The 494,181-nt window shown below is 39.0% G+C and overlaps 9 protein-coding genes and 1 long non-coding RNA gene across 54 annotated transcripts; 6 read left to right on the forward strand and 4 right to left on the reverse strand.

The window, feature by feature from the left end:
- Positions 1-14,814: 14,814 nt before the first annotated feature.
- On the reverse strand, positions 14,815-162,873 carry HFM1 (helicase for meiosis 1). The gene is made up of 50 exons (XM_083847410.1): positions 151,593-162,873; positions 151,280-151,510; positions 101,882-101,998; positions 92,081-92,238; positions 75,226-75,344; positions 70,921-70,980; positions 68,662-70,295; positions 62,512-62,610; positions 61,946-62,100; positions 60,322-60,643; positions 59,270-59,535; positions 58,360-58,407; positions 56,980-57,050; positions 55,689-55,821; positions 53,380-53,531; positions 52,931-53,008; positions 52,628-52,789; positions 51,984-52,184; positions 51,813-51,901; positions 51,174-51,217; positions 50,981-51,082; positions 48,706-48,851; positions 48,108-48,202; positions 47,244-47,377; positions 46,257-46,304; positions 45,072-45,152; positions 44,369-44,460; positions 43,405-43,511; positions 43,266-43,313; positions 42,973-43,070; positions 42,754-42,885; positions 40,014-40,099; positions 39,014-39,097; positions 37,733-37,890; positions 36,933-37,036; positions 36,039-36,194; positions 35,514-35,609; positions 34,978-35,096; positions 34,062-34,144; positions 33,812-33,921; positions 31,542-31,640; positions 30,650-30,740; positions 30,260-30,305; positions 29,672-29,826; positions 29,322-29,403; positions 27,185-27,999; positions 24,516-26,886; positions 19,520-19,560; positions 18,811-18,918; positions 14,815-14,831 (listed from the first exon to the last, which is right to left on the reverse strand). Exons 8-45 carry the CDS (start codon positions 62,580-62,582, stop codon positions 29,337-29,339), a joined length of 4,329 nt encoding a protein of 1,442 aa, XP_083703536.1. The 5' UTR covers positions 62,583-62,610; positions 68,662-70,295; positions 70,921-70,980; positions 75,226-75,344; positions 92,081-92,238; positions 101,882-101,998; positions 151,280-151,510; positions 151,593-162,873; the 3' UTR covers positions 14,815-14,831; positions 18,811-18,918; positions 19,520-19,560; positions 24,516-26,886; positions 27,185-27,999; positions 29,322-29,336.
- CDC7 (cell division cycle 7) lies at positions 94,723-113,702 on the forward strand (the record flags this gene model as incomplete). 8 transcript variants are annotated; one of them, XM_083847491.1, is made up of 12 exons in its annotated part: positions 94,723-94,856; positions 96,695-96,795; positions 97,994-98,080; positions 99,923-100,058; positions 100,689-100,782; positions 100,864-101,006; positions 102,358-102,607; positions 103,200-103,295; positions 104,076-104,254; positions 105,558-105,640; positions 108,549-108,698; positions 109,742-113,702. In XM_083847491.1, 11 exons carry the CDS (start codon positions 96,702-96,704, stop codon positions 110,116-110,118), a joined length of 1,689 nt encoding a protein of 562 aa, XP_083703617.1. In that variant the 3' UTR covers positions 110,119-113,702. The 8 variants fall into 8 exon arrangements, with proteins under 8 accessions (XP_083703617.1, XP_083703620.1, XP_083703619.1 ...); XM_083847494.1 differs by having other exon boundaries at positions 97,997-98,080; XM_083847493.1 differs by having other exon boundaries at positions 94,729-94,856; positions 96,690-96,795; positions 97,997-98,080.
- Positions 162,874-163,025: 152 nt separating the features above from the next.
- TGFBR3 (transforming growth factor beta receptor 3) lies at positions 163,026-287,670 on the reverse strand. Of its 5 annotated transcripts, XM_083847451.1 has the most exons (19): positions 284,368-284,615; positions 283,139-283,201; positions 282,652-282,759; positions 270,001-270,174; positions 235,600-235,784; positions 214,238-214,375; positions 202,069-202,252; positions 196,144-196,312; positions 193,483-193,630; positions 189,032-189,221; positions 187,501-187,811; positions 186,586-186,735; positions 184,722-184,853; positions 184,275-184,451; positions 181,120-181,419; positions 179,937-180,057; positions 175,535-175,570; positions 173,301-173,408; positions 163,026-166,818 (listed from the first exon to the last, which is right to left on the reverse strand). In XM_083847451.1, the coding sequence occupies exons 4-19, from the start codon at positions 270,059-270,061 to the stop codon at positions 166,700-166,702; spliced, it is 2,529 nt and encodes an 842-aa protein (XP_083703577.1). In that variant the 5' UTR covers positions 270,062-270,174; positions 282,652-282,759; positions 283,139-283,201; positions 284,368-284,615; the 3' UTR covers positions 163,026-166,699. The 5 variants fall into 5 exon arrangements, with proteins under 5 accessions (XP_083703577.1, XP_083703579.1, XP_083703576.1 ...); XM_083847453.1 differs by lacking the exons at positions 282,652-282,759; positions 283,139-283,201; positions 284,368-284,615 and adding an exon at positions 287,620-287,670; XM_083847450.1 differs by lacking the exons at positions 282,652-282,759; positions 283,139-283,201 and having other exon boundaries at positions 284,368-284,622.
- Positions 287,671-310,573: 22,903 nt separating this feature from the next.
- Positions 310,574-339,000, forward strand: BRDT (bromodomain testis associated). Of its 17 annotated transcripts, none has more exons than XM_083847438.1 (18): positions 310,574-310,683; positions 315,529-315,773; positions 317,789-317,926; positions 318,645-318,771; positions 320,431-320,603; positions 321,652-322,023; positions 322,618-322,746; positions 322,943-323,131; positions 324,371-324,552; positions 324,626-324,915; positions 325,002-325,115; positions 326,903-327,034; positions 327,869-327,936; positions 329,105-329,297; positions 333,844-333,908; positions 334,272-334,474; positions 336,206-336,368; positions 337,050-339,000. In XM_083847438.1, exons 2-18 carry the CDS (start codon positions 315,534-315,536, stop codon positions 337,116-337,118), a joined length of 2,847 nt encoding a protein of 948 aa, XP_083703564.1. In that variant the 5' UTR covers positions 310,574-310,683; positions 315,529-315,533; the 3' UTR covers positions 337,119-339,000. The 17 variants fall into 17 exon arrangements, 12 of the variants coding, with proteins under 12 accessions (XP_083703564.1, XP_083703574.1, XP_083703572.1 ...); XM_083847443.1 differs by lacking the exon at positions 310,574-310,683 and adding an exon at positions 310,729-310,787; XM_083847444.1 differs by lacking the exon at positions 310,574-310,683 and adding an exon at positions 310,736-310,764.
- Positions 339,001-342,692: 3,692 nt separating this feature from the next.
- EPHX4 (epoxide hydrolase 4) lies at positions 342,693-359,489 on the forward strand. Of its 6 annotated transcripts, XM_083847510.1 has the most exons (7): positions 342,879-343,222; positions 345,676-345,761; positions 349,084-349,241; positions 351,274-351,402; positions 353,954-354,057; positions 354,992-355,140; positions 358,534-359,489. In XM_083847510.1, exons 1-7 carry the CDS (start codon positions 342,980-342,982, stop codon positions 358,766-358,768), a joined length of 1,104 nt encoding a protein of 367 aa, XP_083703636.1. In that variant the 5' UTR covers positions 342,879-342,979; the 3' UTR covers positions 358,769-359,489. The 6 variants fall into 6 exon arrangements, 5 of the variants coding, with proteins under 5 accessions (XP_083703635.1, XP_083703637.1, XP_083703639.1 ...); XR_014587757.1 differs by lacking the exons at positions 345,676-345,761; positions 358,534-359,489 and adding an exon at positions 351,491-351,603 and having other exon boundaries at positions 342,693-343,222; positions 354,992-355,025; XM_083847509.1 differs by lacking the exon at positions 345,676-345,761 and having other exon boundaries at positions 342,693-343,222.
- A 105-nt stretch (positions 359,490-359,594) lies between these two features.
- On the forward strand, positions 359,595-401,611 carry BTBD8 (BTB domain containing 8). Of its 4 annotated transcripts, none has more exons than XM_083847406.1 (18): positions 359,595-359,982; positions 360,071-360,247; positions 368,326-368,597; positions 369,498-369,615; positions 371,981-372,070; positions 374,262-374,342; positions 375,539-375,635; positions 376,288-376,376; positions 376,593-376,695; positions 380,984-381,166; positions 381,936-382,073; positions 383,101-383,230; positions 385,809-385,870; positions 386,916-387,552; positions 387,731-387,818; positions 388,397-388,536; positions 389,728-392,073; positions 393,413-401,611. In XM_083847406.1, exons 1-18 carry the CDS (start codon positions 359,873-359,875, stop codon positions 393,880-393,882), a joined length of 5,331 nt encoding a protein of 1,776 aa, XP_083703532.1. In that variant the 5' UTR covers positions 359,595-359,872; the 3' UTR covers positions 393,883-401,611. The 4 variants fall into 4 exon arrangements, with proteins under 4 accessions (XP_083703532.1, XP_083703535.1, XP_083703533.1 ...); XM_083847409.1 differs by having other exon boundaries at positions 389,728-391,749; XM_083847407.1 differs by lacking the exon at positions 381,936-382,073.
- On the reverse strand, positions 399,600-406,338 carry LOC310903730. Its single transcript, XR_014587760.1, has 2 exons — positions 405,161-406,338; positions 399,600-404,490 (listed from the first exon to the last, which is right to left on the reverse strand). It is a non-coding gene; the product is annotated as an uncharacterized lncRNA (long non-coding RNA).
- Positions 406,132-413,034, forward strand: LOC310903729 (protein SPO16 homolog). 2 transcript variants are annotated; one of them, XM_083847555.1, is made up of 6 exons: positions 406,132-406,258; positions 406,404-406,521; positions 408,436-408,529; positions 409,621-409,789; positions 411,458-411,536; positions 412,900-413,034. In XM_083847555.1, the coding sequence occupies exons 2-6, from the start codon at positions 406,453-406,455 to the stop codon at positions 413,017-413,019; spliced, it is 531 nt and encodes a 176-aa protein (XP_083703681.1). In that variant the 5' UTR covers positions 406,132-406,258; positions 406,404-406,452; the 3' UTR covers positions 413,020-413,034. The 2 variants fall into 2 exon arrangements, with proteins under 2 accessions (XP_083703681.1, XP_083703682.1); XM_083847556.1 differs by having other exon boundaries at positions 406,236-406,258; positions 408,455-408,529.
- GLMN (glomulin, FKBP associated protein) lies at positions 413,010-493,635 on the reverse strand. 8 transcript variants are annotated; one of them, XM_083847500.1, is made up of 20 exons: positions 493,497-493,635; positions 433,952-434,073; positions 432,685-432,756; positions 432,087-432,212; positions 430,571-430,702; positions 429,639-429,747; positions 428,814-429,060; positions 428,228-428,327; positions 425,804-425,991; positions 425,279-425,332; positions 424,329-424,359; positions 423,858-423,947; positions 423,343-423,384; positions 423,183-423,256; positions 422,782-422,866; positions 420,908-421,017; positions 419,670-419,733; positions 415,775-415,898; positions 414,278-414,360; positions 413,010-414,146 (listed from the first exon to the last, which is right to left on the reverse strand). In XM_083847500.1, exons 3-20 carry the CDS (start codon positions 432,748-432,750, stop codon positions 414,039-414,041), a joined length of 1,833 nt encoding a protein of 610 aa, XP_083703626.1. In that variant the 5' UTR covers positions 432,751-432,756; positions 433,952-434,073; positions 493,497-493,635; the 3' UTR covers positions 413,010-414,038. The 8 variants fall into 8 exon arrangements, 7 of the variants coding, with proteins under 7 accessions (XP_083703626.1, XP_083703625.1, XP_083703630.1 ...); XM_083847499.1 differs by lacking the exon at positions 493,497-493,635 and adding an exon at positions 434,577-434,677; XM_083847504.1 differs by lacking the exon at positions 493,497-493,635 and adding an exon at positions 434,243-434,381 and having other exon boundaries at positions 430,571-430,655; positions 432,087-432,161.
- Positions 434,290-471,446, forward strand: RPAP2 (RNA polymerase II associated protein 2). Of its 2 annotated transcripts, XM_083847496.1 has the most exons (14): positions 434,290-434,482; positions 434,830-434,875; positions 436,591-436,705; positions 437,371-437,469; positions 437,756-437,821; positions 438,225-438,313; positions 439,654-439,683; positions 440,282-440,317; positions 441,196-442,144; positions 443,625-443,719; positions 445,313-445,393; positions 453,131-453,199; positions 470,593-470,742; positions 471,331-471,446. In XM_083847496.1, coding segments are annotated over exons 1-14 (1,884 nt in total). In that variant the 5' UTR covers positions 434,290-434,424; the 3' UTR covers positions 471,332-471,446. The 2 variants fall into 2 exon arrangements, with proteins under 2 accessions (XP_083703622.1, XP_083703623.1); XM_083847497.1 differs by lacking the exon at positions 439,654-439,683.
- Positions 493,636-494,181: the final 546 nt, after the last annotated feature.

Here is a 494,181-nt window from a genome sequence, read left to right on the forward strand (position 1 = left end):
GACATAAAAATAGAGATGTTGGAAGCCAGGATAAGAACATTTGAAACAGTAGCTATGTATACAATGACAGTTTTGTTAGCATCGCCTGCTCCTGGGGCTGTGCAGCACCACCGGCTGCGGCCACGCAGGGAACAGAGGCAGGAACCTTTAGGGCCTCCAGCACCCAACCAGCCAGGGGCAGTCCCAGGCCAGGTGGTTGTGCAGTGATGCTGCAGCCTGGTGGGAGCAGTAACGGGACTGCAGAGACACACATCTTGCTCCTCTTTACTGTTGTGCAGGAGACGTGCTATGCAAGGAAGCAGCAAGACTGCTTTCGCTGCCATTTGCCCCAGTAACTCCCCTCATCTTAGCTGATTCAAGCAAGCTAAATTCACGACAGTAGCCCAGTTGTTTTAAAGGCTCATAGCCAGAGAAGAATGGATTAGATCTATTCTGCTGCTGTGGCAGTAAGACAATACATGCTAACATCCTAAACCAGATAAAATAACTTGGAAGATAATATAAAAGTGAGAACTTAATGGGCATTAGTTAGTCTCTTAAAAATATCGCTATTTTCCTTGCATAGAGACAGCTGTTGAATAAATGCACTGCTCAGCACTGATCATCCATATGACATGGTAGATGAAGATAGCGTTTTCCTAAGTAAGAATTATGCTCTTGCCTGTACACAAAATTGTATCCATTTAATTTAATGAGTAAAGAAATGGATGCAGCACAGCCAATATGCAGACAAAATTCAGGGGGTAAAATAACATTGCATGCACCTAGCCAAGACTTACAATTTTAGCAGTCTTGTGTTCAGTCCAAGCACAACACAAAATGATTGAGATCCTAGATGTGAGGAAGAAGAGAAATAAGACTGTGATCCACAACCTGTGGAGTCCGTGCTGGTCTTTCAGAGCTGTGAAAAGAAAACAAACAGGATTGTTCATCTGCAGAATTACACTTAACTGTTATGTAAGATGTGGTCATTATTGGACTACTACTGGTGTTTCAGTTAAACGAAAGAAATATGCTAAAATAATCAACAGATGTCATTAAACTACTGTGGTGTTGAACATATATTGCACTTAAAAATAATGAATGTTGACAATTCATTATTTAAGGTTTTATGGTAATACCTCCATGATAAATATTTTACAAATTCTGAAGTCAGGAGTAGGGAGGAGAAGTCTGCACACTACAAACTGCCACAAAACCAAAGAGTTGTCAAAACAAAATGAGCTATAAAAACAATAATATTCAGGCAACATCACTCTCATTAAACACCTAATGATGCCACAGGCACATTAGTAGGGAAGTGCTCATGAGGATCACGAAGAATTAGGAGAAGATAAATAAATAAAAACCCTGTCCCTAATACCGCTTGCCAAGTGGTTTGTACATTCTGCTGCAGGCAGTTTCTTGAAAAAGATGGAGACGTGAGTGAAGACAGTCAGTGGCTATTAGATGCTGATGATGGAGAGGGCAAACAGAGGAATTGATGGTAGAGATTAAGGGCTGCATTTTGCTTTCAGTTATTGTCTCACATCTCAACATTTCATAGTATTTAAATGAATTTGTTACATAAGGCATTTCTCCCGTCTATGCTGCTCAGCAGCCATATTCTCCTTTCTGGTATGGACTGCCTTGGGAAAGTTGCCAAGCTGTGACAGAGCAGTGCATGAAAGGAAATCATGCTCATGTGCTGGGGGTGGGGAAAGCTGCAGGTGAACAGATCCAGTGCAGCAATGTATATACAGGCTCCTGTCTCAAAAACTCAGGGTTTAAATGAAATGGGAGCCAGTACACTTTTACAAAAAAATGCACAGGGCTGCTAGAGACCCCAAACCATCATGTTCATTTGCTCCAGGGAAGGTATGAGCACAGTGCAATAGGATTGCTCAAGGCTGCACAGGCTGCTGCCTTAGCAGATCGGAAGAACAAACAAGTATTTCCTCTTAAAATGATGGAAAAGCCCCATGCAGCTTTGGAGGCCATTCCTGACAGAAGCTGAACATCTCCTTTACACTTGCAATAGATCTGGAGCTTTTAATTAAAGACAGAGGGAAACGAGGGTGGACCCAGACTCTTATGGGAGTAAGCTACTACCTGCCTGCCAGGACCTGCCCAAAAGACCAGGCTCTTCCTACAGAATTCAGTGAATGCCCTCACTGTTTCTAATATTCATTATTCTATTTATTAATAGCCAAGCTCTAAGGTAGTTGTTGCCTTTTCATCTCTAAACCTCAAAGTGCTTTACAAGGGAGATTATTATCAACAAAGGAACACAGACATCTGTATTTGGGCTTTGGCACATAAAGAGCATCTCAGTTCACCAGCACAGTAGATTTGCCCATGGAATCATAGAATCGTAGAATATCCTGAGCTGGAAGGGACCCACAAGGATCGTCGAGTCCAACTCCTGGCACCACACAGGTCAACCCAAAAATTCAGACCATGTGACTAAGTGCACAGTCCAAACACTTCTTAAACTCTGACACGTTTGAACTTTACTCTAGCCACCTGCCCTGGAAACAACCTCCAAATCTTAAGGGGGATGGGGGGAGCCTTTTCAGCAGAAGTTCAGTGACACCAACATTTACAGAGCATTAGGCAGTCCTGCACAACACCACACCTGGCTGAAAAGACTCTCAAGGAGACTCTCACCTTGAAGTCTACAACACTGGGGCAACCTCTGGACGCCACTACATCAGACCAGGATTTGTCACCATGAGCTATTGCTGTCGATTAAAGCAGTGAGCACTTTTAACTGCTCCATACCCAAAGACAAGATTTACCATCCTTTTGCCATCTTCAATTGTTATAGTAAAAGGTGAGGAAATGTGCTTGGGCTGATAAATTTTTTGGCAATTTTGCACTGCACACAGACTAGGATTTTTCATCTTAATGACCTGCAGCTGAAACAGATGTTTTGCTTTAGTGTTTTAAAAGCACTTCACAAAACTTAACACTACTCTATTCTTTCACAGTGCAGAAAAAAAAGATGTTTGATGTCGTTACTCACATAACAGAACAATGTGAAAAATGGAAACAGATGTTTCTCATTTAAGCATGAATAAGAAGGAAGTGAAAGAAAAAAGATGATGTAGAGGTAATGATTAAGAGAAATGTGAGGGCTTGGTTAAGTCAAGACAATTTCTTATGGATCTCCAGTCAGTCCTGAAACATCTTTCTAACGACTTGGTCCCTGATTCAGCAAGCACATGGAAGTGCTTAATTCCAGCTGTGGATGTTGTCTCACTTGCTTCATTGATAATATTTTTAAAGCTGTATAGCCAAATGAATGTTTTATAGTTAGCAGTTGAGGATGGAGGGATCAACAGCATTGTTCCTGTAGATAGTAAAGCACTGACTCTTCATAAACTACAGACATCTAAATTTGAATATCAGCATAGAAATAAAGACAAACTGAAAATACTTTGCTTCCTGAAACCAGAAGGGCTTTGTTTTTACTGCAGCACAGACAGTGCATCATGAGACCCTGCAGCAGCAAGCAGGGCCCCATTATTTGCTCCCTGCCGAAAGCCCCAATTCCCCCAGGGCGACGGTGCCCGGCAGCTGGGCCCTGCTCCTCTGGCACCCGCCTCTCATGTCTGCCTGTCCCCAGCAGGAGAGCTCCTGCTCCAGCTGCATGGCCCCTCTGAGTAGACACCTTTAGGAGACCTCCAGTGACTCCGCTTTCACTGCAGAAAAGCAACCCCTTCCCAGTCCTGATAGTTCCGTGTCTGGCAGGATTCAGATGCAGTCTGAAGAACACACCTTTCAATGTTGGTGCAACTTTTTGTCTAAAATTCCCATGGCAGGTGAAGGATCCAAGCATGCCAATGCAGACCCTTGGGCTTAGAAAAATTGTCCCCCTCCTTCCTTCCCTCCCTCCCTCCAGAGTGGAGCCTAGGCCCAGAGCCTCCCCAGGTCTCGCCTGGCAGAAGGCAGGGACAGCCAGGAGAGAGCTGCGGATCTAACCCCCCCCCAGGAGAATCCTCCCAGCGATTTCAGCACACCAAGCGCCTGCTCAGTTTCCACTCTTTGTTACCGCTGAGAAAATTATGCTGTCTCCAGCCTTACAGAATTGTTTTTGGTCCATCTACACCAGCACACTCTGCCCTTTCCAGTGCAACCTGGCCCCAACCAGCCTTGCAGAACTGCAGCTACTCCTGGTGTTTCCAAAAAGGAAGAATGGCAAAAGAAATGTTCAGATTCCTTGTGGATTACAGCACTGTTAAAAAAAAAATCCCTTTGTTTCCAGACTGTACTAATCTGTTAGGAACCATCGGATAGAAATACAGAGCAGTATATAAGTCCTTTTACAAAGGAATACTTAGAAGGAAAAATTGAAAACTAAGATTCAAATTCTTGTTTGAGTTTTAAGGAAATGTTCCAATTCTAGGAAACTGTTACCTTCCACTCACTGTTTGTAATATTAAAATAATGTTTCTGAAATTGTCACTGATTTCAGCACAGTTGCTGAGAGAGATTTGGCCCTGAGTGCAGTCCACAGACTGTGCATGCAGAATTAATAATCTCGTTAACATTAGTATGTGCAAATGTTCCTAGGATGCAAAGAGATTTGTATTTCAGATTAATATTTTATGGGAATTTTGTGTGTACATGATAAATGAATAAATGGAGAGACACAAGGGGACATGCAGAACATGTGCTTCAAGCGTGAGAACTGCATTAATTCTTAAATGTTTGCAATGGCCACAAGATAGTTAAGGAACAAAAAGATTTATTATTGTAATTACATAGGAGGAGAGAGTAAGAGAAGAAAAATGAGAGATCAAGGGAGCTGTTTCATGTCACAGTTCCTCCAGCTGCAGAGCTGGCTTGAGAGGTTCTCCAAAGCCTCCGGCCCCCATCCTGTCTATGTGATGTGCCTTCCCCTGGCTGCAGATTACCATCCCTTCAATTCTGCCAATTCCAACTCTTTGCATGTTCAAGCTCTTAACCAGCTCTTAATCACAACACAGAGTCACACCCTTACTCGGCTTGGTCTCTCACTCATTTTCATCTGCTATGTAACAAGGGGCAATACCATATCTCAGCACTGATACAGTGCTGCGGATATGAAACAGGGGCACAGAAGGGAGACTGAGAGCAGGTCTCAGAGCTGGGGTTTGAAAAGGAGGGTTATTTGGAGAGATCACTGGTTCCCCGCTGCTTCAGGTCCTGGGTCACCCCCTTCCACACCTTTCCAGTTGTCCTTGTTCCGCTGAAGTTATGTTGCTACTCTGGAACAGCACAAAGCTCCCTCATGCTTCAACTATGAAAAATGTAACATTGTATTTGTCCAAAAACCTACATAAGTAAAAGAAGATCCCTGAGGGGATATTATTAACTGCCTGCTACTTATCATTGATGGTTATTCTCTGAGACAACTCTACTGTTTAATCTTTATGCTCTCAACAATAACCCTCTCTCTTTTTGATCAAGTGTTTAATTTTCTTGAAAGATTTTCTCTGACTTTAGTTATTATTGAAAGGGATTTTAATTTTACCCCAACTCTTTAATGGCTAAATCTTGCATATCCGCTATTTCAGATAGGGGTATTCCAGTTATTCTAAGTAAATAGTTCAAGGATTTGGTCTTGATAGGTAGCTGGAAAATTTCAAATCAAAACAAAATTGAAATTGCTCTTTCTGTTCCACTCCAGAATAGAGTTTTTAGTCTCCCTGAGTAACCTGTCAGTGCATTGGAATAAGAAATGGATACTGCTAGACTGCTACAGAGCATACTCCTGTGTCAGGGAGTTTCATCAGCATGAGTGGCAGCCCTGTATGTGAAATCAGTTAGCTGGTTATTTCATCTGCAGCTGATCAAAGATAAACAAGATAAAAAAGACAAACAAAGGGAAGTGGTGAAGTAGAATGTATTCTTACTTTCCTAGTCTCCACAGGCAGTATTATCGCTAAATTTCCTCTAATTGTTTACAGTAGAACTTTAAAGAATAACAGTAGAGAAAAATAAAGAAAAAGCCAGTTGAGGTTCAGCAGAGAGCAAAGCCCAGAAGCCTTTGAAGCCTGCTTGCTTTCCCTTCCCACAAGCATCCTCAATTCTTCCCCATGGTCACTGTAGCTCTGCAGCCCAGTCAAAGACCAGGTTATGAGTAAATATCTAATAATATTTGGGAGAGCCCCTTTGGGAGATTCCAAACTGTTCTGGAGCCAATAAAATATTAGGTTGGGCCCTTGAATTTGTCAACTCTACTCCATGTTCCCAATAGTGGCTTACTGTCTTTGCTTGCCCTGTCTGAAGGGGCATGTGTGAAATCACGGAGCCTTGGTCTACTCTCTCTGTGCTCTGTTCAGCTGTGTGCCTTTCCCAGAGACCCAGGTTCAAAATGAGAGCTCAGCATGTCTTTCTTGCAAGTTGAAGGAAGATGGCCCTTCATTCATCTTTAACAATCTTTTCTACTATAATCCATCTTCACAGGTACCCTCTCGGTATGGAGTCACTCACAGGATGAAATCAGAGAGGTGCCAAGTGCTGCACAGGACACAGCTACTCCGTGACCAGGAATTCCAGTGAGGAAAAGACTTGAGTGAAAGTGAGCAGGGCCAAACACACAGCAGACATGAGGGTATGTAGATCTAAATCTCTACATCAAACTCTTTTTTTCCCCATCTGTAAAAACAGCATTGAAACACTACCCTATTTCTCAAGAAAGTTATTAGGGATAATAAAATAATTGACGCGTATATAATACCATATTAGCACAAAAATCATTTCCCTAAACCAACGTACTTTCAAATATTTCAGTTGAAGGCAAATTAATTTTACAAACAGGTACGATACAGACTATAAATGAGGGCTAGTAACTTCAAGATGATCTCCTTAAGATGAATCCAATATTGCAAAGTCTTTCAGAATATGTATTTACTTCCCATTGCATTTCTTTTGAGGCAGTTGGACTCAGCAGCCCCATTTGCTTTCTCAGCATTCAATGCCAGAGTACACAAGCAGTATGGGTGGAAAGAACACAGCAAGAGAGATATGTAATCACCAAAGAATAGCAGCAACAGACTTCAAAAGAGCAAGATTCTCACAGCAGGTCAGCTGAAGTGGCAGCTGTGTGTTTCTGGGCTAGTACCAAGTGTCCACCACCACCTTGCAAGAGCCTTGTGACTTTAGATTTTATCTCCACTGACTGAAATACATAAATATTTCTAACAGTACTGCTGCTTCTCAGAAAGCACCAGTTCAGCCCCAGCATAGGACAAACTTTTCCAACACTATTTTTCGAATCTCCAAGGCTCAAGAGATGTGTGGAGAATCTTTCTGTGCTGCCCTTCACAGTTGCATTCAGATCTTCCCTGCTTAATGAGCCATGGGCTGTTGCTCTGAAACAGAGGACATTAACAGTTCAGAAAAAAATAAACCCCTGCAGATTAATCACCTGGCTTCCTCGTGGGCCCAATTCCAATCAGCAGACAGTGTGAAAGCAGAATATCACCATGGACACTGTCTGACTGATAAGCACGTTAGCTGATCGCTACACCTGGCTTTGACAAGCATGTAGTATATGGGTCCTATTCCATTGTTCATTTCAAAGAAATAACAGAGGACTCCAAATGTCACTATATTCACAAAAATTGACAACTGTGTAGCCATCATGATTCTCTTTGCATTCCCCTTTCTCTGTGCCAGTGAAATGATGTCTATTTCACACTTCTTCACTTTTAAAGTGAATGTTTTATTGCTTTCTAAATGGCAGTAAACTGCTGTTTAAACAGTAAATGTGGTGGACCCTTCTGGGTCCTTCTGGGACCCTTCTGGGTCCACCACACAGTAATCCTTGCAAAGTCCAGGATCTTAATTCACCCTGAGAACTACACGTTGCTAGAATCTGGCCACTAATGGTTCTGCTCCTTGGTAAACCACTAGTAGTTTTATTATTACTTAACCCATCCACTCCATCTTAGTATAAAAGTGGTAGTATGAAAAGGAAACAGGATTAAAAGTTGGCCAAAAGAATGGCAAACCCTTTGCCAAACCCTAAACATAGCATAGGTGGGACACAGTGCTTAATTCTCTAGAAACACAGAGAAAGGAAACAGCGAAACAACCAATTGTGCTGTTATCACAGTCTGCCCCATCACACAGCAGTCAGCTTAGAAAACACAGATGGGATGTGGCAGTAAACAGTTAAACACACCTGAACTGCTCCAATTTATGTATCAACAACTGCCCCAACGCCATAAGCCAACTCTTTACCCCTGCCTGCTCCACAGCCTTCCGTGGTTTGGGAGACTTTTTGAACAGTGATTCTATCATAAAATGAAGTAAATACCAGCTCTACCTCTTGCTCATTTCTTACTCACCTTCAGTCTCTTTTTGGGTCAAATCTCAGTCCCCCTGAACTCATTTAGCATATTAGCAAGGAAGGGTGAACACCCATCCTCATTTCTTCCCCTCACAATCTACCAGCTTGTTTCCCAACGTCTCCATTGTTATAGCCCGTAGAGGCTACAGGAGCGTGCTGCTTTGATTGTCTCTACCTTATCCTTCCAACAGGTCATGCAGGTCAGTGGCATACCTGGAATAAACTGGCACTGTTATTTCAATTGTCAGTCATGCTTCAGCTGGAAGGCAGAGTCCCATTAGCAGGGAGACTGAAGTGCTGTAGAGCAAAGCAGAGGACAGTAGCCTCTTTGATGGCAACTGTGCGTTTCAGCTCCTGCCTGTTAACAGGTATCCACAGGCACCGCTGTTCCCCTGGCTCTGTTTCCCTTTGATCATTTTGTGTTGCTATTGGAACACTTCAGTAAAGAGGGCCCCTGTGACCGTGCACAGGCTAGATCCTCCACAGATTAAAAGCCAAAAAAAGACATGGTGTTTTTCCTGAGATGAGGGTTTGGCCCTGTATTCTTAGTGTTTCTCTGCCACCAAGCAGGGTCTCATCAGGCAAGATGCTGAGCGCACTGGGTCTAAGACCAAGTGAATGGAGTACACACAGCACCACAGATTCCCTAGAAAAGGTCCTTTACAAAGAACAAGCTGGATGTTACCAAATGAGCTGTATGTGGACTCCCTGTAAATACAACAGAGCTTCAAACTGGACTTCTTTGTAGAACTCCAGCCTGTGCTAGGGTTGCAAGCCCTCAATCTGTGCACATTAATTCCTCACTTCTTTGTAGAGGCAAAAACACTGCTGAGAGGGATGCAAACATATTTGTTTTATGATGATGCATAAAGACACTGCCTGGAGTCTCCCAAACAAGCTTTTCCTTCGCTTTAGTGGCATGCAAACAGTGCACACTACATGCTTTAAATGGGATTCGAGTCACTTTTTTCATTGCTACTAGAGCAGGTACTGCTGGAGATAAAAGCAACTGTCTCAGAAGAGCAGGTATGACATCTGGTACATAGCACCAAAAATAATAAATCTTTAACTTCCTCTCTTACCTGCCAAACCTGCTCCAAGGAAATAAACCTGGGAAATATTACAAATGCACACTGCTCTCTGATTTCAAAGGAAGAACTGACCTATTTTTTCTTTGCCCATTTTAAACATTTCCTATGACAAAGTCAGTTTACTAAAACAATAGGTTATGTTTGGAGTAACCCAAATCATGACAGAAAACTACATGCATATGACAAAGCCAAGTGGCCTGATGTTTGCACAGGAGGTAATTCACGCTGTTAACGCTATTTATAGAGCAGCAGCACCTTGGGGACCCAGTCAAGCTCAGCACATGTACTTGGTAGGCACTATACAAACATGAAACCTGATAGTCTCTCCCCTGCAGTGCACTCATACTTGGGATTTATGGAGACTGATTGTGTCAGTCGCCATGCAATTTGGGAGCAGTCCTTTGCAGAATTATTTTCTCTGGTCATATTTGCGTAATAAATATTTTCCACATCTGTTCAATAGTCTACCTGGCTTATAAAATGGGAGATTTGTGTATTGGCAGAGGTGACCTACTTAAATCAGGAACAATTAAAGACCCACTTCCTATCTACAGGCTTGACTAAGGAACCACACGCAGAAAAAAAATCAAACAAGAAATCAGGAAATATTTCTCAGTGCTACAATTCTGGTCATATGGGAGGGTCTATGGGGGGATCAAAAAAGGCAGTGCTTGTGATTATTAGCAATGTAAATAGGACACATTTGGAGGCTGTCACCATCCCAATCGCTCATCTGCTTTTATTAGTCTTCGTTCTTTATTCTTATTGTCTTTGGTTTTCAGTGCTTGTCATTAAAGTTAGTTATGTTATAGGCATCTGTTTAGCATATTCTATATGAAAATGCAAATGGAGATGAAAAGCAGTAAAATAAATATATGCAGTTTCCATATCACATATATATTTGACTGTAGCACATCAAATACAAAAGAATTGTTTATCACTTCAAAAGTCTGCTTGTTCGTTACGTGCATTTCTTTTTTACCAGCAGATGGCAGCTTACCATTATTTTAAATAGGTTCCTTTGTTAATATCTGATATTTTTAAGTCCTACGTGGTTTGTAAAAAGCCTTGAGCCCATCTCAAAGTTAATTTTTAATTCGATTTCCTTGTGCATCATCCACTCTAGAAAAAGTAATCCGGACTGAGCTATCTGTTTCAGTTTACAACCCTGCTGTTGACTGAGGCTAAACATTATCTATAGAGTTACCTGACAGCACCAGCAGGCATTATCCAGCCTCAAACATTCACTGCTGCTACCAGTCCCCTGAGGTCCACCTTACACTTCCTGACTCCCATCTGCGTTGGGGGAATTGCATACAACGTAATTAACACCAGTAGCAGGAAATGCATGAAGGATGTGACTGTACAAAGGGGCCAGTGGTTTATCTACCTCTGTGTCACTTGGGCACTGTCTGAATTTTAGATAACAAAGAGTTAAAACTATTGTCGTGGCAGCAGGGGGCTGCCTCCAGCACTTCAGCAAGGAGGACCATGGGCACAGGGAATCTGTGCCAGGAGACACAGCCTGCAGGGTGCTTCCAGAAACTCTGCTGGTGCCCAGGACCACCCTCTAACCCAGTCAGAGGCACAACTACAAGACGATCCTGACTGGTCTCGCACAGGGCTGACAACAAGCGCTTTCCTGGTGAAAATTTCCAGCTGTGAACGCAAACAAAATGAAGGGATGGGTCTGTCAGTCACATGCTGCTTTAACACATGGGCACCGATTTACCCTGGGCATTGCCTGACAGCCCTCACAGGCACAGCATTGCCAACCACATCCTAAAAGCAGGCACTGGGGAGAGACTAATGCACCAGAAGCCTCATTCTCCACTGAAACTGTGGCAACACTGCTCAGTCTGTGTGAGCCCAACTCCCCTCCTCCTGCCCCAATGACTCCCTCCTCTGTGTCAATACCAGCATTCAGGCCAGCAAGATGAGGCTGGATTTGTTCCTCCTCCAACTCTGCCACCCACCACAGCACGCAACTGCTCCTTTTGACAGCATCAGCCACAGAGATTTTTAGAGGACTGAAGCAATCACACGGACCCCAGCTTCTTGCAGGAGCAGCACCGAAATGGCAAGGAAGAGCAGAACTCCTCTCACCTTACACCACAGACATGCCAGCCCAGCCTTTTGTGATGTGATGGTATTTCAGGCATATACCCACTTCTGCCAGCTCTTCAGCCACTGAGCACGATGGTGGGTTGAAACAGACTGCAGAGAAAACGGGAGTGCGAGGTAGGAAAGGGCTTCCCTCACCTGCCCACAGGCTGGGGACAGACTGGTTTTGTGGGATTTTGTTCCTTTGTTTTTTCATTTTGCTTGCATGGCAAACTGCCCTTTCCCTAGGGCTGCACAGGTCCTCTCAAGTCCTGCAACTTTTGAATTTATGCGTTCCTTGTATTCTCACACTGAAGTGGCAAACAGGTTACAACCCAGAGATGGTTTTGCATCTGTTAAACAACTAAACAAATCTAAAAGTTCCTAAACAAAGAGTACTGCTACACACCAGCCTGTGGGCTATCTTGGGAATGCAGGGCTTTCTTTTGCAAGCAGTCCCACTTAGCCTCTTTTTAATGATTTGCAGAGGGAGTGAGAAATTCATCAGTGCTAGTAAATTAGGAGAAGCTGAAAACAACAGAGTGCACAGATGCATTATACAAATGGAGAAAGAGAGCTGAAAAACATGGGGAGGAGAAAGGAAATGTGACATTATTTGGGAAAATCAGGAGTGCGTTACACTGCAGGGAGTAATAGGACACACATGTACATGTGACCAGGTGCCAGCTGACGAGGGAAAGGGCCAGGGGAAGCGCCCGCACTTCTGTGCCACTGGATCCTTTCACAACAAAATGGCTCCCATATAGATGGGGCTGGATCCACCTCAGAACCTACAAGGAGGAGCAACAGGATGACGAACAGGAAAGGAAACTGCATTTTGAATATCACAAGAAGCCGCTGACACCAAGATGAATGATGTGCTGCCAAAAAGTTCATCATCTGGGACTTTTAAAGCTAGGCTGGACAAAATACTCAAAGATGTGCCAAGAGAGACAGCTCAGCACTATCAGGAAGGGACTGACTAACAGGCTAATTCTGAAGATTCCTGAAGATGCAGAACACTGGGTACCCATCTTGAGGTCTGCATAGGCAGAGCTGTGCGTGTAAAATAAGACTGATACAATTCCAGCAGTCTTTTGTAGGAATAAAAAGCAAATGCATGTATGTATGAATCACTCAATGACTTTTTAGCTTTTCATAGTTCCCGAGACAATCATACAAGCAGAAAAGACATGTCAGTCAACCTCTTTTCCTTGTGCAACTGCATAGACAAGAAGGTGTCCAAGTGAACCTGAAACCATCCTATCAACTTCTGTTTCCATCTGGGAATTACTTTAAGTAATATTCAAAATAGATTTAACATCAGTTATTACTCTGTTTGATTATTGCATTCCTAGGATAATGGATTTCAAAATTGTACTTTCCAGTTGAAGATTAAAGAGCTACTTCTAGGCTTCCTACCTTCTTTAATAAAGTAAGATTCAATCTAGTCTCAAAAGTTGAACATTAATATAGAGATTTGCTGTCATCTTAGTAAGTGTTAGCAGTAATCATTTAGCATTCCCATTACTTTCCCACCTAAATCTCATCTACTCATGTTGAGAAGAAAATGATTTCTTATACACGTCACCTTCATCTTGCAGACACTGAGGGATATGTCCCAGTGTTGGACCTCAGCTTTTCTGCTCTGCCTGGAAGAGTGAAAGCAGGTTTGCACCTGAGGGCAGAAGGAGGGCAGCTTTTCACACCTGTGACACACAGGTACCCCCTGACCTGAGCAGCTTGCTCCCTCTCAGGGGAGGCGGTTGTGTTCAGAGGAAAACACAGCTGGCTCACTGCATGGTCGGTGTAAAAATAGCATCTAGAAGCCACATTTGATGCTGCAGTGCGTAGTCAGCATTGGAAAGCAACACACTTTCCTCCAGAGTGCAAGACAAGCAGGGATCCTCTTAATTGTCCGATCATGCACATCAGCAAGCAGTGGAAGTCCATTTAGCTAGCCTTGCACTTCTTCTATGCACATCATCACCTTCATATTGCAGGGAAAGTCCCAGCACTTGCCTGTGACTACAGCGTATGCCCCCAGAAAGAGGGGCCGGGGGAAGGAGGAACAGAAGACATATCTCTTGGCAAGGTGCAGAGCCTGGCCCTCTCAATCTCCCCTTGCAGAGCTGAGGTTAGCTCCTGGTCCTGCTGCTGGTGAAAACCAAGGGAAAATCCCACATCCTGATGAGAGTCTGGAGCAAAAGTATGCTCCATGGATTTTGTCTGAGATAGAGTGTTGCTTTATTTCAAAGTTGACCTTGCTAAAACACGAGTTCTAATCACCACACGATACAGTATGGAGAATCTCTTAATTTACCCAGAATCTGCCTCTAGGCCAAGAGCACTCAGCCTCTTCGTAATCTTCTGCACTGTGTCATATTAAAAGTTAAATCAACAGCAGGACTCAGCCTAGGTTTGCCACTCTACAAACGTGCACTGGGAGGAAGGAAGAGTTGCAATCCGAGCCCAAAAGCCCCGGTGTGCATTTCCTCCCCACCCCCTTCTTTCCCCCTGGCTTTATGCCAAAAGCGGAGCAGCAACCAGGTGACCTTATCTGCTATCAGCACCTTCTGTTTTTCTGTGTTTCCTAGCAGGACACAGAGAAGCCATGATGCCGAACAACTACAGAATCTCGCTTTGCACCAAATTTTCCACCTCCCTTGTGAGGCACCATGCCAAACTCTTTGCCACTTGAGTGATACGAAAAGCAGATGAAGGCTGATCAAAAACTGCAGTTTTGCCCATGATATGCAGAGAATGTATAATTAGAAATTAATATTTATGGACTATGTTCCTCTATCATCATTTTTCTGCCACAAAGTATCGCTACAATGTCACTTAGAAGACAATAAGGGTTGAGAAGTCTCTGAGTGGAGAAACATGGCAGAGTACCACGCAGCGAACAGAAGGAGATCAGAGCCTCACAGTACTTGGCTCTAATGAGACAGTGGCCCGCAGGACCACGACAGAGCAGCCCAAGGACAGGAGAGCTTCAGGACATTAAATACCTGGTGGCTGAGAGCTGGTGCAGCTGCAGCAACCAAGACAGGTTTGTCTTCATCTGCTGTGAGCAGAGCTGTGGGCTCCTTCCCGGTGGAGGCGGACGTGGGTCAGGTCACGTGCAGCTGTGTCCCTGGAGTCCGGCTTCCTGCAGCATGCTCTGCAGAGGGCAGCAGCTCAGTCAGCTCAGGAACTGAAGCCAGTGAAAACAACTCAGCCTCTCTCACGTCACGTCTTACTGCATGTCCCTGCACAAGAGCTCTGCCTTTGCCTGTTGATTTTTGGGTAAAGTCCTAGGAATGAGCCTGGCACCAAAAAAAAAGAATGGAGCTTCTAAATAACTGGATGCTTTAAAATATTTGTACTATAGTGAGTGTAGCAAATCTGAGAATTAAATGTATGGCAGAAATTCAGGATTTGACTGTGTGAAGCAGGCCACACCACATCAGAAGCCAACCTACGACTAAAATCAGGAACAAAACAAGACCTGGTCACCTACAGAACGGAGAACACCCTCAAGTGAAGCAAAGAGCTGAAACAAAGAGACCCATTTGTGTCAAATACCCTTTTACCTCCTGGCAGCACATAAACTCCAAAAGGCCAAACTTGCTTTTGTGGCAACTTTTCTCTGACTAAGAACCTGGGGTTTTAGTCTAGCATCTGAGGAGATCTTTGGACAAGCTGCACGCTGCTACATACTCTGCAATTCTACTTGGCTGGAGTGTTGGACAAATGCAAGACTAATTCTCCATCCAAGACTCATCTACTGTGGAACATATGATGAAGCAAGTATACACTGGCTAGGTCATTGGGTCCTATAAAGTACAAATGTGGCAAGGGTTACTAACAAAAGAAATTGCAGGATGTTCTGGAGTTTCATTTACAGCTTGTTTATTGAAAGTAAGGATACTTACCCTGGAGTAAATTTTACTCAACAAAACTCAAAGTTTAAGTAAATGCAAATAGCCTACCCTGAAAACGTGAAAAATAAACAAAATATAATTTAATTTAATTTGAGCACCCAAGCAAGTCATTCGCAAGTCTTTTTAATGTTCAGAAAGAAAAAGACTTAGTTCAATCTCTACAAATGGTTTTACTTATTTCTGTTACTTTCCATCTCTTGAGGATAATCTACTCCTAATAAGGACAATTGCTTAGATTTATTACCCCACTGAGGTCTCGTTAAAGATCTAACAAAAATCCTATTTAAATGAAAGGACAACAGAATCTTTAAAGTCTGTGTAGAGTTTAATTAAAACCTGAAACAGAATCCATGTCTTCATGCATAAGAAAAGCAAAAACAGATTTCAAAGCTGTTAAACTACATGTAATTGGTATAAACTACCCATTGAGCCAAAGTTAAAAAAAGTAGGCTATCACATGAAATTTGGAGTCTATTAATAAATAACAAACCTGATAGAAGTGCATGGCGCCAAGTTTTTGCATGCATTTTTTAATTTTCCTAATTTGCTAGGCATATCTTAGAGTAAACATGAGACATACTAGCTGTTAAGTTGAACAAATCCAAAAGGGACAAAAAAAGAGGCTGACTGAAATCAATGCATTAACATACACCAGTGTTTAAAAACGTTTCATAATGTTCCCAAAGAGAGCATGTAAACTGCAGCAATCTCAGTGCAAAACTGCTGTAATCTGTGTTCCCATGTAGTCATTATTCACACATGGGAGTATACAGTTCCTACAGTAATTTTTCATGCATGAATTCTTTAAAACCCAAAATCACTGACATAAATACACAAGGGGGACCTCCCTTTCGAAAGTTAGCATTTTATGAACTCTGGAAGGGAATGTGAAGATAAATGCCAGTCTGACACAGCTCTCCTGTAGGGGCCTGTGCAGCCCTCTGCAACTGCAGGCACACCAGAGTCTCCCCAGGCCAAGAGCCACCAGCAGCCCCTCAGCCCGTAGCTGCAGTGCCAGACCCATGTCTTCCAAAGTCTCCCTTCCCCCTGCCACCATGCAACTGGGGCTGCGTGTGTAAGGAAGGGAGGTCAGCCCGACAGCTACTATGGGCATGTAATTTCCTCCTCAGGAGATAATAAATTCTGAGGAAAAAAAAAAAAAAGTTCCTTTGCTTATTTCTGTATTAAATAAAAGCCACTTTTGCTTCTCTGCTTTTCCACGCGATGAAGGCTGATGGGCTGAGCACGGCCGGCACACAGACGGGCTGTGCTGAGGAAGCCCCCGCAGGGCAGCTACACGCAGCGGTAAGCGTACCGCAGCGGCTGGGAAAGGGGCAGCAACATAGCGGCTGACCCTGCTGGCTGGCTCAGCCCGCCCAGAGGGGCGGCAAGAACGGCAAAGCACGGCCGTCACTGGGGAGCCGCAGCCCGAGGCGGGCCACGAGTCCCTGCCGGACAGCCCCGCGGCACGGCGTGCCAGCCTGCCCCCTGCGCTGGTCAGCCTCGCGTGACTGATGTAACCCGCTTTGTTAAAGCACGCATCATGCCCGCAGCAGGTGGCCGTCTTGCTATTGAGGCTGTTCCCCGTTTCAACGGCAGCTCCTCCCAGCGCCGTCCTACACAGCCAGCACCTCAGCTCCGCAGTGCCTCACATCCGGCTAGAGGCCGCAGAGCTGGGGCCGTGTGACGGGGCCGTGTGACCGGGCAAACCAGCGCCCTGCGCGCCCCGGAGCCGCCTCCACTCCCCGGCCCCCAACGAGCCCGCTCAGCGTCACCGGCACCGGGCGCAGGGCACGGCCCGCCGTCACCATGGCGACGGCTGAGCCCGCCCCGCGGGCCAGAGGCAAGATGGCGCCCGCCCCGCCCGTCTCCATGGCGACGGCCGCGGGAAGGGGACGCAAGGAAATGGCGCCAGAGCCCAGCGGCCTGAGCTAGGCCCGGCCCCGCGGTGGACCCCGAGGCGCAGCCCGGGACAGCGCCGCCCTTCTGCCAGCCCGACAAGGCCGCCTCGGCCCCAGGAGCTGCTTTCCTGGCAGTTTTAAACCCGGCCGCGCCTCTTAACGCCCGTTTGTACGCCTCGCTTAAATAAAACAAAGCAAAAGCTAGCTCTTCCCGCGTATAGCTTTCCCAAGGCAGACGGGTGATCCGCAGTGCACCTCGGGCTGGGGCGTGTTAGTGTAGCAAGGGGAGATGCCCAAGGTGAGGACCCTGCGGAAGCCACATTAACATGGCACGCAGCACGTCCCAGCGCTGTATCCCTCAACGCTCTTTTAAAATAAATGTGGTTTGAAGCTTTGCGTCAGAGGCTTTCACAGATGTTTACGGCTGTTAGCCAGCACTTGGAATTATTACCAATTCCAGATAGTGGTAAAGAGCTCATTTCCCACTGCATGCTCCTAGCAACTGGCAATGTAAAGTTCATGCTACTCTTTTTGCAGCTCTTTCACTAGAGATGCAAACCCAACACCGTTTCAAGGCCACATGTAAAGCTGCAAAGCTGCGATGAGATCTTGGAGCATCCCAACTACTTTCACCCTTTCATGAGGCTACCACACAGGACATCTTAGTAAGTTATTACTAAGACACAAATAAAAAACACAATTGAAAAGACAGTAATAGCTGCCAACGGTGACTCCAAGCAAGATTTAAGATCTCTATTTTACTAGTGTTGTGTTGTTCACTTGTCATATGCGTGAGTTTTAGTCTGCTTTGCTTTTTGCACACATCCAGTTTTTCCTAGTAAGAACAGCATTGATAAGAGACAAGCTTCCCAAAGGGCTGGAGACAGGGTATAATCAGTCACTAGTTTTAACTAATTTCACAGAACAACTGTGTTGGCACAACAGCTGGGGTGGCACAGGGCAGGAGCAGCGCTCACCAGCAAGCAGTGCCAGCAAGTTTTTCTGCCAGAACACATTTAACACAGAATTACACTCTCAGTGAGTACTTTCATTACTGGTTAGGTTCCAGTTTCTTCATGAGCACGTTCCAGTCACACTAACTTCTAAAAATAGCTGGCCAGTCAGCACAGTCTTGTCTAGCAATAGAAACCATGGCTTCCTAACTGCATCTGCATTATGTTTGTCCACAGCAGAGAAAGGTCAAAATACAGGCAATGAGGGCGAAGAACGCCCATAACTTAGCATGTCTGAATTGCTCCAGAAGCCTCAGTACTCAGATGGTTCCTAAAGCTGTGCCTCTGGAGGTGGTAATACGTTGCCTGATAGTTTTTGTTTTCTTTTCAAGTTATGGGATGAATTGCATTAAAAGTCTTAGACCAGATGTCCCTCTCCACAATAACAGTTATAGGACAGGCTTCTTCATAAAAATATCCTGTGGGAGTCTTCCTTAGCAATCTTACCTGATCTGCCTGTGCCTTCAGGGGAGCGGATTGTTGTTCTCTCGAGCTGCTCTGCGGAGGCTGACACTCAACATGTGGCTGCTCTGAGTGCTTGCCTTGATCCACAGCCTGTATCAGAATGTTTCCATGTCTGACAGCCGCCTTACCTATAGCCACAGTCACAACTTTTCCCTTGAATACTTAAGTAGCTTCGGCAGCTGACACTGTATCAGCCTAGCACTCCCAGAACGTATAAAGGATATAGAGGAGTAAGATGAAGTGCTTTACTTCCTTCTCTGCATCATCCCACCCCAGAAAAGGAAACAGTTTCTCACAGGCCTTCAAGTCAGCAAAAGGTGTGTCCTACAATTAACTTGCGGCCCACAACACCTCAACGCACGGTTGAATGTTTCAGTGCTAACACCTGAAACCTTAAAAGCAGAGGACATTTTAAAATCAACCTAAGAGTGACAGATAACCCAAAGAAGAATATATAGCTACTTTGGGAAGCATTAATGCAGAGTAAATCTAGTCAATAGCAGAAGTCAGAGTTACTCCTAATCTCTTCTGGTTTACAAATTTGCTTTTCTGTAAGAAAGGCACTTCAGAACTTTAAGAACATGACCAACACCTGGAATTTACACACTCTTGTAGAGCTCATGCATACCCAAGTGAGCCTGACTGCACTCCACTGAGTGACCAGGCCTGTCCCACACCTGTTACAACTTACCCATTTTGCAGGACCAGCACCCAATTTTCTCTTTTCTAAAGCTGAAACCAACGAAACAAAAACATAAAAGACAACGTTAAAGAATAGTTAGCTCTTTTTGAGCTGAATTGGGATCCTGAATTAGCAAGTTTCTTCAGGTGAAAGCTTTTCCTTCTGACGAGCACGCCCATAGAACCCAGATTTCTAAGAGAAGGTATTATTAGAATCACAGGAGAGAATTACTCTTTAAACCATTAGAAGTCTGATGGGCTGGAGAGCTAGACTAATTAGAAAAGCTTGAAAATGAACCTCCCCTTTGGGTCAATGTAGGGTGAATCTTTGCATTTTACTTCCAATATGAAAATTTCCAAGTGGTTCACAGAGCACCACAGACACCACTCAGACTTCTCGAGGGAACTCTTCATTCTCCTGTTACTTCTAAAGCTTGGCTCTAACCTCAAGCAATTCCCCAGCTCCTCCACAACACTGCCTACAGGATTTTGGCTCACTGCGCTTTCCTTCTCCGCCCCATTTGGGAGTGCCCGATGTTCCCTCCCCTGAGCATTACTCAGTTCCTCTCCGAGGAGCAGACATCTGCCTCTCCCTCCTGTAATTCAGAATACAGGAGGTGAACAGCCATTTTCCTTACAGCCTGCCTCTCCATGCCCTACTAAAGTCCCAGCAACACAGTAGTGGAACAGGCAGTACTTCTGCAGCGAACTGAGCGTGCACACTGAACGTTCATCACATCACAAGCAGGCGGAATCCAAGATTCTTTTTATATGAGGAGCAACTGAAGGATGACTTGGGTTTTTCCTTGAACCAATACTTTTTGCTTATATAGACTGTAAAAAAGTCCTGTTTTCTTGAGCTTGCTTTTTTTTTTTTAAAGTATGAGGGTTTTTTTTGCTCAAAATTCAAAGAGATGCACTCAACCATACTGAACAAACACTTTTAGCATTTTATAGTGACACCAAAAGTAGCCCACCTAATGACTAGTCCCCTTTACCACCATCTTACTTTCCCCTCTATTGCTCAGTAGTGATCCATTTTATAGGCATGTACATGCAGATACACCCAGCTAATAAAACAAAATGCATTGAAACCTCTACCCAACTTTGCATCTACTTAAACTGACAGTGAAGCCATACAGTATGCTAGGAACTATCTTTAGGTATTCTCAAGTAAATACAACTAAATTTAAATAAAATCCAAAAATCATAACAAAGTTTACAGCAGGTCCTATATGAGTGTCGAGACAAGAACTTAATACCTTGTTTCTTTTCAGTTTGCTACTTGTTTTGTTCTATGTTTAACTACTGAAGAATGCTAGCAAGAAAAATGGTTTTGTTGTTATTCTTTTAGTGTTTTTCCAGGCACCATAAGACAGTCGTTCTCCAGCAAAACTTCTGCAGAAGTACGTTCTGTGGATAGGATGAATTTTAAAAGGGTGACCAGATGGTGGCACAGTAAATGCCCTTCATTTGAAGGGTTGCATGTGCACATTAGAAACGTGCCTTGTTTTCCATATGCATATAAGAGAGGGTTAGACACTCATACTTCTCCTCACACAGAACAACGACTTCCCAAAACATTTGTCAACAGAGTATTTACTACCAAATCCAGAAGGAGTTTGAGATTCTAACACTGTCCCCATTAATGAGAAAAAATATCACTGTACAAAAGCTTTTTATTCCCCCTACTCTTTCTTATCAAATCCTTCAAACAGCTGATAACTAGCTCTTACAGATTGTAAAATCAGATAGAATTCTATTATTTTACTAAAACCCGAGGGGTCAACTTATCACCTGAAAACCATTTTACATGGACAATTTGACTTTCATGTGGAGTGTCAGAACATACCCTAGATGTGAATCTAAAATAAATTATATAGAATACTGCCTTATTTGTGCTGAAATTTATTGGTCCCACACTGCAATAATTTTGAAAACTGTATCCCTTAAGCTACAGTGCTGAAATATTATTAACTGCTTCAACTGATAGAGCATTTCTGATTGGCTGCTATAAACTCTATGGACAGAGACTAATTTCAATTGAATCACATGCTTATCTGAAGACATTTTCCACCATTTCAAGCAGCCAACTTTATTTTCTTCCAGAATATACTGTCCATTTTATTACCATCATCCTCAGTATACATTGTCATTTCTGTAAATCTGTTCCAGAAACTAAGAATGTATCTAAGCTTCTGCTAATATGGTTGTCTGAAACAATCACACCCAAGAGAGAGGGAGAGAGATCCACTTGTACCTCTTATCTTCCTAAAACAGGTTATTTTCCTCACTAAGCAAGCCTCCAGTCTCTGAAATGCCATTAATCACTTTCTTTAATCACTTCTACTGCCATTCTTTTGAATTAAAATTATTTTGATAATGTGTTGATGCTTTAGTGAATGCTGTTTTTACACCTATTGGTATGATTTTAAGAAACCACCCAACTAATCTCAGAGCCTAAAATCTTTTTAACTGAGGAGATACTGAAAATGTTGTCAATGATCCAGCTGCTGGGTGACTATTCTTGGAGCAGAAATTTCCAACTAGGCAGAAAAACCTCCTCCAGGCATAACTTGTAAGACACAAGAATGGTGCCATGGGATAAAATCATTTTATTTCCTGCACACAGTAACCTAAGAAGTCTGGACTACAAAAGCTAAAATATTATATCACAATCATGAAACAAAAACAGAACAAACAAAAACCACTCACCTTTGGAAGTCCTAGTAATAAACTCTATTGACTCACTTTCACTCAGATGAATTAATAACACTTATAAACCAAAAGAAATTGCTAAGAAGGAAGTTCTTACCTCAATATATACCAGTTTCTAGACAGCACTACCCACACTTTTCCTTTACTAAGCTGCATCAAGCCTCTTCAGGCGGCATTCAGGCTAGTGACAATTCGCTATGGCTAGTCAGTCCCTCTGAGCAGACAATGTATAGCTTCTGGCAATGGCATACAGCTCAGTAAGGCCTCTGCCTAGCAAGAATTTGAAAAACAAAGTTTGGCAACCTTAGGGAGACATTTCCTTCTCTTCCAAACCCGTTATTACCTGGCTCCCTAACATCCTTCTTTTATGTTAGGATGTATCTAAGAAACAGCAGGAGCCTGTCAATAAACAAATACTCCATTGCAAAGTCCCAGTCCTAGCCATGCAAGAAGGGAAGTGGCTAGCTGTTGACTGGAGCTCCATGTTCACTTTCTCTCACACCACTCGACTTCCTGAGGATACTCCTCATAAACTTTAAGCTTTGGAACACTTAATTTTTGTTTTGGCCAAGCACTTCAATTGGTCAGTGGTGGCCTATGTTGGGCAGTAACTTTAGAAGCATGAACTTATCTTTAGCAAAATGGAAAACCTGGAGGAAACTCTTTGGGACAGTAAAACTAATATTCCCATGTCTGCCTTAATTATATCCTACCACTTACTGAAGTGACTAGAGCAAGTTAGCAGGACTCTTTCTGTCTTATCTAAACAACAGCAGTTCCCTCACACCACACATTCACAGTACTGAAGTAGTAGTATAGAAATTGCCCTTGCCCACTTGTATTAATAAAATATTCTGAGCATTTGTAAGTGCTTAAACAGCTAAGATAAATGTTTTGGAATCTATTTTTAGAAAATGATACCTTAATTAGCCCAAAAGCAGAAATTCACAATTTCATAGTGGGTACAGATAATAGAGACTGAGTATAGCTGGAAGTGTGATCAGATGTCAACATGCAGCAGGCTAAATAAGTTACACAAGCTGACCTTAATATGTGTGACTATCAGGTTTTCACTGTAGAAATACGCATTTTTCAATATCATTTTCTGAGCTGAAATCATGTCATTTACATGCAAATCAGACTATATTTTGCAGCTATTTCTTCTCTGCTGAAGTCATGGGAATTATTTGCACTTAATAAAGCCTCATAAATAGTTTTTGCCTCTAAGTAGGTGGGGGAGCAGCAAAAATATCATAGTCATTTACAGTTACAAGCATCTTCTTTATTTTGAAAATGATGTGCACCTTTTAATAGGAAGTTTCACAGTTATGAAAGAAGCGTTGTTTCATTTATACAAACAAAATACTCTACCAGCCTCCAAAACAAAATGTTTTGCATTTTTCCCTGTGCTCAGCTATCTGAAATAAAAAAAACTGCCATGCAGCATAAACCAAAACAATAGTCTATGTAATCATTATATGCTAGCTCCATGTACTATATGTTTAATATACAAAACAAACAAACGAAAAAAAACTACTTAGCATTTCTAGGCCCTTTAACTGTATTTGAAAGAACATGTATCTGTTTTATACCAAGCATGTCCACCTAGTGTAATGCCAATTTTATCTACTGCATTTCTGCAAAATATGTAACATTTTCACACACCAGTGCCCAGATGGGTCTCCCCAAAAGTGCTGGCACATGGAAACAATCCATTTAAAAGCTGCAGGAAGACAGACTCAGTTACTACCAAAGCACATCCCACAGGACCAGAAAGAAAGTGTAGCTGTAAGTTTGTCAGTTAGCATACTAAAGTGAATTGGGAAGCAGCTCTCCCTAACTGGTATAAACAGCCTGTATCAGGACCTCTCATTAAGAGCACAGCACATGCAGTGCAGGACTGCAGGTTAACAGCAGCACAGCTTTTCCAGCCACTTCACAACCACAGCAAAGCAGAACAGTGAACAGTGATCAAGATCATCTAGAGCAGTGACAAATAGTTCCTGTCCCCAAGGGCCCATATTACTTATACAGCCTAAGTCTCCATCTCGAATACCTACTAAGAGCACATAGAGACCAGGAGTTACATCACTGGCAGACAGGAGATGGCTTAATGCGACACAATTTTCTCTCATATTGGTTTAAAGAACAAAGAATGGCAACATGGTCAAACAGGGGTGGCCCTTATTCTCAGCTGTACAGCAATGGCCAATAAACCCATTGCCCTTTTTCTCACTCTTTCAGCCTGAGTTGAATTTCATCACTACAAACTATCACTAGGTATGTACCTCAATTTATTCTCATGCAAGCCTTCATTGTGTTTTAGTTCTCTACAGGAAGTGAATTTCACTAAGTGAGTACCACCTCCTTTTCTAATTCCTTGTTAAGCAAACGAGCTGGAAAAAAAAGGCACTCATGGATCTCATTTCATGGATACCATTTAAAGATTCTGTCACTAGAATAACTGACATGATACTGCTCTCTTGTTCCTATATATAAAGCAGAAGGGGCGAAGTAAAGAGGTAAAGCATGATACCGTTTCTTTTAGAAAACAGACCACTGATTCTGTCATGATGATGCCCTAGAGCAATCATTTATGCTCTACAAAATGACTGATTTTTAACTATTTTTCAGATGCATATTGGGTCTATACAGCAATTTGTGTTTAAACTTTATTATTGTGTTGACTGCCTTTAAGAGCACCAATTTGGGTAACTCACACAACTGTTCTGTGAAGGTACATCTAAGCAAAAATACATTCCAAACTATCATGATTATCTTAATAATTACTGCAATGTTTAGGCCACTAAAGTGCTCAAATACATGAAGGAAGTCTATGTAACCAAAATGAACATGAGACAAGCTGCATACAATTGTCACTACATATTTACAGTATTCCATATGCTATAAACTTACCTTATACATAAACGTGTCTGGCAACATGTTTAAACTCTATATGTAGTTTTCTTCTAACAATTTTTGATGATCATGGTTTTTGAGTGCATATTGCATTTTCTTCAAGCACAGATACAGCTGACCTTAGTTTATATTTTGAAACCAGTATGTGTGATAGGACAAAGAAGCATATAAGGAAGTTGAAGTTAAAATAAAAGCAGGTATGAGCATGTATTTTATTACAGAGAATCAGACAAGTAAGATGATAAAATCTGACTTCTTGTCACATTGAATTTTCTTTCACTACTCCATTATGGGAAACAGTATTTTTACAAAGTATATTTTATAGAATCATCCCCAGACTACAGTCTGTGACATTCTGAAAGAATTACTTATACAATCCCACTGATTCAAACTCAAGCTGCTTATTTAACGTTGCAACTCTATGCAGAATTAAAAACAAAAAACTAAAACCAACAACCAACAGGATCCCTTCAGACTTTAACAATGTTTTTATGTATTTAAGTCTGTATTTCATCTATTGGTAGTAGCTTAGTGAAACCATGTTATGTTAATCGGTTGAATTTAATTAGTACATTCTATCATCTGGGTAGCACCTGAAAGGAAGTTGAATGCAGCAGCATTAGTGGAATACAGCCGTCTTTTGCTGTACAGAAACAAGGCTATTCAACATAGAAAAGTAGGATCCTTACGTGGGTAAAAGAACCCTGGCATCTCATTTGCACAAGGAAAGCCATATTCAGAGAGCCTGGCTGTGAATTTACAGCACAACAGCTTCTCCACGCTAACTGTATGTGGTCACTTTCATCATAACATAATTTGATGAGTTCCACCAGAAAGCAATTCAGCCCACTTACAATCTGAATCATCTTCTGACAGTGTCTGCCTCTTTCTAGTGACTACACACAGGGAGTCCAAGTAAACTAGGTTTATCTCATAAGATGCTTCTGTTAAATGACTAAAATTAGACAGCTCTTAATAGCTATGTCTATATTTACCTTTTGGGGCATGACTTCAGATTTAGTTCCCCTGGTCATTCATATCAAGCACCCGTGCAGAAACACCGCAGTTCCTGCCTGGGAGCCATGTAATTTCCATTTCTATGGAAATCAGAAATGGTGATTGGCAGGAGGTAAACTCTGCATTCTTAAATGAGACAGAACTCAGATGTGACTAGGAGGTGCATGACTAGGACTGCTGGGCTAAACATAGCAGTAGCATAGTAATTGTAAGTACCTTACCTTGGGAGTTTAATTAAAAACAAACAAACAACAACAAAAACCTAGTACGGTTATCACTTTTGATCTTTAAACTATTATGATTTGGAAAATGGAACAATGAGAAAACAAACATTACCATATGAAAAATACTTCCTTCTCTTGAGATAGAGAACACTTCAGCGTCTTTAAGAACTACTAAATTGGTTTACTGAAAATGATTTAGACTTGAACAAGTCATAGAGCTAATATGAATAACAAAGTAAACCAACATCAAATAAAGCACTTATTTCCAAAAAAATGTTTTTCAACATTACTGTAAAGATACTGCAGTTTTCAAAGATGTATGTTCTGAAAACTGAAATGTTTTCAGGAACAATAGCATGTTTTTACATCCTATATCAGAGTTGGAAAATTACAGGTTTCTTGTGAAAAACAGAGTCGGGAAGTGATCTTATAAACCATCTGCAAAGTACTCCAAATAGTCTTGAAAGTACTGAAATGCGTTTACTATCATGTGTTCTGCCTATGGATGAAAATGGAAATAAAGGCCTTTTAAAATCAACTGAAGGAAAAAACTTGAATACAGCATCAGAAAATTAATCAGCTTCAACCTTCAAGAAATCCAGCAATAACTACTGAATTCTTGCACTGGAAAAGATTTTAACTGGAAGATAAAATATTTGCAAGGATAATTTTCTTTGAAGTAACAATCTAAATATAAACCTATAAACTAAGCTAAAAATAAGTGGATATATTTAGATAATACTAAAAATTGAAGCAAAAGTGGCAAGTTAGTTACATTCTGTCATTACAAAACTTACCTGAATATTTCAGAGAAAAATGGAAATACACCCTCAGTGTAGAAATGAGGCCAAAGACCATCCCCAATCTGAAAAAATACTTTAGTACAGAGAAACAAATACCCTATTCATTTTTACGAAGACATAAGCATGACCACTACAGTCACTGTCTCACAGTTCTGAGCATTTAGAAGGAGCTTCATGCAGACTAGCAGTAAAAAGTGCAGCACCTGCTATCAGAAGCACATTCAGATTGCTGGTGAGATCTGAACAACTGGTATAGAAGCAAGGGTTTGAAAAGTCACAAGTTGTATCACTACAAGATTACACAAATTATATATAATCACAAGATTATCTAAATCATTTCCTTCTCCTGCCCCTCTTATTCTCCATAATTGAAGCTCAGCTTTATATTGCTATGTAAAAGCTCTTATCAAATCTGAAGAAACTGAAGAACAGCCCAATTAGTTGTTGCAAGGTAACACCCACAGAACAGCAGGATACAAGGGCAATTAAAGAATGCTACATAATAGGAACTATAAATTTGTGGGGAAAACAAACCAACCAACCTCATTTCATGCAAGGAGTGTTGGATTCTTAAACACAGGCATGAAGTGCAATTTTAGACACCATAGAGTACCTGGAACATCTTCATGTAGGAGATCTGTGCTCTTCAGATGCAGCTGAAGGAAGATTCTCTAAGGCATCAAAAATGAAACTTGGCACCTGTATCTAGGTAGCCAAACCACTCCTCAGCAGCTTGTCTGTCAAAAGATGCTTGATTTGGAAGATGAGGAACACTACGTCTGCTGTCCTCTGTTTTAGCAGAAAGGGAACTTGCAAAAACAATCAAGGAATAAGAAAGGAAACTCAAAAATGAAAAGTTCCTGTTACTACCTCCCAGTTCTTCAAACCATGAAAGGGACTAATACCAGAATTGACAATGGGAGTGAGCCAGCAATGAGCCTGTTCAGGCAAGAAAATGTCTAACATACTACTAACTTACAGATGCAATGAAATATTTGAGGTACACCAAAGTGAGTTATAAACTTGGGCCTGCTGGAATTTGCATAGTCAAAAAGTTATGGACCAGTTGAGTGAGGCTACTTGTGCTTGACCATTCTTTTATAAGGAAAGAGTTATATCCAAAAGCAAGTCAAAGGTGTAAGAAAACACTGGAGTAAAGTAACGTATTAGCCAAGAAACATACAACCGTGTAGTACAGCAAAACAGTTGTATTTGGTTGCACCTCAAACAATGTTGCAAGAACAAACAGCTAAATTTCCATGTGTGACTTTAACATTTCAGTTCTACACATTTTTAATAATCAACAAGTTAAATTTATTATTCTCTTCTTATGGATTTTAGGTAATATTATATATTTTTCTATCCATTGAATTTGTAAGGTCTACTGTTCAAACACTACAGCTGTAAGAAGATTGCTAAATCCAATACTTGGTTGTCTAAGTTTGTACAGGGATGCATACATGTCCATTTTTTGACCCCAAGTATTAAAGTTAACAGCTAAACACAACTTTAGAATATTGTTTATAGATATTAAACAATTGTTTTATTGAGATCCTGGGAACACATTTGTGTGAAGGAAGTTGCACTTTTTTATTAACCAGTTGACAGCACTGTCAAAAGGAATATAGTCTAGAATAACTGACCATTCTACTAGAACTTATTTGATTTTAAATCTAATTATTTACAGAATCAGTATTATGTAAAATTCAGCATTAGAAAAACTGACAGACAAAACCAAAAAGTTTTAAGAAATTTTTGAGGAAAGAATCTTTCATTCATTTAAACAGTACTTAGAAGTAGGACACGTAATAGACAGCTTACTGTCTCTTATGTGATTTTTACTTTGTCTATAGAAACACCCTCAGCCTGAGAACTCTTTTGACATATTTCTATATTTTTCTTTGCAATCCTGAAAACAACGAGGTCAACAAAGATTTAAGCAATTTCAAAATGAGATAATATACCCAGAATTCCATTAATTATATATATATATATTTTTAAAAACCAACTATCTACTCTATGCAGCAATCCTGCTATTGGTAAATAGTTAACACAACAGAAAATAAATTCTTGTACCAGCATTCAAAGGCTTCATTCTGGAAAAATGACTAACGTTTTTTTCAGCACTTACAATATATTTTATGTTTTACAGTATGTCATCAAATAGTCCAAGTAAAGGCTTGACATCACTGATTTCATCATCCAGAAGATATCTAATGAAGATTAAGCAAGAAACAAATAAATAAATTAGGTACAGTATATCAAAATCTATGAGATCAGGAGCACTATGCAAACTATATCCAAGAGACATCAAGACAAACAAAATAGTTGTTTTTTCCTTCCTAAGAAAAGTTAACTGCTACTACTACTGTGCAAATTCATCTTTTAAAAACACATTTGTAATAAATTAATGAATTGCCATGAAGAACTAAACACCTGAACACGGAGGCAACAGAAAAAACTCACACAGCTTTTCATTACCTGGGCTCTATTTCTTCTTCCTGTTCTTTTATGAAAAAAAAATCTTCTTTCCTAGTGAATTTAAAAGAGTCTGAGATTGTTTTTGAGATTGAAGAACACTGTATATTTTTCAGCTCTTGTGAAGGATTTGAATGCTTTTCTTCTTGACAACTGAACTGCAAGACAAACGTTAAAAAAACGGTTAAAATAACTAACTGAAAGACAAACTGCCACTGTTGTAGTATGTAGTACAGATATTTACATCGGTATTATCATAATTGACAAGGCTTTAAGCACACGATAAATACATGCTTGGATGACTTTGCAGAACTGTGGCTATTGAGTAGATATTTTCAAAAGTCATTCTATATAAAGTGAATTCACAAATGAAAGCTTCTGTAGTCCTAGTGAACTCAAGTCCTAGCTCTTTGTATCATGACCATCACACTGAAGACAGAATGCATGTTTCTTCCACATTTGGACAACTCAGAGAGGTTCAGAAACTCTCTCTGTCTGAAATGATGCATATGTCAGATATGATAAATATATTTACTCATGAAAGACTAATATAATTATAGGTGATCATGTTATAAAAATATTTTTACTCACCATATTTATACATCCACTCTGCACAGGTAATTCCACTTTTGATGAGCTATTAAGCACAGAAAAAAATGGGTTCTGAATACTGGTCTCACCTTGTAATGTGCAAGAACTGAAAATATGAAGTTGAATAATATAAGTATTATTTACAGAAGTGCAAAGTGGTTTACTTTTCAGTTCAGGATTTTCCCTCTACACTTAAATAAGAATAATTTCAAACTTAACAAATTTAACAATTCTATTTTTTTAAAGTTGAAATTTCACTCTATTTTATCAGTGAACAACCTTCTATACATTTAGTTATACATACAAACATATAGATGTGAATGCAAATACATGTAAAATATAGACAATATTTTAAAACAATAAAATTGCAATTAATGATACAATGCTTACACTTTTGAAATGTCACTTGTAGCTTTGCTTGTTGTATACTTGCAAGGTGTTTCATGCTCATCTGGAATGTGAAGGCAGGTATTTCCATGGTCTATGTAAAAATGATTTTTCTTAAAAGCCAGAAACAGCCTAAAAACACTGCAAATATTTTACACAGTATCATCAATAATAGTTTGAAAAGATGATATCCATGCTGCAGCCCATGGAGGAGCCCATGGCACAGGTGGTGGAGGTAGCCTGGAGGAGGCTGCGGCCCATGGAGAGCCCCCACAGGAGCAGGCCCCGGGCTGGAGCTGCAGCCCGTGGAGAGGAGCTCACGCAGGAGCAGGGGGTCTGGGGGGAGCTGCCCCTGTTGACCGGCCCCATGGTATGGATCCATGTTGGAGCAGTTCTTGAAGAGCTGCTGCCTGTGGGAAGCCCAAGCAGGATCAGTTCGGGAAGGATGACATCCCATAGGAGGGACCCCACATGCAGCAGGGGCAGAGAGTGACTGTGATGGAGCAGTGGAGACAAAGCGCTAGGGACTAACCACAGACCCCGTTCCCCCACACTGCTAGCGGGGAGGAGGTAGAATAGGGTAGATGGGACAAAGGTGTTTTTAGTTTGATTTTAGTTCTCACTGCTCTAGTCTGTTATCAATAGGTAAAAAATTATATTATTTGTCCTTATGCTGAGTCTGTTTTGCAAGTGACATAACTGGTGAGTGATCTCCCTTGTTCTTATCCCAACTCATGAGCTTTTTTTTCATCATATTTTCTCCCTCTTTTCTACTGAGGAGCGGGAGTGAGAGAGCAGCGTGGAAGAACTGAGCTACCTGTCAGGGTTAAACCACCACAACCCTGTAAAATAATTTGCATATAGTAGAGAATTTATTTTGTTAAAACAATCTTACCCAATTCTCCACTGGAAAAGTCACTAGCATATACTAATATTTCATCATCAAGATCATTCCAAATATCATCTCTCAGTTCAGAGTTCACATCTGAAGCACCTGAAAACAGCATCTGCTTTTATCTCTATTAGTCAAGTTATGCATTGAAGATTCTTTAAGATATTTTTTGATGCCATTGTCTCTTGGCGTTTCTCACTTACAAATACTGAATGATTCAAAGAGAAAGCTGTAATCCATGGACAAGTACAACAAAAACTTCTCTGTGTTTTAAGACCAGTTATTCAATCTACTGAAAGAAGGATTGTCACATATGCACTTTTTTCTGTGTTATTTTGAGAAAAGTTATCCTCACTGTAGATTCTAGTGAAGAAGCCTTAAAAAAAGAAAACTTTTCAAATACCGCAATTTCATTCTTTCCCTTTGTCAGAAGTATTAGAATCCAGATTTAATACTTTTAATTCGGTCCTTTCTTCCCTTCAGATCTTCAAAAGCCTAACTGCTGTCTTCCTCTCATCCAATCCAATGCCTAAGAACTAGCCATGACAAACACATTTTCAAGCACTATTGTTAAAATTCTTAACTGAAGTGTGATACTTAATGTTTTAAAATACTTTATTTTCTGGTGCAAAGACAATTTTCCTCACTTTCTCTCTCTTTCATTTGTTATGTTCTCTTTCTTCACTACCAATTCAATTCTTTGCTCATTTTTTTCATCTCTCTTCTGCCATACTCCCCCTCCAGCACCAGACAAGTGCTATAGCCCTAATATGTCCGAAGAACCCTGATCTAGATTTCCGTTTCAACAGAGGGAAAGCAGGACAGGCTCGAATCAAAGATCCGCTTCCACAGAGGCTGGAAGAAGCACTTTGAAGGCACTTATATTTTAAATTTGGGTATGTACAGTCAGCATGGTGCATTATTACAGACATGCACACACTTTAAAATACCTGAACCATAGGCTTAGATCACTACATTTCACAGTATATTCTCAACTCCCCGCATTTATAGCATATAGCATGGAAAGACACCATATCACAGATGCAGATAACCCTATATAAATCATAGAATTTGACACCTTATTTCATTAGAACTATTTTGGTTGCATTTTTAAAGTGTAGCTGGCCCAGTCAATATGGCCAAGATTACCTCTTCTGGTACTATCCAATGGTTTTCATCTACTGTTTTTTAGTCAGTAACATCTATCATGTCCCCTTGATGCTGTATGATTTACCTCAAGATGTTCTTCAGCATAGAGTATAGCTATACTGGAATATTCACCTATCTTCCTGTGAATGTATTGTTATACACAATCATATTGTATACTAACTGACTCCCACAGAGCAACTGATAATATGGTTATGCAACAGTCTTCCATCTTAAGACTAGGTAACAAATATAGCAGATAAATGAGTACGGCAGGAAAATCTGAAGTATTAATTGAAAGGAATAGGGTTGCAATCCCATCTTCAGAGTATTAAGTAAAAATGAAATGATGCAGTATAGATGCCACCACTTAAGGAAATACAAGCTAAAAAATATATCAGTTTATCTCAGCAGAGTGTTTCTTATGTGTCTGAGGATGTTCTAAACATTGGTGTTGCTACTTGTTTAACCAAAATCTTGTTTAATCAAAACCTGATTCACATCAATTTACAGTAACCAAATACAACAGCAAAGGGCATGCAGTGAGGAGAACATCATGGTTACATACTGATAATAAAGACTGATCATTTAACCACAAATGTAAAACATTAATGTCATTTCAGTGCAAGAAAAATAGAACAAAGAAATGTTTTTTCAGATAGAGATATTTTCTAGTTATGAACTCAGTTATTGAACGGTCATATTTTGTTAACCATCAAACAAAAAGCTCTTATCTCACTAACTTCTTCCAGTAGTTACGAAGTTAAGAAGAAAAGGTAAATAGGAGGAAAGTTAAGAAAAAAAGCTAAATAGGAGGAAAATTCCTTTTGTATTACAAGTGGCTTCAGTGGAAATACATTAAACGAAGTATTTACAGATTTGTACCCTCATATATTTGAATTTACTCATTATTGGTTTATATAAAAATACAAGTACAGGCTGAGATCTGCATTTGCAATTCTTACTGATACCAGAAAGAAAGCCAACGAAGGCCACTGTATTTTCCTATACATTCAGCATTCTATAATGCTGTATTGTTTACTGTGGTGATTTCAGAAAGTTTGAGTTTATAAGGTACGTACAACTCAAAACAGTGAAAATGATTTCACGTATTAGCAATAACTTACTACTCTTTCCATAATTCCAGGATTGCAGTTGTTTCTGAGATATTCCTAGGCTATTAACATTATCTACGTGGTCCACTGAAGGTGATGGAGACAACTGTTTATTGCCAGACCTATTTAAAAAAATAGTAGCACGTCAGTAATACAGTTGAAGAAAGCTACAACAAAAATAATTTTATTCAGAAAACAGTTGTTAGTTGTGAAAATTTAACATACTACCTAAACGAGACTTTTTTTTTTTTTTTATTCATACCTTGACAATGCTGGCATCAAGGATTTGGGTGCAAAACCAAATTGTTTGAGATCCACATTCTGAGCTTGATTTAACATCTGCATCTAAAGAAAGCAGGTTATTAACCAAAAAGACAAACATTGAAAAGCACTTTTTAAAAATGATCTGAATTACATTATTAATATTGTATCAAGATAGCATATTTAAAAAAATCACACATTAAATCCTTCTGATGTCTAGTTAACTCTTGGGATCCATTAAAAAGATTTGAATTACATGCTTCTACTGTAGTTATCCAAGTAGCCTGGCAAAGTCAGTCTGGGTATCACTGACTCTCTTCGATATTAGCTGTAGGCTATATTATTCTCTATTGCAAAGAAACAAACAAACAAAAAAGCTGTGAATAGGAAATAAAACACTCCAATATCTCAAATATCATTCTCACTGTAGAGAACATCCGTTTGGTATTACATTCAAATACATAAAGTGTAAGTCTTGAAATCTTTCAGAGGTTAAAACCAATGTAGTTTGTTTTCTCATAAACAAGTGGATCTCTGTGTCAATGCAAACAGGTCTCCTAGTAGCATTACTTTGATGTATATCAGTTTTTGTTTTTGTTCAGGTCTTATTTTGCCAAAACCAAGTCACAATACAGTACCTTCCCATGATACCTCTGTCCTTAACCTACTATGATCTATGAAACGCCATAAAAGTAAAAACAAAGAGAAGTGTACCATTGGAAGCATTCCAAACAGCAGTGGGACCTGTCAAAGATTCCTGGACCTTCCTATTTCTTTGCTTTTCACAGTCCATACAGACAAACTTGCATGTATGTATTTACCTATGAATTGCTCTAACAAATACTGCAAACAAATATACACAAATACATAACGAAATAAAATAAATCTATTCAAATGCTGACTGTATTCAAACAAACCTTTAACCGCTTTACTGGGGGTACAGATGAAATCGAGTTCCTGCTCCTTAAATCAGCTAAGTACAAAGTAAACTTAGAACCTCCATTCATCTCAGACTTAGGAGGTACTCCAGTTTTACCTAAGAAAGGGAATTAAAAGAATCTTCAGATTAGTTTAGAAAGGATAAATCCTAATTCTTTCCAAATCAATGGAAACTTTGCCACTAAGTTTAGTATCTTTTATTAAAAGATACCAAAAGATTTAATACACTAGTTCAAAGATTTCACACACTAATATTTATAAAAAAAGTCGTTTGGCATTGCTCTTAAATCATATCCTAGATGATCTGAAAAATATTATTAGTCATTGTAATCCCTACAAAAGTTTTATTAACAAAACATTTTATTAGTATTTTTACGACTGCATCATAGCAAAAACTTAATTCTGACTCTCTTGCCTGCACCACTTCTGTTAATGTAGATATTGGTATAAATGGAACTATCGTAAATTATACTCATCTAAAAGTAAAAGAAATAATAGATTTAATGAAACTCACAGCAGTCATGTCCACATACATCTTTATTTTTACAGCGATGGTTGCACTCTCTGTTCCCGTATTTCTTGTAGGTATGCTCTTCTTTAGATCTGCTTCCTAGACAAATGCAATACAGAAATGCTCATTTTTTATTTTGTATGTATCGTTGAGAGAGTACCTCATGCAGTGTAAGATGGGCTAAAAGTAATCTGGGTCACTGGAATTTTGTTGCCTTCAACAACACTGTGGGATGCCCAAGCAATGTAGTTGGAAAGAAATTAACAAAGACTATGGAAAAACAGACACTACCACCATTCCCAGATTCAGGCTGTAGCATTAGACACCAAACACATGACTTTTCTTAATTTCAAATTCATCAAAGAATTGCACTGTAGTACTTGACAAGCAGAAACGGTAGGACTGTATTCTTGTTATACTTGAGAAAGAAACAGTATGGATGAATACAGATCTAACTCTCCACTAAAAGTAAAATTAATTTTTCTGTTGACTTTGGTATTAGCCAGATGGTGTGATCTCACAATTTACCTGTATCTACTTCTGCTGCTGGCGGACTTTGCGGTGAGCCATAATACATATCAAGTGGAGACTCAGCTTTCAGTTTTTTATTTGTAACAACTTTGCCTCCAACTGTTCTTGGTATTAAGTAAAAGGCTGTAAATGCTTGCTGTATGTCAAGGCCAACTTTGAAAAAAAAAATAAATTAAATTGCTATGAACTGTTTCTGAAACTACTGATTACATACACTTTTCTAAATGGTTTAACTATAAATCTTTATTAAAAGACTATGGGAATCTGTTAGGATAATGTACCATTAAAAGTAAGCTATTATATGAATGGATTCTTAATGACTGAGATTAAAAAAACCCTCAGAAATCAAAGCCATCATCTACTGCTGTAGCTTCAATTTCATGGAAACTGACACTGAGGGAAACAATGTTTAAAACTTCACACCTTAAGAAACAACATTTTCCACTGCAGAAATTTCTTGCTGCTGAGGTGTAGATGGATCTGTATCTAACACTCTTAGACATAAAACGCAAAGAATGCAAAATCTAACCATTTGCAAATAGAGTTCTTCCCAGCATGAGTAATCTATAAAGCTGACAGTTTATGCCTACTAAAAGTTAATTCAACTTGCAGGTGAAGGACAGAAGAGAATCCTAATCTGTACCATCAGAGCAAAATTCTATCTCCTAATAACAGTTTTGATGTTTCCCAGTACATTAATATTCTAGTAAATAAACAGATTTGTAATTAGGACAGTTAGGTAACACTCAACACAGTAAAAAAACAATTCATAGAATTTTGTTTCCATTTAAGTTCATTTTATTATATTTTGGTTTGATATAAAGTGTTTTAATAATTTATTCAAAATTCCTATGCAGTTGCTTTTAATTACAAGTATACCAATTAACTTACCATAATCAGAACTAATTAAATTTATACTAATGTCCTCTGATTTAAGAGCTCTTCTCACTTCAATTTTCTTCATCCAATTTCCAGTTTTTAGCAACACTGAATCCCTGTAATGTGCCAGTAAAGTATTATTAGATATGGTCGATGAAAACAAGACTGTATACTACGGTATCAGTAACCATGTGAGAGTCTTTATTTGGCCTTGGTTCTTGGATTTTGCTTGATAAGTGGCTTAAGAATGATCTTCCAATAATATTTGATCTATAGCCGTAAGAGAGCCATGATCAGTTTCAGTTCTGCCAAAAGTGCAAGACTTTGGCCAGAACTCATGTGAAGATCACATAGTTAGAAAAGACTTTCTCTCCTCCCATTTGCTCCAAGCATAATTTATCCAACCGGAGAATTTAATTTCACCTCTGAGTGAAAAACAATTTTGACAGTGATATAATTAAAGAAATATAGCTAATAATCACAAGTAACAGCTTAAGAATGTATCTTTTTACTAGGTATTCTATGGGTTTTGTATTTATGCGGAAATTAGATTATGACTTCTATAACATGGCATCAGTGTTGTACTCGTACACATACCCGTGTACTGACAAACATACAAGCATGATGGTTTTTTTGTACTAAGTCCTATGCAGAGTTTTAGATGAAAACTGAGTGACTAGAAAATGCTATAGGACAAAGACAAATTTTGTACCATTTGGCATCATTAGAAAGTACTGCAAAAACTGCAAGACAAAGCATTAAATGGCAACACACTTAAAAAGATCTAAGCAAAAAAATCTGATCATACATACATTATTTTCTGAATAAAAATTACTTGATTGTCAGCATCTCCTATGATTAATGTAACATAGTGAAAATCTGGCGCTGTTCTCTTTGTCTGTAGTTGCTCAAAGTTTGTTAATTTGATGGTTACTAAGATTTCAGCCAGTGTATCACTGTATTTTGGAAGCTAGAAACAAATGATATAGAAAAGGACTTAACTGTTAAAATAATGCAAAGTAAAACATGTCCTTCTATAAAGTTTTAAGCATTAACACAAGCAGAAAAGCTCAATTTGAGCAATTTACAGTACGTTTTTTATTTGTTGTGCTTAGATGCTCTTACACAGCACTAATCTTATTCATAGCTGAATATCCTAAATTTGATTAAATATTGAAAAAAAAGAGAGTCTACATCAACCCCCCCTAAATAAACCTCCTCTCTTCTATGCCAAGAGAAGGATACAAGAAGAAAATTGCATATTTTGATACAGTTTTGAGATTAAAGGTTTTGCCATTCCAACATTCCTCTATATTTACCATTGTTAACCCTTTCTTCTGCAAACAACTTTAGAGACACTCATCGGATATTAAGTCAAATGAAAAACTAAAGTAGAACTGATAATTATAAAAATAGTGTTTCATACATGTATAAAGTTTTTAACTTCAAAGGTGTCTTCATTTGTACCAAATTCACAAGACACTTTAAAGCTATTTTTCAAATTTCTCATTTCAGAAAACTGAAGCAAAGTGACTATGTGACTTGCTCAAAGACACAGACAGAATGCATATCAGAACCTCAAAGCACACAGGATTAGAATGTTAGGTTACATCCTGCCATTGAAATGGCACCAGCTAGGTTAATGCAATCACTTTTTCTCTATATATATTCCTCAGTGTGACACAGAAAACAAACATGAGTTAATGTGTGTTCTGTAAGTTTTATACAGTTGTTTTTCATGTCTCTAGGGTTTTGTTTTTATTTTTATTTTTCAAACATTTAAAATAGAACTCTCAGATTCACATACTAAGCTAGAACGTCAACATACTGGTTTGCAACTCTAACATTAATTGTTATTAAGAGAGGGGTGGGGAGAGAGAGAGAAGCGAGGTGTGATAGAGAATGTTTATTCCAAAGCTGTCCTTCAGAGTTTTCAGTTTTGTTTAAGAGTTTTATTAAACATGCTAAGGTGGAATGAGGCCACAACACCATGTAATCTTCTATCAGTGAAGGCTCAATATTTCCTAATGTTACTATTTGCTTTATTTTAACAATCTTAGCATAAAATCATAAAATAAATAGAAAAGCATTACCTGTTCAATGTCAAGTTCATATTTTGGAAGATGCAAAACAGATTCTTTTATCTGGTTTCCAAAAGGAGGATGTCTGTTTAAAATCTGCAAAGATTTAATTTCATTTCTGATACATTCAGCTGATCAGAGAAGTTGACACAAATGTAAATTCAAGGAATCAAAGTCACCAGAATAATTATGCCACAGACAAAAGCCCTTATCACTACTATTTCTCTACTGTCAGTGATGTCCACAATAACAACATAGCCAAAAGAAATGAAAATTACAATACTTTTTCTGTTGCTATCTCTTCTGTTCAGGTAACAGCCAATGAATTAGCCCATGACCTTAAAAAACTAGTCAGGTTTTATGAGTTGATGCTTCTATGTTGCCCCAGCTTTAGTGAAAACAAAACAAAACAGAAATTACCTGAAAACTGGAAAAGAGGGCAAGAAAAAAAAAAAATCTAACCCCAAACCTGAGTAAGATCAATTTCATTTAGAAACGTATTACATATTCCAAAACACTGAAAAAGCAGATTCCTCAGAAAAGAAGCCAAGAACCAAATCTAACTTGACCACAATAAGGAGTGTTCTATAGATGATTCAAGAAGAATTTTATTCTATGACCATTTTTTAACTAAAACTAGTAATAATGGTAATTCACGATTTTCACCATTAAGATAAATATAGAGCAACAGAAAAAAATATAAAAGGGAATATTTATTTACAAACACTACTAAAAGGGGAATGCACATTGTCTTTTGTTTCAAATCATGTTAATAAATAAATTCTTTGTATTTAAGCAGCTACTTTCCAAATCCAGCCAAATCAGTAAAGTCATCCACTTTAAATTTGCTAAAACAGTATATACATTTTTAAGAAAAAATAAGTAGCCAAACTTTTTAAAATCACCAGTATAAATGAATAAACCACTTAAAACACTCAATTTTGCTGGCACTCATATAGCAGACATATTACTTTCCTCATCATGTTTATCTGCATACAAAATAATAAATTACCAATTCAAGTTCCCTTGCATTTGTCTCTTCTATTTTTTTAAATGATGTCAGCCCAGCATTTACCATAGCATTTGACAATGATACACCTGTGAAAAAATTTAGTTTTATGCTGTTAAGTGACAATTGCTAATCTCTAATTATTCTAAACTGCATTATAGGAAGTAAAAACAAAACAGAAATCATTTTAAAGTATGCTTGCTCCTAGTTTTTTGCCCAGGAAATCATAAAATGTCTTTTCAGTAGATTAAATATTTTAGTAAAAATTTCGTGTATCCATTACTAAAGAGAAGAAGAAAACATTTAACATTATAATACTGACTTTTTAACAAACATTTTCTAGTATAAAACAGATTTTAGATCACTTTCTACAGGAGTCAACAAACAAGTACTCTACGTACATATGATGAAGAAAGAGCATGTCACTCACCTGGATAACAACATTTGAGACAAAGTATCCTATCCAAGGATTATATGTTAAAGTCATAGAATTCCAAAGTTTTTGAGTAAACTAATAATGAAATTCATTCAAGGAAAAAAATATGTATTATAAACTTCTAGGAATTTTTGCGTATTTAGCCAAATATTTTGCCATTTATCTGCCACATGACAAGCAGCTTGGCAGAGAATTCTATATGCAATCTTATTCCTCCTCATGATTGTCAGTTCTGGAAACCTCTTAGGAGACAACTCAAGATTGCCTCTTGGAGGACATGTTAAAGCAATCTTTCAAGAAAGTACTCATTTCAACTCAAGAATTTAACAATTCAGAAAAAAACTTCCTTCTTTTAAGTATATTTGAACACCTTTTGGGTCTGACTTGGGGAAAGCACCTTTTCTCAGCTCTTCTCTTATTTACAGAAGCTCTGTGAGTAGTCTGAAGACTAAAGACTATTACTTATTACTTCTGCAGCTACTTCACTTAGCGCTTGTGCCTTGCTCTTTAAATGAAGCTGAAGACTAGCTCTTTTGTTATAGCTCCTGAAATGGCAGAATGGTTTCCATTAATGAAGAAAATGTAAGATAAAAATGATGTAAAACTTCTCCTCATCTTTATTTCTGATGAATTAAAATCAAACTGAACATGTAGTAGATGCAATAAAATCCTGGATGGCAACTGATCATTATTCTGTTTGTGAAAACAAGCAAACAGAATCCAGGTATCTGAGCCAGAGGTAGCATCATTATTGGACAAGAGTAACAAATAGATATTTGTAGAAATTCAGTAAGAATCACATTCAAGCTCAGTTAAAAAGAACAGTCACTGGTATAAAGGAAGTACTGATTATTAAGCCTTTTTTAAGATTCAAAAAATAACATACTGTGAAAAGAGTTTAAAAATTAGAGATTTCTAAATATGTTATATGATATCAGTAAATTTCTGTGAGCTCAAATATTCCACTTAACTCACAAAGACATAGAATAGATTGCCCTAGCATGACAGAGATCAAGAATGAAACAGAATAATAATAATAATAATACCTGTATCAATTCAATAACTATTTGATTCAGGGAAAAATAGTGAACTGTAAGTAGACTGTTAAAGAAGCCTGTGAGTGGAATAAATGAAAATTTGAAAATTATAAATCCTTTATAACATATGCTGCAAGAGCAATGACAGCACAAGAAAAAATACAAAGAAAAAAAGGGAAATGGGGACAGAGATGTATAAATATATATCGTACTTCTATTATTAAAAAAATAGTACTAAATTCATTCTATTGAATGTAATATACAGGAGAGGATTTCTCAACACCGTAAGTGCCATGTTTATTCCACTCATTCCAACCACTTAGAAATGCTAAACATGAGGCAGACTCCTCAGATGATTCTATGTACATCAGCACAGATCCAGAAATATTGGAAATGGGTTTCCACCACGATGTATTATGCTGTGCAGAAGCTAACAAGCCCTGTCTCCTAGTTTGAATCCACATGAACGAAGCAACACTGCTTCTGTACCCAAGCTGGTTAATCTGTAATGTACTGTACCATATGGATTTCCTGGCTCAGGCGCTCACTAATTTGCAGACCTCTGTACTATACTGTTTCATACAGAGTAGATGTGTCTTTAAAGAACAAATGCGGAGAACTGCAGTGAATTCTGAAAGCATGAAAGTGTAAGATCAGACAATACAGCAAAAAGACATACTCTACCTCAAACAAGAATAACTACATTTTTGTTATACAGATGGGTCCAAAATTTTGAATTCCTTTTCAAGTAATTATGACAGATCTGCACTTCCAGACAGAAGTTCGTCTAGTAACAGGACACACTAATAGGAAGAACACTATTAGAAACTTGTGATCTTCATGTATAAGAATCTCTCTCATGCACAGTAAAATTATTTCCATTTCATGGTTACTATCCACTTCAATGCAAATTAAATGGCTTTCACGCATATGAGTAGCAGGACTTACGGTAACAGCTGCTTGAAAAGGAAGGTAAATTCTAGTCAGAGGTATGCAATCACACAAATGCGGAGTATGTCCAAAATACTGAAATGAGTATTATGAAAAAAAGAACAACTCCATATGAACCACTTTGAAAGCCTGAAGGAAATTAACAAATGGATTACTTTTACTGAAGATCACGTCAGACTTCTAACAACTGTGGCACTCAACCGTGGCAAATGGGTAACTGGGAGACACATTTAATTATGTAAACAGGCACTCCAGAGGCTGATTATGACTTTTGATTACATTTCTGATTACATCTTTATCATTTCTGAATGGTACCTACCAATCTTTTCCAATTGTTTAGACACATGAAGTGAATTTTCCCAAAGTTTACACCTGAAACACTTAGCTAAAATCACGGAGTTTAATAATGCAGAAAAGTTGGTTTTACTTGATGCCAGAAAGTCAGACAACCCTGTAAAAATACGATTGACTTGTATTAATCAGATCAAATATATTTTTTAACACTGTATATACAAAAAAGGATTAAATTTTACCATACATCTAGTAATTCTTATGCCATTTCTAAATATTTTGCCAGTATCTTGTGTCAAAGTAAAGTCTTGAACAGGAATGCATCCTAGCTGAGCCTGAATAAGACTGAAAGAGAAATATTCACGTCTTGTTATATAAGCTGTACTGTAAGCAAAGTATAACAAGTTTCTACTGGAAAACAAAAGAAAAACCTGAACAGAAACAATAACATATATAAAGTGGCACAGATTGTAGCAGAGATTTCAACAGCCACAAAATGACAGTTTTCAATAAAAATTAACAACACAATGTAATGCTTACCAGTTTATTTTCATTTCTCTTGTTTTAATCTTCCCCTCCAATGGAAACCTACACATGAAAATATACTTATTTTCTGCTATTCATTTTATTTGTTACTAAAAATATACTTTCCTTTTTCAACGTATTTAATTTTTCATACCTGATGGTTATTTTGTTCTTGTCTTTATTCAAAGTGTTCAGTATTTTCTTTTCATTTATTCGTAACTTGACATCCAGAAATTCTGCGCAGTTGGAGATCATTGTAACCTGTAACAATTTAACTTTTTCTTAACAGTATTTTTTTCATTCTCTGCCATTTTTTTGTAATACTTCTTTCTTTTTTTAATTAACATCATTTAAAATTTGGTTGTTTCAACACTATGACCATGCAAAGATGGTCAACTAGTTCTTCATAATACTGACCAACTTTCTTTCATCTTCCTGTAAAGGTTATTATACAACAGAAGGGGATGATTTTTTTTTCCAGTTTTTAGATGATTACTCCACTTGAACTTATCCAAAACTAATCACACTGCTAACAACTTATGATATGCAAGGCTAATATTAACAGTTTTTGCTATTTGCTATGTATTTCACATTACTTTTTTCATCCTTCAGTAAGAAAGATAGCTATAAGAGAACAGGCATTCCATTTTCTTCACAGCCAATCTGTTCTACCACACTATCCATTTGAAAACGAAATGTCTTTTGTGATATAACAGTTGCAATAATAAACTGTCATCTGACAAAGAAAAATGACTTAAAATAAAGTCAATAACATTCCTTTAAAAATAAAATCTGTTCCTCAAGCAGCTGTTTTTTTTTTTGAATAAAATATAACTAACTAACAAAATACGGTATTTTATACATAAGCAGAACAGCTTCAGCAACTTTATATATTCCTAAGAAAGTGAGAAGACGAAGAAGTGGAAATCAAAAGATCTCCCCAGTGAAAAGCGTCAAAAATACTCCATATGGAATTGATTAAGATGCATTCTTTAAAACTTTATACTTCATATAAACAAAGCCTGAACTCTTTAACAGAAATAAAGACTTCTGAATCCATTTTTGATTCTGTTTAAAATTAATCGAACGTGTAAAGTTTCTTTGAAATGTTAAATTACCAATTCATTTAAAGTCTCTGTTCCCTTAATTGTGAAAAACTGTTTCACTGTTTCAAATGCAATATAATACCATGCCATTAATCTTCCAGTCTCTGTAAAACAAAAACATACCTTCAAAAATAAATATTCCAAGTATTTTAAGTGTATATATTTAAGTCACAAAACTGAATTAATTTTATTATTACAGGGCTCTATGAGATTTAACACCACTGACTGAATACACTACTGCCCCAGCTATCTGATGGATATTATTGACCCCATCACAGAATGGCAGAAAAATATGCACCAGTTAGTTTTCTCCAATGAAGAATGAATTCACACTAACAAATCAGACTGTGAACTGTGGTTGCTGAGAAGCCAACCACATCTAGCACAGCATTGTACAGAAGAGCTAGTATTGATAAAACCTGTCCTTCATTATCACAGGATAGCAGGATGTGATGCAGTTCAAAGTTCTATAATTTTCTTCTAATCTGCAACAAAATTTCCAGCAACATCAGAAGCAAAGATCTGTTCAAGAATTAAGAGAATCAACTTCCATGATTTGCTAAAGAAACAAATCATATATCCTAGGCATGCAGTCTTTCAGAGTCTACTCTCTGTTACATTTGCGTACTCACATAAATAAGAATAGTTGTGATCCTTTGTAGTTCACTAGTATCTCAAAATCACTTCTGAAAATTGATTTTTAGAGAAGTGTTACCTGTTGGTTTGAAATTATTTTCTTTATCCATCCTGACCAAATTGAAAGAAGACAAATCGTTCAAGTTCTTCAAACACAGTTCTGTACACAATTTGAAAATACATTTTAGTACCTGCAGAAAAAAAACTTACCTATTTACAAGCCAAGAACAACATCTAATTGCAATGAGCATATGTCAAAGTAATTACACTGAGCTCAAGCTAAAGTCCTTCTTAAGTTGATGACAAATTTCTGCCTAGTGCAAGCTCACTCCAAGATGTTTGATACAGGACAACCCAACTCTTTTTCAGTAAAGCGAAAGTAGAAAATTAAGAGACTAGATGCATGTCATGGAGGCTGCCATTTTCAATTCTGAATGACAGGCCTTAGAACTCACAGTATTTATACAAAAGATTTCCTCTAAAGTTTTAATACTTAAATGGTTGAAATTTCAAATATCCAAAGGTATTTATGAATCCTTCATTAGAATTTTTCATACTGTATCAGATAAATTTGTATTTACTTCACTAAACCCATTTAGTTGCTGGTGTTGGATATCTGCTTGAGGATGATCAGTGTTTTATCTGCTATTCTCTCTTTCAAAACTGAGGAAATTAGAAGGCAAAAATAACATTAACACAGTATTCAGAATTTTAAAATAAAGTTGGGAAAGCACTCAAAGTGATAGTTCCCAGAGCAACCAGAAAAGTTTTCATATATTGCATGTGCAAGGTGAAAGATAACTGTATATATCATTACAAAATATTTCATGCGTACAGGGAAAAGAAGCCACAGTCTCTGTAATAGGGAAAGAAAAAGGCTTTTTTGAAAGCATATAAACAGAAAACAAACAAACAAAAAAAAAAGAGATAAATCAAGCAAAGAAAAATTAGGACAAAAGACAAAGTCAAAATTAGAGAGCTCTATGTGTAGTTTTATTTCTGAATACGTATATGGGAAGATGAGGCAGCTAGAGGCATTTAATTTTTCTCCTCTATAAGAGAAATATTTCTCTACCAGTCAAAATATGCTGATAGTGTTCCAAAAGTATAAATAATTAAACAAAATCAATAGTACAACATAGTAAATTACATTTGTTCTGTGACTGAATCTACTGAAATTAATGGAGTTGTATAATATGCATAAACGCGGATGAACCTGGCCTAAAATGTAACATTTTACTGAGGAAGCTTAAAAGCCACTTACCCTGTAATTTTGCTTCAATTCCAGTTTTATCCAATCCAGATGAAAAACCTTCACGAAAAGACAATTAAAAAAAATCTAATATGATTACGTGCTTCCTTCTCAATATTGTAACCAATCAAAACCAATTTCCTAATATTTAGGAGCCAGATACCCAAAATGAAAAAATTCTAAATGTTATTATACTTGGAACAAATCAAGAGCCTTACACAGTGTAATTATCTGTGCATCAATAAGTGGTTGTTGGAACAGACAGGAAGAGATAAAAGCTCCAGATGTTCCCACATAACACATCAGAGTCCTAAAAGTTGCAGAACTATCTGTAAGGAACTTTGAAATAGTTCCTTATTAAGGGACCAAATTCACATGTGGAATCTTCCTACCATAAAATACAGAAAGCTACCTAAACCGTAATACCCATTTAAGTACTAAATGTACTATGGTCCATTCCCATCTATAAATCCTTAAAAAAAATTGTCTCCAGCAAGTAACCAATGACTTCATAATCATTGTAGTGCAAGTGGCCAGGAACAAGGACAAAGCCAGGGCTGGCAACTGAGATGCTGTTCTGGAGAAAACGAATTGAAGACACCAGCATTAGGATTATTGAAATTTTGTTTTAGCAAAACTATGAAATACTAGACAAAGTCTTTTTCTTAGCAGCATATTGCCTATTCAGTGCTGAAAAGCACATTGTGGCTAGACACTGTATTCATACACAGCCCACTGCATTGAGATGAAAAAAACAGATCATGTGAAGCTGTAAATGGCTTCTTCATAGTTTTTAAGGTTATACCACACTGAAATTCCAATTATTTATATTAATGCACGTGGAATTATTTTTCCTAAAAATATTACAGGCCACATAACACATCGTCTTCAACCCCTTATAAAACAGTAGTCCATAAGAAAAAAAAAAAAAAAAAAAGAAACAAATAATATTGATCTAACACATGCCAGTGTCATAATTTAGATCAATTACAAACAAACCGTAATGAGTTGGATTTTTTAAAGCTCTAATGTACAAGAAGGTTGATCGCATCCATTCCAAAGCTACAGTGACATCTGTGACAGTATGCAGCACTATTTCTGCATTTAAGTGCTCGACAAGATGCCTGTGCAAGCTGTCAAAAACAAATCAACCAAAAAAAGCTGTAAGTATATTCAGCATTTAGTAGCACAAATTATGCTAAAACTATTTTGGATTTTTTTTTCTGTCAACTGTTCACTTTAATCAGTGAAATCACTAGAAAATAGTAAAGAATATGTAAATAACCAAAAATGTAAGTTATGGCTTAATGACAGGTGAACACAAATAATAATTCTGCAACTTTTCATAATTATTTAGAAAACAAAGTTACATACATTTAAAAGTTATAGCACAGTTTTGATATTTTGAATATATTTTAAAAATGAAACCTTAAAATAATAACATGATCAAACGTTTGTGTTTTATCCTTTAACACCTTAACTTTCCTGTATATTTGATTCTTGAAATTATGTTCACATCAACTGAATTCTGTAGTTTAGTACTTTCTAGACTCTATTGTCGAAAGATTCAGAGACACGATCTGGGTTCGACTCTTGCTGTTTGTCTTTGCAATATGTACTATTTCGGTTCCTTAAATTTTCCAGTAGGAATCTACATCTAACTTTTCTGTTGTTAAGTTTAATATGACCTAAAGTTGTTTTTATCTGTTAAAACAAAAGCTGTTATTTCTGACTAGCTTGGCTTCATTTTGCTTTCCTTTGGATTCTTAAATTTCTTCTAAACAGAGACAAAAATTTCTACACCTTCTGTAGAAATAATGAAACGTTACTACCATTTATATAGTCTTATGAGAAATTAGTTACCTGCTCTCTATTATATCTGCACCATTTAACATCTGTATATACTTCTCCCTTGTACTCCAACGAGTCATAATGACTGCTGTTGCTGTAGTGTCAAACTGCAGAAAAAATACAAAAGTAAAAAAGGTAAAACGAAATTAAAAAAAAACAACCCTCTCTTTTTGTGGAAGCAAAAGTAATTAGAACTTTATGAAGACAGCGCTTCCAGTCCTCCCCTTCCTATTTTAACTTAATTAGATTTATTAAATAATACTAATTAGATTAGATTAATTAAATAATATTAATTAAATACTCTAGATTTTTTATCATGCAATTTCTAAGTTTTGTGCCAACTTCCTACTTTTTCTCTAATCCATATTCCTTATGCAAACCAAATGCAATCTTCAGATCTTTTTCTAGAGAAAGGTGAAGCAATGCTTTTTAATGAACAGTACAAAAGCAAACAGATTTTTCTCAGATACTACCCAGATATAATTTAACTGCTAATAAAAAACTAAAAAAACAAATGCTGCAATAAATTTTTTGGTATTGTTGTTTCTTTGCCAATAGTTTCTAATTATCTGCCTATAGATAGCATCACCATAATACAGCATTAACTTACTTGAGGTCTTCCTGCTCTCCCAATCATTTGCAGAATATCAGTTTCACTGTACTCTTCAAACATCCCTCCAACATAGTGCATTGTGGATTTTATAACCACCAGGTGTGCAGGTAGGTTGACTCCCATAGCTAAGGTGCTAGTAGTAACTAGATCAGATTAAAGTATATTGACTTCAAGATGAATACCACTGAAACGTCTCACAGATAATAAATGAGCAGCAAATAAGTGCCTAATTTTCATTGCTAAGAGCTCTTGCTTCCCAGTAAACTCAGTGGAACTAAACTCATTTAGCACCAGAAATAATTAGACCTAGGACAGACATGTATTTGCATTAAAATAAAAGTATGTATCTGTTCATCTGCATTCAGTTATCATCAAGTATTCTTTACCAGAATACATCTGTTCAAAAGTGAATATTTAAATATTAAATGTTTAATTATTAAATACCTATTTAATTATTTTTATTTAAACATTCCTTTACAGATCATCCAGAATGCAATCTGTCTTCAATAAAGCACATACACACTGAAGAAACAAAATCCATAATTCTTCATGGATAGAAATTTGAATACAGAAATGTATTTATCTTCCTTCATAGTGACCAGTATCTTTAAGAATTTTTTTCAAGTCATCAGTCATTAGCATTATTTATACTCATGGCACCAAACCACAATCATCACCAATACTATCATAATACTTTACCAATACATACTCTCACATAGAAAAACACCAGCCAAGTTTGTTTACATGCAAATTATCTCCCTCTAATACTTTTAAATTTACTTTCTATAACAGATATATGGGGTGGCAGAAATTCAGCATGGAAAGTCAGCTATACAGGCCAACAGATACAACTATTCCACTAGAAAAACAAAATATTGTTAAACACACCAATTCTTTTCAGAAATGAAAGGAGAGCTATAATTAATGAGTCACAGGTACATCAGGAAAGAAGGATCCAATGTAAACTAATGGCACAGCCATTTCCTTTTGCAAGAATAATAGTGGTTTTCATACTGTCTAGATAGGCAAGCTGGAAGTCTGTTGGAGCAAAATGAACCACATAAAAAGTTGCAAGGAAAGTTTCTTACCAGTGCAATTCAATCTACAGTCCACATATATATACCCACTGTGAGTATACCTACACTCAAGACCTAAAACGCCTTCCCTTTGCAATACCTGTAAAAGTGTGTTAAAAACCTATCCCCCTTCACGTTCACAGACAGGAGGCAGAAAATGCCCACTTTCAGTTTCCCCTCAGTTGTATGAATGTATATAATTATAGTACCTCAGATGATTCTGAAATGTTCATACAAAACACACATTTCAAAGGACTCAAGTATCAATAAGCACCTTTGCATTCTTTTAGTGGTAGTCAATACGTACATACACTTTGCGTTGAGCAGTGGCACAGGGTCTCCTGTTCCTTTTGCTAAGAGCAATTGTAGAACCACTGTCTCCTGAGACTTCAGAAATGGCACAGCAGTTGGCAAAGCCATACACACAACTCCAGTACAGCAGATCACAAGAATACAGAGAGACTTTTTAATAGGATGGGTACTACAACTGGCAATTTTGCCAGATCATAGTAAAGGGATCTACCTTAATATTTCATAGTGAGTCAGGACTGTTGTACAGAAATGAAAAATCCATTAATCTTTCATTGTTGTACATGACCCACACAAGCAATTCGTCATAGAGCCTGAATTTCTGGATGTGAAAAGTGAAAGCCTGGACAAGATGAGACTATCAAGTCTCAAACAGATACCTTCTCATTCTACGTAACAGCAGGTGGAATCTTTCTTAGCAACCACCCTGTCAATCAAAACACCTTGCATGGGGGGCTTGAAAATGGAATCTTGCTTGTCTAAGAAGAAAAAAGTACAAGCGTATCTTCAGGGAACCACAGTTGCAAAAGACAAACCAAGAAAACATCATGTGAAAGCTGAAAAAGGACACAGTAGCAGAGGACTCCTTCTCAACAGGACTGCTCAGCAGTACTAGAATGAAATGGATCTAGGCCAGCCCTATAGAAACGTAAGAGCAAGGATGACCTTTGTGTGTGTTGAAAAGAAGGAAAGTTCTCTGGTTTTCCGTAATAATGTGTCTGTACACTCACAGAGTAGAAGTGCACGTGAAACATAATAACATCTTTTTCTGGATTTCACAAAGTAACAACGGAAACAGTAGAATCATAAAGTGTTCCCAATTCCAAACTACAGTCTTCTCAGAATACATTAACAACATTTTGACTTTCAAAGTTAAATTTACTTACAAAGTACTGGTAAATCTCCTACAGTAAAAGCTCCTTCAATTACTTTTCTGTCACACACCTCCATACCCGCATGATGATAAGCCACACCATACATTAAAAGATCTGATAATGAAATAATTATGTCCATTATTTGACTAAGTTTACTCAGGCAAATTTTCATTCACAAGGTAGAGAAGTGGTAGGTTATATTTACCTCTGAGCTTAGAATCTTTCAATGAATTTGCAGACCTCTGTAATCTACACAACAAAGAAAAAAAGCGCTTCAGAATCGCAAAGCAGATTCACTAACGTTGGCAGAATATGCAAAGAAGAGTGCATTCAAAATGCTAAGATAGAGGGTCACATGAAACAATACACAATTATGCCTTTTAAGGTTTTAAGATGTATTCCTTGATATGTACACTTATTTTACATACTTTCTCATAGTCCTAGTGCATTTGTGCTTTTTAAAGATGTTCTTAGTTTACAGCTACATGTTAGCCTATCAGAAGGATATCATCTTAAAAGAACTTTTTACCTATACATTCTTTGGATACTTATAACCACCACCTTTCCCAAAGCAAACAAACTGACTCTCTAGAGGAGCCACTGCACCCTTTCCAGCCCAGTCATCTTTCCAAGTTATAACATACAATCTAGCTCTGAACCAGATGCAGAAGGTGAAATCAGATATAAATACTGCTCGCAGAAATGCAAGTGAGAAACAGGGAAAGCAACAGAGACATATAGAGACATTCCTCTGCTAGAAACTGTATTAGGTCAACAGCTTCACAGATTTCACAAGTTTACTAGAACACATAAACATTTAATAAAAATTTCAATATAAAAATACCTTTGTTTCTGTTCTATACTTAATAGAAATTTGGCATCTTTTGAAAGAACAGAAGCGGCCTGCTGTACTCCTTTTCTTGTGGCACAAAACTGTAAGTAAGAAAATAGTTTTTTCTGAATCAACACTTTTCAGTAAGAAAATTATAAATGTGATTAAAAAAAGATGTTGTACCACAAGTGCTGGTTTTTGTTCAGAGTATGTTTGTATAACACTCGCTATCTTGTAGTTAAGAGTTAAGTCAAATTTGAATTCTGTCTGATTATCACTGCAAGGAAAACCAAGAACAATTTTGCGTAGCTTCACTGGTCGCTGATCCTCATCTATTTTCAGACATAGAGCAGGCATCTTACCATCTGAAAGCCATTCTGCAATCTTTAAAAAAGAAGAAACAGAATTTAAATTTAAATAGTAATTTTCTGCTTTTAATCATGCTCTGCTCTAACTGCATTATCCAGTAATTAACTTATCTTTTGCCACCTATAAACTATTAACACATTTCACATACTTTTATCATGAAAACCAGTGGAAGTTCTACTTTCTACTGAACCATTTTAATTTGGATTGAAATCTCAAGTCCGTTTAGATTTATATTAAAGACACAAATCACAGAAATCTGAAACAGAAGCATAGCCATACTTAGCTGATAGTTTTCTATGGCTGAAGGTCATTTATTAAGTTAACATCAACCACACAGCTGCCATTATCTGACAGCTTCAAAATGACAACTTTGGTATTGATATTGATTTAGAACTCTACTTATTTTTTATAAAATACAACTATATTAATTAAAATACTATTAAAATATTAACTCTTACATCTTCAGCATTTGGGATTGTTGCTGACACAGCTACAAATCTCAAGGGAGAAACAACGTCATGATTCTCTGAAAGACGCCAAAGAGAAGACTGAACAGTCCTCATCCGACTGACTACAACTTCTAATGTTGCACCACGGCTTTCATCCTTTATAACATGCACCTATTAGGAATTTTAAAACATTTGCAAAATATTTCTTGAGTTATACTCTATACATGTGTTAAATAAATGTTTTATTTTCTAACATGTTTCCTTTTATCTTCAGGAACAAAACCAGCATATAAATATCATTAATTTTCTTGCCTCATCAATTAGAAACAGTCGTACAAGCTGAACTATAGAGTTGTCTCTCCATCTTCTAGTCATGCTATCCCATTTTTCCTAGAGGATAAAAAAAGACAGGAGGAGAAAAATCTTTAAAAGGCCAGCATATGTCAGAGGTAGAGGACATGCAGGCATAACTAAACTTTAATAAATCTTTTAATTAAAACAGTTAAATTAAATCAAGCAAATGCCATGTATGTTTCATCTGACATATTATTATATGTTGTTTATATGAACCAGAAGCATGCACAACAGTTTGTAGGCAAGTACAAAGATCATAAAATTGTTCTGCAAATCACTACTCATTACAGAAAAAAAAAAAAAAAAAGATCAGATGTGACAGCATACAATCAGACCACTAACGTCTGCTTATTCTAGTGGATTTTTTTTGTTTTGTTTTGTTTTTAAGAATTTGGACTGAAACCTACAGGTGTAGTGATAATAATGTGAGCGCGATGTATTTCAAATAAATCATCCATCACTGTATCTCCTGTCAGTTCCTTACAGTTGAGTCCTATAGGTCCAAATTTTTCTTTCCAGTCATCAAAACGCTGACTGCATAGAGCTTTTATTGGAGCCACTGAAAACAACACAAAATGATCAGTTACGTCATGAACACCAAATCTTCAACTGTATTGCTAAAAATGCTAAATGCAGGTGTCTTCTTGCATTTAATTCTTCAATTTTCAGCTTTGCTCCCCAAACCATAACATTCATAATTGGATGATTATCCTATCCCTTGTGTATACATCAATTTTGAGCTTTGGGCCACAGTTCTTCCGTATCAGCAATTGGAAACAGAACACTTTAATTAAGGTTATTTATGCCCTCTCTTAATCCTGATTTTTTCTTCAGTCCCATATGGAAACAATAAGCACTCAGCTATCAAAAGGTTTTCTCACAGACATAAGAAACCACAGGAAATATATCTTTTTAAATGAAAGATCATACAAATACCAAGCTTTTTCCTGTTTAGAATGATATGAGCACTCTGTATTCAAAGACAAAGAGGGGTTATAAATGAGAAACCATTCACAAGCAGGCAACAGAATACCAGAAGAAACAAAAAACTATCTAAACCACGTGTACAGTTAAGTGTAGTCAGTGTCATACCAGCTAACATGGGAGGTAGCAGCTCTGATGCTGGTCCTGATGAACAGACTCCTAAAACAATCTACTTTTTTTTTTTTTTCCCCTGGCCTGTAGATACATACTATACTTGTGCAGATGGAGGTTAATTTCTAGAAGACAGAAGTCATTCTCTACAAGGACCGATACTAGCAACACATGAAAGTCTATGCTGGATAGGTAATCTATAGGAAAAATGCAGTAACTTACGTAAAAAAAAAAAAAAGAGAGAAAAAAATAGTGATCTACCAGTGATCTGAAAACAGCGGTAATAAAATAGATCTTGTAGTTATGGCTACTTAGAGCCACTGGAATGTGATCCATTTCTGTTAGCTGACAACTGATGCACAAGATGAAGAGATTTGAAGAACCAGTTTCTGCTACAGAAAGAGGTGTAAAACCTCATAAGATTACCAATGGCCTGTACAGAAGCAGAAATCACTAGCTCCAGAAAACTGATAAAGCTAGCAGCAAGTAGCTCATAAAATTGCCAGAGTAATCTTCTGCTAGCTATGAGGCAGAATGCAAGAAACTAGTAATTGCTCCCTAAAATTCAGCCACCAATCCTTAGCACGTGTTAAGGTTATCAACTCTAATTTACAGAACTACCACAAGCTAATTCACATACATTGGACCACAGACAAATTGGCTACTGGATAATCCTCCAGCAGTACATACTCTGATTAACACCTCCGTTCCAATATTCACAAAAACAGGCGCATCTTTTTCTTCATCGTTGTTGTACCAGGAAAGGTCAGCAGATCTAATTCCACCAGCAGATAAACACTTCCTTACTGAAAATTCTAACCTGCCTATTAGCATCACTTCTACCAATGCAATTAAGTCTTAGAGCACACTGAAGTGCTTCACCTTGCTATGCTCAGAGAAACTACAGTATGTCTGTTTATAAAAAAATCTCTTTACAATACACAGTAAACTCTGTGTAAATACTAGCATTATTGTAAGGATTTGAACTCACTGAAATTTAAAAAAGACTACAAACAAAGCTGAAACATTTGTAAAATAAAGATTAAACATTAATAGCAAGACTAACAAATATATAACTGTATGAATTAACTAACATTGGGACAAAACCACCCATCTCATCTGCTTTACATGATACAAATGTAGTTCTCCAGGAAGAAAAAGTATAATGGTCTACAGATGTGACTCCCTTCAAGTATTTTCATTAGTTTCTATATAGATCAATTAAAACTCATGAAGACCATGGCTCTGTTGCCTTTGAACTAGTAGACAGAAAGCAACAGCATGAAACCTTGCCAGATAAGCAAATGTTGGAAAAAATAATTCTTTTATCAGAGCAACTGACAGGTACACAAAAGATGCTGCTTCAGCTCAGGCTCTGACAAGAATTTGGTTTAGTTTCCTTTGTTTACTTCTCTTTTTTTTCAGGTATATCTTGCTTTCCCAGAGGACAAACTCTTTACAATATTTCTATTTGTCTAAGCAGTGGTGACCACTACAATTATACAGTGCTGTTACGTAAGTAGTTTCAGTATTATTAAAACACTCAATCCAGATCTCCATGCTTACAGAACGACATTTTCTACTGCTGTCATCAAAATGATTAAAGCTGCATAATACTTACTGTAAACAATTTTAATATTTAACCAAGGCATTGGGGCTTCCATAAGTAATCTGGTAATAGCTAGTTCAAACATTACAGTTTTTCCAGAGCCAGTTGGAGCACAAATCACAAAATTTCTATCTGTGTAAAGAAGCTAGGAAAGAATGGCATAGAAGTAAATACAACGCAGCTATCCACTGTACCTATCTATACATTCCAAAAACATTGTCTAGGTGAAAAAGACACAAAATACATTGATAGCTGGTAGTTCTTTAATGTATTTTGTATTAGATATGGACTTTAAATTACAACAAGAGAAAGAATGTCTTTTGCTACGCAACTGTCATGGAAACGTAAATGAGTGACACTAACAGTACTGCTAAACAATTGTTTGCAGGAATTACCATTATTCTTTATCTACAGTTCCATTTCTTCAATGCTCACACACATACACACAAAAATCAATGATATACGAATATGAAATCTTTGCTGATTTTTGTTAAATAATCATTTGTAACATTCACTGCGTATCAAACAACAGAGAAATTCTAACAAGCTGAATCTTTCAAGCTCAACCAGTAAAAAAGGTATGACCGTTATCTTTTTAATATGATGACTTTTCTTTCTAACTTCATCTCTTATGTAAGTGGTAGGCAAACCTTGTCCTTCCTTGTTCTTTGCAAACAAGTTTATATTTAGAAGTACTAAAACATAAGCCACTCCATTTTTTCCCCAAAATGATTGACAACTGTTCCTAGAATAACAGAAAATCACCGCTGTAAGCAAAATTTACTGTTGTTATAGTTACTACAAAAAAAAAAGTAATGCAAGATTATTTTACAGGCCAATATGGTGTATAAACCTCACTGATGAGATTCTGATTTCCCCTCTCTCTGCAAAACCTATAACACAATCTTCCTCAAATTGGTTGCTTTCAAAATAAGTTTGGGGTTTTAAAGAAAAAGTATAGTTAATAAAAAGAAAGGATGGACAAATACCACTTTTCCAAAAAAACATCCTTCTCTAAAGATCTGCTTAATTTTCCTTTGAAAATAATTTAAAATACTGGCAATCTGTATGTGTAAGGATACGTGTAATTCACAACTTCACACAAATGCATTTGAGGAAGACATTTTAAGAAGTTCTTCTCTTCTCTCTGCTATGTGCAATCCTGTTTACCTATTCCAGGAAGAGACTTGAAATATATTGTACTTTTCTAACCCCTTTTAAGTTCTAAAGTTTCATTTACATTTAGACAATATATTTATCTACAAAGTACTACTTGCAGCTGCAGCAAACATTTCATACTTACATCATCCAAAGCTTTAGACTGTGCATAGTTAAAATATGGAAACTCCTTAAAAATACTTCTAAATTGGGTCGCTTGAGAGCATTAAGGAAGTGAAAACAACTGAGTGAACATTATAAAATTTCTTTTAGAACTGTGAAATGCATGCCTATCTTGCAATTTAAATGCAAATTTAAAAAACATGACACAAACTTTAACTGATACAAGATTGTCAAAAAAATACCAGAAAGTAACTTATTAAATGATTTAATATCTTCATTTGACTCTTGGTGTGCCAAATATTTCACTTCATGGAAAAAACAAAACAAAACAAACCACTCCTTATTTGAGAGGTCTCAAATACCATGAAATTGAGGTCTCAAAATACCATGAATTGAGAACCTTCTCCCTGCAATAAGTTGCATGGAACGGCATACAATTATGACATGTGAAAGCATTTGAAAGAGCAAGCAGAGCACAGCTGTTAACGTACCTGAAGTACCAACTGCCACATTATATTTGTAATATAACACGTTAATCAGCGTAATATTGTTTACCCAGTTATAACTGTAGTAAAGAAATTCACCTACAATCTCTTAATGCTGATAGTGCTATTAAAGGTATTTTCAACTGCTAATATTGTGTATTTTCCAGACAAAAGCATTTTTATCTAAAATACAAGTAAGAGGAAAGAGGGCATTGTTTCTTTACAATCCAAACAAATGAGCTGATCCTTGTCCGGACTTGCACTGAAGCCACACAAGCAGACTAATCGCAACCATCCGATCAGGCTGTGGATGCAAACACAGTCGGACATAACACCAACAGTAACAAAAACAATGAACAGCTGAGGCCTTAAAAAGATGTTATATTCATTTTAAAAGACTCAAAAAAAAAAAAAAGAAAAGAAAGGAGCAATAAAAGAAAATAATGAAATAAAACCAGAAAAAAGTAAAGGTGAGCAAGGATTTTTTAAAAAGGCTTCTCTAAAATTATCCCTCTAAATAAATGACCCCTTATCAAAAAGAGGAACTTTAACTATCTGCAATTGGCAACATCAGAACAACTGAGTACTTACTTGTTTTGGAAATTATGTCAATTCTTACCAAACTAAAAATTTTACATTTTAAAAATAAGTAATTTTGAGGATAAAATGTACATGTTTGAAATAAGAATAAATTTGCTTCGTGATGAGTGATCTATTTATAAGTTGTTCTACTTTCATTCTAGCTTTGGAGGTCCCAGGCATAAATTCCCATTCGACTCCTAGCATTATGTTACAATTCAAAACTATTACAGTATAATGCATGAGTTCCTATGGCTACAAACTAACCACTATAATTTTGTAAATGTAGAATCATTGTAATAAATTCAATAAATCAGATACAGCAAATAAAAGGATACGTATTTCTGTAACAGCCCTCAACATTTCCAAATTTCTTCCCGTAGTTCCTAAAAGAAATTAAAGTAGTTAAGTTTATAAAAATAGATTTCATTGTTCTCAACCAATATCCATGAAAAATATCTTCCTAACTCTAAGCTGTGCATTCTGTGAGGAGCTACAAGGCTGCATCAAAGCAGAGGTGATAAAGAAGCTGATAGGACAGGGAGAACATAGGCTTGTTATTTGAAAGGACCATGTTGGTGGCCCTTTGTTGAACTCACTCCAGTTTCAGGATGTCTTGCTTGTACCAGAGGCCCAAAATGCCTCTTAATGCAGTACCTAGACATCTGAGAAATGTAGCAAAAGTTATGCAAACTGAACAAAGTTCTTGAGGTGCAGCTTTACCATAGCTGAATAGACCAGGACACTGTCGGCCTTATTACTGCTGGGGCACACTGCTGGCTCACATTCGTTTTGTTTGCCAGGCCCCAGGCACTTTTCCACCTGAATTTCTAAAAAAAGTATTCTATCACTTCATCAAAATTCTCACCACTTTCCTCCATTTTTCCTATTTAATCTAGAAAGATACAAGTGTGAGCAACATGACTAATAAACAATCCGTTTTTAATGAAGATGAGACTATTCACTGTATCAAGGGACCAGGCTGCTCCTTTTCAAATTGTTTAGGAACAGACTTGGAGTGACACTTTCAAAAAGGTCCAAGACTTGGCGCTTTGGAAAACGTAACTCTTCTTCATAAACTGCTTACACAGCACATATTAAGCAACAACACACTTAAGTTCCTTAGAACTGTAATATCATTTATCTATATTTAATCAATTACCTTAATTTGAGCTGGCAGGAAAAGGTTCTTCACTCTTTACCTCGATCAGTGGACTATTTTTTTTTTAACAGAGCAATAATAATTACCTGTCATATCCAGAATCCTTGAAGCACTAGGAAGTGATTTTATTTTAAATCCAATTTTAGATGCAATGTTCCCATCATTTACCCTATGTAGGGTAAAATCTGAGTCTGTAGTTATTGGAGTATGATGATTTATTCTCCACACATCTTCTTTTCTCACTTCTGTCATGTTTTCACTTGTATTAAGGTAAGTATCAACTTGTTTCATATCCACTGAACTATCTTTAAATTCTGTATTTTTATACATAAAATCAGACAGTTTAAATAAGCTGCAAAAGATGCAGGATATTTATTACTTTGTTGTATGCTACACAGTTTCTCTAGTATTTGAAAAATATACATATTTATATAAGAAACACAACCAGTAAGATACAATCATAAGAAAAGTTTGGAAACAATTTTAGTTGATCTGACACTCTTCTACCCAAAGAAGACTCCATTCAATACACATTTTAACTTTACTTTAATTCCAGAAAATAAAAATAAATAAATAAAAAAGAAACTCCCTGTCCAGATGGGCTCTGAATCCCAATAGCAGATTAACTGTCAATCACTGCATAATTAAAAACAATAGTGACGTACAAGTTCTGAAGACCGAGAAGAGCTGTGCATAGAAGAGAAGTTAATCTGCAAAACCTCATCTTTCAGGCAGTACTGAAATCACATTGAGAACTGCCCAAAGTATTCCTGGTTGGCTGACCTGTGCTCTGAAAAGCACGTGATCTCAGTCTTCTCGCTTTTTACCAAGTACATAAAGAACTCCAAATGGTATTTTGAAGAACCTGTATTATTTATCAATTTATTAAAAATGTATATATAAAAAACATATCTCATCCTTACCTTTCTCGTAAAAGAGGCTGAACTCAGGAGACATTTATTACAGTACTACAATATTGTCAAAAGCAAACATCTTTTTTCCTTACTCTGAAAAGACTTAGTGTCTGAAGCCCTGTTAAAGTACTGAAGGATCAAAACCTCTGCATTTGACAAATACACCTAAAACAATAATACAATTCTGACAGTTGATGATTTATCAGAATTGACTAGAAGCATACCTTTTTCTTAACGTTGAATGGACACTCTCATCATCACCACTTTCTGGAAAATTAATTAAGATTTTACTCTGTGAAAAATTTGCATCAGGTTGCTGACAAATCCCTGTTCCTCTTTTATACTTATCTTGGTCAGGAGAGAGAAACAATGAAACCATTTTTAGACTTTCACGCTGAAAATTTATTTTCTCTCTTTCTCCTACACTTAGTTGGAGCATTCCTTTTCCAGAGACTATGCCAAAACGAACAGATGCTGGAGATTTATCATTTACATCCTCAGTGTTACTCCTGTGTTGTTGTATAAACTTCTGGTGCTTTATCCCTCCTATGATAGACAAAAAATTATTATTTCTATTAATATTCACTCACATTCCTATACATATTCATTTCATTAAACATCTTCCACGTAGATTTGTTGTAGCCAAGTTCACATATATTACCTGAACTTATTCTCCTATCTTATTGCAAGAACTTTATATTTTATGACCAGTGCTGACAAATGCAATACATATCTTGTAAATTAAAAAGTTATAAAAATAGGACCACTTTCTCTGTTAACTATACAAGGTAATGGAGCAAAGCTATTCCTCAGAACTACACAGTAGATTAAAACTACTTCTAGACAACAGTCACAACTCCTAATGAAGTCAGTGAAAGTCAGTTTCATAGTCATCTTAGTTACTGATCGTGACTTGTAGGGTTAGTTCTGAGTAGGATCAGTGTCCTGATCTGACTAGCCATACAAGCAAGAGGCAACAGCAGAAATGACCAATTGGAAGCAGCTGTATTAAACAGCCTTCACTTAAATTTGCTAATCTTTTAACCATATTCTTACAGTTCAGAGTATGTATAAAATTCATTAAGAAAAATACAGTTCATCACCATTTTCTGTTAATTTCAGTGTTATATGTCTAGAAACTTAAAATTACAGTGGCCTGTTTGGTGCTTTCCACAAACATCAAAAAGCTTACTTGAATAAGTAGTTCTTGATGGGATTTGCTCTTGCGTATAGCAAGAAAAAAACCACAACTCTATTTTAATAATATAATACCTAAATAGAGAATATCGTAAATCAGCACAGCAGCTAAGAAATGCAGAAATCTAGTTGACAGTGATAAAGCAATGACATACTTTAAAAAAAATTCCTTAAGGTGATTATGAATATTTAGATGGATGGCATACTGCACTTAGCAGCAATGAATGACCACCTCCAAATTTTGCCTCCTGAACAGCAATTTAGAGGGGGGGAGAAGGAAGTTAGGTCCCCTCTGTGTCTTGATGGGAATCAGGTCATCAGGTGCACATGCTGCACTATGTTCTTGCAGTCGCTTCTCATCTTTCCATGAATCATCATAACACACAGTGGAGTAGCCAAAATTTTGACCATACTGCATATGCTGCCCACTTCTGCACAGTGACCTTGTAGCCTTAAAATGCCCAAAGAGGACGGCTAATATTCCAGACCTTTTCTATGAACAAGACCATCACTCTGAACTAAAATATATTATTTGTCTATATTCACATACCTAGAATACTTCATATTTCACAGCATTAAAATAAAGAGGAGGAATTATCTATCAAGCTAATTATTTGTCAAATCATGCAGAAAGAACGTCATATATTTTACCCATATGATTGCTGGCTGTGCTTTTTTCCAGCTCCCTCTGCAACTCATTTTTTTCCAGCTCCCTCTGTAGCTCCTCTGCTGCTGGAATTTCAGCAATAACTGGAGCAGGTGCGATATACCAAATGTTTGACTCTTCTTTTTCTAGATCTCTCTCTCTAACATAAAAATGCAAGGTACAATCATTCTTTAAGACCCTCCACATCTAGCTTAAAATTACTAGTCATAAACAACCTACTGTTTCTCCTGCTTAAAAAAAAAAAAAAAAGCTTTTTAATTAGTGTGATTTTTAATCTTTTATTCATGGTAAATTTAAGATACAAAACTTCTGCTAATCCATATTTTTTATAGCCAGAAGATATACCTGCATTATTCAAACCTCAATATACTTAAAAATGTATATATATTTCAAAGTATGGGTTGGGAACTAAGCAACTTCTAGCCCCGAATTTCTATTTAGAGACTGAAAAGGGAAAAGGAAACAACAGCAACAACAAAAAGTTGTAAAATGATTCACAGTCGGGAAATACTTGGGAAATAATTATATATATTTAAAAGTAAAGATTTACCTTTTTTTTGCATCTGGTCTTTCATAAAATAAATTATCCAATGAAAAGACCACGTCAGAAGATTTGAACATTTTTAGATCAAATATCAAGTCTTTTAATCTGTAAAAGACAGCACAAAAAAACTGTGAAAATGAAATGCCTAGAATTGGACCTGTATAACGAACATAAAGCTCATTAGTGATACAGGTGCCAATATTTCTTTTCTAGATTTATTTTTGCTTTTAGGGCTCTTGACTGTACCCTTAATGATGTTTCATAAAGATAATCTCTCTCATGATAAAATATGGATCCTATTAACTATGACCAAAAAATCCTTTAGGACAGCACTGTAAAAAACCTATATATTACCATGATATGTCAGGAGGGAAAAAAATGCGTAATACTGAAGATCCAGATAGAGATGGTGTTAAATTATTTCATTTCTAAGAATAATGTTGAAATTTGTTTAAACATCTGCAGACTATGTTTTCTCAAATTGTTTCTATTTCGATGGAAAAATATACCATTTATTTTAGGATTAGATTCTGTCATTTTTACAAAATAAATAAATGGTTCTATTATCTAAAAAAATAATAATAATTTGAATTTACAAGCAAATCAGACTGTTTTTTTAATCCTTTATGCAAATTGCTTACCTGGATAATTAGACTATGGGCCCAACTCCTTAATGTTAATGGAGGATTCTGAAACATCAGGACCAGAGATTACCGGTTTTAAACACACACAGGTGTGCCCAGATTGAAGAGCTGCTCAGCCAGGTAGCAGAGATTCGGGAGGAGGTGAGCAGGCTCAGGAGCATCAGGGAGTCAGAGAGGGAAATTGACTGGTGGAGGTGTACTCTGCCCTCTCTGAGACAAGACTCACAAGCCTGCCACAGCACAAATGTCTCCTGCTACACAGAAGACAAAAGTTCCCTCATCCCGCCAGGCAGTAGGAGACCTAGGCCAAGGGGGGAACGGAGGCAGGTTCCTGTTCGGGGTGGTAGGTGAGTCCTGTCCCTGCCCACCTCACCTTCCCATCTACCCTTATATAACAGGTATGAGGGTCTAGAACACGACAGTCAGAACAACGAAGTAGACAAAAGCCCATCCCAGTTGGAGAGGATGCCTAAGGCAAGGCAACCTACCCCCCACATTGCTACATCAACTGTCAAAAAAGAAAGAAGGGTTATTGTCATGGGGAACTCCCTTTTGAAAGGGACAGAGGGCCCAATATGCCGACCGGACCCAACCCGCAGGGAAGTCTGTTGCCTCCCTGGGGCTCGGGTGAGAGACTTCGCTAAGAAAGTCAAGCGCCCACCGAGCCCACCAAGTACTACCCGCTACTGGTCTTTCAGGCTGGTAGTGACGAGGTAGCAACGAGAAGTCCAAGAGCGATCAAAAGGGACTTCAGGGCTTTGGGGCGACTACTTAAAGGATCAGGGGCATAGGTTGTGTTTGCCTCTGTCCTTCCGATAGGGGGGATCGATGCCGACAAACAGACTCATCACATTAACACGTGGCTTCGGGACTGGTGCAACCAGCAGAATTTCGAGTTTTTCGATCACGGGAAGCTCTATGCGACACCAGGCCTGCTGGCACCAGATGGGATGTGCCTCTCTCTGAGAGGGGTAAGGATTTTTGCTCAGGAGTTGGCAGGGCTGATAGATAGGGCTTTGAACTAGAGTCAAATGGGGAGGGGGATAAAACCAGGCATGCCAGTGATGAGCTAAGGGACGGTGTGCTAGAATCAGAGGGACTGTGTGCTAGTGAGGCCCTTCGGTCGGCTCCACAAGGTGCTGCGTGTAGGGAGGCACATTTGAAGTGCTTCTACACAAATGCACGCAGTATGAGGAATAAAACGGATGAACTAGAAGTCTTGGCCCAGTCCCGCAGCTACGACATCATCGGCATAAGCGAAACCTGGTGGGATGAGTCCTGTGGCTGGTGTGTTGCAATAGATGGTTACAGGCTCTTCAGGAGGGACAGGCACGGTAGGCGAGGTGGTGATGTATGTGAAGCATGGGCTGGACTGTGTGGAACTTCCAGTTGGCGATGGCAAAGTTGAGAGCCTCTGGGTAAGGATTAAGGGACGAACAAATAAAGGGGATGTCGTTGTGGGAGTCTATTACAGACCACCCGGCCAGGACGACAACGCCGATGAATTATTCTTTGCAGAACTAAGAGATGCCTCGAGATCAACTCCCCTCGTCCTAATGGGGGATTTCAACTTGCCAGACGTCAACTGGGATCCCCACACGGCTGACACGAGCAAGTCCAGGAGGTTCATAAAGCACCTAGAGGATAACTTCTTGGTGCAGGTGCTAAGAGAGCCAACTAGGAAAGGTGCCCTCCTAGATCTGTTGCTGGAGAACAGAGAGGATCTTGTGGGAGATGTGGCAATTGGCGGCCGTCTCGGTCACAGTGACCATGAAGTGGTTGAGTTTAGAATTCATGGTGACAGAAGGAAAACTGCCACCAAAACTTCAGTCCTGGATATGGGGAAAGCAGACTTCAGGCTGCTCAGAGAACTAGTCAGCAAGGTCCCCTGGGAAACTGCTTTTGAAGGCACTGGCGTCCATCAGTGCCGGTCAATCTTTAAGCACTGCCTCCTAAAAGCACAAGATCAGGCAATTCCAAAATATCAGAAGTCAGGCAGGTGGGGCAGAAGGTCAGCCTGGCTGACCAGTGATCTTCTACTGGAGCTTAGGCGAAAAAAGAAAGTGTACAGCTGCTGGAAGGAGGGTCAGGCGACGAGGAAGGAATACAGGGATGCTGTTCGTGTTTGTAGGGAAAAAATTCGTGTGGCCAAAGCCCAACTAGAGTCGAAGCAGGCCATGTCTGTGGGAGACAATAAAAAAGGTTTTTTTAGATATGTGAACAGGAAAAGGAGAACCAAAGAAAACATAGGTCCGCTACCAGATGGGGAGGGTCTCCTCACAGACAATGACATAGGCAAAGCAGAGACGTTTAATGCCTTCTTCACCTCTGTCTTCAACACCGATGATGGGCTTCGGGACCCAGGGTGCCCTGAGCTGGAGGACCATGACGGTGGGAAGGACAAACTCCCAACCGACCCTGAACGTGTGCGGGATTTGCTACTCCACCTGGATCCATACAAGTCCATGGATCCGGATGGGATTCATCCCAGGGTGCTTAAAGACCTGGCTGACGTCATCACAGGACCTCTCTCAATTATTTTTCAACGATCTTGGGAATCTGGAGAGGTCCCATTGGACTGGAAGCTGGCAAATGTTGTGCCAATTTTCAAGAAGGGTAAGAAAGAAGACCCTAGCAGTTACAGGCCTGTCAGTCTCACGTCAGTGCCTGGTAAAATTATGGAGAGGAAGATCCTTGAAGTTACTGAAGCGCACCTGGGGGACAATGCAGTCATTGGTCCCAGCCAACAGGGGTTCACGAGGAGTAGGTCCTGCCTAACAAATTTGATTTCTTTTCATGATAAGATCACCCATCTAGTCGATCAAGGGAAACCAGCTGATGTGATCTTCTTGGACTTCAGCAAAGCTTTTGACACGGTTTCCCACAGGATCCTACTGGACAAAATGTCCAGCATACAGCTAAACAAAAACATCATACGATGGGTGAGCAATTGGCTGATGGGCAGGGCTCAAAGGGTTGTGGTAAATGGGGCCACATCTGGCTGGCGGATGGTCACCAGTGGGGTCCCTCAAGGCTCCATTTTAGGGCCACTTCAATGTTTTTATAAATGATTTGGATGTAGGACTAGAATGTGTTTTGAGCAAATTTGCCCACGACACCAAACTTGGAGGAGTTGTGGACTCGGATGAGGGTGGAAAGGCCTTGCAGAGAGATCTGGACAGATTCGAGAGCTGGGCGATCACCAACCACGTGAAGTTTAACAAAAGCAAGTGCCAGGTCCTGCACCTGGAACGGGGCAACCCTGGCTATACGTACAGACTGGGCGACGAGACGCTGGAGAGCAGCCCCGCAGAGAGGGATCTGGGGGTTGTGGTTGACAGCAAGTTGAATATGAGCCAGCAGTGTGCCCTGGCAGCCAGGAGGGCCAACCATACCCCAGCACGCATCAAGCACGTCATTGCTAGTCGGTCGAGGGAAGTGATTGCCCCTCTCTACTCTGCGCTGGTGCGGCCTCACCTCGAGTACTGTGTGCAGTTCTGGGCACCACAGTACAAAAAGGACATTAAACTGTTCGAGAGCGTCCAGAGGAGGGCGACGAAGATGGTGAAGGGCCTAGAGGGGAAAACATATGAGGAGCGGCTGAGGTCACTGGGCCTGTTCAGCCTGGAGAAGAGGACGATGAGGGGGGACCTCATCGTAGTCTACAACTTCCTCACGAGGGGGAGTGGAGAGGCAGGTGACCTATTCTCTGTAATCACCTTTGATAGGACCCGCGAGAACGGTGTTAAGCTGAGGCAGGGGAAGTTTAGGCTGGACATCGGGAAGAGGTTCTTCACCGACAGGGTGGTCGCACACTGGAACAGGCTCCCCAGGGAAGGAGTCACTGCACCAAGCCTGTCTGAATTTAAGAAGCGATTGGACTGTGCACTTAGTCACATGGTCTAAACTTTTGGGCAGATCTGTGCGGTGCCAGGAGTTGGACTTGATGATCCTTATGGGTCCTTTCCAACTTGGGATATTCTGTGATTCTATAATAAAAGTATTTTTAATTTAGCACCAACTCTAGGCATTAGGTGTGTTTGCTTTATGTAGTTGCATTGAGGAGTTCCATACCTCTTAATTTTGCTTAAGGATGGATTCAAAAATCAAAGTTCTTACAAAAGAATGCCACAGAAAGGATCTTAGAGTCAAGATCTTAGGTTCACTGAAATAAATAGTAAAATACTAAATCAAGTTCAGCATTTCAGAAATCCCAATAAATGAAGAATCCAGTGATAAATAAACCTATAGCAAACCCATATTCCTTACCTACAGAGATAAAGACAACACATTTTTTTTTGCTCCAGCATTTCATTGGTAACATGAAAAAAAAATCTTTTAGAGTCTGTTGCAAATAGAATTCAGGTTTGCTTAATTACTGTATACTGTCACTTGTGAATCAAAATTTTAAAAATATTTTTCTTCCACAGAGCTGTGAAACTTCAAACATTCCATAGAAATGTTTCAAATTTAAAACAGAAAACATTTCACAATATGAGCAGAATATACAGCATATAATCAGAAATGTGACTACAGTGAGGAAGATGGATTCTAGAACTTCAAACAAAAAAAAAGTCAATGTCCCCTTTACGGTCCCTGTCAGAGCAAGTCTGTAACACTTCTGCAAATGTCTGCCATTCCCCAACACCAGACTTTGCCATTTTTCCCAACTCTACCAGCAAAGTTGACTCCAGCAGCACCAGTATTAGAAAACACACTAATCTAACAAAGCTGGTTAATTCTGCCACCATTCTATTGCACACTTTAAATGCCTGTAATCTAAAGCAGGAGTCGCCTGGTTGGGGTATCAGTAGTGCAGCAGAAAGCATCCATCAGTCCCATCAAGCTGCAGCTACTCAGGCAGTAATTATCTGTGTGAAGGGCCACTGAAGAATTAACAACCGCTCCACTAGCTCTAATGAGCAGTAAACACTGCACACCAGCATGATGGTTTTCATACCCCAAGTAGAGAATCTGCGAACTATGGTTACACAACACCATTTGCATATTTCGTCTTTATGCTTTCCACCCTCGAGCAGTCTTTGTTATTCATGATATTTCAACTCCCGGGCCCTTCAGGCCCCCACTCTGTACAAATACTTTATTCTTTGACTGACTTCCTTAATTCCAATTGTTTTATGGTTTAAATGAAAATGATACAACATGCCACGGTCATCCCAAGAGACTGAAAAATCCTGGCTTAACACTCCTTTATGCAGTTTTGTATTTGTCCATAGGCTGTCAAATAGGACACTCCCCTCAGAATCCAGAACCAAGAAACTGTGAAAAGTCTCTGGCTTTTCTACATGGAAAAAAAAAAAAAAAAAAAAGTCTCCAAGAACATTTTTTCATATACACTGTTTGATAGCACAGGGAAAACGCATATTCAGGACAGCAGAATGAGATGTGTAGGTGTTTGCAGGAACAGCACCAAATATTAATTAACAAATAGATGTTTGTCAGCCCCTGTAAGGAAAGACCTCTCACGCATCTCCTTTAAGAAACAGCTTACCATGGGCGCGTGGGGTTTCCTTATTTTGAGACTTCCCTCCTAAAACCCAGCCCTCTCCTCAGACCACTGCGTTCACCTCAGCCTACTCTGTAGGAGGCGCCAAGCGAAGGTCTCCACCTCCAGGGACACCGACCCAAACGAACCGCAATCGCTCTCTCCCAGCCGTGGACCAAGCGCCCAGGAGGGGCAGAGGTCATCCCCCCTCGCAGCGCTCCCAAAGCCCCAGTCACGCTCCCTCTCCCCAGGAAGGAGAACCTGTCAGAGCGCAGCCCGCCACCGCGCACAAAATGGCGGCAGCTGAGCGGCCAAAGCCTGGCCGCGGCGGGCGCTCGCTCCCGCTCGCAGAGACCTCGTCCCCCGTGTCCCCCCAGGCCTCCAGTGGGGCGGGCAGCGGCAGTACCCGCCCGGCCGTGTCCCAGCACCACCCCAGGGAAGTCTAGGTCCTGCTGCAGCTCCGCACGGGTAGGCAGCGGACGGCTCCTCTTAGCCGCGGCGGGGGCTGCGGTTTCCCGCTGGCACGAAATGGCGGGCCCTGGGCCCGCTCAGCGAGGACTGCCCGCGTTCTGAGGCGCGGCCCGACCGGTACACCATGCAATACCCACAGTCACAACCGTGTAACCAGTGGCACAGGAAGAGGCTAAATTCTCCTTAAAACGGCAAAAAAAAAAGGAATGTGGGAACGCTGCTGGTGCCAGATTTAGGGCTTGTCCAAAGACGGATTTATCTGGAATTACTCTCTCATCGAGAAGTCCTTACTCACTCTTACCCTGGTATAAATTATAATAGGCGGCTGATTTCTGCACCATATGACATTATCAAAAGGATTCCTACAGGCTACAGAAATCAATAAATAAACTGAAAACATTGGTCCTTGAAATATTTTCTAGTAGATTTCCAAAACCCATTCATATACATTCTTGCTACTGCTGTTGAACTAGAGCAACAAAAGTGCCTCAAACAACTTACATGAATTGAAACAGTATCATGTAAAGTATTTGTAAAATCCAGAAGTAGGTTGCTATTATTTTTCCACAGAAATACTGCAATTTACAATTCTGGACTTGCCACTAGAACATAGCTTTTGAACTAGTAAATTTAAAATACATTGCAGAACTGTCTCAAAAAGACTAAATTTTAATCTGGTTCAAAGCTTCATGACATTCAACAAATACTATAGAGGCAGCTACTGTAAATATGTATTTCCTCATACATAAATAGATGAAAAGGAGACATAAGATTTTCTCAAATATTGATTTTACCATAAATAATTTTTACTTAATCAACTTTTTGTTTTTCTTTCTTGAAAATATTGATTAATTTTTAACTTGCCACTTCAAATTCTTAGACATTGTATGTTTACATAGCATAAGTATATTCTCTAATACTATGCAAGCCCAGGTCAACTAAAAGTATGCAGGAAAGGTTATATTCATTTTTACAATTCTGTGTATATGAGTTTTTCCTTTATTATTAGTTATTACCTATTATTTGAGTCATATCAAAACTGTGTCATATTACAATATGCCAAAATTTACACCACATGTTTAGATGCTTTAATCCACTTCCCCATCTAATTACTGGGCATAGAGCCAAGGGTAAGAAGCACTTCATTTCTACTTCCAACACGACAGGATCTTGGCAAGCACAGAATAAAAAAATAAAATTAAATTAAAAAAAAGATAAACAGCTTAGAATACAATCAGGATTGCTAATGAACCCATTGTCTGAGATTAAATTCTAAAGCCACCAATATTATTCACTAATTTAAATAAAAATGGAGAAAATTTTGAGGACAACTCATTTTATGCCTGTAATAAATTCTGAAATCAGAAAGCATTTTTACTTCTTACAATTAGAGAATGCCTTCTTCAATTCTGGCCTGAGGCAAGTTTCCATCTTAGTTCACAACATCTGCTTTTAGCTGACCAGACTTTAAAGTTTAAAGCGATAATACAAACAGTTCATTTTTTAAAGCTATTTTTTCTTCAATTCCCTTCCCTAGGTGACGTCTCCCTCAACACACACACACAAATCACATAAAATATATAGCAAAGCAGTCTCTCAACAGCTCTGAGACAATTTAATTTTTGATTTCCCCCAAGCTTAACATCTGATCTGCCATATGTTTTGAGTCTTTCCAGCTCATAGAGATCACATACTAAGCCATAAAACTCTGTGTTCTGGAGCAACACTAGAAAATCAAGAACAACAGACATTGGTCAGTGATCCGTATGATAACAGAATAATTCTCATACTTACTAGATACAAATCTGTTAGAAGCTTCAGTTTTCTCCAGAACTTACAAATTGAGCAAATCATCTATGAACAAATTAAATGCAGAAAAGCATCAAGATATAAGTAGGATAACAATTGTCATTGTCATCTCTTAGTTTCCTTTGTTCAGCTTTATACACAATTTCAGAGATCTGACAACAAAGCACTGGTCTCTAAAATATGCCCTACCCGTAACTGAAATCACTGTGAAGTATTAGGAGGTCTTAAAATCACAGGCAAGCCTTAAACTGTATTATTTTTAGTGTATGCTTGAGATTGTGACAATGATTCATTTATTAAAGAAAGTATAGTAAGATTCACAAATTTAAAAAAAAATATTTGCAGTTACAACCTTATTTTTAGTCACAACCAGGAAATAAAAAGCACAAACTAGATTGCCTAGATGAGGAAAAAGCAGAGGTGAATTTCTTCCATTTTGTCTCGTTGACTTGCACTTACAAACTTGGCCCTGACGTTGCACCCTTGCAAAAACCTAAACATGTGAATAACTTGACTCATGGAAGCTGAAGTTACTCATGTGCGTAAGTGCAATATTGGGTCTTAAGAGAGCTAAATGCAGCTTTCCCTGGAAGCTGGCAATACTGCTCTGCAGATCAGCCAAAGGGGATCTCCCAGACTGATACAAGGCACCGCTCCCCTGGGTCCCACCAAGCAGGCTGCTGCTAGTGCTGTGCCCCTAACATATGCTTCCCCAGGAAGTGTAGTTCTTGAACTCTCATTTTTATGTGGCTAAATAAAATATATTTAATGCCCTGTTTTTCATGATGAAAATGTTCTTTTCTGTACTTCTTTACTTTTGTTTCCCTTTTTCAGTTTCTTATCCATACATTTTGTCTTTTCAGACATGAACTCCTCCTACTGAACGTGTCAGACTAGCCACCATTATGTATAGTATTTGCATCTTACTTCAAATTAACAAAAGAAGCACATTCTACATTTACAGCTCCACCCTGAACAAATCTCATCATGTACAAACACGTTATTTTATGTCACTTAGTATTTAGAGAGATTAGCAATTTTGCACATAGACAGAAGAGATGATATCAAGTATAGATTTTACAGTTCACATAGCTGATACTTTTTAATTTTTATATATTTAATTCATAGGCTTGGTTGATAAAATGAGATTTACCCAGAAGGAAATGAAATGATTAATGCTGTGGTGATATTTGTTCCTTCGTAGTATACTTGCTAGGAGGAAAGTCATTTCTGTTTCCCTTTAAAGTAAAACACACAGAATGTCCCACTTATACAGTGTAGGTGGAGTCAGCTTTTGTATAAATGAAAAAATAAACCTGAAAATTGTATGTGCAACCCCTGTTTTGGAAAGTGACTACTATTTTCATCTTGTCAGTTCCAACAATGTGTTTTTTTTAAAGGGAGGAAGGGAATTGTCATTTCTAAAACTAGATTGATTTTGTTGTAGTCAGATCTTAATAGAAGCAAAAGGTATAACAAAACTCTTAATTTATTAGCTTTTTGCTCTAAATTACTGTGGATCAACGAAATATACTATTATGCAATGGCTAACATCTAGATTCCAGGCTCTGTGACAGTTTGTTCACTTTGACAAGATTTCCTACCAGTATAATTATTTGGTTTGGATTCAAAACTGCAATATTATCACTGAGAAAAAATTCCAATACTATCTATCATTGGATGATTCAGAAGACCCTGAAAACTAATACATTTATAGAATTCTTAACTTTTATATATTTATAGAATAAATATATATAAGATATATATAAGATATATGATATAAGATATATAAGATATATATAATTCTTATAAGAATAAGAATTCTTAACTTTTATATATTTATAGAATTTTTCTTAACTGTATTATCAAATCTACAGATTTTTCCTAGAATAATTTTCTCATTTGTAAAAGAATATGAACAGTTGTAATAAAAATTAATGTAATGAATACTCCCAGTTCTGCAGCAAGTTTTGTGCAGGAACAGAGAATTTAAATGATAACGTTTTCTTGTTGCAGTGTGAACCCTATTTATAATTTTATCAAGCTAGTTCCTTGGAGAAAATTCAGTCTTTTTTTGCCCATGTATTGAAGTAATAGGCACTGTTTATGAATTTCATTTCATGTAGTTTCAGTAATAATAAATAAAAAAAAGGCCACACTCAGAGTAGTTTTCATAGGTCACCCTGAATCACTGGATAAAGAGGAATTTTTCAGATTACGTCCAAAGTGCTCATCTTCCAAATCCTCACTTCTACAAATATTTCTTAATAATACTTACAGAACAGCTGATTCTGAGTTTGTATTGTAGCTGAAAGCCTGCTAACTTACTGCTGCTCATTAAACTGCCAAAAATATATGTATTATGGAAAGAAGAGGTCCACAAAACAAGTCAGGAAATGTAATTCTCAGGAAATTAGATCTTTCTCATCTTGGAAAAGCTTCTTATACAGAAATCTTAACATCACAGAGATATTTGTCAACATTCAAGGGACGACCAAATTAGTGAGTTTTGAAAATATGGGTCTGATATAGGATGAATTTTTAGAATATATTTCATTTTATACATAGCACTTATTCACCAGAAGAGTTTATGTCTACTGAGATTTTTTATTTTTATTTTTGGCATACAATGGCTTGAGGAGTAGACTAGAGGTAAGGAGAGATCAATGCTTTCTGTGACACTGTGGCCACTTAGCATCTATATGTCTGATTCTTCCTTACGAAAATTTATGTTCTTGATTCCGTGTCTATTTGATTTTCTTTAGGGAAAAAAAAAAGGCAAATAGCTACTGTCCTCTTTGAGATGCTCATCCACACGCCACTGTCTTCAGAAAATAAACACCAATGCAAAGATTTCTAGAAAAGCTATTCCTATTCACTTTCTTACTTCCCTGATCCCATTCCATTACTAAGCTTATTTTGATTAATGTGGAATAAAGGTCCTGAAACACACAAAATGTGTTTAAAGCAGCAGCATGATCAATGTGTAAGAATTGGGTCCAGACAGTATGGTTAACAGCTTGATATAGTCAGGTCTAAGACACACAGTATTCTAGAGATAGTTCTGTTTGTTTTTAACCATCTTTCCTAAGATGACAGTCTGCTTACTCAGTTATTTCTAATAATCATCAGTACTGTAGCTATGCTGTGCATTTTATGTTAAACAACAACAATATGCCAATTAAATTTCTGCAGACTATGTCATCAGAACACGCTACAGATCCTTAGCTTTTTCAAAATAGGCCCGTGTATACAGATTTTGTTTGATCTCTGGTTCATGTCAGCCTGGTTTTGAAACATACCGTACCTAGAAGAAATTTCTTTATGATTTTTTAGTTATCAAGAATGTAATCTGTACTGATATAATGGAAAAGAGTTCATGCAGTAATCTTTCTTCAGAAATAAAGTTTACTCTTCTTGGACCACAGTGGAAAGCATGCATTCCTCCAAGTCTGCATTTTCTTCCACATTTATTAACTTTTATGAACATAAATAACATTGTCTTGAGCCTTATGACTCTAAATTTAATAACTGGATGCTTGCTAATGTAATAGTATTTGCCAATAACATCATTAAATGGTTGAATGCAAAACTGTCCAGTATACAGCTATCAATCTGTAGTCTACTCCTGAGCAGAGCTCCAGGACATTATTCTAATGCAAGTAATAAACAATAGGAAGTGCAAGAGAAGAAGTATTATGTATCCTTGCAGATAAGGGAAGCAACATCAACCCAACCCTCCTGACTCAGCACCAGATACCAGAAAAACATGTGAGTTTTACAGCAATTGGACCATATTTGATTTAGGAACTGTCATGACATGGGCCTTTGAAAGGTGTGAGGAAACTGTACTGTTGTAAATGCAGTAAGATGTTGATATTATAGTACACAAAGGAATGGTGTAAGTATCTAATATTAAACTATCTACTACTTTGAATACTTCATCATAGTTACTGGGTTCACTGGCCTACTACAGATCTATGCAATTCTATTGCACAAATCTTGGAAGCATTTGAACAGAACATTTTTTTTCAATTTAACCAAATATATACCTATGTAAACTTCATCAGGGTTATATTTTTAGACTGAAAATCCTTGTGAAAGAAGTGTAATTCAAAACTTGACAACAGTGAGTGTCTTACATTCTGCAATGCAGTAACCTGTACAGATGTTCATCTTTCAGTTGAGGCACTTGAGACCATTGTACCAATTCTGATATGTTATATTCTCAAAAAAAGAAAAAGGAAATTATAAGAGAAGCAGCAGAATTAAAAGCTGGAGTACACTTACATTTAAGAAATTGTCCATCATCAGATGCGTTTGTTCCAAGCAAACTGTGAACTGTGTATTGCAGAGCACATCAGGAGTAGGCATTGTATCAGATCGAACATGTTCTGGGAAAGTTCCAACTAAAAAGTAAAGGCAAGGACTGAAGCCTGGGGACTTCTCACCATCTCAGAAAACTTTGAGTTCAAATTGCTATTGCACTTTGACACAAAACGCTGAAGATGGTTTACACACACTCAACGTATCCTCAAAGTAGCACAACAGCTTTGGTGAGAGTGGAGAGCCTGAGATACCACCATGTTGCAAAGAAAGAGAACTTCTGTCACACTACATTTTTGATAAAAATGGAAGAGGCAGGAAAGAACACAGTTGAAAAATGCAGTATGTCGACACGCTACCAAAAGAAAGAGTTAGAAATGAAACACTTTTATAACAAGCTGACTACTGACAATGATACAGAAAGTAGGTGACAGCATTTCAAAGTCAAGACATTCTACATACTTGTTGATGTGTTTACAACATAGATGAAAGAGCAGTTTCAAGATTTCACAGAGAAATACAGGCTGACACATTGATGTTGATTAAGTGTTTAAAACATCTCGTATAAAGCCATGAAGAAAACTTTGCAATTTACATATCTAGTCCAGCTATTCACTAATCAGCCCCATCACTTCCTAATTTAGACCATATAGATTTACTGTTTAATTTTTGCAAGATATTCAGAAGAGGACATGTATTTAAGTAAAGATGAATTGATCAGTGGATCGAAGGCTGTAACTACAGAAGAACTGAGGATGTCATAATGCTCTATGCTGACAGGTTTGTGTCTCTTCTGCTGTGATGTGTTTTACATGCTTTCTACTGGAATGCCCTGTCAAAAGTTGAAAGCCTTAGTTTTCAGTTCTGGAGAAGACTTGGAAACTTAAAGAATCTAGCAAGTTGCTACAAAGCACAGTAGCGTTCTCAATTCTCATTTTTCCAAACAGCATTTTTATTACAGCATTCATCCAGAGCACTTCCTTTTGTATGAAGCAATTTAAATCCACATCTCCCACTTTGATTGAGAACTCCAGGTACTCAGTTTTTGGGTTTTGTGGTCCAGGCCTGTCTTACCTCTTTCACGGTAAAACCATTTGAAATGGTACAGGATAATTAAACCATACGTAGAGAGAGTGCATATGTGGAAACATGACTGTACAGCTCAGGAAAATCACCTGAGAGTTTGGAGATTTCTCCAACCAAACCACTGCATTCCCCTAGGCTACAAGCAAATACAGTCTTGTGCTCTCTTGTCCAAATATTTAATTCATGCAAAGGAGCCCAACCAGATACCCCCTACAAGTAAGCAAAGTATGCCTAGTGACATAAGTGACATTTGGATCACATTTGCAAATAGAACCAAAGGGTCAAATCAATATTTAAAAGTCAAAAATGCTGTCACATTCTAATAACTCCGAATTGCAGGAGTGGATTTTATGTAACTTTAAAAAGTGTTTATTATGAAAGAAACAGAAGATTAAAAACTTCTACCTTAACAAAATGCTTTTGCAAATCATACTAACTTACAAAAATTAGTAAGATCAGGTCAACCTAAACTGTTATTGCAACATGGCAAACAAATATACAAACAGAAATCTATCTCCTGTCACCTTATTTTTGCTCGTTTATTCTCTTGGTTTTTGTCTCTGCAGAGCCACAGCTGTAAGACCAAGGAGGCTACATGAAATCTCCGACACAAACTCCTGCATGTAAAAAAACATTAAATTTCACCATCACCACCTTTTTTTAAACTTTTCCTTGTCCCTCTGCCTTTTTTGTTGTTGTTTTCTCCAAAGTGTCACCTTTGGACTGTATTCATGGTCTGTGCATAGACTTTGGAAGTGGAGGGATTTGAGACAGAAACATTTCCTTGGGCAGTAGAAGTGGCAACAGCAGGAGTGCCAGGGAAAACAAAGTGTTAGGATAAATCTCCTAAAAAAAAAAAATCACAATGCCAAGCTATTCCTCCCAGCTACTACATGCATATGGGGAAGAATCTTAATCACCAGTGCATAAGGAATAGAATATAGATCTTCAGAACTTAGAATTAACTTAGGTAAACTTATGGTATTCATTAGAAATAATACTAATTTTGAAAAATGAAATGCAAGCAAAAGAAATGCGCTAAGGTGTTAAGACACAAGCCCAGTGTTGATACGATTTTAAAGCACTTATTTATGGTGCTGTCTATCAGCAAACTGCATCTGACAGCTCTACAGCTGGTGTCTAGCTATTGTTTTCGGGGATGCCATAGGAGAGCAAAGAGACACAAGGCAATTATTGTGATGAAGATGAGATCTATTAATAATAATACCACAATAATAGCTGCAATAGAACAGTGGACATTGGATCAGTAGAGGAGGTTTACACAACAAAAGAAAGAGATAACAGGAAGACCCTCAGCTAAGAGTGGCTGAGAGTCTCCTGGTGTGGACATTTGGGTTCCATCTTCCCAAGTTTTGATGGCACCTACACAAAGACCAATGGCAGTTTGCAATGGTCTTCCACAGAGCCTTGCTACTTTGTCATTAGTTCAGGGTGTGTGTGCTATGTGTATTTCAAGGTTTGAAAGGTGTGTCACCTGATCCTTCCTATCTGACACTGAGAGTATAAAACAAGCATCCAGCATGAAATACAGACCAAAATACATTGGAAACCTACAAGTATAACTGCACAAATGTATTACTATGTACAGTTCAAAGAGCAAAAGCAATTTTTGTTATTAAACTGGTGAGTAGGTCTCACTACTTATCAAATTTCTATTGGGTATTTTTTTTTTTTGCCTTTTTTTTTTCTTTCTAAAAGCTCCATCTCAGGGAACAAGAAAGCAGCAAAACTCCTTTGAGACCACCACTGCTGCATGTCCAGCCTGAAATAAGTATTTTAACCATTACCCCTTTTCCAGTTGTACAATGTATTCCTGAAATACAAGGACATTCAAGAGCTCCAATTAATTTCTTAGTAACTGTCATCTCACTACTCTAGTAGTACAGCATACCTTTTTTTTTTTCATCATTGTAACTACTGATTCCATTCTTGACTTTCAGGAAGGCCACAGGCATTATACATCTATAATAAAAGAAGTATATGATTTTAAGATACATGATAAAAATGCTAAGCTGTTCCTTGGTTTTGTCATTATATTTGGAAAATTTGGTACAGACAACAAGATGCTTGAAAATTTTATCCTTAATAACATTTTGCTTTAATTTGTCAAAACTGACATCTTTCTGTTGAAACCATTTCAGAGGATGTGGTGCAGTAGGGGGACATCATGTCAACTCTCCAGACGAAAAGGGCAGCTTTCACTGCTGACAGAGGACAGATAAGTAAAAGCTGGTGAAATACCAGGATCACCACCAATGTGACTCAGAAATTAGAACAGTGGCAAGGAGGAATAAGAGGTGTATTTCCACCTGGAGCTGGTCAAAAAAATGAGTTTTTATCCTGGTAAAATCCAGATACCTCACACTGACTCCCTTTTAAAATATTTCAGTTGTTTCAAGACTTTTCATAAAAATCTTGAGCAAAGGTGGTATCTCCAAGTGGGATATTCTGATTCTGGTGAAATTTCAGCAGAGCATGGCTTTGCTTTAACAACATTTCAATAATTTCTAATTCATTCAGAACAGCCTTGTGGAAAAAAAAAGAAAAAGAAGGCATTCAAATGAGATTTTGAAGGTTGAGAATTCCTTTTTTGATTTCACTTACATTTTTATACATTTTTCCTAGTTTTATGTTTATTGTGGAAATCCTGGCAATGTTATTTGCTGACATCATAAAAACAGGCCATCTTCACCATGATGAATTATATAGCTATAGAGCATCCAGCATCTATCTGAAGTCATAGACAGTTGAAATTTGCATGAAATGGTATTTTTATGTCACTTTTTGACATTATAGCAAGAATTGTTGGTCATGTGCTTGAAAAGGATTAAAAAAGCACTATCCCCATATTAAACTGGGGAGTAGGGCTCGCTACTTACCAAATTTCTATTGGGTATTCATAACATTTCAAATAACCACTATTTTAAACATCAAAACCGACATGAAATATCTACAGAAATACTGGAGAAGAGAGGAAAAAACTGATACTAAACACAAAAGGAAATACTGCATTTCATTACTATGACTGTTGCATTAAAGTAAGCTTTCAGGTTAATAATCTACCAGTTCTTAGGAAAAAGACAAAATATTTTAGTCATATACATCAAATTTCTCTGGTTTGAATTGAATTCCTTTCAAAGAATGTAACAGTTCATATTGCCAAGGGATTTTACCCCGTTGCAATGCTCTATAGTTCTAAAACACTGGCTGGAAATAGGACTTCAAGGCAGCGGAGGGGAGCATAAGCTGAGTTCAGGGGCTTTCTGTGATTCTGCATCCATTGAATCATTAGTACTTCTGAAACTCAAGAAAACTGGGTATTCTATAAAATAGCTTGAGGGAGCAGGTTCAGAACGTTAAAATACAGTCCAGAGGCAGTTTTCTAAAAGAACCCCCCTTTCCATAGTTCTGTCCTCCTTTTCAATAATTTTAAGCTGGATGCCTTAAGTGATATATGTATTATTTTCCTTTCAGTATAAAATTTCTATCTTTGATGGACTTCTTTGGTCTCAGGGCCCCAGTGCTGTTGTCTGCGGGGGGCTCTATAACTGCTTCTCTCAGCCTGCTGGGACTTCGGCACACCCCAGTCAGGCCCGCTGGAGTCGAGGGTATGGCACAGTTTTATTTGTATGTATTTCTTTGTTCTTCTGTATAGGGGTATGAAAGAATTTTCTTATGAGCTGCAATTCTTTGTTATTGTGTGGGTAGCTCTTCAGAACTGGAAGTATGGTAGACAAATGGAAAACAACAGACTACATCAGCATGTGTTAGCTGTGGTGAATCACACGCTGATTTTTTTCACTCAGCTCCAAAGTTTTTATACAGGTAGTAAGTTATTTCTTTAGCTTTTTATTCTTGAAAAGAGCCTGACGACAGATATTTCCATGAGGGAATGGCCTCAAGTTGTGCCAGGGGAGGTTCAGGTTGGCAATGAGGAGACATTTCTTCTCAGAAAGAGCAGTCAGGCATTGGGACGGGTTGCCCAGGAAGGTGGTGGAGTCACCGTCCCTGGGGGTGTTCAAGGAAAGATTGGACGTGGTGCTTGGGGACATGGTTCAGTGGGTGACATTGGTGGTAGGGGGACAGTTGGACCAGATGATCTGAAAGGTCTTTTCCAACCTTATTGATTCTATGATTTCTATGAGAATATCTTTACTCTTCATTAATCGATGAACTGAGGGTTTAATTCTACTTCTGTTATGGTGATATAAACAAGGAGTAAATACAGTGTTGTCTATAGTGCAAAATTAGTATAAGTTGTATGCATAATAAGAATAGCAGAAGCCTGAAGTTTTGGGAAGGGAACAGGAGTTGGCAGGTTTTAAGAGGTTTTTTTTGTGTTTTTTTTTTTTTAATTCTACAGGTTAGAGGCAAAGTTTCCTGTGGTTTACAGCTTTAAAAATAATATACATGATCGAAGTATAGAAGAAAAAATGTTTCAAGCCAAGATGTTTTCCTGCTTTCTGATTCTGGGAGCTGATTCTTCTCTTCACGCTTTTTTACACCACTGACGCCAAAATATAGAAAATGTGAATACTAACGTTGTAATAAGAAAAACAAACAAACAACCACAACACTAAATATTTTCAAATGAGCATTGATGGATGGAATGTACCAGAATTCATAGATTTTAAAAATGCATACAATAACACACTATTCAAGCAATAGTGTGCATATCATGCTTCCACCAAAATGATCTTTAAAGAATTTAATTTTGCTAAAGCAGAATGCAAATGTGAAACAGGTAAATGTCTACTCATAAAAGATACACAGAAGAAATCTGCAGTAACTAAAGGACCATAATAGTAACAACAGTGGAACGGTGAAATTACAATTGCCTAGAAATGGTATAAGACAATGAAAATTTAGCTTTGACTTAAAAAAAAAAAAGCAAGCTTCCATGTTGTTAGATCATATTGAAAGTGACATTGTGCAAAGAGGATTCAGCCGATGAAGTTACACTGGTGTATGCCAAGGCAGAATTAGGCCCTGCCTATCACATGTTATACATGCGCTGCTTCTTTGTCTATCACATATGTTATACGTGTGCTGCTTGTTCTCTTCTTTTGTTCTCCTCTATTCTGACCTAATGGTTGCTTCCCTTGTCTGCTGACTTGATGCTTGACCTTGTCTTTCTTCCTCTTCCTGTACCTCCTGTGGCTGCATATTAGTACTTTCATTGCTTTCTCCATGTGTTTTTCTACCAGTTTCACCCTGAAATCTCCTGTTAAGAAATCTATTAAAACTATCATTGGAGCCATTTGCTTTCCTAATTTGAAATGCTTGTATTTTGACCTTAATGTTTCTTCAATATAAACACATAGCAGAAACCTTAAAATTAATCAACTGAAGACAAATTTTAATGTAAAAATATGATAACTTTCATCCTCAGCTATCCCTACCAGCTCTTTGTTGATTTCGGGATCTGTTCAAAGTCTCTCCTTGTTGTCCTCCATGGATTTTCTTCAGACTTCCTTTTTATCTAAAGGCTTGACATTCCATTCCACCTCTCCTTAGGAACTGATTTTTATCAGAGCTATGCAGGTACCAAATGCTATCAAGTAAGACTGTGTTACATGCACCATATGTATTTGTCTTGCATTGCATATATACAAATACTGATGAAGTCAATGGAGAATAAGGTCCCACTGGCCAGTGCCATGCGAAAGTGTCCTGGGATGAACAGCCTGGTCACAACACAAAGTATCCGTAACTGTGACTGGAGTGTATATTTTGGAGAAAAACAAGAGAAAATGTTTTCTTTTTCTTTTTCTTTTTCTTTTTCTTTTTCTTTTTCTTTTTCTTTTTTTTTCTTTTTCTTTTTCTTTTTCTTTTTCTTTTTCTTTTTCTTTTTCTTTTTCTTTTTCTTTTTCTTTTTCTTTTTCTTTTTTTTTTTTTCTTAAGTTGAGAGGGATTGTTTAGGACACTAAGCCTGTGGCTACAAGAAGACTGAGTGTAATAGGGATAGTGATGAAATAACCTCTCTTTTGGCATGAAAGATAGTGTTCATAGGGAGACAGAGCATTACAGTTGTCTTATTTCTTTCCCTTACCCATAAACCTCTGAAGAAAGACAGCCTAAGTTGTAGACTTCCACAACAAGCTAATGATTCTTGTAGCTAGGACAAACAGAAAGACTTCTCAGCTTTCCCCAGCAACTTCTAAACTAAAGCTGTGATGTTCTTGTGATTTTTCCCTGATTAGCGCTATTCACCATTCTGTCCTTTATTAGTTTTAGCAGCATTGTTTAAGAAATTAAGAATCCTAGGCTGCTTTTGCCATCCAAAAAAAGCTTTTTTATTTTTTATTTTAAATCCTTCCATCAAATCATACTGGTTTCCTATTTCTTATCAAACTTTGTAAGATAATCCCTGTTTCTGACTGACCCTTTTTATTTTGCTACTAATTCCAGTTAGCAGATGGACAGAAGAGAAAATAAAAAAAGAGATGATTGTTATGACAGCAAGCAACATTTGAAGAGTACCATGGACTCACACAAGTGTCAATTTATTACCACATTTGTGCCAAAACTGATAACATCTCAATGCCTCACTTGTGTGGAGTGCACATGCTAGCCACTAAGTAGCTGACAACTGTCATGGACAAAGTATGATCCATCCCCATTGCCTCTCTCATCCTCCTTTCAGTGATGCTAGTAGGAAGTTGGTTTCCAGGTAGACAAAAGAATTAAAGTACCTCTCTTAATCTTTGCTGTTGTTTAACCTGGTAAGACAGCTAAGCACCACACAGCCATGGGATCGGGGAGAGAATCAAAAAAGGTAAAAGGGCAAGAACTTGTTGACTGAGATAGGGACAGTTTAATAACGAAGGAAGAAAGGAAGAAAGGAAGAAAGAAAGAGAGAGAGAGAAAGAAAGAGAGAGAGAGAAAGAAAGAGAGAGAGAAAGAAAGGAAGGAAGGAAGGAAGGAAGGAAGGAAGGGAGAGAAAGAAAGAAAGAGAAAGAGAGAAAGAGAGAAAGAGAGAAAGAGAGAGAGAGAGAGAGAAAGAGAGAAAGAGAGAAAGAGAGAGAGAGAGAGAAAGAAAGAAAGAGAGAGAGAGAAAGAGAGAGAGAGAAAGAGAGAGAGAGAGAAAGAGAGAAAGAGAGAAAGAAAAAGAAAGAAAAAGAAAGGAAGGAAGGAAGAAAGGAAGGAAGGAAGGAATGAGGGAAGAGAAAGGAAGGGAGGGAGGGAGGGAGAAAGAAACAACAAAAAAACACCACCACAAAGCCCAACCAACCAACCAGCGCCACCACAAAACAAACGAAAACACCAAGGAAATAAGAAAACAAAACAGGAAAAAAAAAAACACACAATAAGCATTGAACACTATTCCTCTCCATCAGCCAAACGATGCCCAGCCAATCCCTGAGCAATGACAGCTGCCCTGGCCAACTCTCCCTAGTTTTATTGCTGAGCACGATGCCATAGGGTACAGAACGTGCCTCCGGTCAGCTGGGGTCAGCTGTCCTGACTGTGTCCCCTCCTAGCTTCTTATAAGCTGGGGAGCTTACCCACTGGCAGGGCAGCATGAGAAGCAAAGAAGTCCTTGATCAGGTGTAAGCACTGCACGATACCAACTAAAACATCAGTGTTACCAGCACTATTTTCATCCTAAATACAAAACATCACACCGGTTACTATGAAGAAAATTAACTCCATCTCAGCTGAAACGAAAACATTTGTGAATTAAATTCATTTCCTTTTCAGTTCTCTTAACATTAGATATTTCAGAAATGTCTGTTGGACAGCAATATTTCAGTTTCCACAGCTAAGCATTTTGGCCTTGCTGCTTTCTTGAACAGTGACATTATTTTTGATCCATTTAACTCACCATCTCCATATTTGTAGCTATAATAGGAAGCAGTTGCATAACCAGCTCACACATTTCTGTAACTGTGCCATTTGGTCCTGTGGTTTGCATACCACAGAGTGAGGAACAAAAATAAAAATCAGAACACAGTCATCCATATTCTGCCCTGGAAAGCTCATGTGCAAGCCAAACACTCTATTTGGAACACAGCAACACCAAATTACAGCACTAAAATATTTCCTCACAGAGGACATGAAGGACAGCCACAAACTCCCAAAACAGGGTTGTGGCTTGAGGAAATGTGGGCAGACTTTTGGAAGAACTAATGTACTACATGCCACCCTGCAAAAACATAAACTATGACAGAAAGCAGGCAATCAGATAGAGACAAGGCAATGTGACATAATAAAATCTTCTAGATGAGTTTCCCCGCTTATAGGATCATAGAATTACACCACTGGAGGGCTCAAGAAGTTCATTTTTCATTTTTAAATGACTGTTCCACCTATTCCAGATACAGCCATATTTGATCATTTGTACTGTTCCTGCTCTGTCTGGAAAGAGCTTGTCTGTCATCTGACCCAGCAGGGAGTTAACACAAGGAGAAAGGGGAAAAGCAGCATGGAGGCAATATCCACCATTTCACATGCTCCAACTCATCCAAGCCTGGTGTATGTATACTGTGTTTGACCCTTGTAATGCAGATACTGCTAGAAAAACTGTGGCTTACCAATCTGATTTCTGACCACTGCAAAGTGTGGGCACAAAGCCCGACTATGCCGAGTGGAAGGTGGATGTGTTATGCCGCCTGCCAGAAATCCCAGACCTGTTTCTCATCTTACAAGTTTCTCCACTGAAATAATAATTCAGCTGGAGGAACCTGAGTATTTGGACTCACCCAGTTTCTTTTCTAATCATATGCCACCTATTTCTACATTTTCATAGATTGGAACTGGGGGTGGTGAGAGAAGAAACTGAGCAGGCTTCCCAGATCATTGCATCATTGTCCTCCTTGCGCTAGAGCCTCAAAAAGGGCTTCTGCAGTACTCTGACACAAAGCTACGTATGCTTCGAAGCACAGAAGCCACAATGAACTTCAACATTTTCCTATACCAGCTCACAGAAGTTACCACCTCTTCATGTGATCAGGAAAGTCAGTTCACCACAGTTTTCCATATCGTAACAATTAAACTTGTTTTCATTTCATTACCTGTAACTGAGAGCAAAGAAAAAAGAAGAATAACAGACAATTTTCTTTAAAAATAAATGAAGCAGTCAAGTTGCGGCAAACTACTCACAAGAGAATTCATCCTTGGAATTTAATATAGTACAAGCACTGCAGTGCACCAGTACACACTTTAAATAATGCTTTTCCAAGACACATAATCCTTCCCTATTAATGAAAGCAAGCAAACAAACAAAAAAAAAACAACAAAGAAGGCAATATATCTAAGTTCAGTAACTATTGCCACTACGGTAGCAGGTACACATTACAGTAGTACTGGAGACAGCTGACTTAAAGGTATGACTACTTTCAGTATGAGCAGACTACAAGAAATTAACTGCTTTTTTCAGATTTTAGTATTGTAGCCCCAAGGAAAAACTGAAGTGGTGACAGAAGAATGCTACATGTGTATCACAACACACACTGAATAATTGTTCTGATTTACTGCTGTGCTGGGAGATCCTGAAGATCACATCATCTAGTTCCTAGACTAGGTCTTATGGTTCCCTGATTTAAATTTCTGTATTTGCTGCCTTTGGCCAAAGCACCTGGGAATATGAACCAGGAACATATACAATTACAGAGAGCTGCCAGGCTGGAAACACAGACATCAAGGCCTACCTATCTGGAATGCTTTCATGAAGAGCCTCTTTTGTACATTAGCTGTAACAGAGGAGAGAAGTGATGGAGGACTGAGATGGTGATTGCTGGACTTCTTCCTCAATAAAATCCAACAACCACAACATCCCTGTCAAGGCACATGGAAAGCTAGCAGCTCTAGCGGTGGGAGTCAGGAGGAATACCCAGGGTGGGCAGGGCAGGGCAGGACCTCACCAGCCAGGAGCAGCGCAGGTGGGTGGGCTGGGCAGGGGAAGCCAGGGGCAGCCCCAGAACCCACCTGACACCCCAGTGGGGCTTGGAACAGTCCAAGGCCAGGCTGGGACATCAGCCCCCAAGCCCTGCCCAGCTCCATGGGGCCATGGCTGGGCAGGGCAGGGCTGTGGGGAGCTGAAGTGGGGTCCTGGGCAGTAGGCAGGGTGGGGGAGAGGCCCTAGGTGGGGCTGATCAGAACCATCTGGTCCTGATCCCCAAACCCTGGCAAGTATAAATGTACACTTCAGAATGGTTTCCGTAATGAGGAAAAAAAAATCACCTTAACAATATCTCTGGTTTTCCTCCTTTTAGAAAGCTAGGAGTAAAATTCCCATCCATTTCAGTACTGCAAATTAGCATCTATCCTCTATCAGGAGGGGAAAAAAGGAACTATCTCTTAATTTCTGGATCTCAGCTCTTCCATTCAGGCGTTCAGAATGATTTTAATGTTCAGATGAAACTCACAGTGCAAGATCTTGCACTTACTCTTTCAGTGGGTGAAACTATGTAACTGAAGAATACTCTATGAACATTTTCTGCCCTCATCTGTACTTCTGCTTCCAGCTTTATTAGAATATTGTAATAGTCTACAGCTTTACTTTCTAAATCATTTACATGCTTTTTTTTCCCCCAATGCTTTTTTCCCCCCAATTTTCAGCCATGTAGGATCAAACGTACCAAAATTAGTATGCCCCTCAAGATTATTTTTTCTCTCCTTTTACTACTCTTTTTTGCAAATAAAGCTTCATAACAGAATTTGAGTCTATTTTCAAAGATAAAATTTTTGGCTTATCAAATGTCTGTGGACATCAAAATTGCTTTTCCTGCCTACAATTCTGTCACAAACATCCCAGCAAAATAAAACAGGTTTATACTTATACTACTTTCTGTTTTGACTCTGCTTATTGTGAACAATTCTGAACAATATTGCAAATAGGCAGCAAATACATACTGTTGAAGGAATAATAGCAATCTTCTGTTTAAATGTTTTAGCTAGTATTCAACACGTAGAAGATTAAAGAATCTTGAGATAAAAGTTAACTGTTTTTTTTTTTTAATTAAAGTCCAGAAATGAGTGCTACATTACTGCTACAATATTGATTCTTCAAAAAGTAATACAGTGAGTACTTGAGGTGTAGTGCTTTCAGGACTTAGTTTTATAATTAGCAATTGAATCTGTGGTTGTACAGGCTAGTGAAAAAAGTGCTTTTTGAGGAATTTCATAAAGGTTGGACTAGATGATCTTAGAGGTCTTTTCCAACCTAAATGATTCTATAATTCTGATCATGTGTAAGATATCACAGAATTAGCCTACAATTAAATTTTGCTCTGGCCAGCGTTAGGTATGCCATAATAACTATGCACAGCTGAAAATTTTCAGAACATTCTCTGCCTCACTGATTCTATCAACCAATACAGGATCCTTCAGAGTAGTTGCAAGTAATTATTGAGGAATGCTCATTGTTGTTCTTCTAAACACACATGTGCCTATCTAGCACATGCTGCTATACGCAGCACACAACCCGATTCAATGCCTTCATAAATGTTGCATGCTTAAATTCAAGTGCACACATAATGTTTGGTTGCATGAAGTCTAAGACAGCTCACAGACCCTTATTTCACATGCAAAAAAAAAAAACCAAACTGTTTCAAGAACAATCATGCATACAATTACAGGTTAATTTCTCAGTCTTGCTAACTGTGATGTTGAAAGACTTCCAAAGGACGCTCCATGGTCTTGCTTCCACAGAAACAGTAAAATCAGCACTTGTCTAATTGACAAGGTCAAAATTCAAGCTGACAATTTTTCCCACAAAACATCTTCAGCTGTCTACAAGAACGTAGGCAGCCTAGATTTACTAGACTACTTCTAATTTACAGTAGTTTTGCTACAGTGGATTTCAGAGGTGCAGTTGATGAAACTAAAATTCTACTTGGATTACAGCATATAGCAATAAAATAAAACTCTGTGGGTTGATCTGTAATACTCAGCAGGTATTTCACTTCTGGCCTTTTTCCCTTAATTTTTCATTGGTTTAGGTCATCTATAGGTACTCAGGTGCTATTGTATCATAGAATTGGACATCTCACAACTGTATTGTTCTGTGTGTCTCATTCTTCAAATCTCCAAGGAGAATTCAGTGCCAGTATTTCAAAAAGTGTCTATTTTAAGAGCAATATACATACCTAACTCTGACAAAGCAATTTACAGAAATTTCATTTAGTCTCTATGGATTGCTCTGATTTTGCTGAAGAAAATACCCTGGATTCCTGAAGTCCCCCTAGTGCACACCTGAAGAAGCTGATGTCTTGGCTAAGCAGATCATCAGGGAATCCCTGTTCTGCCTAAACCCATCAGGAAGCTGCAAACCTGGCTGTTCCATACCCAGGACTCAGTGCTGGGGCTCAGCCCCATAGGCAGCCTCATTCACAGCACTGGTAGAATTGATTTCACCACAGGAGTACTCCATGGTCTGTGCTTGAAGGGAAAATTAAATGCTGGGTATTTAAATGATGGTTTAAAGGCCAGCCACTTTCAGGCTGTACACTGTAATGCCACATACAAAGTTATCCTAGGTCTGGAGACATCTCTGCACGGAAGAGAGGCAGCATTTTCACCACACGTCTTTCTTAGGCATCTTTTCATTATTCAAAATTATTTTGTTGTGTGTGATCACAAAAAGGTATTAAATTGCTTTGTTTGTTTCACAGGCAGTTCCTGGAACATAGTGATGGGGATGAGTTTAGTCCATTTTCCAGAAAGTGCCTCTACCAAGGAGGAATGCACAAAGAAAAGTGTATTTCATCTGTATAACCCAACGTTACCATTATGATCACATAATATCTAATTACGTACTCCATAAATCTTCATATTTTGTTATGAAGCTCATAATAACAAAGTCTGATAAATAGATTCTCTTGCCTGGCCACTACCAGTTGAGTAGAAAAAATACTTATTTATGAAGCTTTATTAATAAAATGTGAATAATTCAAACAGCTTCTTCAGTGAAGAAACAGCAGTAGAATATATTCTTATTTGCATATAAATGAAATGATGCTTTAGTGTCGGAGTGAAGAATTAAATAATAAGAATTTTTACAGGGCAATCCTGACAGCCTCATAAATATCATGGTCATAAGTTGCAGTTTCCTAAAATCTCATTTTATCTTTTATTACAAAAATATGACCAAAGGGCCAAGTCCTCCTCATTTTACATGTGTGAATATTCCCAACAACAACACAATTATTCAATAAGTGAGGTTACTGGATCAGCCTTATGTCAGATAGTGGAGCAAAAGCAATGTGTTACCTACATATCTATTAGGAGAACAGAATCTCTCATTTAACCATGAAAAGAAACACCTTTTATGTTGGTAAAATATAGAGAAGGAAAAGAAAATGTATACTTTCAAACAGATGCTCCATGTAACGATAATATAGAATATGAGGAAAGGAAGAGCACTCAGCTAGTATGCAGATAAGATACCAGTTTTCCCTTTAGTCACACAGGTACCATTTTGGCTAGGCAGAGTATTCCTGTTAAGCTGTAAGCAACCTCAGAAGTTGCAGAAAACACAAACGTTCAAATTACTTTAAATGGATTGTTGCTGCTGGAAAAAGCCTTAATTATGTCTATTTTAATTTTGTCTAAAGGCTGAAAAAGTCTCTGAAGCATAACCCCAGACCAGCTATGTTGCTTTGCTTTTGGCTGTAGTCTCAATCATTTGCTGAGGCACATTTGATGAACTGACACAATAAAAGGCTGCAGTAGTAGAGTATGGAAGGACTGGATTTGGATAGAGAGAGATCTGAGCTGGATGAAATGCATTCTTCTAGGTGGTAAATAAAGGCAAGGGCAAGGGATACTACTTGAGAAACTGCTGAGATATTTAGTAATCTGAGCAACTGGGACAAGAAGTGGGTGCAGTCATCTCCCCATTATCTGCAAGTGGTATTTTTCTACGCCACAGTGCTGTGCAACTGGGACAGGATAGTCAAAGATAGGAAAGGCATACACAGAACGAAAGGCTAGATGTGGGGTGGAAGTAAGAAAAGAATTATTGAGTTCTTGGAGAGCTTATAAATACAGAAATGTATTTATAAAGTCTATAAAAGAGGGACTATTGGAGTATACAGTCTGCTGTCCTATAAATTACAGGCAATTGCATTTAACCCAATTAGCCCTGAACTGTGCTGTACTCAAACACAGTATAGCTTGTGTTTAGCTAACTGCATGTTCCAGGAAGGCACTGAGTCCTGATCTGAAAACATCAAGAGCCCAGAAATCAACCACATTATTGTCAGTGGTACTGAACTGGGTACTGAAGGCCACACTGTTTGAACTTGCTTGATTCCAGCTACCACGCATTATTCCTTCTTACATCACTCTGTGGTAAATTCAAAGGTCTTATATTCAATACTTCTTTCTGTGCATGTTATGTATACGCTGTTATAAACTCACCTTTCAATATTTTTGATTCAGTAGATTTTTAGTTCTTCTGTTACATGGCATTTTCTCTGACAGAACACCCTATAGCTCTTTTCTGTACTCATTTCTTTTTTTTTTTTTGTATCCATCTTGCAACATGAGCACCAGGACTATATAAGCTATGCCTGAATCACTCTCTGCCATTTGTACATAAATGTAAAAATTACCACCATTAATATCTGCGCTGTGTCTGCACATCAAGGTTTGCATGGACCCTTTGTGCTACAACATCACACTTGGAACCTGTGTTCAGTTACTTGCCATTTGACTTACTAGTCCTTTTCAAACTTCTTCATTGCTTAGGATAAACCTGCATTCATTTATTTCTAGGTACATGTCTTCTGTTGACTTTACGAAAGCATACTTTGTTTTAATGGGACCCAGTTTATGAAAGGTCAAGAATTCCTCTGCATCTTTGCCTGAAGTAATTTTTATGTCTATTTTTAACTCACTCTAAATGGGCTGCAGAGGCTGCTATATTCCAGTATATTTTCTGACACCACAGTAATTCTTGACATTTCAGATAGATCTAACTGATCAGAAAATACTGGCACAATCACTGCCACATCCGAGTACATTATTCTAGGGCTTCATAGCATTGTGAAGTACTCATTTGCATGTGAGAGCAAAGCTGGCAATCTCAGCTTTCATGTAAAATGGTTAAGGTATGGAAATGGAAAATGAAAAACACGAAAAAAAAACAAAACAACCTTTAGTCCCATGGTTTTCAAATCAATCTCTTCATGTTAGTGCAAGACTCATGAGTCCTGAATGATTGAATTTGACAGTATTCCTAAAGGGCACAACAGCATGAAGAGATTTGTCTCAACCGGGTGCTAAAGAGAGAAAAATTTGCCACAGAATCATATTGCTTGACAATAAGAGGAATTAAAAGTTGGGAAGCGTGACATTTAAGCTAACAAAGACTGAATAACACATTTAACAGTCTATACTAACATTAAAATAGAATTTTATATATTGGTGTGTGTTTATATATATATATACACATATTGCCAGGACAGTAATCACTTGTATTTTTTCATTTCTAAGTAGCTTCTAATTTCTCATTCTAAGTTTCTAATTTATGAGCAAATGGTCTCGGTAGCAGGGAACGTAAGGTCCTCCCACCTCTGTCTGCACTGGAAACATTCATCAATTATCCTCCTGGATACCTCCTGTCTTTGTTTCAAGGCTGGAGCACACTATAAACACAAGGAGACTTACGCTGGTTTAACAGGCCTAGGAAGAGGTTAATAGCCATGTTCTAGTGTTAACACACTATTTTAGATCTGTCAACAGACACAAAATTTTGATTCACCTGCAGATTCTGGCAGCAGTGGATGCAATCACACAGCAATGTTTTCATCCTTTCTTGGAGAGCTCCCAGAGGTTGGCTTTGCAAATTGCTTGTCAGCCTTAAGCAACACTCAGCTTAGGCCTGGCTTGTCATTTGGCTTCTCATCCTTTAGATCCAACCTAGAGATAAAGCCACAAAGAGAAAACAGTTCAGCAGTTTGACTTGCAGAGCGTTATACATGCTGCTTTTTGTTTGTCATATTTGGTTGATGTAATTTCTTCTCTTTCCTTCTGAGAAGTTCTAACCTGGTACATTCTTGGAACTGGAAGCTCAATGTTGAGTAAGAAGATGGACCCTTCTGTGCCCCAACGGCAAAGAAGGAAAGGGATTTATACTTACCAAAGCCAACATAAAAGGAATGTTTCTCATGCTTTAGCAAAGGCAGAAGCTACGCCTTAGGCTATTCTACATTCATTCTGAATAAAACAAAAATAAGCTAGAGATAATTAAGTATTAAGGAAATATAGTGGAAATGGTATAAATAATCTATCTATAGATATATCTATCTATATAATCTATATCTATCTATATAATCTATAATAATCCTTTGAGAAGATGTACATGAAGAAAGACATTGCTAAAAAGGTGAATTTTGAGAAGATACTCTTATGAGGAGAGTCACAGCCAACTTGACTGATCTTCCTCCATAAATAGATGAGAAACAAGAACGTAAAAAGCCTTTTTAGAGATAAATGAAGGTGAACATCAAGGCTGGCATTTCTGGCAAACTAAAAAGAGTAGGACAATAAAATAAGAGACAACATTAGATTATATTGCAAGTGCAGTTATGCTTGTGAGAACAAATAAATGTAAATTTGACATGATGGAGAACCAGAACCACTGGAAAGACAGCATGAGAGAGCACAATTCATTTAGATCAACAGGAAAGGAAGAAATGGAGAGGAACAAGTGATCAAGGTAGATAGATGAGAAGGGTATAAATGAAAAGGATTTTAGGCATTGTAATGAAGAGAAATAGAGATATTGCAGGGAAGAAAACCACAGCTAAACAGAGTTTAATTTAGAAGAGAAAATGAAGGGAATTTCTCGGAGAGAAAGCCAGTACTGATATCATTCACAGAGAAATGCCAAGAATGGAAGCTTTACAGAAAGGGCGATTATTCAGTAGTTTACATTCTCACAACTCAAAGGCAGGCAGGCCAAGGAGGCAGGCTGGAGTTCTGACCTGGCCAGGAGGCAGCAGAGCTAAACATGTAACTCATAATCACCAACCATTCTGCAAATATTAACTTGAAAAAGTAATGCAACACAGTGCAGTGCAGTATTCAGAAATGAATAAAATTGTCCCAATCTTAACTTAGCTAAATCTCCAGCTGCTGCACTGCTTTGTTAAAAGCTCTTAACAGAAAGGGCAAATTAGAACAACCGTTGGAAAAAAAAAAAACAACAAAACCACCAAAGTAGCTCAGCAACGTGTTTCAGCACCCTATTTCTAAACGGTGTAATAGGAAACTACACAACTTGATAAAAGTGGTGGAACCTGTTTCTGGTTTTAAAGTTTTTGCTAACCTAGCTGCAGCTTATTATAAGGTAATGGCCAAATTGCAATGCTGCCTTGGGAACTTTGGCAACTTCAGGCTTTGTTGTTATTTACCAAGGGCTGAAGTTAGGCATATTCAAATGCAGAAGAGGAGCTATTCTTTAACAAAAAAAATGTTTTTCACCTTAAAATGAAAAGAAATAATGACCAAAAATATGAATAAAAGACAAAAAGTTCTAAATTATTCTATTTAGAAACATGTAACTGCATTGGTTTCCCTAATGTTCCACCACTTTAAACAACAGCAAAGCATAATTCTAATGAACAATCTCTTTTCCTCGCATCACTCAACAGAATTTGAGGCCCTGAAGTCCAGCAACTGATGGGCAGTGGACAGTGAAACCCAGAAGTTTTTTAAAACACCTCTGCCCCACCGTGTGCATGCTGCCCATGTGGAAGGCATGCAGGGCTGCAGCTGACTGGCTAACCTACTGTCCTGCTTTGCACTTGCTGGGCCTCTCCTGCAAAGCGTGGAGCCACAACCCGTAATGTTCCTGTTTGGTTTTGGTCCTTCAGTAGTCACAAGAATTGTTGATTTTATACTTATGGCCACTAAAGTTCTGGTTTTCTTGCAGAGTGTAGCTTAGAAGAAAACACCTGCTGTGAGTAGGCTTAAATCCGTTCTACAAAAGTATCTCCACAGGAAAGCTTTTAGGATGGCACAAGTCACAAGAATTCAAAGCCAGTGACCTCTGTCCTTGTCAGAGAAACACAGGCATACGGAATCTTTTCCTTCACTGTTTCATGTTTTCCAGACACACTGTGATCCTGTGCTTCCTTGTTCCACAGCCAGTGGCTACAGCATAGACCAAAACCAAATTGCACATTTAATTTTGTATGCTGTGCAATCCCTTCTGTTACACAATTAGGTAATAGAACAACAGAGCAGGCCAAGCTATGTTCGCCCCGCGGCCGCAGCCGAGCTGAGGGGACGCTACTGGGACGCTACGGGGATGCTGACCGTATGCCCCTCACGGCCCCTCACGGCCGCCCCGCGCGCGCCGCCACTCGCCCCTCTGGGGTGGGCCTCTTCCCGCCGGCCGCCCAATAGCAGCGCGCCTCCCTCCGTGCCACCGCCCCATTCGCCGGGGCTGCGGTTTCCGTCGCGGGCCGGGATTGGTCGCGGAGGGGCGCTCGGCAAAAGGCGGCAGCGGGCAAAACCCCGGCGGCAGCCGCGTGAGTGAGGTCCCGCGCGCGGCTCCCCCCTTCCCCTCCCCCCCCCCCCCCCCCCCCCCCCCCGGTACAGGGCGGCCACATCGGGCCCCCTGCGGCCATCCCCGGCGGGCAGCGGCGCTCAGCGGCGCTGGGGGCCCCTCGCCGGGCCCTGGCGGCCCGGCCGGCCCCGGGTTCGCCCCGTAGCCTGGGGTGCCGCCCGGTTGTCGGCCTGCGCCCCGAAGGCGCCCTGCGTGGCCCGGCTGCGGGCGCTGCAGTAGGAGCCGTGCCACCAGGAGCTGCCCCCCAGAGCCGTCCTGCTGCCACAGGCCGGGGTGATCTTCTTTTGTCCCGGGCTGCCGACCTTGTCCAGCCCAAACCGAAATTCGGGCTGTGCGGGCTCGGCACGGCTTTGCGGCGTCAGCTCGCTGCAGGGCTTAATCCAGCCGCGAAACTTGCTTTCCTTAAATAACCAAATATATATATATATTTATGTATTACCGTTCTAAGTGTTCAGTTCTGCAGGTAGTAGCTTGTGTTTAACATGAACTGATGGAAATGACAGCTCAGGTGACAGAGCACCTTTACACTCGTGTCCCCCTGGGGTTCTGCATGCAGCGAGGAGCTCTCGTCCCCTGCTTGCCACAGCAGCTGCCTGTGGCCAGCGGAGAGGAACCAGACGAGGCCCAAGCAGAGGCCGGTGCGGTGCTAGGTCGCAGCGAGTGGGCTGCAGGAGAGGCCGCCAGAACTATTTGTGCTCCTGCCAAGGAGGCCGTGCCATTCCAGGTTTGGAACAGGCTCATCTGCCTACTCAGCACTAGCAGAGGGAGTGTCTACCTGTGAAAGAAAGACTGCAGAACCATCTCTGGTTTCCTTCCTTTAGTTTCCAAGCTGCGCTCTCCAGCAAAGTTACCTCACAGAAAGCAGCTGTCGCCTGCCCCTGCTCTGTTGCATGCGGATGACAGACTGAAGGCAGCCAGAATTCTTTGGGGACAAAACATTTATAGCTCCATAGCTGGAGCCGATAAATCCTTTCATCTGAAGCTTTTCAAAATACTTTTCTATTTTCAGCCAGAACTTTGTAGGTTTGACAGACTTACAAGCAAGGAACGTCTTCAGAAACTGTAGTGCATCTGTGCGAGGCAGTGCTTCCAATCTTGCTGACCGCTGGTTATCTTTCCCTGGTGTGCTCTCTTTTCTTCACGAAATAGGATTATATTTTTTTCTTTTTTTTAATTGTACAATATTATTACACACAGTATTAGTACATTGTAGTAATTTACAGTTTTATTTACAAGATTTGGCAAGAAGCATTTCAAATAAGCATGTCCTATTATTGAAGGAGGGGAACAAATACTTAGGCTTTTTGTTTATCTTCCCTAGAAGAGAGAGAAATCTCACATTCTGAGCAGATTTTTTCCTCTTAAAATTGGTTTCAAGTTTTTTGTTTCTGTGTGCATAATGCAGTATGCAATGCTGCATACTGCAAACAATAGTTCTGTGTGGATCAGCTCCTTGCTTTTCAAAGCAAGCTGCAGGGAAAAGATAATGCTTTAATGTGAATGAGCAAACACATGAGATAAAAGAAAATCATTTGTGTCTAAGCTTACCGTGCCGTCTTCCTTCCCTTCTCCCTTTTCTCCTTTTACTGGGGATAGAGTGGGTTTACTGGTTTAGTTTTTCTCTGGGGTGATGGACGAGTCTTTGTTTTTTTAAAGTAGCACAGAGGAACTCCTCAGACTCCCCAGATCTCATCTCAGAAACTGAATGCAGGGCAAGGAAGTGTAATATCAGATATGTTTGCTCCCCGAGGTGTCCAGAAGCAGTCTTCAAAGTCTTGTGTTTTTTTTTCTTAAGGTTAGTTTTGTGATGGAGACAGCGTTGAAGTCTCATTGTGATGAACAGCACCCTCATCAGGCTGAAGACATAAGCAGGAAGCACGAGCAGAACAGCAAGCTTTCAGGTATGTGCTAAAACAGGGACTGGTAACGTTTCGTTTTGTTGATGTGCTTCTTCATCACTTCAGGAAGTTTCAGCATGAATTATAAGTTCCTATCAGTCAAACTCAGGTACAAGCATTGAAACCGAATTGTTAAGCTGCTTTATTTGGAGCAGTTTGCATAGCAATCTAGTTCTAAACAAGGTTTGTTCTGACAGAGCTGTTAGAAATACATCACTGTTGAGGGCCATTTTCTAACTCTGTCTGGTGGCTACTGGCCTCAGAATGAAGTTTGTATAGGATGTTTCAGAACTAATTAAGGTTAATATTTTCCTGAGAGGAAACGCCTACGTCTTACTAATCCATACTTTGTTACAAGTGTAACAATGATAGTTTGAAAATAATTCTCCTTGCTTGTGAATTATTGCCCTGGTAAAGTATGTATACACGTTCTTTTTTTTTCCTCCATTTGATTGACTTTCCAAATATCAGTTTTTGCATACTTCTTTATAATAAAATATTCTTTACGCCTGCTTTACAGAAATTAGTCACAGCCTCTACATACTTCATATTTGGCTTCAAAAGAAGTGAATTCTTAAGCAGGCGATAGAGAACACTTAAAATACAAGGATCCGTGACTTGAATAGAAAATTACATAATCTTTTGGAAGAATACAGTACAACATCCTTGTCATGCCATCTAGTGATTGTAGCACAAAGTGCAAAAATTCAAATGCAGAGCAAATGGTTTTTGGTAGTTCCTATTTTGAGTAACAATCTATGAGAATGTGTTAGTAATCTTGATAATTTTCCTGCATTTTTGATCCTTGATTTGCGTCCCATGGATGTGCTCCTGTGTTTACATAAATTACTATTATAGTTTTGTCTTTTATGAAATCAACATTGCACATCTCATGAAAACATTTATCAATGAGCTGGAATGTGAATTCTTACTAAAAAGGCTTTTCCTGTCTCAGGAATTGCTAGGTGGCAGGTAAGTAATTTTTTTTAAAATGCTGCAGCATATAAGGGAATGTGAAGAAGGAGATGATCTTGTATGCGGATATTAATGTCAGCAGGGATAAGTACCCCTCTGCTATTTTTTCCTCTGTTTGTCAATTGACAATACTAGGAATTAAAGTGTGATTTGTGATCTGAAATACAGATCGGATATTGAATCAAGCAATAATAGTCCTAACTCAATTTCCTCATTCTTTCCAAAGCAGGAATAAAAAAAGATATTGAAAAACTTTATGAAGCAGTGCCACAGCTTGTAAATGTGTTCAAAATTAAGGAAAAAATTGGAGAAGGTAAATGTTTTAACTTTCTTGAACTTACTTTTTTTTGTTTTTATAACTTAAAAGGTATAAATCTAAGATGCCAATATATATAATCTAAGCCAGACACATTTCTGATTTACTTTTTGGTGTATGCAGTAATTCTAGTAAGTTACTGAACATATAGGTGTTTTAGTTAGGAACATTTTCAAGAGATCTCCTTGAACATCCATTGTATTAAAGCCTTTCATAAAGCCAGCATTCTAGTTTTGACAACTAAAATTTTGGGGGATAGATTCAAGCAAGTAAGTCTTAACATCCATTCTCTTTCCGTTTCCCTTTTTAACATGGGAAATCTATATGCATTTGTTTTGACATATTTAACTACTGGTTTTGTTTCCACTGAAATCCTTTGGGCAGAAGTGGAGGAGGAGGCTGGAATATTATAACTGCTTTAGGTTTTTTTTTTTTGGTTTTGTTTTTAAGACATACAGCATGGAATTTTGGAGCACTTGTGTACTCCTGATACTCAACAGATACTTCTTTAATAGAAGTTAGGTATTACTATAAACAGATTCTTAGTGGCTTCCAACTTAAGCACTTCTTAAAACTTTACCTTTTTGATCTCTGAAATGTGTAATGACACTCCACACTTTTAAACGAATATGTTTTTGAGAAAACAGGATTGCTTTATAGTTGTTTTGCGATGGAATACACATGATGGCAAACTATGTGGATAAAAAAAGTCTGTCTCTCCAAAAAACAAGCCTCCATTCAGTACACTGATCCAAAATTTAAAGAAAATCTGAAGTTCTGGCTATCATAAATAAGATAGTATAATTAAGCAAAATCTCTAGTTATGGATTGTATTCCAATTTTGCTCTTGGGAGCAAACAATGCTCTTGAGAGCCAAAAATACCACCAGCAGTTCTGCAGCATTATGAGAAGACAAGCTTCAACTTAAGATTCTATTCAGGAGTCTGTTTTGTTTTAGCAGTTCTCACTACCAAAACTAAGGTCTTAGGTCAACTTGGTAACCCATGTTGCTATGAGCAATTCTACTGAATTTATGGGACTCTAGCTTTTTTATGACTGAAAGAAGTATTTAGAGTTTTTGCTGGCATTTGATATATGTATACACTTACAGAATGTTAAATTTAGCACGATGCAAACACAACGCTTAAAATATAATCAAAAGTAAATTGAACTGGTTATTTATACAGAAGAATGTTTCAACTTACATTTTCAGATATCTCATATCTTTAGAATAAATTAACCTTCTCAGAGGTATATTAGGATATCTTTAAAACTATAACGTGGGAGAGTTTATTGTACAGTCTGAATAGTCCCTTTCTCAAATGAATCTATCTTGTTCTGTCTACGTGGTCATGCTGGGGGCAAACAAATAGTAAAGTAGACATCAAGTGAGAATCTGCCTTACTTTATAAATAAGGTAACAGAATTAAGGGAGTGTAGCGATTTCAGAAGTGCTTTGAATAGCAAAAGCAGTGCTTTCCAGGTTAGCTTTAGATAGCCCATTTACATTGCAGGGAGAGAAGAGCTGGATGTCACATGAAAGTGAGCTACCTAAACAAGAAATCAAATCAAAGATAGGAAATTTACATTCAAAGAGCTCTATGTCCCAGGCAAGTTAGACAGTGTTACATTTGCATTTTTACTGACATAAAAAACTTGTATACAAGATCACTGAATTCAGTAATAGAAAAAAGGAACTGCATATTTTCTCTTCTAGAATCTGCTTTTGACGTAGTGTCACGTGTACTGTAAGACTGTGAACAGTTGGATCATTTCTGTGAAAAGCGAATTGACCTAGTTAAAGATGCTGAAGACAATGTTTTTCTCCCTTCTTTACAGGTACTTTTAGTTCTGTTTACTTGGCCACAGCACAACTACAAACAGGATGTGAAGAAAAAATGGCTCTGAAGCACTTGATTCCAACCAGTCACCCTCTGCGAATTGCTGCTGAACTTCAGTGCCTCACAGTAGCAGGGTACATAAACAAAAAAATTTGTGATTGTCATGATTAAAGTACTGAATATTGTCTTGCTGTTCTGCATTTATTTATTTAAAGTTTTGGCACTTCACTTGTTCTGTTTTTTTAACCACAGAAATGTATGATCTTTATAGCAAGAGCAAATAAGAAATGGAGTCTTATCTATAATGAATGTCCTTTCCTGCTAGTCTCAGTTTGCAGATGGTGCTCTATTTTCCATCTGATTCTATAATGTATCTATGTGATAACACATACTGCAGTTCTGAAATGGTTGGAAAAAATAACCTCTTCATCAGAAAATACGTTTTTAGGAATGAATGCTTGTTGCCAGAGTGCTGAATAGTACCTTCAGAAGGAAGCTGGTATCATGAAGGTTAGGTTAGCTTTAAACACAGCAGTAACTACAAACCATGGCCCCAAAACCTGTGGAGCCCTCATTTGCGAATTGCAGAACTTATATGGAACATAACAATGACATGAGAACAGCATAGTTACTTGCTGCTGGTAAGATTGCTGTCAAAGTATAAGCTAGATATTAAAAGAAAGCCTGACTGAAGTTTATAAGAAATAAAGGAATATCAACATTAATATTCTGGTCTTTATTCAGTGACATTACTTCTCTTTTAGGGGACAAGATAACGTTATGGGAGTTAAATATTGCTTTAGGAAAAATGATCATGTGGTTATTGTTATGCCCTATCTGGAACACGAATCCTTCTTGGTGAGTCCAAGAATTTTATGTGTAGTAGAACCTCTTAGTTGAAAGTAGTTGCATAATTACAGTATCCAAATAATCTTTCAGGACATTTTGAATACTCTTTCCTTTGAAGAAGTGAGAGAATACATGTTTAATCTGTTTAAAGCATTGAGGCGCATTCATCACTTTGGTATTGTTCATCGTGATGTCAAACCCAGTAACTTCCTCTACAACAGGCAGCTAAAAGAGTAAGTGTGTCCAGATGACCATATTGTGATCTCATTTGGGGATGTGTGCCTTGGCAGAACAGAGTAAATCAGGCTTTTTTTTTTTTCCTTTCAGCTGCATAACATGTGCTTAAGTAATAAAGCTAAAAAAGATTTTTTTCATTTGTAAAACTTTTATTTCTGTGCTCAGGGATTTGAGTATGGAAAGATTTTTTTTAATATTTAATGTAGTATCTGCCTTATAGAGTGACAAGTACCTGAAAAAATAAAAATTTTACTATTGAGTAGAAGTGCTACGCTTTTTGAATAAGAATGAAGAGAATAAAATCATTAGTTCTCTGAATAAAGCTAATGGTGACTTGGAGTGCATAGAGTAATGTTTGTAACTTTTTGCTCATGGACAGAGTAAAGCTGATACAGATGAGACTGTTGAATTTGGGTTTTTATCTTAAATTGAATTAATTTTTATAACTAGCACAATTGCTTTTTTTTTTATCTTCTGCAAGTTACAATATCTAACAACTGTAAAAAGCAAGATACTGCTTTTTTGTGAATAACGGAATAGATAGATTAAAGTACTGTGTCAGTGCTAGCAGTCCTATGGCTGCGCTGGTGAGTATGTGCAATTAGTTAAAGTTTGTTGGAGAAATGTGATTATATTTTGCCAAGCCCCAAGCTTTGAAATTTGAAAAATACTGATTTTTGTCTCTCAAAATGAATTCCTACATCATTTTGTTTTTCCATCTTTGTTTGAACCTTAATCTTTCCTTAAGATGTGGAGGCTGTGGAATTGAGTTTGTCTGAGACCCAGGGACGGCTGGACTGTTTCAGTAATGGTTTTACCAAAAATGATTATTCTAATGACAAATCTGAAATATGAACTAATGTAGTCCTACCTGTTTGAAGAGTGAAGTAAATTCCAGTAGTAGTGCTTTAAGTTTGGCAAAACTCTCAGCATTGTTATTGTCTCATCTGTCTTCACTGCTGCATTTGTGCCTCTGTCCAGGGAAGTCCTGCAAGTATTGATTCATTTTTACTTGACTGTTTGCTGAGGTAGTTCAGAGCCATTGAACCAGAAGAACCCAGAAAGGAGTTGCTGGGAATAGTTTTTAAAACACCAGTGGAGAAATTTATACACTTGAAAAGCTTACAGAACAAGAAAAAATAAAGATAGATAGATAGGTATAGGGTAAAAACAGTGGGAGACAAATAGGGCAGGACAGATAGGACAAAAGGAGGAAAATAGCATTGTGATGCCTGCAACATGACAGATAAGCAACATATTGAGGAAAACACAGATAAACAAGTAATGACTAGTAGATAGAACTGGTTGATACTTTTTGACTTGTAATTCTAAATTTTTGTCTTTTAGGTATGCCTTGGTAGATTTTGGCTTGGCGCAAGGAACCCCTGATACGAAAATTGAACTTCTCAAAACTGCCCAGTCTGAAGACCAGCAGGGAAGTTGCTCACAAAGTAATCCCAACACAGCCTTGGGAAATGGGGTTTCTGTCAGTGTCACAGCACCTAAACAGATAGCTCAACAATCAGCCTCAAAAGCATCTGATAAACGGTCCAGCTCACTTTCAAAAATACAGATTAAACAAGGAAGAGGAGGAAAGGTTCTCAGTCCTTTTCATTAATATTGTTGCATGTTTAATGTATTGCTTCATCCAACAGGGGGAGATGTTATACTTGAACAAAAGCTGTGCATACTTATCTTGTAGGGTCATAATCTGATGCACAGAATCACAGATTTTACATTGAAGTAGTGAGTTTTATATAACCACTGGCATAATTCTGTAGCTGGTAGATATAATGCATGTTGAAGGCTGCATAAAACTCTAGCACTGGTTTCTCTAGAAAGCCCTAAATCTTTTTCTTTTTTTTTTTCTTTTTTTTAAATCCCAGGTGCCATGGAACTCCTCCCCAAACCAATAATTATTCATGTATGCTTAGTTGCATAACAAATGCAATACAGATGACATTTCAAATTGTCTTGGGGCACTTCTGAGGTGTTATTCGTTTTGTAAGCATGTTTGCTGTTTTGTCTAGATGATGTTTTCTACATCCACAGTAAAGTGATGCCTGAAAATGACTTGCCATGCAGCTGCTCTTGTTTTATGTCACTTCACACTTTTTTTTTGAACTGTCAGTATCCAGCTGACTGTGTATTAGATAGGATCCTTATTGTCCTTTTTGTTGGTATTGTAGGAGGAATATGTGCACCATTCTGTCCAACGCTCTGTCTTTGGAGAGAGGAATTTCAATGTCTATAGTTCCATATACCAGGAGAACTCAAATACAAAAGTAAGAAATATGACTCATCAGTAAGAGCAATCTGTTACATATTTGAGAAATTATAAAACTGGTTGTTCTGTAAGACTGGACACTACTACAGGACCCTGTGGAACTAAAAGTTTTGAGCAGAATATTAAGCGTGTCTTTACTGGAAGGCTTGAAGAATTTTCATTTGTTTCAGTCCCTTTTGAAACTCTTAAAGAGCTAGTTACGTAGCTGTCTCCCTAATGCTAATTCATATCTTTTCTATATGTGTATCTGTGCAACTAAGATATACTTAGCCTTCCTTTTTTATTTTGCAATTCAAGTAATAAATATTTTTATGTATTTTTTATAATTAGGATTTAATGTGACATGGGGAAAAACCCCAAGTAAATTAGAGCGTTGGTCTAACAGTGATCATCTTACTGTAGAATTAGAGTTAGTGCCACTGTGCTGCTGCGGCACTATTTCATACATTTTTTATTTTCATATTGAATTAAAAGAATGCTTGAAAAGTACTAACTTGAAAAAAACTTGTCATATATTTTTAGAATATCTAATGGATATTGATTTTTGTAACCACTGAAAAATGTTTTCCAAAAGGGAAGGAGGGGAGATTAGGATACTTAGAAAGCTCTAGGATCTGTTTTATAGATGTTATAATATTGGTAGAAAGAGTTGCTATCTTCTGCTCTTTTGTAGCTCTCTGCTGATGGGAGCCTCTTCAGTTGTTTAGGGACCGATATATCTATACGAAAAGGGAAACTTCTTAAATATTTCACTGTCTCAAAAATATCTGTATTGCAGCTCATGAAACAATCAAAGGTGATCGATGTTTCATCTAGAAAGTTAGTAACAAAGAAGAAGATTATTTCTACCAGAACAGTGAGCAATGGGGTAGGCAGGAAAGCTGCCAGTGGTTGTCCATCAAACCTGACCTGTGACTGTTACGCAACGGATAGAGTTTGCAGTGTTTGCCTTTCAAGGTAATTTGCTTCAATAATGTTGTAAAATTGCTTACTGTGCTGTCAAACAAGGTCAGAAACTTAGATTTACTAGACAGCTGATTTAGTAGATGAAAGATAGCATTTGATCTGTGCAACCCTTAAAACACTAAACATACTCTTTTGAAAAAGAATACTTTGTGGAATTCATGGAGTAATTGTTTTACTGCTATCTGTGCCACAAGAGAGATTCACTGTTAATGATTTTCTGTTGCTGTTGTATTTAATTATCCGCCTACATGTGTTGTAGCACATCACTTGAGTTAATGACAAGGCTTAGAGTAGACAATACATCAATCTGTATTTAGTGGTTATCTTATAGGCCTAAATTATGCCAACTGCGTTAAAATTCAGTGATCACACTCCTGCCTTCTGAGGACTTTATGTTAAAAAGATTTCTCAAGCTGTTTGCATTCTGGAAGTCACAAAATGTAGAATAAAAAGGAAAGATGACTGTTCTGTATTTAATTTAAAATATGTTTACATTTTAATAGTAGACAGGTTAGAGAATCTGAGTAACTCCGTTCAAATCCATTCCTCTGCAACTGATTTCAGTTATCATCTACCATTACTTTTTATCCCAACATTAGGAACATGCCTTCATGCAGCGAATTTTGCTTGGTAGGCGTAGTCATAAAACTGTGTGGTTCTGCTCTTAGACTGTCAAAATATGGTGATAGCATTCATTTCAGAAATTAAACATGAGGAATTTGTCAAACTAAAAAGAAAAGTGGCCCATAGAAGAAAGGCACTTCATATTATATGCAAGAAAGCTCTGGAAAGATCTTAGTAATAATCACACAGCTTTTAGTTAACCTAACAAAAAGTAAATTATTGACAACACTCAGAAATAGTGAACCTTAGTTTGCTGTGGATTAATACAGAGCCAGAATGTCCACACCCAAAAATCCAATGCATTTTTGACCCTTAATTAGTCTTAACTTTAAAGTTCCCTTAGAAAACAAACTTTTAGCAGAAATTATGTTACCATTGAATGAAACTAAAAATGATCATTGTGACGGGAGTATGCAGTAAGTATTTCTGTGATGCTACCTTATGCTAGATAATATAATAAAAACATAACAAGTAATTATAATTAAGCTATTATATGAAGTAATAATCATATGCTAGATAATTATAAGATGCTTCAAAGCTCTAAAAACTGAATCAAGAAGTCAGGGTTACACATCTAACTGTAATAATGTTTAATATTTTTAGAATATACTTCTGTAAGAACTAATTTCTCAATTTTTATATTCTAAACGTATTTGTCTCTTATTACAAGGTGTCAGCAAGTTGCTCCCAGAGCAGGAACACCTGGATTCAGAGCACCAGAAGTATTAACAAAGTGCCCCACTCAGACAACAGGTACTACACAACAGACAGAAACTAATGCCTATTTTCACCTTTCAATCCTTCTCACTTATGCACACTACATTGTCTTTTTTAATGTGAGGCTTTCTTTTTACATAGGAAATTCAGTTTATCATCCATTCTAATACTTAGCAAGCATTTTCTAATTTTAATTAAAAGTTTATTACTCAGAGTAAGGACGAGTTAGGAGTATTTTCATCGTGTTTGAAACTTGAATATGTCTTCATTCATTTGAGGAGTACGGCCATATGCAGGAGGTCAATAGCACACATTTTAAAAGAAAACAAAACATAAGTTTTATCAAGTTTCTTGGTTTATTGGCTTATTTATTCAAGAAAAATCTTGAATAAATCTTGGCAGGATATGCTTTAGACTTTTCTAGACAGGTTGTCACATTTGCTGTCACAGCAGACATAAGGAATAGTATGATTGCAAATGTGTTCTAGAAAGTATTGGTTAATCAGTACTTTTAACCAGATTTTTCCTCTTTGCCAGTGCTTTAAATAGCTGATCTGTAAGTTTTGTGATTTTTTTCTTACTAAGTTTTTTAATTACTCAGGGTTAAAACTTATCAAATTCCAATGTTTACCAGGTTACTGAAACTTTTGAGCAGAACAGCAGGATGGTTAATGCATTAGCTGGTGAAAGTAGGATGGGAGAGGTTATGCATACCCGCAGAATGGAGGACCAGTAAAAGCAAAGTTACCTATTATAAACATCTGGTGTATGACCAGGAGTTTTGACTAACAAAAAAAGGGGATAAATACAATTGTTCTCAGAACCTGTATTTAAAATAACTTTCTAGCCGCCTTTTTTTTTTTTTTTTTCTGAATACATTCTGAGAGAATAGTCAATTTTCAGCATTTCACTTAAAGTGCTTATACATGCCCGGAATAGGCTTACAATACATTTGATTGTCATATCTCTAGATAGCTTAATGCTATTCAAAACAGCATCTGTACTGTGGGCATGACTGTGATTTCAAGAGGTATGGCAGCCTGTTTGGAGTTACTGTGTCTGTGCTGTAACAGCCAGCTTCACGGACTAGAAAACATCCAGAAACCTAGGACAAGTTTAGACAATCCCTAAATCTGTCTAGACAGAATTTAGGCAGAAGGAAGACATACCTAGGAAATTTTGGACACAGGGTAGTCTTAAATAAACTTTCAGACAGTGTTCTGTTCTCTAGGGTAATGGAGAGCAGGATTACAGAAAATATGGGTAAATCTGGAAACCCTGGGTTGTGACACAGCCCTGAAGGTACTGAGTCAGTGGCGCAGAGCTATTGTAATATGTCAACAAAGTGCTTAATTAGAATTGGGTAGACTTATACTAATATTTATGAGATAATGCTATACTTGAAGTAACGAATTTCCTTATCCACTTCCATTTCGGACTGCTGTAGTCAGCTCCTTGTACTCCTGCCAGTCTTGCTACTAGTTTTGGTCTCTGCGCTGCGACCAAGTTACCAGCTGGATCCAGCTGACTCTGTCCAGAGCTACCTTAAGTAACCGACCTAGGTTTATAGCACAGGGAATACAGCCCAAACTCCCACCTTGGTCCTAAACACATCCAGTTACATTTTTAACTTGGTTTGTCCCTCTGCTCCCCTTCAAGTCGATGTGCCTCACTAGTTAGATACTAACCACTAGACAAACGCACAGAAAGGACTCGTGATGTTGAGGTACACAAGATCTTAGTCTGCTGGTCATCCCAGCCCTACCAGAATTGTAGGGCTAGGATTTACTAGTTGTTCAGGTATATAATGTCAGTTAATTTCAGCAAGAGTTAGGTAAACATCTTTAAAGGCCTTGACCTTAATGACTGTCTTTCCTATACAGGGAAACACCTCAAGCATACATAACACCTCAAGCAGATAGTATGGTCAACATTGATACAGTAGTACTAAAACTTATTCACAAGATAAGATGAAAAATGTTTGCACTCTAAATTGTACCCATAATTAATTTGGATTTTTATTTTTAAAAAGACTTAAAACCTGGTTTTGCAACTGAAGTCAACTTAGTAGTTTCACAATCCTGTGCTGATGGCGTTTCTAGCTAAAATGTCAAAATTAATTACTGAAAATTTACCACCTATTTCTGGAAGATAAGTAGAATAACTATGGCTTTATTTCCCGACTGTTAATTTTTCTCTCTAGAGTTTGAGAATTCTTCAAACTCTCTCCTTCACTTTCCTTGCCATCTCTCAAAATTTTCAATTTATTAAGCCAAAAAATTATGGCAGACAGGCATTCTCATAACTTTCAGTATTAAAGTTTCCATCATGCTTTGGCTTCTTTCTTCAGAGTACTCTGTGTACTCTTTATAACGCAATGAAAGTGATGAATAATTTCTAACTATTACAGTTCTTAAACTGGCTATCTTGTCAAGTGATTTCATATTAAAGAGCAGCAAACTATAGTAGGATGAATTTTTTAGTACTGCCTAATTGGCACCCTGAGTCCCTGAAAATTAAGATTCGTGTTCATTTCTGAATAGTTTTTTATTCATGATCTTTATATAAGGCTTTCTTAATCTGAAGCAAACTTAAATAAGTGTTGAAACTAGCAGTTTTTCCCCTTTTCAGCTCCCTGAGTAAAATAACTTGAACATTGTTTTGGTACTTTATTTAGGTTTTGCAAAGTAATGAAATTACTCATGTGAGAAATTCTACGGAAAAACTAAAGCACTCCTCTGTATGAAAGCAGGAAACCTTTGTATATAATTATAGCAATTTACACTGTTTGCTGACATGTTATCTATGTGACCAATGTCAGTAATTCAGAACATTACTTTTTCTGGTAACATTTCTGGTCATAATTTCTTTTTGAAGAAAGTTGGGATTTTGTTTGTGATGAAATTGTAAGTTTACTTGTTACTGAGTTTGCTTTCAATTGCAGCAATTGACATGTGGTCTGCAGGAATTGTATTCCTTTCTCTGCTCAGTGGACGGTATCCATTTTACAAAGCAAGTGATGATTTAACTGCTTTGGCACAAATCATGACAGTTCGTGGATCCAGGGAAACCATTCAGGCTGCTAAAACTTTTGGTATGCAAACCTTAATTATGGGGAAAAGGGGAAAATGTATGCTTGGTCTGCTATTTCATACAGTGACTTACAGTCTAGTTGTGAGTTTTAAATTATAAATACATTTTTAAGTTCTGGGAGTCACTTTAGAGGTAAATCACACTTTTTGCATGTAAAATGCTATAACGCTACTAATCTGTACATGCACAGTTTTAAGAAAATTTTGTATTTTTCTATCTTTTATAATTTGTACATGGGGTACCTCATGCCATAGATTTCCCAACCTGTCCACAACTTTTCAGTAAGTCAGGGCCGCTTGAGGTAAAATATGCCAATTAAATGCTTTCTACCAGCATTTGGTTAGAATTTTTGAGGCAATGTTTCTACTCCTGCAAAATCTGCCTTACAGCCTTAAGTCAATATGATTTAATATTTAGATGTTGTAAAACTTGCTTTATTATCTTCTCAAAAAGGACCAGTAAAAACCAAACAAAACAAAACAAAAAAGAACAACAACAATTAAAAAAAAACACAACACCAACACAAGAGAGGGCCTGTTCGGAGGGGGAAAAAAAGCACAAAAAATGAAACAACCATTCCCCTAACTGTCTGCAAGCCACACGTTAAAGCACTTGATACCTGGAAGTGTAAGTGACAGCATCAATTTTCATTCTCCAGATACGGGTGTGTAAATCAGTAATGTAAGTAATAAACTGAATTGGGTTTTTAATTTTCAGTTCTGTAAAGTTAGTTGACAGTGAAATGGGAAAAGATGCTGTGTGGACTGGGTGACAATTTGTCAATTCATAACTTCATGAACAAACAGAGATAGGTTTGCTCTGAGCAGAACTGAGACTGTACTTCCGGCTTGCTGGGGCCATCACTGTAAAACATAGGTGGCTGGTTTGGGGGGTGGCTCTTTTGTGTGTTTTTTGTTTGTTTTTGAACTAATGTCTGTTATGCTTCAAGATCTGAAATATTCTCTGAAACAAACTTAGAAGCTATAATTGCAGAGCAAGTATAATAAAATGTCATTTTCTGAAAAAAACAATTTTTCTTCCTAGGTAAATCTGTTCTGTGTACTCACGTTATCCCAGCACAAAACTTAAGAGTCCTTTGTGAAAAGCTGAGAGGAACAAACAGCAGCTGTAGCAGATCCCAGCCTGATGTACCCATCAAGTCTGTAAATGACTCAGCTTTGCCAGTTGAAATAGACAAACAGTGTGCCCCTGAGACACTTGGAAAAGAAATTCAATACTTAAAGGGTTGTCAGGAAGGTGATGGTGCTTCTGAAATTAAGGCAACAGACATGAAAGGATGGGATCAGGTTCCTGATGAAGCATATGACCTACTTGATAAGCTACTAGACTTAAACCCTGCAACAAGAATAACTGCAAAAGAGGCTTTGCTGCATCCCTTTTTTAAAGACATAAGACTATGAGAACATATCCTGTTATTGCTTTGATACGTTATGTGAAAATGAGATTCTGAAGCAGTTTTACCCTGTTGCCCTTAATGTTTACACTCAGTGAAATACCATGACATTGTGCACAGCACTACTGAAATTGTCTTGTGCAGCTGGACTGCAAATGTAAGTTTGCATTAAGAAATACTTGCAGATGTAAATATTACATAAACATCACTAGCGTGGTCTTATCCTAAGACACTTTTGAGGTGTTATTACTGTGCATACCTGTTCTCTAAGAAAATCTTCTTTGACTAAAAACTAAAAAGAAGAGTTTCTTGCGCTCTAAGCTTAATTCTCAAGATTCTCCCTCAAAACATACAAATTTGTGTAAAGGCAGGACTGAGATGAAAAAGTGCTTGAGAGGCTTTTTTCCATAATTTCATATCTCTGCTTTGTTCCTGAGTAGTACATGGGAGACTGAAAATGGAACAAACTGCATTAATTTTGTTCAGACTATTTTCAGACAACAGTTTTACTTTGGGAGTGTTGCTAGAAGAAGGGCCAGGTATTGGAGGTTTTATCATCAAAAGAAATGCATAACTGTTTTTAAAGTACATTTTCTCTCCCCCCATCTGTTCATTCCTACTTAGGTAATAGTAAAAAATGCAGATACTCATTTTGCACAGCCCATATTCCTCTGTGCCATGGGTAGCTGTCAATATGCAACAACTATGGTCTACGGAATGTCTTGTGTGACATGTAAAAGTGATTTCTGTTATGGAAGCTGATCTTCACAGAATATCTTTTTAAATAAAGGATTTGTTTTTATAACTTCAGAACAGTGTCTAGAGATGCTTCTATAAAAATAAGATTAGTCGAGTGAAGTTTTCCTGTGGGACGTTCCTGCTCAGGAAGAATTATGCAGATTTGTTTCCTGCATAAATTCCTCAGTAATGTAAAACACTTTTCAGATAGCACTAGTGTGTATAGCTGTCATAGTGGAAGTATCTTAACTATCAAGGAAGTCTTACACAAAGTTAAAAACTAGCTATTGTCTAGTCTTAAGTAGGAAAAACAACCTTAATAACCTCTACCCCCAAGTATCATTGTACAAAGTAAGTTCCATTATGCTCAGCAGAGGTGCTTCTTTAAAAATGCATGATACTTATGGAGACTGAAATTTAATACAATGTTTTTCCACTTACATTTCTTCAAATGCTAGTGGAGCTGTTGCTGTAAAAGGTTACAAGCCATTCTGTGAAAAGATTACTGCTTTGATAACTTTTGTACAAGCCTTCCCATAGAAGGTGTTTGTAATGTTAGTGCAAAGGTCGTGACCAGTGCTGTGGCTGAACAGCAATTCTTTCAATATATTCAAAATCTTTAATACATACAAACTGATGGTAATGTTGCTCTGTTCCTGGCATCAGCTGTTAGAGAAAAATATTTGCAGATGTCAGAATATTGATTGCAGAAAATCTTGAAACCCACAAAACCCTGGGGCCTCAGTCTTAGTAACGTTTGCTGTTTATATAATTTCAACAAGCACATCGCTGAGAAATTATTTATCTAAAGGAACTGTGGCCAAATTTGGCAAGCAATGCTGTCTGCCAGTGTCTGCAGATGTATTGTTTCCTCCTACGTTCACTCATGCTGTCTATGGTCTTATGAGAGCACTAGCTGACAACAAGCAAAAATATGTCAACTATCCATTATGAACTTTCTAAACCACTTCAGCTTTTTAAGCTTTCCTGTTAGTCACTGCACTGAGCAGCTCCTTGCAGCAGGCACTACAATAATTAACCACTGCCTAGGTTTAATACAGCAGGAACATCATTGCTGATGGTGTTTTTACCACTACTAAGAGTAAATAAACTTCTGTAAGAAACAATTCTAAGCTCAGTATATTCAATAACAAGCTAGAAGAATATATTGTTATTCTTTTCTCAGATACTTAAAACCTGAGTGATTGGGGGCAGAGGCGGGTGATAAAGTGAAAAGAAAAATGTTCAAAAAAGCACATGCCTACAAAGTACTTTTTTTGCAGCATTCTACAGAAGGATGAAAATCTCAAGTAAAATATTAAATGCAATGGGATCTCAATGGGGAAGGAAGGAATAATAAAAAGGGGGTGGGGGGGGAAGGAAGGAGAAGGAAGAGGGTAAGGTTAGGCCGGTTGGAAAACAGCAGGGAAACACTAGAGGTGAGCCATAGCTGACACTGAGCTTTCTCCTTATCTCTTCATTGGTTCTAAGATTACAGAATCACAGAATCATCTAGGTTGGAAGAGACCTCCAAGATCACCTAGTCCAACCTCTGACCTAACACTAACAAGTCCTCCACTAAACCATATCACTAAGCTCAACATCTAAACGTCTTTTAAAAACCTCCAGGGATGGTGCCTCAACCACCTCCCTGGGCAGCCCATTCCAATGCCTAACAACCCTTTCAGTAAAGAAGTTCTTCCTAATATCCAACCTAAACCTCCCCTGGCGCAGCTTTAGCCCATTCCCCCTCGTCCTGTCACCAGGCACGTGGGAGAATAGACCAACCCCCACCTTGCTACAGCCTCCTTTCTCTCAAAGCTTCAGGTAAGAACTGAGTACATAGATTCCTTTAAAGTTTAATAACATGATTTGACCCGTTTATAAACTGAATGTGAATCTGCTACCATGATAGTTGCAATTGGAAGAAACTCCAAGCAGAAATGAGTGCTACAACACATGTTCAACTTGTTGTGAGGCCACAGCTGGACTTCTGTTAAGTTCTAGACACTGTGCTATGACAAGGATATTAATAAATTGGAAAGAAACCAAGAAAGACAGCAAAAATGAGCATGGACTTGGAAAGATGAAACTGATAGGAAGAATCCTGAGAAAATGCTGGGAACAAATCTAAATACATCTGTGTATCTAGTACAGCAAAGACAAGGTTATTCTTGGTACTAAGCAAGGCTAGGTGAGGAAATGGTGGCACATTTTAAGCGTACAGTATTTTTCCTATTTGTAAATGATAATTAGGAAAGAGGAGGGAATATAATTAGAAGTATTGAAAGAAGCATCTGCAGAACAGCAACAAGATTTTCTGCATAATACTGACAATAAGGTATACATGAATTTCTAAATCCTACTGAGATTGCAGTCCTCTCTCTTTTGAGATCAGATTCAACGGCTTTTGAAATCGGACTCAAAGTGTTGAAGGGTTTATTTAAAAGTTAAATGTTATGGGGATAAGAAAATAAATAGTGCATCAATATTCTGAGGATATTCAGTATCCTTCTTATTTTATGCATTTGCCATACCTAGACTTTACATGTTCTTTGCTCTCCAAAAGTTAAAAGCAATGCAGAACCAATATGCAGCCAAGGCTTCTAATGCAGGTGCAAAAGGATCCCCAGAATCTTTTTAGTGGCCTCTTGAGGCCACCAGGTCTGATGAGATCCTAAAATATTTCCATAGCTGTCCAATATCTAGCCAAGTTCCTAAGGTCAATAACTAGATTGGACCTTAAGGTAGAAAATTAAAGAAATTTTCATACCATGGCACCTCTGACATGGGTTATCTAGTAATCAAGGTACTGTGATTTTGCAAGAAGTAAAAAAAAAAAAAAAAAAAAAATCACATGAAACTCATGGTGGACTTTATATTCTATTCTGGCTACTGTGCAACATCTTATTTTGGTTATGACCGCCAAACAAACAAACGAAAAAAACATTTCTTTTACAAAGATGATATATTTTCTTAGCATCTCTCTAACTAGTCCTACTAATTGGCAAAATACAAAGAAACAAATATAAATACAAAAAAAACACCTATAGAGTTTGCCTCAGAACTATTTGATGATGAAGAAGCAGCATGTTCTTCTGAACTGATGACGTGTAAAACAATGTTTGCATTTAGCAGGGTACACCTGAAATTTTCTTAAGTGCTGGAAACAATGTACAATACAATGGAAATAAAATAATAATAATAATAATAATAAAAAACAGATTTCTCCCATTTATTTGATTTAGCATCTCATTTAAAAGACACTTTTGCTGGGAAGAGAAAGTCCCTAAACACTGAAGGCACCTAGGAGAACAACAGCATTTTAAATTAAATTAATACCTTGTATGACTACACAAATCCTGTTTCTATAACCACACAATATTATATCTCGATCAGTAGGCTTATAGCAAGGACAGCTTTCTGAAATAAGACTCAAGCAATGATCTTTATGCAATACATTGCAATATGTCTTCCTTTATTTGCTTTTTAAAGTATATAGCCTAAAGTCATTTTTTCTACTAATGTAACTTCAGCTTCATCATGTCCCTTTTCCAGAAAACAGTGCATGTACCAGGTCAGTGGCAGTACATACGTGGTTCATGCTCCTTTCTACTGCTTTGTTCCTGGTTGGCCACTTCAAAGGGTAGTAAATATTTAAATTGGCAGCCTGTACACAGTGGGTGGAAATTGGATAGTCCCTTTGATCACACGCCTGCGAAGGCTAGCATATAGAACTTTGTTACTCTGAAAATTTCTGGTACCAATGCGGTGAGGGCCCAGTAAATTGGGTATTTTGCAACAGAGGGTATAGCACAACTGAGGTAACAGGCATATTTAAAGAACTTTGGTTAGGTATTTAATTTTGCCTCTCCGTGACTCAGCCCTTTTCACTTTCATGTCCTTTTGACTCTGCAAGAATGTTGTCCCTATACAATGCTTTATTGTGTCATGTTAAAAACGAACCACCATGACCATTCCTGACTATCCCCAGAGAATTGTTTATTCCATTTCTGGAAAGACTTACATTATCCTGTGGGGATATGGCAGGGAAGATGGTGTTTTTGTTACATGTCATTTGCTTTCTTGCATAAGTTTTTCCACGGTTTTCAGAGAATGCAGATTTTAATCTAAGCCTTAATTATGCGTTTGTTTCAAAAAATACAAGAGCTAAGAAGTATTTTACTTAAGGTATCCATTCTACAGTTTTCCTTTATATGACATAATTAAACTACTTATAACAACTAATGCATAAGCAGTTTTACTTCTTAATGCAAAGAGATAGGGATGTGGCCTAGCAATTGAAGTATTTGAAGAGAATTACCTTTTTGTGATGAAAGGTTATACAAACTGGTTTAACCAATATCTAGCAGGAGGCAGCTTATTGATAAAATCTCAGATACTTTCAATTCCCATGTTTCCTCACCAGCTCCCGCAAAAAGTCCTACCATATCAGGTTCCCCACACTGTGTTGCTGTGAGATATTGGTCTTTGATGGTTCTTTTGTTGCTCTGAATGTTACTGTGCATTATGTGCAAGTCCCCCAATTATTTTCATTTCCAATTGTCCTATGGGTCTTCTCTCGAGTCCTGTTCCTGTGCTACTGTCCATTTGCGTGTTTAGATTTCAGCTCTTCTCATCAAAGCCCCTGACTTGGGCTTGGCAGTGTAGGTAAGAAATTCTAGAGTTCTGGTGTTACATTTTTCTTATGTCTGTACTCTCATCTTATCTGATCTTGGAATACCAGTTTTAAACAAAGGAGGAAATCTATCTTCTGCTGATGTCTACTAGATGTCTACACACCTGTCTTACACTGGAACAAAGTGGTAAAATGAGACAGTAACACTGAATTCAAAGAACACAGAACACAATGCCTTTTTCTTGTTTCTATAAAAAAATCAGCAGCTTCTTTTTCCTTCACCACACTCCTATTTAGCTATAAAAGTCGTATCAAATTCTGCTCTCTGATTCTCAGCCCACTCCCACAGCTCCTCATGGGGCTCCTTCCACTTTTCAAAAATGAGGGGACTGCAGTGGCTGACTTACTGCAGGAAGGTACAAGACTCACACCAGGGGTCTTCTTGTTCCTTTAGTACTTTTTGTTTTATTGAATTTCACTAGGGTAGTTTACCATGGAAAACTCATCACTGTAGATTTGTCCTGTATGCGGTTATCATCTAAGGGGATCTTTCATGTGTGCCGTTGGGCCTACGTTTTCCATTGCTACTCTGCTTGCAACTGGCTCTGTAACTCAAGTCACATACACTATGGTTGCTTCATGAAAAAATCACATGTAGTTTGAATTTATAGGTATTGCCCCGAGTTGTCCTTGTAAAAAATCACAGTATTCTGAAATACTCACATAAGTGAGCACAGACCATGCTGAGAGGGGAGAGGCTCAAGTTACTTCCTGATTGCTAAGCTTTTCTTTTGTTAAAATCAATGACTTCATTAATTTGATGCATAACTTAGATATGGTAAATGTCCTAACAGCTAGCAAAATGAGGTCTGCAGAATCCTTGGTAAAATATTTTGGACATGGATGAGGATATACTGCACCAACAACTGCTCTAGAACTGCAGTCCCTGGCTTTCTTTCAGAGACTATAAAATGAGACCTAATGTAGGGCTTTTCCTTGGAACATTCCCACGAAGATTCATCATCTCTGCATTTCATAGAGCACATAAAACTCACAGTTTCTAGACATATTAGATCCTAATGAATTTGGAATGACATTACTGTGCCACTTCAGCTAATCGCTGCTTCTGCAATCATGCCGCCTTTAGGACTCCTGACTGGACATGCTTTACTCTGCCTACAGCCTACCTATAAAATTTAGGGTAAAAAATTAGTACTCTGCCAAATCAATTACTTTTCAAGAGTTGACTGTCCACAGTCGTAGAACAAAACAATACCATTTCACAAACTATCATGTATTAATTATTCAAAAGAAGGAGGCATACCACAGTGCTTACAACTCACTGTTCTTATCTCTGAAATATTCACACTCCATGGTCGTGAAAGGCTGACACATACTGCACTCTTAAGCTGTAGCTTGTAAATTGAGACTGGGTTAAGTCAGCTTTAGATTTCTCTATTCTTTTTTGTAGTTTTATGTGCCCAGACTGAAAGACAACCAATGTCCACAGCTCTCTGATTTGTCTGGAAGGCTGAAGGACAGGAGGGGCGTAGCCTTACACTACCTGTGCCAGTTTCAGGGTTTGGGGCAACTCATGGTCCTGAGAGCACTGCAGCTGGCACAGGTTGGAGTGGCCCCAATGATCGCCTCCCGCAGCTGCCCAGGCCTGGAGAAGGCCCCGCTGCTGGGCGCAGGTGCTCCTCAGGCCTGGCTCTGTCCGGTCACGGCCAGGAGATGCCCAGGGCCCCCAGCTGCCCCGCTTGGTGCAGCAGCCTCTGCCTCCCCACCACACAGCGCAGGCAGCAGCCCTCTCTCTCTCTTCTCGCTGATCTGTTTCAGTTTATAAAACTGACAAATGGAGTAATAGATAGCTTTTTAAGATATGCGGCTTATTTGTCAGGAGGAGCAGAGCTGGACACAACAGCGCAGGATTTTTCCCTTATCGAAGCAGGCGAAGAGCTGAAAGATGGATGTTACCAGATACCACAATAAATTCCAATTCCCATCAAACAGACTGTAACGAGCCATTAATATCCCCGGCTCGGAGGGAGGGAGATCTTCCTGTTGGTCTGTGCTCCTACACTGGGGTGACTTTTTCCTTGAACTGCACCACACAGTCAACAGAACATAACTCCGGCTGCTAAATGACAGGAAAAATTATCTGATTTAAGCCTTATTCCCCTTGGTTCAGAAGGAAATCTTTACAACAGCAATAAGCAAAAGGGTTGTTCCCCCCTCTCCTCGCTCCCACCACCTTGACTTCTACATTCTCCTTCCCAAAAACGTGTTTATTGAATTTATAATACACAATTCAATATACCAGACCTAAGCACTGAAGGGATCTTTAACAACTTTTCCCAAACTTGCTGGTAACCAGAGAGTTGGAGGAGGCCTCCAACCTGAGTTCCTTGATCCGTGTGGAACAAAAGAACAGTTCCCAGTGCCAACGAAAAGCCTTCATACTAGCCATGTTTTGCCAGTAGCTTTTCTGTTTTCCCATCAGTGTCAAGGCAAGAATGTGATTTCCTCCACACATTTTCAGCCACAGTTCTGCAAAGAGAGCCTCTCAGTTCTCTTTGGCCCTGCTATCATGAGAGCTAGGACAAGTGAGATTTTAATTCAGAAGTTTATTTTAGAATAATATAAAAAATACACGTACACAAACTATTCCAGTTAATAATCAGTGTGAGTACAGGAAGAACCTGAACAGACAACAAGCAGAAAACAGATGAGAGCAGCAATAAAATGAAACTGAGATGGAGTTCAGTGCAAAAGGAAGAGCTATTTGTTTTGATAGTTTAGAGGAGTAAGAAGGAGCAAGCCCACTCCAAGTTTTCAAAGCCAGAGTCTCTCAGATAATTGCAGAAATACTGATCAGCCTAAGCACCAAGGTGTTACTGAATACACTACACCATCTGAAAGTGGGAGGCACTACTCTCACGTTGTTGGCTATTTGCCTACTAGGGGCAGACCTGCACCCGGCAGCCCTGTGGTCCCAGTCCTTATCTGTCCAGATTGCAGACTTACATGGACAAGCTACAGCTTTTAGGCTGCGCCACCCTAGGTTCCCTCCTCTAAAAACCTGGCATATGGGGAGACAGAAATGGAAAACAGGTTTTGGGACTGCATGTCTGCATCTCACCCCATTATGTGAAGGCAGGCTGAAGCTAGGGGAAAAAAAACCTTCCATCTTGTTTGAAAAGTGCTTCCTAAGCATAACCTTGTGAAGTAAAGCACTCTGAATAGTGATTAAAAACAAAACACCCCCCTGACTTAGAAGCTCATGTCAAAGAAGCTTAAGCACATGCCTTGAGTTAAACAGATGTTTAAGTTTTAGCTCGAGTGGGGCCTGTGCTGACTTGGCGCTATTGCAGATTTACAGGACTGGCTAGCAGCAGCGCCGTCCCGTAACACTGCTGGTACCTCTGCTCTACTGATATGTGCTCCTTGGTATGCACATACTGCAAACACTGACTCAGATGCCAAATTTCTGTAACATACACAAAGCCATAAAAGTACTTTGCAATCTCTAGCAGTGTATTTGACTCAAATAAAGCATCTGCATTTCTTGATAATGAAATATATATATATATTTGTGTGCTACAGAGGTACAAAATGTTTTCATAACCTGATTACTGACCCAATAAAACTAAAATGCCACATGAAACCAACAATGGGCAAGGAAGAAAACACAGGAGGAGGTGAAAAAATGTAGTTTGTTACAAGATACTTTTCAACTACTGACATGTTAAGAAAGCATTGTATCCACAGTGTCTAGAAATGAATACATGTGTTACAAATACTAGACTTTTAATTTCTAAACTTTTCTTGAAAACTCTGCCCTTTGCTAGCCCAAAGCGCCAGGTTATTCCAAATGGACTTTATCTGCTTTAGAGACAAACTCCATTGCAGGGGGAAGCTCTAGTTGCCAAGTACTTGGCAAAACAGCCTTGCAATTAGGTACTTCCCTCTACCCTAGGGAACCTGAACTATAAAAAGAGAGCAGGAGACAGACCCAGATTTAACTATATGAACTGCACTTACTCCAAAAGCAGCATGCCAAGTTTCAAAATATTCTGGCTTGCAATAAAGCTTTAAAGATAAGTTTCCAAAAGCCATCTCAGAAGCCTGCTCAATACACACACAGTTTTCTTACAGAAATACAGTTCAGAGTGAGGCCTGGGTACTGCAACTTTTGCCAGAATCAGGACATATATAGAGAATGTGCTCATGCACTGTCTGTAAAACTCAGCCCATTAATTACAGTTGGCAAGCAACACATATAGGAGGCAAGGGTGATTGTGAAATAGATTGCAAGATCTGCTGTTTTTTGTTTGTTTTAAAAAAAAGTCCATGTCAGAGGTACACAAACATTCTGTGAATAAATAAGCATATCCCTGCAAAAAGTGACTGAGAAGACACACTGGCACAGAGATCCTCAGCTGGTGTTCCATATGCACAGCAACTGACTTGCTAATCAAGTTACACTGAAAATACCTCTTTCTTACAGTTTTCTTTTCCAAAAAGTTGCAGATGCACATATCCATTGGGAGGAAGCAGCAAGAGGATCACAGGATGCTCAAGTCTTGCCACACTTCAAAAAAGTATTTTTTATTCCTTACTAGTTTCTCAAGCATAGGATGAAGAAGCAAGAAAAATGATCCACTTAAGAGGCATCTGTGGAAGAAAGCCTAAGCCTTTATCTTAAAAGGTTACATGAATTTACTCCTTTTACAAGTGAGGGCTGCAATGAAATGTGCAGTCCCTTCCTTTCCTACCTGGTTGAGATTGCTGAAACAGACTGGTCCCCCCAAAACTCTGGCTGCACCTAATAAGATCATCCATCAGACAGCTAAATGGACACACACAAGTGTAAGCAACCTAAACAGTTCTTGGAGCATGAACTTTAATCCCACTGTTTTCCTCCATTAAGTAGTGTTCTCTCCTCTCTCCTTTCCCAACACCAGAAAAGTTTCCCATGAAACTCCATGCAACAGTGATTGCAGACAACAACAAAGAAAACGAGCATTTCTCACAAAATGGCAAAGAACAACAAACGCTCCAGCTGATGGGTAGCTCTGCCAGCCAGCTGCGTGCCAGGGAGCTGCAGGAGCGGGACTGCAGGGGCAGGAGGACGAGCCAGGGCTGAGGTGCCACGGTGCAGCAGGGGAAGGGACCTTAACAGCCTAATGTACGGCAGCACTTGTATTTGTAACTCCACAGTGCAAGTCAGGTTGAAGAGCACACGTTTTAAGAGTCAGGAATACACCCCAGGTAGAAGCAAATGCAATACAGAGCCCTGAAGTGTACTGGGAAACTTTTTCATTTACAGTTTTAAAAATGCAGACCAAACAAGAAACACTCAGCTGTTTATGTAAAATTCCTTCTATTAAATACTCTAGACCAGATTTTAAAATGAGATCTAAAAGTGATCCAGCAGCCTATGTATGTGTTGGCTGTACCTATCCGGTCAGGTCAGGGTGAAAGATCAATGCACAGCTTGACAGCTCATACAAATTGTGCAGCTTTTATACGAAGAGAACCTGCAGCAAAATACAAGGGAGGAGGCAGAAGATCTGTAGTAAAAGGATTAAAATTCTTTATGAAATTGCTGAAGGCCCCTCTAGTAGCACACAATCTGAATATCTTTTCCAAACCTGATATTTCCATTAGCTTTCATAATAACAAACAGTGCTAGAAGTGTGTAAGATACCTCTTCTCATCCCTGGAGAGCCACAGTTTTTAAGTGATCCCTCAGATAAGGCAGCATCTGAGGCACCAGAGTTCTCCAGCATCTGGTTAACAATCCTGTCACAGGAACTGGAGAGTTTACCCCAAAAGACACGGGCAGTACCTCCTGACCTTCTCAATTCCATAAATGTATTTTAGCCTGTTTTTGTTGTTATAAAACTGTGATACAAGAAAAGTTTACAAAGCATCCCGCTTAGGGTGTTGATGATGATAGAAGTATGCCATTTCAGAACACAAACAAGTTTAGTTCATCCTCAAAGAATGTACTATTCTGATAACTATCTCCAAGTAAACTGAGGAACAACTGGGAACCACAGCTCCGCAAAGCTCATTCTTCTCTTAAATCCACAGGAACTGTTTATTTCTTCATGTGCTCAGATGGGATCTGGATTTCCATTTAGCTATTACTGTAGCAAAGTGAAATGAGAGCTATAGCATTCTGCTAAATTAATTACGGCCCACTTTCCCCCACCTTTTTGTATCTTGACCCCTGCTATGGGGTAGGCTGGCTGTTCGCTCCCCCTGCTGTTTCCAGCTAACCTTCAGAAAGGCCCACCTTGTGCTTGAGGATTCACTGCAATACCAATTGTCCGCAGGAGCCGTGTTTTACCACATGCTCCGTTCAAAGCCCAGACAGCATTTACTCACTGCCCACCAGACGAAGCCCAGTCATACTGTTGGGGCTGCAAGCCCTGCTGCAGGTCGGGCCAGCCTGTCTGCAACACAGCGGCAGGACCCTGGGGTAAGCACGGTGTTAGGAAGCTCGGGCGGGCTGTGCCAGGAGAGGTGTCAGCTGCCAGGACACAGAGGCTCCGGCCGCATGGCATCGAGCAGGGAACACGCACACAACACCGGCTGTTAGTCCAGCCCGGCCTGCCACTCACTCCCAGCCTTGCCTCACCTCCACCTGCAGCAGCGTGGGGGTCCTGGGCTGCCACACTTGCTCATCTGCCTTTTTTTTAGGTTGTTCATGCCTGAAGCAAACAGGCAGGCACTTTTTTTTTTTTGCATTCCAGCAGAAGCGACCACAACTGTCCCAACCCCATATGGCAGAGGGCAAGCGTCCCCCAGCTTTCACACCACGTATAGAGGCAAAAGAAGTTTCCTCCTTGTATTGTCTCCTCTGATTTATTTATTTACAAAACCAAGACTGAGGCATCTTGGCAAGAGACCTGTCTTCTCACATCTAAGATGTCTGCAATATAGCAACAGCGCAAGGCCGACTCCCACCAGCTCCTGCTGGAGCCTGACGCAGCGCAGGAGAGGTCAACGGGCTGTAAGCACCACGGTGTGCCAGCTGTCCTGCACCTCCCAGCCTGAGCCCCAGGCATGATTTAGCAGTTGCTAGCAAGGAAATACCCTCTGAAGGCAAGGAAAGGAGTGGTCAGGGAGAGCAATGGCAGGGGTTGCAAGCAGGAGCTGAGCTGACCACAGCACACACTGTCCCCTCGCCGAGCCCGGTGAGGAGCAGCAGGAGCTGGAGACGAGGCCACGGCACAGATGCAGGGCCCAGGCATTAGGCAGGGCCAGGCTGGAGACAAGCACACGTGCGGAGGCTGAGCCGAAGGGCAGCCCCAGCTGTGGGCAGCAGCCTGGGGAGGCTGGTCAGGGCCAGCAAGGGCACTTGGGAACCCACCGCTGGGCTTCCAGCCCCCACAGCCCTGTCTCGTTGCAGGGTTTTAAAACTATCACAGTCCTATTGCTTTTATCATCATGTCTCCAAAAAGAAAGATAGCTGCCTCAAGACTTCTGTCTCTCTTAGAAGAGAACAGTTTCTTAAACAGCTGTTCGGGTAATTTAAGCTCATGCTGTCAAATAAATTGACCATGAGATTTTTGAGGTTTACCTCATTTATACCTTTTAAAACCAGCTTCAGGGACCTCGTAGTTGCTGTTCAAGAGTATTCCATTGCTTTAATTTAGTGATGAACACATGTTACTGCAACCTTTCAACCTCTATTTGTCCCTGTCACACAAGCCGCTTCCTGCCACATCTCACTCGGTCACTTCTGGTTTTCTGCACAACGAATGTCACAAGCCCCGTGTCCTCCCGTTACATAACTTCCTGCTACCCGGCGCAGGAATTTGGGCTGCTGAGCAGCTGCACTTGGCAAGCTCGGATTTTGCTTCCTGTGAAAGTGGAATGCAGAGCAGCTCTCCGGGCTTTGGAGTCTGTACAGCAGTTACTGCATTAAAGAGTTTGTCTGGGAAAGGAAAATAAGGCAGGCGTTGAAGCAAGACTACTGCAGGGTCTGCAGAGCAGGACTCTGCCGAAACCGAGCATTGTGAAGGAGGGCAGCACACCGTGCTGTCAATATGAGCAAGTGGCCACCAGGGTCAAACTGTTCGTGGGTCACTGGGCTGCAGCAGAAGGCCTGAAAGCAGGGCTCCGACCCAACGCGATCTGGAAGAGTCAAACGTCTTGTGACAAGGAACAGAGTGGAGATACGTGCCTGTCACTTCATTCTTTTCCCTTTCAGCCTATTTATTCAAATAAGACACAGTTTTTTAACAGTAATGGAAGAATCAAAACGCAGGAGCAGTCCTAACTTGCATGAACAGCCTCTCTGGTGGCTTATTGTATCCAAGATAAAAACTTCCACAGTTTCTCCTGTGGTCTCGGCTTTATGGAAGCATCAACCTGGCCATAACAGCTCTGCACTGCCTCATTCTCCTTCCTTCATTACTATTTTTTTTTCCTAAATAAGTCTATTCACGTGAAATAATTTTATATTTCTATCATTCTGATTTTGTGGTGGTCTTTCTCTGAAAGAAAACCAACCCCAAAGTTTTCCTCACACAGGCCCTCAGTCAGCTGGACTTGACCCTCTATTTCTGCACGCATAAACGTTTGAGCCTTGAAGCAGCTACAGTATATGAATTTATGTAAGTTTCATGCAGAGGTATGTTGAGATTCCACCGCTCCAGGTTCAGCATCATCTCCCTTTCTAATGAGCTTCCATCCAACCTGCCTGGCTCTTCCTCTTCTCCTAACTCCTGTCCCAGCTTCTACATGCCCCAAATACTTCAACACTGCTTCATTTGTAACCAGGCTACCGCTGTGAGCAAGGAAAGGAGAGGGAGTTTGCTTTTGGGAGGGCTGAAGCTACACAGAGGTGTCTGGTGCTCAGGTCCTGGCACCAAACACCCCAGAGGTTTCCAACGAGCAGAAGTCACTGCAGGACAGCCTGCTTGGCTCCAGAGTCCCAGGTTAGGACTTGGGCACGATATCTGCTTTCTCCCAACACCTAGTAGCAGTGTGGAAACTGAGCATATTAACGAAAGAAAGATGCCGGAAGAGGATCCAACATGCTAAATTCAACGTAACAAATACTTGCAAACTGAAAGAATTGTGCTGACCTGCTGCACCCAGCTGTGAACTGCTAGAGATTCTCAGAGGAAATGTCCTCTCCCCTACACCAAGTCCCTTGGTTCATTTTTTTATTTTTTTTCTCCATGAAAGCCCAAGTATAACAGGGATGGCGAGTTTCAGACTGGCCATCTAAGGCAGTGTTATCTCCACCATTGGGGACTCTGGAACAGGGAGGCTAATTAAATAGATTTTACAAGCAAAATAGACTTTGAACAGATTTTACAAGCAAAGTTGCAAGAACAGCACGTTATTCTACGTTTAGCTAGTACAGGTGGCGGAACAGAAGTGTCTCATTCAAACACCCCTGCAAGGGGGTTCCTGTTGTACTGGTGGCACTGGACAATCCACACACCTGCCACTCCCAGGAAACTAGACTTCCTGAATTCCACTGCCCATCGCATTTCATCCTATTTCATGCCCGAGGGAGTGCTCGGGTTACCACCAGTGCCTCCTGTTCCTTACTAAGTAAGCATTAGTGCTCATTTCTGCCTCTCCAAGCAGAGATCGCTTTCCCTGAGAGCTAAAAGTCACAACACCTCTTCATGACAGAAAAGTCTGTAGCAGGATCAAAGTGCCATCATTTCTTCATGGTCTGAGGGTTTCACCTCTCTGCAGAACCCAGCAGGTTGCTGGCACACAGCATTTCTGCTCCGCTCTGGCAGCGAGCCAGTGATTACCAATTAAGGGCCATGAACTTCTCCATTTCTGAAAGGAGCTGCCCGGTGGCTGGAAGTGAAAGGCAGCACACAGACCCCCTGGCTCACACCTGCCCCCCTGCTGCTGCCCTCTTGGGGCAGGAGTCACCACCTGAGGGCTACTACTGACTTCAGGCACTAGGTGGGTGGGAAGCTCCTCCACCCACCACATTTTATTCATTTAAAAAAATCCTAAGAAATGAATAGTTCCGTTGATTATGCTACAGTTAGAAATGAAATCCTCAGAGATTTCTGTTAGATCAGCTTTTCTCTGTATTTTAATAAATTGATGTTGTAAGGGACACAAGTAATTTCAACTTCATTCTCCAGAATTCAAGATTTTCTCCTTCCCCCTTCCCCCGACAATTAGGAATAGAAATACATCACTAGTTAGGGACAAGATCTAGTACAGTTAAATAGTCCTCATTCTCCTGAAGATAATGGGATTACTCATATGAGACCATTTTGAAGCATAGCAGATTTTTTTTGGCTTAAAATATTTAGAATAAGATCTCCCAATTTTCCAGGAACACAGCTGTTTTATGTCTGGCTTTAAACCCAGATTTGTTTGTACCATACTAAGATTCCCAGTGAATAGCTGCCTGAATAACTGCAAAACCTCAAGGCTGATCTTCCTCAGCATTGATTATTCATCTCTTAATCAAGGATTTTTTTTTCCCCACTGTGGACTACTTCAGTTAAATTATTTTCATTTTATAGCAGTCCTTTGAGGATGCATTCTATCAAATAGATATTTGCTAAGATTAGGGATAATTCAAGTCTCTAGTCCAAAACCTGAAAATGGTAAGATTCGCCTAATGTTTCAGCAGGAAATTTGAGGAGAAAAAACAACCAACCAACCAACCTGATTTATCAAGAATTCCTCATAGAGAAAAGCTATTCTTTAAAAAATGTCTTGATCAAAAAAACCGTGACCACAAATAAGCTCCCTCCCCCCTCCAAAACAAAACCAACTTAGACATACCCAATTTTGACATTTCAAAGTCAGAAAGTATAGTTTGGATCCAATGTTATATATACACGCTGAATTTTTTGTTTTGATTTAAAAGTTCAAAATATATTCTTTTATTGACAGAATTTCATTAATTTTTCTGATCATCAGCATTCAAAAAAATTGAAACTAATGAATTTGTATCTACAGTCTCACGGAGAAAATCAGGGTGGGAGATTTTAACTTCTCTAGACATTTTCTTGTGCTTCTGGATCTGGAATAGATTTTCTGGATTCACCAAGTTAATTTATTTCTTTGATATACCAATAAAAAGGAGAAAAAAAAAACCTCCCTCAGTATTGCTCTTCTATCTGTATGCAGGAGAAATCAAATTTATCCAACAATCTGCAGACTGCGTGAAAGCAGTGGGAAGTACTTGGCCATACTGATTTTTGTTCCTGACACTACTACTAACTTAGATTATTAAAAACTAGGATCTGGGCTTGCAAGCTTTTCAGTATCTTTACTTCCTTGGGAGCTGAGGCAACCACACAATGAACTTTTCTTCTTAGTTTAACTTATTAACCAATCATTTAATTTTCTAAAGTTTAGTATATTTGACCACGCCTTAATAAAAATAAAAACTCTAGGCCATAGAAGAATCATGCAGAAATATTCTGACCAGAGCAGAAGCTCCACAGATTAACCATCTCCTGCACTGACTGGAATCAAAACTATTTTGATCTACATTAAATAAAATGACAACATAAATAAGATACCAGCATACAGTAGGGCACGTATTTTGCCCACACTAGCAGCCACCATGGGAACTGGTCTCAACTTCCCCACTCCCCCGGTGACTATGCTGCTTCAGCCCACCCAGGTGACACACAGAACACATGCACCTTCATGACAGTAGTCCCATCTCTCTGAAGGTGTCACAGGCAACCAGAAAGACTACAAAGGTGTACAGTCAGGACCATTTTCCAAACCCCGCACTGCACTGTCTCATCTCCAAGCTCAGCTCACTGAGTCTGAAATTCTTGCCAGGTTTCCTGGGCTAGGTACAGTATATCCCACATGGAAGCCATTTCCCCATCCTCTTAGATGATAAAGAGGAGTCATAAACAATGCAGATTTTCTGAATAAAAATCTTTCTTTGAACAAGACATCCAGGGTTTCTACATCTCGGAGCATGCAGCACTCCAGCCATCACAAAGAAGCATTGCTTCATGGGATATTTTCAGTCAAAAATACAAAACAACAATGCAGTCCTTCAGCTATCGGTTTCTGACTCTGTGGGGCAACACTGACTCCCAGATTGACTCACTTGTGCCTTCTGCTGTAGCCCCTATTAATGCATCTCTACAACTGTGCAGTTTCGTAACTCAGAAGTTCCCCTTGCAATTAGTGTATTACAGACACGCCAACAGCCTCCTGGCAAACTGGTGTAACTAATCTGCTAATTTCCTTGCTCCAAGACTCTTCGCAGAAGCATCTTGACTGAGCTTTTTGTGTTTCCTGACTGCAATTCAGTTTCAGATTCAAGTTAAAACTTAAACAAAGTAGGAATTGAAGCATAATCTCTCTGTCCTAGGGAGAAATGTCATAGACCCTTAAGGCCACAATACAGCACACAACTTTTAGCGATATTCCTGAAATCTGTTGGAGGGTCACTTAATTTTTTTTTTTTTTTTTTTAAAGAGGATAGTGAACTATAAGGACAGCACAAATGGGATGAAAGGACTAGAGTGTGGGAGAGCCAGGATATTTTTTCTAGTCATCTTTGCTAGAAAAGCAGAAGTATCAAGCTATATTTTCAAGTTCATTTAATGCAAAATAATGGGCAATGCACAGCCACTGAAAAGGGCACATCAAAGTCCCAGTCTGTTCTCAAGAACATCTATCTAGAGTCCTGCTTATCATTTTTTAAATACAGATTCTCTCTTCTGTGTGGTTCTATGCACACTCGAGTCAAGTTTTACTGGAAATTGGGTACTACAACTGCAATGGTGTTGAGTCTGAAGATCAAACCAGAAACATCAGATTAAATGTTCAGCTTTTGGAGGATATAACATTGCCAAGGTAGTTTATAAGCAGCTCACTTTCCCATCCATTCTTGCTTTCATAAAGACAGCAAAGCAGTTTTACCCAGATTATAAAGTAAGGATTTCCACATAAAAGTAAATATGCAAGGAGTATCTCCTCCATTGTAGGGCACTGGCATGCCTAGAGTTGCTCTACTTTGGTTTGCTTTAGGCTTTCCCATCTCTGCATTTCCACTGTAGCTATGATTTCCACCAATTTTTTAAGAAGTTTGCGTTGTCTCAATTCCAAATATACAATGCAGGTTTTTGTCATGCTACTTTGGTGTGTTTCCACATTTTTTTTTGTCAAAATATACTGCATGCCTATCAAATATTTGCTTTCACATCATGTGGAACTTGGGGTGCAGAGAACTAATAGAAAACAGGAATTGATGTCATCCAAATAGTATATTTATAGGGAATATTCTGGAATTTCTTCATCAAATATCATTTGCTGGAGCATGTCTAGATTAAAGTCATTTGGCTGATGCTGTTTTTCCCACTATTTCATTCAAGTCAGCAGATGAGGATGTTCTCTTGAGAAACTCTCAGCTTTGCAGAAATTCTGACGCTATGGTCTGGCGTTTTGAGTGTTACAATTAAATGAATCCCAGCCGTTCGTTCCCCGGTCCAACACGTTCTTTCACTCAACTCAACACACCCTTCAGTTCAGCAGTGACACATTTCTCTCCGCATTAGTTAGAAAGCCTCACTTTTTGTTCTGGTCTCCTACCATAAGGAGGCTTTTAGTTTTCTTTTAGTTTGCACTGTTTGTACATCTACCAATTTGTTTACTTCTACACAAAATGTCTTTTGACCTTTTCTACTAAGGGGCAGAAATCTCCAAGATTTGTTGATAGCTGGCTCACAGGCAGCAAAGCCACCTACATTCGTTGCCCATGAGAAGACCATCTGCAGCACGTACGCAGCTGCAATACAGGACAGCAGGGAACCCACCCAAGAGCATGTGAGAAAACCTGTGAGCAGAAACTCTGAAGCCTCAAGTACAACACCCATGCCCAGCTGGATTCCCACATGCCCAACCTGAACTCTGAGAGTACTGACAGGTATAAAACACATTCATGCTTTAAAATCTGCTGACATTAAGCCATGTAGAACATGCTACTGGCAAACTCCCAAGGCCTTGACACACATTAACTGAGTTGCACAATCTGGCTGTTCACTTTCTTTCCTGTTGTCTGTTTTCAGTTTTTTCTCCTAATTTTTCAAACCCTTTAAGTTTGCTGCTATTGCTTGTCTGCCCTTTCTCCTACTACAGCGACACTTCATTTTGCTGTTGTATTTCACACTGCCTTAGCACTGGAATTGCCTCTCGTGTAAACAGCGTCACTGGTTAGGGACAGCCATTTAACCATTATTCACTGTTCTACGGACATTAGGCAGGACCTCTGCTGTGCAAACTGCTTGCAGCAACAGTATTTTCTGCTAAGCACAAACTGCTAATGGTTTGATTTTTCTTTTTTCAAAGAAGAGTCCAGGTAGAGTCTTCTATTTTAAGCATGGCATGTATTTCATTCACCTAGTTATCTACTCCCATCTTTGTGCGTTGTTCTTTTGAAGTGCACTACCTTCTGCTGCATTCCTCCATAAAAGGCAGGGTTTACAACAGAAAATTCTGAAACTGCCTTTATCTTTTATTCTCCAACCCCTTATGTTACTTTGTTCTATTTCCATTTAATGCAAGCTTATTGTAGCCAGCAACAGTGACTGTTGCTATGTTTTTGTACCCCTTACGTTTGTTTCCATTTGTACTGGTCTTATTTCAGTCACTTGACATGTTTTCAGTTGCTTCATCTACGGTTAATCTCTTCATTGCATCACTTACTTAGGTATCTTTTGGATTCAAGTAATTTGATCACATATCTGGAATACTTCCAGACCTTTAGAACAATATTATGAGAGATTACACTCATAGTTAGATGGCAGTGTAACTCTTAGCTAGCCTCATTTTCCTAATGGGTGACTGCAAGAATTTTTAGGAACGCAGCATACTCCTCTGGCTGTACCAATTATGTTTTTGGTCTTCAACTGAAAATATTTTTATAACCTATCACTACGATGTGCAGATAAGCAGAATTTTAGGAATGGAGTAGGAATTTTTTAGAATGGAGTAAAATAAAATGAGCACCCAGCATTTTAGTTCATGGTTCTAGCTTCTGGTGCCTGGTAGCTGGCACTCAGGTTGGTTTTCTGACCTTGCCTGAAGAACACAAAGCTGGAGCCTGTCTTAGGCTCAGTCACTTCTGCTAGTTCCAGTGCTCACTATAGAGTCCTGGGCCCAAATCCTGTCAGAGCAGGCCATTTTCCCATCAAGAGAAAAATGAATGGATGTGTACTTGTGATCAACACCTCAGTACAATATGCCCCTACTTCCTATTGAAGCTTTGAGCAAGGTTGGACAAAAATAGGAGAACTACACAGTAGAAGTTACTAGCGTTGGTATATTCTTATTCCCATAAGCACTCCCACTAGAGCCAAAGAAATGACCCACATAAATGCTCACCCTCACAATTGCAAATTACACAATCAGAATCCTAAAAATAGGAGCAAAACTTACACAGACACAATACTATTTTCAAGTCTGTAGCCAGACAGTTCAGCCTTTAAGTTTTCAGGCCAAACTGCTTTTCATACACAGACTGTCTGAAAATACTGCTGAGTCTCTGTTTTAATCTCTCTCTAACATAACCCAACCTTTTTTTTTATGGGAAATTTTCTATCAAAATTAATCGTCCATTCAGCTAAAAAGCACTCTGGTCTTATAGTTGCTAAATTTTGAGATATATTAGACAAAAGACCACCAAGCAGAAGATTCAGGTCGCCCTTCTTGTGAACAATCATTGCCTAACCTGTTCATCAGAGATACTTTCTGAAACCCATCTGCTAATACTTAGTAATGTTTACCACTTCCCCATCCCTATCTCATTTCTAATTCAGCTGAATGTAGAGCGTTAACTGCACTGAGACCTAATCAAGTAATTCTGCTCTTTCCCATGTTACGAAGTTTCCAAGCTGAAACTGTACTTTACTTTTCAATTCGTGTCTATGTAGAACGGCTTATGTAGAAAGGCCTTATGCAAGACTTCTGTGTCTATGAGAGAGTAAGTAATTTTATTTTATAACTCTTTTTTAGCATGTTATTCATTTATTTATTAAAGAGAACTGAAAAAAAATCACATCTTTATAATCTGCTAGGTCAAAAAAGACACACTGGACTTGGCTTTATCAAGTCACTGTCACCTTGTTTTCAAGAACTCAGTATTTTTAACATTTGAATAAGTTTTCCTGGTACTGTAGTAGTACTGATAGTACTGACCTGGTACCCACGTCCAGGATCTCCTCAGTGCTTTTTAAAAATGAATGACAAAATACATTTACCAGTCTTCTTGTGCCTTTTTTGACTGCAATGAGAATCTTTGTTTTCTTATGACCAGGTTGGCTGACTTGATTCCATTCCCAAATTCCGCTGGAACTCAAAATTTAATATATAGTATCTGTTACTGGTAACATGTTGTTAGCAGGACAAAGTTTTGATGATGTTGTATACAACATGACAGAGAAAGCCATAAATATAGGTACTCCCACCTCTGCCAGATCAGGGAGAAAGTAAGCATGTTTGCTTGACAGTTTATTCTTACTATTCATGTTGCTTTATCTTATGCATATTCTCCAATACTATGTTTTTAGATAATATGGGTTTTGTTCTGCACACACAGAGAACATGCTTGGATAAAAGGCCACGAGCCTTCTCTTCCAGAATGTCCCTGCCCCTCCCTGGGTTTCCAAGTACTTTCTTATCAGGGAATCAGACCTTGCCATTTACGATGCTACCCAGAACCAGAATATCTAGTCAAATCCCACAAACAGACTCACCTTCCTAATTAAATATTTATTTAGTGGTAAGGTTCATGTATAGTGTGTCTATAACATATCTCATAATTTACTAAGTAGTGTGCTTTCTATCAAATTTTTATAGGGAAAATTGACTTTGCCAGAAAAAGAAAGTTCTTTTTTACTAGTGAAAATCACAATGGAAATCCTGCTATTAAACCCCCTCATAAACACTATCAAAGAATCATACCAAATAAGGTTTGTAAGGATCTTTTATTTAAATAAGTAACAAACTATTTATACTTTTACAAGAGTCTGTCCTATTTTAGTAAATATTTGGCAAAGTTATTTGATTAAGAGAGCAACCTGACCCTCATTTAACATAGTTATTTGCCATAACTTAATCTTCCATCATTTAACTACACAAGTACTTTTGATATCTTTAGGTTAAGTAATACTTTTTGATAGCTTGGTTAAGAGAGAAATTAGTGAGATAAGTGACCAGGTATCTTTGGAAAAACCTTTATATAGATGTCTTAAAGCTGAAATAACTCCCAGCAATTTAGTGATATGTGCTACATGGAAAAGAGTGTGGTCACTTTTTATTCCATCACTAGATGCATTCTCACACTATACTTCATTTTAGAGGCTTCTCTTCTATACAGAGACATTTTTTGATCTTTGGAAGAGTTTTAAAAGCTGTGATTTCTACTCTCTGCCCAGAAACTGAGACGTGCCTGGCCCCCATGGCATGCTACCTAACGTAGTGTCACAAAGTGACTTATCAAAGTCACTTGCACTTATCAAAGTAAAAGGAGAGCTTGGCACTAGTGCTGCAGATGTATGAGGCAATGAAGCACCATCGGACATCCCGCAGTCACCTGCGTGCTGTTGTCTTTTGGAATTTACCAGCCAGCAGTACCTGGGCACATCGTGCTCCTCGGGCGGCAGCAGCTGTGCACGGTGTTTATAGATCAGCCCTGGCTCCTATCCCACAGCACCATTTTGCTCTCTAATACTATGTCTGACTGCAATGCACTTGACTTTTCTGGAGGAATTCTTACTGATTTCTAGAGAGAACTTCTCTTTGATAAGAATGGAAACTCAATTACTCATTCCTTGCACATACAAAGACACTGGTTTCAGTGGAAATATTATATGTACAGAAAATGCAGGGTTAGCTTTAGAATTGATTTTTGAGATGGACAGATTTTTCCAGCCAAGCTTTTGGAGAGTATAAACTCATTTTTGGCACTGACTGTACAAGAGCTGTAACCGATCAGTGGACCCCTCTGAGGAGACAGGCACAGGCTGTGCTCCTGCAGCTTTGGGAAGAACACATGGAGTGACTGACCACAGCTGCTGCAAAGAAAGCTGAACTCAACCAAGATGGGACTGGAGTGTGCCCTTTGTCTTAGACAAATGGCTGTTATCATGTGAGTGGATGGACCACCTGTCCCTGAGTTGGACAGGAGTGCAAATGTCTTCCTAAGTCACCAAGGCCTGTGGGGTCTAAGGCGGCTATGAAGTGCTCAGCCCAACACAGAGTACATGAACCAATGAACACAATGAACTTTGAAGAGAGCAACCTGTGTTAGCCTGTTTCAACCCACGCATTCCTTTCTGATGACTTGTAATGCCCAATGTGATGGTGAGCGTGGTGGCAATCACATTTGTAATGCAGTTCAACTCTGCTAAGTCACAATCCAAGCACAACGTAGGTATATTGTGGTAGGACACTGCTAAACCAAAATTCCACATAATGTTAGATAACCTCAAGTAAGTAAAATTATAGTAAGCATTAAAACTTCCACATAGGAAACATCCAAAAGATCGGTCAGAGAACACTGGACTCTTACAAGAGCCTAAGCCAGCCCATCCAGATGAAATGTGTTTCATTATATTTCAGCCTAACAATATATTAATATTTCTTTTTCCAGAGCATACAGTGGCAACCATATTACAAAAATCATTTCATAATGCTAAGGTAATGGGTGATTCACACAACAAATACAGTACAGCCAAGAAACTCCTACAACGCAGTTCAAGCAGACAAGCTTTAGCCTTATCAAGATCCTGTTGTGATGGATTGTAGCTGCTCTGCAATCATTTATGAATACTTGATGTTTACATAGTTACTGGAATGTTTAGTGTACAAATAGACGAGGGGAGGGCATGGTATGGTCTTCTCCGTGAACACTGGAGAGCTGATAAGAGACAATCACAGCTGATGGTCCACACACATGGGAGGTCAAAAGGATTAGAGTAACTTTCTCAAAGGAAAAAGAAACAAAAGCACATATTCCGTTGGCTCCACAAGGTGCTGCATGTAGGGAGGCACATTTGAAGTGCTTCTACACAAATGCACGCAGTATGAGGAATAAAACGGATGAACTAGAAGTCTTGGCCCAGTCCCGCAGCTACGACATCATCGGCATAAGCGAAACCTGGTGGGATGAGTCCTGTGGCTGGTGTGTTGCAATAGATGGTTACAGGCTCTTCAGGAGGGACAGGCACGGTAGGCGAGGTGGTGATGTATGTGAAGCATGGGCTGGACTGTGTGGAACTTCCAGCTGACGATGGCAAAGTTGAGAGCCTCTGGAAAAGGATTAAGGGACGAACAAATAAAGGGGATGTCGTTGTGGGAGTCTATTACAGACCACCCGGCCAGGACGACAACGCCGATGAATTATTCTTTGCAGAACTAAGAGATGCCTCGAGATCAACTCCCCTCGTCCTAATGGGGGATTTCAACTTGCCAGACGTCAACTGGGATCCCCACACGGCTGACACGAGCAAGTCCAGGAGGTTCATAAAGCACCTAGAGGATTAACTTCTTGGTGCAGGTGCTAAGAGAGCCAACTAGGAAAGGTGCCCTCCTAGATCTGTTGCTGGAGAACAGAGAGGATCTTGTGGGAGACGTGGCAATTGGCGGCCGTCTCGGTCACAGTGACCATGAAGTGGTTGAGTTTAGAATTCATGGTGACAGAAGGAAAACTGCCACCAAAACTTCAGTCCTGGATATGGGGAAAGCAGACTTCAGGCTGCTCAGAGAACTAGTCAGCAAGGTCCCCTGGGAAACTGCTTTTGAAGGCACTGGCGTCCATCAGTGCCGGTCAATCTTTAAGCACTGCCTCCTAAAAGCACAATATCAGGCAATTCCAAAATATCAGAAGTCAGGCAGGTGGGGCAGAAGGTCAGCCTGGCTGACCAGTGATCTTCTACTGGAGCTTAGGCGAAAAAAGAAAGTGTACAGCTGCTGGAAGGAGGGTCAGGCGACGAGGAAGGAATACAGGGATGCTGTTCGTGTTTGTAGGGAAAAAATTCGTGTGGCCAAAGCCCAACTAGAGTCGAAGCAGGCCATGTCTGTGGGAGACAATAAAAAAGGTTTTTTTAGATATGTGAACAGGAAAAGGAGAACCAAAGAAAACACAGGTCCGCTACCAGATGGGGAGGGTCTCCTCACAGACAATGACATAGGCAAAGCAGAGACGTTTAATGCCTTCTTCACCTCTGTCTTCAACACCGATGATGGGCTTCGGGACCCAGGGTGCCCTGAGCTGGAGGACCATGACGGTGGGAAGGACAAACTCCCAACCGACCCTGAACGTGTGCGGGATTTGCTATTCCACCTGGATCCATACAAGTCCATGGGTCCGGATGGGATTCATCCCAGGGTGCTTAAAGACCTGGCTGACGTCATCACAGGACCTCTCTCAATTATTTTTCAACGATCTTGGGAATCTGGAGAGGTCCCATTGGACTGGAAGCTGGCAAATGCTGTGCCAATTTTCAAGAAGGGTAAGAAAGAAGACCCTAGCAGTTACAGGCCTGTCAGTCTCACGTCAGTGCCTGGTAAAATTATGGAGAGGAAGATCCTTGAAGTTACTGAAGCGCACCTGGGGGACAATGCAGTCATTGGTCCCAGCCAACAGGGGTTCACGAGGAGTAGGTGCTGCCTAACAAATTTGATTTCTTTTCATGATAAGATCACCCATCTAGTCGATCAAGGGAAACCAGCTGATGTGATCTTTTTGGACTTCAGCAAAGCTTTTGACACAGTTTCCCACAGGATCTTACTGGACAAAATGTCCAGCATACAGCTAAACAACATCATACGATGGGTGAGCAATTGGCTGACGGGCAGGGCTCAAAGGGTTGTGGTAAATGGGGCCACATCTGGCTGGCGGATGGTCACCAGTGGGGTCCCTCAAGGCTCCATTTTAGGGCCACTCCTCTTCAATGTTTTTATAAATGATTTGGATGTAGGACTAGAATGTGTTTTGAGCAAATTTGCCCACGACACCAAACTTGGAGGAGTTGTGGACTCGGATGAGGGTGGAAAGGCCTTGCAGAGAGATCTGGACAGATTGGAGAGCTGGGCGATCACCAACCACGTGAAGTTTAACAAAAGCAAGTGCCAGGTCCTGCACCTGGAACGGGGCAACCCTGGCTATACGTACAGACTGGGCGACGAGACGCTGGAGAGCAGCCCCGCAGAGAGGGATCTGGGGGTTGTGGTTCACAGCAAGTTGAATATGAGCCAGCAGTGTGCCCTGGCAGCCAGGAGGGCCAACCATACCCCAGCACGCATCAAGCACGTCATTGCTAGTCGGTCGAGGGAAGTGATTGCCCCTCTCTACTCTGCGCTGGTGCGGCCTCACCTCGAGTACTGTGTGCAGTTCTGGGCACCACAGTACAAAAAGGACATTAAACTGTTCGAGAGCGTCCAGAGGAGGGCGACGAAGATGGTGAAGGGCCTAGAGGGGAAGACATATGAGGAGCGGCTGAGGTCACTGGGCCTGTTCAGCCTGGAGAAGAGGACGATGAGGGGGGACCTCATCGTAGTCTACAACTTCCTCACGAGGGGGAGTTGAGAGGCAGGTGACCTATTCTCTGTAATCACCTTTGATAGGACCCACGAGAACGGTGTTAAGCTGAGGCAGGGGAAGTTTAGGCTGGACATCGGGAAGAGGTTCTTCACCGACAGGGTGGTCGCACACTGGAACAGGCTCCCCAGGGAAGGAGTCACTGCACCAAGCCTGTCTGAATTTAAGAAGCGATTGGACTGTGCCCTTAGTCACATGGTCTAAACTTTTGGGCAGACCTGTGCGGTGCCAGGAGTTGGACTTGATGATCCTTATGGGTCCTTTCCAACTTGGGATATTCTATGATTCTATGAAAGGAAGTAGAAGGAGCAGAGGGACACATGATCTTGTTGGGATGTCTATGGAAGTTAGGTCTAGCATGCTACAAGAGACTTAGCCTTCAGGTAAGTAACAATGTACGCAGACTTCAATAACCACTTATCTCCACATCCCAAGCACTTTCGTCCTCCTGATGAATGAAAGTATCTGAATTTAGGATGGCTGCTCTTCCACTGCCCATTGCAACTTCCAGAAAGAGATACTATATTCTCAGGACTCATTCAGGTTACAGCATTGTTAGCATACATTCATAATTTGATCTCCAGGGAGGTAAAGGGACAAGCCCTAGAAAGCTGCACTCAGGAACCCAGTAGCAATTAAATTATTTGTGCCATTCCATGGCTTCCACAGATACATTGTGATCAGATCAGAACACAGCTACAGCCTCAGAGCACGTTGGAAGGCCTTAGGAGATTTGAAGCTGCTAAGAACATCAGTATTTTGCATGAATTCTGTAACACAGACTCTTCATTGTTACAACAGACGACAGGACAACTTTTCATTCACCATTTTTTACTACACCAAACACTGAAAATGGAAAACCAAAAGCTATGGAGAACTGTGCTTCTGCTTCTCCTGAAAAAAATTGAGAACGGTGAAGACTGGGTTTTGGGCAGCAGTTCTATACTTGTCATATGCTGACCTAAATGCAGGCTGCTGTAAAAAGACATGATTTTATGTTCTTCTCTTCCTTTTCCAGTAGCAATGGCAGTGCAACCCCATGAGTCAAATCAAGGAGCTTATCTGGCTAAAAATTAATTTTTCCCTCTATTTCCTTCTGCTCAAAAAGTTTAGATTTCATTCATGCATCTGCTCTGATCAGGTTTGCCAGCCAGTCATGTATGTGAGCACCAGTCCTGGGCAAGGACAGGTACAAGGCAGGATTGCCCCATTCGCAGAAGATGAGACTTCCATCTGACCAAAGCATCAGTGTCACCATGACCCAAGTTCCCCAGGGAACGATCCAGAGGCTGTGCTGGTTTCTACAACCGATGACTTCTAAGAAGTGAGGAAAGAGATTTGCTTTTGATTATGAAATCTTGCTAATGCTATTCTTCCTGACAGAAAGAGAGGTACTCTCTTTAGAGTAATCTTGTTTGTTTCTTCTATAGAAGCTGCAATGTATAGAAGCACATACTTGTTTACTTGCTGAGAGAAGCAGCCTCACTAAGTATGTACAAATGTCCATTTTATCATATGGAAAGTCTCTGACGGATACAGTGAGACATAAAATGTGAAGTTCTTTTCAACCCCTGAGCTGGTGTAATCCAGAGGTATAAGCAACTGCTCTGGAAACGGCTCTTCCAGAAGAGAAAGAAGCTGGTTTAGGCAATGCTTCTCTCCAGTAACACAGCTTTTTGCTAATAAGATGGAGAATGTAAACTCATCATCATAATGGAGATTAACTGTCTCCACTGAAATAGACTATTTGTCTTTGTTGCTCATGTCTAGCTCATGTCCTTTTGTAGGTTCAGTTCTCTCTGGATACACAGCTAATTGCTGTGAAGATGACTATTTATCAGGACATTACTCCCACATAGTTGTTGCCATCTGTAAATATTTGGGCATATTCCCAGAGCTCTGAATGTGCAAATTTCTTACAACCAAAATAAATCAAGCCATTTTTGTAAAAAGACTCAAATTCAAGCGTAAGAGTTGAAGAAAATATGAACTCCCACCCTACAAACTCCCACTCTCCTCAAGCATAGACTTGAAAGGAAAACGTGCTTATTTCTGAAAATGAGCTTGTCATAAATTTAGTGCAACTTTTTTCTCTAGTACAGAGAAAGCACGCAAAGAGGTTTTATTTTAAAGAAACCAAGTTGTCAGTGGGCATCTCCAGCACTGGGGAGAAATGTCTTAAAAGATCAGCACCATGTGAAACGAAAACAGGAGACTGAAGCAAGAGGATTTCACAGCTAATAAGCAGGAAAGCAGCTCAGGTCCTGCTGGAAGAATGGGGTTGCTGCTGTTCCTCTGTTCTCTTCATCTCCTTATCTGCCAGAATCATCAGAACAACCTCACAAGGTTCAAAAGACAGATCTCTCTACAGATGGCTGATGAGATCATTCTAATGAGGATTTCAAGAGCTGCTAGTTACAGGCGTCTTATGAAAATTGATCTCTGCACCACAGGTCCACAATGATTTTGAAGATGCTTCATTTAAAAACAAAAGAAAACAAACACCAGACCAGTCCCTTTTTACCTTCCTTGGCCACAAAATAAAAAATACACCATTTTGCACTGCACTAAAAGTAGCATACATTTCAGAAAGCTTCTGGTTCTTCAGATTCATCCTAGACTACATTCAAACAACCTGGACAAAAGTGTTTTCTTGGTACTTGTCCCAGATTTCAAAATGGATTCAATTTTTAAACAAATGCATATACATATGGAGATGTATGGATATATATAACTAAACCTGTGGATGAAAACACTGAAGTACAGCTGCTGCATTTTGCGGTACTTTGCACCACTGCTGGAGAAGCAAAAATTTCTTAACAATTTTAAGTTTCCTGACAAAATGTTCATACATGACAGCTACTTGGGAACAGTTGAAGATACATCCTATGCCAACACGTAGTAAGATTCACTCTCTAACAGAGGGTTAGATATCTGTACTGAGAGGTTTTGTTACCCAGAGAGATTACTTCAGCTTCAGAACACTAAAGAGATCAATTCTATAAAGCAATTAGCATTTGCTAATGTACCCTTTCTTTCAAAATATGGTCATCCACAGGCACCTTGAGTAAGCTTTATTATGAGCGTTCCTCAGAGTGGGATTTGCCCTTAATGGTTCAATCCTGTGTTTTTCATTGTTTTTGTTTGTTTGGCTTTAGTTTTTTTTTATTTGCTTTTTTGTTGTTGTTGTTCTGATACTTACAAGGAAGATTTTATAGATCCTACAAAACTCATGAACTGCACTGCACAGTTTTAGCACCTTCTTCTACAGGATATTTATCTGCCTCCACAGGTGAATAGGACAGATATAATGTATTACCTGATTCAGTGCCCACTGATGTCAGCTGGAACATCTCCACCATTACAGAGCTTTGCACAAGACCATTAAAAGAGGCTTCCGATGAAGAAAAATGCTGCACACTGTCAGTTCTCATTAGCATTAACAACTCTAAACTACGAACCTGTTAACATCTTGGGGATCTCGGAACAGCTGAATGGGAACAGAAAATGTGCAGTCCCCATGGGGCTCAGGAATCGATTTTCCTTTGGAAGCTAAATTTGCATCCCTTAAAATGCAGGGAGAAGGTGTCTCTTTATATAACTTCTTATATAAAATGTTTTAACTTTTTAATGTGTATGTTTTTATGTATAACTTTTTAATTTTTTCTAGATACAGTCTGCTGCACACTCTCTCTCTCTTTCTCAAGAAACCAATGTAAGCACATGTCAAATTCCCCAAGAGAGCTGCCTTGCATGCACAACAGAAAGCCAGTCCATGCTCCATGGAGTTTTGCAGCTGGGGTGGTGGTGGCAACCTTGTCTGCTGTGCTTAAAAGTCACTGCAGCCAGCCCTGAGAGTGCACAGCCTTCGTACTTAACATGCAGGCATGTCTTGTTTATAAATACGGTTTCAGTTAACATCTCAGACAAAAAACAGGCCTATAAATAAAGATGCAATAAAGCTTCACCAGATAATGCTGAATAACGAAGGGAATAGTAACATGCAACAGGAACCTTGTTTTTAAGCCCTAAGCAACTTCCATAGGGAACTGAGGGCATTCAGCAACTATCAGCTTTAAGCCATCGATAATTCTCTCTTTTCCTATTCATGTCAAATTAAACTTCCAGCATGAATCATTATCCAGAACATATGCCTCGGATCCACATGATTATTCACACAAAATTCGTACTTTCCTGCAAATTCCACATCTTTGTGTCTATTAAGCATAACTCCTTGCTGTCAGTTGTACTCTTGAGATGCAGACAGCATCAAATTGGCTCATAAAGAGGCATTCCCAGCGCAAGGAAGCTAATTACGATAAACTGCTGACAGAGTGTCTCTGCATATGAAGGAAACATGCTGTGGTAAAAGCAAAAGAAAAGGAATGTCAGGGTGGAAGGTGACTCAATAGTTCATGTATTCCCAGGCCTCACTTTCAGTTAGAATATTTTTTCTTACACAGATTCCTCTAAGACATTTGAGAGTTTAAACTGTTCACTATTCATATTCTTCTCTTTTTTATTAATTTTTCAAAATTCTAGGATACAACTGGAGGTGCCTGTGCAGTGCTCTGGGCATGCGTCCCACAGCATTCAGAATTACAGCCTGAACATATCCACCTCAGCCCACGCCCTCCAGCAGGCTGCACGAGAGGGGAGAAGATGGCCTTTGCAGGACACCCCAGGAGCTGACACGCCCAGCGCCTGACAGGCTCTCGGAGCAGCGTTTTCCCAAAGAGAGCCTCTCGCACGGAGAACCAGACTGCCCCACTGGTGGCCCTCCCCTTTATTTGGGGGAAGTCCAGCTCAAACACCTCTGCTGGTCTCCAGGGAGGCAGTACTTTGTCCCACGCTGCTTAAGATTTTATATTGCAAATATAACAACTTATAATCCTGTTATATTTAGTTCGGTAAGTTGTTATGATTATGCATTCAACTGTAGTGTAAACCGCTAAAAGTATCTATCATAAAAAATCCGCTTAGAAATTCCTGGGAAGACTGCAACAGCTAACTGAGCTGTGAGTGGAAGTGCAGGCGCTGGGAGGCTCCGTCCCTCGAGCAGGCTGCAGGCAGTTCAGCAACCCCACCCCAGCGGGGCAGAGACAGGGCTGGAGGAGCCAGGTTCACACCAGAGAGGAAAGGCGCTGCTCATTTTCACTAGCACCTCTTATTTGGGGGGCAGAGAAAGCACGGAAGACCTCAGAACACTACTTTGGAACACAGGATGAGGTCCAGGCTCACACTGTAACATGTGCTTTGCAGCAACAGCGTTGCTCACGCCAAGGCACCAGCAAGCTCTGCCGACCCTTCCACTCTGTCTCCCACCCACCTGCTTCGTTCAGCAGCCCCAGAATCTCTCCCCCAGAAGATCTCAGCTGTTTCATAAACCTTAATTATCCTTCAGCACTAAGGAACAGTGACAGACTCCTCTTACCAAAAGCCAAAGTGGTAGGAGTGGAAGATAAGAGACCTTCAGCAACTCACTGCAGCGCTACCGCTGCATGTGGCTCCACCAGACTGACAGTGCTGGCTGGCGAGCTGTGGTGGTGCGACAGCCCTGCTGCCCTCACCAGCGCCATGCTGCTCCCTGCCAGCAGCCCCACTGGATTGGTAGTGATGTGCACAGCCTGGGGAGCTTCACTAGAAAGCAAAATATTGACAGCTATAAATATTTTGTTAATCTCAGCAGGGTCCGTACATTTATAATTGGCTTCTGCCTCCCTGAGTTCTCAAGTCTTTTGATTCCAGGAAAGGATGCACGTTTATTGGAAGTTACTATGGACCAGACCGAGCAAATAGCAGGCCCCTCTAATCTTACCAAGTTAATTAGATTTTCCTTCCCTTGCCCCTTAACTACGTTTTCTCCTTATGCAGGATAAATTTCTTTGTTATTTCTGGATATAAAGAGGTTTTGTTCTCTTCCTTTTGCCAGTGACATTGCCCTATGTGCATGCACACCTCAGACCATTTAAGAACCAGGACTGCTGCCTAACAGCATTCAAACAGGTTGCTGGTTATTATTCTTCATAGTAAAAATCATAGAAGTGTTAAATAACCTGTTCTAGGTTATCTAAAAAGTCGTAGGGAATAAACATGGGAATAAAACCAAAGTCTCCCAAATCACAGCACTTGTCTTCCTCAGACTGAAAATCATCCCTTCTGTTATGAAGACCCGACTCACCCTATTCAGAAAAGCTGGCCTTGCTATTGGGAGTCCAAAAAAACACACATTCCTTTTGAGGCGACATATACTATACAGAATTTTGTATCTTATTTTTCCTATCATACCATCATCTATATCTTTCTTACTCTAATTGTGTATTTCAGAGGCAATCCAGAAAGTTTGTGCCTTCACTCTATCTGGTCTGCTGTTTGTATGTTCTCCTTCAGTTTTTCCATCTATGGCACTTATTTTAGCACTCAGCATTTCAAGGAAGCCAGGAAAGATTTTAGTTCCTGGTATCTGGAAAAAACGTCTTCAGACAAACCCCTGGTAGTCTGCTCAGTCTCAGCTTTCTCTCTGTGAGCATCTGCAGCCAGCATGGTACCCTGCAGCATCACCCAGCTGGCACACAAAACATCAGGCCAAGAGTTTTGAAAACTGTTTGCTCCTTTTTGTGGATAAAAGGTTGCTCCTTCCCAGAAATAACCCAGGTAGCTTTTTCAAAAGCAAATGCTTATAAGTGACAGGATTTTAATTTCAGAAAGTTTCATCTTAGAGCAAACAGACAGCTCCAGTGTACTCCTCTCTGGAGAAGTACACCTCCCCTCTTCCTGCCCCTCAGAGCAGGATGGCAGCATTCAAAATGGTCTCTACCTGCCACGCTGGTGCAGCTCTGGTCTGCAGCTTTGTTCACATGAAGTAATCATCAAATAAAGGACAGAAATGTAGTAATGGCTAAAATATGTACAATAACCATTGTAATCTTTTCTAGGCACATAGGAACCCATATTTTCTGCTGATGTAGTTTGATAGGCTTCTGCTAATGGCAGCTTGTATAAGCAGAGACCTTAAGTCAAGAAGGAAATCACCCCTCCTCCAGAACAGCAATTTCCAGCACCAGATGCTGCAGATCAGAGTTGATGCAAGGGCCAGGTTGGAGCAGGAGGTGTCTACAGTGTCTTCCTCAGCATCAAACAAAGCAGACCTTTGTGAATTACACAGAGACAGGAAAAAACATTTCAAGACTGAGCACATCTTAAAAACAAACAAACAACAACAACCAAAACACCACCACCACATTACCTAAACACGAACAAACACACACAGGGCTGACCACTGCTAATGAAAATCTTTCATGAAAGAATACACGAGGAGAGGCATTTAGGAGAAGCAGACAGCCGCAGCCACTGCCCAGGACACACGCTGGTACATGGCGAACCTTGGGCTATTGGAATCTGAAGGGTTTGGCTTCAGCTGCCCCCTGGCAGAGAGCGCGGGCATGCAGCTGGGGCACTGGGCAGCTATGTGAGCCCCGGCAGGGAAGGAGCCAGGGCTGCCCGGTGCCAGCAGACAGCGCGAGGCAGGCTCGGGCAGCTGAGCAAGGAAATGGCCTTGTGCTCATTTCCAGCGTTTAAGGAAAAAGGACATCGTGTACATTTTGGAGGGGCGAATGGAGTGAGCTGAATCCCTGCCAAGGGAACACACACTCCTGCCAGCAGCTCCTACCAGAGCAAGCACTGACCGGCCTGCTGGGCTCCGACAAGAGCAAGCACACGGGACTCCTGGCACCTTCACCTCCTCCCTGGCTAGCGGCGTTGGCGAACATGGTTAGCCTCATCGGTTCTTGCTTTGCCAGAACAGGCAGTGTGCTTAATCAGCTGAGCACATCGAGCACAGAGGCAAATGCAGGCTTTTTTATTGCAAGTTGAAGTCAGATTTCAGTCTGAGTGGTTAATGTGCTCCGGTCAGCTATTTGTTTTCTCTTCAATTTGTTCCTGACCGCCTTGGTGAGGTATTTGTGTCTCTTTATTACTTTTATTATTTATATGAGACATAAACCAAAAACACTTTCTGCCCTAGCTAGCAAAGCAGCCCAGCGTGCTGTTTCTCTTGCACAAAAATGGTCTCTGGAAGCGTGACAGCTATTTTCCCTCTCGTTATGTTAGCCCTTAAACGGGCAAGACTTTCTGCAAGGCTAGCTTTCTAGATCCATCATCACAGACACTGTCAGCAAGCTCATACCAGCACATCAACATGACAAAGCCCCAGTTCCTGCCTGCCCTGTACTGTATCCCCTACCCTGTGGGGTTCAGCACCCTTGGTGATGCAAGAGGTCAAGCACGGCCACAAGCCCGCCCGCCAGGTTTTGCACAAGGCATTACTCACTTCAGTAGGGGCAGAGGAGCAAGTGAGTAACCACCACAGACAAAGTTTACTGATCTAGCCCTGTGCTGCCCTGGAGGTGCAACTCTGGAAACAGCGGATCACGGACTGTTTCCACATCCCAAAGTTGTTCTGACAGAGAAGCAGGGAAGACCTCCTTGGAAAGCTTTCTGACGGGCTGAAAAGCTGCTGAGCAGAAATGGCACCTGGCTTTCCTTTCTGCTGCACAAAAAGCTGTGATTCAGAGTTTGTTTCAAGACTATGTTGGCAACTATTGTGATTTTATCACCACTCTGCAGGTTTGTCCTGGAGACGTATTTCATAAAACCCTCCATTTTCATTAAAAAAGAATAACTCCAGTTCCTAGCTGTCCTTGCAGGGAAACCTTGGTTAGCTCTGCAGTACCTGCCATGCAGATAAAGGACCAGAAATCCACACCAACTTGAAGCCAACCAGCACGGATAAGAATAACTTCTCTTCCCAGCACACTTTGATGCAGGCTTCCAGACCTACTGCAGAAGCTGCCTGAAGTGGTTTGCTCACTCTGAGCTTCACATTGGGCATATCTGTTGAAAACAGCACTACCCAGATGTACGCTTTCAGACCCCTGCACCACAATGCTTCAGCGACCGTTAAGTGCCTGACCTCCGGCTGAATGACAAGGGTTTTAGGAGGGGCAATGCGAAGGTCTGGCACACAGAGCTAACCACATGCCACAGCCAGCATGGCTCAAGAGCTGCAGCAGGCAAGGGGGTGTTGTGGGGAGAAAAAAACAAAACAAAACAAAAACAAAAAAACAGGTCAGTAGAAAATACATCTGGGAAAGGGGGAAATAAACCTAATTAAGAGCAGGAAAAGCTTTGGGAAGCAGCTAGGGACAAACAAATGGAGGAAATTGGTGCTGTCCTGTTGATATATTGACAGACTCACAGCAAATTCAGACAAAAGGACTTTCCTTCCCCACTTGTCTGGGCTAAGTCATTTCCATCAGGACGCAGCGTTGTTGGTGCTGGCTTTGCCTAATTCACCAGCCCATAGCATGACAACCATTCTCTGGAGCTGCAGAGAAAACATTTTGAATCTCCCCAACCCCTTAGAATATCACTTCTTGTTAAAATAAATTCCCTCCAGCCTTCCACCCAACCACAGAGGGGAGAGGAGGTGCAGGCTGTGAGGTGCACAGACCCAGCAACTCCTCACATGCAAAAGTGCCCATGGCGAAGGGGATGAGCACAGTACTGTACGACATACATGAGCGTCCTCCATCTGCAGCCTACTTCATCTTCCAAGGTAGAGTAAACTTCATCGACAGCATGGATGGTTTGAAGAGTACTCAGCTCTTCAGATACCACCACTCCACAACACTCTTGTCCTTACACTCAACTCACCACCAGATACAGGAGAAGATTCTTACAGTCCCAAACAGTAACACTAATAGCATGTTAAGCCCAGCGCTAGGAGAAAATTGCTGAACAAAATGTACTCTTTCACATCAGGATTTGCTTCTAGCAGTTGTTATCTCAGAGAGTTGTTGTTAATGACCTTCTATATCTTAATTGATCTGAGCTGCCTTGGCCAAGGCCAGGTAGTGTGCTTGCTAGACCTTAGGTTAGCAGCAACGGGACTGCTGAATACATGCTTATCTTATCCATGTTAGCACAACAGAGATCTAAAAGCTCAGGACATAGCCTTGATTTTTATAAGTGAACATGCATAAGAATCCTACAAATTCCTATTAGATTACAAAATGCAAAGCCTACAATATAAATTATAAAACAGACTCCTGAGAATAAGCTCAATGGCTTTAGAACCAATATTCCACAGAGCACTAATTGTTGCAACAAAGCTGTGTTGAAATTCTTGCGTCCCTGACGGGTTTCCAGCTTTCATTTTCAGCTGTAAACATTCAAGGAAATAACGTTTGAATTCCCCGTTCTCCCTAGAGGAAAGAACATGTAAAGCTTTCCAAAGCTTTGTGAATTCCTTCAGCACCTCCTAATTGAGATCTCCCCTTGCCAAAGAATGAGTATTTTACCTTGTGGTTGTTCTGAAAAATGTGGTATGATGTACTAGACATTTTGTCAGCGTTACATTCATTAGTCTGTTTTCATGTGCTTGACAGTGATCCTGTCCCCAGCTGAATGGCTTAGGTCAGTAATCGTTTATGCAAGGGTATATGTAAGATGGAGCTAGTGAGCACAATATCACAATAGTGAAATATTACAGGTACCCAACCTTCTGAAACTGTCTGCAAAGGGGCTCCCAAAAGAATCCGTCAGCTGCTTTGCACCACTACCCCACCTGGAACCCTTGGCATTTTTTGCTTCTAACCCTAATTCTAACTCTAGGCTTGGTCTTAGCCACATCCTCTAAGATCACTGCAGCTTTTTGAAGACCTGATTTTTACCGCTCTTTTTTATTGTATCACTCTGGGAGCTGATTATTTCATCCCTGAAGATAGGCTGCATTTCCCTGTCTTCACCAGCTGAAGAAGAGATGAGTAATTAAGTAATTAGAGTATCTGTGAGCTCAGAAAGATAGACCAGCTTGCAGTCTGCCAGCACTGTGGTAAGCTATATTCATGGCCATTTTCTTGTCTTAGCATTAGTATTTTATGAAGTTAAAGCACAAATATTAACCCCGTACTGCTTGAATGCATTAACTGCTTCCCACTGTCACCCCTCATTCTGGACCCTCGTCACTGATGCTGGAGTAGGGTGCCAGAGAATAAATAGCCCTGGAATGCTACAGTGCTTGCTGCAGTCCTAAAATAGGAAAGGAAAGTGGGTGAGATGGTGTTTCTGTATACCACCAGATTACTTGCACAAGAAAAGGGAACAAACAATACTGTTGATGCTGTCAACAGTTGCAGACCTGGAAACACTGAAATAACTAAGGCAGCTGGTGAAAACCTCTTGAAGAAAACTATATCAAACTTGTAACTCCAGAAGCAGAAATAGAGATCAGTTGGCACAAATAGCATAATTTATGCTGGGAAGAAACAGTCAAGATTCCTTGGGGGTTAGATGCATTTTGCAACAAACAACACCTGCAAGAGTAACATGGAGCCAAGGGATACAGGGGGTAGAACAGGAAAGGGATGATGATAGAAATCTCGCTAGGCAATCCCACTACTTTCAGGAAACATTACAATACCACACACCAAAGCGCCTGGGTTGTTTTTCTTGCCTTATCATTCAATTTTCCATATGGTTTAATAATTAACCACCTTGGTTCGTGGTACCATTTAACATCTTTAGGAAATCTGTCGTATAAAACATTTCCTCAAAGAATTTTGTGAGCAGACAACAGAAGTTACAAAACACTGACATTGTACGTATGGAAGTGACACAACTCATCTGACTCCTGGAGGTCTGCCACAAGGCTATGCTAGGCAGGAAAAGTGGTATGGAAATATTGGCCCAAATGGCCTGGTTGTACCTCTCTCCTGTAATTCCATCAACACCAAAAAATTAGCAGGTAGCAATAGGGCACAGGTAGCAAACTCCACATTTTTTGACCAAACAAGCTAGTTGTTATTAAAGCAGATGTTCTGTCTAGGTTACTTTCCATTGTACAGCAGAAGTATCTAGTGAAGTCAGGCCATTGCACAACACTGTCTGCATAAAGAGGGAGGAATTAGTTTTTCCAGACTTGGAGCTGTATCAGAGACAGCTCAGATGTATCCGCAGCTGGTTCTTTTTGGACCCAGCGCTGACGCGAGTGAGCACTGAGCAGCAAGTGATCTGGTGCGTATCTGTCAGTGGAACTAGAGCCAACCAGGACACCACAGCCATATAAAAAGTGCCTCAGACACAGTTACAGTTTGGCCTTTTTTAAAAAAAAAAAAAAAAAGGAAAAAAAAATCCAACACAGATTTAGTCATCTTAAAAAGCTTAAGCAACAATAAATAAATTCAGCAATGGCATTATTTGGCTGTGCTTCCTTATTGACATCTACGGCTAAATCTGATTTCACCTCAGGCTTTCTGCCAGCGCTGTGTACCAGTTCCTCTGCTTTTTATTAAAACCAAGATCATGTAGTAAATTAACCAAGTTTATGCTGCATTTGAATCACCCTTTGTCATTGTCCTCCTTTTTCAAACTTGATGATATTTGACTGCCTCCACATGCCTGTGCCAAAGCTAACAAATCTTAGCTTCTTCCTAAGCCTTTCAGTATGGATCAGTATTCTTGATCCTGTGCTTTTTAGAAACATGAAAAAGTAAATACATTTTCATATGGTTTCATATAAATATATTTTTCATGTAAATACATTTCCATATATTTTCAGAGTTGCAAAGCGAAAGAAGTGTATTTGTCATAGCAAAACCTATTTGTGCTTCCCTGCACTCATTTCTTTCCTCTGTTTACCTTTTCTCTTGAAACCTCATTCAGTGACCAGAGTTGCTTAGATAAACAACAAAGCATATCCAAAAGAAACCAGAGAAAGAGTCTAAGAAAATCCTTAGGTCAGCAACATTTTAAAACATCATTGTTTCAAACCACCAACATGTTGAACAAGCCAACATTTCTTAGATCTCAGCATTAGTAACGCACTTGTTCGAAGTTGCATTTTTTCCTCACTGAGCTGGCAACGCATTTCATTTCCTATATGTTAGCAACGTGACGTCTGTGGGAAAGCCAGCTATCTTTTAATCTTTTATGTTTTAAAATAAAATCATCACAGGTTCAGCCTTTCACCAGTTGAAGTGGATGAGAAACCACTTGCACAGGCCCCTATTCAGCACTGATAAGTCTGCAGCAAAGCTCTGGTCACCCCAGCCAGTGTTTGCAAGCTCCTTGGAATTGCTTTGGCTGCTAAAGAGCGGAGAGCGGTCAGCACCAGCTGTGCCGCGTCCTGTCCCGCCTGTCAGCGTGTTTCGGCATGTTTCCTCCTGAGCAATGACCCCGGCCTGCTCGGGTGTCAGGGCACAGTGCTGTTCCTCTGCAGAGCTCCCGGGGAATTCCTCAGAGTTTGGAATCAGGAAAATACAGATTTACATATTAATATGAACTCTGAAGTAGTATGAAACCACAGGAAAATGGAACCAGCCCTAAGCCCGAGCAGCTGGGTTCAGCTTGGAGAAGACAAACTCAGTATCCAAGCCCTGCCTGATGGCTGAGGAAAGGAGGAGCAGTGTTACCTTGCTCCCAGGGCTGGCTGCCCCCCTCCCCAGCCTGCCATGTACACACACACGATGTCCACGGGGTTGTACCCGGGTCCCAGAGGACAGACGGTGTGAGCAAGATGGAAGTCGGTGTGGCATTCATTTTTAATGCAAGGAAAATGGAAGCAGACAGAAAATTAAGCCATAACCTAAACACCTACTCCATAAAAAACAGTTTTGCAAACTTCAGAAGAGATCATCCTGACATGTGAATTTATGGAAGATTTTTACATTTCTATTTCCCTTTGCTTAATATGCATGTTTTTCCCCAGATAGGATACCCTCAGCCATCAAGCCATCTGTCTCTTTTGTGAGTAAAGAGGCATATATTTTTGCTGTGTCTTAAGTGAAAATAAAGGAATGCAGTGCTTATCTGATGTTCTGTTTACTCTTATATATCACCATCATATAAAGCCTATAAATATTTTCCATATGTTAACTAAAACAATTCCTCCATTTCAGCAACTGAAAGATCTGTCCATACAGTCTCTCAAATTAGCATTAATACATTAAGTTGACAAGAGTTGAATAAACACAGTTCCAGGGCTCTTTTTTTCTACCATCCCAGCACAGCTTTTCTCTAACATGCAAAATCCCCGCAGGGCTAACATCCACTGCACGCCTCAGCAACTTCAGGTTCAAAGGCCTTATTTCAAAAACACAAATTCAGCACATTAATTGTTTTAAGATGCCTTACCTTTGCTGGCCAAGCTCAGAGCAGTCTCTAACACCAGGGTCAGTCGGTCACTCCCTGCTGCTCGCACTGCACCAGCCCCCAGCCCAGGGCACACCTGCGCAGCATTAGCCGGCTCCTGGGGTGCAGGTGCCAGGCAGTTGGCCCCATGGTGCTCATGTGATGAATCCTGCAGCTCAGCTGGGGAAATAAGTTGTGCTCAGTTCTGCTAGCTGAAAGGGCAATGCCAGGCACCTAGGAGAAACTGACATTAAGTAATTTAAAAATAAAACATGTTTTTTGGTGCTAAAAGGTCAAAACAATTCAGTGTGCTCACCTGGTGAGGAAGGAGAAGCATTGAAATAACTGTACCTAATCCTGTTTCACCAAAAGCACTGCTCAATGAAGCCGGGTGGCCTCTCTTCTGGAGGGAGTCCTTTCTCCAAGTGCAGCTTGTCACACACAGTGGATTTTTGTGCAAAATAAATTCTTACATCCATGAACAAAAATTAAAGTAAGATTTCTGAATATAATGTCCTGTGTAAGCAGATACACGAGTAAAACCATGGATGTTAGTGTGTACTCAGTGCGAAAGGGTTAACTTTGGAGGAAAAAACAAACATGAGACATACTCCTGTACCTATTGATTAAACTGACTGAATGGATTTCTGTTAGGATCATACCAGGATGACTACGCTGTAGGAAAGTATTTATACAACTCCAAACATCCATAAATTGCCATATATTAGACACTCTGATTTTAATTCATCTTTCTATTGCCCTCCACCTCTCCTTCCTTTGGTGTTTACTCATCTCCCTTGTAACCCTTATTTCAATCTGGCTGCACAGATGGGAAAATGTCTTCCTTTGCAAGTGAAGTCATCGTTAGGCTGAGAATAGGATGAGCAGATTTCTCTGAAAAGTTAAAACAGGAATCCCTCGGAGAGGTTACTAAAGAAAACTCAAAGCCTTCTGCAATGATGTAGCCAACATCTCTTGTTTCTTTCACCCCTCTGCGCCCAAGCAGTGGGTGAGTCACCCCCGTAAAACATCCAGCACGCACTGATCAGATCACACAAAATAAATTTCCCCAAAAGCAATCTGTGTTTAACATTGTAGTCCAAGAAATCTCCAAAACAGTTTGAGTTGCCCCTTGCCATTTCTCCCAGTTTCTCACCCTAGTTTCACAGAAGTCATCATGGATGAAGCGCACACACAGAGTAAAACTTCTGCCCAGTGCTTTTTCGCTATTAGTTACTCATTTATTTGAATGTGCTTGCTTTCTAGGCTGAGCGGAATGCACAGTGGGAACAATTCAAAATGGAGAAGAGAGTGCCCTAAGTCTGACCACAGATGGAGAAAGGCACCTGGGACAACCCTGCCCGCCCCAAGCTGTGCCGTGCACCCCACGGCTGCGCCCTGTGCCGGCACGTGTGGCTGCGTGGCAGGGGAAGCGCTACAGCCTCACCCTTCCTTCTGAAGCCCCTCTCCACCTGCCTGGCCCCAAATGCCAAAAGCACCCTCGGCGTAGAGCTGCCATGTCCAGCACAGGTATCCCACACAGGAACAAGGCTCCAGCCTGCCACAGCAGGGCCAGGGGCTGACAAACCCCAAGGTCGGTACCCCTGGTTCCTCAAAAGGCAAGCGTCCCATGGTGCCAAGCCCCACAAACGGAAGGGATTTTGCCGCCCAGTGTTCAGGCTTTCTGCAGACAAAGGTTGAGGAAAGTAAACAGTGGTGTGGAAAAGGGAAACCACTTATCCAAATTATGCTGCAGACAGAGATTAGGGTCAGACCGAGGTATCCCAGATCCCAACCCGGTGGTCAACCTCAGGCTGGGAGCTGGGAAGCGCAGTTCTGAACCTCAGCCACCTGAGAGGCTTGGCTGCAGGCACACAGGTCTGAAAATAGGAAGGTACTTTGTCCTGATTGTCTCATGAGGTGGTGTGATTCATCTGGACATCACGCAGCATTCGTCCTTTCAGCATGAGTAATTTTGAAACAAACTACCCTCGGTGTGTAATAAACTAGCTCCAGTGTACTTCAACATCCTTTAATCATCCACAAAGACCATTAGACTAAGTCCCTCCACCAACAAACACACTTGATTATGCTGGAATATTTCCAATGTCCATCATCTACAGAACATTCTTCTACACGAGTGAAAAGTGGTGTTAAATGATACAGGACATGGCATTCATCTCTCAGTCAAAGGGATCTCAGAACATGCAATTAGTTTTGAAATACAGAGTCAACAAAACACAGTTGTTTTAGGTTTGCCCTGGACAACAATGTTTCCTCACCACATGAACCCCTTCGTGATGCCTCTCATTCCTGGGAGTGCTTACTTTACAGCCTGACATTCAATACTTGTGCAGATTCGCTCTTCCACAAGTTATGCATGTTGTGACAGATGCTCTGTGCTGTAAATACACCGGATGCTCACTGGGAGCAGGTAACAGAAGGAAGAGCCTCTCATATCCTAGGTACTGTCCTTCAATGTAGCTTATGTGTTTACAAGTGGACAGTGTTTAGAAACAAACAGAAAATAAGTAATCTCAATAAAGGGATTGTGCTCATAAAATAACAGCTCCCAAGTTCCACTTCTTCATTGACGTACCTGTTGTTAGTGATAAAACTGCCTCATTTATCTCTAATTTATGGTGTTACTTGCAGTAGGAAACAGTATGGAATATTTCACTGTTTTACTTTTGCAGATAGCATAGGGAAAATAACTGTAGGAACAAGGACTCCATACTTCAAAAATGTAGGGAAACTTTCTTGATGTAATGCTTTAAATATATACTGGAGGACTAGAATTTTTTGCATCTGTCAAAATGTGCCTTTCAGCAAGCAAAGTAGGAAAACACCTAGAGCAACGTGTTTTTAATCTTTAACAATTTACTGCAGATGGCTGAAGAAGTTAAAGCAGAATAGAACTCAGAACATGGCTGTTAGATGTGCACTATCTTTAATGTACTGAAGTGGATGTGAAAGCCTCATGTGAAAGAAAAGCGAGGCAAAGAAAGCAAAATGGCTCAGTGAGGTTGGTGGCAGAGCTGGGAACGCAGCTGGATTTGCTTGGCACCTAGGGCTGGGTTCACCACTGCCCTGTGCCCTGCAGAGTGGTTGTAGTGCTCCATGGTAAGTAAAAGGATGTTGTTCCTGGGACACCATTCTTCAGAGCAGTTGCCTAAATGAAACAGAGCAGATTTGTGCCAAAAGGCCTTAGAGTAGATTGTATGAATCTCAAGGAATGTAATAAAAAGCCCTCAAGGCCATGGATTTAGACTTATCAGGATCTGCTCCAAGTTTCCTGTGTCTAGTCAGGTAAGACTCAGGAGCTGTACCTCTCAAATCAGCACTAATTCCCTGCTATCACATCTGCGAGTCCTCCAGATGTCTCAGACCTGCAGGCAAGGTGGCCTAAACACAAATTTTCTGCATCCAATTTACAACGTGTGAACCTTGTATTCTAAAGGTATTTCTACTGTATCACAGTACCTTTTGCAGAAATAGCAAAAGCTAACAAGAGACAAGCTACTAAGACTTATTCGTCAGTGTGAGGATTCAAAAAGAAAGGAAATATGCATGAGCAGCTTTTATTTCAAAATGAACTCAAACTGTGAGGAGGAAGATACACAAACAGACATCACGAGGCAAGAGTTCAGCTGATCTACAGGAGAGAGATTTACATGGGAAATTCCCACTGGAGCTCAGACAATTTATATGCAAAAACCCACGTGTGTTGCTTGGGAAACAAACCTGCAATATCAGACTGTACTGACACACTAGTAGGCAACACAACTTCAGCTCTCTGGCATTTGCCCACTCACACTTGCCTGAGGGGAATGTCAAAGAAAAACCACTGCCACAGAGAATGTTTTTTTCTTAATCATCATCAGTTAAAAGTTTATATTACTATGTTACGGAGAGGAAATCCTAATGTTTTTACAAGACTTACATGCTAGCTTTGGTCAAACACTCTTCCTCAAGAAAAAAGAGCAAGACCCATTTTTTTGTAAACCAGACAACCCTTCCATTGCCGTGCTTCTGCTATCGCAGTGACATCCACATGGAGTTACAAAGCTCCTTTAGGAGAATAAAACAAAGGTGTGACTCTTCTACAACTAGATGACAGTACGTGTCTGAATTCACAGACAGAGGCATAAAGCTGTGCGATGCAATTCAATAAAGCAATTCAAAACAGGCTTAATTTTATCACTAGGATTCCACAGGAAGATAAAACAAAGTTCTGGGGAAGATGAGAAATTTCTCATAAAAGACTTGGCCAGGTCCCTGTTTGACCCACAGATCACACAAACCTTTTGCCTGGGTTATGCATGGGGTCCATCTATGGCAGCTGGTCCCTGAAGACGAGAAGTTTGCAGAACATCCCTGCAGTGACCTAGTCCTGGACAGTGAATCACAGAGTGTGTTGGAAGTGCAGCCCACGATACACAAAGAGTGTATGATTCCCTTAAATTTGATGACTGATAAAAGAACTATTTTATTTCCTTTAGAAATGTTTTTAGCACTGTGCAACAGCTTTGTATGTCTGTATTCATAGCTTCATATGTCTGTATTTATAGAACTGGACAGTATTTTCTACCTACAAATTTAAAATCTTACCCAGAGTTCAACACAACCAACGTATTTAGCCCGTACTGATTTTTTTTTCCTGCCCATTTCCCTCTTGTCTGAGAGCTCTGTGTGATTTTACCATTTTGATTGCTATTCCAAGGCACTTGATGAGTCCTGAACAAAGCTGTAGCCTATGTGTTGGTTGCAGACTGTTTTCTGGAAATATTTCTTTAATACTAAAGAGCTTGTGCCACATAGTGGTTGACTTCACCACATGCTGCTACTTTGTCTCCTGTGAGATCACCTAGCTTATAAACTCACTTTACTTCCAGAAGGCAAAGGAAAAAGGCATCAAGCTAAAGATATATTTGCTTGTCCAAAAAGCATGTTCAGAGGTGTGAACAGATGCACACATGTTGCAGGAAGGGCAAGGAGCTTAAGGAATCAAGCAAAAAAAAAGAAAGAAACCTTCCTGAAAAGGTGGATGAATGAAACAGGTTTTAAGCCTCACTGGTAAGAGGACTTAACCCCATGCAGTGCTGGCTAGCTCAGCCTCAGCTGGTGTGGATGTGCTTTAAAGTCATTGCCAGTTAAAAACATCTGGAAGCAGGCTCTGCAAACAGGGCTTATAATGGGTGGGATAGTTACAGCTGAATCACATGTGACTAACGCTAGCATTTTCCTTAGAAGCCAAACCACAACATTGCTTTGAGAAGAGACACACGCAGCAGAGCCTAGGGACCACTTTGCCCATGGGGAGCGGCGCCGCCTGCAGCCCGGGCACCGCTTGGCCCGGCGAGATCACAAGTGGCAGTGCTGGGGCGCAGGCAGCCTGGCCACCGGCACATCGCTGGTGCTCCCCTCCGTGTCTGATGGTGGCACACGCACAGCTTGCCCCAGAAAGACAACCTGGGGAGCCTGGCACTGTGTGGCTGGCCTGGGGGAGCCCACCACCACCCAGCGAATGAGGAGGCCTCGAGTGTCGTCCTGTGTGCTGCAGCCACATCCAGAACTACCTAAGACTCCACAGCACCAGGCAGGCCATGGCTTTGCCATAGAATATCTCTGGGACTAATTAACACATTATTCATACACTTGTGTGCACACTGCCCAAAACACCTGCCTCAGCCTTCTTTTAGGGGCTTTATAGTAAAATTTACATGATTCACTGAAGCCAGAATAGCTCTAGTGCATTGATACTTAGCAAACCCTGCCTGGAGCAGATGCATTTAAAAACTGCGCAGCATTTTGCATTGGCTAATATGAAACATGAGACTTCTTGACTTGAATGCAAGCAGCAGGACCAGCATTGCAGTTGTCTGAACTTCAGTTGGAAATAAGAGCTTTTGTTGTTGATTAGAGTTGTGAAAAAAGGCTTTACTGTTGCAGAGCGAAACTCAGATGCCTGGAAAAAGTGGGTAGAGTGTTCAACTTAGGCTGTAAGAAGTATGACTTGAGAGACTACGGAATAAGTCCTGTTTTCAATAAAAGTCTAAAGACAGAGGGAAGAGCTGGGGTTCAAGGAATCATCTTTGGATCTGAAGTACATTGGCAGCTGTTCAAACTGGCTGCTTGCCAGATTATATTGCTGCTATTCGGTGCTAAAGAGCAGCTTTTGCACTTGAGAGATTCTCTGCTGGTGTAAACAGACACAGTTTGACTGAAGTTAAAGAAGCTGGTTTATACCAGCCGAGAATCTGGCCCTTGATTTGCTCTAAAAATGGTGACTCCGAATAACAACAAACTCTATTTTTCTTCAAATGTGGCACTGAGCCTGGGTACTGGCAGGTGCCTCCAGTTTTACACACATTGGTTTATTTCAATGCTGTTAAAAATCTTCATAAAGCTTTGTAAGCCAGATGCAATGCTTCCGTTATCCCAGCTAGAGACAGACGCTGCATACCTGCATGGCATCCTTCCACGTAACCATTACCTCCATTGGCTGTGTCACAGGAAATTTACAGTCATCTTTTTACACCGGCACCACCAGCACACACCAGCTCTGAGAATCGACCTGTTCATTCCCATTGAACCACAGGATTTTTGTAAGAACTGCTCCCAACACTGAGCAAAGCTGTCTACAGAATGTGGGCACCCAGCTTCATCTCAGCTGACTTCAGGTGCTCAGTTCGGAACTGAGCTGCTCTAAGATCTCTCCTGTGCCACATGCAGGACACAGGCAAGGTGTGCAGAGCTAGCCCCCAAGAGTGCCTGTCTCCAGTGATCATATACGAAACATAGGCTGGTGGCTGCCCTACCTTCTTGAGCTAAGCAAAGACAATGCAGACCTTTGAAATTTGAGAAGTGAGCACAATGTAGAGTCATATCTTCCAGCTGTAGAAAACTTGTTAGCAGGAGCACTGGCCTGGATACTCTAGGTGCTTTCTGGACTCTTCGCATCCACATGCATTTATTCTCTAAGATACGCACTGGTAGTTCTCCCTTTTGAGTTCTTCTATTACTTTATGGAATAATGCATGTTTGTATAGCCACAGGCATTTAAATTTTAAAGCATAAATGTCTGAATAGCTAGCTTTTTGGTATCACAAGTTTTGTCTTTGCTCAATAAAAGCATAGAAAAACTATAAAATGTAGCTGAGGCCCACAAAGCCATATTATTTGTCATTACACAAAAAAAACACAACCTACAGTAATTAAGATTTCTTGCAGCTTCTAACAGAGAAAATAGCAAACTTGTCCTTGTTTCACAACTGTTTAACCAGATACTAAGAATTATGCACTCTAGAAGTATGAGGTCTGACTTTCAATATCTTGTATTCTCAGCCTATGATGTTCAAGCTTTTTTGTTTTGTTTTTCCCCTTTAAATAAAATAGTAATGCCATAAATGAAAGTTTACAAAAGAAAGCAATGGAACAATCTTCTGCAATTAGCTTGGCATAACGCTTCTACCATTAAACCAGAAACAAAATTAATTGCACACAGTGCTATGCCAGAGCCAGACTACTGATTAACTGTCACCTCCTCAGAAGGCTGTTCCCAGGTGCAAGTGATGCTCACCACCCGAGCTGGAAAAATTGCTGCTGGCACACAGCCCACAGGGACAGGGGAAAGGCCAGCCAGTGAAAGCCTCCCGGTTTATGACAGACCCTTGCTGTCTAACATCTACTAAAACATGACTCACTTCAGGGACACACAGTTGAGGGAAATCACAGAAAAAATAAGTAAGCAGTGCCAGCAAAAACATGGGTGTACTTACACTAGCTTTGTAATGGTACAAAGGGTGTCAGCAGGGTATATGTTTTCAAATATAATCATCCCTCAAACCTCCCTGGACAAAACCAGCACTCTCCTCTTCTCATGCTATGATACTCATGATCATAGCATTGATCCAACTTGCTCTCTCGATAATAACCTCATTGAGGATCTCCTCCTTTTTCCATCCATAATTAACAACACCCTCTCCTCATATCATCAGACTGAGGGCACCACCATCTTAACCTGTATAAAATAAAAATACAGCCTCACCTTTCTCCTCATGTACACATTCATGTCATCCTATACCAGCTCCTGTCCCTCTCAGAGCTGCCCAATGACCCCCTTGTGTGGCACTAAGAGAAAGTTTGAAGCATTTCACCAGAGCACCTGGACCCAAAACAATTGTTGGGTCTTCTCCTAGCAGTGAGAAGTTTTGAAACAAAAGAGCGAGGGAAAGTCTGTTTTTTGACCAGAGTCCCTGAGCATGCAGGTGCCATCTGCACCATGGAGATGTACAGAGAGAAGGAACAGAGACCAGTCCCCACACAGAAGTTTAGTTAGATAGCAATTTAACTATTGGGTTAAAAATGTGAGTTGTCCCCCATGCCCCCTGTCCCTCAACACACACATGTCCGTCAGCAACAGCAATATTTAGTCAAAAAACATTCACAACGGCCCCACCTCGCACCTCACACACTGCCCCTGCACCTACCCTGTCTGCCATGTTTGTCCTCTTACAAATCTCTCCCTAACCCTCCCTTCCTCTGAGAAGCCATCGTCGAGCACTGCCATGCACCTCCAGCTCCCCGTGCTGGCAACCACCTCCCCTCTCGCTTTGTCCGAGCTCCACCACAAGGGGCGCAGGACTGGGCCCCGCGCCGCCATTTTGAGCCGGCCTGACAGACTCCGCGGCGCAGCCAGCGGGACGCTGCTCCTGGCACTGCCCCAGCGGCCGCCCCTCCTGCCCCTTAACGAGAGAGACACAGACAAGGAGGAGCTTGTTCTCATTCATGACAAGAGATTCTTACTTTGGACTCCTAAGCGTGTTTTTTAGCAGTCAAGGAGTTACCTAGAAGGCAGGAGTAGAGCTTTATCTGTTCTCTTTGCAATGTGAACTAAGGCCAACGTAAGCATTAGCACTTCAGTTTGTCATTTGAGTTAGTGATTCCTAATGGGCATTATTTTTATTTCATTGTCCTTTCCCCTGAAGCATAAGGAACAGAGAACTGCTTGGCTTACACAGAAAGCTGATTTGTCTCAAAATGGAAGCACCTGTTAATAAAGAGCTTATTGAAAGGCTAGAAGTACCCCAAAGTTAGTATTACCTGCCAATAACAATCCTGCTTGGTTTGCTGATGCAAAGCAATTCGTTGACGTGAATTTCTGGTGGAATGTAACATGATCTGCAAGCCAGGACTCGCACCTTGCAGTGGTGCAGCACATGGCTGCATCCTGCACATGACAGCCGTGAAGGCCGGCAGCTTGCTTCAGACTGCGGCACAGCACCCGTCTTCAGTGCCACGTTTCCACATGCCTTTCAACTGCTTCCTTCAGGTCGTTTTATAGTTTCCTGTCAGTGATTTAAACTTTCTATGACACACTATGGCACTCAAAAATTTTGTGAAATCCTAAATATGTCCAATGTAAATGCTCTGTATGATCCTTTTAATCGTTCTGTTTATGTTATTTTCCATGCTTAACAGATAATGTTACTAATCACTTTTAGGATCACAGACTACTAAAAATACAGTGTAGAACAAAGGCTTTTTCTACATCCTAATTCTTATGACTCCTTGGGATATGCCTATTTGCACTAAAGGACAGACCAAGAACCGTTTGATCCTTTCACTCCATTTACTGAGAAGATATGGAAGTTAAATGCTTAAAGAACTGGGAACAACAGTCCCTTACAGGAATTGCTCTTTGATGCAATTCCTGGGGGATTGGGACACCATAAAAAAAAATGCATGACTGATAAAATGCACAGCAAGTTTGCTGAGACACTTACAGTGCCTTGGAATACCATCAGCTTTCTCTGCTTAACACTCGGCATTATGATCTTTAAAATACCGATTTAATTTTTTGCAAGTACAGTATGTTCTTTACTAGAACTGACACAGGCAGTTTACAAGCACCAATAACTAACAGCTGAGCAAAAAGGAGACTCCACCCAAACATTTTTTAACCAATTTTTCAGATATCCATGCCAAAATAATTGGATGGAAAAAGATTTGTCATTTTAAAAGAGTGCAAGAGTAACGGTTCCATTCTGCTTTTCTTTTTCAGCTATCTGTAAACCATCTCTTTATGCTGTTTCTAAACAAAGTAAAATTGCAGTGCTGTGCAGGACTAAACACCAGACAAGTGAGACTTGCTGCACAGCAGGCCTGAAGGCACCTCAGTATGCAACATCTTCCATATGTGTTGCAGTGAGTCCCTTAAGGCTTCTATCAAATGAGAATCTATAAAAATGTAATTTAAGCTGCTACCTTCTTTGGGTAGGTGAACTGATGTAATTTGATCTTTTTTATACAAAGAATTCAAACTGTAAATGCATGTAGGTTCACAAGGCTTGCTCTTGGGCTGAAGAATTGGGAATACAATATGAAATCTAAGCTGCAAACAGACTTCCAAGCTTCATAAATATCTGCTTTACAATTATAAAGTGACAACTATGAAAATGTATCAAAATATTGGGTCCTTCTTCTTTTATATTGTCTTGGAAGGAATGTTGTGATAAATTTAATTCTGTTTAAAATAGAACAGATCTGGACTGTGTTTTTCATGAAACTGATACCTTTTTTTTTTTTTTTTTTTTTTTGACTTTCCCAAATGTTTCTTTCACTCACAAAGGCCTGGCAGAAACAAATGCTTACAGCATCAACACTTTGTAATATGGTAAGACTCAGTGTAAAAAAAAACTCATGCAAATATCCTATCACAGTTTGCTGACTGTTAAGTACATTTTAAAATTAAATCCTCACATAAGACAGTCATCATGCTTTTATATCATGTTTCATTCAAAATATATATCTTAAAGATGAAGTACAGCTCCAGTATCTTTTGCTGAGTCAGCTTTAGATAACTGTTTGAAAGGTAAAAGTCTTAATGCAGAAACTGAAATATGGTTGCTAAGAAGCAATAAATCTATTGAACCTCCGTGAGTTATGTCATAAGCAACCTGTAAGCTTACGATTGCTTCTAATTAATAGTCTTTTCTGTACTGAAGGAATCCTGCTATTTTAAAATGATTATGAAACATTTCAGATTCTTTTCTTAGGGAACTTTATTTTTTGAGTTAATAACCACAACCTTTGAATAACCCAGGGAAATACAACTGAAGCTGGCTCCCCCAGACTGCCCATAAAGAATATTTTTGCACATGAAATACAGGAAACAAAGCAATAACTAGGATAGTAAACATACAAATCCTTGCCCTGCTGGCACATGGCCAAGCAATCTGCTAGAGCAGAGCAAGACCCTTCGGTAATGAAAATACATCTCAGTCTTGCTCATGCATTTCCAGTGGACTTGCAGTCAAGGGTACAACAGAACAAGGGAGCTCTGCTGCTTAAGATGGAGGACTATCAGCTTACCTCAAGTCTTAACTGTGTTCCAGCCAGGCTTTGTGCAGGATGGGACTTAAGTTGCTGTGTCGACATACAACTGAATGCCTGCAGTATCTGAACTTTGGACTTCAAATTAGACTGAAGAATGTCAGCATTCAACTAAATATGCTTGCTGGCTTTTGCAAGCAGCTGTGATACTGAGAAGCTAGCCAAAGTCACTGGATAAAAGAATATACAAAGGAGAAAATGAAAGATATGAAAAAATCAAATCCTGCTTTAACACACACAATTCTCACTGAAGCTTACAGAAGAGGAGAACACGGTAAGCATATTTCAATCTACTGCTTTTGGCAGTTTGTTGGTATCTTTACTACTTCAAATAAATGAACCACTGCATCAATTATTAATAAATTGATATATACTTTATTATGCACAAGAGACTAAGATGACATGACACTGTGGGTATCAAAACTGTACAACTAAGCACTTTCCACAAGTCTCTGAAATACTGAACATAACATGTAGTACAAATGGGGTGTTCAGACTGGCCACAGGTATTAGCAAGTATATTTCTCCCATTCTTCAATTAAAAAAAAAAAAATCTAGAATTTGGATCTTAGAGAATCTTACTTATTTATTTAAAGGTGAGAATATTGTGTCTGGAACTGGTAGGAACATGGCAGCAAAGAATGTTAACTCTATGAACATCCCCATGAATGATGAACAACAACATGGCAGAACAGTCACCTCACAGGAAGGGCTGTCAGCACAACCAACAGTACAGTCTTCTTGTGAAGCATGAGGTAGATATACGTAACAGAAAGCATGGTACATACAAAAGAGAAAGGATTAGAAAAGGGCAGGGGGAAGTTTACAATCATCAACATCTACAGACATTTTTGCAAACTACATTTCCATGTGGAAAATGCTACAAAAACAGTCTAACACAGAAAGCTCTGACTTTTTGTAACATCAATATAGTAATGTCCAACACCAAAGGCTGTAAAAGGTTAGTGATAAGGCAATGCATGACAACAAGCAGTCTGCTTCAAAGTTTAAGTATGTTACTAATAGCTTTTTGGAGAAAGAAGTCTCCTTTTAACCCCAGTCCTCCCATTCTTACATAAGAAGTTCCTTTGGAGTCAATTTGGTTATGCTGAAATTCTCCACTGTGATGAGAGCAGGCACTTGGCCAGCTCCTCAGAAGCCCTGTTTAAAAGGCCTACACTGGGACATAAGCAGTACAGAGGTGTCCTGCTGGCCTCCACACCAGGCAAACATTAGCCACATGAAATTCAGTGTGGCAAGACCAGGTTTGACAGACTTGGGAACCAGTGGCTTTGTAGTTACACATTCAGATAGCTTTCCACGCTAAATATAGAAACTTGCAGTAGATATGAATGGCTGTTATAAAAGTAGAGCTTAAAGGTGTATCAGTACTCTGAATCACAGCAACTTAACAGCTGCTAGAAAGTACTATATGTTTTTGTAATAAAGCTATTAACTGGGAATGCCCTTTTTAGTTCTCTCTCTCACACACATCAGAAATACTCTTGCAACTGCTAAATAATCATGTGTATTTTTGGTAACCTCCAAATAATTCAGATTGATAACAATTTCTGAATTAAATAGCTGAGTACACCAAGTTCAGTTAATTAAACTATTTGAAATAGAAGCCAATAAATTGAATCTTTGATCTTTATATATTTTTGGTTTATCCAACAGTAAATATAAATCTCTAAATTATTTTAAAATTAGAGTAAATTTTTGATAAAACCATTGATAATACAGCTTGTTTCTCTCAAAAATATACAGTTATCTATTTTACATAAAAGTTTTCAACCTGTTCATCCCAACAACCACATCTAATAACTTCCTATGAGAAACTGCTTAATAAAGTATCTGAGGAAGGAAAGGGTTAAAACAGGGAAAAATTTACAGAGTATGTAAATTTCACAGTAATTGAAATTAAACATTTCATATAGAGTAACTTACATTTATCTAAAACATTTAAATATATCTTTATACACAAATTTAATGTTGTAAAATATAGCTATGATTGAACTTAAAGACTCTAGTCTTCTTTGAAGACATCTTTAAAGACTTTACACATAGAATATGCTTATACAATACATTCTGCTGAAGGTTAGGCAAAGCGCTTTCTTTTCAGCCACACAGGTAGCACATTCATCCTCCTGACACCTCATAACAGAGCCAATCCTGCATACTCTTACGCATGGGGATAACTACACTTACATGACAATTCCTGTCGATGTTAATCAGGACTACTCATTGGCCTGGTAACATAAAACACTTTTCACATGTGTACTATGCACACTGTATATCTCCACTGATTCTGAGAATACCCATAACTGTAGAACTGAGCATGTACTCGTACTAGTAAGATAATGCATGTAGTTACTCATACGCATAAATGTTTGCGGGATTAGTAACAAATTTGATTCAAACTGAGTAATATTCTTCTACCTGATTCTAGGCACTTACATCTATTGCATATCTTGCACTTTGACCACCCTGGCATCAGCAAGGCACAAGTGTAGAAACAGCAAATCTGCAGCTCAGACTTCAGAGCAGGCTATTACTCTAGTGTAACGAATTCCCTTCTCCTCTTGCAGAACGCGGGTAACCTTTACTAAAATTAATGAAAGTTACTCTTTTTTTTTTCTTTAAGAAGAAAACAATGCTCATTTTTCCTTAAAGGAGAAGGATCAGTAGGACACATTACAAAGTGGCAACATAACAGTCAAAGAATCACACATTCAAAATTACACATTTTTTCTTTTCATTTGGCATCTAGTCAAAGGTCAAGATATGGCAATAACACTAAAAAAAATACTGTGAAAACTAGTACCTTTTTGCCCTTTCCATATTCCAACACTACTTTAGAACTATCCAATTGCAATGTTTATACAACACTTTGGCACAAACAACTGCACAGTTATCTCAAGAGAATAGCTTTGTTTTATAGGTGGTATTTTACAAAAATGATAGGCTTTACTGTACATTCTTTGTGCCCTCAAAACCATCTCTTATTTCAAAGGGAGTTTGGGGGAACTAAAAGAGTAGAACTGTGTCACCTTTTTATTCTCTCTTCTATCTACCAATTATAAACCAAAGAGCTAGTTGTTTTATATATCTGCATTATACATTTTATGTATGGAAGGAACACTGAGCTCATTTCCCAGTTGCTGAAGGAAAACGCTTGGCTCCATATACTTAGGTATACATCTATTTGCATAAGAGTGTTGCCATTAAACGTACACACACATTTATGCTAGTGCACAAGAACATTATTATCTATCTTAATGTTTGTGTGTGCCTGTATTTGTTATAGTAAATTAAAAAAAATCTCTTATGAAAGAGCTTTGGCCTGGAAAACTGGAAAGGGAATGTTAGAGCGTGCTCTTCTCCACTTACCAACTCAATGTGCATTAAAACAGAAATACCTGGAACAAACCTGAAGCTGCAAACACAACAGAAAAGCAAATGAGATGCTGTAGCTGTAAGCTTAACAAAATAAAGGTTACTCAAAAGTGGCTAACATAGCTGAAGTAATAAAATGTTATTAACCACAGAGATCTGACCTTGAGATTTTCTTGCTTAGACAAATAGAAATCCTTTGACCTAATACCATCTTCGTTCTGCTTATCTTGTTAAACTCCCTTAATGAATACCTTGTGTCAGTGAGAACGCTTAGGGAAAGAAAAAGTCATATAGACAAAGCAGCATTTTTCCAAACTGGCATAGATTTCACATTGAGGGCCCACAGACCCCTAAAACAGGTTGCAGTACTGTAAAATTAGTAGCTTTGTCACATGTAGCATAACACGCTATAGAAGATCCAAAAGACTGTGCTTACCCATGCACTGTGTGCACATACACACACACACACAGTGGCTTCCCCAGAAAAACAGTCTTTTCGTAGAATAATCTCTCCTCACTTTTTCAAAAGGAACTGAACTAATTCTTTTAGCTTTAAAAAGCTGATGTCAACACACAATCCTTTGAACCTCTGAACTCCTATGCTGCTCCTCAACTTTGCTCTCCCTGGAGTTAGGTCGCACTGCTGCTGGAACAGGGGGTACTCTGTGTGCTGCCAATGCTGTGTGCTGCACTGCTGTTTTCAGAGGCTGGTGGGGACGTAGGGACCTGCTGTCTTCCAGCTGTTTCACCTGAGGAAAAGGGGAGAGTAAAAAGGGGTTGAGAGAAAAGAGAAGTAGAAAATGTTAGTTGAGTTGTCATAAAAAATAAACTATTCATTCCCAGTCTTCCTCTTCTGGTGGGTTTTATTTCCATATAATTAATGTCTTGGGTGATAGACCTCGAAGAGTACTGTTGAGAATGCTACTTTTCTTTGTCACTTTAGCATTGCTGTGCACATTGGAAAAGTAACATTGCTGTTTTCTTAATCACTATAAAAGCACCAAACAGAAATGGCCAAGATGGACACCATCCATCTTCTGTTGTCAGCTGTCACTCAAGCACGTCTTGCTACATGATTCAGACCACTTCATAGCTTTTCCTGTTTCATGGGAAAAGGCCAGAGAAATGCAGACTTTTGTTTCAACGCCAGTTTATAGAGCAACATATTTATCATAAGTGTGAAGCTGGATCTAAAGACGTTCTTCAGTCAATTGGATACCACATATCCTAAGACATGATCAGTTTTTTAGCGTAAGAAAGACAACAGGCTACCCTGCAAGCTTGACTTGATGTACTCTGAAGATAACATGTAGGAAGCTTCCTTACAGCTGCCACAGAACATGTAACACTTATAATCTGTAGTGAGAACAAGTGTCACCATTTCTTGTAAGTTGTTTATTGACAATAAATTAAAAGCCCTTTGTTATTTGGCTTGCCAAATCAAGCAATTCAGGAGTTAAAGACTGATTTATGACTCCTGGTAAAACCTAGGTTTTGTTGTCTTTCTCCACGTCCCTTCTGCACACATGGCAGGAATCTTATGGAAAAAATCCAGCTCTTACTAGGATGGAAGTAAAAATAGTGTCACAATGTGAACGTCCAAAAGATCACACTGAGGCCACATAGAAAATCATAACTGGGATTTTTTTTCCTTTTTTTTTTTTTTATTAAAGTTTCAGTGCTCAAATCTGCAACCTTAGTATTACTACAAAATAGCCTCTTCAGGACAAATAAAAAAATGAAGTTTATACAATGTGCACTGCAGCTGCCCCCTGCCTTGAGATCACCAGGATGTGAACCTGCGATTTCAGCATGGTGACATAGAAACCACTGCTGCCTGAGGCCACAGAACTAACCATGGCAGCCAGCAGCATCACAGCTGCTCTCCCAGCAAAGCTGAAGAAGGAAATCTTTTCCCTGACCACGGGCAAGAATGATTAGGAAGAATCAGAAGCTGGTAGATCTCCTGCTTCATGAGTTTAGGAGGCCATGGATTTCCTGCTTCGTGTGTTGCCTGAATTGGTCTGACCCCATAGGCCACATCTACCAGTAGCTCAAGAAAGGTAGAGTCCGTTTTTTCTTCCCTGCTCAGAGAGATTGCTGCAGTGACAGGCTGATGGCTGGAAGCACAGGCTGCCTTCAGAGAGCTGCTGAGCAGGAACAAGCCTGTTTCCTCCTGCAGGAGCTCTCTGGCACATCCCCATGCACCGGTGCTGCAGCCCAGCTGCCAGCACCCTGTGCTCCTCAGCAACAGACCCACAGAGGAAGTGTGTGTTTAATGCTTTGTATCTCAGGTTAAAGCCAACAGACCCACCAGATGAAGAAAACTTACTTCTGCCAGCTGTGGAGTCTGCAAAGGTCTGCTCTAAACAAGGGAGGATTGAGGATTTCTCACAGCAGAGGCTGCAAGTGTTCTTTGTAGTGGGAACCGCCAGGGTCACTGTGAGCTTGCACTGTAGCCACAGCTGTAAGCAGATGCACGGCCCCACAGCATTCAGCATCTGCCTTGTACCCCAGTGGTCTTGGGATAGGGAGGGAAGAAGGAATGGGACAAGACAGGGGGAACAAAAAAAAAAAAAAAGACTGCCCAGGAGGCCAATGAAATGTTGGAAAAGAGGGCCAGAATCTCATTCTTGCAGTCAGCACCAAGTCCAGCCTTTACTAGTGTGCACAGATTTTTCTAAGTCTGCTTTTTATAGTGTAAGAAATAACCACATAGCCATCAATAAGCTGCAGATTTCTGCTTACAAGAGACAGGTCAGAACCTAACCCCAGTCATACACACATAAACTGTGTCTCAGCTCTAACTTGCATTCAAATCAACACTTTGTGTTATCATACTGTAAAGGCTTTCATAAACCTTGTTTGGATATTCTCCCCTCCTAACTTGCTCCCTTCTCCTCCAGTTGTTTGTGTACAAGCCTTCCTTCCTTCGTTACAGAGACCGCGATAAACAAACTCCCTCTTGCTAAAACAAAACAAGAAAACCAAAAACATCAGAGGAGAGCGAAGCAGCTAGCCCCCGCCTGGCAGCATCAGAAGGCACTGCTCCGGCCTGGGCGCAGGCTCCCCCCGCGGGGCCCCCACAGGCCTGCCAGCACAGCCCTGGAGGCCCCGCCAGCCTGCGCCTCCCTCGGCTCTCCTCTCTGTCACCCATTTTATGAACCTCATGGTTACACACAGCTCTGCATCAACCACAGCATGTCACAGTGCCATCTGGGTGTATTTAACTAGAGATTCTTTTATAAGCAAATTAAAAGCTAAACATGTGGTGTTTTATTTACAGAAGAGCGACAGACGCAGTCACGGTCTCTCTGTGCAAGCCCAATGGTGCTGCCTGCTTCTCTCAGCTGTCTTGAAAGTGTCCTAGGCATCTCCCCTTCAGTTTGGGATGACAGCCCCTTTCCCTCAGTAGCACACCCCCCCCCCCCCCCCCACCCCACCCCCGGAATTCAATTTCCTCTTCAGTAACTCATTTCTGGAGCATTATCAGCAGCTCTGATATACCCCAGTCAGCTGTGGAACAAAGACAAAATTTCAAACTCCTCAATAAAAGAATCCAAATCACTGTGATGTTATGAACACAGTCAAGCAATTGTATTTAGACCGGCTAATTTTTTCTTACACCTTATTTCCTAAATGCCCAGAAAATCTGCAGCACATAATTTTTAAAGAATATTCATGAAAAGAACTTCAAGAAATGTAAATTATTGCTAACGAGGCATTCCCCATCTGTCTTCTTCATGTAAACAGCTTCATGTAACCAATATTATTGAACCAGAACTACTCAAAATGGACATGTCTATTGACAGTAAACAAGCCTTTACCCATCTGAACATGACAACATGCACTTTATTATTCACACTCAGGAAAGCTGCCAGTTGTACTCCCTACTCCCTGTCCAGGAAGTCTGAATGTTTGCTTTTCTATCTCCATTTGCCAAATATAATTGGTTGCTATGTCAGTTTATTTTAAATCAGATCCCATAAAGAAAGGAGAAGTGGGGGAGGAGGGATGCTTTTAAATTCTCCGATTTTGGAACATTTTATCCTGCTAACTTGCAACACTGTCTGAAGAAGAAAAAAGCACACTTCCTAAGAGAATGAAGCAACTGATATTCTGGATAGCAGCTTTCAGTTTACATGGTCAGAAGTAGGTTTAGCAGCCTCAGTAACTTATCAGACTTGTGCACATCCTTTCCTAAATATAGCCAATTATTCCTGTTAAGACAGATATGAAAGTGACAGTTAATTCTGAAGGGTTTCTGCGTCCATGTACACTTCAAAATTTTTGCTCCTTCATAAGACGCCCAGGTAAATTGGGTTAATTTTAGCAAATCTCTGCTACTTTCTGTTTGTTCTTGAGTCCTTTCCACTCAGAAATAACACTGCCATGGAAAGCTTTCAGCCACTTTTCAAGTCGTTTAACGAACTGGACAAAGAATCAAAAGTAGTGAGTCCCTTTGCAGAAAGGTAGGCTAAAATTCCTCCTCTAAAGTCATAATTATAGCTTCCCTTTTCTCCTCCCCTACTACCTGTGTATCTTAGGATGTCTGTACTCCATGTTGAATTGTTTCATTGAATCTAGAGTACTTTAAAGCACAATTTTGATGCTTTGGCAGAAATCCCTTATTTTTGCATCACTAAAAACAGCAAAAGCCCTACATGAAACAAAACCAAAACAACAACCTCTGCTTAATATTTTAAGATTAAATTCTACTTTTTTTTTCCTTAGTTCTTCTCTTCTATCAATTATTTGAGATTTTAATGTTAACAGCCTATCAAACTAAACAAAGGAGCTCATTCACGTAAAGCTTTCTCTGTACTAGAATGAGTCTGCCAATAGAGCCATACTGATAAAATTGCATCAGCAAACTTTCTAACTACTGGCGAAAAGGTGTCTTTTTGCTGTGTTGCATATAGCATCACATTAGAAAAATAGCTTACTTCTCACACCCCAAGCTGACATTCTACACCAGCAGTAGCTTTTGTCCATGATCTGAGTATTCCTAAAACACAATTTTAGAGTTAACTTGTATTTTCCAACTTTTGGGCTAAATCAATGGGCTATAAACTCAGCGTTACATAAAACAAAATATGAGATTTCAGAGCACAAGTCAACGATGGATGAATTCTCTAATGGCGAAAGACAGCCACTCTGTAGATGATATTTAGATTACCTTTTTTCCTCCTTATTTTAATAAAGTCTGCAGCTGACTCTAAAATGTTTCCACTGCAGCTGGATTATCTTGTCTGTCACAGCAGTTGTCCTCTAAGAGGCCATCCCTGCCAGAGCCCTCATTGCACTCTGTTGCAAGTTCTGCTTTGTAGATATAAGTTGTTATGCATGGAAAAATTACGGGCACAGAAACATAGGTCCACTTTCAAAATCTGACCCAGATAACTTCCTAGATATTTTTCTTATATCTTTTCTGTGATTCTCTGATCTGATGTGTTACAGTGTCCCCTTCCTTTCTTTTCTTCCAAGTTCTTTTTGTCTGGCCTTTGTCTTTAAGAGATGAAAATAAATGGAGAAAAAAGTCAGAGCAGCTGTCCTCTTCACTACTCATACATGGTAACTACGACTGATGTACTTTGTTAATGTAATTCTTTTAATGGGATTGGTCCAAGTCTTGCTGAGGCTGAAGGATTTATCGTGTTGGCTTCCAAGTGTTCCTTTATTACTGACATACAACATGTGGCTATAGATGGTCGTGTATATGAACTGAATTTCAACTTTCACAAATGCAGGACCAACAATATTAATTTAACAATTGTTTTAATGTTTTTGTTAATAAAAGCTGCTTATTTGGAAGTTACCTTCTATTTACCTATTGAAATTACACTTACATTACTTCCATAATGCTTTATTAGTAATATAAAGCAGAATTATGCTGCTTATGTGTAGGACCCCAACATTTAAAGCTTCCATATTTGCTCTGAATTCTAAACAAGCTTCATACACAGCCTATGCATTAAGTATTAAAGTGCTTATACAAAGCTGCTGTACTGCCACTTGGGAAAAAAAGTATTTTTGTTCCAAATTAACATAAGCTCCTAGGTTATAATATCTAAAGTAGCTCTGACCTGACAAGGACAGATTGTTTCATAGCATCTAAAACCTCATGGAAGCCATGTAGGAGAGACAAAAACAAAAAACCCACCCTGTAATGTGCTATGGGAAAATTCAAGGGCTCCAGAGCTGCATAGGTTTGGAGTAATTAGCTTCACATTCTCCCCACCTCCCAGAGATCTTGGCAGGGTCTTGCAAGGTCAAAAGTAGAAGCGGCTGGAGTCCAGCATGCTGCAGGGATCCTGAAATACCCAGTAATCCACAAGCAGCCAAGGTCACATGCTCCAAATCAAGGCCTTATCAATGTCCACTCTTTGTCCATTCCAAACTGCAGGTTACATGCAGCAGAAAGCTCCCTAAACAAACTCTGCTTCCTACAGTGTTGTATGTCTGCTAACTTATTTTAGTATGGAAAAAAAGTGTGAGAAGGAGATACTGAAAAATTATCTGTGCATAAAGACTGGACCAATTCACACACATTCCTGGTTATTTGCATGGGCTCAATTAAATGAGATTACACATGAGCTCTACCATCTAGTCCAATAGTTGAAGAATGAAGAGATAAATAGTAGAGGCAAAATTTCAATATGATCAAGAGAAACTTTTCCAAATTTAGTTATATTCAGAAAACATCAGTGCAAGTAAGGCATTCTCTTAGCCATTTGGCCTGCTTGAACTGATCACATCATATCCCAAGTCACATAAGCCTAATTTAGTAAGTTTAAAAAAAAGGAAAAAAAAAAGAAAAATTAAAGAAGAGTAGTATGTGAACCAAAATGGATCCATTAACTGATACATTACCTGAATTTGAAACAGAGATGCTATTAATAATAATGCAACATGCCAGGAAAATTCAGTTTTACTCTCAGTTGAGCTTTGAAGAGTCGTGTTTAAAATTATTTTAGCAAATTTTAAATCACACACATAAGGCATAACACCTCCCTTTAGGGAAGAGCAGGTATCAACCTGCTCATGAATACCAACAGGCTCACGTGAGGAGTTGCTGGAAAACACTATTAAGAACAGAGAGCAAGAAACAAGGGCAGGATGGCTATTGATAGCTCCCCTTCCCTTTCCTCCCTCTGTGCAAGGACACAGACCACACTGCATTTCCTGCTGCACAATCTACGCTGAGGTCTGTAAGAGCCCTTATGCTTACCTGTGTGAGAGTAGATAAACCACAGTGCTCCTGTTAGCAGGGCTCCAATTACAAATGCTGCAAAGGCAATGCCCACAACAGTCAGAGTGTCCAGACCGTAGAACACAGCTAAAAGGTAAACATACACAATAAGAGCTTTTCATTGTCAGTGACAAACAGTGTTCTACAACAATTACACTTTCATGGAAAAGTGTTGTGTGGTTTTTTTTTGTTGTTTTGTGTTAAGTTAATAGTTAATTAAGCACCATTTTAAGGAAAAGATTAGCAGACTTTCATCAAGGAAATAAAAATGCTTTCAGAGACTGGTTTCAGTCCAACCAACTGTTCCACATCACAAAGCAAAACCCGAGCTCTGCACACCCAAATCTGGAAAACATTGCAAAAATTAAGCATTTTCAGTTGGCCCTTAATAACTTGTATTCAATTAAATATCCATTCATCTTAAAGATGTGTTTTTAAAAAGACGGAGATTTTTGTCGAGAGATGCTTTTCATTTAAATGCCTTAACATTCAAGCAAACTTTCCCCTACATCTCCTGCACGTTCAGTCTGAAATCTAGGTGGAGAACGGAACTGCTGTTAAGAGAAAAACGATGCCAGCAAACAGTCAGCGAAAACATAAATAGAAACAATTGTTTTCCACATTTGGCAATCTTTTCAATAACTGAAATTAATTCCAGAACACAAAAATAGAACCACACAAACAAAATCACTTTCTAGGGGAGAGGCCCTTCTGCACTACCATTTCAAGGGTAACAGCATCTGGTTCCTGGATGCATTGCCCCAGAAGTTAAACATCCAAAGAGAGAAACTTCCAGCTTTTCTGTTTTCCTTTTTCATCATTAGAAGCATTTCAAAAATCACTCTTTCATCAATCATTTGGGGGAAAACTCTTCTTAGAAAACTGAATTTTAGTTTCAGTATTTTTAATATCTCCCAGTACACAAAATGGCTTAGGCCAGCAAATAACATTTTACTGACTAAACTGGCTGGGAAATGAGATGACTGGATCTTCTCAATAGTATCCCTTCAGTAGAATTCCAGTTCTCAAAACACAATCAACACTCTCACTTTAGAAGTAACTGCACATGTTCCTGTGCATTCAACAGATATCCCTGTAGACATCTCCCAGCCCACCAGCTCCTGAGATCCTCAGGGCCTTTCCCCTTTTAAAAATATCCTCTCCAGCAGTTCCTGTTGGCAAGGGCCTTCAGGACCCAGACTGGGTGCCTGTGACCAAGTCTGCGTGTGCAAAAACAGATGGACTGTGACTGGAGATTTTTCTCCCATTTCTTATGTGGGACTAATTCTTGTTCCTTTGGCCATGCTTGGTCATTCTAAATGCAAAGCAGAAAAGAATCTCCTAAACTCAGGTTTGTTTTTTTTTTGTTTTGTTTTGTTTTTTTTTTTTGTTTTTTTCCCCACAAGGTACCAGCCTAGTATCCTCTCCTCTGAGAAGACTTACTGAAGAGGAGAAAGTCAACTGGAGGCTAAAGCATCAGAAGCATAATTTTTCATTCCCTTTGTTATTTTGAGCAAATTCAGTCCCAAAGTCATAAGGTCAGGAATAGAGGAAAAAACCTTCTTTGCACTTCCTCTTCTAATTTTCCTTTTTCTCCATTCATTCTTGGTTTTTGCTACAACTCACCATCACCTTCCTGTTTATTGTTGCCTTCTAGTGCTGCTTCTCTTCTCCCCCTCCAGGGCCAGTCACTGATGACCCCGGTTAAAATAAAATTAACTTTGTCAAGACAACAGAAGAAAAAACCCACCACTACCACCAAAAAAAAAACACAAATTAATCCACATCAATTCAGTGCTCTCATCTGCAGCATGACCAGCGTGCTGGTGCCAGAGTAATTGAGGATGTGACTAGCTGCAGTGCAGGATATGTGTAAGGCTTAGAATAGGATACAGGAGCTCCTTAAGATGGCATTGCTGCTGCAAACCTTATACTGGGAAGTGGTGGCCTTGGCAGAGGAAGGGGAAATAACTTACATCCATCAGCACTCACACTGAGATTATCAGCGGTATTTTCCCAAATTCAGTTTTCACATACACATATGATCACAGCTCTTCTCTTTGAAGGTCAATGGGAAGGTCAATGGGAACGTCTCTAGCAGCACTAATCAGAACTTTCAGAATTTAACACACACACTCACTATAATTCAGAAAGCTTGAAGATAATTTTCTTCACTTATTTAATACTAAAGTTAGTGTTTAAAAGTTACTTACGTGACTGTCTCACGTTTGACTTTGGAAGGGAAGGATCTGTTTTAAAACAAAAAAGAATTAATCAGAATTCCACAAAGAACCTACAAACTATGCAAGAAACCTTCAGGATCTGATCTGGCAGAAACACATGAATTGTATTCTTTGAAAACCAGGAACTTCAGGAAAAACAGTTCAAATTCAGTAATCTTGCTCAGCTTAGAAAAATTCCATTCATATATTGAACATTCCTCAGAGGAACATATCTACAGTATAAGTTCATGCAGCATGTATTTTGCTGGCAAGTGCATTGCAGCCTTCCACACCCAGATATCACCAGTTCTGACCTGCAATAGCTCTTGTAATCCATACAAGGAGCTCTTCAAGAGCACAGACAGCCAGGTTATTTTAAGGTGATTACATTCATCTGACTACTCACCAATCACAAACATGATACTAGCATGCTAAAACACCAAACAAAAACACAAAGCAAAACAAAAACTCAAAAATATGGCTATCAACTCTAAAGAAAGGTCAGAATTATGGCACAATACATGCTGCTTTGTCCAAATTACATGAGTATATATTGATTCATGCATTTTCCTACATCCTAATTGGTATTCTGCTTTGGATGTTGGCTTTTTATTTTGTTCTGTTTTTAAAAATATATATATAGGAAATCAAAGATCATCTATTACACCAAGCCTATTTTTCTTGGCATTATCATCATCACTATCAGCATGTAGCAGAAAGTAAATACGTGTCAAGAATTGAAGAATTTTCCCTTCTTTTGCTTAACTGTTCCTCTTATCTTTCTCCAAGAATGCCACCTCAAGCAGAAAAGCTAGAGATTCTGGCTTCAGACCCAAGGCCCTGTTTGGTTAGCTGGAGTTTACTTCTGTGCTGCCCAGTAACCTAGGGATCTTGTTTAAATTCTGGCATATTTGAGTATGTTCACTACAATAGCTGTAAAAAGACTTGGTAAGACAGTATCCCAATACTTGTTTTTGTATCTTTAGGGACTGGAAAAAAAAAGTTCGGGAAAAAACAAGTTTGTTTGCAGTGCAAACACAGTAGTGCTAAAGTACTGAAAACAAGTATGTTATTTAGAGTATTCTTAAACCAAGACTGAGCTTCTCACTTCTAAAACTCTTGTGGGAGCACTTAACTGCCATCTGTATCCTGTATGATCATTATTCTCTCAGACAGGTGCCTACAATATCCAAAAAAGCACTTTATTCTTAAACTGCATTACTGTCAGTTACTCTAACACCTGATTATATCCTCCAGATCACTCTTGGCAGGATAGTAGGAAACAGGTGGAACAGCAGTAGGAAACAGGTGAGAACAGAGGGTTTTGCGTGTACTTTGTGCGCATGTGCACACAATACACTGGAAAGGCATCAAGCACACATAACAGCAAGAGTATAACTGAAGGTAAGAGTTGTTAGGAAGGCTGGACTGAAACAAGGGAACATTAAACAGTACAAACATGGGTAAGGGCACCACCAGATTGTCCAAATGCTCTCCTAGCACATCCCTTCTGAGATGAGGGGAGAGATAATTTTCCGTGCTCATTCTGTCACTGGCCTCTGTACAGAGAATATAAGTCTGCTAATTAATGATAGGCTCTGTAGCCCATTATAAATTCTCCCCACTGATTCAGTTCTTCTTTTAATGTGGGTGACTCTGAACAACACAGAACAGTAGGAATCCTTGAAGTCCAGGGAAAGCATCTAACTTAAAAACAGCAGTAGCTGGCCTTTAAAAATTATCATGATGCTTTAAGCTTTTTCAGGACAGAGGAACCCATTAGCTGCCCAACTTGACCTCCTTTCTATGACTTGTCTCCCTTTGCTGAAATAATGACGCTTGCCAAAAATTCAAAAACTGAAATTAGTAGACTATTTCAACAGAAGAGCAAATATTTCCTAGCATTTAAAAGGCTAGCTATATGCCTTTCACTGACTTGGAGCTGGGGCGTTAAAATGCCACAGTGCATAGGAAAAGCGCATGACATGAAGCTTTTATACACTTCCATTGGGATCTATTGCAATAATGTTAGTAACTGAGCTCATATAAAACTAACAAAATTAGTACGGAAGGAAGAATTAGTCTCATATAGATATATAGATTCATATAATCACATGCAATTACATTATAATTCATGTAATACTTCATATAATCTCATATAATCACAGTTGGGATTTCTTCTAGAGTTGATGACAAGTCAAGCTTATGTCAGAAGAAAAGATGACACCTTTGCAATGATCATGTTAAGACTTTTTAAATTATAAGCACATGACTTTGGCTTACAGAGCAGCTCCAATAGCAGTAACTCAAATAATATGACTTACAACAATGGAAGAAAATGATAAACACCACCTCTGAAATGTAAATTCTCCTGTTCAGTAATGCAATATGATTTCTTCTTCAAATCTTAGGTTCATGGACAGCAATGGCATTTGGCTTTTAGAAAGGGGTCATTTGATTCACTGCTGAATAACTGCATACCAACAAAGCTACGTTGTTAATGTGCCACTTCATATTATGTCTGAAAGCTGTGATATGCTGGGGGAGATTTCCATCAAACATCCCACAATTAGACCAAATCACCCACAATGCAACAAAATACTCTATCACACTGTTGTCTTGTAACTGATCTTTATAAATTTAGCTCGTCTTTGCACACTAAGACCTTGTGCCTCTCACAAAGACAACATTCTGAGTGCAGTCCTAGATGGGAGCTGCACACAATGCTCTACACATCAGAAGGGCAAGAGAGCTCAGAGTATAAGTCTGTTTATTGAAAGATGAACTTCAGTTGCAGGATTTACTCATTCCCAATAGAATAGCAAATGAGAAAGCAGGAGTTCTGTTAAAAAGAAAGCACAGAATCAGGCCCCAAATACAGTTTTAGTTGTATCAGACAGATCAAATACTTACTTTAATTCGTATTGGATTTGATCTGTATTAACAAGAAATTTGTAAAGCAAATAATACACACTTTTGCAGAGTTAAACAGAAACAGTTGTTGCTTATGTCCCCTAGCAATGCTGTATGGTACTATAAATTGTTTGAAGACTAAAAAGCATGCACTGTACAACTAAGTTTAAAGGATTTCTCATGCCCATCCATTGATGTTCCCTGAAAAGCATTCCAAAATTTCAAGCAGCCTTTGTACACAAATTTAAGATTATGATGTGCATGTGAAACCACTGAAGCTTCTAATTAAACTGTCATGCTAATACAAAAGGAAAAGATAATGCACACACACTTTCTCCTTTAATGGATGCATCAAAACATGACTGATGCTGTTATCAGAGGGATTCACCAAGAAGAACTTTCAAACTACATGAAACTGTGGAAATAGTTCTCAGTTCCCATCACTCAATAAACACACAGGGCATATCTTAAGTTGGAGCATATTCTCATCATGCCATTTTCTTCAATGGGGGACTGGGACAACTAGCAGGACTACCCCAGAGGTTCAAAATTGCCTTTAAATAGATTTAACTACCACTAATGTGAATTAGAGAACTACTCTATTAGACATGGGTGCAGAAATGAGCATATTTCACTTACATTTGCTATCTTTCAAATGAAAGCAAATCTTATTATTAAGGTACTAAAAACACGCTCTTTGTTTTTAATGAAAAAAAATATCTATCATACTAGAGACCCATGCTGCTTGGAGCTATGTAGGTTTAAGATGGGAAAATTATCTTTCACCATCTCCTTATACCTGTATGAGACATTAAAGATAAGCAATAGCACATTGTTACATTGACTGAACTAAAAACAGTAATAAAATTACTCTGCAAAAGATGTGAATAAGGTGTTTATTAAAAACCTCCACAGAAATAAATGTCCTACATTGTAGCAAACAGGAGTTGCATAAAAGCTCATCTTTTTCTCTTAGTAGCCTAACCATCTAATGAGTTTCTTTCTGGTGGCCATTGCTTTGCTTTACAAACTTACCGGGCTTTAGCATTCTCAATACTTTGTAATTCTATTGCTGTCATTCCTACATAAATATTTACAACCACAATATAGAAGTGATATAGCAGGGAACAGAGCACTGTCTTTGATCTCTGGGCAACAAGAAGCTGCTGGAAGTAGCAGTGCTATAATTACGCTTATGAAACCCATATTTGTTGCACCGTACGGTATTCCTTTCTTAACGCCTTGCAAAACAACATTTCCAGGGATCAATAAAGCCCATTAAAAGATGGCAACAAACTACCATGATGACTGCTGCCAGGGACAAGCCTAAACAAATAACATCTTACAAACACAGTAATTACCACGATTTTACACGATGACACATACTTGGAGTACACGTGTTTTACCCCATTTCAAGTCGCTATATGTACACAATATAATATATATAGCTTTATTAAACAAGTCAAGCCCATTTTCATACCTTCTGGTTTTCCTTCATGAGTTACTACAACAAGGGGCTTGGTAAAGGTTTTTTTGTTGTGCATCATGGCCAAGATAATATCCACATTCAGAGAGGTGCAAGCTTCATCAGGAGGAATACACTGCAGGTGGAAAGAACAGCAAGTGAGGTCGGAGTTACTCAAAATAAAACACCTGCAGTGTCTGCCAGCATAGCTCTGCCAGCTGCACAGTTGTCTCATTATCAGTTTTATCAAAATTGCTTACCACAAAAAAAAAAACAAAACAAAAAAAACAGGAGTACCTCCAAACAACACATTTAAAGTACTGGCAAAGGTAACTCTTAGCTGTGCTTCAGGATGCAACCTTTGCCTTCATTAAGGATCCTCTAACCTTTATGAGAGTGTTAGTATAGAGCTTACATTGTAGTAATTACTTTACTGCAGAATAACAAAAGAGGCGCTAGTTTTTAAAAACCCAGTGGCCAGTATTGTAGCCACAAGTACATGCTGATCAGTATGACAAGTCATCTTCAGAAAAAAAACACAAAAAAACACACTTTGAGGGCCACTTACAGAAGTCGCCAAAAATAAAAATAAATTCAAAATTCTTACAATATATTCTCTGGCAATGAATTTAAGCCATTTTCATTAGTCATAAAGGAAAATTTGGTGATTGCCCTTTGTAACAATCAGATAGAAATTATGAATTTTATTTAGAAACATCAGAGCAGTTCAGGACTGTTTGCTGTAAAAACACACAAGATGATATGGTACCAAAATGTAGCAAACATGCCAGCATTTACTTATTTTCTACCCAAGTTCTAGCAAGACATGCTAATCTCAATTCCTAAAAGGAGGGTCAAACACACTTGCAATATTATCTGGTATTATGCATGTCTTTGGAAGTTAAAACTAACATTGTTTGTAATACTGTTATGTGATATTGATAGCAAAGATAAATCTGAACCACGTGCATAATGAAAAGCAACTTCTATTTATCCCATACAATAAGATTTAAATAGAAATAGTAAATGTTGCAGTCAAAATGCATAGCATCATGACTCTTATCCATTGAAATCTTGAGTCTAGATCTATCATATTCATTACATCAATCCAACAGCAAAACATTTAGTCATTTCAGATTTAAAAAATAAATCTTATTTTCTCTTAAATCAGAAGTTTAGACTTTAAAAAATTACTGACCTTAGGCAGTCCTTCAGTATCTTTGTCTTTATTTGTACACAAAGTCAACTCACAGTGAAGAAAGAGCAGTGAGATGTTGAATATTGGTTTAAACACAAAGCTAAATCTTTTTTTGTCCTTCTGTGCATGTGCTATTGGGAAGTTCACCTTCTCAGTACTGTAGAATTTAACAGATTCATCCTTAGGACAAATATTTTCTATAATGGTGTAATCAGACATTCTATCTGGATTTGAAAATGGGGAAACAAAGCATGTTTGAATGGCAAAGCCCAAGGATCTGTCAGCTTTGGTCACAGACACCTGCATTAAAAAGAAAAAAAACATAGTAAGATCTCAGAAATGACATTTTTAGTTCTAGTTTCATTCACATTTTCAACATTTATTTAAAGCACTGATCCATTGACACTTCCATGTTGAACTGTTTTGAAGGCTAAATGTTAAGGGCAGGCTGTCAGAGAAAATCTATGGTTTCAGAAGTAGCAGCTGCTTAATGGCATAAACATGCAAAATACAGCAATCCCTTATCTTTTCAAAATCATATGAAAAATCCAGACCAGATATGTAATTAATGAAAGCAACTACTAAGACGGAGCTGCTTCCCTTACAGCCAAACAGCTCATGAGATTTCTATGAAAGGTGATTTCTAAATCCATGTCTATTTGAAACTTTAACAAAAAATAAAAAGGAAATGGAAAAAAGCAATACACAACAGAGAAATCACCCCCAGCCAAGAGTGGAATGCAGAGGCAGAGTGGAGGTCATGGTCTGATGTGTGGGTGGCATTCCTGGACTGGGGGTGGGGGAGAAGTCTACTAAAAAGCCCTATTTTTTTATGAAATTTGAGTCTGAAATTCATATTCAAAAAATGAAAAATAACTAAGACTGCAAACTTGCAGGGCACTGATGTTGTTCACCTGAATTTGAAGACAAACAATAAATGCTACAGAATAATTATGAAAAAAATGGAATTTGTAACAAATGAAGCATGCTACTTCTAATAAATAACAGGAATGCTATGCCTAACAATTAACACGACATGATGAAAACAGTTCCACAAGAAATAATTTTCTGCTTAGAAAGAAGAAACGTGCCTTAAGTGTGTACCTAATCTTTACGTGCTGCATGTATATTTAAGTGAAAGCCTGCCTAATTTTCCTGTGGTCTATACAGAAAAATGTTTCGATGCTCTGAGTTCTGCAGTGAATAATGGCATTTCTCATTTTTCTCTATGTGAGCAGTAATCAAATTAAAGATGAAAGGATGGGCTGAAACATCAAAGCAAGAGATACCATCTTATAAAAAGAACAAACAGGGGCGAATAAAAATGAAGCCACTGATATTGATAGGTAAACAAGCTGACTATGTAAACTAGTTTAAAACAGAGATTATGACAAGGAGGACAAGTATACTACAGCATCATGAAACACTATCATGTAAACAAAAGGATGAATGATATCTCGAGGAAACAAAAAGAACTATAGGGAAGGTGAGACCAGAATTATGGTAAGAATATGAAAGTCAGGAATGAGGAAAAAAAGAGCCAAAATATAAAATACTGAACACATATTTTAGCAGAGAAGGAAAAGGCAGATAGAGTTCTTACAGATTATGACCTAAGTAATTTACTGATCAAAATTTTTATTTTTATATATATACGCACATGTACATATAATATATATATATTAGCCACAAAAGGAAAACAAACAAATGCCAAAAAAAAATCTGTCAGATAAAAATGAAATCACAGAAGTCCAAAACTGATACAGATTTTCCACTGTGCAAGAAAAAGAAACAGAAAAAAAAAAAAAGGCCTGTGCCAGGACAGATGATGAAGAAATCAGAACACTTGTTTGAATTAGCAGCTCCAGAATCAGACCAATCCAGAGAGCTAGGAGCCAAAGGAATTATTCTGAGATTGCTGAAGGAAGCAGCAGGTCTTATCCAAATGAAAAAAAAATGTGTCTTTTATAAACATGCTTGAATGACGGTGACATACTTTCTTTTTCCTTCAACTGTCTTAAGTACTTTTCACTATAGCATTGTTTAAAGTCTTTTAGGCAGAAAACAAACAAAAGTGTTAGAGATAAGTAGATCTGTTTAGATCTGTTCACTGATGTAATGGGTTTAATTTTAGCTCTGAGGATATGGCAAAGCTCATGTGGTACTCTTATCATTGTTTAGTCAATATTTTAGTCTCAAAAAAGCAAGAGAAAATGAACAAAAAACAAAACCAAGGACCTTCACAGATTATCTGCTATCTAACAGCCCTGAAATGAATGCAACAATTTTTAAAGTAAGGAAATAGAAAAGGCTATAGGAGCAGATCCTATAGTGTAGCAGGAGCAGGGGAAAAACAAAAACCTGGAGCTCTGGCACCACTTTCATGCTTCTGTTTCCATCGCACAGTGTCTTCGTGCTGTATAATACTACAAAGACCAAGAGAAATTCCTTTAAAATTACTATACACAATAAATTTTCAAGATGAATCTTTACGGTCTTTTATTCTCCAAAGAAGTGGAAACCTCTTCACTAGAGAGAGAATGAGAAAAAGTCACAAGACACCGAAACAGCAATGAAAACTGTTCTAATGTCAAACAAGCCACTATGCGCATGGCTGCTGACTTTGCTGGGCTTATTTACCTTCTACCCTTAGATCTTGCGTGATGAGCACAAGACCTGTAACTGAAGTTTGTAAGTGGATCAGAGAGAGAACAGAATCTGTATTAACTTTACAACCTAAGAACACTACCATGTGAAAGATAGACACTTGTAACCATTTTTTCATGCCTACATTGTTCAGATGAGGTTCAGCTGTATTACTCAATAACATGAACCCTGAAGTCTTCACCAGAAAATGACAGTTCAGAGCAAGAACTCAGAGATCACTGTAAGTTCTGCACAGTAAAGCAGATATAATAAGAATGACTTATCTACCTTGTACTGAAGTTCATTCATTCTGCAGGAATCTTTTGATTTTGACCAAAAGCATTGTCCTGCTTCTTAACCCACATTTTTTCTTCTCCATAGCCCCAAAACCTCACACGTGTCTGTTTAAAGCAACTGCATAAGGAGGCCTTTCTACCGACAAGCATAAATTTGGCTCAGTTGCATGACCTTGTTTTTTGGCTAGTTTGAAAGCCTTTATCATTTGTTACCTCTACGTATATTGGCCCGTTCTCAGCAACAGAGAAGAGTCCTTGGGACGGAGCAAGGAACAGATCTGTTTTGTACAGCTCCATGTTGAAGGTCACATTGGTGACATGTGGCTCAGGAGGCCAGAACACGGCAGGATTAAAAAAATTCTTCTCTGGCTGGTGCAGTGTGCAATTAAACTGAAAAATAAAGAAATAAATACGCCAGTACAAATACATCCTGAGTCAGGAATGGTAGCTGGATAAGGACAAGTTTGGAGTGTATAATATTGGCCCACCCACGTTCCTTCTATTTAGTGCCACTCTGCAGCAGGGTTACAAGAAACGGAAGTGGGAGGAAAAGTGGTAAAAGACAAATTAATTGCTGTTATTATTAATGCAATTTTGGTGAGCTGCCTATTACAACAGGTTTCTCCTCTATTGTCAGGTACAAAACCGAGAGTAACATACCGCTATTTCAGGCCAGCTTGAGAAAGTAACATCTCCCTCATCAGCATCCCCTGGAAATCCATTATCACCTGATTCCATGTCATCATCATCAAAGCCGCTGCTTTCAGCTGGTGATGACAGCTGAATGACAATCTGCACAAAAGGTATTGCAAATGCATAAAATTAGATGATAACTGAGCACTCTGTGGTTATTATTTTCTTCTCTCTTCAGAACAATGTGAAGGCCAAAAGAAGTGCACCAGCTAATCAGATGGTGAAAGAACATCTTAAATGCTTGGCACAAAAGCTGTTTCAGATACGTAGGTTACGTTTTGTGAACACCCTTTAATTTGTTTCCAGAATTCAGAAACAGAAAAAACAATAAAAATGCTAGTCTGGGTGTTGGTATCTAAATGAGTGTTCCAGCATTTCCATTCTGTTTCTGGTATTTGTATAACCAACACTGATTTTAAAAATAGCTTTCTAAAGTGATTTTTCACGATTTACAGTTTTCCTTAATACACTCACGGAATATCATTGAAAGTATTAGGGTCATTAAGGATTTTTTCTTCTGTCATTTCCATTTATATTTTTAGAGATGTAGACCCCAAAACATGTCTCTTTCTTCATTTTTCCCTTTTTCCTCGGAATTTCTACTTAACATCCCCCCGTTTTTCTTCCTCCTTTCCACACTTCTCCATTTCTTCACTTGACAGTTCCTTTTATCTCTTAGCTATCTATGTCCTGCAGTTCCTCAGCTAGACCCCTCCCTTGTAAGACTTTCATATTTGTTTTCTTGAACATAAAGCAAACAGTAAGAAGTGACATATACTCTCTTTGAGACTCCATTCATACTATCCATACATGATTCTCAGTTTAAGTGAGTAACCAGACTCGTAAAGACATGGTGGAGAAAGGAGAGAAGCAATAGCAAATATCCATTTTGGTTTGGACCATAATAGAACATAATGCAGGGACAATGACAGTATTTAGCTCCAGACACGTGCTATTCTGTAGTTTGGAGATGTTTCTATCCACAGCCTGGGTTTGAGATTGTTTCTAAAGTTAGGTGCTACAGACTTGCCAATATAGAACAGTTTTAGCCAGGCAAGGCCAGATGAAATTGCCTTAGCTGTGTTTGGGTTGGACCACAGGCCTTCCATCATTTGCCAAGGTTATGTACTGGAGAGCTCAGCAAAAGAAACCTGTCATTAATTTCCAACCCAGATTAGTCACAATGTATTTAAGGTCATAAGCTGAGCCAGTGTGGAAGCAGTCTCTAGAACCTATGCAGGCTTCTTAACATCATCACTCACATAAAAGTACTCAGATTCCCTTCATCACATACATCCACTGATAGCAAATATGAATCGAAAATACAAGAGAAGCATGCACAGATAATCTCTTTTCCTCATTTTTTGAAAGACTTTCACCCACTAATCGGAAAGAAAAAAATCACCTTAAATAATTCAGCATGTGAATTAAATGGTATTGCTCTCTGCAATCACAGAACTTCATTCCTATCCCTCCTTATAGCTATGTAGTATTGCTTATGTGTTGACACATTAAAGCTGCACAGGGAAAGCATGTGCAAACTCTCTGAGACTGGTACAGATTGTCCCCAAACTTCAGCCCTGTAGTTTTGTAAAAGCACATAACTTCAACTCATCGTTCTCCCTTTGGGATACTATCTGACCACAGCGGTACACTGAATGTATGGCCTTCATACATCTTTGAATACAGGGACTGTAGCTGCAACTAGGTTTGAGCTCTACAGGAAAAATATCAGGATTCCTCCTTTCTGCTAAGTTTAAGCTAACTACAATGGCTTCCTTGTACCACTCTGACGTGCAGCAGAGAAGGCTCCTCTTTCTAAAATACTCACAGAATTAAAATAAACAATCTTGTCCAAGATATATGCTGTCCGTGTCCCACATTTATTCGGTAAAGACTCCAAAATGAAATGGGTACCATTTATCCTGGCCTTGCAAGAATGATCCAGCAGTGAGAGCTCTGTCCTTGTGTAGCCGCTAGCCTAAAACAAAGACGCTTTGTAAATGGCTGAAGCCTCTGCTGAAATACAATTGTGTTACACTCTTGCTTAAAGTGCAGCTCAGAATACTGTTCATGACCACTGATAAGAGGAAGTGAAGTTCATTGTACTGACATCCAGGGAAGGTCAAACTCAAAATGCTGTTATACATGACAGACAGGGAATAAACGTAACATGGAACAAAGGAAACAACAGGTTCATTATTAATCTGCTGACACAAACTCTGTTTGGTCTAAAATGAGCTAAAAATGCTTTAGTCTGTATCAGGCTCTTTTCCACAATGCAAATGGGCACAAGCAACCTTTCAGCTGCTAAATGGTCAAGACAGAATAAAATACCACATAATGGGGAACAGTGGACTACACAGTTTCACCCTCTAACTTTCCATCCCCTTAGCTGCTGCTTCACAGACCTATTCAGGTCTTACACAGCTATCAAAAGCAGCTTCTTTGTATTTTGGAGATTAAAAATTCTGACTGATGGTTGAATACAGTAGTTTTTGACAGAATCAACTTGGCAAATCTTTAACCAGAAATCGCTCTACAAACTACTGTATTGCTGGGAAGAGGAAACAAGACCCAGCGTTACGGCAAAGGATATCCACAGTATAGTTTCCTCAAACAATTTTTTTTTCAGGAGGTGAGGGTGGTAATATTCCTAGAATATTTATTTTTAAAATCAAAATACAAAAAAAATGGCCTGCCCAAAATTGTTTGCCCAAATTTGACGCTATGAGATCACACATACCTGTAGAGAGTCTTTTTCTACAGCCACTGTCATGACTTTGTCATCACACTTTATTGACAGGGCTACATCAGCACTGCCCTGAACCTCTTCAGGTTCTTTGTGCTTTGGGAGGGAATGCTCGAAGTCATGGTTTATTAATGTGTCCACTGAATCCCTGGATGGGAGAATTCCTTCTCCCACTGTGTCATGCCTTCCTCTGTTAATGTGAAAAGGAAAAGTCAGGCCATCATTTAATGCAGGATTCTTTGGGGCAGGCAGCAGTTCTGTCAGCTCTGGAGGAAGAGAATGGTCTTCTTCATCATTCATCTCTTCTAAAAGCAAAAAGAAAAAAAAAAGTAAATCAGGTTAGTAAATATTTTTTTCACAGAAGAATTCATAACTGAGTAATTTTCATGCCAAAAAAAATATTATCCAGAAAGGAAGCCCCTGAAAGACATCCGAAGTAGCATCTTTCTACTTTACAGGTAACCAGCCACAATTCCTCTGCTAAGGGTTTAGTTGCTACTGAGGCATTTAATCTTGGTATATTTAATCCCTTCTTGAAATACGCCTCACTAAGAGTTAACAACGGACTTTGACGAGTGGGCTTCACTGTATACAAAAGGCAACCACAAACATAAAGGAAACACCATAGCCCAGAAATACACTATCTTAGCGCTGTTGAAATACCATCTGTTCAAATCACTGACTGAAATTCTTCTATTACCTGATGGCACAACTTCCACTGTTGTGGAAGTACTTATATAACCAAAGTGAAGTTAAATGAGAGTTAACTTTATGATGAGTAAATGAGAACACTATATATCTCCTGGCTTATAGGCAGTACTCCTCAGGACCAAAATCTCAACATCTGACCCAAGAAGATAATTATCTGGACACCATGAGAGTGCAGCTGATAAAATCTGTGTAAATATAAGCGTTTATCAAAACAACTAAACAAAATTTATAGGGACTTAGATTCAGAACTAGTGCAAAAGCAGATGCAAATCTACTAGCTTCGATGGACCAGGATATATTTGCATCAGCAATGACTTTGGCCAAGTAAATTTTTATAATGGTTGTATTTATTCCATTTGCTCATACTTTTCTGATAAGCCAGTTTTGTCTGTAAACAATTTAAAAGTTCATTTAACTGTCTCAAGGAAACATGTTCATATTTTTGATAAAAATCAAAACTGAATTTATTAACTAACAAAATATCCAGTCACTAAAGTCCTCTCATTCCAGGAAGCACTGAGCATGGTCAAGCTTCTGAATTGAACAAACTATAAGCATTTAAATCCACCAACACTTCAGGACATAATAAAATTTCCCTGGAATTTTCTGATCAAGAAGCCACAGATTTTTTGTTGTTGTTTTTAAACCAGCAGTTAGATGTATGCCCAGTACAATTGACAATGAGCGGTGAAGGTAGTACAACAGCCAACAACAAAGCTTTAAGACTGAGAAAGGAGATTTCAAAGCATCATACACTTGGCAATACAGCAACTGTTTTTTTTTCTATATAATAAAAGTCCGTCTTTAAGCTTACCTGTATCTTCAAGTTGCAGGTGAAATCTGTTAGCAACAGGGGCTTTTGTGTAGGAAGTAACCGGACTATATTTATGCTCGTAAGCCCACTTGATCAAACTCTCATGGGATGAAGGAATATCAGGTATTACTGATTTACTCATAATCATGGATCGTTCTGTTTCCTTTCCAAAACCAATACTGTTTGATGTCTGCAAACAAAGAAAAACATGGCTCATGATCTACCATTTAAGGATACTTGACATGAAATATCGACACTGATTTCACATTTTGGTGAGAAATTTTACTTTATCAATTAACAGAGCAGTTTGCAAATGGAGATCACCTGGGAAATAAAATAAATTGCCATCTTAAACACAGAACTGCTGTACACCCGGAGAAAAGCTCTGCCTTCCTCCCAGCCTCTGACTGGTTCAGGCTGTATTGGAGTAAAGTCAATCAAGTTGGTCAGATGTAGTTAATCCCTAAACAAGAGGGGTGTATTTATAGCCATTTGTTTAATGCTGCATTTTCTTCAAAACTGAGAAATGCTGAACAGTGAGGTGAGAATATGCACCTTTATGACAGACCAAACTAATTAAAAGACAACATATACTTTCTATACCCAAATAAAATTTAAAATTTAATGAGCTACAATATAAGTTTTACACAACTACATTGGTACAGCAAACTCACAGAAATACACTTGCCAGCCTCTTAGTTGTACTGGTAATTACAAATAATGGCCATGGAATACAGACGAGTGCCACAGTCATTCAGCTTTCATTTTACTGTAAAAGTGTGGCAAAATTTCAATTTTTCTTGTCCAAAGAGGCAAGTCAAGAGGATACAACAAGCATCTCTAGCTGTCAGAGGGGCAGATAGAAAATATTCACTGATATTACATTTTAACTTGTTTTAAGTGCTTAAATGTAAATATGTATTCCCACAATGTTAAGCCCTTATATATTTATGGTATTACTGTTATCACTATAATAATTAAGAACTACAGAACAAGCTAAACACGCATAGCAGTAAAGGACACAGTGACCCACTTATCAATGATTCCTGCAATGTGACTGAACTGAACTTTCTATATGCACATTACGCCATTTAATGCTGTACAGCACACACTTTCATTTCCATTCCTGATTACATTCTCCATCATACAGGCTGCATTTTATTTATTTTAAATCCCCATTAGTTTCCTTCAACATGAAAACAGTGTTATTTTTCTCTTGTTCTAGAACTTCAAAAGATTTACTGCACTGATTTCTTGCTTCTGCCCAGCCTGTTTTTAGACAGTGGTCATATGGTCGTACCGCACAGGGTCACGGAGGTGGGTTATACTCCTCTACTTGACTTCAGAAACAGAGCCTTTGAACAAAGCAGTGATTAAAGCTCATGAGTTCTGACAGAATAATATAATTTACCTTGATCTCTCTCTCATTTCTTCCTAATGCAATTTTGCATTCTTTAAGCACTCAAATCTTCACAACTGAAGATAAAGGGAGTTTTAGGTGCCAAGTGTCTGGTTTGAAGATACTGTTAGCAGTACAGTTATCAATGACCAGCAAAGGCCACTGAAGAACAGAAATATAAAGGAAGCAAGGGTATCCTAATTTTAGTGCTTCATTACTGTTTTGGATCAAATAATATTTTATTCTTCAACAGATACAAATCTGGATACAATTTATCACACGCAGCTTTGACTGTCTGGAATTATTATGCTATCCCAATTTTGCTGGATCTCCCTCTCTGCTTTCCTTTTCTTTTTTGTCAAGATTAGACAGCTGAATAAATATTATCCCAGAACTTTATTGTCTTAGCTGGCATCTGACCATTTTCAGGGCTTGTTTATACCTCTCCACGCCACGGTGAGCCTGTAAATGTTCAGTCCTGCATCGCCTCAATGAAACAAAGCCAAGCACAAGGGCTTGCAGAAATAGGCACACCTTCCTTCACTTGCTTGTTCTGTCAACGCCCTCACACGTAGTGCCGGCAATCAACAGAGCCACCCAACAAACTATTCAGAATAAAGAGAGATGATTTCAGAAATTGGTAGGCACTTCTCCTCATTTAAAGATCAGTTCCTCCAAGCTTCTGAAATCTTCAGAGATTTCTTCTGTGCATTTCACTTCTTTCACTCTTTGCCCCTCAGCACGCTCGTTTCTTTGAAATAAATGGAAGCTAATGCAATTTATCAAATCTTTTTGACATGTCACTTCTTTGTGCACTATACTATCTATAGTTTTGTAAAAAGACACCCACTCTGAAGGAAGCAATTTGAAGTGCAGATAATCCAATAAGCACAGAAACTGAAATTGATGTAAGGACATACGACTGCAAACACAGCCTGTGAGAAAAACACTACACATATTTTGTGTAATTCTTTTACCTAAACTACTCACCTTTTACTCAATTTTGTGTCCACCAATGTTCAAGAAGCATACCAAGCTGGGAGATGAGCTACATGACCCAAATTTTTTTTTGTTTTGTTTGTTTGTTTTTTCCACTTCTTGTCTAAGAACTGGGACCTTAACTCACAGTGCTGGGTTCGAGGTAGCGCAGCATTAACCTTTCACTCTCAATCTGACAATCCCCTCAAGACAATCCTGACTTGTGTTGAGGGCAAGAGGTTAGGAAAATTGAAGTGCATGGAACCAATTCAACTAATAAAAAAGAACTTTGTGAAACATTACCTAATTGTTTAGTAATGTTTTTACGCATTGTCTAAATTTGGGCTTGGAAAGACCTTCAGCTTAATAGAGATATGAACAGATCCTAAATCCTGGATGTATATGCTTTTTTAACGGCAAGCGGGTGTTTAGTTCCCTCCCCTACGCCCCTATAAATAAAGTAGAACAAACATACATTCAGAAAACGGGACATCTATATGAATGAAGCAGTAAACACCCACAAATCCTAACAAAAATATACAGCCTAACATACTGACATTTCCATATATAGTATTACTTTCTTTTTGCTAAATAAAACGTTGCCTTTTGCCACCCATTACAGAAAGAATTTTTACTTATACTGGCAACAATTACTAAATAACATTTTAAAATCCCCTAGAAATCCTCGCTTGGAAAATTCATCATCTACAAAGAGGTAGCTTTGTAGATATGCAATGCGTTACCTTTGGGTATCTGCAAGCATGAAGTGAACTAATGCACAATTGTCTGTCCTGTTAAAGCAGGCCCACACAGCACAGGCTAAGAGGTCTAAATATACAGGGGTGATTTTTGTGCAATAATCCAGAATGAAACTTTAAAGTCCAATGTTTTTAGGGCTGGTTAGTTAGGATCAGAATGTCCTTTCCTCTCCATAAGATAAAGATGCACCAGGGATCAGAAGGGATTTTCATCATCAACTCTAGAAAATATTTTCAGATAATTTTCTAAGCAACACCACCGTTTGTTTCCTTTTAAATCCCTCACTCTCAAAATCAAGTGTCAAATTATAAGAGAACAGAGTGGTATGCAAAAGATTTAGATCAAGCAGCCTTTGGATCCTATCAGTATTGCCCTGCATGCATTGAATGGATAAAGCTACTAAGCAAAGTGAAATTCTTATAAATATAGATAGCCAGAGTTTGAAAGTATACCTTAGTTAAAGAAACTGTTAATCAGTAGGCCACTGGCTGGTCCTGAGCCAACATTAAGGTCAATTTTATAATGCACTCAACTGATCCCTTAAGAGAGAAATACGCCATGCATTTATAGGCCATGAGATCAATCTATTTTTTATTGTTTTCTTTCTTTTTTTTTTATTTCAAAAAAGGGAAAATGCATTTTCTTAGTAGAAACAGTGTTGAGCCACAGAGTCTGTGCCAAAAATCATTCTGAATCTGAGCTTCCAATTATGCGTAAGTATGGTGTCAAAGGCTTAGCTTTATGGACCCTGGTTTTATTTTTTTTAAAAAACTATTATTTGCGGTCTGAGCAGAGGTGAGGTCAATTTGACCAAACACTTGCTGGGGACAGAAATATTGGTAGGGGAGAAGGCTGGAGACCACTAGAATCACAAGGAAGGAGCAAAGCAGTTTCCACGTCTAAAGCAACACGGGTGTATGACTTGTATCTAGAATTATCCATTCTCAATTCACAGGCATCTTTCCAACTTCTGAGATAAACCTGTAGATCCTCTCACCAAAGTAACAGCAAGAAGGGAGATGAAGATCCAGCTCAATGTTCAGGGTACTTCAACAGAAGTCAGGAAGACATAGACCCTAAATCCTTGCACTAACATCCTGACTTCTGTGATGTATTGGTCAGTATGTAAAGGAGAAAAAAGTACATATAGTTTCTGAATTTATTCCTTGAAATGTAGTAATAATCCAAAAAAAAAAAAAAGGCAACTAAGAATACATTCAAAAATCAATATAGGACAGTAATACATCATGTTCAAATAGATTCTATACTGCTGCAGCATGGTATATCTCAAAAAATAAAAGATGCCTTAACTTACAATCACTTCCAGCTTTCCCTGGACATCGTGTGACTTGATAACCCAATTGACAGATTTTTTACACTTGAGGATAAGTACGACGTCTCTGACAAGCTTGGCGCCTGGTTGAGATGGTTTAATGTCAACGATTATATCCACCTGGAAAGCACTGTGTGTGGAAAACAGAGAGAAAGTAAGACCAGAATGCCAGAAATTTTCAGCTATCAACCTTCTTCCAATCCATCATGTTTCCACTGTCTGGCCAGCTGATTAAAATGCTGGAGATTATCCCAGAAAACACAACATGTGCAAAACAGATTGTTATTCCACATACTCTTAAATGATTTTACATAACAATAGACACAACTACTCTTCAACTACTCTTTAGACAAATAATATTTTTTGTTTCTTTGTTTATGAGAAGTGTGCTACTCATTTCAGTTATTATTTGGAGCAGGGCAGTTTTATGAGTACCATTTTTGTTTTATACAGTAAATACTGTTTTCTTATTTCACTGCAGTGGTGCCTAAATACAGCTGTTTGAGTTTCTTCTGGGTATAACCATATTAAAACTCAAAACAATATTTTAAATAAGCAAAAATACAAATTAAGCAAGTTAATACCAAAAAATGCACTAATACTATATTAGCCAATGTCTCTGCCTTTGCAGTTAAATTGTGGAAATTACTTTGCATAGGATCTTGTGTGTGTTGAGGAATTAAGCCGTCGTATTTAGTTTCCAATACTTCTGGATATATACTCACTTCATAACGAAAAGAAAACAGATGTACAGCCTACTGATTGTTGGAAAATAAATGAACACTATCCAGATTTTCAAGACTTCAGTAAAAATAAGGAGGCAATAATATCTCATCATGCAAAATATTAACTCAGAAGAAAAACCTTTACTTCCAAATCATCTTATAGGGATACATGTCATAAGAATGTGCTCATCACCAAATACCATGTTTCAACTAATCTTCTGCATTAAGACTTTATATCTTGGGACCTTTTGTTTCATCTCCTGTAGTTTTACACATATTCAGCTCAGCTTCTGTACATTTCTACATGGATAAACTTTGTTAAGATAGTTGTGGATAATATTTATAACCAAGAATGAAGCAAGAAGAAACTTAACACCCTTAATGTCTTTTTTAAATTTTAATATTGTAACAATTAAACACTTTGCAGCATTATCATCTGAAAAACAAATTCCTATCATGCATGCTCAGCCAAAGTCAAAAGCCAAGAGGGATGAAGACATGGCTGTCATCATTGCATAACGCTACAAGGGACTTATTGTGACAGTGATGTTGATGCCAACCATCAGCTCTATCGAAGATGGGGCTGCTGCCCACTGCCATATACAGGCAAATGCTTTGGACTTTGCTACTCGCCTTCCAACACACCTCAGCACGTTCTTACTCTCCCAAGGTTGCTACACAAGAGAGCATTTTCAGGCTCTGGGTTTAGCATCTTGCAATGAGATAATTACCCTTCTTGCAAAGACCCCTCCTCCCACCTCCGACTCCCTGTGTGATTTCCTGATTAGGAATGGGATGTGCTCAAATGTAATGCATGAGGAGCAGAAGTGGACAATGCTGGAAAGCCAGTGCCTGCAGTAAGCAGACAGGATTTTAATTGTATCTCATCTCTGATGAAATTGTACTTTTCTTCTTTCTTCTTATAAGAAACAAAACCATGCAAGTTTCATGGCCAATTTCTGTTCTAGCAACTCAGCACTTATGAAAAGCTTTTTCAGGTGTGATCATCTGAAAGCAAACTCTAGGTCATGTGCTCCCACTAAGACCTAGGAGAGACAGGCAAAGGCTGAATGTTTTAAGTCATAACTCTGAAGTTTACAGTACCTTTGACAATTCAGATAACCCTAATAACACATACAGAGTTAAATAATTTCCCCTAACCACTACGCTTCACTATGGTGCTCAAGACCAGGTTGGACGAGACCCTGGGCAACCTGATCTAGCAGGTGGGATCCCCACCCATGGCAGGGACATTGGGAACTAGATGGTCCTTAAGGTCCATTCTAACCCAAGCCATTTTATGATATAATTCTGGGCTTATATTCATAAACTCAATCCTTTTTCTTACAGATTTTCATACAGATCATCAAGTTACCCCTTAAACTCAACTGGAAATGTTACAGAAAATTCTGGTATGATTCTGCAGACTAACTGTGGATCGTTTACCACAGATCACTTGTGACCTCTGGATCTCTGTTTGGGAAGCAGTGCCCTTGGCTTTGCTACCAGTCATCATTAGCTGTGACAGGACAAGATTACTTTTAACCCTTCTCTTACCTCCTCATACAGTGGGCTCATCTTAATCCCTGTCTGTAAGATTCTGTCCTTATTCATATTCCCTTATACACCTTAGCCTTGGAAAACTTCAGTCGACTGAGCAAAATTTCAGTCTGTGGGAAGGCAGGATATAGTCCATGAAAACTGTGCTCTACAGTATTGTCCAGAAAAATCCTGGAATCATGAAGCAGAATCCAAAATCTTTACATGCTGAAGAACTAGTTTCTACTTAAGGTAAAGTACTAAAGGCCAAGCTCTTCTTGTAATGATGAAATGACTACCTCCATTTGATATCCAACAGACAGATGGAATCCTTAGCTGTGATTTCAGACAGATTTAGTCAACTTAGAGGATACTTTACCTGTATGGATTGGAATTTGGAGTAATTAGCTCAATGATGTGAACTTCCCTTTCTTGGACTAAGTTAGACATAAGGCACCCCTCTGCCGTTTTTGGTTGTAGGTATCCCGCAAGGTAATTTAAAGAGAGAAAATTCTTTTCTATGTTGCACGAGGGAGGAAACACTTGATCTGGAGAAAAAGAAAAAAAAAAAGAAAGAAAAGCTTCATACATAAATATCAATTTACATTCATGTATGTATAGCATCTACTTCAGTGCAGCACTGTATTTTATGGCATAGATCTCTAGGCCAAAAGGTATATTTATTACCTATTATAAGTACTTAAGAGAAATCAACATAATGTTGAAAGGGAGATCACCATTGCAAAAACATAGCACACCTCTGATGTAATTTCTGTTAAATATTTAAATCTGTAGTTTAGAAGTACTCTGTCCCCCCCCAAGAAATCTGAAAACAATACTCAAGTATGTAAGCATTTTTCAAAATAAATAAAATATACTTAATTTGTTCTTTGCATATTTAATTACAAAAGAAATATTTTTTATCTCATAGAAAACATCTATGTTCAACTCCTCCCTTTAGAAAATGTTTTTTTTTCTTATTATAAACTTGCTGTTTTTAAAAGATCACAGAAAATATTTTCCATTTCTTTGCTCTGTATATTTTCCTACATTTCGTGCAGTCAAGAGTTAGTGTAGAAATACTACAGTTTTTTAGTGCAAGGAAAACTGAATGTAGCAAGATAATGATGACAAATTATTGATATAAAGGAAGTCTAATCATTATACCCATAACTGAAGTGGGGAAGTTCTATTGTATATAATCTCTTTTGGTTTTAACTACCTAGCTGATCACAAGCATTAATTACTATACAAAACAAAACAAAAAATAGTCATTTGGTATGAAGTTCTCAAGCACAGCCTATATTACTGCACCTCAAGAAGCAGTATATCCATTGAAAAATAAGAATACTTTGTATTTCTGAGATAGCTTTACATATGAATTATCACAATACACAGAAAGACTATGTATCATGCTCAAGACAAAGTCTTTTGAGAACAGAATTTCAAACAGTTGTGTCTTTGACCTTTGCTTGATAAAGGCAGCCTTCCTATTAAGAACAGTAGCAAGGTAGAAAAAAATTACAACAAACATAACACGTCGTGTATGTAAAGCTGTAGATGAACTCCTAGAAACTGAGCTGAGACCACTGTTTGCATTTGCTCTGTAAATTAGAGCCGAAACATCATTCCCGAAGTGCATTTACATGTGGTACACAACTTTTCAGAGAGACCTGGGACTTCCGTGACCCCAGCTACAATGGAAACAACTAGGAGAGTTTCTTCTCATCTTACACAGCATAGTCTTTGAATATTAACCTTGCTGTCTTTTGTATAGAACCTGTGAAAGATGTATGGGACTGTAACAATTCCTACTGCGCAAGGAAAGCACTCCTCTAACATCTGGTGTGTGCCCTGTCAGATTAGCCTCGAATGCAGCTGCAGTTTGCCAACTCCTCCCACAACAGCAGAGAATGGAAAGTAATCCCAAATGATCTATACTGAACTTGAATTTATATCTATCTACAGAGTTATACATACATAGATAATATGTATTTGCTTCTCAGTTGCTATGCTACAACTCAGGTCAAGCCATAAAATACTAGCCTCTAAGTAGTTTGGGGATAATTATCACAGGTGCTATCATTAGCCATTGCAAAGAGCTTGACTCCAGCTCCTGGCACTTCCACACAATGCCTCTGCAGCTCTCAAGGAACCCCTGCTCTCACCGCCACCAGCACTGAGACACCCCAGCCTGGGCTCCTGCTCGATAGCACGCTTTTCTTCTGCAGCTCATTTTAACTGTCACTGGCTACTTGACATACACACTTAGGTCCTCCCCACACACCTTTAACTAAATGTATTTAGTCTCGTGTCAGCTAGTTACCAAGATCTGGGTTGTAACAGAAAAGAAAAGGATATCCATTTCTATTTTCTTTGGTCACTACACTTTTTTTCTTCTTCTCTTTCTTCACTTCATATTTGTTTACTTACTTAAAAAAGGTACTGGAAGTGTCTGCAATCCATTAAAAAGCTTATTAAAACAGTCAAACAGCCAATTTGTGGGCCTTACACCTCTCTACTCTCAAAAGACTACCAATAAGTTCTCCTGGAGTAACATCAGGCAAGGCCCTGGCGAGCAGGCGCAGAAGCTGGGGAGCCCCCCCGGCCAGAAGGCAGGCGCTGCAGCTGTGTGCAGCTGCCAGCCCCTGCCTTTCCCTCCAGCGCTCACAGGCTGCTGCTCCAGTTAAGACTGTATTGAACACTGGGAGCTGTAGTTTCTGTGGGTAGCACTTCCATTTTAAAAAGGAGGACAGACACTGTCTGCTGTCTTCTGTACAAATTATGTGTCGCCCACGGGCTCTTGGCTAAATTGGGTACAGCTTGAGTATCCCAGCTTAAAAGATTTTGGTGCAAATGAGAGCTGCTAATCAGGTGTCACTCTCCAAGACAGGCGCCCTTGGCAACAACAGCTTAATTCAGCAATAAAAATCTCATCCAAGCAGAGCTTGGCTTTCAGAAGTGTAAGCTGGGGATGAGCAAGATGTCTGGGATTTTCGACTGCCACTCAAATGGCAGGGCTTTTTCATAGGCATTTTGCAGTTTACTGGCCCTTAGCGCTAAGGAGATCAGCATCTCAACCTTAAAATGGCACTGTGTTAAAAAAGGGAAGGTGTCTGCAGTCTTTGTAGGGAGGTTGGAAGCTCCTACTAGTCAGTACTCACCCTAGAGCAGCGAGCTGTACCAAGGAAGGACAGAACAAACTGCCAAAGCACAGCACAAAGCACTCACCTACAAGTATTAAACCCAGCAAGTCTGTGTGCAGGAAATGTGCAGTAGTGTGCACAGGGTGCAAATTCAGAGTCAGGACTGAAGCTTTAGCTTCTGCCAGGACAGGAGCACAGCGCTACAGTTTGTAAACAGATTGCACATGGAGTATTTTTCAGCGTGTTATTGTTATGGTTGACTTTTTTCTTATTTAGAAATGTGTTGAAAATAATCTCCCTCCAGGCTAGCACAGCTGCCCTGGACTTAGATTGGTGGTACTGGATGCATTAGGTAACGTTTAGCTAACTGATAAGTCTTCCTGACCTGTATAATCATATCTTATTGAGGCATGAGGAATGAACTGACTTTTCTACTGAAAAATGTGTACTTATATGACTTTCACTATGAGCAGTCCAGCTTTGTAGAATCTAATAGCAATTACCGTGGCTATCACTTAGCCACCTCCTTTACTACACAGATCAAAGCAAGAATGAGACCCTCACTTCATATGCCTACTGGCTCAAACCCCTCTTTCCAGCCTGTTGGTTTTCATTGTGCTCACCATCTCTGCGCAGTGTTTGACCAGCCACGCTCGTGCTCTTGATGGACACTATCAACAAGATTCAGATGCATCTGGCTCTCATTCAGTTTTGATAGGCTTCCACCACATACTCAGCTCCCTTTCAGTTGTAGCTTCAAAACTGATTTCAGGGACTCAGAGCATCAGAAGCAGTTTTATTCTATGAAATATCATCCTTCTTCAGATTTTTCTTTGTCCTCTGTCTTGCATTTTCTTTTTGCTTTATTCAGCTAAAGCCTCAGCATATAAAATGTTAGATCTTCCAGTTTCAGATTTTTCTAACTTGAGTAAATACAAAATGTAGATAATTAAATGAATACTGCCATTAAAATCTGTATCAGTCATATGTATCAGCAGGGAATGATTTCATGCAACCTCCTATAAATTACAAGTACCACTAGCTGTGATTCACAGACTAGCAGCTGAGGGTACCTGACTGAAGCACTTGAGTGGTGTGATTTTTGTAGGAAAGGCTTGAAGTGTCCATCAGCATACACTGTTGTTTGTGTAATTCTGTTGTTTATTCTGCAGAGAAGAACAGGTCCACGTCCCCTGTGTTTTTCACAGAACTTCTTGAACGACTGCTGCAGTTCAAGAATTGACCCTCTCCCCACCCCTGAACACATGCGTAATTCCCCCACATGCACACACTCATATTAATTCTTCTGCCAAGAATTTAAATCAAAATCAAATATGGCTACAGTTGAGCTAGTTTGTAGAAGTCTTCTCAGAAACTGTCTATTTTGGTTGCTTGCCAAGTTCCATTTTGTGTACTTACTCGTAATTAAATTGTGTGTTAATACATTCTAAAGATAATGCAAAACTCACAGATATTCAGCTACTTTGACTGGAGATGTGCAAATCAACAAACTATTTAATCTGTTTTTTGACATATCTAATTAAATGTTCATCCCTGTAACACAGAGACCACTACTCCCATATAAATGTTCCAAGAGCACTTTAATAAGCTAATAAATGTATTTCTGAATGATCTTCTGGCATTAAAATACAAGATTGGTGCCAAGTAGAACAAAAACCACACAGGGGAATCCTGTACAAATTTGGTAGGTTTTTGGACAAAACCAACACAGCCATGTTCCAATTTTGGGGGACAAGCCTCATGCTTCAGAAAATCAAATGATTACATGCAGGTAGTTACAAATAAAGTTTTCTCCACAGAAGGTTTTTTGGTTGGTTGCTTGCTTGCTTTCTTGTTGGTGGTTTTGTTTGTTTGTTTTGGTAGCCAATTAGTTCAGCTATGCAGGAGTCTCTCTATAAAAATTGCTGAAGGGCTACTAAATTAGACTAGGCCACTGGCGCTAGTAAATGCTGAGCTCCCCAGTATTTGTTGGGTGTTGCCAAAATGTTCTACTCATTTCTACTATTTCAAAATAGCTGGTCCCCTAGTTGCAAAACAGTTCAGAACAGTTCTACTTCACTTCTACCAGTCTTTACTCCTGAAGATAACATCTTCAGAGGTCCAGAAAGATCACTGAAACAGACCATTAAGTAACAATCACTAAAATCTTAAAACATGCCATACCTGCAATAAAGCAAAGTTCAACCCTCATCATCCTGTGCTATAAGGAAAGTCTGCTCTCCCTGATATATTCCTTTTGCTAACTATGTATTTCCCAGAAAACAAACTTGAATAGAGAAATGTATAAAACTCTCCTGAACTGACACTCTTGCTCCAAGACCATAGCGAAGAGAAGAGCCATGTGTTAGTTATCCATGGCTTAAGAACAGCTCAGGTGCAAGTACCCTGCAGACAATATATTATGTGACCAGCAGCCAGATGAGGGTAAGCATGAGCCAGAAGGTAATGCACAGACCCATACTTTATATTGCTCAGCTACACAGCTACAGCCAAACCCCTACCCTAATATGGGCCTGTGAATCCCTGAGGAGTTGGAGTCCTCTCCCAACTCCCCTTAGCCATCTGATGAATTTGGCATGCAGCTTACAGGGACAGGAAACCTTGCTCCTTGGGGTGAAAATACACAGGGACATCAGAATGGGGCAACTTACCTTCATGAGGAAGACAGTAATTCTTTGCTCAAAATACTCTGGATCCTTATACAAGGGTATACTGAAAAAAATTTAGCTCAGGTCTTTCTAGAAATAGCCCCCTACCTCAGGTTCTCCACTTCAGTTCTTTATGTGAAGGCATACAAACAATCACCATGAGTAGTTTATTCCTTTTAAAAGGTGAAGATTAGATTCCTGTAAGATTCTAGCTAATGATTTTGCATCTGTATTTATGAACATACAATTATGACACCAGAATCCATTAAAAGCTATCTAAATCCAAGGTCTGGTCTTTAGACTTGCTGATATTTCTCTGCCTTTCCCTTTCATAACATATCTTTTGGGAAGTGAGAGGTATGCTTAATGATCAGAATATTAAAAAAAAGCTAAATACTACTACAATGAGACATTCTGAACATTTAAAAGTATCAATTGATGCTGTTGTTCGTTTGTGCTGTTTTGTTGTTGTTTTTGTTTTGATTTTACCTTCTCCTACTTTAATATAGATGTTTCTTGATATTTTGAGTTCGGTGAAAGATGTAACTGCTCCATATTCCTTCTGGGCCCACTGTAGCAGATATTCATTTTTCCCAGGAAAAAGCTTTTCTTCTGTTTCTGCTGACAAAGAGAAATTTCCCTTCTCAAACTGAACAACAGAACCTAAAGACACCTGATGGGAATAAAAACATATTTTTAATATGGTATATTTATCTGTACAGACAGGTAGCCTGTTAAAGCAATGTAATCTGGCACACCCACATGTATTTACCGCAATTACAGCTTGCTTCCAACACTGCCTAAACTTCATATGTTTTAAGATCTGCATAATGATTCTTTTTTGGATTTTTTTTTTAAAGTGGCTGTTTTAAACAGCAGTGTTCCCAACCTATCAGCCTGGCTGGGTTGCACAAGGCAGCTGAATAAACGGGGGCTCTGAACTGCTCAGATGTTGTGCTGCTGACAAAAGTGGTGCAACAATGCTGCAAGAGGAAGGGCTGGAAGACAACAGGGAAAACATGAGGGAGTAAGACCAACATGGTCCAAGTAACTGAAGGGAGAGATATGAAGCTCAATAAACCTAGGAACTACTGAAGTAAGTCACTCCCAAATCAGAAAGAATGAGTTCAAGCTCAGCAAAAAGACCAATGGAGAGAGAGAGAAAGAAAAGAGAAAGGCCATGAAAAGGAAATATTTACTGTTGTTTTACTTACAGTAAGAGAAAAATACGTTTTGAGCTAGCACAAAGCAAATGACTTGCATCTTTAGAAAAATCATTATAAATAGATCATATTAACTTAGGTCTTGACCAGAAGTACTAAAATATTGCTTTTAATATATTAGGTCTTGCACCAGAGTACAAGTGAGAAAGAAACCTGGAGCAAGAGAATATACTCACTCTAATACATACTGCTGCAATATCAGGTGTTCCAGGATCCCAGACTACCTTTCTACTAAACCAGACTTCTTTGGTGGAAAAACATATTTTTTCCTTTAACTGAAAATCCAAAACTACAAATGGTAATGATTGGAAGAGTGAAAAATACATCATAACAATTTCCAACCCATTCTGAGAACTATTTACAAGCTATAGCAGCATAATGGTAATAAGTAAAAACCTTGTAAAAACCACAATATATCAACAACATTTATTTAAACAGATTATCTGGAGTCAGGTTCCAATTAGATAAAATTAACTAACATCAATCAACCATTATCTTCCCTGGAGCTACTGTTTACTTCACAGCACCATTTCCTTATGTCCTCTATCAGTTTGTTTAGTACATACAAATATTTGTCAAAGTAGACATATAAATTACGCCCTTTGGCACGTGGAATTTCAGAAGTTCTTCTCCATGCCTCCAGCTATTATGTTAGCATTTATTATGCACATATCACATACTCTCTTCTCTAAGAGAAGACCCATGTAATTCAGAGTTCAATTTGATCAAGCCTGTCATAAAAAAACAGCTCAGGAGTCCTTTATGCTTTTGCCAGAATAGTTTTCAAAGTTTAAATTAACATCTTTTCCAATTCTGAATGATCTTCCTTAATTGTTGTTTTTCATACGACTACCAGAAAATATTTCTTTTAAATTAAAAAAAAAAAGGTCTTTATTCAGTGTAACACAGAATATACCACATTACTATACTTCCCAAATAAGAAACAAAACTCTGCTATAAAAGAAAATCCAGAATTTTCTAGGAAACCTTCCTACAACATCAGGAAAATATAGAAACACATTTATCTTTAAAAAGTAGTATTTAGCAAATAGCGTTCACTTTGTAATTCCACTACGTAGAAGCAGATACACCATGGATTGATTTTGTGGGGCATCTCTACAATGCTCCTAACATCAGATTTTATATTGTGCACAGCCTTGTAGGATGAAGAATATTCTAACAGCACAAGACAGGTCATGCAGACAGTGCTTACACAGCACCTCTTAGCTATGGCATCTTTTGTATCCAAGACAAATGGACACCTTTGTAGACCCCTAGCCTATCAAGAAAAAAAAAAATATCGTGCATAAAGATTGGAGGATTTAAGGGGCTTAATCAGTTATTATTTTGCAAGGATACTGAATAAATGCTGGCAATCCACTCTCAGGAACCAAAACTCCTTAACTACCTCAAAATAGTACAATGCATCTAAGAACTACAGCAATTGCTTATCATTTATACTATTTCATAATGTCTCTAGTATTTTTCATGATCAGTATCAGTGAAAAGAATTATCAGCATAACCTTTTAAGACACTTGAGAAAAACTGAGAGGAAATATTAATACTTCTAAATATTGATTAAAAATTATTGATTATTTGCTTGCAATAACACATTTTCACTGCAATTTCTATTTAGTACTTAAATGCCTGTTAACAACAGGCTTATTCCTCAGAAAACACTTGGTTTTCAATTTATTATTAATTCAAACTTGAAATCATTTTGCATCCTTCTGTTGCATGACAAATGTCTTCCTGTAGGACAGGTTCTATCAATGTACCCCAAAGTTTTTGAGTCTTAATAGGGAGGAACTGACAGACAGAAAGCAGAATCATCAAAAAGTCTGGCACAAATATCCTCAACTGATGATCATACAGTAAAATCTTTAAGTAAACACAAACCTTATCATCATTCATTTTTTAATCACATACTGAAGTCTATTAGAAATGGTGGTTCCACTACCATGTTTTTAAAAGGAGTGCCGAGTTCTGCTGTTCCTGCCAATGTTAGGATTTTTACTACATGGACCTAAGGCAAGGTTAAGTGAGCCAAGGACGTTATTTTTTCTGGAAAGAATTCAACAGACTCTTCCAAAAAAGGCAACCGTCACTGTTTCAACACCTGCCTTGAACATTAACTACTTACTCTTCAGAACAAACCAAAAGCTGCTCTCTTTGAAGTACTTAGGACATGTCAGTCTGAGGATTCAAACCAAAGAATGTTTTATATATTTAGGAATATGTCAACAAATTTTATATGAACACTCACTACACAGCCTACCGGGTAATTAAGAAACTGCTGCCACAGGCACTCTGTCTCCTTACTTCATCTTCTTCAGTGGTTACTTTCAGAGGTTGCAGAGTGGAAAATGTGCCCCAGCTCTATTTCTTCCTGTTGTTGTGAGGACATTAAAGATGACAGCACCAGAAACATCCCCTGCTGCTGAGGTCATCTACATGCCTTGCCACATTTCTGAGGCTAAATGAGGAACTTCCAGGCCTGACAGGGAAAATCAGTTTGCAGGCCCAAAAGATACCAACCACAGATAGCAACCACAGTGAGGAATGCAGTTCAAAAGGCCCTGCAGTCAGAGGGACCACGGATCAAGTGCAGTATCGTGCAAATCTGTAACCAAAATCTGAGAGTTCCACCAAGGAACAAAACATTGTTTAGGAACATATTTTGATTACATACACTACTACCCACTGCTGACCACTGGAGGAAACAGGGGTTGCAATTTTCTTTGCACGGTACAGAAACAAGGAAACTTATATTCCCATCCTGAGGAAAAACAAACAAAAAACCTTTATACATCTCTTAGGAAAACTTTCTGGTCTCACAAAAATTGCTCTTGCAATTCTTCCATGGTACTTCAGGACATCAGCTACCTGGCATAAGTGCTAAATTGTGCAAGTTTCTGTTCCTTAGAAGGATCATGTCTCAGAAGCAACCTTAAGTCGCCTCAAATATATACACTGGTGAGCATGAGCACTGCACACACTCAAAATAGCATCTTCTGTTTCTTATTTCACCTATTTCCTTCTCCCTTTTTAAACCTTTATTGCTTTCTTTTTTTTTTTTCTTTGAACCTGATCCATGGGGGATATTTATTTTGTTTGCTTTATGACATTTTAAGCATTTAATGTAGCTGTAATTCAGAACACCCAAGTAGGAAGCAAGCTCGTAATTTAGCCTTAAGAGACAGGTAGGCACCTTTGGGAGATGACTCAGAATACAAAGTTTAGTCTGCAGCATGAATCAATCCCTCCCCTCACAGAAACAGCCCCTCCAGCCCAAGTGACAAAGCCATCATAATGTAGAGAATGAGAGAAACAAATCAGAAGGAAAGCAGCACCCTTCATATTTTTATATAGTGTCAGACCTGTGACAGAACAAGTAGGAAAGAAGTAAATCTGCTCAGAATAAAATTAAATAACTTGAACCAACTTTCAGAGCAGCCCACATAGAGTTGAGACTCAGCCAGTGTTTTTTGATAACGTATTTTGATGGGCTTTGGTCCCCTTATAGAAAAAAAGTGAAGCCATGAACGGAGAAATACCAGGTACTCTGAAACTCAAAAATACTTCCTTTATTGTTCAAAAAGTCGCATGCAGCATAATCACCAAGAGAACAATTCTCTTTGGTAACAAGCTAAGAGACATGCTGCTCTTGAAATAAAATGCGACAAACATGCTGCACATTTGTGAATCATCTATCAGCTTTCATATTCCCTACCAGCCACAAAAATAAGATGCTTTCAGGCAGTAGTATATTTTTTCATTTTCAGTTTAGTGTTCATTTTTCATTTTCAGTTCAGTGTTCTCAAGACCACTTACAGTCATCACAAAATTCCGCTTTGATTTTTCAAATTTTTTAAAACATACATGTTAAAGAATCAGCAGTATCTTATCTACATATTTTAATTCTGCTTACTAGGAGATGCTGACTTCACCAACTACCACAGATCTTGATAGGAATTAAGGCTGCTCAACTCTTTCTCGGGATGAACACAGAACCTTGTGGGATCGCTCATGCACATTTAAATGCATCTAGAAAGAAAATCCTGGGATTTTCCATCGAAGTTGAAACCATGTCAAAGCAAGTACAACTTTCAAAACACCCATGGGAACAGTTACTAGAATGATAAAAAAGGAAAAAAAAATCACATGAAAGGGAAATCTATCTGCAAAATTTAGGGCTCAGCAGGAGTTTATTAATCGTACACAGGTAATTGTTCACTCACCTGACATTAATCTAACATCATCTTAATAGATGCAATTCATTGAGTTGGTCTGAACAAAATAAGGCAGCAGAAGCTTTTTCAAGAATTCTGTTTCAAGTTAGACTCAATTTAGTGGAAGGAGAGAAGGGGAGAATTAAAGCATATCTATGCAACTGCAGCTATAGTTTCCACTGGAATCAATGACTCAGTAACATGACCTGTTGTGATTTATCTCCTCCACATCACTAACACCAGCAGTCTGCCAAACTCTCCTGCTTGCTTCTGTAAACTTCCACTAGCTAAATCCCCCATTTACTGAAGCAAGTGAAGACAGGATGGTGCCATGACAGTACAGAAGAGACAAGACCAGCACAGATACCTGCTCCAGACACTTCAGCCTAGGTCTGGGAACACACTCCGGTCTCTAAATGCCAGAATATTATTTCTTTCCTTACTCTTGCAACTTGGTTTAACATAAAGTGATGAAGCCTAACTTTTGAAAGATGGCTTAAATCACCTGGGACAGGAGAGGATCTAACATGAGCTATGTGATATACTCAGCAAACCAAGGTCCAAAAAAAAGTGCAGGGCTTAAGCATCCTGTGAAAGGAGAAACTAAGGCACACAGACCCGTCTTGCTTCTGAAATTTACCAGCAAATTGGGAATTTTGAAATACTTCTGCCCAAATAAAAGTGCTTTGCACTGAAAGCAGAAGACACTTCTGTATCGTAAAAGTTCCCGGTTCTGGGACATCACACTACCACCTATACTTTTTTGCCTTTAACTACGTATCACTTCAGAAGCAAAAAATTCCATTTCTATTCTGTAACACCTTCATGAAGCAAGCTTTGAATAAAAAAAAAATAATAAAAATCTAAGTATTAAAAAGATGCCTTACTAGGGTTATTGTGCTCTTAAATTTGTTTTTACTGAATGCAGCCAAAGCATCACTTTTGAACATGTATTTACCACCCTGTCATTTCCTGCGATCCCTGCTGACAAAATCCTTCCAATCAATTGCGAAGAACAGAAGAACCACCACATGTAGCCTGAGGTCCCCCTGATGTATCTGGGAGTTAACCAGTTATACAGACTAGAAAAGCAGCATTCTGTAAGGGGGTGAATCAGGCCACATGACAAAGTCTCTAGGGAAAGTTACTATTATGAAAAGCACAATAACACTTACTGTTAACTAAACACTGTTTTTAATTAGACAAATAATGTTATTTTCCCATTCTTTCAAAAGGCAAGGAAACGGTGTGAGGAAGAGAAGGGGGAATATGAGCTCTGCCAAATGGAAAAGGGCAACTATGGAATTATTTCCAGCTTCCGAGTAGAAGAATGATGAAGATTTAAGCAAAAAAACAAACCCAAGATTCTACAGAAATATAAATGTCCTTTTAAATTCCTCTTCACACTGTTACACAACACTGAAAATCTACAGCACTTTACTTTGAATAGTGAAAGGTCACTATTTATACCAAATTTATCACTAGTCATGCATTTCCTATCCTCCCTCACTCTTCTCCTAGCAGAGCACTCTGTTCACATCTGGGTCTGTTTAACAAGTGATTGGAAATTTAGCCTCCTGATTTCCCGTTAAATACTAGGCACAGGAAAACAAATAGCACTTGTTTTTCAGTGAGTTTTGTCAGTCATCCAAAATCTAGTGCAAACCATAGAGCAGCCTTTGGTTTGGTGGCAAAGACCCAAAATATGTGAACCATATTTTCATGAAGTAAAAGGAATAAACCAGCTATTGGATGAAATAATAAGAACATAGCTTTTTTCTTCTTAGAAATACACAAATTGCTAATAATTAAGGTCTTAATTCTATCACTTATTTTTCCTTACAGCTTTTCTTCTTTCTTTTCAAATCTCAAGACAAGAGCCCACGATCTGGTTTTGTATTTATTATCACTACTGTTGTTTCCCCCCCATTTTACAAACTTAACACATATTCAGACCTTTTGAAGGGGATCTTCTGAGTAAGGTTATTTGCTTGTTAAGTGTTTTTGCACCTGTAACTTACTCATTCAATTGCCTGAATAACCAACACAGAGAAAGAGCTGAAGCATCACATTTGTAAGCAAACATTATAAACAATCACATATGTGTATATATATATATATTTATATATATATAATCTATTGTAAAAGTGATTTCTATCGGGAAATCAAAAAGGATTGGGTCCATTTTTTCCACTGATTTTATTCTCACTATTTTCACTTGCTCAGCAAAGATATTCCTAGGCTATAAAAGCAATTGAGAAAGTTACCAAATCTAAAGAAAGAAAACACTAGTGAGCAGCATCTGTAAAACCCTCTTTCTGGGCAGCTTCATAAACCTTTTGGTTTTCTGCCAAGACATGTTCTCAATGAACTGCTTTTAGGGAAGGAAAGAAGTAAGGACTTGAGGGGAAGAAAGGAAATTATTTTGTTATACAGAAATTTAAGAGTGTGGCGATGGCAGAGGTCTACTAAGGTTTTTCTCCAAGATTGACCTGTAAGAGGATCACAGGTAAAAGTACTTTCTGCAGGTGTTGCCTAGCTTATGTAAAATTGAGAGCTGTTATAATCTAACCAAGCTAATCCCCAGTGAGGATGTACTTCCCACTCCATCCCACTGACCCTTTCTGATATAGTTTTGGCATTTACTTCCTGCCGAGAAAAAGAATTATTTAGCACAGGTGCTAAATATTCCCCTTGCTGAACTGAGTAGACATTCCCATCTATGCGCTGCTCTTCCTTGAGGGGGCTGGTGGTCCAGCCCTGAAAATCTTCTGTTGAAGATTTTCTCTTCAACAGAAAATGCCCAATCCCCAAACTGTTGAGTTTTTGTGACATGTAAACAATAATCCAATCAGTAATATGACTAAATACAACATTAATTGAAGTGAAGATTTTCAATTACTTATGTTGGGCAGAGTTCAAGCACTAAGCCAGTGCCTGAACCCAGTTTTAGGTGTTTTCAGATTGAAATACCATGATGCTTAGGTATGTTTATATTTTAACATGGTCAGAATAAACTCAGGACTTTCTGTACTAAAATCACAATAATTTTCCCAGCACCACCTACTTAACCCATCAAGATTATATATAATTCATGTAGACTCTTTGAAAATAATCCTGTGTATGCTAGATGCAGCATTAACACCATACTGTGTAGTCACCATACATTTACTTTCTGTAACTCACATAGAAATTTGCCTTTTTTGACACTCCCACAACTTCAATAATTACTCTCCATCCTGCTGTTCTTTCCCGGTTAACCTCAGAGAACTCAGCTACAACAGTGGTCAAAGCTCAAGATACCTGTGCTTTACAAAAACACTTGTGCACTAAAACAGTGCTGTTAGAAGACGCCTGACCTCCTTATCTTGCACAACACTGAAACGGCATTATGTACACCAGGCAAATACAGCATTACAAGTTCTGTAAACCTTACTGTATCACTTTTGACTTAAGGTTATAAAATATATGTAAATTTTACTTGTTTACTGCCACTCCCTTCTCTACATGAAGTAGTGCCTTTTGACTCTCAATATTGCAAATTAGTATGTCAGTAACTCAGCTGAATATAACCAAGGCAGTTCAGAGTGCATTCAAGAACTGCATTTATGTTACTAACACAGTAACTTATTTACTTTGCAGCAAAATAATCGTTATTTAGATCTTCTATGTCGGTTTTTAACAAGATGCCAACATTTTTTCTTAAGACCATTTACTAATGCTTTCTCTGCTTTATAGGTGGGAAAGAAGCACAATGACAACACAGTAAGGCAATGGACAAGTAAAGAACAACTCCCTTTAGCACCTCTGTGCTGTCCCAGAGAGCTTCCTCCAAAGTACCATAAGCATCACTCTCGGAGTATTTTCCTTATCATCCATAAGTTCCAGAAGTTAACAATTAAACTTCTTCACTTACCTAACTAGGGATCAATCAACAAAACTGCACAATTCATACTTTACATACAGTATAGTAATAAAACTGTGAATGATTGTCTTGTATGAGAAGCCTGAAAAAGGGGCTGGAAAGTCAATGGTTATCCTGCCTAAGGCTTCCATAGAGACAGACACAATAGTTATGACACTCCTATGGTATGCGTGACACAGATTTCTGTTTTGAGCATACAATTCACGGACATCAAAAAAGTGTTGTTGTTTTTTTAATTTGAAATCCTTTATGATTCAAAATATTCCATTTTCTGGCTTGGCTATACATTTAATGAGAATGAACAAGACAGAGCTGCAGAAGTACTCTTATAAGCCAAGTATTTTCGAACAAGGGCCAATGAAGTACAGCAGTTCTGCACTCTGCACCCCTTGCAGCTGTGATTTACACTCTTAAGCTTAATTCTCTGAAATTTGCTCAGGGCTCTGGCAAGGAGGTAGGGAATCTTTCCACTACTAGAGCTGAAGCAGTATGTCCATCTGCTCCACGACTCACCTGGAAATCAGAACCCTTGGTTCTGCAAAGGGGCAGGCAGTTTCTTCAGGCCAGAGGTAGGCCTACTGACTACCTGGCATGGCCTGGCACAGACAAGGAGCTGTGCTGCAAAACTAGAGCCGATCTATTTCTCTTTGGAGCGTCGCACTTGTCCACAGGTGCTCTGGTTAGGACTTCCTCAGCATTTCCCATAGTTTTCTGTGATGCATGATTCTGTGCTCTTTTTTTTCAGAAACTGCTTGGGAAAGCAGTGCATTTGGCTTTGTGAGCAGGGCAGAACTGTGAAAAGGCAATGGACAACCATCACAGGTCAAGTTGTTCAGCCTACTAACCCAACCGTAACAACTACTGAGAACAAGATGTGGGAAGGCTTATGAGACCCTGAGAAGACATTTAAGTTCATTTATGTTTGCTGCAAAAAATATTGTCTTAGACAACACATAAGATAAAATGCCAGTGTGAGAGGGACTCCGAGGACTAAACTTGGGCAGTAACAGTAGATCAGTACCCCGGTGGTGGTTTTTTTTGTGTTTTTTTTTGTTTGTTTGTTTGTTTGTTTTTTCCCCTGGAATCTTGTTCTTCAAGCTCCTTACAGAAAACAGAAAACAGAATGTGGTGGAAGGAAGACTATAAATTATTTACATAGCACTTGAGATCCCAAATTGTCAAGGAGAGCTCTTCAGATGTTTAAACATGATTAGGGACAGGTCAGCACTGAGAATTAGTTCACTCCTTGCAATGGAAAGGCCATATCTCCTATCTGAACAGCTTACTGTGAGCAGTGTTACCCCTGTGCCACCGCTGCGTGGTGAGAGGACAGTGTGAGGCACCACAACTTCCAGCCCTTACCATCACCAGTGGAGCTGAGGAGGCTAGAGTACGGAGGAGGAGGTGGCTCAGCCCCACCAGGGCGGAAACAAATCTGCAGCATCTATCAGGTCCTTCTGCCTCACCTGAGAAACCACTCAGCCCTTCCTGCAGCATCAGTGGCCATGCTTGCTGTGGTGATCCTTGAGGTCAGACAACTTTTTTGGCATGAATTACAACAGCTGATGCTCAGCTCACATTTTCACATCTTTTTTGTTTTCAAGCCTGTTTCAAGCCAGAAGAGCTTGAAACAGTTTTCTGAAGCAAACACTTAGCTAATCATACAGTTTTGGCAGCTGAGGCCTTAGGCAAATTCCTATTGTTCCTATGCCTTACTGCAGCCCACTGAAGCCCTGCTGAGCCAAGCCGAGCAAGCCCAGTACAACCACAGTCTGAACGCTGGCATGATCTGCTGAGCGGAAATGGATGGCTCTCAACAGAAAGCCTCTTCACTTCCAAAGCCAAGGCAAGGCAAAGGAAGAAGGAAAATCTGAAGTGGAGGAAAAGAGATAGCTGAAAACAAATTAGCTGATATGAAATGGGAGTGATGATGTCAAAAGTAAACTGAAAATATGACCAAGTCTTGATTAACTGGTAAAATGTGCTGATTCTTTTGATCAGAAGAGGAGTGAGGACTCTTATCATCATCTTGTTCCTCAGTCATTTTCTGAGCAGACCTGAATTGTACTGGTTGCATTAAGGGCATATACCAGGAAAGGTCAACAAGAAGATAACAGTTAAGAGTTTCTAACAGATTGAGAAAAACTGAGATTGTGAACACCTCAGAACACAAGCCAACCCATGTTCTTTACACCAGTCAGTAACAAATTGCACTGGAAACAGGATGGAGTCCTTCGCAGTTCGAAGTACCAAAGGTATTCCTACTCTTGTACTCTGATGACAGGAAAAAGAAATCTATTCCTGTGAGCAATAGGTCTCTTGGTGCACTTAATGGCGTCACCATCATATCAGGTCAACAAAGAGAAGTATCCCTTCCCAGTGTGCTAACTGCTGCAGTCCTGACCATCCTCCCCTCCTGCAGATGTGCAGTGACCCCATTAAGCTCCCTTCAGGTACTGCAGAAGCAGTCACTGCCTACCACAGTCAGCTGTGCTGGAAGAGCAAAGTTAAACCCTATAAGGATATAGCTAAAAATAATCAAGATTAGTTCTGCAATTAGAGTTGAATACAGTAAAAGCTGCAACTTTAATAAAGACGACTCATGATTAGACATGATGTCACGCATTAAAAATGTAATCCAAACAACTTGTCTGTTTCGCTACAAATAGCAAACTTGAATGTCCTGGCAAACTGTATGGACATGATTTACAAATACTAGGTAATATTTGGATCCTACATTACAAGCAGTGCTCCAGTCTTTCTGAGAAATAAAAATGATTTCATTCTGGGCTTAGCTCGGTCATTTCAATAGACCAAGCTTCATTAGAGACATAAACCGTAATTGTACATATTGAGCTCAATACATGCAAATTCTTGTTTGGTCACAGACCCTACAACTGGCATTCACCTGTAATATTTCTCATTGCTTTGACGCTTTTTGCATTATATTATCAAACTTCTAATTAGGACTGGCAACCTTTTATAACCTCACAACTTTGTGAACTGGAATTACTGCTGGTGTTAAAAAAAAAAAAAAAAAGTAATTTTGGTTCCTTTTCCTTGAATTCACATAACAGGTAATTAGGTACTTTTTCCCCAACTGCTTTGCCCTGCCACCTAACTATACCCCAGAACCCTACACTGAAACTTGACCTTGTGTTAACTTTTCTTTTTTAAATGTATGTTTAAAAACTTTCCAAATGAATGCCATGAACTCAGTGTCTTGTGAGACAAATAGCTATGAAACAGAGCAGGCCGGAGGACTGTGTATACTTACAAAGAAAACTCTTCGGATTCCAGGTGCCAGTCTTTCTGTTTTTAGCTTCCAGTGCAGAGGCAAAGGAGAGTTGAGAAGAAACACCAGAGGCTTCTGGTGAATATGCACGGATGAAATTGGATTCAAGTGTAATGTGACCTACAGAGAAATACAGAAATACATGATTACTTCCTTACAAGTTTCAAAACCAAAGTGGAATTTGAAACAATGAATCAGAGGTCATTTTTATATACATTATGGCTTCCAGCACTAAGACCTCCTGACCCGAGATTATGGACTAAACTACTTCCCAAAAGATCAGTCAACAGAGCACAGATAAAGAATGAAACGGTTAACATTCGTGCTCTATGCTTGCAAAGCACTGCTAAAGTGTTTAAGAAAACCTTGGCAAATGCTGATGAAAAATAGCTTATGCAAAAGGTCAAACCACTAAGCTGAGAGCTGGAGAACAAGGAGATAAAAAGAATTGCAAAGAAAACTCTGATTTCTGATGGTAGCCTACAAAGCTGGCTTAGAGCAGAAACCTCATCTGCTAATGCTATTAGGGCATAAATCTAACCTGCAAAATATATAAAACTAAACAAACAAAACAGAAGAAATAAATCCAGAAAAAAAAGCTAGAAGTACACTAGCTTATGGAAGGTATTCCAACAGAAATTTGAACATACTCAGGAAAGAAAATGCTCATCTTCAGTGACAGAAAAGTGTACATGGAGAATATGGTCCCATGGCATCACAAAACTGAGAAAAGCTGAAGAGATGACTCTTTAAACACACAGTTTGTTCTTCTGGAAACCCTTCCTGCCCCATTCTGCATGTCACCAATGCCGCCCCTAGAGAAAGGGCCCAATGCCAGGCAAAACTCAGCACATGATAGAGAACAACAGTGTCAGTTTTTAGAATACCACAACTTGCAATTGAAATCACACCATCTTTAAAATTTCTAAAATGTCTTTTAAGCAGTCAGTACTTGGCTTGATAGTTCATCCTGCTTTGTAGAAGAAAAGCATTAGGAATACAAGTGAGGGGTCATACAGCACGGACACCAAGAAGGCGAGTCTGTGTCTCACAACAGCGGGTTGCCGCTAAGTTCCCCGACGGAGAGCCACAACTCTTTGAAAAGAGTAGAAAAGGAATAGAGGGAGCAAACATGAACACAACCACAAGTTTCAGTGGTTGCTCACAAAATTGAGCATACAGGTAATTCAGAATGAATTTTGCCTCCTGCTAGAGAATCTGAGAGGAAACCTGAGACACAGCAACCACTCCGTATTGATTACTGTTTTATTCTTATATAGGGGTAGTGTCAGTTCATTTACAATTAAAATAAATGCAGATTCATCTAATTAGATGAAAGCTAGAGACCAAACTGAACATTAGCTATCCACGATTGTTTAAAATCTTTCCAAAAGGGGGGGGGGGGGGGGGGGAGGTTTTTTTTTCCCCCTCTACTTCCTTTACTGAAAAGTTCACTTCCAGTGCAAAGTGAAAGTCAAATCTAGGTCTCAGGTCTGACAAGCACCTGGAGGGCAGAAAAAAATCAAAAACTTTTTCTGCTACTTAAAAACTTACGAAGAAATGACAAGCAGTTGGCTATGTGCACCATGCCTATCGGTTAGCCTATGATTCCATGCAGAATTTACCTGACTCTTAAGACACACTGAATGAATTATCTTAAGTAACCACAGTGGAACGAGGTGTCAATCCCCACTGAACACACCTCTAGGAGCAATTCCGTATTTATAGTAAAAACAAACCCAAACCCAAACTATAACTCAATTCCAAGATCCATTGCCAGCATCTCCTTTTCCTGCCTGCTGTGGCTATGGCTTTTTCCATACCAAGCAGCCACTCCTGATGCCAAGTTAGAGAGGACCCAGTGAAGGCTGGAAGGGTTATCGGGATGCCTGGGAGAAAGGAGGCAAGAGTGCCCCTCCATGGTGCTGCCATGCTGTGGGGGGCTGGAACGGGACCCTCCAAATAAAACAAGTCCCAGTAAGCGGTGTCTGAGCCTCTGCTGCACCAAGGTTTTCTTCCAGAACGGGCTGCGAAAGGCACCTGCTCCCAGACACTAACCTCTCATTTCTTTAAATTTTTATTCCCCCCAATCTACCCTTTTCTCTTTGAATGAATCCAGAAACGTATAAGGTTTCCCCATACACTTTCTCTAAATGAAATTTTACCATCAACTGGCTGAACCTGCACATCCGTTCTAAAGAAATAACATCTTGTCTTTTCAGAAGCAAGCACACACTGGCTAATGAGTGTGTCTCTGACTTGAGAAAGGCTGAGCACCTCCATTTTCCAGGTAAATGCAGTCAGATCTCCAAGTGCTTGATCTCTCTCAGCAGGAGGCCTGTTTGTATTTATGTATTTCCAAAAGAAAACATTAAGTACCACAGATTACCATGTCTTCCGGAGACTGCCTTTCTTTCCATTTTCTGCCTCAAAGGAATAAAATATATCCCTTTAGGAAACTGCATGATATTAGCTCTCTGAATGCTAACAGGATGACAGAGACTTCATATGCCAAACAGTCATGATCTTCGTTATAGCCTGATGCTTTAAAGCAGGTTTTATAAAGCCAAAGTAATTCTTTTAGCTGAAAAAAAAAAATGTTTTGTTATTTTTCCCCCCCAAGGCCCCCCCACTTTGTTGTTCTGTCTAGAAATGGAAAGAGCTAAAAGTAGAAAGGAAAAGGTGTTTAGAACTGTTATTAAATTCACTGCCATAAAAAGCTTTCATTAATTCTTGTGTTTTTTCAGGTGTAATCACAGCTAATTAGTAATGAGCTGTTTAAACTATTAAATATAATTACCTTGTTCTGGGGTTATGTAATATAGTTTTCTTACAAAGCAATAAAAATTTTGTAATCTAAATTTACCAAAGAAGCCAAGTTAGCCAAGTTTTATCTTTTGCAGTCCTTATCCAGCAAATATGAGTTCAAATTTTTTTCAATTTTTTTCAACTGCAAATGGCAGGAAGTACATTTAACTGTAAACTCTCCAAACTGTCAATGAGAAAATCTGCTGTGCTAAATGCGGTGAATATTACATATGTCCACTCTTACAACATGAATTCATTGCCACATTTTCACAACCAAAGGAAAATTGGTTTCTTCTGATCCCAAAGCAAGTAAAGGCTAACGTAAATATTTACAAAGTGAGCTATAATAAGTTTATGTATTTAAATAACCAAGAATAGAGAAACAGTAACAGCATCCTGATATTGGCCAGTAGGTGCACTTACTTTGGGTTTGCACCCTGCTTGTGCTTTTATCAGAATGTCAAGTTAATTCAAAGAAGATGCTCCTATTAGAAATTTTAAAAATTCTTGCTATTTCAAACCTCTGGTATTTATTAAAAACAGAAATGATGACAAGAAATATAACACACTTCATCTCAGAAATAGTTAGGCCAAGTCCTTCGGGTAATTAGAAAATGGAGAAGTATCTCTGTTTCAACTGATCTCAGACAGGTTTATTCAAAGCCAACGTCTCATCAGACAACACAGATGTTTTAGACTTCATGAAGATTTCTGCCTGTTAGTTTGGTCACATGAGAGCATAAGATGAAATCATACCACCTTAGTGAGAAAATCAGACTCTTTGCAACTGCATCTCCTATTACATTTCCTAGTCGCTATTCCTTTAGGCTTCAGAAATTAAATATGCATATAATATACACATATGGTTATTTCCATACAAAGTTTGAGTCTTGCTCAGAAATAGTGGTATATCTATGCATGCCTTTGGCTGGAATTGTAGCATAAATTATATCACATAATGGAATTTTCCTACATTTTTGAATGAAAAATGCAGGCTGATCTTTGAGAAAACTGCAGGACTTGAATCCAAAATCAATTAAGTTTTCATAAATAAATTTAAGCATTCTTGTAAAACTTTTCAGAATAAATGTGATTTTGCATTCCTGCACTCATTTTGATCACGAGCAAGACAGCAAACCACATTATGTGGAATTCATATCCCTAGTCCCGGACTTGCTAAATAATACAATTCACATGCACACGCTCCTGCAGCAACCTCTGTCACTACACTCCTTGACAAATACATTCCCTGTCACTATACTTCTCGGAGTCCTGAGCACCAGCTAGGCATTTTCTGGTTAAGAAATCCCACAGAGCTGCTCAACAACTGCTCAGCACCATCTTGGTCACATTCTTTCATAATTCATTTTTGCTTCAGGGCTAGCTCTGATGATGAGCACCTGGCCAGCTTAGCCTGAATGCAACTGTTCCCCCTGCGAAGGCCTATCAAAGGAAGTCTGACAGTGTAACTGCATCCCCACCTAGTATTTAGAATTGCCTCATCATCACCTGTGCTTGACGATACACAACAGTGGCATCTATTATGGGAGACTTTTTCCTGGTCCCAGGAGAGATTTTCTGGGAAACCGCTGGGAGTGCCTCTCCCACTCCTACCTTAGAGACTGAAAAACTTAATAGGACTTTAAGTTGTTACGAGCTCATGACATTGACACAAGGGAAGTACCAAGCTTAAGCTATAACCAGCACATCCAGCACAACACTGCCCCTCTGCCCTCTTAAGCTTTCTGTTGCCGCACCAGTGCTCCCACCTTACCCCTGTGTGACCATCCAGCACGGCCTCCACCGCTGCAAGGGGTGGACAGGCAATGGAAGACCCTCATCCCTACTCTCCAGCAATATCTGTCACCAAAAAGTCATGTCTGTTAGCGTCTAGGAACCCATATATTTGCTGAATCCTACACGGTGCTCTCTTTTCCCAGCCACGTTTTCCTCCCGTCTCATCTTAGTTTGTGAGCTCTTCGAGGCACGTCCTTTCTCAAATGTCTAGACGGTTCGTGGCACCTTCGAAACACCGCATAAATTAATAGAAAGGTACTGGATCATTTCAAACCACCAAACAAAATGTTTCTAATTAATAGCATAAGAGCTAACTAGAAATTTTCCCTTTCTTTTTGTATTTTCACTGGCAGATTTCATATTATTAAGTATGTATGTTAAGCACTGCCCGGAAACCCCGTTGGAAACCAGTCCTCCATGTGTGCGGCTCTGTACAGCCAGATACAGAGACCTGGTGCAAAATCCTGAACCCACTGAACTCAGTGGTAAAATTCACTACTTCTCTGAACCTCCCAGTGCAGCCTATTTTTTAAGTGATGTATATAAAAAGAGATATTCTCCACCCGTTCTTGTAAGTTCACACAAACCTACAATACACGCATTTTGTGCTCCTCAGCAACGCACCACCACAAGCCAAATCTTCTGCATCTCAGACAGCTCTCTCTATATGAGCAGTTTGGTCAAACAACAACGAGAAAATTAAACCAGAGTCATTAAATGTAGTAAAGTGCTTTTAGGTCACCTAGTGCATTTAACAACCAGCTGCTATGGCTCTGTCCACATTATTTTTAAAACATATAAAGGAACAGCACATTAACCAAGCAGACAGCAGCATAACAACTGCATGGGAAAATAAGACCATGTGGTCCAACACATCTCTCACTCCTTGCGAAGGGCTCATTTGATTACCGAGCTGATGTGTAGCCAGCATTTTTGTTGTGCAGTCGGTATTAGGCCAGACCTTCTGGACACGTGTGTCAGCACTGGCTCTTTCAGGAAGACTCAGCCTCGGGAGTTGTTTGTCAGAGCAAGCTGCTCTTCCAGGCTCAGGTCTGCCCCTCCCAGTCTCCTTTGGCACACACTCGCTCCTCCAAATAAGTGACTAATTTGCGAGGAATACGACAACTTGGTCATAAGTAAATATTAAATATTAAGGCTATACTAAAAATCCGTAAAACAAAACCTACAAATTCACAAAAAAGTGCATTACAGCAAGAAAGGATGTAACTATGAATATGAAATTAACCACAGAGAAGTTTTGCCATTTTTTATTGAATGAATCTTTCAATATGTTTTAAAACTGAAAAAAAGAAGACTTCAGGAAGACACCACATTTTATAGGTGCCATGCCTTTTCGACACAAGCCAGCCATGTCTGCCTGTGCACATGCCCATCACTACTGCCTGCTGACACACTTTGCAAAAGTTCCTTCAAGGTTTCTCGCAGATGCATGTGACAGCAACAAGGTTAAGGCGGCTGCAGAGGTTTCTGTTTCCCTGGAGATGGCAGTTTCATGGACGGCTGAGTGTCACCACAGCAACCAACTGCAAAAACAGTCTACGGGCTCCTGCCCCATTACTCTGCTAAAGCAATTTGTACTATGTGAAAGGCAAGGGCACAAAAGCTGAAAACGGATCAAAGTAAACACTGCTGCTAAAAAGTACCATTTTGTTCTGCTGACTTCAAGGCATCAAATCACAGACTCTGTGTTTTGTTCTAAAAGATGAAAGTCAAGTGCCAAGGATTTGCGAGGTTGAAATAACTATTCCAGAGTGAAGTCCTTGAGATAAATTCATGGCACATTTTCCAAAACAACCACTACAAATTTGTGCAAATAAACCAGGGTAAAATATGCTGTGCTGTACTGAATTACACTGCCCAGGCTAGGACAACCGTTTCATAAGACAGAAAAGGAAAATTAATTTTAACCCTCAGATCATATAAACGGATTTTCTGACTTACACTGAAGATGGATTTATGACTTCTTAATTTACTGCTCAGCTGCAAAGATGAAGTTAATTAGTACCACGCAGACAGAAAATTGAAAATATTTATCACTGCCCTCTATAACTGTTTTCAATCTAACATTATATTTATATATGTTATTCTGAATTGCAACAAAAACTAGTATGAATATTATCTTTACAGATCATTGGTGCATACTATCCAGTATAAGAGGTTTAGAATTTCTACTGAAACTCACTTGAAAAAATTTAACTCCAATACATTGGCTGTAAAAGAGTTCAGTCAAAGATTAATCCACGAATCCACCTCAAAGGGTGGGACCTAGTACTCTATCACTTCTCAAAAAGTGTTTAGCAATTGCTTTGGGAAAAATCTCTAGGTTATTTTTTTGATTTTTAAGACAAAAGTAATGAAAAGGTGTATTCTTTAGGCAGAGACTGGGAATTCAAAATGGAATAAGTATTTTATCCATTTTTTGGTATTTTTGCTATGCTCTTTAAATATTGTGTTACAGACTCGATACCACGCCAGCTATAGTAGATTGCAATGTACAGTTCTCAGGAGCCAACAGCTTCTGGGAGAGAGTTTGCTGATTTTTCCAAGAAAGGCAAAATATGTTCTTACGGTATTACCTCTGAAGGTAATTTTGCCATCCATGCAGCCTTTGCCACAGACACACCAAGCTTTCTTCTCTGTCAGGCCAGCACTAAAGGACGCTGCTGCCCAAGTAGCATGCCTGAGCCACACTATCACACAGTGAGCAACGCAGCAATCCCCCCACAACTGTAGGGAGCAACATGGCAATGCCAGGAGAGAGTGGGTTGCTCATTTTATCATAAATACACAGCTGTAAGTGGACTGGCGTTGCCTGGACCTTCTGACCCACGTTCTACAGATCAACTGAACTGCAATTATAGTTCAGTTGTGAAAATCATGGGAAAGATTCACCCTGGCATAATTCCATTGAAGCTCATGGCATTAAGCCAAATCCCATAAGTTATTTAATAAAAACCGAATGCTGTTCTGCAATATTCTGACCCTTATGAGGTACCCCACAAACTGGAATACTGGACCCACCAAAGAGAAGGTATGAGAACAGAAAGGTTGATAAGGGCAACCCAACTGTGGTCTAGGGCCCATTGCGCACTCTTCGGTAAGAAGTACTACCAGAAACCTTTGACCATAAGGTGCTTGAAATCTCTTTTCTAATTTGTTCTGCAACAGAAGCTAAAGGTCAGGGTGTGCTGTGCTAGACACAGTACAAGCACAACACACAGCTCCATCCTCAAAGAGCTTACAAATCAAGACATTCAAGTCCTGCACCATGTGTGTGCCAACATCCCCTAACAAACTATCCTGAAGCATGCATGACCTCCCCAGAGGGCGACCTTAATGTGAAGATGCACTATTAACGCCTAAGGAAAAATGGCAACACCAATGTTTGTCTCTTCAAGAGGAATAACAGAGCAAAGCTTCCTTTGCTTTGAGAGAGGACAGAGCATAACCCCTAACCTTTGGTAACTGCTGCGCTTAGAGCAAAGGAATATATTCTAATGGGCACACAGACTTTAAAAAGGAGATCTAAGGTCTACCCTCAGAACAAGCTTGAAAGCTAACCTGCCCACCCACTGACACAGTAGCTATACTCATAGCCTGATGAAAGATTTGTCCAACCAAAACAAAAGCCGGGGAGCTTACAGCATATTTAATTGCTATCTGTAGTCTCTCTCCTCCCTCCAGCCTAAGTTCTGGTACCTTTCAAGCCCCAGACATTCAATGACCAAGCTGAGGATTTGTGTAACAGGACGGAATTACAGTGCATTTAGATCTCCTCATAAGGATTTGTAATTCAACTGGTCCGGCTAATTGACTGAAAAAAAATACAAGTAAAATTAGTGCTAAAACATTACCAAAAACATCACAACAAGAGTATGTGGCCCGCTGTATGGCACTAAACAAACTGCTCAGTACCTGGCAACAGCGTCATTTCTATCTGCTTCAGAACTGATGTTTTACTGCACCAGCGATCTTTCTCCTCAGAACTGCAAGGGTAAGCAACTGCACTGTAAGTTTTTACTGGAAACGCAGTCACTGAAGAGCCCATTCAGAAAGCACAACAGCTTGTACAGCATCAGAAAGTTCTGACAGAGACGTTGCAAAATAGTGCTTCTAATTTTCTGAAAACGTTGGATCATTTCTGCCCACAGCTCAGCCACATAATTTATCTTTAGACAAAAATGCAGCCTGCTCATTTCTAGTGTTCCAAAGTTGTTATTTTAAGCAGGAGCTGCCAAATGTAATCACATTATGTTAGATGTTAATCATTTATGCAAATACCTAAGTAATGCAAAAACTAGGACCCAAGCTATCCCACAAAAAAACAAAAAGACTTGGCGAACAGGCAGGACAGTTACTGAAGTCCTATTTGCACTAGCAAACAGTACTACTTCCACAGTGCAGGAGTAACAAAAGGGGAAAAAGGAAAGCTAGTTTATATAAGGAAAGGTATTTGAGAAGACAAAGGGTAGCAAGTCATACTTGCATTAATACAACTATTTCTGCAATGATTTTAAAATCATAACCCTAAGAGTTTACCATAGATTTCACGTACAGACTGTACATGTGTGAACTGCCTACTTTAACTTCCTTTACCTGCATAACACAACATCCAGCTTTCCGTGTGTATGCATTTCAAACCAGTTTTTGTCTTCAATGTTATCTCATCTCTTTATATAGTTTGGAGAACCAGAGAGCTGAAAAATGTAAGTTTCAAAAACTTCTGGCTGCAACGAATAGAGCAGACAGTCAGTCTCTGTGCAAACATCTCTACTTTGCTCTGCCACCTAAAGTTAATCTTCAGATGCTATCCCTGTTGTCTTGGGCACCTGCAGAGCAAGGGCTGCTCACAGCAACCAGCCCTCCACTGTTGGTGCAATAGAAAACCCGTGCCCACCACCATGAGGCTGGGACCCCTGTGCCCATTCCTGCTTTGACCCTAACTAGATGCTTGGGCTCCTAAAGATTAAGTGAAACCATTTGTGCCATCTGCCCTTCCACAGAGCAGTCAGGCTTCCCAGAACTTGAGACCTAAAAACACATCTCGCTCAGCTTTGCATAAATCAGTAGATGTCAATACTGTTCACATGCTGTATAATGAATCCCAAGAGGAAAGTCCTCCTTTTATACATTTTGTGGGAAAATTTCTTGTCTTTAGATCTGTCTAAGGACACAGGATCCAATCCTGCAAGCCTGAAGTACAGCATCTGCCCTAATGTTGTCCTATTCACAAAACGCTATCACATCAGACTTGCAAGTTTAACAATTAAGGTACAAAGCGCATAGAAATAGGAAATGTTTCCCCAGATAATATTCTGCTCTGTACCTACTTGTAGATAAGTAGTTTTTCTGAGCTTTTCTTTGGTAATTTACCTGGGCTGAAAAGTGAAATCTGATTTCCTACTCCTCTCCCTTTCCCCATCCCCAAACTATTATTGAGTACTTGCATCTCTGCATTAATGTTGCCTAACACCATAAAAAAGGGGGGGGGGGGGGGGGCATGAGAGGCTGCCATGTTGGAGGCTCTATGAGCCTCTAAAACCCAACTCCTGTCCCAGAGAAAATGCTTCTTACACAAATAAAAGATCAAAATTCAGATAGGACCTTTTCCCTTAAAGGCATTTAGGGCATTTTACAGGCATTTAGCCTGTATTTTTAGCAACTTAGATGTGTGCTAGGCACCCACCTAGATGCTACACAGTACTACAGTGATGCAGTAACGCAGCTGATACACCTTGCCTCTCACCGGGTCTCATTAGTTATAGTACCAAATTAATCCAGGTTCAAAGACTCGGTGTCAGTGTTCTCTCATCTCTTACAAGCTCTGACTGTAGACACAGCAAGTTCACCTCAACTGGAAAACACCATGCAGACTTCACATTGCACACAGTGTTCTAAGAACATCATGGCAAAACTGGAATCTGAATACTGAATTTCCAAATCTGAGTGGAAATCCTGAACAGCTGAACACCTTATTTTCTGCTATTTCAAAAGCTGCAGGTGGAGAAGGGGAAGATGCTACGACATGGAGGCTTCACAAAACAGGAAAAGATCACTTGCAACATATATGAAATAGATCATGGAAGACTGCAGGACAGAGGGTTTCACCACTCTGCGTGTAACACACCTTGCTCTTCAAAGGTTTTGCAGCCAGACCACACATAGATGCAGATAACCGGAAAACAGAAATGCCATTCTGCAGGTGTCTTTTGGAGAGGCACAGTCAAATAGAGAAGTGTAAAATATGGAGCTCACATTTCTATTGGACATATAAAACCAAATTCTTGGTTTCCAAGCCAGGGTAAAGAAGAGCATGTGTGCACATGAATCATAAAAAAGTGAAAACTTAAGCAGCAACACCAGATTTAGGAAACAGCTTTGTTTACTTTATTGTCAGTAACCCACCAGCCTGAGAGGTGGTGCAAGCGTTTCTGTAAGGCACACACTCACAAGTGGTAACAGAAGTTAAATACAAAGGAAACTGCTCTCAAAAGTTTAAACAACTGTAACCAATATATTGTCTTTCTACTCCCCTACCATCGGGTAGGTCTTCATTCTTTCCAAATTTTTTTTCAAGCTCAAAAAAAAAAAATCGGAACTTTTAGTCTGTGCAAACAAAACAGTATTCTGGGAATATTTTAGAGAATGAAATTAATTTCTCTAAATAATTATATAATTAATTTCATAATTAATTAAATTACTACTTTAAAAAGCTCTAAGAAACCAAATTTTCTCAGTTTATCAGCACTACCTATGTAGGTAGATTTAGTATACGCTTGCAGAATCAAAGTCATGAAAACCTGACAAAATCCTCCAGAAGATGTAAATGAGGCTGTCATGCAAGTATTTTCATGAACAATGATGTCATTCTAAGCACTTCTTATCTGCACAGTCTTGCTGATTCTTGCTTGAAAAGAGATTTAATGAAGAAAACACTGGCTTGCTTTCCAGCTAACAGTGTAATAATAGAGTGCACCTTCCTGTTTGCAACGTTTTTCCATAAAGCTTCAGGTGCATTCTCCGTGTCCATTTTACCCCAGTCTAAGTATCACTTGCAACCCAAATAAGCAGTGGAGGAAAGAAGACATGTTCCAAGACATGTTCTGAAAAAAAAAATAAAAAAAATAAAAAGCAAGTGCCACTGTGCTTCTCCGCTAAGCAACGGCATACAGAGTAACGTCCAAAAAGGCCTCAAACTTTCACTTCAGCACCTGTATGCACTAACAGACTGTGTCCATGTCTGCAAATGAAAAAACTGCTTCAATTCGTTTTAATTCAATTACAGAAGCGTAAGCTAGACTTCAGCTAATCTTCAGGACTAGAGAACACTGGTCATTTTCAGAAAAGTATTAGGTTTTAGGACTTTTCCCTCATTGATGAGATTTGGATCATCACCAAAAATTACCTCTCCTCCTGGAGATGCTACCACTACTGTCATGCTTAATCATATCTATGACATGAACTCCAACCACAATAAAAACATTTCTGTATTTTAAACTGCCAAGGCAACTGCTAAAGACACACTGTCCACTATAAATTACCTATAATTCCTTCGAATGTTTTAAAACAACCTAAATTTCATCTATTTGTACCTCATGGTGGTGTTATTTTTGCATCTTCTCCTTTAAATAAGTTTTACCACTGTGGAAGCATTCTGTTTTTGTTTCACAGGGAAAATGAGAAACTTCTCTAGAGAAACACAAACTTAGGTACATAAAAAGCATTAGCAAAAGCACGATTTACATATGCTTTAAAAAAAAAAAAAAAAGTAAATGTTTCTTCCTCTTATCTTCCCACTGCAAGATTTTACTTTCTCAGCTGATACAGGAGAGCGACTGAAGTGACTACTCGGCACAGCAAGCTCCACACAATTTATGTTGGAAATCTTCCCTGCTGCTGGGAGGTTGGAGAACAATTCCAACTTTTGGTTCAAACAGACACTCCAGAGAACAACATAAACATGGCCACTCATGACAAGTGTTGCTTCAACATCTCCCTCACACACACAAGCCCAAAGCTAGACTGGAACCTGCCAATCAAGCTTGTGATATAAGTGGACTCCTGGAAATGCCATCACTTCCTTAATTATCTTTTCTTGGGAAAGTAACTATAGACAAAGCAGTGATTTATAAATACTCGAAGCCATGTCAGCCACTCCAAGCTTTCAGGAGGGAAGGGGAGAACAAGAATGTGAATCACAGCTTATGATCTAAATCAAAACATGTGCATCTGCCTGAAAGAACGTGTGTGCGCATGTGCACAGTGTGCTTATACACGACTAGTAGAGAGGGAGGAAGAAAGCAAAGACTTGTAAGTCTTCTAGTAAAGACCATGGCAGCTGCCCAGCTCTCTTTACAATCCTGCAAGAGCAAATCAGTATCTGTGGGCACACGCAGCAGAGGAAAACAAATGTTAGTAAATGTTAGACTCCAACTTTCAGCTTCCAACAGGTCATTTTAATAAGTCAGCAAAACCGAGCAATTCAAGCAATCAGAAAAGTCATTCTAACATTTTTTTCTTTTGAACCCTTTAGCCTCTTGTGGTGGGCCTTGGCATTGCTTCACTCACAGTTCCAAGCAGCTCTGTGAAGCTAAGAATAAGTCTGGTTTTCTGCGTGCAGTAAACATTCCCATTTTTAAAAACAGAAAATACCAAGGGTTTGCTCAGTGCTTTCCAAATCATGAGAAGTCACTGTTGCCTCTTTAAGAGTAGACAGGCTTCAAACAATACTTCTGCAGGACACCAGGCTCTGCACAAACAAGCTCTTCCAGCTGACATGTGACTTCCTCTGGCACTTCTGGTGGGCAGAACTGGGAACGATTGCCAAATTCAATGACCAGCAATTCCTGAGCTGACTGAAAACAACCCACAAAGACTGCAGTCCAGAGCAAACAACATGAAAAACCCACAGAATCACAGAATCGTCTAGGTTGGAAGAGACCTCCAAGATCACCGAGTCCAACCTCTGACCTAACACTAACAAGTCCTTCACTAAACCATATCACTAAGCTCAACATCTAAACATCTTTTAAAGACCTCCAGGGATGGTGCCTCAACCACTTCCCTGGGCAGCCCATTCCAATGCCTAACAACCCTTTCGGTAAAGAAGTACTTCCTAACATCCAACCTAAAACTCCCCTGTCGCAACTTTCGCCCATTCCCCCTCATCCTGTCACCAGGCACGTGGGAGAGTAGACCAACCCCCACCTCTCTACAGCCTCCTTTAATGTACCTATAGAGAGCGATAAGGTCGCCCCTGAGCCTCCTCTTCTCCAGGCTGAACAAGCCCAGCTCCCTCAGCCGCTCCTCGGAAGACTTGTTCTCCAGACCCCTCACCAGCTTCGTTGCCCTTCTCTGGACTCTCTCAAGCACCTCCATGTCCTTCTTGTAGCGAGGGGCCCAAAACTGAACACAGTACTCGAGGTGCGGCCTCACCAGAGCCGAGTACAGGGGGACAATCACCTCCCTAGACCTGCTGGCCACACTGCTTCTTATACAGGCCAGGATGCTGTTGGCCTTCTTGGCCACCTGAGCACACTGCTGGCTCATATTCAGCTGCCTATCAACCAATACTCCCAGGTCCTTCTCTGCCAGGCAGCTTTCCAACCACTCATCTCCCAGCCTGTAGCTCTGCTTGGGGTTGTTGTGCCCCAGGTGCAGGACCCGGCACTTGGCCTTGTTGAACTTCACACAGTTGGCCTCAGCCCATCAGTCCAGCCTATCCAGATCCTCCTGCAGAGCCTTCCTACCCTCGAGCAGATTGACACATGCACCTAACTTGGTGTCATCTGCAAACTTACTGAGGGTGCACTCGATCCCCTCATCCAGATCATCGATAAAGATATTGAAGAGGACTGGCCCCAGTACTGAGCCCTGGGGGACGCCACTAGTGACTGGCCTCCAACTGGATTTGACTCCATTCACCACAACTCTTTGGGCCCGGCCATCCAGCCAGTTTTTAACTCAACAAAGCGTACGCCAGTCCAAGCCAAGAGCAGCCAGTTTCTTGAGGAGAATGTTGTGGGAAACGGTGTCAAAAGCCTTACTGAAGTCAAGGTAGACCACATCCACAGCCTTTCCCTCATCCACTAAGCGTGTCACTTTGTCATAGAAGGAGATCAGGTTCGTCAAGCAGGACCTGCCTTTCAAAAACCCATGCTGACTGGGCCTGATCACCTGGTTGCCCTGTAAGTGCCGCGTGATGACACTCAAGATAATCTGCTCCATGAGCTTCCCTGGCACTGAGGTCAAAACTGGATTTTATGCAAGACTGGATTTTATGCAAGCACAGATGCTTCAAACTGCTAACGAAGAGGAAAGACAGGAAGAGAGTTGTGAGAGATCCTTAAATGAAGGCTGAGGTGGCTTTTTTGTTTTGTTTTGTTTTTTAAGAGACATGGCAATGCAGTGTCCATCAGTTAAGGCAATTAAGATACCAGTTTCACTAATCTATTAGTTGCATGGGAGTTGCAGCTTTCAGTAGGCATGGCACCCCCCTGAGAAAGGCACTGAAAAATTACAACTTGTGGGGAGCATACTGCAGTATTTTTAGGCTTTATGAGCTCTATCTTGGGCTTTACTTCTCAGTCAGCCAGCCCAGTTCCATGCTCACTGCCCTGCCCAAAACCTGCCTGGACCCCCTAACAGCACATTCCTGGCTCCTGCAACGTGCTGCTCTCCTCGTAACTCTCACCCCCTTTCTGGACAGCAGTATTGCCAGCTGCACCACTGCTCTCAAGCCATCTCACTATAGGTACTTCATGCCAAGCCTGGTTCAAAAACCCTGCATATACCAAACTCCAGCACATTCTTGGACTGCCACCTGCAAGTCTGCTGTCATAGCTAGCTATCCATTACCACGGCCAAGCAAAGGTCTTCAGAAAGTGGAGAGGCAAACTCAGCAAAATACCCTTGCAATGTTGAGATCCAGTCTGTACTTTGGCAGAGGCACAGTGCTTCATTTTTCTTTGAAAGTGTCTTCTAGAAAAGCAACTATTTTTTCTTCAAAACAAAGGTCTTTGGTCTACCAGAACTACCAAATGTGCTCAAGTGCAGCAGCACTGGCTTCCCACTGTCCCACAGCTGATGAGCAGAGGGCAGATGCAACAAGTTCTGGCAATGCAGTATCATACTAAAACAAGAGGCTTAGCAATGCATAGGATAATAGTCCACTTATTTTAATTTGGGAGAGGAAAGAATAATCAGATTAGCAAGTGGAGGTTGCCAGAAGGTTTTTAAGGCCATGCTGCAGGGTGCTTCAAAAATTCAAACCAAACTAGCCCATCTTTCTGGCCAATTTGAAAGCATCTGGTCAAGCTGACATCAAGAGCTCAGCACTAAAAAGCAAGAGTGGAAGAAGCAGCTGATCTTATTTTTACTGTATCTGAAATTATGAAGTCTTAGAGAACACTCCAAAGTGGACATTTGATTGCCACTTAATTGAAACCTATTTTTTAAAAAAGCACTTTTAGAAGAAGAAATAAACAAAGTGGAATAAAACAAATGACTAGGTAACAAAAACTTCACTAAATACAGCCGTCAAATAACAAACCTTGAATTCCCTTGCTGCCTGCTGTTGACAAGAACTCATGGCCTTGGTGCAACAGGTCTGTGTGTTTAAACTGCACTCAGAAAGTGATCCCTTTATCAAAGCTCTATCTCAAGGCTGTTCTCAGATCTCTGGATGCCTAAGCATGAAACAAATATTTTCCTTGATACAGCCACAGTATGGCTGCTGTGGTGTAATTTGAGTAATTTAAGGCATCTAGTTCTGAAAATTGTAAATAAAAATAGAAATCTAGAACCCAAAGGACAGAAAGAGTCACAAGGTAATCACAAGATATTAATTATGCAGAGAGAATAAAGAAAGTTAACAGGTACAACCAAGAGGAAGTGTGAAAAAGGGAGCAAGGTAACTGTCTCAACATTTGAAGTTAGGAGAATTAGCATGGAAATTGAAGTGCCCAAATAATGCCTGCAATGCTATTTCTCCAGAAACTTCTACTCTGGGAACACTTCCATTGTGCAGGCAATGGAATTCCACCTGGTTACGTATGTGCGTGCACCTTTCTGCAAGGTCGTCATCCCACAGAGAAGATGAAGAAATGAATTAATAATACCTACTGGGAAAGTAACAAAATGCCAAAGGCACACTTATTCTGACTCCACATGCATTATACAAAGTAAGTGTTGATGTAAGCCACTTGCTAGCATATCTGAAAGTATTTAAGACAGTTTAAAGCTTGGACACACAACTGTTAGGTAATTTCAGGTTCATACATTAGCACTTGTCCATAAAGTATGTAATAACTAGCATATGCAAATGTACAACTCAAAGCTAAAACTGATTTCTTAACAGTATGTTAAGAATAATTTTTGAAACAAGCTTCTGAAAATAGTTAAAACTAACACACTGGGAAATATAGCAAACGTAGAAAAAAATAGGCAAAATGAACCAGGATTTTACACTCATTGTCCAGACCTTCAGAGTCCTAAAATACAAAAACATTTTGACAGAGAAGAACTATCCTGAATTCAGGATGCATAGCAAAGGTCCGGATGTAGAAATATGTTATCAGGGGACTGTTTCAGTGTCTTTTCCTGTCCCAGTTTTACAACTCACAAGCTTGTCAGAAAATACTTAAATATCGGATTTAAATGATTTTGCCCATCATTTTATGGCTATAAGCAGGTCAGCTCAGGAATCTGAGGTTACTTCCCTAGTAAGTACCTGGCTATATAATTCGCCTGCTCTCTAGAAACTAACACACATTTTCATACCAAGTTTTCTCTCAAAGGAAGATAATCATGTTTTTTTTTTTTCCATGTAACACTGATTTAACAGCGAGAAGTCTGTGCAATTATTACAGCCTCAGCAGTGTTGCTCAAAATTATAAAAATAAAGATGAGTCCTTGCTTTTCCTGCCTTCATTTCACATAACACATGTTAAACATCTGTATCAGGCATAACATCTTAAAACTATTGAGGATGAGGATGTCAACGAAAACAATAGTGAATCCATTGCCAGGAATTCTGATTCCGTGTAGTCACATGTATTCAGTCCTAAGTATTCACATGAGATTAATTTTATATTCCTTTGCCCCCCCCTTTAACTATTTCAATTGTGGCTGCATGCCTGAAGCAGCTCAGGGAAACTCAAATGACATGTATCATAAAAGAATTCTTCATTATTTTAAGACTTGATAATATACCTAGTTAAGGAGTGACTTTCATCTCAAAATATTTTTTTTTTTTTTTTTTTAAGTTTTTCTATACACGTTTTTCTGGTGCAAATCACTAGAAATACAATTGTCTTCACAAACAACAATTCTTTCTCAGAACGAGCCGTTTCACGAGAAAGTAGTTTTTTCTAAAATCTGGGAAACTCAAGCAGTAAGGACACCCAAAGCCAAAGAGAAAGTCCCTGTAAATGTTCAGTAGTTCCTGGCTTTCAGCTAAGACCCAGATCAGTGCAGAACTGCACACATGCACTCACTTCCCCAGGAATATTTGATCAAACAAAACAAACAAAAAAGCTTGCATTCTTCATGCCAAGCTTAATAAAACCACTTGTGCCTATTACATGCACCCGTATTCTATTTCCTATGATAAAGCATGGCCAATATGAATTGCAATAAAAGACAGTTCTAAGAAATACTTCAAAAAGACTGGAATTTTGGGGGTCTTTCTTGAAGAAAATGTCTTGACAGTCTCAACAAACAAGATGTCATCCCAACAAAGATTAACAAAGTAAAATACAAATAAATGATTAAAACATTTCATGTGACCTTATATTTATGAGATTTCAGCCTTAACCTGAAAGTGATACATTACTGATTTAGTTTTTGCAAGGAAGTCAGAATACATTTCCAGTTTGGCTAAATTTTCCGTTTCCAGGGAAGAAAAAAGTACCCAAACCTTACTAAATTGTTACAAAAAAGTCTACAAGCATTACAGGAGGAACACATGCCTCTGCCATGACCTCCCTCAGCGTTAGCCACCCCTCCTATGTTTGAATTTGCAAATGCTTGTCTGTATATAGTACAGAAGTGCCAAGTATTAAATTAATGCATACATGTATGTTGCATATTCAAGAGAACTGGGATAACTGCATAAATATGTTTAATGCATGAGTCCTCTAACGAATTTGCTATGGGAAGTTTACACTCCTCTGAGCAAGTAAAGAATGTTTAATTCAGCAGCATCTACACAGGGTAGGTTAAAAACAAAAGAAAACCCAAACTCCTCTTCTGCCCCAAAGCAAGCCCTTGCTTAAGAGATTTTCAGACCTCGCATTCTATGTTATTAGAACTTCAACCAGCCTCTGAATTTATGAATTATTTTAAGCAGTTTCAATGTTGCAGATTCTAGCAAGATTTGTACTGTCAAACAAAAACACTATTTTTATGCTGGAGTGCATTGGCTATACTGTATGACATATCTCCACCTTTGCTATCAGCTTTGCAGGCAACAGGAAATACCTCAGCTGGTAAATCAAACTAATTTAACTTGAGGTGATGGGTACCTTCTACTTTAAGACAAAAGGACATTTGGAGTTGATTTGTACAATACTGGAAAGAGATAACATTTGCTCTGCTTTGTTTTCTGACTGATCCTATAAGTAAAAACTGATCTTTCCAAGTTGTTTGTTCTCTCTTGCTCTACACTGTTGCCAGCAAACCTTGCTCTAGCTTCCTGTTCATTTTCAGAGCAGGCATCTCCAAGGACTGTAACTGGAAAACTGCTGGGAGAAGGAAGCTAAGGGCTACAAATTGTGAAATACATTCTATGCCCTACACTTTAGTACACCACAGAAGTATGCAGAAAAGACAGTTGGGGCAAACTGCTTTCATAATGTAAGCATGTTAGATGAGGCACAAGCAGCATCTTTCTCCTAGACAGCAACTATTTTTATTCAAAGCCAAATATTTAAATCTTCTATCATTCTGTCAAGACAATTAGACAGCACTGGCACAGTCTGCAACCTCGTGCACGCGTGACTCTAGCTCACATTGTGCATGCATAACTGCAGTCAAACTACACTGTTACGCAAGTAGTGCTAAGAACATCAAAACAGGGCGAAATTTAGTTTTATGCAAATTTAAGCCCTGCATTTGATTCATTCTGGCTCCGTGGGAGGTACAAACTCCAGCTGTAGCCGGTTTCCCCCCAAGCTCAGGCACCCTTTGGTAACTAAGAAGTTACAAACTGATGCTACATCGTGTCCCTACAGGGAGGGCACTCTTCTGCCCATTTTTAACAGAACTTGTGATTACTTTGTGAGACCTACCCGTCAGACCAAATTTGTCTAAGACTTGCCAATGGATTTAAAAGTTCTTGGGTGATGAGAGAGTCTCTGACAAATACATCGCAGAACTACACAAGGCTTTTAGTTTCCATAGGAAACTATATTGAAAAAAAAAAGTTCTAACTACAATGGGTTTTACATGCCCAAAGATGTATATATATAACTATACTGTATATGTATATAACTATACCTACCTTTTTTTTTCACTGACAATCTTGTGCCTTGCAAACTCCAAGACAACAACAAAATCTCTGTTACTCATTCTCAGCCCCACAAAAAATAAGTGTAATTTTTCAGTTCAACTGTCATGGAATGAATAGAAGTAAATCTGATGTTTTTGATTAAGGGCAACCAATGAGATGCCTACTTAAAAAATAAATAAGATTTTCATCATACACTAGACATTTTAGTCAGTGTAAATAGTGAAAATGTATACAACAGCTGAAGTTCCATGGATGTATACAACAAACCCCACACGGCTATCAAAGTTAGTGAAAGCTTTGATTATGGCCAAGAGTATCTGCCTGAATTTAACACACTATAAAAGATTCCACTTAAAAGTTCTTCCAGCAAAAATTTAGCTCTTTTTCTAAGCTTCCATCTGCTGGATCATCATCTTTTTCTCTCATTACTAACTCTACTAATTTTGTACATAGACGTTGCTCTCACAGGAAGCAGTGCTCAGGATTTGTATGTATAATACTGTAAGAACACGAACTAAGAAACTCAGCTGTCATGGCATGCAATGTTTTCTTTTCACTTCGGCACTGTTTTGATGTGTTTTGAGAGTAAACAACAGTACTGCACAAGTTAACATCAAATATTTTCTTCTCATGCTGCTGCTTCCAGAGCAGCTGAAGTTCTTGACAGCCCCTCCAAGTGCAACGTACATAAATAAGTAACTGGACTGTACTTAAGAACTACCATAGTCAGCAACACTTGATTTCTGTTCAGCATTTCCCCCTCAGTGAAGCATTAAGGATGTATTACAGGGCTAAAAAAATCTGAACTTAAATATTTGTTTATAGTGGTCGTGGCAGGGATCCAAAGGTATTCATGTTAATTTACAACACATTTAGGTAAATGATCTAGCTTTGAAGACAGCCAATTCTGTAAAGGCCTCTTGTAGATCCAAATCTGTTTCTTATTTCCTTTGCCCACCCCACCAACTTTTTAAACCATACTTCGTGGTTGTGAAAGGTGATGGAGAGAATGACTGGGTATGGAAGTGGTTTAGTCTTATGACACGCAAAGCAAATGTGGACAGTATCCATACAAATTGTGCAGGCTTCTTTGCAGTCTTGCTGTTCACAACTCAAAAATAACTTTATTCAGCAAATAAACATGGAACAATCTCATTTTTAGACACACATAGCCAGGGATCTGTAAGAAAAGCAACTACCCCTTTACCTCTCTTTCATGGTGGCCAAGACCTTCCTCAGGATTTCTGAGATTGAGGACGTGCACCTCTTGCGGCAGGCCTGTTGTGCCTCGGCTTGCACAGCCAGATAAGACAGTAAAACTCTCCAGTAAGGCATGGACTGGGTGCGAATTATTAACGGGTGATAAGACGCACTCGCTCCTAGGCACAGGACCTGCAGAAGATTATACAGATGTGCATCATTTAGAGAAAGAAAGCAATACATATGTTACATCTCTCAAATAATAAAGTCCCTTTTGGTCACAGAACAAACAGGAACACAAACAAGCTTTATGTTCATTTTCCACATTACAAAAAAAAATATTTTAATTGTCCTTTTAAGTTCTTCTGTATATGCTAAATTGTTAATTCATTTCTCTCTTTGAAAGTCTAAATTTAAAGTACATACTCCAAAATGGAAGGTAGTCTTGTCTTTACCAGAGAGAAAATGAAGGATTAAAAAAGAAAAGAAGCCCAAAAATACCCAAAGGAGAGAAACAACAGTGAGGGTGGTAGGAGGAATTGTTTAGTCTTAGATGTAAATTATTTGTTTATGTCAAACATTGGTATCCCCAAACACTGAAAATTGCAACCACATATATAAAACAATGAAACATTAATCTGTAGTATAGAGTAATCACATCAGGAAGGATTTGGGCAAGTTGGATTTGTTGCTTTTGAAGCAGTGCTGATTTATAGTGAACATCGTTCAAATAAATTGGACAAAACAGTAGACATTTATCACATGATAAAATGGAATGTTTGTTTACTGAGTCTATTTTGTGCCTGACAGCAATTATCTACACTGATAACAGATATCTAGTCCAAAACAGAGTGTACACCCTTTCAAATAATCACCACAGCATGATGTAGTGCCATACTTTTATGTAGTATGTGAGACAGTGTGATGTGATATAGCTAGCTAGCACAAAAGCTGAAACATACGGAGCAGTTTACATTTGAACTATATCTCAGGAAACTAAAGCAAGACAAATGTTTATGAAAAGCAGCCCTGCTTTTCCAAAATGGCTCAAACCCACCCCTGACAGTAACAGATACGGTATGTTTTTGATTCAGAAGGTCACAAGAGAATGTCAATTGACTTAACCCCTAATTTGCACAAAAGTCAGTCAGATAAGAATTAGATGAACTGGTCAGTTCAAATGCTGTGACATATAAAGGAGGACCATAAAGCTGATTTCTGATTTCTCTGGCTAGCATACATCTGCAACTAAAGTAAAATGGTTTTGTTTGTTTGTTTCTAAATAAAAGTTCATAGTTAAAGAAAAATCCTCAAATGATCAAATAGCACAGCTCTTGCTGGTTTTGTGAAGTCTACATCCAGCTATCGTAGCACTAGAGATCATTTGACCTGGGTGTACATGTATGTTTAATTATATTAAGATTGACCTACACTTTGCTGGTTACAAATACAGTTCATTCAAGATACAGTTAGCAACTGGCCACTTAAAGTCAGAGAGCCCATCTTAAAACAGAATTTATGTAGAAAAAGCAAAGCCACTGAGAACAGTGATTTCCGCAGTGCCTTGGGTCATGCATGCCTTGTCCTGCAAAAGGAGACGTTCCTGAAACCCACCGGTGCATACTACATATCCTGCCAGCTCCTACAGAACAGGAGTGTTTGTCAAAGGCAGTGCTCCAGGCATAGATTGCACATGCCTGTGCTTGGGGTGCAGAAGATAAATTTCGTCCTCTGTACAAGGAGTAGCACTGACCAGCAGCTTCGGGGACTGCAGACTTTGTTTTAGTTGTTGTTTCTTTTTTTATCCTCTTCTTAAAAGCACATATATAAGATGAGAGCAGCCTAAGCAATGAATGTTGCCCTTTGTAACGCTTGATGAAACTATAGAATTAATAACAATAATTATCACCAGTAGAAAGGGCTCATTTTCCTGATTTGCAAATGCAGATCAGAGAACCTGCAGATCAATGAGCCCAACCACTGGTGTGCACGTCCTGTAGCAGAACGAGCTATTATACAATCAGCACAAAAAACATTTCTAAACATGTGCATGAATTGGGCTAGGGAATTGTTTTCTCTTGCAGACCAGAGCGGAGATGACATTTGTTAAGATGCCTTTCATACAGGATCAAAAAGTAAGGGAAATTGAACATTAAAACATTTACACACACATGTGAGTGAAAAAAAAAAAAAAAGAATACCAGGGTTTGGGGAGAGGAATGTACAGGGCAAGATAGCAGCCTCTATGTAAAGGACAGTTAGAAAGATAAGACAGTCTGGCACAGGAATAAAAAACTGTAAGACTTGGAACAAGATAGAAATGGAGCTGCTGACAAAGAATGTACACTTTTCTTAGCAAAGGTTGAAGAGAAAAAGCTAGTACCTCCCTTTTGGCAGATGGATTCCCTCCTGACTACCTGTTTCCATGCAGTTCACCTACCAATCCTTCCCTCCAGTGTTCAGCTGGTCTTTACTTGTACAAGTCTGCCACACTAGTGGAGACTGTGCGGATTTCTCCTCACTGCCTGCATGGACGCATGTACATCAAGACGGCAGTGAGCAGGAGGTACAGGTGTGAACTGACACAGCAACAGGCTTTCTGTAGCGACCTTCCTGCCCGGCACCTGAAGCTCACGTTCGGAAAGCCCTCTCTGCAAGGCAGACTGCTCTATTAGTGAAATGGAAACATTCACAGAGGGAGTAGAAGTTCACATCCTGGATAACCACGTGCAGCTGAGCTTATCTACACAATGAAGGGCAGGCGGAGGCATGCCCACGCTGCCTGAGCTCCGTCCAAGCTGGAGGAGGGCCAGACCTCCTGCAGAAGCTGTGTAACCACGCTGGCAGGGCGCCCGAGCGGCGGTACCAGCCCTGACAAGGCTCACTGCCGTAGGGCCCCGATGGCACCAGTGCAGCTCCACAACTTGTGCATGCAAGCTGGCTCCCAGCTGGCCAGCCTGGGGCACACCGCAGCATGTGACCAACCGTGCAGGTACGACAGCATTTCAAACTACCCATCACCACCACAGCCTGCCTCCAGCCCCCACATTAGCTCCTACCCTCGCGTGTTCTCCCTTCCACTCTGCCTCCTGAGCAACTACGCTCCAGATGTTGCCACTATGTACGTGCTTCAATGCTTTCTTTTGATTCCTTGAGATTTGTCAGCTCTGTGCACCACTTCCTTCAAATTGGAGTTGTTCTGAGCCGCGCAGTATAAGAAATCAACGTTTTTGGGCGGGAGACAGGAAGAAGGGGAGTTTTTTCTTCTGGCAGAGTTGTTTTCAGTCCAGACTCATTAGTGACCAAGAAAAAGTCCTTGAAATTTGAACCAGAGATCAGAATAACTACTGGAGGCTAGCTCCACTGTATTCAAACCACATCTGCTGTCAGATTACCCACATACAAAGATTTATGGTGGGGTAAGTACCAAAGAGGCTTACACTAGATGTTGCATTTCTGCAAAGTTTTGCAAAGGTGTTTGTGTAGTTATGTCCCAGGTCCACATTACGCTTCCTAAGAACTCAAGACTCATGAACGTTGTCTCATTAGCTTAGTGATATGGTTTAGTGGAGGACTTGTTAGTGTTAGGTCAGAGGTTGGACGAGGTGATCTTGGAGGTCTCTTCCACCCTAGATGATTCTGTGATTAAATGTGCTGGCAGTACCAAACAGTCATCATCTTCACATGCTGAAATTTGCATATTTGCTCAACCATCAGCCTGGGCAGTAGTGCCATGCTAAGCGTAATGTTTGCATGCCTGGAGCTAGTGCCAAGTGAAGGGAATCTGTATCACCAAGTCCACTGATGCTGGTCCGTACATGACGTAAGCCAGTTCCTTCTGCCACCTTCTCTCTATTTCTGCTTTATTTTAGTCTATTCTTACATGACACACACATCAGCACTGCCTGAGCTATTCACTCACTACTTGTTAACGTTTCTTTCCAGCGCTACCTACTACACCTACAGGACCTTTCCAGACAGCAGGGTGCCAATCCCAGGTACTCTCACTCCAGCAAGGTCTCCTTTCTCCAAATTAACTGCTCTCGCTCTTTTTGGCTCCTCTCAGACTCCTCCTGCTCACCTTCCTTCCCTCCCTGACACCTTCCTGTGACTGGAGAACTAGTTACTTCCTCTAGATAGTTGGAATCCTAGAGAGTGTGTATTTACAACTCTAAACAAAAGAAGAAAAAAAAAAACAGCCAGAAAGCCCTTTCTGTGACACTACTAATCTGATTGTTTATCACCTCCACTCTGCCTGCTTGTGTTTGAAAGCCAAGATGAAACCACAGCCTCATCCTCCCTGGGCTTCACCATCCTGCTGCTTCGCCATACACAAGCACCGAGATCAGCCTCTGCCAGCTGCTCACTGCAAGCCCACATCCTGTTCTTGCCAACTTCACCTGCACTGGTGACACTAACATTATGCCAAAACTCAAAATGATTGCTGCTTAAGAGCCAGTTTGTTCAGCTGATTCATCAAGATCACCCCTTCAGCTGCAGACACATACAGATACTCTCTTGCACCTCATCCCTACAGCTCACAGATTTGTAACCTCCAGTGTGTACATCCTAGTGTGGCTACAAGCCTTTGGAATTCAGTTCTTCCTCTACTGAGGATATAAATGCGTTCACACAGACATTATTTGGCTTTTGTTTAAATATCACTGCTTTGGACTAGATATTCATTCAATCCTGTTAGCAAATCCTGGCTCTTACTGCAATTAAAGATTAATTCTTTAACATCTGCAAAGCCTTTTGAAGAAGGTAAGCAGGTTAGGTAGTTTTATAAGAACCACTTAGTGCAAACGTGTTTTCTGATGGCAAATGTTTAGTGAATTTAGAATTTTAACTAACTGATCAGCATCGAATTATTTTTCCACTCCCAATTACTATGAATATTTAAAAGAAAATCTTCACATAGATCCAACTTTGTTTGATATGAACATCTGGAAGGTATTCAATACAATTTCAACATTCTTGTTTCCCATATCATCCATGCTACTAATGAGTAGCATGTGTTCTAACAAAGTAGCAGAAAAGGGAGTGAATACAATGGTGGAGTATACCGCAAGTAGCAGCCGAAGACCAGCTCAGAACTATGATGGATTTTATTCAGACAGTAAAGGCTAATATACTTTGTTATATTTCCATAGAGATTTCTAGTGTTGTCAGCTGAAAAGCGTGACCAGCTCCTGCAAATTGCACGAATCTGTGCTGTGGGTTCCACAGCACGTTAGCATGGTTTCCACACACCATGCAGGAAGATTCAAGCCACACCAACGGGATGTAACACTCCTTAGAAGGACAGATTTATCCTAATTGATTTTTAAATGAGGGAATGACACATACACAGTCATTATACATAAAGACAAAAATTCCAAATCCAGACTTGAGAAACACTAGGGATTTTCTGTGTTGTCAGGTACAAAGCAATATAAACTACAGCAGATCCTGCTAGAATTCATCATTTTGAACACTGTAGAGCAAGTCTTAGAGGAGGATAGCTATCAGAGCAGAGATTTCAGTATGCCCAAATGGCAGACTCACAAAAGTTGTTTTCGAGAAGGTTAATTTAAGGGCATTTTTTATATAAACTAGTGACAGTGAAAACTGGAACAAGGAAAGAAGCAGGATCCTCAAAGCTAGTTTTGAATAGCAAAAAAGGTTCTGAAAAGCAAGAGGAGAAAAAGTCACTTTCTCTTGAACTGAAGAGCTTAAGATTCATTGCAGAGCACCTAAGCAGACTTAGGTAATAACTTTGTCTTAAAACCTTCACCACTCATTTCTAAAAAATACAATTGCATGGGTGAAGAGCCACTATTCTACGTGGAATAATTTTTAACACCTACACAACCTTCTCATAAAGGATTTCTCACTGATGGAATAATTTATACCAAAAATGCTATAAACAAGGATTGAGGCAAACAAGAATTTACAAGTGAGAAGTTATGCCTGTCACTCAAAGAGAAAATATAAGACATTCTTACTTATCTTGTGTGGGTGGTTCTTTAACAACTACTGAATTCCTGCTCGTGTGCTCCTTCACAGAAGACTACCTGGGATGCCACATTCCTAGTGTTTCAAGGGCTATAGAGAACAATGGACTTCTTCCTCCAACTTTAACACCATAAGCAATTTTTACTACATATGACCATGAAAAAGCAGCTTCACACTCCTAAGCAAGCAGGACTTCAGTAAGGCATCCCTGCTCAGGATCAGTCATTCTGGCATTCAGTCTTAAGTCTTGAGGGATGGAAAAGGGAAGATGAGATGGTAGGAGACATCACAGCTACTTTGCGATGAGAGCAGCATGAAGGAAACTGCAGTGTTTCTTATCATGGAAGTAAAGAAGCATTTCCACCACCATCTAGGATCTGGACTGTCCAAGACTATTCCCGATTTTCCTCCTTGAATAACATGATCGCAGTAAGATACATGGGAGAGAAGCAAGATACTGAAAGGGCGATGCGTACACTGTACATTCCCACTGGCAGTAAGAAAATGAAAAGACTACTGTCCAAAGTGTTTTATATTTTATTTGTATAAATCCAGTGCTGATTTATTTTTGTCTTATGGACTATTTGGCTCTAGAGGGGAACAGAGAGCTATGGTTTTCTCATTCTATACAGCTTGTGGCAGCAGCTTTAACTCTGACAAAACCTAGCACATGTACTCAAATAGAAAAGCACCACCTACTCAAGAAGTGGTTTATTTCTCACGGGTGTCTAGAGCCCTCAGATTTAATCATTAGCCTTAGGAGGATCTCCTAGGTATCTTTGGGTATCATCAATACACAGCAGAAGACATCCAATTTCAGGACAAATCAGTCTAGGAAGCTACAGTCTGGGGATTTTGGTTACATACAAAATTACACCCAGGTAGATTAAAGAAAACTCACAAGCAGTTAAGCAGGAGGAAAGAGAAACAGGAAGGAGGTGATGAGGAACATGTAGAAGGAAATAAGGAGTGTAAACATAATCTTAATCTCCCATACACAACCCCAAATCTTCTCTTGAGAGTCCAAGATTACTGCGTTTCCATACCACTACAGGTTAAGGACTGAGGAACCACTAGAAAAATCCCATCGTTCACCCAAAAACGTTTCAGCAAAATTAGGACCATATATAGAATTTCAAAAACAATTCACTACTGGCAAGTTTAAGAATTGCAGCACTGATACCAATAAGAGTCCCACCTCGATAAGTGATATCTCTCTGATGATCTGTAGAATTACTGGTCATAGAGGTGGCACTGTTTCCCCTGTCTCATTTGCTAAATACCCTAATAAGGCCTAATAAGGCCAGCTGCCCAAAGAGTAAAAGTGAAAGGAACTGACATAAAAACTACACGAAGAGTTACTGTTTTCAGCATAGTGAGTGAAGGTGGAACAACAGCAAGAGGGTGATAATGCAACTTGGAAAAAAAAAAACACAAAGTGTAATATTAAGTTAGCAAATGTGCTCAAATATTTTAGATAACTAGGAATACAGGTTTATGTAGCTTGTAAATTTTAGCAGTATGTATTACTAAATTTATTAGGCAAGATGTATCTTTGCTTCCATTCATAATGCGTACCAATACCCACATTAATCTTGCATTCCCAAAGCAGAGGGGAACTCCAGTAAAGCTTCATTTATAAGACAAGGCTGTTATTTTTCTGTTTACTTAATACCAGAAAAAAATTACACTACCATTCCCTTAGTATGTCCCAACACTTACTTATATACGTATTTTAATAATGCTGCTGGGGATTAGGTCTTATAAGACTTTCTTCATGCAACTATAGACTGTTTTAAAATTAACAGGTATCTTCCTTCTTTAAGGCAACTCACATATACCACAAATTCTCTAGAAAAAGTATTTTAAAACTTCATAATCCCCACCTGATGAGAGCTTGATCAGTCACTGCATCATAAACACTGGCTGGTATCAAGGAATTTAGAGCAAGTTCTAAATTAACAGAAGGAAGAACAGACAACTTGTGAATTTCAACATAGGCAAAAACTGAAGTGAGTTAATGTTCACTGAATGTCCTTGAATGCATTTGAAGGCTTCAGCAGAAAGGGACAAAAAGAGAAAAAAAGCCCACGAAGGAAAAAAGTACACACAGAAAATCAGACAGGGGAATATGAAAAAACAAGATTGAGGCATTGTACTGAAAACAAAAAGCCAGTATAGCTGTTCTATACAAGGCTAGGTAAGTTCCCCTTCACACCCTTAGTTGTCAGGGAGTTCTTTTACTGCCGCATCTGGCTTCTTGTCAGGAAAAAAAAAAAAAAGTGTATTTTTGATGGTGGTACTACTTTTGACTGAATTACCGTAGGGGTAAATGGGAGAGGTTTAAAATTACAGGGGAAAGATTCACGGACAAATTGTGGCAATTTTGGAAAGAAAAAAAAAAAAAGAAAACAAAAACAACAAATGGGTTAGTAGGGGGTCTCAAAAACCTCATATTCCACATGTATTTATTTAAAATCAGTAAGCTATAAAACTTAAACTGAGAAGACAAAAAATATATCCCCAAGAAATATTCAATACATATGGCAACATTTGGTTGTAGATGAAGTTAAAAAGTACAAGCAATATTAAAAACATGTGCTCATACAAAAACACATCAGAGGTTTCCCATTCCAATGCTCAAAGCCCACTAATCTTCAGTAACTCCATTTCATGACACCACCCTTGTTCTTTCCCTCTTTCTCCAAGGGGAGAAAAAATGATATTCTGCAACTATGCAATAGCCTACATGCTTCAACACAATGCTCACTTCTAATGTAAAAGCTGCACACAACCAGAGCCTTGCTCTAGTGCTCTCAATCCACAATTATCATCCCAGAATTAATTCCCATTCCACTATCATCAACTGTGTTACAGATACATTCCACATACAGACCCAACTACTCTGCCATTTCAATATATCAACATATTAGATTACACTATCTGCAAAGCATCTTGATCTTTTATTTTCCTGCAGTCTTTCTAGACATTTCTGTTATGCATAGCAAAATCTATCTAGCGTCTTCTGCCTTCCCATTTTGAGTTATTCATATCCATAAATGACACCCCCCCCCCACCTTCTTTGCATTGCAGTTTTATTTGGAACAAACTCCTGCAGCTGCTTTTCCTTTTAACAATCTTTTATGCCTCCCTGGAGGATGCATTGCAAAATCTCCGTTCCCACTGCTCCTAGTCCCTGGTAAAAGCATGAGGCTCATGTGCTCTGTTGCAGCTGAGGTGACTGAACCTCACGTGTCACCTGCATGGATCTCACATTTTTCTCGAGGGGAAAAAAAAAAATCAAATTGTATCTTGAAAGCAGAAATGCTTTCTTTCACTTTCTTAAGAAAAAAAAAAAAAAGCATCTACCAAGATTTTGTCCTTATCTAGGACAATTTAAATTGGAAAACCTAACCATCAAATAAAACTCGACTTCTGTAGCAACATACTGCTACTTAAGAAAGTAGAATTATACCCAATCTACCAATTTTAAGAAGAATGTAGATAGCAGCCAAATTCATTCATGATAAAACTCACTGCAAATCCTCTGCAAGCAAGACAGGGTTAGTCAATGTCAATGTGTCAGTATCTTGTTCAACACATGGAACTCCAGGTGCCTTGTGTAGACACCTATTAAGCTAATTAAACAGAAAATGCAGAGACTGAAAAATCTGTTTAGTTTAACATCTGCTGAGCACAATTTTAAGACATTCCGATACATGAGGCATAATCTTAGAAAACAAACATCTGTACCTAGAAAACAAAGATGTCTTTCAAAGCAGATGTACTGCAACATACAAAGTATTGCTCTATCAAAGAGCTGCATTTTATGTGACCTCTGCTGCACCTCTTTCTGACCAAAAGCACTGTCAGAGCCCTAACTTCTTTTGAGATTTGCCACAAAATTCTGCTTACAGAAACTCTTCTCTAGTATTTTTCCATTTTTAAGGCATGCACACTCATGCATTCATGCTTTCCCTCTCTTTCATCCCTTCTCCCAAGTATTTGGGAAACACTCTACTAACATAAGAGCATCTTTTTAGTCTGTATAAACAGAACAGCATGAATGTGTTGACTTTCATTTAAATAAACCCTGAAAGTACATCTTCTGTTTTCCATGCCAAAGAATTGAAGACAAAGTAGTCCATCGCTGTTTCAGATAGGGTTGCTGAGTTTTTCATGTTATCCTGAAGTAGTAGAAAACAGACAAATTTCCAGCAATTGGTCTAAAATACAAATGTAGGCGATTCTCCTGCATAAACGGTAGGTCCTGTGAAGCACCTATCCTTTTCCCAACAGTAGCCAACATTAATCAGGGCTTCCCTCCAGACATGTCTGCATTTCATAAAACTCTGAATTCCATCTCAAAACTTTTATCAAGACTGTAAAAGATACTGAACCTAAAATGCAAGTAATCATTATGCCTCAACAGGCTGAACGGAAGAGCCAAATGTAGCATTCAGTTTTATCCCTGTTAATTGATCAAGCTGTCTCCAGAACCATGATGGTACAAAGAGGAAGAAATGAACAAACACAACCATTTCTAACATTCCTTGTTCATTTGTCCGAACAACATTTAAGCCTTTTGTTGTAAAAGTCTCTTTCCCCAGAGATAGCCCATAAATTGTCTCAGATTTATCCCTCTTTACTGTAGAAAGGATAGGAAGTTGCATGGAAACAATGAATGGAAGTGCACTTTTTATCAGGCAACGACAGGAAGCATTTGGCTTGGTTTACATTAGAGCTCCGTATTGGAGCCAAAAGGAAAGAAAAATAAAAACTAAATGCCTACTTAGAGCACAAACAGGTTTCAAAACCATTATATTTTTTAATTAATTAGTAATGAAACTCCTCAAACCATCCTACTCACAATACTGTTGTTATTGTATTCCTGAAAATGAGTAAATTGAAGATGACGGTGAAGGAAATTCCAGACTTCATAAAATCAGTTTCAGGAGCCAAAGAAAGATTTGTACTTACCTTCATGACCAGCCACACAGGAATTCATGCATCATCAAATACCATGCACAAACACACGTGTAAACCTAGATCAGACCTCAGCAGTCTGTGCTTATCCAAGAAAACAAGTCTTCTGAGTCTCTCTTTCTCAGCAAAATGTTACTTATTTAAATTGCAAATGTATACTTCAGTTCTTTTTATGCTCTTGGGTGCTCTTGAAAGTGCTGACACAAGTTCTAATGATTCTCAAACCAACACAGGAAGTGCAGAATTATGCAAGGAACTGATGACAAAAAACTCAAGCTACTACCACGGGCCGTGGTCTTGCTTTGATACTATCCCATGAAGAGGAACAGAGGAATTACCCTTTTGCAATGAACCAGTGACCTATGTAATTTGGTATCCCACCTCAAGCAGCATCAATAGGTATAGACAAAGGTACCAAAATAATATTAGTAAGATTATAGAAAACATTCACTAGATTGGAGGTGGAGGAAGGACTTCGGTTTAGGGGGTTGGGTTGGTTTTCTTCTTCTTTATGGTCAGATCAGAACGACTGAAAATACATATATATACACATACATTTGTGATGTGTGTGTGTGTAATAGCTTTTCCAAAAAAAAAAAAATTGTAGTCACTTATAGCAGCTCTATCTACAGCTCTCTCAAACTTCCTTGTCATTTGTTCTCTTTTCTATCCAACTCTTATTAATCCATTAAACTGTTCCTACACAGCCTGCTCAGCTTCACCGGCACTTGTCATTCACTTGTCATTCACCTACATAACAAAGGGCTCTTTCAATGAAACATCTTGCTTTTATCTCTGTCAGTTGCAGTATTGGCAGGTAACCTTGGTTTTCAGAGAGGAAACAATGAATTTTGGCTGTTTCAATGCATGCACATCTGGAGGGAGAGCGGTGGCTTCCTTTCAGACATCTTTTTGACAGCGATGCAGGCTATGAGACAGTATAGCTCCCAGCTCAACAGCAACTTGCATGCGATCTTCTTTCCTTTTAACTCTGCCACCACCCTGAGGACACATGGGAGGGAGACTTGCCATTCACATCTAGCCCATGTGAAGAAGAGGCAAGCAGTCGCCATTTCTAATCCTTGGCCAGTTCTGAAGCATCTCGACCCTATTTCCAACCACAGGCATTTAGCAAAAAGCTGCTGGAACTGCTTTTTCCCCTTCCTTGGTCTTTTCTGTCAGAAGTTCTCCTGTGCTGACATCTAGGTGCTCCAGGCAAGCAGGAAGCTTTTAGCCTTCCCCTCCCTGTTCTCAGTTGGCACTTGAGGAAGATAACTTTAAATTAAAAAATGGCATTCTGCTCAGTGCTGAACATCAGGAAGATCTGATGAACGCACCATGGGCTGTGGAGACAGAACGAGCACGACAGGCTTTGAAATGAGCAATTTGCTTCTAGCCAGGAAGGGACAAGCTGAGGCTGTCTTTCCTACCTCCTCAGGTGGACATAGGTTGAAAATACTTATTGATGGATGAGCCCCTTTGTTAGATGAAGAAACATTGCTCTTTCTCAGGCTTCCAGATGCAGCAGTTGGCAACACCTTGCCCCAGAGGCCCACTGCTGGTGTGGGGAAGACCTCTTCTTACATTATTCAGTCCCATCAAACACAGTGGACCTCAGAAACAGCAAAAACCAAAGGGAAAGAAACAGGATTGTGGAAAAAGGGCTCCACAACTTAAAGAGCACCAGCCCTTTTCTAATTAAAAAAAAAAAAAAAAATCATGAGTTCAGCCGAAGGCTGAATTCCTGTAACTGACCCTTTAAGGATGAGTTCAGTATCACTAAATGTCTCACTGCACAAACCTTGAAAACTGATTCATGTCAAGAGCCTAAGAAAAACAAATCCTCCCCTCCCCAAAACACTTAAAATTTAATTCTTCTATTGGGGAAAAAACAAAACAAAAAAGCACAAAAGCACAAGAAGTACTATACTCCTCTCCAGCTCTCACTCAGTTAACCAGCTCAGCTCAACCTCTGTGTTAGGATCAGCCAACAAAGCAGTTATGAAATATGCCCCGCTACACTTAGATTTGTGGATTTGATTTTATTTTCTGGTTTGTTTTTAATTAAGAAAGACTCTGTGCCTAAGCTTGTTCAAGACTCTGTGCATAAAGGAGAAGAGCATACAACGAGTCTTCCCCAGCGCTGAGAACACTTATAAGCCTTGCTCTGTCCTGAACTTGAGAATGGCGTCACCTTGGCAAGGGAACAGCATCCACACTCTCCTATTTAAATGCCAAAAAACTAAATACCAGCACACGTATCTCTGAGTTCCACAAGACGCTTCAGACAAGGTGGCTGGACCAAGCTTGTGCTGTTTTACACTGGTGGATGGCTCAAGCCACAGCTGAACCTCCAGTGAAGGCCATAAACATAACAGAGCAGTGGTCCTAGAGCTATTGTCCACAGGTCACTGATGGCTCAGAAGCTGCTAAGTGGTCTGTGCAGCTACATTTTCTTTGTGCCATTTTCAATTAAAGTTTGCTGGATAAGGTCAGTGGTAGTCCTTGCAAAATTCTGAGACTCAGTTTCTCCATATTCTAAAAACCTTTGAAACCATCCCCCGGGATATACACCCAGATATTGCTGCAAGAGACAAAAAACCTCACACTGAGTAGTGAAGTAAGCTTTTGTGTCATACCTTCTTTCAGGGATTTTTTCCCCAACAATATAACCTGAAATTTTTTTACTTCAGTATCTGATACCCTCACCCTTTTTTTCTAAACATACAAGGGTCACCAAAATACCATAAATGCAGGAAAAGCTTAGAACAAAGAAAATACATGCAGACACATTCTAGAGTATGGTGAGCAGCAAATCTAACTTAGGTTTTTGGAAGTATTTATCTTCTGTCAGGTTTTCCTCAAAAATCTCTCTCATTGACATTTTTGTTTAAAATAATTTTTAAAAATCCTTTGTTTCCCTAGTTCCAAGCTCCTTGGTAAAAGGCATGCATTATACTATAAATCATATACAAACCTAATTATCTTAAGTCAAATAATAAGCTTATATGTTGCCTGCAGAACTTTATTATCTGGATATGTTTATAAAGAACAGTATCAGATAACACCTTGGAGAACAAGAGGAAAAAGTTTTCTGAAGTGCACATGCTAGAACCTTTAAAACAGGATTTTAAATACTTATTACCAAAAATGAAATTCAATTTCCTGCTGTGAGACAAGGTCAGCTACAAAAAGATTTTAACCCTCAAGATAGGCCAATTATTGCAAAGACAAAAAAGCAAGGCCTGCTGAAACTTGCAGCTGCATTTTCTGTTTAAAACAGAAGCATCGTTAAAGCAGAGATACAAACTGTCTTAAAGTCACCACAGCAATAGTTCTTACCTATGCAATTTACTATTGCAAGCTAATCTTCAGCCATAATTTTTAACCATGTGAGCACCAGCATTGTTGGCTCACTGCAGCCACGATGGCTCACACAGATCAGCTGAAACACGAAAACAAAGTCAGCAAACAGCAAGGATTTGACTTAGTGTATTCAAAACCACACAGAACAGCAAACATAAGATGGCCTCTTAAAGGATGACCTTCCCGCAAATTTAGTGGTGAAAAACAGGGAATTTAGTGTTTGCAACACTACAATTATAATCTCCATCTTTCATATCTCCCCTCAATTTGTACTTGAGATTCAAAAATTCAATCTATTAGATTAGAATTGCCTTTGAGGTGAAAAAATTAGAAGACAGCCATCAGAATAAATGAAACTGTGTCTGCAGAAACTGCAATGTTTCTTCATGCCCAGGACATGGGAGCCCTTGCATGGGACCACACGGGCAGATGAGGGTAGAAGTGCAGCAGCTTAGCTGCGCACCAGGGTGAAGCCAGAGGCCAAGACAGCAGCTGGGCACTAGGAATGGGCGCACAGGTGTTATCTGAACCTTGCTGAGAAGCACAAGCTCGGTGCAGGACAGCTGGCTGGTGGGTGACAAATGCTGTGCTTGGCATCCGGATGTTGGTACAGGAGGAAGGCTCCATGCCTCACGTACGCAGGATGCTGCTTCATCTGCATGGGATTAGGAGGATGGTCTCAAATAAGCAAGTCTTTCACGGGAGGGCAAATCTGACAGATCTACACACACACAGATAGTTCTACAGACATAGGAATGAAAACCCACTGAAACTTAATGCTGCAGGTTTACCAGACAGGATGACTCATCCAACATCTCATCACAGCCAAAACCAGGGTGTCTCATTCCCTCCGTCTCTTTTCTTCCCACCAAGACTTCCCAGCTACCTTTCATGCCTGTTTTGATGCTCATCAGACCCACTCTCCCCAAGAGCTGATTCAACTCACTAATGTTACAGGAAACTAACCCAGCAATAAAGAGACTAAACAGGTTTTGGTCAGGCTTTAATGCACTTAGTGACAGGAAGGAAGGCCTGAAGAGCATCTAGGCTGGCTCCCACCAAGGGCAGCAGACTAGTCTGCAACCCTGGGCCAGAAGGAACCAGACCTATCTCCCTTTGGGCAGCCAGGAGCCATTACATTTGGTCGTGCTCAGGAAACCACAGACTGAATGCAAAAAGGCCTTCCTAGAAAGGGTTATGGTTCATTTCAGAAAATCTGCTGACTATGCAAATACATTTTCCTCCTAGTCCATGATTAGCACAAGTGACACAAAATACCACTTTCAAAAGACTCCTGTGCATTTTCACTTTGCAATTTTGACTAAATCATTTCTGTGGAGAATATGATAAAGACAGCTCAGCAAGTGCTTTGACTACTAAACAGGCTTCATGCAACAGTTCCAACATATATGTTCTCCAAAGCTATTTGACCTATATGTTGACTAAAAATTTAGTGGAAATGAGAATCAAACTAAGTCAACTTTTAAAGAGCATAGAGGAGACTCTTGGTTTTGAGCATGAAAGCTTTTCCTAAAGCAATGTCACGTACTTTCTTCAGCATTATTAAACTCACTATTTAGAGCGAGAGGACATTGTAGTCATGACACAAGACCTCTGAGAATTGCTTCCCTGACCAGCTTTCCTGTGAGCCCACTATTAATACCAGAGATAGAAAGCAAGACTGGGGCTACCACCTCCTTAGGTGGTAACCAAACCACATTTCAGTATGGCCTTCTCCTCCTCTTCATTTTCTGTGTTAAGCTCCTGGAAACTGATTTTACAACTACACTGCAAAGATCATCTTAGATTAGACCTGACATGGGAGAAACCTGAGGTTTGAATGGTTTTAATAATTTAATAAATGGATAGACTGTAGCCTTGATACATTTACATATCTGGGATCCCATGGCATGGTCCTTTAGATACCATAAAAATTACTTACTCTTGTTGAATTGACCTATTGCATTATATCTAGACAGAACCATCTTTCAAGGAGGTTGAAGGAACTGTGAGATACTTTCATCCGATCAGCATTCAGTCAAAGTTAGTTCTACCTGCAGCTTTCAGGGGGGCAGGAAGCGGGTGGGGTGCTATTAAAAATAAGCTCAAATACGTCTAGGGATAGATTTACAAGAATATAGGAAAGGATAATATTAAAAGATAAAGTACAAAGTCTTCTGGCCATTGCAGAAGAGGTTACTTCAACACAAATGCCCTACAGTAGAAGAGCTTGGAATGAACTAAAATTTTTTAATCAGTGTGAAACAAACAAAAAATCCTGAGAAGATATGATATGCGAAGTCCAATTTTTCCTTCAAAAAGGGAAACATTCTAATTACAATTTAAGGTCCCCAGTGGCTATACAGGTACGTAGTACATGCATTCAGCATGTCCATGCATCTTAGCCAGTTGCCTAGGGTTTCCAAACACCTGTCTGCACTTCCAGAACAGTAGCCCCAATAAAGCTGATAGATCTCAAAGTCCTGAACAAGCAAACTCCTGTTATTCTATCCAGAAGAAATCCTGAGGCAGAAAAAGATGTCATGGCGAAACGAGCAGAGCAGACTAATTTCCAATGGTCTTAGGCATCCTGGAACAGGTGGGCAGTGTCTAATTCAGAGGTAGCTACACTTACAGAGATTGAATATTAAACATGGACAAAAGCCCAAACAGTTCATAGAAAAATACCTCAAAGGAGGGTTACAACACATTGTTCCCGGGAATCACATGTGTTTCAATGTCTGTATACATGCTGCCTGAGTGGCTGTCAGGATCACGTCAAAATGACCAGTGGCTGCCAGGTATCTGCAGTAAAGACACCGGCCTCTCCAGTACACAAAAGCAGTCAGTCATATCCAGCATACACAGACAGAAAGTCTGGATCATCAACACAGAATTCAAATGACAAAATTCAAATCCATTTCCATTATTATTTTTTATTGTGCAGGATGATTTGATATGGTTTGATGCCTCAAAGTAGGTGGAAGCCTTCTAAAGTAGAAAAAGCACCTCTGATTTGGACTAGTACTGAAAGCATCTAATCATAAACAGCAGATTTATGGTCTTTAAACATATGCCCCTTTTTCTCTTATTTTTTAATAGAAACCTTCTCATCAAAATATACAAGGTTTTGTCTGCTTGGCATAATATCTATCTAAGTTAAGTGTATATTTTTTTCTGATATTCTGCTGCTGCTTCTACAAAACTGTCAATATTCAGACAAATAAATAAATAGATCTGCTCTTCAGGCCAACTGCTTTTGGATTACAGCTATGAAAAGTAAAAACTCTCTTTGTTTTTTCCTTCCAAAACTGGAAGAAACTGAACTTTATTCTCTAATAAGGCTGACTCAACAGGATGAGTGGAATACAAGTGCAGAGGTCAAGTGGCCCAAGAAATCCCTGTTTTGAACCTCCACACAAAGGGGCTGACAAAAGCCACAGAAACAATCAACAAGCTCAGTGCTTTCCACACTCTGGAAACAGGTTCTGTTTAAAATGTGATGTTACACATTAAACAAAGTTGCTAGGCTAATACTGAAGTGTGAAAAGCAATCAGCCAACCCTCCTCTACTCCACAAGTCGTTTCACCAGAATTCAGCATTGCCTGTCACTACAGTGAAGTTATCTTGAAACAAGATGCCCTAAATCAAAAATGCAAAACATGCTTCTCCTTCCAAGCTTCTCACTTCTTTTCTCCCCACTCAAATCCCACTATTTACTTCCTTGAGCCACTACAATAAGAGTTAAATGAACACAAATTTATTGGTTCATATCATCTTATACACCTTGCTGCATGTTCAAGAACCTCTTTGCCAGTTTTTGTTTTGTACTTCTTTTCCAAAATAATTTCTTTGGGGCCGGCATCGCTTGGACCTTAATGAAACAATATCCATTCTGTCTCTTGATTTACAAGGATCCAAGTTCAGCTGTTCCTATCCACATAAACCTCATGTGTCACTAGGTCATCACAACAGAAGTCCATGTTTCAGAAAGATAGCAAGCACAGCATGTTTGAACATCCAAGTATTATCTTGTTTGAGCAGATACTACCATGTGTCCGATTGTTGTAACGAAGCACCATCAATGTCACTCATATGAAACCAATCATGGGATTTAAAAAAAAAATGCACCAAAAATGCTTTTATAAAAATAGAAATGCCAGTACTAGAAGGCTTGTAGAGCTTTACCACCAAAAAACTACCTAGTTTATGTCACGTACTTCAGGTGACATAAACACATCTACATTTTAAATGCATGTTGCTTTAATACTACCTACGTTTGTGCTTTGCTTTTCAATACAGAGATGTTCTTGAAAGGCATCCTGTAACTACGCTGTAGCCTTCAACTCAAGAAACTTCTGTCTTAAAGGTTAGCCTTTCATCCTAAAATTGAGTTTCAGCCCCCTTTTAATGGCTAGTGAAGTATCAGAGAGAAAGCTGTGAGTGATACTACAACATTAAAGAATAACTTTTTATTACAGCAGAAATTATCTGCAAGTTAAACTGTATCATTCAAAAAAATAATTTGGGGATTGTGTGAGAATCCCAACATTTCTTTCCCCCTTCTGAACTGTGAGATTCTGTGGGAGCTTTACTGTTTTCTTTTTCTTTTTTAAATGAGAAGTCTTTTAGTCTGTTCTATTAAAAATAAATAGTCTAAAGGGTATTACCTACACAAACAGCTGAAGGTCACTACCCAATTGTGCTCATTATCTCACTATATAGCCTAATTCTCTAATGTGTTTTCTTCCGGGATGTGATAAATAGCTTTGTGTTTCTTTGTTTTTAACAAAAACTTGGAGATACCGGAATCTTTTAAGGAAACGGTGAATCATTTTGGAAGGCTGTGTGCAGTAAGAGTCGAAGTTACAACCCTTCCTAGATCTTAAAATTTCATGGCCTCAACTTCACAAAGGAAATCTGCTCTCCTGCATCCCTGCGTTTAAGAAAACAGCTCCAAAAGAATGATACTAATAAACTGGAATTTTCTGGTGAGGAACATCTCAATATACACATTCACAAAATGAAAATTCATTCTAAATAAGCCACAAAATCCACAGAAAGACCATGTGTTTTCCTTTCCACAGAGGATTCACCATGGTAATATACTTGCAGCTTAATCAAGTTAGGGCCAGCAAGTACATATACTGTAACACTGCCAAGTACTGAAATCATTACCTTAAACCCAGTATATATGCTGAACACTTTAACAGCACATACTGCCTTCAACTCCCATTGAAATCTGTAGATCCTTGTGGGGAAGCTGTTTTTTTGTTTTTAATCATTATTTCATAGGGTCAAGCTCTTAGTCCTTAATCAGGCAAGAATCCAGATGAGGTCCACAGGAGATTTGCCAAAGAATGGACTAAATGGAGAGTGAGAAAGGATGACTCTAAACAACTTGGGAGCAGATCTTTACACAGAACAGAGAGCACACATATTGTACGCCTGATTCATAGGGAGTAATTTGGCTCACGCAGATGACAGCCACATGTAAAAAGATTTGACCGTATATATCCTATAATTGTGCCTCTTCTTTGCTGAAGAGAGACAGCATCATCACTGGACAAGCATTATTTTCATTAGCTAAAACATAATGCTGATGGAATATGTGAACTTTCCCAGTGCTAAGGTTCTCAAAATTGCTAAAATAACCATAAAAGACTGTAAATTAAATTGTAAAATAAAACATTTCGTAATTGTCATCTCTGATGTTCTTCTCCACTCTCCACCAGATATTAAATAAACCCTAAACCAAAACAACTTGACCCTCGAAGTAAAGTTTTATTTAGGAAGTTTCTTACTAAATACTACCCCTCGCTTATCTTCTTTGCACCTAGGGAAAAATTCAATCCCTGCTTCTTGCACCCCCCTTCTTCCCTTCTAAAATACAAAAAGATTTTATTTTCCTTCTGCTTATTCCTTCCTTTATTAAGTACAAGTCCACTGCTTCACACTACCTGGTTTTCCCCTGTACAGTTCTGACAAGGACATTTACAGAAATGTAGAGATGTGGTTCTACAAGAGTTAACAGGAACTACATTTTGTTAATGTACCGACCAGCTGCTTGTTAACTGTAACCAAAAAGAGCATGCACATCAGCAGTTCACTGTTAAATGCATTTTCAAACCTATTAATAAGCTGAAAACAATTCAAGCCCAGGACACGAGTACAGTGAATGCTCCCAGGCCAGCATCAGATATAAAAGAAGAACTGAGATAGCCTCCATATGAAATCACAATGGCTCTTCCCCTCATATAATCTTTCACTGACTCTTTTTTTAAAAAAGGAAGTTGGGGAATGGAGTTTTGATTCAGGAAATAAGTCAATTGTGCCCAACACTAACACAGCCTTTATAAGGCATGTATCTTAACGTTGCTGAAGCCTGAGAAAAAGTACCACAGCACCTCAGAGCTGATTCAAGTTTCACAGAAATATAAATGTTCACAGGCACATCTATAATGCTTCCCTTCAAGAGACCCCACAGGTGCCAAAATACATCTCCATACAAGGTAAAAGTTGAACACATGTTTTAGGGCTCAGCTGAAGGAGGACCCTTGACACTGTCAGCTGCAGGGAGTCACAAGGGGAGCAACATTACTGGTGGTGGGGTGCAATTCAGTCTTCTTTTCCAGAACAAAAGAAATCCAGACACTTCCAGCATAGTCAAAAAGCAAGGCTTCAGCAAAACAAAATGCAGGTAGATTCTGTCATACTGTCCACAAAATAATAGCTAACTTTAAAAGAGTAAGAATGTTCATGCGGCAAGATCACAGAAACTTTCTTGCCACCTTACTTAACTGGAACTAGATACCTCTGTGAGCAGTGTCTTTTCCCTTTCAACAAGACACACCAGCAGCCCTACGTGGGGCGTGAGTAGTGAGAAACCTTACAGTGAGACTTTCAAAGTGACTCAGCAACACTTACGATGCTAACTTTTCTTTTCAAGTACAATTAGTGAAGTATAGTGTCTGTTTTCTAAATAACGCTATCTTGGAACTTATGAGATGTAAAATAACTTTGCAGTGGAGTCAGCAGTCTGTGGGGCCTCATACATACTTTGTGTGCTTTGAAACGGCCCCCAAGAAAGGGCATTCAACAAAACGAGTAATATATCTTCCTGCTAGACCTGAGATGCACGTAAAAGCTTTCACTGAGTCAGCACATGGCAGTGGCAGTTTGTATCATAAAATCTGTTTTGCTGGAATTTGTAGCAAAAGGTAACCGTTGCTATGCATCTCACATATCTAGATTTTTTTTCCCCAATTATTACTATTATTTTTACAGAAGTAACATTTAAACAACCCATTTCAATGTATCCATAAGCAGGGAGAAGTATCCGTTTTTAATCTGGGGAAGAAATGAGAGCTACAGACTGTCTTTCTAAACTGAAAGAAGGTGGATATTAAAATTAAGTGCATTTTAATACAAATAAGTACAAGCAGATAAAGGATCTAATATAGGGCCCAGTGAATTAACTAAGTTTTTTCATATTGTTCAGCAGGGTTGAGATGAGCTCAGACATTTCAGGCTTTCAATTGCTAACACTGTAGCACAACACGCTGTGTTTGAAGGATTCCAGCTCCTGACAAGAACTGCTGCCTCCCCGTAATTTAGCCATTTTAATAGGAAAAAGCATGCAAGCTTCAATGCCATTGGTGGTACAACAGTGCATTTCCTTTCCATGATGCATTGTAAATCAGTTCTGGAAACTATGCTAAGTTGGCAAATCCTTCTTATGGATACAATTACATTGGTTACGTGCAGAAAAAAAAAGCTTTGGTAAGCTTTTCTTGTACTTTTGGGGACAGCTTCCTTGTACTTTTTTCTCCCTGTGTTTGCTCTAACAATTATGGTAGCGTAGGGAAACAACACTCTTCTAGGGCTTCAAAAGCTCTCACATTAGCACATGTGAGCCAGGCTGAAACTTGTTCTTCCTATTAGTGGACCAGTTGTAAACTTCCATCCACTTCAATGAAGTTAAGATCCATTATTTAACTAAAATCTCATAAGATTCAGGGTGATTTACTGCTCATACAATAGACAAACAGGCTTAACATCACATTACAAGAGAAATTATTTGGTCCAGTGTAGGGTTGATTGCATACCTGCTTCAAAAAAATACAAAACTATCTTCTACTGATCAACCGAGGAGAGGTATCAATATTTTCTAATGACCAATGACACCAATGGAACACCATTTTCTAATGGGATACAAACAACCGCAAAAACAGTCATCATAATATGCGATTTCAATGGGGTCAACACAGACCTGATTCATAAGAGAGAGATAAGGCAGCCCAGTTTAGTAGTCCCACTCCTCTCAACCCTACTACAAGCATCACAAGCTTGGCTCAAAAAGAACAAAGCTCTTCTTGCACACAAATTACATTTTCTCTGAATAACAAGGCTATAGTTACAAATTAAATATTCTCAAAGTATGAAAATATACTCTCATTCACCAGTTCTTATATGCACTTAATGTAATAACTCACAGTATAGTCAATCATCTAGGACAGTCAACTACAGTTTTCATTCACAACAAATGCAAAGAGACCATATATAACCCACAAAAAATTACTAAGCTGTTATATGAAAAAATGCGTTTATAGTAAAAGCTTCTAATTTAACTACACTGCTGTATCTAAACATTCTTTGAGATTATCCAGGAGATTATAGGGATGGTTGTTTAAAAAGTTTGTGTCAGCTGCTGTATGTATATATTAGGAGTATTACAAAGGCATCAAATACTTGGTAGTGGTGGAATCACAGTAACTGAGAAAACATATACATCTTGGATACAGACAGGTACAGTCAGGTGTTAGACTCAGAAGGAAGCACATACCCCAAGGCAAGAGAGGAGCAGTGAGCATCACACATGGTAGTGTTCCACTGAAAGCAATTAATAATGTGAGTCACCTCATTGGCACTACAGCCCTTGCACAGCATGTTTCCACTAAATCTCTATATATAACTGTACCAGTCATGGTCTATTTCACAAAATACAGCATGGAAAGCCTAACTAGATGCGGGTACGTTTGTTTGCTCTTTCTCCCTATGCATCACAAAAAGAAGAAGAATATCAAAAGACTTCTGTCCAAGACAACTGTGCTGTTACCACTTCAGGACACAAACTATAGGATTAATTCCATTCAGGAAGATGGAGTTGTGCTACACTGCTCTAAACTTTCTGCCGTATCATTGTTCTAGAGACATAATGTTATAGGGCCATAACAGAAGCCAAAACCTACTGGCTGGTTTAGAGCAGGATTAAAGGGCAGATGTAGCAACTGCCTGGGAAATTATGATCTGAATACGAACACTTCCCAGTTGCAGTGGCTTGTAGCCTGTGAAGAAATAACCTGAATCCCCACAGAAGTGTTCCAGCAAGGGGCACCACCAATGAGCACTGGGATATCAACATACAGGCTGGCACTGAAGAGTACTAGAGAAAAATCACATCCCTTCTACTGGAATGAAGCCTCTCTTCTTTCAAAAAAAATTAAAGAAAGCAACTGCAACAGGGAGAGAAAGTAGGTATCAGAATTGAATTGACTGAATTAATTCAGTCAAGTAAAACAAAAAGTGTTTTATCTATTGCTCTAATTAAATTAATCCAGTCCACTAGGCCAAAAAGCATTGATTCCTTGTTCTGAAGTCCTCCCTTACAAATGCCGATTTCACTCTACTTGTACATTGAGCAATCTTGTCAAATAATAGACAGATACACAAGCACTTAACCTATAAAACCATCTCAAGTGCATTATTATTTCTCTAGAGAGAGGGAAACTATAATTCTAAGACTCCTCGAGGCAGGGAAAAAAGATTCTTTGTTAGCAGCCTCTTTACTTGAAGTCTTAGACAACTTTTTTGCTGAATACTTTCGTGTAGTCATTCTGCAATGTTGAAACAAACAGAAGAATTAGCTGGTTAGGGTTTTTTTTCCTGCATACAGGAAGATTTTAACAACACCATTACGCAGCTCAATACTCAGAACAGTTTCATTAGAATTCTTTTCTCCTGAATCACATCAATAAAGTTGAAGTTCACTCTGGTATTCATAAGTGCTGACTTACTCACAGGCTTCTTGCTGCAAATGTAGTTTTGAGATCCCAGAAATGTAACAAAGAAAGTAATTTTAGTTTTTAAAATGATTTTATTCCAAATCACCCTTCACAGACAGCCTTAAACATTGTTTTACTTTGTGCATGAAACTGCTTAAAAAGACTTAACTTTGCTAATTTCAAAAAAACAGAACAGGAATTTCAAGATAATTCATCAGTAATGGAGAAGGGTGTTTTTCAGGACAGCTTTTGTTTTTCTGCCACTGATATGAAACATTCTTTACTCTGAGTATTCTATTTTCTGTAACAGGGGAAAAAAATCATGTCTATTACTAAAGTCATCTAGCTGGCTTTTTAACAAGAGACACTTGAGACGCATTTACCTGGGTGTTACAAGCAATTGTAATCTATTCTTTTAAAAAAAATCCTCAGTCTCCTTCCTATGATGCATATTTCAGATTTCTTCCATCTGTGAAGATACATGTTATCAGAGAGATCAAGAATTAGCACTGAGAGAAGGAAAGCAAATGCAGGAACAATGTGGCCACAAGCACTATTTCAGGAAAAAAAAAAAAAAAAAGAAAAAAACCACTATTGGCCTATTTCCAGAAAGCAATTGAGAAAAGTAATATCCAATGTAATCTCTAAAGAGTTTTCTTGCCAATTTTCTCAAATACTCATTACTTTTTCAGCTTGAAGGTGAAAACATCCAATAGAACACTTAATTTCAGCTTTGAATTCATTAGTGCTTTAAAATGAAATTTTGCCACTGAACTAACATTTCAAAAGCAGAAAACTGGCAACCTTTTGGGAAGTACATAGCTAACAAATCATCTCCAAAGATGAAGTCCACCCTAACACAAGCAACTGAGGTCACATATTACATTTCTAAAATGTAGCTCAAACTATGCATGGATGTAATGTAGCCCTACCTGCTGTTGCAAGCTTTCTTCTAATGATACAAGGAAAGAGTCGCATTTCACCTGAAAATCCTTTTGCCTTCAGCAAATTAAGAGTGGTCTCACATTTCCACACAGCCCCCTCCGTTTGATTCAAGTGTGACTAGTTCTTCCTCGCATAAAAATAATTTGTTTTTTCTTTTCTTTTCTTTTTTTTTTTTTTAATAAGGGTTTGGATAGCAGAAGAAGAAAGAAAAAAGCAGCAGCTCGATCAGTTAAGACACTCGTCAGGATATAATAACTTATTTATGGCTTGCCAAAACTTCAACCAGCTTGCTCCTTATCTGAGATCAGAGAGAACTTCTGCAGTTCAGCATCCATTAGTCTAAACACAAGCAAAGAAGGCAAAAAGTTTGACAGAACTTTAAATAAAGCCTTTGCCATTTTCATGCCTCCAAAAAAGGGCATGGGGAGGTCTTGAAGAATTAATAAGGTAACTGCAGTTAGGACTGATGCTATCCAAGTACTTTAAAGTTATTACATTAGCCCTTCAAACAGTCCTGCGTGGAAGACGACAGGACAGAATGCATCTGTTTTACATATCAAGAGACCAAGACTAAGAGATGAAATAACTCATGGCAAGATCAGAGAGAATGTCACTAATCCAAATACAAGTCTTTCATCTTCAGTCAAGAGCCAAGGCTTGTAGATTAGTCCTATGCATTCAATCCACCTGTGGATCAATCCACCACCATCAGAACTAGGGGCTCCAGAAAAATAACAGCCCAGCCAGCGCTGCGCTCTTCTCCAGTCCCTGCCCACGGCCAAGGGCAGGCCGCAGGCGGGGAGAATTGCTCCAAACACCATAATTCACTGTACATCCCTCGTCCCTCCCTCTCCCAAGGGCCCTTTAGACACAGGCATTTGCATTTAGTCACCACACAAGATGTGCACGCACACACACACCAGCCCACACAGGGCAGCTGTGTGTTGGCTACAGAGAAAGTACACATTGGTCCGAGGGCAGAAAAGCCCCCCTCAGCCATAGCCAGATCAGGCAGCATGCCTGCCCAGCACTGCCCTGAGGTACAGGCATTAAACCAAGTCACCAAGCAAGTCAAAAAGTGCTGGTACATCTCTGCTGGCCAGTCACATTCCCACAACTTCACCACAGAAACCTCGAGTGAACTACGCAGCCTCCACACTGCGATGTCCTTTCCTATCCACCCTGTGAGGAAGTGCAGTTACCACAAGAAACATTGCTTATCTCAACTCTGAGAGCAACCAAGCGGCCTGCACATCAACAGTACATTACACCTACAGCAGGACCGTGCCTCTACCTGCAGAGGGGCAGCAGTGAGGATGCGTTCAGAGACCAAAGGGCATTTAGCAGAGGAGCACTAGACAGAAAGAGAACCTACCAAAACGCTCACAGCAGGGCTCACGTGGTCCACTTTACATACGGCCTCAGCCATACCTGCCTGCTGCCCAGAAGCCAGAAATTCAACGAGCAGTTTTCTGCTCTGTGCTACTTGAGTAGCAGCTTCTTTGGAGATGGTAAAGCTATTTCATAATCACATCAATGCAACTGAAAGCAAAGCAGACCTCCCGTAGATAACTGTGAAAACTGTTGGGGGGAGATTCTCCCCTGCAGTGAAGCCACAGTGGGTACAGCATCCTAGCCTACACACGTCAGGATGCCAAGATTTGACAAGAAATGAAGATAACCACAAAATCAATTCTTCACCCACTTTAGTTAAAAAGTGCTAAATGAAAATGTGCTAAATGAAAAAAATGAAATAAAACCTGTTCCAGAGGAAAGAAAATTTTCCTGAAGATGTAAAAACAACAACAAACCTTGCAAATGTTTCCATTGCTCACTGCTAAATTTCTTTGTGTGTTCCTCTACGCACTGCTTCTAATAATGAAGAAATAAGTACATTCTCAGTTTAGTTCTTTCCATCCATGACAGGTAAAATCCCTTTTTTATTAACTGCCTATTAGTAAGCCTCATAGTACAGTAGTTGCCAAATAAGGGAACAATAGCTCCATCTTTTATAAAGTACACTGAAAAACACAAGGAAAAGCACGCTCTGCTTGAAGCAGCTGCACTTCATGAAATTATTAAAAACCTTTGCTTTTTTCACCTGGGGTCAAAATTTATCCCTGGTGAGATTCCATTGACTTAGAACAAGCTTACACCAATGAGGAATCCAACCCAATGCCTCCAGGTAGTGAAAAACTGCACAGACTCTTTGTGCTAAATATTTTTTTCCCCACTTCAAATTCATCTCTCCTATGACTTACAGCCTGAGGAATTACAGTTTCTTTTATTGTCATTAGCTCCAGAGAATGCATGTATTTCTCTTTTTTGAAAATTAATATATCTGGTCCCTATATTCTCTCTACACTACGTGAAATCAGTAATGAAACAACCATGTTGACACATGCAAATACATTTCAGTGGAAAAGCTTATCAAAGAAAAAGGCTTCCAGAAACTCAATACATTTTTCATGTGAAGTAACAACTGTTTTTCTAATAGCAGATACTCCATTTCTTGTCAAGACTGAGACACCCAGGATCACATTTGGGAATGCTGGGTTTTGGGATACGACAGCCCTTGAAGCTTAATTCTTCCTGTCATGTGGTGACAGGTAAAACTGTGGTTTAATGCTTGCACATGCCCTGCTTAGTCCAAATTACAGAAGTTATATTGTTCTGCAGCAAAAGAAATAACCAACCACAAATAAAGTTATTCTATAGAGAATGTAAGCAGGTTCACATATCTATGGTGTGAATTCTGTAAAGCCAGCTGAGGTCATTTGATAGGAGAATAATTTTAAAACAGATACAGAAAAAAAAATAAAGGGCAAACACATACTAGTTAGAAGTTTGCTTGTTTTTTTTAGGTATGTCCTAAAGTACCTACAACTTCACTCTGCAGACCGGTGGGTTCAAGAGGTTTTGTAACCCTCCTTGATATTAGACGAGACCAAAAAATGTTTTTTAGTTAACAAATATGCCCTTTTCCTTTTTTTTTTTTTATTGAAGAGATTAAGGGCTTGGGTGGTTTTTTTATGTTTATCTTTTAAGACAAATGGAGAAGCTAACACAGCATTAATAAGGGCCTACAGAAGAGAAAGGATATTAAAAGATCTACAAGCAGAATCCCAAATCCCGATTCCCTTCAGAAAACAAAAATTTTTAGCATGGTATTTATAAAATAATTACATGATGCTTAGAACTTGTTAAAGACTTTTTTGTTTTTAAGAGAAACAACGTTGATAAATTTCTTTCGAAAGATCAGAATTACTGCCATTCATCATACCATGCCATAAAATTTTCTGCGCAACTATCTTTCAGTGTCAGTTGAACACTACCCTCCAGAGATATTCAGTAATGCTGCCATTTGCCTGCATCTATACAATTCAAGTACCGCAGTAGGGGCTTAGTATTTCTTAGAATTCCTTTGGCACCGTCCAGAGTCATTTTTAATCAAAGAACCAGACTTTCATGTTTACTCATTTGCTCCGGTTCAGCAAAGCACTTAGACATTATGCTCAGTTGTTTTGCTGAATCAGGACCTACAACCCCTCTGTGTGGGTGCAGAGTTCTGAAATTCAATTATTTATAGCTCCAGACCCTTGCTGATAAAGGAAAAATGCAGTCTGCTGAGTTCAAGCCATTCTAAGGCTGTGATACAATTCTCCTAATATATATAACCTTTCTCTGTATCCAAACACTCAAAGTTCTTCAGAATTTTGTGCTTTCTGAAGATAAAAATACTATTTATGCATAAGCCACACAGAAATGACACAGGATCTGACTCAGATGGGAGACAGACAGAAGATCAGATTAAGAAACGAATGTACACAGGAGAAGATCACCAAATGGTAGAGCTGAACAAACATTAATTTTGAGGGCCTACACTGTAGCCTACCTTCCTAGCTTCCCAATTTTCATCTGTTTTTGTATTTAAATGGCTCATTTAAAAAACATGACTTACTGACTGAAAGGTATTACTTCTTTGTATGAAATCAAGTTTAACTACCTGTTTTTTCTAATGGATCTTTTGACTTCCCAAAGTTTTCTTACCAAGCTCACTAACACAAAGGTAGAAACTCATCATATGCTTCCCTATTAGACGACCATCTGACAGTAAGATACTTAAAAATCACCATCCGGATACTGGAAGGATTTTAAAAAATTCAAAACAATTTCCACCCTTAAAAGCTAGTCAGTGCCACCTAATTAGAATTTCTCAGAATGAGTGAGCAATGGCCTCTTACTAAAAGAGTACAGCCACTCCCTTACGGCCTGGACTCAAGGGATCCCAGCCCTTCCAGCCACTCGGATCCAGTGTGGCAGTGGCACAGGTACAACATGAGCCACCCACAGCACACAACCAGCCTGTTGCTCCCTCAACTCCTCTCTGAGTTTGCAAGCCTATAAATGCTCTGAGTCAATCTTCCCGAAAAGACTCACTTGTCCAGACACTTGAGGGACAGAAGGTACTGGGTGGTTTTTCAAGGAAGGTAAAGGTTGGTTGGTTGTGATAATGGAGTGAAAGAAGAGAGAAGTGGAGAGTAAACTCTTTATGGATTTGAAAGTTAAAACCAGTCTGTGCTTTATTTCAGTTACAATAATTCAAGAGCCAACCTCTGTCCCTTGGTTCTCATCCTCTAACAACAAAATTTAAACAAACAAAACACCCCACACCTCTGGCAACAAATATTTTGAGGAAAAATAAGACCAGCCCTTCAATTACATCTGGGAAACACCAAATTTAGACAGCAAATACTGTCTAAAAGGGAAGGAAATTTGTGCGAGTGACTCCCAACATATAATTTTTTTCTTTCAATCACATACTTCACGTGACAGTGGAAGGACTTTCTATTATATGTCGTAGAATCCTATATTGCTTTTGGAAACACAGTGTTCAAGGTCAAGGGAAATTCCTCCTAAAATAAACAGACGTCATGACAAGGCCTGTTTCTTCCTATTTTTACGCTTATTAGTATGGCACCCATCACCACTGTGTCTAGGGGCACAGATCCAAAAGATACATTAGTGTACAAGCAAATAGGCTTATTGAAAATGAAGCACACATGCTCTGAGCACCACAAGATTACTCATAAGAACAAGTACGCAGAAAGAAAAAAAATGCCAGGGTAACAGTATAGTAGAGAAACAGGGAATAGAGCTGTTGAAAGAAAACCATAAAGGCAGATCTAATGTGAGTAGAAAAGACAGTAAGTTTTATATAATAGAAACTGGATAAGTTCAACATATCCACTTATAATCCAATTCTTACAGTCTCTCCAGCAGCCTGACCACAACTGTGAATCTCTGTCACAAGGAGAGCCATATCTACAGGGTAAGCATAGGCTGCACCAAACATCACAGGGACTGAGGGAGAGAACGTAGCTGCACACGCAGATTTTGGTCAGCTACAGATGCCATGGCTGCACTGCTTTGTCCGCAGCAGGGACAATTTATGCTACCTGAGGATCCACCAAGGACAAGAAAAGTTCAAGTTAACTACATGTTTCCCACTCCTTCAGGGGGGAACCTATCTTGTTAAAGGTCTGGCCCCAGGGTCTAGGACAGGTACGCACTTCAGCTGTCCTCCAAGACGTTTTATCAAGACATCTATCATGCACGCAATGGCACAGATTTGCAAGCAAGGAAAATAAATGTTTCGGCCTTTGATTTAAGCTACATTAAGACAGAATATTTTTGCTCCCAAGACTACAAAGCCAGACTTGCTTTTGAGGTTATCCACAGCTGTAGCATGCACTGTGCTAATCGATTAGGTGAAGTTCCTACTGCAGGTTGCCTCATCTTAGTTTAAGCCTACTTCAAAACTCTAATTCCTTCAGACAGGCAAGCAGTTTGCCAGCAATTCTTCTCACCATCTTCCTTTGGACTTCCCATAGGGAAGAAACAATCTCATAGCAATCCAGGTTTTCCTTGCATTTTTTTTTCTGTACAATCAAAGCAGCGTAAATATGAGCCTACAAGAAATTTGTGTGCAGAAGTAAAACAGATTCAGATGAGAATTTATATATATACATACCAGCAGTAATAGGAGGTAGAGAAAGAGAGAAATATTTTTTGATTATCTATATAGCCCACTTTCAATATAAAATCAATGAAGAGTGTGCCTTAATCTACTACCATGAAAAACATGCAGTCTTGTGGCTCAGTTTTGAATATGCATCTCTGTGCATCGTGACATCTAACTGGATTTTTTGGAGAGATATTTAACAAATTAATACTTCAAAAAGAATGGAAAAAAATAGAGATTCTGTCTAAAAGATCACCTGTATTTGAAAAGGTAACAATGCTGAAAATACTAGAACGTCAGCAACAAAATCTACACCTACAATAGCAATGTCAGTGCATAACTGACTAACAAAAGAAAGGTCTGGTCTCCCGCATCAGCCTCGCTATTTCAGAAACAAAGAGTAGGCTGGAATAAGGCTCAACATATAAAAAATCAGCACCCCAGGGAGGTGGCATGCTGCCCCCTGCCTCCCCCAGGCTTCACCACAGGCACACTGGGATTTTATTCATACTTCTTAGTGTTATTTATATTTCTTTGTTTTCTTTATACTATGGGAAGTACTAGTTTGTTAATTGTACAAGCCTGAAAAAGTGAGAGTTCTGTGCTCCAGCGATGAAGAGCCTGCGGAACCCTGGCCATCAGGCTGACAACAGCTCAGTCACCCGCCACTGTGTTTTCCATGCTTATGACTGGAACACATCGCTTGCTCCCATCTGTATTTCACCGATAGACACAAACTCCCACATTTACTTCTGAGATTGTAAAGCATAATTGTTTATGTTAACAGGACTTGGTGACTACTAAGACAAAAGTGTTGCAAAAACTCTTTAAATAACCTTCAAAGAGCTGTCCTTCCTCAGTTGCAATTGTGTGTTTGATCTTGATCTCCTTCCCTTCCTCTGCACAGTCCTTAGTTCCTTACTGCCTGTATCTTACTGTAATCATGACATACTGTAAATGGCATGAAGCATTCTCATTAGGAATTCATTGCAAAAATAAAAAGCACTGTACAAAACCAAAACCCACCAGGCAGGCACAGCCAGAAACCACAACAGTAGTATTCCCTATCCTCGCCCTAACTGACTGCAAACTTCACTACTACTCCCTTTTGCTCTCTTCCTCGCATGCAGACAGTGGGAAGGATCAGTCTCCAAGAGAGAAGTAACTTTGAAGCTAGCCTGTATCTGGGATGGAGGCTGGACTGAGTTCCAGAGGTCCCTTCCAATCAAGGTCATTCTGTGACTATTTTTGAATAAGCACCTAATCAAATCCACAGCCATAGTGATTTTCAAGGGTTTGCATCAAGAGTATCTGTCAAGAGAGGAATACACAGAACTAGGAAGTAAAACCAAAAAGAAACATAACATTTCCAAAGAAAAATGCTAAGGTTTCTCAACACTGAATAACTGTAACAGTACTGTATTTGATAATATTTTTAAAGTAGTGTTTTTAATTAAAGATGGCATTAGGAAGTAAGCAAACTTCCTTAGGTAAGCAACAACAAAAAGGAACTGTGGTTGCAATCAACTAGAACACAGTTTTTATTTTCTACGCTGGTACTTTCTTTTAAAGCAGACTTTTAGTGAATTTACAATGATTCAGATTCATTCTAAGTAATCCTTCTTCTCAGCCAAGACCAGCATTCATATCCTCAGCTCAAGCCACAGACACACTCAGACACACCCTGCATTGCTAAAAGTTCATCTGCAATGAAGCTATTGCAAAATGTTAACATCACGTACTATTAAATAATCGAAGTTACTAATGTTGGATGAATGCCTTCAGGAGGTCAGCCCCAGAGAAAGTCCCACAAGGTCTGAGAGCTTGAAACAACATAATTTTCCATGCTGATGGTGAAAGGAAGCCAAATTATAACATATTTAATTGCTCAGCCACGTCTCCTCCGAAGCTGGTCATCTTTTCCACAATGAGGACATCTCAGATTTAAGCAAGCCATCTGTCCACTTTTCCCACTACCTCATTTTGACTGACTATATATCCACTTGGCCTCTTCTCCAATGACCCATGCTTGTATGCAAACTGGACACATAAGAGGCTCCCCCTTGTAACCACGGGAAGAACTCTGACAAACAAACATACTCAGAAGAATCACTTCAACACTTGAAGAAACTTGAATATAAGCATGGTACTTGAAGTCTACAGATCTTTTTCATTTCTCTGTCACAAGTTATTGCAAAACACTCTTTTAAAAATCCCTGTTGTAGACAAGATGTGAGGCAGGTACAACCCCCATAAAAGGTAATGTATTTTCCTAACATATGAGACCTCCAGTAACACTGTCAACGTTCAAGAAAACACCTTCATCACCACCTCTGACAGTTAACTTTGAAATAGATTTGATAGCTGTCAGGAATGACATAGGTAAAGCTTGTCCCAGCAGAAGATGAAGGATGGACTCAGTGCCCTATTACAATACTCTTCACACTTATTTTTCTGGAATTTTTGTTGTCAATTTTATAAACTAAGTAATCGTAATTTAATTACAGATTAGAGACCTTGAAGGAAGCGTTGAGCTGGTACATATGTTCAGTACTACAGAGACTCTAGCTCAGGTTCTGAAGAGACACAGCTTCACCAGCACAACCCTGCACTCAGAGTAATAAATGTAGCCTCTTAATATGGTGAACCATTCAGCCTTGGTATCGCGCTAGCAAAGCCACCCTGCTTCCAGCCCCAAAGGCTTCCTTGGCAACCTACCTTAATAACATGCATGCACCATGCAATTCAATTTTATAAATTAACAAAGTAATTTACATTACTACTGAAGTTCTTTAATGATTTCAAGAGGGAACACACCTGAAAAAAAAACTTATAGAAAACAGCATCATTTATCACATTACCATACTAGTGGTCATGATCACAATAGTTTTATATTTACATCTAGGTTTTATACAAACTTCAGGCAGCATACATTTTTCCAACATGAAAAACTATGTTTCATCAATAATTCTGAATACATACAGTAAGTAACATTGAATGCGTGATTTACATAATGCCACCTACCTGCAGCTGCAAAACATAAAATCATCAAAGCAAACACTGGAGTCACACAACTTGAAGACATTTTTGCAAACACTGTCTTCTCAAATCAGCTCCCTTTGTAGCTTTTCATGTAGATTTACTTGCTTTGAAAAATGTGGTGTGCTTTGAAATCAAATCTTCCAGACTTTTAATTGCCTACAGAAAGACATAAAAATAAATTTTAATATAAATATAACTTACAGAAATGTTACTAGCTATTTACAATTATCTCTCTCATAACAAGAGAAATAGAATTCTCTTTCTTAAAGGGCTATTACAGGAGTGCACTTTATATTGCCAGACTGCCCAGGTAGTGATGGCCTACTACTCTTTCTTTTCTGTACTTCAGCACTTCTTTGTGGCCCTTGATCTTTCATATCATCCATTGTGCAAGTTGTGATCTTCTTGAAAGTGAAAACCCAGAGTCCCTTCTGTCAACTAATACTGAAGTCCTGCTGAAGCCTGGAAATGGTACTCAGCCTCAGAAAAGTTTATTTTAACTATTCAAACTCTCCCTGGGACACTTCGACATTCATTTATTTATTTATCTGCTGCCACCTTTATTATACCACAAAGAGACGTTTCATGTGTGCCCTAGCTGGTTTACAGGTAACAAGATAAATTTAACTCATTCCTCAGTATAACAACTTGGGAAATCTTTTCAAGATCACTTGACAGTAAATATAAAGCTGCTCAGATATTTTAAGAGATTTCAAGACTTGATATTCTAGGTCAATAAAACAAATAAACAAAAAAACACCTTAAATGTGCTGTACAAACAAATGACAATACAATGGATACCTGCAAGAATTTGAAAAGAGTGAAAAATTCTGAATCCACAATGCATGCCACAGATTTTTAAGGGGAAGCACATAATACGCCCAATATCCTATTCCACTTCTTTTTTTTTTTTTTTTTTTTTTAAATCTATTGTCAGCTATTTAGGTGTCCAGAATGAAATCATGGGCCATGTAGATAAGGAACTGGAATGTTGATATCACATTCAATCAAATAAAAATCTCATCTATTTCACTCACTTACCAGCAGCAGCAGATGACAGATGGTGCCTCAGCAAGCACTAACATTGCAAACAACCATCATGGAGCCACATAATAGAAAAACACCAAGTAAGGACCACACTCTAAAACTGTGACAACATGAACATCATTTAAAAGGTTCTTGCTGACACTAAATGTAATGAAATACACGGTCGGACCAAACCAGGATTACACAGTGTGTGCCATGCTGTGGATGACCAGAAGTCCACACAAGGAAAACGTGTGCCTACACCAGCACTTGAAGATACCCGCTCCGCTGGTAGCACTCCTACAGCTACGAGGAAAACACCAGAAACCCCACTCTGCAGATTTTCTCCAGGGGTTACCCTGCAGGGACAGCCCTGTCCTGTGCAGAGGGAGCTGCAGCTACCCACCAGGAAAGAACAAACCGTCAGCACCCATGGCCAGGAGCAAGGACTCAGCCAGATCTTTAGCTCAGCACCCAGCTCCTGGCACACCCGGCCCGTCTCAGGGGTGCCGCAGGAGAGGCTCTGCAGGCTGCCAGGACAGCTGGGCACCACGCTTCGCGGGATGGAAACACGGCAGCAAGGAAGGAGCTGAGCATCTATCACAATGTGGGGTTTCATGCAGTCCACTACCAAGCTCTGTGTCCCCTAGGATTCACTTGTTTCCTACCAGACTTTAGCACACAGTATTTTAGGTTGAAATTTCAGAAGTGATATTCACTCCTCCTCACCACATCTCTTCCAGCAGCTTAGCAACACTGTCTAGATAGCAGCAGTGGAGGAAGGAAGCCCCTAGACAAATGATAACACCTGTAATTCTACCTAACAGTCTTTATTTTCTACCAATCAGAGCTCATTCTGAGAAGAACAAGTTTACTGATGACTCTGAAAAGGGACATTTATTACTTTGCATAACAAAAACAAGATCTGGGACTCTTAAGGAAAAAACCTGCAGAAGGATGAACACACACACACACAGACACACACTCAATGCTTGTGTGACTGAAGACAGCCCAAAACAGAAAAACCTCAGAAAACAATGGCTTCCTTGCACAATTTACAGGGCTTCTAAAAATTATTCATCCTGAACCTACTGGAAGCATTCTGTGAGTTCCCAGATACCTCTCATTACACACACACACACACCAAGAATGTAAGGTTATATAGCTAAACATAGTGATCCACGAGGGACCCTGAATTTTGTGGTAAATTAAGGCCAACCTTTATTAAGCGGAAATAATAAATTGTTGACAAGAGTGTTGGACAATCCTTTAACACAGAAGTTTTGAACACGAAATTCCAAATCAAACACATTTAATGCCAAAATGGCAAGCTATAAGGAATTTATGGCAGATATTGAACATCATTTGGAAAGTCAAATGTGAGCTGGAATCATTTGTTGCTACTTCTCTAGATGAAGAGAAGCCTAAATCTACTCAGTGAGAGTATTTGGTTGCTAACTCAACCTTCAATGATGCCATAAAGACAAAATGATAAATACAGCAAATCATAAGGTTTCTAGCTAACATTAGCTATAAAAGATCATTATAACATGCTGTAAGATGACATAAGTGCAAAGAGGCAATGAATGAGCATTCTGAAACTTGATGAAATGGTTATACATCAGCAGCTCGACAACAATTAACAAAAGAGAAACCAGAAAAAAGAGCAAACGGAGCACATATACTCAGTAATATACTGAATAGGAAAATGCAAGATGTTACTTAGATCACACTGCCACGAGCATAAACCTCTCTTTCTTCAGTGACATTTTTGTAAGGCACACAGCTGCGCAGAAATAGGAAGCACAGGGAAAGAACTGAAGATAAAGCTACGTTGCTAAGAACAGTTTAGCATCCCATACTGTATCGGCCACCTACCCAAGCATGTTAAAATGCCAAGTTTCAATTCAGCTTTGATTTTGGAAGAATGATTTAAAAGGGGGAGAGAATGCATACACATTTCCATCCCCAAGCAAAAACAAAAGAGTGATTTTTATCCCTACCGCAACCCACTGACCAAACCATTTTCAAGGTTTAACCTAGAGCTGACGGATCCAGTCCAAAAGTCCTAGGCTTCTCTTCAATTCTGCCAGCTCACAAAGGCTGAATAATAAAAACTTAAATGAAAATTAGTAAGAGCTTTCTGAAGAAAGGGCTCACTAGCTTGAAGATAAGTGTTCACAGAATTCAAAAAGGAGAGCAAATGTCAGACACTGAGACACAATGTGAAAGGGTGACAAAATGACAGCAATTTTCATGAATTTAGGAACTCCCAGCTACACAGACTTCTGAAATAAAACAGTTTAAATCAAAAAGCACAGAATGTGATAACTTAAGAATAAAGCTACCAAGTGCACAATTTGCAGGATTTTGGAAAACCTGATCATCTTCACCTGTGACTGGAAAGGTGCTCAACAACTAGGTCTGCAGTTTCAGTGACGGTATCTGAAAGCAAAAAAGACACTAAAGAAGACAACAAGGGCATCAGTTTGCCTTGCACGTTTGATATTTGGGAGCAGTCCTTTTCTATTTGGCCACCTGCAATCCACAGAATGCAGGTGTTTCATCCAGTGTCAGTCCTTCAGAAGTCACCTATGAAGCTGCTATTACCTGACAGGACCAAAGAGAAACAAAGAAAATGGGTGATAAAAAACATTTCTGGTGCAAAACTTGCCATATTTTGCTTCAGTGTGAAACGTATTGTAACCAGAATAATATGTGAAACCTGCAAATTAAGAAAAGTTGAAGCAGTCCACAGAACAGGGGGACGTTTCCTTTGAAATAAGAGAAGAAAGCTGTGCAAAAGCACTGGAAACCTTAACTATTTATCCAAGAAATAAACATAACTGTTAGTCAATTTGAGATTCAAAAGAAATTTCCAAGAGATTCATCTTTTCCTTTGGGGTATATCTGGGTAGCTATTTTTGCAGCTGAGGTCATGAAAGGGCATATTAAAAGTATAACCAAAAAATCTTGACGAGGAAGAGGAAGAGATGTCATGAGAGCTTCAGGATTACTAACACACTGTTTTAATCCCAATGTTTTATATTACTGCAGGCTGTAAGAAAAATAAAAATAATAAATAAATAAATAAATAAAAATTAAAAAGGGCATCTGGAGTCACTGAAGAATCGTCCAAGAGGCATAGCTGGTGGGATCGTTTTTACTGAAGTTTCCTGTGGTGGAGGCCACTCGTCCTGATGAAAACAAGGGGCCTAAACACCACAAAAGAGACTGCTTCACTTCAAAGTATCACTTTGCAAACAGGAATAAATGCAACCGAGAAAATTAGGAAAAGCCTTAATAGGAGATTTTCTTAGGGGCAGAAGACTTGGGAGGATGTACAGGGGAAAACATACAATGAAGCACATGACAGAAAGGACAGGAAGAGGAGGAAGCATGAGTGAGGTTGTAACTAGGTTTAAAGTATGTCCCTCAGAATTTTGATGCACTAAAGCTTTGCTAGAAACCAAGAAAAAATAATATGCTGTTGCAGGACACTGGGACACGCTGACTGGCCTGTGAACTTGACTAACTACAAAAGGACAGATCTCATAGCTTTTTTATACTAGATGATAACAAATGCTCCTTAATTCATCAGTGGTATTTAAAAGAATCTGTTAAGCCAGCAACAGCAAGCACAAAACACAAATCACTTCACTACACTACTGTCACTGCTCTACCTTTCATTAGCTGAAATATTTGTACAAACCTGCTGTCTTCCTCAGAACTCAGTCTTTTGTGAATTTTTTTAAAGCTACCCTTTGAACTAGAAAGTCACCTTTAATGCTACAACATGACCCAAGAATTCAAAAGTTGAAAGCATGCTATAACCTCTAAAAAAACACCATTCCACTAAGGATTTCCCAGTTCTCAATGGCAGATGCTACCAGGACCTAAGGCTCTGGGGATGGCTTGTTACTAAGAAAACATTCTGTGCTGTTTTGCCACTAGCAGAACTGTATCTATTCCTACGCCTGTTTAACATTCTCCAAAAAAACATGAAAGGATTCAGCTTTAGAAGTGCTTGAAGGGCTACACATGAAAATGAGAAAGTATAAGCCCTACAATATCACTATGATTAAGCAGTGTCTGCAGAACATTTGAGAACTTTTCTACTCAGCCTCTTCCTGTACTTCTAGCAAAATAACTATTACTCGTGGCTCCCCTTCAAATCAGAAGTCTCTTTAGCTTCAATTTTTACACACTCTTCTTCTCCTGTTAAATTTATTTTTGCCCACAAGGACGCCGAGAGAAAGTAAAGTCCAACCTGACAATACAGATGACTGCAGGACGCCACAGCCACAGATTTAGGGATGTTTGTTTCCTATTATAGGCTTCTATAGTGCAGAAATTCACCACAGTCATTGCCAAATTGGGTTCTCAATGCTTTGCTTTTCCCCCCCCCCTTTTTTTTTTCCTTTAAGCCTTTTCCCCAGTAGTCACCATCTGCTTCTCTAATCACCACCTACCTTTCCCATACAAGCTCTTCCCTTGCCTTAACTCTATCATACTCCTTGTCCAACCTTTTCCTTTACTGCCTGAAGAATAACTTCCATTTCCTCTCCTCCTTATCAACATGGACTCTGGTAATTCTCTCTTCTTTCCATGCACGATGCCAGAGGTTACAGAGCTCTCTACAACACTGCTAACAAACACTTCTGTGCCAAAGCGAGCCGAGAAATCTTCCTCCACTAAACCACGTCAGAAGTCCAACCAAAGTGAATGGGGATACTTGAGTGAAGCCAGCAGGATCTGTCCCTTTGTGTTGTTTTGCCATAGCAACGTGAACCCAAGTTTCTAGGCTATCCAAGAAGGCCTTCACAGCCAAAGCTTTTTCACTTTTTGTTTGTTTGTTTTACGCATGGCAACCATTTTGCTTATTTAACCAGTTTTTCTCCCACTTGTCCACGTTGGCTCCCCATGTGAATACAGTAAATACATATATTGCTTGCATCAGTAATAAAAGACAATCATTTGTAATGAAGCGCACCCATGCTCAACAAAAATCTCACAGATGGTTAACTGCACAAGCAGTTCTATAAACTTAGAACAGTTTTGGACAAGTTTATATATAACTTCACTCATTAAATTTGCATTTCAGTAGATTTCCTTTTTATTAGATGACATTTATCCTCTCTTGATTTTGCGTGATTTACACACGCGCAAGTCGGAAGCTGACTAATAAGGTTAGCAAATATTAATGTGGGACTGAAAATGTGTGTGCATTTTTAATGCCTATGTCCAAGGCACATACATGAAGTTCCACCATTCAGAACTCAAAACAGTAACTTATTCATAAACTATTAAGGGGATAGATTCTGTTTTAGAAACATCAAAGTAGTTTCATTTTCAGAGAATACATGAATAGTAATAAAACTAAAAATCCTGACATATCAAAAGCCCAGGGAAAAAGTAATTCTGATATCCAGCAGTTCACATGCTGCTGTGCTTGTAATGGGACATTTCAACAAGTCACAGTTAAAGGCTATGGGAACTGGACAAGTGCCAAGGGAAGATGTTTTATGCCATTTAGCAATTTTGCCCCTCTATTCCATGCAGACTCTTGTAACATTTTGTTTATTTATTTTCATATTAATGTATTACAATGTAGCTTGCCAAATTACAGGAAGCCACAAAATACACACACATTAGTCCACAAAATATGCAAAACTATTTCACCTTTTTAGCAACATGTTACTGAACTTGGTTTTGTTACCTGGTACATATTTTGCCTGCTGCTGGCATGAACATCCAGTTTGGATGGTGGTGTCTATTCTCAGTATCATTTCATGACCATTTTCCCTTCAGCTTCCCAACACTTTTTTAATGAGCTGACCTGAATTGCTGAGAGTTTAGACCAGAAAAGTAAATTCATGAAACCAGACACCATGGAAGTTTTAGCTGAATAATCATTGCACAATATAGCACAAAAGTGAAAGACAGTTTACAGAAACAGGATAAAAGTCATTCTTCTGTATGTTCCCAGGACTTCCCTTCCCCCAAACACAGTGAGGTATACTGCTGAATCTTCATAGGCTCAGGGGCAAGGTTTCACTTAAAGTGTAAACAAGAGAATAGCCTCTTACAGGATCAGGATGTAGGAGGGTTTCAATAGGTGGAAGGGAAGGAAGTGCATTCAGGAGTCTTTTAGTGGAAGGAGTACACAAGATTCTTCCTGAAGAAGGAGACTTGCAGCACAGATTCCCTTTCGACAAAAGCAGAAATTCCTAGAGATTACTGAATCTACGGAAGGGAATGCACATGGCATATGAGACAGAGCTTAATAACAAGGCAAACATCCTATGTGTAACTCGAGCATGGCATCAGAGCTCTTCTGTTTTTACACAGGGCCTTCAGGGACATCCTACAACAGAGCATCCCTAAAGGGAGTAGAGAAAATAAAACATTGGGACGCTGTACAGCTCAAGCTATAGTGGCTCAAGCAACCTGGAATCTCGTACCAGCTTCAGTCACATATTTTCTGTGCAACTCACGGTTAGTCTAGTGTCCCACACACAAATGAGTCATAACAGGACCCGTAGATGGCCACAACCCTCCCCCCCCCCCCATAATCTACCTAGAAAGATAGAAAGATAATCTCATTTCAGGCAGTTCTGACAGAAATCTCACTGCTCTTATCAGAGAACTGGTGGCAATATTATATACTGTTTTCCTGATGTTCTGTTACCTTTTCGGGTAGCAGAAGCAGCAAAAAAGCAGTGAAATCCAGAATCTGTATATACATAAAGATGGGATTAAAGTTTTCATTGCAGCACAAGAAATCCAAATCCAAAATATACACCTAAATAAAACTCAAGTTCCTGAGGAACTCAACAAGTAATATCTCACCACAACTAACAAGAACCAGGCTCACATTTTTTAAACAGGGTTTGCTGCTTCTGAAAAGTTTACCCTGAAACAAAAACATCACCGCTGTACAGGAATCTTCTGAATGGACAAGAAGATCATAAACCACATGAAACAGATCTCTACAACTTTCTCTTCTCATAGTTAAATTTCTTTGGCCTAATTACATTTTTTTTTATGGTTTCTAATTGGAAACAGAATAGGTTTCCTGGACCGGACTATCTTACTCTTCACAAACACAGTAGCTGCCAACAACCTCACACAAATTTCATTATCCTAAGTTTTTTTTTTGGCTCAGTTTCTAATTGTACACCTAAACTAAATAGATAACAGCTCTAATGCACCTATCCAGAGCAATAGAACCCTAGGGAAGCATCTCCTTTTGGCTATGCACAGGAAAGGGGCCACAGCGGGATGGAAAGTAACCAACTCAGCAAGGCTTCTTCCACGCAGGGTGAGAGATTTCAGCAAATTCTTCTCTCAAGGAGTGCCTGATACAGTTATTTTTTCGAGACCAAACGGCAAAACCTTAGAACTTTATCTAGAACTAGTGGTAGGTGAAACCTCCCTACCAGCTAAAATGCTAAATCAATCTCCATTGGATCTCAAATCCTGAAATTATCTCTCTACACTTAGAAAAGTGGTTTTGAAACCATGGCATACATTAAATTATATTAAATACATTAAGATACATGTCATTGTCTGAATTAATTGTGGAGAGCCTGCAAGGGGTAATAACAAAAAAAAAAAAAAAGACTATGGCTTTAAGCATAAATTTGCTATAAAAGGATGCAGGCCTCTTAAGGAAAAAGAATGGTGGTCAAACTGAAGAAGACTGAAAACCAGCATTTCCCAGATCAGAGAAATTGGATGGAGTGTTACAAATCAGCCTTCCCCACTACCATCGGTCGTAAGATGCTACAAGACATAAATGAACAGCTTAAAATATTAACTACTAGGTGCTTTGAAACTAACCACATTCATCATCAAAACCACATTTTGGAGGAAAAAAAAAAATCAAGAGAAGCATGTTTTGAAGTTTGCTCTCTAGAATAAGACAATTTAGAAAGCAGGTAGGTTAAAAGATTATTTCTTCAGGTTACTAAACAAGAACAAAAGTTAAACACATTTATCAAAAGCTAGCTGTCAGCCACTAAATTTGCAGATGTACATCTGTAAGATAGGAAACTTCTCCCACACAAATAGGGAAGACCTCAAACTGCCATACAGTTAAAAGAATGAGTCAAAAGGAGCTTCCCTTTATGTAGGAGTAACCCCTCACTGTCTGCCAAATAACCAGTGTAATTTAATTTGTTTGGCAGAGAAACATTCAGGTTGAGACAAAACTTTTTTCATAAAAACTATCATTTATTAGCACTGTTAGGAGGATTTGTTTCAATGAGGATATGTATCACTGGCATACTCTGCTCAGAAATCGCATATACTCCCAGATAATTTTATTGTACAAAATTCCCTGCCTCTCATCATTTATTATATCTACATATAAAGACTGCAAAAAGCTTTGAACACAAAGTTAGGGAAATAGAAGGCCACAATGAATTTCTAAGTTCATATAAATAATTTGTGCATCTTGTATGCACAAGGAAAATTACTGCACCTTATCTCAGAGTGAACCAAATCACTGATCTACAAGAATTCAGGAACACTGGTCATTTCAAATAGCAGAGGGGGGAACTCATCCATCGCATAACACAAGCTGCATAGACTGGAGGACAGACTTGGTCCACTAATGTAATAGTCTTCATATGAGAAAAAGCCTATCTATCTTTTCAAATGCTGCAACAGCTGTTCTGTAAATCAGAACACAATTTTGCTTCACTCAAGTCATTGTCAAAAACCAAAACAAATACACCACTGTTGATATAATACTACCACAGTTCTCAATCGTGTTGCATCAAATATAGCTATAGCCTAATGAATTACTTCTATAAATCTAAGACAAACAAGGATATATAGTTCTACAATCCACCTCCAGCTTCTTGGCAAGGAAACGCATGTATTCAGCAGATCTATACTACACAGTAAGCTCCTTTGATACATTGAGAATTTTTTATTTATTCTTAACAGTCCCTGTCATACAATGAACCTATAAAGATTTCCAACAGAAATGCCTATGCTTACAAATCAAATCAGAATGTAATTGAATTTCCATTCTTTTTCAAAATCATTAACGTTACGTCTCACAAACCCTACTGCCTTCTATGTAGAACAACAGCCTATATGTGAGCTCTATAATTAAGCTGTTTCAGACCCATGACCTACAGATAAGCTGTTCTACCAGAATCTAAACAGGTCTCTTGCAAGGTCAGAACTAAGCTTATTTGAAACAGACGCCCTTTCCAGCTGACTCCCAAAATTTTACAACATGCTGCAACAGCAAGATAAAAATCTGAAGTTGGCCAACTACTCTGTTAAAATTAGAAAAACCATTAAAAAGAATTATTAAATATAATGCAATTCAATTTGTTAACAATAAGCAGCTACAGCTAAATTTAAAGTACTATTCATAGAATGGATATGGACTAAAGACTTTCACGTTTTCCCCAATAAATTCATTATTTCACCATAAATACATCATAAACTATGATATTTTGCCAAACAATTATTTGTAAGCCAAACAATTCATTAATATAGCATACGCTATGTAAAATACAAAATGTTCTCTGCTGAACTTGACTAATTTGACCATTTGGATACTTAGGGTCATAAAGGATGTGTTTGGTTTTTTTTCAAAAATGTACTTTGACAGAGAGGAAATAAAAAGATAGGGGATTAAAACTACTACTTTGTCAGTATATAAGTCCCTCTTTCAATAATATCTCAAGTTATGTAAATCTGTTTCATTTTGGCTATTGGAGAGTTAATCATTGCTGTCAGAGTGCAAGAAATGCTGCTCTACTGGATTACTGCCAGCACATGAAAATAAGAATCCACAGTTACGAACAGAGCAATTGCACTGCTTCTTTGCTAGTACGTTTTTATGGCAAAACATGCTTCTGCTCATGAAGTGGCTAGAAACTAGCATACCACTGTTCATCACCACAAATATTACTACTCTCAAACTAATGTCTATTTATAATACGCAAATATTTTGTGGAATTAGATCAAAAGTACTGTGATTCCAAAGATATTTGCAAACTGTATCCTACAGAGTATTTTCTAATATAAACTGCCTATGACTTCATAATTCATGTCTTAAATGTCAACAGAATGTTATTGTAGGTATCAGACAAAAGAACTGTAATACAGATTTGGAAAAGCTTTAGCACTATTTCCAAATAAAATTAAAGCAGAAGTCTCACACTGACTTTACGAACTACATACTTTGGCATCTCAGAGAAACGTACGGGGGATAAAAGCTTTGTGATTCCCTATGGATATAATCAGAATGAAAACAATGGAAGAGGGAGACTGCCAATGGAAATTAACATGGACCTTTTAGTACCTTCAATGTCTGGCAACATCAGATAACGCTCCTAGAGAAGAACATGCGGCCATTGGAATATGCACATACCTGGTTGCTGAAACAACGGGGAGGAAAACATTTATCCTCATAGCCATTTAATGAGTATACAACCAGAGGAGCTTACCCCTTCCTGTAAATATGATCTGGGACTGCTCATTTCAATGAAACTATATACTGTCTCCACTTGCTTTAAGACCTAGGGCTACGAGAATACACAATTGTTATCAGTCACTATTGGTCTTGGGGCAAATCTGCTGCTCCATAGCAAATGCCTCCAGGCATGTTTTTACCCTGTCATCAGTGAAAGACTGCTTACCCTCAAAGTATGAGCATCAAGGTATCTCACATTTACTGCAGGGTAAGAGCCTGTTCTTTGACTCTTACCAGGAAAGAGCTGACATGCTGCAAATTCCCATCTTTACTTAGCATTCAGCAATCTGTTCGTATATCCATACATTAAGTATTTCTCATTTGGGTACATCAGGCTTCAGAGACTGAAAAGCAATATGGATCAATGTGAGTCATGAAGATAATCTTTGATTATCAACCTTTATTTTGAGAACAAAAGAAGTAATCAATTGTTACGCCAATATAAACCAAATGGAAAAATCATTACTGATCCACGCTAGGAGTGTCAATTGACCTTTACAAAAATAAGCTGGTCGTGACTTCTTAAAACCTAAGAGAATAACTAAAAGCATTCTCTCTTATGGAAACCCTAAATACTGGGAATAGTTTCTTGTGAGAATACAACTTTTTTGACACTCAACTTTAGTTCTACTTTCAAAATATTCTAGCTAGCTCATTGTCTAAAGCTTTACAGGATTACTCAAAATATAAATTTCAAAAATAAATGTTTTCAAAGAAAAATTTCACTTAAATAAATAAAATAAACTTTTATCAAGTTCTGTTCTGGCTAGTATGACAAAATTCCATTCAGAAGAATGGGAAACATGCTTATTAGAGCAAACTAAGAAGCATGTGTACAAAAATAATGCATTTATTCTAACGTATATATTTTTTTTCAATTAAATTGATACTCATCTTTTAAACAAATACTATCAAAAGTACAGGCCCAAAGTTTTAACAAACTGCAGATGTGGTATGAAGAGAGACTTCAGAGACAATGTTTTGTGTTCCCCCTGCTGGTTAGCAATTAACTTCAAAACACTGTTCCTAGAGGTAGGCATCAAGATGCTATGGTACTAAGAGATGTTTTGCATACTAGAGAAATAAAAATTGGAACTTACTTTTTAAAAGGAATCACATCCACTGGAATCACATCATTACACACTGTGACTAGATGAGGCTCTGGACACACACCCGAAGTTGAAACACGCGTCAGAATCAAAGAAGACCTCCCCAGAGAGAGAGAAAGCAGGGCAGAAGAGGAAAAATTTTGAAGTGTCACTTTAAGCTTAACAAGGTTGGAGTACAGCAAACAATTGAGGGAAGCAAGTCGCAGAATAAAGGACTCTTCACTGAAGGAAGCCAACAGCCTGCCCCCTCCAACACGGCCCTCCCTTCCTCCCTCAGCCAGGCAGGGAACCCAAGCACAGATGCAGCACCCGGCGTGGGCTCAGGTCTGTGTCCTTGACTGGGATTCCAACCCTGTGAGCTTCCTTGAGTTAAGCTGGAGCTCTTCGAAGGAATATGCATCTGCCAAGAAGGTTTTGCTAACACTCTCGGAAATGCTTTGGCAGGACACCTGTGCAGTGCTAATTAAAATCCACCTACCAACTTATGTTGTCTCTGGGGTTCATGGAAAAACTGTGTGGACTGCAAGGAAACAAAGTATTCCTGGCAAAAAAACAGTAAACAGACAGATACATGGCTTTAGAATTAGTTGTATTCACACACACAGTCTTAAGGTCTTCCCTGTCCAAGACTGCAGGTCCCTGTGAGCAGAACCCAGGTGGTGCCACAAGTCCTGTCCAAGAGCAGGAGGCTCCCCCATCCACTGCGGGATCCATCCCCAGCAGGGGTCTGGTATCAGCCTGGTGGGCATCATCCATAATACTTAGTTTGGTATAGAAAGAGACTCAACCAGGAAAATTTCTGTCTCAGAACAAAATCACGGCACTTAATCGTCCAAGTCTTTCTCCTCCAAACTCAATGCAAAGTTTTACAAACCCAGTTAAGAGGTTGCTATTAAAACTGAACCGTGATGATGATAATGCATTTGAGAAGAAAACAGTAAGTGACAGCAGCTAAACTATAACAGCTACAGCTTCATAGAACTGAAGTCAGTAGATTTACACCTGGTTACATCCCCAGCATGTGGAAAAGGCGTAACCATACAACACACCTGGAATTTTACAAGGACAAGACACATCATCTTCAACACTGCCTGTCTTCAATGACAGTAACTTTGGACTTACAAGGACGGCTGACACTGAGGAAAGTTCAAGAAGTTACTTGATGACCCCCTGACTCAAACGCCGCAGGGCTGCAAAGAGAGGTGTGCTCAAAAGGCCGCAGTCAACCGACTCCAGCGCATCCACTGCGATGCACGCAGTATAAATCCCGCAGGGCAGCGGCTTCTCAGTGAAGTCGTAGAGAAGCAGCACGGTACCAGCTGTTACCTCCACAAACACCAACTTCACACAACACTCCTACAGTAACAATCTCACCGGCTGGCCTCACAGCGGGTACGGTGACCCCAAATCGCACAGCGGCACTGACACCTGCGGAGCACTGCGCTTGGCACCCTTGTGTCACTGCCGCGGCCCGTCGCCCAGCACACGCTGACGCCCCAGTTACCTCGGGACACCTGCAGCTTGCCTGCTCCAGAGCTCCCGCGTGCCTCCCCACAGGCCTGCCCGCCGCCACCGGGCGCGCTGCCGGCGGGCGACGGGCGCTGTCAGCCCTCGCCCCCCGCCGCCCCGGCTCCGAGGGGTGACAGGCACCGAGGTTCCCCTCGGCGGCACCTCCGCCCGGCCCGGGGTAGCGGCGGCCGTACGTACCTGGCAGTGGCTCTATCCGCGCCGCGTCCCGCGGGGGCAGGCGCGCGGCAGCGCGGCTACGCCATGAGCGGCACGGCACGGGAGGGCAGCCCTCGCCGAGGCCGCTACTGCCCGGCCCGCGGTGCGCGGGAGGAGGCGGCGAGGAGGAGGAGGAGGAGGAGAAGGAGGAGGAGGAGGCAGCTCCCGGCCGGCCCCCAGCCCGCCAGTAACCCCATGGCGGCAGCGCGGCGCACACGGCGGGGCCCGGCCGGGCCGGGCCGGCTGAGGCGGGGCCGCGCCACCATTGGGCGCGGGGCGGGGACGGGAACGGCGCCGTCACGGCCCCGCCGTTGCCTCCGCCCGCCGCGGCCCTGCCGCCCTGTGGCCCGTGTGGTACCTGGGCGCGCCGGCAACCTCCTCTCGCCGCCGCAGCGATTTGGTCCTGCAGCGAGGGCGACGGGAGAAGTGCGCCCCAAGGGGGCTCCCGGGGCCCCCACGGCCGGGCGGTGCTGACCCGCCGACCTGGTGCCCCTCACGGCCTGTCACAGCGGTGCTAACGCTTGGCCCCGCTGGCGCTTCGCGAGCCTTAACTCAGCTCCCCTCACAAAATTGAGCCCTGATCATATTATTACCTGAACAAGCAAATGTTCTTGTATTTCTATGGAGAACATGCAGGGATAGACTAGTTTAATCGTTTTGTGGTGTTTTTTTGTTTGTTTTTCATAGTGCTATATGAGTTCATCAAGAAGTGCACTAAGAGTTCCAACAATGCCCACTCTTGAAAATGCCAATTTGCAACCTAAAAAGATTCATTGCCACCTACACTTAATTTTGCTTTCTCACCCTTTGGATGGATCGCACACAGCTCTGCACATAAGAGGCTCAGTACACAGCTTAGTCTTGGGAAGTGCCGGGCACCTCACAAAAGACTGGGCCTCAGATCGTTGACATTATCTGTGCGTAAGACCTTTTGCAAGTAAATCAATGGTTGCTATAACAAGCATTTAGTTTGCATTAAATATTTCAGTGAATAGGCTTATAAAACTTGCAGAGACAAGTAAAATACAAGTTCGGGCTGCTTGTTGGCAGCCTAAACGCACTTACACATTTTTTGATTTATTTTTAAGCGTTTGAAAAGTTGTGCATGTTGGAACATGATATAATCCTCTCTTATCATTCTAAGTCTATATGTAGGATGCGAAATTTTTGCAAGAGATGTTGAGGTGGGGGAAGTCCCTTCAACAAAGAAGAAAATTAATATTCTACAGCACCAAAAGCAACACATATATTTCAAGGCATATTGTGTCTACTTTGCCTCCGCTACCTGAAATTCCAGAGTGCTGATTAAAAATGGGATTGAAACTTTTAAGCAGACCAGTGATTTTTATTATTTTAAAAACTCACTTAGGTCCCAATTCTGCAAAGATTAAATTAAACAGGTTACACTCATTCAAATGAGCAGCCATCAGAACTGTTCAAGTGTATGACATGTATGCACAAGTCTTGGTAAAATCAAATTCTTTGTACACAGCCGAATTGTTTTCACCATTATCAGTGATAATGGTTAAGAACTGTTAGTTAAGAACTGCTGATTAAGAAGCACTATCAATGCATTAAAATGACAACCAATCTAACTAATCAATCCTTTTCAGGGACAGGCTTTATTAAAGTGGATACGATTCCGTATTATTTTGTTTGCATCTTTACAGTTCTAAGCTGCGTAGATATCCCAGCTTTGGTCAGCCCAAACTCAAAGATCACAGTTATAACGTACAGACGCATCCCACGTTACTCTGGATTTGCAGAAGCCTAACAGCCTTGCCATCAGCCACATTCTTGAGTGCTCAACACATTGGCTACCCAGCAAGGAGCTCAGCTGTGCAAGATGCTTAGCACATTTACCACTGATTCAGCAAATAACTTGAAGCACATAATTTTAAGCAGAAACTATTGACAATCATAGTGTTATCTATAGTAAGCCAATGCTTATTTTTTGAACTAAAGCCATGCTGTTCAACTTCCTGTGAAATCAAATTTCACATAAACTAACATTTTTTAGTACACTGGAGTTTAACAACAGAATTGGAGCTAGTTTGTTCTCAAAACGTTGCCATACAAAAAACATCATTGCCTGGGTAATCTCCGCAATTCTATGGAACTCAGAATCATCTCTGGCTTCAGTAATGATGCTAGACTGGGGCTTTGGAACTAAACATGGAGCTAGGGACTACGTGCTGTATAGTTAGTACAACAATGAATATGATTCCTGCTATTGAACATATTCTTATGATGAATCCATTTCCACAAGCAGAAGTATACTCAAAATAGTTACTGCAGTATGTAGGCATTTGATGGTCACTTGGCCTATTTATAGCACTATTTAAAAGCGCTTCACCCACCAAAAGAAATAGAGGGTATACAGCTTTACAAAATATTGATTTCCATATTGACTTGGATATTCTAATTCTGAAAGCACATTATTTCCATAAATGAGCAACTTAGTATGAAAATATTTTCCTACCAAAGTATTTCAAGATCACAGAAATGATTCTCAGACATTAGTAAGGACTAACTCTTACTTACAAGTAGTTTTATGACTTTGTCTATACAGCCTTAATTTGAAGGTTCAATTACCAAAATGAAGCCATCAAAAGCCTCTTAGGAAATAACTCATTAATACAAATGAATGAGGTAAAATTCTGCATTCCTTACTGAATGATTGTGCATTCCTTGAACACCTGAAACTTTTGCCAAAGTTAAGTAAATGTTAGTGCTGAACTGTTAGGCCTGTCTACACTTGAAAGTTACTTTGGATTAAGACAGGGAATGAGTTTCAAGTGCTGCAGCAAATCTGGAAAACTTCCAAGGGTAGTCAAGTCATATACAACCCTATTCTGGAAGGTACCATGGGCTTTGAGCTCAAAATTGATGCTACATATCTAAATTTAAATAACACATTCCCAAAGATTCCAGAACAAAAAAGGGAGAAAAAAAAATCACAAGAAAACTCCAGCGTGACTAACCATCCCTTTTGTGCCTCCTACTCTTACCTGCATGCCTTGCACAGACTCCCCTATACCCAGCACTCCACTTTGACCGGGTCTGATATGTCCCTTACCCTCCTTCCAACATTTTTCTGATAAGATATTTATAGGCCCTCAACCTAACAAATGCAAACACAACCGACAAGAAGAGGGAGGAAAGAAAGAGATTGTATGAGAGAAGGGAAAAATCAACAAAAGATCAAACAAGAAAAATGTGAAACTAGCATACCTTCACTGTTCAATCACTTCTTTCTGGCTGGATCCCACACTGCACGTTGTCTGTTTAGAGCCAAATCCAAAACCTAATCAAATAGGCAGAAGTCAATAGGTGACTTTAAACTTTTTAGTTCTGGACAATTCTCTTTAGATTTGATCATAAAACACCTAGAATTTAATAGAGGTCGTAAAAAAATGTTAAATGACATATACACAAACTTTCACATTAAAGCCCACATATTAAATAACTCATATTCACCCCTGTGAATACTTAACCCATGAAAGTATACATAAGACTAAAATTGCATATGTGGTCTGCAGTATTGGGTCCCAAATTGCTGTATTCTGTTTTCAACTTTAAAAGCATACTGCATGTTTGTGGTTTTGGGACCATATTATGGATAGAATTCTGTGCAGCCAAGATGTAAATACCAAAGCTAAAATCTTCTAATGTATACAAAGGTCTAATTACTTTATTATTTTTTATTTATATAATATCTACGTGGTGCCAAAGGTTATACTGAAAAACATCAAGACAAAACTGTTGCCTAGAGAGCTAACAACTTACATTAGCTAAGGTAAGAGAAAGAAAAGAATGCACAAAATAATTGAATACTAAGTCTTGACACATTGTATTAGTTTTGTGGCCTGAATATTTTCTTTTAGCTCTTTTGATCTTTTGTTGATTTGTTTCTCTTTTTTTCTTGTCTTCTCAATCTGACTTGACTGCAAGTCATAGTCCACTGGGTCATGACATAGAAATGGAAGGAGATTCAAGTACAGACAGCCTCACAAATGAAGCAGAGAAAAATCAAGCAGGTACATATGCAGTCATGATCTTTTATAAATTAAATTTCATCCAGCACAGTAAAAATACCTGAAATAAGACTGCTTAAGCTGCAGTTCTGTCCTGAAATAAAACTGGCTAGATTTTCAGAATCTACCTATAAATCCCAATGAATTTAGAAAATATTTCCTCTGAATTTAAAAATAAAACAAGTCCTTGTTTTATTAAATAAAGCTAACACTTTGTTATCAGTCTGTTTGCAAAGGGGCTTGAGGATGAGGAGGTCATGAGATTGTTCATTTAAGATGTTTATAAGGTTATACATTAAGATATTTTGGGGACCAAAATAGGCATTGACATTTTAAAGTGGAACAAGCTAAGTATCTTTTCAGTATATACTCTGCTTCCAAAACTGCTGCCCCATAATGAAAAGTCACCTAATTAAACACATTAGATAGGAACTTAAATACCAACCCATGGCAAAATTTCTGGATTTGGGAATCAGAGTAGTTTCTTATTTCTTGTTTGAGCTCCAAAACTTCAAGGAAGGAATTCTGCGCTGCTGATTCCTGGTTAGTTTTAGAATTGCTCCTACAGACTACTACAAAATAAATGTGTAAAAATGCTTAATTTTATACTTTCCTATGTAGCTTTCAGTTTAAATCTAGCTAGAATTACGAATTAATGTAAAAGTTGTTCTTTCACATATACTACACTTTTTTTTAGATACTAATTCAGAAGACATTCTTTTGTCTTTTTGTATGCATATAAAAATTAGAGTCTTTTTTGCAAGTATTGGATCTCAGTTTCTTCTCTCCAAGTGACCTATAGTAAGTTACATTCATTATTTTGCCTTAGACTGCTACTGATTAATGCCTTATGCTGGATATTCGTTTATTTTTTCCCATGTGCGAGTTCATTGTCCTTGGAATAAGAATAATACATGTGCCAGGGAATGTGACCTATCAATCTTAGCAGTCCTTCATAGAGTCTGAGAGAAGATGTAAGACAAGTGCACACATATAATATCTGAAGGGTTTATACTTAAATTTGACACATGATTTTCTGCTGAAGACTTTCATGTCATACATTGATTCATAAAGTATCAATTATTTAGAGCAGATGTGTGTGAACTGCTATCAAAATCCACTCTTTGTTCCTATTCACACATTAAAAAAAAGCCAAACACAAGCTTCTTGTTCCTTCTCACACACACAAAAGATCAAGAGAGATCTCTAGAAAGAAAAAGACAAAAAACAACCCAGCCCCCTTCCTATCTACATCTTTACCAAACCTCAAGAGGAAAGAATGGTCTTACCAGAGCATTCAGATGCTTAGCAAAGCCAGACTAAGCAGACAACAGGGCAGGTTCTGCACCTGGGAGAAAGGCTGAGTTCTGGAAAAGGGAACCCTTGTGAGAAACTGACGATCCAGGGCAATTGCATGGGAATAAGCATCACTTCAAGCACATCTCTTGACTGCACTAGTGACAGTGGAGCTTGTGGAGAAAGACAATCTTGCAACACAGAAGTCTGCAGAGATAATCTGAAAGCAACTGAAAACAAATTAACCAATAACACCAATCACAGAACAGATCTGAAGACAAAGACATGAAGTATCAGTTCACAAACAGTCCCAAGTATTCTCAACTAGCTGTAGTTTCATTAGTATTCCTCACTAAGGGCCCAAACACAAGCCTTGGTAATTCTCACAGCTGCTTCCTGTAACCCACCAACATCCCCTGCCTTGCACAACTTAACATTGACAACCGTGTGGTATATTTCTGAATTATCTGTTCCACTGAACTGGCAATGTCAAATATGAAGGTGATAACAAGCTGAAGGAAGCTAAATATGTCACAGCCAGAAGCCCCTCAGGAATCTTCCCAATGTTACCACATGGACATCGCTTAAGAGCGGGGACAATCCAGGCCCAGCTCTATCACAGAGAGAGAACCTTTTGTACAAAACAGGTTGCTTACAGTCAGCACGTCTGAGCTGTGCGTCTATTGAATCATATGAAGTTTATCTGAGAGACAAAAAAAAAAAAAAGAAAAGAAATCCACACATTGCTGTTGAAAGCTGTGGTCAAAAAGAAAAAAAAATGGCAATCAAAGACAAGTTATACTTTAGCAGAGATCATGAATTTATATATCTAGTAAAATTTCTATTCAAGCCTTTTGATTTTGCTGTTGCTTAAGGATTAGATTCATTCTGAGAACTGGGAGCTCCATCTGCACCAAAATCTTTTTTCTGAAGTGGAATGGTAGGTGTCCACCACTGCAATATAGACCTGCAAGAGGCTTCTAAGCTCATACTGAAAAATTTATGCTTTTTTGAACTAATCAAAATGTATCTAAAATATTCAACTTGCACAAGGTGTAAGAGACCAAGACTACTAAGCAACAACATGTGCTTGCATTTTCTTTTCAATACCTCATTTCTTTCACTTGTTATTTGCAAAAATAAACAAAAAATAATTATATGCAACATACTTTTTTAAAGCGTGGAAGGACAACATTTACCTACCCTAGAAAATATACTGATGCAGCCAAATACAGACATACAGGAAATTCTAGAAACTGGTGAGGTCCTTGTTACGCTATCAGCAAAGAGGACACATTTTTACATGATGCTTATATACCAGTATACCCAGATATCTATGTATATTAATATCAAGAGTCAAAAGAAACAGAATAGATAACTACACTAAAAGTTGTTCCTAATGAGTGAGCCACAGAACTATCACTATGAGGGTGAGAAAGGCCCCATGCTAAAGAATATTGGCTGGCCTCCATCTGTCTCATCCTGTTTCTCACATGAAATAGACCAACCACTTTGTTAATGAGCAGAAATTAATTCCAGAAGGAACATGAGATACAAGAACAAATTCCCATAATCATGTTTTTTGTTTGTTTGTTATTTTTAAAGCAAGATGTGTTAATGAACAGACTAGGGGTATATCTCTATTAAAAACTAGTGCAATACAATAGAAAGGGCTCAACAGAACAAAATCTGTGTGTTGGGATCTGATATCTACACTATACACAGTTCAGGGAGACTTATTTCCAGTCATTTGCAGTGTGGACTGCACATCTGCTAGTTGCTGGAGCATGTTATGTGTGCTCCTGGGTCACAGTTTAATTTCACCCAGGAGTCATCCCATTTGTGTACTAAGACTGGCTCCATCACATGAACCAAACCCCATGGGTGGGAATGACCAGAAAGTTCAATTCCAAAGCCTGCTCCTGGTCCAACCTGAAAATGCTGAAGTAGACATACCCCATATACCTCATAGGATGCAATTTCAGTCTAACTGTTCTACAGTCATCCAAATGCACCAGAGAAAATTTAGGACAAGATACTGCAGGACACTGGTAGCACTAATATTTGCTGCCTGTCAGAAAGATGCTTCTAATACTGTTCCAAAATGTTCATGTTCAGAGTGAATTCAAACTCACAAAACATTTTAACATCTCTGCTTCATAGGGGTGAAACAACATCCATGTACTGCTCTGCCTCTCTCTGTTGCTATTTTGACTCCACGTGGTGTCTAGGCTTTGTACTGGCCTTCTGCAAGGGAGAACTTCACTGACTGTCCACCAAGAAACTGTAGGATATCTTCTCCACAGTCCTTTTTCTCCTCTTGAAAAAAACACAAGCGACTACACCTAGAGCCTTACACATCCATACGTGTATGTGTGATGCAGATATACCAGAGGAGACAACATCTTCTGTTTACATTTATTGCTAAAATGGTTTTAGTTCTTCAAGGTAAAAATATTCAACAGCACTCATATTTTATCGTATGAAATGGAATTTTGATCCCTGAAAACAACTGAATTCTTTGTGTCCAAAACTTCAAAGTTAGAAATACAAAAGGTACCAAATTCTCTTTAATGCAGAAGGGATTACTAAGGTCATTTCTTCTAAACAGTTGCATGATAAATACCACATACATTCATGATAAAACAGACTTATTCAGCATAGCTATTAGAACACTTTTTTTTTTTTTTTAAGTCAAAACCAAGAGTGGTTTCTCTGATACGATATATTTTCTTTTATAAAAAAGTGTGATGGCAACAAACTAAACCATCCTTACAGCAGAAAGGTTAACATAGCATCTGTTATTCCAAGTTAACAAAAGACAGACAAAAAATATGATTGGGCTGCTCTTTTTTCTAATTACAAGAAATACAGTTAATGTTTAAGAGCAATTCTCATCCTGAGTACTAAAACTAAAGCCTCTGTTGGTTTTTGTGTATTTGTTCTATTTCTGTGGCTAAAAAAAAAAAAAAAAAAAGTCCCAACCAACATATTCAGCAGTTTAATAGAATTACCTCTTCCACTTGTAGTATTTGAAATACAGGTTTGTTGTACTACTCAAAACTTTGTCCTTGGTAACTATTAGCATTTTATTAACTATGTCTATATGTACATTTTTTACTGTAACCATATACATTTCTCATGGAGGCATAAGCTGGGGAGCATTCTTAGCTCATACTTGTTTTCCCTGTGCAGCCACACGTGGTGAACAGCTGTAGAAGTTGTAAAATTGTCTTTACACATTGCACATACTATTGAATATAACATGCATATACATGTAAAAGCAAGTCCTGAAGCAAAATAACGCACTGAATATTTCATTTTGTTTTTTTTTCCTAATTTCTTTAAATAAAGACAAATGTCTTCTGCTTAACTTCTGTCAACAAAATAATAGCACTTAATTATTCAGAATTGCAGATTTACCGGTTCTTAATATGAGCAAGCCTTTCAGCCACCTCCACTATGGCAAAGAATCAAATGCTGTCAAAACTGAATCTGCAGAATAACTGTTACTATGGTATTGTGACCAGCTCCATTGCAATAAAATGTAGGAATGAAAATGTAAATTGCTACATGTATATACATTTTTCTCCAGGGTGCTATAAGCAAAAATTGAAAACAGCTGAAACTGAGTCACCCTTCTAGAAAGTAAATATTGCTAATATGAATCTGATGTGTTAAAGGGTGGGAGAAGCTCCAGAGACTAACGCTCCCCTCGTTAATATTCTATGACCAAATTTAAAGAAAAGTGGGGTGATTTCCGCATCTCTGGTGAGAGCTTAGTTGTCTGAATGCAGCTAGGTCAATCCCCACAGAGATATCTTATCTGCAAGGCTCATCAAAAATATCTGAAAAGTAAATGGTTAGCATTTGGAATGGACCACACTGCATGAAGTAACAGTTATTTCATAAGAGAGTTCCCGTGGTAGATATTCCCAAACCCAACTATGAGGTCTTCACTCCCACGCCCACCACAAATGATATTAGTTGGAAGCTGTGCTATACTATTAATACAGTCAGGGAAATTTTAAATAACAAAGTATATATAGCTAAGTACGGTAAAAGGATACCTTCTTTCTTGGTTATTAAAAAAAAAGGTCCATTTAAATGAGAAACACCTCCCTCTGCTCCCATCTTTCATCTGCCAACAAATGCAGATACTGCCCATGGGGCTTATCACAGACTAGAAAGGAAAGCATTATACAAGCCCACTGATAAATTTAGCTATGTAAATTTGAGCAATGCTTTTTTTTTTCAGCTCATCTCTTTCTGCTTTCCTACAGTCCTTGTAACATTTACAAACGTTCAAAAGAATGAACACCCTTTTGAAAACACTTCAAAACTACCTGTAATTTTTAATTACATTTTCATGAATTGTGTGATGTAGAAATGTGTTATCACTTGGGTTTTAATGTTAGTAGATACAAAGAAAGACACAATCAATCACACATAGAAATTGTCTGCTAGTCTTTCACAGTCATCTACCACACATTTTCTGCATACGCTAAAATTGGTCAGATTAAACTTTTCCCTTCAATTTAATAAAATTAGCAAAAATCATTTTCATCTAATTTATGGGTCTGACAAGAGAGCTTACAAAAAACTATCTGCTAATTTGAGAAATTTCACAAAATGTTTTCATTGCAATATATTATGATTGCATTCTTCTCTCCCTTTTCTGTATACATGTCCAAAAAAAATTACAAAGTGGCTTTACTTTCCTACTTTTAGTATTAACATGTGTTTGTTCTACATGCTAGAACAGTGCATGGATTATTCTGATGCTCTGGTTTAGGGTACCAGCTTACCCATCTTTGCCTGTCAAGTTTTTAGGGAACTTAATCAACAGCGCACATCTTCGTCAAGCCTCAGTTCAACAAATTACTGATGTGTTTACCAGTAAGTTTGTAAATTGTTCCACTCTGAGTTAATGAAATTATTTGTATCGTGACTTCAGTTGTGTTGACTAAAGCCCTAATGAGGTGATCTACCTGGAGAGATGCAAGTTGGAACCGCTCACTATTTCAGTTTACATGAGCTCAAATCTCCTGTTGGTACTAGTAAACACATACTAGCCAAAGATCAACACTCAAACAAAGATGAGGATCGAGCCAAAATCAGCAAAGACAAGAAGTACATACTTTGTTGTAGGATGCTGCCTTTTGTTTCTTGTAGGACACCGCATTACTCAGCTGAGCGCCCAGCCCTGTTAGCTCTACTCATTGGGACGATTTGTACATTGACTTGAGTAAGAGTGGCTGAATCAGGCCACACCAGATTTAAAAGCCTGCAAACTTCAGCATTTAGACATATGTTCACTAGATAATTTTCTCTCACAAAAGTTGTTTTCATTTTTTTTCCATTTTTTTTTCCTCCCCTATTATTACAGCAGTTGTCATGTAGACAAGCCACTGTTGATAGGAGAGAGATCAGACTTCTACCACCTGAGGATTATCCCTCTTAGCTACTATAAGAGATATAGGAACATACAGGGGCTGGCTTTTTTTTTCCAGCAGAGTGATGGGAGAAGGGGAGGAGGGGAAAGCTGGAGAGATCCTCAGACCAGGAATGTAACTTCTGATAATGACTTACAGATGTCAGGGTAACATTCTAAGATCTTCCTATTAGTCCAAAGCTATTATTTGTAACATATACAGAATAAAAGTCCCATGCATATGGCTGTAAACAAACTTCTCAACTAAACTAGTTGTGGCTCAGCCAACTTCAGCCCTGGAGGCAGGGAGGGGTGAAGGGTGTAAAAGGGGCCAAATTTTGCAGTACCACACTCCATTTTTCTTCTGATTTTATCATTATACTTTAGAGATGTCTTTATTTAGGTTCCAAATCACCACCATACAACTATTGGAAATGCCAATGATAGAGCAAGTAAAAACACACCCAATATTATAAGAGATACTTGAATTCAGATATACAACAGTAATGTGAAAAGACAGGAGTTTTTGTTTAGAATATATAAAATCACTGCCAAAAAGAGAATGGAAATGCATCCAAGTTGGACAGCTCATATACATCTAGGAGAGTTTAAGTGCATCCAGCTTTCACAGTAAATAGCATAATACGTAAATAGTCATATTTCAGCAGTAAACATTAAGGTGCTGAATGTCTTATTTACTGTAAAACGCTTTCAAGGCTTCAATTGCAGATAGTCTCATTCATAGAAGCTGTTAAATATAAATTATTTGTATAAATTAAAGTTAACATTTGATCTGCATGCTTGTTCTTAATTACCAGATAACTCTTAACAGTATCTTTGATGCAAGGGTACACTAGAGGTGACATACTTCCTTTACAAATGAAAATAAATTGTTCACAATGTGTGTCACCACAGAAGAGAGCTGTCACCACATGTCACCAACAGGAGATAATTTGATTGCATCAGTTAGATTTTCATTAGGATGCCAGTCAGCATTTTTACCAGCAAAAAGACAGTAGAATGTGCCCAGAAACATCAATTTTGTCTGTCATCAAGGTTTGCTGTAAGGGTGTAGATAAGCAAAGAAAAGACACACCTGGAGTCTCCCAGACACCCATGGAGGAGGCTAACAGAAGATGGTCCGCTACTCCCTTTCTCCAGTCCCAAGCAGCTATGCCAAGATCTACCTAGTAGTGCTCTCCTGGTTCTTTTACAAGCCAGTGCACTGTAGACAGTTGAACTGGACTTCTGTTACATGGTACAAGCTAGGAAAACGCCTTCTTCACGCATGTGTCCATCCACAGATTCCTATAGTGGTGTCAAGGCACCCCAAGGACCATGGTCAACATCATGAGGGAATCATTGCCATGGGAATGGAGGAATAACAACTGTTCTACTGGACCAGGCCTGTGGTTCAGCTGGTGCATAGCTCTGTCCGTGGCCATAGCTGTTGCATAAAAATTTCAAGGACCTTTGCAAGCAGTAGTTGGGTCACATCTGTCCCAGATAAAGATTTTTCTAGTCTCCAAGAGTCTGAAGCAGAAGAATTTCTATCTTTTCTAAAATGCTTGATTATTTACCTAACAGTATGGCAAATTTGATTAAGCTTGGTTTTGTTTCTTTTTCTCACTGTTAACTCTTCTCTAGATCCCACTAAACTCTAGACAAACAGTAACCCGAAATAATGATTTGCCCAAGGAAAATATTCATTGTAGCAAAAAAAAAAAGCTTCCTTTCAATTTTGAATGCAAAACATTTCAGTTTCATGATTATCTTCATCATATTCTGCAAGAAAAAGCAACTAGCTCTTCCTGCTCTGACTCATCTACATTTGTTATTATTTCATAAAAGAATAGTTGCATCATGGCTCAGCTTATTTAGCTAATGTATGTAATTATCTCAACGAGAATTTTTCATCTCTCTCAGTTTGAAAGCTTTCCTGTGCTTTTATCACTTTTTTGACTAAACTGATTATTCTGTGGCCTCCTGTAATTTGGGGTAAGAAAGATGTTGCAGCAGGTCTTACTGCCCTATGTGACAGTTACTCTGTCTTTTCCATTCCAGCTACTTTTACAGTACAGTGATGTGATGCAAGGAAAGCCACTTGCATGGATGGACATATAGCGAATTCAGGATGTCTAGCAAACAGCAGCTCTTGGGCTTTCTGTGTTTGGAGATGTCAAATAGACAAGTAACGATATCTCTATAATTCTACTTTGGGGCAAAATGTTTTGCCGAACAGTTACAGAGGACCGTTTCCTTCTGTAATAACAAGAAATAGCAATGCAGAGAATTGAAATGTTTCCAGCACAGTTAATAATTTTAGGACAAGTCCAATTGCCCTTTTTGGAAACTTTGCACATGAGAGGACTGGCATTTGACAAAATTTTCAATCATAAGGGAACACTGAGAGAATTGAAAACTATTTTAAACTAATGCAAAGGGACGTGGCATGTTAAAAATTTAAAAGGATCTTTCTTCAAAAGAGCTTCAGCAACACCATTCAATTTAGGTTTCCCATGAGTCTCCACAAAAAGAAAGTATTGAATAGGCCTTTATTCATATTTCATGAAGTATTAGAATTATTTATGTTCCTACCTAATTTTTGCTGAAAACTACAGCTGAGTACCACCTATGAAATTTACATATTCTGTGTAAAGTCATACAGACAAGACAGGATTTCTTCAGGCTGTAAAATCTGCTTAAGTCCGTAGACCATCATTACAGGACAATATTACCTGAAGATAAGCATATTTTGCATAAGAAACCAATCTGAGACTTCTCTCAGTGTTTCATTTTTCTTGATAGCATGGCTGATAAGAAGGTGCTTATTCTGCAATATTTCCTTGGTTTCAGCTTCTGTACACTGTCATAACCCTCATACTTATAAACTGCTGCAGCAACCCTAATGAAGTCCATCCCAGCTCTGTTCACTGCATCCATCAACCCCTAACACCTCTCAAAATTTACAATTGATGCAGGTAGTTCTGTCACAGAATATCTTTAGTATCCTGTGAGACTCCACTTCAACTCCTCAATCTACTCAACTGTCTATAAATTTGTTCAGAATTATTACTGCATTTTAATAGAATTTACAGCTACACTTTAAAATTAATGAGATGCAATATGAAAAATTAAATAAGATTTTCATTTCTTCATTTTTCCTAGATCATAATTTCTAGTAAATAGTAACACAGAGGACAAGATAGGGACCTAAGTTACAGTTTACAATACAAATACTTCTATCAAGATCAGCAATTAAATGAACATTATACATATAAATCAGTACATGTATAACATTTTTTCTTCATTCTAAACAGTGCAATGTCTCAGTTATGTTAGGAATATGCAAACACAAAGCAAGAATACTTGCCATACTACGGAAATAACTGCTGTCTCTGTTCTGTGGACACAACAAAGGAAGAAAAATATCTGAAAATGCGAAAGACTTATTTATTTTTATCTCCTTTTCAGCAATTTCTAAGTTGTGTTGCAAAATTTAGCAAAATATTATTCTGAAAGAGCAGTAAATTATTTATTATACTACTGTAAATCTATTTACACTGTCAGCCTGAGATTTTAGCCCAATAATGATTGTTGCCTTCATCTCTGATTAGCTCTGCTTTCATTTTAGATAAAATGGTTTATATTCCTAAAACAACCTCTGACTCCACTTCATTACTTCTGTAAGAAGAAACAGTATAGAGGACCTGCAATAATGTAAGGTATTTGGTTGATTAAAAAAGGAATTAATAAGGCAAGTTTTACCATGTTGAATCTACCCAGAAGTTATTTCTTTTTTAGTGAGTAGATATGGCTCATAATTATTCAATTTTAATTCTTGATTATTGAAGTCAAGAGCTGTGGTGTCCCGTAAGTAATGCAAGAAATCTTAGGTTTGATCCAGGTCTTATTAAGAGTAGTTGAAGTGGGCTCTATTTTCCTCTTGATATCGCCACTGTACTACAAGCAGACAATCATTTTTTATTTCTGTTCTTTTACCCTTTCCACAAATAATGTAATTGTTTATAATGAAGTTAAAAATAGAATATTTTTTCTTCTGCTTAATACAGGGACATATTATCAAGCACTTTTTGAGATTATTGATTCTTTTCAATAATTTTTGAACATTTGATTAACTGGATAAATCAAATACTTGAAGAAATACTGAGCAGTCAGACCTTCCATTGAATTATGGAGTTTTACATGTATATTATGACTAAACTGTCCATACATAACATTATTCTACAATATGGCTTTCGTTTACCTACCAGTCACGCAGCACAAGAACCTACACAAATCACTGAAAACATACAAAGTACCTGAATGTATGTTTTTCCTCTGATACTGACATTGTACACATTGTATTCACAATAACTCCACAGAGTACAGCAGAATTTGTCACGCTGCATGCAGCAATTCTTACCAATAGAGAAAGCTGAAAAGTCACCCTGTTAATGAGTCTCATCATTGCTCCACATTTAGAATATTCCAGTGCTGGTTGGATACTACTGTGGATTTATCTTTACAGGAATCACCTGAGAAAGGTATAGGAAAAAATGAAAATAAGTTACAGTTTTTGTTACTCAGAGGCAGAAAAGCTGTCCAGAACAATTTGTTCTTAATGGCTGTTTTAGCTCAAAAGAGGCCCTGAAGTAAAGAATAAACAAACTGTCACAGGAACAGAGAGTAAGTCTCTTACAATCAGGGTTAAGGTTCATTGGTACAATTGCTCTAAGGCAAAACGTTACCACATCTTGGATTAATCTTGGCATGTAGATAAATATAAAGGTACAGCAGTAATGCACATATAGTGCCTTTTCTGTAACCATTATACATATACAGTACATCAAAATGCGTAACACAAAATATAATGTCCTGTAAAAGTGAAATATTAATTCTAAATATATTGAAACAGAGGTTTAGAAATTTAGAAAAATAGATAGGAATAAACAAAAACTAAATAAATATGCTCTGCTGTCCCAGTCTTGCACAAATAGTATTACCTTTGTTTAAGCCAAACACAGGCTCCAGCCAGCAATCCATCTCAGAAAAACTAACAGTTTTTCCATCTACAGGCCTTCAGCTTCCTTCTCCCCCACAAAGCCTCAACATTTTATTTTTTGTTTTAAAAGATTATTTTAACATATCTTGACCCTCCCGTGAAGAAAAACAGACATGCACAGTGCAATTCCATGCTGGAAGACCAACTGCAAGATTCAGAGAACAATACAGAAGCCACTGCACACTCTCTGCGGAGGAGTTAGTCCATCCATATTTGTCTAAATGTTATTATATCACATTATTGAGCAAACATCTAACTTAGCCTCAGTTAAAAGTTGTACCGAAGCCCTCTTCCCTTCTCTCTGCTTGTAATTCATTGTCCAAGCATCCTGGAGTCCAGGATTTAGCCACATCTCCCCCTCTCACACCCAGAAATATGCCTCTCCATACATCCCCTGCCATTTCCAGCTACAGAAATTCCCTCTCTTAGAGCTGGATCAGAAATATCAGCACACAGGCTGCAGTCCCAGCCCAAGTACTCTGATCCCCTTTGCCACCTTTGAAGTTGGCACTGCCTTAGCTTCAGAGAGCAGCCAAGGACACACGGAAGTTTGGACAGCGTAGGGGAAGGAACAGGACTCGCAGCAAGGACCTTTCTTCTCCTGCATGAGGTTCCTCACACCTTCATTGTCTGTAGTTTCAGTTAACAGGGCACCTCACCCCATGCAGAAGTCACACATTGCCACACTGATACAGTGAAAAACATTTCTGATCAGCCAAGGAATGTTACAAAGCAGCATGGATTACAAGAACAGGGCTGTGTACAGCTGTATGTCCACGCTGCTTATCCTTCCTCATTTATTTGCAGAGCTGAGCTAAGAGGGCGAAGGGGAACAAGACATTCTGCTAGCAAGCATCTGCATCCCAGGGCAGCACTGCATTATCATTTCTCCTCTAATAAATACTCCACTTAACAAAGCAAGAGCAGTAACAGTCTATCAGATTTCTGAAGAGGGCGATCACACGAGGACTGCGCTGGTCACTTACTAAGCCTCTCCATTTGCTGACATACTGCTCACTTCACAGGCTCCTTGGCACAGGGAGGTGGAACATTCCCTCTGGCCTCAGATATTAGTTCTTTTTTTCCATTATGGTATTTTAGAAACAGTTATACTGTCCAGGCCTTCTCTAGCCTGAAGCAAAGTTAGAACCAGCACTGGTAACGGGCTCTCCTAGGCCAAATTCTAACGTTATTAAACTGCTGTTAATGTAACATGCCTGTAGACACCACTAGCAAGGGCTGCTGTTGAAATGCACAGAGGGAGGAGGGTTCAGTGAAGGAGGAAGTTCTGCCAAGCAAAAGGAAGAGCTCTTCAGATAGCCATTACTGATTTTAGATATTTTGAGCACATAAACATACAGATCATTTTAATTCATGCTACACAGGAGTTATTTTACCTGTATATGTACATGCAGCTAGTGACTTTAAAAGGGCTTGGCTCTAACTGTTTAGTTAATTATTTGGTTTGTTTTTAAAATATGTTGCTACCTGGATTCTGCACATGCAGAAAAGCCAATGAACAGATTACTAAGCTGTATTAAAGGTGCACAATATCATGATCACATAAGACCTAAAGCCATAATAAGCCTACAAGACACATGGTCACTTAACATCTGAAACTCTCGCTAAGCTTATAATCCCATGAAGTCTGTAACAAATTAACTTATGGCTGTAAAGTAAAATCTAATTAAAAAATGATTAAAATTGTTCAAACCACGATAGCCTCCCTCAGAAATTCTAATCCTCTGTCACTAGTGTATGCAGGGTATCTCTTAGTTCTCCCACCTGCCTTGATCAAAGTCCCAGTAATGAAGGGAGACTTTTTGGTTACCCCTATCAGCTCTGTAAAAAAGCTGACTCCTTACCATACCCTGCAGGAAAATACCTCTGTGCCTACAGGTGCAGGGTTCTGTCAAGCCTCAGTCTAATTGGTGATCCTGACCACACTGGTATCCAAATTGAATTGTTTGATATTTTTTCTTCTTTTTCTAGCAAATAGGCACTTGGTCTCCTAAAAACATTGGTGCTGTGTGACTTTCCTCAATATGGTATATTGGCATTCACAAATGGACATTGAGCTAGGCCACAGTCTACAAAAATAAGGAACTCCCTTGGAAAAAATATAATGAAGCTCTTTTGGAACTGATATACTTTTCTTTTTAGAGGGCCAAGTGGGAGCAGGTATGCCATCTGTACAGTACTTACCAGTTCAGAAGGTCTAATCTCTGAAAATAATCTTTTATTTCTTATCTTCATATTTCTTATCTTCATGTCCCACTGTTGGTTCTGCAAAGCATATAAAACAACCTGGCTTCCATCCATCTTGAATCCCCAGTCCATCCACAAACTGCACACTAACTGCAGTATTCATCACACCTGCTGAGTCTGTGACCTCATCCTCCATGTTCTGTACCTTCCACATTGCAGGAAAAAAAGTATTCTGAATGCCACTGATTTCACCAAACATCTGCTCCACAGCATAAGCAACTTGCCTGCAAGCAGGAGTAATCAATCCACTTATAAAACACAGATTTGAACAGAGAAAGCTCAGGAAAATACAGAATAGGAAAAGCCTTACTTAAATGTGACAATGGGCTAAAATCACTGCCTCAAAGGGCACAGCAAGCTCTCTCCCAGTGTACCACAGACCAACTCTCAGCATAGTTCCAGTTGCTGAGGCACTAAGATCTCTGGGGTATGCTTCCAGAAATCCTCAGGAGAAATAGCTACAGCAGTATTGAAAGTGTGGGAATATACCATTGGTATGCCTCTATCCCCAAAGAAGGAATTTCTGAATTTTAAGACTGACTGTCTTGTACATGCTGGCTCGCAAAACACAGGAATACACTGAACATGTCCCAGAAGCACAGGAGTAATTATGCCTGGGAGAGCAAATGCTATAAGGCAAGCAGAGACAGCACTACGGCACCTGTCTCCACAATACGTAGAGAAATAAACTTCTGCCTGTTCCAGCTTGTAGATGAACGTACAGTGCCACACTACTCCAAAGACTGATAGTCATTTGTTTCCCTCTCAGATGATATTCCAGAGATATATACAAGCTGCAAGTAGCGCTATAATTCCAAGGGGGAAAAATCCCAACAGAGTGGTTTAGAACAAGCATATCACCCTTTCACATTTTCTCACATAGGTGCCCAGTTTCCTGGGGCAGAGATTATTCCTAATGCCATGGTAATTCTGTTTCTGGCAGCACAGACGCTGTCACTAATTCCTCCCTCACTCTGCCTCTCAGTGGTTCCTACTGTCCCGGCTATTAACTTAATCTAGAAGTCTGGTGATTTGGAACTAGAATCTGATTTTGAAAATCTTTCCTTAAAGTTCATTAACAGACAGAGTAACTGGTTTTATTTTTTCAATCACACATTGTCTGATCTCTCTCTCTCGTTACAAATGTCACAAAGCATTCAAACACCACACTGGTCGTATGTTGAATTTCTGAATACTGACATGTTGCTTTGCATGCTGAACAAGCAATGTGATATAAGAAGTCAAGGTCCAAGCCAGTGAACCACTGCTTTTAATTACCTTGAAACAAATGGAATAAACTTTCACCAGTTCCGAGCTGACATCTACTGGTAGAATATTGCAACAGCACAGGACACTGGGCACAATCGCGAAACGCACAGTGAGCCATTTGCTAGGGGTCTCCAAGGGGTACCTGGTGAAATGAGCTGGGACTGGAAAGGATAAGAGCTCAAAAATATATATATTTATCTTCCTCCCCACCTGTAAAAACCAGTGTCTCAGATATCGGGGTAAGCGTCCTTCTGTGCAAGGAAGATGATAGAGTGGGCACACACCCCGTGCCACCCTATGGTTTTACGTACACGACCATGGAGAGGACATGAGAAAATGGAAAAGTGGAAATGGTCAATGGAAAATCGACCTCGACACTAGAGGCACGGGTATGTGAGTTGAAAGGAAAAAAAAGGGGGGGGGGGGGGGGTGGAAGGGTTCTCTGAGAAAGTTGCTGCTCAACTTCCAGTGGGCAATCCTCTGTCCCAGATCTGTCCCAGCACGGGATAGCCCCCAGATCCACGTACAGATACACCCTCGGTGCAGATTTCTGACACTACTGACATAACAGAACCAAGCTGGCCATTGGAAGTGAGGGCCTGACCACGCAGAAATGATTGAGAATGTAAGTGTAACCCGTGAGGGGAACAAGGAAAAAGGAAGAACTAGGAAGATATAAGGAGCAAGCAGACATCCCTTACCAACCCAATGAACAGTAAAGCCAGGTGCGAAGCAAAGCAGCTGGATGGACACAATTGTTTTGGGTGAGAAGATGAAATGCCAAAAGAAATCTCAAGGCAAAAGAGATTGCTCATCTGCAGGCTGGTAGAGACCAGTAGCAGGAGTACAAGGAACATCTCACTGGCTGAGTGTCAGAAACAATTGACTCAACTGTAATGAAAGAGTTTAGAAATTAATTTTCAGGTAGAGAAAGAGAGAGTTGCCAGCTCCATCAACTCATAATAGGTAATATGGTCCAAGTCAAGATCATTCTGCAATAACTCCTTGGTCGGACACTTATTGAAGGCTGAGTTAATGAAGTGTGAGATGCCTGTAGCAAGTGAGACCACTCTAAATGGCAAGAAAGCAGTAAGTGGGAACAGGGTTGCTTTCTAGAATGGATGATTTTTTTTTTTACAGTAGAACAACTTTCATGGTATTGGGGTTTTGGCTGGGATAGAGTTAATTTTCTTCCTAGTGGCTCACACAACGCTGTGTTTTAGATTTTTGATGAAAACAGTGGTGATAACACACCAGTGTTTTAGCTGTTGCAGAGCAGTTCTTACACAGAGCCCAGGACTTTTCTGCTCCTCTTGCTGCCCTGCCAGTGAAGAGGCTGGGGGCGCACAAGAAGCCACGAGGGGACACAGCCAGGACAGTGGACCCCAAAGGACCAAAGAGGTATTCCCTACCACATGCATCATGCTCAGCAATAACAGCTGGGGTAAAGGAGGAGGAAAGAGGGATGTTTGGGGTGATGGCCTTTGTCTTCCCAAGAAACTGTTACACGTGATGAGTCCTGAATTCCTGGGAGTGGCTGACACCTGCCTGCCAATGGGATGTAGTGAAGGAATTCCTGGTTTTGCTTGGCTAAGACATGGATTTTGCTTTACCTAGTAAACTCTTTTAATCTCAACCCATGAGCTGTTGCAATGTTACCTTTCTGCTTCTCTCCCCCATCCCACCTGGGAAGAGCAAGCAGTGACTGAGTGGTGCTGAGCTGCCTGCTGGGGTTAAACCACTGGACATGGGCATGCTAGCACAGACTCTTGGATGAGTGTAGCTTTATAAATAACTGGCAAAAGTGATTCAATGAGAAAAATGAAGAGCATAGGGGAATGATCATTACAGCAAACCCACCTTAAATATTGTGTGCAGTTCTGGGCTCCACAGTACAAAAAGGATATTAAGATACTTAAATGCATCCAAAGGAGGGCAACAAAGCTGGTAAAAGGGCTGGGGGGCACAGCCTCTGAGGGGAGGCTGAGGATATTTGGCTTGCCTAGTCTGAAGAGGAGGTTGAGAGGAGACCTCGTTGCTCTCTATAGCTCCTGAGGAAGGGAAGTCCAGAGGGAGGTGCTGGCCTCTGCTCCCTGGGAACCAGTGACAGGACATGTGGGAATGGCACAAAGCTGCACCAGGGGAGGTTCAGACTGGATATTAGGAAAAAATTCTTTACCATGAGAGTGGTCAGACACTGGAACAGGCTTCCTAGAGAGGTGGTGGATGCCCCCTGCCTCTCAGCGTTCAAGAGGCATTTGGACAGTGTCCCCAGTAGCATGCTTTAACTTTTGGTTAGCCCTGAAGCAGTCAGGCAGTCGGACTTTGATGTTTGCATGTCCCTTCCAACTGAACTATTCTATTCTAAATATAAGGCAATTCTATTGAAGTTAGTAGAGTTATTCCAAATTTACTGTGGTATCTGAGAGCCAAATTTGACCTATAAATTAAAGCACTAGTCATCAACTTCAGTGTTTATATCTGTTGTGGTTTAACCCGGCTGGCAGCTAAACACCACACAGCCGTTCGCTCACCCTCCCCCCTCCCTCTCTGGGATGGGGGAGAGAAACGGGAAAGTGAAGCCTGTGAGTTGAGATAAAGACAGTTTATTAAGACAGGAAAATAATAATAACAATAATAATAATAATAGTGATAATGGTAATAGTATTAACAATAATAATGTGTAAGAAAACAAGTGATGCACAATGTAATTGCTCACCACCCGCTGACCGATGCCCAGCCTATTCCCGAGCAGCCGGCCCCCCCACCCCGGCCAGCCACCCCTATATATTGTTTAGCATGACGCCAGATGGTATGGAATACCCCTTTGGCCAGTTTGGGTCAGCTGTCCTGGGTCTGTCCCCTCCCAGCTCCTGCTGCACCCCCAGCCTGCTCGCTGGCAGGACAGAGCAAGAAGCCGAAAAGTCCTTGGCCTGGTGTAAACACTGCTCTGCAACAATTAAAACATCAGCATGTTATCAGCGCTCTTCTCATCCTAATCCAAAACATAGCACCCTACCAGCGACTATGAGCTACTTAACTCTGTCCTAACTGGAACCAGGACAATATCTTGGTATGATCCAGAGTTACTAAAATCACATTTAGCCTGTAGGGAGCTTCAGTCCCCTTTTCTCCATTTCCTGTGGTTTCTGAAGTATTTGTTACTTGCATAATTATGTGTGTTGTCACAGCATTCACACTGTGAAGTGCAGTGCTTTAAATATTCACTAAGACAACAAAATTAACATGCTCTAAGTGAGTACTTTAGGGAAATACCATTTAATTGTAATAAATTAAAATAAAGTCTTCATTCACAAGGTTTCAATTTTGCAGGTTACAAAGCTGATTCAACAGTCTCAGAGTAACAGCCAGAAACACAAAGTAAGCATATATCAATGCAGGTGGAGAGGAAGGGGGAGAAATAGAAGAAAGTAACAGTTCGGAATCTGATTTATAAGTGATCTTGTCTTAGTTACTCCCACAGTCCATGCAATTCTGCAAAGCACTTGCCCTTGTTCAACACTGTTCCAGAGACAATATTACTGAAATGCATTAAAACACTTTTTTTTTTTTTTTTGGGGGGGGGGGAGTATTTTAATGCTACTGTAAATAATAAGATCAAATTCTAAGAACTTAATTCTGACCCAAGTGTATTACTTTCCTTATCAAAGGCTCCAATGTTTTAAATTGTTGCATCACATTTCCACAGACTGCATAAAAACACGATAAACTCCATGAGTCAAAATCAGACTAGCTCTTAAATAAAAAACTTCATTCACGTACCATTAGAATCACTATCCTACATCCACAAAGGCTGATTTCTTGACACCTTCTTCCTATTCAACTCTTCTTCAGCAAGTGACCTTTCCTTCTCAGTCTCAGGTTGGCTGCAGATTCAGTATCAAAACCATATAATGCATACACACAATAGATGTTTTGCTTAGCCTCTTGCCACTGGGTCTAGAAATAATAAGGAGCTGTGGCTATTTCCAAAGACAAGATTGCATTTACCTCTTCTAAGTGAGATATAGTAAAGGTGTATCAGTTACAGGTAAAGGTTTTCATAAAGGAGAGTTTCTACCAGATGACATATACCATTGCAACTTCAGAAACTATACTTGAAGTATGATTTCATATGAAAGATATGGGTTAGTCAATGAAATAATTATGTGGTTACAGATGCTAAGGAGTAGGGGCTGAAAATCCATCTATCCTTAACACGCACGTTAAACTTTTTACAAGGAATATAGGACGTGGTTACTGGTGGCAAGAGGAGATTCAAGTCAGTGAGCCAAGATGTCCCTTCCAGTCACAGTTAATAAAAAAAAAATCCTTGTTAGCTCAAGCTGGGTGCATAAATTTCTTTTTGGTCACATCTTCTCCCCTCATTTCTGAACCTTGTTTGTCAAAACATAATGACCTATTATGCAATGAGTATTGCTTATCACCACTAGACAATTTTTATATAGATATTTAAAATCTGGAAGAGTTCATCTTGATTAAGGGATAAACAGCTATCCATAATAGAAGTTTCCACCAGAAGATACAGAATTTGCAAAATATCAACTAACATGATATACAGCAATTGAAAAACATTCCCTTTAGTAAGATGCCATGTTTGATTTAAAGATTAGAAGAAATAGGTAGCTCCCTATTGCACTTGGTTAATTATCTCCAACAATGTTTTATCTCATCCTCTTAGCAAGGATTTAAAATTCCCTGTCTACTCATTAGAACTTCAGATGTCCTTGTTGTAGGTCAGATCCCACTCACAATAGATATTCTCCATGTTTGTAGAAGTTTATGAATAATCAGTGAGACTTGATTTAATAGTCTGAATAACTGAATCACTTCACATACAATACCCAATCTACAGTCACCAATCTATTTCCCTCATGATACACACCAGGTCTACAGAGTCTCAGGCCACTAGCTTAGACATTGTCTTGCAGTCTTCCAGACAGAAACGGTTCGAAGTCTTTGCTGAATAACACATCTTCACAAAGATGCAGTCTAACCCACTGCAGAAATGGAAAACTGTCAAGAAGCCTGCCACTGAAATACCACTCCATCTCAGCCATTCCATCAGCCCTGTAAAAATTAATTGTCTGGAACAAGTTCAGGAATGTTATTCTAATCTCCCACCTGAATGGATAACACTATGATTGTTTCAGAAATAGTACATACTGGGGAAGGACAAAGGCATGAAGGTGACCACCTCTTTCCACTCTTTTGTTGTCCTCTTCTGTCTACTTTTGGAAGAATTGCTGAAAGCACTGTCAGCAGCCACCTACCAAACGGCTGCAAAAAGCCAGAATCCGAGCTTGTAGCAAGCATTAATGCTACAGAGCCAGCAAGGGATACTACAAGACTTTTTCAGAGGGCTTTTTTTTTTCCAAATGTCATATTTAAATAAAAGTTATTATAATTCATTTTTTTCAGCTTATTTTAACTTCAGATACACTTCAAAGACAGGAAGCTGAGTTTTAAAAAAAAAAAACTGAAATTATTACAAACCAAACCAACTTGGTTTTCAAGCACAGTGTTTCCCCATTCACAGCACAGCCTAACAAAGCCAACAGGCTAAAATTTTTTACAGAACAGAATCAAAGAAGATTAAGCAATGACAAGCTAAAAATTAAAGGGGAAAGTTTAAGTAAGACAGCAAATAAAAACATTTAATGGGCAACAGATTCTCTCTTCTTTTACCACAACTGTGATTTTTGTCAGTATCCTCCCTATCCCACTGCCCAACTCCATCAATAGTAAGAAAGCCTCACGGTCCCCATAAAAGAATAAAGTCTTCCATTCAAATAAAAAGATCACTCAGTTCAACAAACCTGGAAAACTACCTATACAGGACACCTCTTATTCCTTAGTTCCCTTCATTGAGGCAGATTTCTACTAAGTCTGTGTAAAAGAAGTCTGCTTTGCTTTAAATACAAGATCATTTCCATCCCAGTAAAAATATCCCTTCCCTATCACCTGTAAAGAATAAATTTCACATTACCTACTCCCAGCTCAGCAGAGGTGCTAGAAGAAGCAACTGTTTTCTGTTTCTCTGACAACTTCATCCATCTGCTCCTAACAGATTGGGCTGCCTGAGTCAGAACACTTAGCACTTGCTGGATCTACCTAGATATTTTAGATCCAACAGCAACACTTCAGACTTTTGCCAGAAACAAAAAGAAGTCTACCTAAGTTTAGCCCAGTCACCAGGACATCTTGCTAGAAAAAAAAAAAAAAAAAGCACATTTGCAGTTGACAAACACAACTGCATGAAACAACATATCCAATATACAAATCTGATTTTGCAGTGCAACTTTGTACTACAGCATGCCAGGGCTGAAGTTTATAGGTGTAGTGAGAGCAACAAAAGTTTAACGAATAGCCAAAATTCGAGGTGGCTAAACTGCAGGTCTTTGTAGTTTTAATGACAACAAGCTGAATTTATTAGGGAACACCCTGATCCTTATTTCTATGCTACAGCAGCATTTACTAAATGTATTTGTTTTTTAAATTAAGTAATGGAACTGAATAGCAAAGGAAGGGGTGAACACTGTAGAGTGCTTAACAAGATACAATACTTATGCAGCGCTTATACCATAACCCAGTATAATTCAGAATAACTGACATAAAACATTAGTGTTATGCATTATCTTTAAGCTTTAAACTTTAAAGCTAAGATTAGAAAATCAAACCAAAACTGGCCTAAGTAGAATCACTCATATTTTTACATCCTTCCACCTTGTTTCATTGATTAACTAGCAAGTGAGTAGGTCTGACATAAATAGCCATCTGGTGTGTCTTAGCCCTTAACAGCTGTTCCCACCTTCTACTGATAACCTTCCAGTTATAACTGCTCACAGGGCAAATCTTAGGGAGGGTTGTAGGTATACAGCTGTGTTAGTGCTGAGGAGCAAAACAAGGTGAATAGATTATAAATGCTTTTCTGTTCTTTTTTCTGAAGCTGTGTTTTTCCTTTTCCTCTTAGATGGAAAGCAAATGAGGTTTGGTTTTTCTTAAAACTGAGGTAAAAAGGATGCCTGATCTCTTTTAAGGGTAGCTACTCAATTTTGTGTTATTTGAAGCTGGTAAGATGGGCTGGTTATGGTAGGAGCTGTGAATCAATGGTTTTTGTGGTTCTATTCTTTAAATGGTTTGTCTCTACAGTTAATGTTCCTTTGAAGTTTCCCAGGAGAGGTTCTAAAAGTAATGGAATAATGCTTTATGGGCAGTTGTAAGGGGATAACTGTTCCTCTGAAAGAAGGCATTATGCTACTTAGAGTAAATAGGCTAGGCTTGTCTCTGGGTGGCCTTAGTAAGTCAACATAGGAGGGTTTTTTCAATATTTGTTTTTAAAAAAATGTAATGACTAATTATCAGTTTAACAAAAAGCTGTTAAAAAGGCTCTCAAGAATGAAATGTTCATAGTATGTAGAACCTGATAGTATCTTTCATAAAGAACAGAGACACAGTCTAGTGCTTCTTTGAGTTGCTATTCTTGATTATGTTGAGATATATAGGTTGAACTTGAGTAAATTTAATGCTGAACTTAAACAAAAGAGAATAGCCTTTTTCAACAAGTTAGCTAATACTCAGAAAGTTATTAGAAAACAAATACCCTTTTCTTAAAAAGCATAGCATAGAAGTCTTTTTTTTAAAAAAAAAAAGTTCAAACTGTAGTATTTCTTTTTCTATCTCCAGTTACTAGCCTCTGTGCTTCAGGTGGGAAGGTAAACAACTTGCACTTTATATCATAAAATGTGCTTTTAGCAGAAAGTATCTGGAGAAAATGATAGCGTGGTCTAACAGATGGATACAGTGGACAATTGACTTGGCTGGGTTATGGGGCTCTCAAAGCTGCCTCAGAACTTTTTCCAATTCTTCTGCTATAGATTGGTTAAATGTAGGTCCTGCGTGCCTGGGTTTTTATAAGCTGAGATACATAGATTGGTGGAAAGATCATTATTTAGTATAGTGCGTGGGAGTACAAACTACATGTACTCTTATCTGAAGTTCAATAAATAAATATGGAGTTCAACTTAAGCCCTTCAGCTTGTTTTAACTGTAAGCTCTTCCTTGTGTGAGAGATGACATGGCAGCAGAAATAGCTTATATTCAAAGCAGCTTTTTGGGGACAGGATGCAGCCATAAGTTTGAGGGAATGTGTATATGTGCTTTACATGTGAAGTGTATATTGGGTTGTGAGGGGAGGACACCACTTCGTTCTTTGTGCATGTTGGTATAAAACCTCTCTATGTCCATAGTGCTGGAGTAGATGAGGATGTTACTGCTTCTGCAACTCTTATTCCCTTAATCTTTGTGTCGTCCCCCCCCGCCCCTTTCCCCTCTTGCTAGAGTAAGTAAGACCTTGATTAGATGAAACAACTCAGTATTTGGAATTTAATTGGCCTTCCAGACTAATTTGCAAGTTCTTCATAAAACTGCCTATTAAGTTCTAATCCTTTCTTGTTTTGGATACTGTTACCTATTTGTATGTCTCCATCTGAAGAAGGCATACAAGTTCCAAGACTGGGTAGTTGGTAATAAAAATAAATGTAAATGTCATTCTTACCTATTATGCAGATATTGCTATTTTCTGAGGCACATGAACACTCAGTGTGCATGCAACAAACTCCAGAGAATGAATGAGTGTTTTTTGTGCAGAGTGAGAATAAGGTTGATGCCGTAAACTTGGAGCTGCATCTTTAGAAGGTATCATAGTGACCTTGTTACTGGTTTGTGCTAGCAGGGAGGGAGGGCTCTGCACTGACTACAGGGAGAATGCCAGTAAAGCTGTTCTTGATGCTTCACCTAGCTGGGTTCTCTCTGGGTAGCTAAAAGCATCTCCATTTGAAAGTATGTGATTACTGGTTGGACCAGGTTAGTCTATCAGCCTCTCCCTAAGAGAAAATAAGGAAGACTCTGGAGAACCGACAGCTGTAAAAGACACTATGCTTTTGTGCTATATTGTTGGTGCCTCAGCACCTATAGTCAGCAGATTAAAACTGTGAACTTCTATAAGAAGGCAACTGGGACCTCAGTATTTAAAGGTGAGATGTTGCTAGTTATGGTGTTTCTAAGTCTTCCAGGAAGAAAGGAATGAGAACGGGGGGGGGGGGGGGGAACAGGCTGTAAATCACACATGAATTCAAAAGAAGACTTTCCCTAGTACATCATGTTGTATGAAAGGAGAGAAGGTTAGCACTCCCCTTGATAAGGATGGAAGAGACCCCAGTGGCCTGTACAACACGCATACGGTTAAGGCACTGCCACCTACTTCGTGGCATCTAACCATGTTTTTGGGCCCCTCGCTACAGGAAGGACATGGACGTGCTCGAGCGAGTCCAGAGAAGGGCAACAAAGCTGGTGAGGGGTCTGCAGAACAAGTCTTACAAGGAGCGGCTGAGGGAGCTGGGGTTGTTTAGCCTGGAGAAGAGGAGGCTCAGGGGCGACCTTATTGCTCTCTACAGTTACCTTAAAGGAGGCTGTAAAGAGGTGGGGGTTGGTCTGTTCTCCTATTTGCCTGGTGACAGGACGAGGGGGAGTGGGCGAAAGTTGCGACAGGGGAGTTTTAGGTTGGATGTTAGGAAGTACTTCTTTACCGAAAGGGTTATTAAGCATTGGAATGGGCTCCCCAGGGAGGTGGTGGAGTCACCATCCCTGGAGGTCTTTAAAAGACGTTTAGATGTAGAGCTTAGTGATATGGTTTAGTGAAGTACTTAGTGTTAGGTCGAAGGTTGGACTCGATGATCTTGAGGTCTCTTCCAACCTAGAAATCTGTGATACTGTGATCATTTCCCTAGTACATCACACTCTAATATGTACTACTGTATCAACTAGATTTGCAAAAGCAAACAGCATTGAAAAGCTTAACTTCATAGTTAGCATACTATTAAGCACAAGGCAGGCCATCTTCATCTGTAGGCTACAAGTTCTTTTGCATATACTTGAATATCTATTACATAAAAATATGTTCCCCTTGGTTCTGTTGAAATCTGCTTTAGAATTCTAGGTTTAGTCTTATCAGAACAGGCAGACTACACAATGTGACTACTTTCGAACTTAAAACTAACATCGTTTGTGATTTATGACTTGAAACTAAAACTTCGAGCCCAAACTAGTAAAGTTCTCTCAATTGAAATTGGTTTGAAAAGTAACAGTAGTCTTGAAACCTCCTGCATTGTGAACCTCAAAGAGGTGATCTTGTACTAAATTTATTATTGTTGTCTACACAAGTATATCTCTCAGCCCAGAACTGTTCCTAGCTTTAAAGACTGGTTTTATATGTTCTCCTTATTTAAGGAAGTCCTTTTACTTTGATAGCAGTACTGTTCGATGAAAGACATCTGTGTTCTGTAATGACTAGAATGAACACATGAAGGAGAAAACAAAGCTCTTTAGCTTTAAGAGCTTTGAAATAAGCTTGCTTTTGAATGCAGGTATAAGAACAAAAATGAAAATGTGTTATATGTAATGTCTCATGGGATCCCACAATTGTAAGAGTGGGACATAAACACTATTCTTGTAGTGTGGTGATTACAGTAGCTATCCAGCTACTTATGACCTTTTCTAGAGTTTTCAAGAAATACTATGTACAGTGACCAAAAGCAGGCTACTAGACTTTTTTAAGGAAAAAGCAGGACAACTAGAGAATGTTTGATCTGGTGAATGCATAAAAAGCAGGACAACTAGAGAATGTTTGATCTGGTGAATGCATAAAAAGCAACTGTTACATGGGTAAAATGAGGAGCTTATCATAGAATGGTTTGGGTTGGAATAGACCTTAAGGAGTATTTTAATTCCAAACCCCCTTGCTGTGGGCAGGGACACTTCCCACTAAATCAGGTTGCTCAAAGCCCTATCCAAGGTGGTCTTAAAAATTTCTAGGGGTAGGGAAAATGTTAAAATGAGGAATGTGGCTTTTTCTCTCTTAATGGACTGAAGGAAGTGGGACTGTCATCTGAGTGTTTAGAACTCAATGACCTAAGAAGGTGGGCCAAGACAGGAATTTCTGTAATTGTGCTTGGTGAAGGTCTTGCCTAGCTTAGTGCTGATGTTATGCATTCCAAACCACAGCTTCTCTACCATACCAAAGTACCTATGTGTTCTACTCCAGTGCAGCAACACCGTGCTGGATAAATGCAAATTACTACAGCTGTTCTTTGAAGTACTCTAATTGATTCAAAATGGGATGGGGGAAAATGAACATTTCATGATTGTATATAACAAAGCTGATGCACACTGGCAGAAAATGCAGTTGTGCACTTGTGCAAACCTGAAAACCAGTGTTAGAAAATGCACTTCTAAGCTAAAACATAGTATTGGTGGCTGCATGACTTCTGTGAGGTGACTTGGTGGAGATGCATGAGTAAGGTAGTATATAGCTGTTGCTGCTTTTTGCTAGATGAGGCACTGCAGTGTAAAGCTGTTTTTTTTCTTTAGGTCAAATGTCTTCCTATAAGACTCCATCTGTGGAGGTGGGGGAGGTAGAGAATGTCTTTCTGGACTTCAGTACATGAACCTGAATGAGGAAGTTTATTTCTAGGGAGACCTTACATGTCTCAGCATGCTTCTTTAAGCCTCTTCAAATATAGCTGTTTATAACCTAAAGAACTGATCTTAGTAGTTCAGCACATCTAACTAGGCATTGTAAAACAAATGTGCCTTGGTTAAACTATGAGGGCATGCCTGCGACTACAGTATTGATACTTTGCTAAGAGAATTAGATCTAGATATCTTTACTGAATAGTATTTTTTCCCACCCACAGGTTAGATGTATAATGAAGATCTTGGAACAAGTGGATATACATCCTTGCTGAAGATGTCTCTTCCAAGCCAGCAATGTTCCAAAATTGTTAACCCTCCTCCACCAGAATATATAAACAATAAAAACAGTGGTTGTCAAACAAACCAACTTCAGTACTTACAGAGAGTGGTCATGAAAGCCATGTGGAGACACAACTTTTCCTGGCCATTTCATCAGCCTGTAGATGCAGCAGCACTGAATCTTCCTGTAAGAACCAATTTGGAAATGGAATATTAGTATGTGAAATATTACAAGACTTGTGAATTAGCTTAAGCTTTTCTTCATGATACACCAGATCATGGAAGACTACTTTAACATGTGAACTACTTTAATTACTCCAAGAACTTTCAGTAGAAAACTGCTTTCTCTCTGGTTCATACCAGATGCTGCATCTTTGCTCCTTTTCCTTTCTGAGACTGTTGCAAATCAGTATTTCTGTAAGAAGCATGAACAGCACTTAAATAGGTCTTTTGGAGCTTCTTAATGAAGCACTGGTTTAGCCATATTTCTTAATGCTGGATATAATGAGTATTTTCCTTTTCCTTCACTCTTTCCACTCTTAATGGAAGTGGCCAACCTCTTTACATGGTAAATACTTTCATGATGGAACAGCAGATCTGATTGATCCTAAGATAAATAGGCAAATTTAGATTCAGTTTGATGTATAGAAGTAATTACAGTTTAACTTTAAAGTGATTTGGAGATCTTGCTCTAAAGCTTCTAAAGGAATTAAATGACTCTGCAAAAACAGGGAAGAAAAAGGAGATATGGTATAATCATACTACAGTGGTAGAACATTCTTCTAGGAAATGTAAGGTCATGTTTAAATTCCTGTCCCTGTTTTGTATTGCCCTGTGACTTTGCCAGGTACAAAAGCATGACTTAACACATTCCTGGGCAGAACAGAATGTCTTGCAACAAGCTAGATATATTTAGACTCCAATTTTGGATCACCCCAGCTTTTTCTGTCAAATGAAGACAATGAAATGCTACTGTGTCAAGGTTACTTCAATTCTTCGTTTTCCAGCTTAATGAAATGTATTTAGTTCTCTCAAATCTCCAAGACTAATTCTACTAAATTATTGGTTCTGTTTAGGCAAACAAAAGCCTTTACCTGCAACTGTTTCTTATGAGAAACTCATTTAGTCAGTTTGTCCAAAAGCAAAGTGGCTTTGTGTTTTCTTACCTTTTTTTTCCTTCTTGGAAGGAACTGTCATTTACAGTTAAAATTAGAGGTAATTCAGTCAGAATTGTGGCAACAAATGCAGCTGGCCTCAGGCCTGTTCTGCCTCTCTGGATTTCTAAGCCAGATGTTTGTGTTCTGAAAGTATGTATTAGTTCACTCTCCATACAACAAGCAAAACTCTGGCTTCATGGCAAGGATGGTGAAGGCATTTGACTCATTTGCCTTTCTTCTTGTTGTTAGAATATGCAGAGTTGATGATAGTAATTAGTTGCATTATTTAAGTTTTCCTGCCGTTGCTTTGGTAAACTACAAGTCTGCTATGATGTATTTAGCTTTCTAATTTCACTGAAATTGTTAGGATACCTTTAGAAGCCTTGTTTAATAGTAAATTTACACAACTGCCATGTGTACGCACATTTAGCGGTGATATTCCTATCCTGATTTCTTAAATACAGTGTTAAGAATTGGCTTCATAATCTTAATTACAGGCTTGTAGCAGTGCTGCTAACACAATCACAGTAGTTCATGTTCCTATTGTGTTTCAGTCTTCTTGCATCCTCACTAGACTCTCCCTGAGAGGAGAGGCAATATGACCCAGTAGATAAGTATTTGATAAGCGGCAGTGAAAACTTGGCTGCTTCTCCATTTTTGTCAGCAACTAAGTCGTTGTCTGCCTTTAGATTTTTTTTCCCCTGCTCTGTAAGTCAGAGTGCTACTTCAAGTAAATGGCCTTAAGATAGCAAGTGTATACTTTTCGTAAGTACTACTACAAATATAGCTCTGGACCCTGTGGAAACAATTCTTTGGAGTTTTGAAAACTCTTGATCTCACATGAAAGAGTGAGGAGAAAATAGAAGGTGACAAGTTCCTGAACGCTTCTATGGTACCTATGACTACAATGCAAAATTTCAATTTAATAAAATATTCCCTCCAACATAATGAAGTTCTTCTCTTGCAATTTACCTTTTGTAACTGTCAGATTCTTCATGTCCTAATATTTAAGAGATTTGTTATGTGACTCTTTCAAAAACTACAGGATTACTACAGTATTATAAAGAAACCTATGGACCTGAGCACAATTAAAAAGCGTCTGGAACATAATTACTATGCGAAAGCAGCAGAATGCATTGATGACTTCAAAACTATGTTCTTGAACTGCCACATATATAACAAGGTATGTGAAACACGACCATCTCTTACTAGTAACCAATGATATTGAATACCAGCCAATACTTACAATCTGCATGCTCCTTGTCAATATCTTCAGGTTTTTTTGATGCTAGTTGCTTTGAAAAGGGGGAGGGCTTTGTTCCTAGGTTTAACTGAAGACATAAGTGAAGCCTAACCTGCTGTGACAACAACTGAATGCACAGTCTTTACTGCACAAGTATTCTGTTGGCAAAATTTCTAGGTTTTGTTTACACAGCTCCTGAATGGCCCAATGTAAGAGCTAAACAAGTTCAAGGCCAGCTATCCTGAGCTATGCTCCACTACTCCATTAAGTTTAGATAAGCTAACCTAACTTGAAGTGTGAGCATCTGCCCAAGCTTGGATGTTTGTTGGCTGTGCCTTAGTATCATCTTTGAGCTTTGACAGCTTCCTTCAGAACACAGGAATAAAAAATGGAGGTGCAGCTCTGCCCCCTTTTCCCTTTGCTAAGGGAAATATGTGGACGTATGGTAAGGAGGACTATGCCCAGGGACAGTGGGGAAAAGGGTCTATTATTTCAACAGGAAAGCAACTTCTATTAGTGTTAGAGGGCAGGGATGATAAGTACCTGTCTGGTACTGGTGGCTTGCTTCAGTCTGGTCAATATAGACTATGGTTAGTTGAAGAGGTAGCATTTTATTGCAACTTCTCCTGCACTTAATGTTACCAACTGTATTTTGCAGCCAGGTGATGACATTGTGTTTATGGCCCAAGAACTAGAAAAAGTGTTTATGCAGAAAATAGCACAAATGCCACCAGAAGAAAGACTGATTCCCAACAAAGGAAAGAGAAAAGGAAAGTCATCAGAAGGTAAGGGCTATATATTGAATTGTTAACATATTAAACAAGCAAAAGCTGAAAACAGGGAATCCTCTAACTCATCACATCTCAGTCCTGGAGTAGTCATGATGCTCTCCACCTTTCCCAGAACATATCAGACAAGCAATAATGTTATGAAGCTTTAGCAGATTCAGTGCAGCCATAATATTTTCATAGGTACTTTTTTCTACTAATGAAATATATTTGAGAAGGGAAAAAAGTCAGAATTGGCAACTTCACCAGTAGTGTAATAGCACAGTTTCACAGGTGAAATACTCTTGCCCACAAGAAGGAAGATGCAGTCAAGGCATCTCAAACTTATGAGGAAATTATGTAGTAGGTGCTTCAAGCTATATTGGGAAGCTTAGTTAAGAGTCCAGGAGATAAGCTGCAACTCACTACTCATCATCAACTTTGTCTTTAATTGCTCTTGTAATTTCCTTCACTACCCTGGAAAATGTTTCACTTCTACAAAGTGCTTGCTTCAGCATCTATTTTTTAACACTGTTAGAAAAATATTATTACTAGAAGTAGGACTAGTAGTGTTTTGAATTGTATGTGCATCTCTATGGATGAATTTGAGGACATGTAATGTAGTCTCCCAAATGGGCCTGAAGGTACTGCTGTCAGTTGCTGGATGTATGCTAGCTCTAATGGGAGGATGCTGTGCCTTAGAAGGAGCTTGTAGCACTCCTTCATTTTGATACCTCTTAATGATTTGACTTCTCATAGCTGTTGAGCAGTGATTTTTAGCTCACTTCTTATTGGTCCAGCTAACAGATGTTCTTACAACTGTGACTATGCAACTCTTCAGTGTCTCATGTTTACTTCATTGCCGCCTTCCTGCTGTTAGTGATGTGATGGTCCTTGCTGCTGCCAGTATCTGAAACAAATATTTTTTTCCAAAATAGCATTACTGCTTGATAAATCTCAAGTTTTTGCCTCAAAGTAAACTTGAGGAGCAACACTATCTTTCATAGTGATCTGTTAGATGAGTATGGAAAATCTGTGGATAAATTGATCCCTTCATAAGAATTTCTGAATGGGATTAGGAGGATGAAGAGAATGCTCAGCTGCCTTCCTACTCATTAGCTTGAGGGAAATTTCAGGTAATTCATAACCTTGGCAGAATATTTTCACTGAACAGGTAGAAGTGGCTCCCAAAGAGTCTTCTGAGAAATTTGATGGAAGCTGAACTAGCTTTTTGGTTCTCAAATGACTGCAATAACTTGAGATGCATTCATAATACTGTCTTTCTGGTATTAAAGCTGTTTAATACCCTGATCTGCTTTACACACAAATGTAACTTGAACAACTTTTGGTATGTTTTAAGTACTTGATTTTCATGTGTATGTATAAAATGACTTAGTACTTTCTTGGCAAGAACTTTTTAACAACATGGGGGGGTTTATTACGATGTCTCTTTAATCTCCATTCTGAAGTTAATCCATGGTTTTCTTGAAGCCAAGTATCCATAACCTGGCACAACAATCCAGCTGATGGGGCAAGTAGATAAGGACAACAATGTTGTAATACGTAATGCTTTTGTATAGCTTGGGTGTAGTTCTATTGAAAACTGTCTAGTATGATCATGAAAGAAATTAAGTCATATTTAAAGAGTAAGCTAAAACTTTGTTTTAAAATAACCAGAAATTCAGCAGCCCAACCCTAGGACTTCAACTAAAGAGAGCACAATGCAGAAACAAGCTGACAGTGGTGAGCAATCTCCAGTGATGACTGAAGAGCTACAGCAGGTTATGCTAACTCCTTTGTCAGCAGCTCAGCTGACTGCTTCAATGCCAGCTGCAGTCCCTATAACAAAAGTAAGTTGTCTGAAATAACTTTCAGAAAGGTATTGAAATTACTGCTCCAGGTAATAACAGCAAAACCAAAGTAGCCATGCTTATAGCAGTGTATTTTCAAAACTTCTACTGTGATAGAAGATATCTAGAAGACTTAGATCACTTATTCCCTGATAAATAACAGGGCTAGTACTAACTTTCAGAAATATGCAGAAACTGGGATGACTGCTTGGTAAGTCTTTTAAATATGGTTTAAATACTGTTTCTTTCAAAGAAACAAAGTAAACTAAGATGTTCGTTCTTAAAGCATATTTCATCCCTCTGCAGGTTTCACCTTGATTTAAAATAGTTCTTTCCTTGTGGTCTAAATAAAGGCCTTAGTAATAAAATAAAGCTTTTTCCTAAGTTCTATTAACTTCTAATTTTTTCAATTTAAACCAAATGCTTGAATCCCCCAAATAGCATGTTTAACTAGCTGGGAAAGGTGTTTGTAGCCCACAAAAGCAAATTCTTATATGAATTGTATGTGAACAGCGACACTTTTGATCAAATAGGCTTGTAACAGATTAGCTTTACTTATCCTCCTCCAATGAGGAACAGGCATGTGCACCAGGCTTTCCAAGAGGGTTTTTACACATTTACACTGAACAGCTTGAACATAATGGCAAAGCACATGCATCTCTTCCAAACCCAATACAATCCAGGGTAAAAAAAAGACAAACTTGTACATAAATCCCTCTGCTAGGTTTAAAATAAAGTCACTTTTTCTTCCCATGGTATTCATCTTCTGGGTATCTTATAACTTCTTATCTTCTTGGAGTTTTCTTGATTGGCTAAAAGCTACCCACAACCTACCTACTTTTCTTTCTCATACATTTCAGACTGAGCTTGGCATTGGCTTGTAATGCCTTGTAGGCTCAGTATAAACTTGTGGATATAACAAGTTATTCTGGTTTCATTAGCTGTAGAAGTTTTGAGACACTCTAGACTTTCTTGTGTAGTCTCAAAGCTGACCCTTCTCTCACTGTTCTGGATGTATGTATTTTAAACTGCAAAATCTCTTTTCTAGACAAAAAAAGGTGTGAAGAGGAAGGCTGATACTACAACTCCTACGACTTCAATATTCAAAGCAAGCAGTGAATCTTTGGCAACATTTAATGAAAGTAAAGCTATTAAAGCATGCAGAGGTGATGATGAATGCATGATACCAAATAAGCTTCTGAAGAGGGACTTGCCAGATTCTCAACAGTCACATGGATTTCTTAAAAAAAATCGGTTATCAGAACAACTAAAACATTGTAATGAGATTCTTAGAGAAATGTTTTCAGAGAAACATTCGGCATATGCATGGCCCTTCTTAAAACCTGTAGGTGTTGCATCCTTCTCACTTGGCAAGGAACAAGGGATCACTAAATGTTCTACAGACCTAGGAACCATAAAGGTAAGGGAAACTGGGCAATTTGTCTGCTTAAATCCATTGTCATTACTGTAGCTATTTTAAGTCTTAGTTGAAGAGGTGCCATGAAAGCAGCTTCTGGTTTGAAAGAAATAATGGGCATAGATCCTATGTACAGTTCTCTTCCAGGAAGCCACAACTTAATACAGAAAGTCTGTCTCATTGTGACTATGTGCATGCTGACTAATCTACCTTGAAAAAGCTAATTAAAGGTGTGGTGGGAATTACCCTTGTCCATGAAGTGTTTCCAAGCAGGCTGCTAATAAAGCATATTAAATAGCCTTAAGTCTGCCTGCACAATGCTGTTGCTCTTGCTCTAGAAAACTATAATTTTGTAATGCCTGCTTCTGTCTGAACCTCAAAGTCCTTGGAGTGCCCTGGAACCTCAAACACTGGATATCTGTGACACCTTTTTACCTTTTCTGTGGAAAGTATCCCTTCTAGAAGAAGATATTAGTGGCAGTAGCTTGCAAATACTGGGTAGATCCATTGGGGTTGAATTATTTACTGCAGATCCACTGTTGTACAGAGGTACTTCTAAAGTTAACCACTAAATATGTTTAATTTCCTTTCCTCTAGAAAAAAATGGATAACTTTGAATATAGAGATATACAAGAATTTGCCACAGATGTTAGGTTAATGTTCATGGATTACTACAAACGTAACTCTCCAGACCATGAAGCAGTTGCTATGGCAAGAAAACTTCAGGTGAGTTATTGTTTAAGTCAGATTTGAAACAGGAAACAGAATAGGACTAAAGATACCCTTGGTCATCTTAAGTCCTGATGTAGCATCTACTAATGTTACTAACTACTATGTTGTGTAGTTCTAGAAAACAAGCAGCAGCTTCACAATGTTTTGAGAAGTGAGCACCTATTTGCTGTTCCTAAACCTCACTCTTTAGGACGTTTTTGAGATGCACTTTGCCAAAATTCCTGATGAGCCTGCTGCAAGTGTTTCTCTCCCACTACACACAAGAGAAATGAGAAAAGTTTATTCTAGTGACAGCAGTAGTGATGACTCTTCAGAAGAGAAATCATCTGAAGACTCTGAAAAGGAGAGAAGAGTGCACCTTGCAAAGCTTCAGGAGCAAGTAAGCATTAGTACTCAGTGTGTGGTTGCTGACTGTAATCTCTCTGATAGCGCCCTTGCAATTGTCCATTCTAGAGCTTAGCATTATGAATCAGTATTTACAAGACTCTAAGGAATACAGATGACTGTAATACTAAACTTTACCCCTGTTTGGAAGCACTTGCAAAGATTTTTAATCTGCAAGTGAATAGTGCCTCAGCAACTACAAAGTTTTTACTAAATCATGAGTCTAGTGTTCTTGCCTAGCGTCTTTTCAGATGAGATTTGTTTTGAACAAAAATAAGACTGTTGCCATGACACCATGGATGAGAGCATCCAGGTACTCTGTACGCAGCTTAGTGGCGTGTGATTCTAAATGTCATTTGCTTCATGTGGTTGAAGAGCTCTGGTTTTATGTTCAGTGTTTCAGGGTGTGCTAGTTGCTTTAGGTAGTCATGAATGTTTTTACACCTCTTAAAAGCAAGTCATTAAACTCTACTCAAGAAAGCTCACTATGAAATAAAACCAAGGAATTTCATGCTGATGCCAATAGCATGGCTTTGTTTTACTGGCTAATAGTAGTCTTGCTTTTGCATGAGCATATCACTCTAAACTGTTGCTGTATCTACAATCCAGGGAGAAAACTAGCATTTGTTCTGCTAGTTTAGTTTTCAGTGTTTACCAGAGTAGTGCATATCCTATGAATATAGACCTAAAGATAAATACTATTGAGAAGGCTCTCTTTTAGAATTTTAGTTGAGTGGGGTTGAATTCTAGTTCTCATTGTTCATTCATCTTTCTAATCCCTATGAGATTTAAACAAACTTTTTAGGTTTAGGTCTTTCACTGAAGCTTAGTTAATGTTCCAGCTAGCCATTTCATATCACAAAATAGCTGAGGCTTACAGATTGAAGAAGCCCAAGCCCAACTCAAGCTAGCAAATACAGGCATTTGGGAAGCACACGAGTGCTTAATTTAAAGAGAAGCTGCTGCATTACTCCTGCTTTTTTCTTTTTTTTTGCTGTTCTTCATAGTATGCTGGAAGACATATGCTCTTAGAAATGCCTATATAAAATAAGTAGCCCCATCTTCTAAATGCGTAGTCTGTGACTTTGTTGAAAGAGTAAGATGTTTGGGGGGGGGGAAAACATTAGAAAGCAAATACTACTAATATCCATTTGGGTGCCACAAGCCTCCTGTGATTTATAGGAACAGTTCATAGCTTTCTACTATCTTAAGACTCAACTTTTTGTTTTGGTAGCTTAACGCTGTTCACCAGCAGCTACAGGCTTTGACCAGAGCATCCTTACCTAGACTGAAAAGGAAAAAAGGGAAGACTAAAAGGGAAAAAAGGAAGAACAAGGCAAAATCTAAAATAAAAAGCCTGAATCAGAAGAAGAAAGACCTAAAACACAAGTCAAAGAAAAAGCAGTCTTTAAGCACGTAAGTGTGGGGGATTTGTGTGGGTGTTAAATTATTTTAAACTGCTGTTACTGTGGTATACTTCTTGTTGCAGTCAACCAAAGAAAACCACGCAGCAGGTCTTGTTGGCACATAAGTCGGAAGATGATGGTGCCAAGCCTATGAATTATGATGAAAAAAGGCAGCTGAGTTTGGACATAAATAAACTCCCTGGAGACAGGCTGGGGAAAGTAGTCCATATAATACAGTCAAGAGAACCTTCTCTGAGGAACTCTAACCCTGATGAGATAGAAATAGACTTTGAAACTTTAAAAACTTCAACACTCAGAGAACTAGAGAAATATGTGGCAACGTGTTTGAGGAAGAGACCAAGAAAGCAGCATGGTATGTAGCATAAATAATGCTTTAAAAAGATTTTATTAGATCAGTTTTCTGTTTTGCTGCAATGTTAACTTCTGTTTCATGTACAGTTAAAAAATCAGTGAAGTCAAAAGAACAACGTAATTCTGAGAGGAAACAAGAGCTAGAGAAGAGACTACTGGATGTCAATGGTCAGCTGAACCCGAAGAAAGGAAACTGCAAATGTAACGTGACTTTCATTCATTTGCTAAGAGCTTAGTGTTGTGCCTGTGTACTCTTATGCTGTTGGGGATTTTCTCTTCAGAATATTTGGGTCTTAAGCTTCCGCTTGTCAGTCTGAAGATTGTTCCTGGGGTGTCACAGCAGCAAAATAGACAGGACAAGTAACTTGTTGAAAACATCTGCCTTATTTCTTGTACTTAATCCTTTATTAAGGTAAAGATGGTAGATCTTGCTTTTGCAGTAGAAGACGAGACACAACAATGGGGCTGGTGAAGTTCATGTCGGGCATGCTATTGCTGATGGCCAATGCTATACTGAGAAATCCAACTAAAGACTTATCTCCACCCCTAATCCTATTCTTCTGGATTAGATGGCCAAAGCCTGGCCCAGTGCATTCAAGTGCCTTAAAAGGCTAGTATGGATTGAATAAACTTGGTATCAAAGCTGTTTCTTTAAAGAAATAAGCAATACCTGTCACACCAGCACTTTGATATGAATCTTACAGTTGTTTTGGTTTTGATCCCTTCACAGCGTAAGACACTGAACACATCCCTTACACTGACATACGAAAACAAAGGGGAGGAAAAAAGCCCTGCAGTTTACTTGTTTATAATTCACTTTGTCTCACAGAGATCCAAGAATAACAAACTAGTTATACTCGTTTGGCTGCGGACTCACTATTGTCATTGTGCTAGCAGAACTTCTGTATCAGTGACAGCTGTGCTGTGTCTTTAGGCATACAGAATTGCCTTAGGAGACTCAATTCAGTTTTTCAGGCAATAATGCATTTCAATATCAAAAGCAAGAAATTCAGTACATCCTTGACCATATTGACAGTTACTCATGGATCTCATGCAAGGAGTGAGAACAAATCAATGTGGCTGATGCTACTATTATAGGTCAAGTTGCTCCTCATTAAACTAGTGAGTACTACTATTGCCCTTTATTGGATAGCTATTAAGCTCCCATGTGAAAACACTTTTCTGAAGTGATAGAAGCAGTCTTGCAAGGCACAGGCTTGTGTTCAACATAAGCTCAGGCAACAGTTTTCCTGTCTGGTAATACACAATGGCTTGAAAACATCCTAGAAAGAACAGCTGTAAGAAGCAGCTAAAATCAGTTGCTAAGACCCTTGGGGAAAGGGAGGAAGCAGGCTAGATGATCTTTAAAAGTGGCATTTGACTCCTTTGCAAGGAAGAGCTTAAGCTGGCATTTAGCAAAGATGTATCCAAGGAAACAGGTATGTGGCTTCTTGTTGAAACTTCTATCAGAGCAACACACTTGAAAAAAGCTTTTTGACTATAAAATATAAACTAAGTTAAATCAACCCTGCAGATGCAAAATAATCAGATGGTGGTGAGGTGGCAAAAGATACGATACAAGATGATAATTCTGGGGTACATACAGCTTGAGAAGAAGGAGAGTCATCCTTTGATAAAGGCCTAAGTGTGCAAGTTTGGCAGTGGCAACAAACAGAAACAGACTTAACAGCAGGAAAACTTCTGGGGAAAACTCTGCTTGAAAACTCTACTTGAACTGGCTTAGCAGAAGCTATAACCTAGTTTAGGATTACAAGTTGTGTGGTTACAGCTCCTCAACTCAATTTCATTGATACAACTAGCTTGCTGCTGGTAAATATCCCTCTTCTATAAAGATTTAAAATCTACTGCTAAGCTGACAGGGAAATGATAGAAGACCAGTTGGAGCACAGGCCTGCTAAGGTGGTTCCTAATCTTGTATGTGAAGATTGATTGAAGGGTGTTTTGAATTCTTCCTTTTTGTCCTTCAGTTGAAAGCAATGCTGAGTCTGGTATTGGACCAAGCCGACTGAGTGACAGCAGCAACAGTAGCAGTTCCTTGGACTCTGGCAGCAGTACTAGCAGTGATTCTAGCTCCTCAGATAGCAGCGACTCTGAATCGGGTCAGAAAGCTTCCTTTTGTGCCTGTGCAGGCAGAATATCTGCCTTCAGATTTAGTACCTACTGTTCCAAATGCTTACCAAGAATCTGTCATTCTTGTTCGCTTGTTCCATGTTGAAGGATTAATTCCAGTGCTATTAAATGAATGTCTTAAAACTGAGTTTAAAAAAAAATTGTGAAACTTATCAATGAAGAATTCTAGATTAAAAACCAATGAAGAATTTTAGATTAAAATTTGCTAGCAAGAGGTCTGTATATCTAACCTGGGGATCTGGCTATCAGGCTATAGCTTGACTGTTATTTTACTCCTTTTTAAAAATTTGATTTATGTTAATTGTTCAGTATGCCACACAAAGAGCCTTACCTTGTTGGTGAAGTTTAGTCCCTAAGCCTAGGGACAAAAGTACCAATAGTACTGACTGTAGAGCCAAACTCTACCCTGCTGCTTAAGTTGCCTCAAGCTTGTGCAAGGGACATTAGCATTGCAGCATCAAGGCATTAGAGTGATGCTTCTAGGATGCTTTGTCTGTTTGGGACAGAATAGACTTCCCAAATGTGAGGTGTAGATATCTGTATGTGGTAACAGTCTAAGGCTGGATGAATCCCATGCAGGCTGCTTCAGCATGGAGAAGCAAATGCAGTGAAACCCTTGTAGCAAAGATCTTGCTTAACTTTATCAAGTTCAAGTATTCAAGATAATGTTTCTTTCCATGTGAGGTTTGGCTCTCTGGGTACAACTGCAACTTATATCTTGTATGTGTGAATAATGCAACATGTGGATGACTGATTTCTTCTTTTCCTTTCCCCTCTTTCTGCTCACCTTACTGTATTTACAGTTACAGAAACATGCTCAAAACAGAATGAAACCAGGCAGAACTGTCCAATTTCTATGGAGCAACCTCAGGTAAACTGACTGAAATGTGTATAATGCTTTTGCTCTAAGCAGTTACTTGTTACATAGTGTTATTGAAAATCATTATTTCCCAAGCTATACTCATTTCCTGCTAAATTTGAGTATAGCTTGAATACTACTTGTTACATAGGACTGACTGAAGTAGATTTAAAAGTTGTTTGTTAAAAGTAGTTTCTTTAGCTGTACAGAAGCTGAGGTACTGGGAGAACTGTTTTACCCCTTACAAACACAAACACTGTGGTAGCTCACAAGGGCTAGGAGAAGGGAAGGGAAAACATAAGGAGAAAATTCTTCGCCCCTACTCTCCCACCCACCAAAAAAATCCTTTCCAGCTTATTCTTTGAGTATAAAATTGACTGGTGTGCAAACCCAACTTATTTTTCCCTGCTTATTTTTTTCTATATATAAATAACCTCACTTCTACACACTTTAATTGCATGAGTATCCTAGGTATTTTCTGCTATACCTGCTATATCTCTGTGGTATCATTTTGAGCAACAGCAGAGTTGTATGTAGAAACATTTAATGCCTCTAAGACTGAATTCTCTATTCCTGTATATGCAGTGGGTGTTAATTCCTGTCAGGGTTGTCTCTGCCTCTCACAGCTTCCTTTAAAGCTTCCAGAGATGGAGACCTCAGATTTCAAAGCAAGGAGGATGAAGGCTTTGCAATGATCTTATGACAGACTTGCTTTCATTTAAAGTGCTTAGTTTGATATAGGAATCCAGCCTGCGAATTTGCAAGGATGCAGAAGCAGCAGCTGAATAATAGTCAGACTTGAAGGGAAGAATTATGCAACACTTTTTTGTGCTATAAAGCTCAGTCTCTGCAAAAGCAAAATGAAGACAAAAAACTGGAGGAAACAGGATACAGGAATTATGTTGCAGCTTGGTCAGTTACAACAATGCCAAACTGATTTAGAATAACAGCAGATAATACTTCACAACAAAACGCAATGTGATCATTTGGTGGTTTTCGGTATCTGTCAAACCAAAGTAGGGCAGTTTATTTCATAGGGCTTTGTCACCTAAACTTCTTAGGAACACCAAACTACAAATACAAGGGCTACTAGATCCTATAAATAGTGGAAATGGGGAAGGGAATAAATAGTTATTAAAAATTAAGATTTGACTTATTAATTACTTCAGTCTCCTTCCAGAGAATACCACTGGGCTTACAGAAGATGCCCTGTGATGCTGTTCTGCAAGCACAGCCCTCATCTTCTACCAGTAGCTTGCAAATTTCTGGATCGTCTGAATTGCAGCAGCCATCTCCAAATGTGCTACAGAGGCTTCAGCCTTTACAGAGTAGATCTCTTAAACCACCAGAACAAAATACCCAGTCTCCCTCAGGTAACATCTTTATGCAAGAATCATGCTATTTGATTGAAACCTGAAGAAAGAAGCAGTGGCAGAACTGATGTTCTTACTGGCCAATAGGCTTATCTTAAGGTTTTGGAGGCATCAAGTGGGTAATAACAAGTTCTTGCAGGGTGTGGATTATAAGGAGCATGATGTAGATAAAAGTATGATCAGATAGAACTTGAGATTACTCTGGCGCTTATGCTGGGGCAGAAGAGCATTGAAGCAGGGAGAGGTGTTCCCTCCCTCAAAGAGAAGCAATTGGAGACAAGATGACAAATGATGCCTTAATGAATCTAAGGTTACAAGAAGTATTCAACATCCCAGGGCAGGAATTAAATGCTTAAACCCACCACCACCACTGAAGTTAACATCAAATTCAATACTAACTGAATTTGAGAGCCTCAGGCACTCTGAAATGATTACTGCTTGCTCTCCAAATATATCAAATGGAAGTTGCTTAAACTTGATTAAGGAGCTGTTCTTCTTCCCTCCATCACACTAAAAGGTCTAACTTTGACACTTCTGAGGGTTTGGGTAAAAGGCAGTTTGAGCTGGTTGCTGAAAATCTGAAAAACGAATTTAAAAACGAATAGAAATAACTCTTTTATAGTACAACTAGGATACACATCTTCACAGCTAGTTAATCCACTCTAAACAGTGACCTAATTTTGAGATGTAGGGTTGTACTTTGCAGGTTATGGGGAATCATTCACCTCTTTTTCTTGGGTATGATCACAACTGCATGCTCTGCACAATGTTCCACTCACCCCAACGTCTGAGTGCTCCTAGGACAAACCAGCCTTTTGTCACCCACTGTACACATCCTCTTCCAGAGGTGAATGCATCTCTCCATCACATTCACTTCAAATAGCCTTTTTTTAAAGCACACACTTACTCCTTTAAGATCTGATGTAATACTTCAGGCTTGAACTTGATGCAATGAGGTCACTTTAGATCTATAACAAAGCCCTTACCTAAAAGCCTACTAAATAAGTTGTTCTCATCCTTAATAAGAGCCTGAATTCATGGGCTGCAACATAAAAGGAAAGTTTGGCATTATCAACTTCAAAATGCACTATAAGGCTTCCTTTTATTTCTCTTCTCTTCAGTGCTACAGGTTAAACTCAAGTAGCCCTGGTAGACATAGAGGTCAAAAACCCACCATGTAAACCTACAGTTGTGCAAAAGAAATGAGCAATTAATACTGTGTTCTCACTCTAGAAATATCAATCTCTATAAGTTCAACAAAACTCTGATTTAGGAGGATAGCTCCTGTATAAATGTTGCTTTTTCTTCCTGCTCCTAAAGGCATAGGAATGGGGGCTTTCAGGTTGATAGATCAGATGGTGCAAAATTCAGTCAGTCCATTTGTCTCCATAGGTTTGTCTCCATAGGTCTGTCTCAATATGGACTTGGAGAATATCCTGGTTAGAAGGCCTCTGCATGTGTTGGACTCTACATAAGGAATCTACATAAGGAAGCTATTGTTATTGCAGCAACAGGATCTCTTCAATCTTTGGGTATTAAATTCTTTCTCAGTATGGTTTCAAACATAGCTGCTTTAGCCAGGTTTTAATACCTTTATTTTTCTTCAATGGGTTGAAATCAACTCTTCTCTTGGGGCTATGAGTACAAGAATGCTTTGTCCTTCCTTGCAAGAAACAACCTCCCCTTTATCATTTGCATCCCCTATCTAAGGTCTCAGTAATATTGCACAAACCTGAGTCTCAATATCTTCCATTGTTCAAGGGTTACTCTACTACACCCTCTTGCACAGAGAAAAGGTACCACTGAACTGAAGTAATATAGCTGTTCTCTATCCTGATTTGTAGAGGAGGGGCAAATGCCTTTACAAATGTAAGAGCTGCCTTCTACTACATTGTACCATGTTAAGGGTTAGGAGCTTGTATCAGTTTCTCATATTCTACTTGGTCTGTTGCTTAGAATCTGAGCAGCTCATGTTATAAATCCAAAGTGTTAATATAAGAACACACTTTGACTCCCAGAACATGAATGAAAGCTACTTCTACCGTGGTGTTTGCAGAAGCTAGTGGCAACAGCTTACTGCTCTCATTCGGCATCCTTCATACTGTTCATACTGTTACTGTATAATAACCCATATGTTAAGCATCCCAGGGTATATTTTGAAGTGTAATTTCCTCTTCTAGGTATGCAATAAAACTTCCCAGGTTGACAATGCTGATTGGAGTAAAGCTGAGAAAACAATTACTCTAGACAAATCAAACTTCAAAGAAGGGACAGTGAGAGAACCACTGATCTGATATCCCTAAGTCAAGAGCAAAGTATGTGTTGTCATAATAAAAACTAATTGATACCACGGCTATCAAGTTAAATGTATAGAACCTGGCTTAAAGAAATAAAATTTTGAACATCTGTACACCACTCTGTTTACAAAATAATGGGATGCTGCGCAGTTCTCCCTTCTTCTTTTGACTTGCTGCTTTTTAAAAGAAAGTTAAATGGATGTTATGTTCTTCTTCAGTATTTAATATATAAAGCACATGACTTTGATTTAAGGACTTAACTTTCTGACTTCAGTACAAGGGATAAGTAACTCGGTATTCCAGGAAGTTTGAGAGCACTGATTCTCTTATCTCTGCAGAACTCTGGCCTTTGAATTGTGTTCTGCTGAAGTTCTGCAGAGCTCTTTGCCCCGTGCCTTTGGATCAAGAGTAACGTTCTCAACTCTTCACCGTGGGACAAACTTGCAGATATTACAAGAAAAGGGGTTCACTGAAAACTACAAAAGAATGCACTGGGCTTTGTGCATATTTCAAACTAAAGACTGAGCTGGACACTGAATCTCTATGCTGAGAACCAAGTGTTACAGACATTATTTTTGTTCCTTCTTCAGTCTTCCCTCTCCAAACACCTTGTATACCCTTGAACAGGGCAGGGAACAACCTGATGTAAGTAAAAGGCACAGCCTTATGACTGAGCTCTTTAACCCTGGCCAAAGAATAGTTCTTGAGTTACATTTAAAAAAATAAACTTGATAGGCCCTAATGCTCTACACACTAATCCATATACACACTGATCCATTTTTTTAAACACTTGTAACAGCTCAAGCAAATAATCATTCCTGAAGTTTCTGGGCCTTCTAAGACTTGGATTCTACCATGTGACTATCAAGACCCTGGTCTTTTATTTTGTATGTTAAAAGGTTGGGAAAACAAGCAGGAATAAAGCTTGCGGGAATGGTAGGGGGAAGTAAACACAGCCAAAATCATTGGGAAAGCTCATGACCTTTGCATACTTAACTGTTTATTGCTTAGTCTTTATTTCTCTTAATTTTTATTCCTAATCTTCACATAATTTGTCCTGTACCACTATCTCTTTTTCTATTCCTTGCTTTTTCAATTTTGCGTGTGCATAGCTGTAGAGGGACTCCGTCATAATTAATAATATATGAATTACCCATAGAGGAAACTTTGCCTTTGGGTACATGTGAACTTCAGCATTTTGTTGCACAGCAGACCTCCTAACAGTGTTGAGTGAGAGTGGTTATCTGCCATCTGCCCCTTCCATAATAGTGGTGGTTTGACTGTTCCTGCAACTATACGTGCCCCAGATGTTCTCACGGTTATCTAAGAAAAACCCTTCCATTATTAACACCTCCTGACGAAGACCAGAAGAATGGGGGGGGACGACACATTGAATTTTGGCTGGTATTTGTGTTTTTTTTAAACAGCAAAAGCTTTGCCAATCTGGAACTGCTAATCTAATCTATTCTTCTAATCTATTGATGCAAAGTGTAGAGTGCTCTGTACTATATATGCGCATAGGTCAAATAGATTTTTAGGATGGGTTACTTAAAGAACTTACTGAATTTTGTAGATGATTCTACTGTCAGGCATTTCTGTGAGACTACCTGCCTCTGAAACGAGCTCTTGAATTTAGACTTGTTATGCTTCTGGTGCTGTAGGTGCAGGCTTGGTGCTGTGTATTATTGAATTCAGTGGTGGCTTATTAGAAAGATTTACTCATGAAACTGTTATCTATAAGCTTTCCTTAGATTAAGGGTTTGTCAGTGAGAGGTTCTGTAAAGGCTAGTATGGCTGTAAGCAGCTCCACAATGCATGCTTCGAAGTCCACAGTTGTAGACGTTTCAATACAAAGCTTCAGATTCCTGCATTATTTCTAGAGCTTTAACAAACGTGACTGTGAACTTAAATGCATTTTAAGTTTGCTTCAGGTAGGTCTTCTTGGCAGGTATAACAGCTCAACTGAAATTTGTTAGAACCAGGAGTTAATTTCCTATCTGTAGTTGAACTGAATCATTCTTTTCTCTGATCCAAACTGGAGAAAAGTGGTCCAAGCCAACTTAAAGGCTAAGAAACATACCTGTATTTGGGAGTGTTTCTGTAATTTTGAACCAAATGGTAAGAAAAACCTGCACTGAGAATTAAGTCACTTTCTAGAATGATTAAATACGTTCTCATCTAAATTTGAGGTAACATAGTCTGTAAAATCAACACAAGTAAAAAAAAACCCTTTTTTATTTTTTCATCAGGTTATTGTAACACACCTAATGGTCAAAATGCTCAAGAGACAGAATTCCAATTTTCTCCAGAAAAGGTAGGTGCAGTCTTGTGAATTCATGTTTTCTGGAATTAAAAGGTGGGCATAAGAGATTGGATAAGAATAGCTGTAAATGCTAATGATTTTTAAAGTATTTTGCTAAAGAATCTCAAAATTGATGAGAAAATGTATTGTGTAAACGTTTAGACTACTGTATTTACATAAACATTCTAGACAAGCAAGGATGTTTTGTTGCAGATGGTCCCAAATAGGTCCCTCAAAACAATATTGTGCTAATGTAAGAACTAAGCAGATAATGGATGACAGAGTAAAAATAAAAAAAACTCTAGTATCTGTATTATTGCTTCTTCCCTATCTTCCTTTTCTGTTTATCTTGGTTTTCCTTTTAAATAACTTCAGGATACAGGAATTAAGAACATAGATTCCTGGGTAAGCTTATATAAAACGATGATGCTTCCAGCTCCAGTAAAGACATCTGCTGAGAGCTTCAAACAATTCAGGAAAGCGGTATTAGAGAAAAAGGATGGGCAAGCCCAGGAATTAAAAAGGCCTCTGGTGCAAGCTGAGAGGGAACTGCAAAACCTTCCTCAAGAAAAAGAGAGGTTTGTAACCACATGTTTAAAAGTTATTTTTTGCTTATGTGTTATCTACGTGCAGGGTCTAACATCTGAATAGCTGAATAATTTTGTGGACTCTCTAAGAAACATAAATACAGCCTCAGGCTGCTTAGTTGATGCAATATGTGTCTCGCATCGTGAATAAAGATACAAAAGTGTTGAAGAACCAAAGCCTTATAAATGGATAGAACCATTATTTAAAATTCTATGATAAATATTGTTAGAGTGGGCACTGTTACAGCTGAATAAACTGGCTAGTGACAGTAACTAGTGGAACACTGGCCTGATGCTCCACAATTGCGCTCATTATGTCCTATAAGAAAATAAGCATACTAATGCAGTTCAGCAATTCACTAATGATTGGTTAGAACCTTTATGGAATCTGTTATGTATCTATGTATTACTTGATTAGTCAGAGGAGAGAAAATTAGCAGCTTTTGAGTTAATAAAGGCCGTAAGCACGTGTAGCTTGCTGTCCAAAACTTTGATCCTGGGTGGCTTGGCTATTCAGGAGTGACTGGTTCAGACTAGGTAGCTGCCAAGTGTCAAATAACTACCTGAAGTACCGGGTGGTTGTACCACTCTAAGCACAATGGCACATCCAAAATTCACAAAGTATTTTTTTTTCTCGAAACGTAGTCAAGAAGCTACTGTTGTAGTATTCATCACTAATTATTGTCAGCCACTGTTTTAGTGAGTGCCACGTAAGTATCCCAGCCTGAGGTCTGTTATTAAGTTCAGGGGGATAGTTGACTGCCTACTAACTGCCGCATTGCAGTAATACCGTAAACAGCTATGTGCTACGTTTTTGAAGCTTGCTGTAGAATTTCCCTCTTTGGTACTCTTTTTTTTTTTTTCTTGTCTGTTTGTCCCTGTTTTAGAGTCAGTGCCTAAGTTCTCCTGCTACTGTCCATCACTGGCTGTCTTAGCATCTTTTGTTTAGAGTGTGTTGGACCTCGCTTGAAGTCCTCCCCCTCCTTACATTAGCACTACTACTTTAGCAGGACTTGTTAGAGATAACAGTGCAGCCTGTACCTAACAACTACAAGAGCAACTGTTTTAGTTGGCAGTGATGGTTCCTTCCCTCCTCACTGCCACGTAGCATAACCATTGTCGGTTCCAGGTAGTTGCCAGAGCTACTGAATCTTTTATTTTCTTTCTTTTTTTTTTTTCCAATGACCTGACAGTTCCTCTTTGCAATTTTGTACCTTCTATAAATAATTCTTTGCAAGTCTTTAGGATGATAAAGATTCCCTGGTGTATGATACTGCTTTTTGTCCAACTACTCCATTTTTAATGCAAGAGAAGTATCTACGGAATGACATCAGAGATGCTTGCCTTAAGTTAGTGAAATCAAACTCAAATAGCTAGTTGAAAAGGAAGAAGTTGGAAGAAAAACATCACTGGCCAAGAAAGTAACAGAAAATTAAGTTTGTATGTCTTTCAAAGAATGTGACTTCAATGAAAGTTTTGTGTAGCATATATCTTTAAATCCTGTGCACATATAGATGAGAAATGTACCATGGGCAGCCTTATCACAGCATAAAAATTACATACATCTTGGGAAGAGAAATTATTATGAATTAACATGTAAAATGGAACCACACCAAATGCCACTCACTGATTTATATGCAGATTCTGTTAAGTTGCACAGGCTTGTTATGAAGAAAATAAGTGACTTTTAGCCTATACTTGTCCCTTCTCCTTTCTCTAAAGGAGCCATGAAGGCACAGGATTGGATGTCATAGCAATAAAAGACTCTGAGTCCCCAGAAGAAGAGGATAAGACCAAACAACTGTCAGAAGCTCAACAACACGCTCTCGTTCAAGACCGTAACTTGGCTAGAAAAATGGAACAAGAACGCAGAAGGAGAGAAGCAGTAAGTTGCTGACTCTTTAAAAAAGATAGATCAGGTCTTATTTTAAAGGACCTGGACAATTGAAACTAACAGAACTATGCTACCTGAAGAGTTAGTCCAGAAAATGAAGCTGGAGACTCAAATAAGTCTTCAAGTGGCATTACATGAAAAGCTTGGTCTTCTTACTCCTATAAGGTTACAATAATTAATTGCACAGTAACATCAAAATGCAAAGGGAAATCCCTGCCCTGTAAATAACTTCAAACCTCAGGTCTTGCAGGTTGTCAGTCCTTGTCAACATCACACATACAACATGTCATCAAAAGCGCTAGCCGTTCTGTTCTACTCTGAAATATCAACATGAGCCTTTTCTTAAACTGATTGGGTTTATTGGTATAGGTAATGAATGGTTTTTATTTGCTATGTTTAAATTTTTTCATAGTATTGTACAACTGAATTTAAAAACTACAGTGTGATGAAGATCATACTAGATTCAGAAAAGGTCTTCTGAAGCTTTCATCCTGTTCAATGTTTTTCAGAGAGGACTTCAGCAATGTGCTTATGCAAACTTGTAGTAACGGGAAGCATACGCTTTTTTGGAAAGAAGTTTTGTGGGTTGTTCTTAGATCTTTATATTTGGCCTGCATAGTATTCGTTACTGTCTAACTGCTCTGAAAAATACACCACTTTGCTTTTTTGCAGATGGCTTGCACAATTGATATGAATTTGCAGAGTGACATTATGTCAAGTTTTGAAGAAAGTCTTGAATGAAAGCTGTAGTTAATGTAGAACTTAACCTCGACACTACTACCAGCCGCACAACTTTGAAAATGTACTAGTTATGAGTTTAAACATTGTCTACTTTAAAGCGCTTCTAAGCTCCTGTAAAATGCTTAATATTAAAAGCTTGTTCATCGACACAAGCATCATAAGAATTTTTTTCTTGTTTACGATGTAATCTAGCCCACTGTGCAATGGAACATCATTGTTTTTTTGATTACTGTTTCATGTTTTGTGTGTATACATGAGAAAATATCAGCTTCTTTATTTTTTTCTCTTTTGCTTTAATCCATTTTTCAGAAACAATTGAGAACATTACACTGTGCATGGCCAAATTCTCATGCTTGTATTAAGTCAGCGTACTCGATATGCACCTATAGAAACTACTTTAAATCCCAGTCTTGTCAATTACGTGATTTCCATTAGGAGAATCATTTACTGTGATGCATTTGCACAGAATCTGGGCTGTGACAAAAGACATAATGAAAATTTCTACAGGATGTGTAATGCTACTCATAATCAGAAAACAATATTTCCTGGAAATCTGTAATTTCAGCAGCAAATCTAACTCACAAATCCTGTATATTCACATGTATTGAGACATAGACATGCTGATCTTTTGTTGAATGTATTTTATGCTAACATAACGTTTAGATAAGTGTCCAAGCATGTTTGCCAGATGGTTCTGATTCTTCATGGGAAGAAATTAAAATATTGTACTTCTGGCTCCAGTTTGAAAGGCTTTCTGATTAATGCAAGATTCTAATAATGTTGGGATACTTATCTGAAGTAGGAACTAGTCTAAAAGACCTATTTTCTTCTTGGTTACATATAGCTTTCTCAGTAAACCAAGTACAGGACTAGCCTGACTTCTCTTTGAAGAATTAATACCAAAATATAATGTGTACTATAGAAAAGTTGGGGAAGAAGAGCCCCCCTCAAGATAATCTAGTTCAACAGTTTGCAAACCTTTTTGATCATCAGTAAAAAAAAAAATGAAAAAATAAAGCATGCACCAACCAGTATATGTATACTTATTTATAAATTATATATATGTACTACTCTACAAATATATTACATACATTATAACACACAAATGATGTAAAGAAAAGGATTAAATAGACACTAATTTTTGTTGTTTAATAATAGTACAAAATATTTTCTTCTTGTACCCCAGTGGATTGTCTTGTGCTCCACATTCACATTTGAGCTATACTGACATCAAGGCCTGGCTAAATCTCCACCTCAAATCTCCTGGGGAGAGCCCCAGGGAGACCTCTGGTCTATCACGTTCCTGGATCAAAGCTGGAAGTGAAGGTAACACTGGTAATGGTGTAGTGTGGGTCTGTCACAGACCACCCAAACAAAAAACTGGACAAGAGTTTCTACAGACAACTGAATTTTCAGATACAGGAAATAAACTGCATTTGAATACATAAATGACAGTTAAGGTATGCATAAAAACGGCAGCCTTATCTTTCAGGTAGCTGGGTGAAAAGGTAGTGCTAGCTCCAAAATACGTATTTCGCCCTAAAAAGCTGCTCTGTATCTTCTGTTACTCTTGGAATGCTAGTAGTTGATTAATTTGTAGAAAGACTGTATATTGACAAATGCTCAGATTAAGGTATTGCTCCTTGAACTATCTAAGGATGTCCTCATACATGAGCTCCACGTGGATGTATGCTCATGTCCACTGTTTGGGAGATCTGAGCACTTGGCTAGGAAAGGGACTCTGGGTGACAAGATGGGTTATGACACAGAGTGGTGCTCTTAAGATGTATTGTTTGCTCTCCGCATTAAAAGTGATTTAGCCCTACCTTCTTTTCTTAGTACATTGTTAATAACTATTTGTCCTACAATAAAATATTACAGTTCACATTCAGGACTCCCTGCCTTGCTGCTGTATGGGTTAATGCATGCTTAAAATGTCCTTCTTTGGAAATAGGAGGTGATGGAAGGGGAGGTGAGAATTTATTCTTTGCATTTTGTCCATTCTATATAGCCACATGTGCAATACTAATGGTATGAGCTGGTACTTTTGCCTGTTCAAAAAATAATTCTAGCTTCTATAACAACAACTCTGGTCACAGCATCACCTGCTCACCAAGAGCTATATATGAAATTAGCCTTCTCTTATTAATCGCGATGCACGGGGGGAAAAACACTATTATTTTGTACTGCTTTAGATTGTCATGATGACTTGAAGTCATAATATCAGTGGTGCTAATACTAATCTGATAAACCTTTTATCTGCATACTACAAGTCACTTGGGAGATAATGGGTTCCTACCTACAGGCAGACTGATTTCAGCAGAGAGATGGCTTCCAAATGTAAGCAGCAGGCCTATAACGGCTACATTTTCACAGAGCTCTCACCACTCTCGATGCCAGCAAGAATCCTACTTGAGCAGATACAGCCTGTATCCAAATACTGCTTAAACAGACATTGCTTAAGTATGCAAATTACCTAACTATTAAAATGTGAATAAAGTTCTGTTATTCCATTAAGTTACCTTGAACATTTGTGAAAATACCTGCACAAATGCACCATTTCTATATTAGCCTCCACCCTAGTAGATAGTATCCATACTTAAGTGGAAAGTAAGTTAAAAGCTTTGATGTCCTGGCCCTAATCAATGAAACATGTTAATTTTTTTGTACTATCAGGTGGAGGGGAGGATGAAATTAGTTGAACTGACAGAAGATAAGCAGGCAGATGGCACATCATGAAGTGCAAAGCACACTGACAGAGCTTGTAAAACAATCTGCCCTCAGGTTTGTTTGGCTTGGAACCCATTAGAAAAACAATTTAGAGCAGAAAACAGAAAAATCAAAATACAAGGACTCCAGAGAAATAATTGTTGTTTTTCTCAATTTTGCTTATTCATCTTTGCCATTAGTTGGCATGAGATATACAGAAGATTCTGCTATTCTGGAGAATGTGTGGAAGAGATTTGATGTGCAAACAGGCTTGCCACAGGTGTGTAGGCACCATGGTCTTGGAATACAGAGGAAGCATTCCTCAGTGGAATAGGAATTCTACTGCTTTTTGGCAGAGGACAGCTAAAGCAGCTCAGCTGGAGATCCAAGGAGACACTGAGCCCAGGGTGGGCTGAAGGCAGCAACAGCAACAATCTCACTGTACAAAAGCTGCTTTGAACTGCCAGCTCCCCAGTGGTATCATCTTCCCAGCTCTGATACTGGATCCATATCTGAAGATTGCATAGCCAAACTCTATAAGCTTTTGCAAAAGTTGTGTGTCATTTTAAAGTTTAACGTAAAGCTACCTAGGTAGTTAGATGTATAAGCTAGAAATAGATTTGGTTCCATCCTTGTGGGGGGGGAAAAAAAAAAAAAAAGCTCTGAGTTTTGTACAAGAAATATGGCTTAGTTTGGCCAAGTACCTGCTTATAAGAATGCACATCGCTATTCCATTCTTAATCCCTCTTGTGTCCTAGGTGCCTAATCTATGGCTGGGCTTTCATCAACCTTTCTTTGGAAGTAGGTGGAAGCTTGTGGACAACTCCAGGATTTCCAACCTTGTTTCTCCAATTATTCTTAGGGGAGGCTTTCTGCTAATTCATTCTGGTGGCTTCTTTATTAGGGAGCCCAATGACTACTGCAACACAATAATATTGGCTGTTTTCCCCCTGCCAAACTTTCTACCTTATCTAACTGGGTCACTGGTCTACTCAGGTACACTTTGGGGAAAATCCTTAGCCTTAAAAAAAAGCTGCAAAAAGCTTCTTCCCTCCAAAAAAAAAAAAAAAGGGTTATCAGCACAAAGGCTGATGCATAAAAAATCAGTTATGTGCTATTCCTAGGGTTGGTGGTATGAGTAATCGGAATATGAACGGAAGGCTCAGGCTTGGTAGGCATGACTCATATAATCCTGCTGGAGTCTGCAGAGGTTAGTTTCGTAACTGAATCATACCAGCTTCTGATGTTATTCCTTCTCTTCTTGCCTAAGACAAGGAAGGGAGCCTTAAATAGCCCTGCATTTTTTCCCCAGCAGCCTGATAAAGTTCCCAACCTCAAATCTGGGGGTCTTGCATGCAGCCAATAAGCACGGACAGTGAGCAGCGTGATTCATGGCATTTTCTACATACGTAAACCAACAACTGTTGTCAGCTGCTCTGGGCTACTGAGATTTCATTTCTTATTGATAAAAGGAAGTTAGGCGGTTTTTTACCACTGCTTGAAGATCTTATCTGTATCAGTAAAAAATTAATTTCAGATTCTGGTTTTGTATTTTTTAAGATTAAAAATGCATGAAAATGGGCAATCATTTATAACATGCCTTTCTGCTGCTTATCTGATTTTTTTAAAAAATTGAACATGTTGAAATCAGCATTAATTCTGCCACGGCTTTCAAAGGGACAAGGTTTCAACATCAGTGTCTATATTTGTAAGTCTGAATTTAGAATGAGTAGGAGAAAGCATTTGGTATGTTACAGACAAAAATTGTCTGCAAGCTGTGTTCTATGCGCAGTTTAAAATGATATATATTCTTTCCATATGTATGTATATCCTTTTTTTTTAATAACTCATTAAATTACATGTGTTAGTTAACAGACACATGGTGTCTTTGCACCAGCTTCTACATGCACTGTTTGAAGGAGTTAAAAAACATCTTTTGGAAGCTCTAATCCTCTGAACTCAGCTGGATCAAGCACAAATTCTGGTCTTGGTCAAATTCAAGTAAAATTTGGCTAAATCCTCAGAAGCCCTGCCAGCAGTTGTGCACGGTTCTGCCTTATTGGCAGTGACTCTCCCACATGGCCTCTAGAAGCCATGGACCAGCCTGTACCCTGAGAAACAAGGGGCTTACACCATGGAGCGGAGGTGAGCAGGCTCTGCGATGAGTTGGATCAGAATTTAACACGCAAGCTCAATGCTGCTTTTCTTGCACTCAGCAACTACTCAGCCCATGCTTCTTCATCTTGCAGAACTAACCAACTGCAGCATGTATCTGTGTTTTGATAACATGTAGGATCAATGGCGTAATATAGTCGTGCTTTATCTTGTAATTTTGGATTACATAAATTGTTCTAATCCTGAATTACTCTTTACCTATCAGTAGGTTCACACCTGATATGTGCTGACTGGCGCCGTTCTTTGTATCTCAGTATCTGTGGCCGCGTGTGTGACAGCCTCCTTGCCTTGTCCCTGGAGCAATTTGCAGCTAGTGGACGGGCATCAGCTTGGCTAATGTCCACCTTGTATGGCTGAGATCTCAGTAGCACATTGATCCCTGCTGGAACTGATCTGGTAACGATGATCCAATTTCCTCTGCTAGCAAATTTCTTGATTAGAATAAATTCTGTTTTTATAGATGTTCGTGCTGGAGCTCCGAATCGGCGTGTTTTTCAGAAACGGGCACGCTGACAGCATGCACTTAAGGTAGTAATGTATTACAGGCTGACCTTTCAGCGGCCAATTGCTAAGGACAGAAGGCAGTTTTACAACCACAGGGCTGCAAGCGCGCAGCCACCTCCCCGAGCTTCACTCCCTGCGCAAAGGAGGTGAGCGCGCCCCAACCCTCCGGCGGAGCGGCGTCGCCCCGGGCCCTCGCGGGGCATGGGAGGCGAGGCTGCCCCGCGTGGCCTGGCGCCGGGGGGAGCCGCTTGGCAGCGCCGGGGCCGGGCCGGGCCGCTACGGCCGGGGCGGCGGCGGGAGAGCGGCGCGGCGCTGTGCCCGGCGGCGGCGGCGGCGGCGGCGGCGGCGGCGGGGCGAGGGCCGCGGGGGGCCGCGGGGCGGGCGTGCCGCTGCCGCTGCTGGTGCCTCAGCTCGGGCGGCTCCTGGCGGCGGCGGCGCTCGCAGCCCCTCCCGGGCGGCGGCGGCGGGGCCCGATGGCGAGACCCAGCGCTGCGTGCCCGCCGCCCGCCCGCCGGCTGCTGGCGGCCGCCCGGGCGCTGCTCTTCTGGGCGCTGGTGTACGGCTACTGCGGGCTGTGCGCCTGCATCGCCGGGCTGCGGCTGCTCTGGAGCATCGGCCGGCGGCCGGGCGAGACGTTCCGCCGGGCGGTGCGGGAGAACCCTCCCGCCTGCCTCAACGACCCCTCGCTGGGCACCCACTGCTACGTCCGGATCAAGGTGAAGGCTCGGGGCAGGGCGGGAAAGGCCCGAGGGCGCCCCCGCGAGCGCGCCCCCGCCCCGTGCGCGCGGCTGTCCTGCGCGCTCCCCGTGCCCGCGCGTCCTTGTCCGTGTCCCTGTCCCTGTCCCTGTCCCTGTCCCTGTCCCTGTCCCTGCCTCTGTGCCCCCGGCCCGTCCCCGCGGGGTCCCCGCCGTGCGCAGGGGCCGCAGGGAGGAAGGGCCCCGGTCCTGGCCCCCCCCGGGAGCAGCGCCCCGCGGAGCTGGGGAGCTCCCGGGGTCGTAGAAGGCGCCGCGGATGTCCTCGAGCCGTATTTGGGGTGAAACGAGTGCCGAGCCCTAAGTTCTGTGGGGTCCGGGCAGGTGCTTTTTTTGCCAGGCGGCACTGATCCGAACTACCGAGCCTCCCCGCTGCTCGTGATCCGCCTGCTTTCTTTTTCCAGCATCACTGGGAGGCACGCACATGCTTCTTCACTCCTGTGCTGCATTCTTCTTCCCTATAGTGCCAAACTGCAAGTGGCTGGGGTGCTGGGAAGTGGGGACTGTGGCAGGACGGAGAGAGCTCTGGGGGCAAAGGGAACTCTGTCGATGTGACGGTTGGTCACGCTTTTCGGGCAATATGAAACCCGCTTGCCGTTGGCTACTGTATGGCTTTCCTACATGTATCCTACAGACCTGGACAGATTTCAGCAAAAGAAAGAACAAAGCGTGTTTCAGATAAGATGGCAATGACCTACGTGTGTCTTGGGGGACTGCAAGGATTGTTGCAGTAACAGAAAAAAGGGAACTGAAAGGAGCAACCGAAAAGGTAGAGGGTGGGCTTATTTTGGGGCATGTGACATTTAAACTGCTGCTGTGCAAGTGACGATCGAATCTGTATGGGTAAAGGCCATGTCCTTAAAAGCAATAAATAGATTAAAGTAAAAGCACTGAGGGTAAATCCCTAAAGGACACTAACTGAAAGAAGCAGGATGGAGGAGGGCGAACCGACTACCCATGGAATGAGAATCTCTGGAAGAGAACTGAGAAACTTCTGTTGTTTTAAAGGGGTCAAAGGCAGGGATGATACAGGGAATGGTGAAGATGATGTACTGGCCCTAAAATGTAGTGAGAAGGTATCAGCAAGTGCTTAGAAATGTACCACCATCTGTATTTCTAGGGACTCCAAATTCACTGGCATCCCAGAAGAGAAATATTAGTGTAACTTTGGGCAGAACTGAGCCAAAAGTTCCTACTATATCTATAGTGAATATGAAGATACGAAAACATTTTTTTCCATTCCAGAGCTCTTTCCAAAACCAAGATGTAAGTTCATGGCTTTTTAGCTGGTTGGTGACTTAGCAGTGCCAAGGTATTTCAGAGACTCTGAAGCATCTCAGGCAAGAAAAACCTGTGCAGTTGCGATCCTCAACATGACATGAGATCTTGATCTACTGCAAAGGCAGGGTTTTTTTCTTCCCTTTTTAAAATAGCAGCGATGGTGCAGGCTCTGACATTTGTTCAGGAGCTGTATGACCTTTCTTCCTGCAGTTTCTTTCACATGACTTCTAAACAGCATGTTGTATTTTGTGAGCTAAGTCTTTGCTGACTTCTGTATCCACCCCTGTGCAAGAATTCAGTAGCCTGGTAGGCATAATTTCAGCTTATTTACTGGACTTGACCTGGAGTTAGTGTAAGCTTGCATTTATTCACTTCAGTGGCATTTCAGTGTTCAGCATCTGGACTGCTAACAGTAAGTTACTTGCCTGCTGGTAATTCTCGTAAGACCCATTTTCTTAAAAGGTGCATCAGAAATAGTGGCTAGGGTACAAAGAAGATGATTACATTAAGGCTTTATTTTCTGAAGCAAGTCTGAAGCCTTGAACAGTAAAAGAAACAAGCAAAAAGTACTTACTTTGTAGTTGCTTAACTTCGATTTCTTTATGTTTTTAAGAATGCATGCCATCCTTTATTGTGCCACACTGCAGTGTGATGGTTTTAAATAGTTTTTAAATAGTTGCACAACCTTAGAAACTAAGCGAAAGTGTGAAAGTGCATTTAAAGTATACTATGTCTTAAAGTCTTTCCACAAAGCACATGCCATGTCTGTGTGAAGAAAGGTCCTAGTTCCTACAATGATCCTCACTGCCTAGTGCCCATGGGTGTGCTCTTTCAGACCATGAGTGTGCTCATGGCTGAATCGACACACAGTCAACACAGCTTGGCACGCAGCAAGGACGCCCTGCCCAGGACTGTAGCAGCTGGGGTGTGGGATGCTCAGCATTGCCAGGGGGCAGTGGTACCTGATCTCGGGAACGTGTTAGACTTCAGCTTTGAGAATTGACAATTCGATTTTTTTTTCAGGGACAATACATTGTTCCTTAGAGTATTGTCTAAAGCCATTTTCATTCTCAAATCCAAGTACAGCAGTTCTATGCAGCAATAAAAACACAATACTTCTTCTTCTCTCGTTCTAGGATTCAGGGTTAAGATTCCACTATGTGGCTGCTGGAGAAAGGGGTAAACCACTCATGCTGCTGCTTCATGGCTTTCCAGAATTCTGGTAAAACTCCCTACAAGCTTTCGTTGTATAAATGAGGCTGCTTAAGATATCTGAGAGTGATGATCAAGCTTAAATATCCTCAAAGTGAACTTTTTTATATATCTGTGAATACTAAAAGCATTAAGTTCTAGTAGGAAACAAACCATTGAAATTTTTAACTGCAGCAACCACAAAAAAAAATCCTGCAGTCTGACTTAACCCAACTATCTTTTTTTTGTATTGTCTGTACACTTTCATTCAAATTTTGGGGAGGAACTACTCATTTTTAATGAACTTCCCACTTGGAAAACACATAACATTTATACTGACATGGCTAAACTTAGGAATTATAGTAGAGGGTGCTAAAATGAGGATCCAAGATATGTGTGCAGTACGGATGGCTTTGTTAAAAATACTACATGTAAGTTTTAACTAGGGGAGGGGGAGAACTGTGAATTCTATAGGCTACTTTGCAGCCTAATTTCAGAGTGCTACTCAGGGAAGAAGGCTCTATTTTTAGTTCGTCATAAGATGAATGACGAATCACAACCAACCCAAAATGTTTGTTTGTAACAAAGAAAAGCAGTCATGTGTCCAGCGTTTGAACAGAATTGCTTGGGCTGTCACTGCCAGATTTGCCTAGTGAGGCACGGCATGCAGAACTTACACCTAAAATCAGTAAGTGAATAGAGGAAGTGGTGATGCCAGTAATTCAGCAAATTAAATGATCCTTTTCCTTTCTAAACTCAGATATGGAGCTAGGCTCCAGCGTTGGAATTGTGATCTTTCAAGCTGGACTCAGGTCATGCCATGATAAAGTGACCCAGGTAAAATAGAGGTCAGTTCTCTTCCCTTAGAAATTTCCTGGAGATAATAAAGGCATTGAGGATGACGGTAGAAAGTCATATTTATTACTTTACAATACATTTTCAAAGAAGCAGATTACTCTAATAATAAATTGCTAATTAAAAGTCTAAAAGCTGTAAACTTTGATTAAAAGTCAGTTAGACGGAGGGGAGTTGCATATTCTATGCAAGTATTATGCATATCTTGCATAACGTGTATTTAACGTGTATTCTAACATAATAAGACAGCTGAGACTAGAGCTAATTTCCCCTGCAGTGGGAATAATATGCAAAATTCAGCATTTTATGTATTTATTCTACTGAGATCCAGTGTATTGTTTTCAAAATTCAGAGAGCTGTTTTCATGGTTTGCAATGGTAAATGACAATTAGTCTATAAATTAGTCACACTACAAATACTGATGCTAATTCAATTAGTGCAGAATTTTAATGCAAGAACAGAGATTGTTCTGAGAGCATGTAATAAAATAATCACAAGAGATTTTAAAACAGCATCAGCTTTGTACTGTTTGACTAGCAAAAAAAATGGATAAAAATGGATAAGATTCACAGTTACAATTCTCAATTGTAACAAATCCTCTGCCTTCAAATGTCTCAAGGTTATAAGTAAGACAACTATAACCAGACAACACTGACCTTAGTGAGTGACTGAGTACATCTGAAGATGAAAGATCACTAAAGAATATAATGCACCAGAGCCACTAAGTGCTTTAGATGTACAAGAACTTGAAAATCAATATCAATTTTGTGGAAAGACAATATTCAAATATTTGAAAATGAGCATGATGTATTGAGACAGCTGAGTACCTATAAAGACATGTGTTAGCTCCTAGATTTTATACAAGCTGCCCTTCAGAAATAATGTGATCAAAAAGTCACAGAGTAGTTTCCATTATTCAGCCTTATGAAAATGAAGGCATCCACCAGCGTTTCCAAATTATGCCTGCAGAACAATTGTCCAGTAGTTACATTTCAGATAGGGTTAAAGGATTTCTTTGGATATAAAGCCCAGTCAGCCAGACATTTGGTGACTGATAGACTGTTGTGAAAACAGGAGATGAGGATAGCAACTAGACATGTTTCTAAAACAAACGCAGTTTATTTATTTATTTATGGGCTTTGTTGATTATTCTTACTCAGGTATATATGATAGCTGCAACAGTTACCATGGCAAATTCAGCTTCCAAGTTATTGTATAATGCCTTTAAAAATTTAATTCCTAGAGATCTTTGCTAAGTCTTGCATTTGCATTATACAGCACTGACATGAAAAGATTCTGACTGTTCTGTTTACATGAATACAAATTTCTATAATTAATGGGTATTATTGTAATATTACTTACGGTATGTTCAAAATCCCTACTAGGCTGGAGGCAAAGCTAAAGTGGAACAGCCAATGGACTGATATAGACACTGTTTGAATTAAGGTAGAATTCTGTGCTTCTGATGATTCAAATGCATTCAGATAAATATCATTTATCTGAGACTATTGAAACGAGAGCAGAAATAAAAGCTAGATCCTAGCAAAGAGGGATTCAGCCATTGTTACATAGACCTAGAAGTGTTTTTCGTGTACCTTTCTATTGCAATATAAGATAAGGCCATGTCTTTCTTGGTAGTGGCTATTCTGAAATTTAATTGGTTTAAATTAACAATTGAAGGCAGGCAGTTCTTGTAGGATCAAGCCTTCCATTTTCTTATTGTTTTTGCTCTTATAATGCAGTCATCCACTCAGTATGTACTAAAACAGAATGAGGAATAGCCCAGGACTTACTAAGTTCTTTACCTTGTATGTCTTTAAAGTATGTAATGCTATCACTTTTCCATAGAAATGCAAACAATACAATACTTTATGCAGTACCAACACACTGTGAGATTGCTCTGGAACAATTCTGGTAGTATAGCAATACAGAGGTGTACATAACATAAATCATATGGAATTCACCAAGTTCATTCGTTATTCATTGTATTTCTTTCTTTGGTTAATTTAGCATATGAATTATCTGACATTCCTTTTCTGAAGAGAAAAAAAAATCTGTCCCTTGAGGCATATTTCTCTAGTCTTACCAAAATTTGCATGTGAACAAGCCAGGGAGGAAAGAAAGCTTGTCAGACCTTTCTTTTTGGATGATATTATGGTTACAAAGATAAAACAGAATACTTCTCTCTGTGCTCTGGTTGCCTGCTTCCTTAGCAACAAAGGGACCACGCCAGACTCTAGAAACCATTGAAATATCCAGGCTCTGGCCATGCCCCCGCTCTAGCAGCTGCATTTCCTTACTGGAGAATTCAAGAAGGGAGCACAAAATTGCTGTAGCCACAAACAACTATCAGCGTACCACAGAAAGAAAAAAGAATCTCATTGCAAACAAAGCCATGATAACTTACGTTCAGCTATCTGGGAGCAAAAGCATTGACTGCATTTTAGTATCATACTGCTTGACCTTATAACTCCAACTTTTTTTTTCCTCTTTGTTAGGTATTCTTGGCGCCATCAATTGCGGGAATTTAAAAGTGAATATCGAGTGGTGGCCCTGGATTTGAGAGGTTATGGAGAAACAGATGCTCCTTCTCACAAAGAAAATTACAAGTTAGATTGCCTGATAACAGATATAAAGGATATTTTGGAATCTCTGGGTGCGTTAAAAGAGAAACTACTCAGATCATAGACAATTTAATTTTCTGGGAAAAGAAAACACATTAATATCTATAATTGATTTCAAAAAAAATGCATTCTGTTTAACATATACACGTTATGGATATGTATGGATATAAAGCTAAAGATACTCATATTTTATGGACGATTATCAATACTAGTGGAAAAAAATTGTTTTCCAATTGTCACATGTATGTCTGCGTAAACAATATGTAGAGATGATTTTCCGTCATGAGTTTAAAATGCTGTGAAATCCAGCAGGACAAACCTTTGGTCTTTTCCCCTAACTAAAAAGACTTTCACTTACTCCTACCCATTGCACTCAATGGGTACTGTTGTAGATTAGTCTAATAGCACTTGCAGACAAGAGAACTGGTATCAGGTGAAATTCTTCTAGCACAAACAAGATAGAATAAATGTTGTGGGCTTTACAAATATGGTGACAGTGCATCTGCTGTGTTAAGAAAAAAAAAATCCCAAAATACTACTCCTGCATAGTAGTCAGTGCACAAGAGCTGAATCCCCGTGTCATACAGCAATGAAAGCAACAGAAGGAAGAACAGCGAATACATTGCTCTCTGTGGCAAATACACGGTGTGGTAATCTTGAACTAAAGCAAGTGTGCAAAATTTGCTCCTCCAGTTCAGCAGGAAGTATAGCTGTTCTGGCAATAAACTAACACCTAGTGAAGGGTATTTCTCCTCTGTACCAATAATAGATGAGATTAGACCCATTCTCTGAACCATTTTAATTCCTTGGATACTCTAGGGATACAGTGCTAGGGATAAGTACAACTTCCTGCGTTTCACATGAAGAAATAGCAGAGCAGTGATGCCAGTCTTAAGGTTTGAATTTAGGATTTGCTTTGATTGTGATATTTGAATAGCATCAAAAAATTGGGCAAGCTGTCCCCACACTGTGTTTACATTTTCCAACTTTCACTGGTTGTGTTAATCTCCATGGTAATGCCATGGTTATGCTTGTGAAGTGCTCTCATCATAATGCAATTTCATAGGGATTTAAGTATTTCTGGGGGAAAAAAAAAAGTATTTCTGAGGCTTCCTATCATAGTTTGTTCTAACCCCAAGGTAAATTCTTTTGGAGAACTTGATTATATCACAAATGCTCCATGAGATTTCTATTCAAGAGGGGTTTTAAGATGCTTTGACAACTGTGTCCAAATTTCTGTCAGAATTCAAAACATTTGGGCTTTTATACATTTTATTTGTAGCATACATACTCAGTATTACAATCCTCAAGGAGGATTGTGATGGCATGTGAGACTGTAGTATGTATTCTAGGAAGGGTTAAAGGAGGAGTAGTTAGGCTTTCAAAAACAGTCATGATTTTTCCTCCTTTTATTGTTGCAAAAGTCCCATTTTCATCAATGGAAGAATAAGTAGATGAATGCTAAGAGCTTTTAAAATTGCCATTAAAACAGCATGTGGAAAAGTGCTACAAGCCTGCTAAATATATAAATGTGTTTAATATGTATATGTATTATATATATGGCTATTAAGTGTAATTCCCCCTTTTTGCATAATGGTGGTGTTTAGTCCTTAGATAACCTCCCATATTCAAAGCAATTCATAAAGATTAATTTTGTTCAGGAGGGGCTCAGGACATCTCAGTCTTTCTGTTTGCAGTTTCAAACTTCAAACTCCCTAAACACAGTAACTGTACATGCATTATAATGACTGCAGCTTGAATCATGCATTTGACCCTGAATTAGCTGATATGTGAACAGTGTGGCTATTTGGATGCCAAATTACTTCAGCTTCACATTTACACTTCAAGTGTGATTGAAGCTAAATTAAATAATTTTAATTATGTGCTAAATTTTTAGCTATAATAATGCACTATTTTTTCTGCCTTTAGTAATGGAAGCAGTGCAGTATTACATAGTTACATTAATACATATGCTGGACCACCTACTTTACCCAGAAATTGCAATATTTTTTATGGATACAAATTTCACTGAAATAAAAGCACAAATCTGTGTTTATGTGGTAGGATACAACAAGTGCGTGTTGATTGGCCATGACTGGGGAGGAATGATCGCTTGGTTAGTGGCTATATGTTACCCTGAAATGGTGACTAAGCTGATTGTGGTTAATTTCCCTCATCCTTCTGTGTTTACAGGTGAGTTTTATAATAGTTATAATGTTACATATGTATATGTGTTAACCCAGACTATTTGCATTTTCATTAAGATTGTGTTTTCTTTGAGGTTGCTTAAAGAAGAACCAACTACTTGCTCTTCTAGATGTTCAGCGGATAAGTTACCAGAACTCAGTCCTTCTCACAATCTGGAGTGTATTTTATGAAGCTGTAAAGTATTAGGTATTTTACTTTGGGAAAAAATTTACTGTAGGAAGTGGGAGTGTTTGCAAGCAAATTTACTGATCTTTTTTCTTAGTCCTGGAAGGTTCACAAAAACATAATTTTCATGTACATGAACCTGGCAGGATAAAGTTCCCTGAACATGAATGTGTATTGCATTATGCCTAGGTTAAGGTCTCACTGCATTATTATAACTACAAAACAGCCTTTGTATAAATGACGATCAGACTTTTAGAGTTTAATCCTGATTTAGGTGACAAATGAAACTATGATCTTGTACAATATTCACTGCAACAAGACAACTTCTTCAGGCTACATACTAGAGGAGTGTGCTAGCAATGAGTTCAAAAACGGTGCACTAGCGGAATTTGTTGTATGATAGGCTTTGAGCTTGTCTGCTACCCAGAATGACAAAATATTTCGTAGGTATTAGATCTATGTTCAGTAGTTACAATGACAGTAGTATCTCATTGATTTTAATTTCTTAAATTGCAGACTTTATACTATTTCCATTCTAAAGTCACCCCACTTGCCCAGAAATAGTTGAGAAAACTCAGTGAAGCTTTAATTTTCATCTCAGAACCATTCATACCTATTGTTCTCACAGTGTTCTTGGCCACCTTTCTATGGTATTAAAGAATATTTTGCCAGGTAGTTAAGCTTCACTTACCCAACGAAATGTCCATTCCCCACCACTGGAGCAAGCAGGAGCTTTTGCAGCATTTTCACTGAGATTGGGAGCCAGGCTGTACAGAAGCAAAATACATATTACTATAGCTTTTCTTAGTATTTGTTTGCATATTTTTAAAAGTACAAAACATGTTATGTAGCTTCATAAAGTATCCCTGGATCAAATTTGTTTGACTGTGGATTAAATGAAAATAGCTTATAAATGGAGTATTCTCCATTGCCTTTAACATCGTAATCTTTACTATGATAAAAGTCTGGGTTTTAATTATTTTTTTATTTACACAATTAATTCTGTAATAGCCGTTAACATCCTCCCAACCACTCGTAAGGGATTATTGTATTTATGCATTTGAAATCACGATCTTTCTTTGTGCCTTACATATCACTACTTTGGGCACACCTTAATGACTTAGTTACTTAATGCATGCCATTTCTCATTGCTAACTGATAGCAATTATGATACCAGATTTTTTGAGAGTTTCCATCTCAGGATTTTTTGACTTACCACTACATTCACATATTCTAACATCAATGGACTGGTAACAGTGCTGTATTTGTTAGATTAAGCAATGAGGCGGGGAAGTCTCCCTATTAGAAAATGGTGATTTATCCTTTCCCAATATTGAGAAAATCTCTATAATCCTCTTAGTAAAAATAAATTTTAAAACAAAAACTTTGTATGTCACGCAATATTGGAAATATTTTAGTTTAATAACATATTTGGAAACATAATAGTAATATATTAGCACAGAAAAGTCAAGTAAGCATTATCGATGATGGTCCATTAATGGAAAAATGTAATGACTGATGCAGTTTAGGAGTGTGTAAGATATGAGTGCTTAGAAGGTGGCTGAGGCTCCAATTTACTTTTTTTTTTTAAACCCATTTTTATTCACTACCAGAATGGGAGTGCAATTTTGCTTTTCTGAATTCGCATATCTAAAGGATAGGTTCTAGACCTCCTGGTATCTGCGTACATTCTGTGCTTGCTTTGAGAAGTTAGACACTTGAATGTCGGTGTTGGCTCTTGCAATTTATCAGAGACATAAAATTTCAGTTTCAAAAAAGAGATTGCAAATTTGGCTGTATCACTCTCCTGTTATATATTCTTCAATGTCTTTCAAAAGTGGCACTGTAATCTTGATTACGGTTCTTGAAATTGCCAAGAAAGAAGACTTAGAAAAATTCTGTCCTTTCATGACCAGGATTGATGCTCCCTTTACAATGTAAGTGGATTGTCATCTACAGATTTCTGTACATCACATCTTTGATGACAGAAATACTGAAATGACAGAAGTAATACTTGCATTTATGCCTCTTATTCTACACCTGAAAAAATGCCTTGGACTCGCTATACAAATAGATCTCTAAGTGAAAATCATATCAAGCAATTAAACTCTCAAATGTCAGTGCTCTCACCCAATCTTTGGCAGGCTTCAGTTTTGCTGTCTGTTTCTATTACCACTTATAAAACAAGAAGTATATTTTAATGGCCACATCATATACTTACTCCTGAAACAGTAATCATCTTATGTAACATAGCATACTCGAACGTAGTATTTTTAAAGCATTCCTTTAAGTTTAAAAAATAGTGATATTAGCAGTAATTTGCTTTGAGTCATCAGTTTTCATTTTTAATTCATGGGCATTTTTGTTTCAGAATACATTCTACGACATCCATCACAATTGATTAAATCTGCTTACTACTTCTTTTTCCAAATGCCATGGTTTCCTGAATTCATGTTTACAGTAAATGATTTCAAGGTGAGCAAACTGAGTGCTCTTCTTTATATATTTAACTGTCAGTGATGGAAGAATTGCCTACCTATGTTGGTGCCTTCTGATGTAATAATTACTGGAAAAAATAAAGAGCTTTCTGATTTTTCTTCAGTTGTATATATTTATACAAAGTGGAATATAAGTGTATACCATCTGTGGGATTCACAATTGCTTTTGCATTTCTGGCAGGCATTCAGGTACATACATCCTTTTAACCTCCATCTCTACTGTGTGTTGCTCCACCTCAGTAGTCAGCTGGTAACATTTTACTTCTGCCAATGCTGTGGGACACATTTGGTGCCTGGAGAACTCCTGCTGACTTAGCCAAAGCTTCCTGTGAGTGGTGGGCCATCCTCTCGTCCCTCACTGCCTGCTTCAGGGCAGGCAGCCTGGGAGTCTGGCTAGCACATTCTTCCAGGTGATTAATCGTGCCCGAGAAACCAATAAGGCCAACACCTTACATAACATTAAACAATCAATACAAATGTGTAGAAATGGAAAAAGCAGCTGAAGGCATGCATCCTCCCAGACGCATGCAGCCCCGTACCATGCTCCCGGTGCTGCATGCCTGTGGGACCGCGAGGTGGGGAGCTCCCATCTCCTCCCTCCCAGCCTCTCAGCTGCTGGGGCCCATCCCCGAGAAAAGTGTGTGCCTGCAGCCTGCCTCTGCCTCTCACGTTGCTGTGCAGAACTGAGTAACTTGGTGATACTCATGTTTGCCTATACTTCAATTATTCTGGAGTAAGTTACACCAGAAATAAGTTTAGTGTGTGCTTTACATATAGCTCTCTAATAAAAGCATTTGAACCATTCATTCTATTCCCAACAACGTATAAATAGATTTTAGAAAGATGTGTCCTCTTGAAGGAGAAAAATAACATTTCTTAGATATCTTAGGCTCTTTATTCCTCCTTTGTAGGTTCTGAAAAGTTTATTTACCAGCCAGGCCACTGGAATTGGAAGGAAAGGCTGCAGATTAACAGCAGAGGATATCGAAGCTTATCTCTACGTCTTTTCACAACCCGGAGCATTAACTGGACCCATCAACCACTACAGAAATATTTTCAGGTCAGTGTAACATTCCGCAACAAGGTAAAATATTCTAGAGACCTCTAGAGGCCAAAAACGTTATTGTATCTTCTGCTACCAACATAGAAGAGAAAAAAGCCAATTGTTTTCAAAGTTTCAACAAGTGATGAATGCGTTGAGTGTCAAGCAGCCCAATGCAAAGTTAATTTTATGATGTATCCACGCAAAACAGTGAAACAACCAGAGTGCTGGTAAGGAAAATCTTTGTTCACAATCTGATAAAGTGAAGCCTCTTCCTCGCTGACAGAACTCATGGCAATCACAAAAATTCATCTCTAAACAATACTTGCAAACAAGTACCATTGATGTTAATTTCTATTATAGCTCCAAGTAAGTTACCCTCACTTTTCCTTGTAACTTTACAAAACTGTGTCTGGCTTCAATTTTGTTGTGCTTGGGCTGTTTTTTATAAAAACATTAGTTAGTTTGTTTAGTAACTAACCCCTTTTACTAACCCCTTTTTTTTGTTCTTGCATAGATTTCATATTGCTCACTGGCACCACTGAGCATGTATAGCAGGGAGCAGTCATGGAAAGCCAGCATCATAGGAAAGATTTTTGCAAGCTTAATATTTTCTCAAACAGTTTTCTGATCGTTTTAACTTTTGTGGAAGTCACTGGCTTGGCCTTAGTGGCTGACACGCTGTGGTTATCTACCAAAAGCTTAACAGGACCAGAGCATCTTTGATTCTGCTTATTCTCTATTTGTGACTTGCAGCCTTATAGCTAGCTACAAGGAATATACCAAGAGGAGTGGGTTTGAACTCTTTAGTCCGTTCCTGCCTCCAGGCTTCAGCAGTGCTAAACCTCCTGAGTGCCTCTCTAGCTTTCCTAAACTCAGCAGAGTCTCTGCAGTAGATTAACTTTTCATTTTCCCTGGACCACGCTTAGTGCCACCCTTACTGCTCTTCCTGTGCCCTCCATGCTGTCCCTGGAACTACACAGCAGGGCCCCAGCATAGGGCTAACGAGGAGCTAGGGAGGCAGGAGAACCTAAGCCTTGCTCGTCACATTTGCTGCAGCACCTCGCACCTGTGAGCACACATGAACCAGCTGCTTCTCTGACAGTGACAGGGAAGGAGCTGTGACAGCCGGTAGCTGGATTGCTGTGGGATTCTGATGAGATGAGAAGAGTTGCACATTTCAACTATTGTTTCAGGCTTTTTGCAGGCTCAAGAAAGAAAGCTTAGTATCAGTTATTAATCAGAATGGATTTTCACAGATATTAATTACTGTTGATCACTATTAATTACTGTTAATCACTACTAATTCCTCTGTGTGTGTATGCTTATGCACTGTTTGGTTTATTTTTTTGATGAAAGTGGGCTAGCACTGGTCGCTTACATGTGACAGGTTTCCAATCCATTGCTATTCATCTGGAGTTTTGGCTCTTCGGGGCTTATTTTTTCTAGGAAGTTATTTCCAAAGAGATGATTGAAATCACCTACTTCCATCCATCATGAGCACATTCTTGTATAAAAAGCACAGCAATCCTTCCATTCACTGTACTTTAGATACAGGCCCAGGAGAGTTTTCCTAAGGCAACAAATCTTGCAAGGCACTTAGCACAAAGGAATAATAATGAACTGTACAGTAGTGAAAAATATACATAAAAATAGTAAAGGGATCCAGAATAGTTTGAAACTTAAAGAGATTAATGTAAATGTACTGAACCAGATCATCAGATAACCAGTTTAAAAAAACGATACTATGAATGAGCTATGGTTCAGTGGGTTGGGTCAATTTGGTTTGAAAAATGAGATCTAAATCCACTGCTACAAAAGTCATTTTAAGAATTTTCCAAGTTCATCCATCAAAATGAAATTAAATAATTATGTGCAATTAAATAATAATGTGACATTTCATTAATAATTATTGATGTTATATATAAGTAGAGAGGAGGAATGTCTTCAAAGTCTCCAGTTTTGTCTTACATTAAACTAATGCATGCCATCTTTGTTCTTCGTCTTTCCCTTCTTACAGAGTATAGTTTCTTAACTAACTCCCAGGTTTCAACCTAGCACTCTAACTGTCATAACAGTTCATTCAGAATATCATTTTTATACATTATTGGTTTAAAATTGTTGTTTGGGCATCAGCATAGTAATGATTTGTATCTGATCACAGAATCTGTTCTGAATTGTTGCAGCTTGTCTGTTCTAATATGTGGCTAAGATAAAGTAATTCAAGAGTGGATATAAATAAAATTTTCAGCATCTCTGAAATAGATGCTTTGGAATAAATTCTGATGTGCTAATATGATTTATGTTGAAATAGTCTTTCATTTGTACCTATTTGTCTTCTACCATCTAATGTCTACCGTTAACATATGGAAGCATTTGTAAAGTAATTCCGTTTAAAATAATTGTATTACATAAAAATAATGAAAAGCTTTTATGGGAAATTTAAATGGGTCATTGTGGCACTATAATTTTTATTAACATTTTACCTTCTAAGGGCTTTTCTTCAAAATATCAACAAAATGACGTATAACGTATTTATCCTTAAACCAGTTTCAGTCTGCCAAATCTCTGGGTTGTGATGTTCGGGTTTTAAATAGATTATTACTCCATGAGAGGCAAATTTTTAAGGAACAGTGTTCTTTCACAGATTTAGGTACATAAATCCAAGGCCTTCAGAAACATACTGTAACTCTTTGGACAAAGAACTCTATTCCAGTTTGAAAGTTATCATGAATTTCATAGAGGAGTGAATGTAACTGACTTCAGTTCAGTATTGCGGTCATCAGTGCTCTATAGAATATCTTTTTCTAGAAATACTTTTACTTTTAGCTATACCACACAGTATTTAATTTTGATTAGGTCTGAAACACCCTAGCTGCTGTCTTCCACAGTGTCTAAAAATGGCAGCCTGCCATTTCCTTTACTTTTTGGGAAAGCAGTTGGGCTAGTCAGGATGATTTGAACACATATTCTAATTGTGAATCAAAGCATCATATTTCATTAAAACCTACTTACAGTAAACAATACAAGTTCAGAAATTTGCTATAGCATTCATCAATCCAGGGAAATCCACTGACCGACAGTGTTCTGGCCACATTGTTCTACGTTCCCTTTTGCAGAGACCATGTGGCTCCTGAGCTCTGCATCTTGAGGAAGCACCATTTGTGCTCCAAAAATAAGACCTCTGTTGCAACCAGCTCCTGAAATCAGACACGTAACTTTAGCATCCTTAAAAACAGTTAGAGTACTTTGAGTCACATTAATGTTTTATTGGTGTTGTAGAAGATAATACAGAACCTGGAAAGCTTGCAATAAGATTATATGTATTGATTTCAAAAGCTAAGTTGATTGAAACCTGTCTTGGTGATTTCTATAAAACAAGACTAAACTAAGTATATTTTATTTTTAAAGCTGCCTACCTCTGCAGCACCATGAAGTCATCATGCCAACCCTGCTGTTATGGGGAGAAAGAGATGCGTTTATGGAAGTTGATATGGCAGAAATTACACGGATTTATGTTAAAAATCATTTCAGATTAACTATTTTGTCTGAAGCCAGTCATTGGCTCCAGCAGGATCAACCTGACATAGTGAACAAGTTGATATGGACCTTTCTAAAGGAAGAGACGACAAGAAAAAGAGAATGACTGTTTGTACATGTTCTAAGGGGTCTACATAAAAGCTCTTCAGATTTAAAAAGTAATTGTTATCAGGGCCATATTTCCAGCTTGCCTTCTATTTTGAGCTCTGTTAGAGAAAAGTGTTTTCAATGTACTGTACATTCGGACACCAATGTTACTGCTAAAAGAAGTGAGTATGAGAATATCTGATACCAACATTGGTTTTACCTGTATACTTGTATTTTGCACATAAAAGCACCTGCCTTAAGATATATGTATTTGTACAGAAAGAAAATCACAGAAAGTTGCTTGGTTTTGTTTTCTCCCTTGCTTTACAGTCTCAATGTATGGTGCCTTTTACAAATTTATAATGAAAGAATGGAGCGGTGCCATACAGAGGGAAGTCATGGGTTGTCATTCTCAATTTACCTGATTCTTTTTTTTAATTTTACCATTATTTACCCTTATTTCACCATTAAACAGTTACTAACTCTTTTTATTATCTGTATTTTAGCATATTGAATGACTGAAAACTTTCTGGGCACATTTCTAGTCTTCAAGTGAATAATGACACAGATCTTGTTGTATTGTTGGATGCAGCTGCTTTGTGTGATGTGTTTTTTTCTTTTTGGACTGAAAAATGGGAACCTGTACACTCAACATACCTGAACAAGAAGAATGAAAAATTACGAGCTAATGTGTATCGAGTCCACCTTTGTCCAATAAAATGCAACTGACACTACTCCCTTTATCTGGCTTCCTACGGAGCGGTTTCTTAGCGAAGCTTCCAGCTGGCCTGGGCTAGCCGAGGTGCCTGGGCACTGAGCAGCCGTGCTCATGCTCTCGGCGGGGGAGCCGGGCCGCGAGGCCACGCCTCCTCCTGCATCGCCCCGCCCTTTTGCACTGCCGCGCCTCTCTGCATCGCCCCGCCCCAGCCTCAGGGGAGGGCGGGGGCAGGCGGGCCCCGCCGCCTCCCGTTGGCGACGGGCTGCCCCGTTCGCTGTGCGGCGCTCCCTAGGCTTCCCCGCGCGGCTGACGGCGCCGGGCAGCGCGGGGCCGGTTGCGCCTTCGCAAGTAGCGCGGGGCGCGCAGCCGAGGCACCGTGCGTGATCGCCGCCCCGCCTGCGGCACATGGCGCGTTGCGGCGGCGGCTCCGCGCCGAAGGGCCCCGGCCCGGGAGCGACGGAGCGGCAGCGGCTGCGGGAGGCGCTGGCCGAGCAGCTGCGGCGGGACGTAGGCAGGTGAGCACGGGGCGAGGTGGGGTGGCGGCGGTAAGACGGTAACGGCGCTGCTAACGGCGCTGCTAACAGCAAGGGTGCGCTCCCGCAGGCTGCTGGCGGAGGGGACGCGCTCCGACGTGACGCTGCGGGCGGGCGGCGCGGCGCTGCGGGCGCACCGGGCCGTGCTGCTGGCGCGGGCGCCGCGGCTCTTCGCCCCGCTGGGCAGCCCCCGGGAGGCGCTGCGGCTGCGCGGCGTGGGACCGGCCGAGCTCCGGCGCTTCCTGCGGTGAGTGCGCGGCCGCGGCGGGCCGGGCTCCCCGTGCTGCCTGCGGGAACGCCGGCTGGGGGCTCGCCCCTTCCCAGCAGCCTGCGGGACGCCCTCCCGTAGCTGCCCGCTTCGTCACGGGTTTGTAAAGTGCGGGCGGGCTTCGGAATGGGACCGGGGGAAAAGTTGCAAAAACCCCGAATGTGTCCTTTAAACCGGCTGCGGCTGTTGGCACCGCTGAGAGTAGGGCTGCCTGGTGGAAACAGCGAAGGAAGAACTGCTGAGGGGTGCCCGGCCCAGCACAGCGCGCTGGGACGCCAGAGCCAGGAGTACCACGGCGGGGCAAGCAAGTGGTGCGAGGGTCGGTGTGCTGCCCCTGTGCCAGCTGTTCGCAGCGATGGGACGTCTCACGGGGCTGCCTAAACACTAGGCAGATGCCTCTGGGGTGCTGGCTGCTGCTGTACTGAGCACAGCCGTAGGCACTGTCAGACTTCAGAAGACATCAGGATGTGCCTAGAAAACGCGTGCGCTTCTAGGCTTTAGAGAGTTGGCAAGAGGAAGGTGTTGCAGTTGTAGAGTTTAATGCCTAAAGTAACATAGGCTGACCTCTCCCTATTGGTGTCATCCATCCTTTCCTTAAAGGTGTAAAGGCAGCAGATGGCTAAAATACGTATTCAGGATATTAAAATTGCAGTAAGTATGAAAGAATACTTTTTGCACTGAGAGCAGCATCTAAAACACAGTCATTGTAGTTGGGCAGGCCGATGAACAAACGGGTGTTTGTCAGTTTCCCACTACAGCCTCAAGCAGGAGCATCGGCCAAGCAGCGAGAAAGAAAACGGGGTTTGTCTTTAGATTTTTCTTAAATTCATCCTTAGTTCAGTTTCATTAATTTGCTTCATATTCGTGTAAGTGGCAGTACAGAAGACTTCCATGCAGAAGCATGACACTGCAAATTAAAAACATATATATTTTAATTTTTAAATTGGGAAATTATTGGGAATAATGATTTCATTACCTGCTGTTATATTATACCTTTGCTTTCTTACTGGTAAGCACTTGATATGTCTACAGTTCATAAACATTTGCTTTCAACTTTGTCTGCATTTGCTGAAAGGCAAATAATGATCTCCAGAGTATTGCAGGTTCTCCAAAAAGTATGCTTTTAAGTCTTGAAAAACATCTTTTGATTCAAAACAGTTCATCTAAATATAAATGTTTTTTAGTTCTTAAAAACTCTTTTTTGAAAAGAGTTCTCAAACCTTTCTAGCCTTAAAGTCAACCTCCACACATACTCTGAACGACATATGAAGTGCATTTTGCAAGACGGTTGTTTCTTCTTCATCTTCAATGCTGTTTGCCACTTCAGCTTTTGAATTCTCTAACTTAGCACACTGTGGAAATGTGTGTCACAGAAAGCACTGAAGTTGGACGGACATAAATGGCTTTAGACCAAGGAAAAGAAGCAGCACTGGTTGAAAAGAGCCTAATTTCGTTGTTGGACTGATGACTTCTGCTTGTAGCGATGGTACTTACAGCTAAGGTATAAATGACTTCGATCTCAGCAAATCCAAAATAATGCCTTGATTTACAGCTTGAGGTTGAGAGGAATCAAGCCTACTTCATCTCCATGCTGAGTTGTAACAAAGACCTTCATAAAGACCCATTCTTGTAGTTGAGCTCCTGAGAGAAAGTTGTAGTCTACAAAAGTTGTAGGTTTTATGGTTATAAATAATGTTCTTCTATCAAACAGAAGTGGAAGCCTAGTGTAGTATTGAAGCATTCATCAAAGCTGTAGAAAAAATCTCATTCCCACTTCCTGTTTGCATTTAGCTTTTCTTTTAGCTTTCCTTTGGGATTTAGGGATTTTTTTTCCCACAAGCTATATTCGGCTCGCACCTCAGCGGGACTTACTTCCTTTGGGCCCCTGTCCCTCTTAATCAGGAGGGACATAAGTTACAAGTTACTTGCGTGCTGAAGGCTGTGCAGCTCCTATTGCCAAACTTCTGAGCACTTTTGAGCAGGGAGGAGGATGTGGTGAACTTCATGATCTTTCTGCACAGCCTCAGCATGAAGTAGGTAGGCAGCTGAGCGCTGGTTTGTTTCTGTCCCTACACCTCACTGTCTGAGGACACCAGGAAGAAACTGTTGGTCACCAGAAGTACAGAATCCGTACTACAGACACTGCTCAACCCCCATTTTGTCAATATGACAGTAATGTACTATTGACTCTGCCCTCCAATAGCTTTCTGTCAAATCTTCAAAAACGCAACCAGAAAAGGTCAGCAACTGCAAGCACGTCACTGTCGCGAGCTTACTGCTCCAGCAGGGTTCTGCAGTCTGCCTTGAGAGGCGAACAACTTAGCATACCCGAAGGACAGCAGTTTGTCACTTGTCATTAGATCATTAATATCTTGCCGTCTAAGAGGCAAACTGCTTTTTACCCTTTGTCCCATGAAGGGTAAGAAAGTATGTGAAGTTATATAGAATCCGTATTTTGAGTTGACTACTTGCTGTGGTGAGAATGGTCTGTTGAACTAAAGCATGTTAGGGGAATTTGTTCCTTGAGATTGCTAAGATACGAGAAAGGAAAGTATTCTTTCTTAATAGGTTTGGAACCTACATTTTATTACTTCATACCACTTAAAAATGCAGAACAGCACAGGTATGCAAAATATATATGCTACATGGTCAAATAGGATCTAGATGAGAGATTAAATTCTATAGATCATCAAGCAGGAGTATGCGGAACATATATACTATGCACACACATACATGTGTATATGCACACACAAACATCTACCTATGCACACATTAACAGAACGTTTGGTCTTGGCTATGCAGTGCTTTCTTAGCAAGTCTACAGCCTTAACTGTAAATCATCTCAATTCATTGTAATGCCACCGTGCTTTTAGGTACTTTAACTAAAATACTGGTAGAATGGCTTCCAGTAGAGTTCTAGTGGGTAGTTGATTTTTTTTTCTGTGTTTGTTTGTTTGTTTCTATTTTACCAAGGCAAAGTGAATGCTTCTAATAAATAAAGGGGGTATAAATTATATTTATGGGCATGTGGGAGCTGGGGGCTGTTTTCTTAAATGTTTTTGTTTGTCTTAGTTTGTATTCCCCAGTAAATATTCTGGTGATCTGTGCTCTGGAGTGCAGGTCTGAAACTGAGCATCAAGATGTTATTAATGTCAGGGCCTGCTGTCATCCAGCTGAGGAAAATCTGCCCAAATTCAAAATGAGCACCTCCTCAGCTGATAGACTAGTTAGAAGTTTAGGCTGTTCTGTGCCTGAGCTAGACGTTTTTCCCTGTAGTTGCAGTCTTGATTTGGTAAGTGTTTTAATTTTTAACTACTGTATTTTTAAATATTCATCTGCATGCTGTTTTAGACTAGTATTAGAAATGTTATGAGTAGGAAAGGGGAGGATAATTGTATATCATAACAAATATCCATGTTACATCATATAACCAGAGGAAAAGTTTCTTTACTGGTGTGTGTTACTTTAAAGTGTGCAATATGTATTTTTTCCATTCATACACTTATGTTTATTTGAGATTTTGAATGGCTTAATAATGTCACAGTGTTTCAGTACTGGTTTAAATAAATAAATAAAATAAAAATGGCAATCTGGCATTTCAGTTTGGAAAAGATAGCTTTAGAAATCAAAGTCTAGTTACTACTCTCATTATCTCCCAATATTTGTATTAAAGGGATGTGATTTAAGGAAGGCCAGAAGAGGACCTAATGACAGGATGATGAAGTTAAAAAGCAATAAATATGGATTAAATACAAAGGAATACAGTTGTCATTGTGACGTTTACAGCCACAGGGATCAATGTGCAGCACCAGCAGTTGATTCAAAGTAGATCAGCCAAGGCTTTGACCTTGTTATGTTTGTATAGTTGCATATCAGGCAGTAGAAGGATGCTACATCTAGTATAAGTACAGAGAAAAACATTCTTGAAGGTGAGCTACCAGACAGCGTGATGACAATAATCTTTCTGTAGACTCACCTTTCCTGTATAGAATAAATTTTAGGCTGTAACAACTACCTACAATTAGTACAACAGATGCCCAATAGCATTGTTGCAGTTTTATCTGTCACTTAGTCACACCTCTTGCAATCTCCCTGTTGTCGTGTCTGTCAGAATCTTTCCTGTGTGCAGGGAACAGCAAACAAGCCAGAAGGTGGGGGTACCTGCTAAAATTACATGACCTCAAGCCAACACCACAGAAGGTGATGGTTTAGCTCTATTTTTAGATTGACCGTCTCTTGCATGTGAGGTTTCCATAAAACAGTTGCACCAAATACAACACAATTTGTTTGTGCATATTTGTTCTTTAAATACAGCTAATACACAGTTAAAGTTTGTTTGCTGTGGTTATAAACAGGAGCTAAGCTAGTCACTAAGAATAATCAAACTTTGCTAAAGCAAGCAAGGTGGGAGGGAACGAAATACGTAAGATACTATGTGAAGCTTGTAGACTTTATGCTATATCCTGTTGTGTGAGTGTTGGGGGAGGGGAATGGGAAGAAAACCTTCACCATGCTGACATGCCTCTTTTACTAAAAAGAGGCTTTCAATGCATGTCAGACAGTCATAATGACAATCTTACCTCCTTTCCACCTACACAGAAACAATGAGTTTCTTTTATTATTTTTTTGATCCATGTTTACATATAATCTCAACTTCTTAGGGAAAGCTGAGAAGTTAAATTGTCAAGTAGCAGTATATTCAGTAGATGTGACATTAGTATCTTGCTTTGGAAAATAAAATATTTTAATGCCATGGATCTACACGTCCCCCACAAGGGAAAAAATCAATTTATGAGAAATGGGCAGAAACCTTTCACTGGGACAATGCTTGCTTAAAGGCCATATTCTTCTTCTGCTAAAATTACTAGTTTTAATATAGAACTGTAAAATTGAAATGGCATCTGCACGAGGCACTGAAGCAGCTGATGTATCTCATGAGAAGAAAGTTACTGAAATACTTGTTGCGATAAATCAATTCAATTAAAATAACCATCTCAGCTACAAAAAGCTAAGAACTGTCAAGCAGATAGTTCTTTTAGCAAATCTAAAGGGAAACAGAAGAATCTTGACGTGATTCAGGTAGGCTGAGGTTGAACATGTGACATGCCTAACTTATGATCACAAAGATGTAGCGCTATAGTAGATTGCTGAAATATTTTAGCAAGCCCTCCAAGGTTAAATGCAGTGCGCAAAAGAGTTTGCTGGAGATTTCAATGCATTAAACCCTGAGTAGGAAACTGTTCAGAGATCTCCTACCTTCTCAGTGTTATTTTATCAACAAAAGTTAACAGATCTTGTTTATTTTGACATTTCATTGTGATGATACATAGCTTTACTGTTTGAGTAAAACTGCATGATACAGTATTTTACACAGGTACAGAAGATATTTCGTGCTAATCTAGCTACTACTTGAAGCTCTAGTAGTATGTGCTATACCAAGTTCTACTGAAAATGGCACACAACATCTGTACAAGTTGGAATAAAAGAAAAACATAGTTTGTTTTATCTGTGTCCATTTATTGCATTATCCCCCACATTACAAGTAAGTATCCTGTTTGGGGCATCTACTTGTTTTGTCCCTTTATTCTAAAGTTACTGCAGTATCTTTTTTTTTTTTTTTCCCAGGACAATTAAACTGATGTGCTGCCAAACAGCAGAATTACCTCTTTTCATACAGGTCAGACTTCTGTGCTGACGGCTTCATGCTACCTTTAGTATTTCTGATCAAGAATTTTCTGATGGACTTTAGGATTAACAGTTTGTACTGCTAGCTGAACTTAAGAAAAAAAAATCAAGATAGAAAAATGACCCCTCTCTCCTAGCATTAATGACTTGTTCAAGCCTCCTTTGTCATCTCTTTACTAATGCTCTACAAATCTTGGCATATATACAACATGTACAAGATCCTGTTTGTCTAAACACTGATCATTTAAGAACTCGAAAAAAGCACTTATCTAGTGACATGGATGATGTGTATTCATATATAAATATGTATGTGTACATACATATGTGTATACATATGTATGTGTACATACATATGTACACATATATATAAATAAGGAGAATGTGGGTAAGGAGAAGAAAGCTGGTAACCGTTTTTCCAGATGGGCTTTAAGTGAAGGACTCTGTCTTAGAAAGTAGAATCTGCAGTAGGGAGGATTTAAAAGGCTGCTGCCTAACTAGTTGAGAATATGCTTTTAGATTTGGATAACATGGATAACATTTGGATAACATTTAAATCCCGTGTTGTTTCATGCTGGTTTACAACTAGGCTCGGACAGTAAGAGTGGCTGTCCTAACAGGTTTCTGTAAAGTGTGGTGGTGATAGTGTTAATTCCAGTGACTACGTATTCTTGGAAATAACAAAAATGGGTTTCTCATAATTTTAACTATTGTATTTCTTTTAAAATAAAGCCTTTTTCCCACCTCTCTGCTTTTTTGTGTTGTCTCCATGGTCACTAGTGGTTTGGAACATGTCAGTTTGGGATTTTGTTAGTTTTGCAGACGATGGGTGTGACCTACAGTAAGGAAAGGTACTTCTTAACTCAAAGGACCAAAGAAGTGGATTGCAGAATAATTTTTCAGATCTGGAAATCAGTTACTTGGTTTTGGTTTAACGGCATATCAGTTTACTTGTTTTATTTGTAGACTTCCTTGTTGTGCTAACTGTTGCCATTTTTATCAACTTAAGCTTACTGGTAACAGAATCACATTCCTGAGGTTTCTGATGTATATTTGAAAATACTCTGAGGATTCCCTAGAGGTTTTTGCCTTATTGCCTAGCTTATTATATTGCCTATGAGTGTGTTTTTCAATTACTGGCAGAAAGAAAGCAAGAACATTACAACAATTATTGTAATGGCAAAGCAGTGTATCTATTATAACCAGTTTTCTTTCTCCCTCAAAGCCAATTTGTACCATCCTTACATGGCAAGTATGCAACAGCAACAGAAAGGTGAAAAAAATAAGTTTTGGCACAAATTTAACCTAATATGTTAAGAATGAGAAGCTGTATCATGAAGAAAAAAAAAAAAGTTCTACCTAACCCAATCCTTTAAATACAGGAATTACAGAAGAAGATGATTTCTTGATTTCTCTTTATCTCTCCTCTGCCCCTTTACAGCAGTGTTCAAACAGCATCTTCAAATTACTGTTCCCAGTATAAACAATAAATCGTCTTTGCCATGGAATGAGTAGTTAGAGGCAGATCTGCAAGTATATATCTACTGAATCCAAAGTAACTGTAGCCCTTCTGTTAAACTGTGCTAACTTCATCTGTCTGGTATGAAACCACTGATAAAACATGTTATCTGTTCACACTGACTTTTTAAAGCTCCATTAAGTTGCTGAAGAAGAGCATCTTTTCATAAATATGAGATCTCTGCAATCACAGACTGCAGGCTTTGTTAGCCGTTCTAGATCTTGAGCCAAAAATAAGCTGGTAAAACAGATGGGAAAGTGAGAAGCTGGAATTACTGTATGGGCAAAGTAAAATCCTTCGGGTAATCTGAACTGATAACATTTTCATGCTTTCAAGCACTTCCTCTGAAATTAAAACATATATCTCTAAAACTTGCTATGGTTCTGTACCTGTAGCCTTGATGTTAGAAGGTCTTTATATTTTGATTTTTTAAATTGATTTACAAAGGACAATCAAATATCAAATGCCTTTTCTTAGTCATGCTAAGATTTATAAAATCAGTGATCTATTATTACTAACACAATTTGCTTCTGCTTTTGCCTGTAGTAGGTGATGATTATAGTAGATGAGGTATGAAGAGCAGATGAAAATTTTGTTAATTGAAAAAGTTGATGGGGATAAACCTTTGTTCCCTGTAACCTGGCAATACATTTTATTTGTAATGCCTGTTTATGCTTTTTGAAGCATTACAGAAATGCATTTGTTTTCAGAGAGAGGTGTTGTTTCAATGATTAAGTGCTGTACTGTCCAGCTTTTTTCTGTTCATGAACTTCATCAGATAAAATACATGTCATTTTAGACCTTTTGTGTTGGTCAATTAAAACATTACATGAGTAAACTCAGTGTCATCTTCTAGGCTTGTATATTCATCTGATAAAAATCTTCAAGAATCAGAGGAACTGGCTATGATGAAAAAAGTACTGGAACCCAAATTAATGCAAGAAAACAACATTGCTGCTCTTCAGAACACTCAAACAGATGTAAATTGTCTTGGAGATGACGAAAGCACAGCAGCTGAACAGAATGCTCCAGGTGGAGCTGTGCAGGAAGAAGTTGCTTATGTATCTTGTATTGAAGAGGAAATTTCAGAAGTAGCCATTGATGCAGAAAGCAACAAAGCCATGGCAGGTAGGTTTGGTATATTTTTCTTAGTTTTATTGTTGTTTGTTTTTTCCTTTTAAATAATTATCCAAAGATTTATACAGATGTAAAAATGAGGGAAGAGGTTAAAGCTATTGTTATAACAACCTACATGGATATTCTTTGCTATACCTCGGTCTCTCACACTTTGAAAAAATGAATTGCTGGAGAAGTTTGGCAGGAACAGTTCCCTACCAATGTCTAGCAGAAATCTGAAAGGACATGCCAGGCATTGGGCGTGTACGTCGTCATTGCGTCCTGTCTTTTCTCTGTAATGCAGCAAACTTGAGTCCTGAGCATGTGGGACTTGCACAGAACACAATCTCTCCATTCCTTTCCTTTTCTAGCAAATTATACAAGTTCCACTGTGCTTTATTTCGTGACGAATATGGAATCTTTCGGAGCCTTTCCTACTACAACTGTGAACTAAGTCTGTAACTCCAGGAAACACACGACTGCATCCACACTAGAGGTGTTGGCTGCTGCAGCTGTGACGTTAGGGTAGGATCAAGCAACTAATCTGGTAGCACTACATGATCCTACCCTTCTTCAAAGTCAACTTTTCTTGAACACTGAAGTACCAGATCTTAGCAGAAGAAATGAACTGGGTACATAATCTTACAAAACAGTCCCTGTAACACTCTTATGCTGTAGCTATCAAATGTGAAGCACTGGTTATTTCCCTGAATCTCTGCTTACAATGACAAGTAAAACACATGTTCCATTGCCGGGTCTGAAAAACCTTGCAAGGAAAAATCTACCTTGAATGTGCAATGTTAGAATCTGACACCATGTAAATTTTTTTCTCACTAATACTTCCAATTGTATCCTAACAATAGTCTAGTATACACTGAACGAGTGAAAATAGCCACTTCTCCCCACCTCCAGGTGATTCCAAGCTAGAAGCTGCATCTGTGTTAGGAGAAGACTTAGTGAAGCTCTACAAGAAGCATTGTTGTCCAGATATTAATATTTGCGTAGAAGGCCACAACTTTCAAGCTCACAGGTATATAAACAACTTTTCTTCTAAGATTGCCATTGTAAACTCATATAATGAGTATATTGTCTTGTATAAATACTAGGTAGGCTTTCTTTGCTAACTTCTTAAAATTCGTCTGTACTCTCTGAAGAAAATGAAAAATCTATTCATAAACTTCAGCTATTTTATTCGGCTACTAGTGCTGAATAAAATTACCATACAGGTAGAAGTCTTCTGGAGTTGAAATTACTTCATTTTTTTCTGCTTTTCAGAATCTGTGCATCACAATCTGATTTTACTTTGATTACTTAAGTCATGCGGATGTAAAGACTGTTGAGCTGTCTTCAGGAAGTCATCAGTCTTTATTGGGTGTAAAGTCCAAGACCATTTAACAACTTTGGCTCATTGGACTTCTGTAGGTTGGGAAAGCAAATTATAGGGGCAGTATCACTCTTGTCTTCCCTGTACATTTGGTATCAGTCTGTTTGCATTTAATGTTTGAATTTGAAGTAGCAAACTGGAGAGCCTGTATTTTGTTTACTTTATGTATATAAATAACAGAGAAATGATCAAAAACCTCCACTATTTTTAGTATTTTCTCAACACAAAACCAGTGTGGGGTGTTGTATTACTGGCATCATAAATATCTTTACAGAAGAAGTATCTTAACAGTGGTGATGGTGGTGTTTTATGGTTTTTGGTTTTTTTTTGTTTGTTTTTAAATAATTAATTCTGTTATATTTTAGACTCCCAGAATGGAGTGTAGTTAGGAATGGAGTGTAGTTAGGCATGGTTTTAATTCTGGTCTACACTATAAGAAGGCATGTTCTTAGAGCTGAAACTTTGAGAAACAAATATTTCATTGCAAAAGAAAACTTGACAAAGTATTCCATTGTCAGAGCTTCTTTAATTTAGGCCACTTACTGCCTGGAGCAATGTATGTAGTCTAACCAGAAAAAAAATATGGCAGTAAATCATAGAGGAAACAAGGAAGTTCTAAAACAGGCACAAAAGTTGCTTGTTTTAACACCACAACATATGAATGGTAGGAGTGAAAAACGGAAAGCTAATTTTGGGTATAATTGCGAAAGCACCAGTATGATCTATTTTGAAGTTTGTTGTTGTTTTTGTTTGTTTGTTTTTTTGTTGTTGTTGTTGTTTTTTAATTCTAAGACTGGAGACAGTTTAAGCTCCCACCCTCCCCCACGCAGTCATCTCCATATTCTTTACTTTCTCATGAAGTCTGATGACCTTCCAGTAGACTTTGCACAGTGTAAGGAGCAGTGCTCTGAGTGAGGTGCCAAGTTTTGTCTTACTAGTGCTGTGCTGTATCATTACAGCTCCGTGTAGCAACACAACTTGTTCAGTAATAAACTTGTGGCACAAACCATGACAGCAGGAAAGCGCAGATAAATTTACTTCAAGTTCATGTGATATCTTGATATATTTCATAAGTTAAATTTTTATCAATGCCATATATTTAGGTAATACGTATTTGTCAATATTTTGCTAAGTAGCCATCTAATTTAAAACAAATCTTGGAAATAACCACTTAACTATGTCTTTGTAGTTGATTGAGCCCTGTTTATTACTAAAAATTATTTGGAATAGAATGACAAACATCCCTATGGTACTGTGTTCTAACTTTCAAAAACAAGATAGTATGGTATGTATTTTTGAATTTCACGGGGTTTCAAGGGTTGTTTTTTTTTCAATTTCAAGGGTTGGTTTTTTTATTGTCTTTGAAGGAAGTAGAAGGAAATTGGATGAGCCCCTTTATTATGAAGTTAGGCTTTTTGAATATAAAATACAGGACAGTAAGTCTAAACAGGACTGATAGCTCTTCTCAAATAGTGCTGGAAACGCACATCAAGTTGTTGGATTATGTTGTTATTAAGTTTGTTTGACTTTTAGTATGTGCTGGTAGGTAGCCAGCCAATTTTGAGTAAGAGAAGCTTTATACTTCTCTTTTCATTTTAATAAATAGACATTTTGCAGTATAAAGAGAAATTGATACAGAGGTTCAGGATATAACTATTTGGCCTAAATGGTGCTGTGAAAACAAGGTAATTTACTGTTACTTGGTAAATAAAACAGAAGAAATACACTTGCAATTTCATGTTATATAAAAGGAAAATGCTTGTGACAATAGATTTCCTTTATGTGAATGTCAAAGTCATACTAGAAAAAAGCTGTAGCTGAGAAAAATTTGGAGTACTGCTTTTGTTTTTTCTTTAGCATATTTTAAAATTTCAAACATACTGGAAGAAAAGGCATGCAGTATACAGGTGACACCTTAATGCGTAAAGGGCAAAGATTTAAGTCAATGTTATCAGAGTCTCATAATAAATATTTGTATCTAGTGGAATAATGTTTACTTTTTCTCTCTCAGGGCCATTTTATGTGCCAGATCTCGTTACTTTGCTGCTATGCTGAGTGGAAGTTGGGCTGAAAGCTCCCAAGAGCACATCACTCTTCAAGGGTAAGTGTTGTCTTTGCAAGTTGTGCAGGAGCAAAGGTAGGCGATTTAAAATCACTGCAAATATGCAGCAAGTGTGCTGTGTATAGAGCACTGGAGATTAATCTGCCTTGACATTTTTGTTCAGCCTGATACATTTCCTGACTACCGTTTTGACTTCAGTATGAAACAGTGTATGTAATATATTCGTTAATGCTGTCAGATGGCTCAGGGAAGAAGTCTTTATCATCAACAAAAGGGTACTAATCCTTTTTTTTTTTCTGGAGAGTATATCTTAGTATTTACAGTCTATTTAACACCTCTTCTCCTGACTTCAAGTTGTAGACGTCATAAAAAGCATCAGAAATGGATGAAGTGTAATACATTTTCATAATTATTTGTACAGTACTTTTATTGATGTAAAGACAAATAAACAATTATATTTCCTATATAGTTTAATAATGATAATTCAGGATCATACACTAAGATAATTTTGACTAGTGTGCTTGTTCACAATGGCTTTCTTTGTAAGTGCTGAAAATAACAGAGCAGTCAGCACAGGATAAATAGTTAAGACTTTGTAGATAACCCAGGTACTGCCATGTTAGTTCTTTTTAGTATCAGAAAAAACATTTGCAATAGTTTAAATTACCTTTAAAAGCAAACTAATAGTGCTACTTCTACATGTTAGCTTTTTTAATTTAAGCGTGGTGTTGGCTCACTCAGCTTTCTTCAGAAAGAACTGTGTACCTTACAGTGCTGCAAAGTATAATTAGTTTGTGTTAATATAAAATCGCTTCACCAAGTGATGCTTTCTTGTATTTTCATCATTTTAATTTTCTGTCTGTGCAATAATACTGCTGCAAAATCAGGCAGGTTATCTGTTCGTTTGGTTATAACTTTAATGCTCATAAAAACAATACATTTTTACTTGATTGTTTGGCTTTTATACTGTACTTAGAATGCTTTAGAGGCTGATCGTCAACAATTGCTCTAGTACTTAAAATTCTCTCACTGCAATTGATATCTTTATATGTTAATTTCTGGTTAAGAAACTTTAATCCTTATTTTTCAGTAAAGAATTTCTCCTGAGAGGTACTTAATCTTTTTATTAGTATGTTCTCATTGCCATTGTCTCATAATTTCTGGTATTAAGAATCATGTCAATTTATTTTACCTTTTCTGATTCATTTTTCTGCTAGGTACAGATTTCCGTGCTGTCTTTTTAAACATTTATAAATAAAGTACACATGGCATGTTCTGAAATAATGAAAATTCTGCATAAGAAAACAGCTGTCAAGACTGAGGAAAATTTCTTACTGATTTTATGGCTATCATGTGCTAACAGAGAGAGATAACTGTGTTGGTTTTGCTTCTTAGTATGTTGCAACAATTTTTTTCTTTTGTTTTTATTCATCAATGTCTGTTGCTTAAACATGTCTAATGTTTTAACTCAACTCAATCTGCATGCCTAATTTCTACTTCTGTACATAGCCCTTGTGGGCTCTAAAAATTGCACATGGAGTTGTACGTACGTAAGTAGATCAATGTATTTTTCAGGAGATTGTGTACACCATTTATAATAGACATTCCGTGCCTTTCCCCATAATGGTGCTGGGAGGATGGAAGGATGCAAATGCAGCTCTGTGAAGGACTTCCAGATTTCTTTATCTGAATCTAGCCATAAAGAATTTTTCTAAATATTCTGAAATGCAACATTCCTACCTAGCTTTGTCATAAAACTACTAAATCTATTTTTATTGCAGGAAAAGCTTAAATAGATTTGTAAAAGTAATGAATTAAAAATATTATAAAACAATTTTGAAATACAGACTTAGTAATTGACTTACTAGTAGTAAAGGGCTTAGAGAAGATTTGTTTTTAAAATCCTTTCTGCATATTATCAGCATAAGTAATCTAGATATTTAGGTAATTACATCAAATCTTACTAGTAGATGGTAATAGTCTTCTTATGACTAATTTCAAAGATTTAAAGTACTGCAAAATTTCAGCAAGACTACTGAGTAACAAAGTTCAGCCAAAATGTTGATAATTCAGATAATTTTACATTGCAGTGATCTTTAGGATTATCAGGTCATTACCTTCCATTGGTAAGGCTGGATGATGTATTCTGATTAATGTATTTTGGCTAACAAATGTGGTACTTGTTCTGAACTTGTCTCTATTTGTATTTTTTTTCTTACTTTTTTTTCAGCATAAACCATATAGAAATGAGTGTCATCTTGCATTTTATATATGGAGCTATTCTGGACTTCCCAGATGAAGTTGATGTTGGGTATAAGTCAACTTTTATTACTTTTAATTGCAGTTCGTGCTTGTTCTATATTTTTCTCAGTTAAGAGTCTAAAGGAAAAAATGTCTTGTAGAATATAAATAAGACAAAGATGTCAAATATAATGATCATTACACCTAAACATACTTGAGGAAAATCCAAAAATAGAGCTGTTGAAGAAATACTGTTTATTCAGCAGCTACTGGAAAAGATAGGCCAGACGCTTTTGGAATATTAATGAGGACAGTGAAAAACATGAGGGAGTTTTATACCATAATAATGTACATTTTGCTTGTACGTTCCTTTTAGCTTTCAGAACAACATCCACAGCATGTAAAATATGTAAGAGTTATTATTTGGAATGTATTTTGAAACAAGCATTTGATGCAAAGGCTAAGTAATTAGTCTTAGATCCATAAATGATGATATATATAGCAACTAATGTAATTGCTGGCATTTTATTCTGTTAAAGTTTTTAATCCCAGTTTTATGTTGCAATTGTACAATAATCCTGTATTAGTGAAATAAGATCTAAAATGTTTGAATTGTCTTCTGAAATAATTCATACACTAGCTTTTGAACTCTGCCAAAAAAAAAAAAAATACATCTGAAAAACTACGTTGAAAAACTACAGCTTCTCAGTGCTAGAAATTGTTGGTCAAAGTTTACATGTAGATTTAAAATGTGGAACTGTTTACAATGTGCTCCCCAATGTCAACTTTTATATAATGAATTTAGATAATAACCAATACCTTTTTTTCTATATAAATTATTAATAGTTTGCTCACTGTGCTTTCTAGTATATGAAAGGGGCACAGTTCTCAGATACTCTGTCATTGCTAACATTTTATGTAACCCTTGGACAAATTACAGAATGCCAAAACTCCACTGGCACAAATATCTTTTCTACTTGTTACTCTTAAATAGAGGAACTGAGAGTCTTTTAAACTCAGCCAGTAGTTGAGCCTTACTTTTATATGGAAATGTGGTACCACTCTCAGTGGCTGCGAGATTATTTTTAGGTCTGTACATGCTTCTGTTTGAAGATTACTCTTTGGCAAGTTTCACATTTGGTTATCAATCTGTTTTTCTGCAGTAACTTCTGACTGAATAAAGAGGTGAAAATAGTGTGTAAATTGTAAGCAAAATGTATATATCAAAATGATTTTTAATTTCTATTGTTTCTGCTTTCTCTTTAGTCGCATGTTGGGCATTGCAGATATGTATGGGCTAGATGGGTTGAAAGAAGTAGCTATCTACATTTTGAAGAGAGATTACTGCAATTTTTTCCAAAAGGTATGTCAGTTCTCATGCTACTTTGTGAATTGTAAAGCCTAGAGAAAGAATTTTGATTCTATTACTTACAGATCATATTGATGAGATACTTAATAACCATGTGGTCCAAGGGTTACCTTAAGTCAGCAGAACCTATTCATATGTGTAAATCTGTTAAATTCAGTAGCACTGATGATGGGAGTAAGGCCTGTGGTATCATCCACCTATTTATAGAAACTTGTAAACCACAACTGATGAAAAGCAGCATTCCATCCCATGAACTAAACATATTAAATTACACTGAGTATAACTTAATACATTCCATGGCATATGTAATTGTTCTTAACAGAAGTAGGAATATGGAAATACTATATATGTGCGTAACAGATTTCATGGGCATATAGTTCAAATCTATTTCTCTCCAATAAAAAATAGTTTAAAAACAAGCAACAGCTTGGAGACAAGCATTTTTACGCATTAGGCTCATTAAGCTGAATGCTACTTTGTTGACCTGTGAGGAAACAGATGACTTCCCTATTCCATATTAAGGCAATCAAACTTAAATACTGTGGTGGCTAACAGTAGCTCTGTTTGAACTGTAGATTTTGTACTTCTGTACAGTTTCTCCATCTCAGAATGTGTAATAATTGTGGTGATTTTATAACAATTCCAGCCTATTCCTGGAAAACAGCAACCTGTACTAGAATGCATGGCTATTGCTCATTCACTGGGAGTGGAAAGCCTATATGCTGCCTGCATGAAGTAAGTAAAACAAATTAAGTTATGGTTTATGTTTTTCATTTCTCTACTTTCTGTTCAAATGATTTTCCCTTGAGAGATTGGGTTTATTTTGACATTAACAGTTCACGTTTAAAACATTTTTCCTCACAATACGTTACAGGGATCACATACACTAGCAAGTGAAGATGGAACATTTTTCATCTTTCTTATTTAAGACTCTTTTTTTTTTTTCAACAGATGGGTGGGAAAACATTTTGCAAAATGCTTGTCAGAGAGAAGCTTTGCCAGTTTACCTCCTGAACTTCAGAACAACTGTCTTGTTATGTTGATTAAGTCTTTGGTAAGTAGTATATAGTGTATTTTATATAAAAACAGTGGTGTAAATTTTTTGCTTATTTAGCTGTAGAGTGCAATTTAAGAAATAATAACAGCAGTATTTTAGATCTGTAGTACATACATACTTCATAAAAGTTCCCATTAAAATAACAATTTAAGAAACAGATTTTGATGTGCAGATGTAGTTGCTATGCTTCATGGAACACAGTCTAGTGAAAATCACATGGAAGTCCAGCATAATAATACAAAAGGAGTTTATGAAACACAGCTCTGACATCACAGCACAGCATTCATTACATATTCAGAGAGTGAGGAGCAGCAAATTGCTATATCAAATTTTATGTTAGGTAGCGGCACGCATTGTTTGTGGTTGTCTACTCCTCTTTGCCTATGTTTTAATTTGGAAAATAATACCTTCCTTTTTCCCAGACTTCAGGTGATCACTGGCTATCAGTGATAACAAACCATCCGTTTAAATGCCAGCTATCTTTCAAAAAGAAAGTAACAGTATAGTATACATATCTTCAACTTCACGGGTGACAGTACTGAATTGGTCCCCTCACAGTTCAGAATTCATTGTTTGTAGCATGTATTTACATTGTTCCAATTTTGATCTGCCTAAATGTAAATATTTTATAATTGTCTTTGTGTATAAAACTATCGTCAGTGCTGACTTAACAGATCTAGTTCAAATCAGTTATTTTAACAGGAATTTGGCCCAGTAATTAGCCTAGAAATAGAGTGAATTGCTGTAGAAATATAAAGAGCAGGTAAAGGAGCTAAAGATAAATCTGGACAGCTGTTGTCAGGCATAACTGTATGTGTGTGTATATATAAATACAACTAATGTGGATTGGCATGCACAAAGTTTAATCTAACTAGCTCAGCTAATGTTCACAGGACAATTTTTGTTCTAGCATACACTAGACAGCTGAGTATATACGGTCTCCAGAATGCTTGTGTATCTCATGCTGAAGTTGTTCTTGTGTCTTGTTACTCTTATCCAAGGTAACTAGCTTAGGTATGTCTGACAAACATACCCCTTAGCTCAAGAGATGTACTGTAAAATAATTCTGTCCAAGAACTGCCCCTTGCTGAAAGTGCTGTGAAGGCTTATTGGGGCCTTTCTGGATGATTTATCAAGAGAGTACTTACCCCATCAAGTGCTGAGGCCAGTAGGTCAGCTGTAAGCAGTGGCTGCTAGTCTGTATTCAGGTGAAGGCCTGAAAAACAAGAGATTTCAGATCTATGTGGCTGTACCAGGAGAAGCTTGTGAGTATCCACAGCTATAATAACCAGTCCTTCTACCAGCATGCATCAACTTTTAACAGAATATAGTAGCTATGGCTTTTAAGATAGTAGGAGGGTTTTGCCATTGTATGAAATCAGTACACTCATTTGTTCCCAGAATATGTGTGTAGCTTTGTGGTACTGATTTTGTGTTGAAATACATGAGCTATCTTGAAGCTACCAGCTTTCAAAGAACCTGTGGCACTTGGTACTGCTCTAGCTGTGTATCTAGCCTCTCCAGAACATTTTGGAGTCCAGACTGAAGTGTATTTTGGTTCCCATTTTACTGAGTTAGCATTTTTGTTGGTAGCTCTTTGCAAGACTCACCAATATTTTATAGACTGAAGCCTAGAAAACTTTTCTAATTGCAATTCTAATTGCATAAGCCTCATCTGCCCACAGAACAGTTCTGATGAGTGATCATCTAATTCCGAGCTCTTAAGATACCCAGTCCACTTGTGGAATTCCCACTGGAATTTTTAAAACTAAGAATCTGCAAAAATGCTTCAAGTTGCTTGAGGGAGAGACAAGAAGGCTAACATTAATTTTGCAGGAGCTGCCCTATGTTTTGCAATCCTCTAAGTTCTCTGTTGTAGAACTTTTTAACAGTTACACCGAGTTAAACAGTATGACTCTTGAGCTTGCCATTAATCAATCTTGCAAATGTCAAAGCTTATAAATACAGGCAACCCTTAGAGGACAAAAAGGGACAAAGAAAAGGAGACTGCTGACTGGAAAATCTCTGGGCAGCCACAGTGACAAGCACAGCAATGTTAAAAGGGGAGTGCAGCTTAAAACACCATCCAGGTACTACCCCCGAGTCTCAATGAGATGTCAGAGATTTACACTTTTATAGGCAAGTAAAGTGGACACCATTTTAGAATGATTAGGAGAAACATTATAACAAGAGAAGTAAAACTCAGATAGGGCCCCTCCTGCCAAGGGCTGGTTTAATTAGATGTCAATGACAGCATTTTGTGTTTCAGTGGACGTGTCTGAAGGGGGTGAATGCTTATTGCCTTACAAGCAGGGGCGAATCCTGGACAATTTCAAAAGCTTGCAATTGAGTCCAGTGGGAGCAAGATCAAACCGTAAACACATGCTTAATCCTTAATTTACCTTAAATGCATATAAACAAACTTGTTTTACCCGCAGCTGAGTAAAATAATAAAACACATAGTTGAACAGTGGCTGTTCAACAGCATAACAGATGTTATGCTTTAACTGCAATATGCATGAAGAAAATCCTCACTGCTTTTTAATTGCATGGGCCAAACATGGTTATAATCTGAATTTACGGTGTTGGGTTTTTTTTGTGTGTGTGTGTCAAATATTTATCTGAATTGTTGCTTTCTCCACTGTTGATCTGGATAGGCTGGACCAATGGGCTGAGGTCAACTGCATGAAGTTCAACAAGGCCAAGTGCCGGGTCCTGCATCTGCGGCGTAACAACCCCAAGCAGAGCTACAGGCTGGGAGATGAGTGGTTGGAAAGCTGCCTGGCAGAGAAGGACCTGGGAGTACTGGTTGATAGGCAGCTGAATATGAGCCAGCAGTGTGCTCAGGTGGCCAAGAAGGCCAACAGCATCCTGGCTTGCATAAGAAGCAGTGTGGCCAGCAGGTCTAGGGAGGTGATTGTCCCCCTGTACTCGGCTCTGGTGAGGCTGCACCTCGAGTACTGTGTTCAGTTTTGGGCCCCTCGCTACAAGAAGGACATGGAGGTGCTTGAGAGAGTCCAGAGAAAGGCAACAAAGCTGGTGAGGGGTCTGCAGAACAAGTCTTACAAGGAGCGGCTGAGGGAGCTGGGCTTGTTCAGCCTGGAGAAGAGGAGGCTCAGGGGAGACCTCATCGCTCTCTACAGTTACCTGAAAGGAGGCTGTAGAGAGGTGGGGGTTGGTCTGTTCTCCTATGTGCCTGGTGACAGGACGAGGGGGAATGGGCTAAAGTTGCGCCAGGGAAGGTTTAGGTTGGATGTTAGGAAGAACTTCTTTACCGAAAGGGTTGTTAGGCGTTGGAATGGACTGCCCAGGGAGGTGGTTGAGTCGCCATCCCTGGAGGTCTTTAAAAGACGTTTAGATGTAGCCCTTAGTGATATGGTTTAGTGTAGGACTTGTTAGTGTTAGGTCCCAGGTTGGACTCGGTGATCTTGGAGGTCTCTTCCAACCTAGACGATTCTGTGATTCTGTTACTGATCTTACCACATCATTTATTAGTGACCTGCTAGATTATGTTGAGTAGAGCTGTCAATCCATCCTAATGTGGATCCATCCTAATAAATTGCAAGTTCATTTTAAGCCACATATCAGCCAGTAGAAGTTGCCCTTGGTTACTGGGTTGATGAGGCAATGCAAATGCTTAGACAAGTATGAAAGAAGCAAAAGAATTGACCAGGGGAGTAGATATTAGGAATTTGGTTTTCTTTTCTTTCAAATTTACCTATAAACATAACAGTTGTGCTTCTTAGAGAAATGTCAGTTAAAAAAGAAGATAAGTTCTCCATATGAGAAGACAGATATTTGATGTCTCCATTAAATAAGGCAAAAGGATTCATAGCTATGAAAATGCTTGGATATTTATGTATTCTGAATGCTGGACCATCCACAATCACCTAAAATATTCACTTATGCATTTTATTAAAGAATTTATTATGTCTTGCAGTGACCTAGAATGATTTTCTCTGTTCAGTAATATCGTATCAGGTGAGATTTTTTTTAAGGACTGCAGTATGTATGTAATGACAGTTGGAAAATACAATAAAAGCTACTGAAAACTTTACTGCCTAACTTCAGTAGACAAAACAGAGCAACAGATTATTTTTTTTTTCCTCTTTTAGTTTCGAAGGTACCTATAATGTTCAGAATTATCAAAAGCCAAATTTATTTTTTAAAAGGGAAATGAACATATCATTGAATCCTTGTATAAGTACTCAGGAAATGAACAGAAGCTATTTTATAAGCAGCAATTCTTTAGGCAACAGGCTAATCTCTGTTTTTATTTTCTAAGAACCACAAGAATGCTGCTTTCCTTTTGATGGAAAGTGACCGGCTGATCAACAGTCTTCCCCAAGTGAAGTGGACGGAGGCAGCTGTGGCGGTGGCATCTAGGCTACAAGAAGAATGCATAACATTTATTGTGGCAAACTTCCTACATGTAGTACAAAGTGAAGCCTTCCATACTTTGTTGCAGGTAAAAGTGCCCTCAAGTTACTCTGTGTTTCCAAGTAAACTGAATCATATCAGGCTTTGGATAGTTCAGGCTGTTAAATAACTGCAATAGTTTCAACTTTTGCTTTAAAATACAGTAATACGGGAAAAAAAGGCAGCATTAAATTTAAATGTTATAAAGCATTATTAAGGGTTAATACTGCATTTGGCTATGTGCCTCAGCTAAGACAAGTGTTCACACAGAATTTAGTGGGACAATTTCTATGTTGCAAAGAGATAGTAAGTATGTACATAAAATTCCCAAAAACTTTCCTATCTTCAGCCCCGCAGATTACAACAGGTATTTACAGGAATGATTATAAGTATTAGTATACTCAAACTTCAACTGATCTTTGTTGCAAGTTACTGGCTATGCTGCAAGTCCTAGTTAGAAAATACCTGTTTATAGAGGGAGTTCATTGCTCCAATGAAAAGTTTTGTTTATTTGTTTAATGTGTAGAGAATTTTAGATATGGAGATGCTAGAACATTTTGTCTTTGAATTTATAGTTAGATGTGGCTGTAAATTCATCACAGCATGTTTATTCCTAAAATTTGGATTAGCAAGAGTTCTCAAGATTATTTGTTAGAGGCCTGGAGTGGGATGTGTGTGAAAGGAATACACAGGAATGGATACTCAGCTTTTGGAAGGCTTCCCGCACCAGCGTGATAGCAGACCCTTTCTGTTCAGTAATGCTTTTGCATAGTGCGCACTCTTTTGTTTTAAATGGCTGCCTTTTGTTGTTTCCTCAGGCTCAGGCAATGAGCAGCAAACCTGACCTTCTCGAACTAATCTTTAATGCAATTGAAAAAAGTATTAATAACGAAAATAGCTGCTTTCTTCTTGTAGCTGTGGATACATTGCTGGACTCTGCAAATGTGAAGGAGATGGTAGGTTTTGCCATGTGCAGTGTCTGTAGGATAAACTATTCTAGTCTTTTCACTTGAGGGTTCAAATCATGTGATGTACTTTGAGCTCAGGTTGGAAGTGCCCAAGACATTGGCATTTGTTTACTGGATATTAACATTTTTCTTTTAAAGAGAAACCATATATATGGCCATAAAAAAAAAAAAAAAAGTATTACTAAGTCCCATGGGCACCATTTGCTCTGTTGATCTTTACTATCACTTTAAATTTGTGATGAGGAAAAACTTACCAAAATGTTTCATTACCTGAAACTTAAAGGGGAAGAGAGTTTAATTCTCTATTTCTCTATATAGCTAACCCCCTTCCACATTTTCTAAAAGTCACAGCTACATCTGGGTTTAAGACTGTCCTCTGAAGCAAGGGCTGCCTAATCTAGTGAGTGTGTGTTGGACTGGGGGGAAGTGTCAGTCTGTGTGTATGTAACATACCATGTATATGCCCACAGTCTAAATAATGAATAAAGATATTTAAGCTGTGGTTGACTGTAATGCTGGGGATAACTCATGAATAATATGACATACTGATTAAAATCTGGAATGATGCTACAAGCAAAGAATGAAAAATAAATGCAAAATGAATTACTGCAATCTGGTGCTATTGTAGATCATCTTGGTAAAAGCAATGAAAATTTAATCAGATACATTATTTTTCCCTAGAGTATTTGACCTTGCTGTGACACAGCTGACAGTGAAGAGCTATTAAGGGGTTCATTTAAAAAAAACAGGAAGAAGGAGAAGGAAAAAAAAGGAATGCAGTGTTTTCTAGTGCTTTAGTATGCCTTGCAGTGATTTGGTATCAAAGCATTATAAAAATTACCATGGTGGGCAATAATCCTTCAAAAACAGCATCCCCATCTACCAGGCCATTATAAAATATAAGTGATGACATCATTGATCTAGCTTAGGGAGTAAGTAGATTCTGCAAGGAATAATGACTGGTTGCTATGACAATCTGCCTCTCGCCAGCTGCTGATTTGTTACTTGAACACAGGGTTTTACGTGCAAGATCCAGGCTCTGCGTGATAAGCTCTGGGTCTTCCTGGTTCAGTCTTTTTATGCTGTTCGTCACACAGAAAGCTGGAAGCTGATGAGACCAGACCATCAACAGAAAATACAAGCAGGTATGTCTGGCATCAAATGGCATTAAAATTTTTTAGCAATCTGTTTAGCAGATAAAATGTAGGTGGTATTGTGGAGCCAGATACAAATTAAAGCACAGTTTGTGATGCGGTAGGTTTCTGAAATGGTATTTTAGAATAGATGCATGCTTAGCTAGTTTCAAACATGGAAATCAGTAAGTCATTTTCTGTGAAGTCTCCCCTGCTTTTATTTTTAGGAGAGCATGTAATAGAAGCCGGAGATGGGTATGCTGATTCTCCCCTTGTTTACAGCTACTCTAAGTCATTTAAAATACTGCAGTAGGATTAATAGACCTTATCTGTCTCATTTTTAAGGAGATAGGCACCGTGGAAATATTAAATTTACACAAAGCAGATTACCCATTCTATGAATTCAGTTTCTATCCTTTATCATTTTCTACATAATGTATAAATATTGTCTCTTGCATAATGCTTATCTCAGGCTCCGTGAGTAAATGCAGCTAGCTTGACTTCACAGTTGATTGGTATTGTGATCCTGTGTACGCTACTGCAGAGAGCCCCTAAGGAGCTGCACTGTGCTCTAAAAATGTGGACAGGCAGCCCTTCCAACAAAAAGGAGTTTTTGTTCTGAGCCTTTCTTTGTGCTGAAGTACACAAGTATTCTGCGGGTGCGAACTGATGATGGAGTTGCGGTTGAATATTAACTGTGACAGTACAGTGTAAGACTTGTATAAAATGAAAGCATTTTGACTCAAAGAAGGTAAACGTTTCAGTGTTCTTTCTGTTAAGGACGTTAGGGGTTAGACCATGCTAGTTATAGAGCTGTTCATGCCTGTAGGCTGATAAAAATTTTATTCTAGAATTGCACGCTGAGGTAAAGATGCAGTGTCAGTCTTTATAAGCATGATTTAAGGGTGTAGCCCACTAACGTCTCGCTGCTAAACCTGCATGAAACAGGTTTATGATTATTTTCTGGATTATGAAGTTTTTCAGAGGCTAAGGAGCTGGCTTCAGAAACCAGAGGATTTTTGTTTGTTTGTTGGGGAGGTGTTTTTAGTATGCTTGTGTCCTTATTGTACATAATGTTTGGGCTGTTTTGCACCAGTGCTTTCAATACAAAAAGAAATACTTAAGACTGAGGTGTGCCTTAGTTGTCCAAACTCCATCTTGACAGACATTGTTTTGTTTTTCTCTAAATTAACCCTAACTCAGAGCTAGCATACAGTTTATTTGTAAACAACCAATCTGAAATGTTCCCATGCATTATCTGTTTTTAATTACAGGCAAAGCAATCACACAATATTGGTAGACAAATTTTAATCTTCAGGTGAAATTTGCCTTAGATAATTTAAATCAACTTTCATCTTAAAAGATTTTGGGGGAGGGGGGAGGGAACGACATCTTTTAGAGATTTAGCCTATCTAGAATTGGAACACGGTAACAGAAGAGGAAAAATGCCAAAAGAAGAAATGATATGGTGTGGCTTTTTGGTGTGTTTTTTTTTTTTTTTTTTTCCAATCACAACATGTCATGTGTTTTCTTAGGCTCAAGTTTAAATGGCTTTTATCTTAGTATGTATTATTGTGCAGAGTCATCCCTGGAAAAAGGGATAGGTCCCTGGTGTGCCATTTTCAGTATATCTTTTCTTGTTTGATTTTTGCAGAAATATAAAAAAAAAAATTATCTTCAATAAGAATTCAGCAGATTTTTTGTTTCATTGTTATAAATGGATACATATTTACATTTTTATATATGTACAAATACTATGTCAGAACAAGAGGAACTGAATGCTTAATTTTAACTACGTTTTTTGTAAAACCTCTTTTTCAGCTGAAACATTAATTAAAAAAAAAAGGAAACCTTATTGATTCTGGTTCTGTATAGTGTCTATAAATATCTTTTTTTATATTCTACAAGCACAATTAATTCAAAAGCTTTATTGAAAAATGCTTCTCTCCCAGTGTAGAACAGTCAAAAAAAAAAAAAAAAAAAAAAAAGAGGCATTCACTGCCTGAAAATTTCACATGACAATCACAGGGATAACTCTCATGATGTTAAGCTACATGCTGTCTAAAGAGGCACTGCTCAGTACATTTAGATATTTTGACTTTACCATGTTTGAAAACTAATTTAATTTACCTTTCTGTAATCAATCTCCTGTTTAAATATTACAAATACTTAATCTATAAATTACAGTATGTCACATTAAAGTCATTAGTACTCTAAATCTGAAGGTCTGTCTTTTTTGTAAATTTTTGTATACACTTTCCAAAGTCTCAGTGTATTTCAAGCTTTAAGTAAGGTAAGCTTGGATCAACAAACGTGTCTTACTATGAAAATGGGGAAACAAGTTAGAGTTAAAAAAAACTTGCTTGTGGCCATGTGACCTCATTACAAATATCACAATTTTTGTTCCAAATATAAAGCTGTTTCTCCTCTTAACATTTGCCACATCACCAAAATTAGCCTTCTTAAAATAATTACAGGACCCAAAGAATCACTTCCTGATTTCAAAAGATGCTAATTGAGTAGGCTGAATTGTTTTCTGTCCCCCTTCTTTTCTGCTAAATATTAAAGAAAGTGCTTTTCCTCTTTACAGCTGCATTTGACAAGGGTGATGACCGAAGACTTGGCAAAAAACCTGTATTCACTAGTTCTCAGGTAAACTTTCATATCCGAGCATTAAAAGTACTCGAAAGCTTGTGAACATAACTATTTTTGTCATTCGTTTTATATTTAATGTTAATTTTTCACATTAATTAATGCAACTTCCTTTTGAAAAAATTGTATTCTCTTGAACTCTTATTTCTGCAGAATCAGTGATGTCCATTACTGGAAACATTTTAGGACTCAGCCTATGCTCTACTACATTTTCAAACAGATAAGCTCAAATAAAAGATTGGAATTTGTGTTCAGAATCTCACATTCCCCTGTTGCTACGTAATGAAACAGATCTGTTTCCCAGAGCAAATGGTTTGCTACTGAGCTAACAAATCTCTACTATTATCACAAGCCATGGCATCAGCGAGTCTGTTACGCTCCCTGCCATGAAAATTATGTTTTAATGCCCTGAACGACAACACCTCTGTTGAGACTCATGCTCAAAATTAGGTTACTATTTAGTAGAAAACTAGTGTGGGTTTCATATGATTTGATGGTCATGGATACATTGCAATTACACAAAGATTCCATTTTATGTACTTAATTCTCCATATTTCAGAATATCTTTACCTAAGAGAGAGAGTAATTATCATCACTTATCTGATGGATATACTTTGGTAACGGTTTAAAAAAAACACATGTATTTCAAATTAATTTTTATGTTTCTAATAATTCATAGTCTTTATTTCTCCTTGGAAAATAGGCGTGTGTAGCTCAAAAAAAGTTTCCTTCCATCAGCAGACAGTAGTAATACATAACAGAAAAAATTGTCTAAAGTAAAAGTGCGACTCTGCTTAGATATTTCTATATCCTCTATATAGAGCAGCATTTTGTAAGACAAAAAAATAAACTAGGCACTCTAGATTTTTTTCTGGTACTTTTGTAAGCCAGCAATCTGAGCTGAAAATATGATTTTTAAAAATTACATCAATGCTGAAACTTGTTGTTTTAGATTCATGTACTACTTAATAAATAGCTGTGTTTCAGAAGTTACAGATTATGATTATTTAGTCTTCTGTTTTCTTTTTCTGATTTTCTTTTCTAGCTAAATAAATCTGGTACTGAATCTGTTGGTATAAGGAATACTTCTTGGACAGAACGCGGCAAGAAAGATTGTGGAAGAGATTCTTCCACTAATCAGGATAAAATGAAATCTGATGGATTAGGAGCATCTGGACATGCATCAAGCACCAACAGAAACACTGCCAATAAGACTTCAAAGCATGAGGATACAAAGGGAAAAGATAGCAAAAAAACTGTTTCCAAAATTACTAAAGATTCAAAACCTGGGGAAAAAACTGCTTCACCAAAGGCTAGAGCTGTCATCAAAACAAAAATAGAAAATAACGGAAATACAAAGGCTGAAAGCATGCCTACCAAGCAAGATACTGAAAAGACATCATCTGCAAGTGGACAAAAAAATTCAGGAAGTGGCAAAGGATTAAAGAACCACGAAGGAAAAATCACAGGTGCCAGGCCTAAAGTGCTGACTGTAACCGCAAGTGTGCAAATCAAAACCAAACCATTGAAAAAAAACACAGGGAAGGAATCTCCATCCATAGTGACTGTGGCAGGAACATCCAGCAAGTTAACAAACTCAAGCATGGATATCCAGACTGCCAGCGAACAGGCAGAAGAACCCAAAGAGGATAAATTGGTAGAGGAAGGAAAAAAACATACTGGTAATTTACTTATTTATTTTTTAAAAGTCTATCATCAATTGAGAGCCATATGTTAAAAATTTTACATGTTTAGCATCTATGCAGTTTTCAATAGCTGACCGTCATGTATTAGAATTTTTCAGTACCTATATGCAATGCATTTTCCCTTATAATTAACTTTTAATTTATTTTACAACAGTAATAACAAAGTCTTCTTTGAAGACATCAAATGGAGTCACCAACAAAAAAAAAAAGACTGAGCTTGAGGCTAATGCCACAACAAGCAGGTTTGTTAATAATATGCTTTTTTAGTTTGTATGGATGCATGCTTGTGAAGTCTTTTTTTTTCAGTTAAACTATTAAATTTACTGTTAAACCAACATGTTACTTCTAACCTGAGTATGTTTCAGAATGATTGTCTATTGCATGTTATTTTAAAAAAAAAATAGTTACTGGAAACACTTTGGATTTCGTGTTGGATTGTTTCATGCTAATCATTTGAACGTTGTTGTAGGTCATTCAGAACTCTGCACAATTGGAACAGTTAATGACTACACAAGGTGTTGTAAACTTAGTATTTCTGGGATAGCTTAGAGTGAGCTGCAAAAACACTGCACAGGAAGACAGTTGAAACCCTGTGAAAATACGACAACGGTCACTTGTATTTATATATATATATATGTGTGTGTGTGCCTATATACATACATAGGTGTATATTTTCTTTCCAAAAAAGTACAGGGTTTAGGTTGGATTTTAAATGTTTATCTATATGTGTGTACATTAAAACACATATATTGCTTGTTCAAATATAATCAAACATTGCTAGATCTTATGCTTGAAAATCATGCATATAATTTCTTTGCAGTCTAACAAAAAAGTCAACTGGAAAAGGGTGCAATGAACAAAATGCACAAGCTGTTCTAAAGAAAAAAGGGAATGTGAGTAGCAACTTTGCTACACAGCAAAAAGCTCAGAACACACCTACCAATTCCCCCAAAAATCAAGGTAAAGTTTCCAGTGGTAATGAAACAGTCCTGCATTGTTTTTACAAAAACTTGGTGGGTGGGTTTTTTTTGGTTTTGTTTGTTTGGCTGGTTGTTTTTTTTTGTTTGTTTGGTTGGTTTGTAGTTGTTTTAATTTTTAGTGCAAGCATTGGCAAAATCTTCTGAACAATTTTATTTTCCATATTTCACTATTGGTGAAAACACTAAACTGTAAAATGTAAATGAATGGCTATTTCAAAATATTTAGAGATGGCCTTCTCTGCCAATTGGTGTTTTCTTCTGTTTATCTGCTTTGCCGAGTCTTTTATTTGCTAATAGCTCACACTTCTGCACTTAAAACTACGACTGAGTTCAATAGAAATCCTGTAGGTCAAGCGCTTACAATATGCATCAAAGATCCAGACTGCAGACTGTTTCAAGAACTGTTAGTTTATGCCTCCCTTTTTTGTTGATTGCCCCCCTAGTAGTTGTTCTGCTGATGCTGACCTACCCCCATGAACGAATATTCAATTTCGACAGCTGTTCAGAGGAGGTGTGGGAAATGACATAGAGCACAGAGAGGATAACCAGCTTTATGAAAATACAAAGTGTTAAGGATGGAGCTCCTTCTAATCCCATTTGGATCTAGCACTTACTGAGGATGGGCTGGGAAAGAACGTTCCAGTTGCGTTATCTTATATGCATTATGATACAGAAACCACAGGTCCTGTCAATTTATGGTCATTAGAGATCTTGCAGTATGATCAGACAGAGCAGGGATGTTCATTCTGGTATTCTAATCACATTTCAAGTAATGCAATTAGCTTGTACCTCCTGTCATTTCCTCTACAATATAAACTGAATACAGTACTCATCACTTCCTGTGCTAACTGCTGTGCGGTGTTTCTGTGCACTATTACATTGCTGATGCTTTCTACTCCAGTGATGACTACTTTGGTGACAGGTCAAATTCTTTCAGGTATAGTCTACAAAGTGCTTTAGTTCCAAAGATGGCATGTAAATGCAGGATGGCATTTTCATCTTGTTTGTATTTAAGATCTCAACTCTTGATTCTTTAACAAGCCTTAAATCCCTTAGTTGCATGAAAAGTTGAGTAACCTGTTTCTCAATACAAATGCACACTAACCTAAATTCAGTGCATATACATAGACTAAAATCTACAATCTTTGTCTGTTTGTTCACTGTTTGTTAGGACCTATGGTGGAATCACCAAACTCACTGAAATCAGGAATGTCTCCAAAACGTAACGAAGAAAAAAATGTGGTACAGCACCTGGTTCAGACAGCACTCCCAGAAAAACTTCCTTCAGCCAAGAAGAAGAGTGTTAAGCAGTCTCAAGCACCTGTAACAAAAGCCGCTGCAAAAACACTAACACCCAAACCTCAGACTCCATCAAAGCATGGTGAGATCATGAATAATAAAGACCCAAAACTAAGAACAGCTGGGCAATCTGTATTAAAATCTCAGTCCTCTGCCCAAAAACATTCAAGGAGTGAATCTCCTGTTGTTCAGAAGAATATGCACACCTCAGAGCACAGAAGTCCTGGACAGAAACTTGAAAAATATATGGCTGATGCTGTGGCAGTTCAGCTTCATGAAAATAATGAATGCAGTTCTGCAAAGCAAAGTGAATGTCTAAAATCTATGATGGAAGGTAGCAGAGAAGATAAATCCTGCCAACCCGATAAACAAAAACTATTGGATCCTCCTGAAAATGAGGAATACAAATCACAATCTAAATCTTTGCCTCTGATTATAGAAGAAACTCTTTCTAAATTGCATGTTTCACTGCAAAATGAAATGGAAGCAAGACAAATCTGTGAAGATCAGCCTGCAATTCAACAGAATAAAGACAGAAAGACAGATGATAATACTGCTGAATTTCACTGTCAAGCGCAGGCTACCAGTGATGGATACTCAGACTTTTCCAAGAAAACCAATCAAAAGGCTACTGCTTCAGGAGAACTGGTAGAACATTCAAAAGCAACAACAGTCTGTATCAAACAAAGTGATAAATTAAGCAGTGATATGGGTCTTAACCATGGTGAAAATACTTCACCGAGCTTTTCCCAAAGGATAACCAATAAAGATGTAACATCATCTCCTGAGATTCATATGGAGGGATTTCTTTCAGCTAATGAGTTGTGTGATACATCAGCCCTGACTGAATACAAATCAGTTGCAGTAGCTTTAGATGATGTTTCCAAATGTTCCACAGAAGGAGTAAGGGACAAATGTGCACATCATTACACAGAAGGTATTGATCCCATGGAAACGCCAGAAAACCAAGAAAATGCAGAAATTCCCTTTGTGGACCACTGGAATACTGGTGCACTAGATCCAAAAGAGAGTCCCGAATCAGATACTGGCAGTGCCACCACATCCTCTGATGATATAAAACCAAGATCAGAAGATTATGATGCTGGAGGCTCTCAGGATGATGAAGGATCCAATGAAAGAGGGATTTCTAAATGCAGCACTATGTTATGCCATGATTTTCTTGGAAGAAGCAGCAGTGACACTAGCACACCTGAAGAATTAAAAATTTATGACAGCAGCCTAAGAATAGAAGTAAAAATGAAAAAAGAAGGTTCTGATCTCTTCCGTGTTAATTCAACAAGTGATGATGAAATACCAAGAAAAAAAAATGAAATTTGGTCCCATCAGGGAAGCGCAAGGACCAATACTAAAGAAACTGAAAATTCTGCTTTTGGCAATGCACAGTTTACTCAGGAAGCAGACCAAGTTTCTTCTTCTGCTGATGAAACAGAAGATGACAGATCTGAAGCAGAAAATGTTGCAAAAAACATTCCTCCATCAAATGTTCCCACTCAGCAGTTCCAAGGAATTGATAATTTAGCTTTTGAAGATGCAACAGAAAACAATAGTGCAAGACAAGAGTTTTCTATAACTAAAAATTTCAAACGATCTGCTTTACTTTCAGTAGATGAATGTGAAGAATTGGGATCTGATGATAGAGCAGAAACTCAACCTTCACATCAGCATTCAATAGATTCTCTTACTCCTTCAGATGTATTTGACAGTGTTTCTCAAGAGCACCACGGAAAGACTTTTTATTCAAGATACTCATTGGAAATTGAAGGTGGATTCCTGGATTGCAAACAGCCTAAGGATAGAGACAACGGACTGGAAAAAAGTGAAAGTTGTCTCCTACCTCTTCATGGCACTGAAATTCCAGAGAAGGAGAATCAAGGTACGTCAATGACTGAACAAAATTGCCCAGAGAAAGTATATTCAGAGGCTAGTCCATGTCCAGGGGAAAATCAAAAAGTAAATATAAAGAATGAGGTGGCTATTGAGTTTCAGCAGTGCAATAAATACTTAGACAATGATGCAAAATCTCAAGGAAGACCATGTCATTTGGATCTTCATCAAAGAGAAACAAATGTTGATATGCAAAAAAGCAACTCTGTAAAACCTGTAGAAGCCAGTAAGAATCAGGTACTGACTCAGGAAGGTCAAGTGAGAGACAGTCAAGCAGCACCTACTGAATTCGCTAATACTGATTTACTTCCAGGTAATGTACAGAAATAGAAACGTTCAGTCATTCAAGAGCAAATTACTAGGGAAAACTGGCAATTTGCCTGGGATTGAATCCTAAACTGAAGTAATTTTGGCGGAAATTATATTAAATTTAAGTATTTTTAAGTATTTCACTAGGGTAAAGAATGATTGTCTGAAATATCCATAAATACCATGCTGTTCAATGAGAAACTTAACTACTACAGGAAAAGATTTAAATGTAATGCTAAAATAAAGATTGGATGCAGCTTTCTGTACTTAAGTTATTTTTGATCCAATCTAACATTGACAGCATCAACTTTTTATGGAAACTTAGTATTTGTTTTGTCTGCTTGACAACATATAGTATGTCTGAATGGGATGTGCAATAACTACAGTAATAACCTTAACTAAAGCGCACTGAACTGCTTACCTGAACAGCTATATGTATTACTGTTGTAATTTATTTATTTATATATTATACACAAACTTGGTCCTTCTCCCATTGAATATAACTGAATATTTGCCATATATGTCAGTGGGAGCAGGTTTGAACTCTGATTTAGAGCTTATGAGATGTCTAAAATTCTAAATTTTACCAGTAAAAGCTTATTTCCTAAAAGAGAGATTATACTTAGAACTAATGCTTATTCACAGAAGAGTTCTAACTTGTTTGATGTGACTAGATGAATACTTGTCTAGTTGTTTTGTGTTTTGTCTTTATACCAATAATTCAGTCTGTTTTTCCCATCAAAAATACACAATAGTGTTATCAACTACTGTGTATTCAAGAGCAATGAAATGCTGATGACGATCTATGTTCAGCCAGACCATATAACACTTAAGACAACAAAAGTTGTACTATTTTATTTTTTAAGTTTGCTTGCCCTTGCCTGCAGCTGCTGTTGCATGTGCAGTGTAGAAATAAGCCGGTGGATGAAGTATTTTGTTTTTAATTCTTTTCTAAGCTGACATGGCTTAAGTCACCATACAGTAGTCATTCTCTATTAATTCCCTCCATGCACCTCCTGGTCTAAATTTATGTAGTAAATGAGAAATTTCATGTGCATTAAATGTGTATTTACATTGTCATTTTCTGTATCAGAAACTTAATTATGGAGGTTATTGTTAATTACCAGTGGTGATTGCTGCTTTAACTTGATTTATAAACCATACTTTGTTTTTTATATAGGAAATAAATGCCTAAAATTTTGTCAATTTTGTATAACCCTCCATCACCCCCTTTTTAACCTGGTTGGATTATCTTTCATGAATGAGTTAAATTTGTTCTACACAGCCCTGAGGGGAGGATCATCTGCAATTTTTACATTGTACAGTATTGTGAATTATTTCAGGAGACATAGATGATTATGACACAATGGCACAAACCTGCATGTTTGAGCACCGGCCTGCAAAAACCCTTTCTCCAATATATGAGATGGATGTTGGAGAAGCAATTGAGCAGAGGATGGATTCAGAAACAGCAGTTCTAGATGTGGATCTTGAAGATCAGCAGTTTGCAGAACAGGATTGGACTCTTCTCAGGCAACTGTTATCTGAGCAGGACTCAAATATAGGTTTCAAAAACTCTGTTCCTGAAGACCTTAACTTAGCACAATGTCTAATCAATCAGACACTGTTTCTGGCACGAGATGGTTCGAATCCTCAGGGTACATCACAAGTCGACACATTCAGTAGGTGGACTGAACTTATGTCTCCACTTGATGATTCTTCAGCAAGCATTACAGTGGCAAGCTTTTCATCTGAAGACTGTTCTTCCCCTCAAGGGGAATGGACAATTCTTGAACTGGAAACTCATCATTAAGGTGATCAAATGTTTGCAACTAACTCCAATCCATTCCCCAAATCTATTTTTGATGCATTGTTTCCATACAATAATGAAATACTGCATCAGTCAAGAACAAGCAATTCTTGGTACTGAGGCAATCTTTCTGATATAATGAGGTAAATATGTTAATTTATAATCGAGATTTAATTGAAAGTACAGTAATTTTTCAAGACTTAAATGTATGTCTTTTCTAAAATGAATTTTGAGCATGTATTTTCTAGAATTGTTAGAAAAACTAGATGACCTGAAAGGAAGATCGTGGTTTCCTCTCTCCTTTTATCTTCCTTTTTGCCATTTAATAGTCTCATTAAGCAAGAATTTAAAGATGACTGCACAATTAGTAGAGTTATTCCCTCCTTTTTTTCTCTCTCTTTCTCTATATGGTGACTCAATTTTACAACAATAAAGATTCAGAATGGTTGTGTCGAAAGGTCAATTCTGCTTTAAATAACAGAAATTTGTGTTCACAGGAAAGGTTCCAATATGAATCCTCTTTGGGCTTTATTAATATGAGCAGCTTGTTTCATCTGTTTCATCCACGTTTGATTTTTTTTGTATTTTTTGTTTACAAGTTTTCAATAAATTTTTGTAATGGTCTTTCCTTTAAATATAAGTCTTAAGAGGCTCTGTGCTCTAGGAAGGGCATTGTTTCTTGAAAATGCATGTATTTAAGTAAATATTTTTAATGGCATAGTACGTTAATTCAGAAGAGTCAGGAGAATGCTGCTCCTGTTTGAAAAGAGTATGTCTGATATTTCTAAAAGTATATCTCAGTCTGAAGTCCTGGTAGAAATAATCTAGTCACTCATATCAGAAGTCTGACTTTGTCTAGAACTAGCTTTGGGTTTCACTTCCTTATAGTTGCACCCTTCTGACACTTCCTGAGGCATAGCTAGATTCTCAGAGATTTGGTTTTGTTTATTCTCATAGATACTACATTTTTGGAGGGGTAATAAGATTCTTTTATCTCTCTAGTGTAGCTTCTATCCAGAGACTAAATGTCAACATAACCATTCTTCTGTGAGCGGAATGAGATAGGACATCCTTCTCAGTACTGCTCCTTCTGTTGCTTCTAGATATGAATTTGGGCATAGAGGGGACTGTTTATTGTCTCTTCTGATTTGACGGGGGAAGAGGGGAGGGAGAAATTATTCATTGTTCTTACAAAGACAGAGGGGTTTTCTCCCTGCAGGGGTTAGCCTCTCTAAAATACCTTTAGTAAGGAAATGGTAGGGCTTGTCATTCACACAGTTCAAAATCTAAAGAAGTATTCTACCTCCTCTTAGTCATTAGGAGAAGTGCTGTATGGCAGTAAAAGGCTAACTTTTTTTTTTTTTTTTTTTTTTAACTATAAAGCACAACTTTAGCTGACTTTACCCACTGATAATACAGTCAGTTTTGCCGACTTTTGCAGAACTCTGACAGGGCACCTTAATTTTCTGTAGGAACTTCATTTATTTTTATCAACAGTCAGAAACTCTCAGTTATGCTGAAATATGAAGTTGCCCTAACACATGACTAAAGTTGTCATAAAGTCATAACTTGTCTTTGGACTTGACACAATAAAGGGCTCTAAGGCAAAACATTTACTCAAGAAAGCCCCTTTTTTGAACTTCTGATACAGAAGTAAAAGTGACATTTTATTTTCCCTAAAGTAAACTGAGGAGGAATTGTATTCCTTTCTTTAATATCAAGAAAGGGGGGGAAAAAATAAAACCCTCCTTTCTCTTCATGTCAATGAAGAAGGACTCAAAACCCATGCAAGAAAGATATTCAATCTCATAGTAACTTTTCCTGTAGTCTTCTTAGCTTTTACCAGCATTAATATTCTGTGATAATAAAATTCATAGTATTTTAAATATAATATATGTTGTATATAGCCAAGCCTTTATTATTGGAGGAGTTAGGAGAACCTTTAGAGGTGCAAGTCATCAAGAAAACTTAGCTTTCACCTTCAAGGTCACAAGCAAGGACATTAACTTCTGAATCAATTAAAGAACTCTAGTATCAGCCACAGTAAAAGACTCTACAGTAAAAAAAACTCTAGAGAAGCTCTCACAGAATGTTGAGGAAATGGTTTTTTTTCTCAACTTCTGTGCAAAAGACTGTCATAAAAGATGATTACAATGCAGTTTAATCAACTTTAAAATCCTGGTTGATGTCTCTGGTGGACGTTCAAATGTTAAATGAAATGATGGAAAAGAGAAGATAAAGGATTAGGAAAAGTGACAAAGATAAAGGATTAGGAAAAGTGACAAAGTGAAAGAAAGATTCCCCTTGTCTATTTTTTGCTTTAACCATATTTTTAACTTCTTACCGAATTAAAAAAGTAACTGAAAACCAGCACACAGTTTCACACTTCGCATATTGAGATATAATCACATTACTGAGCTGTGTTTTTATTTATTTTTCCAGCTGTAGTGTAACAAATCAGATTCTCTCTTCAAGTACCCACTGATGTTATAATTCGTGTAATAGTTTAGCAGCAGACCAATGATTAGGATTTGGTGTATTGTTCAATTGATGCATATGTAGCAATAGAATTCAGCTTCCCACAGCCACAGACTCTCTGTAGAAGTAGCAGGAACAAAAAGCAGTATTGTTTTTAATTCACATTACCAGACTGCCTGAGAGTCTTAATCAGACCAGCATCCCACTGGCTAGACACTGTACAAACAGAACAAAAACAAAGGCTTCCTAGAGTGGCTATAATCCAAGTTAAGACAAAAGATTTAAAAAAAAAAATACAAATGGATGTAAAAGTGAAATCAGAGTCAATATTAGTTCAGCCAATTAGCAATAGTTTCAGTGTACCATCAGTTTAAACGGTTGTGTTTTTTTTTTCTCTGTATGCATTACGGGAAGGGAAAATTGGAGGAAGCTGTAAGGATCTATATTCCTGCTCGTGCTCGATGTTGTTTAATAGTCCCTCCTCATTTAGGAGGTTGTGCAAGCTTTAGGCTGGTATAGGTGGCTATCTGTTTAATAGCTTCAATGACTTCAGTTCTCTGGAGTCCTGCTCACATCTCCTGACAATCATTCTGCCAATGTATTGGTCTCTTCTCCAAAACATGAAAGAATGGACAAAGGTTTGTTTGAAAATTTAATATGCAGGTAACCAAAGCTGTTAGTGGGCCCCGAATGAATACTGCGTAAGAGATCCTGAATGACCTCTGAAGTAAAGACAAGATACGTACACCCAGTGAAACAAGATGGCATAGTCAAAGTAATGGTTAAGGATTTACCTTGGCAGTAATATTTTGAATGAGTAACAGCAGTAAAATTGTTTTTTTGTCAAAGTCTAGAAGAGAAACTTGCAGTCAAAAGGTAATACTGACAGCTTCCATAAGATCCGCTTATGTGAACGGATAAAGTTGCCTGTAGCCTACAGGGAATAAAGAAGCAGAAATTTAGAAGGGAGGACTTGGAAATCAGACTTTAAGATGATGACCCTGGTTTTGCTTATCCTGAATGACGTTTTATGGAAGCGAAAAACAAGGAAGGATGTTTAACAGGTATAGATGTATTAAGTTCAAAATAGGCTAGACCTCCAGAAGGTGATGTTAATAGGCATAATTAACTGTTTTTGTCTGGAAATGAAGAGTCTGGATTGCACTGGAGAAGCGGCTCTGCCAGTTTTTCACATGCTAACTAAAATTGTATTTGTGGAATAAATCACATTGCAGACATGAAAAGACAAAGAACTTGAGGCCTGAACACTTGGACCCCTACAGGAAATTGAAGAAAGAGGAGGTTCTTTCAAAGGCTTTGGTTGAAAAATAATCAGGGAAGCTAAGAAAATAAGCAAAGGGGGGGACACGAGTTAAATGAGGAAGGCAGAATATAAGAAAAATTATTGAAAATGGACCACGAGATAGATGATGTGAATAAAATAGCAATTTTGAGGCTGGTTAAGAAAATGTTCTTAGGTGCAATCAAAATGAGATTCTAGCTTCCTTCGAATGAATGGCAGGCAGATACCAGCTTGGAGGTGTATGAGAGAAAGGTAGGAAGGAAACTGAAACTAGTGATTAAAGAGAGAGGCATCAGTTAACAAAACACATCAGTTAATATGTTTAATTTTGATTTTAAATGCGTAAGATGCCATATTTATACAGCATAGCACAAGAAATCAGGAGACTAAGACCTAAAATGAAGATCAGGAGAGATGAGTAAGTATGCATGAAATAAGATCAGCATGCAGTCGGGGCTGTTACTGTAAGTGATCGGATGAGAGTGCAAGAGATGAATGTGTGCTTTTGTGGTATGGGTAGTGGAAAAGATGCATCATAAATGTATCATTTTTCTCTTGGAAAAATTTGCTATAGAATCATAGAATGAATAGAAACAGAAAAACCATAGAATTACAGAAGAATTCAGGCCTGAATGGACCTCTGAAGGTCTCTAGGCTAATCTCCTGCTAAAAGCAGGGGTAACTTCAAAGTTAGTTGAGGTTGCTGGGCCTTACGAAGGTCTGTAGCATGTCAAATTGGAATAAGGTCAGTAGACAGGAACACAATGCTCACTGGAAATAGTTACTTGAGATACAAATGTTTGCATTATAATAAAACTACTTTGAAAGTATTTTGAAAAAGATTAGTCAAGAAGTGTAAGAAATACGCCTTGCGATATTTTTAATTTCTCGCTAATACATGATTTGACTGTATGTATTGAATAATCTTATTCCACGTTTTACTTTTTAAGGTTTTAAATCTATTTCAAAATGACACTGAATTGTCAAACCTACAGATTTTAATATTGCTTCAGAGGAGCTAGTGGGCAAGAGAACTTCCCATTTTCCTCACACAAAGTTTGTCCATAATACGAATTCCCCTAACATCATCTATCTTATTTTCTTTCAGGAAATATACACACAAAAATTAATGTACCTGTTCTAATCACAGATCACAGGGGACTATTTTAAAACTCTGAATATATATTACTGCCATCTGCAAAATAATTACTAGCATGTTCATACTACTTTGTTACAGAAAAGCTAAACCTTTGCATGAAGGAATTAAGAACTGCTCTTATGTTGATCATCTGTTGCTCAAATCCAAGACGTTTAAGTAGGCATAATTTTGGTTCCACTAATATCAAAGGCAAAACAACTCCTGTTGACCTCTGCTAAAATAGGTTCAAGGCTTAGCTATATTAAATGCATGTACTAGAAATGCTATTTTTCCAGTATCTGTATTTCTTACTATTCTAGTTTTATTCCAACCTATAATACTGTACAATTGGAATGGTGACAAATTGCAGCTAGAAAGACTTCAATTTAGGAGTCATAATTGTATGTATTCTGTTAATATTTCATGCCTGGAGTGATTTAACATTTATACTTTGATAGATGACATTCTTGCCAGGACTACAGAGGAACTAAAGACAAAAGAGAGAATCAGAGGTAGCAGCTTTGCTACAATAGATGATTCCATGGAAAGGGGCTTTTACATTTGAAACCCAATATAATTAGAAGCTTTAATCTCTTGCAGAAAATCCATAGTGGTTTTCACCACATATCTCTTGAACACTATAGCTATAAGCTATATATGCTGTTTTTCAAAAATAAGCTTTAATGTATTCTATTTTGGAAAAATTACAGCTCAAATCCATTCTTTGCTCATTTAAAACCAAGCTTCCTATCGGCGACTACTACATGTGTTTAAGGAAACCAAACATGGAAGAAAATTATTTATATAAAATGTGGATATCAGTTAAGGAAAAATACTGATTTCAGTGTGTATATATATATACATACATATTTTTTACCTTTGATAACTAATAGGTGAATAAGCTAAACAATGCGTGCAAGCACATGCACACCTATTTATTTCTTGCATTTAACCTTTCTTTTTTACTTGCTATACAATCATCTACACTGTACAGTGAATTAGGCTACAGTTTTGCAAACGTGAATAAATCTGCTCAGACATTTGCCGACTGGCTTTCAGGTTAACATTCACTTCTCAGAAAGGTTAATGGAACTGGCACTGGGCGCAGGCCCTATGCATACTCATGGTTTTAGATGGTACTCTCAACTTACTTAATGAGATTCTAATCCTGATGAACCATCTGGATGGAGTTAAAGTATGCGATAATTAATAATGGAATTCCATTAGGTTGCTTCTCTGATCTCTTTGATTTATTACTGAAATTCCCAGCTCAGAAGACTGTTCCATTAGGGAAATCAAAGTCCTGAGAAATATAACTTTCTGCATTATGTGGAACAAACGATCTTTTGCTATTGCACTGTAAAATATGAATGCTGATCAGATCTCCAAAACCAGAAGTCTCAATATCTGGGGGGAGGTGACTATACCTCAGTAATTAGATACAGTTAGCAAGGACATCAATGGTCAAAATATTTTTTTTCAAAATGTTAACTGAAGAAAACTGAAGTGGACAGAACTGAATGCTCTGGTGAATCTGAACACTTGCATGCACAAATGTGGGGACTGACCCCCATTACCCAGACAATTCATCACATTTTATAATTACGTACTGGAGTAAAAGTGACTCTGACTTTTTCTCAGCTCCCCCTGAAGTTACTGTGAGTGGTATCAGATACATATTTGTAAAACTAGGGATATTTTAAAGAGTTTGAACAGAAGGATTGGTAACCTGAATAAAAAATTTAGCTTGTATAACCAAATTAAGACTGAGCTTAGTAAGGCTGTAACAAAGGTTGGATATTAGGAAAAACTTCTTTACCGAAAGAGTTGTTAGGCATTGGAATGGGCTGCCCAGGGAAGTGGTTGAGTCACCATCCCTGGAGGTCTTTAAGAGACGTTTAGATGTTGAGCTTAGTGATATGGTTTAGTGGAGGACTTGTTAGTGTTAGGTCAGAGGTTGGACTCGGTGATCTTGGAGGTCTCTTCCAACCTAGACGATTCTGTGAAAGTACTTAAATTGAAAAGCATCCTCATTTCTGCAACCCTCACTTAATCCTCTTGTACCTTGTGTTTACTCTGATCAAACAAATGTGTGATTTTTCTTAAACTTGTGTTTAGTGAGATCATTTTAGTTTCTTGCTTCTTTTTTTATAACCCTCCTTTGAATGCAGCATGGCATCCTGCCTTTCACTAGAATTATATCAATATGCTTAAGATTAGTATAACTAGGACAAAACATACGTACATGCCAGATTCAGTGTTGGTAGCATAAAAACTTTTAGTTACCTTCATAGAATGAGGTAATTTTAATGCTCGTGAACATAAGACCCACCTCTAAGTGAAATTTTGTACCTGTAACAAGAGGTCTGCCTGTATCTTTGTGGTAGAGCAAGAAACTTAAATCCCTATTTTCTGGATTGTCGTGCTCTAGTAATTGAGATTAATCCTAAATATGCATAATGGGATGCATTTGGAGAAAAGTCTGAGTCACTAGCTGTAGTCCATGCCTTAATGGATCCTATACTATTTTGACCATTCAGTCTTTGGGAGAGTAAGGAGCATGTTAAGCTCTCAAGCTGAATGCTTGCATGTTTTCTACCTGCTTGTTTTCCAAACGTTAATAATTAGAATCACAGCTGGGGCCTAAGTAACCGTATTTCCAAATGATTCCTTGTGAACCTAGTCTTTTGCTTCCAGAATCACTGTATGGTTGCATAGTCCCACAAACTTTTTTCCCCATGCTACATATTGAAGATTCTTAATTGATTTGTGTATGACAGATGGAAATAATAAACCCTACATGTAACTTAAAAGCTGTGTCATTGTACTTCATTGAATGCGTGGACTGCTGCCATCAATTTTAATTTGTGTTCTGTAAATTGAAAGAAAAGTGACTTTCTTTTTTCCATTCATTTAGTGGAACTTCAGTCCAACTTTCTTTCCTCTAATACGGAAAAAAATACTTTTTCTTGGATCATGTCATCAGAGAACAAGACAGGTGATGTGTGTGAAGATGAAAAATTAGTTTTCTCATAGGAATCCATAGAAAAGGAAGATAAGTAGCTGTGGGACTGACCTGCAAAATCAGGTATCAAAAAAGGTGCTGATTCAGAACATACAGGATATGTTCCAGGAGAGCAGAGAAACATTAATTTTGTGAGCGATACTGCCTTGTCATAAATTAGTTATTAATCCAAATGCTTAAGCCATTATCTTCATCATATGAAAGTTCTAATCCCAAGATCTTTCTATTCCTGCCTAAGAGGAGTTCTTCACTCTGTGCCCAGGCCTTACTTGGTATGCTGCCAGACACAGCCCTATTTCTCCTCTCTGCTGCAGCTTCACCCTGTCTTTTATCATAAAAAAAGCAGCATAAAAATCTTCTCATTTAAAGCTCTTTTGCTTTCTTCTTGATTCATTATTAGAATTCTAACAATCATTCTCTTGATGCACTGGTCAAGAAGAACTGAAGGTCCTTCAGTAACATCAGTTGTGCATCTACATACTTCCTTTCAACCTAACCCTACACAATTCTTCTTACACATTTTTTACATTCTTGCAGAACACTTGAGTAGGTCTACAAAGTTTAGTAATAATTGGATACTTAATCTCCATACATTTACAACTGAGTTTTTACTGTAGTCCCAAGTAGCCTCCTATGTTGGCCTCAATTGCCTCTTACGTCAAAATCACTGCAAATAACACAAGTTCCAGGGAGTTTGCGTGTGGCGCTGTGTGCATGTCCCCAAAAGGACAAAGAACTGGGTTAACAGCTGTAAGAAGTCATAGACTTGAACCTTTGCTGCAAAATTAAATCTCAATGTTGCAGGGGTCAATTGTAGTGTCAAGGCTGCAGCATTGATCTGAGTGGTTCAGTAGGGAAGAGGAAGGATGGACACTCACATCAAGCACGGAATTAGTGCAGATATGGTAGTGAAGCAGTACTTAGCTCATAACATCAGACTGCACAGGATCCCTCAAAGTCACTTTTTGAAAGGGAGAACACTTAGGGGGAAGAATACTCTAAAGAATATGTTATTGAAAAAGTATACATCTTTTTTTAGTCCAAGCTCTATTTAAATGGCCTTCTACTTAGATGGCAGGAAGCAACTATAATTCGAAATTATGCAAATACCTTATTTCAAAACTAAAACCTAGTCAGTCAGTATATAAATACTACTGTTTCTCATGTAAACACAGTTTTAATAAAATATAATGACACACCTCTGAGGACTAGGAGGTTTAATAAAACCATTTTTGATAGTCCTTCACTTTTTAGTATGTTGAATGAAGACTTGAACGTCTTTGTATTTCTTGAAACCAAGCCTGTTTTTATATTCAAGCGGACTGGCTGGAAGCAAGATTCTTGCTGATGTCATAAACTGCACTGCTTATACTGCCCTACTGCATAAAGCAAATGAATATACTGCAGGTGCTGAGGACAGCCTTGATATACCTAGCAATTCTCCACCTCATCAGAAAACTTTCCAGATGTGGATTGAAAATTATTTTCAGTTTCAGATTCAACATGCTTCATTTGCCCACTTGACCTCCAAACATTAACAAATACTATTTAAAAAATATATTTCAGAGATGGAGTCAGTAACAAGAAATCATCCTGCTCAAAAGTGAGAGTAGGACTGTCTAATATGTATTTTTGCTTGCCTGTTTTTGTATAGTTACTGTACTAATCTTTAAGCTAATGATGGGTATCCTAGTGGTAAAATGTTAAAACTTCTCGAAATGGTTAATTTTCAGTATGTGCAAACCTCATACAGCCCAGATACAGCATTAAGGTTAGAAATCCAGCATGAAGAAAGGCACAGCCGAGACAGACATATGTTGAGAACAGGCTCATAAGCTGTGAAGAGGCAACCCCTTCGTATTTAGTAAATGGCTATAGCAGAAAAAGACATCTGCTGGTATCCCAGGAGCCTAAACCCAGTATTTATATTTCTCCATATTTTTTAAAATGTAGTAATTTATTCTTGTACTGTATATTTCTAACAATATTACACAGAATGAAACAAAAACCTACTCACCTGTTAAGTATATTTATATTGTGAATTGTCATTTTATTCCAACCTGCTCCATCAGAATTGATGTAATTCACTTAATGCTCATACATATTAAACATATTCCAAAATATTAATTCAAAGGCACTATAGTGTTATAAAATCAAGTACAACCACTTCAGCAACAGATCCTACTCCGTACCCCAGAATTCCTCTGTACTGGAAGTACTGAAACACCAACTCATTCACAGTGTGCACGAATTCAAACGTCACATCAGCAGATGTCAGTTGGATCATCCACCCTCATCATAAAACTGCCTTATTATTTTATAATTGTATTTTTAAAGAATTCCTGATGTTCTCAATGCTCTGATTTTTGTATGCAGTCAGAACAGTCAAAAAAGGTAACGGCTCCACTGTGTTACAGGAAATGGCTTCACAGTTCATTGGTCATGTCACAGCCATCCAGAAAAACATTGGAGCCTGGATTTGTTTTCCTTTAATATGCTGACTCCTACATGTACACTTCATAGAAATTTAAGAATTAGGAATTAGACGTATTTGATTTATTTTCAATAGTTGTGTGACATTTCCATACTCTTGCAGTGAGGGGTAACTCTCTGGTGCATTTGACCAACAGAAGGTAACCATCAGGTGTAAATCTGCTTCTCATTCACCTGAAACAAGAAGGTGGAAAGTCATTTTTAAATCACTAAGATGTCTAACTCCCTCTTCCTAAGCAAGCCAGACAACTTGCTATTTGTTTTTGTTTTAAATATATACTTAAGGTCACTTTTTTTCTATTTAAAAATGCTCTAAAATGTTTTAAAAGGAAATGTTTTCATTACTATCTCAGATTTTCAGTAAAAATACAGTTTTCAATACATGATCACGAGTCTACATACAGATACAGTGCAACAAACAGAGATGGGAATCAATGTTGTATTTTTTACTACTTTTAATGGCTCTGGGCTCGAGCTCCTCTTTGCTGCATAAAAGAAACATTGTTTCCTCACATATAGTGGAAAAAAGAAGCATCAATACTCTGGAATTCCTCTTTCTCTCAAAGTGGTGCTGGGTTTACATTTTTGTATTAACTTCTATATTTAGAACACCAAAGAAATGATTTGGAACATTCTTCCCTGGAAACAGCTGCATAATTAGCTGTCCGTTAAAAACATTCCCTCACGATTTTTCCTATGCTGAAGTAAACTTATTGCCGTTATTGTTTATGACACCTACTTGTTCTGCCTGGGATCTTCCCATGGTTTTTGTCTTTTCTGTCCTTTTTATCACGTAAATATGTTACACAATCATACTTGTGTGGCAGCTGCCTCTCTCACTGACCTTCTGGATGATTTTTAGTAGGACGCTGACTAGGTGTCTGGGCTCCCACCTGTTCCTCAGCAGAGGCCAATGGCCCTGCGGGCTCCAGGGCAACACGGAGACCCTGACAGGGGCCAGGGCGCAGCAACCGGCTTCGGTGTTTCCTCAGTTCCCACGAAGTTCCCTTTTTCCTAGCGGTAAATTAAGTGCTCTTTATCTGTTTGCTGGGAGATGTTGTTCGCTTTCTCTTCGTTCCTGAGAAGCCATGAGGGAAAGCTGGTTCGGTGACCGCACGTCGCCAGCATGGAGCTGCCACGGTTCCTCCCAAGGGCCGCGGGAAGGAGTTGGGGCCCCGGGAGAGGCCGGACTACCACCGGCCCCATGTTCTGCGGTGTCCTTTCATGTCAGAGGCCCCCGGTCCGAAAAAGCCCCGTTCCCTTGCCCAGCTGCGAGGCCGAGAGGCGCCGTGCACGGGAACCACGGCTGTGAGGGAGCGGAGAGCCCTCAGGGCGGGAAGCACGAGCCCCAGCTCCCCTCGCTCCGCCTTCCCTGCGACCTTGCCGGGCCCCGGGGCCTACATCGCTGCCAAATACCCAGTTTTTTTCAAGCGAGGAGAGGCTCTGTTAGAATGTAAATTGGGAACCAAGTGGCAGAAGGGGTTGTGCAAACCACCTCTCCCAGCGCCTAAGGCGGTGGTGGCGTGCCCCGGGCGGGCACCTCAGGAGGGCCAGGCCCCACTTGGGCTGCCTCAGGCACGTCCCCACTGCCCCGAGCGCTCCTCACCCAGGTAGAAAATGGACGCCAAGCTGGAACTCGGGGAGTGCTTTCAGAAGAGTGAAACGCAGCCGTCCACGGAAAAAGCTGCTGATCCGGGCTGGGCAGGAGGCCTGGGGAAGACTGCCTAAAAATACTTTCCTGTAAAAGGAGCAGAGTAACAACTGTGCCCTTTGAAAACAGAGCAAAAGTTCCTTAGACATCAAAGAAATTCTAGAAATTTCTAGAAATGTGTTCTTGAAGTCATTTACAGTGCTCGCTCCCTGTTAACACCTCTAGATGCAAATTCTGTGAAAAGCCATTTAGATACGTAACTGCCATTTTATATAGATCAGTTCAGTGGTGGTAGGTACCTGTAAACATCTTGGAGAACTGGGTAGTGACCTGGTTTTTAATCATACCTTCAATGGATCCCTGTGCCTTAAATATTGTATCTCTTTAATTAAGATATTTGTTATCTCTATTTTCTTGTTTTGTTTTGTTTTTTCAGAGAGGAAGCTGAGATTTCATTGCAAAGCCATTAAAACCACAAAAAAAAAATGACAGAGAGTGGTGGGCAGGAACAGTCAAGATGGATTACAACAGTTATTATGAGTATGGGTCTGCAGGTATAAGACTATTTGTCAAGAGCAGCATGTGACTCGCTAAGAAGCAGTGAAAGAAGTATTTTTTACGTTATATACATGGAAATTTTTTTTTCAATATCAATTAATATACCTTTTAGATGATTAAGCAGCAACGTTGTTTGAAGTTGCTTCTACCACAGCATAGGTTGCTGTCTTTTTTATTTTTATTTTTCCCTACCTACTTCTGTACGTATTTAGTATTCTAGTCACCTCCTATTCTGCGTTGTACTGCTTTAGGCCTGTTCTCCTGACTCATCACTTCTGCATTGTGCTGATGCTGCTTTCAATTAGTAGTATAAATAATTATTCCAGGAATGTTTTTAATTGTCTGAATTTCTCCCTAAACACTTTATTTTCTACCGTACAGTATCAACAATGGATTAGATTATTACTCAGTAAGTGTGCAATTCAGTTTAAAATAGTCTTACAGATAGTGATGTATATTTATAACTGTTAATATCAATTCCCCAGTATAATGAAAGGGGCTGTCAAGGAGCTGATAATTAGTTCCTTCAGCTATGGCCAATTTCATGCTAGCTTGAGAGAATTTAGAGGCTGAGGGCTTTGACTTACGATCAAGTATAGCCTACGTTAGTTTGGCTAACGAGGTTATTACTCTATCTTTGCTGTGCAAATAGGTGAATGGTTTTGAATTAATTCCTGCGTTGTTTCACTTTAAAGCCTATTCTTATCTATCTGCTTGCGTTGGGAGGGTAGCTGGTAAACTGTTCCAGTTTGGTAAAAGTTTCAAGAGCAACCTAATCGGTAATATGGTGAGAGCTATCAGAGTGTGATGATTGCATCAGCTATACTGGTTTAACTTGTTCCTTATTCATGAGTCCTATTCAAGGACTCCCAGTGAGCAAAGATACGTAAATAGCTGAAGTACAATTCTAAGATGGCTTTTCTTTTACAGAGGTATTGCTTTGTATCAGTTTTGGTTACTTCTGCATTATGAGCTTCCTCCTACCTGTGCAGCTATCATTTTCTTAAAGCTGTTGCTTATATTTGTACATTAAATATTTCACTTTCAACAGTGACTTAAAGTACAGAGTTTTTCCAGACTTGTAGTTATACCTCATAAGTAGCTGTCACTGAGTGTTCCCATTCCATACCAATTCAAAGCATGAAATTTCTGGTTGCTGTCTCCTTCAGGGTACACTTGCCATCCTGACTGTATTTTGTACTCTTTTATTAGGTCATGACACCTCCCTACATGACAGGTTGGCTACATTTTAAAAGGGTAACCTAAAAAACATGTTAGTTAAAAAGGATTCAGTGGTCTAATCTTTAAAATGTGTGGGCTTGAACAGCTTTTATATACTGCAGAAATGCTTTTTGTAGGCTGAAAACTATATCCAAACCCACTCCATTCTGCAGATGATTATGTTGGATACTGCAGTGTGTTAGTTTGCCTGATTGGATTGCATACTGTCAAAAAGCTTTAATGAAAATCATCTCCCATGCAGATTTTCTGAATTATCTTCCAAATGAAATGCTGATATCCATGAAAATAATGCAGTCTAATTAACTGGAGTCTTAGAAACACACGACTGTATGTTCCTCGCTTCTGCAAATCTTCCTTTAGCATATCTTACAAAAATAGGCTGTAAAATGTTTGAGCTTCTTTATGTTTTATGCAACAGTTCCCTGTGGCAAACTGAATGTATGCATACAAAATTGCCGTTCAATGATTTCATATCTTTCAATACAAATTTTCCAAAATTTAATTAACTGAAAAAGTTTAATTAATGCTTTACTACTTTTATTGCAAGTAGAATAAAATATTTTTAAAGCAACGATGCTAAAGTTCTATCTAAAACCTTCAATGTTTTAAAAATCTTTGTATTTAATTTGTTGGCTGAAAACATAAAAATAACATTACAATTTATTTAGAATCATGAAATCTCTACAGTTCTACAGAGGCAACAACACAGAGTTCGATATTCAGGATCAGTGGAAATTGGATCTGTGATTTTTTCTCTTTCTGGTACGGTACTTTGAAGTTTGTTTTTAAACTCCTAATCTCTAATGATGCACGGAGTCAGGCTCTGTTGTAGGCTGCAGTGAACTGAATAAAAGCTTCTGTGTTGGGGTGTCATGCAGTCGTGGAAGGAGCTGTGATATGGTAACACTTTAAGTCAAAGGATGGAATGTTTCCATTGATCTCTACATTGGATTTGGTGATCATCAGCTGGACTGTTTAGTATATTTTTGTTAAAACTGAGTAAACTTGTTGAGTGCCATTTAAACCTAAGATAGCCATCGAGATTTTTTAGTATACATGGCTGTAAATGTAAGAGTGAACTGAGATATTTGGCTTTAATTATTCCAGTTGAGTTTGCAGTTCTGGTGGTAACAAGGGAGTTAACGAGAGTATTTGTTGACTGAACAGGTTTGATTAGGAAATCACTGAAACTGCAAACATGAAACACCTATCTATCCTTTTTAGAGCAGTGGATGCTTTAGACAGGTAGACAAGACCTTTAGTCTAAAGCTTCCCTGAACTATAAGGATTAAAGGCATAGATTGGTCCAGTCTTTTGTATCTTCTTGTTAAACCTCCTAAATTTACAACATAACTTTCCCTTTCAGAATGACTTAGTTGATGGGATTATAATTTCATTTTTCATGGTAGACATTTTAGCTTAATCTTAAGATAAAGAGTATTTGAAATTATTAGAAATAAGAATTGCTAAACTCTTCAATCTGTCTTTGCATTTGTCCTAAATACATTCCATATTAGCAATTTCTTGTTTCTGAAGCATTTACATGCAAAGGCATTCAGATGTCTATACTTTTGAGTAGACTGGATGCTTTTTTGATGTTATGGTAGAAAACCTCTGAGTTTTTTGTAGTTTTATCTTTAAATTACTAGCCAAATCTCATGATTGCATTTCACCATCAAGATGTGTGAATTCATTCACATATTTTGTTCTATTGACTTTTAAACTAATACTTGAATAACAATTCTGCTTCCCAATCAGGGAAGAAGTGAGTAGGCTTAAAAGTGAGTAGGCGTAGTGAGAAGGCTTAATCACATTATTTCCATGACATATATTTATATTAATTTCTTCAATAGGTGTCGCATTTATACTAGCAGACATTCAAGACTTGGTTATGAGAGGGGAAGAACAGTTTTTAGAAAGAATTCAGAAGTTCATAAACATACATCGGAATAGTTTTTTGGTTTTGTCAGCTACTCTTCATGGACCACAAGAATGGAATATAATTTTTAGGATTCAGAGAAGGTATGATTTCAACATCAAACCAAGCTTTTTATTGCTAGGAAGAAATAAAATAATTGTTTACTCAGCAGTCCTAAATTCAGATGAATTTTATTTTCCCCAGGCAAGAAAAAAAAAAAGTTTATTAATGGAAAATGAAAAAAATGCAGAGTGAATCAATTTGACATGTCATAGTTAACAAAAAGGGATCTTCCTCAAAACAGCAAATAACCTTCCTTTCAATCACTTTATGGCTATGTAATCCTTTTTCAAGTTTTTCTCTCGCACTGGAAAATTACGCAATTTTCATAAACTTTTTTTTTTAGTTCTGTCAGCATCTGTTCATGGTCATTTTCAAAACAGAACAGGTAAGTTTTCTTCATGTGAAAAGGCTTTATTGTAAAGTACAGATTCCTTACCAGGTTTTAAAATCTGTTCACTTTGAACAGTGTCTATTATGCACAGCTAAACAATGGAAATAATGTTATTCTACACTAGGAGTATAAAACTGGACATTAAAACTGGTGTATTTAAAATATTATCTGTGATTTCTAATGAAGCCTGAAAACTTGCATGTTTCAGTATGCACCTGCTGAGAACAGTTATCAGATTCTGTTCCATACGTTTAATCAAAACTATTTTCAGGTAGGTACACTAGTCTTAACTGCAGTTGATTTTCACTCTTGACATCAAAGAAGTGACTATTCTAATGGAGTCTTTGATTTTTACCTCCTTGAAACTAGTACCACGTTCATTAAATCCAGGGCACATTGCCAAAATGCTGATGAGTAGCAGAGTGTATGGGATGAAATGTAGGAAATCCATTATCCTTATATGAAAATTCCATAAATTTTCATGAGAGCTCTTAAAAGCTCTGCCATCATTCAGCAACAACGTATTATTCAGCTGATGGCAATGCTAATTCTCAATCTACTTTTGTGCCTATATTCAGCTGATTTGGAAGTGTGTTGATCACTAACAAACGTGACATTTTGAAAATACATTCCCTTTGGCAAGTCAGTAATTTTATTAAAATAAAAAAATAGTTTTCTCATTCAGGCCACGCCAAATTGATAGTGACAAGACAATTATATTTTAGATATTTATATTTTTAGATTAAATTATATTTTCTACAACAGAAAATGACAGCAATGCTAACTTTATTGTCACTGTTACAACATACTTAGGCTAAAAGTCTAAAGAGAGAAGCTCTGTGCTTGTCTAAGCTTTGATACCTGTCTTCCATGACTGCCTTGAATGACAACTGGTGCTAGTTATTTTAATCTTCAGATTCCATTCTCAAGCATGAATGCATATGAATAACACAGAGAGAGAATGAATTTCAGGTTAAATTACTGGAATAAGGTTAAATTATTGGTCCAAGTCTTTCATTGGTCACAATCTTAATCACATCTAATTCATGTACGGATTGCTATATTTAGATAGCACACTACAAAGATATAGTTCAAGCAGCTGAACAAATTGTATAGAAATGGGACAGATAGGTATACAAACAGCATGAATTCTCCTGTTGCCGTTAAAAATAAAAGCAATCTTCTTCATCTAAAAATAAAAGCAATTTGTGGTGCAGACATAGAAGTTGTTTAGATTGTGTGGGAGTGATTTCTGAGTTTTATGGCATAACAATTCAAGTGCATTCAGAAAGTAACCTAAATTTATTTTGATGTGCAGATTCCTGAGCAGCAATTTACATATAATACCAGTTCATAATACTGCCGAAACGGTTAAGTTAATGTTAACTATAGCAAAGGTAAGTCTAGTTATATGTACTTAAATTTATTAGCTCCTCAGAACTTCAAGTACTTCAGAAGTATATTAACCAGGAAAAGTAAAATAAATAAATAAATAAATAATAAAATACTTAATTTTCCTTACTGGAACTTTGTGCCATATTGACCACAATCCATGTAATAACCTTGAGGTAAAACTGTTGCTCAGTTCTTTAACAAAATGTTTAAACTATTGTTAAAGGTAACTTTAAAAGCTTCTAATAGCATGTATGAAAACAAATGAGATACTTAAGAGCTAATTCAGCTCTTACTTACCACAGTTACTTTAGGGTGTCTCGATTTCATCAATGAGATCTAAGTATGTAATGGCTTCTTAAAGTAAAATAGCTATCTGAAAACTCTGGTTACCTGTAGATTTTTAAATGATGCACATAATAATGTTATTCCTATAGCTTAACAAGTGTAATTTATCTGTAACAGCAACATATCCTGTACACATACACATTATTAAAGTATGTTCACTAATCTGCTTTTAAGAACATTTTTTTTCCACAAGAATTTTAACTTGCACACTAACTATAACAATACTAGCAGCATCTCATGTACCAAAAATTAAAAAAGTAGGTTAGATAGCATGTTAGAAATCAAATATGAATTTTTGTCCTTTCCTGAAGTTATCTAAAAATAGTATTAACCTGTTTAGAGTATTCATCATTTTAAGTGTGTAACCTACATCTCATTTATTGTATGTGAAGAGTTGTTAAACACTTATTACAAGGTTGAACATTGTACTTTTCTAACTTTTTATGGACTCTATTGTGGTCTCATCTCTTAATGAAGCATTAACTTAAAAGCTTTTAAGATTACTGTTGATTCTATAAACCTGAACGTGCTTTTCTGCTTGTTCAGAATGAATACTCCAGATTTCAACAGGACAGCCCTGTAAGAAGTGACATAGTACATACTACGAGTTGCCATTACATTATTTCTTGCTAATGCAGTACAGAGCCAATTTAATGACCTCTTGCATGAGAGTCCCTAATTGTCATGGGGCCTAAAAAATATTTTTTTGTTGTTCTAGCATAGGCCAAGGGAACAATACCATCCAACTAGTCCTGAGCTATCACACCAACTCCTCTTGAAATACTATCCAGATAATCAGAAGCAATGCTGATGGAACCAGTTACTTTAGGACTGGTCTTGCAGCTAAAGGAATACATTCAATCACCTCTGTGTACATTATTTCTAAATATTTACTTCAGATAACGTGATTAAAATCTCATTATGATAAATACATTTATACTATTTGAAAAATAAGATATTGAACATTTGTTTATCTAAAAAGAATTGTTACCTATTTCTAATATTTTTCTTTCCTCTAAGATGACTTCCAAGCTGTGTGCAGATGATATTCGTTACAAAATGGCAATGACAAAAGCCCACATAATGGAAAACAGTCCAGTTTGGAAGACGCTTCAGGAATACCAGTTGCATTGTAATTAATTCACTGGTGTTTTTATTCATAAATATAGCAGCTACATTTTGAACAAAATATAGAATGTTCTTAAAATATACCATTGCATTTAAAAGACTGTATATACAACTTATGCATTTGGAACAAAAAATTGTATTAAAATACCATACAGTGAAAAATAACATACATTATACCCAATGTATGTTCTAACAAAAAATTAAAAATGTGGTTTAACTGCACTAATAGAAAAAACATCCTGATATTTGATTAAGTTCTGAACTTATATATTCATCTTTTTATAACTTCCCAAAATATGTAATGTATCTTAAGGAAAACTTTATCATTAGAAACAACAATGATCAAAACAATTCCAAAATACATTTTCCTGTGCATAAATAGTTGTGTATGAAGCCTTACAGAGTACATTTTTAAACACAAGTTATCTGTTCTGTTACTAAGTTTTAACGTCTTATTTGGCTCAAGGTTGATGTGTTTTTCTTTAAACCTTGTTTAGTTCGCCATAGTCTATTATCTGTAGCTTCCAGTTCAGTTTGTAAATATAGAAGCTTGTTTGTCAAAAAGTGCTAATAAAAATAGCTACTGCTTAAACAGTGCTTTTTAATTCATGTCTCTCCAAGTTAATTTATAAAAATCTTCATAATTCAGAACACCAGTCAGCAACTATTACCTAAAGTATTTTGAAAATGAACAGAACAAGAAATGCACAATCATACCTCTCTTTACACAGCATAACAACAACAACAAAAAAACCTTGTAGACGTACTTTCTAAATTTTGGAAAAAGCACCAAATTCTGAAGAGGAGTACTTTAACAAATAGGCCATCTCTGTGAATCACAGATAAAAATAGCTGAAGACTTTTTAATAATAATAAAAAAAAAGCAACAAGACAAAGAGCAGGATTTACAATTTTTCTAGAGGCTACTCTACACTACTCTTCTTTAAAGGTTGGTAGCCTCCTTTTCAACTAAAGGCTAATAATCAAAATTATCTTGCAAGAAGGATGCTAATTCAAGTATTTCAGTTGACCTAAATGTTTTCATCCATTGCAGCTTTTACTTTCACTTCAATGAGTTCTTCTACTCGAGCTAGAACACTTTCTATTAAATCAAATGTGAAGAGAGCTGAGTGCAAAACCTGAAATGACAGAAGAGATTTGTTATTTTTATTAGAACAATGATTTTCTTATCTACTGTACATTTCCATTTGTCTCTAGATTGAAAACTATTCAATACTTCTGAACAGCTTGGTAAGAACTGCCAACTCACCTGAAGCTGCATTTCAGTAGTCATGGCAGGCATCTTTTCCTCACTGACAGTTAAAGAATAAACTGTGTTAGAATTATTTGCCTCTGTAGAAGAAAAGTACCAGAGATCAAGCTGCTGTTCCACATAACTTTTAGAATATTTAAAAAAACATTTAATATATTAGCATTTATAGGCAGCAGTTGTTAAAAGCAGAAACCTAAAGACTGACAAAACACTGAGGAGAGAAGGTACTGAACTTTAAGAGGACAGGTTGAGCTGGATGCTCTCTTTGCACTTACTATATGATGTATGACTACATTACTAAACAGGTAATATCTGTAACTTGAAACAATTTTATATAGCTAAAATTCTCCTTAAAAGGAAAAAATATATATATACATAATCTGGTCACTTTTTGGATACATTTTTAATACTTTCACATCCAGAGATAGCAGGAGATCCTTGAGCTTCAAGCAACAAATCCAGACATGAAATACTTATTTAATTAAGAAAAGGCTTCAGGTGTCTGTTTCTGACAGACTACTTATCACTGATAAAGCTACATGGATAGTTTGAAAACTAAGAGGAAAATTCTAACATTCAAACCATGTACTTGAAATTTAATGTAATGCTTACAAAGATTATACACTGGGGAGAAAGACTAAACCATTTATTTTTATGAGTTAGATGTTCTCTTCTGAACTCAGATCTCTTTGCTTTGTCAAAGGCTAGAGAAATGTAAGAGACAAAAATGAATTAGGAAGCTTTTTCTTTAAAAGAAAGGTTCCCTTTAGAAAGATATCCACAGGTTACCTTCAGAAAAAATCCCCTCACTCTACCTTGTACTTATATAGTTTATAACAACACAAGAGGATAAGACTAGGGGCAAAAGACTGTACTGACATTTCTGGCAGCAGAAGCAATTTCCTTGGGCTCTCTTAATTATACTGGAGACCACAAAGGAACAGAGGATGTGACATACACAGAGATGGCCTAAAGCAGCTATAGCTCTCATTCCCTGTGGGATGTATCTGCTTAACCCTGAGCAGAATCTGATTCTGTGTGTCAGAGTAAAAAAAAAAAAAAATAATAATAATAATCAGTGTAACCCTTCAGGCTTTAAGAGAGTACCTATTTGCTGTGTGAATTATTTCTTTTCTTGTTAGCCTCCCCACATCTAGTATGAAACCTAAGGGCTATATATTCACAGAGAGACTTAGATGCTCCTGTCTAACCTTAAAATCAGAAGTATAAATGCAGAACAAGGTTTGAATGTCTTCATGTGACGTATCTGTCACGATTCCATAAGGTTTACAAATGTGATGAGAAAGAAACAAGTTCAGATTTTTCTGACTAATCATGAAAAGTATTAATATCACATATAGCAACTCCTGAATTATTATTTGAAACCTGAAATAGCATGAACAGTTAAATAAAAATGTAATCTATACATCATTCACCAATTCTCTGTTTCCAAAGGTTCTGAATATGAACAAAGCTAAGAAGAAAATAACTAACCTCTTCTGTTTTCTCTCTTATTCTTTATTTCTGCTTCATAGTGTGCTTTTGACATATTGAGTCCTACATGCAGTGGTTTTAAAAAATTTTTCTCAATCTTAGCAAGTGTGGTCCATACACCAGTCTATTCAAAAAGAAAAGAACAGAGAAGATTGGAAATTATTTTTAATGAAGCATCACAATGCTAAGTTTTCAAGCAGAAGTTTTGACTAGTCTTTATAACATACACTGCTGTGCTGGAAAGAAAAAGAAAAGAATTTAGACTTAACCACTTATTCTTAAGGAAGAATAGCATGGTGACAGATATTTAAGCTCCTTTCTTTCTACTCTCCTGCATTTTCAAAATTATTTTTTGAAAATCAGAGGATGAAGAAGTCAAGAAAAAGGGCAAATGTAGTATGTACAAGAATACTACAGCAATGGAAATGCACATTTTCAACTCATTCTCGTAAATAAAGCTGAAAGGAGCTTGATATGTTGGTACAGTGGCAAAATAGCACAAGTATTTGAATTAACATTCCTAAATCACCATTGTATTGAGATGACAAATGAAAGCTGTGGTAAATGTCATGCTCCTCACATAATAAGGTTCTTGTCTATATTGCAATTAGTTTAAGAAGCAATGGAGGAGTGTTACTGGATATGCTGCTACTTCAGCCTTTATATTCTGAACTGTCATGGTGAATTACACTCTGCCAGTATGTAGAAATTATATGAACTTACTTTTAAGGTCTTTTTATCTATTGTTTTTAGAACATGTACCAAATATGCACCATGTTCCAATCTACCTTAAAATATATACAAAAAAACCTAGATATTTGCTTACTGCAGAATCAATTTTTGCTTTAAGCTGTACCAATGTTGCTACTATACACATACAACCACACTAGTAAGAGTTCAGACTTGTTACTGGTTCTGATATGCTGATAACTCCGAATTTGCTGGCAAGTAACGCCAGTCCCCCAGGCTCTACAATCTAGTTACATAGTTTTTCCTTGTTAACTTCACTATATGTGTGTATATATATATATATATATACATTTTTATATGAAGTGTGTGTATATATAAAACCACAAAAAGCATTCAGCGTTCTACTACTGTTAAGATTTTAATGAAATCCCCAGTGAATCACACAAAAAATAAATATTATATCGTTATGCTCTGTATTCATTTATGCCCTTAGGCACAGTAGTCGAAGTGACACACAAACCTCCTCCCCAGTTTGGGATGGGTGAAAGGAGTATATAAATGGTATTCATGAAGCAAGTGATATGATGAAAAGATGCTCAAAAGCAAGGGCTGTTCAAAGTTATATGCCATGAGAGGAAAACTACACTGCTTTGGCACCTTCTAAACTTGTAGTTACAAAACTTCTGTAGAAAAAAACATATAAAGCAGTCTTTGTGTCTTTAGATACAGGAGCTATTTATATGACTCCTTTCCTCAGGCAGTATCATCAAAGGGCAGGGTAAAGATGAAAAAAAAATAAGAATTCTTGATGTTAAATGGCATTGTTGATTACAGGGGATAATTCACCAAATTTGAATGCTAAGTGACTCAAAGGTAAGTGATCAAATAAAAAGACCAGTAATAACTTCCACATGAATGGTGCTGAAATGAAAAAATAACTATTCAGAAAAATCTCATTTTTATAGTTGATTAGTGAAAGTGCTTGTTACGCAGCAATCGAAACATCCAAACTGACATGAAAGGAAGCATTTTCTTTGCGTCCCACTTGTGCTGTATGAAGGGAGACGGGGGGGGGGGAAGTCAAGAAGAAGTGGTAGCGCTTAGATTTATTTTAGGGAAAACTTCAGAAGTGATGATGTTATTTTCTCCTCAAACTGTAAGGACATTCTTTATGGCAGACACTAGACGTGAATGTTACAGCAATTGCGTGCTACTATATATAGATTTTTAATAATAATAAAAGGGGAACTTTTTTTTCTTACAAAGCTATGCATTTACATGAAATAGAGTAGGCCATAATGAGCACTTAAATTGAAATTACACCATAAATCTGAGAAACAGTCTATCAATGCTAACTAATTAAATAATAAATTAGAAATGCACCAATTGAAAGCTATTTTTACTATTCATTTTCATAACTGTTTTAGTAATCACTACCAATCATGATATTATTATTCTATTTAAATAACATCATTAGGCACTTAAGAAGCTGGTATTCATAGAACCCGCAAGTGCTCTAAAAGTGGATCACAATTTTTTCTGTATTTTAAAAGCAGAAAAAGAGGTGCCAATGTCAATTACTCCAAACCATAAAGAAAGTAGAGGAACTGGGTGATAAACAACAAAATATCTTAGTATATTTATCTGCTGGTTGGAATATTTGTCTGGCTATGATACTGCTTATTGAAGTCAGGAAAGGCTTTACTGTACTTTAAAACTGAAAAGTAGTTTATCTTTACACTATCACTAATTTTAAGAACGCAAAATCAAAACGTTTAGTACTAACGAGATAGGTGATACACTGCAAGATATAGCAGATAAAAAGCTACTGAATTGCATGAGTTAGAGGAACATTGGAACATAATGATTTGAAAGGAGTCAAGAGAAGTTGAAATTATTATTAGAGTAAATAGTCATTTGGTAACAGAATGCAATCAGAAAACTAAACCACACAATTTCACTGGCTCTTCAATGCTGTAGTGACACAATGAAAGTCAGAGCACCTATAAATCATCTGCAGGAATATGAAGTCTGAATATCAACCCAGCTGTGAAAATTAAAACAAAATTTCTGACTACCCAGAAACACACGTCCCTCATCTGCAGATGAACAGGAGTGACTACACACACGAAAAAGACCCAGATCCATCATAATATACTACCTTGAAAAGCCACACAGCACTTGAATAACAAACAGTTAGCACTGATTTACCACTAACAGGTATCGCTGACTGCTTCAGACAGAAAAGAGCTAAACAAAACAGAGAAGAAAGATGTAGGTATTACAAAGTAATAAAATCCCAGTTAGAAGTGAGGCAGCATAACATTATATGGATAAAACACATAAGGGCAGTTTCATTTAAAATATACTGCAAAGTATATACAGAGTATTCCTGAAATATCTACATTCAAACATCCACACACAGGAGAAATGAAGGTAAAAAGATATAGGTATAATAAATACATAGGTAAACTGCACCGGTGGGCAGTTTAGCCTGGCAAATTGCCTTTCTGCATAAAACAGGCTATATCTGATAAAGCAATGGAACAGAAACCTGGACAGGCCTATCAATTCCTTTCATTACTTCAGAAGATGGATCTCACAGACAAAACCTTTTTCTATGTTAATACCCAGAGAAGCTGTTAATATGTACCTATCATGCATAAATACAGAATATGTCTTTGCACAGTTAAAAACTATTTAAATATGATTATTAAATATTTTCTGAGAAATCTTAATGCTAATAACTTTAAGCACGTTACACAAAAAATATTTTACCTAAAGATGAATAAATGGGATCTTTTGAATTGCAAAGGCTTGTAAAGAAATCCATTATTAAGATATTCACTTGGGGGCTTATCAGTGAATAAATAATCAAGACTAATGATTTTTTTTTTCTTATGGGAATACTTGCTAGGGATGTTATTTGATGGTGACATACTCTAAAATTATGGACAGTGACCAGAACTCATTAGGCAGAGTAAAAGGATTAGCTTGTTTATGGTAACAGTTAAGTACGAATGCAACCAAATTTCATCAGGATAAAATAACACTTCGTGCATCTCTAAATACAGCCAAGTAAAATATCACTTCTGGATTGCTGTCCATTTTGGAGAAAAATGCAAAAAACATGTTTTTGACTTGAGGAAACTCTCAGTCCTCTGCTAATCAGAAATCAATCAGCTACAAATCAGTTACTACTTACTTGATTGTCACTTTCACAATCCTTAATGACTAAGTATCTCAGCAGATTTAGTGATGCCATAATCCTGTGAATGAGAAACACTACTGATCATTTAAAGTGCAGATATTTATTACAGGGGTGATAACTTAAATTGCCCATTACCCAGGCATCCTAAAAATATCCCTTTGTATAAAATGAAATTACCTCTCTGTTGAGTAATATAGCTTAATTGAGAGCACCAGTGTGCAGTGACTCCCCTGTTACAACAGAAGCTGACACTTTACAAGTAAGATTAAAGCCAGCAGCAGATTAGACAAGGTCAGTGATTGCAAGGAAAAGAGTTTTCTAAAGAGAGAGAACTGTATTACAGAATTTCTAATATATATCACCGGAGAGATCCACAGTTGATTTGAAACTAGTCTAGCAGTTTTCTCTTTTTTATTGTATTGATTTTTTACTTTTGTATGCTTTTTAAATGTGTATTTTGCTTTTGTTTTACTCTACTTTTTCTTTTTTTTTTTAGCAAAAAAATTATTTATTGCTTTTTCCAGATAAACAGTAGCACTGTCTCCAAGTACAGATTTTACATCTGGGTTTTTAAGCAGTTATGTGTCCATCTGGACACCATCATCCTGTGGATTTACAAGCTCAATTTTTATTCATCACATACGAAAAGACTTGTCCTGTACAGGAGATTTTCAGAGACATTTCCAATTATTTTTATACTATTTAATGCAAGTATTGTTGAGATACCTCTGTATCTGAGCAGAAACTCATGACATACAGGGCTCCCAGCAGCAATCTGTGCAAGAGCCTTGACAAGGCTGTGTGCTGTAAGTTACATCAGATCATTGTTATACCCCTGTATCATGTAAGGCAACACACCACATTTCTTCTGTTCTGCCAATTGCTGAAGTTATTCTTCTGTTTCCGCAGAAAAATGACAAACCATGCATTTCTGAAGGAATAATGCTTTACCAATTAGCTCCGTAGTCTGACATAAGCCTTATATTCTTGAGGAATGCAGGAAGAATTCATTTCTTATTGTTAACACCAATATAATAGCACTGTAACATTCTTCTATGCACAGTTAGTTGAAATGATGTTTTAAATAAATGATCGTTTGCAGCTCTATTTCAAAACGAATCTAAAATACATTGATGTTGTCACTTCATTAATTATGTAGTAAGGTGGTCTGAATTTTTTTAAGCAATTAAAAAAAAAAACGAGAAAAGCCTCTAGTTGTAACTACAACTCACCTATCTGAGTTTTGTAGAAGATCTGTCTCAGCGCCTTCAGGAAGAAAAAGCACTAAATCTAGAAGGGAGATCAGGTGATGTCTTGTAAACCAGACGTTGTCATGTGCCTTCTGAAAAATGATACAGAAAGTTTATCTGAGTACAAAATTTAAATCTTAAATAAAGATAAATAAATCTTAAGTAATTTAACACAAGTAATATAAAGGCAAAGGGTCTAAAAGGGAAGCAGCTTAGGTCACTGTTTCTTCAGCCCAGAGCAGAGGAGGCTGAGGGGAAGTCTCATGGCGGCCTGCAGCTTCTTCACAAGGGGAGAAGAGAGGCAGGCACTGAGCTCTGCTCTCTGGGGACGGCGACAGGACCCGAGGGAATGGCATGGAGCTGGGACAGGGGAGGGTCAGGCTGGGGGTTACGGAAAGGTTCTGCACTGAGATGGTGGTCGGACACTGCAACAGGCTCCCCAGGGAAGCAGCAAGCCTGGTGGAGTTCAAGAAGTATTTGGACTTTGCCCTCAGAAATATGTATTTTGGGTGGTCCTGTGTGGAGCCAGGAGCTGGACTCAATGATCCTTGTGGGTCCCTTCCAACTCAGGATATTCTATGATTAACAAGAATAATTTGGGGAAAATAGAAAGCTAATAAATACACAAATCAAATGCTGGAGGAAATATTTTCTAATTACTACATGTGATCAAAGTATATAAATTAATCTCTTCATAATCCTCTCTATCTGTATACCGATATTAGATGAGACAAGAAGGGTACCTGTCAGTGTTAAGTTAGATCAGATGAGAAACCTAAAAAGATAAAGACTACCTGGGCAGTAAAAATGTTATCCACATTGAAAAAATGTAAAAATGATATCCACATATCATGATGTCTATAGCAGAATTCTTTGCAACAAACATAGAATATTCAAATCCATGTGATAAAATTTTAAAATTATTAGACTTTTAGACAGCTTTCTCTACATAGAAGTTCTGTATTGACAGAATTCTGAAGCTGCATAGTCAACAAATTCAGTAGTAAAGAATTTTCAGAATGTATTTTACCTATTCAATTTTAGTGCAAGCTTCTTTTGGGAGAATTTTCATAGTATTAATTTCTTCACCCCCTGCTGATTCTATATACAGGACAGACTATGATCTAATAAATAGTAATTCACAGTTCTCTAACACAGTCGTGCCCTTAGTACTATATTATAATTGTGTTACACTTCATAAACGCTAGCATGAAATATGTGCAAGTTTACTATGTTGTCCTATTTGACAAAATGAAGACCTTGGAGATGAAATCTGCTTTGAAAAAGGCCTTAAGTAAAAAGGGGAGGAGACAGGAAAAGAAAAAAAAAAGAAAAGAAAAAGAGATAATCATTTATTTATTAAGTTTTCCAATTTCCTGGTATCAATTATTATAAAATATGAGATTTAAATGGCTTTGATCTGGCTCAACCCTTTCTGATGAATATAACATTTGTGAAGCACTCATAATATAATGCTGACTGTCATAATAAAACCCAAGAGAAAAATCAATAGTCTAGACTGTAGTATTTAAATTATATTCAGGAAATGCAAGAATAAAAAAAAATACCAAGCAGTTCCCCCTTAAGGACTATGTTTTTCAAGCACAGAGAAGGTAGTAATAACCTGTAAAATAGTGTAATTAAAACTGCACATATATAAAATTATAATGTAAAAATACATACACAGAAAAAAGGCAAATAAGTATTTTTAATTATTTCCCAATCTTATGTTTCTTTTCAATGTATAGTTGTTGTTTTTTTTTGTTTTTGTTTTAAATGCATCACTCAAATCTTAAGTTATATGTATTTGCTCAACATTTGAGATGACAATTTTTTTTTAAAGGCAATAGGCTTACCGTTAATGATAAGTGAATCTGATCTTTTATTTTTTGAATAATGTATCCCTCTACACCAGCGTGGTTGCTTGTCTTCAGTAAACACCTTCGAACAAAAATAAAGATATTATCATTTAAAAGCTGCCTATAGAGTTAGCTCAAGACTTGGATGATATTATGGCCTTATTCACTAAGTGGGACTTCCGCCTCAGAAAAAGAACATATCCAACTTTTAAACACTGGGTTACAAAAGACAGATGATTTTATGAAAGGCAACTGAAATTCATTATTTATCCACAATTTAACATAGTGAAACTACTGTGGCTTACCAGATAGGTAAAAATGATTTCTGACTGAGTTTCTAAGCAATTAGGTTGCAACAAGGCTTATACTACACAATCTACACTCATTTGAATGCATACCTGAATAACGTGTACTTTCCTTCTGCATCAAATTTGTCTATGAACAACTGCAACATATTTAAACTCTTCTTTCTCTAAAAATAATAATAAAAAGTTATCTGATAGTTTTCTAATTAAAAAAAAAAATCACATAATTCATTCTGTGTGTTTTATTACGTACCAGGTGCTCTATGGGACAAAGGGTCATAACTTTCACCAAATCCTGTAGTTGGACAAAAAAAAAAAAACCAAATTGTAATTACATGCAGATTATTAGACTACCTCACACTGAATAAAATCTATTCAAGGTATTAACAAACAAACCAAACAAACAACCACAAACAACCAAAAAAAATCTCAGCCCACTAACAACTGTGTCCAAATAAGAAGGTGATCAAGCAACACACTTCCAAGGAAGGAGCAAAAATTAGCAAGTGCTCTCTTTCAGCTAAGATCAGTGCCCAGCTGCCTCAGTGGCCTGTACATACACTTAGTGTATTTTAGTTGTCACAGTAACTTCATGCTGCTGCACATAGAAAAAGACAAACAATTTTGTATAGCATGACACTACAGGTTTCAATTTGACAACACAATTGTATACAGGTTCAGTAGTATATTCCCTCTCAAACACATAGAAAACTGGTAGGTATTATTTATAATCAACTACAGAGACTTCTGTACATTGCTTCTTATTACCTGAGGCACGTTAATAAAATCTCTGAATTCTAAATACTGATGGAGAAGGCTATTATCTTCCATCCTCAATAAACAGTTCTCAAACAGATCCTGTGGGTGAGAAAAAAAAGAGGCAAACAAACAAAAAACAACTACCAACACCTTGTACATATACAAGACATTAATTTATATGTTTCACATTTCATAGCTACAACTGCCTTTACCATAAATGCTCTTTTGCATATCCAAAGCTCCTAGGAGCTACAAATTTAAGTGGTAACAGTAATTTAAAGGTATATGCATGTGTGTAATGTTCAATAAATTTAAATGTTTGTAAGACTTATGAAAATATTATCTGAACTATTATTTGTACACCTTTCTAAGAAAGGGAAACTTTTACTGTTTACTGAAAGGGAAGTTTTACTGTTTCTCAAATCAGAAAGAGTAAGCATTCTAATAATGAAAATTTGATTAAACTAAAAACAAACTTACAAGTCCTTTAGATAACATAGACTCTTCTGTTCTAGAAAGAAAAAGACATTAAAATTGTTGTAAATTAAAGAGATGCTGCTGATGTTTCAGATGAAATTGTAGAACAGATGTCAAAAAGAAACTTGGCCCTCAACAATTTTCATTCTGCTTTCCAAATATGATACCTTCATAACGTCTCTCAAAGATTTTCAGAATATATTGACTGATAAAAAGTTGCAAACTGGACTCTTCTCTTTAGGGTCAACTTTTTCCCCCTCTCAATATCTGTAAATGCTCAAAGGCAGTAGCTCATATCCCACAGGTATTAATCAACAAATAAAATGAAGCTTCACAGATGATTTCATATGCATAATCCTGCAAGCCAAAGAAAAATATGACAAATCCTAAGATTTGTTTTGGCCTTGGAAAAGGCCAAGAAATTTTGTTTAAATTTTACCACAAAATGATAAGCAGTGATAATGCTTCCCTTCTACAGCAATGCTAGAAATTTTTTGGTCAACGCTGCTTCTTATGGAAGACAAAATGAACACAATATGCAGAAAGTCTGGTTTCCTCTAGAAAGCATAACTTCTAATTAGATTGCGTATCATACCAGAATACATTCAAATAAGTACTATCATTATAGTCTCTGTTAGTAGTAAACTGTTACAGGGTTACAAATAAATATACATTCTAAATATTCTTCATGGGTATAAATGGCCTTAATGTTGCATTTTCAAAATAAAGTTTCTAAAAACAATAAATGAATGTTTTAGGCAACTTTTTATAACTCTTAGAAAAAGAGAACGCTATCTTATCATGTAGCTTTCCATTTTAACCTTGAGCTTTAAAAACCTCCTCTGAATTTATTTGGTTTTCATTTATATGAATTACTATAAAAGATCAGGAACAAACCATAGGACAAACACCTGACACACATTATCTAGAAATCCAAATATCACATAACCTACCTTTTCAGCAGCACTTCAATATGTGTCATATTGCACTGCAGAAGGTATGATGGACTAGAAGAGAAAGTTAGGTTTATATTAAACTGCATAAAGACACATACATTGTTACAGTTAATATATTTGACTGGTTTAGTCTCTTGAAAAATCTACAAAATTACCCTTACAAAATTTATAATTTTGAAATAGACACAAAGCAATAAGTCAAATTTCTGTTCATAATTTGCAGTTGACATCTGCCTATAAATTTATAATTGAAATTTTCATATATGTTCGCTTTCAGAATGAGACAAATCCTGTCAGTTTCTTTAAAAGGTCAGCTCATCTACAATTAAGCAGTAATAAAGTAATCTAAAAGACTGAAGTATGTTCTTAAGCTACATAAATGATAAGTGTTAGCAAAAAAATAAACACTAGGGAAATCCACAGCTTTCATTATAGCTATTCCAAATAAAACGTTTTCTTCTGCTCAGAAACAAACTTCAAAATACAAACTTACAGTAGGTCCTCACTAAGAATAGCTCTTACCTAAATACCATTGGAAAGCAATTGATACCGAAGTGCTGAACAAACATCAGATATGACAGACATGCCAAAGAATCTGCAGAATTCTTTCGCTCTATGTCCTCAAACTCCTGATTCTCCCAGTATGATCTTTTGCCTTTATGATGTAAAAATACTAGTGGCATCAATTCTCTTATATCCTGCAAAATGTCCTAAAAAAGAAAGTTAGATTTCATTCAGTTGCCTTTAGAAAACTGCATACCCAATACTTTTAAAAGCTTAAGCTGTATTTGCAGTAAAATCTCTTATGTAGCATATGTATAAGTTACTAGAAATATTTTGTGAATATTTATGATACATACATAAAAAAGCCTTCCAGGAAAAATAACCACTGTCAGAAGAATGTTACTAAGATAGCAAAGTCAAGCACTCAAAAGTTAGCAAAAGACAAAATTAAAGTCACCCTGCAAAACCCAATTTGGCTCCCTTATCCACAAAAGCTATGAATGATAGCTTCATGATCACATTATGCCACAGGACCCATGTGTTTTTCACTGAACACTCACTTAGTATTTTGCTTTTTGATCACTGGTCATATGCAATGTAATGTTTATCTACTAAAGGCAAGCCCTGTTTTAAAGTTAGAATTGTTTTGTATGGCCTTTCTTTCCAGCAATTCACAACACAATGACACCTGAGTACTTCACAAATATTAAGTGCTTTTTTTCACACATTTTTGTAATTCTTATTGTATGGATTATGAAGAAGCAGAGAGATCAGGGTTAACTCATTCTTCCAGGGTTGTCCAAACCAAACATCCAGGCTCTGACATTTTGGATAATTAGGATTATACAAAATGTCATCTAGTCAAAGTATGTCATTACTAACCTTAGCTGCAGCTGTCATTACCCAATTCCACAAACATCAGAAGTGAATTTCTTGAGAAAATGAAGAAAAGGTAATTCATAATTAGTGTAATAAACATGGTTTCAGACTGTGCCCAACAGGAGAGGCAGGGACAAAAGACCATTTTTCAGAGTAGACTTCAACTATCTTAACCATTAGATGATCTTCTGGTAATCCCTGCCTCCATCGCTACACATCTTAAAAGTACTGCAATAAAAGAAGCAAAGATCTCACAGACAGATTCTCTTGCATTGCACAACCCTGACTGATCCACATAGCAGTTCTATCCTATGGTGACCGAGACTTGCTGTGGAAAAAAGTTGATGTGATCACAATAGAAAACCCAGTTATGGTGGAAAACAACCAGAAGTTTTGCTAGCTGCTTAGTGTGCTTCACTTTACAATCTTAATAAAATTTTGCATGCATAAATTTTTATTTTTAAAAACAAATTGGAGAAGAAACAATTGTATCACATGACAACTTCCAGACTTCCTTTGTGTGCATGCAAACACACACATGTATTTATACATGCTTTCCTCATCCCAGTTGGCTCCCAGTTTTTTGACATCTATCACACCTTCTCATGTCATTCCCTCCTCACAAAATGACAACCTGACCTAGACTCTCCACTTTTCCAGGACTAGTTCCTCCCCATATAAAAAGCTGCCTCTTTTCTAACTCTCTGGTTCATAGTTCTCAGCCAATTTCAGCCTTCTTCCTCAGGTAGTTGGATTTCCTCAGTTCCTCAGCCAGCTTCACCCCTCCTACTCTACCTTTTCTAAAACTTCCATTTCCCTCCATGCGTTCTTCAATTTTTTTCTCTTCTGTATTTGACTTGTGAGTTTTCCTCCTCTAACCAAAGATAACAAGGTAGAATAAATTCCGAAGCTCAAACTTAGTATCAACTCCATGAAAGAATAGAGTTAAGATGAGAAACAAGTGTATCCATAGCTATGGAAACAACTTAATCTTGCACTAATAAAACACAGATGCTATGCAAAACATTCAAAACCAGAGTAACAGCATTGGTAGCATGGAGTGGGCATGTTCACACTGAATTTCCAGCTATAGCATCAGCAGCAGTCAAGAATCAACTTACATTTCTTAACTGGCAGCTGGCACTGCACTTTAGGCATATTAGAGATGTCTCTGTGTGCAAAACTTGGATTAATACTTGGATTTTTACCTTCATCTAATACTGCAACAAAAACAATCCTTTAGGTATTTCAAAAAATTAAAAATAATACATCACCAAGAAAAAGTTACAAAAAAAAAAGTTACAACAAAGTAGCAACTGCTGATTCAGAGAACAATCCAAATTGGCTTATCAAGGAGCAAAACTGTGTCTGCAAGATTTATAATTTCTAGGGATGGAACCTTTAACTATTCCAAACCTTTATCTACCTGCATTATCTTACAGGACCTGGTAAGCCATCACACACCAGTAACAGAAGCAAAATGAGCTCCACAACTAATTAATGGGAATTCTGAACCATAACACTGCTTTTGCAAACACTGTAATTCATTTTGACTACACTTACTATAATTTCAGTTGCAAAATGCCTGAAGGGCTGTTCTTCAATGCCTTCAAGCTGTTCGAGCTGAGCGGTCAACAATGGGTATTTCAGGCTTTTCATACAGCTGAAATAAGAAGGGGTGAAACAAAAAATCACCAATAAGGTCACAAATAGAGACTATACTAATGTCATTAATGACCAACAGCAAAGTCTACACTCATATTAGCTGCTGCTATTCCCAATATTCCAAGAATGAAAATAAGAATGTCTCTCAGAGAAGCATTCCTTAGAATTAGCCTCCAAAATACGATTATCCTCAGTTATACCTTTGAGTAGAAGCACAGGGCCGCCAAATTAGCTCTGTATCACAGAGACTAACATTTCTTTACCAATTCCTTGTACTAAAACAATGATTTTTGCCTTTCTTCTCTCACTTCATAAAAATGTAAAGGATTATTTTTTTTTTCATTTTTGAAATACAGCACTGGTTTATATGCTGACAGCATTATAAAAACACTAATAAGATGATTTATTTACTGCCTACGCAATAAATGCCTACTGTTCATTTTGTTACTTTATAAAATACAATAATTTGACAAAAAGTGCTCACAACTTTAATAATTCTTCTTTCAGCTCCATGTCATTGTATTCTGATGACTTTTCCATGTTTTTAACAACTTCATTCACAAAAGGTTTAGCAAAGTCCACCACTGCATTACAACATTGGCAGAGACCAAGTTTATCTTCCTGTATTTGTTGTTTTGTGTAAGGCACAGGCAAGGGAGTAAGCTGATTCATAATCATAGCCAAAGATAAGCCCACTGAGTAGGCCTTCTTGTTCTGAAGTTTCAAAAGCACTGAAACAAAGAGAACATTTTGGGACATTAAGTTATTACTTGCAGGAAGAAAGTGTGAAGAAAAACAATGTGACTGCATAACAAAGCCTTTAGTTTCTGGGGAGGAAAGAGACTAATGCCTGAACTCATATGACTAAGTACAGCAAGACTAAACAATACCACCAGCTAGTCTAAGACACTGTAGTTAACATGACTATATAGCTGAGAATGACATAATAAAGCAGTCCCACATTTCCACACATTCTTCCTTTCTCTGTAGCACAGTCATGTTACTTATTTAGTTGGTGTCCAAAACCAACACTTTTCATTTTTTTATGCAAATCAGAAGAACGTATCTTTCAGCTCAAACATTTCAACTGCTTCAATTACAAATATAAGTTTTATACCATGAAAATATGGAAATGTATGTTTTAAAAGTTAATTACTGAAAAATTCCCCATTTATATTTTGCAGAATATAAAAAAACTGTAAAGACTACCAGGACAGCAATATTCTGAAACTATTCTAGCAAAGGTTAAAGTAATTTGATAAATAAGATTTTTTTTTCTTCAGAAACTACATGAGCAAGTGAATGTTACCTGTCTGCAGAGGCTGAAGTAGTAGCATGACAGTTGGGCACACTTTCTCTCCCGACGTCTGCTCTATCTGCTCAAGTAAACCCAAAAAAAGTTCCTTCGGATTGCATAGCTGCAAGAGAGGAACAACATACATGTTTTAACTGCTATGGTCATAAAATATTTAAAAAAAAAAAAACCCACACCACAAACAAACTACAATACAGAAGTTCCTGAACATTAAGAAAGCAGATTAGAACATCCAAAATAATCTTTAAGGAAATAAATATGAAACAATAAGTACTTCCCTACAGTTAATGCCTTCTGTAACATGTATATGCAAGTACACTTTTATGTAAGCTGAAAACATAGCAAATCTAATGGCATAAAACTTGATTTCTACATTCTATAAACACCTCACAGTACTGTAGCAAGAAATTCCTTAGGAGCAGAGAGAAAAGAAAAACTTCAGTGTGAATTCTGCTCAGTTTGCAAGTTGTTCTCTAAGTAGGTGAACGAAAGGGAACTGATTTCCTACAGAATAAATTTTATTTCCCTGTTACTCCCCCAGAATCAGCAGATACTCACTGTCACACTGTAACTGCTGAAGACAAGAGGCAGCATTGCTGTGGCTAAACTGACTGCAGAAGCTGGCCATTAAAAACTTTGTATCAGATGAGGTCTAGCTACTTTTTCCTGAGTAATTCTCTGTCTCTATGCTTTGTCTAGTTAATAAATTCTCCAAATTTGTTAAAAGGCTGAATACCTCTGAGAATGCTAATCTTTTGTCTACTTCAGTGAAAACTGGCCTGTGTGCTTAAAAGTTATGCGGAATGGGCAGAAGAACACAGAAGTATTCATGCCCTGTTTTTTTTGCAAATCAGAAGGAGAAAAGGACATCTCCCTTCCACTTCCCTGCAATTATTTTATTTTAACTATGTATTTCAAAGCCATACCTGTACCAACTGATCTAGTATCTTCAGGCAGTGTTCTCGCTTATCATCTCGCTTATCATCTTCCTGTTTATATGCTAAAATGCACCTAACAAGAGGAGAAATGAGATTCCAACCCATATTCTTGATGATAACCTACAAAACAGATTTTCAGAGAATAAACGAAAACCTGACATCTTCTAAACACAGAAAAATTGTATATATGAAGGTCAAAAAAAGACAACAGATCAATGTCCTGGTTGCAACCAATACCATAATAATGTCACTGAAAACGTAACATCTATTACTATAAAGTTTTGTACTTGACATGCATCGTATTCTCTCCCCATACCTATCAATATAGATTCATATTTTGTCCAGCTTTCTTTAATGTATTATTTCTAACACGTATATAGTTCAATGAATTTACATGGCAATAAATGTCAAACAGGACTAGGTAGAGGGGTTTTGCTGGATTAAGCAAAGCAGAGAAAGAAAGTCTAGAAAAAATGTGTTTAAAGTGAGGGGATCAGGATTTTCAATTGTTACACCAAACTCACAGAATTCGTGACTAGATGGGGACCCCCAGTAACACTGGGCAAAAATTCCATCCTTCACTTTCTTCCTGAACTTCCTATTTGTGTACAACTTAGTATGTTAGCATCATCTTAGTCAACTCTTACAGTTTTGACCCATATTATTGTATCCATCTGTGGTGGTTTGACCCTGGCCAGAAAATAAGCACCCACCAGACAGCTGCTCATTCTCCACCCACATCAAGATGGGGAAGAGTATCAGTGCAAAATAGAGAAAAACTCATGGGTCATGACAAAGACAATTTAATAAGTGAAGGGAAAAAAGAGGAAAAAAAGCAAGTGATGCAAAGGCAATCACTCACTAACTCCCATCAGCAGACCAATGCCCAGCCAGTCTCTGAGCAACAGCTACCTTGGGAAGACTGTCCCCCTTTTCACTGGCAAGCATGATATTATCTGGTATGGAATCTCTCTTTGATCGAATAGGGTCAGCTGTCCCAGCTGTGTCCCCTTCCAACCTCTTGCAACCTCCCAGTCTATTTGCCGAGGGGGCAGAGTGAAAAGTAGAAATGGCCTTGATGCTGTGCATGCACTGCTCAGTAACAGCTGTGACACCAGTGTGTTATCAACCCTGTCTTGGCCACAAACCTAAAGCAGCACCATACAAGCTGCCATGAAGAAAATGCCATTCAGCGCCTCATCTGAAATTCTGTCCTGCAACAGAAGGCCAAGGGCACTTTCTCTTAGTTATGTTTTCGGCATCTCTTTTCTATTTCCTTAACTCACTAGAAAGTAGTTATGAATGGTTTTCTTAAATTACCACGGCTTGACTTCGGTAAACTACCTGCAGTCGCACAAGAACGTGCACTTAACAGACAGCAACTGATTAACTGTTCATATGCACACACTTGCTGCACAGTGAAAGTAGCTTTCCCTTTTTAATAGTTTTATCTATTTAAGTGTGCTTAATGTACAACTAATATATAGTGCAAACTTCAACTCACCTTATTTTTCTCATTTTGAATTACTTCTAACAACTGAGCAGCATATCCATCTTCTAAACATTTCTGACCTGCAACCTGAAACAGATTAAAATCTTCTCCTCTAAAATCAGATTCTTCCAGAATTTGCTAGAAAGAAAATATACATGCTTAACTCCATATTTATAAAAATCAAATAAAAAATAGGTAAATCCAAGTTTTCATCTCAAAATTAGATATACTGTCACTGTAACTTATCATTTCTTACTAACATCTTTTACATGTTAAAAGGAGTTACCAAGAGCTACCACAGAAGACAAAGCAGTATTTCAGTAGCATTTTCTAACTCTAAACTACAGCACAATATATGGATGATGTATTTTCTACAACAGTCTGCTGGTGATTTGTTCCCTTAGACAGGTACCGTTGAGAGAAATATGAACAATTCTTTCTCTGGGAGGCAGAACTTGGGATAAGCACCATGCAGAAGTCAATGAAACATGGAGGCTGAACCTAGCTGCCCAATGAGGAGATCTGCTAATGAACGTCTTGTGTTTTGCAGTCATAAAGAAAAACTTGAACTGCTTACATTTGTCATGTTTATGAAGAGAAAAGTACTTACGCATCTTTGTATTATGGCTTGAAGTTCATCAACTGCCATTGTAGTTTGACTTCGTTCTTCTGACATTGAAAACTATTATAAATTAAGGGGTGCAGTATTAAAACACATGAAGTAAACGTAGAGACTGAAAAATAATCACATTACCAAAAAAATGCCCAGTAGCGAAATGAGAACAATCTATATGAATAGATCTTATGAAGATTACATGATTTTAAAAAAGGCAAAAATATATTTTTAAGAAATGTATACTGTATTATTCTACATAGAAAATAACCTGCATTCTGTGTACAGGGAAGCAATTTCTGAGTGCCATCAGGATCATCTTAGGAAGTCAGGAGGCCTTAGCTATGACACAGACACTGAAAACTGCAACGAATACAGCCTGGGGTCGCTGTATAACAACCCTGGACTCCCATGATACACTATGTTTTCTATGCATGTCTTCACTGGATAAGCTCTCTGCTCAGCTCTGACTAGAACACTCTAACCTGATGCCCAGGATGTGCACAGCTGATCCAGCCGCTGTGCCAGTTTGTGTCAACAGTGTTTTAGTCCAGTCAAGACTACATACGCAACATCAATTCTTTCCTCCCAGTATCTAGGTTGGTTGTTCAGTGTCCTTTTACCTCTAGATGCAATTAAAAACTTCCTTGCTGAAAAGTAAGTGAGCATTTCAATAAAGTTACCATAAGTTACACATAAAATCAAGCTCAATTATTGCATGATATATCAGAGCAATGGTTGTAATCTTTATAGTTTTGCGTAACTCCACGTGCCTAAACCTGGTTATATAATCACTGTGGCTGTCAATTACCTCTGCACTTCAATAATTGGCAAACTATTCATCCAAGCACCCAAGATTCATATTTACACAGATATTTCAATGTAACATCCTCAATCTTTCCTCCTAAGTTTGACCTCAGCTACCTAACACAGCATCTGGATAACTAAGCTATTTGGACATTTATAAAAAACAGTCAACTCACAATAGCTTAAAAAGCACATGTGCAAATTTTATTACTCAAAGATCAGGTAACTTTCTATTCTCAACCGCCTAATTTAACACTTTAACTTCACTGCAATCTAGCGATGTTTCAAACCTGATCTTTCCGATTTTGTGATTATCATATACTTTATTAACACACATTGTACCACTTGAGCTTTTAATTTTGGAGAACATACTAAGATGCCCAAAACAATTTACATGTACTTTTGAACGCTCATATTTTGGGGTTTTCAGCCCTCAGAAATTTTACAGCGTACTTACAGCCTTGAAATATGCCCTGGCAGGGATTTGCCAGTTAACCTCGCAGACGGTCTCAGGCCTTAATACTTAATCCAGTTTCTAATTATATCTTTTCACTGGTTCCCGCGGCAAGCGTACAGCATCTAAATAACGAGAAAAAATCCGCTTTTAACCCTCAGGAAGCTCCCTCCTCTACCAAACGCACCCCCCAGCCCCCTCCCCAGGCAGGTACCACACGCAGGCCGATCCCGAGGGCTACTACCGAGCCTCTCGTACACGGCTGGACCAAAGCCCCCGACTCCGCTTCCTCACCCCTCGCCCCGCCGACGGAGCCGGGCTCCCCCTGCAGCGCCTCAGCCCTCGGCCGGCCACGCGCACCGCTCAGCCGCCGCCGCTCTGCCGCCTCCCGCCGGGCCGGGCCACACCGAGACGGCTCCGCCTCCGGTGAGAGGTCAGGGGGAGGGGGGAGGGAGCCGGCAGCCGCCACCACCACGATGGCGGCCAGGAGGCCGCAGGGCAGCGCCAAGGGGAAGCCCGGCCGGCGGCGCGCAGGTAAGCTCCGAGCGCCGCTTCCCCCCCTCCCCGCGCTGTGGGCTCTCCCTTGTGCCCTCAGGCCGGCGCAGCGGGCTCGCCTAACTCGCTGTACCGAAGGGGGTGAGGAGCGGCGGGACGGCCGGCGGTGCGGGGACGCTACCGCCAGCGCAGTGGGGCTGGGGCGGGCCGGCGGCGGGTGTGGGGCTGGGTCCCGGGCGCTCCGCCCGCCCCCTCAGGCTCCGGGGGGCTGCAGCGCCGGGAGCCCGCCCCCGGCCGTTCGGCTGGTCGGGGAGCCGCGGCTCCGATATGTTCTGTTGGTGAAGGAAGAAAATAAACTTATAGATTTCCATATTCTTGATTTCTAGGAAATAAACATTCAGCTGCTCTGGAAAATGAAGACGTTACTCAGAGGTATAATTTCTGACTAACAATGCGTGGTCGTCATGTTGTTTTGCTTCACTTTGCAACTGTATTCTTTGCCTGGCATGGGTTTTTTTTGGCTTTCTTAGAGTGCCGTAAGAGATAGCCAGTACCCCCTTCGGGTACACTTGTTTGGGACAACGCTATGTGTCTTTCAACTGCATTCCCACAGTAGTTACTATAAAGATAACTCATCCAAACATTTACAAGAAAAAATACACATGCATTTCTGTACTCAAGGTAAAAGGGACGACAGTGGGATGCTATCACAGTAGTGAGTGGTATTGTTACTTTTTTTTTCCCCCTGGAAACTCTTCATTTATTCAGTATGTGACTGAAGCGTACCTAGAAGATACCTTTATCATGCTTTAATTTCATTGTTCAATGTGTGGCTTAATTCTTCTTTTACTTCTCAATTCAGACCTTGTTCTGAAAACAGAATTGTTGATCTTATCCTGAAGGTTTTTGTTAATACGTTGAATGTTTGCTGAATCGTTTTCACAACAGCCAGTAAAAGACAGTATGTTGAGATAGTGTATTAGCATTTATACTTTCAGATGGAAAAGTGAGGCAAAGAGATTAAGGACAATTTTTTCTACTACTTTTGAGTTAGGGCTTCCAAAATAGACTCTGCACATATATACATGGTATAATATGCCACAAGTTTATGAATCTGAACTCCATAGTTGTATTTCCTTACTCTGTAGTGCCTGATTTTTGCCAGTTTAATTTCCTTGCATACTTTCCAGTCTTCTTTATTCACTTTAAAAACCAAACCTGAAAGATTTGGCCATGGCAGATTTTTTTGCCATGGGCAGTTACCTAAAAATTCATTTGACTGCATAGAAGACTTTCAGATGAATATCGTGGACCTCTACCAGTTAAGAAAGTAGAATGATTGTACATTGACAGCCTCTGTGGGAGGTGCTGCTAGATGGAGATGAGAGACACCTGTATGGGTCCTGGTAGACGACAGGTTGACCATGTGCCAGCAGTGTGCCCTGGTGGCCAAGAGGGCCAATGGGATCCTGGCGTGCATTAAAAGGAGTGTTGCCAGCAGGGCAGGGGAGGTGATCCTCCCCCTCTACTCTGCCCTGGTCAGGCCTCACCTGGAGTACTGTGTCCAGTTCTGGGCTCCCCGGTACAAAAAAAGACAGGGATCTCCTGGAAAGAGTCCAGCGGAGGGCCACAAAGATGATACGGGGCCTGGAGCATCCTCCCTATGAAGAAAGGCTGAGAGACCTGTGTCTGTTCAGCCTGGAGAAAAGAAGACTGAGAGGGGATCTTATCAATGTTTATAAATACCTGAAATGTAGGAGACAGAGGGATTTGGCCAACCTCTTTCCAGTGGTTTCTGGGGACGGGACAAGGGGTAATGGCCACAAAACTGGGCACAGGAAGTTCCGCACCAACATGAGAAAGAACTTCTTCACGGTGAGGGTGACGGAGCACTGGGACAGGCTGCCCAGGGAGGTTGTGGGGTCTCCTTCTCTGGAGATATTCAAGGCCCGTCTGGATGCCTACCTGGGCAGCCTGCTCTAAGGAACCTGCTTTGGCAGCGGGGTTGGACCCGATGATCTTTTGAGGTCCCTTCCAACGCTACAATTCTGTGATTCTGTGATATCATTGATATTTGGTAAAGATACAGGTGGAGAACTGTTCATGGAACCTACTCTCTGTGTCATTCAATATCCTTTATGTTACAGGAAAGCAGCCCTGGAGGCTGCTACTAGAAAGAAGATTGAATTTGAGAAAAAAGCACTGCATATTGTTGAGCAGCTCTTGGAAGAGAACATTACTGAAGAGTTCCTTCTGAATTCTGTATGTGTTGCAAATTTTTACACTATTTTGTATCTCAGTGTTCAACTTTTTAAGTTCTTGGAGTGATTTGCTGAAGTTTAAAGTAAACAAGGTTATTCTCTCTCTTGTCAGCTCTGATTGCCTTATTTTCAGGGGTTTTGTAATGAAAATATGCTGTAGTTTTGTAGGACTATATGTATTTATGAATCCTCACTTTATTACCTTTGTTTATATCCACAGGTTTTGGACTCAGAGGTGAAGTATAAAAAGTTAGGTCCATATCATATCCTCTGTGAATTTAGACAACGGTACTCTTTACCCCACAGTTCATACTGGCAGCACAATTTTTATAATACCACTGGGATGGTATGAGGATTATTCCTGTTAAAGTTGTAAATACACTGGTAGATAGGTGTATATAACATATAAAGAGAGGAAAATTGTGAGAATAGGTACCACGCTAGAGGCAAAATGATGAGGCTTTCGTATATATAAGTATCCATGTCTTTCTTTTCCTCCGAGTGTTTACCTTGTTACCAATTTTACTTCGGAGGTTCTGAATGCTGTTTATTAAACTTACTTGATACTATTATAAAATGAAATGTATTTACTTGCTTATGAGAAGTTTTGAGTGTGAAAAATGACCTTCCAGTATCTGTTGTTGAACTGTTTTCTTGTCATTTCAGGGAAAAAGTATTACTCCATCTCACTATAAAGACATTGTTGATGAACGGTCTATCATCAAATTATGTGGTTATCCTATATGTCAAAATAAACTGGAAAATGTAAGTTGCTTTTTATTAATGCTGTTAACATAAGAACCTCTTAGTGGTTTTTATATTCTTGCTTTTTTTTTACATAGATAAAAATACTGTTAGGTAATGGGCCAGATAGCCTGTAGTTCCATTTCAGCTTAAGACTTCTGAAGTAAAAAGTTAAATCTGACCTCTTGACCATCATTGCTGTATGACAGAATCAGTTAGCATATTAAAATATGTGCATTAAGAATCAAGTTTAATGTAAAATCATGACAGAGGTGACAGTCTTGCTGATGAAAGTATATCATTTTAGGTGCCAAAACAGAAGTACAGAATTTCAACAAAAACTAACAGAGTTTATGATATTACTGAAAGAAAGGTATGGTAACAAGCTATTTCTATACTGTATTTAATATTGTTTCTACATTAGAAATGCATTTTGTAAAAGTATTCATATAGTGGCTTGGTTCAGAACCAACATATTTGGATCTGCTCTTTGAACTTTTTTGATTATGTAGAACCCAACACAGGCTTGTTTCTGATAATGAAAGTGCAAAAAGGAGCAGGGGGGTGGGGAGAAAAAGAAAAAACTAAGAGTGATTTGTGGGAAATGAGATAGACCTGTTTGGTTTCTCACATAAATTAAAAAATTGATTATAAGCTGAAAAAGAAATATGAATTGGTACTTAAATTTCACGGGTATGAAAAACAATTGATTTTGTCCCTTTCGTTGAGTATTAAAGATGTCTTTAGTCATACTTTACACACTGCTTTGTTTCCAGTGCTTCTGCAGCAACTTCTGCTACAGAGCATCTAAATATTTTGAAGCTCAAATTTCCAAAAGTCCAGTATGGATGCGAGAAGAAGAAATGTAAGTATAACCTGATATATTTGTAGTTCATTTTGAGGATGCTATTTTCTCTATCCAAGCTGTGATGGTAATTAATTAGTTGCAATACATCCAAATGCTTAGGCTGAAGCAAATGTAACTGATGTTAACATGTTAGCTGAGTATGGTGTCAGTTTCAGAAGTGTTGTTGCAGTATGGATTACTGTAATTGACATGGCTCAGTTCTGCTCATGAGTACTCAACAGACATAACTGTGTTAGTTTAGAGGGCAGGCTAGTCATAAATAATAATGACGTCCCAGTAACTTTAAAATTTCTTGTGATTGGATTCTTAAAAACCACATAACATAATGCAAAGAATTAATTAATCTTATCTTGGTACAAAAGATTTTCTAATTATAGCAGAGCACTTGCATTGGGCTTAAAGTTAGACTGTGAAGGCTTACACCTGAAAGCAGGCTATAAATGAAGAGGTTCTTTATCCTGCATAAAACTATAATTTCAGATTGCCCATTTCCTGCTGTTACTGCAATACACACTTTGGAAGAGTGTAATATGGTTCACGTTTTAATATGCTGACTAGTTCAAGAAACATAGGCTTGCAAATAATGAATTGAGCCACTGGGTGTCACTGTTCAACAATAAATACTTACCTAGAGAACATTTAGGTAAATTTTTCATTCTCCAAGACACTACTTTTCATAGTATCCTGGTTTTCAACAGAATAACCAAGCTGAAATTATATATCTGAGCTCAGTTTCACAGATCCGATCAATCATGTGAAATACCTGATCAATAAGAGTAGTGGTTTAGAACAGCCTGATACGGTAGGTAAAACTGTTTTCTTTGTGAAATATTTAAATAAACTTACCAGTATTATTGTGGTATTGTTACTTGCTCTCTCTAAAGAAAGTGTTTATTGTTAACATTAAAAGCATACAGTTCTGATATGCCTGATGTACTTAATTATTTATGCTGGGGTGGGTGTATTTTCCAAAACAAGCAAAACAAAAATGCAAAAAAAAACAAACAGGTAGTGCACGGCTAGTTATGTCTGTTTGCATAATCACATATATTTGCACACATTGTATGTTTACACATGAGAATATCTGAAATTCTTTTTGAAAGAAAAAGCTAAAAACCTCAATTTTAATCTCTAAAGAGTAAGTATTTGGAATTAATAATTTAAATCACTTTATGTTATCACCTTTAGTTTCCAGACTCAATTCACTCATATGACTGGTGCAGCTTTCAACTTTTTTTAAACCTATTGTTTTTTATATATATACTGACTGAGTTTAAGGTTTTATAGCATTGACTTGTATTCGGTGCATGCTTAAAAGGTTTTCTTTCACTCATAAGGCAGGTGAGGATTTCAACATTCAGTGTTGGGTAAGATAAATAGCATTATGTTACCTTATAACTGAATTGAAGCAGGTGAACTGCAGGTAGAATTTTGGAAAGAAACCCATCAGAATCTGTTTCGTAACAGTTCTTCGAGCTTCTGGAAATTTTTTGAACTCAATTTTCCTAAAGCAGTATAACTGTAATAGCCTAATTTTGACCAAATAAAAATTCAAATTAAAAAAAAAAAAAGATATCTTGAATATTCATATTTTTTGCATGAATTTGGAGCATTTTCTTACAAACTGCACAGAGCCCTTTTTACTATAGGGACTCTTGTGACCAGATGCGGATATGAGTATGTTTAGCTTCATGAAGAAACCAAGGGGTGATCTGAAAGCAGTCTATAGCTACTTGGGGGGGGGGGGGGGAGGCAAAGATTACAGACCCAAACTGTTCTTGGTTGGTTACAGAAATCTTAACAACGGGTGACTGTTAAGTGTACTGTGCTTTGAACAGAGGATGATGTTGGACTAGAAGATCATTAGAGGTCCCTTCCAGCCTTAACTGTATCTTCTGTGTGTATGTGTATTTCAAGAGCATTGATTTAGCAGAAAACTCTTCATTCTTTGTCTTCTTTTTGCAGACCACCAGACATAGAGCTGCTGAAGGAGGGGCAGAGGTACACTGAACAATACTTTTTTTATGTGCATTTATAGTTACAAGTATTAGCATCATATAAGATAAAAGGAGAATCTTTGATTTCATGTGTTACAGAAAAGGCCTTATTAGAGTCTACACAAAGGATTACTTGTCTCTCTCTTTTTTTTCTCTTTTTTTTTTTTTATCTTTGTGATTCTAAGCCGGCATGTTTGACCTGTATGATTTAGTGTACAGCTGTTCTTGGCCTGTATGTTGTAATTGAGTCTGTTGAAATCTGAAACCAATACACTGTTTGTACTTTGCATATTTTATACCATCTATTCTTTTAAAAAAAAAGGTACCAATTATATGTGATGAAAGCTTCTGTACTTCCTATTCTGAAACATCAATATCTGGTAGATTAAAATCATGCTACTCTGTCATCTCTCTGTACCTTGCTGTGTGAATTATGGCTTTGTTTGTTTTCTCTTGCAACACATGGCCATTAGATGGCAAACTTACATATACTAAAAGAGCTCTGCTGGCCTACTGATTTTAGAGTACTGTGTTCATAGCTATGTTGAGATGCTGATCTTAATTTTGAATTGCAATTTTTTAAAAATTCATTATGCTAAGTTTAACCTCATTTTGTTGTCTTTAATAATAACTTACTATTCTAATTGCCAATGAGCAACTGGGAATTTATTTCTCTAAACGATGTCTGTACTTGCTATCTTGATTCCAGAACACTAAAACTCCTTGCATTTAAAGACTTTTGGAAGATAAATTATTTATAGAGCAAAAAAGTACACTTCTACTATAAGGGAAAATGTTTTCTTTATCTTACATGAGAAAGAAAAGCTATTATAGGTAACACCCATTTCTTATTTCATTGATGGCGTGTGTTTTCTCTTACAGTGGTGAGTCTGGAGAAGAGGTGAAACTACGTGATGAAGCAATTAAAGCTTCTGACATTGAAAATCCTAGGCTATCTTCAAATCCATGTGAATCTACTTCTCATGACACAGCCAGTGACAGCAGTAGTGATACCGAACAAGAATTTGTTTCTTCTGTTCTACCAGGAAGTCAGTCAAGTTCAGCTAATCTTGCACAGCAATTGCACAGAAACAGCATCCTCAAAAAGAAACATACTCAGAAAGCCTATTCCAGCCCTAAAGCTGAAGACTTGGATGTGGTAGAAGCCACTGAACAACTATCTAATTGTAAATTTGATGTTCAGGATGAAATGCATGCTTGCTCTGTTCAAAATAACGTAACTGCAACACCTTCAAAAAATACTACTCCAGGAACATCAAATGCTTCAGAAAACTATGAAAACACCTATAGCGGATCACAGATAGTTTTTCTAGGTGTGAGCAAAAAGGGGGCAGAACGTCTTACAAGAATACTAGCTAACTCAAAACAATATAAAAAAACTGAACTGCAGGATCCAGTTAATTCCTTGGCCGCCAAAGGCAGTTTATTAGAAGTCCTTAAGCAAACACTTACTGAATGGAGAACTGAGGAAACTTTAAAATTTCTCTATGGTCCAAACTACACTTCTTTATGCTCATCAGAATGCAAATCATCTGCCAACCAAGAAAGTGAAGAACTTGATGAGGATGACTTAGATGCAGCTGATGATCTTGACACTGTTGCAGCAGGGGAGTCTGAAAACAGTTTGAACTATTCCTTACCTTATACAGGCTCAGGTGGAGTAGCTAAGCCTGTGCCTAGTTACAAAAAGTTAAAAGAAGAAACAGAATTCCTAGAACTCCGAGTAAAAGAGTTCTATAAAGGGAAGTGCATCTTGGCTGAAGAGGCAGTGACACATGCACAAACAGAGGAACTTCCAAGCAAAGACAAAGTAAGTGCCCATGAGATAGTGTCCATGCTATTTAAAGCCTGCTTTCAAGCAGTTATTACAAGCTTTTTGTCTCTGTAAGTGGATATGGCCAAGGTACCATCAAGCTATTAATGTGAACTAGTAAAAGGAAGGTTGACTAGATTCAAAACAATCCCATCAGGTTGAGGAAACATATTTTAGGTTGAAAAAGAATGACTTTGGAATACATTCAGTTCTGACAGCAGCCTTTCAGTTTGTGAAGCCTGAAAGATTATTCCATTTGCTCAAGCACAGTTTGATCATGGACTGAGTCAAGCAGAGGAGGTACTGGTAAGTTGGAATGGGAGAGGAGTTAAGAACTATCTGAGCCCTGTGTAGTTTTTGCAAGAGGATGGGTCAAGGAGCTATAGCTGTTGTAATCTCAGCAGAAAGGTTAACTACAACTGCTGTCATCACTTCCAAGGCCTGTCCTTTCCAGCACCTCTACATCTTATAAAGACTCTACAATTGTTGCATTGCATAATTGCAGTGAGGTGAAGCTGTTAAAGAATCAATGTAAGAACAGTTTATTGGCAAGAAAAACTGGTGATTAAAGAGAAAGAAGGACTAGGGCTTCTAAGAGTCTTTATAGCGAAGGCTTTCTCTAAAACTGATGCCTTGGAGGGCGGGTAAGGAATGTTTATGTAGAAGAAACAAATCTGTCATAAGACAGAGTAGGCCTTGGCTGAAGGAAGAACATGATATTTTTCTCTTCCCCTTTAATTCATGAGATAAAATTTATATCTACATTTTTTGCCTTTAATTCATGACAAGGATTGGATTTCTTTCTTTTTAGTAAGACTAGATCTCTGACATTATCTGTTGTTAAAATTCTTTGAGTTGGAGCCTGCTGATTTGTTTACATATGTTGCTGTAACCTATACTCTTTTTTTTTTGGGGGGGGGGGGGGGGCGCGGAGTCTGGAGGGTTGTAGACTTAAAGAAGTATAGAGTGCTCTGAGGTTTCTCTATGACCCTTCCAGGTCAGGCAGGCCAGCTGTTAGCAATAAGGTGGTCTTGTCAGTACCGTAAAACAGTGTACTAACTGTGCTAGGTAGGTTGTACAGTTTGTAATGGCATCTGAAATTGCTTTTGCTTTTAAATATTTGCATCAGAGGGTATAACTTTCACAGTGCTGCTTCCTGTAAAATAAAACTATTACATTGCTTCTTGCAAAAAGTTTAGACATATAATTTTGAAGGAATTTACCATTGAATTAAAGTATCTAGCATACTGCTTTGCAAGAAAAGAGGAAAAGTAGGTTAGCTGCAAACTGTATATGGGGTCAAATCAACCAGCATTCTGTCTATTAAAAAATTACTAATTGTTTTTTTCTCTTTCTTCGTTCAGAGATGAGTTTTCCTATGTTTAAACATTTATTGATAATCTGTAACTATTTTGATGCATAGCCTGCAATTAAGTATTAGGTTATAATTGTTAAAGGTTTTAATGCTGTAATACAGGATGATGAACAGCAAGATCTCACGTTCCCACTTGTTGATTCAAATGCACAAATGCAGATTAGAAAGCGAATCGTCCTTGAAAAACTGAGAAAAGCGTAAGTATTCTTTACTTCAGTAAATATCAAATTGAAGTTGGTGCTCATTCATCATCATTTTAAGTAATAAACACACTGTGCAAGGACATTCTTGCCTTTTCCTGAGTGGCATTACTCATAATTTGTAATCATTATTGCCCTAAAGAACTTATTTCTAAGACATTTCTAAGTCATCTGTGATAAAGCAGCAGATGTCAGTTTGCACAGCCTGCTGAGGTGGATGTCAGAATCTCACTGCTAAAGTGTTCTCTAACAGAAACTTCTCCCTTCCTGCATGCACCAGAACTTTTAGTTGACAACATTCATGGCTGGCAGGACAGCATGGTCCCACTCTTCAGCACTTGGCAGAAGGCGTGTTGCTGTGCTGTTACAAGGAAAACTTCTGTGTTTTCTCAATCAAAACGTTGGTGCAACACATGAAGCTTAAAATAAGAATGTGCTTCAAAAAAAAAAAATCCACAGCACCCTTTATTTATCAGACTCTTTCTTCTCACATATCTGGAAACAACTAAACTATCTAATTTCTTGCAAGTTGTTTAGAAACAGATTCTGATGGACCTAAAATAGGAACTGTAAATCAACAGTATCTGAACATATAAATATAGAATATGTATATATAAAATAATAAATTATTTTAAAATAGCTGTGTATATTGTATGTAATTTATATATGTACTACATGTAATTTTCATTGTGGTAAAGCACTTATTTCCTGGTATGTTCAGATGAAGCCAGTGGGAATATGAACGTGCACAGCAGAGTTCTTGTAAAACATGCAGTGATATAGAAGCAAATAGAAATCTTGATTCTTCCAGCAATATCAACACACTGCATGCACATATAAATGTAAATATTCAAATGCAAGAGGATATTAACTATTAAACAAGTAAATAGAGGCAAAAGTTTCATCTTAAATCCACCTCTGAAATGTGAATAGTACATGTTATTTCCAGCACTTGTGGATATGGAGACCTAGTTAAACAGCGTGTGTGTTTTGTGGTGTGCTATATCAAGTTTTACATGCAGTCAAGTAGAGAGGCAATCTGTGTTTGAAATTTTCTGATTGCCTGCTAACATCATGGTTCTAGTTATCAGGCTTACAATGGAGTGCTGTATCCTCTTTATGTAGTATAAGAGTTAGCAGATGGATTCTCTGTGTGAACCTCATTTAGGCATGCAGTTTTCCTTTTGTACTGTTATTTTTCAACCACGTAAATATAAACATTGAAAGCATTTATGAGGCCTGGAATTGTAATCCTCATAACGTAAAACTTTTTTTTTTTTTTTTTACAAGAATGTCATATCAGAACTGATATGGAAGTTAATAGAGTATGCATGTAAAATACAGTTAATTTCTACTTCACTTTCACACTAAACTTGATACAAGCAAGCTGTTTTAAAGTGAAGGTATTGCCCAAACACCACTGAGAGAAATATGAAATATAAACATCATGCCAGATCTATTGCACAAAAATAACCCTTTTCTTTTTCTATTTACTTTAATGAGTTCTGGTAGAGAAGAAGTTAAAAACTTGAGGGGAAAAAAAAAAAAGCAGAGGAAAACATATATTAACCAGTGTCTTTTGCCTTCTAGATTACCTGCAGTTTTGGGCCCTCTTCAGATTACTCTAGGAGACGTTTACACAGAGCTAAAAAATCTTGTGAAAACTTTCCAGTAAGTATTGGTCTTTAATTAGAGATTCTTCTTGATTGATTAATTAAACATCCTGTTGAATGATCTGTGATTTGGGCACAGAGAGGATCCCCCTGCAGATTTTTCCCTTTTCTGGCTGTGTGTTCATGTAGGTAATGCCACGTTCCCTGTGGACTAACGAGCCCTTCCTTGCTCCTGACAGTGGCTGGGTCACCAGGAGTATTTGCAGATTTTTAAAAACTAGGCCAGTGGTCTCTGGAGGACGGTGGTGAGTCTTTTAAAGGTTCTGCTACCTCATCACCTCCTATTAAGCGTGAGTTTCTGAGATCTGTCACTTTCTTTTGCTCTGGCTCCCTGTAGCTGGGCTAACTGGTTTTAACGTGAGTAATAATTGTTAACCACTAACTTCTACAGCTGGGAAGAAGGCCCAGCTTGAGCCGTCTTGCCCATTTCAAGGGGAAACAGACCTAGGGTATGCTCCGTCACCACAATTAGAAGCACTGAAGAGGGTATTTGGAAACACTGGGACTAAAGAAAAGAGGGAAATCAGAATTGTGGTAACTTCTTTGAACATTTTTAGGCTTTGTTTGGGCCACAACTCCTATATCTTAGACCTGGATCATGTCCTGCATCTTGCAGCATTGTCAGAAAAAGGAGCAACAAGAGTTATTAACTCTGTGTATGCTATCACTCTTGGAACTCTCCCCCCCCCCCCCCCCCCCCAGTAAACTGCATGATGTTTACATGTGAAATTACCAAAGCTCATTCTTGCGGTATTTGCAACAAGACATCTAGGCTTTGGTGAACAGAGACCCAACTCCACCTAATTCTTCATGATTTATCTGATATCTGGAAGAACGCCACAAAAACACAGATTTCTATATATGTTGGATTTTTTTTTTTTTTACTATGGAAGATAATCATTTCCTTTTCCTTTCTGGTGATACTGTGCACGATCTCTTATTTAAGAGTTCCTAGTGTTTGAACTTGATTTTGCAATTGCAGTCATTTAATTGTGATTTTATTTTAACAACATTGGAACTGGGAAAGATATTTTTGGTTATACTGGAGCGGCATCTATATACTGTATATATACTGTTTCTTTGAATAAGGTCTTTGTATCTTAAAACTTTGCACATTTTTCTTGCTCTGCAGTCTAAATGCTTAGTAGTGATAGAACTGGAAAAAACTGGTCTTTTTCAGTCTACTTTTTGTATGCTTACATTAAAAGGAGGAAGGTTACCTGGAGGTTCTCAAAAGCAGAACTTATATTTCAAATTATTTTTGCTATTCAAAGATAATGTGGCCTGGATATCAGGTTTTAAAAGCAGTTTATAGCAAAGGAGCCTTGAAGCCAAAATAGCCTTCTAAAAACGTAGATATGCACTTAAAAACACATGTGGATTTACAGGATGGAACCAAATCTAATTAATTTGGGTTTTGATCCAAAAATGTTATTGTTAATATCTCTTAGTGGAAGTGTGAGACCTGGCTAATGTAGCAATAATTTGCTATTTTTTAATTCTCCACAGATCTCTTTCTGATCCTTCAGATAACACTGAATGAGTTAATTTTTCAGTCTCTTTTGTTAAGGAGCAAGTTGAAGGGAATGGTAGCAAGTTCTTGGGGTTCTTTTGCTGTGAAGATTCCAGACAAATTGCTTAGAAACTCTGCTTTTTGGGAGGAGGGTGGCTGACAACAATTGTGAGCACTACACGAGAATTTGTATGTGCCTTTATGTACATCTCAAAATAATTGGAGTGTTATTGTTGCTGACAGTAAAATAATATGAAAATACAGGAAATAAGTAATAAAAACCTTTGAGCCCTTTCTGATTGTTGCATTTGTGATACAGAAGAGTCTGCTGACAAAACAGGAAAAAAAAAGCTAGCTGTCTAGAAGAAGGCATAGGTTTGAATCCCTATTTCTATACTTAAATATAAATTTACTTAATGAGTGGTCTCTCTGATTTTAAGTTGAATGTGTTAGCAGGGATTCTGAGATTTTTTTTTGACTGATATTTGTTTGTAGGGTTTAGAAATTTAAAAGTTACTTTCTTTGTTAATATGGTTAAAATGCTTAATGACTATGGAGGCAGCCCTGACAAATGCTGGTGCTGTTCCTTGCTTTTCATGTTAGAAATGTTTCAGGCTGAAGAACTTGCTGAAGAGGGAAGGAGATAAAACACACGGCAGTAGTAGAGCTTAGCTGAAGAAGGGTAAAAGAGCATGTGGTGAACTAAGCAACAACAATTTTCAGCTCCATTGGTTTTTAAAGGAACACGTGCAGTTCAGCCTCCTTTGGGCAACATTTTATTCAATCACCACTGCTGGGAAACACACTAGAGGGATCTCAGGAGACATTTTAGAATGGTTAGAGCTCTTCCCAAACAGAGTCCCTCAGCGCCTGTAAGCTTTTGTTACGAAAACTGAGATGTCAAATAATTCTCCAGAGGGTGTAAGGGCATTTTCTTAAAAGATCAAGACAAAATTAGCTATTTATATAGAAATTGAGGCTAACTTGCATTGTTTGTGAATGTATGATTTATTTTATTTTTTAAAGCTTAATGTTGTATATTAAAAATAGAATTTCTGTTGTATCTTATGGTTGTAAATATTTTAATTCATTTTATGGAGCTTGTTATTGACAATGAACTCTCACAATGCTAGTGACAGCTGTTTCTTAAAGATGTGTTCATGATTTTCTATTACAGGCTTTGTCTTGTTTACAAGACAGTATTTTAGCTTTTAAAATATGTATAATGAGTGTATGTTATCTAGTCTATATTCACTAATAGGCTTTTGCTTATTACCCTTTATTAAGTGGAATTTTAGATTCTGAGTTTCAACTCAGTAATACTTCATTGTAGTCAGGGTTTTCTGTGGAAATGTGGAAGTACCAGACGGTCGATGACCTTTTCTCTTCAGCACAGCAGATTATGGGTTTCCATGGCTGAAGTGCCAGTGCAGCACACCATTACAGCCAGATAGGATGGGATGTAACAGTGTTTGTTAACACATCTAGAGTATTTATCCTGTGTTAAACTTGAGCTAACTTGTGTTAAATCTTGATCAGTCAGAGTAATTAGTGTAGAGCTGTTTCTAAAGCAGCAGATAAAAATTAAATGGGCTTCTTCTAAAGAAAATTTAAACTTAAAATAGCAGGCCATTTTTGCTCATGATCATCAAACTGAATTATACTTCAGCATGGAAATATGCTGCTCTTCTTCAGGGGGTAGAGGAGAGCTGGGTTTTATGTTTAAATTTTTCTAGCTGAAGCTTGAAGCATAGATTATGTTTCTTTCATATTTGCCTGTGCTAACCTGGGTTAGTAAAATTACAACTTTGCCCATATTAGTGCAAGCTTTTGAAAAATTATAGGTAGCTGAGCTTCTCTAAAGTTACAACTTGAACATCCTCATCCATGAAGTCTGTCTTACAGAACAGGCAAATGGCCAAACTAGGAGGTCAGATTCTTGAACTGACATTAATAACATATCCCTACATCGAGGAATATAGATGTGTGAGTGAAAAGGCTGCTTTGTTTGCAAAGATGCTGACAACTTTACCTTGCAACAAAGTTCGATTGTATAAACAAATGTTTAGAAAAGGAAAGAATACTCAGGATTAGTTTATAAATGGTTATAAAGAAAATACATTTAGCAAAGATTATTTTATGTTAACCAGTTGCTTTTTTTTTCATCTTTTTTGTAATATCTGATGCTGTGGACCTGATCAGGGGGAGGAGGGGAGGTGTTAATTACTCTGCACAATAATCTTTTTGTCTATCTGCCATTTCTTGTTGGACTGTGTTCCTGTTATCAAATTGTTTCCTAGAAGTCTCAGAAAATGTAATCCTGCTGAGGTGTTGAGCACCTGCATTGCTGAGAGTTTCCTTCCTATAAATTCAAGTTTCCTGAAGTACCTGTCCAAATTCTAGCATAGGGCTTTTATGGATGTGCTTAAATTTGCTGCCACAGCAAGTACTGGTTACAGATCAGGCCATCGTTGCTAATGGAGTTCTGCTAGCAAAATCAGCAGCTGACAGAAATTGAATGGGAAGCCAACCGAAGGAAAAGAAGTAGGACCGACTTGTGTGCTCTTTTTGTGTCATTTTTGGGTTTACTTTTTCATTTACTGCTTACTTCAACCTTGGACTCCCCTGTACTCCCAAAGCTTCTGTATTAGAGTTGACTTTCTTTGCAGGCTGGGCTCCAGTCAGGTACTGGGAGGAGATTCGAAAGGGAATTTGTCTGCATCTTACTTTTTAGTGCTTTATTTGTCAATTTGTGCCACTTTGATTCATCTGCTCAGTCTGAGCTTCTTCATACAGCATTAGAACTGCTTTGTGGGTCCTATTGCCTAATGGATGAGGGAAGCAGTTAAGTCCAGCTATAGTGCATCTTCCTCCCACAAGCTGTGCAGGGGCAAAATACAACACCCATAAACTACCAGTTAAGCAACCCACACAGCTATTTGGGAGCATCCAGGACTCTTGGCTTACCTATCCATTACTACAAAGCCTAAGAAAGTGGAGATGTTCTCTTCTGAAAAGTTGTATATTGTTTTCTTTCTTTGGGTAGGTGTGGGAAAATTTAGCCAAACTCTAACAGAAAATATTTCACTGCAAATCCCAAATCATGTACCCAAACTTTTGTAGTGTTTTAACATTTCCATAGTATGTGTATGACAGAAATCTAGTGACCTTTTTCTCCCGTCTTTCAAGGATTGTTCTGAAGTAACAATTTTGGACAGAAGCAAGACAAAGAATTAATGAACCATTTTTACAGAGGACTTGCACTTTCCTGTTTTCTGAAAGCTTTACTCTTCAGAGGCCTTGGTGTTGACACACAGCATGTTCTTGAAAGTGACTGCCCTTCCTCTGCTCTGTATTATTTAAGGGTTTACACCTGTAGGTTGCCAGCTTTAGTCTGATCTGCCTAAAATGTGTGAGGTTTTTTGTTTTTTTTTTTTTTTTCAGTTGCACAAGAGCTTTAGGACAGGTGTTGTAATGAAAGGTTGTGGAAGCCTCACTTCATCCAGTCCAGTGACAGGTACATCAGCAGATCTGTACTGCCACATGCTGCTGGTTATCTGTCTTAGGACTACCTCCTTCATAAATAGCATATTGATGGCAGTGACTAGTGTTGAGACCTTGCCAATCAATACTAACATTGAATAAGAGTTAATTGACACAAATAACTGCATCTCTCAGTTTGTGTACAAGAATGACACCTTCCTGTGCTCTAATCAATAATAACTCCTTGTAGAGCATTGAAATAAAGCTGCTTTCTCTATTTGACAGAGTTTTCCCCGGTGATTTGGATCTGTCTCTTCCATTGTGTCTTATCATAGCAGATTAACTGGAATGTTACATATGAATTGCCTGTCAAGATGATTCCATCAGGCATTTCTTGGTAGTGTTTATCACTGTCATCAATATTGAGTCAAGACCTTCAGCCTTTGTTTTGTTTCTTTTTCTATAACCAGAAAAATGAAACAGCTTTGTTGCCAGCTACTGCCATTAGCTATTTCAAATAGTAATTGGTAGACATGCATCTTTTAATAGCAAAAATCATCTATATTTACCAAAATTATTGGTTCTAGTTTGACATGATAATTCCTATACATGTAGTATAATACACTGCTTTTCCTTTCATCATTTAACAAAACTAGGGCAGTTAAGGTACTATTTGAGTAATCATTGCTTCAAAATCTTACTTTGGTTGGAAAACTTGGAGATTTGAGGAGGAAAACAGGATAATATTGCTTTGTTCATTACTATTCTTAAAAATATGTTTTTGAATATATTTCTGAAAAAAGGAAAACAATCCTTTAAAACACCTTCATAACTATTTTTAATGATTATTTTGAATATAACTGGCTAGAATTTTTCAAAAAATAGAAAATAAAAGTTGAATTTTAACAATGGCAAGTATGAGCACGTCTGTTTTTCCACCTTTGAAGGTGTTGGGTTTGGTTTTTTTTGGTAACTGCATATTTTCCCAAAGAGATTAAAAATAATTTAAAAAATCTTACTGAGGGAAGAATACCGTGGAATTGAATTTGTTGTGAGGTATTTCATTTTATAACTTGTGTTTGGAGTAAGAAGGAAAAAAAAAAAAAGACTTAAGTTCCTAGTCTAGAAACCTAAATGTCTAAATGATCTGCATGGTCATTGCTGTGCTTTGGGATCCCTTGAGCACAGTAGCATTCTGGTCTGCTCCTGAAGCTGAATTTATCATACACCACCAGGAGAAGGGATGTGCCTACACTCTGAATGCAGCCATGTCCTAGTAAGGAAATAGAGGCACAGTTAACATTTGATTTTTTTATTATTATTATTATTATTTTGGGAGCTAACATAAGCTGTGTCATGAGCATCTGTCTTGCTACCATAATGATGTTTAGTTAGTAATATTGTGATAAAATTGTCAGAGCTGGTAAGGGATCTGGTGATAAAGCCCCTATGGCTAGGCTGCCAACTTTTACAGCTAATGCTGCCACATAGTTTTCCATATGTGACTTCTAAATCATGTATTTCTGCCAGCTGCCACAGTGCATTTAAAACTTCAAGGAATCATGTCTTCCTTTGAAATGTCTAAAACAATGTCTCTTCTCCTAAACTGAACCTTGAACATGTTATAGAAACCTATTCTCCTACCTCTGCAGTGGGCGATGTTCTCAACCCTCACTGTGTCCCCTCTCGTAATGAACACTGGTAAACAGCCCCTGATGGAGCAGGTGAAATACCAATTTTTAGGAAAGTGGTTTACTCCCAGACCTTTTAACTGTCTCCCAGCTTCACCAGTGCCTGTAGACCTGTGTTAATAACAGGGTAGCTTCTTCCTGTGTCTGAATTTATGCAAGTCTACAGAGAGGGGAAGCGGAGAGCAAGAAGGAAGCAAACATATTGAGGCACTTACCCATTAGTATTTCTGCTATATGGCGGCACCTGTCTGAATAAAATTAATGCTGCTAGCTTTTTTTGGATGCCTACATAGCCACAGCTTCTTTTTGAGCTGTGACTTTTCCATAAATTGCTCATCCTAAACACATGCCTAAATGCAGCTGTAACAATTGACGCATTGTTTTAAGTCAAATTAACATTTGAGTTAAAGAAAATGTCTTACTATGGAATTATACCATGTGAGTCAGTGGGTATAAAATGTAGTGGTCTTGTTGTTGAGCAGCTGTGTGGTTCTTGATTCACACCTTTTCTTGCTCTTTTATCTGCCCTGGCTCCCATTGCATAAGTTAGAATTCTAGATTTTCATTTTAATAACAAGGATCATCAGAGTACTGTCCCCCAGTATCTTAAAATCCAGTCTATTTCTGCAACATTAGCTTTTACAGCAAATCTGGATCTGAAACTAACAGGGGAAACAGTGTAGGAAGGCCCATCTTCGCAGAAAGTGTATGTGTGGTTCCTGAGAACGTCCCTTTGGGTGTCAGGGACAGTTGAGCCCTCACAGCAGCCAAGATTGTGAATTCAAAGAATTAGCTTCTGTTCAGTCTTCCCCATCCAGCTTTCATGTGGAACAAAGACAGATATTGGGACTTGTATAAATCCTTTGTTACAGGATATGAAGAAACAGATTCCTGAAAGTTGGTGACTTGCTCAGACAGAGCTGTAATTTCCACATCGTAACTCTGCATACTAAGTCTTTTAATGGTAGACTTCTAATTCAGCAATTAAAATCTGTTTACTTTCACTTTGAAATGTGCTGATTTTTTTATTTTTTTTAAATTATTACAGGTTAACGAACAGAAACATTATTCACAAAATGCCTGAATGGACTCTAATTGCTATCGTTCTGTTATCTGTGTAAGTACCCTTTAATGTCAAATATTCTTACACACAGCTGTCTTAACTGGCCTATTAAGATGAGATTTAATTTTCAGATAAAAGAGAGAAAATATTTCTTGTAATTGACTGGGGGAATCAACAGAAATATTCTTTTATGCAAATGAAATGAATTATCTGGAACAACAAGTTAACAGTGGACAAGCTTAATGTTATTTAAATATATATATATGTATATATATATATATATATGTATGTATGTATGTATGTATTTTTAAAGAAGAATGGTGGGAGGAAGGAAGAGGGTACTTCACTTTCTTCTATTCAGTAATGCCAGACTTTCTTCCCTTGTCTGACAGTAGGATATAATGACACGCGTTATTTGGATGCAGCATAATTGTTATAGTTTCCCATTTTACTTCTAATTTCTTAAGAGATTTTACTTTCACAATTAAAGTCAAATTACTTCCATAAAGATATGGCGTGCTTCTACTTGTGTTTATTTGAATAATCTAGCAAATTTGTTTGGCAAGGGAAAGCTTTTTAAGCAGCTCTGACTTCCTGAAAGCAACGTTGGGACACAGTATTTTATTTTATGTGGATTAGTTTTATGCTTAAGATTATGATACTGAAGTGCCTAAAGTCCTCCTCAGCTTTGTTCTACATGCTTTCCAAGGGTTTTACTAACTGGAAGTTTGTTTTTATTATAGTGTATTTCAGTAAACTTGTATGCTCAGGCATGAATTATAAAAGCTGTAGTCATATGCTTCAAATACGTTCCTTAATTTCTATTTTCCAAATTAATGTACCTCTCTGAGGTTAAAGATATAAACTCTGCGGTGTATAAAACAGTTATCTCAGACATTCATATTAAACATTTAACATTAGCTCACCTTTTAAGAAATCACTGGTGGTTTCACATAGTGTCAGGCCCTGCCTTTCAGTAGGGTTAAACCATCAAGCAAGCCTTGTATGTCTTTCAGCTTGAATTACAAGATTGCAGAAATCTTATTTCAGAGACTGTTTATTACCGTGCTGCTGCTGCTGGGTTTCCTGGGTCACTGGAGCCAGTAGGACACAGAAGTACTTACAGACATTCAGAGGTCAAGAAGTGTTGTGGGCCAACCTCACAGCGTCCCCAGTACTGCACTTACTTTCTTTGATATTACTGCAGTCTGACACATTGTTCTGGCTTTACTGTCCCAAGGAAGGCTGTACTAGTAGGCATTAGAGTAGGCTTCAGCGAGCCTTACATCTGTGTCACCCAGCCAGATACTGCTCAAATGATTCATTAAATCAGAACACAGAAAGTAACTTTACTTGAATGCCTTGGCATAAATATTTTATCAACTATAAGAACAAATCTTTTGTCATTTTTACTATATATTCTTATGGTTGAATTGGTAATTTGTGAAACAGATCTTACGAATTTTTCAAGTAGTTTCGTACATTTAAGGAAATTGTGATTCTTTTGCTAAGAAGTTAAAATATGTTGCTGGTCTCTGCTGCAGATGATGAGCTCTAAATGTTTACATACCTAATGATTGTTTTACAGTTGTTTTAAAATGTTCTACAAGTAGCAGGCAGTCTTGGTAGTAGAAGCAGAGAACCAAGTCTTGTTTTACCTTGGCTTTCTAAGGGCCCACCCCTAAACAAATAGGTTGTATTCGATCCCAAAGTAGAGTGGATTTTACCTCTAATACTATTCTAGTTAAATTTCTAATACTATTCTAGTTAAATCACAAATAAAACTGCATTTGATTTCAACTCACTCTAAGATTCTTGCAAGGTCATATAATCTTCAGATTTCAAACAACTTCTCCTGGCCTCCTCTTAGGAGAGACTGTGGGAAAAATGTAGACGGTGTAGAATGAGTGTTAGGTTTCTCTATGAAGATTAAATGTCCAGTTTTGACCTTTCCGGAAAGGATGCAACATGCTTCATGACTTGGAAATGATAATCAAACTTGAGGATATAGTGGAAGATAGACGTGTTAGGAGAAAAGCTACTGAGTACTTTTTCCAGAAACCTGGCCAAGATCCTCACAAACAGATCTTCAGATTGTGGGCCTTTGTCACCTCCTATAGTCTGCTAGGGAATCAACCCTATCTTACTGATGGTGCTCACAAAAAAGGATTATAATCTGTTAAATCCTCTGCAGCCTCCCCGTCACTACACTGAATGATGATGCATGTTGCAGCAGATGTAATGTCACTTAGATTGAGGAGTTATATGGGGCCTGAGTCAGAATGCCTTTTTACTAGCTTCTGTAGCTGATGAGGAGAACCTTTGCAGGACATGTGTTCACGTCTTCATCTAGTCCCAGACACAGGATGGCCATTTTACTCCTAACGCTAAACAGTGGAGTAAATAAGCAAGACCCTGAAATAAGGTAATACTACTTCTTTCCATCAGGACAAAAGACCATATTACACATACCCTGTGGTGCAGGATGTTTGAGAACACAGACCAAAAAAAGGCAGAGTGAGCATGGGATTTCAGGGTATACATCAAGAGAAACTACGAAGACCTCAAGTATTTTTGCTTGTTTGGAAGGGGGCAGAGTTGTTTTGTTTCAAGTAGCAACTGTTGCACTTGCACCCCGTTTTGTGCATTGATATTGTGGCTCACCACTTCCTTCTCATATACAGCTGAGGACTCATACAGCGTACTCAACTTCACAGTGCAATTTCAGAGTGCCCTGACACTTTTTGAGGTATGCTACTGGGCAGAATCACTATTATCATTACAATGGTATCGACTTAAAGTGTCATCACTGCTTAATACTTCGTATTATGTTATGATAGTGCTATCCTCTTTTCATTAAGTGCGTGTGGATTCAATCTTTGTAGGATACCATGTGTAGGATAGTAACAACACCTAATTTTGGTGCTTAAATAAGACCTGGGCTCCCTTTAGAGTCTGCTGGTCTTCAAAAATTATTCTAAGTACTTACACACCCTTAAGTCTATTGACTAGTAAAAAAATCTGGGCATTCAATTAATTGTTCTAAAGGAAAGTACCTGAAACTAGACAGTGTGACTATCTTTCTAAAATTTATAAAATGATGGAGATCCCAACAGTGGTGCATTTCTTCTTTCTAGTGAACAGCTGGATTTATTCAATCAAACTATGGTATAAAATATGAACAGCCAGTCTGAGCCTCTGTTGAAAATGTAGCTTGAGGCACTACTGTCTTTGTGACCAGCACTTTCAGCAATGCTGTATCGACTTTTCTAGAGTATACTTCAACAGCCGGAGAGTTACATTCAAATAATTGCATTCATACCTACCATGGAGTGGGTAACTCCTTAAAAATGATCTGTAGAAAAAATTTCTTATTTATTTGCCAGTTGGCAGTAGTAGATTCCTGTGTCTTCCTGTTGTAATATTTAGTATGTTAAGCAGAATTTTATGTTATAGTAATGACTTTGAAATGTGAACTAGAATACAGAAATTATATCTTTTTTCCCCAAAAGAACTTTGCAAGATAACAAATTGAAGCAGATAATAGGTACACATACAGTAGTCAAGAAAGAATGGAGAAAGCAGTGGGAAGATTGGTTGCTATACAAGCATGGGCACTTGCTGTTTTTAGTGTATACCCCTGGTACAGTCTAATGGAAAGCTTTCAAGATATTTTCAGGAAATGTCTGCTTTCATCTTACTTATCTGAGCTGGCTGGTTCCAGTGAACTGTGGTCAGCTTCATCTACAAAGCCTATGCAAGAGGTTCCTCCTGCTAAAAGCTTTGAAACATTTCAGAATGTTCTGGGATTAGTGTATATGCATTGGGCTGTAGTATTTAAACAAACTCAAAATGAACATGATCACAAAACAAAAGCCATCGTTATATGTGTGCAGCCACTTTAGATAAATGTGTCATGTGGAGATGTACTCTAGAGGTTTACTCTCTTGGAGATAACAGTTCAGGAACTGGAGAATCTTGGGTTCAAGTACGTTTTTTTATTTCTTTGCACACCAAGAGTATGTCTATTGCTCAACACTGACATTTCTGCATTATTTTAAGAGGAATTCAGATGTTTGTGATATCTCTACTGTGTTCTCATCTGAATGTCTGAAATGTACTAACACATATCGGATATGAATCAGATTTGCAGAGTGACTGTAAAAAGTACACTTATAGATAGGCTTTTTCCTACAGAAACCACATACAGATCAGCTGGATGATGCTTTATTTGGCAAGTCTGATGATAGAAAATAGGTTCCAGTTGAGAAAAGTCATTCCTCATTGAGCTAGAAATATAATTATTTCCCATTCTGAAACAGAGTTTGCAGGATCAAAAATCCAAAAAGCCTTTCTTTTTATAAAAGCATTTGAATTTTGTCCCAGTCTTTGTCCCTACTCTCGGTCACAATCTGTAGAGTCATATTTCTGTATGAGATAGAGAAAAGGCAAGTTTTTTGAACATGGTAAAAATAAATAAATAAATAAATAAATGTCATTCTTCCCTTTTATTCTCTTTATAATTTTAGATTGTCATTTGGGTACGTGTGAACTCAAATATGTTTTCTGTTAAGCAGTTCTTACTTATCAGCACTTCCTAAGCAAACTCAATCTGCTTATTTAGCATGTTGTGCAGGAGATCAGTGTTACTTTACTTCCTCCTAGCGTGTTGCAGTATTACTTGGGAAATATATATATAGAATGGTATTTTGAGGGATTTGCAGGGTTGCTCATTGGGATGTTAATAGTGCCAACATGAAAATTAATGAAATATCTTCTTCATTTGTAAGGGAGAAAAGAGAAGAAGAAGAAACCTAAACAATTTGAAAGAGGTGTTTCTCCCCATACAAAAAAGCGCTGTGTTGCTAGCACTGGTGTACAAGAAAGTGACCGTCTGTCTGTATTTCAGTGCAACATACGTAACAGCTGCAGTCTTTTTCCACTCTAGTATTTCTTGTGGATAGCCTCTTGAATGGGATATTTGGAAGTACTATACCCAGTGCAAACTGTCTGGGGTGAATCCAGGGTAATTAGTTCCCCTTTATGGTTCTGGTCCTTGGTCTCATCAGCAGGAGTGGAGCCTTAGCACACGCTGTGTCCTGGACCTTTGCGTGTCGCTAGCGGGTTTTGGAGCTTCTTATTTAGTTGCCCTTGGGAACTTTATATTCCAAATGTACTTGTGGTTTATGAATTAAAAGAAGGGTACTAGGGAAAGTACTTTCCTCTGCCACTCCATTTTTGCCTTTTGTATGAGTAAACAAAAGATTTCTGTTGCAGCTTCTTTTTCATCCCTCTGAAAGATAGCATGCCTGATTTTGGAAGACATTTTTATCGTGCTGACTCTTTGGGGAGCTTACTTGGTCAGTGGAGTTCATGTCCTATTGAACTTCGTGCCACAACTATGTGCTGATCAAGCAGATCAGAAAAAGTGCCCAGCCCTATTAGAGACAGAACTGTCTTAAATTTATGTTTCTTGAAAAGATATATATTCAGCAGAGTTCTTTTTTAATGTCATATTTTCTCTCCTTCTATAATTGCTGCATACAGCTTTGCTTATTGGAAGTAATGTCATAGTAGAGTAAATTGTACAGTTACTCTGTAATATAGGCAGTTCTGAACGGATAATGCAAGTATGGCATTGTGAGTAATACAACACCTTTATCAGCTGCCCTAAACTTAGTTTTAAACATATTTTAACTTCAACCACTGTGCAAACTGAGCTGTTAATTTTGCAACTGAGTCCTGAAGCTCTAGCCTTATGAAAATATACTTGCTTCCTTATTAATAATTAATCTTAATACATTCAATGCAAACTTTTTTTTTTACTATGAAACATTACCCATCTGTTAGAAGAAAAACATGACTGACACACAAACACATCGTTTATTTTCAGAGTTTTAACTTTATCTTGGTAAACTTTCCGAAGTTACATTTGCTGGGGACATAATATACAGATGATGTTTTTGACTTACAGGAAACTTTGCATCATAAGATGCAAATCAATGTTTATTTGGCTTGTTGTTTCTGAACAACAAACAAATAAATTCAGAGGTATACATCATTGAACGGTTACTACCGCTTCTTAGAATGTGATCTCCTGTTATTCTGTACCAGTATAATTTCTAGCATGGGTTCTAGATTAATTTGTTTTGTGCTATGCAGAGTGTCATAACAATACCACTGTTAGCCTAAGAGATGTGTCCTGTTGTTCTTTCAGGTCTGAAATAAACTGTGCCCAAAGTAGAAGTGTTGCATTACTTAACTCTTCTGGAACCCCTATAACAGAAAAACTTTGATTATAGAAAATCCCCAAACGAACAGTATCTTTCAAAGATCTTACCAGTTTTCTCCTTATGGTGCTTGATGCAGATTATGAAATGTAAAACGTTATAATGCAAGACAGAAAGATAGACTATCTAAAAAGACAGTACTTCATTTTGGGGATGCAGGTTTCTTTTGTTGTATTGCTGTTAAAAGTGTCAGACCTGACATGGCACACAAGTGTTTTTATTACAAAGTAAATAACATTTTTTTAAGGAGAAGGAATCCTGCAAATGATGGAAAAGCATGAAGAAGAAAAGTGGCTTTATGAATGAATTACGTCTTGGAAAACAAAATTAGTTGAATAACTGAGCAAAGTTATAATTTGCTTGGATCAGAGCAGTAATCCCGGTAACTACTCAAAGACCCATGCATCAAAGATCTATGTCAGTTGGGGGAAATGAACAGAGATGCATTTCATTAGCTTTTATATGGATAATGTTATGTTGTAGAGTGTTGGTGTTTCTATAATACTCTATAGTAACCAGAGAGAAACTGAAAATTACTTAGAGGCATGAAAAATTTGGAGGGAGGAAGAGGTTACAACTAATTAATTCAGAAAGGAAAGAAATGCGTTTTGATACGATAAATGATAGTGAGTAGTACATTGATGAACTGAAGATTTGTTTTCATTCCCTACTAATGTAGGAAATGAGTACAAAGAAAATTTGTACTTCTCCTTAGTTTGTTACTTCTTGAGACATAAAAGCATTTTGACACCAAGTGTCCTGATCCACTCTGGCAATAAAGTTCTGGTCCTGATATAGAACGTAAAGACAGAAAGTGAAAAATGTACAGTATTTTCTGAAATGTGTTCCTTTCATATTTATGAAAACAGGCAGAAAATACAGTCTTTTTGGGGAGTTCATATGTTTAACTTCTGAAAGAAAAAAAATTGAACACAGTTGAAGCAAATCTATTCCTAGCATGTGTCTTTACTCAGCTGCATTATTCCAGGTGTTTGATTTGTATGTTGGACTGAAAGGCAGATAATCAAGTTACAGTGTAAGAAAGTTCTGAAACTAAACTATGGTCAATTTTATGATCATTGTTTCCGTGGTAACTGAGTACAGGTGAGTACATTTTATAAAGTCAAGTATTGGCAAATTATTTACCTAAGCACATTACGTTGTAGCTGTTCCAACTGTATGACAGCATATTTCTGATTTAATCTTTATTGAAGTGTTGTTGTTTTTTTAGTGTGGGTTTTTTTTTCATAACATTGAGATAATGACTTGATGGGAATAGACTGCCAGTGTGTGGCAGCAATAAAAACCCAGCAACTGCAAAAATGGATGTATGTGAAATAATACTGAATTCATAAAATGCACCAGGTTGATACATAAATCTTTTAGATATTAAATTGTCTCACTGTATGTGCCCAATAATTTACAAAATTTTACAAAGCACTTAAAAGGTTCAGGCTTTCTAAAGCTTAGATCTTAGTATTTGTTAATTTCACTGTGACTTATACCTGTGCTTAATTTCATGTAGCTAAGTAACCCAAGGACTTCAATGGCATAGATTGCAGTATGTGGGAGGTGTCAAAGGAAAACTTTGTGGACCATAAAATTTAAGGAATAGAAGACCGAAAAGGATGAAAGGATCAATTTTAAAATAAATTTTAAATGTATTACGTTTAAATTTTTGGCCAAGTTGAAAAAGAGGGAAAAATGTGGGAGCAAACACTAGAACTGAGAAGTACCCGTGATCTGTCAGCTGGTTAGCAGGAAACAGACTTCACATAAATGGAGCTCTTTAAACAAGGCCTGTCCTTGAAATGTGTACCTAAGAAACTTAGATTTGTTAGAGGGGAAACAGCTGATAGTGATTTCTTTTCTTCTGGGCTTATATTGTGAACATTTTATTGCCTTGGATTTATGCAGCTAAGTAAGCTAAATTGAAACCTTTTGGAACAATTCCTTGTTTGAATGGGCTTTAAACGGCACACGGTATTACTAAGTTCTGATACTTTGTTTCTGTGAACTAACATTGTAGTAATAACTTGGAACGTGGTGATGCAAAGGTGGGTACAGTACTGGATTAGGTATTTAAATAATCATTCTGCAGTCATATCTGCTAACACAAAATGGTGAAACAGTCATTGATCCAGCTAAACTGAAAAGTACTTAGGATAAGAAACCACAGAGGTTTTTCTAATCCACTGTTAAAGAAATTTTCTGGAAGGTCTGTCTTATACAAGACTGCCCAAATAATTGTTGTGGTGTGGTTTTTTTTGGTTTGTTTGTTTGTTTTCTGAACCTGTATGATATTTTGTGGTGGTAGTCACTTTAAAATAAGCAAATATTTGAAAATAGAGTTCCTAAAATCCTTAATACAGGATGCAAATAGAACCATTCCGTATTATTGTTATAGCTTTAAGGGAGTCCTGTCCTTGAATTTTTTTCACTGGCATTGTATCACCAAAGTATTTCCAGGGTGTTGGTCATCTTCTTTCCTATTAGACAGGCTAAGCCTGGGTGTGAAAACCAGTGTTCCCCAAGTACTTAATGAAGTCAACTACTTAATGTTCCAGGAACAGCATATATCTGGCAAATGCTGGCAGAGAACGTGACATCATTTTCCATCCGCTGAATGTTCTGAAAAGTGTAGTTCCTTTCCAGGACACTTACCAAGGGAACTCAGTTTGTTTTATGTGTGTATACATAAGGTCAGGAAACTTGTTCAGAAGGAGCATTATAGGAGTGGATTCTGTGTCGATGCTTGCATTCCAAAGGTTAAAATAATTGTCCAATGATAAGACTTGTAAACTTACTCTCATCTGCATAGAAATTGTTGTGATCATGCTTATGTACTGCTGGTCACTCACACGGAGTTGAAATATGAGAATAGTGAGAAATTCCACTTTCAATTTGCTTTTGGAGACGAACCATATTACACTATTACGTTGTGGCAGAATTGAATGTCCAAGCCAACCTGGTCCAAGCCCCTTGCTCAAGCTGGGCCACCCAGAGCAGGCTACCCAGGACCATGTCCAGGCGGCTTCTGAATGTCTCCCAGGGGAGAGACCCCCCAGCCTCTCTGGGCAGCCCCTGCCAGTGCTCCGTCACCTGCACAGTAAAGGAGACCTTCCTGTCTTCCAGTTTGTACCCATTGCCTCTTGTAGAAACTCTCATTACTGCAGGTATGCTTTCTGTTTGCTGTTAGTTGTATTCATTCTGCTGCAACAGGAGTGACATTTTGGTCCCACTCAAAGGGAATGGAAGTTGACTTCTATTTGGTTACCAACTGAATGAAAAGTGTGCGGAAGGTGAACTTTGAAAGAAGAAAAATATAATTATTGTAAGTATATACATAAATATGGTTCAAAAAACAATTTTGTAGAAGCTGCATACGAAAAAGTGAAGGTAGTGGAAACAGTGAACAAAGCTACCTCTTGAATGAACCCTAAGTTTTGCAATATGTTTGAATTAAGTAGGAATTCCACTTATTGATTTTGAGTCCATGTTTGTAGCATTGCTTTAAGTGTAGTGGACAAAAAAATAAAATATGAATAATTTAGTTTCTGTTGTCATCAGAGGATTAAACTGTCTGTGCATGGATGCTGTGGACAAGTCAGTACACAATAATGAAAGGAAAGTTAAATAATAAATAAAATATAAACTGCACTTTAGCTACAAAATTCTTGTTTTTATGATGAGAATAGGATCTTTAGGCTACATTTAAAACTAGACCAGAAGTAGCTTTTTTCCCTCAGTAAGAAAATTATCTATTTCTGTCAGTTGCTATCATTCAACATTGTATGTTTTATCTTTCTTTGAGGAAAACAGAAAACACAAATAATAAATCTGTGGAGATGAAAGAAAAATGCCTCTGAATACTAACTTTCCTCTTTGGCCAATAGGAGATACTAAAAAAGGGTCCCAAAGTAGGAGTTGCTTTTATTTCAGAGTTGCAAATGATACTAACCATAATCATATTTTTTCCCCACTAGTATAATTATTTAATTAAAAGGAAGACAACATGAGAGATATTTTTAAATACCACTGCATCATGTTTGTAAGTTAGATTCTTCCAGTTCAAGATTGTCTGTCAAATATTAATGAGTTCTAATGGAAAATTCACTTTAGGACAGTCTTTTGCTTTTAACAAGTTTTTTTTTTTTTGAAATGTTGAGCTTTTTAAATCATGCTCAAACTAAAGTTGTAAGAAATTAGTGTGTTTTTTTAATGAAACTGAGCATAGTGGCTAAATTAAATAATGGGGATGTAACGTTTATAATTTCTGCACAGTATGGTTGTGTAACTATTTAAATATACCAAAGATTATAATTTTTCTAAGTTCCATAGTATTGCAACTTTAACCTACAACTACACACACACTGTGCTTCAGATCGATTTTCTGGCTAATACTAACTTGCCTGATGGACATGTTTTGCTTCAACGTCTGTGGAAATCCCTGCTGTGATTTAAGATACTTCACTAACAAAACTGCTGTCCCTAGACAAGTATACTGTGTGTAGTGATACACTGGTGAATGAAGGACTCTATCTCAAATTGAGCAAGTAGACAATATGTTGGGGGTAGAACATCCAGAATGACAGTGATTTATTGACTTACTCTGTCAAAATGCCCGAGCACCTTTCAGTAGGGATTTATGCAGTGGATAAATGCAGAAAGTTTTTCAGTTCATCCTATCAACAGAAGCACTACTATTAAGGGATTGATACATTGGCCACAGTCCAGTTACATGTAGAGGCAGATGGTCTACAGGCCACAATGCCTATCTATTTCAATGAGTTTTACTGCTGATCTGTAACACTTGTTGTATTGACTCAGTCAACAACAAAACAGTGACTTCTGTTTAATCAGTTGCATTAGAGGCTTCCGCCATAGGAATATAATTGAAATGGAATCTAAGAGTGTATTCTGGAAAACTCTGCTATATTAAAAGAATGTCATTTCTGATTAGTAACATTTTTATTGCATTGCTAAGCCCATCAAATCTGTAACACAAGTAGTACAAATATATGGTATTTGTTAAGGCAAAAAAAAAGTTCCTTGTGTGTTGACAGAGTAGGACAGATTATAATGGAATGGTTGCACCAATTTAACATGGCTTTGTGTATTTCCAGAGGATTTTTAACACTTTATGAGATGAACTATTAATGAGAATGACTTGCAGCATGACACTGCTATTCAGGTTTTATAAATCTGTTCAAAAGCTTATTTACATCTACGGACAAGGTTTTGTGCTATCTCTTTTGGTTCAGTGCAAGGAGTGGGAAATTTACCGTAGATTGGTGCTGAAGGAGTCTTGGGCTGTTGATGAAATTAAAGTGCCTTGTATTACTGAAACAACTTTAGGGGTGCCTGTCAAAGTGACGGCAGCCTCCTTGGCACTGTCCTATGACTTACCGTTGATCCCAGAAGTGGTTCGACATGCTCAGCTTGGCCATCGGCCTACCTTCTGTAGAAGGACTTGCTCTGGGCTCCCCAGTGGCTCCCGCTTTGACCAGCCTTCCACAGGGTCAGTTTGAAGACAACACCCTCTCCTAGCACTTGCCAGCCAGCACTGCTGCGTATGGCACATTTTGAGCCGCTCAGCACTGTGCCGATCCTCTACACCCTATAGAAGCAATCCAAGCAGAGATGACTTCACCTTGGAATGGTAGATACCGAGATGGAAAAAGGTACTCTTTTTCTTAATGCTCCTTGTAACTCCCCAGAACAGAAGATATTTAGGTAATACTGTCCCAAACTGTATTTTTTACAAAAAGAATATGCAGGATGAGAAAAGTGGGAAATACTGTGTCCTTGTAACTTAGTTCCTCTAAGTACTGATTAATTATTCATAAAGATAACTGCTGTCCTACATTCATGAATTCATTTTTCCAGATACATAAGTGACTTGTAAGAGTCTTGCAAGTGTGAGTTTTGAGTGGAAATTAGCCAGACTTCCAAATTAACTTCCGTTATCTGTGACTCGCACGATGGTAGTAATCCCTGCTTTTGATTTAAAGACTTATGTCCACATGACAACAAAAGTGGTTCACAGGCATGCAACTATTAAGGCATTAAACTATATCTGGTGCAGTAAGAAAACCAACCAGTATCCAATTGTTGAGAACGAGTTTGGTTTTTTTGCACTAGTGTAAACTCTCAAATGTACTCATATGTTTGCATAGCAAGGGTGACTCAGCCCAATGTGGAAGAGTAGACATGATTATGGCCAGGAAAACATGAAGTGCAGAAAAGACAAAATGGTGTATTTAGCTTTTAGCAGCCTGCTCAATGAGGGAGTCCTCAGGTAAGAATTTACATCAGCTGCTCTGCTTTCACAGCCATTTGATCACAGGCACAAAAAGAGCCATGATCTTTCACCAGTCCATGCCAAACCCCAGCAACATGCTTTGATGTAGAGTTGTCACTGAAATATTTGTCATTTGTGCCCAAATATTGGTGATAACCTTGAAAACTTTTAGTATTCAAGGTTTTCCTGTTCAGGCAGAGATCTGTTTAATGCTTTGTTGTAGCTGATAGGTAATGATAAATGGCGCTCTGCAGCGTGGCACCTGCGCAGTTACATTGCTTCATGTTTTTTAGCATCGTGTCTCCTAAATCAGTCCTCATTGATAATGTGACATGACTTTGTCATAGCGGTGGAGCAAATATGCTTTGGCTATTTTAAGTGCTAATAGTATGTTGCTGGAATGGCTGCTTGATCTTTCAGACCCTTTACTAGCTATGTTAAATCACCTGAAGTGATGCTTGAGGCTTGCAAACATTTTTATTCTTTGTCAGGTGTAAACAGTGTGTGATTCCAGACCTTCAGCTAAAATGCTTGTGGGATAAAAGCTAGCCATGGTCCAATTGGCGACTATCCAAAGACAGCAGAAAAATGCTTTGGACTTCCTCGCAGGTGGGGACCCTTAGTGAGAGTCTGCTGAAGGCACCTTGGTCAGAAGCTTGTTGGCACCTTCCCTGAAGCACATATGCGGCAGTCTGTGACTGTTTGCTGGGGAAGGAAAAAAATGTGCTGCCGCTATTTGCCACCAGTTCTTGCTTCATTTCCATGTTCTGAAATGAGTGTTCAAGAAACTTTTGTGATCATTATTGCAACTCTGTCATTCTGGTAGAAAAATAGGTATCAGTCATCCTGGTTATGATGAGCTTAAAAAATATTAAGTGCCTGAAGCTAGATGAAAACTGAGAAAATTAAAAGGAAAAGAACTTCTATGTTGTGATGAATATGTTAGTCATTCATAGTGCTCAAACACCTATAGTTGGCAAAAATGTTTATATCCTACTTTCTAAAGCTTTCTGCACAAAGACAGGTGGCACTTGCCTGTTCCTTCATTCTGCTTTAGAATTCTGTTCTTGCTCCACCTCCAAGCATGCCAAACAAGGTAAAGCTTTTCTTCATGAGTGTACAACTGCTTTGCATGATACCGAGTACACTTCCGTGCACCCCTATTCTCTGCACTTCTTCTGTAAGTTTAAGTGACCAATTTTAGAGACTGGAAAGGAAAACAACTCTTAGGTGGTTGTGTTCTGACCGTTGTTTTCAGGTGCATGTTCAGAGGTCTCCAACTTGGTGATATCATATGGGTGGCTTCAAAATTTTAGCTTTTTCAAAGGGGACTGCAGAGTTCATTTTAAACAAGAAGTCCAGAAAGTTTTTCTTGAAGTCCAGTGTATGTAGGGGGGATGGTTTTGTAAGTATTGTAAAGCTTATTTAGACAGACTTTTTGCATCTTTGTTTAGGAAGTGCCAACTAGTGATTTATCACCATACAAAAATTGCCACTCTGCCATCATCTTTTCTGAATGTATTCTGTTGTATTGGTTAAGGTAGGTGTAGAGCTGTGAACAAATCATTCACACAACACTATCAATTTATTACATTTACTCCATGAAATGTGACTGACTTCTAGAAATGTTCTAATTTAGGTCAAACTTCTAAATGTACTTGTCAAATGTTTTTGTAAGGCGACTAATTCATAGAAAGCTTGGGGCTTGAGTAGAAGCACTGAAGCTATGTAAACATTCTGTAGTAGCCAGATGTCACTTAATGGCTTTATAGTAATACCTTGGTCTTCACATGATTTTTTTTTTTGAACATGTAGCATATGTGGAATAGCCAGCAAATACAAATTTTATCGCTCAGATATCGTTTGACATTCTTAACACTTTTTAAACTTTACAAAGACCTGTTTACCATATGGTATAAGTGGGTGTGCAGGAAACGACACTGTTTCATGAAGCCTGATCTATACCGTACTACTTTTCCATGAAGTGAGCATGAAAGTTTCCCCTTAACAGCGTGCTGAGGGCACTCCTTTGAAGCACAGGCGTATAACTTTGGACAGTAACATTTGTGTGTGCTTCTGTAGATGATGGTTGTTTGGTTTTAATCACTTAATCCTTTATACTCTCGTATTTGACTTTTTCACAACAGTTTGTTCCACATTAATGTTGCAACATGTGAAAGAACTAACAGAAAGGCATGATTTTTTTTTTAACTGTTGCAGTAACCAGTCATTATTATTGTCCTAGTATCTCCTGTCCTTTTTATATTCTGCCTTTTTTGAAGATGCTGAGAGTTTCAAGGCAATTCCACGATGCTTAAAGTCGAAATCCTGTATATCATTACATTGAATTAGTCATGAGAGCTTTTTCAGAGCTATGGTCATTGTAGCTGACAAGATAATGATTCCAAAGACTGTTCTGGTTTATTTGCATACAATTATGGTTTAATTGAGTTAGCATGCAAAGATGAGAGCACAGCCTTCAATGCTCTATTGTGCAGTACCTTGAATATACGTTGGACCAGTGTTACTAAGACCATGAAACTTATTACTCAGTGCAAACTGGCAAGTTGTGCTTGCTCGAAAAACAAAAGATTCTGCTTCTGTTCAAACAGCCATTTAAAAGCAGAAAAGTACCTGAGACCAACTGCTTTTCAAATGACAAGTCAGAGCATCATTTAAATGCCAAAAGGACACAGTTTTCCAAGACTAAAGTGTTTGTATACGTGTTCATAAATGTTTAATCCATTGCTTCATCTAGATGCCTTTTTTTTAAATAATTGCTAGAAACTTCTGTGTGTCTCTGAACTTACTTTTCAATTTTGTCTCCTGCTTATCAGATGATTAATAGCTTAATGACCTTTTTTAAACAAAGGTCATGTAAGAAAAAAAAATCAACAGCTAAAACTTATTTTCATTTTTTAAGTTTGTTCCTCAGTATTGAATGCCTGGCAGTTTCTCTGACAATAGGAATACTTTTTTCTTCCTTAGCGTGGGCTATAATAGCTGCTCTGTATACAGGATGTCTTAAACAGGGTGCAGTAGTTAGGAAATATTTGTAATTTATGAAACTATGTAATTTCACAAACTGCAGTTCCAAAAATATATACATACAAATGCACACACATACGTGTATACGTGGGGAGAGAGAGAGACTGTTTAGCCTGTGAGCTTCGTGGCATAAAGGTTTTGGTATGTTAGTATATTGCTTAAAACTGCGTAAGATTTCTGCTCTTTTAGAGAAATAATATTTTTATTACTCTCTTAACCACAAGGTAGGAGAAAGAAAATTCTGTTGAAACGTATGTAGATCTACAGTAGTGCAGTGTGTTTTGCAGCCTCCTGGCACCAGCACTCAGGAAGTCATGACACCAGTTTATGCCACCAGTCTCTTCTCATATACAGCCTCGTAAATCTGGAGGAGTGACTTGAAGAGGAGGAACAATGCATTTCCAGGTCTTTGACCCACTCACCTCATCTCCAGACCAACAACCTGAAGTGGCCACTCTGATCTTCTATCAGCAATTTCTGTTTCCCTGCTGATAAAGCATCATGATGCAAAAATCAACCTACAGATTGTCAGCCCTGGTTGGAGGCACTCTGTTTTACCAGATGAAACAGTAACTACTGTAATTCTCACCAGGAAGGAGACAACTCAGTCCTGTCTGTCAAATTACAGAAAAAAAAAGTGGCCTCAGTCCAAACATCACAAATCCCACTGTGAATATTTTGCTTTTGTGGGAGGATTCGTATAGCAGGGTTAGTGCATCAGTCTGTTTTGTGCCACACCATGTCATTACTTCGAGCATCCCTTAAAATCCTACTCAGCAAGTGTCAGTGCTAGGTAGTTATTTAGCATATACATATTAGCGTATACATATTGAAATAGAATCAAAAATAAATGAAAAAATAATTCTTAAAAGTATTATTAATGAAAAAATTTCCGAAACTTATTTTTTGTGTTAAGGAACTGGTTTATTTAATTTAAGTCTTTTATATGCAGCTTTTTTTAAGGGAAAATTGTCTTAATACCAATGACTGCATGGAGATTCTCAGTTGTTACTTGCAGGCTCTCTGAGCTGTGAAGTTTATAGAAGCTATAGACTACCTTGAGCAACTTCTTAAAAGCACATCATTTCGCAAACATTCTGAAATATTCCTGTATGGTGTCTATTTATCTATGGCACTACTTATCTAAATATAGTATTTGTGACCAAGTGACTGCATTTTGTGCCGTGCTGCGTGGGGGCAGTCCCCCAAGTAAGCAGACCGGACCCTCATGTATCTTACAAATGTAATGGTATGAAGCCTGACAGCATGTGACTCTGCAGTTATATACAACGTCTGCCAAGCAGCCCTGCTAAGAATTTGTGGTTAAAATATTCTTAGTTACTTTAAGGTGAATTTTATACCTCTTTTATATTTCATTCATACAAGGAACCATACAACTTCTACGAGATTAACATTTAGGAGCTTTTTGGTAAAGATAAAAATATTTTTTCCTTTTTATATGTAAATTTGCATTTTGTTCTGAAATTTGCCTACGGTAGGTAGCATCAGTATACAACTGATTAGAGGCATACAAACTAGTAGCCCATTTTTTTTTCTATTTAAACTTTTTTAGTTTCACTATATCTTAATAAGATTAAATATTTCAGTACAGCTCATACATATTGTATATAATGTATATAATCTTATGTATTGTACTGTAAAAAACCAAGTGTGACATTATAAACCACCTTTCTTCAGCACAGTGGTTTGAACTTTTACAAGCCTTGCTTTTTTACATCTAATACTGCAAGGTCTCTTTTCTGTATCAAAAAAAAAAAAGTTGGTTTGTTTTTTTTTTTCCACAGATTGTCACAAATTAGTCCAGTTTTCAAGAACACTCAGACAAGCCCAACGTACACACAGTTCCTGACCACGTTGCTAGAAGAACTGCATTTCAAAAATGAAGATCTGGAAAGTTTAACAAGAATATTTAGGAAGGACAGCCTACCTGAATGGTCAGTCACTTTTAAGCTATTCTGCATTTCATAAAACTAAGCAAATTGATTATTTTAATTTTCAGCATTTTGTAAGTATGCATAGTAACTATAGATCATATCAACCTTAGTAGAAAATGTGTAAAGTACATTTTAAAGTATAGAAATATATATGGTATGGAAATGAGTGTCATGATTCTGTCACTTACAGTAAATGCCAGCTGCTTATTACTTATCACTTTAATCTTTTGAGAATATATAGTTGTTTTATATGTAGTTGGCTTACTGCAATTTTGGGAGGAATTTTTACTCAAGTTCTATAAGGATTTACAACCAAAAAAAAAAAACACAAGTGGCTACAATGGCTAAGTCTCAGCAAAATGTAATTGTTATATTTAGTCTATGTGATACAAAGTTAAGCTAAAAGCTACACATTTTTTGCAATAAGGCTGAGACCTCATTTTGCATTCTAGATAGGTGGGGAAAAAAATGAGAGCACATACCTTATGTATGCTGACATTCAACTGATTCAATAAATCTAGCATTATAGTATTTAATTAAATAATTTGAGTATTAATATTACTGATCTCAGTCCTTTGTTCCCCACAGAACAAAACAATCATCTTTACATCTCCCGCTATCTGAAATAAGGGCATGGAGAACAAAAAAGAACCTTCAATTGTTGGATATTTTAAAATGAAAAATAAAATAAAGAATTCATTGTACTTGCACTTTTGCTTTCTTATGAAGAAGAACTTTGAAGTCTTTTGCAGAAGCTGACTCAGTAACAGCAATTCTTCAAGGTATGCATAAAAACTAGTTAAAATGTGGATGGTCTGAAGACTGTATTTAAAAGCAGTAGAAAGGAACCCGGATTTTTTTGGTTTGGATTTTTGTTTAGGAAATTTTGACTCAAATTTGCCTACAGGAACTGGGGAAAGAAAGAAAAAAATCTTGGGGGTTAAGAACACCGCTGCCTTTTTTCCAGTTGACTGAGTGCAGGGAGCAGTATTCTTTAAGAATGATGAAGATGATACACAAAGATGTTTGATCTATTGCCGGTTTATCTTGCTACTTCTAAAAAAAGGTGTGGTCTTTGAACTTGTGTAAAAGATTTCTAAACATTCTCTATTCGTTACTCATTTGGACTTCAAAATAGGTTTATTTAAAATTTATTTTTTAAAGACTAATTTTTGGCTTTCTGTAGTAATTTCATTTAAAACAGCTGTGTTGTTTAGATTGTATTCAAACTTGCTCCTATTACTAAGTGATTATGAAATGCAATTTAAGACTAATCCACTGGTAATTCTTAATGGTGCAATATACCATCTAAAGGCACAGTGCTCAGTTCATTGACACTGTTTTTTGAGAGACTTGAAAATGAAGTTGTAACTGACTATTTAGTCTGCAGCAAATGCCAGCAGTAGTTAAGACTGAAGCAAGACTTATCAGGACTACTGTATAGCAACTCTATTTAAAAAACAAAGTTTATTCCTTTGTCTTTCTTCCATAATTGGACACTGAAAGTAAACTCTGCACCTCCTTTATTGCTTGGTAGTTCCTTCACGATAAATGAGATAAATATGTTGATTCTCCCTGACACACAGAAGCCCATGCAGCTTTTTTCAGTGGCAGCTCAATTGTACAGTAGTATATTTAGGTGATGCCTGAGTTTTCCTAACATACCTTGTAATGGGAAGTCATGTTCAGTTTAGCTTGTAAAAGCACTGATTAAGAACGAAGAAAACCTTAATGCAGAGTTCAAGCTATGCATTTTTCTAAGTATGCAATAGGAGGAAAAAAATACCCATCATGATCAGAGCATCTGATGTCAAATTCATCAGAATGCATGCTGTAATTTAGTTAGTTTTTTTTTTTTTATACCGTGATGGAAAACTTTTTACTAGATACATATGCAAAGAAGGGACAAGACCTCAACAAAAGATAAGCTTTTAGAAGACTGAGTAATAGGTAAGATACACTGAGCAAAACTTTAATCTTTAATTTAATTCTATTTAGTTCTGATTTAGAAAGGTAGGTAGTTATAGGTATTATTTCCCTGTAGATTCTGAGCCAGCCACTGTTCTGGTCTGTGGATGTTTACCTTGGGACGTAGAGATTATAACTGCCCCATAACAATGCTGCTATTTGGTGTTTAAAATGCCCATCAAACTGGGAATTTAAACGTGTTTCATCAGGTTTGCTGTCTCACATTTGAAAAGTTTTTACATTTCCTGTCAGTTTAGTGGTTTGGTTTTTTTTGTTTGGTTGTTTTTTTTTTTTTTTTTTTTGCTATTTTTAGGCCTGGTCTTCAGCACTTACTGTGTTGGAAACACATATTTGTAATAAGACTGAACAGGTCACACGTCCAAAGATCTCTTTGTCAGGGTTCACTGTAACTGCTTTTACTTTCTGAGTTAGCAGCTCAAAAAAAGTAAGCTACCAGGATTTTTGCATCTCCTCCCGGGCAGCTGGACAGTAAGCTCACTCATTCTTTTCCTTGTGTTTAGTGAACAGAATAACTTTTCTCCTTCCATGACCTTCTTACCCAGTCCAGAGGAAATACTTCTGTGATAAGCTGGAAGTGCCCTGAAGGGATATTCTTCACTTACCTATAATGATCTTATCTCCCTTCAGTAAAACTTGTGTAAATAAATGCAGAAAGCGTACATATACCCATTACTTTCAGTAGTGGGAAGGCTGTAGACTCATTTCAAGAGGATCTTTCATACTACCAGCCTTAACCAGTTGTACAAAGAGCACAAACTCGAGCACCAAAAATTAAGTTCATTTATGTAGTTTTCTTATGAGCATGTTTTGTAACAGCTTAACTGCTTAGAAATGTTCAAATCTAGACCTCGTGAGCTTAAAGCTAGTTTCTGCTACAACTATCTGTCATTTAGCTGATCTGTCTTTTTCAGCTCACTTTTTTTTTTCCTTCTCATTTTGGTTCTGTTTTTAGGCAGATGGTTTCTTTGTGGCCTGGTTGCTATGCTTAATGTTTTTCTTCCTATGTTTGTTGAACAGGTGAGAACAAGTGACACTAGGCAAAAAGGTGGGTTTGAGCCTCATCTCAGATATACTAAATTTAGTGGCTCACTTGTAAAAGCCTCCATTTCTGAATGAGCTAGACAAAGCCATCAGTTACTTAGATCATAAGGATCACTAAGTCCTGGTAGTTCATTACAATAGCTAAGTAAATTATCCAATTCTGTGTGCCATGGGACCTGTGGCAAGGCAAATACAGTATGATGGGGTTTTTTTGTTTGTTTTTAAGGGGGGGAGGCGTTTTACATCTCTCTATATGAGAAGTAATTTCAGAAAGAAAACAGTCTTAATAAAGCCACATATATAAGGAAAATCAATAGTTGTTCAAGGTTCTGCGACAGTCTTCGTGTTAATAAAAGAGGATGGAGTAAAAGCTTTTGTCACACAGCTCAGGCCACAGCCTTGTAAATGCTGTCACTGTAACTACTGCACTCCATAACACTGCATTTCCTAGCACAGAGATCAATCCCTTCACTGCTACAGTTCAGTTCTTTGAGCCTGTTGACCAAACTTGCTGATTCTTCATGGGAAAGAAGGGGACTCCGTGGTTATTTAGTCTCTATTTCAGGGAATTGAACAGGTCATAATGTAAATTATCAGGTATTTGAATTACAGGTTAAGTTGCATCTCGATGGAGTTTGCAAATCATGTGCTTACATAAGGTAATCAAAAATTCTGCATTAAAACAAGCAGGAGAGCTTGATTTATTTCACTGAAGACTATCAAAACAAAAAAGTGCCATAGTAAATCTAAAGCAACAGAACTGACATGATTCTGCTGCCATCTAAACCCAGGACTGGAAAATTTTATCTGCCCAGTTTTTAAAGAGTGATGCAGGGAGCAACAGAGAGCATGGTGCCTGCATGAGATGCATCTGGGGCCTCAAGGCTGCATCACACAGCGCCTAGATGGTCACCTGGATTTTCACTCTTCACTCTCAGTGAGTAGTGTGATGCAGCTGTTGTAGGTGTGTGGGGTTTGTTCAGTGGTGGTGGTGAATCCTGTGTATCTTAGTGCTGAACCTGCATGCCCTACCCACTTCTCCTTGGGCTGAAGGAATCTGAACTCCACAAAACACAAGAGGGGCTGAGCAGCTCCGCTTGACGGTGAGTCTTAGCTGACCCTTAACCACTGGACAGAAAAGAACTGACACGCATCAGGGAGAAGAAGAAAGAGATAAGCAGAAAGTGGTATTCACACCTTCTATATTTAGTTATCCACCCATAGCTACCTGCCAGTCTACTTCAGAGAGAACTGATGCTTGTAATGTACGTTCTCTAAGTCATACCTTACTGCGCCGTATGAAACAGGTGCCTCTCCCCCTGTTTCCTGGTGGCAGAAAGAAAGCAGATAGAAGTCAGCAGAGAGCTTCGACCATAGCTGACTCTCACTGGAGCCATTTATTTAGTAATTAAAGGCCTGCCACTGCCAAGCAGGGTTTCTGAGCAGCCTGATCCTGTTCGGTTACTGTGATGGCTACCATCTCACACAGAATTGTTTTTCTTGTCCTGTAAGAGTTAAAACAAAAAGAATTGAAGAAGTGAATGACAGTCTTTTGGAAAAAAATTAATGTCACTGTCTTGAAAGTACGTCCAGGAGGTAACAGTCTCGTTCTACAGCTTGCCTCTACACTTTCCACACTTTCTGTTTATTTCTGCAATTGTGTACGAACATCCACTACTGTGGGTGGCAATTAGCTTGATCTCACTGGGGTAATGGGTAACGCTGCTGTCATTTCCAACAAGTATTAAATATTGAAAACCCAGAACCAGCCTCTCTTTGGCAAGTCTTAAGTTTCCGTAAGTGGCAGATGGTATATAAGGCAGGGCTAGGCACTTGTAAAGCTCTGTTTCTCAACTGCATTGCTACCACCTGACAGCCAGTCCTCCTCTGGTTAGAGTCAGAGGAAGTAGGTGTGCCTGCCATTAGCAAAGACAAAGTAATAGTACTAGAGACATTGCCTCCTGTGATCCTTCTTTTTGTAACTCTTCATCTTAGAACCACTTCTCCACACAGACTGCAGGCAGCTTCAGGAAGTGGGCTGCCTGGAAGGTGCTCTAGGATGAACTCGGGCATGTGTTGGGCTAAACAGGATTTGGTTAGGTGGGGGGAGAGATCTGGAAACCTAAGCCTTTAAGCAGTCGTCGTTTAAGCACTCTGGCTTGAAAAAGCAAGTAAAAGCCTACATTGCCGCAGTGACCGATCTGGATGTATGTGATTCATGTTAGTCATTCCCCCTTGGTTGCTAGAAACTACAGGGCAAGGCACAACAAAACAGAGCAGACTAGCAAAAATGAGCACCAATTAGCAAGAAGAAAGTTGTGTAAGAAGCACAAGCCTTATCAATCAGGAATGCAATAACCATGGTCCTCGCAACACTTGAGATGTCCACTAACTTTTTTTTACCATGCTATCCTGCAGCTCACCCAAGAGAAGGGCTCCCTAACCAGACACCTTTCCAAGCACAGGCTTGAGCTGACACCTTGGTGCTCATAAGGCAGCCACATCCCACCACTCCAAAACCTCCTCCCTCCAAAGTCAGTCCCTGGGATGCTTTGGTTGCCTTTGCTTTGTAGCCAAAGTCTTCAGGACATTTTGCAAGCTGAGATTACCTGCAGGAACTGCATGCAAAGATCAGAGAACAATGCCAGTGCATTGGTACATCCTGCATCACTGCAAACCACATCAAATCAGTGCCATTTCTGGTGCTTCTTAGCCTCTTAAGATTCCTGGTATGTGTAACTGAATTGAAGAGGGAGTGGGACAGCAGCAGCTTCCTGAGAAGTCCGATGATTTGGTTAGAATTAGTCATCGCCACGGCGAGGCTGATTGACTTTGGATACAGCTTTAATCAGCTACAAACACAACAGGATTTACATCATAAATCTTGCCTTTCTGTTTTACTCAAATGGGAGTGTCTACAAATCAGGTTAGTATTATTTAACAGTAAAGTAGTTAGTTAAGTAACAAACAACAAAAAAAGATGGTAAGTGGTAGTATTATCTAAGAAGCCAGAACAACCTTGCCTACAGCTGCCAGCTAAGATCTGACTCATCTAAGCTATTTTATAGTAACCATATGTTAGGTATGTGTATCTCACCTATTATGCAAAAAAAAAAAAAAAAAAAGATAACATTTCCTAATCAGGCTTTGCCACTGAGCAGGATTTTCCGTGAACTTCTCGGTATTGCAAGCACTATCCACAGCCTGTTGCTGACACTCCTGATTTGTTAATTTAACAAATCGAATAAATGGCTATAAATCTGTGGCTAGTACTGACTCAGCAGGGTCATTTTAAAACATCATTCCATGTTAAAAGGTAACTTCAGAATACATGCACTTCTTGTACAGAAAAGCTGGGTGTTTCAAGTTGGTCTGGAAGCAGGAGCTACCCCATGATACGTTTAAAAAAAAAAAAAAACCTATCTGAGGCAACACAAGCAGTCATACAGTACAGTCACTTGCACAGCCAGAAAAGAGAGGGTGAAGAATAATCATGGTGTTTTAACAAAGGCAGACAACATTATAAATGCCCTTGTCTGTTATTTTTTAGCCAGATTTACATACGGGTCACTTCTACACAGAAAGCTGCCTCAGCCTACACAGCTCTGCAATTCGAACTTACTCCGTCTTGGCTGAATGTCTACATGCACTGGTCAAACTTCCGTCTGTTCGAACTATTCCTAGGCTCTTGCTGCAGTACCCAGGTACTCTGAAGCACGGGGGGATGAAGCCATGGTCCCAACGCTCCCTCCTGTTCTCTGAAGGGCAGTAATTTTACTGCTCAACGCCCTGACAACAAAGCTCCCATTGACATAACTGAGAGTGAGCTGTTGTCCTGGCAATTGTATCTCTTCTTTAGAAATCATGATTTATTTATTTATTTTATTAAGAGAAGCCCTTCACTTAAAAGCTTTTTTGAATGCATTCTTTTTTTTTGACACTGTGGGCGGCTGCTAAATAAAAAATAAAATAAAAAACGAAGTGGATATTCTTGATGCTTAAGATCCTTGGCTTTTTATAAAATGTCACAACTATAACTGTAGTTAAACTGTTTCTTTCTTATTATGATAATTTTCCAGAGGGCATTTGAAAGCTTGACAAACAAGTAATTTTACAGATAGCATGTTAGCCCTCAACAGCTCTGGGTCAAATGAATGTCATCTCTGCTAACTGTTTCTAAGATCCTCCCAAGCTCTGCTTCTTTGTGCACTGAACATTTGATGCTTCTTGTTTTTCTTCTATAACCACAGATGTGCCCTCTTCAAAAAAACTCACAATCTCAAAAAGCTAAACTGACTAGCTGAGTGTCAAACCACACACCCCAAGCAGCAAGCAGTGCTGAAGAAAAACAGAATCACGCTTGAAGAAAAACAGAAGAAATCACACAAATTGTTTCCAAAGAATGAATCCGAAACATTTTTGACTTGGCACAAGCCCTGTTTTTTATGTACATGAGGATTTTGAGCTTTTACACTCATTTACTGTATAAGCAGAGGCTGCTCTCTGAAAGAGGTGAAGCTGAACAACACTTTGCACTTTCCTGTTAGGCTTAATTCTCTCTGAGCCAAACCGGGACCGAGAGGGGGCTCCTGGTTTGCCAGCGAGCAGCCCAGGCGCCTGCAAGAGGCATGGGGCAAGCAAGGCCACGAGTGCGAGGTCCCTGCACGCTGCAGAGCCTCTCTGCTTTGCTAGCACTAAGGTGACAAATATTTACAAGCTAGCTTGGCAGCAATGCCTTCAGTCACCAACCAGGAGTCACAATGCTGCTACACAAAGGAGGACATGGAGGAGCAGTGGGGAGGTCATTTTCACACTGAAAAAATGCGTAAGATCAGCTAGCTGGTTTCTTAATTATTCTGTCAAACAGACCGTGCAGCGTGCTGGCACCTCGTCTCTGCAGTTCAGAACTTGTCACAGCATTAAACACAATTTAAAAGCACAGCTACGCGTGTGTACTTGGCTGCCTTGAAGTCTGGTAGCGTGCAACGGTAAGATGGCACTGCTGTGCAGGTTTCACTGAAACAAGCACTTTTTTTTTTTTTAAATCTGGTGATTCAAAGGTAAGACATCAATCTGCAGTTTTGGTATTTGACTGCTGATCTTCTGTAAGATCTGTAAAGTAAGAGCAATGCTGGATCCTGGGTTCCATCAGTTATATTTTAAGTGTCCGAGTCAAAAGCACAGAATTTTTTCCTAGTTCATCTCTATCTGATAACCTTGACTACAGAAGAGGAGATGCCTGAAGCAAAGCTGATGAAGTCACCAGTACTAAGAAGTACGAGTGCTGGGGGGGCACAACAGCACAGATACATATCTTCACATTCCTGTTTCCTTTGCAAACAGGAGGAAGGAAGTTCCCTGCAGGTTAGCCCAAGAGTATACTGTCTTACAGCCTGAGAGCTAGCAAAATGCCGTTTCCAAGAGCCACGGGCTGTCAGAAGTACCAATTTCAGTATTTTACGGATGATGCACTCACTTCATCAGGCTTTTCTATACCCAGCGTTACTGAAAGCCTTTTGCTAAAAGTTCACAACTACGTATTGCAGTGTTCAGAGCTGCACTCACCCCACCCCATTTCCTCTCTCGGCTTTGCTCATCTCGTCCCTCCTCTTCCAAGGCTTTCGGGGGTCTTCTCACCCCTGTGCCTTGCCAGCCCTCTCCCCGGCCCGTTGGCTGTATCAGCCTCCTGGACAGCTCACGCCCAGCACCTCGCCTCCCAGCTCCCTGTCCTCGGGGCACAGCCATGTGGGCTCAGCCCCTCTGCCCCTGAGCACCTGCAGGGAATCCACCACGGTGCTCACTATCCCAAAAAATGGACAACTGCCTCCTCTCTGCCTTTGGCCAGACAGAAGACTTTCACAGGCCACATGCTGCGTGCCCATCACACCCACGGCCTCCAGCACCAGGAGGGCACTGCCACGCTGCGGGTCACCTCCCCTCGGGTGTATGAGGGCCGCTGGACATGCAAAGAGGACTTCTGTAATGATTCTTACAGCAGCATCTATAGATTATTATGAAACTTGTTTATAAAACAGATATGAATCACCCAACAGCTAAAGCAGTGCTCCTGTGCGGGGCTGATTAAGATTTTTTTATGCAACTTCTTTAATCAGAAGAGGCCTACTTGGTTGAAAATGAAACTTCAGCAGGAAAAGGTTGGTTTTGATTAATTTCTCAACTTGAAAAAGTGTCCAAGTTGACAGTATGTTTCAGTTCAACATTTCTAAACACAAAAAAGAAAATCAAGATTAATGTCATCTTAAAATGAAAAGTCACTTTAATTTCACTATGATCAACTGGTTTCCAGCCATTTTAACACATTTCACAGTATTTTTCCCCAAAATTTATATTTCCATTTCTCTAACCAAATTGTACAGGAAAAAAAATGTAAATACTTTTTGTAGGTTAGCTTCTATAAAGAAAATTACATTTGAGTGTTTGTATAAGTACAGTATTTTTTTTTTTGAAACTAACATGATGAGAAGCAGTAATACCTTTGTTCAGAATTTCATTCCTATACCAGACTCCCCAAATAACACAGCCTTTATCCCTACAGGCTGCTACCTACCAAAAGCCATTCTCTATCATAATGCAACCTCAGCGAAGATGTTATTGCTCAAAGAAGAGACGCACTCCTACTTCTAACTAATTGCTGTAAGAAGTTGTCAAGATGGATCAAATTGCAGGATTATACTTGTTTTTCGTTGCTAATTTTTTGGACAAAGTCAATTGTCTTCTTATGGCATATTTTTGTGCATTGGGGTGAGCTCTTTACCATCTGAGGCCTCACTTATAAGGATTATCAATTAGCAGTTTCATCATCAATGTCAAGGCGCCTTCCAAAGATAGGTAACCCCTTTTCACAGAAAAGGAAAGTGAAAGGGGAGAGGAGTGACTCACCCAGGCACGTGGACTGCCAGACAGAGCCAGAAATAGACTCGGGGCTCCTGGTACCCGCACGCATGGCCTGGGGACTAAGACGGGCTTTCACCGAAATCGATAGCAGGCATCCCACTATTTTGCAAAGGAAAATCCCCTTCACACATATGAACATGCATCTGAAGTTCAAAATATATTTGCTTTTTTCTTGGTGATGTGTGCTGTAGTATTTCCCTTATGCTTCTGTCTAACCCTACCCAGAGCTGAAAGAAAAATAAAGCTTCATTGAACACTTCTGTTACCTTGTCTTGATGTTGCTGATGCTATAAACTTGGCTCCACATCGAATAAAAATTTTACAGCTGAATGGGGTCAAATTTTCATAAGTATTCACCACCAGATGCGGGTCATATTTGTAGATATATCCACTGCAACCTTTAGACGCGATTTTCAACATGGTTAAATATGTTGAGGCCAGACATGTCAAAATAAAAAGAGACTAAAAACAGGCCATTTGCTCTGGCCTCAATTGTGAATGCCGAGGTCTTTGACAAATCTGGGCCACCTTGTCTGCCTTATTGTCTATTTATAACCTTCCTGTCCATTGAAGAAGAAAGATGAGGCTACAGACGCAGGGGAGCAGAGGGCTGGGACAGACCTGCATGGGAGGTGCTTGGGCGCTGCAGAGTGCAGGACAGGAGCGCACTGGGGATGGAGAGCTTGAGATCCTCTGCTCAGTAACGCTCAGTACACTCAGTGGCCTAGCCCAGGGGCTTTAAACTGACCTCAGGGAGAAGGTAGCACAGCCACTGCAGTACAGTGGGCTATTCTGGTCTATACAAGAAAGAAACCAGGATGACGGCCTCCTTTCCTGTCACCCAGTGTATGCACTAGGCCAACTAATGTTAGGTTCTAAGAGTCTTGCAAAACTGGAGCAAGTTTGAAAGCAACACTGAATTTCATTATGTTTCCAGTAGTAAAAGATGAAAGGGGATATGAGAGAGGCAGTCCAAGGAAGCCTCAGCCAGGTGGTGCAACCCCAGTTCTGGGCCGATCTGGGACTCCAGCAAAGGAACAGATGCATGGGGACTGGGCAAGGGGGGTGCTGCTCACGAGAGCATGTAGTTATGACAAAATAACCCTGACTTTTTCCCCTCCCAGTAAGACTGCAAATCTTGAGTTACTTCTACCAGACAATAAACCCTTCCATTAGGGAGAAAAAATAAGAATGGCACACATTAAATGCGCTGATAAGGAAGGGCCAGCACCAGGTGCTGTGTGGGAGCCTCAGCAGCGCAAGGGTAAGAGGACAGATAGCATCAGCAGAGGTTTGGACAGAGAAAAAAGGCAACAACAGGGGCTTGGTAGACAAGGGAGCAGCAGATCAGCTCCAGGTGAGGAAGAGAAAGGGCTGGAAGAAGCAGCAATGATGCCAAAATGTCCAAAAGGGAAGCCAGCAGAGGACATCAGAGCACACAGAGCAGTAAGGCAATGAGGGGGTAGGTCAGTGCCCCTGAGCGACCTGAATCGCACGGTCACAAAGGGTTTTTAATACAACCAGATGCAAGGGGACCCACACAGGAGAAAAGAAAGCAAATGCATGCGGTAGGATGAGAATCTGCCTCTGAAAGCGATGGTGGAAACTGGGGTACAGAGTCACTCTGAATAAACAGTTCCACTCAGCACCCAGCATGAGGGCGTAAATACGCTTTTAGCATCTGCATCTATGTACCAGTGCTACATACCTCCTATCTCTGTACAGATGTTTCTTTCAGTACAGCTGTAATAATAATAGGAGAATCACCAGGAAATCAGCGCAAGCATCGCAGCTCTGTGAAACCGTTGCGGATCCAAGCCACACTGCAGATGATGAAATACAGCATTGCGTGGGAGTTACCTATTTCCACATTAACGTTATTCAATCACGGTGGCCCATTTTCACACAGCTCACTGAACTTCAGAAAGTTTGCACAAAGGTTAAGGTTTGACATTTTGAGACATAATAGCTTAGACCTCTATCCTCTAGCGAGAGCTACAATAAATAATCAATAATACATGAGAAACATAGAACCTTACTTCATCCCTTTCCAGAGTGGAAGCACTGAAAACATGCTTTTTTTTTTGACACAAATGCTTATTCTGAGGTCTTCATTACCAGGATTTCCAGTAAAATAGCCACAGGCAAAAAAGCACTTAATCCGCCTGTTACATTAGGCTTCCTGAAACCACACGTAGGTGCAGGCATAAGAACACATCCTCACACTTCTCACGGCCTAACAGAACAATATTTCTATCAATATGTAAAGTTGTGATGAGGTCCTGCATGAACGGTGGTCATTTCGTGTGTTAGGATTTATTTTAACTGCTATGGCTTCCCACGTTAGCTTATGCAAAGTGTGCCTCTAAGAATGAAACAGGTTGAGACAGGGCCTTGTTCACAGCAGCATAATTCATGACCGCACTCAGAAATCACTTCTCTATCTAGATTTAGGTATTGCTTCAGGGATGCTTCTAGAAACACTTGGTTCGACGGATCCCTAGTTCTATGTTTTGCTGATTTACTGCTGTGGTACACCTTATTTCTGCAGTGCAGGATACATCTTCACGAGTGTGCAGTACACGTCTCAACACCTGCAGCATTATTACCATCTTGGAAACACCACTGGTGCTGCTTGTTTGCAGCACGGCTGCTCTTTAAGCTTTTCCTCATCGGTGCAGTGGTACCCCGCAGAGTTTCCTGCCTTTCCCAATTGAACACCTCTCAACCTTTGTAGCCAACAGGTCAGGGTTCACACAGAAAGCCACCTTGGTTGATTACCCAGTCGCGAGTCCTCCCTAAGCAGGTCAGCCCAGCCTATCCTCTGGATAAAGGTGGTCCTGGAGCCAGAGCTCACACAGCGACAGATGTGCAAGGCAGCAGCAAGAACACCGGCATTTCCACAAGACACCTGCCTTTACAACCAAGCATATCCATTTACCAAGTTTTGCCTGAGTTTTGGTTGGGGAGAAACCCCAAAACTCATTAGCAGAAAAGCTGTTGTGTTGCAGCAAAGCTCCTTTTATAGCCTGAATTCCAGGCTCCAGCCCTCAGCCACGCACGTGGTGTCCCTGCGCATCTCCATTTCCAGGGCCCTTGTCCAAATTCCAAAGTCTCCTCAATTTAACCTGCCCTTGCTCCCTCTGCTCCAGGACCCCTCCACCTGTGTTGGGTGGTTTGTCTCCCCCTGGAGCAGTGTGTCCTCATGCCCTGGGAGGAGATGGGGGACCCCGGAGACAGCCTGCCTGCTCTCCCCTCTTCCTCCTGGCTGCAGGGAGCACTCATCAGGGAATTCAGCTGCAAAGAACTTGAGAGTCTCCACCAAGCCTGTATGAATTGTGGGGTCACAGCCTCTAGAAAGTCTTGCAGGTCAGACAGAGGTAGAATCCTGGTACTAAACCCAGCTACAGCCTTGATCCCCGCGTCCTGGAGCAACACAAGAGCAGTGGAGGTACCAAACCGGGACTCACCACCAGCACAGCAGGGGTCAGAGCCCTCTGGGCTGTGCCCCAGCCCTTCATCCAGACACCACTCCTGGGCCTGCAGGCAGTCATGGACAGGGGCACTGAGGAAAAATGGAAATGGGACCTTGCAGACAAGGGATGGGCAGGCATCCCACCCAGCGTGCCATGAGAGGGAACTGCAGCTTCATACAGAGACGGGCACAGAGCCAGAGTGACATTTCCCCAAGACCTCGTTCTGAGAGCGCTGAACCACAGTGACTGCCTGTAACCCAGGCAGAGAGCAACGTGAAAGTTCAGGCAGCAACCTAACAGAGTGCAGCCTACTTTGTTAGTCTGACAGTTACAGGCGAATGAGAACAGGGACCATAACATCAACTGCTAGGCATCTTTTAAACATGTGGTGTTTCCTATAGTCACAACATACAGCAACCACAAGGAATAACTTCTCTTGGCATGCAATGACTGCTAAGTCACCCACTAGAAGAAGAAGAAAAAAAAAAACCTGCACTGAGCAATTCTGCTTTTTAAATGCAACAAAGAGATCCAAGCAAGGTGTTTGAAGTAACACCTGCTACAAAGCAGGAGAGGATCATCAAATGCTGCCATGTGCATTGTGCTAATCGGACCAACCCGCTCCACGAAGCACTGAGGCACAGCGTGACCCCACAGCAGGCAGGCTCCCATCGCAGTCACCTCCCCGCTCTGCTGAGGTCGACTCCTGATTAGGAACCGGTTAACCCTTTGCCCTGTTTTCTGAGGACCAAGTGTTTTGTGATAGCATTGGGTACAGAATCATAGAATCAGTAGGGTTGGAAAAGACCTCCAGGATCATCTCGTCCAACCATCCCCCACCACCGATACCACCCACTAAACCTGTAATGTTACGTTATGTTAGGCTAGGTTAGTTCCCAACCTGGAGGCAGAGCAGGGTGAAAACCAGACACTGCCACAAGCGCAAACCCCAAATGTGCTGAGCCATGCCAAACTGCAGTGGAAGTACTTTAGATAAGAGCAACGCTTACTGACCTGGCATTTCCAATAGTCAGCAGTGACCAGGAAACAATCGTTTTTCCCCTGGTGGACTGATCTTTGCTGAGTTTTGCCTGCAGAAATGCTCTGCCAGCATGAGGGAGATGCTCGCTATGGCAGTTAGATGTAGTCCACGTATTATTGACCAGGCTACAGAGCTACAAGTAGGTTCAGTTCAGTTTAGAGCACAGTCCACTTAGGTTTACCCTAAATGTGACAGGTTAGATGTAGGTCATCCTATAGTCAAGCTCTTGCTGTTCGATTTCAGTTAGAGTAAGAAAAATCTGTTATAAGTGAGTCAGCTCCTGAACACTCCCGAGGCAATGGGAGTTCGCCTAGATGCGGAGCTATGTAAATACCAAAAAAGAAACTAAAGATTTGACCTTTATTTACCCAAGCGATTCTCTGTTGACCAAAAGGCACATCAGATTTTAATGTGATTTCTAGGGCTGATTCAACCCCTGATTCAACTTCCACAACTCAACTGCAAGCACAGCAAGTGTGTCGGCACGAAGCCTACAGCGAGGCTGCAATAGCACCAGGAACCCGAAAGTCACACACAGTAAAAAGTTTGGTACAGAAAGCTAGAAGAGGAGCACAACCAGGAGGGTCAAATACAGTGATTTACCCACTGCCTCCATCACGCACAGCTCTGCCACATCCCATCTGCCCAGGGGAACAGCTGGAAAAGGAGCAGGAGCAGCAGTGGCGAAGAGCCAACCTTGCCCTCACCAGCATGTGGCCACAAGGGGTGACCTGAAACTGTCACCAGCGGCAGCAGATGAGCCTGGTGGCATCAGAGATGGGGCATCAGAAAGCACTGGGTCCCCTCGTCCACATGTTGGTCCAAGAGCAGTCTTCAGCCAGGGCATTCTTCCCTTTAGTCAGAATTTGATGACCATCTTTGTAATACCTTGGGCAAATATTGACTCTGGGATCCAACAGACTGAAAGTATTTGGTTTGTACCAGATGCATTGCATATATACCTTTGAAACATTAGCTAAAGGAGTGATTTGGGAAAATAAAAGTTCTAGGTGGATGTGTTTACTTTGCAAGGTTGTTCGCATTGTGCTCTGATCCCGAGAAGCGTGCCTGAAGCTCTTAACCACAGGAAGAAAGCCAACCGTAAGCGCGGCAGCGCTCAGCTCAACCGTGCACACGCACGTGCAGCCTGCCTGCGAGAGTGGAAGGGCTGGGGATGGCTGGCGAGCAGCAGACCTATCCCACACAACCCCACGCTCCTGGAGGAGCCCGTCAGGCCAAGAGCTCACCACCCAGCACCGGTCCTGCACAGAGCTCAGCACCCCGTGCCGGGCCTGCTTTCTGCAAGGACTTGAGCGCTGGCTCCCCGGCTCCCAGCTGCCATGTGGGAACAGCTTTTGGGATTGCTGGCACTGCTCCTGCAGGAAGGTGAGGTGGCTGCCCCCTCCTCTCCCATTTATCTTGACCCAGGTAATTAGAAGAAGTCATGCAAAAAGCACGTATGCAGGCAGAGAAACAGCTTGTGTCAGGAGGCTGAAGGTTAGGGGTGGTTTGAGTGGTTTAAGTTGCTTCACTTTTCAATTTTTAGGTTCACCACCACCACCCCAAGCATCAGTTCCCCAGGTGTCTACTCTCACCTGCTAAAAATCATCGTTCAGGTGTGGTTTTGGCAGTTACAGAGCTTATAGGACTTGGGGGAGGGAAGGAAAACAACATGGGAACTAAAGCAAACACTGCAGCAGCATTCAGTCACCTTTGAGTATTCTTTTTGTCTAATGGTTTCACCGGAGAGTGGAGGGCTGATCATCTGGGGGCCTTTTAGAGGATCAGGGGCATCAGAAAAAGATCTTTTGCATATTTACCAAATCCGCACAGAAGCGGGAAAGGGAATGAATTGTGTTCAGTATATTTTCTGAAGAATTTTTCTTGTGAAAACTCAGAAATTGAGTTATCTGGACAACCTGGGGCCACGCTCAATAGCTAGATGTTACTGCCAAACAGAGTTGTTTGGGACTGTAAATGCATAGCGGTGCTTTTTGACCACTTCTAAAATAATCTTATTTGAGTATGCAATGCAACTGGGACAGCACTTGAGACATACAAGAGTAAGATTTTGCTGAGTCTTTTTTCCCCAAGTGCATCTCTGCATCAGATGTACAACAACGCACTGGCAACTGGGGCTCTCCTGCCCTCTGAACAATCATCAGAAGTTGCCCAGAGCAGCAAAAATGGGCAAGCCACACACCAATCCCCTCAAACACCTACCTCGGATGACTTCCCTCCCAATCTCACTGGAAGTTCAGGGGTTTTGGAGCCTTCCTGGTCACAAAACCCCACTGCACAGGGCCACAGCAGCCAACCTGTCCCTCCAGACATGATACCTAAAGGCTCACTGTGAATCCCTGCAGGAAACCAACCCCAAAAACTTCACTCAGACACTAAGCTTGCACTGAAATCAGTCTGATAACCTTTGGGAGCTGTAGGAGCATCACGCCCCTCAAAAAGGCAGTTACAGATTGGTTTCATTATGGTGATCAGCTAAACCAGCACTGAAAAAAAGAGATTCACACTTTGGCTATATGTTACCTTGAAAATATTCACAGGGCTCACTGCTGGAAGCCTGTCTTCGAATACTGCAGCTCCCAGCCATATTCGGGTCATATTTCCCTTCCAAGGCACCTGATGCCTTTCTGAGGAGGAATCAAATCCCTCCAGCACCACTTTGTGCAACCTAGCCCGAGCCCTCAGGCTACCACACACAGACACACACACACACACACGCACGCGTGCGTGCCTTCTCTCAAGTACTCTTGTGGAGTTTCCTCCACCTCTTTGTCAATCCCTGTTACAACACACAACCGAGCGCTACAGTTAGCGAGATGTGCAATTACTCCCCTTGAAATGTCTCTTTCGGGTCTATAGGGCTGCAGACGCACACGGATTCCCGGCCCAGGGTCTTTGTGGGTCTCCTCACACCAAGGACGTGGGAGCCAAACACGATCTCGTGTGGCCACAGCTTTTTGGCCTTCTCCCCATCCCCAAGCCCTGACTGGCCTTTACACAGAGGGTCATTTTTAGCTTGTTTTCGCTTTACAGAAGTGAATTTCAGTCCTCAGGGCAACAAATGAAGCTGTTAGGTCAGATTCTCGGTCATAGGAAGGCTGCTTTGTACTGAGCTAACAATACCCAGGGTCTTTGAAAAGCCCTTTGCTGCTGCCCGGCCAGGAGGTAGGCCCCTTTCACACTTGTTGGAGCTGACAAAACACTTCGTTATGCTGTTAACAACAAGAAACCTCCCAGAAGCATGGCTGGGGCAGCTGTGGTGTCAATGCCATCGGAGATCATGCCACATCCCCTGGACGCTAGCGTCATGCCAAAGGGGTGCCTTAGCTCCCTCCCTCAGCCTTCAGCCTGCTCTCTCAATTTCAGGCAGCACCCTTCACCCGCAGCCAGCACAGGAACACCCTTTGGGGCAAAAGGACTAAACTGACAAGGACAGGAGCACCTGGGACATGGCCACCCACCCTCACACCAGCACGGCCCCATCGCACAGCACAGGGGGCCTCACCCAGCTCCTACCTCTCAGAGGGGCAGTGAGGCTGCAGGAGCACTGACCTGGGGGGGCGTCACTGCCAGCCACGACAGACACCCGCACTGCAGGTCGTGCTGCGTGTCCAGCCACGCTGAGCAATGGCAGCACCTGCCCTGCTTCAGAGGGACCACACCAGCAGCCAGCCCACCAGCGCTGTTGTGCTTTTGTGTCTCTCTTCACTGTACAACATCCCTAGGACCCAACAAACTTTCTGGGTGGAGAACCACATCTCCTTATGCCTGCATTTTGCAGAGAGCTCCTTGGGTCTCCAGCCACTGCTGAGATCTAAAGCACCAGCAAAGAGAACAAGGCCATTCAACTTGCCCGAGCATCAGCACGAAGGCTGCAGCAGCCTTCTCCATCCTGCGCAGAGCCACAAAAAATTGCTCAAACATGAGATTTCAGCAACTGAACATGCAGAGGAACAAAACAGACATCCAAATGGCAAGTGGAAAGAGCCACAGTTAAAACCAAACCACAGCATTCTCAAAAGAGAGAAGTTAGAGTCGAGCATCTCCCCCTGCACAGCCACTCGATGCCCAGCAGTGAGGCACTTCACACTTCAGCAGGCACGTGCTGCCCTGTGCCCCATGCCCCACTGAGTCCCGCTCGGAGCTGCATGGGAGGTTTCAGGCCAAGGTATTCAGAGCACAGTGATGAATACAGAGGACGGAGCTCACTGCACTTGCATAAACCCCTTCCTCCCATAAATGCAACCGTTCTTTTCCATCCCCTGCAAGTGTCGGTGATGCAACCTTGGCTGGGGAAACCGGGAAGGAAGCACAGGCGGGAACATTGCCCCCCCTGCCCGGGATCAGGGAGAGGTGGCAAACGGCCTCACTGCCTCAACTGGCCACAAAAAATCAGTCCAGAGATTGCCAAAGCCCCATCGGAAACAGCATCAGGGAGCACAACGGAGCTGGGCCCCTCCTGAAAAACAGGCAGGGAGTGGGGCTGGGTGGCTCCTGGGGTACATGAACTCTCAAGGAAAGTAACTCAGAGGAAAAAAATAAAAATCATGCAGGAGGAGACTTCTCAATTAATGATAATTTAAACTAATGAAAACACAAATAATTCCAAGATCAACTGAACACAGACATGGCAGAGCACAGAAAAGGTCAGGCTCTTGCAGTGCAAAGCCTTGCATGTGCACACAGAAAACCCAGCTCCTCACACCCAGAGCACGAGGCCGGCAACATGACTCACCCCTGCTGCTATTCCCTGCCCACAGGAGCATCCTGCTCCAGCAGGTCTGAGCTCCTGACTGCCGAGTGTGCAATACATGGGATGTCCACACCAACTGCTAACACGGCAGCTCAGAGCTGGAACCGCTGTATAAAGCAGATCGTGAGCAATTCTCACCTATTCCCTTTTCCTTTCTGGAAGCTGGTGGTCCTCCTGCACATATCTCCATGTTGCCATGTTTCAGAGAGGCGAAGGCAAAAGCACAGGCAAAGTTGACAGTTTGTGAAGCTGGGAATTTAGCCAGTTCAGCACGTAACTTCAGGTCCCTTGGCTTAAATCAGGGTTAACTAGAACCAGCTACTGCAAGCAATTTAGGCTAAGTGAACATCTAATCTGTTCTAGCTAATCACTTAATGAAAGACAACTAATTTGTTGTGGCTCTTCACTGCAATACTTAACATTTCCGATATGAAACACTGAAAACATCTATTTTGGCATCCCTCTTGTCAGATGAGCATACTCTCCAACAACCCCAGGAGTTCAGCTTCCTGTTTCTTGCACCGATACCTCTTTTTGCCCTTTGAACTCACCTGCTGAGTCTATCAGCAATGTTTGGGAATACAGTACTCACAAGAGAGAAAAAAAAAAGGGTAAATCATAAGCAGATACATCATACTGAAATGTCCATCACCTTCAAGGATTTTATTTTCTCTTCGCTGCCAGGTGGCTACATTACAGTAACCAAATCAGTGGAACGTATTGGCCACCCTAAACACACGTGGTGCTGCCCTCCTGCTAGTGCTCTCTGCTAACTAGAGACCTCCAGACCGCCTGCTGAGGAGGGGGCTGGCAGGAGGAGCCGGGGGCCAGGAGCCCCCTGGCCATGCCGCAATGACTGCTTCCAGTGCCTCGGCCCATGGGGCTAAAGAGGAGCCTGGGTGCAACCCATGTGTGGTGGCATCCAGCTACCTGGGAGCTTGCACACGTCAGGAAGTTGGCGGGATGGTGTTTAAGAGAAGGAAAACAATCCTTTCATTAGCCATCAGATTATTTTCTATGTTTTTCTTATTCGGCATTGTTTTATCTAAAAAGAATTGTATAGAATAAGAAAGTTTAGAGTAAGTTTCTCTACAAAAAAAAATGAAATCCAGATATGAGAAGAAGCATCTTCTTTGGAACAAGCACACAAAAGTGATTCGCTTTCATCTTATTTGAGAGATTTATCATGCTCCTGTTTAATCTGTTAGGCAATATTATGCTAACAAGGTGTGGCCAGCATTTTTGTAATGTATGAAGCATTTTCTTCCAGATTTATATTCTCCCTCTATGTGTAGTCCATATATTGTATGTATCACATTGTGGTGATAAAGACTCGAGATATTTTCTGTGACTTTTTTTTTAATCTTTCTCCACTCCCCCCCAACTAAATGGACAGTCAAAGCCATGACTAGATACCCACACCCAATGCATATTCAGATGTGTCTGCAGATTTAGATGCATAAACACATTTTTAATTCTGTTGCCATCACTTTAAATGCTTTATAATGCATTATAGACATGTATATGCCTTAAATCAATTTTGACTGCTTTATTACGCAGAGCGGAAAGCACTGGAAATAACCATTATCCTACTGACAATTTAAAAAAGGTTGCCCTTGGTGTTCTCACAAGTCACCTCCAGTGCAAGTACAAACAAGCCAGCCAGCCAGGATGTGGCTTTGCACTGGACTGAGATCTAGGATTCAGCTGGAAAAATCTCTAGAATTTTTACTCCAAGCAGGCATCTCATAAGCAAGGCCCCTGCTAGAGAAGCACTTCATCGACTTACATGCATATTTCAGTGCTTTTCTAAATCAGAATTACCTCAAAGTGCTTCACTATTAAGTTTAGAGTAAGACACGAATCATAAATAACAGCAAAATCCACTCCTGATGTGAACTGGGGTTATGCTGGAGATGAATTTGACACAACTGACCTGTTCGTTTTTTCTCTCTCAAGGAAAAAAAAATACAGAGAACTGAGAACCAACACGCAACAGCAGCATAGCTTGCAAATACAGTTGCACGAGTCTCGCAATCTTTCACCCTGAGCTTATTCTAGAAACCTCTTCCTCCTCCCCCTATCATCAACTGCAACAAAAGTTTTGCTTGAGGAAGGTGCAAGACCCAGAAGAGCTGGTCTCTCCCTTCTGTTGCAATATCCAATCTGAGTGTTACTACCTGCTTTTGGAAACTGTGTATAGAAAGTACAGATGATGCTTGCATATTTTAATTTTAAACATCTCTGCTCACTATAAGGATGGAACCTAGTAAGTTGCTTTGTTTCTGCCTCATGAATTAATTCAGCCTGCTAACTGATTTGGATAAAGCACTTTGATTCCAACTGATAAACTTGTTTTCTGGGCAGGCAAAACAATTTTTGGAGGATTAGTAACACGTTCATTAGCTTGCCAGAAGTACTTTTATAGTATCTATAAGGAATAGACTTTTTTTAACTCACTTGTTCCACCCATGTCTTTTAAATCAATCAGATAAATTCACCTTGTTTTTCAATGCCCTGAATCCTGATAGCTCTGCACATTTGATAGGTAATTTAATCATCATTGGCGTGGATGAACACAAGCTCAAATTAGCTTCTGAAAGGCTTAGTCGCCCTGTAGATAGCTCTGCCTTTCTACTTTTATGCAGGAACTGAGCTTCACCAACTGGTTAGCTGGAGGTGTTATTAAAAATTTACAGAAAGAAACAAAGGTGTGCTCCAGTGTCTCTCCTTACCCTTTCTACTGTTACTCCGGCAGACAAAAGGTATGGAACCTGCTTCATGAATAATGAGTCATGTAATATGCACAATGTATTTTTAATGGCACGCAGTAATAACACTGAGAGAGATATTTCCAATCTTCAGACTTGCACTTCGGCCTCTTAGTAGCCTGTTCTGATTCTCCCCAGATAGATGTTTTTTCCATGCCCGTTTGTTTCTAAGAGCCCACCTCCAGCTGTGGCTGCAGCCCAGGCCCGCTGCCTTTCACCTCAGCCCTGTGCCGCACCACAGGCACACCAACTCATCTCAGGTTTGGGCCTGAGGCACAGCTCAGTGCTGGGGCCTGAGGTTCACCACTAAGTTGCAAGACTCTCAAAGGAAGACATGCTTAAACCATTAAAAATACCCTCTGAGATTTCTTTCCTTGAAAGACAACCTGGGCACGCTGGCCATGTCAGCAACACCACGCCCTGCTTCCCTGACAGACCAACCCACACATTTACACTAGGCTCAAACACCACAAGCTGTCCCATTTGAAAATGAGACACTTCTGGGGAACAACAATATCTTGGTATCATATTTTTAAGGGTAAATGCTGGCAACTGAGGCTCCTCAGGCCTGCTAGATTTACACCTGCCTGCAGGTAGAGCCCAGGCTGGAAAACATGGTCCTGAGGGCAGAGGCTGGGGCACTGCCCCGTGCCTAGCACCACAGGGCCAGCACTCCCTCCTTCCACAGCAGCAGCCTTCCCATAAAATTAAATATAAAACATTCCTCGCGGCAGCCCCGAGCCTACCTGTGCCACCAATTGAGCCACTCCACAGATCCTCCTGCAACGTGCACTGCTCCTGAGGCACCACCAGGCCTTTCCAGGCAGCCGCTTAGTCTCCTATGCCGATCTCCTGTGTTAATTAACCCAACGTAATGGGCCTAATGCGGTGCCGAGAGCACCTGGCAGCTCCGGCGGAGCCTGCACCACAGCCCCTCACGGTGGTCGCTGCGATGGCGAGGGGCGGCCCTGTGGGGCCGGGGCTGCGGGTTGCGCCCTCAGAGGCAGCGGGAAGGAAAGCAGCTCCCGGAGGCACACGGACCTCCGGATCGTCACCCCCACAGCACGGCCCTGGGACCAAGAAGGGACCAGCGAGCTCAGGACTGAACCTCAGGAAACGCCAAGGCCCCTCACACGAGAGGGCTCAGGCACCTGGCTGCCGCTGAGGCAGGGCATCCCCCCGCACTGCTGTTCGAGCTGCTCCCCGTTCTCATGTGACAGAATTAAATATTCTTTGTGTTAAAGAGGGAGAAAGGAAGCAACGCTAACCCTGTAACCCACTGCTTCAGGCACTCGTCAGCCTGCAGTCCTATCCATGTGTAACAAGTTTTTATCCAGAATAAAGGTATAAACAAAGCCAGAAACAGAGCCTGTGTTCATGTGGACGCCCAAGGTTATGTGCACACTGAAAAGCTCTGGCTGCTATACTGTG

The sequence above is a fragment of the Anser anser genome (genome assembly GCF_964211835.1).
Source record: "Anser anser genome assembly, chromosome: 8".
In the NCBI taxonomy this organism is placed as follows: Eukaryota; Metazoa; Chordata; class Aves; order Anseriformes; family Anatidae; genus Anser; species Anser anser.

Coding starts and splice junctions, on each gene's coding strand:
- HFM1 (XM_083847410.1), bottom strand. CDS start 62,582: ATGTTCAAATCTTCTGACGTGGTCTTTTCATTGGATAATTTATTTTAT. Junction 51,902..51,983: donor AACAAAAACCAGCACTTGTG/GTACAACATCTT, acceptor TCTTACTTACAG/TTTTGTGCCACAAGAAAAGG. Junction 39,098..40,013: donor ATGCAAGGGAACTTGAATTG/GTAATTTATTAT, acceptor AAATCTTTGCAG/ATTTTAAACAGACATCCTCC.
- TGFBR3 (XM_083847453.1), bottom strand. CDS start 270,061: ATGTCTTCAAGTTGTGTGACTCCAGTGTTTGCTTTGATGATTTTATGT. Junction 202,253..214,237: donor GAATCCGAAGAGTTTTCTTT/GTAAGTATACAC, acceptor TATTCCCATCAG/GTGTCTTTAGGTTCTGTTGT. Junction 166,819..173,300: donor GTTTATCTACTCTCACACAG/GTAAGCATAAGG, acceptor CCTTTTCCTCAG/GTGAAACAGCTGGAAGACAG.
- BRDT (XM_083847438.1), top strand. CDS start 315,534: ATGTATAATGAAGATCTTGGAACAAGTGGATATACATCCTTGCTGAAG. Junction 317,927..318,644: donor ACTGCCACATATATAACAAG/GTATGTGAAACA, acceptor TGTATTTTGCAG/CCAGGTGATGACATTGTGTT. Junction 324,553..324,625: donor AAAAAGCAGTCTTTAAGCAC/GTAAGTGTGGGG, acceptor TTCTTGTTGCAG/TCAACCAAAGAAAACCACGC.
- EPHX4 (XM_083847509.1), top strand. CDS start 342,708: ATGGGAGGCGAGGCTGCCCCGCGTGGCCTGGCGCCGGGGGGAGCCGCT. Junction 354,058..354,991: donor TTACAGTAAATGATTTCAAG/GTGAGCAAACTG, acceptor CCTCCTTTGTAG/GTTCTGAAAAGTTTATTTAC. Junction 355,141..358,533: donor CACTACAGAAATATTTTCAG/GTCAGTGTAACA, acceptor TTATTTTTAAAG/CTGCCTACCTCTGCAGCACC.
- BTBD8 (XM_083847406.1), top strand. CDS start 359,873: ATGGCGCGTTGCGGCGGCGGCTCCGCGCCGAAGGGCCCCGGCCCGGGA. Junction 372,071..374,261: donor GAGCACATCACTCTTCAAGG/GTAAGTGTTGTC, acceptor CTTTTTTTTCAG/CATAAACCATATAGAAATGA. Junction 382,074..383,100: donor CTGCAAATGTGAAGGAGATG/GTAGGTTTTGCC, acceptor ACTTGAACACAG/GGTTTTACGTGCAAGATCCA.
- LOC310903729 (XM_083847555.1), top strand. CDS start 406,453: ATGACAGAGAGTGGTGGGCAGGAACAGTCAAGATGGATTACAACAGTT. Junction 408,530..409,620: donor TGTGATTTTTTCTCTTTCTG/GTACGGTACTTT, acceptor TTTCTTCAATAG/GTGTCGCATTTATACTAGCA. Junction 409,790..411,457: donor ATTTTTAGGATTCAGAGAAG/GTATGATTTCAA, acceptor TTTGATGTGCAG/ATTCCTGAGCAGCAATTTAC.
- GLMN (XM_083847500.1), bottom strand. CDS start 432,750: ATGTCAGAAGAACGAAGTCAAACTACAATGGCAGTTGATGAACTTCAA. Junction 422,867..423,182: donor GGAAAGTACACGTTATTCAG/GTATGCATTCAA, acceptor TTTTGTTCGAAG/GTGTTTACTGAAGACAAGCA. Junction 419,734..420,907: donor CTTCTACAAAACTCAGATAG/GTGAGTTGTAGT, acceptor TCTCATTCACAG/GATTATGGCATCACTAAATC.
- RPAP2 (XM_083847496.1), top strand. CDS start 434,425: ATGGCGGCCAGGAGGCCGCAGGGCAGCGCCAAGGGGAAGCCCGGCCGG. Junction 437,470..437,755: donor GTCAAAATAAACTGGAAAAT/GTAAGTTGCTTT, acceptor ATATCATTTTAG/GTGCCAAAACAGAAGTACAG. Junction 439,684..440,281: donor ATTTCAACATTCAGTGTTGG/GTAAGATAAATA, acceptor TTCTTTTTGCAG/ACCACCAGACATAGAGCTGC.